Source organism: Megalops cyprinoides, chromosome 14 (assembly GCF_013368585.1).
Source record: "Megalops cyprinoides isolate fMegCyp1 chromosome 14, fMegCyp1.pri, whole genome shotgun sequence".
Classification (NCBI taxonomy): domain Eukaryota; kingdom Metazoa; phylum Chordata; class Actinopteri; order Elopiformes; family Megalopidae; genus Megalops; species Megalops cyprinoides.
Genome location: NC_050596.1, coordinates 31,424,866 through 32,001,581, shown reverse-complemented (window position 1 = coordinate 32,001,581; position 576,716 = coordinate 31,424,866). Strand labels below are relative to the sequence as shown.

Genomic DNA, 576,716 nt, shown 5'->3' with positions numbered 1-576,716 from the left:
CTCTCTATCTCTCTCTCTCTCTCTCTCCGTCTCCAGCAACAGGAGCAGGACCCTACGAATCTGTACCTGTCGAACCTGCCCCCCTCCATGGACGAGCAGGAGCTGGAGAACATGCTGAAGCCTTTTGGGCAGGTCATCTCCACCCGCATCCTGCGGGACTCCAACGGGGACAGCAGGGGGGTCGGCTTCGCCAGGTGAGCTTCCCTCACCCCGGGGGGGGGGGGGGGGGGGGGGGGTTTGTAAGACCTGTGGTACCTTTCATGGTGATGCTCAGTTTATAGTATTCTTTTACAATAATCTCATCATGGTTGCCTGTAGTTATACTATACACTAGGTCTACACTAGGTCTACACTGAAGAGTTGGACACAAGCTCCTATCCACCTGGCTGGCTTGTGAAATAACATACAACTTGCTCTCTGTTTTATAAGGTTATTGCAGAAAATGTTGAAGTTAATTTAAATGTTAGAAGTTAGTTAGCTACATTGTTTATGAGTAAACCTTTGCGTCTACATTTAGCAAGCTAACTAACTGTGACTTTTTACATCTTAGCCCTCTAATTGCATCTAATACTTGCTAGACATCATGCTAATCACAAAACATAAACAATAGTGGTAGTTTCATGGCTAGGTATGTATGATCATAAGTGATCAAACTGTTGTGCTGGAGTCACTTATCAATAAGAGCATCTACTAAATGAATGTAATGTAATGTGTTGTCGGCTACTTAGCCAAGAATAAAACACTCAATTAAATTATATACAATAACCAACATGACTTTAATGCAGGTGTCAAGGTATCTTTCCAGTATGGCACACCAGCTGTGTTTTTCTTACCGGATCGCTGTACCTGCTCATTGTCACCCCTGCTGTCTGCGTGAAACAGGCTTGCACAGTAGAGTTCTCCCAGCTCGTTAAATACCCACACATCAGCTGGGGGAACCTGGGCTCACCCCCAAAATGACAGGCATCATTTCAGCTTAACTTTGATTTTAAGCTCTGCAAATGTGCAATTAACATTCAGGGAAATGAAATTAAAACCTCAGGGCAGGGCAGTAATTGGACGGAGCGGGTAGTCATTAGAAGGGCGTGCTTTTCAGCCAAGACAAACACTGCAGTGCAGGCTGGTTCTCAAGAGGCAGGGCAGGGCGTTATTAATACTTTTTATTTTAAGTTGGACAGAACAAGGTGTTTTTTATATTATGATTTTTATATTATGATATGATGTGGGGGAGTTTGATGTTCATTTCGTATGCCTCAGTCTCGGGATGGTGTTTAACTGTAGCATGAATGCAGACCTCCTCTCGTCTGGTTTCTGTAACGGAGGCACTCAGCTGCTGAGCCTGAACGCTCGGCCTGTGATTGGCATAATGATACACCTTCTTCTATTATAAGAGCGTGTGTATTTAACCTGGAGTGCACTCCAGTGACGGACAGCAGAGACTGTAATGGGCCCTATCCCTCTATGAGCTGCAGAAAGAAAGGCTCTGCCAAGAAGCCTGCTGTCCTTGTGTTTATCTGAGACATAACACCTTCACATTACATTATTACATTATTACATTATTGTCATTTAGCAGGTGCTCTTATCCAGACCGACTCACGTACAGTGGGCTATAATTTTATAGATTTATACAGCTGGATATTTACTGAGGCAGTTGTAGGTTAAGTACCTTGCTTAAGGGTACAACAGCAGTGCGCTAGCAGGGAATCAAACCAGCAACTTTTTCGTTACAAGCCCTGCTCCTTACCACTGCTTTTATTGATGTGTGTATTCTTTCAGATTCAACATTGCTGGCCTCAGTCTTAATGCAATATTTAGATGATATACAATACATGATATGACATATCATTATGACATAATCTTCAATTAATCACTGATTAAATTAATCTCTTTTGTCTGAATCGATTGGTCAGGATGGAATCAACGGAGAAATGTGAGGCAGTGATCTCTCACTTCAATGGGAAGTACATCAAGACGCCGCCTGGAGTTCTGGGTATGAGTCTCCTTTCAAAGTCAATCGCTCTTGATTCATATGCTTTCCTCCACTCCAGGAGACGCAGATCATCATTAAACAAAGGTGGTGCTGGCCCTAATGTGCATATCAAGCTCATAGCACATCCTGTGACCCACAGTCCTGAAAGGCGAAGTGTTTTTGCTTTACGTTTGTGCCATAGCGCACGCTCGCTTGTTTCAGTGGCGCGTTTGTGCAGTTCAGGTCAGGGGTCACATCTGTAAGTGGAGCTGCTTGTCTCTTCAGGGTTAATGTAAGAGTGACGCAGTGGCTTCTGGCTGCCTGTAGGGGCAGTGTGGTGCCCATTCGATGCTCCTTAACTGGATTATTCATCTCTGCAGGCCGCTGTTCATGCTGCTTTTGCAGAGGGGAAAGATGGCAGGAAGACAGGCGCCAATATGGATTTCTCTATTATAAAAAAATGATACTTAAAGGCCTGAATTATTTAGCCAAATTGTGGTTATCTGGCTGCTCCACACTGCTGGTACAAAGTGTGGTCTAGATGTAGTCTCTGTTTCACAGAGTCTCTGTTAGCAAGGACAGTTTCTGAGGATAGTTTCACCATGTCTCTGTTCATGAGGATGGTTTCACTGGGTCTCTGTTCATGAGGATGGTTTCACTGCATCTCTGTTCATGAGGATGGTTTCACTGCGTCTCTGTTCATGAGGATGGCTTCACTGCATCTCTGTTCATGAGGATGGTTTCACTGCGTCTCTGTTCAGTCTTTTCGTGTCTCTCCTGTCCAGCTCCTACAGAACCGTTGCTGTGCAAGTTTGCTGACGGCGGGCAGAAAAAGAGGCAGAACCAGAACAAATACGTGCAGAACGGCCGGGTGTGGCCTCGGGACAGCGAGGTGAGACTCGTAAGTCCCGCCCTCTCCTTTTTGCCGGGGTTCACCATTGGCTGCGCTCCTGTCAGTATGCTGTGGACACCTGTGCCACATTTCACAAACCCGCATTGGAAACAGTGCTGATTTAGGTTACCTGGCTAAGGCCAAGGGCTAGTCCTGACCCCTGAACCCATACTAGATGTTGCGTACCGTCTCCATGCAAACAGTTTGTGATAAACATGTTCATACGCATTTCGACTGATACACGTTTGTGATGCGCACTGGCCAAAGCAAGGGCAGTTTGGTGCTGATGGGAACATGCACAGGAAGTGAGTCAGGATGTGGAAGAGCTCATGTTTCATGCATTATCTCTGCAGGCTGGGATGACTCTGACCTATGACCCAACCACAGCTGCTATGCAAAACGGGTAAGAGTCGCGGGGTGGGGAGTGGCTGCTGGCCCGATAGGGGGACAGAATTTAGCATTCCTTTCTTCTGATTTTCACCCCTGCAGTTCTGACTGTTTGCTCTGTGTTCCTTCCTCTCTCTCAGCTTCTACCCGTCTCCGTACAGCCTGGCGAACCGGATGATGGCCCAGACCTCCATGTCTCCCTACATCTCACCCATCTCCACATACCAGGTCAGCATCCCTCGGCAACCCCGGGGCCATCGCTTCACAAAAGTGATTAAATGGATGAACTGATTACTCACATGTATTTACCCACCAGTTATATATAATGAGCACAAACTGTTTTCTTCCAATTTGGAGTAGAGATATAAGGGATTCATACTGGTTCAGCGAAAAGGTCAGTGTATGTTAAGGTGACCTTCAGCATCACCTTACCTGATCCTCGCGTGACCAAAGTCGCAGGAACACCCACAACGTTCAGTCACCCGATACAGAAGGTTGTCGTACTGAGAGGCATGAAAGTGCGGAGACAGTGTTGGAGCAGCAGACACATCAGCGTGAAAGAAGAAGAAGATTCACTCTGTTCTGCTCGACATAAGGGCAGTAGCAGCAGTACAGATGCACACCAGGGAAGAGATTCTGTAGAACAGCAGCTCCTGCAACATCAGCATCTGGCGTGAGAGGTGCAGGCGTGACGCACTTGTTCTTTCAGCTTCGGTGTAAAGGACTGTACTGATGTGTCCAGCTATACTGTACCGATGTCTCCAGCTACACTGCAAAAATCTGCCCTTGCTTTTAGGTCCTGTTCCATTTCCCCTGCTGAAAGGCCGAGTTTAATAACTGCCCTGCGATAAATAGCTCATTTCAGTAGATGGATGATAATCTTACCTGAAAAATAAAGTAAAAATGAATAAAATAAGCGGCCCTTGAGTAACTTACCACAAAAAGAAAGCATTGGATGTGCAGCCAAAAGCAACATCATTAATGTGGTTTATTTGGCAGGTACATTCATAATGGATTCATTGTCAGGATATCGCATGTCTGGAAACAGGATATTGAGATAAATGAGTGAGCCAATTAAAAAAACACATTTGCTTGCGTCTATGTAAATTGCCTGAGTCATATTGTTGATATGCATATCAGATACCTCACTACAGGGCACTTCCTACACTCATACAGGATCTCGTCAGTAGTGGGCCTGACGCCAGGATGTCTGGAATTGTCCATGTTGATTTGACGCGCTGTGTGAGACAGACTGTATCATTCAAGCTCCCAGAGAATCAGGCTTTGCGTGTGAGAGCACCCACTGCACTGCAGTCTGCCCGGTAACAGACCCAGCATGTCCAGGGAGGCATAAAAGTTGGCCCCAGAAACCTAATGTTAAGTGGATGGGGGTGAATTCTGGTGAAGTAACCCCGACAGGTCTAATGTACTCCTGCACCAGGTGCCTGTGATGTATGAGCATGTATGAGTGTCCCGTGCGAGCGTGTGTAACCGTGTTTATTGTGTTTAAGCGTGTTAAACTGTGTCACTGGCATGTTCCAGGTACAGAGTCCCTCCTGGATGACCCACCAGCCCTACATCATGCAGCACCCGGTAAGAGAAGAACATTCTCTGCCCCCCCCCCCCCCCCCCCCCCCCCACTCCCTGCCTCTCTTTCTCTCCAGCTCTGATGATTTACCCCGCAGATGAGGCAGCGGCAGTTCAGGTGTTGGTTTTGGTGAGGCTCTCGGCCTCTCTTTCTCCAGCTCTGATGGTTTACCCTGCTGATGAGGCAGTTCAGGTTTTGGTTTTGGTGAGGCTCTCGGGCTCTCTCTCTCCATCTCTGATGGTTTACCCTGCTGATGAGGCAGTTCAGGTGTTGGTGTTGGTGAGGGTCTCTGCTGTAAAGGTGGAGATGAAGCTCGGTGCAGATCTCCGCTTGCCGCTGAGCGATTTGTCAGACACTGCATTCTCCCTTCCCTACAGTCTGCTCATATCTCCCTTTCGCCACAAGGGGGCACCACATGCGACGATCAGAAAATATTCCCAGCATTCATCATGTAGCATGTGGCTAACAGAATTTCCCCAGCCTCAGGATGGTACCTTAAGGATCACAGAAAATACCCCTCAGCATCGAGAGCTGTCAGTGACTGATCCTTCTGTGTTTCCCAACAGATGGGTGTGTACACAGCACGTGTCGTTCCGTAACCGCAGATGCGACATACTAACGGATGTTCCCAGATGGCATTCTGTGCTTGTTTCTGAGATTGGCAGGTGTGACGTTAATCTGAGAGGGCCAGTTTTTTACGCCCTAGGGCCCAATGGTTAGGCCCCGAGCAGGCGTGAGGACTGTCGCCTGGATCTTGCGTTCCCTCCCTGCTGAGGGTGCAGGGATTTACAGATGGCTGGGTGTAAGATTTCACAGCACAGGAAGAGGCGGTTTAATCCACGCCTGATCCTGTTATTCTAACCCAAAGCAGACCTCTCCTGGCTCGCTGTCCGTGGGTACTCACTAACGCGGGAAGCCCGTGGGGTTCCTTTGTCTGAAACAGGAAGTGTCTGTCTCAGATGACTAGAGTACCTTACGACAGAGAAATCAATCCGCCTCAGACATTCATTCTTGTCTCTTCAATAGGTTTAGTGTCTTTGCCATACAGGATGTGTAATTGGGTTTCTATTGAATAACTGAAACTCAAACATCCAAATGGCTGGTCTCTTTTTCTCCCTGGGATGTGATGTCAGTTTTTTCTGCTGGCTTCCATTTGCGCCCCAAATTATCTGATGTTTCTTTTAAGAGGAAAATAATTAGGAAACAGTGATTGTCTCTCAGTTCTCTGGACCTGTATATCCTAAAGAGAAAAGTAACACACCTGACACACCCTCTGTCTCCCTTTCTCGCTCTGTCTTCACCCCGCTTTCTGTCTCTCTCTCTCTCTCTCCCTCTCGTGCCATCACTCTGCCCCCCAGGGAGCGGTGCTGTCGCCCTCTATGGACCACACCATGTCACTGCAGCCTGCCTCCATGATGTCCCCCCTCACACAGCAGATGAGTCACCTGACTCTGGGCAGCGCTGGAACGGTGAGGCCAACGGAGAGGGGGTTGTGTGAAAATGAATTTCTTGCTAATGGGGGGGGCTGAAGTCATTTTGGGCATGGAACTCTCAGAGACAGGCTCGGCAGGTGTCTTCAGCCAGCATCTCAAATCCTACTGACAGTTCCCATTCGCTAAAAAGAAAACGTCTTTTTTTGCTGTCGATAATGGTTATGATGGGCGTAGTCTGTATATTTGCTGTGAACTACTGCATTCTCATCTTGGCTGTCTCTGCTTTGCTCGGACGAAGGAGAGGAGGAATAACCTGACTCTGTTTGTGTTGCAGTTCATGCCTGCAAACACAGCTATGCAAGGAGCCTATATTCCCCAGTACGCCCACATGCCCACAGCTGTCCCGGTGGAGGTGCGTTACGGCAGCTTCAAATGCTGGGTTACTCACTGTGTGTTTTAATGAGCTTTTTCAAGCTTTGTATGTGCAGCTGCTAGGCTTCAGACAAGACACTCAGCTCACAATGTGCTCACCAAATTGAGCTCACAGTGTGAAATTATCACAGAACGGTGTTATCCAGAGAAATAATGGTAATAGTAAAACTAAAATCTGTTTCTTTCCTTCATATATCAAACAATTTATTAATCTGATATCAAATCATTAAATTGTATAAATGAATAATGGCAGTACAAATTCGTATTGATCAAAATAAAGTGCTTGATGAAAAATAGATTTGGTTCAGCATTTGACAAAAGTGACAGTACTTTTGCCATAGCAACTGAATTCTTTGCACTGACTCCTGATTTTAACATTTGGACTTTCCTGTGGATAAGAGCATCCAGTAAAAGGATTAACTATAAATTTACAGATTATGGGTGCCTTTGACAACCCTTGCATCAACCTCATAATTTACATGGAGTCCAAAAAAATTCCAGACAAGAGATGAAAATTTGGCTGGCAGGTTTTCTATCCCAGTCTTACCAGAGCCAGTTGCCATTCTGCCTTCTTTCTCAGCTAACAGTGGCATCACATGGTGGTACTGTTGGTAAGAGGCGATTAAAATGGCTGCAAAAATGTAAGCAGTGTTCAAGAAAAACAAAGGACGGAATGAGGAAAGCGAGGAAAATGACACTGACGTGATGAGGGAAAATTGTATGTTACATTCTGTGCAGTTTTAGTCTAAATCACATGGGGATTTGATTTCACAGCATGCTCTCAGGGCCATGAAACATTTCTTCACTTTCTGATATTGCAAAAAATTGGTGTTACCATATTTTGTCTCATGTCTACCAGCTGCTGTTTATAGGAAACAGTACATTTGTGTGGAAGAGTGTGACCAAAGAGCACTAAGTCATTTTTAAATATTAGTACTGGTATCCCTTTGTTGAATGGTGTATGTCTTATATATATCTTGTACATGTATGTGAATTATATGCATGTGTCTCATAGCTCAAATAAAGATAAGAAGAATGCATTAAATCCAGGATGATATGTTCAATGTTCAATGCTTAATCATCTATGATATTCTATATCATCTGTAATCATCTATAATATTCCCTATCATCCATAATTGCCTGTAATCAATAATAAGAATGTTTTTTGTTGTTTGATTGAATCGTCAGGAAAGCAGCGGACCGCCACAGATGGACTCGTCCAGTGATCACTCTGCTTATACTTACCAACAGACCAAGTAATGACCAGGCAAGGGCCTCCTCTGCTCTCAAAGATCACTGCTTCAAAAAAAACTTCATTGATTGATTTACACGTCACGTAAAAGAAAACTGATTAGAATCTGTGTTTGCTGGTGTGCAAACAGAGACACATATGTTTTAGCATATCAAAATGCAGAAAACAAATGACATTACATCACACTGCATTACATTACATTACATGCATTTAGCAGGTGCTCTTATCCAGAGTGACTTCTTACAGAAGAGAACAGAAGTGTATCCACCCATGTTACATGAGCAACAGCGCCAGACCTGGTTAGCAGCAAGTGCAAAACGCCATTCAAGCATCACCACGAGCTTACATGTATAATCGGATAAAACTGTTACCTATGTAAGTTGCTCTGGATAATGATAATAATTTAATGTAATGTAATGTAATGTAATGCCTGGTCTCCCTGTGCCAACAGTGCAGCCGTGTGACGGCCTCGGGGGGTCCGTCTCCCAGACCTGTGCGGACGGCCCTGGTGATGGAGCTGGATGGGAACGGAAACCGTGGCGGCTTCCTGTGATGGACCTCTCTGTACAGACTCATCCTCCTTCTGCACAGGTTTCTTGTTTATAATAAATTAGACCAAAATTATTTTGGTATAAGTTCCACGAGGTGCAAATTAATTCTTTTTTTGTCAAAGGATGATGATTCTCTTTAAAAAAAAAAGAACATTTTATTTTAATACGGAATGGTTATTTTTTATCGGCGATCATCACACAGATGCAAGTGCGATGAGGATTGTGTGCCGCAACGTTTGAGGTGCATGACAATAGAAGACGTCTTTTGTTAATATTTTCTATGATTTTAATGCATTTTTAAATTTTGTTTTGTATGGAACATTTTTTTCCCTGTATGTTTTTTTTTTTTTTTAGCCAGACACCTTGAGAATGATGTGTTTGCCGTGAGAGTGTTGTCACGTCACCTGTCCCTTCTGTTAAACTGTTTGTCCTTTGGTGTAGAGATTGATCTGTGTTATTATTCAATTTGCCTTAAATGTGTTCATACGGTAGCTGTTTAGGCAACTTCTAAGACTAGATGGAGCAGGAGATGCTGAAAGCTATTGCCTTGTAAATCAGCAAAATGGGGCTTTTTAGGATATAGCTAATTAAATTGTCTAGAGTTTCAGTTTTTTAGTACCTTAGATTTTCCCCCTTCTTATCTCTGCTGAATGCTAATCAGAGTATAACTTTAGCAAAAGATGGTCTAACCTCTCTGGCTGAATGAATGTGGTAGGAAGTCTGCTGAATTATCACATTTTAACGCTTGCCTTTTTAGCAAACTAGATGCAGTAGTTTTAGCTTCAAATAAATGTATGGATGGGGGAGGGGCAGAGTAAGGCTGGGTTTGATTGGGTGTTTTTTTGTGGGAAGTGGGATGGGGGTGGGGCTCCGTCAGACATAGGATTTTTTTTTTTTACTTTTTCTGTTGACATACAAACATACAACATTGGATTCATGATTGTGCAAAAACTAGCAAACAAAGCAGCCTTCAGCTGGGGCAAAAGATGAGTGTATTCACATTTAAGAAAACTGAGAGGTGAAAAAGTAACTTTAAATGAAACTAGCTGTTTCATAGGGAAAAAAAAAACCTTGGCACTTTGAAAAAAGTTTACTTCACCAAAGACGTATGAGTTAGTGAAATTGCGGAAATTGCTTGACGTTTCTCTCTCAGCACATACACCTGATGTAATTGACTTTTTGCCAGACTAGGTCACAGTTTGGAGAATGTGCCTTTTTTATACATTTGCATTCATACACCTAGCTCCGTTCACACAGTAACAAATTATTAATGTATGGCTACAAACACGCCTGAAGGAAGATTTAGGCCCCGTCAGTGCCACGCTGACTGTTCACATCACTACAAAGAAGAAAAATGCAATAAGAAAGACAGAGGAACCAGGAAATGAAACCGTTTGATAGAATAAAATGATTTTATTTCAGTAATCAAGATTTTTTTTAATGTTGTATCGCAAATAAGGAGAATGAGAAAAGCTTTATTCTTTTTTTCTATTTTTAGTCACAGTAGATAGAAAGGCTGTAAATGAAGTTGTCTTCCAAGAGTCTGTAGATTTGTGTATTAATGAGTCTGTGTTTTTTACCTGGTCATCGGACTGACCGGATATCTACCTCAGAATTTGCATTTTCCTTTGAACGGGGCCGGGTTAGCGGGTCCTGCCCGCCCATCCAGACCAAATGCCAAGCTCAGGAGCTGGCCATGTACCATTGCTTTCAGTTTATTTTTATTTTATTCAGAAGAAAGGATTAAAAAAAATTATGACATAATATTATTATTGTTACAAACATTGTACGTTGACCGTGTCTTAGCTATGTCCAGCCATTCAGTTTCATAGTTAAAAAAAGAAATGCTGCCGTCATCACAAGAGTAGTTAATGAACTGCGAAAAATGAGAGCTTGAACCTGAATGTTGTGGCTTAGCAGGATCGGCGCCCTCTAGCCAAAGTCCAGACACCTGCGGCCGCTTCTTCCTCAGTGGGTTGACACTCTGAAGCATACAGCTATTACGACCACCCTTGAGATTTCTGCGTCTGTTTTGCCTAAAGCTGAAACATAGGACTGTTTAAAAATGAGTGAGGGCTGGGCTGCTGTTGACATTTGAAGGAAGTGCCATACTCTACCTGGGCCAAGAGCTGGTAACATACGCCATACTGAAAAAGGCTTCCTCACTTAAATCAACCGTCATTCACTAGACAGCCATTAAGTTATATATTAAAAAATAATTTATGAAGAGAGATCTTTTGTACACACTTTTAAGAAAATAAAAAGGAAAAGATTTTCGTAGAGCTATCTAAAATGATCAATAGAGTTGCTTTCTTTTGTTATTTTTTTACATGCCAGTGGTAAACCTGTTTGTCCAGTTAAAGAAACCCTTCCTCTGTATTTTTGTCTTGTGCTTGTTAAAGACAAAAAAAACTTTTCTGAACTATGAATTTTAATTTGATTGTTACTACGATTTGATTTCTGTTAATTTTCTGGAAACTTTTGAATAAAATGTTGGCTGACCTGGTCTCTGGTGCATTTTTTCTTGGGGTGGTGCAGAAGCAGAGATTGTTGTCTGCTCTCTGTTTAATAATGGTCATCTTTCACCCATTTTCCCATGGATGTCGTCCTAAAGGCCTGGCGTAAAGAGTCGATTTCACGGTGAAATCAGTGGGAATGTGGCCTCCCAGCAAAAAGACTGCAGTTTATAAAAATGTGAGTTTGTCAGTGTGTTCTTTCCTCTCTGAATGTTAGTTATCTGTGTGTTAAAGTAGTCCTCATGTTAATAAATCAGTCTGTATGTAACTGTGGCAGCCTATTTTCACAGCTACACTGTTCCAAAGCCCTGGACAGCATACATTTTACGGAGGGAGTGGGAATAAAATAATAATAAAAAAAACACAAAAGCCAAACCCTGTGGGGGAAAACAGGGAAATTATTCCCTGAGCCCAGGAAATCACGGTAGACAGACACTTCTGGAAAACAATGGGAAAAGAAACCACATATAATGGAATGGAAAAGGTGTCATACAAATAAAAAAGGGCTTGTAAATGCTGATATTCTTCAATTCATGACATCAATCCAGAGACTCTGGTGAACGAAAGACGGACAGCTGATTACGTCTCCATTATATGGGCCGCACTCGTGCAGTTTGAATGAATTGTAATTGAAGCACGGAGCCTCTCAGTGGATTCTACAGACGGAGTGAAAAGGTTGTCCTTTATGGCCCCCATCAAGTGTGATCTATTTACCTGCAGTATCTTTATTTTACCAGCAGGGACTGCTGTTCGCTGAGATACAGTGGCTGAAGAAATTTTGACTCATAGAATATTTCTTGTTTGAAAAATACATTTCTTTAAGTGCATAAAATTTCGAATCATATAGTAGGCCTAATCATAATTTGTTTTACATAAAAATGACAATTACCAACAGTTACAGGGATTTAATATGTTGATTTGATTTCAGTACCCAATCACTGGAGACGATTAAATCGTAACCCTGCTCCTAGTGTTTTTATTTCTCATAATAACCTTGGATTTTTCTTCCGATGGAACTCGCAAAGGAGGCTGCTTCAGACCGCTGCTGCGCCTGCTGGTGAGGCCTGTGTAAAGCTGATCCCGTTGATCTTTCCCACAAAGCCAAAGGCCTTAAGTAAGACAATGCCGGAGACAGCGAGGCACCGCATGCGTCTCTCCTCCCCGGCGCTCAGCTCGCCGCGGCCCGGGGGCCCAGATTACTGACGGCTGTTTCCTAAAACCGTACGAGAATTCCAGCAATTCGCACCATGCGCTGCCGCCCGTCGCGCTGTCACTAAACCTCCGCAGCCGAGAGCGCGTGTGACGTGTTTGCCCCACACCGGAAGAGCGCGAGGATATAGGGGATCGGGTGCCTGTTCTCCGTCTGTTACATGCGCCGTATGAATATGCTATTCTATTTCACCTCTCCCTGCGTAAATGAGGGACCTGAGGCAGGTGCGATTGCAGGTTATATTTGGTTGGCAGGTATGTCATCCGCAATGTGACGGGCTGGCGTGGGTGTACCACATGCCTATGCAGCAATGAGAATCATTGCTCCTTTTGGGGTTTCCTACACAAATAATCACAATGGTTCCGCTACACAGAATGATCACCGGGCATATTTTGGAAAATGTATCAGTCCAGTGAGTGTTACAGAAGCTGCACGTGACTAATTTGGTATGAAACCTGGTGGGGAGGCGCTGCAGGTGAAGCCTGCCGTGCTTCTGTGAGAAAAGAGAGGGAAAAAAAACAGGAAGAGTGTTTGGTTGGATGAATCTAACGTGGATAAATCAGTTTTCTAAGTCTGATTGACTTGACATGGTCTGAGTGGTGTATCTCTTAAATGTTTACAAGCAATATTCCTCAAACACTGGACATTAACATAAACATAATAATAATATCAATATCCAATCAGACATATTTGTTAAGGGCCAACATTGTTGCTGTTAAGGAAGTGCTGAAAAACAGAAATATATAAAAATATGTAAATAAATGAAATTCCTGAATTTATTTTTTTTTAACATGTATTTAAATATGTATTAATTATGTTGACATTTATGTATTTTCTCTTTTTTTACTTTATTTATTTATTTACTTAATCAGTGATTTAGTATTGGCAGGTTTTCCTTATAGATTTGTCCTTTTTTCATTATACAGTGAACCACAGCTAATTTCTCAGAGAACAGTAGCTGTAAATGACCTAGGGCACCCAGGAGAGTGCATTCATCACACCTTCATTTGTTAAAAAGCGAACTCAGTCTTTTCTATCAAAGTGTTGGCATCGTTGGCGAAACGCCAGCTTGGCTCCTGTGGCTTTTGTCAGGTCCGCTCGTATTAACGTGGTCTCTGACTGCGTTCGGCGGTCAGGCCGTCTCTGGCTGGCACAGGTGCAGTCACTCCCAGATTGTGTCTCTTTCACATTCCTGTCATTCCACAAGAGGGAGGGGACACGGCCCGCGTTGTCATGCCTTTCTCCCGTGGGATTGTGCGCAAACCGAGGACACAAATATCCCGATTGGGTAAGATTTATCAAGGTTTATCGACAGCCTACCAAAAAAAAAAAAAACAAAAAAAACCAAAACAAAGAAAAAGCAAAAAACAGCCACCTACACACTACCTTCTTGTCCGTGTTAGTTTCACTCTTGAAAAAAAAAAACGCCCATCATGCAACAGGCATAACTTCCATGTGAACGCTGGCATGCTGAGCCGTCAATCTAAATTTATCCTATTATCCCCTACTAATGAGGGCTGGAATTTGTATGTATCAGGCCAGCAGTTGCTACTATCAGTCACAGCCACAATAAGCCTCCCTGCTCCGGCACCGTGTGTAGGGGGAACAGAAGGTGCGTCATGTCCCATAAAGCGCGCCGCCGCTGCCGGTCTGCTGTTACTCTGCTGAGGAGCAGCCGTCAGGTTGCAGGACCGGCTCCGCATTGCACCTCTCACCCTCGGCGCGCTTCAGCATGTTAGCAGAGAGGACCTCTGTAGGTGAGTCGGCTGTCAGGAGTGCGGCTTGCTGAATCTCCGCTGATCTGAGGTCTAGTTTGGCTCTGGGGCTGACTGTGTGTGTGTGTGGGGGGCTCTTCTTGTTTCTGGGGTGGGTTAAAATGTGTGGCTCTGACGAGATTTGGCGGTTTACGCTTTCTGTGGATAATGAAGGGCACCGGCCGTTTACCCGTGGATGACGACAGTCAATGTGTGGCCACTGCGTGTGTGTGTTTGTGTGCGTGTGATCCTGACATGGCCGGGGATCGCTGTCGCAGGGGCCCATGAATCAGATACGCCGCTGTGGTTGTTTAATAATAGGATAGGTTGTCGAGTTTGCGGCGTATGTGGCGCTAACAGAGACTCTGGTCGGAGAGTGCGACAGGGGCCGCGGGTGACACAGGCGGCCTGTGGCGGTGTGTCAGGGAGTGGGGGCCGGGGGCCGGGGCCGGGGCTGGGGGCTGGGGATGGAGGCTGGGTAGGGAGGGTGTGGGGGGGAGGGGGTGAGTGGCGGCGGCGGGCCGCGCGGGGCTGGAGACGAGTCCTGGGGCAGCAGATGGGGCACCCCGGGATTCGCAGGGGTGCGGCGCCTCCTTACAGGAAGCCGTGGGGAGCAGATGAGGAAGGAGATCCCTTCTGCAGCTGTCTGAGCCCCGCCACCTGCGTCTGCCAGCCCAGCGCTCTCCAGGCCTCTTTCACACACTCCCCCTCTCTCTCTCACTCTCTCACTCTCTCTCTCGCTCTCTGAAATGTGCTCTCTTTCTCACTCTCCTTCTGCCTCTCAGCCTCTCTCTCTTTTCTCTCTGTCTCTCGTTGTCTCTCTAGTTTTCTCTTTTATCTATTTTGTCGTTCTCTTTCTGTTTTTCATTCTTTCTCTCTGTCTTTATAGCTGTTTGTTACCCCCTCACACTCTCTTTCTCTGTCCTTCTGTCTTCCACCATGTCTATGTCTCTCTAGCTCTCTCTCTCTCCTTCATTGTTTCTTTGTCTCTATCTCCCTGGCTCTCTCCCTCTCTTTCTCTCTCTCTGTTCAACTTAATTCACTCCGCTTTACTGGAATGACAAACATGTATGAACGTTGCCAAAGCGTGTGCACTACAAATAATCGGGGCGTAAAAAGTACAATAGTGCAAAAATACAATAACTCCCTATGATTTAAAGTCACAAGACATGAGCCAATACCAAGAATAGCATGCTTTGTCTCAGCGGTCATATGCCTAATACAATTCACTGTATGCGGTAATCAGTCACGGTTTTAAGCATTTAACCCTTTACTTTCAGACTTCTCTGAGACAATTCTTGGAGTCCCAGTCATCTGTGGACCAGAGGGGTTTTGAGGGAGCACATGTGCTACTGTATGATTGGGGTTAAGTTACAGTCTCATCCTCTGTCGTAACATTATACTCCTCTTAAAGCCTGAAGGCTGTTCTGTCAGACAGGGGTTTGATCTTCTCAAAGGGACAGACATTTGCCATGAGAGCATTATGGGTAACAGATAACAGAGGGAGGCAGGTTTTTCTCGTTTACCCATTTGATCAAAATGGTTCTGTTTACATGAACACATGTATCTCTACTTTCCCAGCAGAAAGTGAACACCAGTGTCTTGTTAAGTTTTGATTACATGCTCAACATGATAGGCCGTTTTTTTTTTTTTTACATTTTCCCACTTACCAATGATCTCACTGTGAATTCTAGAATCTGTAGTTTACATTACAAGCTGTTCTCTGAAAACAATCAATAGTTTACATTTATCGTTTAATGTGTCCACGTGAATCCCAATGACAAGACCTTGGAATTAATTCTAAGTCTTCTGGAAAAAGTCCAGTGTAAATGAATCCCACGGAGCTTGTGTGGCTGAATGCACTCTGTTGGTGGGCCTCAGAAAACAGATATACAGCATGCATACTGTCCCTGATTGTATTGTCTTCTCTGGACATGCCCTCTGAGGAAAAACCTACCACTTTTAGACCTATAGACCAAAAGTGCTTTCACTGTTGACTTTATTAAATGACATGTTTCCCTATGTCTTGAAGAAAGAATATAAGAAAAGAAAATAAATTATCGTAAGGCCCCACCGAGTATTGAGTATGCACACACAGAAAGCAGTGAAGGCAGTTCTATGTGGAGCTGCTGCCCATTTCTTGGACGTGTTATCAGTGAAGTATATCCCAGCTGTGATCATACTCCATGATTAGTGAAGTTACTTCCAGGGGTTTTATTTCAGCACGTGCTTATTACGGATAAATGCTGGTCCAGCTAGCCTATTGCTATATTGTTATATTGCTTATTTCTTTGTGTTAATGATTAAAAAGTGCAGGCACTCCTTGAAATATGAAGACTGTGCCCTATTGGACTGTCACATTAAACATTAACATGTTTTTCCCAGAGACAGTCTTACAGTCTGACTCGTGACCGGAATCAGAAACAGCCATGTTTTGATGCGTTAAACATGTGGGTCAAACACCTTCCTGTTCAGATTAATGTTGGAGGTAAGATCTGTGGTTGATAATATTGTCTTGGCGAGGCCTGGCAGGAGAAATTGCTTTAGGAATGACTAACAAGTTGATTGCGTGTAATTGGACGTAGTTGTAACGCATGTTGCTGCTGATGTCATTTCCTTTACTGTAGGAAGTTGGTGACCTGCTGACCTCACGTGGCAAAACGTCCAGCTGGAAAGGGGTCACGCTGTTAATGTTAATGTTAGTGTTAATCTTCCACGCTCCAAGCTTGTGTTTTACATGAGGTGTCTGATTGGTTATTATCCTGTCTGTGCAAGGGCGGTGCAAGGCAGAAGAGGGCAGAAGTTAACTGTTGCGACTGGATTCTGGATATACAAAATATGAATATGAAAAATATTAATATCCTTCCCCTCATACCTGTCTGCTGAGCACACTACTTTAATAATGTGTTGTTGTGTGCAATTAAATATGGTTTACTATGTTATGAGGAATTAGCTCCGGTGATAAGCTAGCTAGTCCCATCAGTGGCTAGCTAGTCCCCCAGTGGTGGGATTTCTACAGTCGCAGGCAGGATTGGTTTATCTATGGTTCAGTTATTTGCATAGGGATTGTCTGAAAATTGTCCTCCCGAATCTTCATTTGGAACTTCAGTCAGTAGTAGAGGATATATAAGGTTTGTCTTCTGATAGCATGATTTCAGGGGTGAGTTGCCATGAGCCACATGTTAATTTTACCTTCATGCAGATGAAAGGTTGTTTATTGTTGTGTTGGCTGCTCACAGGGCAATATATTCCAGAAACAAGAAGCTCTCACTGAAAATGCTGTCTGACTAAAGAGGTCTCTCTGTAGGGTATGAGACCGTCAGATCTTATGGGAGTCCCCACTGCCTTGCTAATGCGTGTTTTCTGATTGATACACTTTCTGAGTTGGGCAGGGGCCAGGCCACAGGGAATTTTAAAAACTTGCAAGAATCTGCTAATTCCACAGTGTGCAGTGTGCAGTGTGCAGTGATTGATGTCTGTTGGCCTTGTTTGCCACACAGCAGGAAAAAAGCAGGAAGTGATGCAATGCAGCAGCCCGAGCATCGCAGCCTCGCCGGACCGACATTAACAACCACAGTTTAAACCCCAAATGCGTCACTGGCATCGCCTGTTCACATTTAGCCCTGTGGAAGATGCCATTACGCAGAGCAAATTACAAAGGAAAGCACGTAAGCACATATAATGCATTGAGACCGCACGGACAACAGCACATGCAGAGCATGACAGATCTAATCAGACCTGTCAATACCTGCATGTCACACAGGTGTGCAGTGACCAGTGCCCTGCTACACACTGGAGCTCGGCTGCACGCTGTGTGTGTGTGAAGGTTTGTCTCACTTATTTCTTAACCAGTATGCATTGAAGAGCAGGTAAAACTGGATAGTCAGTACATTTATTTCTTTACATTCATTTCTTTACATTAACATTTTCAGACTGCTAAATCTGAAAGTTTGATCACTTTTGCACTTGTAAGTACAAAACTAACTTGTTCTTTTTTTTTTCATTTTCATGTCATGGTTTTAAAATAGTACATTGAAATATGTGTCAGTGCCAACGGTAACTCGAGCCCAAAAATATCTTGGAGGCAAAACCTCGTCACGGTGTTCCAGCACAAAAATCACCATCAACCACCTCATTGCAAGACACATGCTGTAAACCTTCCTCCTCAAAGACACAACGTCTTTGTGTACACAGACAGGCTGGGATTGTGCAGGAAGGCCTGTACCATTGTACTCAGAATAGCCTGGGGCAGGCAAAAATTTAGCCTCTCCCACTGTCTGCATAAACTCCCTCAGGTATAATTTACCCAATTTCAAATTCAGATTCAAATGGAGTTTTGCTGGCATGACAATGAACAAATTGTGTTGCCAAAGAATTTAATTAAACAGACAAGCATCAACACAAACAATAATATATGTATGTAGAGATATAGATGTAAGAGAGGTACAGTCTGAGATTGCGATTTCATAAGTTGTGGGAGACATTTGACTTGTGATTTATTTTTATATTTTGGTGAGGATAACAGTAAGGGCATCTTGTAGTTCTTTCTTTAACATCGTCTTCTCCCTTTCCTCTCTCTCTCTCTCTCTCTCTCTCTCTCTCTCTCTCTCTATCCACTTCTCTTGTCCATCTCTCTCTCTCTCTCTCTCTATCCACTTCTCTTGTCCATCTCTATCTCTCGCGTCATAAACATGACAACAGGCAATTCCCAGTGAAGTACACGGCCTCCCAGCTCTCGTGCTTTCTGCGTCTAAACTGCAGAAAGTTCAACTCCAATCACATGGGCTCTGAGGGCCTGGACCAGGCCCGCCCACCGTGTGAGCATTCTAAATTTCTCTGGCGAATCCCGGAGAACAACTGTAGCTCAGTTACACAGCGCCGTGTGGTGACAGAGGACCAAAACCCTGCTAAGATTTAATTATGTTACAACGATGCTTGAAGATGACAGACAGCTGGGATTAGGTGCCTGTGTTTATGGGTAAAGACTCATCTACTCATGCTGGGGTGCAACAGAGACAGTCTCCGCAACAAGAGCATACAGCATCTGTAAAGCACAGCATACATAATGTCCCCATGAGTCCAACATTGCTACTGTCCATCATGGAACAGTAAATTACAGTACATTATTGGCGTTTAGATGCTCTTATCCAGAGCGACTTACATAGGTTACAATGTTTACATGTCATCCATTCATACAGCTGGATATTTACTGAGGCAATTTCTGGGTTAAGTGCCTGGCCCAAGGGTACAGCAGCAGTGGCCTAGCAGGGAATCAAACCATCAACCTTTCGGTTACCAGCCCTGCTCCTTACCACTATGCTACACTATCACCCATTAATGAGCAAGATGGATGCTTTAGGATCGCTGGTGTAATTGTTTCCTGTGCCGGTCATTTTTGCATGCCAGATCATGCATTATATAGAAAGGGACTTTTAATGGAACATGTGAGCCGTTAGTGCACATGATCCTTATTCTCAGCGTGGCTCCTACATCCTCCAAACAGGAGACACAGTAATCAGACTCTTTAGTCGGGGAGATTTGTATAGAGAAAGCACAGGTAGGCTTCAGGTGAAGTGTGTGTTATTGTTCTTTCATAATGCAGGAGCCGAACACAGGCAAACAGCAGCATGTGACCCTCTGTGTTCCACGGGACTGGAATCAACATTTAGGCTTAATTACAGTGTTTGAATAATAATTAATAATTATACAACACAAAAGTTTAGGAATAATGAGATGGTATAAGGCATTATTATAAAACTGTGGGAGGCTCCTGTGAGTCTGAAAGACTCCTCTGTGGTGCTCATTAAAACGGACTAATTAGAAGCCCTGAAGTTAAGGTGTTGTATTGATACTTAAGTGGAAGATTTGGACTTCCTCAGTTATTGTGTAAATGTCCTTACTTGACTATTTCAGCTCTGCAGGAATATCTGCCAATTATTTCTTTTGTCATATTTATTTCGTAGATTCATCGAACTGGGAGCTTTCGACATAAGAATTCTATTTATTTCATATAGCCACCGACGTAATGCCCCAAGCGTGTACGAATACACGTCTAAAAGGGTGACCATATATTTCCTGTCTCTTCTTATATTCACGGGTTTTCCATTCTAAAGCCACAGTGGCCACAGCAAAACAGAGAAGACACATGAAGAACCGATACTACATTTTGGTTCTGTGTCATCGTTTTACGGAAAATTCCTGAGATATTCCGCATATTCGAAGGAATATAAAGCAACGTCCAACGTCGGCGACATAAAAAGCTACAGCTGTGTACAGCTGTAGGTGAATTACAAAGCTCCTGTTTGCTCCTGTTTTCGATAATTAGATTGCTATAATGTCACTTACCATAACCTTGAATTAATGCTTGCGACGAAGAATCATGCAGGCCGATGACAGTTATGTACCAAAAATGATTATTCTGATAATCAGGTGAGCAGAAAATAGATGATTAATAACAATTTAACCACTGGTCCACGCTCTAACGTGCGGTAATAATGAACATTATTTGATGTATTTATTTTCATTTATCAATATTTCGTTCGCTTTTGATCATTATTCCGAACCTAGTGTACTAATATTAATTTGTGCTGTTTCCTCTGGTGAAGGTAAATGCGATTTAAATGGAGGGAAGTCAAACTGGGCGAAGACCATTCGATTGCTTATAACTGGAGACACCGTGCAACTATACGCATTTTCCCAAAGTTGTCGATTGAATGAAATAAAATGAATGGAGCGACTGAAACGCATTTTCAAAAACATTTTCTGGTCAATTTCTGGTTTAGTTCTTCGCAGGTGTATGCCGCTTGAAATATATGCGGGGAAGAACGAATGCATTCAACTTACCTGTGTTTACAGCAGTGGACTTGTACCGCTGCAATCTGTGATATCAACCCAGCCACACATTCCCACACCTTTATGTTCTTACCTGTACGGAAGTGAATATAAAAGGCTGCACACGTAAGCTAACTATGTCTGAACAACAGGCAGCGTTACCTTTCTACCTTCCCTACCTCAGGTGTGACTGACTGTTTTGTTCTTTTTTTGCCGGCGATTCAAAAAACAAGGATATCACCTTTCTGATATTTTTTGGAGTAATGGGGGAAATCTAGAATATGAAATGATCTGAAACATTCTACCTTTTTAGCTGCAACAGAAGAGACCGTGACGACTAATGGGGATTGTTCTACTCAGTCTAATTCTTCTGTACAGAGTGGGCAATGTGCAAGGTAAGAACGCCATACGTTACCCTAAGTATGGATGGATGGATGATTATTTTAAAAGCAGGACTTTTCCAGGAAAGTTACGATTGTTCCAATTATTTATTGTGTTCGATCAATTCGTGGCGAATACTAGTGTTTCGGCGCAATTATGAGCGTTGGCGATTGTGGATTAGGAACTGATGACTGTCCGTCTGTTACAGTGTTTGATGCCTATTTATTCCATACACAGAGAACACTTGGCGAGGTATTTATACATTTTGTTATAGCGCATTAACCGAAACCAACAGATTCAATTCAAAAATGCCCACGTGCCCCAAACGCAACAGTTTGCCACACTAAAACGATTCGTTTGATCTGGTTTGTGAAATGCCATCATATATACCGGTAACCTGTTTGGTTTGTCTGGAAAATCACATTGAACAAACTATTCTGGTAAAAAGCCTACGACAGCGGTACGAAATAAATATTACAGGAATGAAACTAGAAATCAGTGTGCCTCAGCGACGTCATCAGATTTCTTAAATCCGTCTGTAGCGTGTGAAAACGTGGGCAATTCGTGACAATGCAAACCGCGCTGACCGCTGCTGGTCTGTGACACTCAGGTACTTGTTCCGTCGGGAGCGCGATGACCTGCGATGAGTGTCTGCGACTGGGTCCTCACTGCGGCTGGTGTACGCAGGAGGTAGGCAACACACGATGGATATATATTTTACTTTGATTGTGGCCAGTTTATGCCATTATATGTTGCTTGGTATGTTTACAAAAAGAGCGCTGGTGTCAGCTGATTTTGCAAACAGAAAGCAATGGGTTCGAGCATTATAGAGCAATTTTGTATTTTTTACATAAAATAATATGGTGTTGGGTAGTTATTAAAATTCCCAGTGCTCCCTGAAATCGCCTCAAAACGTCGTGGTTCCCGCTGCAAGCTAGTACCTATCTGTTTCTTACGATCTATTTTTCTTCTACCGTCCACCATGTAGGCTATAGCAGGCAGCAAGTTCATCATCCAGGTCGAAAATATGATATCATATTTTCGACCCAGCTCATGACCAGGATGACATCAGCTATGACTAAAGGCAATAGAATTTTCTATCACTCATCCCCTTTCCTAGCAAGAATTCTGATGTGGTTTAATTTTCCCAGAATTTCACCGACTCCTTTTCGGTGAGCGAGCGATGTGACACGCCGCTGGCCCTGGAGCTGAAAGGGTGCGCAGGGGAATTCGTGGAGTTCCCGGTCACTCAGATCCACGAGGATGACCCCACGGGAAGGACGGAGGGCGCTACCAACTACACCCAAATCACGCCGCAGAGAGTGTCACTCAAAATGCGACCAGGTGGACTTCGTTGCCCTAAACTGTCTGCATAAATAACGAGGGAGCACAAAGTGTCAATTGCATCCCAGCTTGCTAATGCAGCGTAATTTTATTCATTATCTGGAGCATCAACATTTAAAGCGTCCCAGAATTGCCCAGATTACAATACACAGATTGTTAGGCGTTTTTTTTGATGTCTATGCTGTAAGTGTCTTGTTTGTATTTAACACTGCAGTTGCACGGCATGTCAAAACATATTTCCCCGTCAATATACCAAATGATGGTACTGTGTGCCTGTCTGAGATCGGCTATTACCAAAGAATGCTTCTACAAAATAATGTGTGTGCCTTATTAGCTATACTTAAACTGTAAAAACGAACATATATAATCTGTTTTGTTTGTTTTGCCTTTTGGCAGGCAGCGAGGTCACGTTCCAAATCCAAATCCAGCAAACCAAGGACTACCCAGTGGACATTTACTACCTGATGGACCTGTCCGCCTCCATGTTCGATGACCTGGAGAACATCAAGCTCCTGGGGTCCACTCTCTCCAAGGAGATGACCAAACTGACCAGCAAAATTCGGCTGGGCTTTGGATCGTTTGTGGAGAAACCCGTGCTGCCTTTTATTAAGATCACACCTGCAGACCTGGACAACCCTTGCAGGTAGTTGACTTCGATACAGCTCCAGCCAATCAGAAATAGGCCGATGTACCATTTCCCAGAATTGTGTAATAGTATTAATAATGATAGTACTATTGAAAACAATAACAATAACTACTATCACTACTGCTGCTACTATTATTATTATTACAAATGTCATTTGCATCATAGTCAAAATTTTGTAATTTAGTGTAATCACTGTTGCTCATTCAACTTGAATGGATATATTTCTGTTCTCTTGTGCTGTAAGCCACTCTGGATAAGAGCGTCTGCGAAATTAATGTAATGTAATGCAATGCAATCGTCTGTCACTAGTCTGCAAAGTGTAGTTGTGGTAGAGGAAGAAAATGTGAGTCATATTCATAAGTCATTGTACGGAATTTAATGAGTTGTAATAATTATGAAAAAATGTAGGTGTTGCCTGAAAGAGACAGGTGTTTTTCAGTGTATTGTGTGGAGCGAGGCTGTTTCCGTGATGTGAGTGTGACTGAGGGAACCTCTCTCCTGTGCCGTCTCAGAGGCGTGGATCAGACCTGTCTGCCCACGTTCGGGTACCGGCACATGCTGCCCCTCACCAGCAGTGCGGAGAAGTTCAACGAGATCGTGGCCAAGCAGCGGGTGTCGGCCAACCTGGACCTGCTGGAGTGCGGCTTCGACGCCATCATGCAGGCTGCTGTCTGCGGGGTGGGTGTGGCCGTCCGTCCTGAAGAGGTTTCTCACCGCATGATTGGCCAGTGCAGTTTCTGCAACACTTGTACATTCTCAGAACAGGTTTAAAACACACTCCCGCCTCACTGGACATCGATGTAAATTATGTCATTTCATTTCTTGTTGGAAGCTGGTGACCTCATACCAGCCTGCCCCCCAGACCTCATGTGTCAAACCTTCTCCATGTGGAAAGGGCCATGTCGTCAATGTTTGCCCTTCCACGCTCCAAGCTTACACCTTACACGAGGTGTCTGATTGGTTATTATTCTGTCAGTCATGCTTGTAGTCGGCAAGGAAAGGCTGAAAATGGCAGAATTTAACTGCTTTGACTGGGCAGTGGCTCAGAAAAGCCATTGTATCACAAGTAAGCACTGCCCTGAGGCTGAACCATTATGACACAATAGGCCAAATCAAAACAAGCAACCATTTCCAGACGGAATAAGCATTGTAAGTTATGTATCTGTCTGCTGGTGGTTTGGCTACCATTCTGTGTCTTGTCTTGTTTGGATTAAAATGCTCCATGTCTCCCACTGTTAGGAAAAAATTGGCTGGAGGAACGACTCCATGCACCTGGTGGTGTTCGTCAGCGATGCCGACTCGCACTTCGGGATGGACAGCAAAATGGCCGGCATCGTCATCCCCAATGACGGCGAGTGTCACCTGGACAGCAACAACGAGTACTCTAAGGCCACCACCCTGGTGAGGCCGCATCGCCACTCCCATTTACTCTGAGCCTTGCCGAGCTCTCCCTGTGTTTTTACGAGCCTGACTGTGTAAATAAGTCCCTGCTCGGTGTAAACGACATGCACTTTGTGCTTAACATTGAGTAACTCCTTCAAGCTGGTGCCACATTTCTGTTTTGCCTAACTCTTTTGCCTAAGTTTTTTGATAACTTCACCGACTTTGGAGTTCACAGCATGAAAGACAAAAAGTTCAGGACTATTGTGTACTATTTAAACAAGCAATGCTTCTCTGAATGCTGGTTTTGATTTTGCTCCAGGAGTATCCAACACTTGGGCAGCTTATTGACAAGCTGGTGGAGAATAACATCCTTCTGATATTTGCAGTGACTGAAAACCAGAAAACTAACTATGAGGTGAGGAACTTTCCCAGGTTCATTCTTAATAGCAATAACTTGACCTACCGTTTCTAGTGAAATCAGGAGTGAATTGAATTTTGTATTGGGAAACCAGGCCATGCTCAAACTGCAGTGGCCTTTATTCCTCTGATGTTGTGTTCAGTGACAAGGGGACCTGCGTGAGCATAAGCCTCTTAGAGCATGCGCTGCAGCTTGTGTTTTTTAAATTTCATTGAAAATGTTGTGATAGTGATGGTGTCATGCACTGTGCTTTTTCCAGCAACTCAAAGAAAGGTTGTTGGTTAATCAGCCTTAATACTGCATGCATCCTCTCTAAGGCTAAATGACTCTCTAAGGCTAAACTGTGTGTGTGTGTGTGTGTGTGTCTGTGTGTCTGCGTATGTCTGCATCCATTTGACTGACCAAACAATGCCTACAAATATATTGCAAATACATATACTAATACAAATATATATCCATATATATCCTACAAATATATTCCATTCACTGAGAGAATGACAGGTGTCATTTCTTTTGTGGTACAGGCCTGTGGGTATAATATCTCAGCAGTGAGTCTGCCTCTCTGCCGCCTTCTCTCCCACTCTGCTTAGATACCGCATCTCTCTCTGTGTTTGTTACAGAATTATGCTAATCTCATTCCTGGCGCCACCGTTGGAGTTCTCCAGTCAGACTCAGGGAACATCCTTGAACTGATCGTGACTGCTTACAAAGTAAGAGAATACTTCTAACCTTTCACCTTTGTGTGTGTGTGCTGTGTTTGTGTTCAACTGTGTGTGTATATGTGTGTTTGTATGTGTGTATATCTGTGTGTGTGTGTGTTTGTGTGTCTGTGCGTGTTTGTATGTGTGTATATCTGTGTGTGTGTGTGTGTTTGTGAGTGAGTGTGTCTATGTGCACATTTGTATGTGTGTCTGTGCGTGTTTTTATGTGTGTGTGTCTGTCAGTGTGTGTGTGTGAGTAAGTGTGCGTGCGTGCATGTGTGTGCGTGTGCGCACGCCTGCAGCATTTCCTGTGAACGGTGGGGTCAGCAGGAACTCCGTTTGAATCCCACTCTTAGCGCCTGACCCAGTGGTGTTACGTAGCTGAATTTACAGAGAGTGAGAGCGAAAGTGGGGAGTGTGGGCCAATCAGAGTGCAGCGTGTGGGAGAGTGTGTTTATGCTGTCTGAGCCCCCTCCCCCCGCGGGTCTGACTCACAGCTCGCCTTTGGCAGGCCTGAACTCGCTCACAGGGTGATCTCCTCGCGTTATTCTCTCCCTCAGCCACGGAGCGACAGCAGGACCGCCTCAGATAAAACCCTTCCTACAGGCTTCAGGGCCCACTCAACACCCTGTCTAAATTAACTTAGCAGTTCCCACTAATATCTTCCCCTCTGCCTCTTAGTTCACCACAGGGGTATGTTTCTCACTCATATCTCTCTGAGGAGTTCACTGTGGCACGCATTTCTCACTGGTATCTCTCCCTCTCCCTCTTGAGGGGGGGGGGTCATCAAGGGCTACATTTCTCACTCGTATCTATGAATGGACAGCAGGAAGAGAATCCTCCCAGTGAGCGTCACATGGTGCAAGAACACAGGGTTTGTTTTTACCCTGAATAGCAGAAGTTTCTTGTCTTCTGTTGCGATATCTGGACGCTTAACTGCTTCCTTCGGCACACTGGCCATCCCGGCTGAGGAATGTGGAACACTCGCCCCCAGCAGGTTACAGAGATACCTGTCAGACTCCTTTTACTCATTTTGCTTTGGCCCTGGAGGACAGGAGTTTCCAGTAGCTGCCTGACTGAACTCCTCCTGTCAGGTCTGACAGTGGTGTGGATTTAATGCAAGATGGATCCCCATGTTGGAGTACAGCGGGGTGCCAGAAACAGTCAAGCTCAGACAGGCACGGTGTTTAAATTCACGCTGATTTTATCGGCCCCCGTTTTCAGGAGCTGCGGTCGGAGATTGACCTGGAGGTCCTGGGGAACACAGAGGACCTTCAGATCTCCTTCACAGCCATCTGCCACGACGGAACCCCCGTTCCTGGACAGAAACGCTGCTCCAACGTCAAAGTCGGGGACACGGTGAGTAGCCTGTCAAAGAAACGGGGACCCTCCACGAGGCTGGCCAGCTTTAGCCCATGTAGCCCAAGTAACAGCATTCTCCACTGTTTCTCAAGGACACGTTCACACCAAGTTCACTTGGGAGCCATCCACAGACTGGTGCTATTTCGAAGTTTCAAAACTATTTTTGTTTTGTTTCAGACCTGTAAGAGTAAGTCACACTTGACTTCATTTACAAACAACTTCATGTTTGATTGTAAAGCCTACTTTCAGCCACATGTTTTACACACAGCCAGAGCTGGTTGGTATTGGTTCCATATTGTGACTTTTCAGTTGTGTTTGAGCCCCTCTGTTTTGAGAACCTTGCCACTCACTGGTGGCAGAAGTTCCTTAGAGAGAGAGCGGCTTGCAGACTCTGCCCCTGTGTGCTGTTTTCACCCAGCCTGCAGTAGAGAGGGAACACAATGGAAGTGTGTTGCATCTGTTGAAGCATCTCCTTTAGCAAAAGATTAACTGGTGACATCTGGAGAACAGGAGGCTGTTGAAGCAAAGGCGAACGTCACCCTATGTGACATCACAGCCACAGTACAGTGCCCATTTTCAGCAACTCCATTCCAGCTGAACCCAAATCCATTTTTTTTTCATAGTTCACAAATTTTTTGTATAACGAAATTTCAAATGTACAAATTTCAGTTCTGGGCCCCCTGTGGGTCTTGGTTGGATTGTTTTAATTCACAGACTGGTGTAATTACATCGCTTTCTGAGATCTCACATACAGAATATATACATTTAGGTATAAATAACATAACAAATGTAGGTCCGGCATATTGCTCCAAATGGCTGATGTTGTTCCATATGGAGAGAATTACATCAAAATATTCTGAACAACAGTTCAGTACAGATTCTTTTTTTCTTGGGTACCCAAGACTTTGTTTCAGTTCTTACCTTTCTCACACTCAAGCTTAGCTTCTGTATTTCAGGCTTTTACAGGATAAAATGGGAAGTGAATTCAAGACTTTAACTGTTACTCGTTAGTAAGTGTGTGTGTGCGCGCGCGCGTGTGTGTGTGAGAGAGAGAGACAGAGAGACAGCTGTAAACAATATTTAGCTCACTCAAAAGCAGAATACCCTGTGAGATTAGAGAACTATTTATGACATTGTTATTCTACTTTTCTGTTAAAAGGGAAGTAACAGACAATACAGTAGTAACCAGACATTACACTCACCATAGAAACTATCCATATTTGGACTTCCCTTTCAGATATGAATATCTGTCTGCTGTTAAAGCAGTAAACTTGTGTTATTATTACTTTACTGTCATGTCTGTCTCTGCTGACTATCAAATAGTAATCAATACCGTCATAGATATACCTCCCACAGACATGTGCTTGTAGGTGTGCCCAATAAAGCACTCTCTTTTCCTCTCAATGAAATATGAATGACTACGATATCTAAATGCTGTTATGCGTAAACCTTTTCAGAACAGAACCAAAAATTCTTCATGACCATATCCAAGGTCTCACATATTTACTTCAGACATGAGTAATGCCTTCTAACCCTTTTCCATTCATTCTCCACAGAATACAGTCTATGAATGAATGAATGAATCAATCAATCAACCCATCAGTAATGTTTGGGTTTGTTTTGATTTTGTTTTGATTTTGTGCTGTGTACGATCAAATTGTCACAGAGCAGTCTATACTTCATTGCTTCCAAATAGAATATTTAAAAACAGAAAAAAACAATTGAGACTGAGTAGGAAAGATGACCTGACCCCTTACAAAAGGGGAAATATGTGAGGCAAGGTGTATTACGTGAGTAATACATGAGTCATTAATGTGAGTTATTGAGTGACTGCCAGTCAGCCACAGTTCATGACCTCTGACCCTGTTTTCTCATTGGCTCCCTCAGGTGTCCTTCAATGTGACAGTGGAGCTGTCAGACTGCCTATCCGAGCCGCGGCGGTTCTCCATCAAGCCTGTGGGCTTCCAGGACGCGCTGGAGGTGGAGCTGGAGTCGCTGTGCCGCTGTGGCTGCCACCAGCGGGCGGAGCCGAACAGCAGTCTGTGCGGCGGGGGACGGGGCTCGCTGGAGTGCGGGACGTGCGTGTGTGGGCCGGGGTACACGGGCCCCCGCTGCGAGTGCGCGGAGGGAAACGCCCCGCGGGGCGACTGCCGGCCCCGCCCGGGGGCGGAGTCCTGCAGCGGCCAGGGAGAGTGCTTCTGCGGCCAGTGCGTGTGCCACCCCTCCAGCTTCGGCCGCATCTACGGCGCCCACTGCGAGTGTGACGACTTCTCCTGCCTGCGCTTCCGCGGCAAGCTCTGCGGAGGTAGGCCAGCGCGGGCCCGTCGCCAGGCAACCGCCGCTGGGGATGGATGCGTCTCGTGGGGATTTCATTTGAAGGCAGTGCTGTTGACAGCACAGTGTCCTACGCTAATACAGTTTACAGGCAGACAGCTGTGTTTCCTCCCTGTTCCTCTCAGATAGTCTTTGATTTGTAATGTCAGCTCCTCCCTGCGGTGCAGATACGCTGAAAATATACACAGATTAGTCATTCAGAAGAATTATTAAAGGTCTGTAATAACTTCAAGGACTTTTTTAGTATTTTAAGTAAGAAGAGCTGAATTTCCCCTAACTATTCCATTCCTTTCCCCTGGTGTGTGTGTGTGTGCGTGAACATGTGTGTGTATGTGTGTGTGTGCACGTGTGTGTGTGTGCGTGTGTGCACATGTGCGTGTATGTGCGTGTGTGCGTGTGCATGTGTGTGTATGTGTGTGTATGTGTGTGTGTGTGTGTGCAGGTCACGGGGACTGTGACTGTGGTGAGTGTGTGTGTCACAGTGGCTGGTCGGGAGAGTACTGTAACTGCAGCAGCAGCACGGACGCGTGTGTGTCCACGGATGGTGAGCTCTGCAGCGGCCGGGGAAAGTGTGTGTGCGGCAGGTGTGTGTGCTCCATCCCCGGGGCCTCGGGAGACACCTGCGAGAAGTGTCCCACCTGCGGAGACACCTGCAGCTCCTCCAGGTAAACCTCACATGGGAACAGCTCACAAAAGGCAGGCATGTTCAGAGTGGCACATAGTGTGAGACACGGTGTGACATCGGCTCATCGTAACTGATTAAGGTCCTTAAGGTGTGTAGAATGGTGCAGGAAGATATGTGCATGCTCCATCAGTTTTTTCCTCTTGTTTGTTATCTTCAGTTCTAACAGGTTCAGACATGTTCCACAGCGAAAAAAAAACCTCCAAAGTATTTTTTCCCGTGTACTGAAGGTCCTGTCACACACAGGCCACCTGACACCCTGTACAACAATGCACATGACAAGGCTTCAGGAGTTTGGAGCGTCACCAGCTCTCCTCCTGTTACGCATGCTGTTGTTCGGAAGCATTAGATGGCTGGCCTTTTTCTGTATGAGCACAAAAGCGCGTGGGAGACGAGCTCTCACAGAGGCGATGGTCCTGTTGTGTTATCAGGGCGTGTGTTGAGTGTCATCTCCAAGCCAAGGAGGCTCCTGAGGAGTGTCAGCACAAGTGCAGCTCCCCACACACGGTGGTCAACCAAACCACAGGTCGGTCTAACCCCCGGCCGGCCTCTGCACCGTAATCACTCTGTCACATCCTCATCTAAACCTCTCTACATCCTGAAACTCTATATCCACTCTCTCTCATCTATATATCACATCAAAATTCCCACATTTCACAACCAAATCTACACATAGTGCATCTTAGAATCTTTACATTTTACATCTGAATCTTCTCATTTTGCCTCCTGATCTTTACATTTTACATCCATATCTTCACATTTCACATCACAGTCTCTACATTTTGACTTTCTACTGTGTGGTTAACTCTACAGTTCAGAGATGTAAAAATCACAATGGGATTTGTCTGTTTAGAGGGCGATTTCTGCATTTCTGCATCTGACGAGAGGGCCTCTCGGAGTAGTGAGTGAAAAGGAAAAGTGAGGTCTCCTGCTTCAGTGCGTGGGGACCAAAAGCTGGCTGGGGTTCAGGGCTCTGTGTTAGACTGTCACACGGGTCAGGGGAGCGGGTGAATGCCCCCCCACCCCCCCGACTCTCCTGATGTACCTCTTCCTGCCCGCTTGTCCCGCTAGTACACTGTCCGGATTTGTTCTCTTGACACTTGACAAAGGAGAACATATTATTTACCTTGTCCAACAGACATGCCCATTGTAGGCCTGCTGAATGCGTGGCCCCTGGACCCTTTAAATAGCTCTCATTATGAGCTCATTCACACTAATGCAAGCTGAGAGGTGTATCTGATGAGAGAGGCTGACGGAGCGTACATCTGGAGGCTGCGATCGGGAGACGTGAGTGGGGAGACAATGTCCAGCGGGGGGGGGCTCGGCCTGCCTTTGACATGGAAATCGCCTGAGCACAAAAAAAAAAAAAAGCAGAGGGAGATTTGATCTCTTTATGATCCAAAAGGGAACAAACGCCAGAGAAGGCAGGGGAAGAAAAATAATACCTGGCTTCTTATGTTGTGTCCGAACCTCCTTTTTCCAGACTATGATGAAAGCCAGTCGATCCTCTGCACGCTGAAGAGCGAGAATGAATGCATGATTTCGTTTGGTGTTGTGGTCGGGGACCAAGGAAACACTGTCTATAACCTCAAGCTATCTGGTGAGTCCAGACACGTCCTCTTTTATACTTCTCCTTTATTTGCCCTCAGCATCAGCCCGGCCCATTTAATTCAGCTGATCTAGACACGGGTTGCCCAAAAGTCATGCCCCGAGGGGATGGTGAATGATGAATAAAAAATGTGTTTTTCCTCCAGGTAAGTGATAGCTGTTAAGTTAACACAACGAGAGAGAGGGAGGCTAGTTTTTATGGACACTAGAGAAGCTGCTTTGCATTGATCTGTTTATGTAGAATTCTATCAACAAAATCCAACAGGTTAATTGGTTGTTCACGGAAATGTGGAAAGAATAATTTCTCAGTTCAAACCAATCGGCTGTGTTTGGACATCATGTTCTCACAGAACAGAAAAGTGTTACAAAGTTAATGGGTGAAAATTCAGGCATTTATTATAACATCCACTTTTGGGGCCACTCTGTACATGTTGTAATAGGTAATGTAGTCACACTGAGGGATTGCAGGGAGTGGAGTAATGAATGGGATGATTTTGGGGTATGTCCTCTTTCGGCAGACTGCCCTGAGCCTCCCAACATACCAATGATCATGCTGGGAGTGTCGCTGTCCATCCTGACCATCGGCGTCATCCTGCTGGTTATCTGGAAGATGCTGGTGTCTGTCCACGACCGCAAGGAGGTGGCCAAATTCGAGGCAGAGCGGGCTAAGGCCCGGTGGCAGACGGTAGGTCTCCGAGGGCTGGCATGACATTCCTGTTTCTGTTTAACACAGAATGCGTTTCGGAAGAAATGATTTCAACTGCTTTTTCTTTGCAGGGCACAAACCCGCTGTTCAGAAGCTCAACCTCAACGTTTCAAAATGTCACATACAAGAGTGCTGCGAAACAAAAAGTGGACATTTCAATGAACAGTTACTGAAAACACAAACTTCATTTCACCCATGAGCTTAGTAAAAACCTGGGTACACTGGTTGTGCGTGTGTGTGTGTGTGTGTGTGTGTGTGTATGTGTGTGTGTTTTTGTGAAAGTCCTCTCAAAATCAATATCGACAATACTTCACAATGGGGGAAACAGCATTGCTTTTCAGACTGACTGGACTGGCTGTGTTTCCAAGGACACTTCAGCTGAAAGCAGTTAGTCTGTATGTTTCTGACACAACATGGATTGTTGCTAGATTTTGCTGCTTGAAGGAATCAGATATTACTACTGATTATAGTGCTTAATTGAACACTGGACTACTCTTCTCTCTTCATTTTTGTATGTGTTTACATTCTGGGCTGGACAAAGGTACAGTACACTGTAGATGTTTTTTTTATATTTTTGTTCTTTTTAATGATTATTAAAATGTTTGAAATACAATTGTTTTTTATTGAGGCTGAGCCTTGAGCTGTGTTGGACTTTGAGATTTTTTACAGACAATGTTGGTAATAAAGTTAACATTTGCTGGACTGCTGCATTTGAGACAACTTATTGTGCTAATCTCTGTGTTCACTCCCCCAGTTATGCCTGTGTGTTTTAGAGAGAGAGAGAGAGAGAGAGAGAGAGAGAGAGAATGTAGATGTGTATACATCAGAGCGAGAGAAAGGAAGTGTGAAAGTTTATTTGTGTGTGAGAGAGAGAGAGAAAGTGAGAGAGCGAGAGAAAAATTTGTGGCCTCTTGTTCATAAAAAACTGAGTGAATCCAGTCAGATACTGTAGCATTGTTATCCACTCTATTAGCATTTGCAGAGACAATGCTTCCCGCATATTGTTAAGCAATTAACTTCACAACATTGTGCGGTAAATGATGGCTTATTGTATAAACATCATTCTCCACAAACTGCCTGAGGTTGTGATGACACACAGAACCAAAGTAAGCAGACTTAATCTGCCAAAATCTCAGGCATCCAAAGGAGGACTGTTCTCAAGAAGGCTTGTCTGAAGGCCAAAGTGACCAAGTGACCTCTGAACATCTTATTTATTTATGCATTTAAGAAAGCTTTTCTCCAATATCTGAGCCAAGAAATTCAAAAGGATTTCTTGGAGGGATTATCTTCATGATAAAGACAGACTGAGAAATATCTTAAACATCTGAATTGTCGTTATTTAGTAGGAGGAGGTGAGCTGCTGGGAGTTACTTGCAGGTTTGTAGTATTTTTTTTATTGCTTCACGCCAGTAAAAGCGACACCATTTCTCATATTAAATAAAATTTTGTTACACAGTAAGTGGTTGTATGTATTTCACAACAGACATATTATTAAGAGAAACGTAGAAGAGTGTGTTGGATCCGTTTCACCTACCGACCACATTTTTATGTAGGCCGATTAGAGCTTGCACTATTGCGCATAATTCCAGGCAAGGTTCAACTCCGATACGAACTACAGTAGCGCTATTACAGTGCATCACACCACCCCACTAATCACTATTAAAGCAAGCGTAACAGACTGAGGAGGCTCTATCTTTACAGCTTCAAACTACCATTCAGACTTCTTTTTGCATGGAGGCCAGTTATTCATATTGGATACAACGTATTAATTTAACAGGCCACCGAATCTGTGTTTTTTGTTTTCTTTCTTACAAACATCTGTACAACTGTGAACAAAAAAGCAGATGTTTTTTTTATGTCAACCATGATAAACTGGCAATTATGAATGAATGGACGTTGTTTGTTTTGCAGAGTGAAGTAGCTATCCCCGACTTGCTGTAATCAAATATACGCCACTGTTATTCACGCAAACGCGCCGTTTACATCAGTTATAAATGCAACTTTCGGTGAATCAACTGAGGTATCAGGGCCAGGTTTTCAACGTAGCTAATGGTGAATCCCGCCCAGTACCAGATACACGTCTGGAAGAAAAATATTCTGCCCTTCCACTGCCCCGCTGAGAGAACTGTGACGGAGCCGATCCGAAAAAAGCGGAACATTCCCGAGTAGGTCAGAAAAAAACAACTCGCAACCAGATTTTGTCTCTCGGACAGCGCTCGTCTTTACAGCGTTTTACCGGGGAAATGAAATCATATCGTTTAGTTCGGGTAAATGCTGGAGCCACGGGAGTAATGGTCTTTATCTGCATTCTGCTGTTAGCGAAATGCTGCAACAGCGAGACAGAAGAAGATGCGGTTTTGGAGAAAGCCCAACTTTCCGAACTCTACAGTAAGTTCAGTCGGCCTGCGCGGAACATGAACACTGCCTGCTGCTTTTTCAGAACAAAAATGTCCGTGTGCGCGGCTGTCCGTCCTTTCTCCTGTGAGCTAGGAAAAATTGCCCGAGTCCAAGCGTGTGCTGGTAACGTTAAATGCGTATCGTCAAATTCCACATCCGCGTTCTCTGGAGTTTTACCTTAATCCGAATGCTTCGGATGCGGGCCAGTAAGAGCGCATGTTTTTACTTGCTCGGTGGAAGTTTTCTGCTCGACACTGGCATGCGTGAACTCTGTTCTTCCCCGTAGAGTACCATAAATTCTTCAGGATGAAACGCATCAGGGCTGTGCCTTATTCATGCACGACTGCCTTTGAACTTATTTTAAGAAACACGATTTAAATCATATTTTTCGTGAATTTGGAAGCGAAGTCGCAAGACCTGTAGCTTTCTTAAGCAGCTCGGAACACTTTAGCTTCTATTACTGCAAACCCTACCCTGCCCCACAAGTATTTAAAATGAGAGGGGAAAGAAACGGCACTATCGGGTTTTGAAAATACTTTCGTGATATTCCAGAATATTTATGTAATAGAGGTTTAATGGGACTCCACTCAGGAACACCTTTAACCCATACTGCTGAAGAATGCATTTAGTCACCAACAAAGTCTTGTCTGTTTATATAATAATTTATCTGTAAAATACTTAAATGTGTAGCCTGACTAAAGTCTAGTCTGTTTATATAATAATTTATCTGTAAAATACTTAAATGTGTAGCCTGTTTATTATATTATAAGTTTACCTACAGTGGCGTCAGCTTTGGCCATCTGGACAATATGCTGTCACACACTATATATACATTACATCTATAGCTGAGGGTGCCATTTGCCTTTGGTCTGTTCACTGTTTGTGACGTTAATGTCCAGGAGGCAGTGTTTGTGGGCAGGGATTTTACGTATGGATTGTGTCCCTTCACCTGCTGCATTCTCTGGGGTGTATGCCCCCCCCCCCATGTCTTGTGCTATCTGTGTGTTTGCAGTGTCTTTTTCTGCTCCATGTCCATGTTTGCTGATTGCTCTGTGCTTGTAGCAATTGATGCACACTGTAGATCATGGGATTTTGTGCGCTGTAAAAATAAAGAGCTAAATGACCTGTGTGCATGCTGGACCAGCTGGAATCCATTCTGAATGGAGGGATGCCGCACTGGTGGAGGAGAGAGGGAAATATGTCAGCCCCAGCAAGGGGAAGAATAGGTGAAGGAAGTCCAGGCTCTGGAGATCCAAACTCTGCCTTCACTGTTGAGAGGCGGAGCAAAGAGGAAGTGGGGTTTAGCAGCCTTGAGGGTGGGCAGGGGCTCGGCAGCCCCCCTCCAGGAGCTGATACTCCGGGCCCGCCAGACAACGTCCCATGACATTGGCAGCTAACACCAGTCCTTTGGTCAAGGTCCACCAGGGTCCTAACCCTAACCCTTATCCCGGAGGCCAATGGGTGAAGCTTTAGGTGAGGAAATCAAAAGAGTGCCCATAGCTGTTCTCGGAGGAGTTTCAGGACAGGAGGAGACCTGCTGGACTGGGGTTGGAACAGCACTACTTGAGGTGAAGGAGTGTCCTTCGCTCTCTGCTAGCAGGAGTTGCCATGGTTGCAGTCTCAGACAGGCCCTGGCCTTGCCCAGCAGCAACGGTCTGTGGGGACAGATCTGCATGGATCACTGCTCTGACTTGTTTCGGTTGGCTCAGGAGTGGCCTGATTTAAATGAAGTGCACCCGTAAGCAGCTGATTCCTCTTAACTTGATTGAATCTGAAGCGATAGCTTCATGTTTGTGCGACACACATGAAATAATGTCAGTTAGCCCCCCCCCCCCCCCCTCCCCAAAAAAAAAACAGTTATTCAATGTAACCAATCTGCTTGCTGATGATGTTTGTGAAGCGCACAAAGCATTCCGTGCGATTAAGCAAAAACGAATCAGCAACTTAATGGGTGGCTGTGACTTAAACCAGCCAGCCTCTCGATCACAGGCCTGCTTCCCCCTGGCTACAGCAGCATCTCCTCCATGCTCCTGAGCCTGAAGCAGCACAGGTCCACAGCACGTGGCTCTGCTTTGGACACACGTAAGGGCCAGATGGTGGAAAATCCCCGATTTAGGCAGTGTGGAGAGGGCGAAGAAGGTGTCCAGGCCACAAGCAGAGCAGGATCCGACATGTTTTCTAGGTCGCTCATAATAAATAGCTTGTATTTTGCTGACGCAGCGAATTTGATTCAGTTCTATTGCATAATTATTGCGATGAGATCAGTTATGCTGGGGATGAACGGAAAATAAAGGGACAGGTTCTTCATGAACAAAGCAGGTTGACCTCCACCCATCAGAATTCTTTCTTCTTCTTTTGCCTTGAGGCAGCTAAAATTTCTCCTATAAAGAAAAGGAATCTCCATAAGTGTGAAATCTCCTCCCAGTTGGGGGCTTAGATATATGTGTGTGTAATCCACCTGGTCAAGTTTAGGCCGCATGGATTTCTTTCTGGGGCGAGTGCAGATTCCTGGCGAACATATTTCATGGTTCTCCAGCAGGCGGAAAAGTGCAGCAGGCTGCTTTTTTTGCCATATATCAAGTGTGTTTGCATATTTCACGCCAAAGGTTGTGGCTGGGGTGAACTGACACCCCCCCCTCAGATTCACGCTGCGGGTTTTGGCATCAAACGAACGCAGGGAGGGAGAGGGCTCCCCGGCTGTGCTGGGGTTTGTGCGGGAACTGGGTCAGGCGAGGTTAGCGGTGACACTGGAGTAACGGGAAGCCCACGTGCAGGCCGAGGCTTGCTCTCTCAGCTCATCAATCAGAGGGTAGGTATTAGCCTAGCAGAAACCATTAGTCAGCACTGAGCCTGGAACGTAATTCCTAACATTTCTGGTAAAGAGGAATGGTTGTTTATCAGCAATGCGCCATAGTCCTCTAATTTAATAGTCAAACTGTATTATTAAATATGTTCATTGAGCTGTGAATATTGAATATACACTGAATATGTTTGAGATCAACAGGTGTAAGAGGCTGCTTTCAGATTTTAAATGAGGCACAAAGGCACTCGTCTAGTCACCGCCCAAACTTAAAAGAGACAACATACAATTCAGGGTAAAGGGTGCATGTTCTGTTAAAGGTGATCTGTGCGACCGCCTCATTCTTTGTGTGATACCCAGGTCTTCAGTTACTCTGGATAGACTGCTTCCAGCGCCGGCTCACAAAGGCCTCTTGAATTCTGCAGGGCTTTTTATGCTGCGGAATATTAGGTTCCCTTCCAGTGAAGAGTGAAATGAGCGATATCTTTCTATCTGTCTTTCCTATTATCCGTCACGTCCAACAGTCTGCTGGTTCTGAATGGCCCTGCTGCTTTGATAACTGTGTCCCTGTCATCATTCGGAATAAGGAGATGAATGCCTCTGACCTTTCTCTGGAGAGCAGAGAAGGAATGGCTGCTACTGTTTCCTACCGCTGTTCGTGTTACACCCAGATATACACGGTGTGGTCTGCTGTCATTGGCTCTGAGCTTAAGTCACATTTGCAAATGTGTACGTTTATTTGCAAATGTGTACGTTTATTTGTGTGTGTGTGTGTGTGTGTGTGTGTGTGTATGTATGTGTGTGTGTGTGTGATGTTGTGCAATATTGTTGGAACCCTGATTCCTCTTCTGAAGTGATGAAACATTGTCAGTCAGTTTGTTATTGCAAAATTGACACTCATCAAAATCAAAACTATGAGGAATTTGTGTCCCGGTACTTGCATGTTGGGACAAAGATTATTTGTGTCAGGAGCTTACAAACGACTCTGTTATAAAAAGAACTCAGGTAGTTTATGTCATGTTCTTGGCGCATAGACCCAATGTTATTGTGAAATAATTATCCGAGTCACAGGGTCCACACTCTGGAAAAACAGATGGCCAAAAATATTTTGTGATTTTTCTCCTTTCTGGAAGGATGGAAAAAGAGCATATGTACATGAAATGTACAAAAACAAAAGCACAAAGGTCAGGATTTCATGATTTTATAACTGTGTCAAGAAATGATGACATGGCAATGGGGGTTTAGTGTTTGTTAAAAATTCAAATTCAGTTTAGTGACTTTCTTCATTTACCATTTTCTTAAAATTATATATAATATTCATCCAAATATTATACAATTAGGCATTAAATCATATATCATAATTAAGATGTAAAATAAAATATATATTATTTTCTTGCTCAGGTCATTTCTCCTAGTTTTTGAGATTGTGTAAAACAAGGAAATCTGATACAGAAATGTGATAAAAATGCATAAGTTAATTTCATTTTCATTCATGTTCCGTGATCCCTGAGGTATGATCTGCTTACTTTGTTGAGTATGGAGTTCAAATTACCAGGTTTACCTATAGAAAAGGAAATGTTGGTTTTATACTAGAAGAAAACATTTTACCTACTTTGCTAAAATTTCATCCAAGTCATTTCCTTGTAGCATCTGAAATATTCATCTGTAAAGAAATATGTTTTTAGCATCCCTCCAGTTGCAGTGCACAGTTCTCCAAAATCATTCCTAAAACTGAACGCAAAACTATCATGTCCATTGCCTTGCCTGTCTGGAAAAGCAGAGAATAAATTTTACTCACAGCTACCATATCATTCACCAGTGCAAAAGGTGACTTTTCTGGTGGTGAGTATATTTAAGTTGGGAAAAATGCATTTAAAAATAAGTAACAAGTATCTCTGTCAAAACATGTAATTTTGAAAATAACAAATACGTGCCCATTTTTTGAACAATATTTTAAACAGAGTGCAACTAAGCATTTGAAAATACTGGTACATACCAAATATTTTTTGATTCCACAAATTCATATTTACAAAGACAGACAGCAAAGACCAAAATGAAGTGTAATAAACTTATAACAATTGATCGCATTTAATCACGGTGCCGCTGGGCTGGACGTACAGGATAGTATGAGCTTCTAAGAAGTCGCAATTTTTGATGCTTATTCATGATGCATTTTTGTTTGTCGTTAATCATACAGTCAGCAGGAAGACTGTGTTCAAATATGTTTGGCCCTCAGTTCTGTTGCATGAAAAGTCCTGCTCCACAAAATTTAATGCAAATGCACATTTAAAGTACAGATGTTAACTTCTCAAATCACCACGTACCAGACACCTGAAACACCTAGAATAGGTTTGCATTTAAACAGTGACACACAGACGTCTAAACCTTGCTTGTGCACCAAACCCACCCCCCCACCCCCCATTTTCAGGTCGTGGTGCCTTCATCCTGGAGAGCGTTCAGATGAAGCGTTGCGTCAGCCTGGACCGGTCCAACCTGGTTCTGGAGAGCTGCGAGAGGCCGACCCGGCACATGCTGTGGAAGTGGGTCTCCCGGCACCGGCTCTTTAACCTGGGCGGGAGCCTGTGTCTGGGGCTGAACCTCAGCGACGCGCTGCAGCCGCTGGGCGCGTTCGAGTGCGACACCCCGCTGCGTACCCTCTGGTGGCGCTGCAGCGGGAACAGCCTCTTCGGCGCGTCCCAGTTCAAGATGGCCTTCACGGGCCGCCTGGTGGTGGCCAAGCGGACCACCTTCCACCAGTGGAGGAGGTACGCCACCTTCGGAGAGGGGCCCTGCTCCTACCCTTACGAAGGCAAGTTGCCGGGACTACGCCCCCTCGCTGTTGCTGCCTGCCGATCGGGCTGGGTTAGCATGAGTTAGCATTAGCATTAGCCCTCCACTGTGTTTCTGACGCCCGGGCCGCACCCCCCCCCTTTGTTGCAGAGATCCACACGCTGCTGGGGAACGCTCACGGCATGCCCTGCGCCCTGCCCTTCAAGTACAACAACAAGTGGTACTCGGAGTGCACCTCCGAAGGCCGGGAGGACCACCGCCGCTGGTGCGCCACCACCAGCCGCTACGACGAGGACGAGAAGTGGGGCTTCTGTCCCAGTCCAGGTAGACGCTCCACAGACGCGTCAGCTTGGCGCTCCGCAGACGCGTCAGCTTGGGCTGCACTTTGGGTTGGGCCTTGTAGATGGATGTGTGGGGGAGGAGAGTGGGCCATTTAACCAGGAAGAGGCTATGGAGTATAGTTCATAACCGGGAAGCAGTTATGAAGTATCGCTCATAACCTTACAGTGGTTATGAAGTATAGTTCATAACCAGCAAGAGACTATGAAGTATAGTTCATAACCAGCAAGAGGCTGTGAAGTATAGTTCATAACCAGGGAGTTACAGTTGCATAGCAGATGCCCTCCTCCAGAGAGACTTGCATACCATAGAATTTTATACAGCTGAATATTAACTGAGCCTGATTAAGTACCTGGCCCAGAGGTTCATTACTGGGGAAGCAAACCAACAACTTTTGCGTTACAGTCCTTACCATCACGTCACAGTGCTGCTGCCCAACGTTTCACACTACTGTTTTACACACATGCACATACAGGTCATGCCACAACCATTAAATGCACACAAATCTCACCATGACAACACTTACACCATTGCCTTTTTGTCCAGTTCAGGGACACCTGTCTGCTGTCGAGTCAGTGATTCTTACTTGATAGCACAGCTAGGTTAACTGCGTATTCAAGCGTGCCCGAACCAAGAGACGATCGAAGCCAAGAGCTGTTCCCTTTTCCCTCGAGTCCTTCTGTGGCGAATTTTTCAGAGTCGGGTTGCGACACGTTTTGGGACGTGAACCAGGAAACAAAGGCATGCTACCAGTTCAACCTGTACACCATCATGACCTGGAGCCAGGCGCACTCGTCCTGCCAGGCCCAGGGAGGAAACCTGCTGAGCATCACTGACCCCCTGGAACAGCGCTACATCAGAGGTACATCCCATCATGCAACTCTGCAAAAGCTAAGGGCTCACACTTGCTGATGTCATAATAACAAGTGTGTCACTTTTTCTTAGGAGGTTACCTTTTTAGAAACCTTCATTATATTATAATTAGAATAATAAATTTTATATGCGAAGCACTTTTCTCAAAACTGAAAGTGCGGTACGTAGAGAAATAAGCTGGTATACAAAGGAAAATACAGACCTTCAGCTGTTGGAACTGGCGACCTTTGGCCTGGATATGACTGTTTGTCACAGGTGCAGACTGACTGTGCTCTTGTATGTTTGTTGGTCCCCAGAGAGGCTGAACGATGTGGGGGTGATGGTTTGGATCGGCCTCAATCAGCTGGACGAGAGGGCGGGCTGGCAGTGGTCTGATGGAGCTCCCCTGGCCCTGGTCAACTTCACTGCAGGTAACTGTGTGTGTGCTTACACACACACCCTGGCCGCGCAACCTCCCCGCTGGGGCACTGCTGTTGCGCCCTTGACCCAGAATAACCCAGTAAAAGTCCATCTGTATAAACAGATAACATGTAAGAGCTATAACCTATGTAATTCTCACCGGACTAGAACAAGCCTGTTCTAGTGTTTTTATCCTTAATTTAACCAGTTCCCATACATCAGAGGAAGCAAACATGATGACATGTTTTACTGTCTGTTTACATGTTACTTCCTGAGTCTGGCACGCATCACGCTGGCTGGAAATTGCGCTGTCTAGGCAAGGCAAAATAATATGAAAATAGAACCTGCTGTAATTAGATTATTGTACAGACACAATGTTTAAATCCATTCATTAAGAGCAGAGTCATCACACCAGCTGTTCCAAGTGTAAATCGGATGACCGATTGGGTTACCATCCAGGCAGCTGGTGGTCTAAAGCAGCAAACCAGTTCAGCTGACTTTTCATCCAGCGAGTGACTGAAGTTAATGCATTAATTACTGAGACAGAACAAGGTTCCGCAACCTTGTTAACACACATGCATAACAAAATGTCATGCCAGTAAATCAGCGTGCCAGCGCCTGATGAATAAGATATATTCTCCTCCATTTACATGCAAATACTGGAATAGATATGCTGCAGTGATCTAATTCCAACAGGTGGTAGTGGCATGTTTTCTTTTTGCTTAGACGGCGTATGCCAGACTTGAGCTAACAGTACCATTGTGTTCCTGTGGTTTATGCAAACTGTTGAAATGAATCAGTCAGCTAACACACATTAAGAGAGGCTGGTTGTGTTTCCTGTTAGCGGCTTTATAGGTTTCTGGTGCTCTTAGAAGAGTGTACAGATTCCCCAGCCTTATCAGCTAGATCAGTCTTTTTACCTAAAAGATCAGTCAGTCTTGTTAGCTGTCAGCTCAGCCAGTCTGGTTACCTGTCAAGTCAGTCATTCTGGTTACCTGCCTAATTAGTCAGTCTTGTTACTTGCTGTATCAGTCTGAACCCATTCTCCGTGTGCAAACAGAAGTGGCCTGACTGAGCGCGTTGCTGTGTCTGATGTGCGCAGGTGTGTCGGCCGGGTCGGGCCGGGAGAGCAGGCGGTGTGGAGTGTATAACTCTGTCTCAGGCCACCAGTGGCAGAGTCTCTCCTGTGAGTCTGCTCTGCCCTACATCTGTAAGAAGACCCCCAACGACACCAGACGAGCGGAGCCCTTCGGTAAGACCCAGACGGCCCTTTCTGCACCCTCCTCTCTCCTCTCTCTGCCCTGAAAAGAAAAACCCTGCTGCTGCTTTCAGTCACCATGCCGTACCTCTGTTTGTTTGCGGAGGGGGTGGGGGGTTTCTTGATGGGGAAATCCTGTTTGAGCGGTGCAGTGAAGGATGCCAGAGGAAAGGTGAAGCTCAGGTTGAGGGTAAATGCCAGAGTTTGCCTGTAAGCCCTGGAGCCTGGAGGAAGGGCTCTGATGTTGTAATGTGGCGTGATCTCAGCAAGAGATCAGTCCAGAGCTGGAGGGAGGGAGGGGGAAGTGAGTCGTAAAAACTGCTCGTTTAAGTTAATCATCTGTCAGGCGCGACTGCGCTCACCTTCACCACTGAATGCCCACAGCTACAGTACGTGTCTCAGAGGGATTCTGGGAATTGAAGTTTTGGTATTGTGTATATCAAAGGCAATCTAGGCGCGTATGAATTCACAGAAATGCAGCACATAAAATGCAGTACACCTGGATCTCGGCTGGGTGTGGATGCTTTCCTAACATCACATTTAGCCAGGTAGGAGGGTAATTGTATTTTCCCTTATTACTCTCAATATCCCTCTTCATCAACACCACATTCAACAGCACTGAATAAAGAACACTCATTGTAACCCTAAAGAATGTTTTAATGAATTTATTCATGAATATACATTTTATAGTTATCATTTACTCTTGCAGTCAGAGGATAGCTCATCATGATTTTCAGTGCAGATTAGTAGGCCAGTAAAGAGCGCATTTGCTGAAACCTGTTTAGTAGGCAGGTCTTGTTCTCTGGCTGCTTCCTGGTGGATTTTGGGATGTTCTGTGATTTCTGGGAAGTTGTTTCAATGATCCCTTACTCGGAGTGACCTTTGGTCTCCCTTTTGTTTGAGGGCTTGTTTTATGATGTTTTTCAGCCACCGCACCTCCATGACTACAGATGGAAAAGGCTGTTGATGCTGGGGGCATGTTCTTTCTGATTCTGCATGTCCTTTCCATGCCCAAAATTGGGGCATAAGGTGTAACCCTGAGTGCTAATAAGTGCAGTCAAGCGTGTAGCTGGCATGTCTCTGGGATTGGAGCACATGACCACCTGATACTCTAACCACTGTTGCTCCTTGATGCCCCCCCAGAGAACTGGCAGTACTACCACACAGAGTGTGCCGCAGGCTGGACGCCACACAACCGCTTCTGTTACCGAGTCCTGCCGGAGCCCCACAGCTGGGAGGACTCCTCAGCCGTGTGTCAGTCCATGGGGGCCAACCTCACCAGCGTCTGCTCCCTCTCTGAGGTGGAGCTGCTCATCGGCCTTCTGTCCATCTGTGAGTGTCCCGCATCACAAACAGCCTGCTCAGAACCCTAACGCTAACCCTAACCCGTAACCCTAACAATAACCTGTAACCCTAACAATAACCTGTAACCCTAACAATAACCCTAATGCTATCCCTAACTCTAACTCTAACCCTAATCCCTAACAATAACCTGTAACCCTAACAATAACCCTAATGCTAACCCTAACCCTAACCCTAACCCGTAACCCTAACAATAACCTGTAACCCTAACAATAACCCTAATGCTATCCCTAACTCTAACCCTAATCCCTAACCCGTAACCCTAACAATAACCTGTAACCCTAACAATAACCCTAATGCTATCCCTAACTCTAACTCCCTAACCCCTAACCCCGAACCCTAATGTTAACCCTAACTTCAGCAGTGTCCGCTCCCTCTCTGAGATGGAGCTGCTCATCAGCCTTCCCGCCAACTGTGAGTGTCCCACATCACAAACAGCCCGCTCCGAACACTGTGGATACATCACAAGGTTCCCCAAAGCCAGGAGACCTTTTCTCCAGACAGACCATTCAGAAAACAGAGCTGAAAGGATTAGCTAAACTGACAGATACGTTGCTTGGGTTTATGAACCCTAAACCTAAAATATTTACAAATATCGGAAAGTAAATGTTTTAGAAGTACAGAAATAATGTGGGGGACACAAGGAAGTTCAAACACCATATGGATGCAAAAAAGGACTTATTGTTATTGTTTCTGTTATTGTTAGTATGTTACTACTGAGCCACACGTACAGTAAATCTCGACACGCTGTGCATGGTGGGTAAATGATGGTGTGTTGCACCGCTTCTGTGCACCGTGTTGTTCAGTCACTCTAAGTTTTGGCCCGCTGTAGTTTCAGGCGCCGGTTCTGAGGTGTGGATCGGCCTGAGCAACAGGACGTCTCCCAGCTTCGAGTGGTCGGACGGCTCCCCCGTCACCCTCACCGCCTGGCACCGGGACGAGCCCAACATCTGGCACGGCACCACACAGCTCTGCGTCAAAGCCCACGTGGATGTGCGACGCCTTACTCTTTCCCTTTAACCCCTTTTCTGTCTGAGAGCTTCCTTTTTTTCTCTAATTGCTGTTCAGAGAGGGAGGCGCAAGGACAGCCCAGGCGTCTGCTAGCTGAGTCTGTAGTGCTGGTGATGTGAGTCGTGTGATGCTGTGAGTGACGTGCAGAGTGGCGTGAGGCTGTGTGTAGTAAGTGCCCGTAATACGGTGGGTGTCTGTGTTCTAGGAAGGGAACTGGCTGTTGGCTTCCTGTGATGAAAAGCTACCGGCTGTGTGCAGGAGACCAGGCCTCCCTCCCGCACCCGGCTCTGCTGCATGGGACGAGGGCTGTCCTGAGGTGAGCTTACCCTGTAACGCAGTGGTTCGGGACCTGGGCTTGAAACCAGAAGGTCATTGGTTCAAACCCCTTTAGCATTCACCAAACCACCTAGCCTGAATAGCTTTTGTAAGTATCCTGACTGAATAGTTGGGTGGTATGTAATCTGCCTGTTTAGAGCAAATATACATTGTAAGGCAGCAGTGTAGTATGAAGGTAAGGAACTGGCCTCAGAACTGAAGGGTTGCTGTTTTGATTCCCTGCTGGGGCACTGCTGCTGTACCCTTGGGCGAGGTACTTAACCCAAATTTGACCCATCAGTACAATTGGACAACATGTAAAAATTGTAACCTATATAAGTTGCTCTGGGTAAGAGTGTTTGCTAAATGACAATGATATAATGTAATGAAAGGCTCACAAGGTGTATTAGAGTCTGTTATCTCTGCGGTGCAAAGCTGTAGAGCTCAATGTGTTGCTTAGACCAAGAAGGCCGATTGGGCTCTTCCTTTTCCCTCGGGTAAGAGCCTACGAGAGGCTGAGCCATCACACCGTCTGCCCCTCTCTGTGGCAGATCAGTGGTGTCTGAGGAGCTGAGATTGTGGTCCAGAAGCTGTGTCTTCTCTTCCTCACTGGGCCACTGCCATTTAGGCCTTGGAGTAAGGTGCTGGGTGTTCAGGCATGTAGATGGGTAAAGTGTCCAGATTAGTTATAGTAATGGAATGTGGGGTTCCTCTTTGTGATAATTGCTCACTGAATTGAAAGGCACTGCTGTCTTGCCCGTTTTGATAGCGACAAGATTTATTTCGTGCCCCGTTAGTCATGGTCTCCGAAACAACTGATTTTTGGCTGAGGTCCGCGCTGCACAGACCCAGGGCGTGCACAGAAAAAGGGCCCCTTTTTTTCTGTGAATGCTGTGAGCCAGACTGTTGGTGATCTGCACAATGCTTTGATTCAAGTGAGTGAGTGACGCACTGTCTGGCTTTCACATCATGCCAAGCTCTTATTTTGCAGAAATTCACCCTCTGACTCATGAGCCTTGTTACGCAACGCCCCGATATGGGCGGAACGCCCTTGCGGGGCCCAGCGGTAACCATGGGAACGCTTGGCGGGCGTCTGTGTACGAAGTGCGACTTGCACTAAAAAAAAAAAACAGAGGGAAACACGGAGCAAGGAATCGGAATTTCACTGCTGGAAACGAAATATCGACCAGTGAGAAGGGAAGTCAGAAAAAAGAAACAGAAAAGAAATGTTGAGAAGTTTGGTGTCAATTTTCCCTCATTTCCTGTTTCCTGCTCCCCTGCTGGTTTCCCTGGGTCAGCCATTCGCTCGCTGGGGGGTGGGGTTTGCCAGTGGGCGTGTCACAGGCGGGGGTGGGTTGATTTTCTGAGTTCAAACAGTGCTGATGTGATATCGCCCGCCGTGATGTGGATGACCGTTTGCACAATCTACATTTCTTAGACGACAAAAGCAACCCACCCTGTCTAGCAAACAGTGACTTGATAGCCGACATTCATGTGACAAAGGCCGCTGAAAAACCCCGCCCCTCTTTCAAAGGACCAGAATCTAAATTGAGGAAAGAGGAAAATAAATGTTCAAATGCCAAAAAAATGTCAGACAGTTAAAGCTTTTTCTGCTACTACACAACATATGTTTTTCACATTTTACATTTCTTTGCCTGATTTGACATTTCTCTTTCTTGTTTTGTGTCGTTGTTGATTTTTGGCAGAAATCTCCCCTCACACTCACGGTTTTAATTGACAGCATCATGAAATTCAGGCAATGTTTTTTTTTTCCATCATTACCACTTACTTACATTACTACTTACTGTATTTGTTTTACATTTGTGTGAAAGCGCAGCTCTTGGATTAGTTTGTCCAAGTGCAGATTTTAAAAGTTCACGCATTTTCCGTGGTGATGGTTAAAAAGAGCCGGTGGATTTAAATGACAAAATCAAGGCCGAGTCATTGAGAGGGCATCTGTAGAATGTTCCCTCCCCGGATCATAGCAGAGAGAGGCAGGCGTGAGCACAATCCCCCCAGCCAGACGGCTTCCAGTGGAATTAAAAAGCACTCACCCCCCCTGTCAGATCAGAGGATGCCTGGGGGATCGGGGAGGGGATGTCCGTGACAGCCGTTGGTCACCCAGCGCAGGAGCAAATGGAAGCCACTTGTGAAAACAGGGGGGTTTTGGGGTCCTGTTACAGCCCCAGATGGGCGTCCGTCCCGCTGTATTCTGTCTTCTTCACCCGCCTGCCTCACCGCGGCCGGTCACGCCTGGTTAAAAGTGCGGACCGCTGTGGTTTTGACTTGACGGCAGATTATTTTTACTGTAATAAAACGCGGTTGTGAGGGAGTCAGGCGGTAATATGAGAGTGTTAGTATCTCTGGTCGGCTTCTCCTATGCTGCCCCTCTGTTTCACAGCTTTGCTTTGCTTGGGAAGCTTTTTTTTTCTGTTGGTCTTTTACCAATTTTGGAGTCAGAACATCAGTAGATTCAGGGAAATCCCCAATTTTATCTCAAAACCTTTTTTTGTAGTAGTTTAATCATTAAGTAGTTTAATCATTTATACTGCATGCAAATGACCACATGTTAATTAAGTGACATCAGCATGCCAGCTGGTGTTACAGGGACTCAGAGACTCAATGAGAAAAATCTTTCTGTTTGTCTGTTATTTTAGGGTTGGAAGCGGAGGGGTCATTCTTGCTACATGGTCACAGGCCATTTACAAAACTATGAAGACGCGGTCAGGGGATATTACTGTAAAGCACCTCTTGTCACTGTGGAAAACAGGTAACCCAATGTGTGTGCCGTTTAATATCCTCAACTGCATCACTTTGGTGCCATAACTGTGTTTTCCTCACGTTTTTGTCTTAATTTGCTGTCAGAATATTTTGATGGGCTATAGTTGTAAATGGAAGATGTAAATTTATAGGTGTAAATTTCAGCATTTCTTATTCCTTTTCCAAAGGAATATAAGTAATGTTTCATATTTTGATAATGTTCAAACTAGTTGATTACCCATAATGGGATTGCCCGTAGCTGTAAATGTAGTTCAGTATTTCTGATTCCTGTTCCAAAAGTCTTCTTTAACCGTTGGTTTGCCAGGATAGATTGAGAGGCCCAGTAATGTTTCACATTTCGATGCCATTCAAACTGTGGGCTGTGTTTCTCTCCGTTTCAGGTTTGAACAAGCTTTCTTAAACAGCCTGATAAACTCAGTAGCCGGTAACATGAGCCAGTACTACTGGATCGCGCTGCAAGACCAGAACAGAACCGGCGAGTACAGTTGGCTGGCCCAGAACGGATCCGCCCATCCCCTCCTGTACACCAACTGGAACCGGCACCAGCCAGGTCGGCACAGGGAGGCGCCCCATGCACCCACACTTTCCCCTCCTAACTGCTGGAGTGTGCAAGCCTTACTTTTTCACAACAACGCTTTCAGGGTGCACTGATTTCTCCATTGACACTTTCATTTACTGTAGTTTTCAGTACGGCTGAATTATTGTTGACCCCTGTGGCATATTACCACCTCAGATATGGTCTGACCTTGTCTTTGTACTGTATAACCTTTATGTTGCCTAATTATGTGCACTTTGCTTTGTCAGTTGTCTGGAATTATGCTGTCCGCCAAGCGAAAATATGTAAATGTAAACTCAAACAGGTCCTGTCAGGTTCCCTTCATCTCGCATGTTGTGCATGCAAACTAATGCTGAGCTCTAACGCTCTTTGTGCTTTATAACATGACAGTAGCGCAAAAAAAAAACGTGCTGGGTCCGAACCAGAAGGTGAGGAGAAGCCACTGAGTTGGGGAAAGAGCACGTCTCCGCACATACCTGCCACGACAAACCGCAGAATCACAAAAACTCAGTCTGGCAGAAACTCTAGACAGGTCCATTTTACATAATGTCCCACAGTTGTATTCAATGCTGTTGGCATGCTGGCGAGGAAGCAGCAAGCATTGTAATATCTGCAGTAATTACTGTGGCCACATCCTGGTGGTGAGACATACTGTGTCTCCCCAGTGCTTTAACACATGTGACATGGCCACAGGAAAAATTGAAGCAAACTTGTATGTTGTTGAAACTTCTTGCTCTCAGCATTTTCAAAAATTCTAGACTGTAAGGTACTTTAATCGTTCTTTGACTAATTATATATATAACATTTGACCAAATCTCAGTCTTTAAAAAGCTGGGCTCTTCAGAGATTTAGGATAAGGCATAAATGCCACCCGATTGTGACATTGAAAGAGAGATGCTGCTGAGATGTTTTTGCTCCCTTTTTTTTCAATGAAGGAGCCACACGTGTAATGAAGGGCATCATAGGATGCTCAGATTTCCCAGCAAGCAGATACACAGTCTAACCAGTCCTGTCATACCTCACCTGGCTTCCTTACAGGAATGTTTGCCTATTTGCATGTAATAGTTACCTGAGGAGGCTGGAAACAGTCCCAGATCCTGCTTCTGGTGTGGGTGTTTCACTCAGGAATTCACAAAGATGTGATTTTATCAGCTTAATTCATCCCCGGGCAAAACGTCTTTTTCGTTACAATATCGGCTCAACTCCAGACCAAGTGAAGGTCAAATTCGGATTTGAATTAAGCATCTTGTTTTGCCAAGTGATGTCTGAATTTAAAGGGGTTTATGTCGAATGAAATATGGTGAAATAAGACTGCAGACAAACGCACATTCCGTTTTTTGGCTCCAAAGCTGATATTGTTTACCTCTTCAGGTAACAATTACATCACACAGAAAAACTCTGAAGTGTAGTGAAAGTTAAAGGTTAACAAAGCATGTTCTATTGTGATATTCAGCAAACCCGAATATTCTGTCTGCCTGAGTCTGTGTCTTCTGAGCTCAGGAACATTTTTCCAAACAATAGACTGTTCAGGGTTTGCGTGAATACGGAGACCCCCCCATTCAGCGTCTCCGTATTTCGGTGTCTCTCTACCATTTTACAGCTCAGAACTCCACAGATTGGCTGCTAAACATCGCGTTGCATTTCTGGCATTGTTCACCCATGTCTGAAGTGACAGGGAGGCTGTTCTCGGTTTTCACCGGATGCACTGTTTTTAATCTCCTCTGGTGCTTCACGGGGCCTTTCGCGTACCCCACTGAGCTGTCTGTCACTCCGGCCCTCCCCCGTGGTCTCCTCACTCACACGCAGTCGGCTCTCCCTCTCGTCTATCGGATCTCGCACCTCTCAGAGATTTTAGCGACAGAGTCCTTTTCTTCCCGACATGAACAGCTTGGCGTTCGGTGCATTGGAAAGCTGCTGACTCTGCGCTTTACCATCCAGTGATGCTCTGTGCAGAACTCATAGGCCTTAAAACCACATGGCCTTGAATTTGGCCATCTTAGCTGTCCACACCACTGGATCGTTTCTTTAAAATTGTGTCTTTGTTGTGTTAAGTTCTATACCATTGTTTGTGACAATATCTCTCTCTCTGTCTCTGTCTCTCTCTCTCTGTCTCTGTCTCTCTCTCTCTCTCTCTCTCTCTCTCTCTCTCTCTCTCTCTGTCTCTGTCTCTGTCTCTCTCTCTCTCTCTCTCTCTCTCTCTCTCTCTCTCTCTCTCTTTGTCTCGCAGTCAGTTCTGGGGGCTGTGTGGCTATGACTGGCGGCCAGGCCCTGGGCCACTGGGAAGTGAAGGACTGCAAATCCCATAAGGCCTTGTCTGTGTGCAAGCAGAGCATCGGCAGCTACCAGGAAGTCCCCGTGCCTGCCGTGCACATTGACAAGCGTGCGGCCTGCCCGCCCGGATGGGAGAGCAATGCCAGGCTGCTGCACTGTTACAAGGTCAGGGGTTACGAGGTCAGAGGTCAGATTTTCTTCAAGCTGAGTGGTGTGTCTCAGACTAGCCCGCCCTGCCTGAAGGTCATACTGAAGGTCATTTACTCAGTCGCTGGTGTGATTGGACCATAAATCAGAGAGTAAGACATGTAAGAACCCCCCTGAGGGTGACTGAATGTCTAGTTTCTTAGGTGCGAGGTCGTTGGCCAAACCAAAATAGGGTGACCAACTGAAGCAGAGGTATCTATACAGCAGCTCTGTCTGTAGGGCAGGCTGTCTGTCTGTAAGACAGCTGTCTGTCTGTGTGACAGGCTCTCTGTCACTGGGGCAGACTGTCTGTCTGTAAGGCAGCTGTCTGTCTGTGGGGCAGCGTAGTCTCCCTATGACAATCAGCTAGTGAAATGCGTGTTAAATCTCCTGCTTTAGGTGTTTCATAGTGAGAAGATCCTAATGAAACGCTCGTGGGAGGAGGCAGACTTTTTCTGCCAGGCTCTGGGGGCAAACCTGGCCAGCTTCCACCACTACGAGGAGGAGGCCTTCGTCAAAACGATTATAGCAACCATGTTTGATGGGTATGTTGGAAATGAATTGATTTTTTTAGTCCATTATATCTGTATCAATCATATTAGGGCAGGTAAACTGTTACAGGACATATTTTTGTGTTTTTATTTTAACAAACAATATAATGTCAGATTTGGGCACAATAAATGGCAAACCATGGGTGTTCAATGTTTCTGGTTATACTTTGTGAATACCTTGTTAGAAATTGCTGCATTCTTATTTTTAATTTTACTGTGTTATGGGGAAATCATAAATAACAGTCATATCTGCTCTGAGCCAGAGTGAAACTCACTGCACTGTCTGTAACTCTGCTGTTAGTGTGGTGCTGTATCTGTTGATGTGCTGCAAGTGTGCCTCTGTGCCTCTTGACTCCGCTGTGACTCTCTCTGTCTTTTACTCTGACACTATGACTCTCTGTGACTCTGTCTCTCTGTGACTCTGTGACTGCTGCGATCATGCCTGTGACTCTGACTCTGTTGTGACCATGACTCTGCATGTCTTTGATTTGGCTGTGGCTCCTTAGGCCAGAGAGCCGCTGGTTCTGGGTCGGCTTCAACAAGAGGAACCCCCAATCCGCAGGGTCCTGGGAGTGGTCTGATGGCACACCTGTAGGTACCAGAACACCTGGCATCGCTCTCAGTGATCTCTGTGCCCTCAGCTCCATTTTATTAGAATTCACTGACCCGAGCAGAGGTCCTCATAGTGTGGTGCATTTACTGTTAGCACTAAGCAGCCCTTTTCACAGTGGTTGCTGAGAAGTATCTTGCTCAACGCAGTGATTCACTAATAATGGAAACACTCCTCAGGCCTATTGTCCAGTAATCTGGCAGTTACACAGCTTGCAGCCCTCTAACGCGAGGAAACGTTAGCAGTGGCACGTAGCTCCATTGTACAAATGTCTGCTGGGTTGAAACAGTCAGGATTGAGTTAATATCCTGTTTCTTTTTGCCGTCATTCTTCAGGTCGTCTCTTCATTCATAGAGGACAAGAACAATGAGGACGATAAGCACAACTGTGCCGTGTACAGTGACTTAATCAACACACTGATTCCCCAGCCCTGTGATGCTAAGCATGAGTGGATCTGTAAGATACCTCGAGGTACTGTTCAGTAGCCTGTCTCAACAGTAGCCTGCCGCTGTTTTTGAAAACTCGCCATGACTAAGCACAGTTCCACATGAATTATACCCATCCGCAGGGCAATGTATTAGGCTTTATCTGTTTATCTGACAGCCTGTGCCAAAAGGGTGCACTAACACATTATAACCACTAGAGGTTGAGGTTGCATCAAAGGTCAGGTCAGCAGTGTTTGATTGTACTTGATTGCATGTATGTTATGTATTGTGAATATGGTGGTATCTCCTTGAGAAGCTCCTTGAGAAGCTTTTTTTGTATATTGAAATACACTTTGATCGTTTGAGTTGTGAATTCTTGGTGTGTTAATGGAACTCTCCATTTGGCAGGGGTGGAGCTGAAGAGGCCATACTGGTACACTGAGCGTAAGTGAAGCGGTCTGTCGTTCGCTGTGTCAGTTTACCAAGGAAGGGATGGTAACCCACTGGCAGGACTAGCGTGACTTCATCCATTGCAGAAACACTGACGTCATTCCTCTATTCATGAGCAGAAACACTGACGTCATTCCTCTATTCATGAGCAGAAACACTGACATCGTTTGCTGGAACTGACCAGTGAATGGAAGGGAAAGCATTTGCCCTGTCTCCACTGTTTCTCTGAATGCCTTTTGCTTCACCCATCCTGTCCTTTGATACACCTTCTCCACTGCCCTGTTTGAGGAGGTGGTGGGGTAGGAGGGGTAGGGCTGTCAAGAGCACGTTTCGGTCATTAGTCGCAGAGGGCGGACTCCCCCTGTGCTGCCCATAGACGGTGGTGTAGGAAATGTGTGTGGGGCGAAGCTCTCCTCATTCAAAGGAAAGGCTGCATTATTGTGTGATAACCATGCATTGCTGCGTGCAATAAGACTACGTTAGTGTGTGTTATACACATGCATTACTGTATGTGATAAGCATGCATTGCTGTGTGCTGTAAGTATACATTACTGCGCAATAAACACGCATAACTCTGTGTGATTCTTCTCCACACAGACGGCGAGCCCTGGGTCTTCCACAGAGGGGCCGAGTACTATTTTGACCGGCAGCCATTTCCATGGGAGACGGTGGCCTTTGCCTGTAAGATCATGGGAGGCGACCTGGTGTCCATTCACTCCCCTGTGGAGCAGAACTTCATCAGGGACCGCACACAGAGGGTCAGTGAACATGTAACAATAAGAACAATAATAATCATAATGTGAATGATATTAGAATAACCTCATATGATGGTACGGTGAAGCAGTTACGGATTTGGCCTTGTAACCAGGAGGTTGCATTTTTGAATCCCGTGCATTGTTGTGCTCTTGAGCAAGGCATTTAAGGTGAATAGTTTCAGTATTTTTTCACCTGTGCAAACAGGTAGCGTGTACATTTGTGCCTCCTGAAGTAGCCTTAGGTAAGAGAGTGTGCTGAACAACGTTACATTAAAGGAAAATGACCACTGTCTGTCTGATGATCCAGACTGACACCCCACTTGTTCATAGCTCTGTGTGTTTGAGGTAGGGTTGACAGCAGGAGTGTAAGGCAGTGCAGTTGAAATATGACTTTAGTGCTCTCGTACGGTTAGGATTAAAATGGCAGGGTGGTCTGTGGTGGCGAGTGGCACATTAAAGGAATACTCCTCTTCCTCTTCTCCCCAGGTGTCACAGGGCTCTGTGGAGTGGTGGATTGGACTGTCTCTGGATACAATCGACCAGGAGTTCAGGTGCACCTCGGTGTTCTCAACTCATACAACACCATGGGTATTCATTTGTGCAGAAATGTTTATGAATGACTTTTAATGGCTTTGACACAGTCACCCGTTATTTGCCTGGAACTGTTGCGTTCGGATACCGGTGTTCCCAGGGGGCCTGGACCTCAGCTCCCTCTGAGCTTGGAAGCTGGTGTTGCTATGTAGATGTAGGGGATTTGCAGTGGTTGTGTTGCTGTGTAAATTAACGGGGCTGAAGGAGACTTGCAGTGGTTGGGTTGTGCTGAAGGTATTGTGCTCTGCTGGGCAGATGGACAGACGAATCTCCGCTGGATTTCCAGAGGTGGGCAGGAGGGAACTCCTATCACCCCCCGGGGAAGAGCAGCGCCTGTGCCTATATGTCCTCCCTGTCAGGTGAGTCCACACACACACACACACACACACACACACACACACACTCACACACACACACACACACACACACACACACACACGTACACACTCACACACTCACGCATGTACACACACACACACACACACACACACAGACACACGCGCACACACACACGCACACACACACACACAGACACACACTCTCACACGCACACACACACTTGGTTTTCTCGTGAATGTGTGAACTGAATGCCATTGCTGACTGGGAGTATGTGTTTGCTGTTTCCGTGTGGGCGGCAGGAGAGTGGTCAGCAGGTCAGTGCAGTGATCGCCGTGGATACGTCTGCAAGCGCAAGACTGTGTCCGTCATGGAGATCCCCCGAGAGCCGCACCTGATTGGTGGATGCCCGGAGAAGTGGCTGTATTTCGGACACAAGGTGACGCTGTGCCAAAGGTTTTACTTAAATTTTACACAAAATCTCTGCATGGACTAATAAAGTTTGACATATAAATAAAATGAACTTTGACATATAAGATCTTCTACGATGGCCTGTTCTTACTACATAGCTGTACTGGAAATCCTCTTGGTGAAGCTTCGCTTTTTCGGTAGTTGAGGAGAGCGATTGTTAGAGCTGGACTCAATCTAGTTCTTTTCTGTTGTAAATAGCGCCCTCTCCAGTCATTCTGAGAATGTGCAATCTGTGTAAGTGTGGCAAACGATATCAAATGTCACAATTCTGTCACTGAAGACGTATTTGAAACCCAAATCATACACTTCACCCTAGTAAAGATAGATAAAAATAGACAGTGCTACATTTTTTATTGTCTGTATATTTTTTCATCAGCTGTATTCTGCGTGTAGTTTGTGAAACCCTTTGTTTGTATTTTCGTGGCAGTGTCTGTTGCTGCATTTGCCGAAGCACCCGAGTAACGGGAAGACCTGGAAAGATGCCCAGGCCATCTGCTCGTCCTTTCAGGGGTCACTGGTGGCCATAGAAAACGAGATTGAGCAAGGTACTGCGTGGCATTTAAGGTCCTCTCGCAATCGTCTGTCCCTACAGTCCTGCCAGACTTCAGTCCTCTCCTTCCTAGTCATCCCCTCCTGGAAGGGTTGCTCTTCCCCATCACATCCCTTATTATTTTCTATGGCCCCCAAATGAGTAAATGAGCTCCACAAAACAGTCAGCTCAGGGGAAGCGCTGTCTATTTTCCAGCACAGACTGAAAACCCACATACTCAGACCACATCTCAGCTCCACCTACACACCGTGATAAAAGATCAGGGTGATACATGACTTTAATATATACATACGTAAGGTACAGTGTCAGAGGAAAAAGGGCGGCAGTATAAACATTTTGCTGTGGTAGAAGCTCGTGGCATTACAAGCGTGGTGGCTCAAAATGGCGAGAGTAGTGTGTTTGTTCATCTCTCACTGTGGCAGTTGTTTCCTGTGAAAACTTTTAAACTGCTCTGCAGTACCACAACCGGGTGAATGACTAGTAAAATTATGAGGTACACTAAAAACAGGAACCCTGCGCTTGTTTTAAATGTTAACTGTCATAATTACAACAGCGTAACATTTAAGATTGCTTTTCACATATGCACCTGTTCAATTTCTCTGTGTTTAAGCTTACATCACAATGCTGCTGGCCGGGGGGTCAACGAGTGTCTGGATTGGTCTGCGGGATGAGGACACAATGAAATGGACCAATGGGAGACCTGTGACATACACTAACTGGTCTCCAACTGAACCCGAGAGTTCTGTTTCTGTAAGTGTACCCGTGTGGCCTCAGATTCCAGTGGGTCTGTAAGCAGGGAGCTGAACCCAAACTGCAGAGTATGACTACAAAATATATTCATATTTATACTCATTTTCAGCTCATAGTTTCATGTATACTCCTCTCACAAGCATCAAAGTTTGTGCTTTTACACCTTATGCTCCATCAGTAATAATCAGTTGAATGCTGTCATACTTATTGGGGAATTATTGGGTGATGGATGAGGATGAAAACTTTGCAGTCATGTACTGAATGTCGCTGGAGTGTGCTGCACAGGGCTGATCACTCAATCGGCACATTGTTGTAGAAATAGGAGGTAATTGGCCTAGTTTTTACATCCTTATATTAAAATTGTACAGTATTTCATGATAGTGTTACATATAGCAACTACGAGGGCCTAACTGAGAGGTAAACACCAGGGTCCAGGTTCATCTGTGTGTATTTAGAGGGTTTGTGTTTCAGCGGCTCCCTGAAGGTCTCATCGGTCGTGATAACTCTTTCACAGTGTGTAAGACAGAATAAGAGCCTCAGAGAGAGTGCGGGGGTAACAGCGTGCCTCACTGTCTTCTCTCTTGACGTCTCATCAGTAGAATCCCTCCGGCTGTGTGCCTTCAGTCCATGTTGCAGATCACTTAGCACAACGTGGAAAACGTGTCCCAGCTGTCACATCACATTACATTACATCACTGGCATTTAGCAGATGTTTTTATCCAGAGCGACTTGCATTGGTTACTGTTTTTACAGTGTTATCCACGTATACAGGATATTCACTGAGGCAATTGTGGGTGAAGTACCTTGCCCAACAGTACAGCAGCAGTGCCCCAGCGGGGAATCAAACCGATGACCTTTCGGTTACGAGTCCTGCTTCTTAACAGCTTTGCTACACTGCCGCCTACGGAAACGACAGGTCACAGTACTGAGGGTATCTCTGAAACGCCCCCCCCCCCACAGGACTACGATGCGCTGGTGGACAGGGACGACCCCCTCTGCACTCTGCTCTCCAACAATCACAACTTCCACTTCACCGGGAAGTGGTACGACGAGAGGTGTACGCAGGGAGGGTACGGGTTTGTGTGTCAGAAAGCCCAAGGTAGGACCTCGGTCAGACCGCGCCGCAGCAGCCTCTGCCTGTGATTGGTTATTGCTAAATCCATGGTCGTCTGTTCATTCTTGTTGTGTCCTCATGCAAAGCCCCGGTGTCTTTAACCTGAATCTCTTCGGTAAAATATAGATGAGTGGTCTGTAAAATGTCAGCTGTGTAAGTCACTCTTATGCTTCTGTTCAGCAAATAAAAATGAAAACCCCTTATCAACACTGTACCTTACAGTTAACATTTAACATTTACATTCCTTTTAAGATGTCTTGAAAAAATGTGCTTGAAAAATACCTGGAAAAATGCACTGGAACTGTATTTGAAAATAAGTATTTGTAATGAATCTCAAAGCTTTTAGCTGGTTGCACCAAGTAAATGGCCATTAAGGCTAGTTTGTGTTTTAACTTCAGTTACAGCCATTTTGGTGACTCATGAGAGCAGGATCAGGGGTTGATCTGACCCACTGAAATAATCACGTATCCCATGAATCTCAGCGCAGGGAGTTAAAAGCATATCCACTGCAGGCCGCAGCCCTCCGGGGACCCGGGTGCAAGTACTGCTGTGTGTTCCTGTGATTCTGTGACAATCCATTTTGTGTCCCTCACTCTAAACGATGTCTCTCTTTCTCTCTCTCTTTCTCTGACTCTCTCCCTCCCTCCCTCTCCCTCCCTCCTGTTCTCTCTCTTTCTCTCTCTCTGTCTGTCTCTCTCGGCACAGACCCATCTAAACCCCCATCCCAATCCTATTTTCACCCTCTCCCCGATACTATTGAGTACAAGAACCGCAGCTACAGGGTTGTCCGTGGCAACATGAGCTGGTACGAGGCGCTCAATAGATGCTTAGAGAATGAGACTGAGCTAGTGAGCATTACAGACCCCTTCCATCAAGCTTTCCTTACTGTCCTTGTGAATAGATTGGCATTCCCCCACTGGATTGGACTGTATAGTCAAGACGTATGTATTCCGCGTTCGTCGCCTGAGTTTTTTTTTTTTAAAAAAACCCCACACACCTCACCGTGTCTCGGTCCTAACAGCATGTGCTGGCTGTGCTTGGGCATGAACGCTCTTGTGTTTGAGTGAGCTCCGGTTTTCGTGGGTGGAGACCGGGCACAGAGGGACGCGTATGTGTGAACTGAGACACGTCGCATGGTCAGAAAGGCCTCTGCTTGTCTCTTACTCCAAGGCCTTTCCCTACCTCTCCTCTGTATCTGTCTGTCTGTGTTCTTCCTATGAGCTTTTGTATGTCATTCTTAGCCCAATGCACTTACTTTATATAATATGCTGTTATATGATATGATATGTTATAATATGATATGAGAGGTTTCCTCTGAAAATGTTTCTCAGATTTTAAATGTTAGTATTCTGATCTCCTGTTCATCAATTGGAATGGTAGCCTACCACCTGTGGTAGACATAGTCCCACAGTACATGTGTGATCTTCAGTGTAGACATGCAAAAGTGGAAGTTACACATAAAACCCACTCCACCATACTAACTCACGCCGCAGCAGGGGTATGGGAGGACTCTCCATGTAGCCTGAAATATGAGGGTTCCTGGCACTCTGTGGCAGTACAGGTTGTAACTGACTTCGTATATCAACAAAGAGAAACAAATCACACAAACAGACCTAATGGAGGACCCATCATTCTGTCTAATACAGGCTGCCTGATGTCTAACTTTTCAGATGTCCACCCCTATTTCCCATGAATCCTTGTGTTTTTTCCTCAATTTGTTCCTATACGCCACACAATCCCGGTATTTCTGATCCACACAGACATGCAGGCAGAGCTTCCTAAAATCCTGGAATGTCACCCTCAGAGTTTGGAATGAGGGGACGGGGACATCAGTTTCCCCACCTGTAGTTTTGTGACTCGCCCATTCTTTACATTGCCCCAGCATGAGGTGAACTACATTCTGCCGTTTCCCAGGCAACCTGCCTCACTGTGCTCTAATGATTGGATGTGAATTGCTCTCATGACCTTTGCCCCCTCCACTCCCCTGTGAATTCAGTGTGTGATTGGTCTGTGTGCTCCGACAGGACGGGATTAACTACCAGTGGTCGGACGGCAGCGACGCAGTTTTCACGCACTGGGACTCGGGCGAGGACGAGGACGACGACGCCCTCGGGGACTGCGTCTACATGGACCCCCGCGGGGGGTGGCGCCGGGCGGACTGCGAGACCCCCCTGCAGGGTGCCGTGTGCCACGTGCCCCCTCCGCGTGAGTCCCACGCCGCTGCGACATCGCTCCACCCCGCTCTCTCAGACCCGCTCACAGAAACCGAGTCAAGTGCTACCACCAGAGTTACCCCACGCAGCGTGGACTGCGTGACTCTCAAAAACATTTCGGGGCATTTTACACCTGGGAGAGACTCAGCTTCCTGCTTTCAGAGGCAGGATTAGTGTTTATCTTATACAGGTCAGACTAGCTGTAGCATTTAAAGACCACCAGGGAAACTGTCCTCACTCTAACACAAATGTGACACACTAAACTCTACTCCACACTGGAGGTGGACACCTCGGCTTCAGAAAGTAAAAGTCCTACCATGTACTTGTTCTAGCCATTCACTAAACAAGGTGATTTCACTAATTAGCTCTTACCTCTACCTGGCTGAAGAGTTGTGCTACTTAAATTCAGCTGATGTAGTGCATGGGTGGAGCAAATATGTGGCAGGACTTTAACTTTCTGAAGCCAGGGTGTCCACCTCTGCTCCACACCACAGCACTGGGAGTGATGTCAGTGGAAACACACAGATTCATAAGTGATGACTTGTTTTCTCCTCATGAATGCATTACTGATTGATTCTGGAGTTCTTGTGTGGAAGCCAGAATTCCATGCTGAACAGCTGTTCAAGAGAATCACTTTGCCTGTGCTTTCAGAGTTGTTTATGAGATGATGTTTTGATGTGATCATGATGTGAATGCATCAAGATAGTTTTATATGGATGCTTCAGCAGTTAACATTTTCTTATTCTTTTCAAGTTTTCTTGTTTTTTTTTTTCTGCAGAAAGCAACGTGTTTGCGTATGAGGTGGCCTGTCCGAAGACGTGGGTGAAGTTTGAGAGCCGGTGCTACACCTTCGAGCCTGTGGTGCAGAGGATGGGTTTGGAGGAGGCCAGAGAGCACTGCAGAAGCAAAGGTCTGACGGGCTCTTTAATCAGTCATTACATAATATTACATTCATGTAGCAGATGCCCTTATCCAGAGCCACTTTCAGCACCAGAGAACAGAAGTGTACCCATTCAAGGTGAATGAGCAGCAGTGTCAGACCACTGAGTGTGAGCTTAACACTATTCAAGCCCTACCACAAGGGAACTTGTACAACCTGACTAGACAGCCTAGAAACTAAGGGAAGCCAAGTACACACACTACCGTACATCACAGTCTCTAGATCACAGTCACAAATGATGGTGTCACCCTTAGCACATCTGATCCAGAAACGACTCTATAAAAGAAGGCACTCTGGCCAGTTATCTGTGCTCAAACTGTATTAGAAGAGCTCCCTCTGCTGGAGGGATTTGTATAATTTCCCAAAAGAGTGTCTCTCTGATGGGCATTTATTATTTCAGAGGAGAGAGTTTAAACATGGCGCCGGGTATGTTCTGCCCGTGACAATAGATATGACATCATCTTGCCCACCTATAACCCTAAACCCCAGTCCTAAACCCAGAGTTTTGATTCTGATCCAGGATCAGTCAGAAAGTGCCTATACTGATTTATCGGTGAATGCTGATGGACGCTCTCCCCATATGACCTTAGATTAAGTGGTTTACAATCAATAATGGATGAGATGCAGTTTATCATTAGGCTCTCTAAGTCCGGACTCCACTCCAGTGGGATCACCACACCCAGATCACATCTATAACCCCACAGTGATGTCTTATTCTGGTCTACCAGCTCTCCCATCATTTTCCATATAGCACCAAGAGTGTCATGCAGTGTTTGAACTCTTATGCTCAAAACTTCAACATGATGTACATTATGTACTTATTATCTATTAGTAAGTTGCTCTGGGTAAGCTCTCTGCTAAATGAATGTAATGTAATGTAGTACATATACATAAGCGGAGTTCAAGCTTGGCACTATTGTCTTCTGTTACTGTATGTATATGCGTAACACGCCACGGAAGTCAGTTAAAAAATGTTTGCCCCCCCCCAGCACAAATGTCAAATTCCACCTACGTACATATACTGTATTTCTCCACAACCCCACAGTGTTATATTACAAACATTAACATGGAGTTTGAAGCTTTTATATAGAGGAATAGTGAAATGGGAAAGTGTTATTGAAAAAAAAATTGCTCACTGCTAGCTAACAGGAAGAAAGGTAGAAATCACACCAGCATTACATATATTCACAAAAAATGATGTTTGTTCTCACACCTCTACTGCCACTAGGATTATTAATTAACTGAATTTAATTTATTCTTTATTTAATTATGAAGTTAATAGGCCATAGTTACAAAACATTATTTTAACACTATGTACCACATTTCAGTCCACGATGTTTGAACTTTACATTGGATTTTAAATGTCAAAAGTGAATAGCAACACAGCTTGATTTCAAGAGCTTTCTGACACCATTTAGGCTTTCACGGTCATTTGAGACAAGAAAGTAAACAAGGAGTATAGAGAGCAGAGCAAAGGGCAAGAAAGAAATGAAAATGAAACGATAGAAAGAAAAACAAAGGAAATTCAATGCTGTGTTCAAAGGAGGTTTAGAAAAGATGATTTGCTCATGATCTTACAAAATTAACAGAATATTGAGCTATTTTAATATAATGGAGTAATTTGTTCATGTAATTTCCTGATACAAAAGTACTGGGTCATCATTCAGGATGAAAACTGACTGTTAGCTTATAAGATACTGAATGGTGTTAATATGTGTTAGTGAGTAACACATGCAATTTGTGTACTATTACTGAAACAAGAGCCTGTCTCTCAGTAGCTTGTACAGATGGGTATAGGAAAAATAGCATCTGTATCTGAGATATAACACATTGTGTCTTACTATACAGTAAGGAGTCCTTGCTTTGTCTGTCTGTGTTCAGAGACTCGTATTCCTGACCGTTGTTTTCCAGTGAACTCCTCCGACCTTCTGACCATTAAGAGTGAGGAAGAGAACCACTTCATCCTGGAGGAGCTGAAGTCGTATGGATTTCCACACCAGACCATGTGGCTTGGAATTCTGTATGACACAGACAGTAAGCAGTCGACCCAGGGAGTGCACTCACATACCAGATTGATTTGCGTACCCAGCACCCTCATCCAGGGCAACCAATGTAGACTTATATATAGGTTAATAACAGAGCATATATAGAGTAATACAGTTATATATTGGGTAATATAGTGAAGAGTGATAACATTTAGTCTATTAATTATTAATTTAGTTTCCATTTAACCAGCTGGATATCTACTGAAGCAGTTCAGGTTAGGTGTCTTGCTAAAGTGTGCAACAGCAGTGCACTGTCTAGAAACATTTATAGTCAGTTCCCTGCTCACTCAACACTGCTACCCAAATACCAAAATGTAATAACGGGATTATTCATACAGTCTGTGGCTGTCTGGGTTCTGACTCGTTCCCCCTGTTTCTCGCCCCCGTAACCATGCAGATGATGCCCTGGCGTGGGTAGACGGCTCCCCCATCAGGTACTCCAACTGGCACTTCAAAGCGCCAAACCCAGAGGTGCTCACTGTCGACACGTGTGTCTCCATGAGGGTGTCCGACAGCGTCTGGCACCTGAGTCGCTGCGGAGACAAGCTGGGATTCGTTTGCAAAACGCACTCGGGTACGTTAGCAGGAGAAGCCGGTAATGGTTTAACCCTCTTAAATCAAATTGTTAGCAGCGTGATTTGGTTTGGATCGTAGTTGGAGAACTGTATGCTCCTCGCTCAGTCCTCTTCTGTTCTCATTACAGACGCAATCACTGAAGTGGAGGTGGAGCCACTAAATGGTAAGGAATTGCAGATAATCTTCATCCAGACATTGAATCTATCAAATTGATTCCAATAAAACTTCATGTCGATGACATGTAAAACACATAAGGTGAATATCTCATTCTGGATTACACATTCTATTGTTCCTGCACCCGGTCCCTCACAGTAGCAATTGCAAGGTGTTGTGGGAATCCTGTACACTTCTGTGCGCTTCACTGAGTAGGCTTCATATAGAACCAGCCTTTAGCCTGAGATGAAGTTACACTATCCAGCTTAAACTTGCCTTCTTATGTTTACGATGCTGATGATGTGGATTTCTCTTTCGGTTTCGTTTCTTGCAGATAAAACCGTGTTGTTGTTAGTCAGGCATCAGTCCACAAATCACAGTGGTCCATGTAAACCTGGAAAGCCCACAGTCAGTATCAGAGTCTGAATTACCTTTATTTTCATTAAATGCACAAGGAATTTGCCTCAGTGGAATGGTGGCAGCAGTCACAATACCACGCACAATACACAGTACTTCCCGTCACACTCATATGAGAACAAGAAATCACATATAGTGCAATGAAGAGTCAGTGCAAACAGAATCAGACAGTGCCAACCACAGTGAGACAATGGACTTTCTCTGTGTTCGGTTTTAGTAGTGTCGAGGGATGAATGATGATCTGTTTCACCCTTTTATCCTCGTGCTTTAGAAGTAGCCTGCTGTGCTTGTGTAGCTCCCTCAGCTTTCTGTTTCTTTCAGGGTTGCACCATAGCATCGTTCCGGTTGCCATCCTGGTGGCCATCTTGATTTTTGGGGTGCTGGTAGCCTCACTCTGGGTTGTGTACAAGAGGAACGCTGCACGTTTCAGAAGACTCTCGACCTTGGGAAACGCTTATTACAGACAGGCCGACTCACAGACAACAGATTCAGAAGGAAATATCCTTATCACAGACCTTGACACGAACACAGGGGAGTAGGGCTTGCTCCCGAGGGTTTGTGTCTTTAGCCGGAGAGATATCGGCTGTTTGGAACATTTGAAGGACCTTAAAACAATGTATGCTTGATTTTTTTCATGCGACTTTTACATCAGGGATTGGTGATATTTTGACAATAGGCTCGGCTGAAGGCAGATGGCTTCTGCACTATTGAAGAAGGACAAATATTCCCTCTTTTGTATGAAGCACACAAGAAAAGTGGCAAATGAGTTTTGGCCCGTGAATTTACACTGTAGCTGTCTGAGCTTGTGATATAGAAGAACTAAGGAGATCCAGTGAGAATCACGAAAGAAGTTGTTCCTCATGTCATGTGCAGGGAATTTGTGGTGAATCATGATTAAGTTATTATTTCATGCATGAAATGTAAAGAACAATGGCTGTAGAAATTAAAAAGATACATTAGGGTGAACATTTTTAATTTCAGGTATTGCTTGAATATTTGTCACAGCATAGGATCTTGTTTTGCTTGGTACATTATGAATAATAAGCCATCATGTGGTACTGTATTTTTGTACATTATTTTTCATCGTAATATACTTCCATGTATTTAAAAGGATTGTACAATATTATTTTATGTAGAAACATTGAGCGCTGTTTACAGTATTAGCAAAACACGTCGATCCCGCTTTTGTTTGTTGTAAAGAAATACATTTGAAGTTCAGAATGATTGATTATGCATTTATTGTCAGTTTCTTCATCTATTTAATATGTTAATAGCAGTGATACTTAATATTTTTTGCCTTTGACCTCTGAAATAAAGGTATATTCTTCATTTTTAAATTGTTTTATTTGTTTATTTAAAAGATTTGTGCCCTGCTCAAAGTGTATAATAGATTAAATTATTGTTGAAAGCATGCGGAGGTACCACCACACATCGAATAAGCAAAAAAGCTGAACTCCTTTCGAAACTGATAATTATCCGGTATCTGACTTGTATGGTTGCTGGTTGGTGTTTTTTTTTTTTCCTTTTGTATTTTTAAAATTATCAGCAGCTGACGGACGAAAATGTAACTCTTTTTTAGTGGACACCGCGATGGCATCTTTTAATCCTTTCACTTAATGTATCCTGTCATTCGCAGTAGCTATTTCATGACTAGCTATATCATAAATTATATGTTTTTTTAAGACAACACAAAGACTGAGACCAAGCCAAAGGGAAGATTTCTCCACATTGCTCAATATACTAATAATTAACAATTCAACTTCAATTTCTATCGCAGCAAGCATAGCAAACTACGCAGCAAGCTTGCCTGGGAGCGCCTGTCCTCGCCGCTCTCGCTACCTTGCAGTGAAGACCAGGACGAAATACAAACAGAAAGTGCAACAGATGACAGCAAGTTGAAGGGTGGAGACTTACGGAGAAATGATTGCCGTCAATTGACAGTTAGCTAGCAGGCTACCAAACAAGTTACCTCTCATCGAAAGCTAGAAAAGCTAGAAGTAGCTAAGTGCGCAGTTCCTATGAGAGACGTATGTGGTTCATCTAAACGCGCTGTTCTCTAAAAAATGGATGGGGGTACAAAAGATATAACAGAGAGATATATTTACATGTGTGCCTTCCTACTTGTCGGACTCACGGCTATTCATTCTGGAAATTGCGCACTAACTCAGAATTCCGGTAAGAAATTGTTTCCGAATTCCAGCAGTATCGTTTCGCTGTATCATTTAGTGACAGCAACTGGTCTTACATGTTTTGATCCTCTTGTTCAACTAGCTAACTTATAGGTGTAGCACCCAGCATATTAAAGTCACTTGTGACTTAGCCTGTTGGCTAATTTACCATCAAAGCAAGGGGCGTTTTCGTGAGATATGTAGCTAGCTGGCTAACGCTAGATAAATTTAACATCGTATTCAATTTCACTCGTGGTTGCAGATTGTTTATAATCAAAACCAAAATAGCCAACATGTTCCTGTAGCCATGTAGCCACCGGTAGCTTGCGAGCTAAAAGTAGCTAGAAAGTCCCTTTCAATTTCACTGTATAACATGAAGCGACAGCGAGCAATGGAATGGGCGGACGGTTCTCACTGTGATCTGAGCTGACTAGTCAGTTAACTTTGGCTCCATAGGTGTGATATAAGCTTTATGTTACATTAGGTGGAAGTAGATCTGGGTAAATGTAGTTAAACATGCAAAACGATAGTCTGTGAGCTAGCAGCACGCCTGGTTATTGTTGTGTACTTCTAGCTGTTTTAAAAAAAGATTGCGGCAAAAGCTAGCTAGTTAGCTATCCCGTAAAGATGGAAAAGCTTAATTTAGCATTTGTTTACTAACGTTTCTAACTGATGGCTGATATTATTGTATTAAATACTGGCGCTGAAAAGTGCAGGGTCATGTTTGTTTTGGTGTTTCGGGCAGGACTAGCAACATCTAAGGTCGCGCTATGTGAAGAATTTGAACACATTATTGAGATGCATATTCGTACGGCCGCGCAGTAAATGACCAGACTTCTGCCTTTTTGCTTCCTTCACCTTCTGCTTCTCAGAGCTTCTTTTGTTTTCTGCCACATTACTTGATCAAAGTTCTCGCACCCGTAATGATTGTCCTCACCATTGCTCTGTTTTGTCTCTGTAGGCAATTTAGTGACAAGACAGAGCAATGGACTATTTCCTCACATTCAGCATGTAGTGGCCTGTTGCCACTGTATAACTATATCACTGTATAACTATGTCATTTTATCAAAGTTGAAAAAGTACATTGATCTGGAAAAATAATGTGTCAGTATTTTCATTAAGATCAGAAATGGCGAGAAAGCCTCACTGTTGGCAAAATCAAAATCGTAACATTGCGTAATATTCTCTCGAAATAGATAAGTGGCAGCGTTATTTTGCAGATGTACTAGAATGTGAAAAATATACGATTTGTACTTTTGTCATTTTGTGATGGTGAAATTGTTTTTCAGGAAGCTGTAGATGCTTTTCACCTGTGTCTTGTAACTTATTTGAAGACACATCAGTCATATGTGTACAGCATGTTGCTTTATATTTAATATACAAGTATATTTTTAATATTTATGCTATGAATTCTGCTTAATTTTTCAGTTCTTCAAACCGAATTCTCAGCAAATGATGGGAAAAACTATATAGGCCTAGATGACATAGTCAGGGTGTGTTACCTTGGAGATATGTTGTTGCAGAAGCCATTATCAGCAAGTACCAATTCCCTCAAAGCCAGGATAGTGATCACTGCTCACTGGTGTCATTGTAGTGAGACTCACCCTCCACACCATGGATGGGTATTGCTGTTAGGGAAAGGCCAGCCTGCTTTGTGAGCAAGGCTAACACTGGCCATGTTTTTGTGCAGTCGAGGAGTTATTTGGCTGAAACTATCCCAAACTATCCCACTGCCCGACGTCTGACCGAGTCCGTTGTGTTTACTTTCAGGTGAGGATATCTTCACTATCCGGCATGTGAGCGTGGGCCAGTGCCTGCAGGCGGAGCCTCAGGGCGTGCGGGTGGGGGCCTGCAGGGGGGCTCCGGCGGAGCAGTGGAAGTGGGGATGGGGGAACCGCCTGTTCCACGTGGACACCGCCCGCTGCCTGGGCCTCCAGCCCAACGCGGTGACCCCCACGCTGCTCAGCTGCAACTCCAGTGGCGACATGCTTTCATGGCACTGTGAGGAGGAGGCCGTCTACATCAGGTCAGAGCTCTACCTGTCAGCGGCCAACGGGACCGTCGCCGTTCAGAAGGACAGGGCACCCGAGGGATGGACAAGGGGCAACTCCTCAGAGTGCATCTGCCATCGTCCGTACAAGGGTGAGGAAGCGCCGTGGACGCCATCGCTGTCTGAGTTCACTCCATTTGTCCTTAGATATCTTCTGAGTGCTCGGCTTTTCTGCATACACATAGTTGCTTTGTAAAGCGTTGATACTGCATTCAGAACGTTTGTGATTCGTAGTTGATTAATTCATTCCGTATGTTTTTAAAGCTGATCTGAGTTCAGCATCTCAACAGTGCAAAAAGTAGATGGCTTTAAAATGGTGTTAATGGTGGTCATTGTAATGGTTTTCAATTAAAACAGTTCAAATCACTCAGCTGTTTATTCCTGAGTACAAACAGCGCTAGTTACTTTTTGTCTTTTTATTGAATGTAGTGTGTAGTTTAACTGTGTTTGTAAGATCTAAAAAGTTTTCATTTGTTGGTGTTTAAGTACATATGCGTATGTGTTTGTTTTATGAGTATGGTATCCAGTTTTTTCATAGATTTTTCATTGCATGGTTTGTCTTGGATCATTTTTGTAATCAAGCGAGTACTTCACCATCCATTTCATGAAAGTGACTCAGCTCTACTGCACATGGGTGGATTTTTACTTTCAATTTCGTTTTCATGTATTAACAGTCTTCATTCTGTTACACTTAAAAACATTTTTAAAAACTAATCTTGATATTTTCATCAGCAGTAGTGTTTAGTCAGGTGTCAGATCCTATGAAATTATTTACTCACCTTGACCAAGTATTGACACACTTAGTGTATCAGTTGAGTTTTCTCAGTCCTCTTTCTCTATAGGTTAAACACACTACAAATGATAATATTCCATAAGACAATAATCCTGTTAGATAGACATCTAAATCTTTCTGAAATGTAAGCTTTTGGTCTCCCACTCTTTTTTAGTCTTCTGTGTGGGCTTGTGCATACTGATGTGGATGTCCTCCTTTAATTCCCTTTCAGCAATAACTAAATTTTTAAACGTGCTGAAAGAAACAGTCTGTTGTGAAGGTACTGCAGTTCTTAAGAAATTACAGAACATTTTGACCTATGACCTGAGTGTAACCTGAGGCTGGCCAGATTGCTTTGTGCAATACAGTTTACTCACCCTGTGCAACCCATGGTCCAGGTTTCATGTTCATTTAATTTGTTTATCTCAGTTTGTTTGTAACTACGAATATTATATCCCAGGCTTTCTCCCCAAACGTGAAATCTACCCGCATAGGGAGTCGATTGTTAATTGTGGAATTTCATAACCGCGAGAAACCACACCCATTTCAGATTGGAACACACATACACACACACACACATAGCTCTGTATTGCAGTGGGACAGACGTATTACAACACTTGTGTTACTTCACGTTTCAGTGTATTTTGACACCAGTGCAAGGTTTGACACAGAGAGAGCTGGTTAGGGCGCCACCCTTGCCAACGTGTCACTGTGTCTCTCTGTCTGTCTTTTTGCAGTCGTACACACCACCAAGGGGAACTCCTTCGGGGAGCCCTGTGTGTTTCCGTTCCTGTACGACGGGACCTGGTTCCACGGGTGTTTCCCCGACGAGTTAGACGAAAACTATACCCGGTGCTCGACGACGTCCGACTATGACACGGACAGGAAGTGGGGCATCTGCTTAAACTACGGCAAGTCTCGTTTAGGCCGCTGAGCGAACAGCTGAGCCAACAGCCTTTGAAGTATAGAAAAAATACACAGCAAAGGCGTTTTAATGGTCCCACACCAGCTCCTACCCAAACCTTTCACAATAAACATGAAGCAAGCATTACATTGTGGGTGTGGGGGTATTGCAGCAGTGTGCTAGGACTTCTCCTCTGTTTTCTGTTTCCCTCCATTCCCAGACTCTATGTGTGTCTACCACTGTCCTGCTATCAGTCCGGAGGAAGCTATTGAATTCACCTATATGAACGCGCAGTGCATTGTTTACCTGGCACCGTGAGCTTTCCTCTGGCAGCTCAGGTGGTGTTACCTGTCATCGTGCGTGTTACATGTTCCTGTGTGTCCATCGCCACCTCTAGCCTGTGCCTGGCTAACAGACAGCAAAGGCTGGGCGGAGCTCTGTCATCAGAAACAGACTAACAACGACAGAGTAGAAACAAGCACAGAGGAGATGGGAGGTTTGGCCGGTACAGCGGTGCCAGCACTGAGCTCCCCCAGTAGAACACAGCCCAGGCTTAATGTTGTGATGCTCTGTTCATGCACTGTCTGCTTTGTGTCCTTGTAGAAGAAGGATGTCAGCTCTTAGAACCATCGGTAGAACCAATCAGAACATTGTTACGAAGTTGTCCAAGCTAATGTTTTTTTTTTTTTTATACTGGATCTCATCTTGGCAGGCAGTAAAAAAATGCCTCAGTTATATTGTCGCTCCAGTTCTGCTTAATCTGAGGGAACATAAAAGCCAGGATTTACTGAATCATAGATTGTTGTTGTTATCATGATTATGACTTTGTGTCCTTGTAGAAATAGGTTATGAGCCCTTTGAACCCTTTGACAGAACCACTGTTCGAACTTTGCTGTTTTTTAAAGCCATGTCCCATCTTGAATAGCAGTAAAAAAAAATCTTGAAGTATATCACCTCTCCAACTGTGTTAAACGTAAGAGGACAGCAAACGTTGCACCACATGGCGCTGACTGCAGCTTTACGCTCTTGCAGAGGAAGGCTGTGGGCCCCTGTGGAGTCCAAGCGACTCGGGAAACTGCTACCAGAGCAATACAGAGGCCATGGTGTCCTGGCACGAGGCGCGGGCTTCCTGCTGGAGCCAGGGCGCAGACCTGCTCAGCGTCTCCAGCCCGGCGGAGCTGGCGCCCGTCAACGGTGAGGAAGCCGCAGCTGTTTGCTTCTCATCGCCCCGCGGCCCTGTGGCGGCGCGGGGGCAAAGGTCAGCGGAGCGTGGCACGTCTGCCTGCTACCGCACCAGAAGCGAGGCCTGCCGAAAAGCCAGAACCGCAGAGCGCGGTGCCCCTGCTCAGCGCAGGAAGCACAGTGCGTGCCAGGGGCGCGCTCTCTGCTACTGTAGGGACCTTTATGTCAGCGGTGTGTGCGGGTTGGGAGCTTCCTCTCGCAGAAGGAAGAGGTCGAGGCCTGTCGAACTGAATAAAACCGCCACTGTGACAGAGGCTAGCAGAGGACGTTATCGCAAGGACAGAAACAGGCAGTTAATTCAGCAGTGTGATTTTATTTCAGGTGTTGCATACTGTATTATTATTAGTATTAGTATAGTAGTATAGTATTTATTTGTTGTATTGTTATTATTGATATCGTTGATGTTGTTGTAGTTATTATTACTAGTATACTTAGATTGTAGCAGAATTGAAACTATGGGCTATATACCTTTCGTTCCCAACAGTCAGCTGACAGTGTAATTAGTTAGGGTGGAGGATTCCTCTCTATTTAGGGGTTTTCACACATTTACCTCCATTAACCTTTTCCCTCCTCCTTGTGCTCCCAAAGTCACAGACCACCCAAGGCTGATGTGGATCGGACTGAACCAGCTGAACATGGCTCAGGGTTGGCAGTGGTCGGATGGTTCTCCCCTCACGCTTGCCTACTGGAACAAAGGTGAAGACCTTTTCCTTAGCAGTCATTGCTGTACAGACGCCTACGTGGCGCTAACCCACTGCAAACAAAGGGTCCGTTCTGATGAGCGGGGGCGTCAGAGCCGGCACGTCCAGCCATTCTTACGCCTCCCAATAACAGGCCAGCTACCTGAATAGAAGCTTTATGAGTCCGCTGGACGCTGCCCGCGTCTGCGGAGCTGTAAAGCGTGGCAGGGTAATCGTGGGAGGGCCTGATGTGCACGGCAAGCTTTGATTGGTGGGGGTAGGAGTGCTGTGGTTGGTGGGGATGGCAGTGCTGTCCCTGCACCGAGCCATTAAGCGAGAGATCCGGCTGTCTGCTTTTCGCAGGGATGACAGAGGTGTCGGCGCTGACGGAGTCGGACTGCGCGGCGGTGACCCCAGAGGGACGCTGGGAGAAGACGGCGTGTGACAGGAAGCTGCCCTACATCTGCGAGAAGGCGGCCAGTCGGACACAGCCTGAGAGTACGTCTCTGTGCGGAGGCCTCAGTTAGTCCAGCTCTGGCACACTGGCACACTGTGGTATAGCAGTGAGGAGCAGGGCTACTAACCGAGCATCTGCTGGTTCCATTTCCCCAGTGGGAGAGTCGGCAGCTCCCGTCCTGGGAGGCGTGGATAACCTGGTCCCCCAGAACTTTGCATCATATTACTTTACCTATGCTTAACACTGTTATCCGGATCAACTTACACTGCAGTTATGGTTTGTCATTTAGCAGATGCTCTTATCCCGAGCAACTTCCAAAGTGCAAGTACAAAGTGCGTTTAACAAAGCAGGGACACAGGGAATCATACTGAAACGTGTAAGTTTCAAACACAGCGCTGAGATCATGAAAAATAAATGTACATTTGCAGCAGTACAATGGGCAGCAGTGTAGCATAGTGGTTAAGGAGCAGGACTTGTAACCGAAAGGTTGCAAGGTTTGACTCCCTGCGATGGCACTGCTATTGTACCCTTGGGCAAGGTACTTAACCCATAAATGCCTCAGTAAATATCCAGCTGTATAAATAGATAATGTTGTAAAAAACCTGTAACCAATGTTAGTCGCTCTGGATAAGAGCGTCTGCTAAATCCCAATAATGTAATGTAAAAATGTACATAATTCAACACAGGAGTGAAATGTAGTGAAATGTACACAGCTTAGAAATGGATGAGGGCATCTTCCTGGCAGACAGGTCATCGGGCGCTTTGTGAACGGCCTCTCACCCTCTCACCCCCCCCTCACAGACCCGTGGGTGCTGAAGGCCACAAAGTGTCCGGCGGGCTGGTTTGCGTGGAACGGGTTCTGCTACCAGCTGAGCAAGGAGCCCCAGAGCCAGGCGGACACCGTGTTCAGATGTGGGAAGGACAAGGCCTTGCTAGCCAGCATAGCATCCCTGGCAGAGGTGGAGGCCATCAGCACAGAATTCCACAATTCCACTGGTAGGGCCCCGCCCACTCTAACCCTAACTCCATCCACTCGCCCTCCCCCACCCCGAGCACACAGACCTGGAAGTGAAACTGGCAGCTCCAATTCGGGCGCCCGTGTACATCCCCGGCCCCCTGCGGGTGTCCACCACAAGGGACCATATTGTGCTGTTTTTGCTGTCTCAGCAACTGCCTTCACCGCTTCTCTGGAAAAACTCGCCGGGGGTTTCCGTGGAGCCGATCGCAGTCTGTGACGAGCTGCTTCGGAGCTGCACAGAGGCAAAAAGCAGAAGCTCAGTCTGAGAACATAGATGCATGATCTATTTTTACAAAAACAGTAAAAAGCTGTCGTCTCAAACAGTGAGATTTAGTCTTTTAGATTAAATGGCACATGCTGAATATTAGCAGCTGTGTTGGTTGGCTGGTTGATCTGCATCTACATGCGTGACTGAACGTCAACTTACTTACTCAAAATATGTATATGTATTTATAGTAGCTATAGTGTCACTTTAAGTGTCGTGTATTGAACTCCCAATATGATGAATGAAACAGTCATATGTGTCAAACGTTAATCTAGGTGAGAGGCAGCCAAGGTCAGTGTTTCAGGTGAAATTCTTTGGGGATGACTAGTGACAAGCAGTATCTCATGAATCACATTCACTGTTAACTTCAGGAAAATGTCTTGCTCCTCTTCTAGATATTTGTCCATGTGTAGGTCATGATACGGTTTGGTATCCGTTTATGTTCTGCACAGACACATGTTGTGTTGATGAGTCTGATAGTGGGCCTGTTAGCTGAGGCAGGTATGCTGGTGACGTCTCTGGGCGTGGCTCTTGCAGTGGGCGTCTTTGACGTCTGGATTGGCCTGATGAGTCAGAAGAGCCCGCCCCTCTTCCAGTGGATGGACAACACCTCCGTCTCTTTCACCTACTGGGCCAGGAACGAACCCACCGCCCCCAGTGAAAGCAGCTCCACCTGTGTGTCTTACTCCGGCAAGGTGTGTGTGTGTGTGTGCGTGTGTGTGTGTGTGTGTGTGTGTGTGTGTGTGTGTGTCCTCACATGCCACCATGTGATTAGCTTCTCAGGCTTCTCTTAGCTTCTCAACGTTTTTTTTTTTTTAACCTTATAATAAATACATCAGGAAAACTTTGCTATGCTAAAAAATTGTATGGCTCTCTTCCTATTTACAGATATTGTTGAATTTAATATTTTTGACATTTAATTTTGTTTTGCCAGCTTTTATTTTACATTTACATTTATTTACATTTATTTATTTAGCAGACGCTTTTATCCAAAGCGACTTACAAAAAGTGCATACAGTAGGTATGTAAGTGAGAAGCAGATGCCTTTCACTGTCGCCTGTACAGTCCGATGACTGGATAAGGGTGTGTTGTAAAGACAGATCTTCCATCCGTCTGTATGTTTCAGTTTCACCAGTGGAAAGTCACCCCGTGTGGGAATAAACTGCGGTACCTGTGTAAGAAGAGGGGCCAGGACTTGGGGACAGTGGTCCGTGCAGGCTGCCCGTCTGATGGTGTAAGCGTGGTATACGTTACTGTGAGACAGCCCAGCCTGGGTTCAGCTGCACCTCAAAATGGTCCTTTCTGTTTTTGTACACTTTCTCATGTGACGCTGAGATGACCAATAGCAGACAGGGGGAGAGGCTTAGGGGGTGCTGTGGGAGGAGAATTAGGTATTCTCCAGTGTGCACACACTTCCCACAAACGAACATGACTTTATCATTCCATGGTAGTGTTATCAATGGCCTTACATAAATGGCCATAAATGAATGGCGTTACGTTGAACGTGTGAGAATGCAAAGAGCTTCTTGATAACCGTATGGACATGCTGCTCCATGCTGAACCAGAAACACATGGCACATTCAAACCGCGTTAAAAACATGGCTAACTACTTACTATCACAGCCTCGGTTTCCTTAAACAAGCAGACATAAATACATTTCAATACACTATGACAGATTTCAGTGGTGTGCAGACACCATGACAGATTTCAGTGGTGTTCAGACACTATGACAGATTTCAGTGGTGTTCAGACACTATGACAGATTTCAGTGGTGTGCAGACACCATGACAGATTTCAGTGGTGTTCAGACACTATGACAGATTTCAGTGGTGTTCAGACACTATGACAGATTTCAGTGGTGTGCAGACACCATGACAGATTTCATTGTTCAGACTGGATTCGACACTGTAAAGTAAACTCAGGCATGAAACAGGTTGCAAGCACTGCTTAGTTACGCTGCTGTGTGGAGCCAGTTGACCTCTGACACTGCAGGGATGGGTCCGGGGTCAGGCACACTGCCAGAAACTCAAAGCACCGTTTGAAATGACCCATGATCCTTGCTGCATTGACCGTTAGTCAGTTTCACATGGAGCTGCACTTGCTCCTCAGAGTGGCTGACTTCTCTCTTCTCTCCTCTCAGGACTGGGTGAGACACGGCAACGCGTGTTACAAAGTGGACACCAAACCAGTGCTCTTCAAAGACAGGTGTGACCTCACCATAATGAACAGGTAAAGCATCGCAGACGCAGTCTCGCAGACGCAGTCTCGCAGACGCAGTCTCGCAGACGCAGTCTCGCAGCCGCAGTCTCGCAGACGCAGTCTCGCAGACGCAGTCTGTTGCGGCTGTCTCTCCCTGCACCTGTTCGCTCACTGTCGTGGTGGTTCCTCAGGTTCGAGCAGGCCTTCATCAGCAGCCTGATCAGGGAAAAGAGAGAGACCCAGTATTACTGGACCGGGCTTCAGGACATCAACAACACTGGAGAGTATCACTGGAGCACCAGAGAGATCCCAATCGACCGGGTCACTTACACCAACTGGGCCCCGAACGAGCCAGGTACTGTAGCCCATCTCAGTCAGGAATCATGGGAACTGATTCAGCTATGTGGCTCTTGACTCTGGACTCCTGACACTTGTGGGGAGCACGGTAGCCCCTTGATCAGTGTGGGCTGTGCGGGTGAAAGTTTTGTGAGAGTACAATTACGATATTAAATATTAGAATATCTCACACTCTGTACGGGAATCAAACGCTTCTTATAGACATTATTAATGTTCTTATTATTATTTTTATTCTTATTCGTATCATTGTCCTTGCTATATGTATTGTATTGCATCATGTTTTCTTAACCAGCTGCTGCTGCTGCTGCTGCTGTGGATAGTGAATCCTCTGGTGAGTGCAGGAAGGCTGACAGGGTTTTTGTGGCTGCAGGTCGGGGTGGACAGTGTGCTGTGATGTCCAGTGGAAAGCTGGGCCAGTGGGAGCTGAAGGACTGCACTCTGTTCAGAGCCGGTTCTGTCTGTAAGAAGGAGATTGGACCGCACACAGCTCCAGAACCCGAGCCGGATCTCAGTGCCCCCTGCCCCTCTGGATGGGACTCCAAACCCGACCTCCACTACTGCTACAAGGTAAAAGGAACCCGGCGCAAACGCTGACACCTGTGTGTGTGTGTGTGTGTGTGTGTGTGTGTGTCTGTCTCAGTTTCTGTGTGTGTTTGTAAATGTGTTACTTTTTGAGTTAATGTGTGCGTGTCTATATGTGGTTTTTTGTGTCTGTGTGTAGGAATGTGTGTGTGTGTGTGTGTGTGTGTGTGTGTGTGTGTGTGTGTGTAAACTTGCAGGAATGCTGTTATGAATCACATGGCAGGGCAGGAATGGTACAGGGAAATGCCTGCAATGCGTGGCTCTCTGAAACACAGTAGATCGTATCTGTGAGCTGACAGAACCTTCCACAGGTTTCTGACTCTCAGAGAAACTCCATGTGGCAACTGAATGCCCTTCACTGCTGACCTATCCACCTGTACGCTGTGAAACAGCAGGGCCCCAGAGGTGCTGCTGTAGCATGTGACCATGTATTAGAGGCATTCAGCATTTCTCAGTCGTTTGCATGTAATGAACAGCTCAAAGAAAGACCAGGAGCACCTGAGACGCTCCAGACCCAGATCCAGATCGCTTACCCCTTGAATGCTAACGTAGGGTAGCGCTCCGTGTCAGCAGCAACGCTAACGTGTTACGCTGTCATTACCGGCAGGTGTTTCACGAAGAGAGGCTGAGCCGCAAGCGCTCATGGGAAGAGGCGGAGCGCTTCTGTGAGGCTCTGGGGGCCCACCTGCCCAGCTTCACCGAACAGGACGAGTTCAGCTCCCTGCATGGAATCCTGAGGGACAAAATCAGGTCACCCCCGCCGAACACCTGAATCCCCCGCTGCCCCCCCCCGCCCCCCCCCGTACCTTACAGTGAGGGAGCCCGTACCCGAGCTCATAGAAGCACTGCCAGGGTTTTTAAAGCATGGCCGGAACACCATGATGGGTCCACTTACCGCTGCCAAGCAGGAAGTAAGGGGCTGTGTTTATTCGCTCAGAGCTGTGGTGCTTCCTTCTTGGCACCTGTAAGTGGATGTTTTTTTTAACAACCCTGAGTGCTGTTAAGGCTATATAAAGAACAGTGTGTGCTTTTTCTCTCCCAAGAACAAGGGTGGAGGTGCGGCCTGCTTGTGTTTTTGCAAACCGTAAAGGAAGATGTGCTGGGCTTGCCTGCGTGCTCTTTTTAGGCGCACCCCTAAAACAGAAACAGAAAAACATCCCTGCAGCCTTCCTCAGACTGCTGAAACCAGGCTGGCACCGCAGGTCTTCGCTGGTCCGCTGTGAACTCGTCTAACCGCTCCGTTCGCTCCGTGTGATGTACATAACGCGCCCTCTCTTTTCTCTATCCGCCTGCCGTTTTCCCTCTTCCCTCTGATCACCTTAACCCTGTTTGTTCAGATCGCTGGGAGAACGTCTGGGCTCGAGTTCTGTGTTCTCGTATGAGGAACTACACGCCTGTGCGTGTGGACACTGCTGCGCCCTTGCTCTTTTTAGCCAAGGCCAAAAGGCACGCTGGAGGCACGCATGTCTCTCTGACACACGGTGTTTCCTCAGTGGACCTGCAGGGCTGCTTACAGGTGTAGAACCCATAGAGCCCCTCCACCACCTCTACACACAGTTCTGTTCTCCCTTTTGGGGCCAAGATCTCCCAGGTTATACTGTGGCGTCGGCCCACAGGGGCAATGGGATTCTGTAATTTCACCTTCGCCCTCACGTCTCTGATAGCGGCCGTCTCGCACACTGTAGACACAGACGACACAGAAATGTCTCCTGGCGTTTTACGGCGATTTGGTTTGTTCTGTATTCCCCTAATCTACCCGGAGTCATTATGTATGAGGAAATGAGTTTGGAACAAGCCCTCACCCCTCCTCCCAGTGAGATTTCCCAGACTCCACAGTGATACACGGTCCTACACAGGAAGTGTTGTCACATCCCTGCTGCTGATCCATAAGTGAAAACTCTGTTTGGTTTCTGATGCTCTGCAGCAGTGACCGGTTCTTCTGGGTCGGGCTGAACCGCAGAAACCCGATACTTGACGGGGAAAGCCCCTGGGAGTGGAGCGATGGAAGGCCGGTGAGTAGAACAGGAAGTGATGTCACACGCACACACAGGTTACTGTGACACAGCGCTGGCTGAATTTGATCTGCAGTGTATGATGTATGACACAGTGTAGCATAGCGGGTAAGGAGAGAGGCTCATAACCGAAAGGTTGCTGGTTCGATTCCCCGTTGGGGCACTGCTATTGAATCCTTGGATAAGGTACTTAACCCACATTTGCCTCCAGCTGTAAAACATTAAGCTATGTAAGTCGGTCTAGATAAGAGCATCTGCTAAATGACAATAATGTAATGTAGTAATGTAAGAGGAATATATCTGTGACATCACAGGACAGCGAACTGAGTGTCGTATATAAACACACCCCATTAGCTTTTAGAAAGTGCATTTTATATGTTATATATACATAATTCTGTCATTCGTAAGCAGGGTTGACAGACCTCTCTCCTTGGTTGTAGGTGTCCACCTTTCTGTTGCACAACATTCATGAAGACGACGAATACAATCGCGACTGTTTGGCGCTCAAGGTAACGAAACGCCCCCCCCCCCCCTTCTCTGATGTCAGCGGCGTCTGAATCTATGCTTTCAGTGCTGAGATAATTTGACCTCAGATCAATGGACTTTAAGTGATACGGATCAGTGCTTATGCTATAGTTTCTGTATTAATAACACCGTCACTTTGCAGTTTGTGTTTAGTCTAAAAATGATAATTGGTATGCAAAATGTTTTTTTTTTTATTGTTATGCTTGTATTTCAGCTTGAACTTTAATCTTAAAGCCAGTTTACTATTATTCTAGCTGGTCTGCATATTACATTTGGTCTTGTTTTTACTGTGATGTATTTAATGTGTCATTTCATATTAGCACATATCACTGTGGATTACAGTATCTGCCAAGTAGTTACAGAAAGAAATTATTATTAGTAGCTGTAGCAGTATCAGTAGCGGTAGCAATAGCAGTATCAGTAGTGGTAGCAGTAGCAATAGTAGTAATAATAATCATTGAAGGATTGTGGCCTGAGAAATTGTTTCCCAGTGAACTGAAAGTCAGTGGAGAATACTGTGCTGTGATGTAATTGGTAAACATCAGTGCAGCTAAGCCACAAGACCCAAGACTGGATTCCATCAGCATTGGTCCTGCACTCCTACTCACCATTAAATACAAGTGTGACTTTTTCACAACCACAAGCTCTTAACACATGTAAGCGCTATCAAAATTACTGAAGGGATGTGTTTGTTTTGGTAAGAACATAACTGACAAATGCTGATCAAATCCAGGCCTCAGTCAGCCCATTGAAGCCCCCGGCTGTTTCAGCAAGATGTAATAGTCCTCATAGCATGCGTCACTCCTCAGCTTAGCTGTGTAGCTGCAAAACAGAGGTTACCGCTGTCCGGGGTACATTTGAGAAGGACTTGTGACAACAGTGTAAACAGTATGTGTAAAATTAGCTTTGCTGGAAACCACATGCTCACACTTGTGGTGCACTTCTGATAGTCAAATCCTGTGGCGAGGATACTTAATACTGACATTACCAGCATCCTGGAAGGGATGTTAGTATAAGGGTCCCGAGATTTCTTTTCTAAGAAACACTGATTTGATGAACAATGTTGTGATATAAATGCTGACCTGAAACAGACTCATCGTGGCAACTAAACTGCCCTTTTCTCTGTCAGTTTAAAGAAAACACCTTGATGTGCTGTGTTTGAATGAGTCTGATATAACCGTCAGCTGTTGGAGTGATGTCGCAGGCCGGTTTTGTGAGCGTGTTGTGGTGAGGTGTGTGGTTTGTGTGTTGTGGTGAGTGTTTTGTGAGCGTGTTATGGTGAGTGTTTTGTGAGCGTGTTATGGTGAGTGTTTTTTGAGCGCGTTGTGGTGAGTGTTGTGTGAGCGCGTTGTGGTGAGATTTGTGGTTTGTGTGTTGTGGTGAGTGTTTTGTGAGTGCGTTGTGGTGAGGTGTGTGGTTTGTGTGTCACGCCAGGTGGTGAAGTGGAGACGCTACCCCAGCCTCCTCATCTCCCTGCTCCATGGTTACACAGAACAAGCCTACCTGGCCACGCCCTTCACCTGCGACGCCCAGCTGGAGTGGGTGTGCCAGATCCCCCGAGGTAAGGAGCACTGCGGGTATCTCTCAGGGTGTATTCACCAATTCAGCTGCACGGTTTGGAGCTTGGATGGATCGAAAAGCAGAATCTGACATCTTGCCTGGCGTGCCAGCATGCCGGCTGCTTACCCCCGGCACAGAGCAGGAACAGACACCCTCTCGTGTTTAATATCACACACAGTACACACATACAGACACATAGTAGATGCAAGTCACGGGCAATAAGGGGTGCATCATCGTTTGGGGTGGCAGCGTAGCATAGCGGTAAGCTTAACCCACAGTTGCCACAGTAAATATCCAGCTGTATGAATGGGTAACAATTAAAAATTGTAACATGTAATTCACTCTGGATAAGAGCATCTGATAAATGACAATAATGTAACAATGCATATGTAACAGCATCGTTTGGCCTGAGTTTGTGAGTCTGAATGGTATCGTCCAGACATTTGATCTGATTTATTGTTTTTAAATATCCCCAGGCAGTACTCCACTGACGCCTACATGGTTTAACCCACGTAAGTCACTTCCCATAACGTTTGGCAGGTAGGACCAATGGGTATGCTAGGATTGCAGTGTGTTTTCTCTGAGGTCAGCAGCAGTGGGATATCATCTTTTTTTGACAGATGGGCACCACGAATCATCGATATTTGTGGACGGGAAGGAGTTCTGGTTCGTGAACGAAACGGCGCTCTCGCACGAGGAAGCCGAACTGTACTGCTCCAGCAACGACAGCAAGCTGGCAGAACCGCGGAGCTTCAGCACAGTCAGACAGATCCACGACAAACTGGCCCAGGTACCACACCGCAAACAATGCCACCTGTCAGAACACGAGACTGGTCACATCGTGCGTCATGCGCAGCTACATTAAGCATACCTAGGCTGCATAAGCTAGGCATACATGCTTCATTTAGCCCAGTGTCATGCTGATGTTGCATTCGTTTCCACATCACATATTACGACTTGATATGGAATGTGTCATATATGTGTCATGTGATATGTCATATACACGTACGGTGTATTATGAATGCTTAACGGAGCCATCGTGCCATGTTTATGCAGACTTTATGTGTGCTTTCTACAGTTTCACTCGATGTATAGTGTGAGTTGTAAGAATTCCAGGACCCCACATTTTTTTGAGTTCCAGTTTCAAGGACGCTTTGGATGGATTGTATGGTTCCAAAGCTCCGTAACGCGCGTTGAAATCCAATCACAGTTAAACAGATTTTTGTACCCCTGTGAAAATCTCCTTGTGTGACACAAGAGGCCAGTAACCGGTGTGCTGTGTTTCAGCTCTCGAGCGGCAGGATGAGCTGGTGGGTTAACATCGAGGACATGCGGAACCTCTACCCATGGTCGTGAGTCTGTCACCACTTCACTCCTGCAAGACACACACACAAACACACACACCGCCACACACACACACACTGAACCATCTGAAGGGCTGATAGTGGCCAGCGGTGAAACAGCCGGTCACGTTGTGCTTTTCAAGTGTTTTCAACTGTTAGATTCACCCTCACAGCTAAGGAATGTTGATTTTATCACCCAGGGTTTACGTAGCACATACTTCAGTGTCTTGGTGACGAGCTGTTTCCAAGTGTAGTGTTTACCTGGTTTGCCTTTCCGCACCTGTGACAGATCATTTGGAAGGAAAGGTACTGTTGTATGACATCAGCCAGATTATTGTGGCGGGGTGTGGGTGCACGTACTGTATGAATCTCTTTGCAGTATGAAAAGGGGGTGGAAATGGGCCTAAATCTGCGACATTTTGTGGCCTTTTTCTCCCCAACAGAATGAGAGGAATGTACTATCATTACTATCAGTCGAGGTTCCTTGACAGATGCTCTGCATTGAGTTCTACATCCATAATGCCTGGTGAGTCGGTCTCTGTGTGTTAGCTGTTCTGACTTGGCTAGCACGTGTGCACCATCTGGCTTAAAGCTTTGTGACCAATCACGAGTCAGGAGCAGCCCCCGCCCAAAGCTGACGTGTTCCACCCTCACCCCGCAGACTACCCCTACAGCTGCGGCCAGCGGCTTCCGTTCGTGTGCGAGAAAATCAACGTCACGTCTGTGGAGAAGGACCCTCGTCCACACCCCAAGGGCCTGCCATGCAAAGAGGGTGAACTGGCCTTCAAGGATAAGGTCAGCCAATCGCAAGGCTCCGCCTGCCGACCCTTGGCTGCACCACTGGGCCTCTCGCACCTTTCATAGCTTGCGCTCTGTCCGTAAGGGTAGCATCACACACACAGCGGACTTTGCTAGCGTGCGAGCCCTACACACCTCCCCATACTTCTGCCGTACCCCACACTCAGATACCCCTCACAAAACGATCCTTTCTGGTCATTTTAGTGTTTATAATTACACCTGTATTTACCTGAGGATGTAGTAACAGCTGGATTGTATCAGTGGCTACAGTAACAGTCACAGGTTTGGACACACCTGATTAGGATAATGGAAAACATGCATTCAAAGACGTGGTGGTCTGAAGACTTATGCTTTTTTTTTTTTTTTGCCCACCACCTCCCTCCCTCATTGGAGGACCTCTTTATTAAGCTCAAGAAGAAAGGCAACAGGATCAATAATATTACTGAATTACAGCAAGTAGATGAAGGTGAAGACACAAAAAAGAGAAAAAAAGGATAATAACAGAATAAAATAAAGAAAAAGAAAACAGAAAAAAAAAAATAGATACAATATTTATCAATAGTCCTTTGTCTCACCACTAGCAAGTGAATGTCCTCCACCTATCCTCCACCCAAAACCAATGGTCAGTATTCCAACCTCTTCTCTAGTTACCGCCCCCCACCCCCCCATCCCCGTTATGAAGACTTATGCTTAAATGTTTGAAATTTGTTTCGTAGACAAATATAAATAATGAAGATGAAGACTATGTATGAATTCGTTTCCAATTTTTTAAAATATTTTTTCAGCTGCTTTAAAAAATCTAAAATATAATATAGTTTTGATTTGTTTAACACTTTTTTGGTCACTGCATACTTCCATTTGTGTTATTTCATAATTTTGATGTGTTTACTATTATTCTAAAATGTGCAAAGTAGTAAAAATAAAGAATAAAAGTTGTGTCCAGACTTTTGACCGGTACTGTATGTCAGTGTGTATAGTAACAAGGGTTACAGAAAACCAGCCAGGTGTGACCTAGCAGAAGATGTGAAGAGAGGTGTGTTTACACGGAAAGCTGTGTGTTTTCGCAGTGCTACATGGTGAGGACGAGGCGGTACCTGCGCTTTGACAAAGCCAACGAACACTGCATGAAGGATGGGGGAAGTCTTCTCACCATCTCCAGCCAAATCGAGCAAGGTGAGGCTGCCGTCCCAGCGTTGCACAGATGCAGCAGGTCTTAGCTTCCTGTGTTGCTGTGTAACTGTCTTTCGTTTTTCAGAATGTCAAACCAGCCTTTCGTTGACGGTGGCAACAGGCCATTGTTTCTTGGTTTCAAGAGAAAATCTCAAGCTGCCTGCATTGCATTAATGTTAATGTGAGTGGGCCTAGGTGACCCAATCAAAAGTTGTATTCAGCCATACTTTTCAGCGATGTTTTTAATCGTTTTTTTGCCTACGCATTCTCTAAAGTGTGCTTATTGAAATGAACATCTTCATTTTTCAAAATGAATTTCTTTATCAACTCAAAGTAAGAATCTGTGTATCCCTCTGTACTTGTCTTTGCGGGCAGCTCTTCCCATCTCTTGCCCTCTGACCTGAATGTGTCACCACCTCTGCGCTGTGAGGCTCGCACGTCTCTCATTTATTCTTGGGTTACGTGTCTGTTTGCCAGATTTCATCTCCTCCCTCTCGGACCAGCCCAATAAGTCCTGGATCGGCCTGAGGTCCAGCAACCAGGAGTGGGAGTGGGTGGACGATTCACCCGTCACCTTCAGCAACTTCAACCCCCTTCTTCACGGACAGCTGCGCTTAATGCCAGTCAATGCAAGTCCTCCTCTCCTCCTCCGCGCTCCTGCTCAATGATTACTTTCATGTAAAAATCTGAAGTCTGAATCTGAATTCCTCTTTCCCGTTTGAAGATTTTGGATCCAGATCATATGGCGCTGTGTGTGTTCATGTACCACGGCCCCAACGCTGCGATGATGGGCTCCTGGGATTTCTCCAGCTGTCAGGATGAGCAGTACGTCTCAGTGTGTCAGCGTTACGCAGGTATGAGCGGTCGTCTCCTTCAAAGGGGCACGGGGCGGGTGACCACCATCCACAGATCAGCGCTGGTGGCTCGCCATCGTACCTCCAGTTTGGTTCTTCAGCGGAAGAGCTGCAGTATTGATAAAGCTAAATGATAAACCCCATTCATCAGTTATCATCATCATCATCGTCGTCATCTTCAATGGCCTGATGGTCCACTGCAGAACACAGGCATTGCCCAGCTGTTTCCCCTCTGGGCTTTTGTTTGTTACGCCTTTGGCTGTTCTTTGTATATTTCTGACATTTAACTTATTAAACACAATATCATATTATTGTATAAAATACAAATTATGTATTTATGAATTATATATGATTCACAATTAGAAATCACTATGACATGGCAGCAGTGGGGTGATGGGCCGTGGTAGTGGTCACAGCAGGGGGAGGCAGGAATATTTGCGTGTGGTCAGTGCTGCTTCGGTAACCGGATCTTGGCGCTCACACTACTGGGACTCTGTCCAGTGAAGCAAGCTTGGCCGTGTATCGGGGGCAGAGGGTAATGTGATATTGGGGGTCAGAGGTCTTGGGGAGGTCGATGGGCCGGAGACGCATTCACAGAATTATCTTCCGGTCAAACGCTGAGCCGCCAGAGCTAAAGGAGAAGACTGCAGAGCATACAGAACGATAGCGGTTAATGCTGCAGGGCATCAGGATTAATCACTATGATGAACAGAGTGTGAAAATCAGGTGAACAAGAAATGCTTCGCAAAGATGTACGAGCAGCAGGGAAGAACATATTTGTAGCCTGAGCTTTTCACGTAAAAATGGGCAAAGAGAAGGTGAAACTGAGGGAGCTGTTATGGCCAGATTGGAACGGGTACCTGCAACGACAACATGGAAGTATAGCTTGCAAAGAGGATGCAGAGTCTGTTAGAGGGAAATTAGATTGTGTCCTGGGTGGAGTATGGATATTCTGACTCTCAAAAAAATAAACTTTCCCTAAAATATGTTTCAGACAAACCAGAGGAGCCCTGGGTTCCTGAAGGTAGGTTCCAGGTGAAGGAGCACACGTACAAAATCCTACAGAAGAGCATGACATGGTTCATGGCGCGGGACGAGTGTGGGAAAGAGGACATGGACCTGGCCAGCATTTCGGACATCTACCAGCAGGTCAACCTCTCAGTGACCGCCAGCAGATTCAACGGCTCCCTGTGGATCGGCCTCTTCAGCGAAGATGTAGGAGCCTCCTCCTGCTCTCGAAACCACAAACTGCTCTGTGAAGCAGAGCCCTGAAACCCAGAGAAAGTCTCTCTTTGGACATATTGGGCTGTAACGTAAATATGCTCTCAGTATGTCCAGCTAAACACTTTCCCCTTGTGTGCGTTTCCGCTGAATTTCATGCTACAGTTAGATATAATACATGTTGTATGCTAACTGCAAAGTAAACAGCTGCTAGTATTTTCCAGAGTTATGTGATGTCAGTTTAATTAAAATTTAACAATTTAACCAGGGTCACTGGTGTGGTCCGCTCCTCCCAGCACACAGACAGAATCTCACTTATTTTTACCATCTTCCTGTAACCATAAGGTCACTTAAACTACTTCATAATAACATGTAGCTGTAAATGTACTTCAGTTGCAAACACATTTTTTTCTCTAAGGAAGCCCCTAAAATGTTTAAATATGCTCATAAACTAAATTAGTTATATACGTGCTCCACTCTGAATAGAATTGTAGCATTCTCGCATGGAGTAGGTGGAGCTCTTTGAGGAGCATTCCCAGATCATTTATCTAGAGGTCTCTGTGTAAGGAATATTAGCATCAGCCGATGCTGTGGTCCCGAGTGGCTCAGCTGGAAAGGGGTTTACTTTGAGCACAGGCTGTCTGTTACCAGGATCCGGCTTCGTTTTGCCAGAGGCGGGGTTGGGTGGGGCAGCCAGGGCTCATCTCACCGCTCTCAGGCACCCTGGGACTCCTCAGGCACCTGTGAGTTGATGATGTCACTGGAATAGCGCCTATCCTCCAGTGAGCATCCGCTCTGCTGCAGTGTGCGCAGTGTGACTTGCAGTATGAATGTGAACTCCTGGCTGCATGCCAGCGTGTCAGCGGATTGCACCTGTCGCTCCCGTGGTAATGCAGATGTCATGGTGAGGCGAGCCTCGTGTACGCAATCGGACATTCCAAAATGGCGTTCGTTAATACCCGGGACAATCATGACAAAACCGTTAGCCCACGCTGGACTGGTCTGGCCCAGGTTAGGGCCAGTGTAAATGCATGTCTCCCTTTTGCCAGGATGGAATCCACTACCGCTGGACGGACCAGACCCACACATCGTTCAGCCGCTGGTACCCCGAGCCCACCAGTGGGCGCTGTGTCTACCTGGACACCGATGGCTTCTGGAAGGCCACCGACTGTGAGGAGGAGCTGCCAGGAGCCATCTGTCACGTCCCTCGAGATGACCATGGTAGGGCGATCCTGGTGCAACACTCAGTTATTTCGTAACTGTCAGTGAGCTGATAGCTAGATAGGTGTATTCATTTTAATTCTTCATCACATTGTATTCCATGTGGCCTGGCATTAATGGGTCAGCATACAAAATTTACATAAATAACTTGCGTTGTGGAGCCAGTGTCATTTCTGCACCCTACACTGGCAGTGAGTACACCAACCCAAGCTTCCGTAACGACAAAAACTGGGCAAGAAAACCATTACAATGGTTAGACATTTCCTGTTAATGCTGATCCAGGGCTAGATTCCCCAACCACAGTTCTAAGTTTGACCATTGTGAGATGAATAGCAAAACTGGTCCTTGATCAGCACAGAGTGCAGCATGAGAAAGTGGGACATAGTGCTTTGCAGAGCTTCTCTGTGGTAGATTACCCGCTTACATTTGAGCTGTTTTTCCTCTTTCCTTCCCTTTTCAGCTGAGTTGCCCCCAGAGCATTCAAAAGTAAAATGTCCTCACAAAGCCAACGGGCCCAACTGGATTCCGTTTGGGAGTCACTGCTACACCTTCCAGCTGGCAGCATCACGGTGGGACAGTTACGCCAAGAATGTCCGAGAAACGTGCAAGAACTTAGGTGAGAACGGTGCTCCTTGCAGGTGTTCGCCTTCTTGAATGTGAGACCAAGGGCCAGGTTCAGTCGGGGATACCTGCAAAACTGTCACCTCATGCAATAAAGTACCTGGGCATATTTACTGAAATTGCACGCAGGCGCTAGCCTGTATTACATTTAAGAAAAGCAAAGGACGGCTGCTTTTTGTGGGTTAGAAGAATGTGTATTTTTTGGAGTTCCTATATGAACCACCAAAATAATGCAAGAAGAGTGTGGGAATACCGGTGTGAGAAATGTCTAATGTGATCATTCAAGGCTGGCAACAGCTTCACGAGGGGTTGTTTTAAAACCAGGGGAAAGCACACACACACAAACACACACACACACACACACATACATCACATACAGACACAATATACACACACTACCAGTCAGAAACAAGTTCAGAGAAGAGTGAGCTGTCATTTATTAGAAGATTGTCTGTTTGATTGGCCGCACTGAGGGTTTGATCCTTGTTTGATCCTTTTCTTCCACCAGACCCTGATGCTGAAATCTTAACCATCCGAAACGAGACTGAGAATGAGTTTGTGAGACAGCAGTTCCAGCATTTCAAAGATCTGGCGGATTTTGTGTGGGTCGGAGTGTTTAACGACAGCACTGGTAAGCATGCTGTGGCTTTTTCAGTTCACTTAGTAACCTGTAACCTGGTGGGTGTAGAGGCAACAGTAGATCTTTTGTGTTTGTTCTCAGATGTTCACATTTATGCTGATTTCCCTTAAGTATTCTGCAGTGGTAAAGGAGAATCTCACTAAATGCCCATGGGATGTTGTTATAGATTTGGTTTCAAGTTTATCTGGATAAACGCATCACTGATTTTTGGGTTTTTGGATTCCAGTATCTCAGTAACTTACCGTCACAGCGTGTCTTGCCTGTACATCTGGTAATACAGTATGACATTGCTGGCCTCCTGTTTTCCATCCTATCTTGGGTACTGAGAGGTGGAAATAGCGCTTCCAGTGCTTGGCAGTTTCAGCCCATGTCTTACTTTTACCAGGTTAGAAGTGCTGTTTCCACCCGTGAAGCTGAAAAAATGCACGGTTCTGTAGTATGGATGGTTTATATTATCAGATTATTCTCTCTGTGTAGCTATAGTTTGTGTCACGGTAAAAACGAGAAACGCCGTGTCAGAACCCTGACATTGATCGCTGTGTCTGTCTCTTTCGCTCCACAGATAATAAGCTGAAATGGTACGATGGCACCTACGTCCAGTACTCCAACTGGAAGGACGGAAGGCCCAACGTGACCGACTCGTTCATGGCCGGCCTCAACGCAGAAGGCCTCTGGGAGTTAGTCAAGAATCAGCGCTACTATGCGCGCTTCAGGCAGCTAACTATCGTTGCCTGCAAACTCGACTACGGTAGGTTTGGCAGCTGTGGCAGCCGTTTTATAATGTGACTGTGCAAAAATTTGTGCTCTTTAGATTCTGCTGAGAGAATTTGAGAAACCATGAACTGATTATGTGAGGGTCTACTACAGAAGGTGATGTCACCCTCTAGTGGCAGAATAATAATACAATCTGTTCCCCTAACTGAGTACCTTGGTCTTCAGCTTAGAGGGCTAATTATATCGAGGTTCTTCCTGCAGGGGGCGCTACTCCAGCACACGTTCATGGCTGTCGCCCTTGTTTGTAAACAAGAGCAACACCACGGCTGAACTGCTGTCCTCTCTCTGTTGCTCCTTTCATTTCCCCCAAAGATTCAAAAGAGGATTTCAGCAAAAACGTGCACGATTACAAGGAGTATGGCAACCTGAACTACAGCGTGATCCAGGAGAAGCTGACGTGGTACGAGGCGTTGCGGAAGTGCGGGACCAGGGGAGGGCACCTGGCCAGCGTTCACGACATGCAGCAGGATGCCCACCTGGAGCTCCTCGCCAAGACCGACGGCTTCCCGCTGTGGATCGGCCTCTCCAGTCAGGACGTAAGTGACTTGGGCTGAGACACAGCCAGGACGCGGCCACCGGCGTGCCTGGCTCTCCCGTGCTGACTTCTGTCTCCTTCTGCATAAAGGATTCTGGGAATTAGGAAGACCTAATAATGACTTTCGGTGTAGTTTGTGTGGCTCGTTGTATGAAAAGCAGCTATTTTGGCAGAGCGGGTTACTGCACCCTGTTCAGTACCTTTAGCATGGGACGGGAGGACAGCTCCACTGCCTGTCAAATCAGGCCTTTGTGCTGTGCTGGTTAAATTTGTCTCCATGCGTTCTCTTTTGGAACATAAATAAACGCATCTCCTTGCCGTGAATCTCTCTCCAAAAACGTTTTCAGGACCGGGGCTCCCCGCGCGAGTGGTCAGACGGGACGGTGTTCGACTACAAGCCGGCGGCGTACACCCACTCAGACCCCGAAGGCAACTGCATCCTCGTGAACACCAGAGGAGCCTGGGAGCGGAGGAACTGCTCGTCTGTGCAGGAGGGAGCCATCTGCTACCACAACACCACCCCCAGTACGCCCGCAGCCACGCCCGGCAGCCACGCCCGCAGCCACGCCCGGCAGCCACGCCCGTCTATACTTATGCACATGTTATTATACATGTTATTGACATTCAGCACATGCTCTTATCCAGACTGACTTACATTAGGTTACAGGTTTTTTTTTTTTTTTTTTTACACGTTATCCATTTATACAGCTGTATATTTACTGAGGCAGTTGTTACTGCCAGTCATGCAGAGAAGAGGGCAGTGCTGTGTTTAAAAATGGGCCAATTATTTAAAAACAGTGGTGATTAGGGCAGGAGTCAGAGGAGGCTGGAAAAATAAGGAAAAAGAAAAGAAAAGGAGGAAACGGAAGAAAAAATTTCTGCTTTTTTGTTTCCTTGGGCTGTATGGCACACAACCGGGCAACACGTCAACAACAGAGACTGTAACTGAAAAGTGTAAATAATGTCCTCGGTAGATAGAGGACCATGTTACAGTCACATCTTTATCTTAGTGATAGTCAGCCAGTCAGATTGTCAGCATCAGATTACAGTCAGTATTAAATTACAGCTCACAGCTCATAACGGCCGCCACAGACTCCAGAGGTATCAGCTGCTGTTGGCTGGTAGTCTGATCTGATGGAACTATATTTCTTACTTGTGTTCTGAGACCAGTCATAAAGCAGTTTATTATCAGGTGCACGCTTCTCTCACAGCTGTATAAATGTGTAAATATCCAGCCGTATAAATGTATAACATGTCAAAATTGTAACCTATGTACGTCGCCTTGGATAAGAGCGTCTGCTAAATGACAATAATGTAATGCAACAGCATACAAGCCACATGTAGCCTGTATGCCAGTGAGCTAATATTCTGATTTAACAATAATACCCCTTCACTTGGCGTTAACGTGAATGTCTTTTCCACAGGGTCAAGCCCTCAGTCCTCCCCTGCTTCCGGTAACTGCCCCCAGGGCATGGGAACCTCTAAGTGGATCCAGTACAAAGACCACTGCTACGCGTTTGACATGACCTTCTACAACTACTCAGTGTTCACCATGGAGGACGCCAAGGCCGTCTGTGGGAGGCTGGGTACGTCCGCTCTGATTACGCAGCGCACAGCCGGGTCTCAAGGTCCTGTTCACTCAGCCAGTTTAACTTTGGTTGCATTAGCGTCTCACGTTGTTCTGTGCCGGCAGACACATCGTCGCAGCTCCTGACCATAAAGGACAGGGACGAGAACAGCTTCGTCTCCAGATATGTGACGGAAGACCCCCTCATCACCAGTCGTGTCTGGCTCGGGTTGGACCTGGAAAAGAAGGGTAATGAGCTCTCCTCAGAAATTGTACCCCAAAGGACAGCTAAAGAAGCTGCAGTTACTGTCCTCATAAACTGTACTCCTCGGGACAGATAGAGACGCTACAGTCACCTCTCATACACATTTAAGGGGAGTTACGTCAAGTAGAGCTTCATTCAGACATTGGAACGTCAAACACAGAAGCAGTAGCAAGAGTATGTGAATGGGAGTCTTGGTTAGCTGATGTGCTATACACCTGAAAATGGCTAGTATTAGGGAAATGATTTCAAGTCTGCGCTTGGATCTTAGGTAAGGTGCAAACTTAAATCTGCAAAAAAATGTAGAAGCTGTATTTAGGTGATTCCACTCCATTCCATGTAAAGTGTCTGGCACAAAATTGTCAGCAGCCTGTCTGGTTTAGTTTTCTCTGAGTGTTTCTGCACCTCCAACACCTGCTGCATCCAGCCCCTCGCCAGCTCTTCATTGCTGAGAACGGGCAGATGAAGAGGTGTGCCTTCATCACCATGCGAGACACATGAGCATATCTCCTCTCCTCTCCTCTCCGTCCCTCAGGTAAGTGGGTGGACGGTTCCACCGTGGACTTCGATAACTGGGATGCAAGCTCAGTGAAGGACACGGGGCTCGGCTGCGCCGCCATGATCTCCGCAAACGGCGGCGTCTGGAGCCGGGTCAGCTGCAGTCAGAGCCGCAGCCGAATCGTCTGCAAAGCGCCCGTCCGTGAGTACGGGGGGGGGGGGGACGTTAAGGGGGAATCGGACAAGCACATGGGGGCAGAAAGTTTCAGCTCAGATTTCTGATCATTGGCTGAACGATTTTTAGCTGACAATTTAGCTCAACCTGCTTTCCTGTTTGCTGTGGGGGACAGCAGTGTGTTGTGTGAAAGCAGGCCGAGAATGAGGCTCAGTCTAAAGGTAGGGTTTCTGCTTCCCAGTTCCCATGGGAAGCTGTCCAACTGCCACCAGCGGACAAGTGACTCACTGACCCCACCCCTCTCTCTCTCTCTCTCCCTGTCTTTCTCTTCCTCCCTCCCTCTCTCTCTCTCTCCCCCTGTCTTTCTCTTCCTCCCTCTCCCTCTCTGTCTTTCTCTTCTTCCCTCTGTCTCTCTGCAGGGTCACGCGGCACATCCGTCGCCCTAGCCTTCTTTCTGATCACCGTGGTAACGCTTCTCGCCGCAGCGGCGTTTGTCATATACAAGAAAAACAGGTCACGCTTCACCTCTACAATACGGTACCAAAGAAACTTCGACGAATGCGACACCACCAGCATAATAACTGACACCGAGTGAGAGTGTCTAATACAGCTTCAGTGAAATTAATCGATTGTGTGCCTTGGCTTAATAAAGACTCATTAATTAGTACATGTGTGTCAGACACCACAGACACTCCCTAAACATGTCTCTGAATGTATTAACATTACAAACCTATGCAGAGCACACATTTATAGACCTCTATACAGTCAACCTGCAAGCCTATCCAGTGTGCACCTCTGACATCTCTGGCAAAGATAAATTATTACCAATGACCGCCCCGGAGAACGTGAAAAGATCTCCATTTTGAATGTTTTTAATTTCTCCTCTCTTAACTGTTTGTGTGTTTTGTTTTAATGAAAGGGGTGCGTGAGTGAAATTTAGCCGTAATATTGGTGGAAGGCATGCGGGTACATCCTGAGACCCCGCCCACCCACTCTTGGGTAGTGTTCTGTGTGTGAAGGCTGTCAGGGTTTCTCCGCCTCTTAGAACAAAGCACTGAGATTCATGTAAATGTTTAACATAAATGTGTGATTGTATTACTAGCCATAGCTTTCTGTTTGGAAATGTTCTAATTACAGAATGTCATTTGATTTATTTGTTATTTAATAAATTATTTGATGTAATGATGGCAGGTCACATGACTCAAACAGCATTGACACACCTGTTTAAATTTTGCTTTTGTTAACCGTAGGTCTGGGTTCAGATGTTTTTGTGAGAGACTGGATTGTTTACTTTTGAACTTTTATTATGATGACATATTTCTGTTTTAAATGAGGTGTGTTGTAAATCTACAGTATAAAAGTGTCCAAATCCCTTGAAACCAAACAGTGCTTTATCAAAAATTTCATAGATGCATTGATTGATTTTTTTTTTGGAACATTGTATGTATAGTTAGATGTTTCTTTTACACAGAAAGTATGTGTCTGAATGTGAATTTTCAGGCTGTATTTATGAAGTGAAACTTCTCATATATGCACTCAAACTACTGAATATTCTGGGCACTTTAAAGTACTTAATGTTTTCTTATAAAATGCTTTTGCCATTTTCAAGCACAAGTTTGGGCGCAGCTACAATTGAACTGCACTATAATGGCTGTTTTGCCTGTCTGTAAATATTTGAATGAGCATTTGTTTAAAAATGTAAAGCTGTGTTCAAAGGTAAATTGTTATTGAACATTCCTATTACTGTTTCAGATCACCGTGCAGAGTATCTGCGGATCTGATACCACTGATCTTTAAAAGTCTCCATGCAATATAAATGCCACCTATTTCAACTGCCTATTTCCAAAAAAAATTACAGTTGCCTTATAAGGAAAATCTGGACATCTGAGGTCTTCCAATAAAACACTTGTGTCTGACACTGTGGTGTGTGGTTTTGTGGAAGGCAGTTTATCCTGTTAATGGGTCTATGGAGCATCTTTCATCCAGGGACCTAAGAACACAGCAGCTCCTGGCATTTACTGTAAATGTGTGACTCCCGGCTGGGTAATGAGGAGACACAGCATGGGGGCCCCACACCGCAGTCAGGCAGAGTGTCCTGTGTCACATGACTGAGTCCTGTGTCACATGACTGAGAAACTAAGCGCAGCCACACTTTGGTGAAAATGTTTGGCTTAACAGCCCCATTCTGTACAAAGAGGACCAGCGTTTTTGATAAGCAGGATTAGGATCCCACCATGTCTAAAGTATAATTCAGAGCACTCCCATCCCGTAATGCCCCCCACCTCAGTCCTCAGCACTGGGGGTGGTAGTGACTTATGTTATGTGCTTGGGGAAGAGCACCCCCTACTGGCAATGGGCATTCCGGTTTTCCCTGGGTTTTCCCTGAAGTTCTCCTGTCCACACAATGATCTGGCCATTCTTACAATCTTTACATCTTACAATTCTTACATTACTGCTCCTATACATTGTGGTCGAGATTGATTACTGTAAAAGAACAAACTTATTTTGTCTTTTTTTCTTTCGTTCTTTCTTATCTGTGTTTTTTTTCTTTGGTTTATTCTTTGTACTGCACTTATGGACGTTTTCTGACCTGCTCTGTTTCAGTCAGAAATTTCACTCATCCAACTTTCAAGTGTTCCTGAGCACTTCACAGTAAAGGGGGGGGGTGAGGTGTGCCTCCCACTTGGCTGATTCACGGTTGCAGTTTTGTGCTGAAATTTTGGCCACACATCAGCTGAAGTTGAGAGGGAGGGAAATATAAGACCGGTTATTAGGGATTATTAGATGGACTGACAGACTGGAGCCTGATTGGGAATTTAGCCACCACTTACGCAAAGCTGTGAGTGCCACCAGAATCAGTAATGCCCACACCTACCCCGGATCTCAGGTTTACATCTCGCCCAGAAGACAGTGTCTCCTGCTGCACAGTGTCCCCATCCCGGCTCTGGGACATTGGTCTCCCGTTTGGTTCGAGGCGCATAGCCGAATCACACACGCACGCCTCGTATGACTGTTAGCTTTAAACCGCGGCTGCTCTCAGAGCCTGCGCTGCAGGGGCCTGCAGTAATCGGGTCGAGCTCATTCCCCCGTCAGAGTGCTCTTTATGTCACTCCCACACCAGGAGCATACAGAAAGCAATGTGGGCGAGTCCTAACTGTGGGAAAAAAGCTGTCTGAAGGCAACTTTTAATGCTACACCGATCATTTTCAGAGGCAGCCCTGACAGTTAAGCTGACAATACCAGGAATACCAAGTAAATATAAGAAAGAGCAGCCGGTATAGCCAACAGGTTGTAATATGACTCTGCCTATATGAAACGGCTGAGCTCGCAGTATGATAAACCTGTTCTTAAACACAACCACAGTTCAGGAAAGACAGTCCATCATCAAATGACTTGTATCTATATTCACAAAGAAAAGAATATTTCAATCAGGAGAATTTAAATTGGATTAGGATGATAAATGAGGTGTGGCAATTGCAAGTCTTTGTTGTCTGATTTTAAGAGGTGAATGCTTTTGAAATAAAACTTCTTAAAATTACTAGATTTGAATGTAATGTAACTGTTTCAAAGCTATTGTTTGAAATGGTAAGATGAAGCACACCCAGCAAGAATTGGGGGAGGCAGTCCTGATAGCCTTGTTGATCTCTATCTTGCATTTTCTTTGCTAGTTTGTGACCACACTTGGACATGGATGCTGCGATTCAACTTCTGTATGGGGGCCGTGTTGCCTGAGGTACTACAGATATTTGTATCAGTTTTCAGCAAAGGTTATTTAGGTGGTCTACAAGAAAAAATGTAGATGGCGGATATCCAATACAGCCGAGTTCCTAAGCAGACAGAGCTGGAAATGTTCCTTTTGACAAATGCCAAGCCTCTGCTTCATTTCTGACAAATACTGAGAAATCTTCGGATGAAGTGGAAAAACAACCGCAAAATCCAATATGCAGCAGCTGAACCATGTGACCTACTGACGTGAAATGCACTGAGCACATACTTCCTGAAGCTCCCTGTCATTCTGTAGCATTTATGGTCCTCAAACCCCAGCCAGCAGCTTTACCACCCAATGTTCTCCTGCTGGCTGATGGCTAGAAGGTAAGCCTTATTAGCAGGCTACACAGCACGATTTTTAAATTCATTGGTTACTTGCCCAAAATGGTTTCCATGCATTTCAAGAGCATTTTGTGCATTGTTGCGTCAGTTTCACACCTACATTTTTATGTGACTAGGTGTGTAGATTATTGCTGTTCAAAGTTGTTATACGGTAGTTCCTCGTGTCGTAATAATACGAAAACTGTTGCGAAAACTGTGTACCATAGCAGTTAAACCAATAACAGACATAAATGGCAGCAATGAAGACGTGATTTATACAGTCACTCATACAATTTTGCAATTAAAGATAAACTATTCATATTGCACGTTTGTCAGTGGAGAGTGCCCCAAAGCCCTCTAATGACAAGCCGTCTCAGTTTGTACGAGGAAGCCCTAGAGAAATGGAAACGATTCGGACTTCGAGCTGGTATTCTTCTCTCTCTCTCTCTCTCTCTCTCTCTCTCTCTCTCTCTCTCTCTCTCTCTCTCTCTCTCTCTCACTCACCGACAAACCCTCGCAGTGACAATATTTTACCTCTAGAGGGCAGCAACGCAGCGGCAGATAATATGAATTGCTCGTTAAAGCTTGGTCCTTTGATGTTGAGTTGAAGATTGTTTTTCCCTTATTTGGTTTTTATTAATTTTTAGTTCACGGGACGAAATGTGGGTGACATCATCTTCTTGTTCTCAAGGACAATAGCCTCTTTGTTTTATTTTGGCCACGGTTGATGGGTCAAGTCTGTGTTGTTTTCACTATGTTTAGCCCGTGACAGTACCGAATAATCCAACAGGGCAGTGATCCATGGCTCTGAACTAACCTGCAAATTTGGGCAAGGAAATTGTGTGCCAAGAGTGAAACGTGTAATGCAATATTCAGGTAAAAGTAGAGATCACTTACATAATACACGACGTGCATGGAAAAATCACTGCTTCCTCTGTGTCCTTCGTCTGAAGTGGGTCTGGAGTCTGAGCATGAGGAGTTGTGAATATCTTTTTTAAAAATGCCACGCTATCATCGCTTTACAATATACCCAACAGCTGCGACAAGAATCTGTGCTTGTTGCTCTAATGTTTGATGAAGAAAAAAGCTTATCCACTATGTAAACCCAGTTCACGGTAGAAAGGAAATTGTTGCAGGTTAGGCTCGTTAGCCTGGCTGGACACACTGTTCTTTGTAGGATAAATGTCATCAAATCATTGAGAGAAATTCAGTTTCAATCGTGTTGTTAGGCAGTTTATGTAATAGAAGCTCTTCTGTGTTTAATCGTTTATATGGACAGCAAGATGTATATAGAGAGAGATTTTAGCAGCCTATTTAGCTACACAATTGTAATTTGCAGTATTGAGTATAAGAAGTGTATCACTGTGATTTGTGCAGTATTTATGATTTGTGCAGCTTTTGATTAGACCATGAACAATAAGGAAACAAGGTCCTGTCTCAGCGTGTGACCCCAAGACTGCTTGCATCTGATTGGAGGACAACTGGAGTCCAGAGAGCTCTTCAGACTGGGGGTTGGGTGGTTTGCGGGGTCGCTTTCACTATTATGGGGCCTCGCTAGTGTTCTCTCTCAGAAACCGGTTGCAATGTTTTGTTTTGTTTTGTTTTTTCCCCAGCAAATTTGTGTTGTTTGCTTTATTGATCAGTGGAGGTTATTAAAACCACAACAGACAATGCTAATTAGGGATTCATTTCAACAGCACAGTTCAAAGGGAGAGTATATGTTTTAACATTAAAAATTCTTGATAAAAAGTGTTCTAACTAAATGCCTCCAACTTTACTCTGGCTAATTATCTTCCTATATCGTTCAGCGCTTTATCTTAAATTGTGTACATGACTAATTTAAAAAAAAAATCAGTTAAGTTGTAGCCCCATTCATTTCACACAACTACATCCAAAAGGAAGTCCTATTAAATAAGCTTCTTGTTAAATTTTAAATTTTATCTGAATTTCACCTTAATCAAACAATTATATTTCTGTATGAGGATTCTGTCTCAAATGTTACATTTATTGTTTTAATTTTGAATGTATTTACAGTTGCATGAAGACCTGTGGTGTTGTGTAATTTTGATCATTTTAATTTTATAATGAATGAATGTATTGTTTTGCACTTACCCGGCATAAATCAGGGGTCGGGGGAAGGTGAAGCAGCAGGGTATAGAGCAATATTGATGTGTTTGCCTAACAGAGCATGTGTTCAGTATTCGTAAGTGCGAAACATACTGCTAATCTGTGCCTGTCTAGTTAAATGTTTCTCTTTCAATGTATCACCACGCTTAAAAAGAAGCCGAAGGGGAATTAAAACTATTCTGTTTGAGAATTTCTTTTTTATATTTAGGATCAAAGACCTCAGGGTGACTGACAGAGAGCTGTTGCCAAAGGCCAGCCAAACACAGCTGCTGTTTGGTTTTGCCTCGCATAGGAGCAGTCATCTTTTACACGTACCAAAACTACGACACTGGTGGGTAAAATGTCTCTGATTGCATGGGTCTGTAAAGGGACTGGCAGGAAAGGAGGCACAGACTCCAGCTAACCTAATCCCTCTGATTAAATGGCAGCAGAGAAAGACAGACTGTGAGGTCAGGTGTAACAAAAACCCTGGCGAATGAGGACTGACTCCCCAGGCCTTGGCCTGCTTCCTTGATCATGTGACCCTCCAGGACTCCCACTGCATCTCTTATTGGATGCTGAAGCAGAACTTTCCAAAGTCATTGTCCTCATTTACATCCTGTTTGTTTTTGGTTTTGATACTTTGGCATGCATGTTAGTGTGTGTGTGTTTGTGTGTGTGTGTGTGTGTGTGTGTGTGTGTGTGTGTGTGGTGGAGGATGTCGTGGTTGAATAGACGGTCACAGTACACCAGAGAACATTTATATTTGCTCACCAAGAATTTATGTAGAACATGATGTGTGTTTAGTCCTGGGGAAAAAATTGTGTTATTTATATTTATATGTTATATTTATATTTATACATTGTAATTTGTAATACAAATATAAAAATAATATGGAGGAAAATGTTATATCTAACTTTTGTTTGGCTACTCTGTGTGTGTGTGTGTGTGTGTGTGTGTGTGTGTGTGTTTACACTGCATGTAAATGAATTCAGACTCCTTTCACTTAACCTGAACCGTCAACCATGAGTCTTGCAGCATGCAGGTTCACATACAGTATTCTTCATCTCTTCATAAGCTGTTGTGCACATGTGAACTCGATTAGCGGATAAATGCAAACTGGAAATAGTTTTTATTTCCTGGAGAAAAAAAAACGCAACTGTACGATGCAGAATAGGAAAGTTAGCAGCCCTCAGATAGCACTCAGAGTTTTTCAACCTCCTGTCCAGCCCTCCCCAGATGTGCAGACACCAAGGAAAACTTTCCCACAGCATTCCCAGGCCCTGAGTCTGTCTCACCCTCTCCGCTGGTGACTGGGGAGGCCTGAATATGCAACAAAGCACATTAGATAGCAACACAATAGCACCTCACTTAGAATGCACAGTCGTCCACACAAAGGACTGTGTTGCATTCCTTGAATGGAACATGTAAGATTGGAAGGCAAAGGAGGCATCAGTTCATATTTCCTGGCATGGATCATGCGGTATGAGCAATTTTTGGAAAGGAACTGTCTTTTTTTTTTCAGGTGAAATTTTCATGTTGGTCCTCGACATCTGTGTGTATCTTGTTGCTGCTTCTTTATCTCAAACTAAGCAGTAGACTGAGGCAGGACTAATGTTCAGCTCATGATAATGTTGGTGTAGTTCTTCATTCAAACTGAAGACTTTTAAAACTGGATGAAACTGGTCATGGCGACACACACAGCAGAGCCAATGGTGAGATAACAGTTGCCGGGCTGTCATGTAAAGCTTGGAGGTTCACTGTGTTCAGTCCTGAGAGCAGAACACCTGTGTGACATCTGACCTCCACGTGAAATAACCTGGAAGTAGATAAATGCAGATTACCCTCTGCGTACACACTGTGTAGGAGTACAGTGTATGTAGCTATATTGAGGCATGTTGGAAATGACATTACATATGTTTCAGATATGTAGATACATAAGGTGGATCACAGAAAGCACATTCACATATTAAGTGGGATCTGCACCTGAAAACCTTGCTCTAATGGAGCCTATTTGACTTCATCTTGGGGTCCAAACCACCTGATGCATTTTGTCCAATACATGATGCCATCTAAAAAACCCCAAGAGGCTGTGTATTCAGAAAGACTAGCTGCTGTCTTGTGAGTATCCTGTGTGAATCTGCTCAATCACATGCCCAAGGTGGTGTGTGAAGATCATTCTGGGGCAAAATGGCTGCCCTGCTGCACCCAGGTGGGGCCTACACAGGGGTGGCACCTGAGGTGAGTCATGCCCCTCACTGTAAAGGGCTTTGACATCCTTGAAAAGCAATGAAAGCCACCATGTAAATGCAATTTATTACAATTCATTCAATCACTTCAGTTTTACTTTATTGAGTTTTAAGTTCAGACTGAAGCCTTAATTTAGGGGATTTTTTTCAGATATAAGTGTTGACATGAATCCCAATGAATGGGTTTCCAAGTTTAGGAGTTTTTTTAGGAGTGGTTTAGTGATTCACAGATTTTTATGATTTTTTTCCCCACACAAACACACCATTAATGGCATAGGTTGACAGACAAGTAACAGATTAATTAGTACTAAATAAGCAAAGAAGAGACCTAAGAGGAGAATCTAAAATTATATTAGTTGTCATGGTATGAATTGTTTAAACAAAATATATAGAATAATAGTGGATTATTTCACCAGTAGAGAGGAGGAGATGCATGAGAAAAAGGATAGCGTCAGGTGTAAGGTAAGGTGTCCACAGGTTGGTCAGGATCAGGACCCCCTGTGTGTGCTTATGTGCACAAATTAATTATGTAATTAATTTCCTCCAATATATTAGTGTGCTGCAGCAATGCTTACAACATAGCCGGGGCCATGTCTTCAAGCTGTCGTTGCACTGAAGTGCTCCATCTCACCCTAAGTTTGTATCTTTTCCGGCGGTATATCAGAAAGCAGTCCATACACCTTCAGGCCCTTTTCAGGAGTAGGTGCCATTAATGTTTAGAAGGAATATCTCCACATTTTCATTTTGCTTCAATGAGTTTCCCTAAGTTCCGTGAACTGGATCCAGTGTGTGTAGGAGTCAGACAGGGTCTGCTGCTTTGCTCAAAGGGCTCTTTGCTTCAAGCAGTGTCCTGAGGAAGACTAAATTCATATCCACAGCGGTGCGCTCGATGGGCATTCTCAGAGTATGCAGACTACTGTTCCTCTTTCTTCATCTACAGGAAGCAAGGGGAATCCCCCTAACCCATCACAGGTCCCACAATTCATGAGAGAAATGTTTTACTACATATTCGGTGATGCTGTATGTCTTCCAGTAACATGCTGCCACAGTTGTACTAAAGCCACACTAAAAAAGGTCATTTCCACGTACTGACAGTGAAGGTCGGGGGGTGAAGGTGGGTCGAAAACTTGAACTTTGCAGACCAGCCAAAGTAGAAGGATATTAAAATCTGTCAAACTGGATATGTTGTCAGCTAATTAACTAGCTGCCAATTTGCTACTTACTAGTTGCCAATTTTAGCAAGTAGTTGTACTGGTTGCCAGCTTAGTGGCTTACCAGTGTGAGAGAGACTGGGTGGAAGTCATTAGTATGGTAGATAGGAGATGAGGCTGAAGAGCCAACCGTGTTTGTTAAAAGCCTACGTAAAAGCAATTACAGCTCTGCGTCCTGTTAACATTATCATAGTTACTGCCACTGTCGCTTAATGAAACGCTAAAGCTCAGCTTACAACTGATAAAGCTTACATTAATATAACTAAAATACGGTAAATGAATGTACAAAGCATAAAGCGCCGTGAAAGGCGTGCTGTGATAATTTCACATACAAAAACAACATCTATCTGCGGTTTAGTCCTGGGTATTTTTAAACGAATGTTTGTTTCAAGCGTAGGGGTCATTATCATAATTAATTGAAGCATTAACGTGGAAACAAAAGCCTTGCTTTGCGACTCTTGAAAATGACGGGACCTGTTTACATTGTAATTACGCTGTCTGGCAAAGCGCTTTATTTTTCAGACAGATCTTGGCATTCGTGCTCCATCACGCTTTTCAGCAGCTTTCTTGATTCCGGCCCGCTGTTTCATTCCAAGATGGATCGTTTCTGCAGGGCTTACATTACTGCGAGGCCGTCGCTATTATGATTATGGCCGTAATGGCCTATTTTTGATCGAATAACACCGAAGGCATTTCACACGTCTGTCGCTCCGCCGCCCGGAGGAGGGACGGCCTTTGGGGTGACCTGAAATTGCTAATTAAAACGGACAGTGTTTCGCATAAATAAGAAATGACAAGGACTGACAGCTGGCATAAAAATGTGCCAGGCCACTGCTGTTTACAAGATGTGTGAATAACAGCGGATCGCAATTTATAAAAGGCGAGCCACAACAATCATCATCGCAAGATGGTTTTTCATATAAATCTGTGTACGTGTTATTCAGTCGCCGAATGTTCATTCTTATTCAGACACTGCTATTGTAGCATACAAGCGATATGATATGCATGGTTACACAAAGACGTCGTGCACCTCAATTAAAGCAATATGACAGAAATAATAGAAATATTCTTCTTTCAGATTTCATTGCCATACTTACATAATTGTCTACAGTGTTTTTATGTGAATTATTCACATCCTAACGGTGCTTATTATGCACTGAGCATTTCAAGCATTTCATATCTAATGTAGGACATTAAATACCATATATATTAATTTGTGGGCAGTAAACCGTTTAAGGCATCAAAGGTTTAAATTATCAACGAGAGAAAGGCATTTCAAATATGCTCCGACATTGGTCTTGAAGAGAGCAGCTGTATTGCATATGTGACTTTTAACCCAGCTGTGAAGAAACACTGTAATCCAAAGCAGTATTTTCTCTCAAATCAGATGCAGGTCTGTTTAGCTTCGTTGTTTCCTAAGATATCACTCCTTTGTCCTTTAGGTGTTTTTTTTTTTCCCTTCCACCTTTTCAGATGCTGGTGTGGGTAAACAGCGCTGATGAGCGTCTCTTTCCCATGTTCTGCTGTTCTCATGTTTCCTTCTCTTTCTCTGTTCGCCAACATGCTCCAGTTAACAGGGCAAAAACAATTGCCACCGCTAATATGACTGCCCTTCCGAGGAGGTCACACTGAGCGGAGCTATTTCTGAGTGGAGCGAACTGTGTAATACAAGTCTTGTGATGCAGAGGTTCATTCATCATTTGAAATAAATGCCATTTGTCCGTATAGTTGCTGCAGGCCTTATCTATACTGCATCCCTCTGCAGATCTTTTTTATTGCCTGATGTCGTGGGGTCAGATGACACCAGTTTTTACTTCTCTCTGCTTCTGCTAAAGAGCCAGCTTATTCTGACGTGTAAAGGGGGCTGAAATGAATGCCTCTCTTCTCCCAGGCTAATTCTTGCCTTGTTTGCTATCATAGTGTGGGAAAGAAAAAAACGTAATTAAAGCACCAGGCTCACCCCGCTTCTCAAGTTCTGTCCTGTTTAGGTAGAGCTCGTCCGTCCTGTCCGCCTGTCGGGGAGGAACAGTTTTAAAGGAGAGAGCAGATTAAAGAAGGGGAGTGCTGACTTCCAGATCACGTTTTGAACTTAGATGCACATAAAGTTTTACACTTAAAACATGGCTGAAATGTTGCCTTAAAAGAAAGGGGAAAGTGCAGCTTCTTCCAAGCAGTGGAGGTTAACTGCAGAGGAAGACAGAGGAGGTAGTGTAAGTGTCAGTGGTAGAGGTGGTGTCACTCTGGAGAGTATTAGATTATGTTCATTATTAGATGAAAAACACTCTTCCTTTTTTTGGTCCTCTCATGTAGACTGGTCACATGTTTAAGGAGGAACTTGCGCAATATATAGCCAACAACTCAGTTCAGATTTTGAAATGAATGTTTAATAACTTTTGTTTTGATTCTCTCAGCAATCTTGAAAATTAAAGAAAGAGTACCCTTTTGGAATTCTGCCCCAAGTAAGTAATTATTATTATTTATCTGTTCGGCAGTTCCTCTCAGAGTGACTTACAAGGAAGATATGGAATGAGACATTAATGCATATTACAGGAGCAACAAGAACAATATACTGGTGTCTGTTTATAGCATAATTACGTGTGTTGTTAGTACTACTGTTTAATTAAATCAGTACTTAACAACACTTAATCATAAGATTTACAGTGTGGCTAGAAGTCATAGTTTTAAAACACTGCATATCATTGTTTTTACTCTTGGTGTATCTACTTTCAGATCAATGGTAATGAGTTATATTTTGAGAAATATGTTTTGTAAAAATAACAGCGCGGGCATGGCAGTGCCATAGCATTGCCCCAGTAGAGAACAGTAATGTGACGCAAAAGCTGTGAACATGAGCATTCTTTTAAGTCTCAAAATGACAAACATCCTAATTTTCATCTTTGCAGATTAAAGTTCCATTTTTAAGGAGAGCTTGTGTTGAGTAATTCCATTGGGGCATGTATCATGAGCAGTGCAATGATTTAAAAATCCTTTAATAGGCAATATGAAAGGAAATCATCTTTTTAATTTATGGCAGATGCTCAGCTTGCAGTCATTTCGGCGCATTGAGCCATTTCTTGGAGGAGACCCTCTTTTCCTTTGCTTTTTTCCCGCCAAGGTCTTGCAGGAGCCAGATGACAGCTTCTGTTGAGCTGATCTATGTAGCAGTAGATCTATATTCCACCACTGTTTTTCCCTATTAATCCCGCACTGTTTTCCTCTCTCTTCCTGCACGGAATCATGGCTCCTTTGATTTATTATATCTGAAGATGTTTGGAAAAGAGGGGATAAGGCAGTCGTAATTGTGAGCGTAGCCCTGCACCAACACTGGAATCTCCCCAATAAATTCTGCATCCTCTCATCTCTTAAAGAAAGAATTTTAATGAGAGCAGATCGTTTAAAGAGAGAGAAGTGCAGGCTGCATCAAGGTTAGTGTGCAATTTCCTCTGCAAGCAGAAATGTCTACCGCTGCTAAAAATGGACCAGACCGTTGACTGATAAGACACACTTGCCATGCAGTTAATTAAATAGATGTCTGAATTTTTTATTTCCCAAGGTAAAAGTAGTAAATTATGACTGCACTCGCTAACTAGAAAATTTGCTGACATTAAATATATAAATATCCCGCTCAATAAAGATGCATCTGAAGATGGGATCCAGGGGCGTTTGCTTTGCAGGGGAGATGGCGGCCTTTGATGATTTCATTTTCCAAAGAGCCCCACTGTTCGACAGTCGCCACGTTTCTTCCTGTACTGAATGCTCAGGGCTGCGTTTTCCCTGAAAACAATTCTCCAGCGGGAGTGTGTGTGGGTGTGTGCGTGCGTGTGTGTGTTAGCGCGTGTAAAAGCGTGTGTGTGTGAGCGTGTCACTCAGCCCGATGTCACCAGTTTGTCAGCACACCGACATTACCTTACATCTTGGTGCATCCCCCCGTCACCCTGAGCAGTGATTCTGTATTCGACCTTCACACCCTGACGTGGAACCGCACGGCAGGCAGTGTGAACTCACAACATAAGCGCCGGCAGCACCCTGAGCTAAAAGCACCCCGAGCACTTCAGCTCCGACTCTGCCCCCAGGACCCCCCCCCGGCCACCCCCCCAACCTACCTGCAGTGGGTTGCCTTGCGCTGGGGTCAAAGGTTAATTCCTTACCATCAATTCATTCCCATGGGACTTGGGTGATCTAACAGCTCCTGAGCATTCAAAATTGGAGTAATACAGTATTTGAAACAGGTAGAGACAGCCACAGGGGCCGTTCGTGTTACTGTAAACTGCACAGCCACTGCATTGTGCAGGGTGCATTGTGTGCATTGTGCACTGTATTCTATTATTGCTCCTCACTGTGTTGTGACTCACTTTACATGGGTGGCAAGATCATTTTTAATAGCGTCCACTCTGACGTCAGCATAAACATAACAGAATTTACATGTTTCTTTTTAATGCTCTGCATTGTTTCAACCCGAAAGGGGATAACCCAGGCTGATACACATGTTGTTTTCCCTGAAATGTCCTCAGCAAACAGGCTTTATATTAAGGTGTAGCAGAGCATGGATTGTTCGTGCTGCTTCTTACAAATGTGTTTATTAGTATGAACACAATGCTGTGGCCTTCTCTCTAAAGATCTGATTCTTGTGATAGAGGTGAACCCCGTTCAAGAAACAAGCGATAACAGGAACGCTATTTAAGATCCACAATTGTGTTGCCAGGCAAGTATTAGCATATAATCAATACCACACCAACAAAGGATCTCCATAGTGCAATTCCTCTGTATTTTCCTCTCATCTCAGACTTTGTAAGCAACATGCTGCTAAAAAAAAAAACCCCAAAAAAACAAAAAAACAAAACTATCCCAGGCATTTAAAAAATTCTTCTAAGGTTAAGGGCTTTAGAAAGCAAAGGCTTGGGAATCATTTCTAACCCTAACCCTAATTCCATAACTATTACCCACAAGGCTTGCATTTCCTTTCACATCTATTGAGGATTAATGTGTATAAATTATGCAGTCATTTAGTGGGCATTTCTTATTTATGAATACAAATAGCCACACTGATAGAAAAACTAATTTATGTGACTATATGTGTTACTTAACATGTACAATCTATGCCATAATAGAACTGTGTCCGTTTTTTTTTTCTAATTAGTCTACAATTGCCACTGCCACTCAAATGAAATGCATGATAGGACATGACAGTAATTTATTCACAACCTACATTATTCCAATAATAGACCCACATATGACTTGTGATTTTCACTGTTATATAAAATGCTGAAACAAACACACAGCTCACTCCGTTTTAATATGGCACAGGTTAATAACATTATATTAGCAGCCCATTGTCTATTACTGTCTTCATTGTCAGTTATTAGCAGCTTCCTTGAGGCCTTTCAGAGAGGCATAACATAAAGAATTTTCAATTCAATTATGTGCAAAAAAAAAAAAATCAAAACAAAAACAAAAAAAACCTTAGGCCACTTCTACTGTGAAAGGCACTGTTTGCAGCTCCGAGAAGAAAATTTGTGTCATTGAAATGAAATGCTTTTGTGGTGCTGGAAGGTTCTTGTTTTTAATGGAATTACAGAGTGTGGCACGCTGAGATGATTAAAATCTGTATTCCCTGAATGTGTCAGGCAAAAATCAATAACTGCGAGCACGGCCGCTCTGCATCATGGGTACTCCAGGCTCGCCGCGAACTAATAGAAAAATAATAATTAAAGCCAAATCACCACATTAATTTGTTTTCCATCCGTCTCAGGAGAGATCATCTTTACTAGTTCTTTTGGTAGCTCATTATACTTTCTAATTATACTTTCTAATCAAGACTCTTTAAAAATCCCTGTAAAGGAGACAGGCTGCGCGCCCTTCCCCCAGTGCGCTTGTATTGCCGTCATTGTACTTGCACTTATTATGTTACAAATGGCCGAGGTGAAGCTGACATTCTCGCTGCGTGCGAAAGCACTGCGAGGCAGCGATGGAGCCCCTAATGAAGGAGCCTTTGAGCGCTCTCCCCATGCGCCGTTACTAATGAAGATTCTCCGATACAAAAACGAAACCGCTGGCGCCTATCTGCCAATGGGGAGAAAAACAGGACGCAATCCGAATCTCTCTCCTGCAGCTTCTGTTTATCCAACGAAGCCTCACGCAGCTCGTCTGCAAGAGGCGCATCCCTCCTTCAGCTGACCCCGTGCTTCCTCGCGTACAGCGGCGAGCAAGGGGGAAAAAATCAATGAACCCCCAAGATAGTGAATCTGCATAAACTTTTATTTTATTACTAAATAGCTGAATAAGGCTTTTCACCTATCTTCAGTTCAAGAGTATTTTTGTTTCAAGGTTATTTTACCCAATAAAATACAGAGTAATTTTAGGCTGGGAAGGGGAACAGTATATCGCTGTTAATGCTACGGCAAAAAATAATGTCTTTAGATCTGTAGATAAAAGACGCTTCATTTTAAATAAAAGGCAGTTGTTTCTAAACATGACAGCTATATTATGAAATGATTGTTTCACCTCTAGTACATGGTTGATCATTTCCTAAACAGTAAACAATGCACAAATATAAAAGCATTGTTTTATGCCCACAGCACACTCCTTTACATTATTTTAATCTGTGCACGCTGCCCGATTGCTTCTCATTCAGTTTTGGGTCAGTTATAACTTTAACGAGCTGCAGATTTCATGTTGCTGGTAACTGCTGGGTTTATGGTGTTGTTCATTGTTAAATAATTTAATCCGTATCCCTGTTTTTTTTCCTCCGGACTGGGTCAGAAGGACTTCGCTCAACCTGTTGCCAATTGTTCACAGACAGAAAAAAGCCAGCATTAGGCACAGATGGTCCTCTGGCTAAGAGCAGAACGCTTGTGACAACATAAAGGAGAACTCCAGAGTTATTGAATTCCCTCAAACTGTACAAGTGTAATTCAACTGACAGATCAATTGGCCTCCTTTTCAAAGTGTCTTTCAGCTCATTTCTCTTCTTGTCTTTTAGTTACATAAAAGAAGGAAAATGTTTCAGCGACTCTACAAAGTCCATTTCTCCAATACTAATAAAGTCTAAAGTAATAATGCAGATTATGTAAACACCTTGTTAGATACGGACATTATCATTCAATTTGGCCACTCCAAATATCAGAACATCTTAAATCTCAGCACAGTCTGGTGAACACTGCCACAAATAATGAAAATGGAAAAATGATGTTGGAGACTATATTGTGCCAGTATCTTAATGTATGTGTGTTAATGCTTAATGTATGTGTATTTGTTCTACAAATGACATACTGAAAATGTATCCCATTTCGCTCCTTCCATACACACACACACACACATATATATATTTATATCGGAGTGAGGGCCCGTTAACTAATCCTTCCTCCCACCACCCAAATAGTAATCTGTGATTGGTGCTAATCTTACTGTTGTGATGACACCATCAAATTGACATCTGAAATCTGACATTGCACTTCACTCACATGCCAGCCATATTTTATGCATCACGGCGTGATTAACCTTTGAAGATATACCTTGCATACATGTTTTTTTTCTTTTTCTGGAAATAAAATTATTTCTATTCTATTTAATGTGGAATATAGTACTTATGTAAAAGTATACTAATATACAGATATTGAGGAAAAAATATATAAAATATACTATTATCCAGTTAATTTAATGTGTGCAATAGGCTATTCGTGATATTTAGTTTAGACATTAGAATGGTGATCCGTTATCAGTACTCAGTATTTGTTTTTTGTGTATTTTCCCGTAAATTTATAATGCATGCAGTAACTGATTTCAAAGAGATAGCGGATAGTATCTTGATATCGAAAGACGGCTCCTTAATGACGGTAGAACTATTCTTCTGCGGACACCGTGCATCCAAAACAACTGGACAAAATAAGCAACCCCAGTTCAGAACTTACTGACCGATCGCTTACTTTTCCCCGTAATATTATTTTTTATTGCCGCTGTTTATTTATTGTAAACGCAGCTGAGTTCATTGTTAGAGAGCTTGTGAGCTGACGTCAGCTGGGTTCCTCGTAGTGAAGCGGAGCTGAATAACCGCGGAGAGGAGAGTCCTCCTTCAATCTGCGGCTCCTAACTAACGCACTCACTCACGCCGAGACTCAATTACTGCCCTCTCCCCTGCGTTATTATCTCCGGCAACCGGCCTCCAACCACAGCGTCACATCTACAAGGAAAAGGAAGAGCAGATATTTAAAATAACACTTGGGACAAAACAAGTAAAAAGGGAATACGCACAAGTGTCCAAACTAAGGTAAGTTGTGATTTGTTTAAAAGCGAGTAGTTAAGGTTTGCTAGCTAGCCGACTAGCTCGCTAGCGACGTGTGGTTAAAGGATTTCAGTCATTTCAACAGAGATACAACACAAGCTAGCATGCTATATTTATTATGCTAGCCCACTCGATACCTAGCCCAAGCTAGTTTCTCATGGTCTCTTGGTGTGCAGGTTGATTAAAAAAAAGAAAGAAAAAAACTTGTCAAAAGAATGAGACGATCGTAAGCACATCGATTGCTGTACAGTTTGTGTTTTTGTGACACACCACACATTAAATGATCAACTTTAACGTTTGGATCAGGTCGGTTTTGTTGTCGCTTTTTGATCAAGCTGGTGGCCATAGCCTAAGACTTGAGCTTTGAGTGCATGCGAATCGTGTCTTTGTGCTCTCACCGTGTGCTTTCAAAAAAAAAACTGTTTCAAGTGTTAGTCGTAAACTCTAAACAGTTTCAAGAGTTCCTGCGATTCAGTTTTGCTCTTTATTTATTTAAACATAGAAATGGTTTGTTGTTAGTTAAACGAGTCTCAGGAGTCAGTGAAAGGTAGCCGGCTAGCTGGATAGCTAAGGGAACCTTGAACAGAGTAGCGAGCTAGCCAGCTACCTTATGGTCTGTCTCAGAAATGATGGCACACAAAAATCTAACAGCTCTTCATTGACAAATTCACATTTCTTAACCATAAATGATACATTTTATAGTTAAGCGTTTCTTTGGTGTTTTAGTTGTGTTTTTAAGTCGGTGTTTTTTCTTACGTTGGAGGAAATCCCCTCGCTTTAGAGAGTCCGCTGTGTGAGTTAGAGCCTGTCTTTTTCTCTTATCTTTTGTTGCTTCCTTATTAAGCGAGGCAGCTGCAGCCCGGCTGAGTTGTTGAAATTTATCCCTTTGTGTATATTACAATATCCTCCATTTTTTCTGCCCTCTAAACAACAAGCGCCTCGCCATCTTGGGCATTTGGAATGCCCTTATCTTTTTCCTACTTTTGCAAGAAACGAACCCCCATGCTTCTTGAAGACAGAAAGTTACGAAATGTTTCAGGGGGAGACGGTGACGTCATGTGAAGTTTAAGCAAAAATATATTCGTGTATGCGTATCGCATTTTTATGAATGCTGTCTTTCCAAAGTGTGAATGCATATTAAAGTTGACCATTGCAGTACGCGTCTAGCTAATTAAATTATAAGGGACATTTGTTGGGGCGATATGTGAGGAGTATTACCGTCATTGTAATTTGGGCTGGATGACAGGTGGGAGACAGAGACCCCAAGAACATGTTGCCAGCGGTTATGTTATTCAGGAAACAAGCTGTAGTATGTCACGATGGACTGGATTTATGTGTACATATACAGTAATTAGTGAATCGTTATCTTGACACATACATGAAAATATGATATTTTTGTTGAATTTTCGGCGATTAGCACCTGAAACATTCATTTATTATTGTGATATTTCACCATTTACCTCACTTTTAGGGGAGATCTTTTAATGAGCCTTTAGATATATTTGAGTGGTTAATGTACGACCTGTATGACGGGATTATTAAATTGAAAATGAAAGCACATTGAATAGAATTGGTTCTGTATCGATTAAAGTTAATGTGGGGAATGAGTATTACGTCTCGCATTCCTAATAAAAACGGTGATTTAAAACGGTTTCAGCATTAAGGCGTCTTCGGCAAGCAGTCGCATGCATTGTCAACAAGAAAGTGGGACACTTTTATTACGGAACATTATTCACATGTAAACGCATTTTATCAAGTTAATTGGAGGGGGGCGTTTCTGTTACAATCGTATATAAAGTTGCATATCAGTGTCGGTTCTGTACAGTGGGCTGTTTTAGTTTTTCCACCTGGGGGAACTGGTTTATTGTTAAAGACAGGTGAGAGACCTATTTCTCCGGTCTGCAGACGTGCAGGTGATTGCAGAGATGAAGAGATGTGCGATGTTGAGGTAGCAGATGGGGCCTGTTCAATTCCACGGACCGCATGAGCAAAACGATCGAACTCCCCGACGAGATGGGGTCGCAGTGGAACATCTTATTCTCTCCGGCTTGCATCTGGTGCCGAACCAGAAGTGGTGTGAAGCCTGACATTGAAGTCATTATTTGTCAGCACCACTTTAGGCCTGAAGTGCAGCCCACCCTTGAGTTCATTAATGCGATCGTATTTCAGAGTTGGTCATGTGTTGATCTAACCAAGGCACACAAGTTCAGGATCACGGATCTTGCTTTTTTGCAAGTACTTTGATATTGTTGCTCTCTCACCCCTTTGTGGTAGCAATATGATGGCAGACTGATGTGACAGCATACCAGCCATACCTTATCTTGGTCTTTTTAATCTGATGGTTTGGTGGTCTTTGTAGTGTGCCAGACAGCATCAGTGCCCACCCCCCACCCCCCACCTACCAAATTAATTTTGTAATTTTCTTGTCAGTATGTTTGTTTATTCCTGACAGCAAAGCAGCTTTTAAAATGCACCAGTAAAGTGTGGATTTGTTTTTCTTCTGAAGGCAAACCTCAAACGAGGAGCGGTGTCTTTGTCAGTATTTGCTGAAGCATACGAGACGTTCTACACCAAATGGGTAGTTCTCTTCTCAAAACTTTGCAAAACGTGACTTGGCTTCCAGGCATTACTGGCAGCAAAGTTTAATAAGACCAGTATTTCAAGCAGGATCAGGGCTTCAGGGTATCACTACAGCCCGAATAAGCGCAGAGGTTGAACTTTGAGGCTCTTGTAATGAAAATAGCCATGACCCGACAGAGATCTCACTGCCAGTTGGCAGCTCCTCTGAAGAGAGCCCTGTGTAGCCAGGCACCCGGACGTTTGCAGGATATTGTGTTCATTCCTCTGACAACGAACAGGCGAAAAAGCAGCAGCAGCAGCGGCATCGTTTTAGCGGAGTGCCGCTAATCGAGATGCTGATGGCCCCACCTCCCTCCTCTTTGTTAGGATATTTACTGCAAAGCTGAAATGGAAAAGGAGCAGATGTTTCGCCCAACATCCTGATGTGCGGCTTTTCTGTGGGGACTGCATTCCTCTCATCTTTCTGATACGAGGACCTGACAGCTGCTGGATCTCCCGGAGCCAGGAAGAGGCCATTACCAGTATCAGCTAAATGAAACAGCACCAGCCTCTCTCCGTTTCAGCTGCTGTTCTGTTGGTGCTTTTCTTTCTGGCTCGGTTGGAAACACAGAGAGGCCTTAGATGAGCGTGTGCTGTGTTATCTCACTTGCTTCTAAGGCCACGCATCTGTTGGGGCTTGTTTTTGATGTTGTTTTTGAAAAGGAATTGTGCAGCGCTTTCTCGACCACATCGAAACCCGGAGATGACTTCATTCCCAGCTAAGAAACCCCCTTTAAAAGCTCTTGTGTGGAGACGTTATTTTTTTCCAGTCATGAACACAGTGCTTTTTGCAGGATGTTGATTTCTTGTTTTGTACAGAAGGAGAGAAAAATGTCTTCCGCTTGACTTGAGCATTCAGGGATTAAACATAGACATGCTTAAACCCCATTTGCATGTCTACCAGTGTTGCACCAAACCGTTGCCATTGACTAAGCTGATTAAGAGAAATGAGGATTTGGAGACCTTGCGTCTAAGGATGCTGAAACCGATGAAACAAGGACAGATTTTGCACAGACGATCCCATATGTACACTAGATTGTGGTGTAATCCTTCATTTGAATTGGGGTTAAGATAGGTGTGTGTCTATGCAGTGATTTTTTTCATGTTTAAAATGAAAAGGATTTGAGGATTTTTTTTTAGCCTGTTCAGCCTTTTGCTGCACATAGACAAATTATAAAGCTACCAGCAAGTTTTTGAGTGCTTGGCTGGTTCTTCCTTTTGTTTTTAATATGTAGGCCTAAATGTTGCCTTGCTGTTCAATGTAGGCTTCAAACGGTTGAACAACAGTTTTCTCAAGAGCAAAGGATGGAAAATATCTAATTAATTCTGAAGAAGATTATTTCCATTATATAGTGGGCAGTGATAAAGAGACACAGCTTTTTAAAAAATTTGACCAAGACGAAACACTGGCATAATTTTATGTTGATGAGATTGGAGGGAAGAAGCACTGGACGGTTATACACTACTTACAGTGTTAGATCCTCACCTGCAGCTAGATGACACATATTTATTCACAACAGTTTCAATTCTTAACCAATCTTGATTAGACGGTCTCCATCCAAGGGGAGCCTCACTGTGATAACTTCTTATGTGAAGTAATTGCTTTTGGTGTTTTTCTTCCGTATTTAATTAGCAAAAATTCTAATTTTTCGACAAACACTACCACAGACTAACACATACTAACAAGTCTTTATCCAACTTGGCCCTGAGATGATTTTTTTTTTTTTTTTTTGCTCAGGAAGCTGGCGATTGTTCTAAATTAATACTATACCTTTGTTACATTTGTATATTTTAGAAGCCTGCATTCTGTGTTGTTTGAAGTTTTGACAGAGATTTTTTGTGCGTTTGAGTTATCAGATGCTTTAATAGGAGAGTAATATTTTTTGGCCTGTTGCTTGTATGATCACATTGACGGAGCTGTGTTGCAAGCTTTTGCCTTTGGAGTAAAATCTGGCAGACTGTCACAGAGCTGCAACCAGCTGATACCTACAGCTTCCACAGATGGGTCATGATGTTGGACCCCCAAAATTGCTTGGCGTCAGATATTGCACATTCATTAAAGCATATATGTGTTTTAGATGTTGGTATCCAGCTTTTATCCTATAGATGAACAATAAATAAGCATTTAAAATTTCTGTTAAATAGTAGAAATACGTATGCTCAATACTGCAGGTTACACTGGTTTGGTTCCTTACCTAGTAATAATAGAAATGGGGTAGTTGTTAGTTTCCTGATAATTTGTTGATCTGTTTAATGGCAAACATGTCAGAAACAGCTTTTCAAAGGCTTTGAATTTATTAAACCCAAAAATGGTTTGTAATTTATGAAAGTAAAACCACAGTACACATGTATTTCATTGTCACTGTCATATGGATGATCAAAATAACAAATTAATTTAATCGATCATGTTGTATCTGATGAGCCTGAATCTTCTACATATTTAAAAGTATGCACATGATAATGTTAAAAGATGTTTTGTTGTAGTTGCATGTCTGCAAATAAGGTTCCATTGTGATGATCCAGTAGCATCATGAAACTAACACTCGTCAGTCTTTTTGCCGATAGTTATCCAATTCCCTTTGATGTGTGAACGTTGTGCACATATCTGAGTGCTCCTTGCTCTAAGTGATCATAAGAAAAGCAAACTGGCGAGAATTGTCTCTGGTGGTGTTCGGTTTTCATGGTTTCAACCTTTCTCCCTGAAGCCACTGGCATGTTTGGTATTGGCAGAGCAGTGAATTTATACTTTGAGGAGTCCAGTGCAACGGGGAGCGTGATTATTGGTAATAAAATAAAAAAACCTTGCATATTTGTTATTCCGTTGGCCTCACAGTGGGATCTTTTGGCTGAGAATTTTACCCAGTTTACAGCAGTCAGGAGACATAAGTAACTGGGGTCCAGGTCAGTTTCTCAGCTCAGGGAGACCTGCAAAGACCATCAGCCGAAACGCTGTTCTGCAACTGTGGCAGAAAGAAAAAAAAAGAACTGGGCAGAAGCTCCAACAGGATTGGCTGAGGGTTTCTGAAGCACGTGGTCTTCTAGAAAGGAGCTCACTCAAATCGCGTCCTGCACATTAATTGTTTGTTTATGGCGTTGAGTGCATTTGTCCACGTGAACGTTTCCTTTGGCGGCACTTTCGCCTCGGACGAGGCGGGATAGAATCGATTTATCTCCGAAAGTAGGCTAGTTGATGATAATGAACTGTTGCGTGCAGAGTAAGTGAAAGTCCGTAATAAAGCATTGCTCATCGCGAGGCCCATCATTTGAATGGCTCCGGCAGAAACTGAGGTGAAATAAATCAGATTAATCTCAATGTGTTCAGCGTGTATCCACGTAGCTGCCAATGAATCAAGCAGTAACCAGATACCCAGCTAGAAGGTCACTGAGTTTGCCTCATATTTATTCACAGCTCGCGTCCTTGAGAATTGTCTCCGGAAAAAAACGGAACAATAAAATATTGCTACAAATCACAGGCTTGTAGGGCGAGCTATTTAACATGATCAAAAATAGCGGCCTGGCATCGGAGTGCGTGGAGTATTCAATGCTGTTATTAAAATATTGCTTCAAAAGCGTATTTAAATGCTCCCAGCCCCAGTGGCCTGATTAATACAGGTTACTCTGAACAAGTGTTTTCATTCCCTGAATATAGCCTATATAATCTTGTTACACATATAATTGTTTGTAGTTTTGATGTTGTAATTATTTTATATAGTTTATAATTACATAAATGGGGACTGTGCATTTATCAACATAACATGTTGCTGAATATAGATCGATGTCAGCAAAAGTACAGTAATTTGATGGAAACAAGGCACTTGTTTTTATCAAATTTCACAGGCTTACATCAGTCACACTCTTAGAGTCACCAAAGTTATTTAAATCAAACCTTTTTTTAATTTTTTTTTTTTTAAAGTGTCGGCCAAAGACGTGTGTTTTTGAAGAGAGTGAAATACCATGACTGTAACTCTGACACCGCCCCAGGTTCTTTGTTTACATAAAATATAAATAAACAGAGGAAGGCCAGCGTATGACATCGTTCCTCTGGGTGCCTTTTTTCAGCATGCTTTTGTCCAGAAGGCTTCTTCCTTTTTGTCATTTACAAAGAGAATTTCAGAGAGAGAAAGAACTCAAGGTTATTTTCATACAGGATGTCACGGTATTGTTTTTATCTGGGAAGGGTGAAAAGGTTTTTTTTTTTCTTTTTGAGTGGAGGATCACTTCATTTTTAAATTTGTGGAGGGCATTAATGATTCTTTTTTCGGGACTACAGCACTTGTTTGAATGAACCACCATACAGAAATCTTGAACCTGCTGCTGTTGAATAGGAGTGGAATAGTGCTTTTTTTTCCCTCCTCTGGATGAGTTTTTCGGGTCTTTTTAAGAAGCATGCGCCAGACCTCGTAGGTAATTGTGGACGCTGTTCTGATGGAAGCTGGGCAATAATTATGTTTACACCCTTTTTCTCTCTCTCTCTCTCTCTTTTTGCTGGTTTCTCCCTCCCCTTCCCTACCCTTTTTCCTCTAGCATGCACTCATTAATCAAAGACGCTGCTCTCCTGCTGTGGGCCAAGAGGTTCATCAAATTGGCAGCCGGTTCACTGTATAGAACAGAAATCCAGGGCTCTTAATGCACAGACATAAATAAATCTGAGGTCTTTGAATGCAAACCCTGGAGGTTAATACTGTATAATTCAATGTCCTCCCTTTGTTTTTTAAAGATTGATGTTTTTAAACGTGAAGAGGTTGATGCGATTCCCTTAGTGGGTCAGCATTGACACTCCCTGATTGGCTGAGCTGCCGGAGTATTAGGGTGGAGGTTTTAATAGGAGTACGCTGCGAGAGATTGGATTTTTTTTTCCTCCCTCCCTCATCCCCTGCTCGGTCTGTTTTTTCTTCCTCTTGGAAGATGATTGTCATGTTGCCTGTGTTGGAACAGGAACGCTCCAATGGCTAAGCACCCCCGCTGCGTTAATGGGGGCTGATGTTTGAAATGCCAGTAGTTTTGGCCTGTTTGTTCTGGTGGTTACCGCTATTTGCATCTTTAACCGAAACAGCGAAGGGGGCCAGCGACACAAGTAAATGACTGAGATTTTTGGAGGGGGTGTAACTTTAGGGCGTGGCATGCTTGGACGGGCTGAATATTCATGATGTGAGGGTGTGTGTGTGTGTGTGTGTGTGTGTGTGTGTGTGTGTGTTAGGGGGGGGGGGGGGGGGGGGGGCTGGAAGGACCCCGGCACTCAGTTGCCATTATAAACCATTCCGCTCACACACAGAGAGCAGGCTTCTGCATGCTCCCTCATATGTATTGATCTCCTTCCTGCATTTGAAATCTGGTCACTGCTGCCACAAAGGCTTTTCATTTTAGCTGCGCTAGCAGCCCACTGCGACCACAATTTTAAATATTTAATTTTAGCCGAACGCTGTGTGAAATGACAAGGAAGAGGGGGTGGGGGTGGGGAAAAAAAAAAGACCAGGCGAGAATTGGGTCCATTTAGGAATATGTGTGGGTCAGCAAAAGCCATAAATCTGCCTCATCACGCCTCCTTTATTTAAAGCGCTGTGTGCTGCCTGTGTGGGTCTCACAGAGGAATCCATGCAGAAGTGTGGCTCCCAGTGCCTGGGTGCTGCCGACAGCTGTCCTCTGGCATTGCTGAAACAGGCGTGGTTTGTTCTTTTGAAGAACATTTTGATGGTACTCTAAACGCAAATGTGTAGCAAACCAACAGTGAAAATGATGGATGACAAGCAGTTCACATGTTTATACTCATTTTTCTTTGGTTGCTGAATGGAAAAAAATGGGTGCAAAAAAACATCTGCATCTTCATGAGTAGGACAGAACTAACCCATTTCAACCTGGTTCTGTGAGTGAGGGGTTTCATGAGTGACGGGCTCTGTGGGTGAGGAGTTCTGCTTGAAAGGGGATTTCTTCCCCTTCAGTTCCACCTTGCTCAAACCAGAGTAAACTAACTTGAGTTTTATTGGATTATCCCACCCAGTGCTAGCTCTTTTTAGCTGTGCATTTTAAAAAGCATCCGCAGCTCTGTGGGAGTGGATTATTCAGAGTAATCCACACGACCACAGACAAACTCCGCACCATGCTGTTGGAGTTCGGTGGATTATTTTCTCCTAATGTGACCAGACGTTCCCTCATCCCAACAGGTTTTTTGTCTTTTGCTAATTAGGCCTGTAGTCTAAGTCTGCTGAGGCAAAGGGCTAGTTTCAGATTGCAGTTCAGACCTGTTTGTTAACACAAAGCCGAGAGAAACCTCTGTATGGCTAGGATGCATTTATTTTTATGAAGTCAGTATAGTGATTATTATAAAATGAAATTCCTTCTATTAACAGTTTTCTCTGCCACTTGTTTTTTTTTAATAGTATTTGAATACATTTTTGCGTAAGGTGTGGGGTTGTGCTGTTTGATGTGAGTGAGAATACTTGCGCATTAAAATGCTTGTGTTCTTTCTCATCAACACTAACCTGTAGAACTCAGGAATGTAAGAAAATAAGATTATTCATCGATATTGTCTGTTTTCCTGGGGTCAAACGTATATTTTTTGCAGTTAGTCATTATTTAGTCAGGAACAAGTGGAGTGTTGTACAGTAGTTGGGGGGCGAGGGGGCTTGATCTGAACGGGGCTTGATCTGAATTTAATCTCGGAACGCCATACTGTGGCACTCAAATATTACCCTGGATGATTTGAAATGCACATAACCAGTTGCTGCTGTGTTGAAGGGCGTTTGTGTGGGAAGGCGAATGGTTGCAGTTAAATTCTGAAGCGGCTCTTTCGGCAGACACGGTCCTTACCGCGGCCCTTTGGTGGTTTCAGCGGGGAGCTGCGCGATGCCTCAGTGCATCACAGGTCCTGGAGGAAGCAGGAAGAGGCCGGAGTGCAGATCCCTCCCCTGGCGTACCTGTTATTTACTGCTCATTACCGGGCCTGGCTTTCTCTGCAGGCAGACGCGCTTTATTGTCTTTTTCTGTGAATGATGACAACGGAAGACAGCTGCAACATGAGACGAGCAGGCCCGGGCCGCGGCTCGTAGAGCTGCCGGGAGCGGCCGCTGTCGCAGGCCTGGGGAGCGACCTTTCTCCCTGTTAGCGCTGTGTGACGTGACTCCATATAGCCTAGCAGAAAACAGTATCCTCCCTCAGCCAGCGGGCTCGCAGCGTTGTGCCGTAGGTACTGTGATCTAGTGACTGTGTGACGTGTGGTAGTGAATGTAATTGGCATCCCTTAGTTTCTAGGCTGTCTAGGTTAGCACGAGTTAACTTGTGGTTGTGATTGAATAGTATTTTGCTCGTGTTCGCTGGTCTGGGAGTGTTGATAACCTGGTCTGACACTGTTGCTCATTTAACTTGGCTGGATACACTTCTCTTTTGCTGGAAGCCGCCCTTCATAGAAGCATCTGCTAAATGAATGTAATGTAATGTAATGTACACGGCATGCACTATGTGAGGTGTAAGCGTTCTTCGCACATTGTTGAGGTTGTTATTGCCATGCGAGTAGCATGTGTGTAGACATATCCTCGCCTCCTCCAGGCTGTGGCAAATCCTCTGTGTAATCCAAATATTTAGAGCTAATTTAAGATCGCAGCAGAGGCAGCGGCGTCTTTTCGGAAACAAAACATTCCCTCCGAATGACATCCCGACACAATGGGATATAAAAAGCCCTGCGTCGGTCACCTGTCACAACATCACACGGGTGGATTCGATAAGCCGTGGTCTTCTCTGGCTTACTGATGGAGATTGGAGATTTGCGGAATGGAAGCGGAGGCTCTGAATGCTTCAAACAGGAATCAAGACCGTTTTTTCATTTCTTGGGTTCTCTCAATTTCTCTCGAAGGACAAGATATGACAAGATTAAAAATGAAAAAAGAGACATTGAGAGGGCTTTAATCCATCAGCAGCTAAGCACGTGAAAACCTACTGGGTCAGGGAAAAACCAGTTAGAAACGAACGCGATTGTCACTGTGCGAAAGCCATAATGACCGTGTTATGGGGCCAGGGAAATTCCACCTTTTAGATTTATAAAAGGCCTGAGCCGTCAGAGCCCTGTCCTCTGTGATGAGAGATTTTGATTCCCAGTGCCGAGGCTAACCCACCACTTCAGCACCATTAGGGTGGAGGCGTTTGTCTTTGTGCCGTTACAGTTCAGCTGGAGAGAAAAGGCAGAAAGGCATCCTCAGGCCCCACCTGGGTTGCATCTCGTGATTATCAGTCTTTTTTTTTCCCCCTTCTGTCTTTTTGAAATGCTGGTGCCGTGACCTGTGTTTCCATCTGATGGAAGTCTGTTGTTTTATTCAATAGATGTGCGCATCCCAGCATCCCTTTCCCGTGAACTCTGACCTCTTCCACTGTCACTCAGTGCTGTTACACTGAGATCTCTCCACAATTCAAATTTTAATCCACATACGTATTCCACAGTTCGACAGTCCTGTCAAACACAAAACTCAGGCTATTTATTTAAACTCGACGATAATGCAAATCGGGCCCATACTGTGTAAATATTTGCCGTTGTGGTTTGATGCCAACACAGAAAACACTCAGTGATAAAGCTGTTTATGCCATATTCTCCAATGATTCATTTTCGTCTCCCTCTCTCAGATGTCTTTGTCATCTGGACTTTGTTTCCGTGAGCTTCAAGCCGTAAAGAAAAACACAATGACTTGGTTTTGGCAGATTAATTTTTTCCCGGTTTCCCTAACAGACACATTGTGAAACAGTGGCTCTGCGGTATGTAAACAGAGGCTCCTGATGGATTTTATACTGAGGTAATCAGATGACAAAAGGGGGCTGCAGTCTCTGGTCACGTGACGTTCAGACGTTTACGAGTGGATTGGTGGAGGAGCCGAGGTAACAAGCTCGTTTCTCCAGTTATCGTGTGAATGATACCCTTCCTTAAGGTGAGTGAAAAGGGAGACACTCCTCAGATGCTGTGTTGGCCTGAAGCCATTTTGCAGGATGTGTGAGTGAGGCTTGAGAAAGTGAAGGTGGTGGCGGACACAGGAGTGTGGGAGATGAGGCTCCTCCTGTGATCTTTTTCACCGAAACGACAGCCAGAACATAAGCGTGAACATGAGATGGTCCATAGAGGATCCAAACATAAGCACAAGGTTTACACAAAACTATATCAGCATATGCAGCTATAACAGGCAATTCCAAATGAGCAGGGAAGGCTTGAGCTAGCCCTGAGAGAGGATCATTGGGCAGGATTTCAGACCATGCTGGCAGATTGAATTGTTTCTCACCTGAGGGTAATACAGCGCTGGTGCTGACCTGCACAGACACTATTGAGTTAAACAGCACCAGGTTTTAGGGACCATGTGAAGTAAGAGTTGCAGGTGTATTAGGGTAAGTTTCACTGAACTAGTCTGTGTCACGCTCTTCAGGTGTCAAAAGAGGTACAGCTAAGCACATCCTGTTAGCTGTTCCAGCTGTGCCTCATTTTCTCAGTATTTCCAAACCAAACAGCATACTCAAAGGCTCATACTAAACAGTCATTATTTGAATGTGTAACCTTGGGAACTCAAATTGATGAGTTAATCTCACTTTGAAACACCTGTCCCATTCTATTTCCCTTTATAATAATGAACTAACTAACTGTTGTTCTGTTGACTAACAGAACATTTTTTTCATGCATTGTTGACTAAGCTAAGAAAAGGCACAGGAGTCCTCACAGTGTGTATCAATTACTTGATAAATTGAGTTATTTGATAAGACAGTTGTTTTACTTTTAACAATTTTTTATTAAACAGCTGTCAAAATATTTGTTGTGCAGATTCCTTTTTAAATACCACATACCACATTCCCGAAAGGTACTTAAAACTTCACAAACGAAGTCATATTGCATCTTATTAAATCACACAATTCAGAGTCACATTTGTGCCGTTTGCCTTCAGCTGAAACCTCAAAGCAGATAGCGAGTGAAATGCATTGTGGGTCGTGGCCTCTGTGTCTGCTGTCAGAGCCTTGTTTGAGTGGCCTCGACCTTGGCTTTGTTGTCCTCTTCGCATGAAAGTAAATTATCTGACTATGGGGTGTAATCAGCACGGTGCAAGAAGTGTTTAGTTTGTGCTGTTCGTCCTTAAGTGATTATCATTGTCATTTTGCGGTGGTGTATGGCTGCTGTCGCTGTTGCCGTAATTATGCGTGGTAATTCGGACGCAGGTAATGTATGTATTCCTGGGCTCCTAATGATACTGCAGTTGTCGTGGTGATGCAGTAGGTTGCCGGGATGCTGGGGTTTTGAGTGATGCATCGAGGCCGTGTCATACACGCATCTGAGCACCGATGCTGGCACGGCGTTCGTTAACCTTGCATTCCCGCTGAAACAAACCCAGATGCAAACTCGTAAGGCAGGTATTAGAGACTGGCTGCCTCGCTCAAAATGATGGCAGCAGCTCTGTAAACGTAGTTGTTTCTTGTTGTAAAAATTTTTTACATTTGTGGACAAAGTGAGAGATGAGGTCTCCCAGCATCTCACTCGGGAAAGATGTGACGGGAGTCCTCATATGGTGGGAGAAGCAGGATTGTAGTGTGGTGTCTTTGCCAGTGCGGGCTGTTGTGCCGTGTACTGTCTTTTTTTTTTTTTTTTTGGACAAAAATGTGGGTCTTGAGAAAGTGAACACCTGTCTTGAGAAATATTCTGCACTTTGGAACATTTCATCGATTAAACTCTTTAGCCCTATTTAACGCCTTTAATTTCAGTTGGTCTCGTGGATTAAAGTGTGTGAAACGGATGAGTTTCTCACCTACACACAGTATAACTCGTTGGTGTGTTGTTGGTTTGGTGCCTCAAGGTTTCTCTTAAAAGATCCGTTTTCAGCCATAACCAATCACAGTACAGAGTTCTTTGTTGGCCTTGGGAAAAAAAAGCCTAGTGGCGTGCTTTGCAAAAGAGCTGTGATCGATAATCTAGCTCCTACAGAAGTGTGACAGAATAATGCAAGGGGTGTTCTCATGGGGCTGTGTGCTTCGATTGGTTTAGGGCCAGCACCAAAATCCTCTGTGATTGGCTAGGGCCTGTAGCGACCACAGAGGATTAATGCTGTTGCGCTGTTGTGTCATATAAAGGTAGAGTCATAAATGTGTTTGACTTGAATTTTTGGAAAGCATGAAAACTTGATTATGGTGAGATGCATCAACCAGACATGCATTAGATGGTGTCACCACCTCATAAAAACACAAGCTACTTTAAATTTCATTAACTCTTACTCGGTATTATGCATACATGTATTGGTTTTAAACAGTTGTTTTTCAGTCCGATTTAAACACGTTTTAGCATCATTGGATGGAAGGAGGTGGTCTTAAACACAAATGGGGGGGAGGAAAGACACTTAAAAACACAGAGGAGGCAAAAAAAAAAACAAGTTGGCCATTTTGGAATGGGAAATTTTGGCTCTTTCCCTGGACGAGAAGTGGCTCATTGCTCAAATGTCGCATTGTGAGAAGCCACTTTTTGTTCAGTTTGATCTCCCCGACAGAATTGCAGCAGCTCTCGGAATGTCATTCCCTTCTGCAATAGATTGGGTATTCCCCCTCAGGGCCAGAGCTCTTCTGTATTAGCATTTTTATTCTATTTTTATGGAGCTTTCAGGGACGAATTATGGTGAATAAATAAATCAATAAAATAAAGCAATTAAGCTGACTGTTGTCTTCTTTTTCAGTTTGCAGGGCAGTGATGTCACAGATCTGAAGACACTCTTGAACAGTAAGTGTTCGGACTTATTGGATGTGTTTTAATCACGCCCTGCTGTTCTGCGTGGTTCACTGCCGCTACTCGAACCCTTGACCATTTGAGATCATGTCTCTGTATATACAGTAGTGTTTGCTGCCTGCTTACTTCATTCTAAAACTGTCTTATGATGTCACCCTTTTCCGATTTGAATACAAAATTGAGTCTTTTAATAGAGTGGGTTTAGACTGCAAAACAAATGTTTCTTTGAATCGCAAGGCTATTAATCCGTAATATTGCAATTAGTTTTTCTCACATGAAAAGTCAGCCTCAGAGCTACTGAAGTTACTGAAATTAGTGCTTTTTTTTCTTCATTTTCAGCCCTGTGTTTCTTTTTTGAGGGGGGAATTAATTATCCTCAACCAAAACTGAGTCGGTTAGGTTATAGTTTGAGCTTTTCTCTCTGTGTGTGTTTGTTTCTTCTGAATGTAGCCGTTTTACATACCGTTGATATCAGTGTTTGCACTGGTTAGTTTGCAGTGGGTGGCTGGTCCCCTGACAGCGTCAGAGGGAAGCTGAGATCACTGGCTCCAGTCCCGACAGAGAACATGACCTAAGTTTCTGCCATTACCACACGTTGTGAGCAGTGCTTGTCTGGACAACTTGCAGTGTCTTGCAAGTATGTAAAGTACATGTTTACTGAGTGCTGCCCTCAGATAGATTCTTCAGCTCTGGCGTCATGCAAATCTTACAGCCTTGTGGATTTGGAGTTACGTCAGCAGGGAGAATGACTGGAGCACGACCGGCTTTACTGATGGCAACATGCAAAGCATAGACAGGATAACCCGCAGAGCCGCTCACAGGCACGCACAAGAGACGTGTACTTAGTGAGTTCAGTCTAGCTGCAGCGCGTTGCATGTGGTCTTAAGTTTGAGTAACTCCCTTAAGCACGTAGCCTGTGATGATTTGTTTCTTTTTAAATTTAATTTTGTTTAACGTACAAGTTCGTCAGCAATGAGGATTTACTAAAAGTGTTGTAGAAACAATAAAGTCAATGAAACAATACAAAGTTTTTGAGTGGTTTGAGTTTAAGAACATTTGCGAATGTTGTGGTTAGATTGAGTAGATGCCTCAGTGTGTTAAGCAAATTGACTAAATGTATGTCTTTCCCCTTTGTATATCATGTGTTCTCAGAAGCAGTAACAATTACTGCACACGAATGTTAGTTTGTTTCTGGCCATTGAAGGGAGGTTTAAATAATTTGCCAGTGTTAGGAAAATGCAGAAGTGTGTGGTTAGGGTGAATTTGTTACTGAATTGGTCTCCCTAGTCATAGTTCCCCTGTGACATTTCATTTATGAACACTGTGATTGGCACATTGTGTTTCAATTCCAATATTGCGCAGTTCACAGGAATTTGGGCTGGGTCTGTGGTTTGTTCTGTGAGGTTACACTTCCCTGTGCTGGCAGAGAAGGACTCACTAAGCCTAAACCACACAGAAGGGAGAGAATCACATGGAAACAGCTGGGTTAGAGAGAAAGGACACCATTGACTAGGTCTGGGTGTGAACCTGATACTATTATTATTAGTTTAAAACAACTAAAATTGCCCTTTGATGTGGGAGCACCAGTCTGTGCATGTGAAAACGTGCATATTCGCATGGCGGTGTTTGTGTCCATTCCTTCAGAGAATTTAGGTGGCATACCTGGATGACATTGAAACAGCTACACTGCAGTTACACCTTGTTGTATTGTATGACGAGTGAAAAGGGTAAAAAGAGCATCTCAAGTTCCAGGAGGGACTTGCAGAATCTTCACGTATCGAATCTGGTTACTTGTGTTTACAAAACGGTTTAAAGGAACAGAAGGGCCGTGTCGCAGTCACGTTTTGGTATCGGCACATTTGAGCTGGAATAAACGCCCCTCGCTTTTTTTCGTGGGACGTTACAAGCCATCTGTGGCTAGATAAGATGTCACCAATAGCAGGGGACGGCCTGATGTTACTGCCCGAGGGATTGTGGGAAGGTCTGGGGTTCATTAGTATTCAGCACCAAGTCCTTCAGAGGAGATCCAGCCACTTCCAGCACAAATACATACTGTGCAGTAAACCTGTTTTAAGCTGCGGAGCCTTTCAGCTGAGGAGCCAGCAGCTTTAAGGTTGTTCTTATTTTTATTCAGGTTGCGTGTCAGTGAAATACGAAAACAGCAATAGAATGGTGTCACCTGACGCTTAAAAAAAGGCATTAGAAACATTTTAGACGTTTAAGTTCTTTTTCTGTGATGCAAGGAATGAAGGATTTTAGGTATTTACATTTACATTTACATTTATTTATTTAGCAGACGCTTTTATCCAAAGCGACTTACAAAAGTGCATACAGTATTAGATATGAAAGTGGGTTTTTTATTATTGCTACCACAAAATAGTCTCAAAACCTGTGTCTTTTGAATGATTGTACGTTGCCAGATGGAGTGATACGCGTTGCTTTTAGTGCAGTGTCGTTATTAGGGCCCGTCAGTGGTTGACCCTGCCAAAGGACAGGTCATGTCGTCCTCCGGGCACCTAGGAAACATCACCACTGCAGGAATAAGAGATGAGAATCCTGGCTAATCCAGCCCCTGCCCCGGAAGGCTGGGAGGCTTGGCGGTTTGGCGGTAACCTTCAGCAGGCCTGTGAGTGTGATTATCCCGGGGGCGTGTGTGGGAGAGGCCTGGCTGGGGACAGTATCGACCGATGCTCCGCTCTGAGATCGCCTTCCTGTGAAGGACAGCAAGTGATGCTTCTACAGCATATATTTTTCCAACCTCTTTATAAAAAAAAAGCTTTACGTCCTTCTGAAGGCTGACGGTGTGGCCTTTTTGACACGGTGTGTCCCTCAATCAGCTGCTGAGTGAGTGAGGGAGTGAGGGGGTGAGGGAGTGAGGGAGTGAGGGGGTGAGGGAGTGAGGGGGTGAGGGGGTGAGTGGGTGGGTGGGTGAGTGAGTGAGTGAGTGGGTGGGTGTGTAATCGGAAGACCCTTGCGTGCGGGTGGCTGCTGTCGTCCTGCCACAGCGTTTCAGAGCTTAATGAAAATGTCATTTTTACATTACGGAATGTTTCCCATAGTCATGGCACAGCGGAGGCGTTTGCGGGACAAGCTGCAGCTTCCTGATTACTTTTGTGATGCTGCCAAATCTGCATAAATAAAAACACCGAAAGAAGAACGCTCACTTCGCATATCTACACCTGTACAATTTACCTTCTCGAAAACGCTAAGCGAGAAACTGGGAAAGCCACGTGTGCCCTGGCCAGGAGAGAGCACGTGAGAGTCACTCAGGCAGCCGAACATGTGTACGGTGAAGGAGAGGACCGCGTCAGGGCTTGCGCAGGCAAATCAGATCCATCTTTCGGAATGCAATGGTTTAATGGCAAACACCTGGGCGCAGGGAAATGCGGGGAGGAAGGGTGCATGGCGAAAGGAGGCCGGGGAGGTGTCGGAGAGCAGGGTGGCTTCGGGTGGTGTTGCGTCAGCGCCGCAGTGCTGTCTTTCCGACAGGCTGTCAGTGGCAGGACTAAGCCTGCTATCTGCTCAGAGGCAGGGGTTGCGTGCCGAGGGGGTTAACAGGGTAACTCAAGCGTATTAAAACAAAAAAAGGACTTAATGCGTTTCTCACACTACACGGAGCCAGACTGTTTCGTTTCTGACAAGTAATGGAAAACTAGAAACCCCATGCAAACCTGACACTTACTGGAAAGTCTGTTTGTGTTTGGATGGTTTCTCAAAAAAAAGGTTGCAAGATATACTTAAGTTCAAGGAAGGTGTAAATGGCTTGCATGAGCGGTGCACTTTGAGAGAAACCACTACAGCTTAAGCTTAACCTCAAAACCAGTTAGGGGCCGTTATCCTCCGTGCAGTCTCGCTCTTTGTTTTGCATTAAAAACGTTGCTGGCAATCCCCCGTTGTATGACTACACAAGTTTTTCCGTGCTCTTGTAAAAAAATCTGAGTTGCGTGTGCTTTTTAAAGAAGAGTCTGTTTCCAAGCTTCTCTGTGCTTCTGTGGCCCCATTAGCACTACAGAAATGTGTGAAAACGGCACTGCTACCCCCCGCTCTCTCTCTCTGCTCTTCCTTACAGTTTATATTAAACAAATATGATCGCACAGAGTACGACATCGCACAAAAAATGTTATGCTCTTTACAGTCCTCACCGGCCTGTCCATCCCTGCAGTGTCCAGCTCATTCTGAGCGCGCGCCTCAGGAGGGCACTTTGACTCGTGCGCTAACGCGACTTGTTGCGTGTTCGCGGGATGGAGTGGCCACAAAGGAAAACGCCGCGCCATAGATTCCACGCATCTGTGGTTTCAACCGGGCTTAACCTTGCCAAGCTTCTGCAAGATGGGTCATCCATAAGTGCCCTCAGCTGCAGAGGGAAGGGGGTCTTTCTAGAGACATCAGTCCTGGGTGCTTTAAAAGCTCTGATCTGGCTGAGTGTTGTGAGAATAAGACACCTTCTGCTCCTAACAGCTGATCTTGAATCGGAGTACAAATTTTGTACTAAGCAGTTGGGATTAGGGTTGCCAGCTTGCTCTTGTGGGCCAAGACGTTCGCACAGACTGAGTAGAAGAAGAGATGCAGTGTTTTCCAAGTGATAATCAGTACTCTAGAATAGTACCTCTCCACTGTACCACCAGCATAGTTTACACTGGTGCCTTTAGCAGGGACTAACCAGAGTAATGCCTGGATGCACTCTTGTCAGTGGAGTGAGGCTAATCACTGTTGTAATTGTATAAACATGGCACAGCTAAGCAGAAAGATGTTCACCAATCAGAGTGCAGATTGGGTGTCCCTCAAGGCCCTTTTCTTAGTCCATTCAGAAATGTGCATTGACCTTAGACACTGCAGATGGTGGTTTGTTCCTGTGCCTCAGACCCCTCTGCTGATTGTTGTATTTGTGTACTCATATTTTTGTGCGGAGGGATGGATCTGTGGATCGAGATGGCTTTTCAGAAGCAGATATGAAGGTCCAGTTTGTTCCTGGTAACTAGAACTAACCGCAGCCTTTCCCTGGCAGGGTGAAAGGTTACATGGGACCTGGTGTCAGACAGTATCGTTGGGAGTCTGGTGTCCTGGTACTCTGTGGGAAGAGAATGTGTGGTTTTTAGTGTGCAGATGGTTAGGGGGAGGAAAATTGAATTTCCTTCGGTATCATTTGGTCGTTAAGGCCAGCTGCTTGCTTCCCTTCAGCGCTGCTGGGGAGAGTTTTTGCAGAGCCGAGGGGGACCTTTCAGTTTCCAGTGCCGCTGCTTCCCGGTGACTCCGGGGCCAGCGCCAGCTGCCTCACACACCAGTGCTGTCTTTGCTGTCTTCATCAATAACGTCTTTCCCGTGCCGTGGGCTCGAAAACCGCGGTAGCTGCAGTTAAAATTTGACCTCTTAAAAATGACAGTTAACCCTCTTTCCTGCCCTGCCTCCTCAAACGCAGCTCGCAGAAGCACTGGGAGCCCGCTAACCGCAGCCTTAAAATGGTCCCTTACTGCATCAGTCCCGAGGAAGAGCGTTCTCCCTCCTTCAGGAGCGGCAGAACTCACTCAGCAGGATAAGAGGTGCGTAGGCATCCCTCGGCCCCTGCAGGGAGGATATCTGTGCCGTCAGCTTCTCCGACGCGCGTAGAGGTGACGCCAAGGTGAGCGCGGGCCTGGCGGAACGCTCGCAAATCATTGGTATTCCGACTCGGAGGCTGCGAGCGGCCCGCTGGCAGATGGAGTCTTTGTCAGGGAAGAAAAATGGCGGCGCGGGACTGCGGGGGCCGCTTCGCGCTGTCGGCCACGCTCGCGGCCGGCGGCCTTCCTCCGCTCGCGCGGGTCCCTCGTGCCTGATCAATTACCCCGCTCACGCTGTGTACGTGGAAACGCGGAGACCGATCAAAATACCTGCTTTTTTTTGTTTGTATTTTTTTGTGGGGGTGGGGGGTGTGGGGGGGTAATAAACCCTCGCACAGAGACAGCTGGGCAGGGGGCAGGAGCTGCCTTCTCTCCCTGTCTTTGGAAAAGCCTCTTTAGTGAGCATGCTCAGCGGTGTATCAGGGTATTTAAACTGGCTCAATGTAATCACGCTATAGCCACGTTTAATATTTTAATCTTGTTAATATTTATTTAATATATCTTTATTTTAATAGGAGTTGTAATTTAAGTACTTGGTAAATGGTGTTCTTGATGAAAAATAGACTCCCCAAAGTACTCAGTACTCAATTATCAATGCAATTAAATACTCAGTACTCTGATTTGAGCAGTTATTTTAGAACAAGTATTTTTTTTTTAAAGACATATTGAATAGTATTTACTTGCATTGAGCCAGGGCAACTACATGTGTTTCCACTTGTGTTACATGCCTCAACATTTAATTTACGTTAAAGGAGTCAGGTCCTTGTACGCTGTTTTTATATCGTAATAATTCATCATAAGATTTTTGTTAGTAAAATTATTGTATTTTGCCTTATTTGAATTGGCATCTGATTGTATACTTAATCAAATTGACTAATGTGCATGCTGCAGAAAATGAAGACATGTTCTTAAAACGTTTTACGCTCAGTTTGGTTTCATAATCAGATACAACGGCATTTCGCTTCCTGGAACTGAGTGGAAATACCTTGAGTGGGCAGTCAGAATCTTATGCCCCAAACACTGCAGAGGTCCTTGGATCTGGGCTGAATGCACACCAGCCATATTTCCCCTAAAGTCTAATGTTTAAAATGCACTTATCACTTACAGAGAATTGAAGCAAGTGAGTGCTTGTGGGAGACTTGCAGTAGATTAGGGCACAGGAAGTCCCATTTTATTGCATTTTATGTGCAAATGACAGCTCCAAACAGCATCTTAACAAAGATTACACTAACGTTGTTTTAAAATATATGATATATGTAGGGCATGTGATTAAAACGTGAATTTTCGTTTTGTAGTCTTTTAGAAGCGCAGTGTGTTCGGGTTGCAGTCACACTTCAGACATCACTTTTTGGCATACTTTCCCACATCCCCTGGCGCACGATGACGGAAACTCTCCTGGAATAAGACAGCAGCCGCACGTGCTCGTAATTTTCTTATGGCCATAAAATTTAAGGTAAGGAAAAAAAAAAAAAAATATCTGGAAAGGTCAGGTGGGAAAAAGCGAGTGAAAGAACAAAGGATGCAGAAGGAGAGTGACACTGAGGTCCCGGTTTAATATGTATGTGTTGCAGGTTGGCGGTTGATATCATTAGCTCATCTCATTGTTATGCAACGACTGCTCTCCTGCAGCAAAATGAATATTGTATTCACACGGCCTGTATATTCAGGGAGAACGTCTGGATTTAGATCGGCCGTGCCTTCAGAAGAAGGGCCCCCCTCCCTCCCTCCCCCCCTCCCCCCCAGTTCATCATAATTTCAGAAGAAAAACAGTCATTCATATGGGATGTAGATTAATTTTGAAAAGGAATCCTAGGTTGGCACCGCCATCTTGCTGTTCCAGAGAGATTGTGACTGTTTATTTAGACCACGCCTGTGTGTTTTTGTGTGTGTTCTGACTTTTTTTTTGAGGAGCGCTTTGCTTGTAAATTTGCTGTAATGTACGACTGTATGTGTGTTGGTGTATGTTTTGTGCATTTTTGTGTGTTTGAGTATACTGTATGGTGTGTGTGTGTTGGGTGACACAGGGTTTGTCTGGCTGTAGGAGATTATAAATGGCCTGGCATGCTGCAGTGGGTTGACACTGTTAGTCTGGTTTGAGTGGGAAAACAGGGGCAGATTAGAATAGGAGGCTGCACTGTGGCCCAGAGAGGGAAAAACAGCACATTTACTGAAGTTATTTATGGTCAGTGTAAGGTCGGAATAATGTCCGTAGCCAAAAGCATTCAGATGCCTCAATTTGGAACAGTTCTATGAGCCCCCACTCCTGGTTGCTCAGATTGGAACAATGTTTCTCTGCTGCAGACTGGGTCCTCTATTTTTCACTTTTTGGGTCTAAAATGACTCATATTGATGAGTATTAAACCGAGTGCATGAGAGGTGGAAATGTCTTCTGCCAAAAAGTAACCCATTGCAGCGGAACGCGGCTGGCTTCACAGGATGTGTTACCCCAGCCAGGGTTCCCACGAGCTGCTCAGGTGACACCAGTGAAGACACACCTGTCTCCTGCGTCGGATATTCGCTCTGCGGTGGTGCATTGTGGGACTTGTGTTGAGACAGCAGCCATTGGCTGCATGGGGGTGTGCCAGAGGATGATGGCATGTGTCACGCCTCGGAGCTCCTGTGCGAGAATGTTGCAGCGTGGCGAATGTAATGGACGACAACTGGAGGTTCCAGAAACGGGAACCTCCCCACCCCATAAAAAAAGCCATAACCCCACGGCACTTTCTGAAGGAAAATTGTTGTCATCCTTTTGCTGCGGCCCCTGATAGCGCATACAGCAGCAGCTGATCTGGGTGGATGCCCATGGGGTCACAGTGGCAGTTTGTATTAATGCAGTGTCCTTTCCCTCACCTCTGCTGTGAAATTCACGCATGCAGTCCGATTAAATGGCTCAGATATCGGTCTTCTGCTCTCCCTGTTCATTAGGGATGTTCTGGTCCTCACCCATGTGGTAATTCTTGCTTAGTTTGTACTAGAAGGAAAAGGAACGAGTCCGGAGGATTGAAGCGTTTATCGTAGGGAATAGCACACAGGTTTTCTTGCTCAGTTTTCTCAGTTACAGACAGCCTTGTGCGGCAGCGTGAGGTCAGAGAGACGGAGGCAGAGACGGATGATGGTATTGAGTGGGTGAATGTGCTCTTTGGTAAATGCCGTCTCCTGCCCTTGATGAGAAGGTGGTAATTGTAGTGCCATCTGGGCCACGGATCCCAGTTTTTATTCTCAATGACAGAGAGCCTCTCTTTACAACCACCCCCCTCATGCTTATACACACACACACAGACACGCGCGCACATACGCGCGCAGAGTACACACTCTCTCACACATGCTCTCTCTAAAACATGCACACACACACATGCACACAGATAGATAGTCATAGACCTGCGCTATTTTCAATGCTGACTGGAATGACAAAGTGATTTTGTTCCTGTTTTGAAGCTGTTGAGGCCCTTCATTCAGGTGGACAGACAAGTTTAAAATGGCTGGACTGCAGCAAAATGTTTACAGTTTTTTTTCCTCAGAGCACTTTACTTTTTTCTTTAATTCTAAGTCATGTCACTGCCGTGACCACTGAAAATTTAATGCGCCCACCTGCTGTTCAAACACACTACAGAGTTCAATGGAAAATCTTCAGGTCCATATGAAATATTTAAAGCTTGTTATAGATCTTGGAGATGTAAAAGTCATACTTGAATATAGTTGTGTGCGTGTGTGTATATGTATGCATTTGTGTGCGTGTGTGTGTGTGAATCCCCTGGCAGGTGCGATTGGAGGGAGGGGCAGCACGGTCAGTCGCAGTGGCACAGTCTCCCTCTGTCACCCGAGCGCAGACATTAGCAGACAGCAGAGTTAATTTTCCTGCGCTGCGCGAGAGGAGAGGTTATCCTGTGATACCAGCCCTTCCTCCCCCTGCTCTGCCAGGCCCTGCTGCTCCCTGCTTTCAAAGGCCGTTTGTTATGTGCTGTAACAGGAGCTGCATGGAGGCACTTTTTCCATTAGGGAGCCTCTGTGTCTGCCGCTCCACAGAAAAGGAGCGAACACGCTGTCAGTCTGCACTGTTTTCACGCAGAAAATGTGTCTGAAATTATCCCTAGGGGACATGAGGCACCTTTAAAGAAACAAATTATTGGGGCTATTGTTGTTTTTCATATTGCTTTTAGATTATTATGTCATTATTAATAATGATTATTTATTTGTTTTAGTAGTAGTAGTAACAGTAGAATATACAATAGTAGAAAATACAATAGAATATTGTATTTTACTGTTTCTTTCAAATGGTTGCTTTGCTTTCAGATCTGAGCCTTCAGATAAGGTACCTGCCTCCTGCAGAGGCAGCAGGACATGCCAGCCACCGCACGCACATGCTGACAGGAAAGAACGTCTGAGCCGTTACCCTGTGATGATTTCTGATGATTTGAAGAGATGTTTTATCTGATAGTGTTGCTGATAGAAGGGGAAGAGGAGGAAGAGGGGAGAGAGGAGTCAGAGCGAGACTTTGCAGTCTGTGAGCTCTGTGTCTGGAGCCTCGGTGCCTCACAGCCGTGATATCCTGCCGAGTGGCAGCATTCAGATTTTGCGGTGAGGCAAGGGTTAACGTGGGTGCGCGGAGCGCAAGGCGGCGCGGTGAGGCCGGCGGAGCGAAACGTCAGAGGAACTCCGAGGGTTTCTGTGGTTACAGGTGAAAGACGGCTGTGTCTCGTACCTCAGAGCAGGCGTCTGCTCCGTCTCTGGGAGGAACGCGTTTCACACGGCTTTACACGTAAAGCAAGCAAGAGGACCGTGCCGCTGAGCCAGGCGGCCATGTGCCGGCCCACCCCCCCATACACCGCCTCATTAATGTAATGGCTGGTCTCAGAGAAAGACAGGCAGTTTAACTGCCTCTGAGGCAGAAAGATGGCGCTGACGTTTATGTATTTGTTTATGCGTGTGTGTGTGTCCGGTGATGCGTGCATGTGTGTGTGTGTGTGTGTGTCCGGTGATGCATGCGTGTGTGTGTGTGTGTGTGTGTGTGTGTGTGTGTGTCTGTGTTTATGGGTGGGTGTACGTTTGTGTGTGCGTGTATGTGTAGGTGTAGGTGTGATCTCAGACCAGTCCTGAACTGTGTTCAGGTACCATGCTGAACAGTTTTAGGTACACGTTTCTGTCAAGACACTATTTGTTGTCAGAGATCTCAAATTTCAGTGGACTGTGACTGTGTTTTTAGATTTTCTCATTGAGTTTCTGTAGTTTTGAATGATTTTAATGGTTACTTTGCAAGTTAATGTTGTCCTAGACACTGCACCTTCAACGATTAATGCAGTTAGAGAATGTAGTAATGTAATACAGTAAAACTGATTTTTTTATGTGACATTAAAGTGTTTAAACATAACAGAAACATGTTTTAAAATATTTTAATGAAGCCTGTTAAAACAGGGTTTCAAATGGCAGATACACAAGTTACAGCCACCAGGTTTAATGCAGTGCTCACAAGCCTGCTTGCATAAAAATGTATAAAAAATGGACTAGTTTTCTGTATAAAAATACTTTATTAAAACATAACTGCAAGCAATGATTTAATGGAGACCAAGCACAAGCACAGGAAGTATGTATCTAAAAAAAATACATACATATGCAAAGTTTCATGACCCTGTGCAATGCACTGAATGTACTGGTGTTGACAAAATAAACTGCAGAATCCGATATGGCAGCTGAACCATGTAAACTATGCACACAGAATTTGCTGAGCAGACTGATACACTATGCCATGCGGGTGTTGGGGCTATGACCTTTGACCTTTGTCTGCAGTTTGATTGGCTCATGGCAGATGTATTATTTTACCCACAGACATTTAATGAACAAATATAACAGGGTGGCCAAACGCTGAGGAAGGCCACATTTTCACAGATATCAGTCTAGCAGTTTTTCTGAAGGTTTAAATATTGCACACAAATCAAAAAAGCAGGTGAATGTTGTGCATTTTGTTTTGTGTGGCATTCTTGTATTAGAGTGGATCTCATTTGGCAGAATGGGGTGTGGCACGAAATGTCTTTCACACTGATCGGCCCAGTGGTGAATGAGGTGTGCTGATGTTCATGTTATGCTGAAATTCTGCAGCTTGAGTGGCTTATGACACACACGCGCGCACACACACACACTACATAGGCCATACACACATACGTACACGCACACTCACTCACACACATCACACAGACATATATAAAAGACAGTTTCTTGCTGCTGAAGACAATGCAAATCCACTTCCCACCAGGCTTGCTTCATATCATCCCTGCACTGAATAAACGGATTAAGTGTCAATTTCCAGGTCCAAAATGGCAGACAAATGACATGATTAACCCTGCAAGGATAAATGGCAAAATGTGTGTCATTATGGATTAAATGTGTGCAGGGTATTTATAAATACAGTTGAATTATATTCGTGAATTTTTGAAACACTCTCAATTTTACAGCTGTTTTTTAATGGTGCAAACTACTAAAATGTTAACACTCTTCTCACTCCATTGAGATAACATGAGAAGTGTGTGCTACGTATTGTATATTTCAATCAGTGCAGTTGTGTGCAGAGAATGTAGTGATGTTATTTGACAAAATTATTTGTGTAAAAGCAATATTAATTGATATTTGTAAAACACAACACATTTGTCTTTAAAATATTTTCGGTATATTTACAGTGAGTTTTTAAAACATGTTTTTTCCACAGTACTGTAAGGCCCATTTTCAGTAGGTCGTGAGAAAGCTTCCAGCCATAGAGCTGCCACCTCTTTGTGCTAACTAGGATGGCGGAAATATTAATTTTGCAAAGAAAAGTGTTTTTCTGAAGATGGCTTCCAGGCAGACAGGAAATGGGTTATTTTCCCCCACACATTCATCATAACAGTGGCAGTTCAGTGGAGAGCTGACTGACTGGGGCCTGAAAAGACTGCAGCCGCACCGACTCCCTCTGAATGGCCCAGGTGGGCGTCTCTGACGGATTTCAGGTGTTTCTGAGCAAAAAGTGAATTGACTGTTTTTGTACCCGTATTGTAAATGTATCCTCTCAAGGGGTTTGCCCCTGCAGACCCCTCTGAATGGAATAGGGTTTTAATTAACCTTTGAGTGAAACAGCGGCTGCAGTCAGTTTGGATGGGATATCTGCTCAGGTCTGGCATTTGGGATCACAGGAGTGCCTCTCTTTGGCAGGTGCGGATTCCAGAGAGCAGGCTGATATCACTCTGCAGCCCTGCTGTCGTGTAACGCATACGTTCACATAGGTCATAGACAATGGCAGTGGCTATTTACAGAACCGCAGGGAAAGATTTTAGTTGGACGCACCGAGGGCACACTAAATAAGCAACTCCCATAAGGCACGGAGCGTCCAAAAGGAGGCTTTCTCTGGGTTTTGTTTCCATACAGTATAACATACAGTGTAGCTCTGGGTAGTGCGTTATTTAATGGCAGGCAGTGGTGCGAGAGAGCCAGGCGGGACTGGCGGCTCCCGTTTTGCAGAGTGTGGGGTTGTGGGATATCTGAGCTCCGATAATGGAAGAGGCTGTATTATCGAGTCTCTCCCTCTCTCTGCTGTGCGAGGCGTGAAAGATGTTTTCAGTCGCTCCTGTTATTTATTTATTTTTTCCTCGTGGCTGAGATCACAAAGTGCAGGGAACTGCTTGCCCGGGACATTAAATGCATTATCTGCTTGTGTAACTCCTGCCATCTCTCGCAAGAAAATAACCCAAAGTACACATGCAAGGGAGTCCTCAACCGTCTTTCACCTGGAACAGCCACAGTCATGGCTGAAGGCTTTAAAACGGAAGTGAGATTTTTCAGTCCCTCTTAAGAATGATTCCTGTTCTGTGATCTCGGTCTCAGGGAGGATAATTTGTTCTGTCACACTAAACAATAAAATGCCATCTGGTTCGCATGCTTTTTACAGTAGGTACTGCCTTGACCCTCACTGCTTGTGCGGCATCATTTGAAGAGGTGATGAGTGTTAAAAAAAAAAAAAGTTAAATCTTGATAGAGAAGCACCTGAGAATTAATCATTAATCCAAAGAAATACTGTTTTTCTAAAGGACCGTGGCCAGTAGAGCATCTCTGTGATTGAGATCAGAAACCCGTTTCTGTGGCGAGGGTTTTTTTTTTTTTTTTGCCACTGCCAAGCGCAGCTGCGAGCTGTGTGCTCGTCAGCACGCTCTCCGAGATTTCTGCTTCCTGAGGTTAGATTTGATTTACACGGAACATCTGTCTTTGGCAGGTGTGTGAAACCTTGAAGGCACGTGTCCCCTCCGTGTGATCGGGCACTGGCTGTCAGGCAGCCCTGACAGAGCCGAAATAACGCCCCTCGAGAAGCTCCATTCCAGCCAGGCCTCTGGCTGCTGCAGATCAATATTGCATTGTATGTATATATCTGTGTGTGTGTGTGTGTGTGTGTGTGTGTGTGTGTGTGTGTGTGTGTGTGTGTGTGTGAGTGTGTGTGTGTGTGTGTGTGTGTGTGTGTGTGTGTGTGTGTGTGTGTGTGTGTGTGTGTGTGTGTGTGTGTGAGTGTGTGTGAGTGTGTGTGAGTGTGTGTGTGTGTGTGTGTGTGAGTGTGAGTGTGAGTGTGAGTGTGAGTGTGAGTGTGAGTGTGAGTGTGAGTGTGAGTGTGAGTGTGAGTGTGAGTGTGAGTGTGTGTGTGTGTGTGTGTGTGTGTGTGTGTGTGTGTGTGTGTGACATAAAGGGCCAGGGCAGGTGTGTGTTTCGTATTGCTTCGCTCTTCTTGAAAAGCTGTGATGTCAGCTGTAGAGATGGCACACCAGCTTTAGCGAGTAGGAGAGATCTGCTCGGAGGCCCTGAGTGCCCCAGTTGTGTTTGAATGAGGCCAGGAGAGGAGCAGAGCGGAGCGTTTCCAGTTCCACAGCATCTCCTCATCTCTCTCCCACTCCGTAACGTGACTCCGGCTTTTCTCCCAGGTGCCAGGGAGGGGCCAACGTGCGCCTCCACCGCATGCCGTTTCATAATAAAAGCCCCAGCCAGGTAGCTGAAAGTAAGGAGTGGATTTGCTTTTGAATGTAAAGGGTTCCATTTTCAGTGTTCTGCAAAAAAACGAAGCCGGTGTAACCCTCTGAGCTGGCAAGTGGGCTGTTTACTTGTTGCCGTGTTGCGGAGGGTCACTGGCTGTTGTTCTCAGAGCTGGTTTTTGCTGAAGCGGTGATCAGGCAGGTGAACCATGACCCGAGAGCGCTCCACTGTGACTCACTCTGCACTGTCACACACCACAGTGGCTCTCGGTGGCGGTTGAGGCGTTTTGGCTCCGTTCCGAGAAAGCACAGTGGCCTGATAAAATCCCTGTACGTTCTGCATGTGCTGCAGTTTGCGTAATAAGCTGCAGCTTTAACTTCCCGTGGCTCACGTGTAGCACCATTGGCCTGTGTAATGTTGGGCGGTTTGTCTCATGGCACTGAAGTCTTGTGCCGCAAAGCTGCCCTCCGTTGGGCTTGAAAGCCTCGTGGCTGCCTGAATCCTGTAGTCTTTTTTCTCCCTTAAAAGTTGTTTACTGACAGAAAAATCTGTGTGAATGCTAAAATCCTGTGCATGGGTTTTAAACTGTCGTTTAAGTTTAGCCTCTGGTGAGCCCAGGGCAATCCCAAGAACTGGATTCTGAAGTGGCTCTCCGGCAAAGCAGAAATTAGGCCAGTTTTGTGAGGCTCGGTTGTATTCGGTGCAGCTAAATGCTAAACTGCTGCATTTTGAGACTTTTTCCTGGAAACCTCAGAAGGCCGCATTTTGCTTTAATTGAATTCTTTGAGAAAATGAAAAAAGAATGAATCTGAAAGCTTTTTTTTTTTTTTTTTACACCTGTCATGGCCCTGTGCTTTAGAGTCATCTGGAAAGGTGGCTGCTGGGATGGTTTTCTTTGAGGCTTTTTCTTCTACTGATTATGCCTAATACTACCTGCTGCTGATGATCGCTGCTATTTTTGTGTGAAATCACTTTCCTTTCAGGCTGAGGGAGGAAAATTAAAGTGGAATCTGATGTCTGGGGAGCCGGAATGTGAGGTCACTGACTCTCAGACAGGTGGTGGGAATTTTAGTCACTTGATGCATGTCTTTCTGAAGATACAGCAATTTTATACAAATTAGTAAGAGTCAGTGAAGCCAGAAACGTCTGATTAATGTCTACGGCACATTCCACTCCACTTAGCTTTCAGGGTTGAGGCAGCTCCTCCTGTTACAGAAAGCGCTAGCTGAACACGTTAGCACGTTAGCCATGTGAGCTGGTTTGTATGCAGCTGCTTTTCTTTACATCATCTTTGTAAAACCCGAGCTGCGTGTTCTTCTGGGCTTTCAAACCCATGCAGGGCAGAAGTGAAAAATTCCAGCGTAAGGATTTTTTTACGCGTCTCTGGGAGCGCACAACATCTCCAGAGTGCTGCCCCTCCTCGTTACGAATGCAAATTTCCACCATTACTGGAATCGGTTTATGCTTGCTTTGGGTTATCTGCAGAGGGCTAATCAGTCATGATTTTCCCCTCACATTTGGAAGACGGAATTGATGCAGGGACGGACCACTCTGAGAAAAACAAACAGAGTAATGTCACAGGGGTGGAGATTGCGTTCCCAGTGCACGGTGGTTTAAGCCGTTCCAGGTTTTACGGAAAGTAGGTTAATGTACCACCCACAGGCAGATTATCCTGTGCCAACCTGCTTCCAGTAAAACCAGGAACGACTCCAAAGGAAGTCAGGAATGGCTGTGCATTGTCAGTTATATTTCCGCCCCGGTGGCATTCTCTGGTCTGTTATTTCAAGAAGGAACCACCAAGGTCGGAGCAGGTTAAAATGAGCTTTGCGCCAGCGTCTTGATCTGAAAGTTATTCATTACTTCAGGAGTGATGCAAGGGAGCGTCAGACATTTCTGAGCAGGCTGAAGTACCGGGATCAGCAATGCTCTGCCAGTTTAATCATTCGTAGAATTTCCCGATTCACCGAAGGGAGAGGGTGTACTTAGGTGCCTGTTTGGAGAGTGTTTTCGATGTTACAGTTTTTTGCGAATGTAAATTAAGCAGCTTGAAGGTTGAATGAAGTGCGATTCGATTCATTGATCTAAAATGGCAAGAGGCAGATGCATCATGGTCTAAACGCAGTGTAGAATTAGCAGAGTCTTCCTGATTAGCAACACATGCTCTGTAGCTGAAATAGCTGGAAGTCTGGAAATGCGCACCTCTTTAGCGCCATGTGTCAATCATATAATGAGAGAGCCGAAGTGCAGCTACACCGCTGGCTTTCTCCGTCACTTCTTTCAGTGCGATTTATCAACAGAATGTTTTTTCGGGATACCTTTCTGAAGGGTTGATCTATGAGACAACGTGGCCGGCTCTTTCTAATTAAAAGGCAGTTTCGGAAAACTGATTACATTATGCTAATCGCGTGGGAGATAATACCTTGACGGCAACGAGCGGGAATGACGGTCAGGCCCCCATTAGGGCTTGCTAGTTTCCGCCACGCACCCCCTGCCATGTCACCCTGAATTTCTCAGGCGGGTGGGTGACACACGGTGGCATGTGACTCTCCCACCGCACGCCGTGAGCACGTCACGCCTCCATGGCGTGTCTCTGTGGACAGAAGCGTGTCTCAGGCTTGGGATGGAACAGCCCCACCTTCCTTCCGATGAGAATCAGCCCTCCAAGCATATCAGTGTGGAAAACAACGAAAGCCCAGATACACCCTGTACCAGCAGTGTCTGAGATGGGCTCCCCACAGCTGACAGTGTCTGTATTAACACACTGTGTCAGTCACAGCCCCTGTTTGCAGTGGTGTAACAGTGAAAGCTCTGTCCGTGCAGTGGTGAATCCTTGATGGCTGCATTAGTAGTGGCTGGGACTCCTCAGCCAGCCGGACTCTTCTGTTCAGCTCCGTTCATGAGCCACAGGGTCTGCCTGCAGTGGCTTTGCTTGTGATGGCTCTTTGTGAAGCGATGTGTGTGAAGCAAGATCTGCGAAATGAAACACAGATCGAGTCATTTACTGTAGAGTCAGGATTACCTCAGACTTCTGCAGCTGGGCGTGTAAAAAAACTAAAACTCATATGAAGCAGTTTCCCACGAAGATGATGCATGGGTGATTCCAGACTTGTCAAACTGGCTGTTTAAGTGTACCAGTAAATATTTCGGTTGTATGTAATATTACACTGTGGGGGGGGGCATCAAAATCATTCTAAAGCGTTAGAGTATTGCCAAATGCTGCATTGCCGTTTCTGTTGAGCTACATTCATTGAGTTGCTACATGGAACTGCTAAATTGTTTTTAGCGGAGGTCAGTCTTGTAGTGTTATTTATATATGAGAAGCAGAGTAGCTTAGTGGGCAAGTTACTTAACCCAACCCAGAATTGCCTCAGTAAATATCCAACTGTATAAATGGGTAACGCAAAAAAAATTGTAACCTATGTAAGTCGCTCTGGATAAGAGCTAAATGCCTATAATGTAATGTTATTTTCCTTTGGTTGGGTTGTGGGCTGTCACCTGAGGCCTGTGCTGCTGTATGTGGTGATGAGGTGGCTGTCTGTGTGGGGGTGGGGATGTGTTGCCTTGGGAAAGTGCCTGTCAGTGGCTGCTGTCCTAATGTGGGGAGGGGACAAAGAGGTGGAAAGGGAGTGATTGGGCAGAGTGGCAGAGGGGGCGGAGCTGTGAAGAGGGCATCATTGAGTGGGTGGGGCCGTGGAGGAGGCAGAGCAGGGAGGAAGGGGCAGAGACACAGGGAGGGTGGGGCAGTGATGCGGGCAATGGGACGCCACTCTCAGGATGATTGACAGATGCTGTTAAGCTGGTGTCCACGGCTGCCATTCTCTTAACATGGGTTCCATTCACATCGAATGCTGAGTTCATGGTTCTTATGTTTCCCCTTTGACAATACACTGCCCGTGGTGCTGTTTTCCACATTACAGTGCCTGTAACTAGAACTAATGAGGAGGCTTGGCTGCTTAAACATGCCTGAAAAGAGAAGGGTGACAGAAAGCGGTGAAAAATGGTAGGTATTTTGTGCTGACACCACTGTGGCAGCCAACTGTGATATCATATGTGGCTTGGCCATGTCCCAGAATGCACTTCTGCTTTGACAGTATCTGTAGGTAACAGTGTCCTCTCCTTTATGGGAATCGTAAGGCTCTCGCTAGTCGCAGGGCAGGAAGGGTTAACATTTAAAGGACACGAAGAAGTCCCTTAGTACTGTTATCTACACAGGAGGCCATCACAAAACCTTCCCAAAACCTCTGCCCCCGTTCTCCTTAATGCGTTCTCACAGGGAGGCCGGTTTTCGGTCCGTTTCACATAAATCAGACTCTTTCTGCAGAGCAGGAAGTGAAAGTGAGTGTAGATTTGTCTGTGCAGAGCTGGTGTCCTGAAGGAGGGGTCATGTTTGCATACAGAGGTGAGGTGAGCACTCCACCTCTGCTTTCACTTTGATGGCTGTGTTACTGCCGCTGGAGGAAGCTAAGGCTAGCCAGGAGGGCAGGGAGTGTTGGAGTTTTCTGTTAAAGTTCATCGCCATACAGTGGAATTACTCAGTTTTGGAAAGCACGTCCGTTTGGATTTTCAGACAGTTGCTTGTAAACGTAGTGCCTTGGGTTTGTTTTTCCCTCATTCTGGTCTTAAATTCCTCTGCAAACACCAGTGAGAACAAAGTGTGTGCTAATCAGTGATACAAACTCCAAATTAATTTTCAGATGGTGCTTACAAACGTGGTGTAATTAGCTTTTTTTAATCTGTTCTGTTTAATAATGTTTAGTCAGAAGGTGTTAAATGGAAACATCTCAGGAAAATGAACCGGCAGCTCTTTAAATTAAATTATAATTGGACAATTAGGCTAACTAAAGAAGACAAAAACCCTTAAAAACAAGCAAAGTCGAAAGCAAGGAGGCACCCTGGAAAGCCTAAAGGCTTAATTTAGCCATGCCAGCACACCGAGCTCCTTACACACACACACCTTCTCGGGCCTCCGCAGCACGGAGTACAGATTGCGGTGTGGAATCTCGGGACCTGTATCTGTAAGGTATACAAGCGTATAAATGTTTTACGTGATGTCTTCGTCCGAACCCTCCCACCCCGAGCTCACAGCTGCGGCCCGCGCTGCTGTTAAACTTCACTGCGGCCGCGGATTTACTGCGCTCGGAGATGGAGTGAATTAAATTAGCGGAGTGTGGCTGTGTGGGGTGTGCTCTCTCCTCCTCTGGTTTCGCCCGTCTCTCTCGTCGGGAGCCGCCCGGGCGAGCGGGCGGGTGGGGGGAGACGGATCCTCCATCGGGGCCTGTCGGGGGGTGTGTTTCGCGGCTGCATCCCGGCCCCTGCGTCCCCTCGCCTCCGTGCGCTGACGCCTGGTTTATGCAGCAGGGGGTTTTATCTCTGAGACGGATCCCTCGGTGGGAGCCGGGAGGCCGTCCGAACGCGTTTACCGCAGCCCAGACCCGCCTCCGCTTCGGCCACCTTAGCACCTGACTGCGCGGTGAAATGGGTAAAAGTCACGGTTGCCCCCCGTCCCTTTCCCAATAACAGAAATGGGGTGCCCCGCTCGTCCCGTAAGGCCGAACACGAAGGCTGCCGAGGTTTGCCTTTTATCACAGGGCCTCTCGGGATCGTACAGGTTTGACCCCCATCTCCCCTCGCAACAGCGTCCCCGTATTGCAGGTCACCGGGGTTACATTTGATTTCACAGCATGGAAGACTCCTCATGGAACACCTGTGCGGTACGATGGGCTCCTTCCTCTACAGCATACTGCCCCAGAGACTGTGACCTCCTTCCGGCAGCTGATGCAGGCCTCTGCTTGGTGCCATTTCCTTGTTAGTCGCTATTCAGTAAGGAATGGAAGTGGATTAAGAACGGAAGTGTGACACACATTATGGACCAATAATAACAATATATGTATCTCTAATAGATTTCCCATCTCTAAGATGCGTATTTTCTGCCTTCATATTTGCAGTTATGAAGAGTGGCCTTCCACGGGAACATAATAATTCAGCAGCACAGACCTCTTGATTTTGTAACGTGAACAAAAAATGATGTATTATTAAATATGAATTCTTGCCAGGAACATGCAGTGTTATGACTTCTTTTACCTGCAGGAGCTGGTGTTAAATACTGCGTGGGGAGGAAAAGGATCAGCGCTGGTCTGTTTTTTTCCCCTCCCAGCTAAATCATTCTTAATTGATGATTGCCAATGCAGGTGATTGCCTTATATTCCACCAGCAAATTAAAAGGAGGAGAAGAATCACCTGAGGGCCGGTGTGTATTATTCAGGAGTACAGAATGAGGGATAACCTTTGCACGGGCAGCTTAGGCTCATGTTTAATTTGGATCCGTCTTGCGCGAGGTGATTGCATCCTTTTTCACCATTCTTGCAGCGCCTGCTGTTCTCGCGCAGATACAGACGCCTTCCTCCACACCCCGTCTCTGAGCGAGGGATTTGTTTTTCTCTTCCACGCTACTCGTTTACCGAGTCGCCACCTCGGCTTTGATAAGACAGCCGCATCACACTCTTTGGGAAGCAGAACAAGCTGTTGGAGTTCAAAACTGTTGAGGTTTTTTTTTATCAAATACATTAGCACTTTGCAGGAGACTGCAAAAGCAATTATCATTTGTATGGTAGGGAAAAGCGTTAATTAGGTTCTGCGTGTTGGTGTCACTGGAGATACGCTACAGGTTTGATTTCCCCACATTCCTTTTAATGACATGGGCTAATGTCCATTAACGTGAGACATCAACAGGAAAGCGGCCCTTCTCACACATAAATTCATTTAAAAACATTCAAATACAGGCATGCTTATTTCCAGAATTGCCATTTCATATTCTTTGCATTTGTATATGAACAAGATGGGCCAAAAAACTGCCACATGAAAAAGGCATGCAGTCCTTTGGATGCAAATGGCCTTCACTCAAAGCCACATCAAATAAAAACTGTAAATGTATATTTAACGCTCCGTTTACCTGTCTCTACTGATCTGAGCTGAGGGATCAGATAAAACTGCGGAGTGGGAGAGTGATGTGTGCTGACAGTGTAGGGTATTTTTTTCCACAAAGACGGGAGCGTTAAGATGAGCATGCAGATGCCTGCAGAATCCCCCATTGTTCCTGAATGAAAGCAGGGACTGGTTTTCTTTGTTTTGCCTTTCACATGTGTGTCATCTGCATTATGCATATCAGCTGTGGAGAAAAGCCTTCTAGCTGAACCACAGGTGGAGCTCACCCTCTCTCTCTCTCCCCCTCTCCCTCTCTCTGTCTTTCTTTCTCCTGCTCTTTTTTCTTTAGACTGGAGGGAAAACCTCATCCCCCATACATGTGTGGGAGATGTTAATTTATACCATGTGAAAACTGATGACTCTTTTCTTACCGCACAGAGGAGAAACCCGGTCTGGTTTTCAGTGCTCAGATCCACCTGGAGGTAAACTGTCACTCTAGCTGCTGAGTGTGTGCACCAAACCGCCCTGTGTCCGAGAGGCTCCGGATGAGCAATGGTGTACGAATGCCTTTGTGTCTCACAGTCGAGAGGAAAGAGGAGAAAACAAAAACCAGATGGAACCATTAGAGAATTTCACTGCAGAAATACTTTCAGGGTTTTACATTTAAAGCAGGAAATCTGCCATGAAAAGGCTGTGCCTTTATGGAGTTAAATACCCTGCACTGAACCTGACAATTACTGTATTTCACTGTTTCCTCTTTCTGATTAAAAATAGCAGATTGCAGCATGACTTCAGCCGGTTTGATTTAAATAGTCATTTCCTAGTTGTCTTGTTGTCTGCAGCGGATAATCATCCTGATGTAGTGGAAAGGTAAAGAGCAGCTGAGTGCTTCAGAAATGCACACGTTCTGCTTTTTCCCCTGTTTAACGCACAGTAATAGCCAGAGTTTAAAAAACTAGTGTGTAATTATTTCTAACAAGCATTGGCCTACCGGTCTGGCTGCGTTCGGCTTATGGAAACTGAGTGTTAATGAGCATATGAACCACAGCCCCAAACAGGCTCTCTGGCAAAATCGAGATTTCTGAATATATCCAGTTAGGGTCAGACTTGACTTTTCTGCCACTTTAAGGAGGAGACTGAGACTGTCAGATCGTTGTGCCGTCACTGAGAGGCACACCCCCTCTATCAGACCTGAGATAAGTCTTACAAGCATACATCCACATCCACATATGTAAGGGAATGGAAGGACTCTTTACTCGTCAGGGACATTCTTCCGCTCTTCCTTGTTTTTTGATGAAAGCCAGGAATCTGATCTGTTTCGATGAGTGAACAATAGGAGGAAATGGTTATTTATGTGGCCTTACTGATATGGCAGATTTAGCCACACTATGGGAAAGTTGTGTTTTAAAGCCACACTCCTCTATATATATATATTTTTTTTTTTTCAGATGTGGTTAAATGAGGTGTGCCTGATGATGAGGTGTCTGCATTCTGGTCCAAATAGAAGATCCTGAATAGACTACAGGGCTGAATAGTTGTGTGTGCTTTCTATTCAGACTTAAAAATCCACTTGCACCTTTCCTCACGCCTCTGAAATCCACAGGGACACATGTTTTGGTGCCTCCAGTGGAAGGGTGTGCAGTGATGTTTGGGGTGGAGCCGTGGTGAAGACGGTCCATACTGTCCACAGGGATTCCTGTTCCCACAGAGTTACACTTGCATGCTGAGTGTCATCACATTAAACTCACACCCTCTTCATCAGGATCCATTCACTCCCATATTTGAAACTACCTACTAGTGCCTAACTACTAGCATCTCGTATGCCTTCTTGCAGTGTGTCCAGAATGGCATTTCAGCAAATAGGTTCCTTTCAGAGATGTATGCTCTGTGTTATACCGCAGTGACAGAGGGCCTTCCCACTTCTCCTTGTGAGTACAGGCAGTTTCTCTTCATGAAAACTGATTATTACAGCCACGATAGCCAGGATTTATCCTCATACTGAGTATGATGTGAGCCTCATCGTGGTCATTGTACAGTGATGGAAAGAAAACAGACCTTAAAGGACCGGAGGTGGTGTGGTTCTGATAGACGGGACTCTGCAGGAGCTGGAGACGGTGCAGCTCGGGAGCAGTGGTGGCTGTGGGCTGGCTGTGTTTAGCGTGGGGAGACACGCCCCTGTGTGGCACTGCTCTAATGCCGTCTGGAGGGAGTCTGCTGTCCGTCTCAACTAACACCTCACTGCCATCTGCCACCAGGACAGGGCGGCATAATTGGGTTTGTGTCAGGTTCACTGAAACGCTGGCACTGCCAGCTCAGCTGTGCTCCGTCCTGCTCAGTGGAAAACCATTTTACAAATCCGTACAGTTTCTTTCCTTACAGTTTACCTGAGGCTGCTGTAATGGAAAGTATACTTGCTGAATGTCTTTGGTTGTGTGAGTCATTGGCTTGGTGTGTGCTTGATGCGCTGTTTTTTACTGCCTCTGAGATTCATTTTCAAATTTTTTGCTGCCTTTTCCAGAAAACTTTGCATTGAATTTCAAGGAACAGTTAGATTTGTCTTAAATCTTCAGCAGGTTGCCTTGCAAATTTTTTTTTTTCCTTCATGCAGCAGCTTTATGTGCACCTTAAGCTGGTGGTTTATTTCTGTGACATGAAAACTCTTTTCCTGTAAACAAGATGTCAAACACGATGTCACTTCCTCACATTTGCCACATAAACCAGATGACATGATTTTATTGGTCTCTTGGCCTGCAGTTGAAACAAACTCTCTTAGGGGGCATTCTTTCTGCAGCGTTGTTTTGGAGCAGGGTGTACAGCTCGTTCAGAGAATCAAGACACAGACTGAAACAAACAAAGAGAAGTCAACCCCGCCGTCCTAAGGAGGTGGTCTTGACTTGTCTGACAGAAGATCACAGTACAGTTCATTGTGAAAACCTTCTGTGTGAAGATGAGAAGATCCTGGTTCTTTTCCAGCCGGGAAACGGGGCGCTCTGCGCCTGTCTCCTCACAGTTCCCTCTGCCAGGCTGCTTTGCAGAAGTCCTCGTGTGGATGTGATCCTGGCGATTTATGTTTCCGCGGGTGTTCGCTAACTCATGCTTCTTACGGCTCAGACGGCTAGCTGCAGCCACCTCAGATCACCAGGGAACAGGCCGTCGGGGTGCTGAGGGCGCATGCCGGTCTGCAGGGCTTACCAGTGTCCCATCTGCAGCGGGGGCGTCGTCGGCCGTGCTCAGCCACCACAACCGCACCTCATAACCCCGCACATGACTGCAGTTTGGCTGTGTATTTGAATGAGCTTCCTGCTGGGATTGATGTCTCCCTGCACTTCAGGCCACGCAGATACACGTGCACATTTTCAAAGCCAGATCCTGCACGGCAAGATGGTGTCTCCAGGATGGCTTGTCTGCTGTTGCACGGCGAGATGGTGTCTCCAGGATGGCTTGTCTGCTGTTGCATGGCGAGATGGTGTCTCCAGGATGGCTTGCCTGCTGTTGCACGGCGAGATGGTGTCTCCAGGATGGCTTGCCTGCTGTTGGGGCAGATTATGGGAAGCACCTCAGATACCGTACAGCTGACCTATGACAAAGACGGGCCAGTCGGCACATCGCTAGCTAACTTCAGAAATGTCTGATCTACAGCTAGGCCAGTGGCTGAGTTCGCTGAACGCATAGCTTCAGTCATAGTGGAAAAAGACTGAACCGTGGAAGGGTCGCTGTAGCACATCTCCTGTGTATTTTCATTCATGTCATCTTTTCAAGTCCCCCCTGCCTGTCACCTCCCTCACACGGGCGTAATGAAGGACTGTTTGATCACGGCGGTGAAGATAATGAGAGATGTGGAGACGTCCGGGAACAGGCCACTCCAGGCCTGTGTAGTGGGGTAGTGGACCGCTCAGGGCTCCCTGGTAGGTCAAGCTCAATATAAAGTTTTTTTTTTTTCCCTCTGCAGTTGAAAAGGAGGCCTGGAGCAGAAAGCGCAGTTTAATCATCTCTGAGGGATGGAGCACCAGGGAAGGGATGCCAGTCGTCATTTTTGGCGACACTTTAGCAGGAACTTGAAGGTGTAAGGGGTAACGCAGGTCTGCCACAGCCTTGGGTACGCGCCGGGGCCTGGCATTTCGAAGAGGCGTTGGTGGGGTGTCTAAACTCACCCCCCCCATCGACACACCAAGACTTCTGCTCTCACCAGCCATGTCGGGGCACAGCTGAAAAGGATTTTGGTGTGTTTTGTTCTGGGATCGTCCCACACTAGAAGTGTTTAGTATTTCGCTTGTGTTTTTACATCATGTTTCCCCCTCTGCAGTAAGCGGAATGGTCCTGCTATTTTTCCTCTGTAACTGCAGGCTCTGTGATGGTGCTCAGAGGGATCACTGCTATCCTCTAACTGCAGCTCCTGTCATTTTACTCAGAGGGATCACCAGCTGTGATTTGTTAAGGCACTTAGAGATGCGGTCATTGTCACCTGGCAACTGTGCAGAGACGAATATTCAGTGAGTTGTGTGTGTGTGTGTGTGTGTGTGTGTGTGTGTGTTTGTGTGTTTGTGTGTGTGTGTGTGTGTGTGGCATCACTGACATATTAGGTTTGGAGACCACAATCATATTCACATATATCACTTTCTGTATTTAAGCAGAAGCTGTTTGTTTATTCTTTTGCTTGTCTTGTTTATGCGTTTATCTTGTTTATCTTGTTTATGCGTTTTAACGCAGGAGAGGATACGGTTGCTGTTTTGAAATGGGGGGGTTGGGCCGTGGGTGGGGATTTTGGGGGGGGGTGGGGGGGGGGGGTGGGTTGGTTGGACAGAAAGGCAAGATCAGCTGAGTGCAGAAGGGAGTCAGCCCCCTCTGACTGTGAACGCGTTGTTGGGGGTGTTGGGGGGGTTGGGGGGGGGGGGGGGGTTGGGGTTCAGGGCGTTCGGTTTAACGCACGCGCTCCATTAGACGAGACGTCGTTGCTTGCAGCTGATCCGTGCCGATAGCACCTTAGCGGGATTACCGCCGTCAGTGCTGGCCATCTGTCACCCAGGCGGATAATAAGGAGTCGGGCAAGACACACGCCAACCAGCCTGTCCCGCAAAACCAAAAACAACAAAAACGCCCCTCCCTACCCCGGGGCGCAAGGACAGTGCGCGTGAAGCCTCTGCCCAGAGGCGGCAGCAGCATTTACCCACATGGTGGCAGTGGGAGGGTTGCTGAACCGTCGGGCTGTCGTGAAACAGGCTGACCGTTTGCCATTGCGTCAGATTCGCTGAAGTATCCTCACTGCCTGCTGATGCGGGTGCTTTGTGGTTGTGGTTTTATCTGTGGACGTGACATTGATTCAGAGTGAATAGTGCAGCCTATAAATCACTGCATTCTGAGGCCGTTAGCATCGGTTTCTGCTGCCGTGGAACATGCAGCCGGGTGCAGTGGCTGGGCTGTGCTCTGCTCTGCAGCAGGCGGGAGGTTAACACCTTTCAGGGGCTGTACAGCACATGCTCCACAAACCGTGCTGGTAATTAAGCTTACGTTTAAGCTCATTCTAATGCTAAATACCTTTAAATTTCTGATGGGATTGTTTTCTCACACACTGAAATGTGATATGATTACCGGGCTGTCAGTGTGTTGTGGCACAGTGAAGTAAGGGCTTGTTACCTAAAGGTTGCCAGTTCAATTCCCAGGTGGGGAACTGCTGTTGTATTCTTGGGCAAGGGCATTTATCCGAATTGCCTCAGTAAGTATACAGCTTTGGAAATGGATAACACAGAAAATGAAATCATCTGCTAAGCAAATGTAATGTACATTATTGTAGTCATCATTGTTGACATAATATTTTCAAAATGCTTTTTATTATTTTTGTTATTAGCCGTGTTAACAGTTTTCTTTCACCTCACCACTATGTGGGGGGTCCTTTGGAGAAATCACAGAAACGGGATTCCACCTCAGAGGCAGCAGAAATAAAGAAAATCATTGTCAAACCTAAACCCCAGGCAAAATGTGTGGATTTTGAGAAATGACAGGTATTTCCTTGTTCACAAAACTCCACATTTAGCATGTATTAAAGAGCACAACAAATTGAAGAAATAAGGGACTCTTTTTGGGCTGCTGGAATTATTGTTGCCATTTAAGAAATTTGTTGATGGTGTATAGATGATGTAGGTCTACTGCTAGAAGTAAAATTGAAAAGGGATCATCAGACCTCTGCAAGCTTTTCATAATCTGGAAGCTCACCGTCTTCAGAGCTTTCTTTGGAATTGCTTAATGGGTAAATAGGTATTACCTTTTGTTATTATTTCTTTGTTAATTAAATGTAGCTGTAACTACAGTATAGTAGTCTTTTTGTTTGAATTAGGAATGCATTCATTTTCTCATTTATTTCAATGCATCTGTTAGAATTCTACATTTTGGACAATCAAGAGAAATTGTAAATGGCATACAATGAACTTTGAACAAGCTCACCTCAGAAAGAGTGTTCAGCTGTTTGGCTTTCAAGCCAGAGAAGCTGAAAGTACTGTTTTGATCCCCATTCTTTTTAGTCTTCCATGCCAAAGGCAGAGGACACACCTGCCAGTGATCGTGATCTGTGTAAAAAAAAACCTGCCAGGTGTGTCACATGGTTTGGTGGTTATCTTGCTTGTGGAAAATGTATGATAATATGCTTATAGCCACTTCTCCTGTATTGTCACTCACATAAATCCTGTAGATTCATTATGTGACATCACTTTACTAAGTGTGTCAGAATTGGCTGGTGGCTGTTAAGTTGAAAGCCGTTTCTCCATATCTGTTACTCTCATCATCTGTTATCACATCATTACTTCAGATATTGCAGATAGGTTCAGAGTGGCGTCCCTTATAGGAATTAAAATATGCTGGCTCATGTGGTTTGATGGCTCGGCACAGAATGGCAGGCATACTGGGATGTACATGAAAGTTGTTTCCTTTTGACCTATAACGCCCATAACCTTCCAGAGCTGCAGGTAGATCGACAATATAGCAAGCTGTGTGCGTGTGTGTGCGTGTATGTGTCTGTGTGTGTGTGTGTGTGTGTGTGTGTGCGTGTCCGTGGGTGCGTGCGTGCGCGTATGTGTCTGTGTGTGTGTGTGTGTGTGTGTGTGTGTGTGTGTGTGTGTGTGTGTGCAGTTATGCAGTTTGTATTTGTGTGAATTATATTTAATCTTCTAGGTAAAATTTGAATAAGCCTGTGTAACACTATGTGACTAAGCATACAAACGCCCTTAAACACTCGGGCGAGACGGGGAACCAAGATTCATCTTTCATATCAGGTTAAGTCAGAGTTTCCAAAGCACTGTTAGCCTGCAGAGCGTCAGTTCAGCCCTGTTCTGTGGTTACCACCTAATGCAGACACCAGCTCAGAAAGTCCCTGCGTAAGCTCAGGTCCCGCACCACTACAATTAGATTAAAACTAAATCAACACAGTTTTTACATTAAATAGTGTAATTAGAATTCGTAACCAGAAATCTAGAAAACGGGCATAACTCGGCAGGACATAATGATTTTTCCTGTTCATTTCCTGCTCATGTGAATTATGAGTTATGAAAGTGCAGATGTTTTTTTTTTTTGCAATGGTGCAGATAGTTTGCAGTTGTCTTCCTGTTTAATAAAAAGTGACGACTAAACAAGACATTCCATCCGGCTTTCGCTTCACTCTTTCTGTGCTCAGTTTATGCTCTGAACTTCTGCCACAGCTCTCAAGTCAGCTGAAAAATGCCCCACACTGCGGCCGATGGAGCGAAGTCAGTCGGCGTTGTAGTAATTACAGTCTGAGAGCAGCACAAGATTCAGCCGCTTAACTGCGTTTTTGACAGCCACATACTTCCAGAGATGGACTGCAGCCAAAAAGATGACTCAGTCCTAGAAAAATTAGTAATGCGTGACTGGAAAGCATATTGTTGACTAATTAAATATGGTTAACATCTTTGAGACAGGTACCACTGCTAGGCTGTACCCCTTCCTCTGTGGGTAACTCATTCCCGATGCTGTTGCAGATGCGTTTGTCTGTAAAGAGGTGGAATCAGTTTTATGTGGTTTTGGAGCCAGTTTGCTGATATTCCGATGATTTGCTCCATGTTGTCTAGGTTCTGGGCGTTTGGATTAAAGAGTACCATGCATAGCAAGCACTTTGATTTTGTTGTCACTGCAGTAGAAATAATGGCTTTTTACTTTCTATGACAGCACTGTCTAATATAATACAGAAAGCAGACTACATGGGCATGTATGGTTTCAGGTGTTTAACTTGGTGTCTGATAGTTTGATGAGTTAGATCAGGTAAACTTTATTTAATTGTATCGATTGAGCATAACTTCTGTGTAATACAAGGGAAATTTGCGTCATGTTTCACATATGGGCTCATTGCACACATATGTAACTATCCAACTTAGTGACAGTATTGGCTTGGATTTGATCACATGTTTCATAAAAGACTGATCATTCTGTTCTGTTTTGTTTTATTTGTGTACCATAATGGTAATAGGTGTCATGCTTAGGTCTAACTGTTCTGTATAATGAAAGATTTAATTTATTTTTATTAATAGTAGTAATAGTAGTACTTTTTATTATTTTACTTTTCATGTAGAGCATAACTTGGTATGATGCATTACAGCCATATCAGGGACAAACGGTAACAAGAGCAACGGCGACCAGCTACACAACAAACAGAATGCCAGTGGAAAAGTACTAAAACAAAATATATAAACAGCACAAATATAATGTTATATAGTGTCATCTTAGAGCCTTCGGTCATTCTGTTTACAGGCTGTGGAAGAATGATCCATGAGGGCAACGTAACTGTTAGGTGAGAAGAATAAAAGTGCCACAGATGACTTGCGTTTTTGACCTTGCCACCGTGGGAACAGTTTACCGTGCAAACACTGCAGCAGTGACGTAGGACAGGCTCTCGCGCTGAGGCTGAAATAGCACCTGGCCGGCGATGTCCAATCAGATCCCACGGAACTGCCCCGTACCGCTCCGCAGCGAGCGGCGCATTAACATGCTGTTCTCGCTCATTTCTCTCTGACCTCCGGCAACTTTGCAAGTCAAGTGCTGAAAACTAGGCACTGTAAAAAGCTTTTAATAATAATAATATATATAATGTTACAATAATAAGAAATGTTACAAAAACAGGAAATGGAGATTTCCTGCAGACATGCACATTTCTGGATGTCACTGTAGTTTATCATATATATGTATGTAAATAAACAAATATTGTTACAATTATTTAGAAATGAGAGCAACAATAAAATAACTTGTAAAATAACAACTTGTACTAGCGATGGGAATTATTATGTCCTTGTCAGTAATGAAATAATTAAGTTCTTAGTGGGATATTTGAAGACCTAGCCAGTATATTAATTTTCTGCAGAGGTAGTTAGATTAACCATTTTGTGACTTCATAACCAGACCACTCCTTGTCACAATTAAATGTTATAAAGTCAATAATAATGTTATAATTCTTTCGGCACCCTAGTGACTTAGAGGAATGTGATTTTAATTATTGTGTGACTGTGCAGAATAAATCTGAGGCATTAAGCCGGGAGCGGATGCCGCAGTCACGGCCGCGGCTGCAGGAAGCCGCGACCTTTCGAGCGCCGCCTCCGCGCCCCCGGTGTCACCGGCGACTCGTCGCTGCTGCTCCTGACGGCCGCGGCGGCGGGTACTTGTTATTCAGCGGACGGCTTTGTTTTCTCAGATTTAATCAGCACCGCCGCCCCTGCAGCACAGCGGCGTCACACAGGAGATTCGGAAAGCGCTTGACTCGTAATGATGCAATAACAGCGGCGCTCTGTTAAATACGACCGAAAACAAAAGCCAAAGCGGGGACGAGGCCCGCGCGTTAGAGGGACGCCCCTCGGACGAGTCCTCCGGTGAGCACCGGGGAAGGCGGTCGTTTCGCGGAACGTCTTCTGCGCGCCGATGGGATGATGAGCTCTCTCTCTGCGGTCTGTTAACATTTGCGGTGACTCAGCTGACTGTTTGCGATCGGCCATTAGAAAGCCCTTGACAACATCACACTCGAGCACTGTAGGGTGTCTCCCGTGGTTTTTAAGAAAGAAAAAGGCAAAAAGGCTGTTTTAGCAGTTTTAAAGTTTGAGGAACAGAAACTCCATTTAGAAACAGTGATTTGCCTGTCAACTCCATCACTTTTGTGCTGGGCTTGTTTTAGACCATCTATAAAATGTATGTAATTTACTGCCATTCTGTCCACTCCACATCTTTCTGCTGAGGTGTATTTAAGGTGCTGCGATTAAGAGTGATTCCTTGTGAATAATAATTATAATAATAACATACAGAGGAATATTCTAGCACAGTGTGCAGGGTTTATGCCCATGTGTTTGCTACAAAGCACGCCTGTCCTCATATCTCTCACATTGTTGGACTGCACTCAGTATTTATGCCTGTTAAATCAGTACCAGTTTCGGGTTCCACTGAAGCCAGAGGTGACTGTTCTGCATGTTGCCTCCAGAAGGCGCATGTGTGGTTATGTGTTTTGAAGGGAGGGGGGAAGAGGCCATCACCCAGCCAAAACGGACCAAGGGATCACTCGGGTGTGTGCGGCCCCCTCTTAGACCCGCCCTCGCTCTCCGGCCCTCCTCTAACCGTGCTGATTGGTTCGTTTCTCACAGGTATGGAGTCCGGAGAGCAGCTGGCGTCGTCCTCCTCGTCTTCGTCGGCCTCGCCCTCCGCGCACGCGGCCTCCCGCTCCTCGGCCGTGTCTCCAGCTCCCCCCGCCGCCAAGAGCCCCCTGGTCTCCAGCCAAACCCCCCTGGGCTCCCCCCTCACCACCTGCGGTAAGGACAGACCCCTCCCCGTGTCCCCAAAACAGGTTCACGCCGCTGACAGCCTCCATCAGGGGCCAATACACACCAGCCCTCATATAAACAGTATTTTGAGATCATACAAAATGCAGTACCTTCCTCCAAGTGCATATAACATCTTTGCACATTCTGCTTTGCATTGTCCCTACACCGAGTCGCCATAGTCTGTATCTGTTTTTATTTGCTGTGATGAACTGGCAGATCCGCACCTTTTTAATCATACATGCGTCCTCCTATTTGTCCACCTGAAACATAGCTGCCCCAATGGAGGCATGTGCTCGGTATGAGCATTGCACAGCATTAACGCAAAGTAATAAACATTGTTCCATTTTTTTTCCCTGTTTTCTTGTTGCTTTGCTTGTTTATTGTAGTTTAGCTTCAAGCAGAACTTTGGCTGTAATATTCACCTTTAGCTGGGAGTCACACTTAAGTTGCACCTCTTTTTTTTGAGGCCCCTCGTGAAAGAAGAAAAAAACCCTTGGTGTTGATTATGCTGATTATGTTGTGGAGCCGGAGGGGGTGTGTCTCCCCCAGTCTCTCACTCTCTCGGCTGTCGCCTCGATGAGTTCCAGACAACGCAAAAGCCCTGTGGAGCACGCAGTCATCACAGCCAACTCAGATGCACGCTCTGCCTGCGTTTTCGGACGCTTCCGTTAGCTGCGGAGAGAGTGTGCAGCAGTTAGCACACTCTGCTTTCTCTGAGCGCTGATAGTGGTCAAAGCCACGCAGAGATGGTGTGTAACCCATCAGATTGGGCTGACCAGCAAATAAAATGCAAATTTCCAAACTGATCTGTGATTTTCCCCCCATGTTTTTATGATGTAACAAAGCAAAACAAAAATCCTGTTTTTACGCCATTATAGACAAAGACCCCGTGATGTTTTCTCATACATTCCCCAGCCACGTCCACATTGTCAGATTCCCCCCGATAAGCCATTTTGCACTTGAATGAAATACCGAAATCGGGCTTGTTACTCTGACGCCACATTGCTGTTTTGAGAATAAAGCAAACTGGGGTTGTATTATGAGATCTCCTTCCCCCCCGCGGACTGTAAAGACATTACGGCTCCTGGGCTGGCAGCGTTCCTGCCCCAGTCTTGCTGATTGAATTACACACCAGCCCGCACGCTCCCGTGTCTGCTCTGCTGTGTCTCGTTAACTCGTTAAATTACAGTCACATTCTTTCTCCCCAAGTACTTTTCCCATTACATTATGAAATATATCACCGCAATCAGCTGAAATTTAACTATCTGTCTATCGGCCCCTTGAAAACGCTAATCGGGTTAAGTTTGGGGTGTTCATGGCAGCAGGATAATGAAGGGTTTGTTTTGGGGTGGAAACTGAATAGGAGGGATGTTTTCCACATGCTTGCATCACACTTTCTGTAATTGATCATGAATACAGAGCATGTGATTCTGAAATGCACAGAAATGGAAGTATTTTCCATAATGCGTATTATCATCTGCAGTGAGGCATTTCGTAGAGTGTGAGGGTCAAAGAGGAGTCATCAAAATTGCATTGCTACAAAAAGCGGCTCAAAATAAATGGCTGATTAACAGCAAATTCATAAGTCAAAACTGACCTGTGCTTATGCAAGGAGAGACACACGTGGCGTTATTGATCAGCAAAACTCAATTAGGGCAGCAGTGATGGCTGACAGTGGCGACTCTCGTATTCTCGGGAATCGTATTTTCATGGAAATCTCTTAACACCGCCCTCAACATTGGGATACAATTTCAAAAAAATCCATAAAGAAATGTAAAAGCTCAATCCCTCTCTCAGCTCCTCTCCTGTGGATCAGGAGCGCATCAGATCTCTGAACGAGGCCTGAGGCAGAATGTTCTCAGGCTGTGATGGCGGAGGCTGTGTCCTTCAGGCACCCATGCAAAGAGCCAAATTTCGTTTTAAATCTGGAGCCAGGAGACTTATCTGGCAGAGTGCAGAGTTAAAATGTGCCCAGCGCTGGGTGCGATCGCAGGGCGGTGAACCTCCTCAGCTGTTTGTGCTAAATCTCTGCTTTTTCTCTTTGAAGATGAGCAGAGACTTACTGGTTGTTTGCCATTTTTCATAACCCCCCCCTTATATTTTGTAAACTTGGGAGCTCTTTGATCAATAGCATCGCTTGTTGCTGGTGAGAAGCGGAGCTGTGCTCTCACACGTCCATCTTGCTTTGCGATGCAAGTCAAATTCAACACTGCTTATTGCACAGACTCGTTTTGCTTCTTACTGCAGACTGAGATTATCGTAAAGCCACGCGCTCAAAGATTGTTCTGTTGTCAGTAATTAACTGATCAGACTGCTTTCATGTAGGGAAGATATGGATCAGAATCATCTTCTTTAGAATTGACAACTACAATATCAAAAAAACAAGCACAAATATGTTGCTGGCTGCCAAATGGCATTCATTAGGATGGAGAGGAGTGATCATTTCTCTGTCTGTGGGAAATTTCAGTTTTTGATCTAACTCTGATGGTGAAAGAACTAGTACCTCCAATCTGTTTGATGCTCACAGAGGTATTTAATGAATACAAAATAAACCTTTTTGAACACAGTAGTCTTTGCCTGGACAAGAGGAAGACCTTTTGTGGTCTAATTTTTAATTTTTTTTTTTTTAAAAAGTAGAGTAGAGGTGTAAGCACTGACCAAGGCTGTCCAGCATTCCTGCATGTTTTCTGACGATGGTGTACTTTTATATAGCTAACCCTGAGAAAGCTATTTTGATGGTTATTTTTCTTCTCAAACAATACTCCTCCTGCTTAGAAAATAATTTTTACCAAATTGAATGCTTTTGTCTGACCCATCTAAAAGTGTAAGACCAAATTTCCTTTTAACTGGGTATAAAGTGGTAGAAATGATCTCAGCATTTTCGTAACTCCTTCGTTATGTAATATATCTGAAGCTAGTCAAACACCTTTACGAAGTAAGATCAAGCAATAATTAAACATATGGATAAATCATTCCTTTTTAGGCAGAATTACTGTATTTAAAATGACTCCTGTCCAGCTTAAATGACCTTTTCTATTCTTTACCTTACCATTTAACCTAGGCTCTTTCACAGAGGATTCTAGGGACATATGGAATTGTGAGAAACCTCATATTTCAGTTGCTATGTTATGTAAGGCTTTTCGTGATGGAGGCCTGGCTCTGCATAATTTGGGTCTTTATTATAGGGCAGTGCAAATTAGGCACGTTTCCTGACTCCGAGTCCCTGCGGGTTCCCACTGAGTTCCCCTTCTGACACCAATCCCGCTGAGGTCATTATCGAATTATTGTTCTTTAATTAATATTCAATCTTATGTAATTTAAAACTGCACTCAGAGTAGACCTTGTGAGCTTTATAAAAAGTGTATATAAAAAGGGAACTGGAACGACACCAGATGTATAACTATTATGTCATTCTCAAACCTCTCACACGGACACAGAGAACATTTGGCCACTTTATGGAACATTTAAGCTCATGTCATGTTAGCTTCAATGGTTTGCCGGTACAAGGTTGTTCCTGGTAAAGAATATGAAGTGTACCACTATTCACTAGATCACCCTTAAGTGATTTCAGTCTGTCTGTTTTCGAGCACAGAAATATCATAGGCACACACGACCCTGTTTTTCCTCCAGACGAGTGTCACTGTTATATCCTACGGCGTCCCTGTGCCCTGGTGTTGTAAGTGTACCTCCCACTGCTGCGCCAGGCCTGTCCGCTCGGAGTAATCTCTATAATGGGAATGAGAAGGACAGAGCGCCGCGAGCAGATACATTACGATCACAGAAAGGGAGCAGCTCATTTTATAGACCAGCTGCAAGCCCACCGTATCGCCATAAATACTCTGCCACGGTTGGACAGGAGAATATGCGTGAAATGGGGATTCCCAGTGATGGCACCGGGCTTAGAGCTGAGAGCTGGGGTTCTGGTGAAAGTCACAGCACTTCATGTTTGAATGTGATTTTCAGATGTGTGCATTAAATGCTTTATTGCTGCATCACACAGACTTTACAGAACTGAGCTGAAATGAACAAGCCTGGACAGAGGAAGGTTTGTGACCTGGAGAACGGGGTTGTGTAAAACCTGTGAACTTTATTTTGTACAGTGCAGTCAGAGCACTTTCCAAAGAAAAGGGAAAAGCCATGTAGCTGAAATAAACACAAACACAGCTGAGGAAAGCAAAACGGGCTGCGAAGTCATGGGAAAATCATAATCACATGATTATAACCGAGGAGCAGAAAGCAGCCAGCACAGCGCAGGGATTTCACTTGGGATTGCAGAGAACCCATGTCCCTCATTAACCCTGCGAGTCCGCTGCACAAATGCATTTCCTGTGTCACTGTCAGGCACTTCTGAAGAACTTCTGATTTACTTACACATCCGTCGTGCATTGTGAGGTTCTCACAGTCTCATTCAGGAATATGAAATCTCTTCAGTCATCATTATTTTTTTTAATGTACTCCTATTACCTGGCACATTCATCGACTGTTTGAACAGAACACGCTTGCCTTCTTTCCTGTCTGTGCTAGAAGTTGAATTTGGACTGAATGTGTTCCTTCTCTCCTCTGGCTGTTTGAGAGGTCAGAGTTCACATATCAACATGTTCATATTAAGGTTCAGAAGTAACTTAAATGATGTTATGAATGATGAAATGATGAAAACAGTTGATGAGTAGCGTATTGATAATAGTTGTTGCAATTTACTTTTCTTAGGTAGAGCTGCCCTTGGCTATGTATGAGCTGGTCTGGCTGCTGGCTGAACCACTTGTGGGTTGTTTTCCGTCTGCTGCCACTGTGATATGTTGATAATCTGTTGCTATGACGATCATCCTGGCCAGGATGTCTCGGAAGCACAGCACAGTGATCTGTGGGGTTTGGTGAGGATCTGAGGCAGTGCAATATCAACTGTCAAGACGTCCCATGGAAATGGGGACACGAAAGGGGTTCCATCACAAAAGATTAATACTCTCAAATTTCCTGAGACTTTATGCTTTATGACAACCAGATGGGAATTAGGTTATGCGTTGTGCGTTCTCTTTTCAGCGAATCATCTTTGCTTTCAAAGAATAAGATGCTTATGGTTACCAGATACGGTGTTTCTTTCATATTCCCTCTGAAATACACAGAAAGAGCCTGGGACTTTAAAATGCCCGTGATCTCAGATTCCCAAATCTATGCTAACTTATTTGCACAGCCATGTTTAAACAGATCAAGCCGATTCCTAGGGAGCCTTTGTCCTTTATACTACTAATGTCTTTATTGATAATGCATAAAACATTCTCTTACCAAGTAGAGGTTGTAAAATCTGCAGGGAGAGGGAGTGATATTAAACTTTAACATGCACAGGGATGAATTATTTAGCTGCGGTACTTTAGCCGCCACGCCATGCATTTTCATCGGTGAGTAACCCGGGTGCTGCCGTTTGTCATTCTCTGCTGCTCAGGGCATCTGTTCCGGCAGGCCAGCGATCAGACCTTCAGCATGTCGGCCGTCTCAAGTGCCTTCCCCACCGTCAGTCACCCGGCCTTCGGCCTCTACACCACCAACGCGGGGCGCTCCGAGTTCGGGGGCCTGGGGACGCTGGGCGTCTCGGCGGCCTTGGCAGCTCACCCACAGCTGGGAGCGTTTCCAGGTAAGGGAGGCGGTGCCCAGCTGCCTAAGCCGCCGGACTACATTTCCCAAGATGCCCGAGCACCCTCTTTGAAATCACCTCATCATGTCATTCAGCATCTTTTGGTGAACAAAAATAAAGAAAGAAGATTGGGTACATTCATCAGAGAGGGCCATTTTTGAGAAATCAAAGCTGTACCATTTAGCTGTGTCTCTGTAGATGACTCCTTTTGGGACAGTTAAGGGGCAGTTAAGTTGTAATGTTAAGGGGCAGGGCTTGTAACCAAGAGGTTGTTGGTTCAATTCCATGCTAGACCACGATTGCTGAACCCTTGGTCAGGGTACTTAACCCACAGTTGCCCCAGTAAATATCCAGCTGTATAAATGGATAAAATTGTAACCTTCTGTTGCAAGTCGTTTTGGATAAGGACATCTGCTAAATGATAATAGTGTAATAGTGTAATGTAATGTTTGCATCCCAGCTCAGGTCTTAATTGCTTGGCTGGAGCAGCCGATCGGTTGGGAACTTGAAGCACGCGTTGTTCCGGGTGCCCGTCGGCCGCTGGCTGAGGGACAGCACTGTGGAAGTCCATTTCCAGGAACGAACACCCTGCTGCAGATGCATTTGAGCATGTAGCTGCTGTTTATTCTTTGACTTATTTCACACATGGGCAATTTTAAAACAACCTGCAGATCTCGTGCTCCTCCCTCACTGTGGCCGCTTAGAATTTCCCTGCAGTGAGTCGCCCGTTAACCCGGCACCCAGCAGACCCTGCTGGCATGCATCAATTTAATAGTATCGTACATCAGAATAACCAGCGGCCTTTGAGGATTGACATTTACGGTGGATGGATTCGTCAGGGTCTCGGTATAACTTTGACCCCGTGGAACACGATATTGGATGCTATCTGGCATTACTGCGTGTTTTTGAGGAGTGCCTTTTTTTGGCCGTCACGCTCAGGATTGTTTTTGTTGTTTGGTGTAAATCAGTATCTTGATCTTCGGTGAGAATGCCACTATTGTATATTCCTGAACCTCAGTAATGTATGGTAATTGAAATCAGAAAGATGCTGACTTGGAGATTTCACACAAAAATACAGCTAGATATGTTTTCTCTTGATGGCTTAATTTATGGAGGAGTTCTTGAGTATTGCTGAAACTAATATCAGTAATGGCAGTATTGTGTGTACGGTCAGATGTGAAATGCCCCCATAGCCAGTGTAAAAGATTTGTGAGAAAAGAGAGACGATGCAAACAAGAGGTGTGATGTAATCTTAAATCCATTAGATGTTGATGGATTTCAATCTAAACCAAAGTGGCATAGCAGTGGAATGCACTTGTGGTCTGTGCAGGTTTAAGTTCAAAGGAAAAAACCCGCTTTGCTCTGAAATGAAGTGAACCTGCCTGAAACAATGTGTTGAAGTGTTTTGGATGTGAGGCATAGGTAACGGGTGTGTAGGTGTAGGTGTTGGAGGTGCTCTGCATGTGTGATATGAGCTGTAGTGTTGAAGGTATTTAGTGGAGTAATGAATGGTAATGTTCAGGTCATGGGGTTTGTTTGAGTCACAGGCAGTAATATCATTGTGCGTGTTAAGCGTTGATTTCTCCAGTAAATGGCAGAATGACAGGGTGGCGTGTTTCTCTCTCCTGTAAATGGCAGAATGGTGGCGAGCTGCTGAGGCCCATGGGCGTGGTGCTGCCTCCTTCTTCCCATCTCTCCTGGGCCTCCCCCCGATGTTCGCGACCACCCTTCAGAACCACGAGTCCGACCCCTACCAGACCCGGACAACCAGCAAGAACGGGCAAGGCCCTCAGAAAGGTACGCCCCATCCGGATTCTCACCTCAGAATCTCACCCGGCTCGTTCACTGTACCCCAGAATTTCACAATTAAATCATGGAAATCCTTATAGGCAAAGGTATGATATTAAGCAAATTTAATTGGCCCTAGAGGTGATGAAAGGCAAAAATGCATTAATCTTTTTTTGGTAAGCTGGGGAGTGAAGTTTTCACATTGAATATATTAACTTGTTCATCTCCATAATTAACTTTCTTCTGTTCAGATGGCCTTAGCAGCCTCTGTTTTGAGTCGACTCGCCTCAGAGTCAGCCTTCTCTCAGGGCTTTACCGCTGCCTCAGTCAGAGCTGGGCTTTACCGCTGCCTCAGTCAGAGCTGGGCTTTACCGCTGCCTCAGTCAGAGCTGGGCTTTACCGCTGCCTCAGTCAGAGCTGGGCTTTATCGCTGCCTCAGTCAGAGCTGGGCTTTACCGCTGCCTCAGTCAGAGCTGGGCTTTATCGCTGCCTCAGTCAGAGTCCTGCTGCCTCAGTCAGAGTTGGGCTTTACCGATGCCTCAGTCAGAGCTGGGCTTTACCGATGCCTCAGTCAGAGTCCTGCTGCCTCAGTCAGAGTCGGGCTTTACCGCTGCCTCATTCAGAGCTGGGCTTTACCGCTGTCTCTCCGTGTCACCTCAGTGCTGTGCCGCACCATTCCCGCTATGTTTCCATTTAAAACACTGTTAGTTTGTGCTTTTTGAGCTCATGGATTCACAATGTTATGTTACAGTATCACCTGCTGGAGTATCATCAGTGGCATTGCTACGATATCATACCAGAACATGGTGTGCAGTAGCTGAGGTGTTGTTATTTAAGATCTGTGTTTGCTGGCCGGCGCAGGGGGGAACAGCGCGGTGAACGGAAACAGCGTCTCGGCCTCCTCTAGGGGGAGCTCTTCTAGCACCGTCTCCCCGGCGCTTGGCACCCCGGGGCAGGCGAAGGCTGCCAGCTCCAACAGCAGAGGGCGCAAGAGCAACCAGGACAACGGGAAAGCGCAAGACAAGCCGACTCAGAAAACTAAAGACAAGGTGAGAGGACGGGGTGTGGTTTTACAGCCGTTCAGATTACAGCTTGCAGGAGCAAATGCGCAGTAACAGAGTGTTTGGTGCTCTGCTGCTGGAGGGATATTGGAGATGCAGACAGTCTGACACTTGAGCAGTGTGTCTGGCTCGGGGCGTTATCGCTCCCCGATTGATTGACAGCGTTGTCGTCTGTTGCAGAAGCTCTGCAAGAAAGCAGCGGGGAGCTCCAGCAACAGCGAGAGCGAGTCCGGCTCCTCCTCGGACACTTCGAGCGACGGGGCCAGCAGCAGCGGCTCAGAAGACCTGGAGGAGGACGACGACGATGACGAGGAGGACCAGAGCAACGAGAGCGAAGACTCGGACTCAGACGGCGAGGCTCGGGGGAGCAGGAAGGAGAAGGTGAGGGGTCCCGTGTGTGTGGGCCTGTTCAGAGGACAGCGAGTCCTCGCTGACAGTGAACCACATCAGCTCAGTCATTACATCATTAATGGCTTTGTTTTCCGTTTACCGTGAAAACAGTGTCACATCTCATTTGGATGTGTTACTCAGTCATCAGTATGCGCATATGCAAAATTATACACTGTGTGTGTGCGTGTGAAGGGGCTTGTTTGCTCTCTACATTCATAAGCTTGTTGTTATTCAGAGCTGAACCCCCTTTCTCCCCCTCAAGGTGGTGACGCAGGGGGCGGGCGAGAGGAGGAAGGATTGTCCAAAATCTGCGGAGGACCAGGAGTCCAGGGAGAGGAAGAGCAGCCAGCCCCAGAGTTTCCCCACCGAGCCGCCTGTCCTGTCCCGCTGCCCATCCCAGCCCTCCCCGCAGGGCACCAAGCCCAGGGACGAGGCCACACCCCACCTCAGTGTCATCCAATCCACAGGGCTGGTGCCAGTCACCAAGCCGCCGCCCACCCAGCCAGGCGGGGAGGGCTCCCCCAAGGCCCCGCCCCCCTCGGCAAAGCCTCTCTCCCTGTGCCCCTCGCCCAATCCCCTCCCCCTCTCCCTCTCGCCCTCGCCCAAACCGCCTTCCCTCTCCCCCGTTGCCAAACCCAAATCTCTGGCCCCCTCCCCCAAACCCCTGGTGCTCTCGACCCTGCCAGACGAGCCTCTCTCACACATCAGCGATTTCAGACTGAAGCCGGTGGGTGTGGCTCTCGCCCCTTCTGTCTGTGCCCTTCTGAGAGTGTCCGAGTGGGAGGGCGTGGTTCTGTCCGTGTCTGTGAACGCACCAGTGAAAGTACACACACAGACATGAAATGAATGATCGCGCTTCAAAACACAAGACCCAGATCACACTTTTCCACAGGCCTTTGAGGAGTTAAAACGTGTGTTAAATATTTGCGTTTATTTTTGGACTATCGTTTTTCTGATGCACAGCTTTTTAAAGGTCAGTTGGCTTCTCCCTGACAGCAGATGAGATTTCTGAGCACTGAGGACAGTGTTCCGTATGTTTGTGTCTCATGCTGTCTGGCCACATACATGAGTGAAAGTGACAGCATATTTAACTGCATCAGGATTACTGCACCACGGCAGACAAGCAATTAGCTGGGCTAATGCTGTAGAGAAAATGTGCATAAAGAGGAGACAGCTCTCAGTTCTCTTTTTTGACATAAATGGAGTTATTGTTGGAAGATGCGAGTACTAGACCTTAAGTGAACGGTGGCCTGTTTATTGGTGAATGACCCGGAGCTTTGGAATAGAATTGGTTTCACGTTTAAAAGCAACAGGAACATTGTGCAATTAGGATATTTTCAGAAATGTGTTACACAAATTTGCGTACCTTTATAAATACATGCGTAGAGTATTTTCATGAATGTTTCCAGGCATACCTGCTGGGGCTAAACCAAAACAATGCTTTCAGTGGTTCCTGTGCTGTTTTTTCTGCTATGATTTTTAGGGATTACGAGGTTAGGTGCAGTAATTTAAAGAAGAATAAGTACGTCTTGCATGTAAATATTTTACATATTTGTAAATATTTTACCTTGCCAGCTACTCTCATAATGTGTTAATGCAGAATAACAGTCAGTGGTAACGGTGTGCTGATTTCTGCCCCTCTCTCGGCCTGATTCAGCCCTTCCTACCCCAGGAGAAGTTCCAGCAGGCCTTCCCTCTGCAGCTGAAGAGGCCCCAGGAATCGCCCAAAGCCCACAAGAAGGCAGCATTGTCATCGCTACCCCCTCCCAAACTGTACCCTGAGGCCCCCCACAACAACCACGTGCACCCCTTCCTCCTGGGGTACCGCCCCCCCAACGGCGTCATCCAAAGCATGGTCCAGGACGCCCCGCTGGCCCTCATCACCAAACCGCGCGGTCAGGCCAGAACCCCGGACAAGCCCCCCCTGCTGGTCCCCGGGCCCACCCCCGCCTCCTCCGCCCCGGTCAACCTGAGCACGGGGAGCCGGAGCCTCTCAGCCTCGTCTACCTCACCCACCCCGCCCCGGCGGAGCAGGATGCCCAAGGCCACGCCCCCTGGGAAAGCCACGCCCCCTGTCAAGGCCACCTCCCAGAGCCACCTGGCGCGGTCTCTGGTGGACCTGTTCCGCGGCGCCGAGTCCGACATCCCCGGCAGCAGGCACTCGGACGACTCGATCGAGGAAGAGGATGATGAGGACGAGGAAGAGGAGGACGAGGATTCTGATGACAGCCTCTCAGGTAGGCCCCCACCCCCGACCCAAATCGTGGGACCATTTGCCCTCAAGGAAAAGATTAACAAACTTACTTTGAGAGCTCTGCTGAACTGAGGCTGATCTCACTAGGCTGGGCAGCAGTGTGGTGTAGTGGGAAGGTGCAGGACTCATAATCAAAACGTTGCTGGTTTGATTCTCTGCTTGGGCAAGGTACTTAACTCAGAATTTCCTCAGTAAATACCCAGCTGTGTAAATGGGTAAAATTGTAACCTGTAGCGGATGTTGTGGGCAAGAGCATCTGATGAATGGTAATAACGTAACGTAATGTAATGGATGTAACTGAAGGGAGGATAAGAGGCAGGCAGTGTGCCGGGTTTGCTTGTGGTTTAGTGTGAAGGGCAGAGAAGGTCTTTCTGTGAACGCTGACTCTCTCCCCTCTCGCATTCTCTGTCTGCAGAGTCCGAGAGCAACTTGGAGAGCGACTCGGACATCTCCGAGGACGACGTGAAGGACGGGGACGGGACGGGGACGGACACGGACGGCGAGAGGACGCCCCCAAAGCTGACCAAATCCACCTCCCTGCTGAATACCTCCTCCGGCCTCTCGCCCAGCTGCTCCCCCCTCAACCTCATGAAGACACCGGGCCCCGCCTCCTCCGCCGCGGTGACCAGCTCGGGCTCCCTGGCCTATCACAGCGCTCCTTCCTCATCCTACGCTCTCTGCACGCCTCCAGGTAACCACGGGCAACGTGCAGCGGTCCGCTGGGGTGCTCTGACGAGTGTGGCACTTCCAGGGACGAGCGAACGCGTTTAACGTCTTTTTAAGTCTTGCTGAAAACCAGTAAGGTGCTGTTGTTACCCTGTTTGCTGCCCTGGTGAGATGACAGGCATTATTCAAATCATTGTAATGTAGGTATTGTGTGGCGCTGAGTCAGAGGCAACCCAAAGCTGTTTTCTGTAAAACGCTGCGGTTTGTTCAACATGCTTTAACCGCCTGTTGTGCGTTTCGTGTTTCTGGTTAAGCTTGTTTTCTTTTAGCATTGGTAGTTTTTCATGGAGTGACCCAAAAAGACCTCTGTCACTACCCCTTTGTTACGACAGGGATTCACAGTAAAAGGGTGTGGCTTGTACCTCTCAGACAGGGCAGAGAGACTCCTCCATCGCATGGAGGCATGACCCAGTTCAGGAAAAAAAGGAGCACAAGATGGGCATTTTACACTGAGATGTTACAGCTAGGCAAATTCAGTGTGTTTTTCTCAGAGTGTCCACCGGAGGCAGCACTGATGCACTTTAGCTGCAGGTGGGCGGTGCCTGAGGTGAGCTGGAGGCCAGTCCACAGCCGATTGGCCCAGGCTGGCAGTGTGTTTTAGCCCCAGATATGATAGTGGGTTGGCCCAGAGCCCAGGCAACTGAAACTCAAAGTAGGTGTTTTGAGACTGCCTGAAATGCAGTTGCTAGAAAGTGTTTTTTCATCCCGTGCGCACGGCTGCGTAGTGCAGTCGCATCTTTCATCGCTCATGCCAGCCAACACAAGTTGCACATCAGGTCTGCATATAAGAAGCTTCATTTGCCATGATCACCTTCTGTTGCGGTTTCTCCATAATAAGAATAATAGAAGCACAGCCATCAGGGATATCATAAGCTAGTGCGCAGCCACACAAATCTGTTGAGCGATCTTGCCAACACTATAGCACTACAAAAATTCATCGAAGATGTCACAGGGCTCAGCAGAGGTCAAGCAGTAGATAAAGCTCCACTGAATTGTATGTTATTACCTAAACTTACAAATTCAACACAACTGCCAAATGTCACTAGGGATAAATGTTCAACAGTGATGTTTGGTTCTTAATAATTGGGGGCGGTTGTTTCATGATAAGTGCTGCTCTGATATGGGGAAAAAAGTCAAAAAACAAAACTGGGATTCCAGGAGGAAAAGAAGGAAACTCCCCACCAGTGAAACAGCGGTCATGTAGTTGCAGTCCTTGTGTCAGGAGTAGTGCAGGAATTAACATATAAGACCCAGTTGGTCTGGGTGTTCTGGTTTTTTGATTCCCTCTGGAAAATGCACTATGCTATATATGCTGTGCTTTGTGACAATCTCAGTTGTAAAAATGTGCTGAAACAGATAAAAGTCGATTGACTGGTGACTGATCAGACACTACGCCCAGCAGACCTGTGCTTTAGTTCTGCAGTGTGAGATGCAGTGCTGTTTTTGGAAGGTCGTAGCACTGTGGTGTCTGACCGCCGGACCTCATGGACTCTCTCCCTCACTCCCTCTCTCCCTCCCTCTCTTTCAGGTGCCGGGAAGAGAAAGAGAGAGCTGGACGAGCGGGAGCTGAGGTTACCTCTGCAGTTTGGGTACGGTTTTTCAGAAGGCAGCATTGGGGGGGGGGGGGGGGGGGGCTGCTCCCCAGCCTTGGATGTGGGTCAGTTCCCCCCTATGGGGTGGAAGGTGGGGGGGCTCCTAGTGTGACAGTTTACTGTGGTACTAACAGCCCCCCTTTAACTCCCAGCGGGGGGCACTGAGACTTCCCTGCCTTTGTGGAAAGCTGCAAGGAAGCCGAGGCCTGGAGCAGAGCCACCGCAGCTGCAATTGGGCCGAAGCCCCGCTTTTCACTGGCAGGCTCGGGCAGGAAGTGCACGATTTCGTCCAGTCGTCTGCTCCGTTTATGGCCTGTGCCGGGCATACCGAGCGCTGGCACGCCTCCAGGGGCGGGCTGATGTCCTCGCTGGCAGGTTTCCATTCTGAGGAGTTTCATTACCGATGGGGTCGGAGGTCACACAGGTGCAGAGACAGTCCGTCTCTCAGGCCAGGCGGGATGGAGGTCATGGCTGTAAAGGGGCAGCTTATATAGAATGGCCTCTTGATCCTCTGTGTCTAGACTGTGTGGCAATAAGAACAGAGGTTAAGGTCTTTTCTGTTCTCTGTTCTTCCATTACAGAGGAAAAAGCCCTCAGTTTCGTGGCTTTTACTCCAGAAGAGTCACTCCTTCCTAGCTTTAAAAAAAAAAATATATATATATATATGGTCTTTGTTGAGTGTTGGGTTTTTATTATAAATGAGTTCAGGCTGAAGGCAAATGTGACTAAACCCTCATTTACAATGGGAGCCCCAGACACAAAGATCCAGCCACTGTACCCTGTCTGTGGGGGCACCAGTTAGGACGGAGTTGCTGGGATAAAGGCACAGGTGTTGCAATTTCGCTGTGGGAGCACAGGTAAAGGCACAGGTACTGAACTGTCTCTGTTGTAGAACAGGTAAGGTGGTGATGTATCGTGTGACATTTCCCCCCTGTCCCCCAGGTGGCAGAGAGAGACACGCATCAGGAACCTCGGGGGGCGGCTGCAGGGCAACGTGGCGTACTACGCCCCCTCTGGGAAGAAGCTGCGCCAGTACCCGGACGTAGTGAAGGTACACGCCCACCTGCGGAGTCTCACCTGAGCGGCCCAGAGTCCTGTGTGCTTGAGGAATCGCAGAACACACGCTGCTAGAAAATACCTTTGATTAACCTTTCCCCCTCCCTGCTTTTCCCTGCTAAATCCTTTACCTGCCATGTTAGGCAAACTGATCCTAGTTGTAAGATTCGAGCTTCAGTGTGCCCTGCTCAGAGTTTGTGGTGCTGTGGTAGTCCTCCCCTCCGAATTCTCCAGCTGACGCTTACTGGTTGATTTTGGTGTGCCGCTTTGAGTGTGCCCCCTGCCTGAACACTGGATATCCTGTCTCACCAAAGCCATTATTTTTTCTTCTATAGTATCTGTCCAGAAATGGAATAAGTGACCTCACGCGCGATAATTTTAGCTTCAGTGCAAAAATAAGGGTTGGTGACTTCTATGAAGCCAGAGATGGACCGCAGGTGACTTGTTTTTCTATCTTGGTTTTTCCTCAGAGTCAGAAAAGAACTGCAGGGCCCAGCCTTACCGAGAACTCCCACTCAGTCCATAATAAGCCATGATAGCTGCCAGCCTAGCCATGACAGCATAGCACAAAGAGGCAGAGAAGAGCATTAATCAGATCACATTGCTTTCACAGGAAGTCATGCTCATTTTTCAGTAGACAGCTGGGGTAAATGAACTGGAGTTAAGTGGTACAGAAGTGTAAGAACTGAAGGCAGAATGTTGCTTCTGGGAGGTAGAGGGCAGCTCGGTCTGGCTCAGTACAGCGCCCCATTTAAAGAAACCATGTATTTGTGCAACTTTGGTATTTCCCCTTGTCTGTAGTTTCATGTGCAAAGTGCAGGATGAACGATCGCAGTTTTTAATCCTGATTTTTATCACATCTGATGGTTTCCCACTGTCAGGCAGAGAGGAGGCACGGGGCTGTCGGTGTGGGGGCACTCCTGACGGGGGTGTGCTCTTGTTCTTGCTCCCGCAGGGTGTGCAGTGGAGTCTGTTGCGGGAGGAGGAGGTCATACCTCGTCTCCTGGCGATGGAGGTGCGGCGGGGGCGTCCCCCGAACTCGGAGCGGCAGCAGTCGGGCGACGACTCCTCCCCCCGCGGCCGCCGCAGGAAGGGCCGGCCCCCCAACGTGGGGGAGGGTGAGCTCCCCAGCACCGCCAGTGCCAAGCTCCTCCGCAAACTGGAAGCCCAAGGTGAAGAGCGCTGCCCTGGTGGTCACGCCTACCCTGCACTGTTCAGAGCGGGGACAGGCATCTTCAACCCCTGAGCGCTCACAGGGCCTGTTGTTATGCCTGAGCTCTAAACTGTTGAGGGTGTTACCTAAACAGGGTTGGCTTGTCTGAATTTACAGGTCTAAATCTGAACGGCAGCTCCGAAACTAGCAGGGTTCTTGTCCTCGGGGCCTGGCATGGCTCCCCCCTGCTGCAGACATCTCCGCAGACTGTCAGCCTGGTAGCTAACGATCGTCTCCCGCTCTCATTGCAGAAATAGCCCGGCAGGCGGCTGAGATTAAGCTGATGCGGAAGCTGGAGCGTCAGGCCCTGGCGCGAGCCGCCAAAGAGGCGAGGAAGCAGCAAGGTACGCAGCAGCGGACTTCCTGTAACGCTGTAAACAAGCCACCACCGCCTACTCCTCCTCCTCCTCTGCCTCTCAGGCCAGTCAGCACAGATGAAACCGCAGACCTGAGCTTTTACTCTTCACTCTCTCTCTCTTTCTCTCTCTCTCTCTCTCTCTCTCAGCCATCATGGCCGCTGAGGAGAAGAGGAAGCAGAAGGAACAGATCAAGATTCTGAAACAGCAGGTACGCTGCCTCTTACCTCCTCGTGCTTTATGCAGCTTTGCTTCTTTCGCAGAACGCGAGCTGCCTGCACCAGCTAGTTTTTCATCTCAGGCTTCATGTGCAGCTTCAAGCAAACAAGTGACGTTCAGGGTCTCCCCTTACAAAGGGAGATCTGAAGAGCAGCTCAGGTCTCTTGAAGGCTCTTAGAAGGAAGTTTGTTCTTTCAAACTGAAAACTGAAGGCTTACCTATGTTGCATTATTGCTCTGCCAGCATATTATAATGCAGCTAACCATTTAATGAAGCAGTTCTAATTCAGTATCAGTATTCTAAAGGGGTATGAAAGAGGTGCCTCATCCAAGATTCAAACTTGCAAGCTTTGGGGTACAGGTTGAGCACCCTAATGGCTATGCCACACTCCCCTCCACAGTTGTTTTATGTTGTGTTTACAAATCCCCTAAACCCCCCCCCCCCCCCCCATGTCCACTCCCCAAATGTGCCCTACAGCGTGCTACTTGCTAGTTCATATGTCATTTTTCTGGTTCATTGCCATCTCCCTTGTTTATATATTGTTTTAATAGGAGAAGATCAAGCGCATTCAGCAAATCCGAATGGAGAAGGAGCTCAGAGCCCAGCAGATTCTGGAGGTACATCTGAATATAGGTTTAACACGGCAGAACTGCTCTGAGCAGCTAAAATATATGCGCTTGCCACAGGCCTGGAGGGTTTGAAATCTAAGGGTCGTTCCTGGATGATGTCATTGGGTTTCTGAGTCTTTCTTGCACATAATTTTACAGAGGACTAACGCTAAATTGGTTTTAGCAGACTGCCATGAAATATTAAGTCCATCTTCACCTCCTCAGACCATGGTTAAATTGTTCATAAAGGATTTTTATGTTCAATTGAAACAGTTTAGCATAAGTAGCTGGAAAAAAGGCTGTTTTCCATACACACACAATTACAGAAGCTCCAAAGTGTTTTAGCTGGCCTAAATCAAATTTGAGTTGACACGCATGGGAAGCTGTCCCTAACAGGATTTCTCACAGCTTGTAATTACATATTTAAATTTGATATAATTTATGCTTTCTCATTTTTTTCTACTGTGCGACTCGCTGGTTGGGGAGTTTCTGTTGTTTTTTTTTCCAGTTGAAGTGGAAGAATATGGTTGAAAATCACAAGTTCTTTGCCTAATAGACCATTATTATAACAGTCAGCAAAGATTATCTTAGCGATCATGATTCTCATGATTATTTCATACCGTAAATGGTTGAATGGTTGATTTCAGTATGTATTAAAAGAATAGTGAAGGCAGTGATATTTTGAATGGAATTAATTGTTTAAACCACTGTACCACAATTGCACACATTAACTGAGTCTTGATTGTGGCTTGTTTTTACTTTGAAAGGGAAATCTAAGAAAATTTCACAAAATTGTTCCAGATTGTTATTCATCTCTGCAATGGGAAAGCTGGTGTTGTGAAAGCTACAAAAACTGAAGAAAACTGGAGAAGTTTTTCACAAACAAACCACAAAAATGAGCACAGAAGCAATTTTACAGTGTCTCATTTCTGTTAACACTACAAGGTTTATTTCTTTATGCTTATTTTGTTGCTGTGTTGTAACTGCTTGCACCTGTGTAATATAGGACATCTTTCGGAATTAATAATAGGCTTCAGAGAGACTGTAATATCTGCTCATTTTGAGGTCAGTTAGCACAAGAGAAGACAATATTGTGAAGTAGAAGGCCCTCAACCACTGTAAATTCCTAGCTCCTAACAGATCCCCCTGCATTTGATTGGCTACCCAAGGCTACCCTCTAACATTCCCTGCTGATGCTACCGATCCAGTTGGCCCTGTAAAGAGAGAGAGGAGTTCTTGGTGGCATTTAATAAACCGGAGAAGGCTTAGCTAAATAAAAGAGCACTCTCTTGCTAGACACTGAAACTGACTATTTCGCAGCGTCTTATTATCGTAAAGGTCCATGCACTTACCACATTAAGCCATTTTAAATTACAGCAGCCAGAATTAGCTGGATAGCCAAGTTTTTTGTTAAAACTAATGGTGATGTGAACTCTGTGGCTAGAAACATGCAACAAGTGACCGCATGTCATTCATATTCTTCAATTAGAACTAGTCAGCTGGGCAGACCCACTGAACCCTTAAGTAGTTAGAGCCTACTGTGTCACACATGCTCTTCATTTTTGCACCCTGTGTGATACGTAAGTTTTCATTACTTACATAAAATGAAAGTACGTCTAGTATAAATATTGGTTCATGACAGTGTTTTATGACATCTGGTAGTCCACTTAAATGTCAGGTATTTGACCTCAAGTGGTTCTGTTACCTGAACTCCACACCTGTCTTGACACACAGGCCAAGAGGAAGAAGAAGGAAGAAGCCGCAAATGCCAAAATTTTAGAAGCTGAGAAACGGATAAAGGTCAGTCCGCATGGTCCGGGACTTGTGAGGAAGTGATTTAATATGAACATGAACTGTCAAAATCGCACAGTTACATATCCACTCTCCTCTTCTGGTTCACTGTAATTAATGCAAAGTATTGGACAGTGTATTAAAAGGGATTTTCTATAGCAAAATATCCCAGGGAAAGTTAACAAAACCCAGGTAAATTGCTTTGCCTTTACAAACATTTGGAATAAATTACTTCTGTAAGGGCTCTCAACTCATTTGGCTAAACTGTCCAACAAAACCCCCTGATTTTTTTTGTTTTAAATACTGACTTCCCAGAAAATGTTTTTTCAAGCTCCAATGAGATACCTCTTTCAAATGATTAAATTTAAGGCAACATGCTGACAACCTGTGAGTATTTTACAGGACATTGTCCCGGTATTTAAGTAAATATGCAAACACACGTTCATCACTGATATAGGGAGGACAGCGCCTCAAATCTGCGCAGCCTCTCTGGGTGCGCACCCGCTGATTCAATTATCCTGTTATGAAATCGGCACAGAAAGCTCGCTTGGTGGTGGTGTTAGCTCGGCCGTGGTGTTAGCCGCTTGTAGCAGTGAGAACGCAGGTGTGAGGTCTAACCTGTCTCTCTCTGTCTGAAGGAGAAGGAGATGCGCAGACAGCAGGCTGTCATTCTGAAGCACCAGGTAGGTGTCAATCACTGCAGACTCTCGTTAATGAAACTGGTTTCTTCTTCAGTTTAAGTCTTGTGGAAATATGGGGGTGGGCTCTTTGTGAAGACTTACCGGTTTATTAATATGCTCTTTTCTCTGTTGTTAATTTCCATACTTTTGGTATTGGGGTTATCTTTGGGTGGGCGGGTGCTCTGATGAACTTGGTTTTTTATGACTCTGTGATTTCTGTTTCATAATACTTTGCCAACTCTTTCTGCCAGGAGTTGGAGAGGCATAGACTAGATATGGTATGGGTATGTTTATTTTTGTACATCTAACACCGCATCGTGAATTGGTTGTGATCTGGTCGTCATACCAATGCATACAGTGTAGCCCTGGCTGTTCTCACTCTACATCCTTCTGCATGGCTTTACGGCAAAGTGCATTGCATTCATCCGCTGCGTGTGCTCCTTGGAGACAAAGGACTCGCCCCCGAGCGGTCAAACCGCGTTCATCTCCCTCAGATTCGCTCAAAGGTCGCAATGCATACCCGTGGCGTGAGTGGACACCTGACATGAAAACCATCCATCACATGTTTTGTTTTGTTGACGTTGTTTTTGAATTAATTGTAAGTGCTTGAACTGGAGCCCAGGTGAAATGTCAGTATCTGTCCAATGAGCTGCACCTCCTCCGTCCAATCAGACCTCTGGCTGCCACCCTCAGCCAGTCGGTTGCCCTCCTCCTCCCCTGCCGAGCCAATCACACGATCAGGACCACGTTCGCTCACCCATCAGCCATTTCGTTCGATGTGTTGTGTGTCGTATTTGAGTTCCTCCCCGCTGCACCTATGCCATACCCACCAGTGAAACCATGTCGGGCCAAAAACAGGCAATGCCAGCATTGCCAGAAACCCATGCCATACTGGATCTAGCAGCACCATGGAAGAAATTATAGTTTCACTGCCCACAGGGCAACAGACAGCTAGGTTTTCAGGTCTTGTAAGAACCAGCTTTGAATTGGTAAAAAGTCGATGTTTGAAGCATTTGAAATACTACTGTATTTGCTGAAAAGGGCATTGGAAATGAATGTTATTCACTTCTCCATGTTTTCCATTGCCTTCGCAAACAACCAAACTAGCCGTAGCAACCTGTAGCGTCACCAATAGCCCGGTTTTCAGTGCCCCGTGTTACCTTTAGTGGCAGGTACAGAGCGATCGCCCTGGACTAGCCCAGCCAGCTTTTTGCTTTTTACCTGGCAGCTTATGGAGAAGCAGCAGAGCTGAGCGCAGCTCTGGGCCTATGCTTCTCTCTCTCCAGCCTGTCCTCACCTCTGTTGCTTTCCTGTTTCGCTTTTCGGTTGTCATTTTTATTGCCTCCTACACCTTAACCCCCCAAAAAAACATACATGAACCCGGCCATTTAGTGACGTAAGATGTCTTGTTTGTTTGTTTTTTTGTTTTTTTTTTTTGCGCCTTATCTTGCTGCTAAATGTGCTTCTGTTGAGCTGCCACGTTTAATGTTGACGTTGAGCGCTTTCTCCCGGCCGGCGTGGCCTCTGACCGCTCCGATTCTGTCCTGCTAGGAGCGGGAGAGGCGCAGGCAGCACATGATGCTGATGAAGGCGATGGAGGCGAGGAAGAAGGCCGAGGTGGGTGATTCATGGACCGGCCTGTTTCTCCTTGAAACCGTCACGGGCCTCTGGTTCCCAGCTTCCCTCTCTCTCTCTTTTTGTATTCCAAAATAAATGGACTGTGAATAAAACCGTGGCTGAGCCCCCCCCCAGCAATTTTTCTTTGAAAGCTGCATGTTTTCTAAGCAGGCTGCGGTGCTTCTCCTGACTCGTAATGGCGTAGTCCTTAACGTGATTGTGTCCGCCGCCGCGGCGATGGCGGCGGCGCTGACGAGCCTATGATCTCGCCCCCCCCAGGAGAGAGAGCGGTTGAAGCAGGAGAAGAGGGACGAGAAGCGGCTGAACAAGGAGAGGAAGCTGGAGCTGAAAAGGCTGGAGGTGGAGATCGCCAGGGAGATGAAGAAGCCGAACGAAGACATGTGCTTGGCCGACCACAAGGTGATCACACCCGTAATCAAGTGACAAATAAACGCCCAAGCAAATTACATTATTTCCTCTCCTAACCCCTTATCCAGAGACACTTCTGTAGTTCACACATCATCCGTTTATACAGCCAGATGCTTACTCAGGCAGTTCAGAGTGCCTAGGCTCTGGGTATGACATCAGAGTTGAACCGGCTGTGCCACACTGCTGCCCAGTATTGTGAAGGTGCTTCTTGGAAGTGTAGTGTGTCACTGTTCACAGTTTAGCACAGGAGACTAGAGCAGTCGGACTTAACTTAAGGCCTTAGAAGAAGTGGGCCGTTCAGGGAACTGGCTCCAAGAAATTACCTACTGCCTCACCTGTGTGCAAGTGTTGAGCAGTAAGTGTTGAGTGGATGGCTGGTGTAATTCACTGCAGTGATGTCACAGCAGACATGACCTCATGGCAAGGTGACATTTGAGGACTCCGTCTTCAATATTCCAGCTCCCCTTTCGATGCCTGGGTTCATAGGCGGTATGTTAGAGTGTGTGTTGCAGTGACAGGCGTGAAGAGAAATCTGGCACTCAACATTGAACCCCGCATTTAATCTGAATGCTGCCATCTAGTGGCTGTCAGTAGCAGCGCATGATGAGAGGCGATTTCTGAAACCCATATCCTCAGCGTTTCCAGAAGACGGAGCTTTGAGCTTATGGATTTCAAAGCACTTCACGAGGAGGATATGAATATCCTGTCTTTCAATTCAGTTTCTCACAGCGGGTGACCACATGGCTCTTACCGTCAGTGCTGTAGCGGAACAGCTAGAGCCAAGTGCTAATAGAATCGAAAGAGGTGGAGTAATCCTCACTTCTTTCCAAACAAATCCTCTTTAAACTACAATACATGAACCAGCAGAACCAACATATATGTATTTGTGTGTATGTGCTATGATTTCATAGTGACGTCAGTAAATATTCACCAGTGTAAAATTGACAAGGTAAAATTTGTCAGCGATATACCTGTACATCTCTATAATTGTGTACTCTGAGCAAATACAATGTGATATATATGTAGAGCAGGGCAGTGTCAGGAAAAGGGCTCGTAACCAAAAGGTTGCTGTTCGATTCCTCGCTGGGGCACTGCTGCTGTGCTCTTGGACCAGGTACTTACCCCAGAATTGTCTCCAGCCAGATAAATGGATGAAATGGTAACCTGTGTAAGTTGCTCTGGGTAAGAGCGTCTGGTAAATGACAACAATGTAATGATGTAATGTAGTGCCAGTGTTTCACCGAAGCTGTCCCTCCTCCGCCAGCCTCTGCCGGAGCTGTCCCGGGTGACGGGGCTGGTGCTGCCGGACGGCAGCTTCTCGGACTGTCTGATGGTGATGCAGTTCCTGCGAAGCTTCGGGAAGGTGCTGGGCTTCGACGTGAGCGTGGACGTGCCCAGCCTGGGCGTGCTGCAGGAGGGCCTGCTCAACGTGGGAGAGAGCATGGGCGAGGTGCAGGACCTGCTGGTGCGCATGCTGTCCGCGGTGGTGTGCGACCCGGGGCTGCCGCCCGTACACAGGGTGAGATGCCCCGGCACGACGCACGGACATACGCGCACGCACACACACACACGCACTCACCCCTACACACACAAACACATGCATATGCACACATACACAAGTGCATATACACAAGGGCATACATGAACACATACACATATATACACAAACACATACACACATAAGCACACACACAAACTGACATACATACATAAACAGACCCACCAAGATGGGAATTTTGGCTAACAAACCTGTGAGACTCACTATGGACTTCTAACAATTTGATATTATAATTCTGAGGTAAAGATGGGGAAAGAAGTGGGAATCAGTTAAATGTCAGTCTTCATCTTAAACATTTTGATAATGTGTGTTCAGATTTGTACAGCCCACAGGAGTGGGGTAAACCCCGTTCCCCTCTCTTCTCCAGACAAAGACAGCGCTGGGCGACCACCTGACCAACGTGGGCATAAACCGGGACAACGTGTCGGAGATCCTGCAGATCTACATGGAGGCGCACTGCGGGGGCACGGAGCTGGCCGAGCTGACGGAGAGCCTGAAGACCAAGGCCTTCCAGGCCCACACGCCTGGCCAGAAGGCCTCCATCCTGGCCTTCCTGGTCAACGAGCTGGCCTGCAGCAAGAGCGTGGTCAGGTAATGCCCCACTCCGCTCCCTCACCTCTGCCTGCAGTGATCCCTCCGTGCCACAGGGGGAGCTGCCGCACTCCAGTGACCTCAGTGATCCTCTGTTGTGTCAAGATGTGCCATTCTTTTGTCCAAGATGTTCTTGAGTGTAAACATTTCATTGCTCTTGTGTCTTTTTTACTGACTTGCATTTTTTACTGCCTTTCACACACGCAGTAAAACATTTGCACAAAGTTAGCAAGATGTTTTCTTTACACCTGCACATTTCCTGTCTGAATGCGCTTAACACACAGGACTGCTGTTTTTGTAACAGAATGTTGGTGCGCTTTGTGCTAAACAAGGTTTGTTGACATGTGAACAAAATCTGAAAGAGGCAGCAATTTCAGCCTCATATACATGTCACAATGTGCTGTGGTAGCAAATGTGTAGGAGGCAGCAAAAAATGACACAAGAACACACCTCCTTACCTCCACAACTTAAATAGCACCTGGAACTCCTTAGCCAAACCAGGAAGGAACACCAAGTGTGAGGTCCTTTATATTTATTGGCAGTTTATAGCTATAGTGACGGTAATCATTAGGTCATTAACCATGGGGGAAAAAGGTCTGTACTCATACATACAAACCACCTGCATGCTGTTTTAAGGTCTGAATTCATGTTAACACCTGCACACTGTGTTAAGGTCTTATTTATTTGTGACAAACAGCCTGTGTCATTGTCCTGTAGGGGGTTGTGGCTTTAGGCAAAAGAGGAGAAAGGATGGGGCTCTCTGTCCTGTGTGAAGCCAGAGAGCTCTTGCTGTTGAATGGCCTTTATACATCAGTAGTGAACTGCTTGTTTCGAGAGGATACTCATATATGTGGGCTAGCATGAGTGGTACCAGGATTTCAGTGTCAGACAGACATTGAGAAATGGACACATGGATCAGGTCTCTGACAATGTGAAAAACCCTTTAAGATACCTGCAAACACTGGTAAAGTCCTGACGTCTTTGACACACAATTTTATGGTGCTTCTAATCAACTGCTCTTCAGCCAGAGAGCTTGTTAAAATGGAAGCTTTCAGAAGCGTTTCCTCTTATTAAACAGTAGTGTTTTCTGTCTCCTAATGACACCAGCTTTCAAAAGCAAGTGTTTATCCAAATGGATAGCTCAAACAGAACCCTCTCATTCGCTGGCTGGCTCAGTAAGCGTGTTTGGAGATATCGAGCAGTGCTTTTAAAGCTTGAGCACCTGTTAGCTTCCCAGCTCGTGTGCCCACTCCTGGTGAGAACGTCCTCTCCACTGAAAACAGGTGACTCTCCATCATCTCTGATGCCTGTGCTGTACAGATACAGCCTCGGTTTTATCAGCAGTATCCCTGATCAGACCTACCGACGTGTTAAATATTCATCCTGAAATAAACCCCGATGAAATGGCTTGGAATGATCCGCCTCTGGTTTATTCATAGGGGTTTACATTTTTAATACCACTCACACAGGTACTCGGATCAGAAGAAAACGTTACACCACAGAAAGAACGTCTTCATCTGCAGATCAAAGTTTTTCGCAAAAAAGCATATGACAATATGCCGTGAGTGTCTTTCCTGAATCTTTTTTTTCTTTTTTGCAGTGAGATTGACAAAAACATTGATCACATGACCAATTTGAGGCGGGACAAGTGGACGATTGAAGGCAAGCTGCGCAAGTGAGTGGCATCAGTACTCATACTTACTCATGCTCTGGAATGATCATGGCCCCTGTTTCAAAAGCTCACTAAGGAAGAAGCTCACACCTTTTCATATACACCTGGACCTGTTCTCTGAAATACTCCAAAACCATAGTGTAGCATACTGTATACACAGTTTGAACTCAGTATCTGTTTTGGGTTTACTGTAAAGTAAGCACTCGAAAAATAAATCCATAAAGTGTCCTGTTGAAAGGAGCTACAGAGAATGAAGCTTCAGTGCGCCCTGTTAAACACTGGACCCTCCCACCCTCCCCCTCTCCCCCTCCCACCCTCCCTCTCCAGGCTGAGGAGCGTTCACGCCAAGAGGACGGGCAAGAGGGACACAGGCGTGGCGGGCGAGGAGACACAGGCGCTGGGCACGCCCGCTTCCGGGCGTAAACGCAAGAGGAAAGGAGGGGACAGCGACGAGGATGAGGACGAGGACAGTGACGAGCAGGGTGATGAAGACGAGGATGAGGAGGAAGAGGCAGTGAAACGGGGGAAGAAGGGAGACGCGTGCGAGGATGAGGTCAGTCTGAACGGTCACACCCCTATTACTATTAAAAATCATCTTAGAATATTAATACCATATTACATTTCACTGTCCTCCACCTGTCTGCCAAAGTCACAGGCTCATCTTCCTATTATTATTCATTCTACAATTAATATTATCATATTAATATTATATTGTATTTCAGATCTGTCCTCCACCTTTCTGTCAAAGTCACTAGTTCACCGTGCTCTTGCCAGTATTATTAATATTGTAAAGAATTCTATTTAAACACTGTCCTGCACCTTTCTGCTGAAGTAACAAATTTACCTTTCTCTTATGTTACACTTATATTAGAGCGGTAGCTTTGTAGGCATTCTCACTTTCTGTCTGTTTTAAATTTTATTGGTAACTGGGCTTATCTTGCAGGATGAGGGAGACCAGGCGGCCAGTGTGGAGGAGCTGGAGAAGCAGATAGAGAAGATGACCAAGGTAAACACAGAGCATCGTTACGGGGACTCCTCGCTGGGGAGCTGTGGGGAGGTGAGGAGGAGGCCAGAGTGGCTGACGCTGCTGTGTCTCCTCTCCAGCAACAGAGCCAGATCCGCCGCAAGCTGTTCGAGGCGTCCCACTCTCTGCGCTCCATGCCGTTTGGCCAGGACCGCTACAAGCGCCGCTTCTGGGTGCTGCCGCAGTGCGGGGGCGTGTTCGTGGAGGGGATGGAGAACGCCGAAGGTGAGACCCGAAGCTCGGCCCGCGTGCCGCTCTCAGCTCTGCGCGGGTCCCTGCTGTGTGTGCCTGATCTGTGACGGTGTCCCTCTTCCCACCGCAGGTCCGGAGGAGGCGGAGAAAGAGAGGGAGAGAGGGAGGAGCGCGGAGGCGGTGCAGGTAAAGGAGGAGGTCCCCGAGGAGAATATGGATATCAGCCTGGACGTGAGCGTCGAGGGCGAGGCGGGGGCTCCCGACGAGGCCAAAGAGAAGGACCCCCCGAATCTGTTCCTGCAGAAGCCAGGATCTTTCTCCAAGCTCAGCCAGCTGCTGGAGGTGGCCAAAATGTCCCCCGAGCAGGACGGGCAGCCTCAGAAGCAGAATGGTGGATCGGCCGCGGCATCGCCCCCGGCGACGTCCCCCGCCCCCCACGGCGACTCCCAGACTCCGTTACCCAGCAGCCCCCAGCCCGCCCCCACACAGCCGGGTGTTGGTGCCACGCCCGACCCCGCCGCCCCCCTCCCCGGCCTCCCGCCGCTGTTCCCCGGAGACCAGCTCCTCCGGGTGCTGACGGAGAAGAGTGGCCACTGGTTCAGCCTCCTGCCTCGCTCCCCCTGTGATGACTCCTCCCTCACCTCCGCCCCCACCCCTCCGGCCGCCTCCCCAAACCCTGCCTCCGCCAGGCCCAAATCCCCCTCCTCATCCCCCACCCACCTGGCCACCTCTGCCTCGTCCAGCCCCCACAATGCCATGGGGCTCAATAACTTTGCATTATCAGCTCTCCAGGTAGGCACCCCCTCCCTCTATGTCCTTTATCATTTAGGTATTTACTTTGATGGGTTTTACCTCCTTGAAAACTGCTTCTGTCATCAGAAATCTGATAACTTTTGAAGTGCATGGAATTCATAAACTAGATCCTTAATGAAGTAAGAGTTGTTTGTTATACTGTGCTAGTCTATTACTAGTTCTTGAAGCCTTGATGAACTCCCACACTCACCACCTCACCATTTGCTCACAAACATGCACCCCCTGTAGGTAAAGCCTGGTGTACACTTAATGGGTTTACCCTTCTGTGCCCCCTACAGTTAAAGCCTGGTATGAACTTAATGGGTCTGCCGTTCTGCGGTTGGCCCAGCGGTTTGATGAATCCAAACCTGCCCTTCTCCGGTGGCTCTCTGACCCCTGTGCTGGGTTTGGGGTATCCCTCAGTGGAGGGTAATGGCAACCCTTTCCTGGCTCCGAGCATCTCCACCAGCAAGAGCGAGTCCCCCGTGCCCCCCAGCGAGAAGCCCCCGTCTGCCGCCTCCCCTGCCGTGGAGGTGCCCAAACCCCAGGACTACCCCTCCCCCCAGCCCATCCCGGAAGGTGAGTGCGCGATGGCGATTTGCTCACAACATCACTGGAGAGGGAGAGCGGGAATTTTTCTGTAAAAACCAAACAGTATGTGTGCTGCTGCAGTCCTTTTGTGGATAATGAGCAACTTAGACTGCGTCTGCGGGTGTGTCCTGCTCACTGCTGGCCCCTGCGTTTGGGAGCTCTGCCGCTCACTGCCGGCCCCTGTGTTTGGGAGCTCTGCCGCTCACTGCCGGCCCCTGCGTTTGGGAGCTCTGCCGCTCACTGCCGGCCCCTGCGTTTGGGAGCTCTGCCGCTCACTGCCGGCCCCTGCGTTTGGGAGCTCTGCCGCTCACTGCCGGCCCCTGCGTTTGGGAGCTCTGCCGCTCACTGCCGGCCCCTGCGTTTGGGAGCTCTGCCGCTCACTGCCGGCCCCTGCGTTTGGGAGCTCTGTCGCTCACTGCCGGCCCCTGCGTTTGGGAGCTCTGCCGCTCACTGCCGGCCCCTGCGTTTGGGAGCTCTGCCGCTCACTGCTGGCGCCTGCGTTTGGGAGCTCTGCCGCTCACTGCCGGCCCCTGCGTTTGGGAGCTCTGCCGCTCACTGCTGGCACCTGCGTTTGGGAGCTCTGCTGATTGTGCTGATCGTTGCAGAGATGCTGGTGGGCTGGTGGAAGGTGGCGGACGTGGAGGAGCTGAGGTCGCTGGTGAAAGCTCTGCACTGCAGGGGGGTCAGGGAGAAGGTCCTGCAGAAACAGATCCAGAAATACATGGAGTACATTGTCCAGGCCTGCGCCAAGAACAGAGACGGTAGGTCCACTTCATATGCCCATCTGCCCAGCTCCTAAGCACACTACTGTTACACACTGATCTGCTATACACAGTAACCAACTGAGCTGTTGCACACGGTAACCAACTGATCTGTTACACATGGTAACTGGCTGATCTGTTACACAGTAACCAGCTGATCTGCTATGCACAGTAACCAACTGAGCTGTTACACATGGTAACCAACTGATCTGTTACACATGGTAACTGGCTGATCTGTTACACAGTAACCAGCTGATCTGCTATGCACAGTAACTAACTGATCTGTTACACACGGTTCAGAATATGCTGTCTGGAGAAATGAACTCCTGTACTTCAACACACCACTGTGCATGAGCAGAGCCAGGGAGAACAAATTTTATGTCACTGGGTGTTAATGGCGCCCCAGCAGCCAGTGGTGAGGTTCCCAAAGCGTTGCGGGGAGGTTTGATTGAGTGATGTGGTGTGACAGTGCTGATTAGTCATACCCCTGTTGAGTGCAGTTAAACCCTCCGACAGTCTGAACAGATTAACATGGATCTGCGTGATTAACATCACCACTCAATCTCCTGCTCCGTCGTGAGGGAGACGCACGCTGCTGTTGTTTCCTTTGAGATGTAGCCGTTTAGTTGCGTTGTTAAAAGCCGTGTGGTGAAGGTCCTGCTGATGCTCTGATGCTGACATACGTTTGAGGAATAGCGAGCTGCGCATTAGAGCACGGTGTGAAGTCTAAGCCCGCTGCAGCGCCCCCTGTTGGAGATACTGATTGTTGAGTCACCTTCCCATGTTCCCCCTCAGCGTCGGCCATCGATGTGACAGACATGGAGGAGAACCAGGTGACGGCAGAGACCGTGGAGAGCTGGTGTGTGGAGGAGCAGGCCATGGAGATGGACATCGCTGTGCTGCAGCAGGTGGAGGAGCTGGAGAGGAAGGTGACCTCCGCCAGCCTGCAGGTCAAGGTGAGGCATCATTGGAAGAGCTGGAACAGTGGAGACTGTGTACAACATTACAATGCATCATTGATTCACCTAGCAGCTGGTTTAGCTTACAAGTCATCCTTTACTGAAACAAGGCTGACGTATGCTGCTCAAAGCTTCCCCAAAAGCAGTGCCCCACCTGGGAACTGAACTGGCAACCTTTACAAGACCTACCCCTTACTGCTGTTCCACACACAGAAAGCTGAGGAGGACCTGAGATGCCAGCAGGGCTTTTATTTTACCCACAATTCCCTCTGCAGGGGTGGATCTATCCGGAGCCTCAGTCAGAGAGGGAGGACCTGGTGTACCACGAGCACAAGCCGGTGACTAAGCAGGGCGTGGCCGGGGAGAGAGACGCCGGCCCCGAGCGGGAGGGGGCGGAGTCTGGCGGCGTGGCACGGCGCGTCAACAACCCGCTAGATATAGCAGTAACCAGGCTGGCTGATCTGGAGAGGAACATCGAGCGAAGGTATCTGAAGACGCCCTTAGGTACCACCATTCAGATCAAACTGGATAATGTGGGCACAGTCACTGTGCCTGCGCCTGCACCATCCAATAGTGAGGAGGGGGATGGGTAGGTCATCCACATTCATTCCAAACCTCTTTCTGCTTCTCTGCTGACTACAGCCCTCTTTCACTGTCTTGCCTGTCCCCCCCCCCCCCCCCCCCCCCCCCTGCCCCCCCACCTCCTCCCTTCCCTGCCCCGCCCACCTTGTCGGACTCCTTTTCATTCGGAGTGGTCTCGTTGCGTTCGTCCGCGGTGCCACGTGGTGTCCTTTCTTTGGTCGTTTTCGGGGTCTCCTGCATGGTGCACTGGTTGCGCTGGTCTCCGTGGTGTTTGTGAGCTCCTCTCCGCCCGCCACCCCCCCCTCACCCCCTGCCCCCCCCCCCCCCACGTGCCCCTGAATGTGCGAGGCATGCGGCCGCTTCCTGGGGCAGCTGCTTTCACGCGCTGGTCTTGCACCCCTGTGGCTTGTCTGTGCCTTGCTGGTGCTGGGAATGGTTGTGAATTCTGTGGTGTGGTGTGATGTGACTGGCGGGGGAGAGCTCTGACCCCTGCGTGCCCCTGTCTCTCTGCCCCCCCCCACAGGGGCGAGGAGGAGGCTGCCCCGGGGATGAAGGTGTGGCGTAAGGCCCTGAGTGAGGTGCGCAGCTCCGCCCAGCTGGCCCTCTGTCTCCAGCAGCTGCAGAAGTCCATCGCCTGGGAGAGGTCCATCATGAAAGTGGTGAGTGCGTCCCGGCCCCCCTTCAGAATCCCACCCAACACCCCCCCAACCCCCCCCCCCCCCCCCCCCGAGACTCACGGCTGTGCCGGGAACTCTCCTCTGCCTTTCAGTACTGCCAGATCTGCCGGAAGGGCGACAACGAGGAGCTGCTGTTGCTGTGCGACGGGTGTGACAAAGGATGCCACACCTACTGCCACAAACCCAGGATCAGCAGCATACCGGAGGGAGACTGGTTCTGCCCCGCCTGCATATCCAAGGTACCTGCGGCCTTCGGGCACTGCGCACCTGACGACCATTCAAAGTGCAACACAAACTCGTATCGACATCAAACCCTGGTCAAATATGTATTTGAGGTATTGAAAATGCATTCAGATGCTTTATATATTTGTGGACTAACAATAAACAATAACAGCTTCAACATTCATGTTTATGGAAACTACTTCACACATTTTTAATTAGATAAGAATTGCCAGGGTAATAAGAGAGTGTTTGAAAGAAATAAACAGCACTGTCTGAGAGTGAACAGAAAATGCAGTTAGCACTTTGTGAAACCTAAATATGAAAAGTTTTTAAATATATACTGTATAGTTTAATACAATGCAGCTCTGGCCACGCAGAGCTCTGACCTCTGCTCTGATGTTCCTTGTTGGTGATCACGTGAGGCCCGTGTTCAACATGGCTGTTTTGTTTCCGTGACGTTCAGGCAAGCGGTCAATCCCCGAAGAATAAGAAGCAGCCGAACAAAACAGGAGCAGGAGGCACAGGAGGAGGCGCAGCGGGAGGTGCGGGAGGAGCGGCGGGAGGAGCGGCGGGAGGAAAGAAAAGCAGCGATGCGAAACGGAGCAAGAAGCCGCCCGCGGTCGGGGAGGTCTCCGAGGACGACTCCGCGAGCGCGAGCGGCACGCCGAAAAAGGGGGCGAAGGAGGCCAAAAAGAAGAAGGGGGAGGAGTCACCATCTGTGAACCCTCCCAGGCAGGAGAGCCCCGCCGGCGGCAAGACCACACCCCGAGACAACAGCAGGGACCTGGCGCTGTGCAGGTACAGAGCAGGACTGTCACACCTGGAGATCTGCACCACGATTAGTGCTTAGGAAATGTTTGTGTGGCCTTGTTTTGGCTTGTTATGACCAGTTGCTTGTCTGTAGGACCTCCCATATCCTGACTTAGTGTTTAGCTGGATGAATGAAGTCTTTGAAAAACCTTATTGCTGGCCACTGGCTTGGTTTGTGCTTTATACTTTACTTTCACACAAATGTTTTCTCAGGTAGCTTTTCTACTTTTGGTCAGAAATGTAAAAATATGTCACATTAACATGGAACGAACAGAGATATACTGTATATTTAATGACAATGTACAGTTTACCTCTAACTGGAAAAAATAATGCTCTTTTAAACAACATGGAGCTCCATTCAGAGATATACTGTATGTTTAATGACAATGTACAGTTTACCTCCAACTGGAAAAAATAATGCTCTTTTAAACAGCGTGGAGCTCCATTCAGAGATATACTGTATATTTAATGACAATGTACAGTTTACCTCTAACTGGAAAAAATAATGCTCTTTTAAACAGCATGGAGCTCCATTCAGAGATATACTGTATGTTTAATGACAACGTATACAGTATTTCTGTAAGTGGAGACTGTTCTGTCCCTGGCTCCTTGCAGCAGTATGGTGAAGAGTGTACTGTAGCTGTTTGTAACCCGTGTGCGGTCATTTCCCTGTACCCCACAGCACACTCCTCTCTGAGCTGGAGGGTCATCAGGACGCCTGGCCCTTCCTCACCCCCGTCAACCCAAAATCTGTCCCCGGCTACAAGAAAGTCATCAAGAAGCCCATGGACTTCTCCACCATCCGCGAAAAACTTTGTTGCAATCAGTGCGTATGATCGTGTATTGGGTGTCTGCGTCTGCCTCTGACATTTTTGTAACACATTAAAAGTCATAATGAAGGACTAAGTCTGCCACTTAAACTAATTAAACAAATTACTACAGCTAAACAAGGATGTGTTTCGCAGACGTCTTTGTCACAGTGGCAGTGGCTGTCACAGAGGTTTCATGACATCCTTTCTTTTCCCTTCCAGCTACCAGAACCTGGAGACGTTCATCATCGATGTCAACTTAGTCTTTGATAACTGCGAGAAATTTAACGAGGACAATTCCGACATTGGGCGGGCGGGCCACAACATGAGGAAGTTTTTCGAGAAAAGGTGGACTGACCTCCTGAAGACGAGCTAAGCCTGCCTGCGTGTCACCCGTGCTGCCCGGGACCAGCCGTCTGCATTTCACTGAGAACAGAGCACTTGAGGAAAGCATTGTACTCCAAATTTCCAAGGCATGAGGTTCAAATCCCTCCCCAGGAACCAAGGCTACTAAAAAAAAAAACAGTTACTTAAACTGACGTACAAAGCCAATCTGGCTTGAACAGGGAAACAAATACACCCAAAGAATTTCAGACAAGGGTGACTTAGTGCAATACATTTTCTGATAAGAAATCGCACTGAATTTACAACCATTGGAGCTGTTATCGGGAAAGAACACTTTCCATCAGCTACCTGTAAATATATAAATATATTTTCTTTTTCTTTTTTTTACCTTACCATTAATATTATAGTGAATGTATTTAATTTGAATTATTTATGAGTAAAAAGGTCCAGTCTTCATTTTCTATGAAAAGGAAGAAACAGCAAAAACTGCTTTAAAATTTAAATGAATGTTTGTTTTTTTTTTCTTGTATTTTTTTCCAAGTATACAAAGCCAAGAAAAAATGAATTGTTTACACGGTTCCATGTATACGGAGCAAACTGTAATACTGTAAAGCTGCATTTTATGTATAAAATTACACGTTCTTGCATCACTTAGTTGCAAAAGACAGTGAGACAACAGTGACACATATGTATATACTGTCCATGAATGTTAATATTAATGTGTTGTTTTGAATATGTATGATGTGTACATATTGTTTCAGACACCAGATATTGTTTATGCCTTAGAGCGACTGTAGAATTTTATTTTAGTCTTAAAGTGATGATGGACATGTTGCTTGTACAGTACATATCCTCTGCAAACACTGTGGTCTTTTTAATCTTGGTAGTGCCTACCTTTACAGCAGGGTGTAGGGGATACTTGGTTTTGTTTCTTGTCTGTTTTTTTCTATTTTTTTATATATAATTTTAACCCTCCCAGGCCTCAGATCCTGACATAATCATTTTTATCCACATGAACTAGATTGCGACACACAGTATTTTTCACAAAAGCATTTTCCTCCCTCTGCCTTGTCCCAGCCCCCCCAGGACAGAGGGGCATCGTAGCCGTTGTGTTTGAATCTTCCTGTGTGTCGTGGCCTACTGGAGGCAGCTAGAACAAATTTCATTTTTTTTGTACCTGAGTGAGAGTACTTGAAGTTATTTTATTTAAAGATATTGTGGAAAAAGGTAGCATTCTTTTTGTAGGAGCATTATTTTTCACTAGTGTGTGCGGCACGGATCTAATAAAAAGATGTTTTTCAACCCAGGATCGAAGTGTATTTCTTTCCAGCCTGGACCATGTGATGAGCTTCCCGGTTAAAACTATGACTTGCTTACCCAACGCCGCTTGTATGCATGTAACTATGAAAGCTATCTGAGGAAGGCGAAGTGCTGGTCAGCAGACGGAACTTGCAGAAGTTGGACATGCCTTCTGCAGGTGCATGTTTGGAAGCTACAAAGACGTGTGACATGTTATGGCGGTGTGCACAGCCAAAATCTGGACTGGCAAATGGGGTTAGCCCAGGTGGTGTAGGCTGTATGAGTTAGCAGCCATTTTAAATTATCCGTCAGTCAACTAAATGTCAGCTCCTCATTAACAGTCTGCTTCACTGCCTTGAAAATTGTTATGCAGAATCAATATACCATGGTCTAATTACAAGTTTATGCACTATTTTAAGAAATATCCCAGTGAGCAAATAAAACTGCAGCTTTTGTGACTGCAAATATTGAGTATTAAGATGAAAGATATATACCTTAGGTAATAAAAATATTCAGTAAATATGAACTCACTGCTGCAAGCCTGTGTTCCCTCCAGACCACTACACTCTGCTACCAACCGCATCTGGTGGATCCAGAACTTTCTCTGCCATCGCCCCCTGATGGTGGAATGAACTTCCACACTTCATCCATTCTGCCAAGTCCCTCTCTGTCTTCAACTGAAGACACAGCTCTTCCACTCTCACCTGAAACACTACCACCTAAAGGAATTTCTCATGACTCAAAACCGTTTCCTACTAAACTATAAAATAATCTAATGGTTTAACACACTCGTTATTGCTGCCAGCTAGCTTGTACCTTGTCTGGCCAACCACTGAAACCTAGTCATGCAGGGCTTCTAACATTGTTGACTCCTTATGGTTTTTTGTGTGCATTGTACTCTACTTCACATGTAAGTTGCTCTGGATAAAAGCATCTGCCAAATGAACAAATGTAAATGTCAATATGAAGACAGATGTAATCAATAGAGGTAGTCCAATGGCATGAATGAGACAGCAGCCATCTTGTATTTAGATGGGGCCTAAATGGTTATAAATGTGGAGGATTGCACACTGACTCCAGCAAAACTCTTGTGAAGTAGACCGGCACGGAAGTGTTCCTTATCAAATTGAGGTAAAGGAGTCCCATGGTAAGTCTAGTACATATATGTCTGGGATCATTTTGTTCAAACTTCTCTAAATGTTCCTCTTCAGACTATTACCTCAGGGGCCCATTAGGTCTGGCATCTTGTAGGAGAGAACCCCAGCCTATTTATTTATTTATTATAATTATTATACAGATGACCATTGTTTTGAAGTCTATGTGGAGAATTAAATGAAAATTAGTTCTGTAGGAAATATTGTTGAGTAAATATAATGGAGTGGCGAAAGCACACGTTATTACGAGTATCTGAAAAGAACAGAAGCAGTAGTTTATTTTTCTCATTTACAGGATAGCAATAACTGCATCGTAGCCTGTGTATGACCCCATATACTATAAGGCCTCGTAAATGAAAAATAATTCCGAGCGTAAGTGTAATATTATATTAAGGTCTGTAATCTTGAATTTCATCATAATTATGAGAAAACAGTTAATTATGATCATATAGTCCAGTTAATATTTTCCGGACGTTTGCGCACAACGCAATACTTTTGTCACTAAACCAATAGACATGGGTGGTTTTTAAACGTATTTTTTCCACTTAGCGTAATGTGCTTGTAACGCGCTTTCTCAACACCCGCCTCTCCGGGGATCACATGACCGCCCCGCATACGCAACGTGCAGCGGAACCAGGAAGCGCACGCAATAATGTAGCTGGCGAACTGTTTGCTCGTGAATTATACTTTTATCATGTATTATCGTTGAGTACATTGTCCTGTAACTAGGTGAGTATGCGAGTCGTCTAATTGTTTTTTTTTCCTTTGCTACATATTAACTATTTTGCCGTCGTTTATCTTACGAATCCCAGCTTGCGTTAGCTCGCTTCAGTCAGCTGTGTAAAGCAAGGAAGTAGTAGTTACTGATTAATTGTAAAGAAAACGGGTATTTCGCTTTTCCCTGTTGCTTTAAATAGCTGTCGCTAGACAGCTCACTGATTGATGGTTTACCACTGTTAACAAGCTATGAGAATAAAGCATGTTTATGTTTCATTATCAAATGCGCCATCTTGAGTAAAACGTGTTTTTGTTTACATTTTTTTGCAGGGTTGAACCAGCACACGCTGCCATAATGGTGTCTCTCATTTGCACGCTCAGAGACCACAGAGATGACATAAACTGTTGCGCCTTCTCCGCCAGCCTGCTGGCGACGTGCTCCTCCGATAAGACCATCCGCGTCTATTTCACCCGGGACTTCTCGGAGGCGGCCTTCTCCCCGCTGACCGGGCACGGCTATGGCGTGCACTGCTGCTGCTTCAGTCCGTGCGGCCAGTACTTGGCCTCCTGCTCGACAGACGCCACCACGGTCGTGTGGAGCATGGACACCGGCGAGATCGTGACGGTGTTCGAGCATCCCGGGCGAAGCCCCGTCCGGGTCTGCGTTTTCTCGCCCAGCGCGTCCTTGGTCTCTGGCGCGTCTGATGGGACGCTCGCCCTCTGGGATTTCCACTCAAAAACACTGCGCAGGTAAATCCAGTTACTTAGTGACAACGTAAACAAAACTATTATGTAATGCAACTATATTAGTGACCGCTTTCCGCTACACCAGGAAGGCAACTTTAAAATATTTATGAAACACTATATATCACCCCGCTGCAAATAAGGTACTGCTTTTCAGGTTCAGTTGCGATTTTAAAAGGCTATCCACAATCAGTTACGCATTGATTCAGGTGCACAGCAATACAATGCACGACTTTATAGTCAGCGTAATCACAGACTGTATTGTGATAAACCGACATCCAGTCCGACAACATATTTGAGTCACTGTCATAGCAAGCATAAATTATGGGTATACAAGCTTCTCAAACACAATCAAACTGTAAGAATAACAACTGGTCATTATTTCTGCGTATTTATTTGTCCATTTAAATGTGGCCATAAACAAACGCTCCCCAGGACCGGTGCAGCGAATGAGGCCTCTGTGGTCGCCTGCTCCTTCACTCCTTGCGGTCAGATGTTTGCGACGGGATCGACGTACGGCGATATCCGAATCTGGGATGTGGCGATGAATCCGCTCCACGCCATGAAGAACGCCCATGACCTCGGCGTGACCTGCTGCCACTTCGACTCCAAGAGCCAGAGCGGTAAGAGAAATGAACCTCATTGCTTTCACCGCCCCTCTCCGTTTTCCTAACCTGTAATTGGTCTCTGCTAGTCATGTGATATTAGTTCAATTTCGGTGCTTCTTCAGTGTCAAGACGATGTCCGTCTTAAGTAGGTTGCAGAGTTTATCGTGTTTTATACAGATTCACATAGCAAAATGCACTCCTGTTGTCGGCTTGCATTCGGTTCCATTTTCTTGCAGATGATTCTAGGTTTGTAAACCCGAACAACAGATTAATAAACAGATGAGCATGTGTGACTTCCATTTAGTGATGTCCGTGGATAGGTTTGCCAAGCTGAGACACCACCCATACCCTGCCTTGGTGTTAAGCCTGTCTTATTCTGGCTCTTCCCATTGCGCCCCTCACCATTTGGAAGTTATCAGCTTATCAGCCCATGCAAACACAGGCAGTGACTGACTCAACTGCAGGTAGGAATCAGGTTGTACAGGCAGGGCTCCTGCACCCTGCAAACCTCAAACAAACGTCACAATGTTGGTCTTTCTGCCCTTTATGTAAGGTTGCATTGCAGTGGAGTATAATAGCTAAATTCCCCTTCTCCCATGTTTCATGCTCCTGCTCCACAATCACATTCCACCTCAGGAGCCATTCCATGCTGCTGAGATCATAATGGATGCAAGATTATGACGTGTCATTGCGTACATATGCAAAGTGCTCAATATCTCCAGCTTCAGTGGCAATGTGAGGGATGGCGTTTGTTTTCCCAAAGGACCACAAAGGGACACAGTGCAATTCCCAGGCTTGTGGGCTAGTTTGTAAGTGTCTCTTTAATTGGATCGTTGGATGTGCCTGGTCCCTACGCAGTATCTGAAAGTATCATCGGACACGTTGTAATGAAAGTGCGTGTATACAGAGCGCTCTCTAAATGCCAAGAGGCCATGTCGGAAAATCCTCTCACAGAAGAATTGATTTACATAATATGTATATATATTTACAGTGCTCTCTGCTTAGAGACAAAACTTAAAATAATTCATATACTAACAGTGTCTGAAATCCCTTCTGGTTTAGGCTCACTCACAACATTTAATGTGGTACTTACTAGGGTGCACTGGTGTACAATTGCTGAAATTCTAACCAAATTCTGAGGAAAATCAGTTGAGTTTAGTTAAGTGCCTGCATGCCAGATGACCTCGCAAAAATAAAAAATACATCCTCCCCTTCACGTGGAACTCCACTTTTAAGAATTAACCTTTCACAAACATCAGATACTCCAAATCCAACTCCAACTGCACTGTACTTAGCATGAGTTCAGCTACTCCCACTCTGGCTCTGCTGCTGTTAAACACACCAGACTGGCTGGAGGGTGGATTTTTTTTAAACCAGTCTTTTCTGTTAAAGACTCTGATGTTGGTTTTGTTTCATTGTCCTGCAGGCCTGATTATACCTGGCAGGAGACCATTTTTGGAGAGGGCATGTTTGTATGACACCCCTGGCAGAGATACCGTTTTTTTGGACAACAGCTGTTTCATTTCATTTCACTCATGATTTGGGCTTTCAGTTTGGTTTGTTATTCTGACCTTAACTGTAGGAATGTCCAGACGTTGCATTTTGCATGTGGCGTTGCTGGTGTGAATAGGACTGGTTTGCTTTAATGTGGAACACACTGTCAGAGTAGTCGGTAAGAGTGCTTGAGGGGAGAGATGTGATGCCCATGAATTTCAGGTGTCTTTACTTTGTGAGAAACATTTTAGCATTTAGCTGAGTGTAGAAACCTTGCAAGTTTTTCTCTCTGTCACACCATGCATCTGAAGCCCTGAGTGCAGGTACCACCATGCCAGAAAGCATGTTTTGCTTCATATCATCACCATATATTTGGATGTCTAGGGCCATTAGTCTCAAAAAGCTGATAATATTTCCTGCACTTTGCCTGCCATAGGGAATAACTCTCTTTCTCTCTCTCCCTCCCTCTCCCTCTCTCTCTCTCTCTCCCTCTCCCTCTCCCTCTCTCTCTCTCTCTCTCTCTCTCTCTCTCTCCCTCTCTCTCCCTCTCTCTCTCTCTCTCTCTCTCTCTCCCTCTCCCTCTCCCTCTCTCTCTCCCTCTCTCTCTCCCTCTCTCTCCCTCTCCCTCCCTCTCTCTCTCTCCCCCTCTCTCCCTCTCCCTCTCCCTCTCCCTCTCTCTCTCTCCCTCCCTCTCTCTCTCTCCCTCTCTCCCTCTCTCTCAGGTGGACTCGTATCGCAGTTTCGGTTGGCCTCCTGTGGGCAGGACAGCCAGGTGAAGATATGGATCGTCTCTTGGCATGCTGCAGCAGGTATCCGCCCCTTCGTTCTCCTCGACTTGGGGTCCGAAATACAGAAAGGAAATTGTTGCATCGGCACAGGACAAAAGGGCAGGGAAAAAACACACTCATCAATAATATATGATTCATAAACTATATCAGCTCTAACATGAATTGCCTGGAGAATGCTCTGAGCTGCTTCCAGATACCTCCACATAACCCTCTTGTCTGGTGTCGGGAATAAATAAATAGATAAACAAGTTCTTGTGGCAAAATGAAGTTCCTGAAAACAATGGCCTTTTACATTTCGTAGATTATTTGTGAGGGTTTATGCTGTATTCACATCTGTACAAGGCTTTCACCGGCATAAAATACAGCTGTTATTAGACAGAGCCTTGTAAACCGGGTGATACCCAGAGGTGAAGCCTGACTCTGAATAAGCAGAGACAGTTACAGCTGAACACCTCAGGCAGGCTCACACTCGGATATAGCTGTCACTGAGAAGGCAGAGCATCGAATGGGGTGTTGTTTTAGCCCCTGGGGTGTGTGCCTAAAAAAGGACCTGTGGCTAACGGGGTTGTGGCCCTTGCACAGGACACGCAGTGTCTGTCCCGCCTCCGTTGCTGTGGAGACGAGTGTGCCGTTGGCCTGGGACTGTACTCCACGTCACATCCCCACAGGATTAATGTGCTTCTTTTTGTTTCAGCGCCTCCTGCTGGAGAAAGCGGCGCTCTGAGCGCGCTGAATGAAAGGGCACACGCTCTCCCCTCGCGCTGCCTGTGCGCTAACACTCATGTTCCGTCTGTTTCCCCTGAATGAATTTCATTTTTTGGCTGTCTGCCCGTTTCTCTCCTGTCTGCTCGCATGCTTTTTTGGAACACGTGTCTGGTATTCTTAGGTGGTTCAGTTTTTATAAATTCATTCCTATTGAGGATCATCCCTAAAAAATTAAAATTTCTTCCAGATGGACATGCTAAGAATCTGGATGTTTTTGTTCCGCGTTAGCAGTTCGGATATTCCTGGCTTGTAGAACAGCTTTTCATTCGTGACAGTGCTGAATATTACAGGCCTCCAGGGAACACATTATTATTGTTCATGTGTTCATTAAATGGTGTCAGGACTAGCCTTAACTTGGAGACTGTATAATTAGTCTTTCAGTTTGTCAGGAGACTGGAAAATGGGGAGAAAACTTGCGGAAAAGAAAAATTATACATAAAAATAAACATTAAATAACATTAAAAGGAAATCTCCTGAAGAAAAGCAGCCAGGCAAACTGGCAAAAGGTCCATGTTATATATAGATATATTAGATATATATATCTAAGATAAAGCTTAAAAACATGGCAACTAAAATCAAGTGAGAGCGGGCCTGTCTTTTTTTGCTTTGGGATTTACCTTGAACACAAGTGCTCTAAAACCTAAAATAATTATAACTGTCGGTTGAGTAGTTTTTGACTTAGTTTGTTCTTTCGATGGAAACCTTTGCACTTTTGGGCCTTTCCATAGAATAGCCTACCTTATAAAATGCTTTAAAAATATTTTGTAGTTCTGTAGTATGAAAACACTTTCAGTTGCAAAGTTTCTCCTGAAGCTTTACCACTCTAGTTCTGAATTGTTGTTGATTGGTCCGTAGGTGTTAAGATGCAGCTGCTGCACACTCTGATTGGCCAGTCTGCCCCTGTGCTCTCCTGTGCATGGTCCACTGATGGACAGATGCTGGTCTCAGGGTAAGGTGCTGAACTGTATGGTCATTTGGAACATGTTTTGAAGTGTATGTGAAGGCTGCCTGGCAGTACTAAAAACAAGGTAGAGGTAGAATGAATATCTGTCTGTCAGATGGATAAAATGTTTTTAATGCCAGGTTTATGGTAAGCTGAGTAAAATTTTTGACATTATTCAAATCTTACTCAGAAATGTTTCAATATCCACAGTTATCCGGTTAACAAGAATTCTCCATTAAGCATCAGGTTGTACTGTTTCTTGCATAAAGTGTAACCAGGAACAATATCCGTGTGCTCTTTCACTCTAAGCATAAAGCCTCATCTCCCTGCCATGTTAGTATTTCATTTGACCACTAGGGGGACCTATTATTCTTTTCTTTTCTATGGCTAATTTAAACATGTGCACATAACCCATCTGCTGATAGTTATAATATTTGATTTGTATCAGTGTTAACCCCAGTCGCCTGTGTTTATTCCTTAAAAAATGGCACTTTTTACATTTTAAATGGTGTAGTCTCATGGTATAATGTATGATATGCAGTAAATTGTAGATGTGTATTTTAATTGATAACTGAATTGATTAATTGACACTGTATTGCATAAGTTATGTAGTTCTATGTGTGAAGTGATTATCTTTTTTTGTGTAAATGTTGTTTAATTGTCTCTTTTCTCACGACAGCTCTGTGGATAAAACTGTCACAGTGTATGATGCTGTAAGTAACATAATTTATGTGACACTGGATAACATTCTGATACATGTACAGTGTACAGTAGAAATTTGAACCGATCACAGACATGCCTAAATCAGAAGGACTCTCCCTCCTTGCTTTGCAGCATCAGGGAGTCCTGCTGTATACTTTGAAGCAGCATGACAGGTAAGATGCCACGCTGTCATTGCGCAGCTGCGTCCGGGTGACTCAAAGCACCGGGTGTGATACAGCTGCCTCTGTTGTTCTCTCTCCCCCAGATACGTGACGGCCTGCGCCTTCTCGCCCACCTCCAGCCTGATCGCCACGGGGTCCATGGACAAGACCGTCAACGTCTGGCGGGTGGAGGATGGCAGCAGCGGGCACGGTGCGTCAGGCTGCAACCACGGCGACCGTTGCGACCATGGTGGCCATGGCGACTGTCCGTCACTCAAAGCTCCGGTCTGCTTTAAAAGCACATGCACTCATCTGACAGACCCTCACATTCTGAGCTGCTCTTCCAGATCAGATGCCTCAAAGTGCACTCAAGAAACCGGCGTGTACAACAGCACACACACACACACAACATTCCAGACCACGTCTGAAGAAAGCTGTCAAAGCATTACGGAATGGTAGCCAGCGCCACGCTATTCCGTAGTTTGTAGGAAAAAGTTCTGCAGTGATGTTAATAACATAACTACTGCAATTATGTAAATCAGTGCTGAAATAGCAGTACAGCGTACTACAAAAGGTGAGACTTGTAAGTGCTACAGTAATTAGTTAAGGGAGCCAAGACACAGTTTGAATATGTATTATGCCTGATTCGGCATTGACTGCCGCCATATGAGTGCATGTGGACAGAAGCTGTTGGAGGAGCCACTTTCGTTCCTCTGATTTTCTTAGTGAAGGAGAAAAGTCCCAAAGTCAGGAGCTCAGACTGATGCAAGTGTGCTGCACAGAACTGCTGCAGTTTATTACATAGGTAGACAGTGCAGAATGGCACTCTCAGGTTCATGCAGAGGGCGTTTGTGTGTGCGCACTGCCGGACACCGGGCACAGACAGATGGCACGGGGGCGAGAGGTGATGGAGGGGAAGCACCGGGGGAAGGAGCTGAAATAGAAACACTATAAATACTGGAGAACACACACACACACACACACACACACCACAATACACACGCAGCCCTAAGGCCCCACACACACACACACACACACCACAACACACACACACACACACACACACACACACACACACACACACACACCACAATACACACGCAGCCCTAAGGCCCCACACACACACACACACCACAACACACCACAATACACACGCAGCCCTAAGGCCCCACACACACACCATAATACACACGCCGGCCGGAGCCCCTGACACTTCCAGAGGTTTTTCTCTCGGAAGCCTGCGTCTCAACGCGGCAAATACGTGCTGTGTCTCTCAGCTGTGTAAACACAGCCCTCTGAGAACGCACTGCGTTGGTGAACACGCTCTGTTTGTTTGGGAGCTAATTGCTCTAAATGCCAGCATTGTCCTGCCCACGTCTTGTGTTACGAGATGAAATATGTTTGTTTTGCTGCTGTGTTTTTTTTTTTCTATCAACTGTAACCATTGTTTTTTTTCCGTTTGCAGAGGGTGAAGGGAAATCCTTGCCTGGTGAGTCTGTTTTCCTCATGGCGGGGGGGGGGCGGAGGGGCGGGACGGAGAGAGATATGTTTTTTTTTTTTTTTTTTTTTTTTTTTTACCAAAAAGATCTAAATCCAACCACAATCAAAGGGGATTTGTGGGAAATATCATGCAATATATTGGATATGGTGAGTGACATAATATCACGGTCACTGTTTTCCATATAGCCGCTCACCTCTCTGAGGAAATCCACATTCATCACAGAGAACATCAAGCTGATTTTCACATTATCCTTACTGTGAACAGACAGATGAAACCATGCCCCGTGCTGCTGCTCCCTGTAGCAGAAATAATCATTCCTGTTCGTGCACAGACTCAGTGGCTGCTGACCAAACCACACCCACAGACTCGCACTGATGTGCGTGTTCAGGGTGTTTCAGGTGTTTAGTCTGTCGTTTCTGGTGCGGTTAGCAATGTGGGGCATAATTAGCTTTGAGGAGTTAATTACTCTGAACAGAGAGGCTAGATAACACAGCAGTAGAAGAGGAGCCAGGTTCGCTCAGTTATGTGATGGGGATCTGTGAGGATATTCACACCTGCTTGTTCTGATTTGAATAAAAGCGCTGTCTTTTTGTAGTTGTAGAAAGTTGCATACATGCAGTTAGCGATTAGCATGAGACTTTATAGATTTAATGCAAATGCCAGCACCTCTTTATTTAAGTGCAAACAGTATTAGTTTCCATATAGATTTTGTGACATTGGAAAAATATACAGCATTTATATAATATATACATGCATACAAATATATGTACATATTTACGTACATACAGAAATATTTGAAGGACTGAAGGATTTCTGAAAAACTCTAGATAAGGTTTTTCTTCACTATCCTATACATATTCAGTATTCTGCTTTTCTTCTGTGTTTTTTTTCCAGTAGAAGCCAGTGATGTCACAGGTGAAGGTAAGGGGAGAATGTTAAAGCCGCTGCATTGTGCTAGTGCTGCTCTTCTTTTAAAAATCTATGTTCTGCTAGAGCACCAGGCTCATCATCTTTTAATTTAACAGTGGTATTGATGGTGAAGCAATCAGTGATGTGGTGGGGTGGGGTGGGTTGAGTTGCTGTGTTTTGTGCTCTTATGTAACTGTGGTGATTTTTATTTAATAAAAGTAATTGATCTGAGAAATGTAATGAAAGCAGCAGTGATGGTCTCCAATGTGGGGTATGAGGATGAATAGGCGTGTGCATGCTGTGTGCTCCAGCGGGTAACCGCTCACAGATGCAGAATCTGACAGATCTGGGAGGAGAACACTTGCCCTCCAAACTCTCCCTCCCAGGGTCCCGGGGGCCTTTTACATAACCTTGCCGGAAGTCGGCCTCGCTGCTGTGGGTGTTATTCACTGCTATCAAATTCGGGAAGCAGGAGGGTCCCAGCGTTCGGGCATTCTGTAGCTAAGCTGGCAGGTCATTTTGCCATTACATTGCTGCCAATCAGAAGTCAGTAGAAAATCACCTTTGCATTGGAGTGTTTCTAAAGGGGGGGAATGAAGTATGTGGTCAGACTGACAAAGCAGAGGTCAGGAGTGTCAGTCTGGAGCAAGAGAGAAAGGAGCTCAGAGAACAGAACAAAACACAGCCCAATGAGAAACGTTGCCGCTAATACCCGTCTCTCGCTAGCGCTAATGAGGAGTGCCTCTACTGGAATGGCTGAGCCACCTAATGATGGGAAATGTGTAGGACTGAGGCTCCGTGGAGCTTCATTAGCAAACCCCTCACAACACATGAGCACCGAGCGTACTGAGCGTGCTTCCCAGCTCATGGGAACACAGCAGCGGCACAATGTCATCAGGAGGACGTTTGTGAGGGGGAGAGAGCGCAAAGGCCGTGGCTGATAAATATTTACTGAAGACGCAGATGCTGTTAAAGCATTGTGGGTAACCTGACAAGGCACAGTGACGTTAGCAGTGTAGCATTAGCGGCTTGCGCTGTGGTAGATTGTGTCTTGTTTTTCCAAAAAAAAAAAAAGCTGTAATTTATTGGCACCGGGGGGGAGTGTTTGTGTGTGGATTGTGGCAGGAGGAAGCGCTTTCTGGGAATCAGATAAGACATGGGGCTGATGGGAGGCCACTTCCTGTTTGCCTGCTCTCCAGGGAGGAAGCTGCCGGGCCACTCGAGGCTGCTGGTGTGCGATTGGTCGGAGGAGGACGTCTCAGCTTGGCTGTGTGCCGAGGGTCTGGACGCGCTGGTCGAGCCCTTCAAGGCCAACAACATCGACGGAGGAGAGCTCATCACCCTCACCAAGGAGACCCTCGCCGTGGAGATGAAGATAGGTGAGCAGGGGTGACGTTGGAGTACCTCTCACACGCCTTGGTGCAGTGGGGCTCCTATTGGCAGGAGTCTGTAATCCTGGGTCTTACCAAGGAGGCCGTGTCTTAATGGGAGCCAGTGGGTTTTTCCATGTAGTTATGTCTGTTTCAGTTGGCTGAAAAACACCCTTAAAATTCATGGATGTGCTCTGTTTCTTAATCTGTGTCTGTGTGCTGATATTGTGTGAGGAGGACGTCACTGTGGTCTCATACAAATGCATTTTCCTGAATGCAATATTCATACGATTCAGAAAGGGTCAGCAGTGTGGTGCCGTGGTGAGGAGCAGCGCTTGTAACCGCGGGTTTACTGCTTCGAGTCTCTGCTGGGGCACTGCTGGTGTACCCGTAGGCAAGGAACTTAACCTGCATTTGCATCAGTAAAGGTCCAGCTGTATAAAAAGTTAAAATTGTAACCCAAGTCACTCTGTGTAAGAATGCCTGCTAAATGACAATAATGTAATGTAATTTCTGATTGTGCTGAATTCAGCACCTAGACCAGGTGTGTTGCAGGTGCCATGTCATTTTTTAGTAAGTAGGCCGAGTGTTCAACTGAAGCATCAGTGAGAAGTTTGAGGGCAAAGACTCCCTATCTGTATTCTTTCCAGAATCTTTTCTTGCTTGTGAATTTGTGTGTTGCAAAGGGCACACAATTCCATTAACTCTCCATAATATGAGCGTAAAACCAGCTTTACTGTATATAAGTACACAGTATTAGCTATAGTACTGTAGGACCACAAAATAGTGTTGGATTTGTCTGACTTGTAATCTGCACCCATTATAACACAATCTGCTTTGAAACGAATAGCATTTATTTAAAAAAATTGTCCTATGAATTTCTTTTGGCCAGTGAAAATTGCCCGGTAATATAATTATCAAAGGACTATGAATACTCTCAGATATCAGAGAATATGTAATCTGTCTGAAAGTGGGATTTAGGATTTGGATTTATCATGGTCTAATCTTTAATTTGATGCTACATGCTTTTAACTTCAAGTTTTTTTCTTCATTCCTACTGGATTTTTTCCATGTAGTAATTTTTGGTTTCAGTTGGCTGATTCCCCTGGAAAAAAAAAACCCTTAGAATTCATAAATTCATTCTGTTCCTTAATCACTGCATCTGTGTTCTGACTGTCTCCATATTGTGTGTTGAAGACGTCACTGTGGTCTCATACAAATGCATTTTCCTGAATGCAATATTCATACAGTTTAGAATGGAAAAAGAACAGCTGTTCACATGTACCAATTACCGCAATCCGATTGAGGCTTATTACAGCTTTTTTCAGTCGCACTAAAGCACACAGCAGCCAGCGAATGTGCCGACCCCCCTTTGCTATGGGTGAACTGCACCACAGTGCATTTTAAGGATCAACAATCAGTCTGAAAGTCTCTAAAGACCCCAAGCCTTTCTCTTCAATGCTAGCCAGTTTCCCTCTTTCTGTAATCAACAGCTCCACAATGGAGCAGATGGACGGAGCAGTCAGTCCACATAGAGAGGTTGAGTGGATGTAGGTGAGAAACCTGTTGTTAACTACTGTTAATTATATTTTTACTTTACCCCCCTCCCTGCTGAAGGGATTCGTTTAGAATGCATCTCAGTCTGTCGTTGGTGCTTTTGTCCTTTTATCCTCATAATAAATGCCTAAGGTGTCAGTAAATGCAAGAGCGAGAATGAGCTCATTGGGCAGCCAATTTTGAGCCACTTTGAGGAGAGCGCACAGCATCCATACTTACTGCCCTAATGCAATTGAGGCAGAATAGTTGCCAAGTTATTTCGTCAAGGCTTGTTGCTATGTTATTTTGCCTGGCAGTCATGCATAGAATTTTCGTGGATGCATTGCTAAAATAGGTAAGCTTCCTGGGGTACAGAGAGCAGAATCTTTAATGTCCCTGTTGATAAAGACTGCACCTCAACCCGTTACGCAGGCAAACACTTTTTGTTTCTTTAAATTGGCGCTTGCGGCTGACATAAACAGGCAGCTGGAGGCAGCCTCTGTTCCAGATAAGCTCATAAAGGTGAATTTTTGTTCAGAAGAGCAGGAGAGAGGGTGTATAAACCTACGGCGGTGAACTTCAGAGGTTGTGGTGACTATTGTTTTGGTGCAGGAGCAGAAGCACAGAAAGTGCTCTTTTTGTGGTGAGGCTGTTAGCCAGCACTTGTGGGGCCACAGCGAACTCGGCTGTTTTGATGTCACTATTTCTTTTTGCTGGTTGGTGGTAGACAGCGTTTGTTGAGGCCTGCAATAACCTTAGTGTCATTTTGTATGACGCTGTTCAGTTTGTTATGAGCTTTCTAAGCTGCATTTTAGAGTCAATCTTTGCTATGGTTTATTAATAAAAATCAAACTAAATTGAACATACCAGAGGTGTGGCTTTGGTGGCTTTGGTGGCTGTGGAGCCCAGGAGACAGCTGGCTTGCTAGGGTTTACCAAGAGTTGGGTGAATCAACTTAACTATCCTAGCTGGGAGGGAGTGTTGGGGGGGCTCATGCCAATTTTGGGTTTGTTTGTTAGGATGGGCTAGCCATTCCCTTTACAGCCATTTTTCATTATTTGTTCTCATTATTATCATTGTTACTCATTATTTGTGCCAGGGGTAGGTAGTCATAGCTATGCATATTCTTATGGCGTAACGTGATTGAGAATAAGTAGTTGTCATGTGAATGCACTGCCACACTTCTTTCCTTTTGCTATTGTGAGTTTTGCTTACACTGATATATTAATCACAATCAATCACAATTTTGATTTGCTAAACACATTAATTCAATTTAAACCTGTTTTTCTGATGCATGTATATAGCCTCCAGCTCTGGCTAATAGGTTTCCATTGTGAAATTCCTTTGATAGGGATTTATGGAATGCTCATTTGAATGGTTTGACAGCCATATTGCATGTTTCAAATGAAGGCAAAGCCATTTATTCTTTCTTGTGAAAACACAAGCCCTTGCACTCAATATTGTGTGTGACAAATATTCATTAATATAATGAAAAAGCTATTTCTCATGATCTGTTATTCGCATAACAATTGTATCTGTCACCATGGGTTCATGTTATGACCTTCCGACATCAGTTAAAATATGCTGGTAAAATATACACCCTGTTGCTCTTCAGGCACTATAAATCGTGGTGTCTCCACAGCCCAGGTGAGCAGTGTGTCGAGGCGGTGTTTTGATAAGCAGAGGCCTGAAGGACATTCTTGCTGATGGGAGCGTTTGGAAATTGCAGTGACTGATTCATGTTTTTTTTGGGGTTTTTTTTTTATGGAAAGATGGTGTTTGTGTGGCTCCGCTCATTATCGCCGGTGTCCTGTGCCTCAGACTGGAACACAGAGGCTAACTCCTCTGTCTAACGCCTAACGTCGGCTAGAATGCAATCTTTTCGCTCAACATGGAGCACAGCCGGACTTATTTTGTCTTTTTTTGGTACCTGCAGAGCTTGGCCTGCAGCGTGCTGTTTCAGAATGCAGGAGGTGGGCGGTGGTTGTGGTCATAACTCCAGCCTGTGGGAAGAAATGACATCTCTGTTTGAAAGCCTGGACTCTGCTTGGACTGAGAATGACACCCCCCCCCCCCCACGCAGCGGGAGACACTCAAATCCCACATGCCCAACCCTGGGCTAACCACTTATCGATTGGCTCGGAAGAAAATGGGTCATTCTGTGTCCACAACCTTTGGAAAGAGTATGGGTGTCATTCCAAAAATATTGCCACGGAATTCATTGCATTCGTAGCATTGACCCTATTGATTACTATTACTAATCTATTCCCACAATAGTGCTACATTACAGCTATGACACTAATGATTCAGTATCTATACAGTTACTTGCCTAACCTTATTGAATGCACTTTTTGTAGGTTGCTCTAGATAAGAGCATCCGCCAAATTGGTAACTGTGAATGAGAATTTAGAGTAAATGAATGTAGGTTATGGATGGTAAGCCTGTAGTGATGTAGCGGGGTTATAAATGGCCTTCCCTCACATACACATGAATAATGGATATCTCCCCACCTCTGCCAAGCTCAGATCGTGTTTGTTGGTTTGTTGTGCAGACAGATGAAGGGGCTTCGCTGATTTTATTTCCTGTTTCTCACACCTGTGGGAAGCGCATGTTTTGTGAAACAGTAGAGAGGACTGGGCGGTGGCAGCGTTTGCAGATGCTGTCTGAATGTGAAGAGCTGAAGTCGGGTTTTTATGAAGACTGGGCTTCTGATAGGCTGCGGTGTTACCACCACACACAAACACACACACACACTCACACACAAACACACTTCTACAGACACATGTGCCTGCATATACACATACATGCACACCCACACGCAAGCATGCACACTGTCTCTCTCTCACACACACACACACACACCTACACATGCACGTATTCTTACATTCTGTCTCTCAAACACACACACACATACACACTCTCCTGCCCATCTGTCTCTTCGGTAGACTGAACAATACATCAAAAGCAGTTTGGCTTTGTTGGATTGCAGTGTGTTTTGTGAAGTGTCAGGTCATGAATACAGAACCGCCGATTCCATTTCCATGTTTAATGTAAAGGCTGTTTGTCCTTCCGTGAGGTTTTGCTGTTGTGTCTCAAAGCCTGTTAACCCTAATGCGTTTGATCTCCTGGGCCTTTGAAGTCTGACAGAGGGGTACACTGTAAATCTGGAGGTGCGTTGTCCCCCTCCTCTCCGCTGCAGTCTGCATTATCTCCGTAATCAGTGTTGATTATTTAATAATCATTATTCATTTCTCTTTCTTTTTGATTCAGAATCGGTTGGCCTTCGCAATAAGGTAATGCGTAAGATCGAGGAGTTGAAGACATCGCTGGTTTGCTCAGGCATCCCGGATGAGTTCTTGTGCCCCATTACCAGGGAGGTGATGAAAGACCCTGTCATAGCCGCTGGTAGGTCAATCCTCACGCTCAAACCCCCCGTTTTTCCTCCCGGGCAGCTGATATCTTCTTTGGTGCATTTAAGGATGCTTAAAGATGCTTAAAGATGCATAAATTCACAGCTTAACAGCCTCACAAATAAGAGATGGCCATTCATACAGCACTCATGTCTGCTTTATCAGAAACGTGTATTTATGTGCATTTGAAAGTCCATACTCATCATTTCTCCCTCAAGTGTCTGCCTGAAATTCCCTCAGCACCTTTTCAGTATTGTATATATTAAAATATATGAATTCCCTGTATTCCCTTGGTGATATGAAGTCATCAGCCCGTGGCTGCAGGCTGAGCGTATCGGGGGACTGCAGGCCCAGAGGATCGTCAGGCTTCACTGCCCCTGTGAGAGTGCAGAGGGAGCCCCAGTGAAGCGAGCTTAATGTGAAATTTTAGCTTCCAAATCCAGGTTGGAAAGGAAGGGGAAAAACAAGTAAAGAAACCCAATAATGAAATGCCGATTTGCACCCTTCCCCTGACAGACGGCTACTCCTACGAGAGAGAGGCGATCGAAAGCTGGATCAACAGCAAGAATCGCTCCAGCCCCATGACCAACCTGCCTTTACAGACCACCGCGCTCACGCCCAACCGGACACTGAAGATGGCCATCGGTCGCTGGAGGAGCAGTCAGTGAGGAGCAGGGTCTTCTGCCTGCCATATCTCTCTGAATCTTTTTACATTTCAGAATCAAATAACTGTCTTCTTACATGTAGGCTGCTGAGATTTCAGATTTCAGGTCTCATGTCATTTTCAATTCATTACATTACGATTCATACAGTTTTTTGACATCATAGCCTTTCACGGATAATGCTTTTTTTTTGTAAAGCATTTTTTCATGAATGAAGTTTTTATTTCTTCATAGAATACAAATACAGCTTTATTAAAGTCAAATAGTAATCACAAATATCTTTACTTAAATGTGCATGTGTATTTTTGAGTAGTAAAATATTAAGATGAAAATGTATAGCATTAGATAAAACTCTGTGAATGGAACTTTGTCTTAACCCTGTGCGCTGACAGGGAGAGTATCCAGTCTGTAAGCAATAGTTGTGAGCTGTAAATCTGCAGAAATCTGTTAAAAAAAAACCCACAGGGCACGTCACGGTAACAGTGAAAGAGGACTGTATTCCAGGACAGTGGGATGCCAGTGATGAAGATGGCAGCTTGATCCTGCTGAATGGCCAGTGTTCCCTGCAGGAAAAGCAAGGAACTCAGGTACACCTTAACAAAACAAACACTTAAAAGTACTTCAAAAATGGTGCAAGGGCACTGTTTTTATTGCAGTTTACTCAAAAGCACTTCTCTTAAAATGTATTTAGATAAACTGAAATCTCTTTTAAGTCGCTGTGTTTGGCTTGTAAGAAGTTGACATCGTGTTGGCATGAACAGGCCATTCAGCCCCTACTGGCTCCTCATTCTGCCATGTAAAAAAGCTCTGTAAAGTCATGTAAAAGAAACAGCAACATAATTATAATAATGAAATTAAAAAAGGGATCTGACAGCCAAAAAAAACGAAATAAAGATGGTGATGCATCTAACTAACTTCCAAATATTTTTCTTTTCTATCAGCAAATGTAACCATTTCACCCTTCATCGAGGTAATTTATATATTGTACTGTATACAAGAAAAAGCAGGGTTCCCACAACAATCCCTGGATTCCAGTTCCTGAAATACTCTCTTTGTACGCTAAGCTGAAGCCAGTTTTGAGGCTCCCTGGAGAAAGTTGCAGGTCCTAGAGTCTCAGATTCTAGTTTCACAAGTTTTTCATTTTGGAATTCATTAAACAGTTTTATTAAAAAAAAATACATATGCATATGGAAAATGCATATGGAAAGGCCAAATGTTGTAAAAATGTTTTGTAACTTACCCAAAATCCAGATTATTTCTTAACCATGACCTTCACCATTGGAATCAGTGTTGCGTTTACCATCCTGAATAATATCTTCTATGATGGATTCCAGATACTTCAGTCCTCATCGGTTCCCAAGACCTGCGGTGCCACAGCATTCACCAGTATCCCACACAAGGACATTTAAAAGACAGGACTGGTATTACCAACGGACTTTAATGGCAGTAATGCAATATTACAGTATGTGATAACGAGAAACACAGTTCACGATACTGCAAACATGTCAACAATTTCAAATAACATATATTAAAATATAGCTGACAGCCCAACCCCACCAAATCCTTTTTATAGATTTTATTATAAACAGCAACTGTAGCATGCACTTAAAGCAAAATTAGCTTGATAAAGCTTATTGGAATTTGAAAATGTCTCTTCAGCTGTGCAAAAATAACTATATAAAATATTGCTTTTACAATTGACCAAGCCATAGGAGCTGTAAATAAATTAACCTAGACAGCAACACACTGATACATAGATTTAAACACAGGGCGATTTATACAATGTACAAACATACAGGAAAATTATGTTTTAGTGTTTAAAAAAAAAAAAGTTCAGACACACACCTGAAAGTCAATTACGACGACATATACCTTCACTTAAAAGAAGGAATTATATTTACATACAAAGTAAGGACTTGTTTATCCTTTGCAAAATTTAGGAATGCCCTTCTCCAAATTTTCATCCATCTGCTACCAAATCTTTCATTTTGGCAAGCCCATCAGCACCATTGATTTTTACCAACACAGAGCTCAGACACCTTTATTCTATCCTAGTTAAATAATAATAGAACTGTGTGATAAAACGTTTTTGTATAAGCACCTGAAAGGTCTATATTAACTGTTAAAGTGCTGCCGTTCTGGCTGTGTGTGTATGGCGTTTGAGTGGTCTCAGTGCAGTGTCCAGCTTGGCCGGGCAGCGGTAAGCGTGCTGTCCTGTCACAGAAGCATTATGGCTGTTAACGTGGTAGAAAGAGCAAATGTGTGCTAACTCAGTGCTGCCTGAGGCCCATATTCACACATTACAAATCAATCTTTTTTTTAATTTTTTAAAAGCTTACAGACTGAAACGTTGAGATGGGCGCGATTTCCTTCTATAAATTGTCTTTTTTGCCGTCAGTGTTCAGTCCAGTGGAGAACAGGGGGGAGTCACACGTTGGACTCCACGAAAGATCGCTTTGGTTTGATGGAGGCCATGTGGATGGGGGGGTTGTCCCGCCCCAGGCCTGGCGGCTTGGCTCTGCCGTCGGGGAAGGAGCGCAGTACCGCCACGGCCGGCTTGGACTCCTTGTAGCAGGTGGCGGCCTGGCAGAAGGCTGCCGCGAATTCCCGCGAGTGCGTGCCATTGTGCAGGCTCCCAACCACGCCCAGGGGAGGAGCTTTGATCGGCTCGCGGTAGAGGCCCCCGGCATTGGAGTAAGGCAGCTCGCCGAAGCCCCCCAGTGCCTCGGGGGCGTGACTCAGCCAGCCGCGCCCAGCCGGCGGGGGGGCCTGGTGGCACTGGAGCTGCTGCTGCTGCTGCTGCTGGAAGCGAGCCGTTTTATCCGTCACCCCCATGAAGGGGCGGGGCTTGTGCTCGCCGGCCCCGCCCTTAGGCTTGTCGGGGGCACTCTTGGTGCGCACGTCAGGGCCCTGCAGCTTGCCACTGTCCGAGAGGCTGCTGGTGGAGCCCAGGCTGCTGGTGGAGCTGGACACCTTCATGCTGCCGTGGGACCCCGCGGTGGACACCGACTCCTGCCTCGCCTCCTGGGCCGTCCCCAGGGGCGCCGGGGCGCCCCCTACCAGCACGTCCAGGGAGGACACGGAGAGGGCGGAGAGTCGGGTGCCGGAGGGCGGGGGTTCAGGGTCACAGTGCTGGGAGGGGGCAGGCGGGTGCTCCCCCAGCCGGCCTCCGCAGTCCCCCGCGCCTGCCAGCAGGGGGACGACGTGGATGCCGGGGCCCAGCCTCAGACCTGTGGGGACGTGCTGGCCGGGCGGGGGGCTGGAGGGAGCGCAGTGGGGCGGGGGTTTACCCACGGGCTGGGCTCCGCACTGCGGCGCACTCACATGCTGGCTGGTTCTGACGATCTGGGCCTGCTTGCTGGGCTGTAGTACCAGGCCCGGCTGTGCTGGTGGCTCCCGGAGGTAGCTGTGGGGTGTCCTGCTGGGAGGGGAGCCGGGCCGGGGGTTCTGCTGAGGGGGGGCAGTCGCCTCCGGCAGCGGCTGGGTCAGGGAGTAGCTGCTGTGGGTCCAGAGCTCGGGCGTCTCGGGGTGCACAGCGGGCTCTTCCTCTGTGGTGTTTGGCTCGTCCGCCTCCAGCTCGGCGGGAACCTCGGCCTTCTCCTCGGGGTCCGAGTCGCGGGCGGGCACCGTGGGGTGTGCTGCCCCCTGCTGTTTCGGCTGGGGGCGCTGCACCTGCTTGACCTCCTCCTCCACCCTCGCCAGCAGCCGGCGGATCTCACGGTTATTCGGGCATAGCCTGGCCGCCTCGAGCAGGTCGGACAGCGCCGCTGAGAACTGCCTGTGGGGTGGGGGGGGGAGAAGGAAAAGGGGTGACAGGGTGAGAGAGGGAGAGGGAGGGGGAAGGGGAGAGAAAGAGAAAGAGAGAAAAGGGAGAGAGGAAAAGAATGGGAGAACAGGAAGTGGAGAGAGAGGAAGAAAAAGGGAGGTAGGGAGGCAGGTGGGGAAGGGAGTGAGGGAGAGGTCAGGAAAGGGGGGGGGGGGGGAAGAGGGAAAGAGAAGGAAAGACATGGACAGAAAGGGCACAGAAAGTCAGCCTCACGAATCCACCAGAACCACAACAGCATAATGTACCCTCACAGAGACCGCCTGAGTGGTGCTCTCAGAGCAGGAGGTAACCAGAGTGACCCAGTGTGGCTGAACAGCGAGCAACAGGGCTCCAAACCCAGATGCCTGGGGCTGATGTACCCCTGGGGAACGTGCTCCACCTCAGTAAATATCCAGCTGTACAAATGGATTAACGTGTAAAATGTAAGCTGTGGCAGTCGCTGCAGATAAGAGCGGTGTAATGACAGGGGCTTTTACCTGCTGCTCCGCTTGGCCCTGGCCCGGGCGTAGTACGCCTCGTACGATTTGGGCTTCAGCTCAAGAGCCTTTGTAGCGAACTCCTCGGCCATGCCAAAGTCCTGCAGGGAGGAAGAGATCAGGGTAATCAGCTGCAGCCATGCTGGGAACGCCTGCCGCACCGCGATCCCGTTACAGAGCGGTTCACCGCGGTAATGACTGCCTGTGGAAGGCTGCCCAGGCTGTGCTGGAGATGTTTTTCATTAATAACTTCAGTTTGTAACCCTGCAGGAGTTTTAATTTACTGCATGTTTTGTCAATCAAACACCTGGAATAAGAGCCGGCTCTTTGGCGCCAAACCATGTCCCTGGCTCTCCTGGGGTCTGCTTCCCCAACATGGCAACCGTACCCCTGTGCCCCCTACCCCTGTACCCCTGTACCCCCTACCCCCGTACCCCAGCTGGACTTCAGCGCATGTCCCATTCTGCATGCATGTCCTGTGATGGCGGAATGAATTCTCAATAAGCGTCTGCATATCTGCCATTGCGCGGACTGTTCAGTAAAGCGAGCCCCACTGCGTCTGTCCTGGAGGAGATGATTGCAGTAATAAGGGAGGTATAGGGAGACTCGATGAATCCCAAACTACCTTACAGCGTAACAAAGAGGCGAGACCACTCTACCTTAAATCTGTCTTCCCCTCCAGTGATACCTGCTGCTGTTTGCCACTCTGCGCAGGAGTGGGTCAAACATTACAGTACAAAGCCCATTATTAATTTGATTTTTTTTTTTTTATCATAATATAAATATATAGTTGCCTTGCTCCTAGTTACCGGCCCTGAACTCCACCTGGGATTACATGCTGTTTGTTTGTGGTTCTCTGGCCCCACCTCATGGCTGGTTTTTTTTTTTTTATTTTAGATTGAGGTGGTGCGAGAGAACACCACATGAGTGGAGAACTGGACTCACACCCAGAGTGTTGCAGGTTCAGTTCAGGCTGTTGTAAAACCTCGGGCACAGCACTTCATCTGAGCTGCTTCAGTAGGCATATAATGTATACATGGCAAAATGAAAGCCATGCTAGTGACCGTGATTGAGGATGTCCTTTAAAAAAGCAGTAAGGAAGTAGTGACTCCACACCAGTGTAAAGGACGAGGTCAGGAGGGGACGCTCACGTTGGTTTTTCGGCGGCAGCGGGACAGGTTGAGGTACAGCGAAACCCTCAGCTCCCTGAAGGCCTTCAGGTCGTCACCAAAGCCGTCCCTGGGGAACTTCCTGAGAGCGTACTGGTACCTCTGCGCTGCCTCCTTCATCTTACCCTTCTGATAAAGAGAGGGTGGAGAGAAAGCAGGAAGGAGGCAGGGAGAGAGAGAGGGGGATGTAAAGAGAAAGAGAGAGGGAGGTAAGGAGGGAGAGAGGAAAGAAAGATGGAAGGAGGGAGGGAGAGAGAGAGGGAGGGAAAGAGAGAGAGGGAGGTAAGGAGGGAGAGAGGAGAGAAAGATAGAAGAGAAAGGGAGAGGGAAGGAGACAATGAGATAAACGAGGGAGAGAAAAAGATCGGAGGAGAGAGAGAGAGAGAGAGAGAGAGAGCGTTATCATCCACTCCCTCGTAGTTCCAGCAGGGCTACATGGTGCGCTTCCCCATCAATCACACGCTCGCTCTGCCTCTGAACTCAATCTGCTAAATGTCAGGGATCAACTCCAGCACCAGCACAGCTCTGATCTGCATCTGACTGAAACGGGTAAAAATGACAGACAAATCCACATCTCCTCATTTTCATAACCAACCTGCTTCCCCTTCGGCACCGTCACCTACGAGCTACTAAGAGGAAGAAAAACATTTCTGGATCAAAAGACTCCAATCAATTGTACAACCTCCCCCATCATAGAAGAAAACTGTATGGTAAACCAGTTTAAACAGGAAAACACAAACACCTACAGAAAAGCTTTCCTCCAAACACAGGCTGTTTTACACCCAAAGCTGTTTTAAACTGAACAATCAAACATGTCGTACTATTCTGAGAGTGAGGGCCATTGTAAGGCTATATGTATATTTAGTGACTGTAGCTCTTCAGAGCCTCTAACAGTAACTCAGAAGCAGACTGCTCACTGCAGCTGGCCTGACTCCGCGGGAAATGTTTCTGCATGTGTGTACAGACCGCATCGACGGGAGGCACACCACCTTGGTGCGGATTACCAGGGATTTCTGTCAGTTTATTATTAAAGGCACACAGCAGAACTGTGGAGGCACTCTGAACCGAACCACTGCTGCCAGGGAGAGCACCCGAGGTACTGCTGTATTCTATTCTCAGTGCAGCTGTCCTCTGATCTGTGTGTTCATTTGCCTGTCTGTTCACTGCTGATCATTCATCTTTTGCTGTGGCCTGGGTCATTTAATAAACAGTAAGGAATCCCTGTAATGTCCCTCCTGACTGTATGGATGGTACTTCCTTCGGCAGCAGCTCAGCAGCCAGCATTTCCTGACAATTTTGATTATTAGCAGAAACATGCTGACAATGGAAGCTGACTGTGAAATGCACACAGCTAGCAACAGAGATATGACACGTGTTTGTATCGAAACACTCTCGGCTCCCTCACCTTGTAGAGCAGGTTGCCTTCCTCCATCAGCTTCTGAAGGAGGATGATGAGGATGTCGGGTTTGGAGGTGGCCATCGCCCAGGCGGCATTTCCTGTGTGGGGGGTTGGGGATGGGGAGGGGGGGGGGGGGGACAGGAGACGGAGTCACGCTGGAGCCACACCCACATCCTCCGGTTGTACTGACCATGGAATCGGTGCGGAGTAAAGTTACCTAAAGATTGTACCTGATCGATCGTAAGGAGATGTTCTGTAGCCTTAAGTAGGAGTTATTGAAGGCAGTTAAGAGAAAGAAAAGGGTGAGTTATTACAGGCGGAGAGGAAACCAGAAAAGGACACAGTTTATGTACAGTACACACACACACACACACACACACACACACACGAGCACATACATGTAATACTGCACTTTCTGCATGTGGTCATGTTAAGTTTAGTATCTGTATCTGTCTTCAGCAGCAATGCGCTTTGGTAGAAATGATCAGATTTTCAGTCTTCATTGTGGAAAAAAAAAATCACTACACCCCATTTATTCAGTGAATGTCTTTTTGTGGTTGGAAAAAGTCACATGACTATGAGGGAAAGGGCTCCATAAACAAATAAAGTAGCTGGTAAGAAAAAATAAAGGTGGTCTTCTGATAATGGAGGGGCCTTGAAAAGGGCATCTTCTCATTGGCTCGGCATCACGAGGCCGGAGCCTGGATCATAAGCACAGATGTCACATGGTCCACATCTCTCATTCAGCACCGACCTCGCGTGGAGGTACTGGAGCCACAACTTGAATGCGTACTGATTGCTCTGAATAACCACTCCACACCACAGTCTTAGCAAGGGAAAATTGCCACTCACGTATAATAAACCCCTACAAAAGAACTGTTTTGCCCGTTCCATTGTGTGTTTATAAGGGCGACCTCGGGCTGGAGGGCAGCGGATACTTCAGCCTCTGAAATGATGAACACTTGAAGAGATGGGAGGGGTGGTTTAAAATCGCTCCTATTCAGGGGGAGTCCATGTGATCAGATGGAACTGAAGACACCAGAACCTTCTCAGCCAGGGGACCCCAGAGTGAACCCCGATTCACTCCTCCTGTTAGCCAGTTGGTGTAACCATGGAAACCGAGGGCTCGGCTCTCACCCAGCTTGGCCCCCTTCTTCAGTAGGGTCACCACCACCGACGTGTTCCGACAGCCGATGGCCCGGTCCAGAGGCTTCATGCCGCTGTAGTCCGCGTGCTCGATCACTGCGCCTCTCTCCACCAGATAGTGTACCTGCCGAGCAGAGCCCCCCCCCCCCACTCTGTTACAGCCCACACTCGGCCACAGCCCGCTGGCCAAACTCAGAGCTGCAAGGCATCTAAACCACCACACTCAAAGAGCTGCTCAAGGAAGAAGGTGCCAGTATGTGCTGATCTAGGACCAGATTCCATTACCATAATTCTAACCATTACAAACAAGATGCCAAACTGGTCCTGGACCAGCACTGCCTGCCTGAAGCAGAAGAGTCATTGGCATGAAGAATTCTGTCCTGGTGCTGTATGAATTATCCTGCATTACATTTTACACTGCATTTGTTCAGTAGATGCTGTTATCAAGAGCACTGAGTACAGTTCACAGTTTTTACTTGTTAATCCGTTAATACAGCTGGATGTTTACTCAGTTAAGGTTAAGTACCACCTGGGAATCGAACCTGAAGCCTTTGAAGTACAAGCCCTGCTCCTTAAACCCTGTACTACACTGCTGCAGAGAGCTATGGAGTATGGGATACCTAATTCTCATTCTGGAAAAGATCATCCTGTTTTCGTCTGCCCTGCCATGTCATAAATTGCATATAATTCAGCCTTGGGACATCACTAACTTGTGACAGGAGGACCTCTCTGAACCACGGTCCAATCTCAAAGATTAAATTCCATAATCTTCTGCCCTTCCCCGCCTCTGCTCAGATGTCTGCTTGACTGACACGATCAATAACCAATCAGATGCCAGGTTGAGAAACATAAGCAGAAATGGCACCGGTGAGACCGTTTCTGTATGGAGGTGTGTCGACATGTCAGAGGAGCAGGAAAGACACCACACTGTGGGTTTTCCATGACATCATCACTCACTATCTCAGAGTCGCCGTAGAAGGCCGCCAGGTCCAGTGGAGTCCGCCCGTTCTTGTCGGTGTGATCTATGACGGCCCCCTTTTCCACCAAAAACTGCACCACGCTCCTGTGTCCTTTCAGACAGGCCCAGCTCAAGGGCGTCAGCCCCTCCTTATCCATGGCGGTTAAAGACGCACCTGAGGAACACACAGAGGTCACAAACCACGGCCTGTCCATCTGCGGGAGGGGGAGGGAAGGGCACAGCACAGCTCAGCTAGCTTTCACTCGGGAGGGCATCTCAAACAACACCTGCAACTGGGTGTTTGTAACCCCACCCATTTTCGCTTTCTGCGAGGAGAGGGTTGGGGGTTCGTCAGGGGGGAGTGAAAACGGCTCCCTGTCTGCTGGGTGTGGCCTGATGGGTCGCGGGACGCGTCGCCACTCACCGTGTGACAGCAGGGATTCGACGGTACCCTGGTGGCCCTCGCAGGCGGCCATCATCAGAGGGGTGCGGCCCTGCTTGTCACTCATGTTGGGGTCGGCGCCCTGCTGAAGCACCAGGTCAGCAACCTGAGACAGAGAGAGAGCGAGAAAGAGGGAGGGAGAGAGGGACAGAGGGATAGAAAGGGAAAGAGAGGGAGAGAGAATGAGATGGGAGGGGTGAGCCGTCATTCATGCATTTAGGGCACCTAATTTCTTCATGGTGAGCACACGGAATAAGATGGAAAGTAACAGTAGAATGGGTTACCTGTTATTGAGTAAATAAAGGAAAAGTCTTCTAACACACCTATGTTTTGTGGACTAGCTGTGTTACCTGTATTAACTGCACCCCTCACCTAGCTCCTTCCACTTTTCTCCCTATACTCTCGCAGTCTGTCTCATATACTCCTCCCAGGGAGGTAGCCCTAGCTCTTCTAAGTGCCCTATAACCCCTGCAGGTTTATCCCCCAACCCCTCAATGTTTGCCCGAGCTCCTCCCAATTTCCCACGTGTCAGCGGTGTCTCACCTGCCCCTGGCCCTGCCTCACAGCACAGAAGAGTGGGGACAGGCCTCTGCGGTTGGGCTGCTGCACCACAGCTCCCTGCTCCAGCAGGAACCTGCACACCTCCAGCCTCCCCCGGCCGGCAGCTGCAGTCAGAGCTGCGGAGAGGAGCAGACACCTTCAGAGAGGACCAGAGACCTGAGACCAGACACCTTCAGAGAGGACCAGAGATCTTCAGAGAGGACCAGAGACCTTCAGAGAGGACCAGACACCTTCAGAGAGGACCAGAGACCTTCAGAGAAGATCAGTGACATTCAAAGAAGACCAGTGACCTTCAGAGAGGATCAGAGACCTTCAGAGAGGATCAGAGACCTTCAGAGAGGACCAGAGACCAGAGATGTTCAGAGAGGACCAGAGAGCTTTACCGCTCAATCTTCCATATAACCTCCTAAACCAAAACACTTACTTACCATAGCCAACACTGTCACGGTGTAGCTCATATGGTTTTGGGGGTGTGGGTGCGTGGGGGTTTAAGGAACTTTTCTCAAAGTCACTGATATTTTTTTTATAAACTCTTCAAAAATTATTTGTGGGCAACACATGCAAGGAACCATAGAGGATACATCCACTGTTGCCCCTACAATCTGTTGTCAGGAGGTATAGATGTTATGAATACAAAGATCAACCGGGTAGAAACACAGATTTCCTTGCACTTAGCTCAGTTTTGAGATGATTCTGAAAAGCACTCACTTAATCACACTTGTAAGACTACATGTATGTAAAAGAAAGACTGCTTCAGCAGTCTTTCTTGAAGTAAAAGCATACAGGTTTGCCTTGATGAGCAGAAATGTTCTCCTTTGTATATATATTAATGTGGACTATTACAGACATTTAATGCAACCACATACTGACAGCTAACACAGGAGAGGCATGGGTAATCATACCTAAGGTAATCATGCATTAGGTGATCCTTTGTGTCTCCTACAACAGATTTATATATATAGGAGGCAGAGGGCAGTTAAGACTGTAAGTGTCTGGGTTCGAAATGAAATTGCTGCTAGCTAGCGGCTACTGGATTACCCATGTTATTTCAATAAGATCAATCTGAGTACTATTTGTTACACAGCCTGCATGTTGATTTAACCTTTTTGGATTGCCTTACTTGTGTGTTTTAGAGATAATCCGGGTTACTTCCTCTTCCCTATTTATTCATGCGATGGTCTGATAAACCGTACACAGCCTGTGTGAGCCGCAAGCAGTGTTTTATGAATTATTTTCTCTTTTGTTGTTTGAATGAACCTTGTACATTTTTTCTAAATGCTGTAGTTTGTCCTTGGAGAAACCCCATTATTTATTGTACCTGGGTTATCTTGCACCGCGTTGATAAACAGGAAGTCTTGCAAGCCTATAGGCTATAAAAGAGAGCTGTTCTCAAGGATTATATGCTGTTTTTTTTATTCAAGCACCTTTCTTTCTTTGCTTCTGAGAAGAGGTAACCCGACCCCCGCATATGTAGTGTCTTTGACTTTGTTCTTTACAGTTGCGGCATTTTTGGAAAGAGAGTCATCTCGTACCCCGATACAGTTTTTGGGACATGACTCAGTGTGCTCTGATGACTCTGTGCGCTGGAGCATGAAGATGGATCCTGTCATTTGTCTTTCATTTGAACACTTCATCCCGGGTCTATAAAACCAGCTGGCTCCCTCTGCGAGACTCCAATCTCTCTTCCTTTTTATCCTCCCCCTCTCTTTTCTCTTCAGCTGCAAACAGTTTTATGTCTGATGGCAGTGATAGTTCTGACTCTCCTTGTTTTCTTGTGTATGCTTGGATCAGAATATGCCTCGCAACACAGTGAGGTGCATTACAAACACAACAAGTGATTACAGCTGTAGTTTCCAATAAGGCAAAATAGTACATTTATATCTGAGACAAAAAATAGATAGCAGATACTAGCGCCCTACTGACACATTCAGACGCGAAGGAGGTGAAATTCCAAGAGGGGTCCGTTTCTGAATGAATGGGTTCACGTGCATTCCATCGGCTGCTACAGCACAGCATTTCAGAGCAGACAATGCACAGAGACAGATGCATGTAAGCAAAAATAAGCATGCAGATCTGGAGCGATTAAATACATGTGGAACTGTGGGTAATTAAAGCAGACTGGCAGTTGTGAAACTGAACATGATTCATATATTGCAAAAAATAAAAACCATGGTACACAGACCTGTGAACAGCAAGGGGCTACAGCAAGCCTAAAGAATATATGTTAGTACCTACATGTAAACTAGCCAGTGAACTGCAGAATATGTATGGAAGAAATAAACATGTTTTCACTAACATCTAGTGACCCATCACAAACCTTTACATGATGCACCAGTGGGCTGGATCCATTGTTTGGGAACCAGGACCTACGTTATCGTAAATGTTGAAGAACCCCAGTGAGATCACTCTCTCATATCTGCCTGGGGCTCTGAGAGGTATTTCACAAAGGCTTAGAAACCTCCATCTCACCCCGCTCTCTCTCTGCCTCTCTAATGGCCCACATGGGCGGGCTGACGTCCTCTCCGTGTGCTTCACCTGCACGTGATGAGCTCTAATCCTCCATTACCGGCCACCCCCGGGCTCCCAGTGCAACGCCGCCGTCCTTGAGCCGAGACGGCTCGCTTGCTCACCGCATGACGAACGCAATCCCCGCATGCAGAAAGGAGCCCCGTACGTCGCCTGCACCGCCAGCATGCTGCTGTGGTGATTCAGCACGAACGCGCAAGGCTTCCTCTATTCCACTGAGGACTATATAATTTGCTGTATTAGATCAAGTTTGAATCTTCAGCAATTTGCTCAGTGGTGAGTATATGTAGTGTGGAGTAACACAATGTCGCTAAAGTATCATAGTGTGTATCAAATCAGTGTGCTGAAAAGCCTTTGCAGTGCATAAGCCGAGCTTAATGCAGAGGTCATTTCATGAACTTTCCATCTTTTGTGGCTTTTGCCAACATTAACCTTGAGCGTAAAAGTAGTTTTTGTTAATGGATTTTATATGCCCCCCAGACAGTCATCTCTGGGTGCTTCACGTTAAAAGATGTGGCTCTTCCATTGTGAATGCTATAAGCATTCTGATTTGCTTGCTGGCTGCAAACATTCTAGAAGGGGAGTGGTCCCCAACAGAACAGGAACGCAGACAGCAATGGAACCTCCAGTCACCAACCGGAACCTTCTTTACGGTATGTATGGAGGAAGGAAGTCTTGCAGCAGCCGAATAACACAGGATAGAATATCTGTGACTCCACGCTGCTGCCTACATTTTGAGAAACGTAAACACGCTCCCCCCCCATCAATGATTGATGCTACAGGACTGCACACAATGACCACACTATCAATAATGTGGCAGAATGAAGTGCTTAGACCACTAAAACACTACATATATTAAACAGCGCATACAAATGGAAAATTTATCATGTGAAAGGATTCGTGGTGTTATTACAATAGACAAATGCAATCTAAAGCTGCCTGCTGGGCTGCTGTATATTTTATGAAACGATCATCTCATACTGTTTTTATTAGGCATTTCGTATAAAATCTCAGAGCCACCCCGCTGACTTGCAACAATATTTATATTGTTCTCGATATGTGTTCTTACATCTGGGAATGAATGTAATTCAGAACCTGTCATTTTTCAAGCACAGGCTAATCATGAGGACGCTTCCTGTCCGGCAGCTTGTGATGTCACACCTCTGCTGTGTGTATTCGCAGGGATATTGCGACACAAACAGAGCTGGTCTCTCATATAACTGCCCTACACTGTGACGGTCAGACAAACGTACGTAATTTCATCTCGGGACAAAATTAATATGATGGTGACGATGGCGGCTTGAAATTGGGGTTTCTGTCGCCGCTCGAACGCGGACAGGACCAGGCCATTTGCATGAGGCAGCCACTCCCCTCACGAGCACACCTCCAAACCCTGCTTCTGAGACGAGCTGTCAGAGGGAGGGGCCGGCTACAGGCAGTGATGGATAACAGTTTGCAGGGAAACTATGTCACTGTCAGATATCGCTGCTTGGGTCGCTGTGAGTTTCCTACCGACTTCTCCACACAGGGCTCTGTAACAGCAAATTATTAAGACAGTGCCCAGCTCCCTGTCACAGCGAGGGTTACAATAATGGCTATGCTATTGACGTTCCTATTCAAGAAAGCGCTGGCTTCCATCAGTCCTGAAGCTGACCTCATATAATTAACTTTATTGATGAAACCTGTATTATTCCGCCATCTACAGTATGTATTACCTCCAACCCTGAAGCCAGCCCTGTTCCTATTACAGAGTGATGATCTCCACTGACCTCCTCCTCACAGCCCAATCACACTCAGTCGGAGGCAAATTAAATACAGGCATTAGATTTATGCCTCTTTCACATCCGTCCTTGGAGAAGTGGGAAATTAATGTGTTTGCTGAAACTCAACTTTTCATTTTCTTTCCAAGCGCAAGACTGACCGGAGCGAAATATGTTTTGCTTCTATCACCGAAGGGGAAACGGTTTTATCTTCGCTTGTGTTGGCGACAGACACGATGAATCAGATGTCAGTATGCCCTGATTAGGGGAGCCATGACATCGTGGGGGATCTGCCCCTGTTTCAGGTCACTGATATGTCATCAAAGTCCACAGGGTCACCTGCTATTACATTAGCGCAAGCTGAGGGTGACATGAAAATAAGGCGGCAACTTAAAATCCACAGCGCAAACAGCTTATATGCAAATACTGTCTTGTGTTTGAACAAATTTACATCAAAGAGCATTATGATTCCCAGTGATGAGCTCTTTTGCAGGACTATGAACTGTGTCTAGAGTTTATTCAGATTTGAGTGTGAAAAGGCCAGCTGTGAATAAAACAACATATAAAAACTAAATTAGACAGATAATCAAACTTACAATAACGTAGTCAAGGCCCACTTGTCCACTTCTCATTATCTCACCATCGGTGAAGAGGAAACCTGTGGCTAGTCTTACGGGACAATCTGAAAGCTATGGACATTTCATTTGTACAACTCAGGTCACAGTGAATGGAGTCACTACAAACTTTAACGGGTCAAAAGGGAAAACAGGTCTGCCCTTTTTACCTAAAACAGCCAATCAAATGCACTGTATGACTAACAGGAGATCCAAGGCCTGAGGCTGGAACAGGGTCTGGGTTTGTGCCACAGCGCTGGCCGATGTGCTGCAAACACAAAAATCAAGGAGCAAAAGGACAAAAAACTAACAATTTATTTAAAAACTGCTGGTCCTGTCCATGACTTCAGAATCCCACTTACCACTTTCTTTCCACATCAGCGTCCCTCCTCCACCCCATCTCCCCCTCTCTTTTCCCTGGTTATGATGTTCACACTGGGGATCAGCAACCTCGGCCCACACCCAGGTGTGATCCCTTCATTGGGCTCCAAGCCAAATAAAGTACCGCTGCAACCACATCAAATGCAACCTTCATGATTTGACTGCATGGAGATTCATATCTAACTGAAATTCAATTGTCCTGTTTTGAATGGAAGTGATGGAATTCAGATCTGTTATTTGCAGAGACGGTAATAAAAGTTAATGCACAGCGTATCCCCAAACATACACAGACATTTAACACAGTTAACACCACCAGCGTGTTACTTAAATATTAAATAATTTAGCAGTTTTGGGAGTTGGTGAAGGTTCTCCCTCATAGTCCAAATAAACAACCACCTCTCTAACCTCCAGATGAACTTTGCTGTTCTGTTGCACCGTAGGCAAAACTAATTACGACTGCTGCAATAAATCTATTGAGAAAGAGAGAAAAAAAAAAGGTTCTGCCTGTGATGTTTAATTTACCTACTTACCTGTCTCTTTGAATGATAAAGCAGCACTCAATTACTAATTAGCACATCTATGGGGAGGAGGAGATGACTGAGCAGGGGTTCTGAGCAGGTGAGATAAGCAGTTCTGAAAATTGTTTTCACTCACAGCTGTACTAGCTGAATGTTCTTTTGAAGTCCGGGAGAATTCTCCAATGTAACTCTACTGAAGAAAACAACCTAGCCTTGGTTAGCCAACACTAGGCAGGTCATCGCTTTTAAAAAAAACCATCCTCCGCAAACCTGAAGTGGCAAATTTAATACCATGTAATGTTTTTGTGCGAAACAAACATTCCATTACATCGTGATATGAGTGTCTTTTCAAAGTTCACATCTCTACCAGCCACAAAGATTCTCCTACTGGATAAAAAGAGTCTTTTTCCTGCCTTTTCTACTGCTGTATTCTGCATTGTAAGACAACTGGCCCTTCTCAATCATGAAATTTCAGATGATGATCACTGGAGTCAAAAGCAGGAAAAAACAACCAGCGCTAGATAAAAGGGCTCACTGCCTCAACTGTGACATTTACATAACTAAAAGACAGCAAAGAACCCGATAGAATCCCAGTAACCTACAGCTCTGATTCTGAGGGCTCTCAATGCAAAGTGGGGAAAAGAATTTAGAAATGGGAAGGTCTATCCATATTTAGTGGCATAAGCCTGCAGGGAACGGTGAAACCCTCAGTGACACAGACAGACTGGAAAGCGGTCCCTGCAAAGACCGCCAGTGTTCACAGAAATGCAAGTCATGTTCAGGTTCTGGGTTTACGGTCTTAACTCAGATGCAGGAAGACACCCACTGTCTCTACTAATGCTGTGAACAAAAGTCACCAACACCAAGTCCCTGACAGAATCCTCTGTGGAAATAAAAGAGAAAACCCTCCAGGATTCTGTGATGAAAACGCGTCTTTAGGGGAGGTATAAATGTTTTTAGAAGTTCAAGATCTTTTGGTCCCCGAGACACCCCCGAAGCACTTTCAACAGATTTCCCAGGAAAAATATTCCTGTCAGCGTCAGTTAGCCTGACAAAAGACAACCTTTTCTCCTAAAGGGCGGACCCAGGTCTCAAAGCCATTTGTTACTGGGGTGTCAACCAGGCAATGTCACAGTGGAACAGACCTCCTGCTCTGGCCCACACATCCACAGCTGCTATGACATTACGGGGTCAGCAAATCTATCAAAAGTGAACAAAACACTACAACGTGGGGCTTTATAATCGTATGTCTGTAACGTGGGATTATTTCTGTTAATGCCTAATGCAATGAGTAGTGAAAACTTGACAAAACAATCTTGTATAGTAGTACATGTAACACTTTTAGATTACATGTGTTAAAAAAGAATACGAATGAATTCTTAGACATGTAATTCTTACATGTCTGAAGCGTCAGTGGTATACCGAGTAAACTCTGGAAAGGAAATTTACACATCACACGAGCAGAGTATCAGTCATTCTGGGAGAGCGCTGTTTTCTGCTCTCTGATAATGGTGTATCAGTGGGAGTGGTGGCATGTGTTTCCATCTCTGTTTATCTCCACAGTCCAGATTTGCACCGTAGGAGGCGAGGACAAAAAACAAGACGGACATTCATTTCAAACCGTCATGCTGAACTTTTCCATATTCAAACGCAAACGCCCGTCAGGAGCGTTTCACAAATTTCTGCCTGTGACATGCTCTTTGTTTTATGGGGAATGTAATATTCACTGAGTTTACCTCACAGCCCTGGTGACTGATGTAAATATATGTGTGTATAATTAATGATCAGTCTTCTCAGCAGGAGGCAAACACATTAGAAAGCTCCTTTGTTCGTAACACTGCTTGTTGTTCAGACCCACTTCAGAGTCAATCTGCTGCTTTGCTTCAATCACCAACAACCAGTACCACCCTCCTAATGTCATGTCCCCTGCTCCGCCTACTTCAGAGAAGGATCCAGAACACCCCCCCCCAGTGAGACTGCCGTTCACTCCCCCCTCAATGGAACACACTTTCACCAGTCAAACCTGGCCTCCCACACCTAGACTGGACAGCTCGGAGCTCTTACAGTGCTTTATGATCCAGAGGAGCTTTCACACTTGCGAATGGACACCGGTCTGACCCACCCTGAGGCTGTTCACAGTCCCACAGGGCAAAGAAGAAGCAGGGTCTTAAACCACATGGAACTGGTCTCGTGCCAAACATCATGAAACCTGATTTGTGCAGGAACGCACACTCAACTCTCTCATCACCGGATCCTCTATCTCAGCTGGCGTCCACCATCTGAAACCCCTATTCACATGGGGACTGGCTGTCCTGCCCCCAGGCTATTTACCAACTCTTTACTCACCTGGCGGAGGGAAAGTTTCCTGACATTTCCCTCCTCTGATTACCTGCCATTTTACCTGCTGTTCCCAGCACATCATAGTTTAGCAATTTGTAAGGATTCCCTGGCTGCATCTCTTTTAGAACTGTTTACTGGGAAAACAGCTCCAAAATGTACAGACGGAAACGAGAAACTCCATTTGTCAAAAGTAACATGACAAATTTCAAAAGTATGCTTTCATTAACATTTCAAATGGATTACCTTTTATTATTGGCTAAACCATACATACTGCACTTTTAGCAGGTGCATTGGGTGATTTGTGTCTATCAATGTCTACTTGCCTGAATGAAATTAATTTGTCACTCTAAATATGTAAGGTTGTAAATACTCCGCCACAAGATCAAAGCCACATAAAGCACCTCCATCCCTTCACTGAAGGAACTCCCATACGAGGTTTAGGTAAATACGGAGTGGACATCAGGAACACTAGTTCCATCTGAATACGGTAACAGAAACTAGTTACTATAGTAACTGGCAGACTCTGAGCGAACATCAGACTTCTTTCTATTCCCAGCAAGAAAGTAGTTAATATTCCTTTCAGATCTCTACCAAACACAAAGCACTTCCGGATCTCCGCCACAGAGTTGATGCTCGAGGGTTTTGATGTCTGTAATAAAACAAGACAAATAGCAGAGATGTGTCTTAATGGGCGCTCTGTTTAACTGACAGTACCCAGCCAGGGCTGAAGGGTTACAGAGTGGGAACTCTAGGGGAGGTCCATCTCGGGCTGATGGGACTCCAAGATGAAAGCCAAAATGAGGCAGGTGAGGACCCACTTCCAGCAGAGGGGAAATGAGAAGATGTCCAAGAAATTCCAGAAAAAACCCCAGCAAAGGGGCAGGAGGCTGGACAACTCCAATCACAGACAGAAAGGAGCTCTGTTCAGCACAGAGACCAACAAGCTGATAATGTCTGATTTAGCCAGTGGGAAACAGCAGACGTACAGACAGGACACAATCACAGACAGAAGAGAAAAAGGTGAAGAGCGAAGAACCCTACCTGTCTCTCCCCACAGAGTGTCGTGGCCGTTAATTTGCACCGTGATGTCGTTATTCAGTGCCAGCAAGCTTTTCACAACCTGCAAAACCAGAGAGGTTTGTTACCAAACCTTAACAGCTGCACAGTTCCTATAGGAGCTGGGGCCATGGGATTGGCAGAGTCGATCGATACACCCGTGTTCCTCCAACACATGATGAATGAATCACTCTCAGGACTGAGGTGCTGATGTCTGAGCTGTGCACACAATCTACACAGACCTCCTCAGAACGCTGCCTGGCCAGTCCAAATAAATGTCTCGGGTTTCACCTTTCACACCTTTTCTTGTTCCCTGTCCTCATGTGCCATAGGTCGATAATGCACAGCCAGATCACATCCATTACTTTGAGCTTCAGAGCAGACTGCTGGAAACCCTGGAGGTCTTAATGAGCCAGCAAGGGCACTCATGGCTACAAACCCATCAGTACACTGTGTGGGAGTTAAGTGTGATGATTATCTATGCTGGAGTTCTCTGGACTTCTTTGGAGTCCTTCTGAAAGAAACTGCCTGGCTATCTTCCTGGCTCTTTGTGGAGCAGATCAGCTTTCTAACATAGTGAAAGCGCTGGGGAGAATGATATGGTGATGTAGTGCAGACTGCCAGCGTGAGATCTGTGATCTGTAGGGAAAGCACAGACAGCTACTCTGCTGCTGTGCTTTCCCTTACTTCCTTATCTAGGAGGTTCTGTCTGCCGTGCTATGCTTGCTATGGATGTTCTGTGTTAAATGTGTGTGTGTGTATGTGTGAGAACGTGTGTGTGTGTGTGTGTGTGTGTGTGTGTGTGTGAGAACGTGTGTGTGTGTGTGTGTGTGTGTGTGTGTGTGTGTGTGTGTGTATGTGTGAGAACGTGTGTGTGTGTGTGTGTGTGTGTGTGTTTGTGAGAGAACGTGTGTGTGTGTGTGTGTGTATGTGTGAGAACGTGTGTGTGTGTGTGTGTGTTTGTGAGAACGTGTGTGTGTGTGTGTGTGTGTGTTTGTGTGAGAATATGAGTGTGTGTGTGTTTGTGTGAGAACGTGTGTGTGTGTTTGTGTGAGAACATGTGTGTGTGTTTGTGTGAGAACATGTGTGTGTGTGTGTGTGAGAACGTGTGTGTGTGTGTGTGTGAGAACGTGTGTGTGTGTGTGTGTGTGTGTTTGTGTGAGAACGTGTGTGTGTGTGTGTTTGTGTGAGAACGTGTGTGTGTGTGTACCTGCATGTGCCCCATGCTGGCAGCAGCGATCAGGCCCTGCTGAAGGGCCCTGTCCTTCAGGCTTCGGTCCTGCTGCTGGCTCTCAGACGTCCACTCCGTCTCCAGCAGGAAGTGGACGATGTCAGGGTGTCCCCTGAGAGCCGCGTGGACCAGGGCGCACTGACCGCTCTTATCCACATGGGCAACCTGCAGGGGTGAAACTAATTCAATCTACAGCCCTTCAACAGCACACAACCCTCCATTAACCCGCGGGGTTAAAAGCTATCTAATCTATCATACCTCACCATTCTACAGATCTCCACCAGCCTGCAGGGTTAAAAGTCATTTAATCTACAGCACTGCAGAATCTTATAACCCTCTGCTGACCTGTGAGGTTAAAACACATCGAACATACAGCACTTCACCTGAGCACAGACCCTCAGCCTCTCCTGGACACACATTCTGATTGCTCCTTCAGTATTATGTAAGTATTCTAGTTTCAAAAATGCCTTTTTATTATTCTGCACCTAGTGCTGTTGATCCTGTTGCTTCTGTTTTCCCGTTGCATTGTTTTAATAGATTGTACCATGTTATCCTTGTAACCTGTTCTGGAGTAGAATATCTGTCAAATAAACAATCTAATACTACCACTACTACTACTACTAATAATAATAATAATGAGCGGACGCTCGAGCTGACCTTGGCGCCCCTCTTGCAGAGCAGGCTGACCAGGCCGAGGTGCCCGGCAGCGGAGGCGTGGCACAGCGCAGTCATGCCCTGCTCGGACACGCCCTCCAGCGCCGCGCCAAACTCCAGCAGCAGGCTGGCCATCTCCTGGTGGCCCAGGTGGCACTGCACACACAGCACCGGCGCGTTATTCAGCACCTCCGTGCGGTAGTTCACGTTGGCCCCGCCCAGCATCAGGAGCCGGCTCACCTGGAGACGCGTGCCGCATGACATCATCATTACACTGAATAACAACGTTATTACATCACATCGTCATTACATTACATCACAATACCATTACATTACATCATAACATCATTATATTACATCACATCATTACATTACACTAAAAAACCATTACATTACATAACAATACCATTTTATTGCATCATAACATCATTACATCACACTACATCAGGACAGTCTTACACAACCTTATTGCATTACCGCTAATCTAAAAGGGACCTCTGATTACCAGTAAATGCACATTTCTGGTTAACATGGCAACAGAGAGGATTAATGGGTCAACAGTGTAACCTGCAGAAAACCTCCAGGTATTTTCAATGACACTTTCATCAGGAACAGACCAGTGAAGGACTCTAAAAATAAGCGATTCCTGGAATTGTTTATCGTCCTCCTGCTTAAACAAACACTGAAAGCGCATCACAGGAAGCGTCCAGCCCTCTCCGCAGGAGTAACGGTTCAAAGCATGTGAACACTGACATTCACCGTGCCGCTCACGCACCTACCACATCAGACAGATTTGCATATTTCCATGACATTTCCATACATGCGGCATCAAAGAAAAGCCTGAAAGACTTTTATCTTTTTTTCTGTTATTGGTAATTGCATGAACGCAACCACAAATGCATCCTAATAAGGCACCTTGAGGACGGAGAAAGAGTGTTTTGGTTCAATCTGTAGCTGTAGGAGAGCAAGGCTAATAGTGGAAGCAGAGAGACCTGAAAGTGTTGAAGTACAACCTTGGTACAGTGCTACAGGCCAAATGACAGCCGTAGATGGGCTAAACAGCCTGTTCTCCTCGTTACACTCTTCCATGGCCTGAAGACTCTCCGCCTTTGAGTAAAGCCATGAGGTGAAGGTGCTCCAGGCCAGCGGCTCTGAACGGAGGGACTCGGGGCGCTCACCTTGACGTTGGGGGTGTAGAGGTTCCTCAGGGAGGCCAAGGCAGCCGACAGCCCGTCAGCGCTCCAGCTAATCCACAGGGCCTGCAGCACGCTGGAGGACATGCCCGTCTTCTTACTCTGACCCTGGAGAGAGAGGGTAACCCTGCGATTCAAACCGCACCCCAGCCGAGTACCCCTCCACCACCCCCAGCAGGATCCCTGACTTTCACTCAGCCAGCCTCTCTCTGTCGGGCTGATTTACACTGCTGCCTTTCCCTTTATTTCCCACATGTTTTATGCATCTTGCATAATGCATCCTGAATGACTGAAAGCCAGTTGTTTTTAAGCCTTCAAGCTCCAGTAGCTGTGCGTACAATTGATTTTGTTGCCCTAGATACGAGACCGTCCACCAAATGCAATTTTCTTCATATAATAACATAGTCAATAACTTCACTTAGCCTTGAACCATTCATATCATTCATCTCAATAACAATAATGTAATATAATCTCATATTTAGCACAATCTTCATGCACGGACAGTATATGTGTGCAACCTGCAGGTCATAGCTCCATGTTTCTGCTGGCGTACGGCCACACTCAGTCTGGTCACCAAGCAGCACACCACAGCTTTGCCAGAGCTCAAGCGGAACATTTATTGCTCATACGAATTGCCTCTATATGTGCCTGACATGCTCTGTGTCCCCTATGTCAAAGGCTTAAAATGGCGGCCAAACCTGCCTGTCATACATGCAGAACTTCTCCCAGCATCCCCTCACTACTCTAACACCAGGAACACACGAGGGACTGCTTCCAGGTACATTTGCATTTGCATTTGCATGTATTCATTTGGCAGACGGTTAACGTTAGGTGACAGTACATGCTCGGTGTCTTTTTATTAACTGTCAATTAACTGGCCACACATACAGCAACACAGCCGCTGCTGAACAGTTTTTTCCTAGCTTTTGTGAGCATTCGCTCTGTCAGCTTCAGCTAGTATTCGCCTCATTTCTCAAACACTGTCTCCAGGTGTCCTCTCGAACACGGCTCAGAGCCAACAGCAGCTCGGTTCGAAAGCATTTTGATCACCTGGCATCTCTGATGCTTCTCTAACGAGGCAGAGCACCGCGCTGGAGGGAGCTCGGCAGCAAGGCCCCAGCGAACCAGGCCCTGACACTACCTTAAAGATGTGTGCTTTGAGGATGTGGTGGCCCAGCTCCATGGTCTGCTGCCGGTTCAGCTTCCCCTCCTGCCGGGACAGCATGAAGGCCATGAGGGCGTGGCCACTCCTGGGGGCAAAGAGACAAAAAATATTGAATTACATTTTTAAAAAGTTCACAAATTTACAGTAATTTCCATTTCATTACAAACAATGAAAAATCCTGCCAGGTGAAGCACCAACAGCCCCAATAGCAGCATAATACATTCCTGCCTGCCTTAGCCTCAGGGACAGTGAGCAACCACCAATTACACAGAGTGTAGCTGTTAATAAAATTACATAATAAGGGAACTATTTCATCATTATATATGTTCATTGGTTTACATTTATAATCAATATTTATTTGATGTTTTTTCATGTATTATATATAATTACAAAACGTACTTCATGCAAAAAAGTGATCAGAAGAAACCAGGCAAGTAAACCCATTAAAGCATCAGGCAGGTTATCATATTTGAACATAGGGTTTAGGAAGAGGCTGAGAGTCCCTGAGAAAATAAAGTGTTTCACTGGACATACACAAATAAGATCAATAAAGGCCATTTATGTTTTTCTTATGTCCAAAAATCACTTTCTCTGGAGTTCACTTTGATATTATTAACTTTTAACAGAAGACCTATATTCATTTCAAGCTTCAGACACACAGGTTAATGAGATGTTAAATACTGATATGGTCTGTGTGAGAAGCACTAGATGTGTTCTAATAAGTTAAGGCATATCAATACACATGCGAAACCTCTTCAGATGTTTCTTCTCATCTACAGTGAGAGGAGGCATATTCACGATCAGGTCAAAGGCTTTTCCTGTTTTGAATTTTCTGTGTCTTGGCATAAATGTCTTTTTCTCACTCAGCCACCACACCACACTACTCCTGGAAGAAGTCCTTGCTGCCCTTCAAATCTTACTCATCCATTCATTAAAACACAACCACATCCTCGCTTCACTATGAGCTCTCCTGGCTACTCTGGGGCAGTCACCCTCTGTCTGATGGGACAGTCGTGAACGCTACCTAAACTGCCCCCCCCCCCCAGTGCAGAGGGGGGGTAGGGTGAGTGCAGAATTTCACCTCGTCGGTGAGGCTTTTTCTCCCGTTGATTACGGGAGAGGTTCATTAAAAGGCCACGCATGGCTGCCGTCTGCTTTGATCCCCATGAAAGCACCACTATTAAAATAGCGTGTTTGTGCTTTCGCTTTTAAATAGACAATTACAAGGTGCCGTGAGGAGAGGTTTTTTCCTTCGTATCACCGTTTGCGTTTCTCTGCTGCTAATGAGGGCGTTTGCTGGGTCAGGAGCCGCATGCTGAAGCCGGGACAGCTGCTTCACGAGAGGCCATGGAGCATGGAGGCATTTAGATGCGAAAGTCTCGGTTTGTCATTTCCTCTCTGTAAAGGCCAGAGACATCAGACACGGCCGGGGCATTCGTTCTAATAAGAGCACATGCAGTCGGAGAGTAATGAGCTCACTTGAAGAGCACAGAGTCTCAGCCAGGCTCTTACGCCAAACCTCCCTGTGCTCCGCGGGTCGCAGGCGACCCCAGAGAAGGCCACGATCTCTACCGCGGCTTCCCTGCCAAATCTGAGCTCAAGTAGAACGCACAACAGATTACTTGTTAATATTGCAGAGGGCCTGCATGCATATTTAATGCAACAATTCTCCTTACTCTTTATAAGACATCAAACAAATTTGCTGTTAGCATCCACTTAATCTCAAGCACCAATCCTAAAGACCAGTTTATCTCTCCTTTTTCATTTTAAGGTCGTTAAAAACTATTAATGTTAGCGATCTTAAAACTTGTTTATACACTATTCTATTAATGAAGCTTATGGTGGGGATATTACATGATACAGTCAGTTAGCGGACACGTTTATCCGGAATGACTTACATAGGTTGCAATTTTTACATGTTATCCATTTATACAGCTGATTATTTACTGAGGCAATTCTGGGCCCAAGGGTACCCAATTGCCCAAGGGTACAACAGCAGTGCCCCAGTGGGAAATCAAACTGGCAACCTTTCGGTTATGAGCCCTGCTCCTTACCACTTATGCTACACACATTTTCTCGTCTATCCAAACTCCTAATTACTGGAAGCGCTGCTTAGCCCAGTCTGACACCATGCTGAACCATTTAGCCTTTTTATTCCTCATTATGTTCTGGGACAATGCAGGTGAGTACCGGGGCGTCACGAGCGAACCCCGTCTGCTGCGGACAGCTAACGCGGGGAAACGTTCCGCAACAGAGCCCCCCGACAGCCTGTTTACGGCGTGAGCTCGGCCACAGAGCGCAACAGCTACTTTCAGCCTATTTAAATATTCTCTCTACTGCGGCTTCATTAGCGGCTCCGGCACACAGCGGAGATGACTGCAGAAACACAGATCACCGCTCGGCTCGTTTCTCCGCGTTGTTTATGGAAACGAACCCCCGTAAGTCAACAGCCAGCCCTCAGAGGAGCTGTGGAAATCAATCTCACCGCACAGCCGGCCCCCGTTTCCCGGGCAGCGGGCTTATCCATCCAGGGATGAACTGACAGGTATCGGACGGTGGGGGACAACGCTGACAATCTCCCCGTCCCCGCTAAACAAACCACCCCCACCCGCCTGTCCCGACAACAACAGAATTCCTCACGAGTGCCGAATGAAACAACATGTCTCGTCAGATGCAGTTTTAGAAATATCGTTAAAAAGTCATCTGTCTTGTGGAAACTGACGTCCTCTTCTTTGTACCATCCAGAAGCAGTGTAGGACACTAACAGGCGTTTGCAAAAGAGTACATCATCCTTATTCCATAATTACAGCAAAGTAAACATGACTTATTTGAGTGATGGTGTTTTAAATGACATAATGGGCTGAGATTATGTTGCTGTCGCTACACTAATGGCATTTTTTTTGACAAACTTCACATATAAGGCATTTCCTGCAGTTTACAGACAGCAGAGTTCTATCTTTCCTTGGCGTATGTCCAATTTCAAATGAGGCTCCAGTCATTAGTTAATTCTATCTGTCAACTCCACAAAATCCAGCCAATACTCATCCTTTTTCTCTTTAATTTTGCGGCAGAGGGTTGATTTGCTGTCTACTCTCCTAGGAGCTGTGCTGTGAAGTGTGGCACAGTGGTACAAATGTGGGGCAGGAGTGTGGTGTATTGGTAAAGAGCAGCAGTGTGTTGCAGTGGTAAGGAGCAGCAGTGTGGTGTAGCAGGAAGGAGCACCAGCGTGGTGTAGTGGTAAGGAGCAGGGCAGCAGTGTGGTGTAGTGGTAAGGAGCAGGGCAGCAGTGTGGTGTAGTGGTAAGGAGCAGGGCAGCAGTGTGGTGTAGCGGTAAGGAGCAGAAGTGTGGTGTAGCAGTAAGGACCAGGGCAGCAGTGTGGTGTAGCGGTAAGGAGCAGCAGTGTGGTGTAGTGGTAAGGAGCAGGGCAGCAGAGTGGTGTAGCGGTAAGGAGCAGCAGTGTGGTGTAGCGGTAAGGAGCAGCAGTGTGGTGTAGCGGTAAGGAGCAGCAGTGTGGTGTAGTGGTAAGGACCAGGGCAGCAGTGTGGTGTAGCGGTAAGGAGCAGCAGTGTGGTGTAGTGGTAAGGAGCAGGGCAGCAGAGTGGTGTAGCGGTAAGGAGCAGCAGTGTGGTGTAGCGGTAAGGAGCAGCAGTGTGGTGTAGTGGTAAGGAGCAGCAGTGTGGTGTACTGGTAAAGAGCAGGACTTATAACCTAAAGACAGCCAGCTAGATTTCCAAGTGGGCCACTGCTGTTATACCCTTTTGCAGGGTACTTAACCCGAAACGCCTCAGTAAATACTCAGCTGTATAAATGGATATTGTGTAAAAAAATGTAAGTCGTTCTGGATAAGAGCGTCTGCTAAGTAAATGCAATGAGCCAAGCCCTGGTCCGTGGAGATTAAGACAGGAAATCAATAGCAAATGTTCCAGCTGCACACACTGCTGCTATTCCACCCAGACCTGAATATAAACAGCCATTGGTTCACTTATCTCACATCAGAATCGGTCAGGGTGAGCACCAGCGCAGGTTTAAAATCCCTCCCAAGCATCTCTCACCCAAGAAGAGATTGGATCAATGCTTTTCTTCACCTCCATTCATTCTATCAATTTAGATGGAATCAAGCCAGTGCGCTGCACACTCCCACTCAGAGCCTGGTCCAGCTCCAATATTTCCAATAAGAAACACGCTCAGTCAGAAACTACTGCCACCAGCTTGAAGGCTTGGTGAGGCCAGGTGAATGTTGAGATGGGCCAGGTGAGTGTTTAGTTGGGCCAGGTGAGTGTTTAGTTGGGTGTGCCCACCCTTGACCCCGTAGAGCTGAGCCTGTGGGTCGTCCCTGCCCCTGCCTGCGGGTGCGCTCACCTGGGGTCACAGAGGAAGTCGGCGCTTTCCCCATCGCCCCTCCACACCAGCCACTCCCGAAAAGAGGGGTGGCAGAACATGCGGGTGCCGTCCCGCCGCGGGACGAGCAGGCCGGAGAGGGCGTCCAGACGCTGCCGGAAGTCGTCCCAGGCCAAGTCGCCGTGGGCGCGGGCGGCGTTGACAGCGCGGAACAGCTGTTCCTCCGTCAGCGGGTGCAGGGACGCCAGCGCTACGTTGAGTACGGGCAGCGCCCGCTCGAACGCGGCGCGGGTGAGGAACCGCAGGTTGCAGTGCAGCAGGTAAAGCTCCGCCAGCGACACTGGCACCACCTTGAAGCCGCCACTCTTCACCACCAGGTGGCCCCCTTCGAACAGGTCCAGCGTCAGCTTCAGGTAGAGGAAGGACCCGCAGCTGAGCGAGACCAGGTGGCTGCCTGCCCTGGAGAGGGCCGCCGGGTCCGTCCTGCCGTTGAGCGAGATGTTTCCGGCGATCTCCTCGCTGCGGTCCACGCGGTGCCGTACATACGCCTCCAGGTCATCGCTGATCGCCTCGTTACCCTGCACGTCATCCAGGGAGATCTTGGAGAAGGGAAGCACGCTGGTGATCTCCTGTGAGAGGAAAACAGTTTTTGAAGTTAAAGAGGATTTATGTCTCACAGAGCTTTAGACAGATAAATCACATGAACAGAGAACTTTTTACTTGGCTGTACTGAAGTTGCTCACTACCGATATGCCTGCTGGACTAACACCTGTGCACTCAAACAAGACTTTGTAGTTGAAACAGATACGCAGTTTCCCATTGCAAATATCTGTGCCAGGTGGCAGGGAGCTCTCCGCTCCTGGACCATGCCATGTTTTTTTATATTTATTATTACATGTTAATTGAATTACTACATAGAATTTCATGCTTAAATTGTACTTGTTTTGGATTCGTAAGCGTAATGCGTAAGTATTTATTACCGGTACAGAGCAGTATTTGCGGATGTCCCTGTTCTTTGGGATCCCCCATGGATGGTGAAGGTTTGTTGTGCGATTTCATGAAAAAACGGAAAGAGAAAGAAGCCCCTACACTCCACAGAAGCTGTTTTCATAAAACCGTTTTTCTTTTACATCGCCCCGGCACACATAAATAAATAAAGGGATCATAACAAAGCATGCCTGTCTTTATGAATTCTGCATTATTTCTCCTCAATCCGCCATCGCTCCAAGGTCGCTGATCGTAGGGCTGCATTTGGCATTGACCTGTGAGGCATCGGGTTGCTGCAGATGGAAACTCACAGCCGCGTTTGCAAACGGAACACGGACCTGCGACCGAGAGACTGAGCAGAACCACATCTGCCGGGACACCTCTGCGCGCGCACACACACATGCACGCGCACGCGCACGCGCACGCGCACACGCACACACACACACACGCAAACGCACACACACACACGCAAACGCACACACACGAGATGCTCTCTACAAAGGGCTCAGTCCACAATCTCAAGCCCGAGGAGGGGGTCCCGAAAATCAATGCGGTCTAATCCTGCGATCTCCACCACGCCGCAGCAGACACGGGAGTATTGCAGGTGGGCGATAACACCTCCATCTAATCATGCCAGCTGAAGGCAGAGTGAGGAAAACACTGAGATACAGCAGCCAATCAAGGCGCCTCCAGCGGTCTCAGGGGTATGCCGCCAATAACGGAGGCAACTCCGGAATCGAAACATGATCTCGGAATCGAACTCATTTTGGCGCTCCTCCCCTGCACCCTCATTTGGATCACGGAATTAAGAAAGAAGCGCTGGCTTCCTCTTCCCTCCAGCTGCCCGCTTTTACCCGGCTTCATTAAGGGCGAATACACTCGGCCTGAGTGAACAGTCGGCTTCTTCCTACCCATCAATCTGTTGTGCTTTTCTGACAGAAATTTTGCCAGTACAGCACAGGATCCATAATTCAGCACCCCACCCCCCTCCCCTGTGGTAATGAGACATCCCAGCGGCACTCCCAGATTTACACCAATTTGCAGGCTCGCGCTCCGACCCCCTGCTGAGTTCAGTTGTAACGGTGCTAATTGAGAAAAAACAGCTAACAGACAGGCCGTAACCCTGCCGACAAACAGAGCGTAGAACGCACAAATCTACCAAAGCAAAACTGCTAGAAATCCACGCACCACTATCACTTCCTCTCTTTGTCTGAGACAAACACATTCCATATCAAAAACTAAACTAAATAAAGAATAAACGTCCTTCCCTTGAGTCAATTTTCCTTCAGCCAATTCGCAGCATGTCAAGCTTCTCTCCGCATCGCTGTTCTGCATGAGAGGGGCAGGAGCAATGCTGATAAGTTAAAAAAAAAAAGAAGGGCCGGCAACTCCGGTTCCGTTTGGTTAAATGTGCGTGGAGGCTCAATGCTCATTTCCCTGTAAATCTGCACAAAAGACACAGCTGAGCGGACGAACAATAAAGAGCTGTTCTCTCCTCTGCACTCCTCCCTGTGCCGTTCCTCCTTTGCATGATAATCGCTGCCCATAAGCAAAGCACCAGCTTTTTCTATCTGTCATCTGGCAGACTATCCGAACTTCCTGAAGTCCTGCGACCACAGCCAGACACTGGAATCTGCACCCTCCGTATCTGTGACATAAACAGCAACACACACACTGCACAAAACCATATCTCAGCTATGGCTCCGTCTGTATCATACTCCATCAATCTGCTTCTGCAAATTTCACTACTGTTCACTACTTCTGCTGATCCTGTCTGCTTCCTCACTGCTGTTCAGTCTGCTGTTCCTCACTGCTGTTCCTGTCTGCTGTTCAGTCTGCTGTTCAGTCTGCTGTTCAGTCTGCTTCCTGTCTGCTGTTCCTCACTGCTGTTCAGTCTGCTGTTCAGTCTGCTTCCTGTCTGCTGTTCCTCACTGCTGTTCAGTCTGCTGTTCAGTCTGCTTCCTGTCTGGTGTTCCAGTCTGCTTCTTTAGACGCTCCTGTTCCTGCCTGCTTCTTTAGACGCCGCTGTTTGTGTATGCACCCTCGCCGCTGTTGCTGTCCCTGTTGTCCTTATACCCTCTCTGGCAGTACTTTACAGAAATGACACTGTCTGGAGAACACTGTATAACCAAGAGGAGTGATTTATCAACAGCTTTTGCTACTCCATTTGGCAAAAATTGGGACCGCTGCTGTCACTGTGTGATTAAACACTGAAAACCACTCACTCCACTGCAGACGGGTTATCAAACACTATTATCTTCAGCCGTGGAAAAAAATCCCCTGCCTTCTCCACATAATTCTTACGAGTCTGTATCGCCTAAAGTTACAGTTTGTCAGCTTCAACAAAAATTTCAACAAAACTTTGCTTACGTGTTACTTAACTTGCGTGTTTATCTCTAAAAAACTGTACTTCCTGCTCTTACAACTTGTGTTACAGCTTTACTTGACCAGTTTTTGCAGAAGGCCATGCAGATATCTCCTACAGCGCTTTAATTATGGATACTCCATCTATTTGCACTTGCTCAGCCAACAGTTCCATGTTTTGCCACTTAGCATTGGCTTATTACAGAGAAAAAAACCTGCCTTATTTTCAGGCCTGTATGATACTTATGACACATACATATTTTGATTATGGATACCCTATCCACCTGCATTTATTTGGTCAAAGGGTCTTCCTTTCAGCTACTTTGGGAAGAACTCACCTTATAATGAAGCCAGTCAGTTGCTTACTTCAGAGTGCTGACAATGAATACAGTTTAAAACACGTCAAATACGAATGTGCATGCATGCACCGGCTGTGCACTGAGAAGCCGTCTCACCAGAAGAGTCACGCGAACAGTGACAATCAGCTTCAGCCAGTCGGGAAACTTGGAGACGATTTTGGCGAGGAAGGAGGCGATGGTGTCGCCGTAGTCCGGCTTGTGGAACTCGGCCTCGTTCAGCCCGTCGACCAGCACGATGTGGTCCTCTTGCAGAATCTTCCCCTCTGGGCGTTCCCCCGAAAACAGAGGAGGATTCTCTCATTAGTGAAATAAACGGCCTGGAGTATCCTCTTTCACTACTATAGGTCACAGCTTCTCTCCACTGCCATAACCAAGGAAGTATAACTATGAAAAAGAAGTATCTCACTACCCTGCAGTATCTCACACTGCAATAACATAAATTAAACAGTAGGGGCAACTGGGATTCCTCCCTACACAGCTGGTGTTACACAGCAGAGAAATGTGCAAAGTTAAAATGAAAATTTTATGATGAAAATCTTTAGAAATCTGAACTATGTTCCACCCTAGGAGCATGAGACCAAACACACATTTAAGAAGTGGCGAGCTACAAATACAGCAAGAGATGGAGAAGTGCACTTTGAGTTTTATTTTCGCTGGGCCTTAACTAGGAGCTTGCCTGGTCCATAACACAGCCCCCGCTCCATGCTTTTAATCTTCCCTGAGCAGAGCACTGATTCCTCAGACAGAGGAGGGAAAAACAGGTTTTGTGGGTCTTGGTGGCCCTTTATTTTTATAAAACAGAGGGGGAGAGGCACTTGAAGCAGCCCTGTCATGTTCCCCTCCAGCAGGCCTGTCTCGAGCCTTGTGGGTCTTTGAGAGCGACAGGAACACCGATGGTCATTGTCTTCCATTTCCAGCATAAGATCAAAGGGGCCGAGTACCTGCAGCTATTGTTCAGGCTCCAGCAATAACATGAGGTATTGATTAAATGTGTATCACTCCAAAATTCAGGGCTGCACGAAAGGTGAAACACCCTTGAAATAGTCTGCCCGTGTCTATAAAGCATTCATGATGCTCTCAGAGCTAACCACTCTTTGAAAAAAACAGCCTTTCCCCTCGGCAAGAAAATAACCACTCGAAGACCGACTCTAATCAATAGTCTTTGCACAATGATACACCAAGATAATCCAATTAGTAATTAGTAAATTTCCAGCCAGCACCCACCCCAGTTTACATGTATTTTATAATTCTTTTGTGTCACAAAATAGCCCTTATTGTTACCTGAGCTTGCTGATTGACAGCTATGCTAACAACATATGATAACAGCCTGCTCTACTACCTTGGTTCTCCTCCACAAAAGAACATATTTTTTCCAGCAATAATGTAAACACAGACAAGCTGAAATACATCTTTCAATAAAGCGGAGATGTAATTAGAGCTTCTCCTGAGCTTGCTAATTAGACATAACAACTGAATTTAATATGAACATTAACTTAATGGTTCATTTTGCAGCCTTACACCGTACAAAGATCAGAAGGTTTGTAAAAAGCTTGGGTGCGTTTTCATTGGAGGATTCTATCAGGGGCAGGTGGAAATGGAAATGAGACCTGAACGGGGATTGGTGCTGTTTCGGGTGTGTCCCTTACCCTTGCGGAGGTTGACCAGGGGCTCAAGGACTCCCCTCTGGAAGGCGGCGGCGGGGTCCTGGACGCAGGAGCGCAGACTGAGCATGCTCTGTAGGTGCGGCTCCTTCAGCAGCAGCTCCCTGTAGGCGATGAGCTGGCGCGATCTGCACAGCAGGGCGGCGACACTGTGCACAAACTCCGGCACCAGGCAGGTGTAGGTGTTGTCTGCTTGGCAGTAGTGGTACGCCACCACCTGGCGGAGAGAGGAGAAACAGAGGCATTCAACTCGTCTGTAATTCACGGGCACAAAGGCGCACAGCCTTCTGGGATATGAGACTGAAGCAATCACACCGCAAAAACAAACTGTTCAAAAAAATACATGGATCCAGGACTAGTACTGAAGCCATTATCAGTGCCAGAAAAAGGACAAAGAGCTGGAACTATTCAGGACCATAGGGAATATGCCTCAATATTTCTCTGATACTGGTTAGCAGTCAAAAATCTGCCAACCAGTACAACAGAAATGATGGTAACTGACTCACAATTAATATGACATCTTTGGAACTGATCTCATTAATTGGATCTGAACACGCTCTGAACACATTCAGCAATTCTGCCTGAACCGATTACCTGAGCAAACAGCAAAGCATCACACCTCCGCTGCTCCTCAGGGCCTGATCTGCCAGCGTTTGAACACCCAGGTGCCCCCTGGCCTTGCCTCTCCGTTCAAAGGTATCACACTAAGGTTCGAAATGACAATTCCAGGATATATTTAGGACCTCCACCTCTGTAAGACCAGTGACCTTCACTGCCGTAACCAAGCACGTGTTTCTGTTGCCAGGGACACAGGACTGATCCGGTAAAGCTTACGGCCTTCTACCGCAGACCAAAAAGACACCCTTTCGCTCCCCTCCCTGAATTTAGCAGCATTTAACTTTGGCCTTTTTAAAAAGCACTTACAGGGTCGTTATTACCATGATTCATACATTGAAACTATCTGCTGTGCAGGTCTCGGTAATTGTGCCAGTTGCACGTCTGTATTTTTAGACGCGGACCTGACGTACAGACATGACGTACTGCCTGTGCTGTTGTTCACGAGCCCTTATTAAACGGGCCTTAGCTTTGCGAGCGGCTGTAGATAAGATAAAAGCGTCTTCCACATGAATAAAGGCTAAATGGCTAAATCACCGCTATGTCTAATTCAGTGCACCTTGCACTGAGTCCGTTTGTCCACAGCAGGCTGTCTCTCAGACAACTGGGATTGTTACCGGGCAGAAGAAGACTAATGAATGTTATACAAATCGCCCCGTGTGTTCTCTCCCAGAGCTCCGACACTTCCCTCATCCTGGGTGTGTCTGTGTTCCTCCTGCTCCTGCCATGTAACTGCAATCACACAGGCCTGGAAACTGCGTCATCACTGCGCATTTCCCTTGCTGTCATAAGTGGTTTTTTTTTGTTGTTCTTGGGTCGCAAAAATTGATTTATGCTCCTGTACGTTTCAGGAATGTTTGCGGGAGTCACATTTCTGGGTCCCAGGCAGAGTACTCAGAGAGGGGGGGGGTCTGTGCAGTCTGACGATCTCTGTCCTAATTCTGCTAAAACCTGGTGGACCTGACACACTTACAGAGGATTGGGGGGGGGGGGGGGGGGGTTGGTGAGTGTGAGGGGGGGGACAGGTGACCGCAGAACCTCATCCCTGCCGGTAGAAACCGCCCCGTAACGGCATCAAAGACACATCAGGGATCCTCGTGTTCCAGCACACCACCTGCGCAACGGCCGACGTTTATTGACAGGAGAAAAAAAAAAAGCAAAAAAACGAATGCACTCGTGGACTTGTTCCAAGACATGACCTTTGAATACATCATCACATGAGGATGACACCTGAAAAGGCTTCTATTTGAAGAAAAAGAAATATGACCCAATTGAAAAGATAAATAAAAGTAAAACCTTCACAAATAGGTTAATGTTTGCAGCTCGGGCAGAGTTTGACAGAACCCATACAGTAAGCATACTATTGAGCCCATTTCCAGAGGGATTACCATACTTTCCCTTGTGTATGGTTGCGGTTAAATGTAAAGGCTTGTTTTACACCTACAGGTAGGCATTCTGGTCCAGAAGAGAATTCATATTACATGCTAGATCAGTGTCGATCTGTGGCCTATCACTCTCCCACTTCCATGTTTCACAAGGTAACGGGCAGCCCGAAGCCCACCACAGGTGCACACACATACACAGTACACAGATAAACAGAATTGCTGTGGGACCAGATCAACAAATATCTGTTCAACAGTTCGGCCTAAGGCGAGAGAGAGAGGGCTGCAGCTGGGCTGGCGTGATACGGCGCAAACCGATAATGCTTAAACGCGGGCTGCTGTCCGAGGGTCAGCGAGGGTTTTAATGATGCACCCTGGGATTCGGCCCGTGCTGAGAGGCACAGATGTCCCCGGGTTGGTCTGGGGGCATTCGGATCAGAGCGAGCATTGCGTTAATTAAGACCCATTTTGCGCTATCCTTAGCAGCCCCTCTGTAGGTGTAGAGAATTGCCTGGGAGCTTTAGCTGAAGAGGAAGCTGCTTTTTTTTTTGCGCTGGTATGGATGTCTGCTGACTGACAGTTGAGTTGTGTGCAGATCCCAGCCGGACTGCGAGAGTTAACCTGGAAAGATCAGAAACCTCAGTCTCAGCATCTCTTGTCTTCCAGCTCACTGAATTCAGCTGGCCTTTGCTATAAGAGCGAATGAAAACCAAAAAGAAAAAAAAAAACAGCACTCAATCTTGGTGCTTGCGAACTCGCCTGAAACGGGTTTTGCCATTTTTCCAGTGTCTCGTCTATCCAGCGCTGGCTGTCCCTGCCTGTTGAATAATGGATTTTCTGTTTATCAGACTCGGGGTGCCGAGATTAGGGGGCTCTTTTCAGCAGCAGCAGGCGAGAGCCTTGTTATTGGGACACAGCGGAGAGCAGTTTAATGGATGATTGTGGAGAAGGAGGCTTGCGGTTAAACGCAGCTCTGATCTGCTTCGGCGGAGGCGTGATTAGCACAGCGTACGTTTATTCCTCACCCTAAAGCGGAATGACACCTGCCTCTCCCTCTCTTCAGGACATCTTCCAGCGTTCGGCATCAGCCACACACAGCAGGAGAGCACTGCAATCCTCTTCCATTCACTTCTCATTTTCAGTTTCCTTTAACCAACTGATCTGGAGTCAGGCAACCAATAATAATATCAGTTTTCCTTTGGGGACGGTAATGCTGAAGTCCTCAGTATGTCAGGACACGTGGGATCACTTTGTCTTTGACACACAGATACGTGACACAGCATTTTTTAAAGCAAATTTTGCCTAAAGTGAGGAAAGAAAAGGGGTGAGTCAGCTATTTGGTGGCGAGGAACAACGTGGGAAAAGGAACGAACTGCACATGTGCTACACAACCCTAGTCAACTATTGTTGAAATACAACTATTCACATTGAAAATACTAAAAACACTGTAATATTGTAATTGCGATAACAAACACTTACTGTGTTCAGATATCCATTTAGATATCCTTTTTAGACAAACCCTATAGTAAATAATCCTAAGTAAATAACAGAATTTTGGTTTTTTGTTACCGATACATGTAAGGCGTTAGTCATGAAGCAATATAACATAAGTAAATAGACCATTTGCTGTTGAGTGCCGACACTCAGTTCTCAACTACAGGTTGCCGGCATCTCCAGCATTACTCTTGGTGGTACACAGCCTGGCAATTTGGACCATATCCTCTGCGGGGAGCCTTTTTGACCACTCCGCTAAACCCGTCCCCTTGGCAACAGCGAGACGAGTCCCGGGGGTAGATTTGCCTTATTTTCGTCCTACTGCTTTCACTGAGGAACGGAGGCAATCAAGACACATCTCGCTCCCGAGGTGCTGCTTCCTGCCTTTCCCCTGCCTTTGTGCTGGAGCGGCAAAGCTGGAAAACAGGCAGAGAGCTCTCTCTTTCAGAGCCGGTGGCTTAACGCTCTGACTTCGCATTCGCACGACAAAAGTAAACCTTTTCCGCCGGAATCGACGGGAGATAGGGGCCGCGGTGAAAAGCCTCTAGAGATTCGAGCGAAATGAACCCCGTGATGCGACAAACACGTTAGCGTCACACGCGCCTGCTTTCCATTGTGGAGGCAGAGAAACGCTTTAATCCCTGAGCCCATTTTCAGGAGGGAGGGACACCCACAGGCGGGAAGCACTCAGGCAGGTGCTGCAGTTCACTTTCTCAACTCCCTTTTAAACAGAAATGATTTGATTCGCCTCGCAGGATCAAAAAGGAATGACACGCGCATATCCATTCATCCCTAAAAGAAAGACGAGGGAGAGAGAACGAGCTAAAATAGCTCCTGCAATGCTGTACCAAGCAGAGGGCCAAGAAGGTGCTTCCTCAGCATTTAATTAAAAGAAGCAAACTGCTTCCTCCAGGGACCCAGGAATCCATTACGGCTCTTAGAAGAGCTGTGGGTCACTATCTCCCTCATTCACCTCATACCTTTCAGCCCACCGAAAAACATTTCTAAAATATCTTTCTTTCGCAGAGCCTTTAAAACAAGCCAGTCATTGTTAAGCCCTCTGGCACAGGACAGGTGAACATACGCCAATCAAAGCCGAATCAATACAAGTAAAAGCATTTTTCAACAGAAGCCATTACGAAGGAGTAAAGGTGTTTTGGATAATTCATTTAGTACTTTCCCCAATCCTTTAGAATTCAGGCGGAGAGTTCAGAAACAGGATTTACAAAAGTAATGGGCTCCAGGACAATATTAAAATACAGTTAATCAATAATGGATTATTAAATATTCATCCCTGCAGCCATACCAGCCTGCATCACTCTCCTGCCAATGGCAGCAGCGAGGTGGGGCTGGCCTGAGCTAATACTGTGAGAGACCAGCTGCGGCAACCACAGTGATGCTGGTTACTAGTTGCTAGTTGCTGCTGCAGTGATGGTGGTGGGCCAAGAGGGGGCAGTCTTACAATTAGACCATACAAACAGACCAGTGCGGTGATGGGGACACTGTGCTGGAGGAGATGCTGTCTTGTGTATGAGGACTCAAACTGGGGTTCTGACTCCCTATGGCCGTTTGAGATCCCATGGTACTTGGCGCAGTAGCAGAGCATCCTCATTGGCCAAAGCCACAGTGTGGGCATCTAATGACCCCCCCCCCAGAGTAACTGGTTTAATTCCATTCGTTCCCCCATACCCCTTTGGCATCACGTTACCGTGGTGGGAAAGCACAGGCAACAGTGCGCACAAGGGGATTCCACATCGAGGGGCGGGGCCTCACCTTGGCGGCCAATCGTTTAACCGCCTCCTCCCTACGCCTCTGGACCTCGGGCGTCCCGGGACAGCTGCCGTTCTGCAGGGTGTCGGCGGCAGCGCTCTGGGACGGGGCGGGCTCGGGGGCCTGGCTCAGGGGCGGGTCCGTGTTCACGACGCCACCTGCAGGGAGAGATGGGTAATATCAGGGCGCCTCAGGGTGAAACACAGAGCATCATGGCCGCCACTACGTTCTTCTCAAAAGTGCAGATAAACCACTGCCCTCATACTGACAGTGCCCTCACACTGAAACATCAACAGTTTTCTGAGAGGATGGAAAGTGGAATGTAGAGTAACCAAAGCTGACTCCACTGCTTGTTAAATTCCACATTTTCTGCGGCTGGCACAGAGAGTGTGCTTTCAGCCAGTGTACAGCGGTGCAGTCACCCACCTCAACGCATGCAATGCCTTGGTGTTGCATTTAAGATATGACATTTGAAAGGAACTGTCACCATCAGCACTAAACTCCCTGTGAAACTCTGCATTCTCAAAGCCTCCGATCCTGAAGCTCCGGCTGCCAGAGAGCTTCCTGTTCACACCTGCACACCACCCTTCCTCATAATTACAACACCGATTATTATTACAATGACAAGCTTACAGTCGGAGCAGTTTAACAGGAAGATGGCTAAGCACGAATACTCAGCACCATGTGTTTTCTGGCGTGATGCCGGTTTATACTGCACTTACGGTAGTACTTATGTTCTCTGTCAGGATCTTTCTATGCTAAGAAATAAGGAAAGGTTCTTCTTATCATTTTAAGCACAATGTATGTGCCTGTTCCATGATCCCCTGTGTGCTTATCTTGCCCCCGTTTTCAGCCCCGATGCTTTATCACTGATACGTTCCTGGCTGCTCTGTAGTTCTGCCTTTATGTCGTACTTCGGCCATTTTGCTTGCAGCTAGTGTGATATGCACGGTGCGTCCTGCCCTCTGTCCTGCCCTGACCGCTTTGTGAGTCACCGTGGATGAGGGAGCTCACAGAATGAATAAAAAACAGTAACAGCAATAAAAAATAAGTAATGTACTAATCCTTTCGACCTCTCTAATCCCCTACAGAGTCCATGGGAATGATGGGATTGCCCCTCACTTTTTGGGGATGCGCCAGGGCTGTTCGAGGCGATCTGCCGCATCCTGCAGCCGTGGCAACTAAGTGCCACCAGCCGGGAGACGATGGCCGTCTTTCCGGAGCCCACGTCGCCCACGACGACCACGCCGCGGCTCCCGGAGGACTCAGCCCCGCCCAGGGCGTCCTCAGCTGCCTGGAAGAGCCAGTCGCGGCCCACGAACACGGAGTCTGTGGTGATGCTGGGCACCTCGAACAGCAGCGGTTTGAGCATGATGGCCGCCGGCTTGTAGGGCGTGAACCAGCCTGAGGGAAGGAAGAGCGAAAGTGACAGCTTCAACAACACTCCAAGTGCTGTTTGCAGACAGACAGACAGTCAGGCAGACAGACAGTCTGAAACATAGATAGACAGATGAACAGACAAGCAGTCCAACAGACAGACAGACGGACAGACAGACAGATAGACAGTCCAAAAGACACGCAGACAGACATCTCCACTGGGATGGTTACGTAGCCTCCACTCCTCTTGGCTCTTAGCTTAATTTCAGGCAGTCATTTCGTCTTTCTGAAGTAAAAATACCTCCACACATCTTGCGCATTCCGGTTATAGGGCTTTGTGACTCTCAGATTAATATGGGAGTAGAAATATTTCATGAATAACTCATGACTGTTAATCAGAACATGGAATCACTCTCTACATCCCTTTGCTGCGAGTACTGACTGCAAGCCTAGCAATGAACAATGAACCTTTTCGGCAAACCTTTCCTCAAGGTCGCTGAGGGTCAAAATACTTTGTGTTACAGGTGCAAAGTCCATAGTAACATAGCATGAACCCTGGTTTACTTGTAACTATGTAGAGTCATTAATATACTTTTTATATAACTTATATAAGAGAGGTCCATCTGCTGTCCCAGACCCCTGCACTGGTCAGGGAACCAAAGAGTCCCCCCACCAGGGGGTAACACCACCCCTCCACTGCGCCTCCCAGGTAACCCTTCCCTTTTCCTTTTTCCTGCCCAGGGTACAAGGCCGTGTGTCAGCGTGGGTTTCTCCCGCTCTGGTTTTAAGCTTTAGGGGAGTAAGAGTGGGACACTCCCTGGCCTCGGGGTGCTGGGTTAGGGTTAGGGTCAGGGTCAGGGTGTGGGGTTAGGGTTAGGGTTAGGGTTAGGGTCAGGGTGTGGGGTTAGGGTTAGGGTCAGGGTCAGGGTGTGGGGTTAGGGTTAGGGACAGGGGGTGGGGTTAGGGTTATGGTGCTGGGTTAGGGATAGGGTTAGGGTTATAAGTAAGAGTGGGAAATTCCCTGGCCTTGGGGTTAGGGTTAGGGTTGGGGTAAGGAGCAAGAGTGGGACACCCCCCTGGCCTCGGGGTTAGGGTTAGGGTTGGGGTAAGGAGTAAGAGTGGGACACCCCCCTGGCTCGAGGTGTGGGGTTGGGTTAGGGTGTGGGTGTGGGGTTGGGGGGTGAGGGGGGGCGTGGGTGTGACTCTACCTCTGGACTCCCGTGGTGTCCGGCCTCCCGTGTCACGCCCAGGCAGTCGACAGGAAGTCCTCTGGGGGCTGCTGCGCTGCTCATCGAGGAAGCGGAGATCTTCCAGCCTGGAGGAGCTCGTCGCTGCGGGGGGGGAGAGAGAAAGAGAGAGAGAGAGAGGGAGAAAGAGAGAGAGAGATAGAGGGAGAAAGAGAGAGAGAGATAGAGGGAGGGGAGAGACAGAGGGACAGAGAGAGGGGGAGAGTGAGGAGAGCAGAGAGAGGGAAAGAGAAGGAGAAAGGTTGGGGGGAGAAAGCTATATGTTTACTCAACCAATAAAGCAATTTATCCATGCATAATTTAACATTCTAAACAAAGAAGTCTCCTCCTTCCTTTTCTGCTGTAGGTGTGATACTGCGCAGGAATATTTCTGATAACAACCATCCCATCAATCATCTGAGAGTCTCTGCACCCAAACTCAATCTCTCATATAAACACTGCTTTCTAAACCCAAAACAATATGTCCAACTCAAGCATCTGGTTCATCTGCCAATTTACGTGAGTGCTCAATGGGCTATGGGCACACAGACTACAATAGAACAGTCTGCTTTTTGTCCTGCTAGACTTACAAAAACCTTTTTCCTACATTTACAACTTCACGGTCTAAATAAAAGACTCAAAATGTGAACAATTTCAGGGTCTACTGACACCTCCCTTCTTCAATTCTGTGCCACTTTGGACTGTAAACAGAAAGATAAGAAGGTAATATTTCTGTTGTGGTGACAGAGAACATTCTGCACCCTCCTAAATAAACATAACCAGGCAAAATGAAAGGGGGGAGGGGTGCGAAAGAGAGGAGGGAGAGCGTGAGAGGACAGGGTACAATTTGACATCTCTGTCACAGTGATTTGGTTTCAAGGAAAGGACAGGATTGGACACAGCCATTAACAGGTCTCCACAGGTGTTGCAGGCAGGTGAAGTACAATACTCTCCCACTCAGCAGGCTGGCAGAGGAGAGGAACACTCCCCTCTATTAGAGACTCTAATCAGCCACCAAAGATCACACACTCTGACAGAGACGGACACACCGGAGCCCCTCCCCCAGCCGGCCTATCAGCGCCCCGCCCACATTCACACACCACAGCATGTTTGAGTCCAGAGACAAGACTCACAACCAGAGACGGAGGGAGAAGAAGAGAATTGTAAGTTCTGATGCTTGGCAAATGCTTTGGCAGTAAGTGTTCTGTCACGTTTGACACTGAACTTGAGAGAGAGGGAGGGAGGGAGATGGTAAAGGGAAGCGTTAGGCAGATGGAAACAGGGACGACAAATGAGCACAGACAAACAGCACCGTTACACAGCAGCAGAGAGCAAACTGTCAGACACACCAACGCAGAGCTCAGACGGGACCCCACACGGTGACAGGAATCATTAAGAGATCTGGAAAAGGTAAATCTGGCAGAGCTTTATGGAGCAAATCTGCAGGGCTTCACTGGCCTCTGCACAAGGACCCAAAATCTCTGCTGTTCCTCAAAGCGATAAAATCTCCACTGAGACCCAGCCTTTCTGAGCAGTGAATAAAAACCCTACTCTACACACGGACAGGGGAAAACTCACTCAATCCTATTCATTTAGTAAAACAAACCGGCAAGGAAGGAGACAGGAGATAAAACAACTGTGTTTGTAGATGCACGCAGTTCAGCTCTTTCTGAGTCATCAGAACAAACACTATTCTTCCCACAGGGGCACATGGGTGAAATCTGGCCCGGAAAGAGACACTGGGACAGACTGCGGTCATAGCCACGGGTCCCCAGTTTGTCTCTTGTGATTGGACACCTTTAATCTACCCCCGCCCTCTCAGTGCACCCCTGACACAGAAGCAGGGGTCTCTCTCCTCGATCCATGTCCCTGAGGGAGAAGAGTGAGACAGGAGCTACTTACAGTCAGCAGGAGAGGACAAGAGACGGGCGGGGAGATGGGCATTAAAAAGCACTCTTCGTTACAGCGACCGGCGGGCCAGACGGCACTCTGCAAACCCCCTGAGAATTCCCCTCTGAGAGACGGTCGCAGCACCCAAACAAATCTTCCACGCCGGCGCTTCGATCCATGGCCTGGCGCTGACGTCCGGCTGGTAATTGGACCTGGCAGCTGCCGGCCAGGGATGCCTCAGCATCCACCTCGGCTGCGTTTGACGAATTAATCGCCGAGGACAGCTTTCTGTTTCTCCCCACAGAGAAGAGAGAAAGAGCAGGAGCAGGAGAGAGGGAGAGGCTCCTCAGATTTTGGGGGAGTCAGGTAGAGGAGAGGGGAGGAAGAAAAGCCAGGATGCAGTGAAAGCTCCTTCGGTGTGGCTGATTACAGTTTGCTCTGGCCAGGCAGAGGAGAATTAATCAATGGCTCTCCCAGCACCGTCACACACACCCCCTTCCAAAAAGAGAGAGAGACAGAGAGGGAGAGGGATGGAGGTAAAGAGAGAGAAAGAGAGGGAGGGATTGAGAAAGAGAGAGAAAGAGGAAGAGAGAGGGAGGAAGCGAGAAGGAGGGAGGGGGTGAGAGAAAGAAGGTGGAAGAAAGAGGGAGGGAGCAAGAGAGAGAAGGAGGAAATGAGGAGGAGGGAGGGAGAGAGAGAGAGGAAGACAGGGAGGGAGGGAACATGAGAGAGAGAAAAGGAGGAAGCAAGAGGCAGGGAGGGGTGAGAGAAAAAAGGAGGGAGGGAGGGAGAGAGATAGAGAGAGACGAGAGAGTGAAAGAGAGAGAGAGACGAAGTAGTCATGAAGCACAAGAGAGAGGGGAGAGAGAGAAGAGAGAGAGAAAGAGACAGAGGGAGAGGGAGAGATGAAGCACTGTGCAGAGAGATAGGGAGGGAGGGAGAGGTAGGAATTGAAAGTCAACGCAGCGATCCTGTTGCTACACATGAGCCGAGCCCCATGCTGACATCACCGGGCTGCTCAGAGATTGCTCTCTCGCTCTCCCTCTCTCTCTCTCTCTCACGCGGTGAGCTCAAACCGCCAAACCGCCAGGAGTGCCGTTATAATCTGAACCTTTAGCTTCAGATCACACCGCATTACCGGCCTCCTGCTAGGCGGCGGGGGCTGGAGACGGGCCTGCGTTCTGCGCTGAGAGTTGTGTTAATACAGCACTGCAGTGTCACATCCAGAGACACAGAGAGAGATTAAGCACACGCTCACTTCAGCTCGTGAACGGAGCACAACATTTATCCGCACACGAAAGGACGACATTCTTTACTGAGAGGGTGCGATGGTGGGGGTGAGGAGTGGGGCGAAGACTTTTCTGCTTTGCAACCATCTTTCTTTGACACCACTTTCATTTTAAGTTTCACATTTTCTGAGCCAGAGTTCAGTAACAAGTAAAGTAAACAAGTGAAATTGAACTGAAGCAACTTAAATATAAATTTGGCACGTCACCAATACACACAGTAATCTGCAATTCTCCTATCGTTCATCACCGGGAGCGCAATCTGCCTGCTTATTTCAGGAGACAAAAGGCACAGAGTACTGCCGAGGCCAGCTGATGTTCTGATGGATCGTGAAGTTTGCTGCTTCCCGCCAAATCAGACATCACTCAGAGTTTAATTTCAAGAGGTGATTAACTCTGCTGCCAGAAGGCAATACCACAGATGTGCACGCACACACGCACACACACACAGACACACACAGACACACACACACACACGCACATGCACGCACACGCGCACACGCACGCACGCACACACACAGACACACACACACACACACACACACACACACACACACGCGCACACACACACACACGCGCGCACACACGCACACACACACAAAGATGTGCACACAAAGAAAGTGCGCACTACTACAAGCACAGTTGCAGATTGACTGTTATGACGTGATAGAAAGTTCCTTCCTGCCATTGCAGCTTTTATTAACAGCGTGGGTAAATGGAAGGTTTACTGCAGATTACCATCACATCTGCGCAGCAGACACTGTGAAAGGCTGGCACAGTGCAGGGCGGCTTTAACATGCAGGCAGTCTAACTGCGCAAACAGCTCTGGGACACTGTTGCAGCTGCGTCTGCCCACACATTCAGCCTTCACTACTACCTGTCCTGACACAGAAGCTAGCTGCACGTCAGCCATATTACATTATTGCCATTTAGCAGATGCTCTTATTCAGAGAGACTTACACAGGTCACAATTTTCACGTTATCCATTTATACAGCTGAATATTTACTGAGGCAACTGTGGGTTAAGTACCTTGCCCAAGGGTAGAGCAGCAGCGCCCCAACAGGGAATTAAACGTTTCGGCTGCTTCTTACCACTCCAATGCTGCATTTACTGCCACCTGCATATAATAATAACAACAACAACTATAATAATAGGCAGATGTATATAACACCTCTCAAGTATCTCCAAGTGTTTTAAAGTGAGGGGGGTGACTCACCTCAGTGTGAATACATATTGGGTGTTAATGACAAAGCACAGAGCGAACAGGTCATGCCGTTCACAGATGATCCCTTTTATTCCAGGGGGACATTTGTTCTCATATTTAAGCGCTCTTCCACTCAAAATGAAACAACTGCACCCAAACATTACAAATTTTTGGACGTTTGCTAGCTTTGCATGGCTTTGCTACCCGTTACTCCAATCGCTGTGATCAGAACTGCAATTCCTAGCAAGATTTATTGTATCAAGCTCTTCCTTTCAAGCTCCAGATTTGTTTTTAATAATTAATTACTGGAAACCAGTTCCATCCAGGAGTCATACCAACCAGGGGCCACTGTCCGTGCGGAGGCATACAAATGAAGTTTTAGCTGATTAATTGCACGTGTGTGTAAGATGACTGCGCCTTCACTGCAATAGTCAAAAAATGCCACCTGGTGCTTTAAAAGCGTCAGCAGGGGTCAGTTGATTGCTATTGTATAGTGTTATTTATTAATGTACACCTTTCACAGCTTTTAATCCTGCCATATATCAGTACTCAGTTCAGCTGAATACCAGTACTCAACGATGCTCAATGGAGGATTCGACCCCACGTCCACCTGGTCTCGAGTTTGTACTCATTTGTGCCTTTGTGCTCCACCGGCACATACATTCAATTCCAATCAACCTGAACGAAACAGAGTCCAGCTAAAACGTATCCATCCCGTCAACCCAAAATAAAACCCTTGTGATGAATTCCCTGTTCTGGTAATGCTTTCCTCTGTTGTGCTGGGGCAGAGGCGGACACATTACGCCGCCGTCACAGTTTCCTCCTCTGATCTTACTCTTACACTGTCCATGCTATGCTACCAGCTCCTCCATTTAAAAAGGAAAAGGTCTGTCTTTACAAACGACGGCGGCATCTGGACTTACTTGACTCATTCTGACGGTAAAATCGGCTTCAGCTGGAAAGGTGACGCCAACAACAGAAAACCAGGGATGAGGCTGTCAGTTTGACAATCTCTGACGTGACGTGTAGGTAGAACCACACGTTCTGGACAACCTTCAGACGGAATCTAAAGGGCAGCGAGAATGTTTCCCCGAAAAACATAAACCCCAACGACAGCGTTTGGCTGAACGCGCCAAGCATCTATCAAAAGCCCTGGCAAGGGCCAACCAAACATTCACACTCAGTAAGGTCAAGTGTTGTCGTTTTTCCAAGTATAACCCCCCGGTGATGTGTTCATGCTGTGACGCTGTTGGATATTAGCTTTGTGCTCGGTGAGGGAAAGCATTTTGGTCAGTATTCCATTACACTGAGGAGGTCTTGAGTCTCATTCTCCATGCTGCAGAGACTTTGCATGAATAAAGCCAAGAGCTTTTGTGAAATAATAGCATCTGTGTGGCCTCCATCACATTCTGCAGCCTTAATAGTGCAAACTTAAAATGACAGCAATAACACTGTTCACGAGATTAAAAACCAACAGCCAGGAAAAAGAGTACATAAAACAGTAAGCAAGGCACAGCTTGCTGAGAGATAATGACATGGCTGAAACAACAATGGGCATTTTACAGATTTAACAGGGACTTACAGGAGCACTTCTGTCAGTGTTTTATCCTCTTGTGAACACTAACCACTGCGTCTCCACACTGGTCTTTTTCAACCATGGACCTGAAGCTCTCCTTTTGTGTGTGTGTGTGTGTGTGTGTGTGTGTGTGTGTGACAAAGAGAGAGAGAGAGCACATGTAGGAGTTTGTCAGTGTGTACATATGTCTGTGTGTTTGCATATCTGTGGACATGGATTTGTGTGGGTCTGTGTGTGTGTGTGTGTACATTTTGACGTGCCGGTTTGCAAGCGTGTATACCTGTGTGTGCATGCTGATACAGGCCTATCTTTCTTTATAAAATAATTATTGATTTTACAAGCAGAGCATTTCACTGGGTTTAATTAATAGGCTTTTTCATTCTTCTTGCTTTGGCAGGAGGTATAATTATGTTGACACAGTCACACAGATTCTGCGGGGCCCTGTGCGGATTGTTCGCAGGCCGTCCGTGGCGGCTCAGTTACGCTGCGTTTGTACGAGCCGCAGTACAGATGACGCTTCAGAGTGAAGTGGACACGCGTTTCACATTCTTGCCAAGCTGTGAAAAATGAGCCAATGCTGGAGAGAGAGTGAGGCTCAACCAACCAGAGATGACACACCTGCGTCCTGAAGGTCAAGCAAGGTCAGAGCCAAGAAACTCCAGACGGTATCACCTTCAGTCAGATACTTTACTCCTGAATTTCCCCAAGGGGATGAATAAAGTATCTATCTATGTATCTGTCTATCTTTGATTTGGGTCTTGGTAAGAGTTTAATCTTGGTAAGGTCTCACATTGTTTCCAGAAAAGCTGCAATTTCTAGTTATTTATTTATTGGCTTTTCTGGAAGCCTTTTAAAATTAAGAAGCTTCTTCAAGGAAATAGCCATAGTGTCCTATCAGGGAATCAAACCTGCAACCCTTGGGTCACAAACCTAGATGATTATCCATGCCAATGCACTGGCACCAATTAATGTTAGTGCTGAAAGCAGCACTGGGTGTCTTCAGGAAGTGTTAGAGATTCTCTCCAGGACCACTGCAGCTCAGCCCTGCAGTAGAGATACTGGGTCATGCGCATAAACCCCATGAGAAGTATCCTGATAAGATACTTTCTTAATGTCTCATGTGAAAGACTCAAGCTGCATGTTGAAAACAGCTGTCTGCTAACCGTAACTGTGAACAAAAGGTTCTCAGGAATATAATCCGAAAAAAAAAGACCCGCCATGTTAGAAAATAAAGGCCCGTGATGAGGTGTGCAACCCTGGGCTGCTTCACAGAGCGGATCCGGCTTCGTCCCGAGTTGTCTTTGTTTGCCCTTGCCATCCCGGCTCCGCGGGCATCGCAGCTGACCATAAAATTAGAGGTGTGAACATCTCAGGTCCCTGCGGGCGATGCTGCATGCTAATGACATCATCACAGCTGTTTGCCGGGCGAAAGACCCCACCGCCGCGGCGCAGCTAGCTTTACAAGGCCACTAAAGCAAGCTACACTGCACATTATGCTAATATCTCCGGTCCTCACATGATCCTGTACCCACTCTCAGGTCTGCAGGGAAAAACCGGAAATCAAGAGAGGGATCTGAGCTGTTCGGCAATTCCCAATCACAGCTTTCCCATGCATAAGAACTAGGTTAGACATTAGCATTATGGATTTTTAGAGTTACAGCAGTATTAGCATTACTACTATTAGCGTTACATATTAGTATTAGCTTTCAGTAGAACAATAATTTTAGTAGTGAGTGCAGAGTGATACACTGCATATAAATGTCCATAGCAGCACAGACGCACAGATGTGTTCTGTGCTGTCAGTGAGACCCCATTAGAAAAGCTCATTTAATTGGATGAGACATCATTGTTCTCTTTCTACTGCAGTATTTGATAAGCACACAATCGCAATTTAAAATTTCTGTTGGTTTTCCTTTCGTTGCAGGGTTCAACTGCTCTGACAAAGCCGAATAAACAGTGACAGAGTCAGTCAGGCACCCTGCAGAAACAGAGTGTCATTTTACCATGATAATCAGAACTCTTTCAGAAGCTGTTCGTGTTCCCTCTATTGCAAAACAGCTGCGAGACAACAGCTTCATCCACGGTGACAATTCCAACATACTCGCAAGCTGCACTCTCTATCTCTCCCACACTCTCCAGGCAAAACTGTACAGACACTGTCTCCCTTTACAAACCGCACACATTAAAAGTGAACTGCCGCTCCCAGCTAAAACAATATGTTCAAGTGTTTTATTCATTTAAGCTGTCTGTAGAGTCTACGAATGCGCCCCTGAAAAATGAAATGAGAGATTGCCTGACTGGCTTCTTGGATGTCCCAAAGACAGCTCTGCCCCTCTGGGTCCAGAGGAACGCAGAACTGATTGCCCTAACACCATCTGGCGAAAAATTCTCATCACCAGAAATCACTGAATATACTTTATAAGGGGAGACAATGACTTGCCACAGCTGTGCCACTGATGGACACTGCACTGCACACTGCAGTTGTGTCACAACGTTTTAAACTTCATGTAACTATCCATGTGAGTTCATCTTCCCTTTTCCGTTTTAAGCCATCCCCCTTTTTGGAATCGCCATTTGTAAGCATTAAACTTGCCTCATGCACCTCAACAACCTCCACACTCACAAGGTACCAAAGCACGATGAACACAATCCCTGAATACTCTTTCCATAAATGACCGTTTTTACACTACAAGTCCCAGAGTTCACCACAGTAGAGTAAACTGCTGATAGGCACATCTCTCACTGATGTCATCTGAGAAGCTCTTAGGCAACAGACGAGTTGCTGCACGGCTAGAGAGCTGTGCAAAGAGACTGTGGCCGATGTAATCCACCCCAGAAAAGCAGCCAATCATGTTCTGCTGGTGTGGACTCCCAGCCACTGCCAGCTAATGACCCAGTCCAGCCTCGAACAGGAAGTTGAAGCATCACAAACCTAAAATCACAACATGGACTCTTCACACATGGACCAGATAATCAGGTTTGAGCACTCTAAATTAAAAATAACGTCTTTTGCATTGCTGAAGCTACAGCACGTGTTTTGATTTTCTGACTTACAATGAACATTCTTGAAAAAGTGACATCTAAAACTGAACATTTATAGGATTGCACAGGTACCAGAACCTCCCATTACTGACCAGGAGGACAGAGGGAATGGAGGAGCTGAATATCCCTTCATACGAAAACATGTGATTCAAATGCCACAAACAGGAAGTCAAAGCACAACAGACAGGAAATCATAGCAGGAGAAACAGGAAGTTTTAGCCTGTCAGTCACACCTACCTGCAACGGAGTTGGGGCGTGGCATCATGAGGCCTGAGGGGTTCTGTGTGGGGACGGGAACGGGCCCGCCAGCGGGGGGCGCTGCTGCTCCTGGTGCCGAGTCTATCCTGGGTGGCGTCTCGACTGGCCCCGCGGGGTCCTCCTCGGCCACCGGCGAGCAAGTGTCCGCCCGCGCGCTGCGCCCCAAGCCATGGCGCCTGCTGTCAATCAAGCTGCCATCTTTACCCCACTCCAGGCTGGAGCCGCTGCGGTCGTCATTCTCTGATGAGCTGGTGATCGTCGCTGTGGGGTGTGGACAGGGAGGGGTCAGGGGTCATCATCACTGACAGGACGAAGCTGGTGATCTGGGACAGCCCTGTAAACCTGCCTAAATCATTACCGCGTTTCCACATCACCTTTGGCCTCTTCGATCAGACAGCCAGCTGAGGAGAAAGCGTTCGGTGCTTATAGATGAAGTTGCTCATGTCTGTGTTCAATGATAAAGCTCTGACTGGTAGTGGAGGAAAAATGGGTTCAACAACTTATCAAATTTAATTTCTATCCAGAGCTCTCCTTTAAGCAAAATTTCATAACAGTTCCATGTGCTGCATAATCCCTAATGTAGAAGAGAAACTGATGCAAAAAATTTTTTATACCAGAGGAACACACAGGACTAATCTAATAAACCCATGAAAATAAAGCAACTGCCCTGTCTGTTTTGATAAACGACACATTCACACCAACACACAGTAAAATGCATCTCTATCAAAGCCAGAGTACTTTTCTGATATACACAGACAGGATATGTGATTTTAAAAAGCTTACCCGCTTCCTGGCTCGGCCAGGTGTACTTCCTTGTTTGGAACAGGGAGAAGCTGAAGGGTGTAGCCTCCAGCCTTAAATGGCTGATTTAATCCCCCTTGAAACTCCGGATCCTTCCAATGCAACAGCTGTGGGCCTTTACCCATCAAAGCACAGACTACCCAGAATGCCACTCAGGTATACTTTTAAAGCACACAGATTAAGACGTCTTTGAAGTGCATGATTTGTTATCTTCTTCACCCCTCCCTTGACCTTGGCCACTTCAAAGGGGCGACAACGTGAATCACCACTCGAATCGCAGCTCACGAACAGAACATCGCTTCTCCCTGCCTTTAAATAACCCTGAAATCAGAGCAGCGTTCACCGGGGGAAATGTTTGCGGTCCTTTTTTTTTCTCCTACCGCGCGTCCTTCGCTTGAAAACAGAACGTTCTCAGGGTTTGTCTCAGGGATGCTATCTTAGATATTGACTCACCTGGAAAAGTAGGTCCTCTCTCGCCACCCCACCCCCATCTCTCTCCCTCTCTGTCCCTCTCCCTCCCTCTCCCAACTGTGAGCAGAGTACTACTCAGAAATAACCCACTGTTTTACTGGTGCAAATACTACAATATCACAGCTGCCTGTATTATTTAGCAGCTATAATACTGTCATTTAACGCTGCACTGTATAAATTTTATGTGCTATGAAATGCTGCACTGGGGACTGTGGATTTTAATTATGTCAACAGCGGAAGGTTCTGAATGCTACAGAGCAAAGTGATGTGGCAGCTCTGCCTTTTGGTCTCATTTCAGCTTCTAATACCCTCTCCCTGCGTAATTTGCATGAGGTTGCAGTAAGGCACCCAGTCGGCACTAATTTTATACACTGAAGCGAGAGAGATCACAGTCAGACAGCTATTCTCTCATTTCCCTCCCTCTAGTGTATTTACCTGGGACACAATAATCAGGAATAAAAAATCCTGATGTCCTACTTTTGATATCTCACAAGGAAATAAATAGAAGAATGCGATGTCCTAGTTTTGTCAAAAATGAATTGGAACCCTGAGAAAATTAAAAGAACTAAACAGACAGAGTCTTGGGCAAACAAGGCCGCAACTACTTTTTCAAAGGCCCCTTTTAGAATGTAACAGTTCTAACCACATAATACGAAGTTAAAATATCTTTAATGATTTTTTTTTTCCCCTCAGCCGGCGGAACTTTTCTTGGCACAGAACGCAGAGGAATTAGCCCAGTGTTGGCTCATCCCTCTGTCAGCGTCTGTAAACCCGTAAATCTCCTAATGCTTTGCTAAAGCAGTAGCCATGGAGCTACAACAGCAGCATACACACACACACACCGCTACTGGACCCTGACAAACATCACACACTGCCAGCTACGGACAGCAGGGCTACATACCAGCTGGCAGAGGCAGGAAAACAAACGTGGACTTTCAGATGGACAGTCTCCTCATTAGTGTTCAGCAGAAAGGCAATACGCAGGCAAGGAGGCTAACACAGATGAAGAAACATATTCCTATACTGAGGACCATGCAAACAGGGACTAGCACGGAAAGACTAGAGAGTGAAGGGTGGGATATTGGATGAATTCATAAAAAGGTGATTAGCAGTCCCTGGAGGTTTTGAGAACAGGGTGAATGATGGGAAATCGGATCACTAATAAACTGGCTGGTTAAATGGCTGGTACTTGTGGCTCAGACGTCAGGACGGGGCAATCAAAGCGTAGAGAATGGTAAATACTAGAATTAATGACAGTAAGGGGAATGGAAGATAATGTAGATAATGACACTACAGAGATCTGCAGGTACTGGGGGTAATGCCAGTATGGGTAATGGCAGGTATTGGAGGTAATAACAGTACGGTGGCTGGGTGATTCTGTAGATATCAATAGGGTGGATGGTGATAAGGAATGAAAGGTGGATGGCAATGGTGAATGGTAATGGAGAATGGCAGATACTGGTGATAATGACAGTATGGTGAATGACTGATTCTGGAGATAGTAAGAAGACAGTTCATGGTGACAATGAACAGAAAAGGGATGGTGACAATAGATGGAAGATGAATGGTAACCATGAACAGAGGATGGATGGGGATAGTGTAGGGAAATTAAATGGTGGTAAAGGGTGAACTGAAGGTGCATGGTGGAGATGAATGGAAGGTGTATGAGGCTACTGCACAGGTGATCCTGGGGACAGGTGATCCTGGGGACAGGTGGTCCTGGGGACAGGTGGTCCTGGGGACAGCTTGCAGTACTCACCGATGATGCCGCTGTCTTTGCTCTCGAGCGTGGAGCTGAGACTGGTGACGGTGGCACAGGGGCTGGATCGGAGGGGAGGGGGCCGGCCCCCGCAGCTGTTGAGGGTGGAGCTAGGGCTGTCTGTGCTGGGGGAGGCGGTGCTACTGGTCAGAGTGGAGCAGGGGCTGATTCCCTGATTGGCTGCTACACACTGGAGGAGAAGGCAGAGGAACGCCTTAGCCACAAGGCTGGCATGTGCACCCGTTACAGCAAATATGTGTCCCGAGGAGTCTTCTCTCTAACTGCTGTGAATTAAAACTCGTAGAGATCCTTTGAGAGGTAAGCCTTAGCTTAGCCCTCTGCTTCTGTGAAGGGCAAAATGTATTCTTTTTGGTGAAAGTTTGTTTAAAGAACTGAGAAAAATGAGGATAATCTAAGACATTCTGATTAAATATTCTCTTCAGTTTTAAAAGAGAACATCTTTGATTCAATCAAAGAGAGTACCTAACAAGCTCTGTACAGTTGGGAAACTAGATTTTGAGCCAAATCACCCAAAACACTATGTACTGAACAATGAATTTGCATTTTCCAGGAATTTTTTATCACAACAAAATGAACCAGTCCTGCTGTAAGACTGCACTAAGTAACCAAAACAGTGGTTTGGAAAAAGCAGATTCATTTCAAAGAATCAACATCACTTAACCGGGCTTCAGCTAAACAAAGAAAACCGAACACATACTTTCATTTAAACTGATGACTACACTGAAATGTTCAAAGCAACTGTACGAGGTGAACTGCTGGCCTCTAATCCTGACCCATTCTGCAGTCTTTCCCACTGCAGTCTAAATGAGAAACAAGTGCTAAAGTGCCGGAAGCTGGTTTCACAGTATCTCCTACCTCATCTCGCTGTGCCACACTCTGTTCTGTCATACAGTGAATGCTTACATTTGCCAGGATTGTACACTTATTTCTGACCTTGTGATACTCCCTTAACACTGAGTTGAGAAGAATAATGGATTCTGGTTGAGTTTATTCACTAAATAACTAACTTGATAGGTGCTTGGCTGCTGGAAGTTAGTTCCCCTTGTATAAGCCTGACTGAAGGTCTACAGAAGTCTTCTGTGCTGCCACCTCTGCTGTTCCCCTTCCAGCTGACATAATTACCACATTCGGCAATGCAGATATACAGACTTATTCTTCGGTCTGGCAATGGTTGGGGAGTGGTCAGCAATTCTACTAGACTCCCCCTCCACTGAGAGTTCCACAACCTGCCAAATGTCTGCCAGCAAAGAATTCACAGCTTCTTATCTCTTTGTCCTTCAACACCTGTCTCTATGAAACCGTCCTGCACGACTCACCTGCCCACAGACAGAGCACTGCCCCGGTACAGGTGAGGTATGCAGGAATAGGACCAGGTGCACATTACAGCATGGTTTAGCAGGCCCGCTTACATGGCTTATGCAGTATTAGACACAGTATGTGCTCATACGATTTGCAAAGCAGGTGAAGAAACTGCTCCCGTCTTCAGATGGGGAAAAGGCTAAATTTCAGCGGTGGTTCAGACTCTGCTACAGTCACAAATCTGTCACTGCTGCTGGAAGTAGCTGCCATTTCCGTTTCACTCACTGCCTGTAGCTCCATACTGCGCTGTGCAGGAGGTTAATCAGCATGCACATTACAATACCTCGCGCTAAACACGAGACAGACGATTTGCAGAGACCCTTTATAGCAACAGTAAATAGGAGAAAGAAACAGCTACCCGGTGATCGAAGTGAAGAGAGCTGTGGGGACGCGACTGAAGCTGCATCTTTAGCCTGGTGTGAAAAGCGGTCTATAGATAGCAGACGCTGATTGGCAGATACCCATTACCTCCAGCTCATAAGACGTTTCTACATTATTGTCATTTTTAAGAATCTGTCATAAAAACAACATTTCCAGCAACAATTCTAGGACTGTATTTTAGTTTCTTTTTTCCGGTAAAACTCGGATAATGAATATAGTTCATAAAGCATAAACCTCTTAAGAGCTATTTTAGTTCAAAGGTTCATGCCAGAATGTAGCCTACCGAAACATAACATCTGTGCCACGAAATTTAGAGTCCTGTTCTATTCGGCAAACCTAAAAAACAGACCTAAACAAATTGCGAAGCGGTTTGACATGACTGTGCGCATCTGGAGCAAAGCCGACATCCTAACATAACGCACTGAATCGGCGCAACACCAGCTGTCAAGCAACTGAGACAATCAAATAGAACATACAGCGGGAAAGCACTGCGCCAGTTTGACCCCCAAAATAACTGTCTGTCATAACTAATACCTATCCTTCTGTGTGAAATCTCACTAAACACTTTGCAACAAACAAACAAAAAGTTACCCTTCTTTACAGGAATTACTAGCAGCCCGGTTGGGATGAAGTTTTAATCCGTTTCCCAAGGAAAAAAAAGATGATGAAAAAAGAACAAGCAAAAGCCAAAAGCATCCTCTCTTCTCACTCACGCTCCTTCCTCCCTATCTCTCCCTCTCTCTCTCGCTCAGAGCTGGAGCAGCTGCGGGTGCAAAGCGAAATACCTTCTTTTCGTTCCTGTCTTCCATAGGCACGCGCGCCGATCCCGGGATCCCTTCGCCCAGTAAGAATCCCAGCCTAGTCATTAGCTCCTGAGTCGCGGGGGAGGGGCTTGGCTCGCTCTCCGCTTGCAGCTCTGCAAGAGAAACCACTCGCGTTAAATTCCCAGGCCGGCCGGTGCCGTCCTTCCCCGCTCTTCAGATGCGGCGGATCTGCGCAGATAGCCTGCGCGGAGCTGCGCGGCTCCGGCCAGCCTCATCGGGGATGCGGAGCCCGCTTCGTCCCTCGAAAGGCGACCGTGTGCTCCGCGCTTGTTTACAGCTGACAGTCAGACGGGCACAGAATTCAAATGAGGCCAGATTCGGGTTCCCGCTGTCCTCGATGCGCCCCTCGCCTCCCTAAACCAGTTGTGCCGGCCAGATTGCACAAGCAGGACCATATGGTACATCGATACATCAGTGAGCAACGCTCAGGGGTTCAGCCTGTTAACTTTATTCCTCAATACAGAACACCTGCAGAACAAATCTCAAAATTTAGACCTGTTCCTTCCTACGTAATGTAACATGAGGTAGTGTTTTGTCTGTTTTTTTCTACTGCTACCCTTGTAAGGGTACCCTTGTACATAAATGAATACAAATAACTACGGAATTTAAATGCAGCCAAGACAAAAACAGTATTCCTACCATTTGTACTTAAACTTTCCAAAGCTTTCTGAGTACGCACCTAACCTGAAACAGACAACAGCATACTGTATGTAGACAGTAACAGCATGTAGGCTGCATGTAGTGTGGAGGTGATGCGACTGAACGTCTGAGCTCTCTCCTGCGGCAGAGTCAGGAAAGGTAATACTGTACAGTGAGGTATTATAGCCCGAGCATGCTATCAGCACCTCTCTCTCCGCTGCGGTTATTAATAACGCATACAGTCGATCTGATTACACCAAGTCACATATTGCAGTGCCAGTCTGAAACGAAATCAAATCAAAACCATGGCCTCGCGGTGCTTTTTGCCAACGCTGCTCGAGTTCATGCAAGGACCAGTAGCTGTTCTTATGACGTCTGTGAAGCCTACCGGTAAACACAGATTTGATTAAGTGTGTTGTGGAGACTTGTGACCTCAGATTTGAACGTTTTTCTTGGTTTGACCTTTTTTTCCGGCGCAACGTCCTTTACAGCGTGGTGTTTGCTTGTGTTTCTAGTACCGGGTACTTGCAGTGGACGAGCTTAGACAACGCGCTGCTCTCAGAGGCGACAATAACACGTCAAAACTGGACAGGTGCCAACGCAACAGAACGTCCTTGTTCTCAGAGGAAACCGCTGCCCTAAACAGTTGAGGTGAGGATGTAGAGCGAGTCAGGGAGGGGGGAATTAGGCTACTGAGCGTCTCTTCATTCACTTCCTTTTAGAACTGAACAAGTTTGCTCTTGGTGCTCGTCTACATTATTTCCCCCTCAAAACCAGTGAAAATTCAATCCAATTTCCCTGCCTGCGTGTTGCGCAGTCCTCCCCGCTCCGAACGCGTTGCCCACTTTGAATAATAAACCTCCAGGAGCTCCAGCTCCCTTACTGAATACTGGGTATGTTGCTCGCCAGGCGGAGAAGCTGAAATTCTCCACTTGTGATTACGCATAGTGGCTTATAATCAAAAAACATACAGCCTTGGAGAGCCAGCTGGATTTCAGATCCATCTGTTAAGGTTGCGGTCAAACCAGCGAGCTGGTAACAGGTGCTCACTCACTGCAACAGCTTACATTAAGAATTCAGAAGAACGATAAACAAGGCATATATTTGGGATGTGGTTCTTGTAAACAACGACGGGCTTTTAAATGCACCTTTTTAATTTGTTTTCTAAAGAGTAATTCTGTAACCTTGTGTGTGTGTTACTACCATAACTGCCGGGAATATTTCTTTTGTTTTCAGATTCTCATTTATACCGAAGTAGCAAATCTGAGGTGAATTAAAATGCACTTCAAAAATTAACTGGTCCGATTCAGGCGAAGTGAGCGTGCTGGTTGGCATAAATTAATTAGAGAAAGTGCGCCTGAGTTTATTTTTAGAATTGCTGCATAGTTGAAAGATATAATTACATGAAATCTCCTGGAACTGGTTTAAATATGGATATAAACACTGACTGTGCAATAGACAACTAAAAGTACTGAAAATCTCCACTTCATCCGAGGGCTGTGAAATGCCGAAATGCCTGAAATTCAGGCACATCAAGCGGAGCATCTTTCCACCGCCCATTGTTACGTTTATCTTAATGGAAACACAAAGCCCATCTGCGTCATATCGGAGAAATGTCTCCCTGGGCTACCGCCTCTGGACATTTTTCTTTTCCGTCAGGAAAATGTATTTTTTTTTATTAAGCCCTGAGTATTTCTTATACGGAGTGAATAATTGGACTGAGAATGTTGTGGGAATTAATTAAGTCCCGTGAGAGAGGGAGAGAGAGCCAGAGAGAATGACTTCCCGGCAGTGGATGCGGATGCGGTCCCCCTGCTAACCCCGGTAATCAGGACAGATGAAGGCTTTCGGTGAGCGGGACCCATCTATCTGGAAGGCTTTTTTACTGCTGAGGCCTGACGGCTCGCTCCCTCGGCAGCTCCTGCTAAATGCTGAAACCCCCACTGCTCCTCGCTACTCATAGATCTGGTCATCTGCGGCAGCGGGAAAAGGGCCGAAGAAGCACAACAGTGGATGCGTAATAGGAATTACACACTATATCGTCATTAGTCCCTAGAGAAGTGTTCCTGATTAAGTAATTGGAATGAGCGGCCAAAATGGGCCTCGGCTGCATTAAACAGATGTTTAATGTGGTAAAAGGTCAATGCAGAATGTTGGCTTTCTATGACAGAAGGAGACTCGGACTTCTCACGCCTTTGTTTCGGGACACGCCAAGGTGTCCTCATCCTTCCAATGATATTCCCGGCTCAAGTTCCAACGTGCTCATTCAAATGACCAACTGAGCTGCGTCACCAATCTTAATCTTTCGCCGACTTCCATATGACCTTGACGCTGATCTGCATCTCCTCGCTAATGTGTGCCGTCGGTGTTAATGGCATCCAATTAGCGGGCGATACAACACACCGAGCGCGATGCAGCCGGCGCTTTAAAGCATTTACCCCCTGACATCGACGGGGACGGCAGCTCATTCCGCATCTATTAGAGGCGGTATTAATGCAGCGCGCTTTGAATAGACCTCTGGGACATGCAATGCATCCACACATCTCATTAAGAGGGTCGTTACCTGCAAGCAGTAGGGTTTACTTAATGAAATGGTACCGCTTCCAGAAATGTATTGCCTTTTTCATTTAATAAAAAAACATAGTAAGACTCCGCTACTGTGTTAGCAATGTGCTAAATCTCACATCATGCATTAAATATGTAAAGCACTAACAGGTGTAAATGAATCAGGTATGGTGCCTCTTTAGCCTGTTTAACGAAATGGATTCGCTGATAAGGGTACAAAAATCATAAAACAAGTGCCATAAAGCAATGCCTTAGACAGCAGAAGAGTATTTAAAATGAAACTCAGCGTTTGTATTTGCTTGTGTTTCTAAACATTTCGTCTTCTTATTGCAATCTGTGTTTCGTGAAAGAGAGTAAACGATGCGTGGTATTCGGCGCACATTCTAGTTTGATTTACAACAGTGGAGGAAAAGTCAGCATGCACCACGGTTTTAAATTCTACCTGCTATGGAACAGTGACTCCTTTAATTCCTATTTACCCTGCTCCCCAAAATAAATGAGAGAACTGAGAGCAATGTATTCGGAGGAATAATCTGAACCCCTGGCCAATTCTGGGGGTCACCGTCTCCTCTTTTCAGAGGGTGTATAAATTATTGGGCCAGGGGGTGTAAGAAGCCGCAAGCTCATTTCCAGTCACCTCCAGAACTGTGTTAATTAAGCGACTATTAAATCAAAGCCCTATTGTGACATCACCCATTCTCTTTCCTTTTATGGGGGCTAAGAAAGAAGGATCTCCAGGTCTTTAGTCATCTCTGTGGGCCCGTATTTAGTTAACTTGCCAGCTATGCCACAGTATTCACCACCTAGCAGTTAGGTGAACTGGCTCAGTCAATATGTATCACAAATCATCAACAGTTTAAATTTCTCTCTTCTGCCAAGAAACAAGAATGGAATCGGTTGTGTGAACTATTCCTTGAGGAACTCATTACAAATCTAAAAAGGGTATACAGGAAGAGAAAATAATATTTAATATTACACAAAATATTTAATATTTTATTCTGCTGTCCTTGCACACATTTCAGCACTGTGAAACGAAGGAAATAATTAGATTTTTCAAGATAAAAACCTCAGAACCGATTTTTTTCCATTAACCTTGCTTTGCTGGAGGATAAGAAAAAAATGCTTAGACTATTTCTCTGCTTCCCTCTGGAACTTTACATTTCTGATCAAAACCCACAGTCCCTATCTGATACAAGCTTTTGAAGTGTGTAACTTTCTTCTCAAATCTCAAGCCATTCTGCCCATAATCTTTGTTTGGATGTTTTTTTTTTCTTTGGTCTTTGTCCAGAGATAACACTGTCTGGCACCGGACACTAACAGGACAGTTGTTGATATCCTTCAGGAACATTCCAGAACAGAATGTTTGGAAAAAGGGGCACGACATCTTAACTTCCACCTTAAAGGTTTAACAGAAGTGCAAAATCTGCATCTTGTTAATAAATTTAGGGTCCCAAAATGATAATTACAGGAGGAAAGAGTAAGAGTCAACAGAGTGGCAAATTGGATGACGGGCTTCAGGCTGAAGTGACAGTGGTAACAGCATCAACGGCTCATTTTCTGATTGCAGAATCCAATTTTCTCTCCCAATTTAAATCCTTATTGTGTCTGAACGGGAAACAGAGCTGTGCTAATGGGCCCTGGTGGAATCTATTTGGGTGGAAAAACATCTGTGATTACAGCCACTCTGAGGTTTCGCGTGGAGCGGGGTGAGGTGGCGTATCGGCTGAGCAGAGGTCGTTGTGGGAAGCGTAACCCTAAAAACGATTTCCTTTCACCCCTGACCACTGACCTGTGAAAGGCACAGACTGTTTCGCATGCAGTAAAAGGCCCCTACGGAAGGCACCAGTGACTCCGATTGAGCCTTTGCACACAGGTAATGAAATACTGTAATTACCAATGAGGCTGGGGTGAAAAACTCTTGCGAAATTCAAACCCATTACCAGGAACAATTATGATTTTAAACTGCAGTAATACACGGTTCGAGTGCTTTTAGTAAAAAGTAATGTTGTAGGGTGAGTAATTTTGAAGTCTCTGATGAGGCAGGGAGGACTGATCTGGAGTCAGTTCTGGAACATTCTGCTCCAAATCATGCACAATATGGACCAGCCAGGCCTCTGTAGCTCCTCTGTATGCACTGAAGCAACAAACTGAGGAAGGCCTCACCAAGGTGAGGAGGGGGGGTGTCTGTTATTTGAACAAATAATGTCTGAAAAAGAGGGCCAAAAGCATAGTCACTACAGCACAGATAACTCTCATCTGCACGCCACAGCCTGGGATACTGAGTCATTGTTCAGACTGTGACAAAGTCAACACATTCATCATTATACTGCTAGTTGAAACTTTCACTTCATGATGCATTACAAACTCAATTAATTAAGGAGCAACAACAAAATTAAATTGTGACACATTTTGTAGTTACTGACAAGCTTTGACTTTGCTTAAGTTACCTCCAACAACATACTCTGTTATGGTAACAAGTTAAATCTGAAGGTGACTCCCCCCATACTGCAATCATGTGGGCAATAACTAATTAAATTAAATTGATTAAAAAGGAGCAACTACCATTTTTCGAAATGACTAATGCTTCTTTGCTGCATTTTCTGTTTTATTCATTTTTGTCCATTCGCCATTTTGAAACCACTTTCCCCAGCACTATAACAAAGAAACAGCTGCCTCTTTTCACTGTGGTCGAGCTCCCAGACATTGCAAAGCTCACTCCTGCATCCTTATTCCTTGCATTACGAGTGAGGTGGTTACGCACCCAGACACAGAGAGAGAGACCGCATAACGCAGAGCGACTTCCATTGTTTCCTGTGGGTCATTGCTCAGCGGTAATCAATATGCACACTGCCTGCACCCTTACTTTATCACTTAAAACAAATGAACAGCAATCCCTGTGTAATTCTCGCTGCCGTAGTTGCCATGCAATACATTACGAGCTGCAGAAGAGAGTGAGAAATGAGAAATCGCTGAATCGTTTTTTTTTTTTTTTTCCTCTGAATGCAATTTCCCAATGGATTCATTCTGCTCATTTTAATCAAGCGTCCTGTCAACAGCGAGGGCTCCTCGCAGCAGCAGCTCTGAAGAGCAGACACAGACGCAGAGCTAACAGGGGGCTCAGCTTCACCCATGTCCTGGGGTGCCCCCCTCCGATGCACAACAAAGGAGCTAACGTCTCTCATCAAAGCAGCTGCACAGCAAGTGATCTCTGCCTTTAAAAGCACTGAACACTGCTGAACGCCGCCTGTCCTAGATGCACCAGTACACTCGACAGAAACCGGTCCATCCTGCAGGAGCCCAAAGGTCCATCTACACTATCAAAGGAGCAGAAATAAGGTAACGATGAGATGGAAAAACAGCTAAATACTGACTAAAACCTGTCTGATCAAACAAATTCCACTGCTTCAGACAGATGGAAATGGTCATTTTGTCAAAATACTGTTTGGCAATTCAGTCAAATTGTAAAACCAGCAGACAGAGGAAATTAAGCATGTTTTTCTTACACGTTTTCAAGGAACAAGACCGAGTGTAATGATTTCTAAACACACCTAATAATAACAGGATTACACTGCCTAAAGTAAGAGGCTTGGGTGACGTTAGCGCCCACAGAACAAGAATGAGGTAAGAAAGCACAAGACTTTGAACTTGACCTCAAGTTTTTTTTAAATAAATACAAAACACATTCTGTCAGGGCCAGTTCTCCTGTTATGGAGAATGTGGTAAAATGAGGTGAGTTAGACAGGCGATGCAGTCTCACCACAGGACTGTAACAGACTGAGAAGAAAAATGTCCAGACCAGCTGAACGGTGCCTTCCAGCACAACATAATTCAATCACAAGCATTTTTCCAAGCAAGCAATCCCCCAGACATATTACACATAGCAGGAAGACACCATGCTAGATGGTTGTGGCAAATGTGATGTAAATTTGTGCAGCAGTTTATGTGAAGATCGTTTCTTAAGGTTATTTCACGGCACCAAATGTGTTACAAAAATAACACATCTTCTATGAGCTTACTGCAGACATGTTTTTATATGTACTGCACTGAAATCTTTCCCACTGGGGTATCTTCATATTAAATTTGGCCCAATGGTGAATGAGAAAGGCAGCATCATTTACTGAAGAAGACAGTGGTGGTACACATTGCCTTCCCTCCTCAGGGAACCGGGGTGGGGGTGTTCTTAGGTACCCTATGATTCCAGCAGTGCCTACTTTATCCGTAGTATCGCAATGTGTTACGGATACTGTGATCTACTGACTGGGATGCATGGTAGTGTTTGTACTTGGCTTCTCTCAGTTTCCAAGCTGTCTAGTCAAGTTAGCACAAGTTCGCTGTTGCTCATTCAACTTGAGCGGATACACTTCTGTTCTATTGTGCTGGAAGTCCCTCTGGATAGGAGTGTCTGCTAAATGAATGAAATGTAATGGAGCAGCGCCTATTCTCCAATTAGCGCCCACTCCGCTGTGGTGCACTGTGCGGTTTGCAATGTGAAAAATATCTGCTGTCTGCATGCGAGTATCGTGAGATTGCATTCATCTCATCTCAATGCTCCTACATGAGTGCAGAGATCATCACAGTGACACGAGTCTGGTACAACTGGCAATTCCAAAAGAGAGTTGAGGGGGAAAAAGCATATTACACTAGAAAAAAAGCAAAAACACCATGTGCCTTCTGTGCTTGGACCATTAATGAGACAATGGAGATCAACACTATGAGCAGAACAGCCACAGGAACTGTGTTGGTGCTTATTGTACTTTTCAAACAACAATTGTTATGAAAACACGTCTTCTACTTCCTCATGATTTAAGCGCAATCTCAGCAGGGAGCCTGGTGCGATTGTCCGAATGAGAACTGACCCCTGGAAACCCCCTAGCAAAGCACTCAAACAGCAAGTTTCTAAACAAGAGCCCTGGGCCCTGGAGCAGGTCTGGGAAAACCCAGGCCCGAAACGGGGCCCGCGCCGGTCACGTCCGCTGCACACCAGATGCTTTGTGTACGTTTCTGCTGTTGGCATGCTTATCATTCGAGGAGGAAAAGGAGCTTCCTCTCCTTTCAGCAATTACAATGAGACGTGTTGCGCTAGCCTCAAGAAACCGGGGAAAAAACAGTTGGAAGTACTTTGCTTTTCAAATAATGGAAGTAGGAAGAAAAACAAACAAAAAAAAACAGCATCATTATCCTCTGCCGTGATGGTTTTAAGAGCTGCTGAAACGCTGGCCTGTGCAGTAAACCAACGGGGAGATTGCGGGGGGGGGGGGCTCTTTGAACAATCCGCCTGGACTGAACTGACTGAGTACTTTCCTTGTGAAAGCGATACTGTGAGGCTTAATTAGCGTCTGGGATTACACAACCAAACAGAGCTCCGTCAATGCCGGCCTGATCAATGCGCCAAACTCTTCTTCTCTTCAAAACTCTTCCACTGACACTCTGAGCTGTGGGGGTACGCAGTCGCTGACAGCAACGCGCAGCCGCATTCCAGAAGGCCTTTCAGTGTTCCGCCACTGTAGAGCAGCTCACTTCCGCAGTCACGGCCTTCCGATTGGACGGAGCACGTGAGCTCCAACATGGTGATGGTGTGACTGACAGCTCCCTACCACTTGCGTGTATCAGCCCAGACCACAAGGTCCAAGACCCCTGCCTCCATCCCTTTTGAGTAAAACATGCACTCCCCAGAGATCAACCAATTCTCACTCGCTTCAGACTCGCCTCAAAACCCATTACTTTGAGTTCAACAGGAGAGGGAACTGATTTTACATTAATTACAATAATTACAGCAGTATGACTGAAATTGCACATACCCCCATAGGTATGGTCTGGGTACTGCATATACCATTATATAACATGTCCTTTTCCCAAAAAATGCCCCATGAGGTTACCCTGAATCCTACACACAACTACTCACTGCGAAGGCTGGCCGGCTGCAGAAGGCCTCACACTATTATAAGGTTAATCCAGTCTGTTTTTGAAACAGTGCTGCCCTTGTATTCTAAATAGTAACAGTGGAAGCAGGTTCCAGTAAGGTTCCTTCCTGTAAATGTCACAGATACGTGCCGCCAGCACTGATGGTCAGATACTTATAAAGGACACAAATATTTGTGTTTTACGGAACACTGATGTTTTGGTTCATTAATGGTAGGTTCATATGCACAGGTTATTTGTATTTTATGGATCATTAATGGTTTATCTATAAATGGTAAGCACATATGCACAGAATTATTTTTATTCTAAGAAATGTTGGTATTTCTTCCTCAAAGTTAATATTACTGCAAATTACCATACTTGCATCTGAAGACATTTTTTTTTTCTTTTCTGCTTCAGCGAGAGTAAACATTGGTACTGGAAATCCACCCAAATGTAAAATCACTCTGCGTCTCATACACCAGAGCACCTTACAGAACAGCAAATATAGCGATTTCTCATGTGAATTTTCATTACATTTCTGTACGGCATTTCATTACACGGGGAATCTTCACTGAGAGAGATGTTGCTGGGACCAGAGGGAAGCGCCCTGCTGACTGCAGATTCTCAACTGCCAAGGCCAAAGGTAAATGTGCTGCTTAAGGCTGCCGCTGATTCCTCCACCCCTAAGTTTGCGCCTCCTAATTCATTGAGAACACAACCGGTGGAGTTCTCCCTCCGACCCGTTAGGGTCTGGTTTGGGGTGCTAAGTGGAGAGACTATGAGGAATCGCACACAAATATTCACACGAGAAACTGGGCTTCCTTTAATCTAAACTGGTTAAATGTGATATCGTAGAAAGGATTAAAATATTGGCGGTACAGTTACTATGAAATTAGAATTGCTGTTTTGGTTGTTACACTCTAGTTGTTCTGGCCCTCAAAATTGGCCTGAAAGGTAATGTCTGTGAAAGAGAAAAAGCGTCATTAGAAACTGCCGCCATTAATAGCTCTGTGAGAAGTCCAGACAGAACTCACTGCATAATGGAAGGCGCTTGCAACCTTCTGCAGTTGGTGAGCACTGTCATCTCCACCATCCACTGGACTGAGAATAAGGCCATTAGAGTCAGGCAGGTGTTAGGAAGCTGCTGCAGATAAAGCTTTGAATGCAAGGTGAGGCGCAGCCGTTTTTTCCCTTGAGTGATGGGTACTTAACCTGAATGACTTCAGTAAATACCCATCTGTACTAATGGGCCGCATGTAAAATGCAATGAATGAGGACACCTGACAAGCACCTAAGTAATTGGAATGAGTAATGGCAAAACGGAACGTGTCATACACTGATATGAGCTCGTAATACATAAAAATATCTATCGCTGTGGTTATGTTTCTTAAAACAGTACGTAACTGTAAGCCTCAGGGAAAGGAACAATGGTGTTGCCGAGGAAGCAGCCAATCAAAAACCTCACGCATTTGTAAGGCTGACGTAAGGCTTTTCCCAGTTTGTCCTATGCTCCATGTTTGGCTCATTCCTCCGGGGCTCTACCCGCCCCGCTGTCTAATCCCTGTTCTGATGGCTCATTCTGCCTGAGGTGACGCTGGGCAGCAGGAAGCGAGACCCTGCTGGATGGAGGAGATGCAGTAACCTACAGAGACCGCACTCTGCTGCATCTTTCAAATCAGCACTGACGCCGCGGTGGGAGGACACTCCCGCATCCTCATCGAAGAGAAAATCAGCTCATCAGTTTTTTATATAAACATTTGCAGGTGTAGTCTGTTCTCTGCTACCTCACCGGTTAATATTTTTATATTGTGGTGGGTGGGGGGTGTTGACATGGTCACACAGATCCTCCTGTTGAAAATCTCCCAGCATTCCCTCCCATGTCAGAGAACGTTCCGTAGTGACACCGGCCATGTTACATATTTCTTTAATTTGACCCCTCCCACCCCAGATCACATGATCAGATTTGACCTTTCAGTCCAAGCTTCTTACTGAGTTTCAAGTGCAGGAATACAGACATACTCCATGCCTAATGTTAACCTCCTATCCCTCAAATCAGCTTTCAGTCACTTCAAATCCGTACTTACTCATTCTATTAATGATTATGTATAGCAATGACGCGGCAGTTGAAAGGCTCTGCATGAACGCATCTAAGTTTCAGTGTTCTTGCAGCTGAGTACAGGTTTGTCGTTGCGTGCCGGTTTCTCTGTCCGCTGCACCTGTGTCAGTCTTGCTTTTCCCGCGGAGGGAGAATAGTGCATTGAGAGGGAGCCATTAATGGGACTGCTTCCTCTCTGCAGAGAGAGCAGGGGCGTTCAGCTGCCCCCTCTGCGACGCCTGTTCCACATTCTCACGCAACACCTGGCACTGTCCAGCACGTTATCCGAGCTTTGAAAGGCGAGGGGCCGCACATTACCATGGCGATGGCTGCTAGACGGCAGGTGCGTCCCCGTAGCGGTGAAATTCCTCAGCGAGGATTCTTCTCTCCGAGGTGAACGTGCTGAATTTCGGCCTGAGAAACGTGGGAGGGAACAGCCTCCCTGGTCCCTTTGCGTACAGAGAGTTCAGCGTTCTTGGGAACCTGGGGATTTTATGGTCTGCCACTGCTGCCTTTCCTACACGGCTCCTCACATTCCTACTATAGCAGCGATGGGAACAGCACTCCCAATGCACGGCCGTTTGACTCATTTCAGGACTTGCTAGAAGTAGCTTACTGGGCTAGTTACAGGCTATGGGCTGATAAATGTATCATCTCATTCAATGAAATATTTTCATATATTGCCCGCAGCTGCTCTAACCTGTGGTCAGTTAACACAGTGCCCCAGAGATCCTCCCAGTGCTGATGTCAGAGAGGCTAGCTCCCTCATCCTGCTGGGAAATGGGCATGACCCAGAGGGCTGAGAGTTTCCACGACAGGGAGGCCAGTGCAAACTTAACGGTGGGATATTTTTAGCACTGCTTTAAGATTCAGTGTCAGGAAAAACTTCCCTTCATATGAGCTCCCCCATCATAATTTACCTTGTGTTCTACATCACGATTGGTTGTTTATCCTAGGAAATATTTTATGTTTAGCCTGCGATGTAAATGCATTTAAAAACTCTAAACACATACACCAAGGTCAGCAAAAAAAACTGACTCATACAAATCAACTTGAAGCAGTAGCAGATTTCAAATTGGAAATACACTCTCCTATGTACTCTGAGCGTACTTTGAATGAATAAATGTAAATGCAATATAAATGTTCTCACAGTAACATACTGTCCTCTCTTCTCTGAGAACACTTCCCCGAAGTGACACGGTCTCCTCCGCGCTCTGAGCGCACATCCCCACAGCAAGACGCTCGCCTATTCTCACCATTCTGGGAGGATGCTGTGCTGTTAGTCACCCGCCTCAGCACGGAGGCGACACTGTCCTCAGGAACACAAGGGCTCTCCACGTACTTCGGCTTCCTGATGGGTCCTGCAGGGAGAGGGGGGGGGTGGGAGAGAGGGGGGGGGGGATTCTTGCTGGATGAAGTTTTTCCAGATGGGATTTGAGGTGTGGAATTGAATCTCCATGGCGACCGGCCTTGCTGAGCTCAGAGATGGCCACAGGCGGCCGTGCCAATAGCCGTCCCCTCCAACAGCTCCTCTTACGGCCTGCAGACTGCAGTCAGATTGGCCACAGAGCGGGCTTGCTCAGGGAATGCCACTTCCAGCAGGAGGCCACTGCATTAGCCTCTCAGTGACCGGGTTAGGAGAGGATGCAGCGCAGCGTTCACAGGACAGCCGGTTGGACCACACCTGTCCTGGTGCAGCCGGTCTCGTCTAACCCTCTCTACTCTGAGACTCTGAGAATATGTTCCCTGGGCTCTGGGCTCTGTTGAGCTCTGATATCTCTGCTCTGCTCAGAACACCACAGTAATAACTGCTGTTCACCTTCACCGCCTGTGAGAGGGTATCCAGTCTGTCTGCTCTCTGGCTTTCCTGAGTGAAAACTTCGCTCCCTTTGCAACCCTGTATACTGTGCATGAGCACCATGCAGCCACCTCCCTCCCTCTGACCACACCACTAAACCCCTGGGGCTGGGACAGAGAACTGGGCCTGGCCGCCAGACATGCAAAATCAATTAAAAAAAAAAAGATTACTGATTCCATCCAGGAGATTCTCAGAGTCGCTTCTCATTTTCATACAGAGGAGAAGTGACTCTACGTCAGAATCAAATTTGACTTCTACAGAGTCAGTTATAAGGATATAATGCTGTCCCTGTGACGACATGCAACCAAACCCTGTCTTTCAAATCTTCATTCCTGCATCCTAAACACTGCCTTTTTTTCCCCCTTTCGAACTTGAATCGGCATTGTGCAAAACAAATTGTTTCACAATTTTTGTAATATTCCATCCTTATTGGCACTGGAAGACCATCCCCCTTCTCTGAAAGACCATCATAACATTCATGCACAGCTCCCATTCACACAGACTGTCTGTACTCCACATGAAAATACACTGAAATGAGGCAACTCTTGCAAATTTGAGTCCATTCAATAATTCAGCTTTAAGCCTGACGAGACACTGTGCTTTTAACTATTGCACAGCCTGCTTGCATGTTTTCACTATTTGTGGATAGTTCCCTGAACACCCTGAAAAAGCCAAGTTGTAGAAGTCGCTTTTTAGACTTTAGGCAGATTTAAATAAAACCTTTTAATTCTAATCACACGCGAAAGACTGCTTTGGACTATGTATATATACAAGAATCCAGAGGTAAAATTATTTTATAACTTCTTTGTCTTCCCTAAAAATGATTTTTTTTGGATCGATCTAAGACGCCATGTGAGAAAATGGATTCCCTCTGGTACATGGTGCAAGCGCATGCCTATCCTTGCCATGACAAAAACCGTTGCAAAAGATGCACTCTCTCCCTGTTTCCACACCCGTGATCACAACCCATAATGGACCTGACGAGGTTATTCCAGCCCTCAGGTTAATCCACATTAACTCACTGAGCTCAAAGCAACAGCTTGATTTCTGCTGCCATCTATAGGTCGCTTGCTGGAAATGCAAGCCCCAGACCTCACATTGAGCCACAGTGCTCTGCAGTAGCGTCTGTGCTCCTCAAGCCTCCAAAACCTTGCAGAAATGTGCCTTTGTGCTTTATTTAAAATGGATGTATGACACACACGCTATCATCAAAATGCATAAAAATATTCATGTTATGCTGGAGAGCCGGAGACAGAACCAGGACATCTCTTGACCAAACAGCACATACCCGCAGTAGCTGGGTTTGTACAGTAAGTATGCTCGCGGTCAGACGGGATGAGTAATGTGAATCTGTTTTTAGCACATAACCTGCCCTCGTAGCAGGCCTATGTGGGTCACATCCCGATCAAACCCGACCTGCTCACACAAACCACAGAAACAACCTCATAAAGCCAGGTCTGTTCATCCTGCATGCATTTCTGAAGAGGTAAACATCCTGTGCTGTATGAGCGCATTCATCTCTGAGTGTGGGGGCCGGTCTTCGGGTCAGGCTGAACCGTTTAGCGAAGACTCACATGGAGCCAATTAAAGGCTGACTGCAGGGCAGCTATGAGTCAGACAGGATGGTTGGCACACAGGTTTACCTCACCAAGACACAGTCTGGTACACATACTCTACTCAATGCTGAAGACTCCATTACATTACATTACTGTCATTTAGCACATGCTCTTATCCAGGGTAAGCTACACAGGCTACAGTTTTACATGTTATCCATTTATACAGCTGGATATTTACTGTGGCAAAATGATTTTTTGGGATCCATCTAGGACAAGCTATAGGACAAGATATAGCTGGATATTTACTAAGGCAATTCTGGGTTAGGTACTTTGGCCAAAGGTACAGCAGCAGTGCCCCAGTGGGGATTAAAACGAGCAACCTTTCGGTTACAAGCCCTGCTCCTTACCACTACACCATACGGGTGTCCAGATTATGTGGTTAATCAGTGATGCCATTAATCTCTTAAACGCTTCATGCTTTAATGATATTTTAAAAGGACACAAAATGCATATGTTCTTTCCACTGCAGGTTTCAAAAAATGAAAATCTAAATGAATATTATGAGTAACTCAGCAGTGGCCCATATCGGGTCAAAGACACAAAATGGCCAGGAGGGGGCGCTGAACCGTGGCGTGGTGCAAGTGGGCGGGGACCTTAGGTGTGAAGTACACTCCTGAAGGATGAGACTTCTCTCCTGTCACACTGCGTACTGTCTGCTGTCTCCATGGATCTGTATGTCCCACTGCTGATGAAGCATCACAAAGACAAGGTATTTCGAATTATCTTTTGAGTATTGAACTCAGGTTCCATAATTATTGACTTTTAAAATGGATTAAATGTCAGTAACGCATTTCTAGCATTTACTTATATCCCTGAAATGCAGTTCAAACTTACTTTTTCCAAAGCAAACAGAAGCAAAAAAGGATGAGAGGTTAAAGGGAAAGAATTTTTAGAATTAGCTTACACAGTGCTATAAAAAGATGAATCTTACAGTTTTTTTTTCATATGGTATTTCTTTCTTGGTGACCCTACTACTACTAGCTTCTGTGACTGAGGTGTCAATCATCTCATGTGAAATGATGCCAAATATCTGCCTCTTCACTTTCGATGTCGTTTCTCGGTTGCCATCATCTGAGATCACACAGCAGGTTTTAACAGATGTAGCTTACACCGCATATGGCAAAGCCATAATTATGCAGTTTCACATGTAAACTGTCCAGTCATGTGGGTCTTCCCCTCATTTTTAATCTTAGCATGTCTGAAGTTTTCACTCTTATTCATGAATGGCTGCGTACAGTGTGAGGCCCATTAAAGCATACATTCTGGGCTCAGGATGTTCAGACTGGGAAAAGAATGGCTTAACAGGCACGATGAAGCTGGGGGAACCCCAGGCTTTGAGCATTTTAAAGGGTACGCAACAGAGGAGAGCTCCACGTGCAGGTACAACGCCCTCCCTCCACTGTGTCTCTGAGTGGGGATATCCAATGCACCCCTATCAAAGACAGCCATGCACCTCAGCCAATACCTCTCTGACCACACCCCAAATCCTCCGCACCCCTCTGAGGCAAACCACACACACTGCATGAAGCAGCCGCAACGAACTCGAACGCACTCAAGCACTCTGGACCGAACCCTTGGAGGAGAACAAATGAGTGAAATCCCACACGGTGTTCGGCCAAGAGAAACCGCTACAGCAACGTGTGTGGACATGTAACATTCACACAGGCTTCGTCTGTAACAGGAGATATAGATGGATAAAGGCAATGTAGGCAATGATGCCTTCAGTGATATATTCATACACTTTTTATCCCTTCAAATATGCTTATTTTATATGCATTTTGATGTGCACAGGTTTAGCTATATTTATGTGTTTCTTCACATTGAAAAAGCACCTTGTGTGGGTGTCCATGCTTGGCCCCGGCGCTGTAGGGCACTCATAGGCGTCAGCCACCATCGACCCAAAAGGCTGCATCCACTATAACATATTCCTATCCTTTTAATCTCTTAACATATCATTTTAAGAGATGAAAAACATATGCGTATTTATGCACTTTGATATATAAATGTAATTTATACATTGATGTGTTTCTCCACGTTGGAAAAACGGGCTGTGTGGGGGTTGATGCTTGGCCTCAATGCAGCGGTGCATCAGTCACCATCAACCTAAAAGGCTGAATCCTCTATAATGGAGGCAGGAGTCATTTAGCAAAAATTGCACACCTCATTACGTTACGTTATTGTCGTTTAGCGGACGCTCTTATCCAGAGCGACCTACACGGGTTACATACGTGCCTCTCGGATGCGATTTAAAAGAGCTTACAGGGGACTGGAAAACAGGCTGGGCCCATCTGAGAGAAATCTTAAGCAAGCTAAACAGGAGCTCGTCTGACAGGAAAACTGCATGCGTGGCCTTCTGTCAAGCAGACTGGATCCCTCCAGACATGAGCATCCAGCAATGAGCAAACATGTGCTACCAACCAGTGTCTTCCCATCAGACCTTGCTGCAGTGCCGGAGTGAGGCTCACTGGTCCTCTATGCGACAGAGCCTCACATGCTCACAGCACTGAGCCCTCAGCTGCACCTGCAACGGGTGAATGGTCCAACGGGCTCTGTAATGATGACACACAAGCTTCGTGAATGACAGGCAGCTTACCATTGGCTTGTTCTTTGTGAACTCCCTCTTTAAGTCAGCTTTGCCCATTCAACCATTATCATATGAGTGACACATTTATTCAGCCAAAACCAGATACTGGGCAAGTTCAACCACACTGGAACAGAGCAGGCCTCCAGATCTGGCTAGGCAGCGACTCCCTTTTTTTCTAAGGAACATTTTTTTTGTTGACATCCAGCTCCAGGGGCAATCCAGTACCCACAGACCCTAATGAATTCTCTGGGGTGGATTGCAGTTAAAGCAACAATAGTAAAACCCCTGTCAACAGAAATGAAGGTAAAACAACAGGCCTAATATCACTCATTGCTGTGGAAATACCACTAGGCGTACCATCTTTCAATGGTCAAGCTACAAGGCATCGTGCAATTATTTTCATAGTAACTGCATTACCTATTTAACTTAATACAAAGATTAGGGTTATGTCAGCCCAGAAGCTGAGTTTGTGTATTGTGGGTGCGAGTATGAATATTGCCCAGGTTATTTCTGAACATCAGAAGAACAGACATGACTTGAGGACCAATGTGAGCAGATGTCTGCAGTCATTAGAACCTGCATTTAAGCTGTGCCAAGTCACAGTTATTAAATGAGAACTGCACTGACGCAATCACGTCTTCACCGAAGTAACCGGGGTACAAAGGCTTTCAGGAATTTGATACCATTTCTGAATGAGTTTTAATGCTTGTGTTTTCAAAGCGGTTGAAACTGTGAACTCGAACTCTGTGGGGGGGGGGGGGGGGGTGTCGACCTGGCAGGCACCATACCCACACAGTTCAATAGGTGATAAACGTGGCCACCGTTCAAAAACACCAAAAAAGATCAAAGGCTTTTGCAGCGCCGCCACAGAGGGACTCGGCTCCTTTGTACTCCGCCCTCCGAACGCTACGAACCCCTCATGGTGGGAGAGAGGAGGAGTATGGAAATACCCCTCTTTCCATCTCTGGGACAGAATTTCATCATTCTGACAGAGGCTGGCGACCAAAAGCTCAGCTAATTACACAGAACATCAAAACACCGCAGAGCGCAGAGCATCAAATTAATACGGGATAAAACAATGCAGCGAAAACTATACCGACAGGGTATGGTACCTCGTAAGGTTTGCATCATACAGTAAGGGAATGCAGTTATTACATGGTGAGCTAAGATGGGTACAGGTACTCTAGTCATTGGACTCCAGGATCCTAAGATAGGACTGGATAGGCAAATATGGTATATAGGGGTTGTAGAGTCGTTGTGACAAGTGTGAAAAAGACAGTTTAGGCATGGTAGGGGTTGACAACAGTAGCCAGACAGACAGATAGCAGCAAATACATGGTTATGTTATAAACTTTTTTAAAAGCACATAGGGAGCCACACAAGTTCAAACAGCGACAGAGACCAAGCAATTGCTAAAAGCAAATCCCTTTACTCAGTATTTGCATCAAGTTGGCTTTCCTTTAGATTACATTAACATTATTGTCATTTAGTGGATGCTCTTATTCAGAGAGACTGGCATATGTTACAGTTTTTTAACAAACTATCCATTTATACAGCTGGATATTTACCTTAGGATAGGTACCTTGCCCAAGGGTCCAGCAGCAGTGCCCCAGTGGGGAATCAAACTAGCAAGCTTTCAGTTCTGAGCACTGCTCCCTACCACTATGCTGCTGTTCATTTTATTTTGTATTGGGATTTCTATTTTGACTGCACGCGTTCACGTTCTTCAAAGTTTCCTCTGCCTCCAGAGGAGCGGCAGACAAGTGCAGGGTCTGCTGAGGGGACCCGGCGGCGTGACAGGGAGCCGACTCGTGCCGTCTCTGTGCCGGCGAGGGGGGGGGGGGGGGTGCTTTGAAGTGACACAGGCGTCTCAGACGCGACGATTTAGCAGACAAACCAGACAGTCAAAAAGGATCAAAACACAAGGGGAAAAAAAGAAAGAGCAAGAGAAAGGACAGCGTTAATATCTGTGATGTATAATTCAAGGAACTTTAGACGGGTCTGTCTGCGGAGCCAAGGGAAGGGGATTTGGAGGGAAGACAAAGAACCCTTTAGCAGTGACATCTTAGCAGGGAATAAAGAAATAAGATTAATATTGGGGAAACGTTAAGCAGACGTTTAGGAGGATGTAAGCCAGCCTTTTCTGAAAGGATTTATGCTATTTGCTGTCACCAGTGGGCTGAAAAAGGGGAGTACTGTACATGGGTTTAGATATTTAAAATCTCATCCTTTTTCGTAGGTCCTTTATTTTATTTTATTTTTACGCCATAAAAATAAGAATAGCACTTTTTACACGTGCAAGGAAAACCGTACACATGTATTCACCACGGACATATTATAGCTTCTCAAACACGCAATAATGCTCTGCTAACATAGTGTATATTAGCATATTCTGTATATGACTGTACTCTCTGTATGTTTGCAGCAAAGCTTTTCAACCAGGTCTGGGCTCCATCAGACAGCAATGATGATTTTATATGACTGTACTTTTGCTTAGCAGATGCAGCATTAAGTTTCATAACAATTTTGTATGCTATTGATTTATACTACTGGATACATACTCAGGTAATTAAGGGTCACTTAAAACCCTAGGGTACAACAACAGGGCCCCATCCAGGACTCAAAGCTTCGGTTACAAGCCCTGCTCTTTGCCGCTGTGCCACACTATTTTAATTAAAATAGAACAGGTAGATGGAGGAGTTGTGGGTTTGCTATAGTGCAGTATATCTTCTAGTACATTTGATAATCAAATCATATCAGTAAAATGGATGTTATGGGGACCACACAGGGTGTCTGAATCAGGTAAAGATACGCCATATCTATAATCATGCTGTAGTGGATATTGAGGGGACTTTGTTGAGATTAATTTAATCTTTGCATTGCCAATTCTGCCAATATTTCATCCAACTACCCACAATCCTCCCACCTACTGGACTGGCCAGACCGGCAGTGAATCCTGCTGTTCTCATCAAAAGAAGCTCTGTTGTGTCCAGATATACTTCACCACTGACAGCTCACAGGTCCAGTTCCATGGATGTGGCCTTTTTTGAAAGTATAAACTGTTTTTTTTTTTTTTTTTTTACTGCATTTCAACAACACCCTCCCAGAGAATACAAAGGAATATATTTAAAAACAAACACAGACTTTCATGCAGACAATGAAAAATGCCACCTGTTCTGAATCGTTCTTTGTAATTCTGAGAAAGACGCTGTCAAAAACGCCACAGTGAAAAATTAGAGAGAAGAGATTTTGGACAAGCATCTGTGCCTCTCTTTTATGGACTCCATTTTTCAACCTAACAACACACAGCAAATGGAACTGCTGGAAACTTTCTTGTTAAACGCCAAAACAATAATATTGTGAAAAAAAAAAACAAAACTCTCCAGTGCTGTAATCCCTATCGTCAGGGCCCCCAGAGAAAGGAAGCAGCTGAGATTTATATCGGAGTTCCAGCTGACGGCTGCTGTATCCTTCACTCAGGCTGATAAAGAGACGCACAGTGCGGACAGCACTGTTCCATCACTCCTGACCCTCTCTCTAACCCCTGAGAGGCCTCCTCCTTGCAAAGACACACAGAGAAGGCCTGAGATTACAACCATTCGGAAGTGATGTATTACAGGTTTCACTCCTCTCCACCCCCTGACATATTCTCACTTTGCCAGCCTCCAGATTCTGGTCCTGAAGGACACTTAACAGGGAAACAGAGTTTCAGCAGAACTTGTTTCAGAATCTAGGACTGAGGCAGGCAAACGTGGTCTTGGAGGCCTGGATTGGTTTGTAGTTTTTGTGCTGTCTAATCTCTCAGTCATAAAATTGAAGCAATTAATTCTGCATTTCAATCAATAATCACTCATGACTGAACTGCAGTTCCTGACATTTAGGCATTTAGAAGCGAATGTGTGGGGTTGTAACATCAAACAACAGTCCTCTTACTAAGACGGTTTTTGCCATACTTTTTTACCCCAAACCTGTGGGATACATATGAGGGCATTAGGCTTAGAACTGAACAGCACATGGAAACGGAGTCTTCATCAAGGTTCACTGGTACAGTATCCAAACCTAGCCTGCCTCTGCGCCATATTTTCAGTTTAAATTCCACAGCATGAACTGGTAGAGTGGTTGGGGGCGAGGGGGGGAGTACTTGTCCTGACCTTTTTGTGGGGGGCAGGTGGAGATCTCAAAGATGGTTTGCATGAAATGTGTTGACTGTGTAGGAGTAGTAAACCAATGGCGATGCAGGAGGAAGAAACTGGTGACCTACAGGGCACAGGTGCACAACTGGTACGCAATGTCAGCAAAACAGGAGCAATGACACCCCACACCCAGGAGAGGGTGCTGTGGAGTCGACCAGCGTCCTACACCATTTGCCAACGTCTCCATCAAACGTTTGCAGAACAGAAAACCCAACAGGGCAGGCAGTGGAATGATGGCTTTCCTCCTTTTCAGGGCATCCCTCTAGTGGAACGACGCCATCCCGGAGTAGTGCGTTACATCTGTGTTTTTAAAGGCGCAATACACACCTCCTCAGTGCCTACTTACAGAGTAGGGACACCTTTGGACAGCCCACAGTGCATTAATCCTAGGACTCCTCAAAGAGTCCATTAGGACAGATTGGCATTTTCAGATCATTCAGGACAGGCATATCTAGCCGCACAGTCCTGATGGGTGCTTCTACAGAGTATAACCAGGGGGACTGATTTTTTTTTCTTTTTTTATCAGTTCACAGTAGCTTCCTTTCATTTTCTGAACAGCAGATGATGCAGACACATGAAATTAGCACTCACCCTAAGATATGCACTTACAGTGTGGGGAAGCCTTTGTAAAGGACGAAATCTTTCCTTAGTGTCTTTAATTCACCATTCTTGAATTTTAAACACGTCCCTGTGAGGGAGCCTGTCCATTTCCCCCTCTCCTCCCCGATGCCCCTCCCTCCCTCCGCGGTCTCTGAGGAGAACCCGCCTCCTTCCTCTCACCTGGGCTCGTCTCTCCTGCAGGTGCCCTGCCTGCCTCGGACTGACTCAGCCAGCAGGCTTTCATCTCTCTGATGGTCTCAGCAACAGCGACAGCGACAGCGGAATTGTTTCCAGCATGAGGTTTGGTAGCGGTGCTTTTCGGCAGCGGGGTGAGAGTGAACGTGTTCGGGCTTGTTCATAAAGTCTTCTGCCCCAGCCACTGCTGTGCTATGTGGGAACTTTTTCTCACGTCTGTTTGATTTCCCACTGATAAACAAGCTCGGGTTTCACTCCGCACGTCATGTGACAGCACACATCGCTCTAATCCTGGGTAATGACAAACATCTTCAAAAATCCGAAAATCAAAAACACCCGACATTCTCCCTCTGACTTCACACACAGGAAAATTAGTCTTTCCAACGATAATTTTTAGCAAATGTAGCACTAACATAAATTTAAAAGCGCAATGTCATTACAAAAGCTAAGATATGAAAAAAAAGCCCTTGAAAACAACCTGACTTTTTACAGTAAGAACTGTTCAAGCATTTTCATTTGGTAAAATTGTCTGACGATCTTATTTAGACTGTAATCCTTGAAGTCCTTAGCCTCAACATAGTATTGTTGGACTAGGTGGATTTCGAATAGTACATATTATTTCTAAATTACTTCTAATACATTTACTGTATGTCTGACAATGAATGGATATGAGGCCTGATGTATTCATAAAACTCCAGCGTGTTCATTCTTATCTATAATTGAAATGTGTGTACATACAGGATAACAGATGCCTCTGTATTGGTACAGAGATGTGAATGGCTTTTCAAACGCACAGCTGATACATGGGGCTGAAGTATGTTTTACAATAGGCCTTTAATGGTTTCATTACTCATGGTGAAAACCTATGAAAACAGAAACTCAGGTTAAAACATGTCCAGACACAACGGTCTTTTAGAAGATCACATGGCTCTTGTCAGACACGTTCTCCACAGATGGGGTTAAAAAAGCAAATAAAAAAAATCTTTTGCGCCAGACACCATTTCTTCCTATTCATATTAACCCTCTTTAACACTGAGCCAATAGGCTGCGCTTCAAAAATGTCTCTTACTAGTTTGGTAAGAGGATGCTGCATCTTCAGAAGCCAATATAAACCCAATTTTTCTCCGAGATGTTCCTCAGAGACAGGTATACAGTACCCACAACGGAATGGGATCCATTAAGAATCCTCTCTGCCATCTGATGAGCCCCTGACTCACATCCAGTCCATCTGAAGAGCCCCTGACTCACATCCAGTCCCAGTACGTTATTAGCAACAACACACACCAGGGGAGACACCAGCACAGCACAGCGCCACGCACAAACCGAATCTGCTCTCCAGAGGCCTATGAGTCTGTCACAGTGTGATGCAGGCAGAGACACTGAGAGATGGAAAATGATAAACAACAGCAAATCCTACCAGACAAAGGACCAACAGACCTCCTGCGCTACAATACATCTCAGCCTGGTACAGCCTGAGGGACAGTGAGCCATCACCCCACGCTGACTAATAGAGGCACGTATTTTATTCCAAATTTTTATGGAACTGATGATTATGAACTATGTAATTTTACAAGTGCACTGTTTAACCCAGGAACAGTATATGTTCGATGGTTTAAATGCATTAGTTTTTCCCGTTGCGTGTACTAAATTGTGGCAGAATTTTCTGAATGAGCAGAACTGAACAGAATTGAATGGAACTGGATGTAAACGGACTGCATACCTGGGGACCTTCGGGCGGAGTGGGAGGGTGTCAGGTAGGGCTGGCGGGGCAGCAGGGGCGAGCCGGGCAGGGACATGGACACGCCCTTGGCCAGGCTCAGACGAAGCATGTCCACAGGGGCGTACTGGGCGGAGCCGCCCAGCTCCTGGCAGTGGCCGCCTGCCGCAGACGGGCACCGTCGCTGGACGCTGTGGGCGTGAGGTTCACCAGCTGCAGAGGAAGAAAGAAGGGTTTAACTCCTCGCCCCTCCCGATTTTAACCACAGTGATGCACCCGGTCAGCACCATTCATGATAATACAATGACGCTTATCTATCTACTATATTCTGCTGCAGATCAGATTATGCCTGATGTGTCTGCATCCTGAATTTCGAATCAAGTCTGAAAGCATTCAGACAGTGAGTTAGGGGTCCTGCCAGATGGATATTTACTAATGCCACAAAGCACAGGGAGACCTGCTTCAGACACAAGACCCACGGTGAGTAAGACAGATATTCAGACGCATCCAGGACACAAAGAATAACGGAGTCCTAAAATCAGCCATTAAGGCTGCTCACAGGGGGGATGATGGCAGGTCCTGTAAAATGCACTTTAGGATTTTTGTGCTGCCAAAGCCAAAAAAGCTTTTGAAAAAGGAAGCTAAATCAAATAAGCGCAATCCACAATTACTGTTATAGTACATTATTTTTACGACTGCAGCCCAAGCACTGCACAAAGCATGTCTTCCAAAGTGAACCAAAAAATTGACAGACAGCACCAACTGGGACAGAAATGGAAAACTATCCCCGAATTCCAGAAAAGGCAGCAGAGAGAGAATCTTGGAAAACAGCAGCACAGGTAACAAAGAGTATAAGAAATGAATGAAGGTTTATCTGTCCACATATCCATCAGCTCACTACATAAACCCAGGCAGTGTTTTGTGGCTGGAGGGACGGCTGTGAGTAGGATGTGGAAGGCTACTGATAAAGAAGGATAAAGCAGCTTGCTGGATGCATGTCTCCCTTAAGTGTCCATGGAGAAAGACACATATCTAAAGATCATATCGATCTTCTTTCAAAACTGATACTGAAGGGCCCTTAATGGAAACGTGGCCATCAAACTGATGAAAAGACCTCAGGCTATTCCTCCAGACATCACCACAAATACACACCGAACCGTCCTTTCGTCACAGTGCTGCTCTTTTTCACATAATAATCACACACACACACACACACACACACACACACACACACACACAACGCACGTCTTTGCTCAGTAGAAAATTGTTAAAAAAAAAAACAAACAATTAATATGATGAAGGAATTAAAGGTGGCTGAGACACCATCTACCCAGCTCTGTTGTGTAATTTCATACAGAAAATAATGAAAATAATAGCACTGGGTACTATAAGAGCACTCGAGGTTGAACGGTCAGGATCAGGCTGCTCAGCCCCACTCAGTGAGTCATTAAGCCCACGCGCTTAAGTGCGTTAACTGTGTCAAGCCTGATCTTCAACACTCTTAGAGTCTTAGAGCTCCTATTATGAATACCAGTAAGCTATTTCATGAATGAATAACATTGGTGGAAAAGGGGGTCCCCAGCATCAGTGAAAATTATGTGTTGTTCAAGCCTCTGTGGTAAAACAAACAGAAAGCCCTGCGGAGAAAGTGTCATTCTACTTAAGTTGCACTACAGCCTCCAGAAATAAGCATGCCGAGTGTCAGTTAACAGCAGCTTTGGCTAAGTGGGAGGGCCGTGTCATCTCTGACAGCCAGGATTTATGGAAATGCTCTCAGGCATCTAATGACTCCCTGTTTTTGGTGGGAGGGAAAAAGGTTGCAATTCAAGGTCAAACAGCATATCATAGCACTCGGCTTGGTGGTCTCCACCTCGGGATCATGTCAAGTTTTCAATGATGAAAGCTTAAATGGGTCTTTGTAAACACGTGCGTATGCTCACCTGAATAAAGGAAAACACCTTATAGTAGCAGTACACCTGAATGATAAACATTACAGAATGTAAACACCTTTATTCACACATTATCTCTCCTAGAAAAATGTTATTTTCCAGCTAAGAAGAACAAACTTGGTGTTTAAGCTCAGAATAACACTTTAAAGAATCATTTGAGGTTTAGCCTATTTCCCTCGCCCCTTTTCACAGCCCGTTTTGGAGTGAGGCCAAGCAGGTGTTCTGGACAGGTATGAAGGTCCAGGGGTGTGAAGCATGGGAAAGGTCACCTTGGGTCACTCCAAGTTCTTAAATCGAGCACTGAATTCACAGCCAGCCTTTTTCATAGATGGTAAACGTGTTGTTTGATTTTTGAAACATTGGTAGTAAATATAGTCGCACTCTCTGCACTGTGGTATCAATTGTTATTTACTTGTGTTTTTGTTATGAAATCATTTTCAGCACTGAAAGCCACAGTCCTCAGACTGTGGGTCCATCCCCGGCCTACAAAAAAAAAGGGGGGCGGGGGGGCAACGGGACCTTTCCACTGCTTACAGGCCAGTTTACATCAAACTCCTGAGCAAAGGAGTCCCCATGGTCTGCCAGCTCGCAGAGATACGTTCGGATTTTATTTTTTCGGATAGTTTACATCAACCTGCACAATCTTGATGGCTCCTCCCACAGCAGCTGCAGGAAAAGAACACAGCGAGAACCACAGGCATAACAGGACTGGCATTTTCAACCGGCAGTTCTTCCCGTCAGACAAACACAGGCAGGATTACTGCCGATTCCTTCTTCAGTCTCTGTCGCAGTTCTGTCCGGATAAACTCTTTTGTGCTGTATTATGAATGTGAGACACAGGGATTTCAACCAGTTCTACCACCTCTTCTTTCTAATCACATGTCTGAATGCTGGCAGTTTTTAAAAGACGCAAAGCTGAGTGAAAGTGGGGAAGTGGAGAAGCGCACAGCCCTGCAGTGCTACTGTGCATGCTGCTTCTGCTCCGTTTCTCTCTCTGCTCCCAGTGCCTGTACCCCCCAACCTCCCAACCCCCCCCCCCCCCCCCCCCCCCCCCCCCCCCCCCCACCCCAACTGCAAATTTACCTGACACAGACACGACATGAGTCATGATTGGCTTGACATAAACTGGGCATGACACACACACCCTCACACCTCCGACCTGAGAACCTCTCTAGCCAGATCATCTATTTATCACACCTGTCGTGGTCACAGAAACAGACTGGTATTTGTTAAAACAAGGCAGAGGGTTTTTAATGCATTTACATTTCCTTACATAAGCAGTTTTTACATATTTTATTACTGAGGATGATATCTGTAATGAAAGACAAACTCCCCAAAAATGTCATCTATCTCTGTATAATGCCGAGCTTCGAAGCCATAAGCTTACAGCAGACAGACCGAGGGGGGAAAAAAGGTCCCGGCAAATATATTCCAAGTGCTTTCAGCTGATAACCACACACAAGCCACCATCGCAGTTCAGGTCCCAGATGAATAATCCTCACCCTCATGCGGGCGTGATAAAGGTTTGTTTCTTGTACACATTTTAAGCTTGCGTTTCCATTCCACAAACTGCACGCATCAATGCACTCCGACAAAAGTGTTTGCGTTTTACATTTCAAATGCTGCCTGTTGCAGTAAACGTTATGTTTAAACAATAAAATGAAAACTCCCTATAGGCTATGTCATGAAGTGAACATAATGTAGTATGTTTACTAAGAAAAAATATAAATTTATATTTATATACACACACATATACATATAAATAAAACACATATACATGTTTAATATATGTATATATGTGTGTCTGTGTATGCATATGTATCAGTTGTAGTAATGAGATTCATTACTTTGGTTTTATAGTCACATAAAAAGCTATCTGATCAATGAGCTCTTCATTGCATTAATTAAAACTGTTCATTAAAAGCTGACGACTGACAACACAGTGCAGTGATTTTTCTGTTACTTTCGTTAGCGAGCCACCACATTAAAAAGAGAGAACCTGCTCTGGCAAAAGACTGTGGAAGCGATTAGCCCATCAGACATGGAAATCACACTTTCCTACAGAAAAAGATCCCTAAAGCTCTGGCTGTGATTGGTCTGCTTGTCTTTTTTCATCCCAGCAAAAACCGCCTGTCAGTCTGAGTGGACTGGCGATCAGTGGATTGTTGATCAGTTTGGAGCCGCAATGCAAACTGAAAAAGAATTTCAGAGTTCAGGACGTCAAGAAAAAGCAGTGATTCAGAACTCCTCTTAAGACTTAATTTGATTTCAGGCCCACTGCTCTCTGGCATAGCGTTGGGAAATTAGTTTGGTTCCACGTTGGTCAAATGCCATTCCTTCATTGCCCTCCACATGTGATGTGGTTTCAGCCCTGAAGCTCCTGACACACAAACAGGCAATTTGTGGAGCATGCCTCCCAAAGTAAAGCTCCCCTACAACGATTCATATGCTATGATCATCCACTCCAGAATCACTGAAAGGTTTAGTGAAGGAAAGAAGAAATTGCCAATTGACCTTGCAGGCCTGGCAGAAATCAAACCAAGCTGGGTAACTGCTCGGAGAAGGGAAAAAGCTGAAGAGACACATCCTGGGTGGTGCAGAAGACCCCGGAAAATGAAATAATGCAGCCAGATAAACACTCTCTTTGCAGCGTAATGTACACTCTACACGCAGTGTAATTTATGCAAGTACAGGTTTGTTAAAGCCCTCTAGCATTTTGAAAAAATGTGTTTTTGAAAAACCATTAGACTGAAATATCATCTATAATCTCAATCGTACTCAACCTGTCTCTTCCAGACACCACCCTTATCCTCAAAAACAGGCCTTCCTCCAGTCAGGGTGCGGCAGACGCGGTTCGCCTCCAGCTCTCCTTGCGCTCATGACTGATATTCTGCATGCCATCGTACACACTGACTCTGAAGCAAACACCAAAGGCACCGTGAGCTGCATTAACGCTCATCTGATTTCATTAGCAGTGTGTTAGACCTTAGCGTCACCACATGGCTTTTTGGGTCAGAGCCGGTCTGTTGATTATCTGTGGCGCCAGCGTTAGGAGCTACGTTATTACCAGTGCGTGTTTCAGTCCAAACAGCATTGGCTGCGCTGCTATGCACCGATGCTCAGTAGCACGGTCAGCAATACACAACTGGGATGGCAGTGAGCTCAGGCTACTTGGAAGAATAATAAAAAGGTTTTTTTTTTTTTTTTTTTGTTTTTTGTTTTTCATTCAGTGGTAGAAACAATGCCAAGCTCTGCTGAGCAGCTCCTTTAACAGACTAAAGCCAGGAAAGCCTGGCTTGCTGGAGCTCCCCTCTGAGAGTTCAGATGCTTTCCTTTGTATTTTGAGAAAGTCAAAGACAGAATGATTTGAGTGAACTCTAGTGAAAGCACGATATGCATCTCATACCTTACTAAGCTGAAGATAAAGATTCTACCAGCATGGTCTTTACGAACATTGTTCATTCTGTAAGAGCTGTAAAATTCTACCACTGATTCCTTTTTTAAATCGCACACACTGTTTAAAATTCTCCAAACATAAACAGCATACCTGTGTGTGCGGAGGAGGATGCGTTTTATCAGTGTGTGATGAGGGGGTGGAAAAAAAAAAAAAAAAAAAAGTTCAGGGGTCAAGCGGTTCAACCACAGAGATGGAACAGCCTGCTGGCCGACCCGGCGAGCTATTTGCTGCAACCAGGCAACCATGCAGTAGCTGGCGACAGCTGTTATCCGTTCAGGGTGACCTAGCAGAGACCAGGCTATACAACCTTCCTGTAAAGCTTTTTAGTGGAGAAACAAGTGTGTTAAAACAGAGTGGGCAACACAAATGCATAACAAAACACTCTTAAGAGCAGAGGGCACAATTTTCTAAAAATATGACACGGCACAATCTGCTCGAAATATGACAAAATATGAGTCAGCATTAGGCTTTTAAAACATTACCGAATTATGTATATACTTTTCTATATTACATAGCATATTCTACTGTTAGATGAGGTTCAGAGAGACAGAGGGACTGAGTGTTTGTAGTGGGATTCGGAAATTTCAAAGCCTGCACTTCAACAATAACAATAACCCTATTCTTGGTCATGTCTTTAAATTCCCAGAGCAACACAGTAGCACGTACAAATGGCGTTCATTAAAACCATTCAGAGCTCTCATCTGCAAAAAAGGTTCTTAAAAAAAAAAACAAGGGAAGGGTCCATTAAGCCTCGCTGCATGCTAAAGCGTTTCAGCCGACACTGGCATTTTGGGCTGACGGTTTTCAAAACAAGAGGCACCACATGAAAGAGGACCCTAAAAGCCAGGCTGGACAGCTTCACGCAGCTTTACACTGCACACACGTCATCTGTCCCGTGTAGTAAGAGAGAGAGAGAGAGAGAGAGAAACACACCAGTGTAAACTCACCGCGGTTATTTCGGTTATTTCCTTCAAGGCCTGCAATTTCGGCCCCTGATGTGGCCGGGGAAATCAGCCCTTTCTAAATATATCCCACCACACCGAAGAGGACATAAAAAATAATAACTGTCTTGCTCATGTACTTTTTCCACCTTCAAACAGCTGATCCCAAGGCCACAGAGGACATACCCTCCCTTAATAAAGCAAGGAAACACTTGAAATCACTGATTAGACGGACAAACTCTTAAGATGGTGGATGAAGAAGGGGGAAGTAAATGATCTTTCGCTTTCCACGGATAAATCAAAATACAGACAAAAAGCTGGGTTTTCTGCAGGAGTTTGGATTTTGTTTTTTCTTTCAACCTTGGTGTGCCTTTGTTTTCACCTGCTGCAGAGGGAACTCACTGCTCTTACAGGCCTTACAAGACACCTATTACACTGTAATAACCAGGTACTACAGGTCACTGTGCTCTGTAAAAATGCATCAGGTGAATGGTGGAAGATCACACTATATCTGCAGAGTTTGCCTGTTTCTCCAGTAGCATAAAAAGCACTTATTAGCATTTATTTTGAATATCATCAGTTATTAGTGTGGCGTAGTGGTAAGGACCAGGGCCTGTAACCAAAGGGTTGCTGGTTCAATTCCCTGCTAGGGCATTGCTGTTGTACCCTTGGATACTTCATCCAGAATTGCATCAGTAAATCCAGCTGTATAAATGGATACCATGCAAAATTTTTAACCTGTGTCCCGCTAGATAAGAGTATCTGCTAAATGACAATAATGTAATGTAATTAAGGGCTGACTGTAACACAGCTAGATCACTGAGAATAGGGGCAGGTTCACACTGCATAACACCGCATTGCTCAGGTCAGATCCCAAACAAAATGCCTTTGTGTTTTCTTTTGTGTCCTGAACCTCTTCTCTCTCGGCATGCTGTGTTAACATTTTCATATAACATATGCTCTGCAGTACATACGCAGTAGTAACTGAAATATTGCACCCTTAAATTTTACAGTATAAGGTGGACACCATGCTGTATGTACTGCAGATATGGAGCACATTTAGAACATATTCAATTTTAACCTGCAGCCTAACCAAAAAAAAACCTAACCAAAATCCATTTGTAGTTCACTCCATTTGTACTTCACTCATAGTTCACTTCCTGTTGATCCTGTTGATCCTGAGGACCAAACAGCGCTCAGCTACATAATACTACATAAAAGCTCACACCTGAATCACACCTGAAAAAAGATCCTACCCGAAGCCAGGTGAATTGAGTTCACTTAAGGGGCACACATCCTTGGTAATAAATTCTGCTGCCTGAACATCGGCCAGTAAAGCCCTTATTTTTGGCCACGAGGAGCAATGGGCTGCACTCCAACACCTCTGTCCAGCCCTAAACGTTGCCATGCTGTAAGCGGAGATGGTTCTGAATTGGGTCTCTGCTGCTGCCTTTGCATCATACAGTCATATTGCGTGTCATGGAGGCTCTCTGGATGCTTCATGCCGTGCACAAAATGAAAAACAATCTTTTCTCAGCATGTGACTGTAAACTAGATGTACACATTCTTACAATTTACAGAGTTTCAATGAATGCTCTTACTTATTATCAATATATAGTATTAGTAGTAAAAACCCATAATTGTATAACCAATAATTATTATGAACGTGCAATAATTATTGTAACTTATATGAACTGTAGAATGACTGTCAGGACCCAGTGGAACGGACATGAAGCAACAGGCATTCTCGCAGTGAGAAATGGTGTTGCTGGACTGAGCTCCAATGACGCTTCGCTCTATAGTTTCTGAGACCTCATTTCTCAGGAAGCACAGAGGAAGAACTTCGCTGCTACTCGAGGGACAGGCTTCCACTCTCCTCTTCACCTCGCTTCTGTCAGCAGGCTGTTGCCGTGGCAACAGTCACAACAAAAGATTTACCCAAGCGATCCCTGGGTGGCTAATCCCCAAATCAAACACACCTATTTCAACAAGGACACGTAATAATCACCAACGGCCATTACAAAAAAAAAAAAAAAAGCAAACAGCAGAGCTATGAGATGAAAAGGCTCACTGCAAAAATGGGAACCCTGCAAAAAGACCAGCTTGCAATCATTCTGAAGGACTTCCACTCCCTTTCTGAGCCAGGAAGAGCCACAGACATCTCACAGACATCTCCACTGTACAGCGGCTCTTCCAAGAAAGAAAAGATGTGATTAAAAATGAAAATGACCTTTGTGTTGATCTCAATAGGCTCACTGCTGCAATTTCAATTTTTTTCTTCAACATCATTTAAAAAAGAAGTTTCTGAAAAAAATTGAGATTGGCCTGAGATCCTCTTTAGGATTTGAAAGTACATTTGTGTTTGAGTACTTATGTCTGCCATACTTCAGAAATGCCAAAGAGCGCATCCACAGAAGGACTCATTAAGCAAAACAACTTTGGTTTAACCTCGTTAATTTAGAGCTCCAGACTGTTTCCCACAATGAGTCACACATAAATCAGGTCGATCGGTTACACAAGAGAGACCTCGGTTACGACATGTCACAGGCAGGTCCCCCACAGCTGCTGATGTGAACAAACTTTACAGGCTGGTTAATACAGAGCTACACTGCAGGCAAGCTCAGCAATCATTTGCAGGAAGGGCTTGGATGCTCGGGAGCAGTCTGCACGCTGGAATGCCCCCCCCCCCCCCCCCCCCCCCCCCCCCCCCCCCCCCACCCCGGCGGCGCTGGGAGAGAGGGTGCAGGAACCATGACATTCCTCTTTCCTCGTTATAGATGCTCAATTTAAGCTGCTGTGGGAAAAAATATCTGGGTCAGACGCATCCACCATGGTGATGTCACTCTGAGCCAATCACATTTGTCAGGCAGCACATGAAAACTACTACACCTGATGTTGTTCCAGGAGTGAGTGAGTGAACAAGAGAGAGAGAGAGAGACAGAATACTGTAATTCTCTACTGTAATAATGCAATATTGTATTGTTTATGACGTTTAATTAATTCACAGTAATATTCACTAATTTAATACTTTAAATAATACTTAATACTAATACCTTAATACTTAAAGTATTACGTATTGCAAATTACATAATAATATTGATTATTATGTTGCAGTGTTGTGTTTCAAGATATAATTTGTTAACTTCTTGCGCCGTGTTTTCATTGGTTGCTATTTATGCTTTGGCAACAAGTATTTTGTATGTCATGTCAATAAAGCACTTGTATTTAAGTAAATGGAGGGGGAGAGTGCAGAGACATCTCCTGTCTGTGGAGATACCAGTATTAATCCAATCCTGAAGCACAGGTCAGCTGTAATCGGCATGCTATCATCATAAGTAATAGGGACAGACATATGACTTAGTGCCAACAACACTGAAAATCTATCCAGGAGATATGAAAGGAAGCATTTCACAAGATGCACAGGAACACAAACACCTCCAACGCTTTCGTGCGGAACAGCCATCAGGGCAGCGCTTACCAAGTGCATTAAACTTAGTTAACCATCCATCTGACTGACACAACAACTGGTAAGAAACAGGGCTTGTAACCGAAAGGTTGCGAGTGTAATTCCCTGCAGGGGAAATGCTGTTGTACCCTTGGGCAAGATACGTAACCCGCAATTGCCTCAGTTAATATCCAGCTGTATAAATGAATAAAAATTATAAGTTGCTCGGGGTAAGAGTGTCTGCTAAATGAAAATAATGCGATATAATAGGTGACTCTTCAAGTTGATGTTTTGGTGAAGAGGGTATCCACATGGATACATGTCTCCATATGAAAATCACTCACAGTTTACCAGATTCACAGGTAAAAGTCCTGTCAGAGGAGTGACTCATATTTATCTAGCCCACTGCTGTGGTTGTTATGTTTAACTGCTTGTGGTGCAGAGACCTGGGCCAGTAGTGCAAATGGCCATTCAAACCTCCAGAAACAAAGGAGGTGTGTTTGTCAGGGGGCGCTGGCCCAAAAAGGCAGCGTTCGCCCTTCAGGAGCAGTACTATCTCTGGGTCTACAGGGAAAGGGGGTACATGACTGCAGCGCCCCCACCAGGCTGAAAGGGTGGCAGCTGCCTTATATTCACACTTCTATCCAAGGCTATTGCCCACCTTCGCTGTTGCATGAGCGCACATGAAAACTCACTCAATAGTTCGAACAATGAAGAATTGTGTTCAGCCAGCCAGACAGGGTGATGTTGCTATTATTAGCTTTGCGGTAGGACATCCCAGCCATACTGTGGCTTTAACGTTTCAGCAGTTTGGGGCAGTTTGGCTCCGTACTCCATTCATCAAGATCTTTGCCTCTTCCAAAACCCCTACTCACCACACTGGTGTGAGAAGTGGGATGTGCCAATGTCAGTCAGGAACACAGGGAAGCACTCAACAAGAGGGAAGTGTGCCAATTACACCTCTCAAGGCAAGGAGAAGGCGCCAACAGGAGTTTGTAGCTGGACATTCCAGCCACACTACGAGGCTAGACTTTTTACTGACGTGAGAACGTCACTATGTCAATGTCACAGAGCTATGCAGAGGAAGATCAGGGTTTGGTTCCCACCTTACACAGTTAAGCTATTTGCCTCAACCCACCCGCCACTACGACAGCATATGTGTAACTGGAGCTTAACATCAACTGTATGCTCACTAGAATGACTACAGGGTTTGAAAACATCAAGTCGCTGCCCATTAAAAACTACTTGATAAAGGCTTCATAGGTCCACTCTGCCATGTTTCACTCATCCGAGCACCATTCCAGCAGCATGTTATCCTTTATCCAAGTCACTCTGTCCACATAAATCATGCTTACTCAAGAGGAATTAAGCTTTCACAGAGCCAAGGACAACTGTGGTGAAAATTTACAATGTACATAAAAACAGCGGTTCGGTGTTAACATAGAATTTATTGTGTCAGCTTAGCATTTATTTCATATCAGTTTGTTTGGATATGCCAATCAATTAACAAATAAGCTTGACCTGTCTTCTTTGGCCATGGTGAAAACTACTGAGCATATTTATTTAAGCTCCAACTTGTATAACCAAGAGAGCACTTCAGTTTAGCTTAGAATACTTTTCCCTTTAGTCTCTTCCTGTGGTCTTGAAACACTCACTAAATAAATAATGGATGTATTTAATTTGTATTAAAACACTAGTCTTGACCACAATGTAAAAGAGGCAGATGTAAATAGAGGATTGAAAAACTGGAATGTTGTGCTTTAAACCATATTCATTTACTAAATAAAAGATCCAAGGAAGAGCGCAGAGCAAATGGCTAAAAGCTATATGTGGACTTAATCGAAAGCTCCATCAGAGTTATCAGAGACATCTGTGAGCTGCTGCTTTCTTTAGCCGACAGGTTACCACGACAACCAAAATCTGCCACTGAAACAATGCCACATTCCCGACTGATAAAAACGGGCCGGGGGAGAGACTACATCACCACTGTCACAACAAAACCAGCGGGAGGCTGGCGGCCCCTGGAGCGTACTGGGGTTCATTATGACATCACACCATACCTCTGGCCGTTCCGGCCTAATTCTCAGGGGTTTGCTTTCTCAAAGACACCAACGCTTCCGAGGTCACAGCCAGTGGCGCGAAAACGTGGAGAACGGAACTAGAGGCTGTTTCGCCATCAGGCCCTCCGGCGGTCCACAGGCCAACGGAGGGAAAAGGAACACCGCTGAAGAGCGCGTTCGGCAGCCACCGAGGAGGAAGCAGGGTTCAGTGTATGACCAAGCGCCAAACACCTCCCTTCCTGACCTGAAAAAGGGGGCGACCGAGGTGTTAAAGGGAGACCTGGAGCTGAGCAAACAGAACGGCTGAGCCTGGGCTTACAGTCTTCCCTGCCCGAGGACATGTCAGTGACATCATACTGTAAGGCTGATGTTACACAAAGCAATTTGCAAGCAACTATGGCTGACGTTACATGAAGCAACTTGCACGCAACTTTTATTGAGTGCGGAGAGTAACACCCCCCTGCACCGTAACTTGGCTGCACGAACTTTACAGCCATCCAGCTTCATGGAACTGACCTCATGCTATGATGCGAAAGTTAAACCTGCACACCGTTATTACCTCGAACTAAAATATCCCCTCAAAAGATGTAAACTTAAGACAGAGAAGTGCATCATGTCACTCCAAACAGGTGTGCTGAGAAAGATCTGTGTGGGCGGAACGTCAGTGTGTCTTACAGGAAAAAATCCCCCACCTATGTTGCCGAGGCAGCAAACCGCACTTCATAACACAGCCCAGTGGCTGTCGGGTAAAAACCTTACTACACCCTCACCCTGCTGAAGCTGGAGGGACCTGGAACCCCTCTACCCCCGGCATTTAAGGCATGTGCAAATGAAAATGTCACAATTCACAACTTCTTAAGGAAGTTTAGAGACACACCTGCTTCAGCTAGGCCACCTCTCGCCAACTTTGAGCTCAATATGAGGAAGTGAGGGCATGGACTGTTCCCGGTGCAGGCTCAGGTGTACTGTAGGCTCAGGTGTACTCCAGGGTATCGCAAATGCAAATACAAATGGGAAAAAGACAGCAATGTTCAGGTGCAGCTGAATTACGGATAAGGCAAAAACTCGATAACACACGCAGGTAAACTATAGGGGCCCCTCTGGAAATCCTTTTTACCAGACCCCTACACCACAGGAGGAGAAAGCAGAGACTAGAAATCCCAATGCCTGGTGTCAGATTCTTCAGGGAAACAAATCAGCCTAGGAAATGCCATCGACGCTGACCTGCTAAGCTGAGGTGACAGTTTAACAGAGAAAGGGGGGAGATATCGCTGAAGACGGAGAGAAACCCCAAAAAAACAGGCCATCTGCAGGATTATCCTTCCCCACATGTTCCGCACTTCACCAAAGGTTGTGTCTGAGCAGAGAACTGTGCCAGTCAAACAGTACAGCCCAGCGTGTGTCAGGAGACTCCCAACTCCCATAATCCCTTAAGAAACAGCTTGAGGGAAAAAAAATCACTGATACGATCTTCATGATAATAATACCCACAATAATGGCATTACTAAACCAAAATGCCAAACAGTTGGAGACTTAAAGACATCCTGTCGATATTTTCCATAGATTTTCTAATCACTGTAAACCAAACAGCTATATATGCATTTACACTTTAAGCCACAAAATGATTTTCAAAAAAATACTAAAGATACTCTAAGCAGTTTTGCCCAACATTAGTGAGTATATTACAGCACTTTGTCATGCATAAAACCAGTAAGTAATTTATGCATTTATTCTAAGTATATGCAACACCTATCTACATTATACCTGCATTTGGATACAGAAAAAATCCTAAAATGAAGCCTTTCAAACCAATCCCCTGCAGACAATAATAGCAAAACGGATTAAGATAATATGAAGTTTGGTGGGTAGTAATACCGTCCATTTTAATAACAGCAGCATGGAATTCAAACCTCCCCTTTCATTCTGTAATGACATTTTTAACCCCCGTCGCTTCTTGTGCTACGATCACGGGGTTCGTGGTCAGAAACTGTGAGCATCTATGAAAACGAACGAACCCCCCCAAAACCCATTTCCTCTGCAGCCTGGCTATCCGCCAGCAAATCAGCTCATCTGTCTGCGAGTATGAATGGGTTCCACAGAGCTGGCCTGTAACCACTATCCCCAGTTGAAACAACATGTATTAATACCCTCCATCACAAAAAAAACAAAAAAACAAAAACACCTGCCCCCCCCACAGTCAAGAGCCACGAGTCCATTTTTTCCCCCTGTTTCTTAAACCTCTTTAAAGAAATTCAATCGTTCATATCAGCCTGGTTCTGGTTTAAAGAGCACACCCCCCCCCACCCCCCTGCCAGCGCTCGACGCTTTGAAGGAAAGGGCGCTGGCCGCGTGCTCTGTCTGTGGCTCACTGCTCGTCTGGATTTAATGAGATCACAGAAACTTCAGTGAAGCGCATTCCAATTACCCCGCGGTTTGATGTGGGGGGGGGGGGGGGGGGGGGGGGGGGCGGCTATCGGCCCAGTTTTAGTAGTCCGTGCAATTTAAAAAATCAGTGGGGAGACGCCATCGTCCTTCTAGGCCGACGTGGTTTCCGAAGCCAAATTCGCGGTAATTACCGTCTACACTGGCTCAGAGAGGCCACGGCACAAAATATCAAATGTAAAGAGCATATGAATGCAACCGCACCATTAATGAGTCAAAAAAAGGCCAACCCAATAATTACAACATTTGCAAAGCATCCCACATCTCACATAAACTAAAAGTTCACTGCCTGTTCTCATTTCATTGGGTACATAACATGCTAATCATAAACCATTTAAGCATGTTTTACGGTTATTTGGAGTTGTGGAGATCAGGGATGCTAATCTTCCTATATGAACCATGAATTACAGTAAAAAGTCTAATCCCTTGTACTGAGAGAGGCCTGGGTGTCCCTGAGGCATCAATGAGCCTAATTACTCTATATGATAGAAAATGCACAATGAATAATTGTGCATTGTGCAACCAAACGTGGTTAGTTGCTCTTGCTAATTGTTTATTTAAAAAAAAAACCACCATGGGTAAATGGCTGATGATTTCTCTGTGGTATATTCTAAATGTGCCGCACCTTTGTTCAGGGGCTCACTCCAAATGTCTTATCCTAATTCTGCATGACTGAAAACAGCCTCTGCTGTTCATTTCAGTATTGAAAAACCAGCAAAAAGTTCAACTAAAAAGGCACATTACCAATCGTTGTTTAAGTGGTTACAGTCCTGATTATTGCAATGTCTTGAAAAATAATCAAATATGGTATTATATATATATATATATATATATATATATATATATATATATATATATATATATATATATATATATATATATATATACACACACACACACATACACACACCACCGAGCTTGAATTAGTTTTAATTTTCAGCTGTCAGTCAAATGACTTCATTTGCAATAACTCCCTTAATATTCAACGGGTTAATGAATTCACGAAGGGTTGCACTTCTATCTGCCACAACTATGTTCTGGCTGAGTCAGATTTTCATTTGAACAATTTCAACATTTCGATGCACATTTCTATTTTAAATGGTGGAAAAAGAACTACAAATCCCATGACGGAGTCCCACCAGGAGTCTGGGGGAAAGTTCAGTACATTGGAGAATGAGGCCTGCCAGTCAGCTGGGAACAGGCTGATGGTGTGGACTCTTCTTTCCTGGCACTGAAGCCAAGGTAAATGACAAGAACAGACCTTTTAGCCCAATTAGGCTTGCTGCTTTGTCTATAGTCTCTGGGGGCATCTATCACTGTGTCAATCCTGGTCAATCTTGAAAACCCCAAGGATCTTTGCTTCCTGTCCTGGCAAACCTTCCCAGACAACAGCTTTCTGTGTGGGGAAAAAAAAAACCTTCCAGTGTCAGTGTGAAATTCACCTTTAACTAATTTCTCACCTGCAGTTTGGCTGATAGAACTCAAATTGCAATTCCTTATGCAGTCCAGTAGAACTCAAATCGCAATAGCTTCTGCAGTCCACTTCATTTAACTTTTAAAAGTACACAGACTTCGAAGAAATCCCTATCCAAATTTCCTTTTTGAGACACCCCCGACCGTGCAAGGTGCTGCACGACCACTCCAGCTAACAGCCACCTTCTATAGACAACAGCGTTGTCTCAAAGGCACGTACTGAGAACATGCTCAGCAGCTACAGCATAATTCAGAAGCCTGGTAGGAAGATAACTCCCTACAGCAGCAGGGACACAAGAGACAGCGTGGTTCAGTCCGAATTCTGTGAGAGTCCATTTTAAATTAGCCTTTCACCATTGTTCTCATCAGGCAGTGTGTTCCTCTGTAGAGGTGTATGCAACTCTCTACTGTAGCTATACTCGCTGTTCACTACGACTACAAGCTGTCAGTAAATGATCCCCAGCCAGGAAGAAACTTCACATTTTTAATGTCAATCCCAGTCAATCCTATCCCCCGAGCACCTTGTGGTTAAAACCACAAATCTATCAACGTCAGCTATGCCCAGAAGAAACCGGACCTTTATGAAAGGGTTTCGGATCAAAGCAAAGAGACCACCGCAGACCAGGGCCCCGCTTCCAGAACCTGTACCCATAAAACAAAAACAAAAACACGTATCTGCTTTCAAAAGGACTGAAAGGGCCTACTCCAGACACGGGGCTCGGTGGAGCAGCAGGGAGAGAGAGAGAGGGGGAAGTGGAAACGAAAGGGCTAAATTAGTTGCTAACTGCGTTCCAGGGTGCTGGCAGTCTGCAGAGCCCAGAGTCAGGCTAACGTCTGCGGAGGCTGGGAAGGGGGGGACCGGGCACCCCCCATTTCTCTCCAGATCCCTCCAAAAGCCATGGCGGTACGAGGAACACATGCGGAGCCCTGGTGTAATTACAGGACGATCTGGGCTTCTCCTCCGGTCAATTTCCCTCCCACGCCGACATGCCAATCGCTGCACCCGTCACGGGTCTGAGCTCACTGTCCTGTAATTTATTGGGGGGGGGGGGGGGGGGGGGGGAGAAATTATGCCTTCTTCACTGTCCAGCCCGTAATCAGTGCCCGTGAGGATGAAAATTCAACAGACACGCTCTGTTAGCGGGTGATGCCTCCACAGCAGGGCGATCAATGTTAACAACCGACTAAAAATTAGTTTTAAAAGTCTGAGGTGAAGCAGAGCGGCCTCTCTCAGGAAGCAGTCTGTTACCTATTAATCCGTTTTCCTCTCTCAGTTCTTCCTTCATGGTTCCTGCGGTTCCAGTTGCGCTGATTGTGCTCTCTTGTTTGAAATCTTGATTGTTCATTTCTTCTCCTCCATTTTAATTACAGCTTTCTGCCTCATGAGGCTTGTGTTACTACAAGGGCATTGAGAGGCAATCTGAGCTGTTCCATAGCTGATGATGAACCTTCAGTAACACTTGCCTCTGTCATATTTCGGGACCATAATGAAATCTTTAACACCAAACAGATGGCGCACTGAATATTTCATAACTAATATTCCTAGATGCACAGTGCATTATTAACTCGGCAGCATACAGGGTTTGATTTACACGGAGATAATTAGTAGGACTTCCATGTTACTAACCTACTTTGCCCCCCACTGAGACAGCTCTGGTGCTACAAAATAAGCAGAGCTCTTCAGGGTTAACGCCAGAGAAATTAACCACAAACTGACTTCAGAATAGTTTAATTTGTCAGCCTTATCATTGGGACACCATGACTCTGAGCAGCATAAAAGCACATTTACCCATCAATTTGAGTACTCTGTAAGAACAATTGTTTGTTTGGAAACAAGCCTTCTATTAATGAGGCTAATTGGACCTGGTTGTCAATCTAGGGTGTTGACTGCTTTTATTAACTATAACTGAAGCAATTTAAAATCTCTACTCAATGTCATTCTGTCATGTGATGTTCACAATGTGATAGTGTGCTTTGGTCTCATTACCACGGTAACAGCACACAAAGGAAGGAGGGCCTTCTGAATGGGGGGTGGGAGTGGCATAATGCGTGACAGACAGGCCCAACATCCAGTCATTCGACTCACAACAGCACCAGCTTCACCTGTCTTGGGTGTTTCACCTTACCGACGTGAAACTGGAGAATCACTCATACCGGTTCGGTGCCTCTCTCCAGCTCTGCTGAAAACCAGTTTGTCCTCTACACTAACCTAGGGAATCCTATGGAGAAAAAACCCTTTGGGAAAAAAAATGTTATTTGTTCCACTGCAATATTGAAGCTGAGACTGGACAATATTGAAGCCTGTCTGGAAAGGCGATTTCAGAGGCTGGAGCAAAATTCCTCAGTGTCCAGCCGAGAGTGGCACTGAGGGGAGTGTGTAACGCAGCCAGTGTCTGGGCAAGTCAGCCAGCCTACTGATTAACAGAGCTGTGACAGTTAACACAGGCAAGTCCCAGCCTGACCGCCAATAAAACGGAGGCAACGCCATCCGCAAACGCCTCTGCACAAAGCCGGCACAAGTAACACACAGCTGTTAATCCGAGCGCGCATCTGCGACCGCACATTTCAGGGGCGGTAAAAATAGACCAGGACAGGCCCAGCACGGAAAGCCTGGAATGAGCTTCGGGAACACACACACACAAACACCTTGCGTACAAGCGTGTTCTGGTTGATCGAAACGTTTCAGAGGATGGGTGACCGTAGAGGACCTCTATTATATGGGACGCGGGGCCCTAAGATGAAACTGCATTCACCTGTAGGACCAGCGCTGTTCCCCAGGTGCGCTCTGTCTCAACCCTATTCCGTGCCCACCAGAGCAGGACGTCTTTTGATTAGACAGATTCCACTTGAAAATAAAGCCACCTGTGCACCTGTGTGGAGAAGCAGTCCCGGGTGTACCTGCATGTCCCACTACATCTGCATGCCTTTGTCACGCTCAGAGGTGAGCTGAACTGCATTGCTGCACCCGTCAGCACTGACCCTCACCACTACCCCCCCAACCCGCCCCCCACCGCCCCCAACTCGCCACCTCCCACCTCCCAGTACCACTGGTGAAAGGGTTAGGGTGAGGCAGGGACTGGAGGATGATGGGAAGGGTGTCTCTCAGAGGTGGTCTCCCAAGTATTTCAGTAATAGTGCACCCATAAATCTAACCTAAATTTTAGTGTTGGGTTAGGGAGGGTCAAGGTCTGCTCTGGGTCAAGTAATACATTTTCAGCTGAGCTACAACATAATTTTACTCCACGTGACCATGCATTTTTGTGCACTTCCTCGTAATTCACTGACAACGTTTCCTTTACAACAAGAGAAACTCAGTAGATGATTGCTTCCAACCCCTTGCAATACCCCAGATATCTGCCTTAATTCCAGCACGCATTGGGTAACTACACACTTCAGCTGGCTGAAAGGATTATCCAGGTTATTAATACACAAAAGGAAAGCAATATGTTTCCTCAGTATCTTGAAAAAAGATCTGTGCATTTCAATTAACAATAAAGTGCTGACTTATTATTTTATCAATAGCATTACATTATATTTGTTTAGGAGACACTTATCTAGTGAGACTGAAATAAATTACAGCGTGGTTTAAGTATATTGCCCAAGGGTACAGCACAAGCCCTGCTCCATACAAGTACACAGTACTGCTTTTTTGCTTTGCTTTGGAAGGGTAAATGTTTCATTTACAGATTAGAGATGTGTGAGATATAACTCTTTCATTTGTTTGGTGAGTAAGTGGGCAGCTCCCTTGGTAGTGAAGAACAGTAACCACACTTTACCACTAGAGGGCAAAAAGCCAGCAACATAAATGTGAAAAGCACCTGCTGATTTCTCGTTGATCATCAGTCCAGAGAATCGCATGAATCATTAACAAATATGATATTTTACCAAGATGAATTTCTTCTCTGTGGGTCTGTCTATAACATAGCCTGTATATGGAAATCATGTTAAAGACACTTTTAGTATTACAGCATTCTGATATTAACGAAGTGTTCTCACAGTTTGAAGTCACGGCACTCACCTGTCTCCTTCTTAACCCCCCTCCCTCCATCTCTGCTCTTCTTCAGGACTGCCTTGAACATGGTGCGAACCCTGGACTCCACTATCTCCCCCTGTGACAAAAAAAAATCACAATTTTTTACTTACTTTTTCCTCTTTATACAACCCTATTTGGAATTGATAATCTCATCATGGCAGCCTTGTGTATGACAAAGTCATGCAGCAGCGCTAAGGCAAAATGAAAGCGATTCTCAGATACACCTGCATGGAGGCCACAGGCTGTTTTTCACACTACAAGTCCCATAGTGCACTGCAGTGAAGTGGGTGCCAGTTGACGGACAGACGCTCCTCCTCTGACATAATCAGGGCAACTTGTGGCTGTCTACGAGCGGTAAGCACCCTGAGCTGTTTGCTCTGCCAGTACAGGCACCTTGTCACTGTCAGCACATGGCATGGCCAGCAAATCACAATTTTTTCTCTTTAGCAGGATTGTTGTTTAAGTTGTGGCCTAGCCACATGGTCTATACCCACTTTTAACATCACTGTAAGATTTTCCCCCTCCCTCCTCCCCCTTTCCCCCCTTTGTCCTGTATGTGGCGTGACGGGGCGGTGCACACCCAATGTCCCTTGCTCTTCTTGCATGAGAGAATGATCTGTAGGACTCTCTAAATTCCACACCCAGCTGATGCTACAGCATTTGGCTGAACCCAGGCCTTATATTAATAATGCTGTTGGCCTGGATATTGAACGTTATTTTTCCTAAATTTTCACCATCTGCATGTCAGAGGTGTCGAGTCCATGTGGTAATCACCATAAAAAAAGATCTGTTAAAAAAGTAAATGCAGACCTGCAGTCTGTACTGGAAGGCAGAGGTCTGTGCATTGACTCCATGTTGTTCCCTGATGGTAACACATAAAGGTTTCTCCAGATTGTCTTGAGGTTTCAGTACAAGAAGCTCCTATTTAAAGCACACATAGCTTTCTCTGAAAAAGTCATCTGTCGTTTACCTTAAGTTTATAATTTAACTTTTACGTTATAATCTAACCTGAAATGAAGATTCTTCTTTTTTTATTGAAGAGGTCGACAACTTTTTGAAAGTGAACCCCAGGGAAAGTGTTTAGGTCCAGTAGATGTTAAGTACTATCCAGAGAGTGGCCCCTTACCAGGGCGATCAGTCAATGCCTGGTTTGTCTGTGTAGGAACTTCACCTGGCTATTAATTTCTTACACAGCCTCCCTTCGTACCTATGCCCATGAAAACTGCTGAGTGATGGAAAAACACAGGTTGCCAGGACACCAAAAAAAACAGACAACAGTTGCCAGGGCAGCACAGCTTGACTTGCCTTTGGCTACTGTGTCCAACAGTAGTCACCCAGGCCACAGAAAGACCACAGCATGAGTACCCTTCTGAGGAACTGGGTCAGTACTGACGGTCACCTATTCTGCTGACAAAACACTTTTGTCCCAATTACAGCTGGATTTGTGCTGGATCAAACCAAGGCAGTGCAGTAATAGCAACTGAAACCCAGGATCCCATGGCCCTGCATTAATAAATAAGTAAATAAATCAATAAATAAATAAATAAACGTGAGGTATGTAAGCAGGCTCTGGATAAGAATTCAATGTAAGTGTAAACAGCAGTACTACTGAACGACATGAAAAGCCACTTATTTTTCAGTTATAAGTGTGAGGATCTGTGAGACTTATTGATTTCACGCCACAGCGCACTGAGATGTGATGGCACACAGAGGGCCTGTTCTGAGGCTTCATTAAGATCTGAATGACATGAACATAGTACTCTGAAAAAGTGCTGGGAGGGAGAGGTGCTGGACACGAGACAGCCCGGCCAACTGAGCCCCCCACTGGGTTCCCGGTGTCCTGGGTCTTCATTTACATTACATTACATTACTGGCATGTAGGGGATGCTCTTTATGTGTCATTCATATCTACCTCTGGATATTTACTGAGGCTATTCTGAGTTAAGTACCTCGCCCAAGGGTACAGCAGCACGTCTCCAGAGGGGAATCAAACCTGCAACCTTTTGGTTACAAGCCCTGCTCCTTGCCACACTGCTGCCCTTTTAATTTTTTTCCTAAAACAACCACACGTGTGGTGGAAGATATGGCACTACTGTATAAAGGCACAAGCTGTGCAGCTCTGGAGAAAGGTCTGAGTTCACAACAAGTTTTTTTTTCCACCATTCATTTTGGAAGGGGTACATTCTTGCTGGAGACTACCACTCCATGCCGGTGTAGAAGGTCTGCAAGGCCCTCGATATGGATCAGAAACAGGGTCAAAGGGCAGGAGGACTTGGTGCACTGTGGTGCATTCTGCGATAAGGGCCGTTCCACAGCGGAACGCTGGGGAATATGTAGGTCTCCACGGTTACAACAATCAGCCCTTTGAGGACCCATTAAATCCTGACTGCCTCGCAGAAGTGCCTGCTGTACTCAGAGCTAATAGGACAGTATTCACCCAGATCGCTGTTTGGACACGGCTCTTTAAAAACCCTCACTGTCAGGCGACATTATGGGATGTTAAACTGTGTTGAGGAGGGCATTTCATGCTGGGGATGAATCGCCACTTCAAAGCATGAGGGTCGCCCTGATTCTCACCAACAGACCCACCAGCCTTCGCATGGCATTTATGCAGAAAGCATGACATTTCAATGCTACTGTTGAACTATCACAAAATAACTACAAGTGAATCATAGCCAGAATAGTGCCGAGCAAGCTATGCAAGTTGTTCTGAATGAGGATGCCTGCAAACCAGATAAATTATAAATATAGTTACAGCTTTCTTGGATTTGGGGCCATCTGGCCAAGCTCTTACAGAACAGCTAAAGGCCATAGGCCTAGATCTGCCCTCAGGACAAACCCGTATCAAGCATTCATCTTCCATCCACATCAATAATCAAGGACAGCAGGACCAAGGCAGGAAGAGACTGTACAGCATTTCCGTGTTAGTGTGTGAAAATAAGCAAACGTTTGCTTTTCCCACCATATGAAGCCTTTTCCTAATGTGCAGCAGAAGCACATTGTTCTGCTCACATGGTATTATTGCTGCCCCAAACGCTCTTTATGTAAACACTAGTCCGCCGTTCGAAAATGATTTCAGAAACAAAGGAGGGAAATAGCGACTCGTCCAGCAGGACTGCCACTTGTCCTAAAAATAGGAGCGTTTGAGCGCCTCACCAGCGCTGCCGATCTGTCCATCAGCGGACACACACACCGCCGCATGAGAGCGTAAGCTGGAGGCGAGATGAGAGATGAGCGAAATGAGCTCACATCCACACTGAGTGAGGGATAGAGGGAAATGAGGGAGGAAGTGAAGCAGAGAAGGATGGCGAGAGATAGAGGAAGACAGTGGAACGTTACAGACAGCTCCGCGCTGAATTTCACCCTGTCCCTGTGGACAATTTTCAACCTGAGCCATTACAATTCCCATTGTAAAAAAAGGAAGAGGAGGTGATTTTAAATGGCAGCAAACAGAAAGCTGATTAATGTCTCATTTGCGTGTTTCTTATGAATGGGCCCGAGCCTCTCTGCTCGAGGTCCGCAGTCTCCAGAGTAACATGACTTCACCCCTCTCCTTAGCTTCCCTTTCCTCACCCGTTTCCACAGGAAACGATCCCACCAGCTCTGCAGCCATTTCAGGTGCTTCCAGCTTCTATTGATAGCATCCGCTGACATCACGCTAATCCCCTGGCATTTAGGCCCAGCCTGTTTTATGCATTCACTACTCCACAGACAGCTACACGCTCACGAAGACAGCAAGACAATGACTGCAAATGTGTCTGTTTACATGAAAAGAAAAATCAGAAAATGTATTTAATAACAATAACAATAATAATAATAATAATAAACATAACATTTGACTGACCAAACACTGCTGAAGAGTAGTCCTGAAGAATATTTTCCCATGAAGCTACTGTAGCTCACAAGCGGCCACTGTTCTGCTTTGCTAGGTAGCTACTGTAGGTAACTAGATAACTAATGCTGTTGTTTAAAATAGTATTATGTAGCATCAGCATGCTTATATAAACCTAATTAGCAATTTGGCTATCAATAGATTGCTAGCTAGGTAACTTCTGTGGCATGAGGGAAAAATCTTGTACTTTCTCTAAGCTAGTAAGCTTACTAGGCTGCTATGATTTCAATGAATTGTGCAGGCTCTGGTCTCTGCCTATTTACTGGTTGTACATGTTATGTTATGAATTTCAGCTCTGTAACTTTCATCTTGGATTTGAACCTCAAGCTTTCTAGTTACAAAGCAGTAGACCACAGTGCTACCCATCAGACCACTACAGTGGGATCTAAAATGAACAGTATTACGTAAAACGAGGGCAACTGAGGATGCCCTAACCAAACATACAGCCTTTTTTCGAGTGCAGTTGTTAAATGAATCAAAAATGCCATAGATCTGCTGCACTGTAATGATATATGACTATATTCTGCCGTGTGGGTACAGTGCCAGTCAGCACCACTGTGGGAGAACTGAGGCTGGCCTGGCAAATCAGAGCATCTCAAAATGGAGGCCTGAAGTTGGCCAGCCCTGAAGACTGCTCTCCCTCCATGAACAATATACTGTACAGAGGCTGACTGCATTTAAGAGGAAAAAACAGGGATGCACTCCCAACACCTATAAAAACTGATGATTCCCTGACTAAGCACTTAAGTCTTGCTCCTCTGTACTTGACTCTGGTATAAGGGTTTTATAAGGCTGATTTACACATCAGTAATTTTTGTAGCATTTTATCTTGTCTATGTTGACAAGATGACTGGATGTGGTTGGACATTTTCTGTATAAAAAGTAATTCATATGACATTATAATATGATCTTACTGACCGTGATTGAATAAAAAACTGCTTAAGCCTTGTGTAAATATAAGCCAAACCAACAAATGCCCCTGTATTCACTGTGTAAATAAGGCCGAGTTTATCACGTTGCACTGACATCTCGCACTCTTGGCAGGACTTTCACCCTCGTGCTGTGAAACTGTACAGGGTACAGTCCTGCTGTCAGCTGCTCCAGCCCCTGACTTGCACAAAGGAGTAGGGGAGAAAATAATGGACTGCAATTATACTGTATTTACACAGCATCTTTCTTGGATCTCAAAGCTCTAACAGAGAGCAGCATGATTCACCTCAACCCTCAACCAATGTGCACTCGCCTTGGTGATGCAGGCCAGTCAGGGGGTGATGAGACAGCGATACTGGGAATATGGTGAGGACACCTAGGTACCCCCATCTCTTTGCAACAGCTGAAATTGGATCATTAAAGACCACATTATGAGGAAATCAATATAATGTCTCATCTGAAAGAAGGAGTCTCCTATAGTACAGTGTCCCCATCACAGCACTGCGCTGGTGTTTTCCTGCATGACCCAGAGGGAGGATAGCCTTCATGCTGGCTCACCACTTCCATCCGTTCAAGAGAATGCTACAGGGCTGTATGACTAAAGACTACTGATAAGGTGAGACTGATGCTATATGACTACACATACAAGTAGCAGGTCTCCACATACATACCTAAGCAGGCCTGTTTTACACACGTTTATGGCATCCTGCTGGTCGTTTAATCCGGGCTGAAACAGCCCTTGCAATGGTTGAGCATCACAAATGCATGACCTCATCAATAAGATAAGTAACCATATTAATAAAATGAGTGATAGGTTTATCAAATAACAGAAAATTTAATTGTCTTCCCTGGGATTTTAAGTGATTATAAAGTTTGTTGGTTTTCTCTGGGATTTGCAGAAAACGGAAGCATTCCATCTGAGGTTCACTCTCCGCAACGTCTGGGGGTCCAGACAGCTTTGCCACATGCTTCAATCTGTCATGTGTGACACTGACACCCGGGTCCTCGCTCAGATTCACAAAGCCCTGGAGGTGAGGCGCTTAGCGTGACTTCAGAGGCTTGCTTGGAGGCCATCCATCAATACAGCCCATCACCGTCAGAGAGCGTGCCATCAATCTCCGGGCCACAGGATGACATGAGGAAAGAGTCAGGAACCCAGAACATAAATTTCAATGAATTGCAGCTACTCTGATCCACGGGGGCTGAGGCGGACCCTGCAGAGAGCATCGACCAGCATCCTCTGCTTCCCCATCTCGCATTCCTGTCACTGTGTCACCGCGTCCCTCCTCTTCAGCCATTTAATCTTCTGCTCCTCCAGCACTAACTTCTCTGGCCTTGACTGGCTCTCTCCGGTCTGACAGTCACCAAACCAGGTTAAAGGTCGTTTGGGTTCCAGAGACTGATGATGGTGCTGACTGTTCTGCTCTGAGACCAAACAGGCTCTGCTTTTTAGCTTATTTTTAAAGATAGGCCTATCTTACATAAATAAAAAAACACAGCATCTCCTGACTTTCTTAGTGGATAGTATTTCCTCTACAAAATACGCAGAAATTGGGTATATAGAACTTACACAGGCGATTAAAGACACAAAACAGAGACTGAAAATTAAAAAAAACAACAACAGGGTGAATGAAAACTTTTTCTGAGCCACAACAAGGCAACAAAAGCTGAAACATCACACAGAAAAAGCAGAAGAGAAAAGTCCGGTCTCCAGGCCTGCTCCACTCACAGTGAACTCACTGCGTTCACACTGACCTTCACAATCCTGACTGACCCAAAACACATCTCTACATTTCAAGATACGGTCGACACCGTTTCACGAAAACGTCTAAACTGACTAGCTTGCAGGTTTTCTGAGGCAAACGGCTAGCGAGTGAGCCAATGAGGAGATGCAGGTGTCCTCTCCGCCTGTCGCACGCGCCACATGTGAGGCAGACCAGTTAGAAACGCTAATGGCATGCGTTTAAAATGCCTTTGTGGGTCATTATATGTATGGCCTCTAGCATAACGAAAGAGTGTTTTCCACACATCTGTGCACTACAATAAGCATGCCAAATATCAGCAAAATGGTGATGGGTGGTGTATGTGTGGAAGTGAAACAGGAAGACAGAAAAGGACGACAGGATGAACAGGATCAACATGACAGGCTTTTCTGGCCTTGTGATATTTAAGCCTAATAATATTTAGACCTTGAGCCGAGTGCAGCCGTAGGGAGAACAGTGCTCATTTCCATCCAGGCGTCACGGTCGGCCTGCAGGTTTACCCAGCTCCAGCCCAGGCCCCTGAGCTCAGGGGAGGCTGTTTACCCACCACCAGGTAATGGAATTAGTCTCATTCGTAACGTTCTGGCCGAGCACAACGCCAACAGGAGTGGCTTCCAGAGAGAGAGGACCTGTCCCTGGTGATATATCCATCCGAGAGGCCCCTCTGAGGAGGGGAGGAGAGCTTTAAACAGACCCTGGCTCAGAGGGGAAAATACGAGGCCACATGCAAGCAATTACCCCATCCCACGCATTCATCACCACTGCAATGGCACAGCCCGGGTAAGACATAGCCCGTCACAGAGACCAGCCATCACTCACCAAGATTCAGAGTACCAGTAGCGTGCCTTCCCATTAATCTGATATCTGAATATCCACTGGCCCCCGGGAATGAATATTCAGACGATCAATCCCTCTCTCCCCCCTCAGCCACTGTGTGGAACTTTATTATTCTCTGTAAATGACTACACATTCCAAAGAGATTTGCACTCACTCACGCTATCAGGCAGCAAAAAAAAAATGAACATCAAGTAACCGTGTATTATTTAATGTGGTGTTCTTACATCTTCATGAATACTGATGAGACAGAATGAAAGTCGATCTTGCCTCTTTATTAATTTAATAAGTAAACATTTAAGTCCTGACCCAATCAATTAGTGATCTAACGGTTGTATATTTGAATAATCTCTCTCATAACTTCTGTGTACCTCAACAAGCACAAGAGAGGGAGAGCCTTGCACGCAGCTTTTAACTCTCCCTTTACGCAGAACACAAATGAACCGGTTTAGCACCTATCACTGTCTTGTAACTAAAGCATTGGATGCTGACAGCTGTATATGAAGGCTCTTAGTACACAAAGAGCTGAGGTGTGGCCTCCCGATATTCTCTGTGGGCATTTGGCCAGGCAGAGCCCACTCCTGCCAGATACCACAGGCAGCTCTGTGACATAGTGGCAGGCCGTTAGGCTATTAACCGAAGATTTCCAGTTCGGTTCCTAGGTGGGGTGCTGTTGCTGTACCCTGAAGCAAGGTACTTAACTGAAATTTCCTCAGTAAACATCCAGCAGTCTGAATGGGTATAATGTAAAAATTGTTAGCCATGTAAGTCACTAAGCAAAGGTAATGTAACAAAAGACCCTCGATGTTGACAGCTGGATGTCAGGGTTGTAACAGAACACAAAAACCTGAGGTGGGCCGGTCTGTTTTCTCATAGAATACTGCTGGTATGTTTTGTGTCAACATTTGCCCAGGCAAAGCACACTGCTACATACCCCTGCAGCTGGCAACACACAGGTAGTGATGTCACATGTGCAAGAGCCAATGAGAGGAGAGCAACGGCAGGGAGAGAGCCGCTATCCATCATGCTGTAATTCCCTCCAGATTCAGGAAGAAAAATAGTGACAGAAATCAATCTTCTACGATAAAACCACAAAGAAATGTAATTAACTTCATTTAATTTCTTGCATTGCTAGAGGCTGTATCCCCTTGCCATCAAATTAGTCACAGATCAGCAGACATTCCTGTTTTCCTTTGAGCAGACCACAAAATGACAGGATTAAAGCACAGTAAACCACCTTAACCATGTGTGTTGGTGCTTTGTAGAGTGCTGTAATGCATTTTACAGTAATTTAGAGCAGTAATCAGGCTAAGGCCTGTGAAAACCTCATGAGGTCCAGACATCCTGAGTGTTGGGTAAGAAAACAGGTTGGTCTCTACAGATCCCCACCAGAATCAGATCTGAGAGAGTTCATTAAATCATCACAGGGCCCTTTAAAGGAATAAAGTCATTGCAAAAAACAAGTTTCAAGAAAAAAAAACAACCATAAACAGATAAATCACCAGTGACAAGCTGAGCTAGAAAATCTCTTCACTACTTTGTCTCCTGGGGTAAGTGAGTGGTGAGCGTTATCTCACAAATACTTCCCGAAGATATGTCCTCCCCTTGTACCGTTTGAGGATTTATTTTAAGGCGCTATCTGTTCGGAACACGCAGACCCCCTGAAAGGGGCCTCTCTGTGTCACTACAGCCCACCAAAGGCCCACGGAGGCTGCCAAGACCTGGCAGACCAGCAGAGAATTTAGGAACGAGCACTCAAAATTTAGGATCATTCTGAAGAGCAGGGGGGAGTGAACACCCTTCATAGCTAGCACTGAAGGTAAAGTGCACACACAAACACTTTGCAGACTGACCACCTACAGAAAAAACATTACATTAAACGGCAAAAGTGCACTAACATCTGAGAACACTGTTAAATACTGTACACCTCCGTCAATCTGCCCTATTCGAGTCAAGGTCAAAGGGAGTCCTTGTGCAGCGCTCATGTATGCTGCAGCCAATTACCAGCAAGACAAATTAAAGGCAAAGGCAGTTGCTTATTCTGTTTCTGTTATCACAAGCAGAACCGTGGGTCATCTGAGCGGCTACTGCGAGTGAATTTATCTACACATACCTTGTCAAACTTTTTAATACAGCTACATGTTGATATTAAGTGCCAGATTCCCATCAGTAGTCTGCTGTACCCGATAAGAGGCCTGTATACTAACCGAGGATGAAAATAATAGTTAGAGACATTAAGAACCTCTGTATACAACAGTTTTGCCATACATTTGGTTATGTAATTTTGGCTATTCCAACAAACTTCAATATAAATGAATACTTTGCTTTACACTTAACTTTATTAAACAGTACAGATCAACAGAAGGAGCTGTATAGGGAGAATCTACTGCAACAATCACATGTGGATGCGTGGGTAATAGGCACCATTTTGAAAAGGTCAAGTGAGAAGCCAAACAGAGGAGAAGTGGATTTATTTTTGCGTATGTTTCTGGTTCATATCATTCGGGCGCACTGCTGTGTGTGTGTGGCTTCACTTTGTGCACTGTGAAGATGCCGTACAAATGGAGGACAAACCCTTCTCCCTTTATCCAGCGGGAGACACTTCTTCACCACCAAATGCTTCCACTATCTCTGTCCTACATCCTTACACTCAACTCAACTTACACTTTTGTCTTAACAACAGCACAAATTTCCACGAAACACTTTACCTCTTCACTGCTTTCAAGATAATGACATCGTTTTAAAATGTTATCTTTTAATCATTCTTTAGGTTGTGGTTTCATCATGGAGGACTGGTGACAAGGTAACTGCATTCATTGTGTTGACTTCAGCTACTAGACCAGTCCAGTAAAATGCACTAAACTTAGAGAAGTTCACTACAACCACCCAACAATCCAAGCACAATCACTTAGGGAGCCTGAGTACTGAATCTGGAAACAGGAAGTGAGCCAGCAGGTAGGAGACAATGGGTTCTAGTATGTGTCTCCTTCTCACATCAGTAAAGAAGCTGTTTGGGCCATTCACACTGACACGAGGGTCAGAAACAACAATGAAGATTCCTTTTACATAACCATACTAACAGCACAACTCTCGCATGGCTCATTAGAAATTCCAACTCCAAGTCCCATTCAACGGGGCCAACTCTGTGTGTGTGTGTGTGTGTGTGTGTGTGTGTGTGTCTGCACCCATGTGCATGTGTGCTGGGGGTGGGGTCCATTTGAAATGTTGGGAACGGGTTGATACTATTTTCCCAACCCTAAAAAACTTCAATTTAGCAACAGTTGTCAAACTGTGCTGAAGTGTTATGACTCCAAAATGCCTGAGGTATTTTTTCCTGTTAATGTCAAATGATCTTGGTTGGTTTGTTCTAAATGTTTAAAACTTCACAGATAGAACATAAAAAAGGAAGACAGAATCGTTAGTGTAGCAGAAATGCTAACAGCTTGCTGTGGGCTTAAACAAAAGAGCCAACCGACTAAAGAAGCCCTAAAGATACCCTAAAAAGCACAACACATCAGACTTCTTATGGTTTAAAATGTATTTTCTTGTACATTTTAAAACAGCCACTCACATTAATTTTTACTCAACAAAATACATGTATCTTAACTGCAACTGTCATTGATCCATAGTTACACAATTTTCAATGTCACACCAACCAGATCACCATCTTCATTAAATTATCTTTAATTTTCTGGCCCGGTAGTGGGCACATTGACCCCGAAAGTAGGAAATATCAGGTGTGAATGATATTGTAAGTACAATTTTGAAACTTTGCTGACATCTAGAATGACATTCACTCCAAAGGAACACAACCATGGGCAAAACTCTGATCATATTGTCACATATAAATTTAGCATTAAAAACACTGATCAGACCAAACAAAGGACTTTGTGGTGTCCCTAAGTTCAGGCTATTGAAACAGGTCAAAACAATGGCAGGAAGTCATGTTCAGGGACTGAAAAATCTGCACTGATGTGATGGACAGGAAATTAACATGGTGAAATAGAAAAATAACACGCAAAGCTTGGGCATCTATTGTCTGGCCTTATCACTTATTGTCTAGTCTGGTCACTTCTGAGTTCTGCATTTAGGCCTATAAATATCTGTGCAAACACTTCTGGATACAGACCAAAAGGTAAGTAACTATGTTGGTAGGAGCCCCAGGAAAGAGGTATCAACACAGCTATGGTGAACATACCTGCCACCCTACTAAACACAGGTGTTCATCAGAAGAATTAGCAGGATACTCGACCTATATAACCGTATTGCAACACCTTCTGAAACTACAGTACCCACCTCTGGTTGGCCAACTACTTTGCAGTGGATGCCTGAGCCAATAAGAGGGGAATATAGGAAAATAAAAATCAACGAGTCCTATTCATCCAGCGTCATCTACTTATGAGTGGAACCTACAGTATATTGAAACGGCCATGATCTGTGGTCGGTATCCATACTCCCAGTCAACAGTAACAAACCCAGGATTTAACAGAAACTTAAGCACTCCAATCTGTTTTGTTTTTTGTCTGTTTAGCGCTAATACCATCGCATCAGGATATGTTTGGCAAACAACTGCATGTTTTTCTAACATAACCTTGTGTTGAACAAGCTGAACAAGTCAGGCCTGAAAAATCAGGCAAACAAGGTTACAACTCAGCGCAGCATACACACGCGCCTCCAGTTCTTAAAATTACGAGTCTGATTTTCATCAGTATTCTTCACAACATTACACTACACCAATACGCGATGCAAACGCACCCTTCGCTGACAAATGTCGCTAAATCAGCCTTACTGACAGATTCCCCATAGCCCGCAGCCCCGCACCGCACAGTGATGCGCCTGCCATCGGCTGAAAAGCGGACGCACCACCTGAAACTCCTGAGTGGAGCGCGCAGGCACAGCCACAGAAAAGCCGAGACTAAACTGGCTACAGCTAGCTACAGTGCACGATTAAACAGCTCGAAATTCACTAAAGTTTCACACTATTTGACTGCTTTACCATATTTGCCAGTCACTTTGGCTGGTAGTTTTAGTTTTTCAACACACCTCAAAAAAAACACACGAAAGAGCTGGCATAAACTTTAGCGACTGCGTGCAAACATCACGGAGGCTCACTAGGTAACGTTACTGGTGTACTTGGGAACTTTGCAGCCGCAAAAATGAATCTTTTTCAATATGTTTTCCTCCAAAATCTACGCAGAGTTGGCCAGCAAGCAATGCATTCTCAATGGTTTGCTCTAATATTTTCAAGTCTATTGCTGGTTATGTTCCTTCCAAACGCATCACTTGGCTGTCTAATCGCAAGTTCGCAGGCTATCTAGCTAGCTGGGTACTTCTCAGTCCATACTCAAATTATCTGCAGCAGGAAAACTGCACAAATGCTGTACCTCTGACTGAAGTCTCCACCGTCAGGAGTTGATCCCCTTTAAGTTTAGAGCAGAAAGTTACCTGTCTTAAGTCACGAATCGCTCCGCGGAAAACTTTTTCTTCAGCCTATCTCCACATGTACCCAGACAGATCCGAGAACGCTGTGCACCGCCCTCACAAGATGAACACCATGAGGTTGCGCATCAGAGTATCCAAGCAATGACACAGCTAGCTCACAGACATGGTAGACCACACTTGCATGCATGTGGTATGAACGGGTTAAACCTCGATAACGCGTAAAACTGAGGCCATACACATCACTTACACACAAACCTACAGCACGTAAATATTACGACCTACATCGTCATCAGTTTAAAACCATCACTTAAGTATTGAAATAAAACGCATGCTTTTTTTTAAACAAATGGACTGCGTCCATTTTTGTCACACCGGATAATTTTGTAAGACCTCTCAACGCTTAAGACAGTGTAGAAGAGCAATTCCCCCATAGGGCTATGTGTGAAACGAATGAAGAAGTTTCTGATACGGCTTTTAAAACTTTTTCTGAAAATAATGTACCAGTCATTTCTCATTTTCTCTTTTTTTTTTTTTTTTTTTTTGCTTATCAGGTCATTCATAACGTCAAATAATATTTGGACTGATGAATTTAGTATAATTTCTGCGTGCTCGTTTTATGATGACAGGCTTTTTAATGATCTGTTATTAATGAAATGTAACAACTCGGTGAAATTTCTTTTGGAATTAATAACACTTAATAAATCACCGGCGCTTTTATTTCAGCCTCCAGACTAGACTCCAAAATCAAGGCATCTTCAGTTTAATATCGACACGGCCTGACCGGCAACTCTTAGCGGATAATTGACTGCAGGTCAATGCACATCCACGCACTTCCCCTGTTTCTACAGTGACACCCTGAGGTAAACAAGTCCTGTAGGCCAGGGGTGTCCAAACCTCTCCTGGAGGGCCACTTGTCCTGCATGTTTTAGATCTCTCCCAGCTCCAACACAGCTGATTCAAATGATCAACATTGCGTTATATGTATGGCAACTGCAAGAAATGAAACAAAGTTGGAGGGAGTGAATAAAGCGGAGGATTTCCATGTTAGTATTTTAATGTTCTGTAGGGTGTAAGTTGAGGCAAAACTTGACCAACGTGGCATGGTAAAAACTGGAAAATAAGTGCTCATCAGTGTACTGGTACTGGTTGTATTAAATTGTAATTGGGAGCTAATCGGTTAGAAAAATCACCTAAAAGGAAATGTCCTTACCTCTCCTGATTTGACAGGCAATAAGAACAGATGTAGACGCTGTTCAGTAGATGGATAGATAGATTGTTGCTGTTCATACAGAGGGCGGAATTAACCAAAGTGACAAGCCTTGCAAGTCAGCTAATCTCCATATTTTTCAGACTGATGTCTGATATGTGACTCCATTTGTGCTGTCACTGAAATGATTAACATTGATGTTGGTGTCCAATAGCAAATGCCTTTCCCAAGTCTCTCACAGTCCATCATTTCTAAAACAAAGTGGGCCAAGTTCAGTCAATGCATATTTGCAAAAAACAGGCCTGCCATTCAAAGTCATATCTTGAACAAAAAATGTTTTCAGTTTTCAAGTATACAAGTTACTCACAGCTACAAATCATTTTCTCCTCAACTGATGCATTTGCAAACATGTCTCCTCCGCTCCAAATATTGCTATCTTTCATAAGAGACCATCTTACATTTGCCCAAATTATCTCATCTGAACAGTAAAGAAGTGTTATTCCAGATGAATACTATCTACTCTTTCACTTATTCTTCAGAATGTCTTAGATCTGTGCTTTGTCTTTTTAGCAGTATTGCACAGTGTCCTTTCAGGACCACAGTATCACATCACATCTGAAAGCTGGTGTCTCCTGCAGCACATTAAACCCATCGCTGCACTGGGTTATTGGCGCTAGCCTCCCAAACCCCTCTCCCAGCAGCACCCTGCTTTTCTCAGCAGGTTTCCCATCCGAGAGCTACCCAGGCCCAGCCCCTAGCTCTCCGGCCACAGCTGAGTCAGCCCGCACAAGCAGATGGCTATGTAAACACAGCATTAGGTTCTGTTATACTGTTCAAAGACCTGAGGCTTTGTTTTAATCCCGCTAATGCAGCGTGTGAGCCCTGAACATCAGAGGAGTGTGTGCACGCATTGCTTATGTCTGCGTGGAGTCCCCCATATCCTCATTATTCACTCGCATCCAAATAGCCCAAATGCTGTCAGATGATCAGGCCCCAGGAAGCGCTCTGGGGAGGACCGAGTCCAGCTTTTCAGCCCCTTTTGTTCTGTTTTCCTTCTGCTCGGATAAGTCACTGCTGAGCTGAACCTGTTGAGGAAGAGTCTTAACCTGAATGGCTTTGGTGCATATCCAGCTGTATATAATATAATAATGTGTAAAATTACAGAAAAGGAACCAAGAAGCTAAATCAGCTATGCAGATAAAGTCAAGGGATCAGACCAGACAAACAAAAAGTGTCCAAAACTATGGTAACAGAAAAGAAATCACCCGACAGATCTTGTGATGAGCTTTTTTTTTTTTTTTTTTTTTAAATTTCCAGTTGTATATAAGACTTTGAATGCTGTGCCACCATGTGCTCTGACTTTGGGCTGTGGCGTAAGCCAGTCAGTTCCAGTAAGCTTAAACAGATCTCAAATTCTGAACATTCTCCTTCAGTGCACTAGCTGCCAAATGATTTACAGATGGTAACTGCATTATAGTCAGAGATTGTTCATCTCAGGAAAGTCTATGCATTATGTCTTCCCTTCTGGCGTGGCTGAAGAGATCCAGTTGCCGCTTAGGTTACTGACCTTAGAAACTCCCTGTAATGGAAATTTCAGCTCAGCAATGCAGGTGCCAGAACTTGTAATGTAAAGAATAAAACCGTGATCAGGGTTGTATACATTATCTCTGGTATGGTTATGGCTGGCAATGGGTAATGAGAGTGAGAAATATTAAAATGTAATTTACTTATTGCAACCACTTATCATAGGGTCAAGAGGGAATTTAAGAGAATTTAGGTTAGTTGGATACAGAGCCATATGGAGTCTGGTAATAGGTATAGAGGTATAGAGGACAGGTAAGAGCTTTTTGGGGTCTATCTGGAAGTTATTTACATTCTACCTACATCTCACATTCACTGTCTAAATAATTTTGATCACAGAATTAATGTGAAACCCACAGAATAAACTCACTCATATCTGGGCGACCTGGAAACATCTTCAGGGGCAATATTCACACACTGCTGATAATTTTACAGTGCTAACTATATGCTCCTGAATGGAGGAAAACCTATGTGAACTACCTGTTGATTTATTTATGATATGATGTAAGATTTTTTGTTTCTTTCTTTTTAGGGTGAACCCATGAAGCAATGAATGAAAGGAGTTCATTTTTTCATTCAAATTTTCATTTCATTCAAAGTCAAAAATCATTTCAGCAACAGGCTGTGTATTCAGATTGTCAGAGTGAACATGAATGGATATTTACTAAGAAAATAAAATGTGTCTGACTGGATTAAATGTTTTGTAATTTGAGAAAATATCTTGAGATCAAAGGTTCACTTTGAACAGAAGCAATATAGGAATATAGCTCCATCTTGTGGCTAAAATATGCATAGACTCAGAGTTACTTAAAACCTGCAGATGTTTGGGTACCATTTAATATGGGGGTTTCTCAGTCTTAGTTCTGGGCCCCCCTGCCTGCACCAACCAATCTCCTAATCAGTTAAGATAAATGAACACATGTCTCTGTACATTTGCCTTGATTTGAAATTGTTTGAAACAGAATACTGGTTTAGTTCAGTAATGTTTGCTTGGTTTCTGAACTTTGTGTTTTCCACAGGCAGGCCTTCAGTATCAGTATCCAAGTGCCCATGCCTCCTACCTGGAGGACTGCCATGTTGTTCAACTTCCATCAATCAATCAATCAATAAAACAAATTCCCTTCTCTAAGGACCAGTGTATTGTATCGTTGTCAGAGAACTGACTTACCCTGTTATCTCACTGTTAATGGCTTTTCACACAAGAGATCAATAAACTGCTCATTGCACCCGGGAAACTGCAAATTTTGCTGGAAACAATGCCAGAATACCAAGGGGGAGGATCCTTGCAGTAAATACTTAACTTGAATTGCCTCAGTAGACATTAAGCTGTATGTATAATATGTAAAAAAAAAAAAAAAGCTACTGCACATAAGTTGCCCTGATTAAGGGTACATTCTAAGAAAATAATAATAATAATAATGACAATAAATTATATCAAATGACTATAATTATATACCCATTACATTTGCAATACACAACAAAGGTAGGATAAAAATATAAATGCTTGGTATGGCACTACAGAGTAAATTGATTATTTTTGATTCTGAAGTACGTCATGCAGGACACATTTTTATGGGTTAACAAACTTCTGTCTTTGAAGAGCAGACCCTCTAACCATAAAAATGAAGAATGCAAAGACTGTATATGATAACTCTAATCCCACGGGAGAGACTGCTGCTCTAGCCGTAAGACATTTATGATACCAATTATGATACCAAAAGAATGTAAAAAAAATGACACATATGTCAGCTATGTGTTATCACATTCATCTGCAGGCAGCAGAACTACTGACCTTTTCAAGTGTTCCTGTCAAGAATATTCTGAGAGAATGCCTTCAGGTAAGACTGAGGACTGATCTGGATAAAGTGTTTATACCTCTCAAAGGCAAAAAAACACCAGAATATATCAGTTCACCAATTCTTATAAATAGACTGTGCTAAGATTCATTAACAGAATTTCCCTGAATTACTGACCTGCAAATAATTGTATTAGAAATGGTAAAAATTCTAGAACTTAACAATTTAGAATGCTATTTGTTTCTATAAGAATGGCTCACTTTGCCTGTGTTGTCTTGTATATTTTATTTTCAACTATGGGACTATATTCTGGAAGTGCTGAATTGTCTTGCCAAATGTTGAACCCACACCTTCACCTCAGTCGCCCCCCAGTGGTGGAATGAGATGCCTACGCCAATCAGAAAAGGAAGACCACTCGCCCGGCTGCTAAATCCACCTGATAAGACTACATCTTGGTTCCAAGAACATGCTTAGCTTCAGGCACCACAGCACCCTACACCCTGAGTGAAGCCTAATGCATAACTTTACAGTAGGTCATGGAAAGACAGTATGAGTATATTCATGTGAAGAAGGTTTATATTGCTCTTATATTTTGTTGTTAGTTGCTTTATCTATGGTTTCTTGAATACTAGGCTTGTCTCATTGCAACAGTCTCTGCAATCACACGAGCACTGAAGTGATATAAATACACACCCACCCAGCCAAAGACTTTCACACATTGCCCTACAGTGGACTGGGCACTCATTGGAAGATGGGCACTAATCTACTGACTTCATCAGAGAAACTCACAGGCGACTGAATGGTAAAATGAGGGGATCTTTGCTGATGTATTCCCTGGTAGAACAAAGCCAATTTATTCCAGCACTGTGGGACCCCAGTCATCATTGGAGGAGACCTGACTGAAGAGACATTTTTGGAGACAATGTACAACATTTACAGTCACTTAGGCTGTGTGAGGTTCTCTGGCGGGACTATTTGACAAGAGATAAAAGTACAGTGGGATAGCATTTGTACATCGGTGCATGATACTGGTTAAATACTACTGACTTATGAGGACAACTCGCTCTGCTGGAACAATATGAAAATGTATCCTGAAAGGAAAACTGACTGAAATGGGAAGAAGCTGAGGCAGAAGAGCACAACCAGGGATGAGACAGGACATCTGATACTGGGCAATGTGGAGACTGTTGGTTGCCAAAGCAACTCTCAGGCAGGGTTGTGGGACCAGGGGTGAACCCCCTCAAACGCCCACATTTCAGGGGCTCTGAAGCCTCTAAACTAGCCTTCCACATGGCTGACATGCTAGCATTATCTCCTGTAGCTAACTCCATCTTAAGTCTCCTCAGTGGAGTTTTTTTTATTGAATTTTCTGCCAATATTCTGTAACTTAGAACCTCACTTGTTTGATTTTTCAGCAAAACAGAACGTCCTTGAAGAACAGTAACAAAACATACATCTTAAGCTGCATTGAAATGAAACAAACAAAAATGAATAAAAATAGACCGCATATCTGAAATTAATTGATGAAAGAAATAAAGGAATAGACTTGCTTGTAAGTGTAGAGCACTTCTGTGACTACTGTAAGATCAAGATCAAGCGACTGCCAGAAATGGGATTTTGTTTGACAGACAGATGGATAACTACACGAAAATGAGCCCGAGAACATATTGGAAATATAATTTAAATGTATAAATAGAAGGGCTAAAAGTTTCCAGGTTGATCACCACAGCCTGGGCTCGATCTGGGCTCATTTCAATGGCGTAAGTAACATTTATCCAAATTAAATTAAAGCCAAACAAAAATATAAATATAAATCAAACATAATGCGCAAAATTTGAATATGTACAGTTAAAAAATATATATTCTCCATTCTCGATATGTAATTTTTGTGTTTGGGTAGATCTGAATAAAAAGGTCAACTCATAGTTAGAGACAGGCAGTATGCAGAGAGGATGAGGTGATAGAGGAGGAGTTTAATAGTTATTCACAGACCAAATGTTCACATTTATTTCTGTTGATGTGCATAGAAAATGGCAGTGAACCATCCCATGAGTGGAGCTGGATAGAAAATCCAAAAATAAAGATATCTCTGCAATGTCACAAAAACGTCTGCAATTACACCATTCCTTTAAAAAACAAAAGGGTCATTTTATTACTTTTGGATGCTTGTGTAATGATGCCAAGTTTGTTTCTTTTTTATATTTATTTCTCATCGTTATTTCTATATACATTTATATATCTATATAGTTTTAACATGGCACGAGTCTTCACCAGCGCTGATGAATGTAGACCAGGTGGTATTTTCTCTGTATTTACAATAAAATGAAGGAAATATACAAGACTCCATGTCATACACAATAATAAGTACAGCCATAAAACGAGAAAGGAATATGGTTTGGCTCCTTTGTACAAACATCATTAGAATCTTTTCACAGACACAAACTCTTCAGTTTTGGCCAACATACTTATTCTCCCTGGTGATTCTCTAGCGCAATCCATTTCTCACAGTACTCACACCATCATCATGTTACTATGGCTACGGCCTCAAAAGAAACCCCTCCCATCTACATGGAGCGAGTGGACGCTCATACCACCACCTAGCACCCCCCCCCCCCCTCCAAAATGGCCGCTCTCGTAAACAAAACAAACTATCAAAACCTTGCGTTCCTCCATCCCCTTCTTTGGCTCCCGTTCCCGCCTCTCTGACCCACATTCCGGTTCACTCGTAAACACACGCACAAACGGAAAAGTTCACAGAGGAGTCTGCGGTTTTTCTCATTTGGGCCGAGCAGCCCTACACCCAGGAGTCAGGCGAGCCGGGGTACTGCTCGGCGCGGTAGGAAGGCCGCCGCGTGGTGGAGTAGAAGTCCACGTAGTTGGTGTTGGATTTGAGTCCGTGCGCCGGAGAGCTGTACTCCGCCGTCGGGGAGAAGTGGACGGCATCCTGGTAGTATGTGTCATCGTAGCCGTGCGGAGACTGCAGGTACATTCTGTAGGTGTCGTAGTTCCTTCTGCCCGTCTCATCTGTGTAGTACAGCTGCTGGTGTCAGAGGAAACAAACCAACGGTCAGATTACTGCACGCGTGAGACCACAATCACCTCCCAACTACACTATGCGAGACTACCACAAATTTAAATAGCACGTAGAGGAACAAGTATGCATTTTTTTTTTCTGTAATTATTTAATCGGAGCAGGTGAAAATAAATGGCTGACATCTCAAAATGCATTTACTGTTGTCATGCTTTTAGAACCACTCAGTTATATTCACAGCATGTGTTAATTCCACCTGTAAACAGTCCTAACCTTTTGCATTTCGTAAAAGCATGGTAATTATGGTCTGTAATTATACGATAATTCTATGATAAGGTGCACCTTACCTGACCTCTCCTGGAGTCCTCTCTCGATGGAGAAGAATAGGACCCAATGAAAAAGGGGGATGGCTTCCCAGACCCTGAAAATACAAACAAACGTGCTTTATTACAAATCTATATTTATAATTAAACTCTCCCTGTTTACCAAACTACCCTAAGTCCTTAAACTACCCCAGATCGTCTGCCGTTTCCCAAACTGAGGCAGTCGTGTTGCCAGGGAAGCTCAGAATAGCTCCCAGAAGGAGCTTGGAACAACTCTTGTTATGGCAGATTTCATTAGATATTTTAATCACTGTTTTGTTTTTACTTTTTTAAAATAAAATGTTACCATCCCAAGTTTTAGAGTGGTTCTCACTCCCATGGGTAAATCTACAGTTTATTGCTGAGAACAACTAGCATCATGAAATAATTTTCCAGCAATCATCCTGTAATTTGGCTTCCAGCTGTTCACCGCATTGATATTAATCAGGTACTTTTCATTTCAGAGGAATGTGTGGTGGGAGGGGACAGAGAGAACAGAACAAAGGTAGCTCTGGACTGAAAAACACCCCCCCCCCCCCCCTCCTGTACTCAAATGCCCTTTCTCATCATAAGTTAGTGACCTTCAAAAGAAACAAAGTCAAAAACGGCAACAAACGCAGACTCGAGTCAAAGAGCACCATTGTTTGGAATGCCTGTGAGGAACAGCAGTTTGATTTCCACGGCAGGGCAAACCCGAAAAAAAAACAAAAAAACAAAAACCTAGATAACCCCTGGTGCCAGACACATTCTCACTGCTGTGTCTTTGTCAGTGGCTGGTGCAGTTTCTGCTGTGCTTCATTCTCTGGCCTCTCAGTGCCAGAGCAAAGGGGCCACACCTAGCTGCAGCACATCCCTAAATCAGCTACTTTACATTACATTATATTACTGGCGTTTAGCAGACGCTCTTATCCAGAGCAACATACATCAATTACAAGTTTTTACAACATTATCCGTTTATACAGCTGGATATTTACTGAGGCAACTGTGGGTTACGTACCTTGCCCCTGGGGTACACAGCAGCAGTGCCCCTGTGGGAAATCGAACCAGCAACCTTTTGGTTACGAGTCCTGCTCCTATGCTACACTACAAACCCATACTCTATCATCTAACAGAACCTATCTTGGGGCTGGCCTTTAATAATATGGGGGAGAACTTCCAAAAAACTCAAAAACCTGCATAAAACAACAAAGCAATTTGAGTGCTGTTCTGAACTCCAGAAATGGAAACAGCCCTCCCACACATAGCAGCTTCAGCCTTTCCAGGTTTTACCAGAAGGAGCTTGGTGTACTTGATGGAATGGACCCACAAGTAGCTTCCACTCAGCATGCTATTGTTCTCTTGTGATGAAGTTGCTCTGGAGAAGAGCGTCTGCTAAATGCATGTAATGTAATGCTAACCTGCTTTCAGTAAAACCTGGAATGGCCCCAGCTGATATGCACTGGGAGTGCTAATTCCACCCCTGCGCTCAATGGACCGTCTAATGAAAATAATAAAGAGTACAGGCGAGGGAGACCAATAAAGCGTAAGAATACAGGGAACCCCACCTGTGAAGAGAAATGAGGACCAATACAGAATCATCTGAAATTTATCTTCATGACTTGTCTTCTAAAATGTCCAAACTGTCTTCTCAAAACTGGCTGAAGTATCATGCTTTTAAGGGGTGGATTCTTTAGTAGGGTGTAAGAGAGATCAGTGGGGTATGGGACTTTTTAAGATGGCTGGAGAGACATCAGGCTTACCCGTGTATTGACTTTTATGTACATTGTTGTCTCCTTGGTAGTTATAAAATTGCATAGATGACTGTGTTCTTTGATAATCCGAATGCTGCTCCTTTATGCCCAACATGGCAGGGGAAGATGTAGCACTACCAGCTGCACAACAATCAGAGAACATATATGAGGTTTTATTTTGCGTCTGTGTGAACAAAAGAAGCCATTGAAGTTGACCAAATGTAATTTGGGGAATAAACAGCCACTACACATGAGCCTACATAAAACTCTGAAATCTATTTACTTATTAGAGCTAGTACTTCACTAAAGAGCATGATCACATTTCTCACAGCTTTTAAAATAGACTTTGACTACATTTCCCAGGTGCCTTTGCAAGGCCCAAACTCACCTGACTGGATGACAGGTGACATCTGCAAAGTGCTGGTGGGCAGGGTAGGCTGGGACTTGTATCTGTCCCGCTCCAGTGTGGAAACAGGCGTGATGAAGTGGTTCTGGTTCCACCCATCCTGGGAAACAGGAAGAGGAAGAGCCAGCCGTTACAACACACACTGAGAGAGACAGAAAGACAGGTCAGCCCCAGGTGCCAGCACCTGTAACCGTCTCACCTTTTTATAGATGGCACGCAGGTCTCTGTACTGCCAGAGCGTGTTCAGCACCTGTGCAGCTGCTTTAACCACCTTCATCGAGTACCTGCAATACGGCAGAGGACATTTCACTAAACAAATAATGTAAATGATATGCATGTAGGAATCAATAGCAAAATCACGCATGACTGCCTGACTACAGAGAGGATTGAACAATGAAATCATCAATCAATGAAACACAGCATCTATTATTTGTTGTGAAGAGCAAATATAATCTCTGAGTCTGGGTGAATATGTGCCACAGAAAGCTCTTGTGAGGGGTCAGGTGTCTGCCCAATTGGAGCGAAATACAGTCCGTCCTTTGACCAATCAAATTAAACCAAGTTCGACTTTTTATGCATTCCTTCACAGAACTGAGAATGCAGAAGCTGAAATTAACAGGAAAAATATATATACTGTAAGAACTGAAAGTGAGAATCTGTGACTTGTTAAGGATGAAGACCCTTTAGAAGACCGTTGAAAACAGGAAGTTAGGACTCATATGATTGGTTGTGTCTGGGGGTGCACTCCACCTCTCTCCCCGCCCCTTGGTGATGTTGACCAGCTTCTCGATGCCGCCCGTGTCGGCCAGCGCCTTGGCGTTCTCCATGTTCTTGCTGGTGACCTCGTGCAGTGTGCAGCAGATGGCCGCCACCGTCTCGTCCGACAGCAGGGTGGTGTTGCCCCCGGGCAGCCGGTTCACCAGGTCCCGCATGGCGTACTTTCCTGAGAGCACAGCAGGGGAGGGATTCAGCCACACTGTTTCATCCACTACTCACTACCTAGACACTACCCGCTAAGCAATGCTGGAGCAGCAGTGTAGCATTTCATTACATTACATTATACTGCATTATTGTCATTTATTGTCATTTAGCAGACACTCTTACCCAGAGCGACTTACATAGATTACAGTTTTTACATGTTGCTCATTTATACAGCTGGATATTCACTGAGGCAATTCTCTTCATATAAAAATGAATGAAATATTAGTTTGTGCCCCTCCTCTGTTGAAAACGAATGAGCTCTGTGTGTGACCTCTTTGCTCCATCTCTGTCACCTTTGGTGTGATCCAAGGGTCTGCAAGCAGAAACAAAACAATCTCATCCCGGACGAGCTCCCCTCACCTATGAGCTCCTTGTTCCTGACATCCAGGGCCATGTTCCTCAGCGCTGTGGCAACCGAGCAGACCACACGGTCGTTGTCCATCCGGAGCAGCTCGACCAGAATGGGGAGACCCTTCTCCTTACGCACCGCAGCACGGATATAAGCTGCAAACTGGGGGAGGGGGAGAGAGGAGGCTTCATTTCATCTGTTAACCCAGAGACTGTAAAGGTAGGGGATTCTCTCTGTATAGATAGTGACTGAAGTGAGACCACAGAGAAATAAACCAATCTTTGAATGACACTGAAAACTACAGGAAAACTACTACATGAAAGGATACAAGAAACATATCAGAGGTCTTCTGCTCTTATTGTTTCGGCCTGAACCAAACAGGGATCATTTGTGGTGTAAAAGCAGGAGTTCACAAGAACAACTGAAAGCATCCACTTCAAATCGGGAAAACTAAATTGTACGTTACCGTTTGCACTATGAAGCTTGGTGCTATAAACTTCCATTTCAAATCAAGACTAAATTATACGTTACAAGTCGCAGAATGAAATTTGGCTCATCTTGGGGCTGCTCCTACGCCGTCTACCAGCAGACGGAACATTCTGTTTACAAAACGACTATGAAAGGAAACTGCAGAGCATGTGCAACTGGCAGATCTGCTTAAACCAGCCTCTTTAAAACACTGCCAACAGAAACCCTGGAACTCAGCAGTCAAGTCTGTTATTGGCCTGGGCTGACAGAGCACTCCCTGCAGAGAGGAGCAAACTGTACCCTCCAGTTTCCTGCAGAGAGGGGCTAACTGTACCTTCCAGTTTCCTGCAGAGAGGTTCTGCAGAGAGGGGCTAACTGTACCTTCCAGGTTCCTGCAGAGAGGGGCTAACTGTGCCTTCCAGTTTCCCGCAGAGAGGTTCTGCAGAGAGGGGCTAACTGTACCTTCCAGCTGCCTGCAGAGAGGGGCTAACTGTACCTTCCAGTTTCCTGCAGAGAGGTTCTGCAGAGAGGGGCTAACTGTACCTTCCAGTTTCCTGCAGAGAGGGGCTAACTGTACCTTCCAGTTTCCTGCAGAGAGGGGCTAACTGTACCTTCCAGTTTCCTGCAGAGAGGGGCTAACTGTACCTTCCAGTTTCCTGTAGAGAGGTTCTACAGAGATGGGCTAACTGTACCTTCCAGCTGCCTGCAGAGAGGGGCTAACTGTACCTTCCAGTTTCCTGCAGAGAGGGGCTAACTGTACCTTCCAGTTTCCTGCAGAGAGGGGCTAACGGTACCTTCCAGTTTCCTGCAGAGAGGGGCTAACTGTACCTTCCAGTTTCCTGTAGAGAGGTTCTACAGAGATGGGCTAACTGTACCTTCCAGCTGCCTGCAGAGAGGGGCTAACTGTACCTTCCAGTTTCCTGCAGAGAGGGGCTAACTGTACCTTCCAGTTTCCTGCAGAGAGGGGCTAACGGTACCTTCCAGTTTCCTGCAGAGAGGTTCTGCAGAGAGGGGCTAACTGTACCTTCCAGTTTCCTGCAGAGAGGTTCTGCAGAGAGGGGCTAACTGTACCTTCCAGTTTCCTGCAGAGAGGTTCTGCAGGGAGCCTGCAGATCCCTCCAGGGTGGCCGGGTTCGAGCTCTCCGCCAGCAGCGTCAGGTAGGGCTTCACCACCGATGGGTGCCACAGCATCTCTGCCCCCTTCGGGTTTTTGGAGAACCCCGGAATGGGCCCTACACCGTCCCACTGCGAACACACGCACACAGGTTTACAGGGACAGAAACAGGCCGTGCATCTGCTGAAGTCTGCTGAAGTCTGCCCCCCTCCTTGGACTTGTAACCACAAGGCTGCAGGTTGGAGTTCCAGGATGATGGGGTAGGAGTCCTGTAAGCCAGTGTTTCTCAATCCTACTCCTGGAGGCCCACTGTCCTGCATATCTTCTATCTATCCCTGCTGCGTGATTAAATCAGGTGTGCTCAGCTAATCAAAAGTGCCACTGATGAGTTCAGTCAGGTAGGTAGAGCAAGGATAGATAGAAGAAATGCAGGACAGTGGGCCTCCAGGAGTAGGATAGAGAAACACTGCTGTAAGATACTTAAGCTGTATTGCTTCAGTCAGTACCCAGCTGTAGAGATGAATATATAAAAATGTGAGCATTTAAAATCCACCTGGACTAAAGCTTCTGCTTAACTGGTCAGTTATGGAGATGATGATAGTTATAAGTATTTTGAACCTTCCTAGCCCAGTTTGTTCCTGGTGGCAGCGGGGCTCACCTGCTCCTCCTGCGAGGTCTTCTTCTTCTTCTTCTTCCTCTTGCCCCAGCAGCTGGAGTCGGCCTCCTTGCTGGGCGACTCGCTGCCCAGCAGGTGGTCCAGGTCTTGGGTGCCCAGCAGGCGGGACTGGGGCATCTCCAGCTCCAGGCGGTATGACAGGTTTCTCAGGGTGCAGATGCAGTTCTCCACAATCTGAGGGGACCACAGGGGCTTTATCAGTGAGATCCGCCTTGCAGGCACAGGCACGGACCTCCGTAACCCAACAGCAGTCTTTATCAGCAGACTAATAAGCAGGCACTGGGGCTTCCCATTACAATGCAGCCCGCACTGACTGGGCAAAGGATTCATACTGTGACAACTAGATGGAGATTGTCACTGTAAATTTGTGCTTTGGAGGGAAGGTCAGAAATTCAACAGACGACTGCGATTATGTAGGGTCTGGTTTCTCTCCTCACTTGTGCACTCAGGATAGATTTACATGAGGAAAGCGAGTAATACACAGAGCATACGGCATGCTGAAGTAATCTTACAAGTGATTTCCCACAGAGCAGCTGCAAGCCAGAGAGCCAATGAGACGGCTGCTGTTGATAGTCTTAGCGCCTCTGGCACCTGGTATGGCTTGCAGGTGGTTCACAAAACAGACACAGAATATTACACTGCAAAAAAAACAAATCTCACCAAGCATATTTGTCTCTTTTCAAGTCAAAATATCTCTTTACACTTAATATAAGACACAGTCACCAAACAAGCAAAATTTCCTTGAGCTACAAGGACTTGTTTTTAGACGGTGCATCTTGGATATCTGTGTATTTCCACTAGTTCCATTGGCAGATTTTTTCACTTATTACTAGCAAAAAACACCTTGTATTAATTATTTTATTTCTTATTTTTGAAGGGCTATTTTTTGCAGTGTCGAAATGCCTCTGGTACCTAGTATGGCTTGCAGGTGGTTCACAAAACAGACACAGAATTTTGGAAATGTCATCGTTTCAAAAGGTTTAAACATTCTAAGCTAGCCCTAAAGGCATGAGACCTGCCGCTGTACTGTGTTAAAGGGACAGGTGTTTGTGAAGAGGGCACAGCTATGCTGTGGTAAAGGGACAGGTGTTTGTGAAGAGGACACTGCTATGCTGTGGTAAAGGGACAGGTGTTTGTGAAGAGGGCACAGCTATGCTGTGGTAAAGGGACAGGTGTTTGTGAAGAGGGCACAGCTATGCTGTGGTAAAGGGACAGGTGTTTGTGAAGAGCGCACAGCCATGCTGTGGTAAAGGGACAGGTGTTTGTCGTGCTGTGGTGCAGGGACAGGTGTTCACGAGGAGCGCACACCTTGCTGTCGAAGTCGGAGGTGTTGACGCAGGCCTTGATGACGTAGAGCAGAGAGTCCACCAGCCCCTCACAGCAACGCATCTGCTTCCTGGCCTCCTCTCCCGCCGAGCTCAGGTTCCTGCACAAAGAACAGATAAACCCGTATTTACACCTTTATACACCTTTATACTCCCACAGTCACTGGGCTGCACCCCACACAGATACACCTGCACTTACACACTTATACATCCACACTCACAGTTCAAGTCCAAACAAATGCAACGGTTTTAAACATCTACACATCCACACACATTTCGGGCCCCTGTGTCCAACAGCAGAAGTTTAATATGTGGGGAAAAGAAACACATCCCAGGGTGCCTTTATAGATTACATCTTCGTACTGTGAAAATAAAGACGCTGATTGAAACAAAGGGTGCTTGAGTAAGGCAGCAATGTGAAGGAAAGCCACAAAAAATAATCTAAAGAATACGCTATAAAGCAAACTGGGCCTACTTCTCTAGGCTTCAAGACTCTCTGATATGAACTAAGCAAAAAATGATTTAAGAAGCCTTTATTGACTTGCTACATGTGGTGAGAAGGTTAAAAGAGAGACACAAATGTCAGTGCCTTTTGGCAGTCTAAGCTTTCATCACACTAACACTTCAAACACACACAAGCACACCAAGATCAAGTTCCTATGTCTAAGACAAGCATACAGGTATGCACTGTTACAAACAACCTGCCAGACAGATACACAAGAAAAGCCACCCAGGCACACCCACAAATGCACACACACACACACGCACACAGACACTTGCTCACATGCACACACACACACACGCACACAGACACTTGCTCACACGCACACACACACACACACACACACACACACACACACACACTTGCTCACATGCACACTCGCACACACTCACTTGTATAGACGCACACGCTCACTTGTACAGACGCATGCTCTCTCGCGCGCACACACACCCTCACACACAGGTTCAATCTCACACACACACACACACACACACACACACACACTGTAGCAAAGGGCGAGAGCAGTCACCCCACCCGGCCTTGAACCGGGTCTATGGGGTACCAAACATGCGACTTTGACCGCGACGCCAAAGAGCCAGGCTCGTTGGTATGGCAGTCAGAGCACATACTCAACCGTAGTGACAGCACTCTGTCTCACACACACACACACACACACACCCCCACACACACACACCCCCACACACACACACACACACACACACACACACACACACACACACACCCCCACACACACACACACACACACACACACACACACACCCCCACACACACACACACACACACACCCCCCTCACACACAGGTTCAATCACACACATACACACTCACACACACACGCAATTACACGGCTGGTGGTGTGTATAAACGCCTCTGTCTGTGCGCCCCTGCAGTTCAGCCCCTCCCAGGGGACTCGGTCCCGTTTTTGGCTTCCCGCTGTGGCCTTATCAATAAGGGATGAGAGCGCAGCAGGACCGAGCACGGCCTTAATGAGACCTACAGCTGGGGGGGGGGCAGGAGTAGCTGCACACACTGGGCACAAATCACTGCATAAAACACAAATATATCCCACAACCATCACGGCAACACACTGGGCACAAATCACTGCATAAAACACAAATATATCCCACAACCATCACGGCAACACACTAAGGAGAGGAGAAAGGGAATCCGCTACCCAGCACTCTGCTGTGGTAACAGCCCACTCATCCCCGTATATTTATACAGCAAGTGTGCCATAGTGATAAGGAACAGAGCTTTTAATCAAAAGGTTGCTGGTTCAGTTCCACACTGGGGATCTGCTGTTCTACCATTGGTCAATTTATTCATTTACTGAACCCAGTAATTATCCAGAAGTATAAACGAATAAAATAAATGGATAAAATTGCTCTCTCTGGACAAGAGCGTCTGCTAAATGATGTAATGTAATGTATTATGAAATGTGAATGTGAGAAGAGGCAGAGATATATTGAGCGCAGTTCATCAGAGTTCGCCAGCTCTTTCTGCATTAGACTCAGAGTCCGGCCAGTGAGGACCAAGATACGCTTTCTGGCGTTATCACTGCATGCTACAGGCAGCGGCTACAGCAGCCCTGACAAAGGCAGCCAGAGCCTCACCTGACCCTCTGTCCCAGATCGATACCAGGAGCTCTCCCCTTGACAAAGACACATGAGAGCAGGTTTAGACTGGGGCCGCTTGGTCCTGGAAGGCCACAGCGTCTGCAGCCTCTTCACTCCAGCAAAAACAACCACTTATCTTCTCCATTGAATCAATTTAGCTCCCCTCTCCGGTTCTGCGGAGGGTTGGAGGTTTTGAAATTCCTGGAGCACCTGCAGAATGTGCTGAACTGCCCTGGAGAATAAGGTAAACCGCTGCCCGAGTCAATAAGGCAAGACAATCCGCGAAGGGCCGTGAGAGAGGCACTTGGGAGAAAGAACACTTCACCTTTAATATAAAGCTGACGCACAGCTAAGAGCAGAGATATCAGGCCGCACTGCACCTCACCGTGCTGTTAGGGTGACTGAACTCCAGTTCCAGGAACGCACTGTGAAAGCAGGGTCCACGGGTACACTGGGCCTGAACGACATCCAGGACTCTAAACACCGTTTAACTGGCACAGACTCTGGAGGACCTCAGAGACGTGTGATATTTTCATCCAGCTCTTCAGTGACCCACCTTAGCGATGTGTGTGTGTGTGTGTGTGTGTGTGTGTGTGTGTGTGTGTGTGTGTGTGTGTGTATTGGGGTTTAGCCGAAGGAATTTCACTCACTACTCAAGTGCCGCTCACCCCAGAGCATCTGCAGCGTGGACCCTGTGTCAAACCCGCGTGTGATTCTGTAAACAGCAGAGCGTGGTCCAGCGCTGTGAGTCTGTCCTCCACAGCGTGTGAGGAACGACGCCATCCTAAGGTGTTTTTTTCTTTCCTTCTCCCGCTAATGGATACACGCGCCCTGCTCCTTAACACCGCGCCACACTGCTGCCTGACTGCTACAAGTGATGCTTATTACACCCTGAAGAAGAACACAGGGGGGTCAGGGGGTAAAACGGTACTTTCTATTTTAGGGCGACCCATTAATGACACGTTAAGGCTGCGCTGGTTAGGCGGGAGTGAGCGCGGCTCAGGGAAACACACACAGAGCACACTCTCCAGATGGCTGTGAGCCGCCGGCTGGGCCTGTTCATGTCATTCTGCTTCCTGCTGCTCTCCAGCTACGCAGTCTACCCAATACGTCCGCTATTAAATGATATAATTGGTCCAGCAGTTGTGTGTTGGTTTCCACCCCATCTGTAGGTCCTTTCTCGCCTCTTTGTGACCCCATTTTCCTTTTTTAAGATAGATTTTATACCTCATATAAATCACTCACATTCCTCTATCAAGAAAACACAGGGCTTTATTGCTTTAATTTTATTTTGAATTGGCCAGGAAAACCAATCTTGATCCTACCCAGTACTCATGTGTCTGCAATGCCTCTGTACGGCCACAAGGTGGCGGCGCTGCTGAGCGCATGTCTGAGCCAGGCCGGTGCGGTACCTCAGGCAGCCGCTGGTGTTGCGCAGCACGAGCGAGGAGTGGAACTTGAGCTTGTGCTCGTCGTCGAAGGAGGAGCTGCTCCAGCCGGAGTGCGGGATGATCACAGTGTTGGTCAGAGTGCTTAAGGCGTCCCGGATGATCGTCATCTTCACCGCGTCGTAGGAGGACAGGTTCCACAGCACCCCTGAGGAGACAGAGGGATGGGCGGGGGGAGGAGGAGGGGCACGTCAGAGACAGGCACAGAAACCCTGTCTGCATCGCGCTGGCAGGACAGCCTGGGTTTGCCCTGTGGCGCTTTCTGTCATACCCAGCCCAGAGCCCAGAGAGGAGCAAGAGTACAATAATCTATCATCATCTACCGGAGTCTATCAGAATAACCTCTCTCCTCAATAACAGGAAGGAGTCGTATCTCTCTTTCAAACGCTAACATATGGAATGTTCTCAAAAGTAACAAAAAATAAAAAAAACAATAGTTATATATACACCGGACTAAATTACGCAAATCAAAACTAGTCATTTTAATCTGTCGTTTATCTTAACTGACATGGTATTACTAATGACACAGAGTAAAGTATGTGTTTTTTAGCACAACATCTGCTCCAGATCACGCAGTTTGCAGCACTTGTGTTACAGTGATCTGAGGGGCAGCTGCACCCTGATCGCTGACAGGGTGTGATGCGATGCCGCGGTGACGTGATGCCGACTGTGGGCGTGGCCGACTCAGGGATGTAAAGACTTGTGAGTGAAAGGATAGAGCAGTACAGACGCCAGGGGATGTGTGGAGTGTCTAATCCCACTGATTACCGCCACTGCTGCCATCTCTAACTCAAATCGCAACTGGTTATGCCTGACCACCATCCACACCACGGCCTACGCATGCGATCAGGGAGGGGAAAACTTCCATTTCCATTTATTCCACTGCTGGACACTCAGAGCCCAGAGCAACCAATAAAGCGAACGTACAAACATGCATGTAATGTTATGTGAATAACAGCATGCGTAGAAAGCGCAAAACCACTTCTGGAAATGTCAGCCTGTCACACAATGCTGTAACAACCAGTGCCATACTACAAAGAGAGAGAGCTACAACAATCAAACAATTAAACCAGAGTCAAAGCGCAAAAATGCACTACAGTAACATGCTAGCTCTGTTCATGCACATTTGAAGCTGTGTCATTACATTTTGTTTGATATATATGTCCTTATATTTGCTTTGCCTCTCGGGCAGGCCGTAATGGACAATGAGAACTGATTCTTAATGAACACGCTTGGTTAAGTAAAGCTTAAACAAAAATAAATGGATAAGCAAACTCAAATGAAATGAAATAAAAGAATAATGGAATTAAATAAGATAAACTGGTTTGAGTTATAAACCTCAGACAATTCAATACACCATGTATCAGTGCTCCTGCCCTCAGTGCTGAGCGGAGACTGGAGCTGCATGGATCTGATAATTAAATGTTGATGGGCAATTTCCTGACATTAGTAGATTTCAGGTGATAAAAGGTGTAATCAATGCAGAGAACAGGCTCCAAATGCAGTAAAGCCCGAGCCTGCTGGAGCCAAACGCGCCGAGAGCCAAAAGCGCTGAAAGCCGAACGCTCCGAGAGCCAGACGCAGGGAGAGGCCGAACGCTCCGAGAGCCAGACGCAGGGAGAGGCCGACCGCTCGGCCAGGCCAGCGGCTGCACGCAGCAGGTGGGCTGACGTGAGCGCCAGGCCTGCAGCCCCTCCACAGCCTCCCACAGATCTGCATTCCAGCACAGTGTGATCACCGCTGCAGATTCACACACACACATACAGACAGGCCGGCTGGAACTCACTCCTGTAATCAAACATCTTTCCCTGGGATTCCCTCTGATGGCAGACATTACTGATGCAGTGGTGTTTACACACACACACACACACACACACACACACTACACACACACACACAAATGTGTACACCCACACGCATGCGCACACACACATGCAGGCAGCTCTACAGACTCACTGCCACATTCATAGGCCTGACAAGTAACAGGTGATTTGATTTGAGTTCCCGCACTTCATAACTTTGGGTCTTTGGTATTTGTTAATAAATTCTGTTTTTGGACTTACACGCGATCATGTGTGTTTTACACTATTGACAGCACTGAGCCTGTGTCACTAACACCACGTGTCACCTTGGACAGAGAAATAAACACAGTCACACTTCACATTAAGTGACCATAACAACGGTGCATTTTTTCCTGCAGCTATATCATAACTGCTGTGTACATACTCACTGTACTGTGGACATACTCACTGCCATTCTTACACAAGTGTAATTACACGAGGCACAGACAGGATTAACAGCTGTAAGTACCGTGTAACTACACACATGTGCACAGCGATGCAGTGTAATTCAGCAGGCATTAGGGCCGTTCTGTATGCTGCGGGGGCCGGAATGATCCCGTTGCCTAAGCAGCGCTGATCCACCACGCCGCCCTCTCGTCTCGCCTTCTTTTCATTAAACGCTGCGTGAGCCGTTGGTTTAGGCTTCCCCTCACGCCGCGGGCCAGTAATGAGCCCTGTGCTTCATCCCTGTGCTTCACCCACAGATGTAATTACAAGGCCTTCTTAGCAGGGACTGCCATCCGGGCGGACACGCCGCGTCCAATCCGACGGTCAGATGTGACGGTGGGCGTAAGCTACACTCAGGGCGCGCTTGACCTTCTGTAAACAAGGCCAGGTTACACAAACAAAGGCCCACTCCAATGGCAGAGACTTACTGTGGGTAGGCAGGAACCCACTACCACACGGTTATATCAGAGCAGGTAAAGTGCCACACACACACACACACACACACACACACACACACACACACACACACACACACACACACACACACACACACACACACAGAGAGAGAGAGAGAGAGAGAGAGAGAGAGAGAGAGAGAGAGAGAGAGAGAGAGAGAGAGAGAGACAGACAGACAGACAGAGCATGCAAGTATTGGATAAGCAGAGAAAGAGAGTGAATCAGAGATAGTGGTGGAGAGACAGAAAGACAGCCAGTGGGAGGGAGAGGGAGAAAGATGCAGTAAGACAGTGGGAGAGAGAGACAGTGGGAGAGAGAGGGAGAAAGACAGGGAGACAGTAGGAGAGACAAAGATAGTGGAAGAGAAAGAGAAAAACAATGCGGGGTCGGGGGGGGGGGGGGGGGGGGGGGGGCAATAAGAGAGAGAGGGAGAGAGGGGTGGAATTCTCATGGATACCGAGGCACTGATCCAGCTTAAGGACTCCACTGTGCACATAATGAAATCCTCCCAGGCCTACTTATTCACTTACTGTATTCTCTGTAGTAATGGGGCATTCCAGCCAGACTGCCCATTACAGAGCTTCACTATGCTGCCGGCCTGGAATAAATTGGCTCTGGTTAGGAGGATGTTCCAGCACTGTTAGACAGTGGCCTGTGTGTGTGGGCTGGGGGGTCTACAGCATGCAAAGCAAAGGAGGCAGGTTTACTAGCGCTATGAAGCTGAACTGTACCAATAATCTGATAATACGGAGAAAGAGCAGGCAAGGGAGAGGCAGGGAGTCAGTCGCATGAACATGCCGGTCTGGCCAGCCCACAGACACCTTTCCCAACGCGAATGTGCGTCTCTTCTCTTTACCCTGAAGCGACGCCTGATTCAAGTGCGCTGATAGCTGACAGCATCACTCCAGCATGGCTTGAGAGTTGGAAAGGACTGCCTCTATTTGACTTGCAAAACGGTCCCTTGAAACTAATTTCAATTCTGGCATGAAACTGCCGTTTCCCTAATGGAGAAATGTGCTGCTTCCCCACCTAAGATAGTAATGTATTCAGTGCAAATGCCAGCAATCCTGAGTGAGAATGACCACTGAATGTGTAAGTTTGAATGCGGACTGACTCATATCAGTGGTAAACATCTCCAGTTGTGTGCTGGTAAAGTGCTTTAGGGACACAGTGGCTTGGTGTGTCTGAACTTGGCTTGGATCCAGAAGTCTGCAGGCCCTAAACCCAGGAGTGACACAGGTGTTGTAGTCAAATCACTTTCCCTAAATTTTTTCAGCTGTATAACTGGATATGTAAAATTTAATTTAATGTGCGAAACCCTGGATCTACCATGTCATTTCTCTCACCCTCTGAAACCAGTTTGGACCTGACCCTACTGCGGAGACACCGGAGTGCCACACCCCACGGTGTGATGTCAGAGCAGTGTCATGGTAACGGTGCAATGTTCCAAAAGATGCAGTTGGCTCCATGGCAACCTCTTGCCCTGTTTACAACTGTGGGGAGAAGAGTACTTCCTGCACCCCACACCTCTTTAATGCCTCAACTCTGTCCAGTTCATCCAAGGACGCTCCGCTCTCTCCCACCGCAGTCTCTGCCCTGAGAGGGGCTCCACACCTTCCGCACTGTGAGCCAAGTACCCGTGAGCACGACACAGGCATAACTGAGTATCATTAGCATGTGGCTCCTATACTGGCAGCTGGAACAGGCTGTCTCTTGTGGCCTGATCCTGAGCTCCAGAAAGGCGTGATGGGAGTTGTGTCCCCAGCAGAGGAGTACCACAGATTTCCTTCATATGGACCAGATGGTCACCGCTGTAATTTCCATGCTGCCAGCGCTGTTGTAGAAGCTACAAGTGTTCTGATTTGTTGGCACGTTACAAACACTTTTTGGGGGGGGGGGCATTATCTGAAAACACAACATCTATGTCAGCACAGGCTCTCAGACAGTGCCAGAATCTGATTTCACTAACCGGAAGCTCCCAGACACAGGACGGAAGGGACGCACGAGCTGTCTGTTTGTATAAGAATGTCTGTGGTAGTGCTTTCTTTGCTACTCGTATCAAGATTTTATTTATTTTCTCATCGCACAGCAGCACAGCAAGACTTTAGCGTGATGTAGTAGTTAAGGAGCAGGACTCCTAAACCAAAGCTTGCTGGTTTGATTCCCAAGCGGTTCTCTGCTGTTATAAGGTCATCAATCCAAACTGCCTCAGTAAATATCCAGCCTTATGAATAGATAATAGCTACAAAACTGCAAGTTATCCAAGTCGCTCTGGATAAGAATATCTGCTAAGCAAATATAATATAGCACACTGGACACTACTAAGACTGCCAGGTGGGAACTTAATCAGACATCCATGCTGTTCCTAATCACAAGGTAACAAATGTGCTGACCCTACACTCTCATTGGCTGGGAATAGAAGATTCCTCTCCAAGGACTACAGAGGCTCAGTGACATACCAAACCCTGTCCCCCTTTCAGGACAGACTGTTCTGATACCTCAGGAAACTAGAGAGGAAGTGTATCCAATAATTAAATTCCAAAATGACTTTCAGCAAACACACACAAGGTTCCAAGGCTTCCTACTGGAGCGTCACCTGACCATAAATGGATTAAAGAAACTTAAAACGAGTTCCAGAATTTCTGTGCAACTCCTGTCTCTTCTGATCACTGTCACGGCTCCAGGATTTTGAGAGGCGTCACTGAAAACAGTTTGTCAGGATCGCTCATGTGATCGATCAACCAGAGACGGCGTTCTGCTAATAACCTTCTCTAATTGTCCATTACACTCCGTCCTCAACAGCCAATTACCTCAGCGGGACATCTGAATGCAAATAAACCAGGTTTGTAAGTGGTCACGTCAAAGCAATTTACTGAGGAGCTGAGTGGGGAGGGGAGAGTCTATGCGGTAACCATCCATCCCAGTACACCTCTAAAAGACTGATTTGAGTGAACCTCCACACTGCCTACATAATGCTGCTTGTCTGCTTCATTAAGTACCAGCACCTCCTACTATAGAGCTGTTATAATTAACCACATACACACACAAGCACATCATGGTGACCTGTCAGGTGCCTGCTGGTTCCCAATTCATCAGTGTCATCAGTGAGAGATACACCGATTCTCCAATCAGCACTGGTTCTGCCTCACTGCACTATGGGAATTGTAGTACGTAGAGAACCTTCTGGCTGTGGGTGAGTGTACAGGAGGACTACACATGCTTCACTTCAGTGGCCCATGTGAAGGAGAGGGACGTGTGCAGTGAGGCTAGAACAAAGCTCAATTAAGCAATTCCAAAGTCAGGGTAAAAACGAGGGAGAAAGTTCAAAAAGCACTCACAGGGTGAGGTAAAGGTCCTTCCCTTAGACAACTTTGATCATTTATTTACGTGTGGATGCCCTTATCCAGCGAAACTTATCCGGCTCAAATTTTAATGGTCTATTTCCAGAGCTGGATGCCTGCTCAAACAATTAAGGTTGAGAACCGTGCTCACAGCCCTTTGAACGAGATCACAGTCGAAAAGAGCCATCATCATTTCCTCTTTCATAGTACATTCCTATGTGTAATTGGCCACATGCCTGGGGTCTGTTCTACACGGTCTCTCTGTTTATGTCACTGGGCTGAGGGCACTGTCATACCGCCAGCTGAGCCACTCTGAAAGTGAGCCATAGATGTGCACCAAACTTCTGTATCAACTGCCAAAGATCCACACTCATTAATGAATCATGTGTCTTTCCTTTTCTGAGCCTCAAAAACTCAAGATTGTAGTGCTGGACTCTAAAAAAATGTCACATCCCCCATATCCAAATTACAATGCTCCCAGAGACACGCAACCAGAACATGTTTGCTGAAACAGCACTTGGGATCTGAACTTATCAGAGTGTACATGTTAGCTGTGGGAGATCCCCTGGAGATCTGGAATCAATCACAATCAGTGACACCTGCAGAATGCATGGCCACACCACAAGGCATGGCAGCTTGGGCTAAAGCCGAGGAGGGAGAGTGCCTGGCCAGGACTGTCCAGCGAATTAAGCATCCGTCCTTTTAACTGCACTTGGAACGCTTTTCCAACCCTGATCCTGCCTTCCTAAGAGCCAGGAGGGTGTTGAACTCACACACCCAAGAAAAGTCACGAATGGGTGAAGGTGTTATGCTTCACAGCGGCAGGGTATTTCAATTTTAAAAGCGAATGCCGTCCAGATGACAGCCCTGACAGCTCTGCTGTTTGAGACCAACTCCAACCTCCACTCAGCAGGAGGGGCTGCAGAAGGCAGTCAGGATCATAGCCTCATCGTCCAATGGCTGCGCTGCGTTCAGCCGTGAACCGGCTCGGCTTCCATTTGCTTCGGCTCGTTATTGGTGCGACTGTTTTTCCCACAACAAACATACGAGCGCGGGAAAGCTCTGCTGGGTGTGATTAAACTGCTCTGAATAATAGATGAGTCACATAATCGGGCGCTCTGTGTGTCAGAATGTCACCTCTGTGGCTGAGCCAGATGGGCAGCACCAGTATGGGAGGCCCGGCCGCGACTCTCGCCGTGGTCAGAGCGGGACACGGGGACAGAGCGCGAATCGGGGGGGGGTGCGGGGTAACGAAACCTGGCTGGCATCTCTATGGCAACCCAGCAAACACAGCATCTCTAGACCGAAATAATTGGTCTGTGACCTCTACGCAGCTAGAAATAACACTAGGGAGCCATAGAGTGGAGCACAGTTGGAAATGACAGTTAGTGGAGTGCTCTTAGAACACCTCAAAAGCACACGAGTCAAATAAGAGTCACTGCGGTGGGAATCAGTCTCGTTTCACTAAACAACAATGACACAAGTGTGAGGGTGACGCTGAGAGGAGCAGGAGTTATTTGCAGAGCATCCACTGCAATGTTATTATGGCACTCTGCTCAGCTTCTCTCCCTCTTTTTTGGCTCTGGTAAATGCAGCTTTTCCTTGGCCCATGGCTTTGCTAGCAGCTGAGCACAGGTCTTGTGATGTAGTATATGTGGGTGGGAATAATTATAACGATAATAACAAACTTCATTTATATAGCACCTTTCATACATTAACACGCAAGCTCAAAGTGCTATAGAAATAAGCATTTAAAATACAAATAAAATGCAATAACATTTATTTAATGTAAAAATAAGTAGAACTGAATAAAATAAAAAGTAAAAGAATAAATAAAGGAGCAGCCCTGCGGCGGGCGGTCGGGCGGAAGCGCGCTCGTACCCGTGACCAGCTCCCTGACTTCGGCGTCCACAGTCTTCCTCAGCAGCCGCAGCAGGGCGGGGACTCCGCCCGCGTTCCTCACGGCCACCTTGTTGTCGTCCGTGGCCTTCCCGTACACCAGGTTCCTCAGCGCTCCACAGGCGTTCCTCTGCACCTCCAGGGCCTTGTGGTCCAGAAGGTCCACCAGGTGCTTGATCCCTCCGAGGCGACACACCTGGAAACGCGTCGACGGAGGGGAGAAAGAGTGTTCATTTCCTACAATGTACCAGAGGTTAAAGCCTGGGAGGGCTTAAACAGTGTTACGCTCACACTCACTGGTCTGGGAGTGTTGTGAGCCTGGTCTGACACCGTTGCTCGTTTAAATTGAATGGACACACTTCTGTTCTCTTGTGCTGGAAGTCGCTCTGGATAAGAGCATCTGCTAATCGCATGTAATGTAATGTAATGTAGTGTGATATAATGTCAAAGAAGGTTAGGAATAGGTTTTTCACTGCAAACATTTCATTAACCTCCTCAGAATACGATCATGCACTGTTGCACAAACAGTATATCTGCAACAGTATTTTCTGCCAATGACTAATATGACTAACAACTAACAATGACTGATAGACCCCCCTGGCAGAAACAGCTGTTCAGACAAAAAGCTGTGCTTCCAATGTGAGCTCTCATTCATGCTGATTATTAAACAGTATAATAATACTGATCATGTGATTCAGAGTGACTAACACATCGAGGCTGGTGAGTGCATAAAATAAGGCCATATGAACATCAGAACATTCAGAAAATGTCGGGGACATTTTAACCAGTGTGAATGCATCACACAGTTCTATAGTAGCCAGTGGCACACTCAAAAAAACAGGTGCTACAACAATCACAACAATGTACAGTGTCAAAGTGTCAACACATAAATCAGGACTATACTCCTGAGGTGCCCTATAGGAAAGCATTTAAAATGTGCAACATACATTTTGATTTATATTTATACTGTAGTTTTACGAGAGTGTGTGGCATCATTTAAACTTCTGCCCCTAGTAAAGAGAGGCAGAACACCCAACACCGCTGTAGCCAGGCAATTTTTCTCAAGACAAATGCAAACATCCTAAAAGATAATAAGGAAAAGGGTTTAGTGGTCCCAGCAGAGTACAACCCTGGGTTACACAACATGGGACTTAATAACCAATTTTAAAAAATCAATCCCACAGTTCCTGAGTGTCAGTTGTGTTCTTCTTGCCCAGAGTCAGTGACAGGACCCGCTGGGACTGTGGAAATGCCGGAGTGGTAATTCACTCTGACGAACTGAAAATCTGTCAGGTTTCCACAAGTGTGATTCATGTAGTACAAAACTAAGTGGTACATTGTTGAGGACTTTCACATCTGAATGTCATTCATCTAGAATGATATCAGGTGAACAGCACTTTAAAAGCTCTGACATTCGACATGCAAAGTCTCAAAAGCCCTTAGAAAAAGAAGGCTGGTGAAATGTCCATGTCAACACTTATTGAACTACTCAAATGAAAAAAATCCTTTTGAAATCTCAGTCATGGCTCAGGGACTCATAAGCATTTGACACAATCAAGACTTGCTGAATTGAACTGAGAAAGCAAGGCCATTTTCTGACAAACATACCCTGTACACAGCCTATCCACCACTAATCCTCACACAACACTTTCTGAATCACTGGGACACAGGTCAGGACCTGCTCCTCTCATAACACTCTCAATGAGGCATGAATGAGAGAGTGTGTGTGTGTGTGTGTGTGTGTGTGTGTGAGAGAGAGGGAAGAGGCTCTCAGCAGTGTGTGTGTGTGAGAGAGTGTGTGTGTTTGTGTGTGTGTGTGTGTGAGAGAGAGAGATAGAGAGAGAGAGAGAGGAGAGGCTCTCAGCAGTGTGTGTGTGTGTGTGTGTGTGTGTGTGTATGTGTGTGTGTGTGTGTGTGCGCACGCTCGTGTTTGAGGGGAGCCTCTCAGCAGAGTGTGTGTGTGGGGGTGTGTGTGTGAGTTTGAGCGCTCCAGAGCTCCCGCTGACACTTGGAGAAAAGAACAGCGCTGACATTTTTCCGGGAGATTGCTCCACCAGCAGCATCTGTGCCCAGCCGAGACAAAATATCCGAATCAGAGTGTGAATCAAACCAAATGGAGTGGAGAGAGCTGGGAGCGTGCCCGCTGAGAGGGGGCCCTTTCGAACCGACGGAGGGGGAGGGAGAGAGGGAGAGGAGAGAGACGCAGAGGGAGAGACAGACGGAGGGAGAGAGGGAGTGAGGGAGAGGGAGAGGAGAGCGAGGGAGAGAAGCAGAGAAGGAGAGAGGGACAGAGGGAGAGAGAGAGGGAGAGAGGGAGAGAGAGAGAGAGAGAGAGAGAGAGAGAGAGAGAGGGGGGGGGGGGGGGGGGGGGCGCTGGCACACTGGGTGAGCGCTGGCACACTGGGTGAGCTGGTACCTCGGCTTTGACTCGGTTATCTCCGAAGCACAGGTGCTGCAGGTAGGCGGCAGCGTTGGCCTGCACGGACGGGAACTGGTGCTGCAGCATGTGGATGACCTCCGGCAGCTCCGGGTCCCGCCAGGCGAACTCCCTGCAATGCAAACACAGACAGCAGCATGAAGCCACGCCGCAGGAACTGCGTCCTACATAAACACCCACCGGGGGCTGGGGGCCAGGGGCACCTTTCAATAAGATGCCAACATTTATTAAAAAATATCTAACCAATTTCAGAACTATTGTTTTTTAACCCCCCACCCCATACAGGAATTTCAGTTCTAAGACTTATATTGAGGTGTTCAGGAAATTCCCTTTGAACAATTCAGTGAGATGAAAAGATGGCATCAAGAGGATGGATTAAATTAAAATTCCTCTCTGCCCCCCCTCACACAAAAAAACAAAATGGCAAACCAAAGGCGGGTGGTTTGATTTCCAGGTGGGGCACTGCTGTTATACCTTTTAGCAAGGTACCGACTTATCCCAAAGTGCTTTGGTAAATTTCAAACTGTAAAAATGGATGATAAATAAAAAGTATATTATATATTTTATAACCATATAACTGTATATTGCTCTGGAAAATAGCATCTCAACAATGGAATTTGATGTAGTACAGGATCAAAAATATATGAAGAATGTATGTGTGACTGTCCAGTGAGGGCTAGCCACCTGTGGCAGCTGTAAAATCTTGTACCACTTAATCCCATTACCATACTTTCCAATATCACTTATCAAGCCAAAAGAGAAAGTGTGAGGGGGGAAATTTCAATAGCACTTAATTTTGTGCAGAACTGCTCCCATTTAGTGTGTAATGAAATGTGAAGGCCATTGAAATAGGAAACTTTATAAACATTTCTTTCACTGCAGACAAACCTTAACTAAAAGAGAAATATTAAGTGAGAAGAAATGAGCAGAGAGGAATTGCTCCTCGTCTATCATTCACTTAGACCAAAGCAGAGAGAATTATTCTTAATAAATGAGTGGCTGGAGGTGTCCACTGTCATGAGGGTTGGGCAGGTGGGTCACTTAAGGAGCCATGTACATTGATATGAGGTGACATTTGTCCTGTCTAATGTGGCTTAACAGTAGAACATTTGGAATTTAAGCACAGCACTGAAGAATTTAAGGATTTCCTGTGGTCAGACAGCAGTGCTGGTTAGGCAATACAACAATCTACAATCCAAAGCATCGGAAAGCGATACCAGAGCAGCCAGTTCCAATTTTCGTTCGGTGACATGCTGTGCTTCAGCGAGTGTGCACACTGATGCATCCCCGTGTCATTAGAGCTTATCGGGCGCTCACACAACATTGATTAATGATTGGCTGAAGTGCAACTTTAAAGTTTAGCTACCGACAAACATCACCTAATGTGATCAGACAGGAGGGTCTCTAATATAACTTATTAGAATGAAACAGACTCCCCCACTGATATCAAATATAGATATGACTATCTACACCTTTAAAGTCTGAGATATTGTTAACTTCTTATTTATTCAGCGTTTTTACATCAATATTGGTACTGTATCCAAGTATATCCGGCTGCAATATGGGGTGACACTCCACAAATATAGGATAGGTTGTATTTTAAAACAGATTTTTCAGCCATTATGTTACATCCCTGTCTAAACCTCAACATGTCTTTCCCCACTTGTGATATGGTGTAAGGCTATGAAAATCCAAACAAGGAATCAGCCTAAGCTCGTACAACTTCAACACCACTGGGCTGCAAAGCAGCGGCTGTAGATATCGCAATGTTTGCATCGCTGTTGCTGAACTTGCTAGCAGCAGTAGGTGAAGCAGCACACAAATTCAGTCACATTTGGTTTTGATCCAAATCTACCCAAAGCCCTTCAAGTCTGTGCCAATAAACAGGAGTCCCGTTTCACAGTTCCTGAGGTACCAACACAGCCTGCACAGGGTATGTATTGGATGTCTCCCCCCTCTCCTCCTCACAGCTGAGATTCCCGCTAGAGAGAAATGAGACACTGCATTCAGCGTCCCAAACCACTTCAACCCTCAGATACCCACAGCTGCCGGGACAGTCATTCCTAATAACATACGGTCATGGAGCACTGCAGTTCTGAGGGAGATTTACTGTGGGGTTGAAAAGGCACAGTTTCAGATTATGGATAGAAACAACAACATGAACCAGACTGAAGACATTCCGAAGCAAAGGGACGGAGCCATATTTACTTTATTTGTTTAACCTTTGTTTCAGCAGGAAGGTCAACTGAGAACTCATTTCTCAATTGAACAGATGACCTGGGGAATTAAAGTGGTTAAGGAACACAAGGGATGGGCAGCCAAGCAAACGCAGGGAACCGGTGGCCAAAACTAGACAGCCAGTTCTGGAATTAGACCATAAAACAGGGTTTAGCACACCCACACCTTTTAGAACTGCCATGGGATCTTCAATGATCGATCAGGGCCTTGTTTTAATGTCTCCAGCAATGGAAGGCACCTGCTTCAGAACACTGGCCCCTCCACTGCACTGGGGTATTGGGTTTAGTTAGTCTGCTGGGAGGGGTGCTCCCTACTGGCCTACTAACAACAGTTACAGCAGCAACCTCTTCCTTAGACTTACTAACCAAGCCTAACCCCACTTAGTTACAGTTGTTTGGCAGAAGACGTGTACAGGGTGGTACAGCTGCTAGAGAGGGAAGAATTAACTATTCCCATAGATGGACTGTAGGGAATTCATGTCAGTCAGTGGCGATGGCACTGGACTTGTGCCCAGGGAATTGTAGGATTGAATAGCAGAGTACAAACTGAAGACCCAGCAATACACAGAGAGGAATGCTGTTTTACTGCTATTTCATCTCAAAGGAAAGCAGCGTTAGTCTCCTTGGATAGTGACAGTAAACATTGGGATCTACCTGGGATCCTTCTGAATGCTGTCTATGGAGGGTGAGCGGGTGGCCCCGTCGTCCATGGCGACGGCCTGCCGGGCGTAGTTGGACCCCGAGGACTCGAACTGGGCGGAGTGGTAGGGCTCTGTGTACGTGGTGTTCAGGGCGTAGTTGTCTCTTTGGTATGTCAGCGTGCCGCGCTGAGTGGAAGTCCTCTGCAAAGTCCCCATGCCTGAATAAAACAGAAAACACTGTTAAATCATCCACACAGAGACTCGGCTGCCACCTCCTCCTCAGCACATTCACGCTGCATCCACCTTTTTCGTTCAGACTGCAAAGGTAAGCAGTGGGTTTGACTCTCCTGAAAACTGCCACACAACACCAGCTTCTTACTGAACCGGCACAACAGTTCTTGGAAACCAGAATCTGGAAGCCATTAACTGTGTGGCTAAAACAAAACTCCCATGATTCCAGGGTAAATGAGCCGCATTCTTCCTGGAAGCGTTTTCCCTCTGGTTTTGCGAGGAAGGGCTTTGGAAGCCGAGTGCTCCTGGTTTCCCTGGTGGAGGGTTAAACCCCTGAGATTGATCTGAGATTGAGACCCAAACAGGAGAGACTGAGACCAGCACATGTGAAAAATTCTCCCTTCAGACCCGATGTAGGTGGATTCCTGCACCCACAGCCCTCACACAGCCCACAACCTCACTATGGAGTAGCAGCAGGAAGAACAAATACACCTCCATAAATGACATTATTAACTCCAACTCCTAGAACTCCCTGGCTGTATTATCATCCCTGAGACCCAGTTTCTGGCAGGCTGTGTCTACGTCATAGGCCCTGGCTGCTTGACACGTGTGATGACTCCTGTTGGCCACCTCAGTGGCTTCACTGTCCCGAGTACAGAGATTGTGTACATGATGCACTCATGTGGTAGAAACCAACCATCGAGTTGATGCCTAAATCCAAAAATAATTTTTCCACATGGAGAGACTCAACGCCTGCCAATTAAAAGCCTTGCACAGGATGCCAGAAAAACTCAACAGAGCAATTTATAGTCTGATTTATGCACCAACAAAGACATTTAAATCATAAAATGCTCTACTGGATTTTTAGTTTATAAAATATAATATAAGGTCTTGATGAAATGTAACAGAAAGGCTGCTTTGGCTGTTTGAGAAGTTTTGGATATCAGAACATTAATCAGGCTGCTCTTTTCAAAGATGAATCTGCGTGATATTATATAAAACACTGCAAATTAAATTTGACACAACATCTCAATACAGGATGGTAATTAAATTTAATTTCCTTTTACAGATAAAAAAAAAAAAGTTAAAAATTGCCGCTTCCTAAAAACGAACATCCGCTGTCCTGTTCTCTCCCTGTCAGCTGGGCTGTCGAAAGCTCGTCTGTGGGCGGCTGCACCGAGCTCTCTAATCGCAGTGTTAAAAAATGTCAAAAATAATACCTGCTGATGCACAAGCTGGGCCACATGAATATGCATGATGTTTGGCTGGCGTATGGACAAGGCCAATTCCACATATTGCATTTAACTTTGTAGCTGTAGTACAGATACTGTGGCGTTCCCCCTTTGCAATCACACAGCCTTTACCTCATATGCCTCCTCTCTCTGTGAACCTCAAGGGCAACAAGCAGGGAAATTCAGCACCAAATACAGAGACAGGTGGATGGCTTAATCCATATGTGCATATCACTTTTTTTTACCTTGCCTACCATCCATTACAAAATATTACAATATTTTTTTCCTTACTTAAAAGCAGACAGGCAATTTTGTAGCATTAACTAATATTACTCACCAGCATTCTGCATTTTACATATAGAAGCATGTCTCAATGCTTTACTTTTCTATCTCCTCAACTCCAAACCCTTGCAACGTAACAGATGTAAATACCACTGACTACCGATCTCATTACTGTTACCTTTCATGTCTTGCCGTTTATGTTAGCTTCCTCATAATGACAGTCAGAAAGCCTTTTGATCATACAGCCACATGTATTTTTGAGATAAGATCACCATTAATACATCCTGATGATGGTACGGAGGTTTCACCTTACATTTCAATATATAATCATTTCTTCTTTCAATCAGTTTTTACATAATGATCAGTGAAAAGGGAAGTCCAATTATCAGTGGAAAACATGTATATTTGAAGGTTGAACATGTGTTCAACCTGTATAATTTGGTAGAAGAGGAATGGGCATTTCTAAAGATCAGAAAGTGGTCTGTTAGGCCAGGATTGAGGAGGAAGAAGGCTGCATTTCAACAAGAAAACCAGAAAGGTGACCTTGAATTGCAGACCCCAAACATCAGCAATGCACTGAAAACCTATCCAGGATTTACAACATCGTAAACCTGTGAATGATCATGCTAGTCAAAAATCTGGATTTGATTGTTTTCCGTGACGTCTTTCCTTGGCCCCCTGAGAGCTTCTTCCCCCCAAGGATTATAATTCCCTGTCTCTCTAAAGGGGCATGCAGGTGACCAGAAACAAAACATGTAAGAAAAAACATTGTTTGGGGGGAAAAGAGCTACTAAAATGTAATTTCACAGCATAACAGAGTGCTGGGGGAAAAAATTGAATATTTCTGATGAAGGCGGTTTTTGTAAGGACCCCAAACAGCCCCCTTCTCCTCTCAGTACAGCAGTGAATGAACACATTATGAGCGCTTATCTGAGAGGCCTGTTCTGGGCATCAATACAATTTATTTCTGAAGTTATCGGACCGGGAGGATCTCAGGTCTGCGGTATAATGTGGTGGAGGAGGTGGCTCGGAGTGGCGGGCCAGGGGGAGGGGGGGTGTGGTCAGAATTTTAAAGTCCACAGGTTCCCCAGGCTGCCTTATCTCACCCTTCTCCTCCTCCTCCTCCTTGTTTTTACTTGCATGAGTCCTATCACAGCGCTGCCCTCTGGTGTCTCCTACCTCCTGCTGACCCTGTAGTCTAGACATATTGTCTACTGTTCGTCTGCTCTCTCTATAAAATGAAAACTACGATTCATTAAGAGGTGATTTTTTCCCCCCAGTTTCAGCTTGTATTGAAATTATATTATGTCTCATATTGATTTTGTCATTTCCAGTGTACATGTGATATCCGTAACTCCCAAACCAATCCCGTACTCCTTTTTACACCTCGCAATCTGATTCCTGTTGCTGACCCACTGAGTCATTCAAAAAGAGGCCATGGAGTGTCTGCCTGCAACCCCTCTTCAAACCGTATGTTCCCTCAAAATCGCTGCGCACTGCCTCTACAGGGCAACTGACTGTCCCAACCCGACGGGGTCACTCTTCTACGGTCCCTGTCTGTACTGGTCCCTCAGTGGTGGAATGAACTCCCCACAGAGGTTAGGACAGAGGAATCACTGGCCATCTTCTGGCGCAGACTGAAGACCCACCTCTTCACACTGCATCGGAGTTCCACTTCAATCCCTGCTCCCTAACACCTGCTACCTCTAGTATTTTATTTTATGTATAGTATTGTGATGCGTTTTGATCCTGTGTTCTGAGGACTGTTGTATCGTAGTATACTTGACTTCTGTCAGGTTGCACAAGTTAACTTGTGGTAGGGCTTGAATAGTGTTACGCTCACAGTCACTGATCTTTGAGTGTTGTTAGCCTGGTCTGACACTGTTGCTCGTTTAAATTGAATGGATACACTTGTGTTCTATTGTGCTGGAAGTCGCTCTGGATAAGAGCGTCTGCTGAATGCATGTAATGTAATGTAATGTAACGTAACTTGACTGGCGGCTGGCACAGCGGAGCGAGGCGGGGCGGGTGGAGCGCGTGGGGCGAGGCGGGGCGGGGCACGCACCTGAGGCAGCCCTGTAGGTGGAGCTCTGGGTGCCGTGGTTGAGGTCCATGGCCCGGTGGTTGGGGCTCTGGTACAGAGAGCCCTGGAAGGTCCTGTCCTTGTACAGGTGGTGGTCGGGGGACACGGTCAGCCTCAGGTCCTGTCCCAGCTGGCTGTGCTGGCTGGCGAAAGAGCTGCGCATACCTGCGGGCCGAGAGCCAGCCCCAGAGTGAGACTCCGCCCAGCCTCCCGCTGAGCCAATCCTAATCCCCGCTTCAGCCCAGCGGACTGACAGGTCTAAAAATCACCCATCACACCCACACACAGCCAAATGAGATATGTAAGGGGGGAAAAAACCCTCAAAGCCTTGGAAAAAACACTTTATCCTCATATTTTGTTTGACACATACGCTGCTAAAAACTTCACTCACATTCATTTAAGGCTCATTTCCAATTATGCTTAATGCTGTTGTAGGCTGTAGGATGTCAGCTTGCCTAACGATCTGCTCATCATCTGTTAAACACACACACACTTCCAATCCTCTCTCTCACCTTCCAAGCTTACAGGGAAATGACATTAACCTGAGGGGAGAAGCAAACTCAGAGTCTATCTCAAGAGCTGCTATCACACCTGAACCGAGGGGGGGGGGGCTTGCAGGTGCTTGTCACAGAGTGTCATGCAGGCTTTGTGTTGTAAGAAGGAATAAACTGTCTGGAAACAGCGAATGCCAGCGAATGCTAGTGCGTGAGTGTGCGTTTAGAACAGGAGCCATTTCCCATGCTCCACCTCCCCCACATAAAACAAAACTAAAATAATCCAAAATCCATAACCCAAATTAAGGGCACATTTTAGGAATGAACTGGCCATTAGGATGCCTCGTTTCGTGACCCCTGCCAGCTGCAGCAGGCTGTACCGCCGGGCTGCGTTCCAGATGCTCGGCGAGGCATCGGCCCCTGCGCACCGAACACTCCGCTCCTCCTGCTCCTCCTGCTCAGGTATAAATCACACCTGAAACCACATCTGGAGCGAGAGAAGTTTAACAGCAGCTCCACAGCCCTCCACCTCAGTCGCGTTCTGACAAGGCTTCCCAGCACACACCGCTTTGCTAGCTGGCACAGTACTACAGTGTTAGGTGCGTGAAAGTTCGTACCTGTCAGTGCTGAAATCCCCGCGAAAAGACAAACAGGGTGGGAGACTTATGCTAAATGGCTACAGTGAAATTTCAGATGCTGTTGAAATTGTGCCTGCACCAGAAGGAGAAATCAGTGTGGCAGAGGCACAGGCAGACTAAATATTTAAACTTTTCTGTATCTTATTTCATATTATTTTTATCAACAGTTCAATCGTTTTCTTCATTTTTCTCCAGTCTGATGGAGCATAGCACTATCCTTTCCTGGCATCCATTTATTCTGACTACATTTACCATTACTGACGTTAATGGAACACGTTTCAGCTATGACCAGATTATCCACAATGACTGGATGTGAGACACCTATTGTTGTCATGGTAATGATGGGTGACACAGACTTTGAAAGACAGAAAACTATAATGGAACTAATTTGAAAAGGAAATTACTTACAGGCATGCATCAAGCCATAGATTCCAAGATGTCAAGGAAAGGAAGAGATGTCAAGAAAAGTGCTTTATGCCTCTATGATCAAACCACGCAATTTAAGTCAATTTGCATATCATATGAAAAGTATCATAATTAGTGGGACATTTGCATATTCTCTTCTAATCTACATATTTGTTGAAAAATATAAAATTTCTATATCCACTGACAGCATGGAATTTAACTGGCTCACTTACAGTCACAGTGTCTGTATCGGTATAAACTCTGTTTATGCGCATAAGCAGACCAGTAAACTATGTGGATAGACACTTCCGATTGAGTCCAGGCTGGAAGCGATAAGATGCGCATTCATTTTAACTCCGCCAGCGCGGTAAGTCATTGCCGTCAGCAGTCAGCGACTGCAGCAGCCTGCAAAAGCTAATCCAGGCTCCCCTCACCTCGCAGGGTCTCCAAACCGATGGGCTATTTTCACCCTGATAAAAATGACAAATGACACTCTATTACAGCGAATGGCGTTTGTCACACGCGGTCCCTCGCTGTTGCCATGCAATCGCTCCCTGCTATGTGACTGGCTGGCTCTGTGCCATTTCTGTCCGATTTCCATGCAGATTTAGACCCTCGGCAAGCCTCTTCCTCAGCCCAGCCTGACCCATCTTCCTCTCTGACCCTTCTGACCCTTCTGACCCTGAGTCACAGCTGTGCCTGGACCTCACCTGTGAGCGAGCTTCCTCCTTCCTGTTGATGTAGGTGCAGGGAAAGACGAATGAGGAGTGCCTCATTAGTGAGATAAAAAATGAATTAATTAAAAACCTGGCATGAACTGGCTTTTTCAAGGAAGTAGCCTATTGCCTCTTCAGAAAAACCAGCCCAAACTGCTACTTTTTAATAAAAAATCTGCGGCTGAGCTGAGGTGAAATGAAGATGACCTCTGGGGAGCGTTTGCGTTCTCATCTGCAGAGGAACGATCCTGCGGGCATTCTTATCGTCATGGAGACGGCTAGAGGAGCGTTTACACTCCAACATCCTACAGTCAATTAACCCCAGTCCAGCTACTATCAGTGTGCTTCAGCTGAAGCTAATTTAGTCAGCACGTGATAACATTTTTAAAACATTTATGCAACGAATTAACACCAAAATATTGTGGGTGGAAGTGTGTACCTGAATAACCCTGTATGTCTACACAGTCTTACAGTAGCCGCAATACACAAATTAAAGAATCCTGTTCACAGCCATAGGATACACTCACACAATGACCAGTTCAGCTAATATTACTCCATTATGTAGTACTGCAGTTCATTACACTGCATTATGTTTGTGTATGCGTACCTTTATATGCTATGGTGATTCAGTGCAGCACCATAACCTATATTGTACATATTAAAATATTTCAAAAACAGTCTGATAATGTAGCAAGCCATGCTGGGTGACACATAAATGTTTCTTATTTGTGCATCTTCATTGTGTGAATCATTATGTTAAAGTGCTAATAAATGATACTGAAATTGTGATTATAACTGAAATTGTTGATTTCAATCATTTAAAAACAATAATTCCAAAGTGCCCATTTGCAGTTACAAAAAACGCAATAAGACGCTGACAATACGGCACATATCAGCATCTCTCTGTGAGGAGACACCGTCCACTCAACAGCCGAATGTCTCTACAGCACACAGCCTGCAATTATCTGCCTGGGCTAATGAGGGCATGTGTTACCGTTTGAACAACTAATGAGGGGAAAAAAAACAACTTTTAGATCTGGACAGAGAGTATTTTTCCATTACAGAAAAATGTACCACACTATATCAGTAAATAAGACTGATTAAGCTTAAGGTTCCAGGTCACGCAAGTGTGCACGGCGCTTCAGAATGAGAAACGGGATTCTTCACAGCGGCACCAGAGACTGAAACAGATTGCGGATGACATCATCCTCACACCAGGGGAATTCTGGGAACAGGCCTTTCATTTTTTCCCCCCAAACTGAATGCATTTAATGCAAGGAAATGAGCCAAAGTGACGACAGCAAGGAGCAGAGAGACCCTCCATGGAGACCCTCTGTAGCTTAACTACAAGGTGAATAAAGGTCACCTCTAAAGGTCAGCAGCCTGATCGTGTGGCTGCTGTAAAGCCCCTCCTGGCCCCACAGACATGCAGGTAATCCTCCATGGCTGCCGGGCCACACACTGCACTGGGCTGACGCGCACAAGCAACACTGAGACGGAGAAGAGACCACAAGCACACACACAGAAAGGTCACACATGCTCTGCAAAGGGACAGACGTACCCCCAGTCTCTCTCTCTCTCTCTCTCTCACACACACACACACACACACACACACACACACACACACACACATACACACACACACACACACACACACACACACACGCTCCGCAAAGGGACAGGCGTACCTGCAGTCTCTCTCTCTCACACAAACACACACACACACACACACACACACACACACACACACACGCATGCACATGCGCAAACGAACACACACAAGCATCAGGGCACACAAACACTTTTCAGCTGAAATAAACGAGGGGTGTCACCTTGTATGTCATCAGCCAGAGCATCTGAAGTTTTCCATTGGCAGCGAGAAAGGAAATAAGAAAGACTTTATGAGCAAAGACGCAATCAGAGGAGAGCACTTACTGTGACATCACAGGAATCTTATTTTATTGGCTGTTGAAATTCACATTACAGAAGAGCCTATCGTCCCCTCATGTGCCTTGAAAGGAAATGATAACCAGCAGTCGGCTCTGTGCTGCTGAAACAGAGACGCTTTATAAAGCAGAGTCTTTGCAAACTGAGGAAACTAATTAATAATAATCCAAATAAGTCGGACAGCAGTTCAAAACACTCCATTAAGGTAACACAGACTGGATTTTATGTTCCATTTGAAATGAAGTTCTCTGTCTGCGGAATTATTATTTTCAATTTGAGAATTTCTCTCGTCTGGCTGCAGCGGTGTTTTTCATATTTCATTGTGCCAGACACTTCAAAGCAGACAGTGATTAGCTCTTTGGCTCTCAGAACAGGAATACACGGACACAGGCTCCCCCGTAACTCCTGCTGTCGAGATAAACTGCTGCTACACAATGGCAGCAAATATCGTTTCCCTCATCCTGCAACAGTATATACGTGTGTTGTTGCTGGCCACAGCAGAAAAACCTCACCGCTCTCTGCTGTTAATAAATCCCCTTCCTCTTCTTGCTAAAACTGCACAAAGGAAAGCACAGTTGCTCGGGACAGATCTCTGCTCCTGCACATTATGGGGCAGCTGTACCCTGTGTCTCTTAATTGGCTCGCATGACAAAACCTGTCCGCTGTAATAACGAATTACAGCGAATGTCTCGCTTTCATTCACACTGTTTATCTCAGGACCCTGTGTCTTCATCTAACCAGGAAGAAACACCAGCATGGACAGAGCGAAGGCAACACCAGAAATCTGCACTTGAGGATGTGGAAATTTCACATTTGAGACGCTGTTGAACAAAGCAAAGGAAATATCATTTCCCCCTGCCCCTCTATAAAAACAGATTTTGTGCATTAGAGAGCACTGAACTGTCGATCTGAGTGGCGGAGACATCACTACATTCCTAAACTTGACAAGTAAAGGGAATTTCTTTAGCATTTCAGAAACAGAAAGCAGAGAGGAACTCTACCAGTATGTTAAATCTCCATCACAACACACGGCTGACAACAGTTTCCTTCTCCCCAAAGAAAAGGCTACCCATTTTGTCATTTGCTTGTCTGTTATGTTGACTAAATTATCTCCAGTGCATGCAGACTGTAAACTGTGTCTTACCACATCTACAGCAGTCAGTAATTTATTTCCTCTCAGCGGGTTCGCCAGCCGATCCTATCCGGCTCTGCACTCACCATTGATATTCCCGTCAGCTTTTACAGTCCCTGCCCTTTGACCTGGAAGAGCCAGCCACCGCCCTGTCTGTGCATGCATTCCCTAAGACCCCAAACTTCTTTTATTTATGAAACCCGGATGACTTTATTCCCCTTTGGCCCTGCTAACCTCAGAATAAACAGAATTCTTACTCATTTGGGCTGCACACCCAACAGCGGAACAGTCTGGAAATAACAGACACACGCATAAAATGTCAAACCCCAAGCGTTCCTCCTTCAAACAGAGCTCTCCCTCAAAGAGGTCTGAGGCTTATTAGATCACTGCATTATGCTGGCCCTGACCTACGCCCCAGAGACTCGGGTTTTTTTTTTTTTGCATCAAGGCCACATCAGACTCCACTTCCTTCCAGTGGAGAAGATTAAACAGCAGGCCTAAATAAAGCATCTCCTCCCTTATGGCACTTTGGAGCAGGGTGATACGGGAGAATGTCACCTCGGCTGACCCAAGCGCATCCGATAGCCTGTCCCCTGCGACATCCTCCCCCCAACGCGCTCTTGCTGTGTCACCTTGCACTAGAGAAGATGTGGTGCCGTGTGTAGCTGGCTGCAAGGACCTGCAGTGTGGTACAGAGCTAAAGAGCAGGGCTTGCAGTGTGGTACAGTGCTAAGATTGTTGGCTGTCGGATAAGGCAAAAAGGTACCCAACTATATTCCACTACGTTACATTACTGTCATTTAGAAGGCACTGTTACCCAGAGCACCATATAGGTTACACTTTTATCCATTTATACAGCTGGATATTAACTGAGGAAATTGTGGGTTAAGTACAATGCCCGAGGAGTGCACAAGTACAGTGCCCGACTGGGGAATTGGACCTGCAACCTTATGAGGGCAAGAGAGGGTGGACGCTGACGGGGGGGGTGTCACTGACCTGTGAGGCTGTCGGGGCGGGGCGGGACCATCCTCTCGTACAGCTCGTAGGCCTGCTGGCTGTAGGCGTCGGCGTCATGGCGGAGTGACCGGGGGAGGGTGGAGCCATAGCTCTGGGGCACCGCCGTCATGCCAGCGCGGGCGGGGGAGGAGGGGGGCGGGGCCTGCTGCGGGGGCGGGGAGGCCGTGCGCCCGGCCCCGCCCAGCGGCTGGTACAGCGAGGCGGTTCGGGAGCTGAGGGAGCCCATGCGGCGGAGCGTGGCGGGAGAGCCGGTCTTCGGGGCGGAGTAGGGCGAGCCGGGCCGCTGGGAAGAGGGCAGGGTGGTGGCAGAGAAGACGCTGGACAGCGGTTTGGGCTCGGTGACGATGGGTGAGCCGTACGCGCTGCCCAGCGAGGTGCGCAGGGACCCGCGGGAGGGTGACACGCTGCTGCTGTAGCCGGGAGACTGCGTGCGGGACGGCACCGAGCTCACCCTCCGCATCGCCCGGCCTGACCCCGTCCCGCCGCCCACCTGGGTCTGAGGGGGGTAGGGGGAGAGGGGCGGTCCTGTCACTCAGCGTGCAACCCATTCACATGCACTTGAACATAGCCACTACAGTGTACATATCACTACATCACGACTAGAGCCAGTTAGCAGGGTGTGTCCAGCATTTCCTGGGGTTCATTTTAAAATAATTCTTGACTTCATCTAGTGATATCACTAACTCCAGTGAGGAGTGACTGTGGAATAAGCTGCCGGTGTTTGTCAGTGAGCAGCCTCCTCGGTACCCTGTCTCTGTACCTGGCCTGGGATCTGTCCCTCGGCTCTGGAGTTCCTGACGAGCGAGGCATTGCCGCTCACCCCAGGGTAGGAGTGCTGCAGCCTCAGCTCCGCCTTCACCAGGCTCTGACTGCCATGGTAACTGCCCGCATCCTGGTACCCGCTGTCCGAAAAAGAGTTCATCTGGGTGGAGCTGCGCGAGTTTCCAGTTGACCCTACGAGAGGAGAGGAGAGGGGGGTAGGGTCATGCATCTGGAACAGCTCAACCACCGGTTCTGACGGTCTAATAATGCAATCTCAGCTCAGCTCCCTGGGCCTGGTACATGTCACTGATCTAGAGTCATTCTTTGGATAAGAAGTCAAACCAATTACTCTAGACCTAAATAAACTGTTAGGTCAAATGCCCTTATAAACCATTAAAAATACACTTTATATTACATTAGCTTATACTGCATAAGGCATACATTTGATGTACTTCAGACTACTGACATAAGGACAAGCCGATTTGGGCTGCAGGCCTGTACTCATCATTAATCTTTTTCTTAATTATATACTAATTTATGCCCAGGGCAGCAGTGTGATGCAGTGATACGGAGCACAGCTTGCAACCCTACGATTGCTGGTTCACTTCCTCTTACAGTCACTGCTGTTGCCGTAAGCAGGGCACTTATAACCCCAGAGGATTCAGCACATATCTGGGAGTGCATGGGTGATATGCAGGCTATGCACAGTAAGTGGCTCTGGATAAGGCAAATAATGTAAAGTAACATAACGTCCAATAAAAACCCGGTCTGAAGAGCAAAAAGGCCTTCCCCTGAGTGTACTGACAGGAGGAGTTAGCGGGTTAGCGGATCCTCACTTTCATGGGGCGAGGCCTGCTCTGAGGCGAACAACGTCCCGTGCTCCGGCTCGTTTCTGAGGCGGTACGTCGGAGACTGACAGCTGTCCGTCACTCGGGATTTGGCCTCGCTTGTGGAGGAGGCATCTAAAACAGACGAGACACAGGAAGAGGATGAGCAGCAGACACTGGAAGGGAAAGGGTGTCAGGAGCGTGCTGGTGCCGGAAGGCCGGGGCGTTCAGACGGACTGCCGGGCTCTGAAGTCTCGCTTCAGTAAGAGCAAAGAGAAAGTAATTCCTTTCACATTCGCATAGAAATCACATTCATCCAGTTCAATTTGACAGCATTCAGAGCCGTCCGAAAAACCTGAGCGCTGGAGCTTCGCCTCGAGTGGTTTCACACCGAGAGCAGAGAGGCCGTGCAATCCAGCGGGAGGAACTGTCACTGTAATAACGCGTCTCTCGGATTCAGCGCAGGATATTAATTGTTGCTCTTCAGTCCAATTTGCCGAGAGGTTTTTTTATACGCAGCGAAGCATCGTTTTCCCATGAGTCTCTCTGATAGTTCGCATGCGTTATGATTGAGTCTGATCTAAAGCGGTAGCGTCACAGGCTGGTCCCGGTGGGCCTCCTGCGTGGGGGGGAGGTTGATGAATTTCGCGGAGGAAGTGTCCCGCCTCTCTGCCAGGGCCGTTTGGACGGACCCGCTGACAGTGAGGCCGAGCGCGTTTGACAGGCCGCCGGATCGGGTTCCCTCCTGGAATGCTCCCAGCCGCGCGGCTCGCTGCCAAGGGGCTGCCTCCAGCATTACGGATCCGCGGGGACTGAGGCGCATCGATACGCTCAGTGACAGGCGGGAGGAACTGGCACCGCTCACTGCAGGTTCTGCATTAGGCTCATCTCCCAGCGACAACCCCTGCACCTACACAGGGGCATATGACCGAGCGAATACGAATCTCCCAACACGCGTACAGGTCAATGCGACCGTTTTTCACACTACAAATCCCACAATGCACCAGGAAGCAGACGCCATCCAGGGGATAGGCACACCTCCCTAATGTCATCTGAGCAAATGAGAAGCGCCTGTATGAGTCATGGGGTGCTGAGAGAGGTAGAACGAGGGGACCCTGGCCGAGTGTATCCCCAGCAGAACCAAGCCAATTCATTCCGCCCCTGCAGGGGTTCCTGGCAAAACACTCATTTTTTTAAAAAAAGGCTGCTTTCTCCATTTATTTAATGCCCCTAAAGGTTATGAAGAAGGAGAACCTATTCTGTGCAAATTTGCCGCAGTAGTTACAGTGAAATGATGACACTGCCACCAGAAAGGTGACAGCACAGAGGATTTAGTAACCCCATATGCTAAATAATAATGTGAAGCTTCCCCTTTCTGAAGCCGGAGGACTTTCGCACTCCCCATTCATGTAGCAAATTAAATCCCACAGACAGGAACTCAGTGAATGGGACCAAATATATTGTTACTGCCCCTGAACTGAACCAAGTTCGCTAAAGATTTACATTAGATTCAGCATGAATGCCTTCATTTCTCATCTCCGATACATCTTTTCTCTCAGAGTGATGTCAGCCGTTTAAATTGTGATGTCGTCATCTTATCTGAGGTTGGGAACACTGCCAGTGTCTTCCTAAAAACGCAGGCAGGAGATGGGTACCGGGGTGGACGGCAGACGGTTTGTCTCATTCTACAAAACACAGCTGCCCGTTTGATTCAGCCCCACAGTCCCCACCCACTCCATGTTTCAAAGCTCGTCTGAAGGTCCTCGCAGACAAACACGCACAGATTCTTTCTGCGTTTAACATCTGGCAGGGGACTGCAGCGTTCGAAAATACGATTTAAACAGCGGATGCCGTGCGGCGACGAGCACAAAACGGCATCTGCTGAACTGTCTGATGAGTGATCTAAGATGTAGGTATTCTCTCTCATCCGAGTAGCATCTTGTCACCAAAATATTCCAGCATTACATGATCAGGCTTGGTCAATGTGCAAGGTAACTTGCGCTGCCATGTCAGATGAGGTCAAACGTCCTGGCCTTGGTCATCAGATTCATCATCCTGACACCAGGAAATACAGAGTTCTGGGACAATTACTGTTTATTGGGGGTGGATGTGTGGTGTGTGGTGGCTTTACACAGAAGAGGCAGTGGCTTTGTTTAATTCTGTCTGAGGGCCACACACCTGTCACTCCGGATTCTGCACTGCAGATTGCATTAATTATTTCAAATGAGACTTCATCACTGCACCGTCGCTGAGGGGCCTTCTTCAGACGATCTCCATAAATCTGATTATCCTAATGATGCCAAAACAGGCCCTGCCACAGCATTCTCCATGCAAATACCGAAGTGAGAGTAATCTTCGTGGCTAATGCCATCCGAGATTCAATTTAATTCCTTTTCAAAATTCAATATAACACGAGCAAGTCGAACTGTGCTATTGTAAGTGAACTGAAAGTAGCTTGGCTGTTAAAAATGCAGTTCCTAGTACAAAAAATAGTTAACGATGGAATAATTGATTGGGTAATTGTTTTATATAAAGAAGTTATTCAGCTCAACTTGCCATTAAGAGAAAAGTGTGCAATGAATAATCCTCCATTTTTGAGTTATGTTTATTCATTCACCCAAGCAGCTGCACAATAAATAAACAGTGCAGCATTGTATGGTTTATTTCCAGCTGTATTGGTTTATTAAAAGAAATCGTTTCCATTTCTACAGGTTTTTTTTGTTAAATTTGTTTTAATTCCTTTAAATGAGCAGCGTTTATTTTCCTTTCTTTTTATATTTTTGACTCTGAAAATGGTTTCCAGGTAACAGCTTCAGAGTGGACGTCATGCATAATCATAGGGAAGCAAACAAACTCCCTGAGGTTCCTCAGAGGTTCTGTGAAAAGCAGCAGGCAAAACAGAGTCAGTGAGAGTCCTCCAGGACCCAGCCAGCTACGGACGAAAGGAGCAGACCGACACCTCTGAAGAAACAGCAGTGAGAGGTAGCGAAGGAGCCAGCAAATAAAAATAAAACAATCCTCTCCTCTCTTAACAAGAGAGGCTAAGAAAGGTTGTAAGATTATGTCAGGCTAGGTCACGCTATGTCATGCTATTGATTTTATTTAGTCCATTTAAATTGCAGCCATTGTGTCCCATTTTTTGCACAAGTGTGCCTTTTATTCATCTTTCATATATCTGTATTTTTTTGAATTCATGTCTCCTGTTTGGGCTCTGGGTGGAGAGTGTGTGCCGTATAAACACCGTGTGCAGTTCGTCTTCCTGTTGCTGGTTGCTTTTGGGCAGCATGCGGGCTTTAAAGGAAGTGAAGCTTGTAAAACGGCTTCTGTTCACAGCAGGAAAGATGGTTCTCAGAGCGCTCCAGGTAACAGTAAGTTTATTGGAACCCTGTGTGAGGAGAACAGCAACCCCACACAGCACTAGACCAGGCACTACTGTAGATTTGTACTGTAGATTTTACGATGTTTGAGTCACCAGAGCCCCTGCATTAGCGGACCTTCAGTAATTTCTGGGAAAGTGCAAAGTTCACTTCTGTAAAGAGACAGAAAGAGTATCTCTCAGTGACATGCTGCTTGGATGGATTGCTTTGTGTCTGGAGTACAGCACTAGAATGGGACCATGGAGGAAAACACAGCAAGTGATAAAAGATAGGTTTTTGGTGGAACCGCCTTTTAAACTTGGACAACAAGCCATTCCACCCTATCTTGGCATGTTGTTATGGCTTTATATAATAATAATATAATTCACTTGTGTTTGCAGTATAAAGACCTGTCCAAGGGCTGTCATCTGCCGCAGTAAAATGTGCTGTTGCTTTAGCCCTTGGGAATACTATGTTAGAGAAGCAGATCAGTTTATACTGTGACAAGTGAGTAAAATAAATCACCCAAAAAAACAAAAAATAAAAGCTCAAATCTTCATTTAGAGCACTGACTCTTCCAGAACCCCCCCCCCCCCCCTCTCCTCACACACACACACACACACACACACACACACACTGTGGAAGAAAAGCTGCCTACCCAGACCAGTTCAACAAATCCATAATGCAAATTCAAGCTCAGAGTCATTTAAAGTTGTTTTCCCAGGGCAGGTTCTCAGACACCCAATGTTCACTGGGACAGTCAGGTTCTCACAAGTCGCTCTCAAAACAGGAACCCTAACAACCCTCTGCGCTGTTCCCAGTGATAAAAGCTCTGGGAAGACAGCTTCAGACGCCTTTCCAACACGGCGATCAAATTCCAGTCTACTGCCTTCTGCTCACTGTGAGAAATTCCATTGCTTAAACACACTGGTTAGATGCTAGACGCGATCCATTCACATGCCCATGAGATATGAGATGCAATTCGCGTGTTCATCTACAGTCCAGAGCATGCAAATAAGAGTGCACAGAATCGCACGCTCACTGAAGGCAAATAACTTGTTTTCTATCAAAAAATAGCGCCGACAACCTAAAAACAGAGCAATAGCAGCAGACTGATCCTTTGTGCACACACTTTTTCAAACACGGGACCCAGCAGCGAGGTTGCGTTAAAACCCCGTGCAGTCAGAGCTGCATGTCACAGACTGTGACCTAGCTGAACAGGGTACGATTACAAAATTTCTTTCAGACTCCTTTGTGAATCATTCAGTAGTAGAAAAATACACAGTATATTAGCACAGAATATTGCAATCACCCACTTTTCTCCTAGCTGTAACCGTAACGCATTGGTAAGTGGAGCTGATGGAGTCTAATGAGTCTTCAATGGACTCAGTGAAGGATCTCAAAGGTATCTCTTCTGCTGTGATGAGCGTGGACTGCAGGAGTTCCTGCATGATGGCTGTGTGCTGTATCACACCTGTCTCTGGGAGAGGGCTGGAGTTTGAACGCCCCTGTTTTGCCCAGATTCTGCCTAAGTCCCGGCATCTGCGTTTTTAACACAAAACAGAGGTGCACTGATGGAATGGAATCAATCACAATCAGCAGTAAATCACAGTGAGATACAGCAAGTCAAAGCATCCTCTCTTCCTTTCCAGCCCTGACATTTTCTGCTCGCATATATAAACGGGTTAAACTTTATTTCAAGTGTTCAAGTGTTTTAATGACTCCAAATGTGATCCCACAGAAATGTATTTTGGAGATGTCTGAGATTAATTCTGTTTCTCGAAGTTGCAAAGTTAATTTGAATTAGGGAAAGTTAGAGAATACAGACATTGAGTGAATTAAATGTAATGAATGGTATCAAATTCATAATTATGTGGTCAAAGTTTCCTTCAGTCCCAGCAACCCAAGACAAATCAATAACAGTCCCTCTTTATTTATTGCTGATGTGATATTTATTCATAATAAAACCACTTATTAGTGCCTGGAAATTCTCTCTGATCACTGAAATAAGCCGAAATGGAGGCAGGTGAAGTCGGTTCCTGATCAAAGCTTGTCAAGGTCAAGGAGTAACCTGATCTGCATTTAGGAAAATAATGAGACTGCTGAAGATTTAAGCTCCATGCCGCAAGTGGAGGAAAACTTTGCATATTTTAATGGAGTTTCAAAAATGTCGGACATGCTCACATAGCCTTATGGCGCAGTTAAAACTCTGAGAAGAAATATTTACATGAACTTTATTTTACATTTATTTAGGCTACTTTTGAAAAAGGAAAAATGAGAAAAAGGAAAAAGTTACTCCCTGCAATGTTTCTACCATGATTCAAATATTTGAGCATTCCTCAGACCACATTTAAAATTATATTAATCCAAGTTCTCACCAACCTTTCCTGATCAAGTCTGAAGTGCAGGTATAGCATTAAAGCAAACTGCATGAGAGTGTGTTTAGTTCTGTGTGGCTGCAGCTCTCAGGCTGACAGCTATTCATCTGAGAGCTCAGTGTAAATACGGCACTGTGTACACTGAGAAAAAAGCAAAGAGAGACAAAATCCAACAACAAAAAAAACAAATTTACAACTCCATGGCAACCATTCAAAACTTAATTTCACGTTTAGTCTGTCATTTGATATGGATGCATGATATACACCCACATCCGAAAAACAGACAAACTGACAAAATCATAAACACGACACTGATGCTTGTTTTGAGGATATATTTGGTTACATAAATCAATTCTCATCACTGCCATGCATGGAATTATTTCATGAATTGCCAAAAATCCCAAAAATCATGGACAGTACATAAAATTCCACTGACAAATCTCTCTCCCACACAGGAAATGTGAAGACAATAGAGGTTATTGCCATCTCATAGCCAGCAGTGGCCCCTAAGATATCACACAGACCAGCAGCCACGTTGGATCTAAACATTGATAATTTTGCAATGAAAAATATCCCCAGCATGAAACAGGTCAAGGTCAAGAAGCCACACAGATAGTCTGCCATACAGGATTTCTTAAGCCATCCTGTCACAAAGCAACGGATAGGACCTGCCTTATGTGCCCATAAAAACTTGAAAATCACATTCACTGCATAGGAAAAACATAACTGCTCCCGCCCTGCTCTTTTGCAAACCTACTTTGTACATGTATTTTGTACATTTACATATAATTGCAATTTATGGCACTTCATGTGTGAAAAAGAACATTTAGCTCTATAATTGACCACTCAGCAGTACACACACTGTAGGCACCTAATTCACCTGTAATTGCCCTCAGAGGCCAGCAGCCACACTATTTGGCCCCCGTTAAATGCAAGTATATCAAGTTAGTTTATTGTTATTGTTATTATTACCGCAATCCTTATTACAACCACAGAGTGGTTCTACCTTAATGTTTTGATTATCATTTTCCTTATTATCGTTATTGGCAATGAGAATGTATTCCTCCAGGATCTAAAAGCGTCCCGTTCCCGCCCCACCCAGCATGGCACACTGCAGGGGTCTGTCACAAGAAGGCACAGTACCTGCACATCTCCAGGTGTAGGACTTCTCAGACGAGCTGTGGACACAGGAGAAGAGAGTGTTAGCAGGATTACGCAGGCGTGTCAGAGTAACACACACTGGATTTAGCCTGTATGCAGCACGCAACTGACACATTTCTCTGGTCATTCAGTGACAGACCTCACCGCAATCAGAACATGCCAGACACACAGTGCTCTGAGATTTTCACGATTGTGTGGGTTCTGACAGGTCATGAAATCAATCGCAGAATAAATATAAATGAACTGTGTACTACAGATGGTTTTATATACGCTCTCTGTGTGTAAATTTTGAAAAATGGCATCAGTTTTGTAATGTGCAACAAATGAATATAGTAATCAACATACATGCAGTAAGTAAAATAATTGATACAGTCAGTTGAAGATCTGCAACATACTGTCAGTGTGATAGTTGACATAAACATGCTGAAAGGTTTTTAACTTTCAAACGGCGTAGTCCGGATATCAACAAACACACTGCTAATGTTTGCTGGTTTCAAGTCTGGGGACAAAAACAAAAATGAGTTTTTCTGCCTTCTCAGGGCGTACTCCTTCTCTCTGTGTGACTTTGGTCCTCGAGAAATGGATTTTGAGAACAATCGGAAAGGTCAAGCAAACCAATTCATCCTGTGGTTGTTCCGAGTGTGGCCAGAGCAAATATAAGAGGTATCGATTCTCTGCAGATGTGCCAATCTGCCACCACAGAGGCCTGAAATACATTTTAAAAAGTGTGCTAAGAGAAAGGGCATTCATCTCACAGGCCCAGAGGCCCCGGTATTACAGTATTACAGCGGAGAGGGTTTTCAAAGCCCATTGTAGCTCATCTGATGAACGCTCGGCATTCTGGGAACCACAGAGCCAAAGTACGGACAGTGGATGGCGAGAGTGGCGGTCTCTGCTCGGTGAGTGTGAAGGGGCGGGACAGGACTGGGCGAGTGGCTTGTGAAGAAAAAAGCGGGCGAGTCCGAGTGTGGGCCGCCAGTCAGGGTGGGGTGGGGTGGGGGGGCCTCTGTGACAGCCCAACCCCATCTCACTTCCCCTCAGAGAAGGGAACAAGTTAACGTCTCTACTTCAATTTACAGAATGGAATCATTTCTTGAAACTCAACCTTGGATCTATCATTGAAACTGCCTTTTGAGGAATCCCATGATTCTTTTTGCACCATTACTCTAAACTAGTGTGTGAACATTTCTGTGCACATTTTCAGGACAAGGACACTTTCAACACAGACATATCAGTTAACAAATAAAAGAAGTTTCTCGTACAAATGACTCATAGTAAAGCACATTAAAAACACATATTCTGTTCATTTTATCAATTTGAATTGAGAAATTACATTTGATGTTCCTATAATATCTATTGAAAATTATACCTTACCTACCAATATGGCCCAGTTATACTTGTTTAACAGGAAATTAATAATTGCATTATTACATGGATTGCATCACATGGTTGCATTACATGGATTCATCTTTAGAAAAATGTTTTACATACTTTTTCACCATACAGCAGTAAACTGTTTATTATTAAAAAAACTGCTGTTCTTGTCTGATTTCATTATGGCAAATAAGAACTGTTCTATTTAGGAATGAATTGTTTGGTCTCCACTGAGACTATTTACAGTGGGTAAAGCTGCCAGAATATAGTGCAAGTCCCCATTCTGGAGGGGTAAACTGGAGAGGCTGTCCCACTATTCAGGACCATTTTGTATTCTCATACAAGTGGAAAAAACCTCATTTAGTTCAACAGGGAATTAGAAGAGTAATTCAACATAGCTGTTAGTTCTGTAATGTTTTCCTTGCACCACAACAACAAATGTGCAAAAATACTCCTCTGGTGCACTGGATATTTATGGGAGGTTTGTGCAGAGAGAATAACCCAATTCCTCATGCCACAAAAAAAAAAAAAAAGAGCGGAAACAGGCCTCTTTCCCAGGAGGCTGCTCTGGCCACGAGGCGTATCATATCCCACAGTGAGCCAGCAAATGCCGGGCCTGGGGTGGGCCAAAGGGAGAGGGTAATCACGGCCACATAAGGGAGCAGCTAAATCATGGCTAAAGCAAACACAATATAACAGGCAATAACAGTCCATTCAATAAACTACAAGTAGTGCAATTATAATATTGCAACTGTTAAATTGTAACAGTATCAGGTATTACTCATCGTGTCAAATGTAGCTGTAGGCTTACTGGCTACATTTATCATAATGACACCTGACTGCACCCGTAAAAAAAAAAACAACTCCAAAGAGTTATCACCATTCATAACACGGCCGTAAATGCCTCCGCTTTTAAGTTCAGATTTCCCAGCATGCAATGACACTGTCACTGGGGGGGGGGGGGGGGGGGGGGGGGCTGGTACATCAGTTGGCTCTAGTGCAGCACACACACAGCCTTTACCCTGTGAGAAAGAGCCAAATTTCTGACACCTCGGTGATACATCGGAGGGTGAGAGGCTGGCAGCTGAAAGCCAAAGGGGAGAGTGCTGCATGCCACTGAAATGAGTGTAGCAGCACTCAGAGGATATTACGGCACAAGTTCAGACAGAGGCTAAACTTCCATCAGAGTCACAACAAAGGCCTTCACGTCCCAGCCTGCAGCGTGTTTACCTGGTACCACACCTGCACCGTGCTCGGCTGGGATGACTTGCGTGCAAGAGTCATTCACTGAGAAAGCAGCGCTCCTTCCTGTAAGCAGATAACACTTCACTGAGACTTGTCTGTTTTACGGTTCACTCCATCTTTCCCATCCTGTTCCAGAAACCCTGCATATCTGATCAGGGGGGCGGGGCCTGGGAATGGGCCGGCCCGTGGATAGCGTGATTGAGCGGATCTGCCATTTAAGGCAGTACATTACATAGTTTGCATGCCATTGACAATGTCTGTGGTTACTGCTTTACTTGGACTTTTGGCAGAAATGTCAACAGACCGAAAACGTTGAGGTTGAGGGGCCATCTGGCTGCCAAAGCAGACAGTTAAATACAATTCCAGTCACTTTATTGGCTGGAGGTCCCTGTAAATACAGACTCCCTTTGGCATTTTTTTCCCCTACAACCATATATAAAAGGGCACTTTTGCGCTTCCTGAATCGATCATAGATGATCTGCTAACCCTGCCCCACAGTACATAAGATTGGCAGAGGGAGAGAGGGTAAAACATGTAATCACTGAGGCTAAAGAGAGGTTGAGCTGAGCGTGTAAATTAAGGTAATTTGGTGAAAAACAGAAGTTTGAATTCAGAACAACACAAGCCACAGAAGCACAGGGAGTGTGAACAAGCCTCCATTTGTAACCTGTCTGCTGATGTGATTTTAAAATACTTTGAAGGACATCTACAATACTTATATAAGGACCTTTAAAACACTCAGGACCTATTGATGATGTATAATATTAAGTATCTAAGTATCTGAAAGGCTTATATTATTCAGTATAATACAGAAAATATAAACATAATATATTAAGTACATTATGTTATTAAGTTATATTATATTAAGTACCTTTCCAGAATTTTCTCAACAGGATGTTGAGTTTGTCCCATGTAAAACCAATGAAAACAGACAACTAAAGACTATAATTGTACTCAAACGTAAGAGAACTGAAAGGCACACCTACTTTCAGGAAAATACCAGTCAGCATCTTGGAGACACCTACACACCTCCCACTGGGTTGCCAGTGGAGTAGAAGGTCAGAACGCAGGAGGCATTTGTGTGCTTTCATCTTTTGAAGTGATTAAGAAAACTTCAAAGAAGGTTATGTTACAGTTGCACTGTTACAGTACTTAAAAACAATGCCAACAGACCCGGGAATTTCAGATCTCGTTAAGAGCAAAACAGAATGTTAAATTGTTGACTATGGTCATTACCATCACCCTCTTTAGCTCACAGAGAGGGGTGATTAACTCAAGTAAATTAGGCTAATTGATGGGATAAAAACACATGTGCTCGGCTTCTTTACATTAGCGGTTCAATGACCGCACATGGTGGCTAAATGGTGGTAAAAAAGACAGAAACTCACAGGATTTACGGCTCGGCAGAATGGACTTCCTTGAGCATTCTCTTTTAATTACTCTCATCTCATTGGCATTACGATTACTGCCCTCTAATGCTGTGAGCTCATTTAACATCCCCACTACTGGAGAGGATCAGCTGAGACAGAGCAACGGCAGGAGTTCTGCAGTGTCCAGCTGAAATCACAGTTGCTAGGCCGGTATCTATATTTGGTTTGGAGACTGAACAGCTATATGCAAATCCTGTGCTGGAGGCGGGGTTTTGATTAACTGATACTTGATGTCTGTTGCTTATGCTTGGGCAGGGGAGAAAAAGCCATCTGTCACTTTCTGGATAGACAGGAACATGCTTTGCAGGATGACCAGTCTAACGGAGGTTCCTGTTATATTCTCACTCGTTACACTGCATCATTACATAGCCACACTCCTGTCGACAATGGCCTGTTTTGGGTTTTCCTTTCACCTCTCTGGCTTTGTAAACCATCTGTCCCTTGCATTTCGGCCAATTCCAGCCTAGTGGAAGCCATGGTGTTTTAACCACCACTGACAGCAACTGGACATAAGCTTTGCTGTGCTTCAGTCATGCATGTGTCGTCCACGCAATGAAACATCTACAAATGGCTAAATGTTAGTTTGCTTTTCTCCGGCTCAACAGGATTGTATCACCTGTTAACCTCTCCAGCTTTCGTGAAAACAGGCATGTGGAAAATTATATCATGCTTCAAACAAAAAAGTGGCATCAGAGCCATGTGGGATCAGAGCCAGTCAGAATCCTCTGTATTTCCCCCAGCGGCATGGTGGCAATAGTGATATTAAAAAGCAGGAGCACAGCCCAAACCAGGAAGCAGCCCCAGCAAATGGAACAGAATTGTGTCTGATATGAATTATAGGAGCTCCGGGTTGATGGATTTGTCTGAGAGGGAAGCCAGAGAAGCTTGAAGAGTGATGCTTCCACTGCAGTCTGAGGAAAGGAGTCTGAAAATAACTCGGCCCCCGACTACGCCTGCTCCATCTCATCTCCCACCATTCTCTCTGACACAGCACAGCATCAGGCAGCGGTGTGGCGTAGCGGCCAGGAGCAGGGCTCAAATCCAACACGCTAACCCTAAGGCTGCTGGTTCAATTCCCAGTGGGGCACCGCTGGTGCACCCTTAAGCAAGGAACTTAACCCAAATTTCCTCAGTAAATATCCTGCTCTATAAATGGATAACTCTAAGCTATGTAAACTGCTCTGCATAAGAGTGTCTGCTAAGCAAAAAAAGGTAAGTAAATGATCGCCCTTTGCTCTTCATTCAGCATGAGGTAAAAGATTGCTCTGTGGTTAAAAATCATTCTTTTAAACAAATCTGTATATTCAATTGGCACATCTGTTTCTCAGCGGAGACCGTGGAACCTCTGCTAAAGTCTCATATCATCACACCTGCCTAAGCAGGCACTGAGTCTGTGAACACTCCTGCTGTACATAACAATTAGCTACAGCTTGCCACTTAAATCTATTGCATTACCGTTAAGCCATCTACTGCCTGCAACCCCATTAAAGACTGCTGTGCTGCCACTCAGGATAAATGCTTCTGCTAAACAGCAGCCCAGGAACATGGCTGAGCTGTGGTTGGTGCAGGGTAGTATTGAACACAGGTCTGCGGTTGGTGCATGCTGGTAATGACCGCAGATCTGCGGTTGGTGCATGCTGGTAATGACCGCAGATCTGCGGTTGGTGCATGCTGGTAATGACCGTAGAGCTGTGGTTGGTGCATGTTGGTAATGACCGCAGATCTGTGGTTGGTTATAGTCGCACTGTTGCAGAGTTAGAGGAGAGCTCTTTACCTGCCACTGGCTGTGCCAGGGGACTCCGCCCCCAGCCTGCATCGCTCTAGCTGATTGGCCACAATCTGCCGCTCCACCTCCAGCTCTCTGGTCAGCCTCTCAAACTGAAGCTCCTGCAGGGAGGGGGAAGAGACAGACAGGTCAGCAAACAGCTCTGTGGGAGTGGGGAGTCTGGCAGTGCTGGGAAAAAGGGGGTACTGTGCAGTCCCCGGGACATCAATGAAATGGAACACAAAGTCTTTACAACAGTATATTTACAACAGCATATCCCATATCACTGTGAACACTGTGGGTCATATAAATATGTGCGCGCACACACACATATACACACACACACACACACACACATACACACACACACATATACACACACACACACACACATATACACACACACACACATGCACGCACAGATAGCTGAGGAACACACAGCACATACATGTTATGTCCTAGTACCATCACTGCAGCGGCGTGACGGTGGTTACACATCATTACACAGTAGTTTACACCCTCAGCCCCTCATCTCTAATCACAGGGGTCTGAGTAACTTTGGGTAGCTCCGCTCTCGCTCACCCAGCGCCCCTCCCCTCCGTCCTCCCTGAGACACCAGGCACCTCTCTCAAAACTCCTGATGCAGTGTCACCTCAGACAGCCCCCTCTCACACCTCCTCACTACTCATCCCAACCTCTCGCCGCGAGGTGAGAAATTCTCTCACAGCTGCCGGGTGTGGAACAGTGCCCCCCCCCCCCCCCCCTCCCTGATTCACCGGGGCAGTCATGCGGTGCCAGGCGCACGGAGCCCCCGGCACGGTCTGACACCAAACTCCTTCACCGGGCCTCCATCCCCGAGAGGCACGTCTGCTGCTTCCTCAGAAAGTCCCATCATCCTCGGCTGCCGTCCCTGACCTTCTGAAGGAGAGGGAGCCCAGATCGGAGCGGCCGCACAGAAAAAAAAAAAAAACAAAAAACCCAAAACAATCTTTTTCAGGGCTAGAGCAGAAATGCCACAGGTGAATCGTTTAGTACCCCCCTTCATGTGGCAGCCTGTGGCTCCTGCATTTTGATCCTGTGGCTTACATCCTGCCAGAAAAAGCCACATCTCCCCCTCAGCCGCTCGCCCATGCAAAATCGAATCAGACTGAATCAAATCCAGTCTCTGCGCTGTCAAATTACTTTTCTGTCCGGGATTGAAAATGTGCATTTTATTCCGTTTCACATATTCAACAATTTAAAAAAAAAGGATTTATTCACAGAATGTGGGTTCAAAGTGGAAAAAAAAGCATAGAACACATTCATTCCATAAAAATTTAACAGCAGAAGCGACATGTTTTTCTTTTTTTCAGTAAACAAACTTGATTTTGCTGTGGAGCTTCCAATTTCCTTCAGTGCAATGATTTCACTGAACCTTAAAGGCTTAAGAGAACATCACATTTTCAGCATTGTACAGCACAATGTACATTTCCAGGGCCGTGAGCTTAAACTGCACATCCATCAGAAAAGCCCCTCCATGCAGGGAGTGAACCAACAGCCGACTGGCCGGCTTAAGCCACGCCAGATTCTCCGCTCTCAGACAGCACCGCAGCTAAAGAAAAACCCAGAACAACAGATTCTGCTGCACAGCAGGCTGCAAAACGCAGTTAAAATGGAACTCTTCAGAAACAATTTGCTAAAGGCCGGATTGGCCTCCTGAATGTTTGAAGCCTAGTGCTGTTTTGTACTTCATGCTACCAGACAAAACTGAATATGAACTTTCACTTTCAGTCCTTGTCAGCTATTAATCATCTGTTCATATTTTTTCCCCCACACTATGTTACATTCAGTATTGAATAAGAAAACCATTATTATTTTAACAGACATTAGAATATACTGAGCCACGGTATTAAATTTTGACAAGGTAGTAAAAAAAGATTCCCCACCATGATGAAGCGCTCGGGAAAACGGGATGACATAACGCAGCGTTCAGTGACAATGACAGCAAAAAGAGGGAACAAACGGCCTTTTGAGACGCTCTCCGCGAAACGGCGGCGCTACGGCAATCTGATGGCAGCGTCACAGGGAAACTAGGCCAGCAGGATCAACAGCTAACGCCGTGCTCCAGGAGTTCAGAAGGAAAATGTGCGAGGGCAATCATAATTACGCTGGCACACAGGCCCAGCGCACTCGATAACGGCCAGGGGAATCAAACAAACACAATTTCACATCCAGTAAGCAGGATTGTGGAACCGCGCGGCTTAACTTGCCCTTGAAATAAATATAGATCCAGGGGGATGTGGCCCCCCGGGATTTAACTCTCAGAAGAGATAAGCACTGTGTGAGGCAGAGCTACAAACGACCTCCAGTGCCTTCACTCTCATTGGACACAGCTAAAGCGGCTTCTTATGCATATGGATAAGTGCGTGACAACATTCAGATAACATTAAATTAATAACTGATGTCTTTATGAGGACGCAAAATATGAGAGAATCCAAATTTCTTTCCCCAAATTTTTGACAGGGCTTGATAATACAGAGATATTCTGTTTGCCTGTCTCTTTTAAATGCCTTTGAAAACCCATCCAGCTGTGTCATTGTTGAAAAAAATCTAAACTCATTAAATCCTTTACAGACAGTGTGGGAGAATTTTTAGAGACCTCATCCAAAGTCGTGAGATTCTTCTCTGAAGTGCCAATAACTGCAGTGACTTGTTTAAAAGGACCATGCTGGTGTAAGGCGAACAGACCAAAAAATGTATCCATAAATATATCCTTTCTGGGAACACTGACCTGTCCATAGATCTGTCCAATCACACCCAATCTGTTCAATCCTGCAACCACGACTTTGGCATTCAAACGAGAGAACTCAAACCATTGGATTAAAAAAATAGCAGTACGAACTGAATGTGCAGGGAAACGCACAGGCCAGAACACTTCACGGTCAACGCTGGGAGTCAGCACAGCCATCTTCCCAGAGCAAAGCAGCAAATGAAGGTCTCCCAGACATACAGAACGCTCGCCATCCAACAAGATACACTGTGGCATCTGCTGTTGCCATGAGGAACAAAAGGCCATCTGGATCCTCTCAACGTCTGGACCGACTCCAGTGTGAACAGCCAGTCCTCCCTTCGCAGGTGGAGACTCCGTTACAACCCTCGCCCTGATCAACAGGTCAGATGGATATTTCCCCGTCTGATGCCAGAAATCTCTCCCATCTGTTTGTCTTAGTATCCACTAATGCAGCAGATGGGACCAGCTATGATCACATTTTCTCACCGTCAGCCTTTTCATGACTTTATACGAAACTGTCAACGGAAATTAATTTTCTTGCGCGCTCCTTTTCCTGCCCTTTCCCGCACGGCGGTGGCGGATCTGATAATTAGATTTGCGGACCACATTATATTAGAAGATAAAAAAGCATAACGTGTTGGCTACATGTTGCATTTTCAAATGATACTTTTCTGCAGGCATGTTCTTTACTCACTGCACTGCAGTGAACACCTGTCTGCTCAGGAGCGAGGGGGACACTGTTAGCGGTTAGCGGTTAGCCAGAAATGCTTTCGTTCTGCATCCGCTCTTTTCCCTGCAACGTTGACCTTTTTTACTCAGATTTGGAACTTATTGGTCATATTGTGAAGAGCCATAAAATACTTTCTGCTGCTCCAGTTTAAGCTTAAGGCTGTTATGGCTGCCAAACACATTTCCACAAGTCAATATCAGCTTGGCGCCTGGCTCTGTCATTTCATGTTTAACACATTCATTGGCTGTGGCCTGTACCTGTACACAGTCTTGTCTCTCCAACAGGAAAATATTGCTGCAAAATACATATATACATATATATATATATATACATACATACAAATATATTTTTGTGCACATGTACACAATGTTTATTGAACAGACTAAAATTTGTGAGATTTACATATATAAATGATCTACATTTTGTCATTCACATGATTTTTCATGAAGTCACATCAATCCATTTCTACAGCAGTCATGTCTTCACTGTTAATTTCGTGCACTTATCAGGTGTGGGTATTGGTTGGCATCCTTTAGCCTCAAATTTCACATGCTTCCTGGTCATAGCATGTAGATGTGTGTAAAAAAAACTATTTCAGCCAAACGTCCAAGGCCGCTTACACCTCAGAATAAGTGCATCTCACTGGTCGTTGGCTCTAGGTCCTCGGCCAAAGCCAGCATGGTAAATACTACTATTGCCTCCACTAATCTAGTTGTTTCAGAACAAGATTTGTGCATAAATTTTCATCAGCATTCACTCATTCAGCTAATTTGCTGCATTTCTCGCACACTGTCCCCAGATGTACTCTTAATCATAGCCACCAGCCTTTTGGCCTGAAAGCTTTCTAGCTGCCTGCAATCTCCAACATTGCATATATTTACAGCTAATTTGGAGGAATTCAATGCATATGTCAAGTGTGGACCGGAGAGCATTTATTAAGCCTAATGACCCATCTCATCAGGGAAATTACAGCAGTAATTACCATCAAATCAGGCAATATTTTCCCAACGAAACAGGTACTTCAATCCTTCCACGGTATCCCAGAATGCCCTGGTGGAGGAAAGACAGGAGCAAATGCAGTGAAAGTACCGCAGTGTGAGGTCAGGTCATTATTTGGGGATCACGGTGTGCGTTCTCTGAGGTGTACCCAAAATCCCTGACCCCTGAAACAGCCAACAAACAAAGCCCTCAACCCAGTCTGGGGATGGACAGAAACACACAGACGACAGACTGCACACTCTTCCCTTTATCCACTTGATCTTCAATCCTCCAGCTGCATTCCCCAGCTCAGAGGCCTGCCCTACATCTGCAGGCAGATGCAGCCAGAGCCCCGCCCCTCACCCAATCAGCAAGAGCAAACCTGCCCCGCCCACTCACATACCCAGCCACTCAGAGGCCGGGCCTGAGCCACCACTCTGCTGACTGACAGCTGCCATGGGCAAACACGGACTGAGGCAGCTGGGGGGGAATGAAAGTAACGAGATTAAATTTGCCAAGCTGTTCCCGGCGCAGGGTTGTGTCAAAACGATCACATCACGGGGAAGCGAGCTTAATTCCACTGACATAAGCATCACTTTACAATTGGCTTTGCGGTTAAGATTAAATCATTTCAGAAACTAGCTGATAGACCGACTGCTTGCTGAATATTCAGGCCAGCTGTAGGATGCATCCGGCACAGAGGCTGCAGTTTTAAAGACTGGTGCATGTTCAGTTGGCCCCCTCTAAACAGCAGTGCTAACACATTAATCACGATTCACGACACTCATTGTACAGTTATAAATATCCCACGCATCGTATGTAAATACAGCATCATCAGGGGACATGGAGAGTCACACTCCTGCCCCAGATTCACACAGCTGGCTCCTCTGCGTTACACACCCTCATCAGGCCGAGAGAGGAGGGAGGACCGCGATTAGCATCCGAGCCGAGGAGCTCTCGGTCGCTAACGAGCCTCGGGTTTCTCCTTCCGTAGTCACAGCCTCCGGCAGAAACACTCAGCACTGGACTGGAGGAAAAGTCAGGGTGCAGGATCCGCTGCCATGCCTGAATGCTCTCTCTCATGACGCGTCGTTTCAGAGTGTGAGGTTTCAGCGAGATCCTCTCCCTCTGACATGCCCCCCCCCCCCCTTTCTACGTTCAGAGAGGTTAGTGGCTGTAATGCTCTGATGAACTGCTGTCCAGCCCTGGCACAGCTCCACAGGAACGCCGCCCTCCTGCGCCCGGGTATCTCAATGGCTCTGAGGAGATCTGAGTGATCAAGCATGAAGACAGCAACTGCTCCCTGCAAACGGCAGCGTTCTGCGTTCATCAGTGTGACGGGGGAAAGCACACGATCTGTCAAACGCTCAGATTTTCACCGAGCAGGGGACTTTTCAACAGCTGCCTCTGGAGCAGATCAGTGTAAAATTAAAGGCAAATTTGCCGTGTATTGCAACACCTTATACACTACACATCCCATTAGTTAACCATCAATAAAAACTTTATTAAAGCGTTACTGAGACTTTTCACAGCGCCTGTCATAAAGCAAGCATCACTCATGTAAAAAAAATTAACTGTACATGAAAGCATTAATGTGCATTTGATGACTATTAACAACTCACTTTTAAGGGGTGAGTAATGTCTACTGTAAGAAAACCAAATCGAATAGGTAACTAAAATGAACAACAGCAACTGCAATACCTGAAATAGTACCCTTCACACTGGACTAGATTTCCACAGAGTATCCCAATGTCCGTAATTTTTTTTTAACCTATATGGCCATTTCTTTGTTTAAAGGACATGTTTAAAACAATGCAGTCATTACATTCTTCGTTTCAGTAGCAAGTTAATTAAGCCCAATTGTTTTCTGTCTGGCAGCTAAAACACATAAATACATTTAATCTTAAGCATGTTGCATTGTTCTTTTGAAGACAGTGGTTTTCAATTCTGTTTAATCTATTGACATTCTGTTTAACAGCTGGGGTTTCAGTTTTTTTATTTTCACTTTTTATAGTGGTTTTCCAAATTTCCTTCTGCTAAACAAATGGTTTGCAGTGAATTGTCAAAAACCTTCAAAAACCAAACAAAAACACCAGCGGTTTTTCCATGATGCCCTGAGAAACATTGAGTAAAATCACCAGGGAAAAAACAGAAAAATTTCTCCACCGCTTTAATGGAAAGGAACTTTTCGGGACATCCCCATGCCTGAGGAAGAGACATTCCGTGTGAGGAAGGAGGAATGAGATTTTTGCTCTAACTGAATGAAACCAGGTATGCCTTGTATATCTTGACACTGAGTTCTGTGGCCCTGAGGTTAGAACCTGCCTGAGTCATCTCAAAGTGCCAGGTGCTGAGTGCGGAAGAGCTCCTTACACATGCAAGTCAAATCCATGACCGCAAAGCAGGGGAAGAGGACTGACCAATGAGAAGGTGGGATATGAGCAGCAAATAGCCTTCTTATCATATCTCACAAAGCCATCGCCATTTGAGACACCCCCCCCCCCCTCCCCCCCAACAAAAAAAAAAAAAAAATCCCCTCCCCTCTCTCCCTCAATACAAACATCTGTCCTGGCTCCAAAATTAATTAACATTTGAAATTTCACATATGATATTTTTAACAGTCGGCCAGTGTTACACGGTTGTAGCCTGCACCTGATGAGAGATCTGTGCCGTGGACACCTGAATGCCGTGGATATGCAAATATCAAGAGACCATCCTCATATCATATGGCACAATTTCATTAAAACGGCGAGGAACATTTTAATATGAGCAGGCAGAAGGCTTGTTCTTAAAGCCGAGTGAGAACTCAAAGGGAACGTGTTTGTTTATGAGGATCTGTTGGTAATGAGGCTTGACATGAAAGCTGCGTTCTCACTCTCTCTGCCTGCAGAACACCCATATTCCAATTATGCAGAAATAAATTAGCAATATGCTTAAAACTGGTGAGTAGAGGGGGCTTGACAGTCTCAGAATCTGCACCTCTGAGGGTCCGAGGCATTCTTCCTGAAGATGGCCGTGTGAGACGGTGCAGCCACGCCCAGCACTGCTGGAGGGAGTCATGTGACGCCATGTGAGTGCGATTAGAGGGGAAAACAGCGGGCGGCCATGTTTGAAAAAGACTTGGGTACTGGGAAGCACGCAATATTCCAACATTTTTCATCAGCAGCCAAACTCACTGTGGCTGCGAACAATTTTCACTGCTCCCAGTTTTAACACGAACACGGCAACAGAGAATCATGAATTGTGCTGTTTGAACAGTGAGATGCTGGAATGCTTTGGAAACTTTCAAACACTGTACAGTTTCTCACGGGGGCCACACAGAATTACAACTGAAATACATCATTCCACCCATCTGTGAGAAAAACAGAACCCAGTTAAAATATTTATGCTTCATGCACCCAATCAAATAAATGATCAATTATTGAACCTACTGCCTGACTGTGCACACTTGGTATGTCCAACTTAACACTTTCCTTGGGGGTGATTTTCAAAAATCAACATATTTACTGGACTTTTTTCCAGAAAGCTTACAATTTATTTCAAATTCAAATTAGATCCTCAGTATCACAGATCACTGAACTTGGCCTACACATATTTACGCTTGGTTTATAAGTGGCTGGTGATGATTGGGTTAAAGCGCTGGCACTCCTCGGCTGATAGCGTCCTGTCACGGAGTTGCACGGTGATGTGGAAGCGCTTAGTTATTCTGGTGCGCACTGCAGTGTCAACAGAGCACTGCCTTTCCAAGCCTGTCTGTTTATGATCCTGCATCCTGGCGCAATGCATGCTGGGTATATCAATGACGTGTCCGCCTGGGAACAGGAGCGGTTCTGTGGGCGCAGAGACCGGGCCAAATCTGAACCAAATTAAAGGAGGACGGACCGGTTCCCCACAATTTACCCTGCACTCCAGGGCCTCTCCACGGAAGCAGATCTGTGTGTAAGCTGTGCTCCGAAGTTAGAGGTTCAATGAGAGGAGGGGAAAAAAGCATTACATTTTTGGTGAAGTGCTTCACTCCAAAACTTTTTGCAAGCTCACATGAGGGTGGCAGTAGCTAAGAATAAAACTTGCTTTCGAGAACAAAGCTTGAAATAAAAATTCTACAACGTTGGTGTCTTAAAAAAGGTGACTAAACGACGCCTTCTGTATGATTTTGGGAAATCTTACATACGAGTTGGAGCAGCAGTATAGCATAGTGGTATGAAGCAGGGCTTGTAACCGAAATGTTGCTGGTTCGATTCCCCATAAATATCCAGCTGTACAGATGTATAAAACTGTAACCTTATCCAAGTCACTCTGGATGAGAGCATCTGCTAAATGACAATAATGTAATCTTCTCTGTGTTTGCCTTTCTGTATTCTACACAGTGTCTGGGCCTCCAGTGAGTGCCTGGTGACACCTCTCCATCTCTCCCCTGCCGCAGCAGAAGCACAGAGAAGCAGCCATATCATATCCCATTTAACAGCCGGCTAACTGGCTAAACTGCCCGGCAGGATTGGAACAGCACTGACCCCAGTAGAAACCTCTTCACTCCAAGGGGAGACAGGCTCAGCTCCAGGTACGACAGCCAGCTGAATGCAGTTATCACTGTCTATCACTGGCGGCTCTGACACGTACTAATAGACTCAAACCAGGATGGAGCATATCCATGCATAGAGGAAATACAGTGAAAATGTATTTACAAACCAGGGGTATTTAAAACCAATTAAACATAGCATACAATGCCATGTGATGCTAATGTCAGGACCTGCATTCAAACATTCAGTGGTAGAAACATTTCAAAAAACACTCCAATTCCAGACTCTCAGGGGTCACATTGATTTCCCTGCATCAAGAACATCTTCAACATCCCTGGCTATGGGCAGTAATCCGATTGCTTTGATCCTGCTTTTGTGGCTTATTTTCCTATAGTGCGAACATGCTATAAGAAATCTTAATGCAAATCAACAGACAAGGGGCTGTTATTCTTATGTCAGAGAAAGTACACTACAGATAAACAAGCAGCTCCCTTCTCCATAAGCCTGCCTCTCCGGGCCCCAGTGGACCATCTTCAGAGGCAGTAAAAGCTTCCCCATCGCTTAATCCCACGCGTCTAAAATCAAAGAGACAGTCAACCACACAGCAAATGTATTTTCAAGTCGTTCCTTACCTCAGAATTTCGTGGGGACCCGGACGAAGTGAGCCAGCCTGTCTGGAGGGCAGAGAGCTCTCCCCTTCATTTTTACTCACTTTGACATCCGAACTTGCCACACTGCCCCTCTCCAGCAAATCACCAGCGAAACGGGCACTTGATTTCAGACTCCCCGCTCGTCAGTATTTTTACGACCTCAATATGAGCCGTCACCGAAATGCGCAGACCACATTACTGTCTTTATGTTTCCACAGACAGGCTATTCGGTTTATTTCCATCCAAAAAAGCGGACTGCAGTCCCCTCAGGTTCGCCCCTCTCTGCCTACAGTTCCCAGCATGCAAAGCAAGTCTGGTTCCCAGTATGCACTGGGGGGTGTCTGTATTCCTTCTCTCCGTTCACACCTGAGATGATCAAACAAGGCTGTGGTTTCCCAGAGTGTCAGCTTCAGTGGTCTCCTTTTGAAAGGTAACTCTTCCTCACTGCTGTGGAAGATGGAAGATAATGTGAACTGCTTTTTCCACTGCCGTTCCTCAAAGAGGCAGTGATTGAGCAGAATTAAAATCCAGATGCACAGATCTGAAAGGGACTCTTCTGATGAGCAGAGAGAAGAGGAACAGAGCTGCCTGCTTCTCTGAGACAGAATCAAATCTGGTGCTCAGGAAGTGCAGCCGCGAACAAACATCAATTTGTGGCGTGTGTGTGCGTGTGCGGGAGGGAGGAGGGTGTCTGCAGAAACGGGAACGCCCGCTCTGCGAGTGAGGGGATCGAGCGGAGCACTCGCAGGACGGCACCGAGGGGCCCCTCCAGGGAGAGGATCGGCTCGCTGGACCGTGAGAGCTTCAACGCCCACATCGACCGCGGCACGCCGGGGATGTATGTTACTGCAGCTGAGCTCAAATGCAGAAGGCAAGCTAGAACGGCCAGGGCAGGGGGACAGATGCAGTGAGGGACCTCTCTGTTTAAACTCTGACTCACACAATTCTCACTTTACTTCACTGTCACTGTGTGGTGGGAGGAAAACTAATCAGCTCAGACAGCCAAGTAAGGGCTGTGCAATAATCACAGTCGGCTCAATTTCCAAATCTGTACTTATCCTACTCATCCCTGTGTATACGATATCTACATGGATATAATCATGTTCCCTGCCATCACCATCTCTGGAAGTGAAAAATGCAACACTGATGAGCCCCCCCCCCCATCTACCATGTCTTAATCACGTAGCCAACAAGCATTGTGGTCATGCTCAACTAACTAGCTGATCACTCATTAGCAGGTCTGTATAACAGGAAATCATGTTGTCTGCTACAGACAGCAAATGTCGCTGATTGGCTGAATGGAAGTGAAGTCATAAAGCCTCTCGAGATATCTATGTTTTGTTGACATTTGCAGGGTGTGTTGCTTCTGTATGCGCTGTCTTTAATAATGCTAGAGTGTGGATCGATCCTTCTTCTGACAGGTTCTCCGAAAGGGCACGGAATACAGTCCCTGATGTTGTTGTATTCATTTGTGCCGGACTGTGAGAGAGGTGTGTTGGGAGACGTAGTTCATCTACACCGTCATGGAGTCATTTGTGGAACCACAAAGAAGAATGTGGATTTCTAATAAATGTGGGAAGCAACACAGACGTTTATAAAACTGTGGTCGCATCACACATATGCATTCCAGGGCACTCTTCCTATGCAAACAAACCATTTTCATTTGTGTGGGAGAGGACTATTCTTTAGTTTGTCTATATTTATGGAAGCACAGAAGATTGCTGGTGTTGCTGCCAAGTAAAAAACGTGGAGCATATGCGGATTTCTTATAAATGTGGGAAGCAACACTTACATGCATGAAACTGTGGATGCATCACACCTCTGCATTGCAGAGCACTTCTCCTTACCAAAAACAGGGGGCGCTGTGCTCCCTGGCAGTTCGCTTTATCACAATTCATCCTGTGTATGGAACGGCCAAAAAGAGACTATGATTTTAACCTGCTGAGCAGGAACCGTGACAAAGTCATATGTGACAGAAGATGCTAAGGGTGGTTCTACCTGACAATACAAACACAGGAATCAACCATTTATACCAACCGTTTATGAACCAGCCTTTAAAGGGCGAACTACTTTCTGTGTACCTGGACCAACCAGACACATTCCTTGGGGTTTATTTTCCCGGAAAACCTCAAACTCATTTCAGCCACTAATCGGACATCTGTGTCAAATTACAATTGTGTGGTAAATTTAAGATGATTTTTTTGCAGTTATTCATGATCTGAAGCGTTATTTGCACAGTTATTGAAAGCAGGGTGCATGATGGGAGAGATCTGCAGCAGCGACAGGGCAGACATACGAGTCTGCAGCCACAGACAGGTAAGACGGACAGCGGCCGTTTCCAGCACCGTTAGCATTCAGAGCAGGGGCTGCATCTGCATGGATCATTAAAATGCCATTAAAGAGTCTGTCGTGGCTGCGCACTGATGTGACAGGAGCTGCCTGGTACTCTGTCTGAGAGAGAGAGAGAGAGAAAATCCAGCTCTCTCTCACACACACACACACACACACACACACACACACACACCCGAGGATGCCTCTAATCTCACAGTATCTCATCAATGGCCGTTTTATCAGAGAGGAAGAAAACGTCTACTGTGCGTGAGAGGAATAGTCAGCTTCTCAAAAAACAAACAAACGACAAAAAAAAACCAACACAGCGTGCACCAGGCAAGCACTTTTTTCATTATGCAATAATGTACAATACCACCAATCTTCCACCACAATGCCACGGAGCCCAACCCACAAAGCACTGCTGTTGTACGATCGCTGTTAATGGATGCTTTTGGGTATAATCAGAGAAGTGCAAACAAAGCCTTTTCCTCCACGGACTCAAATGCACTGTTAGCAAACAGTGTCTGGGTACAGTGCTGCTGTTTGCTGATCTTCCATTTCTGGCATGCAACTGTGTGTGTGAATGCTCCCCTGTCACATGACTGACACCTTTTACGGGTGCAAAAAGAATACAAATACTAATCAGTCCAATCAGATGCAGAGCTATGGCAGATAAGCTGCTTCCCGCATGTGTGGGAGGGAAAAGGTTTGCATATGCCGGTCTGGGAGAGTGGAGATCAGAGTTCATATCGATTTTTTTTTTTTTTTTTTTTACTGTACAGTTTAATAGCATCAGCACCTCTGCAATGCCTTTTAAAACGTGTTCTGGAAATTCTGCACCACAGACTACAAGTTATCAGACATCCCAATTTAATTACGCCCATCTAATTAAAGAAACTCGCAAGAGATTGGCTCACAGTTAATCCAAATCTGATTGTCCGTAAGAGCATGAGTTACACCAACATGTGGAGAAAGGCATTAAAATTCATGCACAAACTTCAAGGGGAAAAGGGGCCAAACTCCAGAAGCATAAAGGTTAGCAGATGAAATATTTCTAGGGCTGAATGAAGCCAGCAGAAGAACCTTCAAAGCTCTCACTCTGAAACCCTGCAGAAAGCACCAGAGCAATTCAACAAACAATGCAACTCATTCATAAGGCGCCAGACTCACAATTACTCATAAGGATCAATACACATGCTGGTAATGGTGTCTGGAGCCTCGATCTCCGACGACCCCCATCAATAAAATTTAGAGAGGCTTTGGGTGCGGGCCCCGGTGAGTTACCTGTGAGCGCGTGGTTCAGCAGCGGGGAGCGCGAGGGTCAGAGCTCTGTGGAGAGAGGGACAAACGAGCACATCCACCACTGCCAGAGCTGACGGCCGGCCCGCTGCGTCCCTACAGCCCCTGTCTCCGGCCGTCCCCGTGCGGCATGCCGCTGCCTCTCCCCGCGGGTAACGCTCCAAACACAGCGGTGACCGCAGAAACCGCGCCGTCCTCGGACCGGGTTTAAACCGACGCCTTCACACTCCGAGCGCAGCGCCGCACTCTCCCCCTCTCTCCCCCCCCACCCGGCGTCACGGCGCGAGCAGATTATCTCCCCCTCTCTCCTTCTGCCGAGCGCCGGCTGCTCTGGCTCCGCCCCCTCGGCTCCCGCCTGGTAATTGCTTTGAGCCAGGCTTTCGATTTTTTTTATTACTATACCCGCAGACTGGAATGCTTATGCCTGGAGTTTTTCCCTCCCCATTTTTATCGCGGGGAGGGAAACGGGAGATAAGGCGTCGGGAGGAAAGGACGCAGAAATCGGTGTGCTGCTGTAATTAGCGGTCGAACGGTCACTCCGGCGTTGCAAGTCAAGGCCCCGTGTTAAAATAAGAGTTGGCTCCCGCGGGCAGCCACTCCAGAGAGACTCGGGCCAGATCAGCTGAGGATGAAAAGGTCCCCATGAGCCACAGGCAAAACACACACACACACACACGCGCGCGCGCGCACACACGCGCACACGCACGCGCACACACTCGCACACACTCGCACACACTCGCACACACTCGCACACACTCGCACACTGCAGACGCATTCTTTGGATGTAATGGAGTCAAACAAAGCGAACGGGGCAAATTCCACTGCGTTGTTTTTTTTGGGAACAGCATTAACTGAGGAAGTCATGTGGCGCCTCACCTTGCAGCGGTGTTTAACAGCCCCTGGCGGCCCAGTGCCAGGCCGGGCACCGAGATACAGGCTCATCCGTCAGCAACCCTCTCCCCACACCTCGCTTTCCCGTTACGTCCAAACTTAAGTCCCATCTGACCGCAACTGACTCCCAACCGCCAGCAAAACTCTCATATGCCCTCACCCGAGACCCCCGCGTGACAACCACCCTTTCGATTCAGATGAAGAACTCAGAGATCACGCCAGAGATCCTGCCAGACCCCCATCTGAGCCCCCCCCAGAACTCCCCGCCTCGTGCTCCGCCACAATCAGATTCGATCACAGACATCCCGTTCCACTGGCTAATCGCTGTGACTGGGTGCTGCGGGTGAGATGGGGGGGGGGGGGGGGGCAGGTCGAGAGGTTACGATTAAAGGCCTCCAACTGCAGGTCTTACAGTTACACATTCAAAGTACATTTCTGAGACGTCAAGCTTATAAGTTTTTAAATGCCAAACCACATCGCTGTTTAAAGATTACTTCAATGTCAATTTTAAGGTGCTTCAAAAAGTCATTTCAGGCACTCGCTCTGCTATATAGTCAAAGATTCACCCCACATTATCGGTTCATCTTTGATAAAAATGAGAGGCAGGACTGTAATTCTAAGCTGTGCTGCTGGACTTGGCAGCATATGGGGCCTTAATGCTGGGTACTAATGTCCAGGTAGAAGGGCTACTTTTAGAAACTCAGTTCCTGTATTCCCCTTTGTAGAAAACAGATACTTAAATAAATGCCCTTCAGTGATTTCTACAGAGATCTCACCAATATCAAGCATGCATGCTTATGATATCCACGCAGGCTTAGCTTTTGACAGTTAAAAGGGGAGTGAAGAGATTCCACAGACAGGGACGTCGGCCTTGTCACGCATCCGCGGTTCGCTTGCAGATAGCGGTCAGGGAGTCGCTGTGTGCACACAGCCTCCTCCTGTCAACCCACAGGCATCGCAGGGGAATTTCTGTGCCTGCTTCACAACACCGCTCCAGTCTGTGCGGCCGTCAGTGGAGAAGCTCATCTGGAGATGCGGCCGTCAGTGGAGAAGCTCATTTCACAGCCTTGAAACTTTACAGTGTTCTGTGCTGAGGAAGGAGATGAACCAGGCCAGGTTTTTATTCCTACCATCCTCCAAAGGAAGAGTGTGTGTGTGTGTGTGTGTGTGTGTGTGTGTGTGTGTGTGTGTGTGTGTGTGAGAGAGAGTGTGTGTGTGTGTGTGTTGGGAGGGTTGACTTATTTAACTTGTTCTCTGCTCTACTCATTAAGGGATCCAGCAGGAAGCTTTTACACCAGCACCTCACACGTCCTCCAGACCAAAGTTCACCTGCAACAGCTGATGTATGATAGCTGCGACTGTTGGGTCGCGTTTCTACGCCAGATTGCTCAGATGTTGCGGTGGGTCTGTGAGGTTGCTGAGTGGATTCCCTCTCACTGTACAAACCCCCAAGCAACAAGGCAGAATTTGCACCAGTCTGGGCCATTACACAGAAATTAAGCCCTGTGGCCATGGCAGCATTGGTGTAAAGACCCCACTGACGGATTATAATGGAATAGGATTGCGTGCATTTCATAAAACCTGTGAAAATCGCCCGTTGTGTAAAGCATGTTATTGTTTCTTCTGAGAGGACAGTAAAACAGGATTTCCCCGCTTCTTCCTCTCCTGGGGGTATGCCCATCAAACAAATCATAACATTTCCTTTTCTTCTGGACTCGGCTGCCTCCGTTCTGACATCCTGACCCAGTTGCTTCTCTGCATGCGGGAATGCCTCGGTCTGGCCACGCCCCTCACTCCTGGCCTGTTTTTCTATTGTCTTCATGCAGACAGTGCAGTGCCTCACCCTGATGAGTCTCCGTGCCCAGCACTCACGGGAGGAAGCAACGATTCTGCCTCAATAAGGTTTGCATATATGTGCATTAATAGTCACGTTTAAGATGCAGCTCTACATTACTACAGTGAGCTAAGCCTCTGTTGGAGGATGGGCGTCGCTTTACCGATGCCCTACGAGCAAACTGCAGCTACCTGACGAATCACAGGGTGCCTGGGAGTGGTGAGACGAGCAGCCCCTGCTGACATACCCACGCCTATCCCCAGCTTCTTCACACCCTGCAGCTCAGCGTTAGCTGATTAAATGGTGTGAGAGCCACACACACACACACACACACACACACACACACACACACACACACACACACACACACAATCAGAAAAGAGACTGGCAGCAGAGCTTCCTCTTCATACTTCATACCAACACACAGGTGTACGACACACGGTCTTCCCAAGTTACAAAACATTAAATTTTTTTATTTGTTTTGCGGGCCCCTTTACCCAGATTAATGAACATAGCCTGAATTGCCTCAGTGAATATCCAGCCGTATGAGCCAAGTCATTTTCAATGGTAAAACTTCCTGTAACCTTAGAAGACCTCCTGCTTACCACTGCTGGACAAACAGAATTACGGCTGTCATTTTCATGCCCACTTCCAATATTTCATAATACAATATTTCATTGGATGGGCAAGCTTATACCAAAAATGCTAAAGAAATGTCCAAGTCATACTGTCGTGTGGAAATGTTACATTGATGATTGTTTTGTTATCTGGAGAGGTCTGATCGTCGAGTTTGGCTAGACCTTTGATCAAATGTAGTCATCAAGTTACTTCAGAGAGAGCTGATTTTTAGATGCCTTGATTTTCATCAGAGATGGACATATTGTTTATGCTTTTTCCATAAAGATGCCAGAAGTTTTCCACGCTGACAGCTTTCATTCTGTGCCTTTAAAGTGTGGTTTGCCCTGCAGTCAGTTTTTGTGGTTACGTTAGAGAGACGTTGTGTGGTCATAGAGAATATTTAATTAATTTCCTAATTTTATGTGCTTATTATAATTTATTAGAGGTCTAACGAAAAACATTCAACCAACACTATTCATTGTTTCTGCTCCCAAAGGATAGTTACTTTGAATTCCTTATTTGCCTCTGTCATCCTTTCATATCCATAATATATTTTGTTGATGATCTGATTAAGGACCATTAAGGACAACTGACAGGCTTTGTGATGTATATTTTCTCACTGGTATGTAATCCTCCATTGGTAGATTTGGTCCTTATGTGCACCGCCTTTGTGACTGTGTTATTGAACATTTTGGAATGGTCATATGTTAATATTAGACCATTAACATGCTGTAATACTATTAGGAGCGGAATCTATAAATATTGTTGCTTTTACTTTTATTTGGACTGTGTGCCTACTCGTCCTCAGTTCTGTTACTTTGGGCACTCCGGCTTGCAGTTACAAAAGAGTCCATAGAGGGGAAGTATGTAACATTGTGTGAGTTATCAATCTATATTGCTTATACTTTGACTTATAAATGACTTTAATTTGACTTTACAATACATATCTTTACAAATTACTTCACCTGTGTTTTTATCCCTTAATAACAGCCATAGTGTGTCACTCAGAAAAATGGTACTGACAAGAGCTTCTCGCTGAAATTTCTGCCACTCACACTTCTTCACTTGTGTGATTTTTGCACTTTAGCGTAAGTCGATGAGATAGTGAATATTCTGATAGACCGTGGAGTGTTTCTGTTGTCGCCTTGTGAGCATTGTTTTTTTTTACTCCCGATTTGGCCAGACGCGCCAGTAGGAATTTCATCTGTTCTTTGCAAACACTTTCTCTTCAGGTTTTAATATTTAATATTCCTGTATCAAAACCACAAAGGATAACCTTGCTAATGTGCTGCTAAAAGCCTTCCAAGTACACAGAGCTTTATTGCTGCTGTATTCAGAGAAAATGACTTTGGCTGGCTCTACTCCATTCTACATTTTTTATTCCTCCAGTTTCATTACACTTGAGATCAAATTGATAAAAAAAGTCTTAAAATATCTACAAAATGCCATCTTCAGCACAATAAAATTTTAACAGGTTAATAAATGCTAGAGCAGCATGGGACTGTGTGAAAGCTCATTTCAGACTGTCTTAGGCTATGTAAAAAGAGCCAAATTCACATGAAAAAGAGACAAAAAGAAATGTTGTAGGCAATAAGATTAAATGGGTCTTGTCATTGGCCATTACATTACATTCACATCGCATTTAGCCTCTTAGCGGATGCCATAGTGACTTAAAAAGGCAGAGACATAAAATGCATATATACATAACAAGCCTGCATGAACAAAAGCACAAACAGAAAAATCACAGACCGCATCTGGACACGTGTCAGTCCGCAAGTAAGACATAAACGCACGCAATCTGAAAAACGCGAGGATCAAAGCCGCTGACGGTACAGGGGGTGACTCCAGCAGGGCAGTGCAGACCCCCGACGTTGGCGTTTCAGCGAAGAGATCGGGACTCCGGGCGAGTGGAGATTGCCATAAAAGAGAGAGGGAAAGCTCCCGGTTTCGGACGCCCGCAGAGTCGCGGGACACAGAGCCAGGGATGAATCACGCAAATATCTGGCCATGCCGTCCTCACCCGCAGCAGAGCAGAAATCTGATATTTACTCACCCCTCCAGGGCTGACGGGGACTCTTTAAACCGCAGGCCTGCATGTTTACACCAGTGCGAATCCCTCCAAAGTTTGCCTCTCTACAATCACAGGAAAGTCTCCCAAAAAAAAAAAAAAAAAAAAAAAAAACCCACAAAAACTCCTCCCCTAGCAACGGCAGTGACCTCCATGCGGCAGTCGGCTTCCTGCGGTCCTTTCCAGCTCCCAGTCGTGATTTGAACGCAGACCAGGATTAACTCACACACCCCGGAATCCCAGACAAGAATTCCCTCCGAGCTGTTTCTGCTCGGGGGGGGCGGACGGGATCGACAGGTGCTCTCTGATGGGGAGCTCCTTCCCCCTCGACTGGTGTAAACACCGGGGGGGTTGGAGGGCTGCCACACGGAAAGCAGGATGTGGGGGGGGGAGAAGCCGACCAATCAGGATGGCCGGTCTCTCTGTATGAACCAGATAGGTCTCAACAGGACACGGGATTAGTCACCATTTCCCACTACAACTTGTTTTTGTTTTTTTAAAGAGACAATGCCTCAGCGACCGAGGCTATGTGAGGGCTGTCAGGCCTGTTTTCTGACAGAAAAAGAGCAACTGTTCCTGTGTAATTGAAGCCTGAAAAAAATCTTCTCTGCATTTTTGGTTAGGAGGAAAATTAGAGAAGAACACACCGAATAAACGGGCCTGCAAGGTTAGTTTATAAATGATTAACGGATCCAAACTAAAGCCTTTCCCTTAGAGAACTGAAGAAAAACTGTTGGACTGGACATCTAAGACTAAAAAACCTTGCTGTGGAGGGTAGGAGACAGCAGGTGAGGGTGAGTGTTGGAGATGGCCTGTGATCATTACACTGATACATACAGAACAGTTTCAGTGAAGGTATATGACCGTTATGCTGAGGATATGCAAGACCTGGTTTCAGTGAAGGTATAGGAGCATTACGCTGAGAACAGGTGTGAATAGGTGGGTTCAGTGGTGGTATATGAACCCTGTGCTGAGAACAGGTGTGAACGGGCCCGTTCAGTGATGGTATATGAGCGTTACGGGGACAGCAGGCCAGGCGTACCTGCTCTCTGACGGAGGCCAGGATGTTGGTGGCACTGCTGTCAGGCTCCGCGCTGCGGCCTGGAGCTCCATCCTGGACACCCTGCAGCAGCCCCTCCTCCATCAGTGGGGTCTGCTCCGGAGCTGGCATCCCTCCTGCGGGAACAGCACGGCCTGTTCAGTAACGCCTCTCTCTCTCACTCTCTCACTCACACACTCACTCACACACTCACACACTCACACACTCACACACTCACACACTCACACACTCACACACTCACACACTCACTCACACACTCACTCACACACTCACTCACACACTCACTCACACACTCACACACTCACACACTCACACACTCACACACTCACACACACACACACTCACACACACACACACACACACGGAGTCAGTGAAACCGAAAGCCATTTTCCTATGGCCTGAAGGCTTTGGGGAGACAGCACAGGGTTCATCCGTGGGCAGACCCCAGCATGCACACACACGTTCCTGCATGACGTCAGCCCAAACTGCTGATGATTTTCACCTGTCAGAAGGTTCCCGGCGCTCTCCTCCCAGTGCGGAGATGAGCTAAGCTCTCTACCCATAATTCCCAGCTCTGGCCATCTGTACACCGCCTCGTACGGCTGCCTCCCCACAACTCTCAGTGGCCTTACGCTGATTAAATTCACCGAGCAGTACGAGAGAGCACAAAGTACATCTTTTATGTATTAATTGCTCAGTTCACTGTGTAACTCCAATTTTCCATCATGAAGCCATCCTTTCATACGTTAAAAATTCACTACCACCCAAAAACATTCACCTTGCGACTGCTGGAGCAGTTTTTTGTAGAATATGGGACAATAGGGCTGTGTATTATTAATGTGACAGTACAATGCTCTTTGTGTTGAGCCTGCATTTGCCCAAGCAGGTGGCAGGGTGAAAAAAGGCATTTTAGTGCAGCTCAGCCCCTGTTCGTTCCCTAGGATACTAAACACTACACACTCATGCAGAGGTGCAACCTGGTGTATTCTGGGCCGTTATCACTTCAGAGGCTGGACGTTTCAGGGTCACAGAAAGCTACAACAGACAAAGAAGAAAGTTCACTCTGCTTCACTCTGCTTCCCAGACTCGCGCTAGCTCTGCTATGCTGTGTGCACCACACAGATGATTTGGTATTCTGTAATGATGCCAGGAAAAAAAAAAAACATAAATTAAACTGGAGAAAAGACTAATTTTCACACTTAATTGCCATCCCATACATATTTGTGTGGAATTATGATCCGTTTGAGGATTAAGCAATATTAGGAGCCTCAAATAAAGAGAATGGTGCCGTTGCGTGTATCTGCGTATATTCCCCTCAGAGGGAACCGGCGAGGAGGTCTGATTTCCCATATCAAAGGGACGTCATATTAGGAGCCCATCTGCAGGACTGGAAGCTGACAGGAGTCACAGATCAGGAGACACGGGACTTAAAAACATTAACATGTCTACCATACGGCCTCCGAGGCCAATGACCCAGCCAGCCGCCAATCCCGATATCAAAGGGATGTCACGTCACTGTCTGAACCTGTGTGCGAACTCTGCAGATCACACGAGTGACAGATGATGAGAAATGGCCGTTAGCAGATTAGCAACACCAAAGACAGCTGCAATTCATGTACTAATGGGCTGTCACACAGTTAGCCTACAGGCTAAATAGGAGGGGTGGTCCGAGTCCACATTTTTTAGATTTTGACCACATGGCAAATTCAGCAGTTAAAATGTGTCCAAATGCCTGAACAACAAACAAACTGTCTACATTTCAGATGTGTCTAATGCTGCCTGCTTGAAGTGGCCTGTGGTCTTCCTGGAAATGCTGTGATTCGATCAGTCAGGCTGACTTGGTGAATCTGTCTTTGCATGAAGAGCTAGAGCCAGACACCAGAGTAACATCAGACAATCCGAGAATTCATCGTTACGTCATTAAGAAAAAGTCCGAACTGGTATTCAGCCTGGACTCACACGTTCTGTCAAAAAAAGATGATGTTTCTAGCATCCCCAAAAGCTTCTGAGCCCATGTGCACATGAAACTCAAGAATCAGTTAAAACGACAAAGCTATGAAACCGTGTTTCAGCCAACGTGAATTTCAGTTTCTATGGCCACCACTTGTGAATCTGTGTGTCAGTTTCAGTGGAATGCCCCTTTAAGAACACCTCCTGTGTGCCTGTATGGAAAGACAACAAATGGCAGCAAAGAGGAAACTGAAGATGAGCGTTAACTTACTCATAACGTGATCTACCCTGCTGAAAAAAAAACACTTAAAGTCTAGTGTTATTAACAAAACATGAATAGACCAGTCGATTCCCAGAACAATTTCTGTAAGCCTAGAAGTCACGCCACGCTTGCCCGACAAGCCCCGAGCGATGCACACTTTTGGTTCCTATTGTCAAGACTACAGTCAAGAGGATCATGTAGAGCCTGCAGGTCATTCGGTTTGGACGCCACTGTGAAAGCGAGAGCAAACAAGCCTCTTACTTCAGTGTCACGCACAGAACAGGCATTGTGCTCCATTGTTTGCGGGCCTGTCCTGGATGCTGAATGGATGTGTTGTGTTACTGAAGATCCATCTTACTGCTGTCATCGCGCAAAAACAGCACTGCATAAAACGTGAATAATGGCTGTGCATCGCGGACCTCTGGTCCCTGCGGCCTGTGGCCGCGGACCTTTTCAGAGGCAGGGCAGTAAATTATTCCCATGCGTTTCTCTGCACTTACAGTAGTTTCTCTTACGACCCCCACGCATCTCTCTCTCCATTTACAGTAATTTCTCTTTCAAATTCAAAGCGTGACATGGCCCGCCCTCCTCGTGAAACTGTTTCACGCTTCAAACCCGTTTCCTCTGCCCGTCCTGTCCCGTTTCCCAGATCTCCCGCCCGAACACGGCTCTCGCACGGATGAAGCTGCTCACATCATACCTTACTCCAGCTGCAGAGCCGCCTATCCAAGATTCCCTGTGTACTGTTCCATCGGCTCGGAGCTCTCGTCTGCTCGGCAAGGCAGACTGCGGAGGAGGTGCTGCGAGACCTGCTCAGATAACCGTCAGTAGCGCAGCCAACCTGGCTGGTTCTTCAAGATTAGGTTTTTTTTTTTTCTCTTTCCTCCTCCTCCTCTCGCTCTTCCTTGAGTGTCAAAACAAACAAGCCAAATTAACTGGCTCGATTTCAAAAGGGCCGTGCATCACGAGCTGAAGATCCGGGAGATTGTGGGTCCGGATTTTCAGACTGGTAAGTGGCATAGAGAACCGGTAAGTATATATGATTAAAACATGTCGCCCTGAAATAAGCAAGGTTTAAAGCAGTAATCAGTCTGTGACGTAATGCTTGAGGTGAATCCCACCGCTTACGAACAGGTCTGTAAACTCAAAGGCAAAGATCCTATGCCTCCCTCACCTCCTATTATGAGTACATTTATTTCCTGTGACTAAGCTCCCAACAGCAGCGTGCCAGTCTTAAGACAGACACTGGGGATCCCAGGAAGAGTTCAAAGTTTTTGTGGATTACCACAGCTGGGGACGAAAACAAACAAAGCCTCCTCGTTCAGAGGCGGTGTTTTCAGGACACACAGGCCTATCTCCTGCCTCCAGGCTGTACACACCCGAGAGAAGGACAGAGTGCCGCCCTGCGAGACCACCTGCACACTGCACTTATGACACCACAACCCCACCTGACCCACGGACCGACTGGCTGACCGTTTTCTGACCTCTCTCTTCTCCCACCTGAAGCCAAACCGAGGGGGATGGGGGGTGGGGGTGACTCGTCTCAGATACAGGTGATGTATAACACCCACCTGGGTGATGCACGGCAGCCTATTAGACAATGTAATCAGTCCTTCCACAACTGACTCCCTTGCCTGAGGGACATACAAAAAATGTAAAGTTGAGGGAAGACAGATATTCACTCTTTTTGTGTAATTTGTAATCAAACCGAGCAGGAGACATTGGTCATTAGACTGACTGCAGTCTCTCCCGCTAACCATCAAAAGGACAGAGAGTGTCGCTTTCACAGAGGACAGCAGAACAAAGATGATACTGAAAGGTTGACTGACACTTCAATTAACCAGGCTAGCTTTATCAAAGAAAACAGAGGGGAAAAAAAACAGATAATTATGCATTAGCCTGAATTTTCAAGGAGGAAAATTTTGGAGGAACAGCAGCTCAGTTACCATTGGTTCAGTCTTCAGGCTCAGTGTAAGTCAAAAACAAACATAACAAAACAGCACTGGGGTGACTAGCGTAGCATGCACCATAGCTGGGAATCCCTCTGAGTAAACTATTTAAGCAGGAGCAAAGTGCTGTTTCATTCACGCACAACATGTAATTTCAGTGACCCATGACCTCAGGATGTTGTGTCTTCAATAAAGGTAAAGTTTTAAATTCATTACTCAAAGTCAAGCGGAGAATGTTTCGCAGTTAGACGTCTCACCAGCTGTAAGTAGTAGCTGTACACTTAAGCCGGCCCTAACCTGCTCTTCCCTAGGTTGTCCCTCAGACAACCTGAGGACAAGCTCGAAGACACAAAAAGGACAGAGTCAGCTCACACCTGACCCATTGGGAGCCTCGACCAATAACGACGACATGGGGTCTGAAGGAATGTTCCGGAAGAGGCCAGCCAGGCCTCTGTGACAGCACACAAACTGGCAAACAACGCTATACCTCCTCTTTCAGAGAGCACACGGACACTGATAAATGAGGATATTCCAGCCCCTCTGAGCCTTTCCGGGCTTGGCTAAGCATGGCCGATAACATATTTCAGAGCAAGTGCTAAATATGAAAATTAATACAGAGCAGCGTACGCGGATTCCACATCATGGCTGATCCAGCAGAGATGAAAGGAGCCCTGTTAGATGTACTGAATGAAAGGAGTGAATTTCTTAGCTGGAGACGGCTTAAGATACAGTACCTTCCAGCGTGCTGGCTGCGGATAATATTCCACAAACACAAGAACATCCTCACGACAGCGACCCACGGCGAAAACTAACTACTTGCCAGAAGCAGTTTCAATGTGTATGAAACACAGACCCTGCTGAGCCACACGCATAGCCTAAAGAACACAACCACCACACTGCAACTGCCTTGAGTTTTTTTTTTTGTTCTGAAAGAGTCTCTTGAAAGCTTCTAAAATACCACAGCCAGGATCTCTACACATGCTCTTCAGCTGCCTTTCACCAGGGGGCTGGGGGGCTGGGGGTAAACTGAGGTTATCGTTTGTCTCTGTAAAAAAAAAAAAAAAAAAAAAAAAAAAAAAAAGGTGCTGTCATTCTTAGTCAAATACAAAAGGCTATTATTAGACCCACAAATGTTTGCCTTTCTCCCAGGCCTGACAGCTGAGAATGTTTTACACTACGTCTGACGGACCCCGAGGAATGCTTCCCAGCAAGCTCTGGGGCTCGTCCGAGAAGACTTCGGCTCAAACGTGAATTATCGTCATGAATTCGCCCGGTGGGAGCTCTCTCGAAACCCTCGGCATCCTCTCAGTGTGAGCGCAAGCCTAGCGTGACGGCACACCTTTGAACTCAACGATCCCTCGGCTTTGAGCGGCTCAATAAAAGAGTGTGTTAAACACGCGGGGGAGGGGTCCCTCCCGTCAGCGTTCTCCCTCCCCGCTCACTCGGAATTAGATAAATGAGGGATTTAACATTCAGTCTCAACACCGGCACCTTGAACCGTGCTGCACAAACAGCCATTTATCTACACCTCTCGCCTATGGCAAGCCGCTGTGCACACTGGGAGGATGTGCAGTGATGCATGATGGGTAGTTCCATGCCATACCCCCTGCATGCCTTTCTCCCACTGTTACACAGCTCCTCCCCTCCCATGCTCAGAGTTCTGCTCACCGCTGAACCCCCTACGCTCCCGGCTCAGCTCAGCCCTAAGTCACACCAGCCGGGAGCAGTTTAGGATTTAATGGTAGAGAGGGATGGTAAACGCACTAGCAGGGTGTTGAGCCAGAGAGATCAACACAGCATGATCATTCCAAACAGATCCCAGAGCGGTTCTGTGAGGAAATTAAACCCAGGGAAGGTGCATGGTTGGCCATACCAAGTGTTTACTTGCCATTCGGACAACTAAGCATTATCCCCAGGGGTTCCCTGCAGACATTTTTTGACCTCTTCCAGAAGCCTAAAACAAAGCTCCAATTACACACACATTTTAAATGATAACGTTACTAATACTCTTTATCCCGAAGCACTGCCCGTGACGTCCTTTAAACATTATGAGGGCAGCGACATACAGATATTGTAACGCAGGTATTCCCTTGGTCAGGCTGTCGCTGTCTCGCTTGCAGAGGGACGTCCCTCCGTTTAAAGAGAGCTGGCCCGGCTGTCCTCCTCTCGTTCCTCTTGTGTTCCATCTTCCTGCACCACAGCGCCAGGGATGGCTTGATTCAACGCTGTCACCTGCGTTTGTACTGTCACCACCGACACAAGCTGTGGCACAGAAAACTGCAGGCTCTGTGAGGGATGGTGTGTGTGGCCCACAGAGGAGGGGAAAAGGAGAGCAGAGCAGTCTCCGAGATGTCCTTCACGCAGAGATGGAGCATGATTAGCTGCTTCAAATGATTTTTAAGATCTGCAGATAAATCGCAAGCAACAGACAGACGACACCAATACCAAAGGAAGCATTCCACTCCCTCAGGAGATGGAAGATTAATGATGTAGCTCTCCTCTGCAAGCGTGCGTGTGAGAGAACACACACAAACACACACACACACACACACACACACACACACACAGGGACGCATGCACGCACACACACACGCACTCACACACAGGCACACACTCATATTCACTCACACCCACAAACACACTCAGTGGGTTTGACCACACACATTTTTAGAAATTTTTAGAAATTCTACTGCAGAAACAGGGAAGCATTCACTTGTTTTTGTGGAAGAGAGGAAAACAAATTTGGTTAAATCGCTCTTCCAGCCTGGTCGGCTGTAGGTTTATGGCGCAGCCATTAATTTCTCTCATTCAGCAGGGAGTCAGTACTGCAGCTAAGCCAAAATTTCAATGCTTATACTGTAAATGAGAGGCAAGTAATTAAGAAATGAAGACACTGCTTTTGCCACTTTCTCTGCAATTTTATCACATTTGCTTAGCAGAAACTTATCCAGAGTAACTCACACAGCTTAAGTTTTTTAACATGCTATCCACTCATACAGCTGGATAGTTACTGGGTCAAATATACATAAATTATATACAAAGGCTATTGGGGTTGAGTGATTTGCCCAAATGTACCACTTCAGTGGCTGAAATGGGAACTGAACCAGCAACCTATTTGTTACAAGCTCTGATTCACACCACTACACCACACTGCGCCAAATATGTACTGGCATGTTGAACCTCACTACACGCAAGCATTTCAAATGGGCCTATAACGCATACAGCGTTCCGAGCGCCATTGAACAGCCATTAGGGGTTATCACTGAGAGCGGCATAATCTCAGCCAATTTCAGACCGATTATACCTCAAGATGAACTGCCCCCTCTCCAATGATCAATCACGCTGGTAAGAATAGCATTAGCTTAAGCTAAACAGATGGCTCATTTATCAGGAGCGCATCTCTGAAAGTTCATTACAGGCGATTTGGGGATAAAGGCGGCGACAGCGGCGGCGAATTAAGCCGAAGCCCTTCCTCCCGCACGTTATTCACGCCTCTCGGTGCGTGAGGCGTGCGAGGGAAGCCGCGCGGTTTGGCACGTCTCGCTCACCGTCGGCCTACTTTCGGGTTCGATGCAGGGGTAAGGCTCGATAACTCTTCCGCCCGAACTCCCCTCTGTTCCGCCCAATGAACCAGCTGCCTCCCCGAACGCCACGGGAAAAAAATAAGAAAAATGGAGGGGAGCAATTCTGGCAGAGTCATTACTGCACGCCGCCTTGCCGGGACCTGAGGGCCTGTTAGGAGATTCGGGAGGCTGCCTGCCGCGTCTCTTTCGCTCAGAGTCACTGCTACCGCTGCGGTTTTGTGGGGAGGAGAAACAAGAAACAGGTAGAGGAGTCTCTCCTCTCACAAATATATACATCACCGACAGCTCTGTTACAGTGAAATTTAAAAACATGGCAACCAAAGAGGAAATCCCACAGCTCCTCCTGTCACGATGAAAGCGATGCAGCGGACTTTAATGGCGGCGTGAGACAGCCACATGTCCCACATAGCATCACGGTTGCTATGTCAACAGTTCTGATGCAGGCCAATCAGGGCGCAGGTACTGAGCAAACTACCTGCGCACAGTCATATCGCTCTCGCAGAAGAGAGCCAAGATATGAGCGCGCGCAAAATAAACACGCTGTAGTCCACAGAGAACACCCGCAATTCAGCTGCTACTCTATCAATAATGTCCTGCACACAAAGTGACAGGCTCGTGTGAACGGTTAAATCCAAGAGTCTGTTCTGCAAAGAGCTTGTGGTTCATATGAGTCTGTTCTGCAAAAAGCAAGCAGCTCGTTACTTCAGAACAGCAGGAGACAGCGAGCCTTCCTATAACAACAGCAAACTGAAACAAACACATGCCTCAGGACACAGAAAGAGAGAACAATGTTTCCCATGAATGTCTGCTGACTCCCTCTGAAATAAGAGACTGAGAGACAGTCTGGGCATGTGTTAATTCCAAAACCAAGTTATTTAAAAACACAAAATGGAGCCTTGACCTTTTTGACTCGGCGGACGCCATGTCTGGCCTTTCTGACTATAAATAACTCAAAAAGAGCTCTGGCAATCAACCAGGGCCCCAGATGAAAGCACGATACCCTGACGATTGGCCTGATAGCAGCGAACAGTAAATAAAGCAGGAGGCCGAGGAAGCCCTTCTGGAAGTGAACACTAATTGGTGCATAAACACAGGACACAGAGATGTCTGGTTATATCCGAGACAAAGGATTTTTTTGGAAGATATCCCTGCAGGATGAAGACAGAATAATAAAGCACATTGCTGGATATTCCCATTCCAGGTAAAGTTGTTGCCTTAAATCCAATGGCGTGGTTGTTGGAAGCCGAACTACACTGTGGGGAGTTTCCTGGAAGCAGTGGGAGACGGGCTTGCTCTCGGTAAATCACCGGTGTCACAGGAGTGTACAGGAGGCGGCAGCTTCTCGCTACAGGGGCAGAAATGTTAAGTGCCTGCTGGGGACTTCACTCCCAACCTGCGTAAAGTCTCCTGCGGTGTGATCAATGACAATCTCATTCTAAAAAGACACTCAGGGTAGATCACTCCATGCATGTACATTGTTAGAAAGCACTACTGTACATAGTACAGAAGTGCCTCATTGGGGGGGGGGGGGGGGGGGGGGGACATACAATGCTAATGCCATTGCATGCCTGCCAGCAAAAACAGGTTGGAGGACAGATTTCTGGGGTTTCCTCGGTAATGCTACTTCCCCGCAAAACACACAGGAGAGACAGGGAGATGGTCAGGGCACATGTGACCTGCAATGCAACATGGGAAAAGCACCACTGCTCAACGGAAGAGGAAGATCCCAAACTGATCTCCTTATCTGGAGCGTTTGCACACTGTGATAGAGGGCCTTCACCGGTCCCCAGAAACTGAACACTCACTGTTAATTATCAGTTTGCGTTATTGGTTAAAAAAAAAAGAAAAAAAGAAAAAGTTCAGTGTTCAAGGGCACTCTGTCTTAAATCCAATTTACCAGTTCCCCAACAGCAGATCACATTTCATCAGTTGCACCCAGAGTTAATTGAATTGTCTGTTTGTATTTGTGATTGCGTCAACCAGCCATTGGTTAATGGGCCAGATCTGCCTAATCAGAGGCATTTTAAACACAGGTGTGTAGCTGCTGCTAGAAACATGCTTTGTGAGCAGTTGGCAGCTGTGATGTTGGTGTTCAAGGCTGGGCTTCTTTTTTTGAGTATTTAGAATAAATTATTTGGTTCTTTTTTGCAAGTTTGTTCCTTCTATTCATTTTTTTCCCCCCAAGAAGCATCTGCCAGCTTCTCCACACACATTTTAACTTTAACTGCACATCATGACTGGCCTCCAAAAAAAAGATACAGTACATAAGTCTGATGGTCGGGTGCGAAAAAATCTCTACTTATTTATGTCTGCAGGGCTGGTAGGCAAATGGGAATTTCACCAAAACAAAAACAAAATGGAAAGTGCGCCAGTGACTCACTCACACAGTCACTCTCTCTCTCTCTCTCTCACACACACACACACACACACACACACACACAGTAACACACTCTCACACTGAGCCTCCGCTATAGCCAGCTGTCACTCGTGTCCACAGGTGGTGGCACCACTGATCAAGGCGTCTTCTGAGGTTTTCTTCACTCCTCCTCAGGACTGCTAGCTCCTCCATGTCGGGCTGTATCAGCTGTTCAGTCACATGCTTTCCCCTTCTTCACCTGTGAGGCCAGGTGCGTCCATATGCCTGCACGCAAGCTCCACATAAGAGACAGCAGCACCTCCCTACATGTAAAGCTTTTTGTATTTCTGATGACAGTCATAAACTTTGACCTTCAACCCCTCCTCATCCCCTTTCCTTTCACTTGATAGTGCTCAAGCAAAGCCGCAAGAGGCTATGGCCCGGGTTTGATCCAAGCCGTGTCATCAGCTGATGAGGACTGGGAGCCCACAGCAGAAGAACTTCATTCTGCCAGGGAATAGGGGAGAGTATTTCAGCAGGGGTTGCTCGTCTCACCACTCTCAGGCACACTGCTGGTGGAATAGCACCTGTCCTCCAGTAGGTGCTTTCTCCACTATAGAGTGCTGTGTGACTACCAATGTGAAAAACCACTGGTGGCTATGTGGGAGTGTATTAGAAGGCTGTATTTAACTCATCACAGTGCTCCAAGTGCAGAGGTTGTTGTAGACTAGGCTTGTCTCACTACAACTGACAACTGACAGGGTTGCATAAAGCTGGAAAAGAAAACATCACCCAGCCAACGGAAGTGCAGTCAAACAAGACACCTCTCAAATACACACCAGACTTTTTCTTTTTAATAAAGTGAGTAAAAAAAACTGAAAGTGTATTTGAGGGGCATGTAATTCAGACAGCTGATATCCTAAAAGGATTCAGTGGGTACAGTGTGTCTTGTTCCTCAAAACTAAACCGAAAGAGAATGAAAATGTTTGCCTTATACCGAGCTCTGTGGCCAACATAGTACTATGGGAAGTGGCACCGGCTATACTATTTTAACAGTTTCCATAAAGGAAATGAATAATAATAATAACAATAATAATAATAATAATAATAATCATAAACACTTGAATTCCAGACTCATCTCATTCATGCTGTTTTCACCAAACAGCAGAACAGTAATACAATTAGTCATGTCTTGTTCGAAAACAGTGCTCTGTACTTGCAAATGGATACCATGCTCTTTCCTGTGTGTATGTCATGACTGGTAAAAGGTAGCTTCCCTATAAACGTATCAAACACAGCAACAGTAACCATGAGGATGAATTTCTGGATGAATTATGTACTGGTTTAAAAAAATATATAAAATCAAAGATGAGACAAAAATTAATAAGATTATTCAGAAAAGTAATGGACTACTTTGTGATTGCTGTCCAGCAAAATCGTATGGGACAGGACTCTAGTGGTGCACTTCACAGACGTGACTGGAGTTCCTCTTTCTCACTGCCAGGAGCGGATTTGGACAGCGCAGAATCAGCACAAAGGCCTACCCTGCACCCTCACCGACTCTCTGCTCCATCTTTTTGTTTAATGAAGGAAAAAAGCATGAGCTTCACTGAAAAATGTGGTCAAGAATCCATTGCTACACATCTCCCTCTCCCTGACAATCACACTGTTGCTGTCACCTGTCTTTTAAAACTATTCTTGAGCTCACAAACGCATACAATAACTCCTGTGAGTGCTTGTCAAATTTGTCAAAATGTTCAGTTTTTTGTATGCCAGGATGGTTCGTGCCTTATTGTATAGAAGCAGAATTTATTTACATTTCATCAGTGTGCCAATTTATGAAGGGCTCAGTCAGTCAAATTCTGCTGAAATTTTAAGAAATGTCAATATTTTAATACACAAGTAAATTGCTTCAATATTTCCGGACAGTGGACTGTGCATACTAAAAGACTACAGGCAGATCTGAAGAAAACACACTTGTTGGAAGCTGGTTTGAATTAAGCGTCCATTCATCCCTCATGCTTTGGGGAAGGGAAATGTCGCACGTTAATGTCAGAGCGTGACATTCATTTGGAAGGAGATGGAGATTTCTTGGAACGGCAGTTCCTTGCTTTTCAATACACCCATGAAAGCTTAACAAAGTGCATATTAAAATGAAGATTTTTCAGTGAAGGTACCCTTTAAATACTGCAGAGTTTTACAGAGAATGAGCAGGAGGTCAGTGAGAAAGGCATTAGGCTTTTACAAATTACAAAGAGATTTTAAAGCAATATGCATTTCACATTTTCTCATGAAACTAACACTCATTAAAATCACATAAGCCAAGTGCTAGCTTGTGTGTATCTACTACACAACGTTGTAGATTATGCTTACACAGCAAGCATGTCCTCCCAATACGCATGTCATTTTAACCTGGTGTGTCCATGCTCTGCCATCTTAAATGCAGGATGTGGGTCCTTTTGCCACAAGAGAATCTCAGACCTTTTCCCTGGCCAGGATTCAGCTTTTCTGGCCCGCTCCCTTATGTGACAAACCATCCCAAACACTTTTCTTACATTTCCACCAGCCATCTTTTGGCCTTCACTTTTCAGCTGTGAAAATCATTTATGGGACCATAACTACAATCCCCCAACATCAAACAATCCACCACTACCATGTCTGTCTCCTTCAGTCAGAATCAAAGATGCCGCCTTGGTTCTGCTGTAGAAAACGAGCACCAGGCCCTTCCACTCTCCCACCAGAAGTCAGTGACTTCAGAGGAAATTCAAAAGACACTCAGAGGAAATACGATCCCATTTGGCACAATCAAAGCGAGGTAATGGACTTCAACACGAGGGAACGCGACGAGAGCACAGGGCTCTGTACCCCACAAAAGACGATGTTTGATTGTTTGATACACCAACGGCTCCCTTTGTAGCCAAACACATAAATGAACATAGTGTACACAGTGTCGCCACAAGTGTCTCACAGTCACAATCATAACAACGCTAGCAGGCCGCAGGGAAGTGTGTGCCTGAGGATGAAGTCTGCTGAACTCAGCGGCGGACATCACTGGCTCGGCTGCTGCTTCGGAAACAATGTGCTGCATGCAAAGAAACAGCTTCATGTAAAACAAATAAAATGAAGTAGCACAAAAAATGTGCAGATATGCAACTGAATGAATATTTGCCTCAGGCAGTATGTCCTATTCACTTACTAATATCACATAAATATCCACATTAATTAGTTGTTTATGGAATTGCCGTTTTAATATACATAGGAATCACTTGTATTGCACCATTTCTTTGCTTTTATTTCTTGACACATGGTTGTTTTGTGTCATGGACAAACCGCTCTTTGCAGATAAACATTTAGCATCATGACAGGACAGTATATTTGGATTTCCCCCCCCCCCCCCCGCTTTGTGATGACGTCTTGAACGCGCCTCCCAATCTGAGGTTTCACTTTCCTCTTCAACCAGAATCACTGCTCTGGAATCAGTTCCAGTGCATCAAACATCGAAAGCACGGCAGTGTCAGAAATTCATTTCAAATCCCTCCCACACAAATCAGAAGACCCAACCCTTCATTCTTCCTTTGAAGAACACCCTGTCACATCCGATCTGTGAAACCCATGCCTTACAGGGCTACTGGAGCAAAGACGGTTGTCATGGCTAACCTTAACCGCAAGCTAAAAAGCCTGGGCATTACATCAATATGTAACAACATGTAACGGGGCGGTATGCACAACGCCTACGCACAGCAGGGTACAATGTAAGCAGAACTCAGTTCACCATGAATTCCAATTCCAATTTGCCCTTATAAATCTCATATGGAGTCCAGAGCCTTTGAACCCTTGCACAATGCACAGCCGCGAACAGCACATGATGAGAGGATGAGCTAAATTATCCAGCTTACTGCTTCCATTATGAAAAAAAAAAAAAAAAAATCACTCCAATCTGTTCAGTAACAATGTGTGCGTGATCTCATCACAGAAGATGTAAGAAGAGCATCTGTCAAACACCTTGAAAAGATTATAATGTAGAAAACACCATAAAAATTAAAGTGAGAGATAAAAGATGATCACTGATTTATTTTCTATAATACATAGTTTTCTAATATATAGAGAAATTAGAAAGAAAGAGAGAAATGAGGGGAGAGACAGAGAGAGATGTTGTTCTGTATAGCCTGGATATATCTTGGTTGCAAGCATACTGCAGCAGAAACGTCGGCCTAGAGCTCAACATTAATCCTAAAAACATACATACTGGCTTCTATTCCACTTGCCCTCTTAAATTTTGAATTTAAAATCAAACAGAACACACAGCTGAAATGGCCTGTCAAACACCTACATGACAGCATGTATTAAATGCTTATTTTAACTTACTTTATACTTCTGTAGTCAGTGAGCGTTCGAAACCCCAAGCTTAAACGGAATCGATAATCAGAGTTAATGGAAGGTGCTCATATTGTTGTAAAGGCAAAGAGCACAAAGAGCACTTAGGCTTAAGAGAAACCTAAACTCACCCCTGAGATCCAGCCACAACCTGAGGGGCTTCTGCTTTGTGCTGATAGGAGCTACACAATGTCATTAATTAAATTATAAGTCTCTTCCGAGAGGTTAAATAAAATTCCTGGTAACAATCTTACGTAAAGACAAACAAGCACAGAGGTGGAATGTATAAGTTTATCAAAGTCATCGAGGGGAGGTTTTGGGTGTTAGAAATGCAATGCTCCTGAAATGTCAGCGCTGTCGTGTTCATTGTGATTGTGTTTTTGATGGTACATCCAGGGAGGAGATTCAAACATGTCCTTCCTTGGACACATTAACACAAATCCAGGGGCTTTTCACTACTCTGTTCTCAGTGAAGGGGCTAGACACAGACAACACTCCTCAGGTGAACTTAAAACCAAAGTTTCTTTGGTACAAAGACTAATGTAAAGGGAACACTGGACAAGCCTCTGAAACACTGTCAATAATTCAAAGTGCAATATTTTAAGATAAATTTCCACTTGCATACGTAAGCTTTTTGGAAAAACACAGGGTTTAATTGGACACATCAAGGGCAAACCCAGCCAAAAAAATGGACCCTAGCCACATTAGCGGATTTAAATATACACTGCCCGGCCAAAAAAAAGGTTGCACACGCTAATATTTTGTTGCACTGCCTTTTTTTTTTTTATTTGCCTTTAGCTTTGATTATGGCATGCATTTGCTTGGCATTGTTTCGACAACCTTATGCAGCGTCACAACATTTCCAGAGTTGCAATAATTTCATGTGTGAAAATTATTCCTCATGCTCCCTGAACCACTTTCACAATTTGAGCCCGATGAATCTTTGTATTGTCGTCCTGGGATACGCCCGTGCCATCAGGGAAGAAAAAAAATCCAATGATGGGATAACCTGGTCAGTACATTCAGGGAAAACCTGGTCATTCAGTACATTCAGGTACTCAGCTGACTTCATTTTATTGCCACATAACGTTGCTGAGCCTAGACCTGATGATCTGGTGTTGCTTCAGTTGATTTGCTTATTTAAATGCAAACAGTGACTTTTGGCCAGGCAGTGTATTTGGTATGTATAACTGAAACTTTTCCTGCATTATGATTTCACACACAACCCCGGTGCCACTGAAAGAGATAAGAATGAGACAGGGAAATTCCCGCAAACGATAGAAACACTTAAGATACGTCAGAATAGAAACCACTTTATGTAAACAGAGCAACTTACATCATTTCATTAATACTCCCCATTTCACTTTCAGTTTTTGTGGACAAACTGTTCCTTTGAATCAACAGTTCAGACCATGGAGTGCAATGCTGGGCACATTTACACCCAGCTGGAGGAGTGACTGTACAATGCGGTCAGAATAAAGAGAAATAAAGAGTCCAACTCAGCGCTTCTCCAGACAGCAGCAAACACACTACTTTTCATCGACAAAAAGCCTCAATTTTTAAACTCGCTGGTTGTAAAGGACACCAACAGAACGAGAAAAAAAAAAAACTGTACAGAGGAGAAACACCCAGGCCTGGTTTCACTTTTCGTTGATGCGTTTTGGCCCAGAAGATAAAAGTGGGGCGTTGCGCTCCCGGGTTTCTGTTTCACAGGCTTATACCTGTAGAAATCCCTGCCATCATCCTTCACAGCTTACAGCACCGGAGAGGTGCATTTCTACTGCTTACAGAGGACATACGAGGCCACCGAGCCAGGTGGCTTATTACCTTATGCTGAAACTGACACACAAGCAGAAAACATTCCACACTGCTGGAGAAAGGACTGCTTCTGATATAGCCTTCATAAATTCACAACGGAGGTACACGTTTGTTAACAAAGAGCGCACAAAACAAATTAAACATATCCAATGCTCCGTTTTCACCGAATACGTTTGTGACCTTAACGTAACAATGGTCATATAATGCACACAAAGAAGAGAGAAACAGCAGCCAAGAAGTTTACTTCGGGGCAAACACTGTGGGGCTGGGAGGAAACGGACTAAACATTAGTTTCACAACACCAGAGAGTTGAGCAATACCAACATCTTAACCCCAATGGAGAAAAACATCACTTCAAAGCATTTTCAAAGTATTTAAAAAAAACAAAACAAAATAAAGGACAGTGGTTAAAAACTATGACACATCTGAAGTAGACTGATGCCACAAGGCATTATACAGGAGGCCCAGGTACATGACAAGAGAAATGGTGTGTCAGTATGTCACACTGAGCATCATTTGCTGATAACACTGACTGTAGAACTCCTGTTACCCACACCCCCCGAGACCTCTCTCTTGTTCAGCTTCCTGTGACCAGACAACATCTGCCCAGGAAATGAGTGACACAAACCAAATCCCTGTAAAGTATTCCAGAGCCCTAAATATTTACCCAATTATAACTATGCACTCTAAAATAACTACACATTGTTTGCAGTCAAACCAGAAAGCGTTTTGTTGTTGACAAAGTTATACCCGTCAAACTCCTGTTCATTCCAAAGCAAACAAGCTTGAGAAAATGACAGAAAGAAGGGAGAGGGAGGGAGAGACAGGGAGAATGGAGAGAGGGAGAATGGAGAGAGGGGGGGGGGGGAGAGAGAGAGAGAGAGAGAGAGAGAGAGAGAGAGAGAGAGAGAGAGAGAGCGCACACTTCAGCCTCTAGGAGCTTCCCACCTATTGGCACTGAAACAGAGATGACAGCAGTAGTGTAATTTCATAAATAATGGGAACTTGGCTGGGCTGAAAATGATTATCCACTTATCTTGTTATGGCATTCAAATGATTTCCCTTGATCAGTTGCATGTTAACTGGCAAGCAATCAAAACAGCAACCATTTATCTGTCTGTCAAGTCTATTGCAGAAAATTTAAAAAATTGATAATGAGAGAAAGCCATTCAGCACATCTATGCTCATCACTTTTCCTATAGCCTAGAGTGTAACTAGTACTGTGTCAAGCCTCGGCTTGAACAAGATAAGGGTCTCTGCTTCAACTACAAAAATTTTTCCATGCATTAATAACTATGTGTGGAAAAATACTTCCTAGAGTCAATGTTAAATCTACCTTTAATTTCCAGAGTAGGTGGAGGGAAATGGCTGCATTCTAATGTAATGTTTTTGAGGAAGAATCCGTGGGAGCTGTTCATTAAAGTGATGTTCTCCGTCAGGCAGAGCCTATCATTCCGAGCTGATACCAAGGTTCTGTCTGACTTTGGAGGGGAAGAGTGTAGAACCACACAGAATCATTAAGAGGTGCTGGGCAGGTTACGATGTGGCTGGTAGAGTAAATCCATCTGTCTTAGAGAGACTGAGTTTAAGATGATCTTTTCACATCCAGTTATGGCTCCATTCTAGACATAAAGTGACATACTGAACGCTAATGAATCTGAGGGGAAAGAGGGAAAGAGTTCACAGCCATCAGCATAACAGTGGCAATAACAGTCATGGGCAGAAAAACAACACCAGGTGATTTAGTGTAAATGGAGAAATGTAGAGGTCCGAGCACTAAGCCCTGGGGAACGCTTTATGAAAGAGTGAAGACATTTCCTCTCCTAGGAACTTGGTTTAAGCAAAAAAAAAAAAAAAAAACAGTGCCAGAGTTACAAAACAAAACATCGGAGCAGAACCAGATTTTCCCATCGTTGGTGAGAAGTGTAGTGTAATGGTATATAAGGCTAAATGCTGCATAGACGTCTGAAGGACCATGACACATACGTGTGTCAACTCTCCACTTTGCTCTCATGTGAGCTCAAATTACAGAAGTAATTTAATATGTTTTATCTTCAAGGTTCACTGAATATCATGTAAAGCAGTGTGCCTCAACTTAAGGACCATCTAATTATCTAATCCAGTAAAGGCACGGGAGGGGGTAGATTAAATGCCCCAGAGTGAAACGCATGCATGCGATATCACATGTGAATAATGAATATGAAGTGTGAATATTAAAATCTAACAGGGAAAATTCCCCTTGCAAACTATTCAACTGATGTCACATCCTCTTAAATGTAACCTGACACCCAACTGTAAGATTGGAACAAAAAAAAAAAAAAACCCACTGCAGCAAGTGACAGTGGGACTGGCTCCTGTGCTGAAACTGAATTGTGAAAAACACTGTTTGTCTTCCACACTAAACAATGCCTTCATCTCAGTGGTGAAACAACTAAAAATCACATGCTCACAGAAGAACAGTGCATTAATTGATAGCATCCAGAATCAACAGAAATGAGTGGAAGTGAGGCCGATACAATGCCTTTTGAGAGATACAATTCATTTGGTGCAGGGATTTTTAAATGAAGGAGCTGTTGTTGAGCCAGAGACTGGCTTTCCATTTGCATTTCAGAGCATCTCTGTCGCTTGTAGTGCCACTAACACGTTCCCAGCGTCTCTGAAATGGCAGACTGCTCACGGGAGGGGCTTGCCTCTAGGAATTTCTCTGCGCTCCCCCTCAGCAGGGACACCTCATGAGAAATGAACCATTTCTCTGATTTAGGTGAATTCCTGTAACAAATGTCAGCTGTTAGGGGGCAGCCTGGCCCTGGCTAATGTGCCGCACGAGGTACACTCTCCACAGGCCTTTGGAGGTTACCCTCCACAGAGGGGGGAGAGAGAGAGGGGAGAGAGAGAGAGGGGGGGGAGGGAGAAAGAGGGAGAGGAAGAGAGGCAGAGGTAGAGACAGGCTTGGCGCCCGGAGAAAATACAGAGGGCTACACTTGCAATCCACAGGGGGGCACAAAACATCACATCATAAAACATAATAAATACTATGTTGACATTGAGATATAAGGAGACAACTGGGGGTGCATTGAGGTCCATCTGGGGGGTGCAATGCACCCCTAAGCACCCCCATAGTGCAGGCCCTGGGAAGAGAGGAAGGGGAAGAAAAAGAGAAGGAGAGAGATACAGAAGGTACGTAAACAGAGAGAAATGAGGAAGAGAGCAAGAGGGAGAGAGAGAGACAGAGAGAGCTTGGCAGAAAGGGAGGAAGAGAGACAAAGATTGATAGACAGAAAGACAATGAGAGATTGAGGAATGGAAAGAGATGAGACAGACAGAGAGAGAAACAGAAGGAGGGAGGTCAAAAGATCGAACCTGACACCGTTTGCTTCCAGCACAACCGAGATGTGAACAGCCAGGTGCGAACTCTGGAGCTACAGCAGACTGGAGAGTAATCACAGAGCAAGCGCGGGAAGGACATCACACACATGGACTGGTGACACTAAAGGGTTAACAGGCAAGGTAGCACCACCTGAAGGTACCTGAGATGGGTATGAGTTTGGCACCTACCCCTCCCTGGAAACCTCTAGACTGAAAGACAAGAATTTAGCAGCCACATTCTCTCTGCAGTAAACGCCTGCTAGAAGAAGCAGCCAAAAATGGATTTTACGGGGGGGGGGGTGGGGGGTGGGCAGGCGTGTAAAACCTGTATCAAGACCACCTGGACTTGAATTTGACTCAGGAAAGAGGGGCTAACTAGGGTAACCTCATAACAACACACTGACAGCCAGGCACATCAGATTGCTTCCCAGATCACCTCCCTCCCTCCACCCCCACCAAGACAGAGGTGGGCACACCCTCTGCCATCAATTTAGAGGGACGTTTAATGTTGGTATTGGCACCACAAGATCATACACACAACAGAACTGAGGTTCAGACGGAGCAAAGCAAGGATCATTCAGTTTAATTCCCAGGACCTAGAAATACAGGAAATGACCAGAAGGGGGCATTTTGAAATAACCATCCAATTTCTGGAAAAGCTCTGCATGCTACAGCCCAGGACACAGCACAGGACGCTGCCTGCAACCTCAGAGAGAAAAGGATACACGCTGTACCTTTCCGCTTGTTCTTGCTGTAAGAGACGTCTTTAAAGCGGAACATGGAACTCGATGCAAAAAGTTCAACGGAAGATTGCAGACACACGGAACAATTCTAATGCAAATGAGTTTTCTGGGAAATTGATCTTCAAAAGCACAACCACTGCCTTCCTTCACAAAAGACGTAGTGTTCTGTTCTCTAACCAATTGAAAGAGCCGTTACTCAATCATCGACAAACAAAAAGATGACACACAAAACTGTGAAATCTGAAAAAATAATAAAGGGAATTGTGAACTGAACCAAGGAATTTTTGTATAGACCCACTCACTAATGATTAAGCTTTGTCCTGAAGTATACTGTGACCATCTCTGATGCACAATGCTTTTTATTCTAACTGTTCTTCATAAATAGGGTTTGATTGAGCTGTTGACTGAATACTGATCTAGGTCTGACATCACCTTACAGTTACCTGCTGGAAGAGGAGACTGCGTTGTGCTGGCAGAAAGTTACAATTAAAGTAAACCCTAGCTATGTTGCAATATGTCTACCATGAATTTTCACAAAGACATTCCCAGTGAAAATGATTTTTACCTGTGAGATAGCATGAACATTTAAATGCCTGGAACGCTTATTAGCCAATCAGCAAGGAGGACTGATAATATCCACCCTATAGCATGAGTTTTACGTAAGCCTCTTGCCACTCCCTTCAGCTCCTCTTGCGGCCTGAAGTGAGGGGTCCGGTGAGCTGAGGAGATGCATGGCTGGCCCTGATGCAGCTGGCTCTGAATCAGAGAACGCCCACAGCCTCCAAGCTCCATAAATCATAAGGTGTTCCAGGCACGCAGCAAAACGCATTACTTTCCAAAAGGAGCATCCCGGGTCAGAGTCTTTGTAAAGGAAATGAGCTCTGTCTGATAACTGGTTGGTTATGACACAGATTGGTTGAAGCCACTGACACCATGACAGCACACCGCTGCAGAATTTCAGAGGACTCCTACTGGAATTCCACCTCGTCCAGCACACGTGATGGCGTCATATTTGGAGTTGACCATTTTCAAGCACAATGTTAATTACAATTACCTCACTGAGCTAAGAGAGAGAGAAGTGGTTACCTTACACGGCATTTAATCATGGCAGAGCTAGAGTGCATAGAAGAAAATTGAGCACCACTGTTAGATGTTATATTTCTCATTTTGTTGGATGGGATGTCCTTCAGTAGACTGATAACACCGCAGCCCTCAAATAAGACTGCCGCAGTGATGAAAACATTTTTCAGCCTTAACGGTGAAATACTGATCATGTTACCAAACCGTAAATAAGAGATCAACTCTACACAAACTACTTTGCAGCGTGACTCACAATACCCTAAAGTACTACAGAAACTGCTATAAAATAGTAACGACAGCGTGATTTTCGCAGCCTGTGTCATGCAATGGAGCACGGGTTGAAACCCTTCAGCTCTCAAGCACAACACAAGCTGAAATCCAAACAGACTGTGGAAACCGCAGCACACCAACAAACAAGTCATTCACATGTCAATCAAATCACTGCAGCCTACAACACACACAGTGTCCCAGCATTAGCCCGTACAGGAACTTATTAAGAGAGCCAAGAGGCTAAGTTGCTTTTCCACTTAGAGTGCAATTATTTGATTTGAGAGAAAAAAAAATCATGATCTGAGTAGTAAAGCCATCAGAAAAAAAATGTAAAATATTTTAAACATTTTAAGGAAAAATGATAATTTTGCCTTATTTGTAACTGAATGTAGATTCTGTAGTCTAGTTCTCTAACATGTACTACTAATGCTAAAGCACAAAAACTAAGCATCTCGTTTTTAGTCAAAACTGCTGCTCTAACGATTCCTCCTATGTATATGTATAGTATTTGGGTAACGTTCAAAGGCTCACCAGCCTGTTACAGATATTGACTTGAAAGTCAAGTCTACTGCAGTACAAAGTCACCAAGAGAAATTGATCAGCTTTTTCCACCATGGAGCAATATACGCATGACGAACCGAACAGACAGTTGAAACAAATCTTACGATTGGAGGCTAATTGTTTGTTGCTGTTCTTTCAATTAAACATATTTAAATTATGCTTGCCATCTGCAGACGTGAGCACTGAATTAATTAACGCCACAAAGGCTCAATGTGAGGAAGGCTGTGGGTTTTTTTTTTTTTTTTTTTTTAAACAGTCCCATATTTTATGCATCAATAAAACACCTTCAATTTACTCACAGATTGTGACTTCTCCATTTCAGCAGCCCTCCTCACTGTTGAGTGCAAAGACACTTTCATCTAGTGTCAGAACCATCAAGCCTCTTACAGGTAACACAAACAGAGAGCGAGAGAGAGAGAGCGGCACCGTGGAAACGCCGGCACGCCGACATAGGCAGGCAAAACCCTGCTCTCTCTCAGGCGAAAAACAGACACGAAATGCCATAAAATACTGCATGTTTGGTATTTTTCAAAACAGACTTAAAAACACATCTTTTGAATAAACGTACCCACATAATTCAAACAAGAACACGGACGTGAAAGTTAAGAGAATTCGTGCCGGAATAGTAATTCCTGTGATTTTTCCCCCAGTCTTGTGCAAAGACTCCGCTCCATCACTGCAAGATATCAACCTAATTGAGCGTGTTTGCAGTCCAAATACAAAAGTTTAAATCGTAGTAAAAGTTCATTTTCACTGCAACGATATGGGGAAATATAGCATAGGTGTGCAAACGTGTGTGCGCTCCGCTGCCGCGATGAAGGCGATGCGCACAGGGCGAGAGTACGCGTGTACCCCCGCCCCTGCTCGGCACAGCATTCCTGAAATTCCTGCACACAGCACACCTGCCTGTTCATTCACTACGGTTACACCGCACGGCTCTCCGAGAGCGTCGGTGCTACTGTGGGCTATCACGCAAAAAATGCCACGGCAGTTACAAAGTAGCATCACGAAATACCCCAGTGTACATTCAGCACAGTGAAAGTTGCGGTCAAAAAACACGAAAGCCCGTACACTGTCAAACGCCACAAGACGCGTCGGTGGAGGTCTCCGCTGAGAGACAGAAGCCAACAAGATAGGTTAATTCTGCTTGACGAATAACATGAAAACGGGACTCTGGCTGTAATGCAACCCATCATTTCTAAAAAAACGTGCACAACAGGCGACACAAACCGAGACTGTACCGTACTAAAATAATTCCTCTGGGCACCAGACCGTGTATGAGGCGCGGGTCTGCTCAGGCGGACCTGGATGCCGGGGCACGGTACATGCACAAATTAGAGGTTTTAAAAATCAAACGAGCCCTTACCGCGAGGAGGATTATTATCGTATTCTGTGAGCTTCGGCGAAGAACCCCATCGGAACATGCAGCTTCATGAAAATGCGAGCGGAACTGACGATGCGCATCTAACCCTACACATTCGTCAAGTTAACTCGTCACCATGTTTGGGAGCGAGACCCCCTCTCTCCTCTCTGCCTCCAGCCAGGAGGAATACGAGCATGCATGACGTCACCCCGCTGTGGTACTGCAGCTTTATCCTCCATTGGGCACAGGCCTGAAATGTGGGGATTTCATTGGAGAGATTTATCGTCGTGCTGACCAATGAGAGAGGAAATCTGTGTTACCTTGGTTACAACTTTTGTCAACCAACTATTGAACGAAGAGGGAAACTAGCTGCTGGTGTACGGTAATCAAGTTGCTGTCATTAGACACTTGTTGTTTAAAACAATTGCAGTTACATTTCATATTTTATATACGTATCTCTAAGCGTGTTTGTAATCCACAAACCTTACGATCTAAAGGATTGGGTAGCCTTTAAAATACTGTATGTATTGCTAACATGTCTATATGGATCCTCAATTGCTCAATACTAGCATGAGGGTCTTTAGATAAGAAATAATCGCCATAAATATGCACATACGATGGCTAACTGCAATGCTAATATTAATGACCAATCATCTAGTTGGATGGCTGATGCACGAGAGTACAGATTTGTACCACAGTCCCAGTGCACCGCTCGATGCATTCCTGGCATCAGTATTTTTTTATTGTACAAGTTTTGTGCAGAATATCAATTTCCTGATCACATTCAAGCGGTTGCCATTGTTAGCAAAACATTGCTTCTAACTAATACATATGGCCGACATGAATGGTTACTAAACTTTGTTCGCGCTTAATAAGGGTGTTGCTCAGTGGTGATCGCGTGAAATGCTGGCACAAGAATGGATCAGGCAGCTGATGTAGATCTACATTTTGTGAAATGCACATGTGTGATTAATACAAAGGGAACCTTTATATGTGAAATTAAAAGAATAGGTTTATATGCTAGTCCATGAATTCATGGATAAATTAATAGATAGAAATGTTAAGGTGAAGTCACTGTATATTCAGAGTTTAAACGTTGATAAGTGTGACAGATGAGATCATGTATCTATGTATAATGTAAACACAACCCCCTCTGTCTGACAGCTGATGGAACTGAGGGATCTTATCTGCGGGAGGGATCAGAATGAATGGCACGTGCCTCCATTCTCTCTCCACGCGCGCAAGCTTAAATTATTATCATCGGGCTGCACATTCCACGCGCTGGCATATCTTAACTCGCGCGTCTGAATGGGGTTATTAATTCAGCACAATGCAGAGAAATCTCGGGACGCGGCCATTCAACGGGAGCAGGCAACTGCAGACACTACGCAAAGCAATAATCACATGCAAAGGAAATTAATCAGGGCGCTGTTGCCTGCTGCTCCGGTGCGCGTGAGATTGATTGATGCATAAAGGGACTGTCGGGATTGGCTGACAAATGAAACTTCTTTCTATTCATTGTTTCAGATCAAATCATATCTGCATCTGCGCTAATGAGAATGACGAGCTACCTCCTCCCTCTGAATAGCACACATCAAGGGGAGATTTGTGTCATGTCATAGTGTGTGATTATTACTGCAGGAAAGATATTATTTGTTTACAGAATGTCATAATTTACAGAGAGTACATTAGGGAGATGATCCCCAACGATCGGTTGTGAACCTGAGGCGTATCTCGATGCTAGGCTTGTGACTGATGCCATTTTATATGTGGACATGTTGACCTTAAAGCTTAAATGTCCTGTTTGTGTGAAATTATAATACAATAGAGGGTTACAATTACAGCTGAAAATAAATGCCTCAATAAATGAGTAATTATAATCTAAATATGAGAGCAAATAAATACATTTAAAAATAGCATTAAATAAATCAATCGATGAACAATGCTGAAAAAAATAAATGTATGATTTTCAATATATATATATATATATATATATATATATATATATATATATAAAATGAATGAATATGCTGATTAATGAATGAATAGAAAATAAAATTTATTTATTGATGACTTATATCTATTGCTTGATTTGTTTGATTTATTTTTTTCCTTCAAACAGCTTATATTAAATCATCAATATTTATTGTTCTGCTGGTGTGTAAGGGATGAGTGGGAGGGACCTCAGAATGTTCATCACCAGCCACAGAGCAGAAGATATCGGTAAGTCACGATCTGAAGATGGCATGCGATAAACTCATGAGTCCTGCCGTCTCACAGTGTTCACACCGCACACAACTCGGTTTGTTCCGACAGAGAATTCCCAGAACACTGTAATGTCTGCAGCAGGCTCGGTGCCAGGAGAAAATACAGAGGGGTGCACTTGCATTCCATGGGGGGGGGGTGGGGTGCACAAAAAGTCATAAATACTATGTGGACATTGGGATATAAGAGACAACTGGGGGTGCAGGGCACACTTAAGCACCCCCAGAGCTCCAGGCCTGGCACTCCAGGAGTGACATACATAGGTTGTAATTTTCACAGGCTGAAGTGCTGTGCCCACAGCTAGAGCAGCACCCCACCAAGGAATCGAACTGGCAACCGTTCGGTTACAAGCCCTGCTCCTTACCACTACGCTACACTGTCGTCCATAACCCATTTCATCACCCATAGGGACCTCTGATAGTCCCAGTAGTCCTAAGCTTAGTTTGTTCAGTGCAGTGGCAATACATCGTTCTGCCCCAACTGATTTGGCTTTTGCTGTCATTGGTGTGAGAACCCCTCGAGACTGAATGTCTGAATGCCGGTATGCCATTAACAACACCTTTACCTCCTTTTCCCTGCATTTTTCCCACTTTGCCGTTCTCCTGTCTGTGTTTGCGTTTTTTTTTTGGTGCAGAAAAGCTGACCCTGCGTATCAAAGGTGGCCTGGAAAGCAGCAAGTACAGACCGGTTCACTACACGCAGCTGCAGTCTCTGCTCGACGCCCAAAGGCTCGCTTCTGCACACACCGAGCAAAAGGTAGCCGCTCACTCTTCGGGGCAGCACTCTGCACGTTTCCCTTTTAAAAGCAACTAATCTATCCTTCAGACACAGGCCTGACAATATCTCCTGCTTCTAACGTGCAATAAATGGTTTAACAGAGTGTGTGAAATTCCTATGCTGTGATCAGCAGTGGAAGGAGCTGGGCCAGGCCTGCAAAGGCAGCGCCACGGCAACCCTCTGCATCCTTTCAACATTCCGTGATGTTTCTCAGTGATGGAATGAGCTTCTCTGTTTGGAGATTCACAGATACTGGAGGATTGTGGGCTTGTCTTCTACAATCTTCCCCAGCTGAGGTTTACCGCTGACATTGTCAGTGTGATGGGAAAGCAATCAGAGAGCTGAGCAGGGTGACTGACAGCTAGATATCCCTATAGATGCTTACAGTCTAGTATATGGCTAAAGAACGCTGTATGCTGTGTATTTTTATGCTGAGGAAATGACAGGATTTATTTAGAATTCTGTTGGGTGACTGGAGAAGATGGGTACCTTCACAGTCCTGGGTTTACAGCCTCCAGTGCCCGGTTTCATTGGTGCAAAAGAGAAAAAAAGTCTTGCCAACAGGAAAAGCAATCTTAACTTGAATTCACTCTTACTGTTGGTGTGACCGGATTTATTAGGTCTATCAGGTCGTTATGGTGATTTATGCTGTTGCTGAGTCCTGCCGCAGAATGTGGTCCTCTGGTTTTCACCCTCGTTCAGGTTTTTACCAGAATGAGATAGGAACAAAAGGGTAGACTCCTAAAATAAAGAGGGGTTGATGGGATAGGAAAAAGAAGCCTGATGTGGAGATATTAAGATTAAGGCAGAGGAAAATCATCCAGGAGGAGATGATTGAAAGACTGACTGAGATCAGAGAGGAGACCTGATAATCAGGAAAGAAAGGAACTGCAATGTCTCACCTGCATAGTAAGTCATATGAGAAACTGCTTAGCACAGTGCACCCAGAGTGGGTATGAAACATCTGCATAAGAAAGTGGTATGTGGTATGAAAGAGTATGTTTTCAAGAGGGAATAATAAAAGGACAGAATATGTGGTTCCCAAGAGGCTCAGACATTAAAGGCACTTGTTCTTAGTGTGCACTTAGCCCAGTGACTGTGGTTGGAAACCAACCATGTCATCTGAGAATAATGACTGATAGCCCATGTCAGTGGATCAAAGTAGTTCTTCTGGGCATGGGGTGGGTAGGCTGGCCAGACTGCGTTTATCTCACTGCTGGAATTCCTTGCCACTTACTTGGTGCATACACCTGTCCTCTATTTGGTGTCTCTCTCTCTCCTGGTGCACTGTCGGACTTTTAGTGTGGAAGGTAATCACGGCAGTTTGCGGGATTGCACACACCTCGCCCTGCGCTCCTGATCAGCTGCAGTGGTTTTTACAGCTCACCACGGTAGCAATTTGGAGAAAAACTTCCCCAACTCCAGGAAAATGTGATCAAGAGACGCACCTGGAAGAGAGCCAAACAGACACCAAACAGAAAACAGAAGCAATCAGAGGCTCATAAACGAGTACATCCCTCAGTACACTCCGTAAATCCAGACAGTGTTATTTGGCTGCAGTAATGGCCATTGGTTTGATATAGGAGACTACACTGGGGGTTTCCCATCCAGGAGTGATGGGATATTTAGGTGTTTTCCTATCCGCTGATGGCTTCTTACCCCGTGATGCAGATAACATAACATACGCTAAGCATCACATCATGCTTACATGGTTATTTCTGGAAGCTCAAGCTAACAGAAGTTATTAAAAACCCAACAAATAAACAGGAAAGGGCAAGTTATGAAACAGTGATGAGGCAGAGAATCAGAATCACTGTTACATCCAAGATGTGCCCCAATTGATTCTCATTCATGAACCAAAAAGGTAAAATGTAAAAATATGAATTATGCACTATATTCTGTTTTCCAAGCAGTATTTGACAGATGAAATTCTAAATGAAAATGAACACGTAGTTTTCCATATATGGTATCCTGGTGTGATGAGAGACTCTCAAATCTATTTGATGGACTTGTCTGTTTTTGCAGTGAAATCTGACATGGGAGTTAGCAAAAGCCTATATTCAGAACATGAATAATGGATGAACATGCAATTAACCATTTACACATGGAAGTGGTCTTTCCAAAGACACAAGGGAAAGAGAATCTCAGTGAAAACTGCAGCAGATTCCATGTTATTCACTGAGACTCTTCAAATTTTATAAAAGAGGATAAATGAGGCAAAATAAAGGAATATACTGTGTGTGAATATTCATGGGCCTACAGCAGGATCAGCCGTGAGGCCGTTTGAAGTCCTGGGTCTCTCACGTTCTGTATCCCCCTCGCTTTGAGAAGTTAACCCTTGGAGGCGTAGGAGATTACGCTCCTACACCTGCAGTACCCTAATTAGGTCATGGGGCCAGCAGCGTTTCAGAGCCATGTTACCTCTGCCTGTGGCTCGGTCAGGTGTAGCGCTCTGCACGGACCGGGTACGACAGGCTGCGTTTGCCGCCCGCCACCCGGGGAGACGCAGGCTTTCTCTGTGGGTCCTATCCAGTGGTGATAAAGACGCATTGCTGGGTGGCGTCGCGGGGATTGATCAAATCAGCTGCTGAATTAGAGAGCCCAGGTGTCTTGGGGCTTGTGCGGGAAGCACACTGAAACGCTCCGGTGGCTCCCCTGTCCTGTACTGTGTGACAAGCGGTAAAATCAAACACCGGCGTAGGAGAATTCATTACCGTTTGGCCGTGTCGGTCCCGCCCGCTGCTCCGTGATGCTTTTTTTAAAGAACGCCGTAACGCAGCTGTGCTGACTCAGGCTAACAGACTGCTCTTGCAAGTAATAGGCTTCCAGAAGTTGTAGATTTGTTTCCTTTGAAAGAATGTCCTGTACCAACATAAAATATAAGGCATTTATTATTGTCAGAGCAGTCTTATTGGTGTGGTATTATTAGTTTTGAATAAATTTTATTTGTTGGTCTAGAATTCAGTGGACCCTTAACTTTACTATGTATTACATACACATAGTTATACACAGTGTATTTTATGTCATGTCAGTGGGTTTTTGTGTCAGTATTGTGTTAACAGAGGTATGCATGCACTGACAGTAAGATCCACCTTCTCTAATCTGGTATGAGCCTGACTGCACTGTTGTCAGGTTGACATGAGAATGCCATAGTTCTGCATGTGCCTTTGTGTAACTCACAGAGGTCTGTAGTAGCCTGAGGATGCTAAATCACATAGCTGTGGATGTGAAGGTGTGTGTACACCTGGGTGAGCACTAGATTACTTATGTGGCCAGCAGTGTGGCAGAGCGGGGCAGGACCTGAAGGGGGCGCTGATGAGCTGGTAGGCTGAGTGTCAGGTTTGAAAAATGGGTTTGACAGTGCTGTCAGCATACCATATCTCCCTGCAGACTTCACCTGCCAGTGGAAGAAGATAAGTCTAAGGCTGGGCTTAGTTACTACTCGGATGCTAGACCACCCAGGAAAACCTGCTCTCAGTTGGCGGGCCAGTCGGGGGCCTTGTTTGCTCTGAACCAAGAAAAAAGCAATGCTCCAGCGTAGTGATGAGGACACTGTGCTGTAGGTGAATGAGATGTTAAACTATGGTCCTGACTCACTAAGGTTATTACCTGTGCCACAGACCTGTGTAGGTGTGGAGAACAGCACTGGGCTTCAATGAAGGAGGTTTTGAAATGAAATCTGCAGTGCATGTGTGCGTGAATAAAAAGGTGTTGAAAGAAGTTAGCTTCTTGTTTTAATGCAATGGTATTTTACTCTCAGCTGTTCAGCAATGCATGCATATCTGCTTACATTTATACAGACTCTGGGACCCTCAAAGCAAATGTCACAGTAAGATTAAAGTGTTTACACAGGTTTGGCAGAATTAGATTTGATGCTTCACCTGAAACCCCATGTGAGAAATGCACTGCATTTGTTCTTCAACAGATCATCAACAAAAATTGAAAGACACAGAATAATCGTGCTGATCTTCAAATGTAATTTATTTTGAAAATGTGCATCACGGCCTATACAGAGCCGCTGTTCAGTACAGCCGCCCTCAGTGGTACTCCTTCAGGTTTGTGAGGCTGGCTTGTAGTGGTGAAATAAAGGACCACTCTATAACACAATGCAGGGAACATGCAGATCTTGAGGCTGTAGATGTCTAATCAGAGTGACATTGCCTGTTTAAAAAACTGTTATTTTGGAATGTTTGAATCTTAAACTCGGTCATTGTGTACCACGTACGTTCAGAGAGGTTAGTCTTTCTGTGGGTCAGACAGTCAGGTTTATTCAGAAAGGTACAGGGCACGTATCAACTGGAATGACTTGAAGCTCGGTTCCCTTAATAAAGATATTACCACAGACATTTGGGTAATTAATGATGGTCTGATTAGAGATGCAGGAATTTCAAATTATTGTCTGCTCAAATACTGTAATGCAAAATTAATGATGGGTTTGCTGTAGTCTTCTTTGCCTCAAGTGAACATAGTTAATTACATTAATGCGAAAAAATGATCATTGATAAAAAAATCTAACATATATAATTCATTTTATTAACATTTGCCATTAAGGATCATTTGGTACAAGGTTAACTTTTCTTTGCTATTGTCAGTTTCATTGTTATCAAATGTGATCTGGATGTGTGATATCCTAAAGCATAACCTATATGCTGAAAAATTTTGCTGTCAAATTTATGGAGTTCGTTGCTTTAAAAAAGAAAACACAGTTTCACAATAGCCTTTTACCTCGTAGTGAAATCATAGATTGGCATGGATCAATGTTTTTCACTGTTGGGTCACTGATTGCAGGCCATAGTTCAGGTTATTAATTGACTCAGGTTAATTAATTGCTTAATTGGAGTCTTTAATTGGTTAGCGCTACCTGTGTTCCAGATTCAGAGGGTGCTGCATGTGGCTCAGAGGACCAGAGAGAGCACCCTGCTAAGGCTGCACAGGCAAGCATGGAGCCAGGAGCACAGCAGATTAATCAAGGCTGGGTAAGGCCTCACATGAAAGCTTTAACACAAGCAGCTTCACACAACAGCTTTCACACAAGCAGCTTCACACAACAGCTTTAACACAAGCAGCTTCACACAACAGCGTTAACACAAGCAACTTCACACAACAGCGTTAACACAAGCAGCTTCGCACCACAGCTTTAACACAAGCAGCTTCACACAACAGCGTTAACACAAGCAGCTTCACACAACAGCTTTAACACAAGCAGCTTCACACAACAGCTTTAACACAAGCAGCTTCACACAACAGCGTTAACACAAGCAGCTTCACACAACAGCTTTAACACAAGCAGCTTCACACAACAGCTTTAACACAAGCAGCTTCACACAACAGCTTTCACACAAGCAGCTTCACACAACAGCTTTAACACAAGCAGCTTCACACAACAGCTTTAACACAAGCAGCTTCACGCAGCAGGTCAAACTGTTATAAACATCACACAAAAGCTTATTTAGTTATAAACAGCTTCACTCAAAAGCATATAGTTATGAACATCCTCACATGCCACCTTGAGCCATCTCTAAGCCACCAATTAATTTAATTGGACCAAGGGGCTGGTATGAGAAGATACAAGTTGTTTACTGTAACAAAAACAAACTAAACAGCTGCATTTTAATTTCAATTATGAATTAGAGAAATTGTTAAGAGACAGTCCCTCTCTTATTATCCATGAATTAATGCCCCAGTTTCCAAAACCTTTTTGAAAGATATTAAAATTCTTCAATCGGTGGAACAAAGCTACACAGTTTTGAGTTTAGTACAGAGCTACAGCTCAGAGTCTGGGGTACAGAGAATAAACACTGACGTACTTACAATAGCCTCCATTTCTGGGTTAAAATTCATTAAATCTCATTCAATTGGAATTTGCCTCGTGAAATGAAATTAAGATTAATAAGATAACTATAACATTGAAAAAAAACATTTTAAACAGAATCCAATATTACAATATGTACATTTTTGTCTGTCTCGCAGTCAGGGTATAGAGTAATGGATGGAGAAATCACATGCCAATAACAGCACTGCAGGCAAGCCCAGGGATCCAGTGGCGTCTTAGGTAATAAGTATATGGTTTCATTTGCAGATGGAGCGTGAATAAAACTGTCAGCTAGGCAGTCCTCTGCTCGCCTTTCGCCCCGTAGAGGCAGAGCCGTGCAGATGGTGATATTGCTGCTTTGGTGCGATGCTGCCTCTGTCCCGCAGACTCGTCAGAGCGGCCCGCTGCTGTCCTGCACGGTGCCTGTGTCGCTGCGTGTGAGAAGGGCAGGACTAGCTCCAGGGCCGCGTCCTTGTTCTCTGGGTAACAAACATACCTGAGAGCACCAAGGTTAATGGCCTACACAAGCGTGAGGTCCGGTAATGGATGTCTCTGAAGGCAGGTCCGGGCAGAAAGGAGAAGGGAAAGCCAAGGGAATAACAAGCCTTCCACAGTCATGGGTTTATTCTGTTTGGACATGGGCAGATGAAACCAGCACACCAGGGACCCTTCCACAGTCCTGGGTTTATTCTGTTTGGACATGGGCAGATAAAACCAGCACACCAGGGACTGGGATACGCGCCACACTGCGGGAGCAGGTGTGCGTTTCTTTGCTTCATATCTTGCTTTTGTTTGCTTTACGTCTCTTTTGTTGGTCTACAGGGAGAAGGTGGAAGCAGAGCTTCAGAGCTTTCTCAGCCAGAATGCAGTGGGCCTTGACTTCACCTCTCAGATGCAGGAATACGGTATACCTCTCTATCCCTAGAGTCTTGTATGTATTTGTACACTTCTGCCCAGCAGGCAGATTCCTATTATATGAAAGGGTCCATTTGGAATATGGGCATCCTATTTGGTTTGACCTACTGTGTCATAAATTGTTCATGGTACATACAGTCAAGAGAAAAGACGCAGACCAAGCCCTTTTCTGTCTTTCCCCACCTTCCCCTGGAAGTGCGTTTGATTGACCGGATGAATAACCAATCAGACACATTGTACATGAGCAGGGAGTGTTGTAGGCCAAATGTTTTCTGCACAACCCTTTCCAGACAGAGGTGTCTTGATGCGTGCCCTCAGCTGGGAATGCCTGTTTGGACTGCCACAGTGATGTGTCTCTGCACAGAGCTGTCCCTGGAGAAGGAGAGGGAGAGATTCCGAGTTGCCACGGTTACACCCATCTGGCATCTGAGGGAGGACCTGCAGTGCAGACTGTGTGAAATAGCCTTCCAACAGCGCCCCCCTCCCTCCCGACCTCCTGACTGGGACCGGGTACTGCAGGAGGTAAGAGTGTACCTTGCAATGATCTGACCCGGCTCGGTGTTCAGGCCAGGACAGGCACAGGGTATAGCTAGAGGCTCAACATTGCCTTCAAACTCAGAGATGGCACCAAGGTGTGACTTTTACCTTTGAATGATCCATGCACATTAAACACAACTGGAGTGAAAGCTGATTGCAGCTGACACGTCCTCCTCACATGACACATGTCACAGTGTAGAGTGCATAGCCTCTGTGAGGCCTGCCCAGCATCCAGAAGGCTGATCATATCTGTAGTTTAATTCTTCAGTCTATGTATAATGCAACCCAGTATGACGCACCACAGGCTCTTGACAGTGGAAAGAAATCAAATGGAACAGCTGTAATGTGGTTACAACTGAATTATGAACCACATTTTACATCAAAGCCAATTGCACCGCTTCCTCTTTTGAGGCGAACTGCAGTTGTGGTTCAGGTATGCAGCATTCAAAGGCAAGAGCCCAAATGAGTTTCCCCAAATGAAGCTGATGCGCATATGTGAGCACAACTTTAGAGAACCCCAGAGCAAGAGGCATTTAGCGAACCAAACACCAGGGGTTTTGAATTATTCATTTTATTCTTTAATATTCACAGAGATCTGGATTTTGTGACCACAGGTACTTTGTCTTTAATGGCATATGAGACTCCATGGGCCAATCCCTGGTCTTTCAGAGCTCTGTCCCTGTGTCGTTGAACTTGTTGAAAGAGTACTGGTGAATACCCAATGCGCGATAAGACCACTGTTTGATTAGTATTCGAATCACCGTGGAGACGCAGCGAACAGCCAATAACTTCAAACTCAATAATTCATTCACTAAAGAATGAGTGTCTGGGTAATTGACCTTTTCTGCCGTCCATGCTCAAGCCTGCTTATGAATATTCCAGCAGAACAGCCAGTAATGAAGGCTGTACGTGGGGGCTGGACCTTCTCAGACGGCACAGGAAGGAGCACAGATTAATGTCTTCTGGTGAAACTTTAAAACAATGTAAAGCCGCTTTTTTTTCATAAGTTTTCATAAGGCAAATGACAAATGACAGTGTGGCGCATGATCCGTTGTGACACTTGAATATTGTTCTTACTTCTGGGTAAATGTGAGACCACGATGACAGTTTGTCTTTTTTAATGTCCTGCATCAGGAACATAAATTCATTTAATATCATATTCCTCTGACTTATTCTGTCTGGGATCTCAGGAAATAGAACCTGAATTAATGTCTCCTACATTGCTTACGTATGCAGTGTCAACACTGACCAAAGTAACCAGCATATTACATTTCTATGGTACAGGGCAGTTTAGTTTAATTTACGTACTTGTGCCATTGTCATCTACGCAGTAATTTACCCCAAACTGCAATGCACAAATAGCCTAGTACTGTAAGAGTAATCATTCCCCTTCCCGTGAATGAACCACTAATACAGTTATGTTATTGTAAATGTCAATGAGCTGTTATTTGTTTATGAGTGCATTTTTGAGGGGTCATCATGGAGTAGCCATGGCACCATTTGTTAAAATGTCATTAGGTTTCATTTAAGTGGTGCACTTTAACAAAGTCGCTGTTCATTGGCTGGTGCTCTTTTCTCAGCTTCTGAGCGCTTTTTGCTCAGGATGGAGGGAATGGTGAGAAAAAGTGAAGGTGGGAGAAATATCCATGTGAAGGGGGTGTGTTGAGAGATGGACAGAAATGAGAGAGTCTAGCAGCAGCAGCTTGTCTCTCTCCCCCCTACCCTTTAGTTCTTAGTGCCTCAGCATTGTCTCTGCCTCACGCTTATGCGCTAATTACGCCCGTGGCTCTGAGGCTGAGACCTATGGCGTGATATTGGAGGGCTCCTTATTTGGGCCTCAGTGCGGTCTACCCAGCATGCTCTTTGTTCTTACCTTTAATATTTACCGCTACATGACATTTTCTGATAAATTCAACCATAGCCAAACTCAGAATGTAAATATTCAAAAAGTAACAATATGACAGCAACAGCCTGACACAATGTCATATTCAGTCGGTATGATTTTAACAAAATAAGGGGCTGATGAAGAGGGTATAGGAGTACAGACTCCAAGGGGAGGGGCCTCACCTTTGCATCGGCAGAGTTGTTGACCTAAAACTGATTTGGAAATCATACATGGAAATAAAAATAAGGAGGAGATGGGGTGGAAAAGAAGGAAGTAGTGAAGGGGTTTTTTTTATAAAAATGAGATTGGTTTACTGATTGTGTGGGGATTGTCTGAAAATTGTCCTCCCAAAACTTCATTTGGAACTTCAATATGTACCAAAAGAGTAACATTTAACAGTAAAAGCCTGTCATAACATTTTTCAAGTAATGTGTTAATCCAAGTGAAAGAGAAAAAACATTGCAGTTAGACTGAATAGAGGGTTTAATTGTGTAATGACTCACTGGTTCAGAGAAGAAGGCTCACATCAACAATTCAAGACAATGCCTTGTGCATTTACGTGTTACGAGGGGTTATTTGGAGACGGAAATTCCATGTGGAATGGAGGTATTTCATTCTGCTGTGAATTGCTGTGAAATCACGTGGCTCTGTAATTGCCCAATTCAACTGCTCCATGTCGCATGAAAAATTAAAAAGAGCTTTCCTATAAAAACCTACTAAAGAGCTGAGAGATTATGCTCAGCTTAGTCATCTTGGTAATGGCTATTACATTTTCAGTTGAAAAACTCTGATTTCTTTTGTTCTAACAGCAACAGCACATGCACATGTGTGTGCTTCTGTGCACTTTGTGTGTGCGTGTGTGTGCACGCGCGTGCATGCATGTACGTGTGTGTGTGTGTGTGTGTGTGCATGTGTGTGTGTGTGTGTGTACAGTACAAGGACATTAAAGATGCATGCATTATTTGCATATGAACATAAAAAATCTACAAAATCCCTGGGCCTGCCTACTATAAACATAACACACCACAGCTGCACCGTTAGCGCCGGCAGCATTTGGAATGAATGGAACCTGTCAGTGACGATATCCTTCAACGTAAATTCAAGATGCACAAACGATATTCAGTATTCATCTACGCCGCGGTTCGCCCACCCTTTCAGATAAGGCGGCTTGTGTGTGCTTTGCTTTCACATAAGATATTTTGTTCCCTTTTTAAGGTGCTGCTCTCCCCTGCCTGCAGGGATGGTGTATGAAATACAAGAGGAAGATTATTTGAGTTATGCACGAGTTACTGGGGTAAAATGAGAGATGCTGTTATTGCTTCAGGTTCTCTTTTATGTCTAGTGACAAAATAATTGCCACTGAGAAAAATCAATTGCATATCCATCTTGCTCACAAACAGCTATTTCTCCCGCTCTGAATGGCATGACAACACATTCATATGAAGGGAGAAGGATGGGAGTGTCAGCATAGACTGTGCAAATAATATGTGTTAGATGCTGTGAGAACTTTGTGAGGTTTGCAGTTGGGGTACCACCAAATCACTTTGTGTGGTCAAGTCAGTGTACCAATTACCATGAGGCACACTGCCAACCATTGTAAATATGTGATGTATGCAGAAATTTAGCATTTGAGAAATATGATTGAAACACAGATACAGTGCCATTATTTAGTGATGCGTAAAGGGACAACAGGAGGTTTTCTGACACTCTGACATTTACTGAACACCAAAAACACAGGCAAACATCCACAATCCTGATGGATGCATCCTTATAGAGCTACTAAAGGAAATGTAACTCTTAGCTGAGAGTGGCCTAAGCCACTGGGAACTGACAAGCAGCTGATTATCTGAAACGCATAAGTTAGCGACTGACCCATTATTGATTGTAGATTTTAAACATAACTGCTCATTTGAAATGACAACATGCAAGCTTAACAAAGAAATCTATAATCATGTTGTTGTCATTGCAGTGATCGCAGAAAATATAGCATTTTGTTAGCACTGAGATTTTTTTTGCATCTGCAGTGATGCTGTACCTTAGGCTACCCAGCAGACAGATACATTGTTGTAGGACACTTACTATGTGACCCATGACTTCAGTGTGGCAAGCTAAGTGTGCCATGTTTTCGGTAAAGCTGGAGAATTGCTTGTAATTTGAACCATATATTATTCATTTGACAGAGATTAATGGCTTTGGTAGCTGGATACCACTGAGTTTTATATGTGTGTGTGTGTGTGTGTGTGTGTGTGTACATATTGTGACTGAGTCTTTGTAGAGTCCCTCATGGCACGCACACATGCACACACCCACACACACACACATACACATACACATACACATACACACGCACACACACACACACACACACACTCTCCCTCTCTCTCAGCTAGTCATGTTCTGCATGGGGGGTTCTGAGCTTACTGTGATCAATCTGCCATCTCCACCTCCTTGTGAAGCTCTATGAAAAAGGAGTTTTTTTTCCCATTGTTCATGTTTGGTTTTTATTTTCTCTTTTTTCCTCAATATTTTTCTCCCTCGCATAACTCACAGTGGCAGTGTGCGGTTCCAGCCAAAGCTGGTCAGCATGGCTGGCACACCGTGTAGATGCATGCAAATTAATTTTCTGTGCTGCTGGCCTTTGGCCAAAAAACTTGTGAATTGAAATTGAAAACTTGATTTTTGGAAATCGCCACCCATGCATTTAAGCATTTTGTATGCACCTTGGATGCTTATAATATCCATACGCCTTCCAGGCCAGATAAAACAGGCACTCCGTTTTTGCTGTTTAGTGTACCTTACATTAAATGCTTGGTTTTATGGAGGGGACTGATGGATGTTCAAGCCTTTCTTTGTTTCTCCCTTTCTTAATGTGGTCTATTCCACCAGTTTCTCACTCAGGGGAATAGCTTGTGGCTGTTTTTAATCTCGCACTTGCATGAGCTTCAGCTCGTGCAGAGGTGTTTATAGTATAACCTGCATATGCTGTGTGAGTAAAACTGTGACCGTAAAGGACACTGGCTGGAACACACACCTCGGGTCACATATACATAATCCTTATTAGAGTGTTTGGGGTAAATGCTATCTGTCCTGATCTGACATTTATTGAACCTTCAGATTTTACAGGTAGGTTCATAATGTCACTCTCCTTTGACAGGTTAAATAAAGCATTCCAGGTCACATGAGATGGCAGACATATTGTGTACGGGATTGAAATAATGGGATCTTGTGCGTTTTTTGAAAGCTTATAATGCTTTATGTCAGGAGCTCTAGTTTTTTGTTATTATGCACTTTGAACATTCCTACTGTACATTCAGGTGAGCTCAGTGAAGGACCAGCAGGAAGCAGTTCAACAGACCCTACAATCAGAACGTCAGTCAGTGGAACAGGAGATCAATGCAATGGGACTGGAGGTAGGAGGATTGGTGGGATTGTTTAAAATTGTTTCTAGTTGAGGTTTGATGATGCAATGATCAATCAGTCTAAAATGTGCCTATTCCTTTATCTCTGTAGGAGTGTCTCTCTTCAGCGCAAGGGATTGTGGGAGACTTGGGGCAGGTTCCAGAAGAGGTCTTGAGAGCAGAGTGCCCCTATCCTGATCTGAAGGCCTCTCTGCTCCATGACTTCAACACACTCAGTGTGAAATATGGCTCCCGACTGCAGAGCATTAGAGACCGTCTGCAGGATGTAGGCAGGTAAGAGCTTTTATTTCACACTGTTGGAAATACTGTAGGATTCTGATCTTAACCAAAAAGCCATTTTTCTCACTGTGGGCAGAAGTGTTTAGTGGTTAGTTGACAGATCTTGAGACCTGAGACTGGAGCAAGAAGTCATAAATCTCAACGTATCACTGAGGGAACAGCACATTATCAAAAACACTCTACACACTGCAGCAAAAAATATAAAGCTCTTTTCACTCTACCACAAAAATCTAAAGCCCTACTCACACTGCAGAAAAAACCTAAAGCTCTGCTCCGGCTGCCACAAAAACCTAAAGCTCTGCTCCGGCTGCCACAAAAACCTAAAGCTCTGCTCAGGCTGCCACAAAAATCTAAAGTTCTGCAGCAAAAGCATCCTTTCTGCCAGCTTTGCCCCACTGCAAGAGCTGCTGTCGCACCAGTATGAAAGGGATCCACCCACAGCCTTGCCAGTATGTAACCGGCTTTCAGGAGCCACCTGTTATACTGTCTCTGAGGGTCCTGCCGTATTGCCTACTCCAACTTTGTTATTATTTCACTTTTCTTTACTCTTCAAAATGTCTCGAAGGACCAACATGGGCGCAGTTCGACGTGTCGATGCATGCCTTTGTCTCAAGATGTCCAATTTTTCCCCCTCTTACACTGGGCTACAAAAATGAAGAAAGCCAAACCATGCTATTATTCTAATAATGAGTCTAGGCAGATGTAAGTTTGCATTGCTTCCACACAGACGCTGAAATAAATGCACAAACATGTGGTTAAGCTCCTGTTTTATATTATACATCTAACCTGACCCCTGCAGAACACTTTTAAGTTTGACCCAGTGATGTTTTTTTTTGTACTGGACTGTGAAGAATAGAGCAGGAGAGCTCCTTAACCTTCCACAGTGTCCATGCTGCTCTCCCCCTGCAGCCTCAGAGAGGATTCAGGATTAGTAGCTTCCATTTGCCCTGGTACTGGAAAGGCCTCCGCACACAAAACCCAATGCCCCCTAACAAGCGAGGTCTACTGAATATTGAGGCATAATCACTATTCTGTTACAGTACAAGACATACTTGCCTGTTTTCTCCCAGAAATATCCTGTTTTAAAGAGTATTATGTTTTTTTCTGTAAAATTGTTATTTAAATTTCCCAACTGCCAGCTAGTTTGCATTAGCACATTTCCATGACAAAAGCATGACTGCATTTTCACAGGGAATTACCCACAGGAATGCACCCCACTCACGGAACATCCTAAACCTTATCTTTCTTTCACCTGGCAAAACTGCTAGTCATTTTCCCTCTCTCTTTCTCCCTTTAAAAGTGAAATTCACTAACCTAAATTCGAAAGTGTGTGCTTCGGCATAAGAACTTATGTTATGTTTTCAATGGTTCTTATTTCAACCCCATTTTTTTCATGGATCACCAGTTTGGCACAGAATACCCATGAGGACACACTGGCAAAATTCACCCTTGGATAATGCTATCTGCGGAGCTAAGAAAACATTGCAAATGTCACACTCTGAAATGGCGAAAACAAATAACCGCTGCTTCGGACTCCTTATCAGTTTCAGAGCCAATTAAAAGAGGCCCGGTTTAATGAAGCCGGGCGCAGTCCCCTGCCGAATGACGATGGAGTCAGGAAAACAGAGAGTCAGCACAAACCCCCGGATCAATCCCGCAGTGATTTCTCTCCCCAGTGGATTTAATGGGACACTTCAGCAGCAGACAGAAGCTGCTTGTATTTATGCACCGTAATGGAGATTCACTTCGATAATCCCTTCAGTTAGATGCTTAACAGAAGAGGGCAACAGCTCCAAATGTAAGATCTCAGATCGAGATATTACTCTTTACCTCCGGCGAACACAGCGCTGGGAAGAAGATGAGAATAACCGCTGTTGTGAGCAATTGCTGTGCAGTCTGTGGTTTTCTTTTGCCATTGAAATTTCTGATACAAAAACACTGTGTGTATATGAATATGATCGCCATTTTCCTTTGTGAATCCGCCGTTTCAGATGCTGTGGTTGGCCTGAAGAGGATCACATGGTGTTTCAGATGACTGTGAGCCAGTACCCAGGTGACCTGAATAACCATCGAGCCCTCTACATGGACATGTTGCAGGGACTTCTCCCTCACAGGACGAACCAGGAGCTGGTTAGTGATCCCCTCCTGGTCCATGTCTCTGTTCTGTCCCTGGTTAGTGTCTCTGCATTGTGCTTGGTCAGCTCTCACTCTCATATGGGTCAGTATCTCTCTTCTTTGATTAGTTAGTGCCTCTGCTCTATCAATGTTTGTCCTGTCCCTGACCTTTCAGTGTTAAATGCTCTTCTTGTTCAGGCTCTAGTCTCTTATTGGTCTCTGTGTCTGATCTCTCTTCTTGGTCAGTGGCTCTGCTCTCTCATTGGTCAGTATCTCTCACTGGTCAGTGTCCCTGCTGTCTCATAGTGGTCAGTGTCTCTCTCCACTCAGTGTCAGTTCTCTCATTGCCCTGTCTCCACTCTCTCTCTCTCTCTGTGGTGAGAATCCAGTGTTGTAGCTTCAGTGGAGCTTCAGAGCACTGAATGATGTGCTCGACAGGCCAAGAGATGTGCACTGTCACCCTCCGTGGACACAGATGCTCCCCCCTTCTCTATTTTTCTCTCTCTCTCTCTGTCTCAGAGCTGCCTCCTCCTACCTACCCCCACCCTACCCCCCCTCCCACGTATCCATGACAACCGCCGGAGTACAACTCACCCTCTCCAAGTCCAGTATTGCTGTCATTTCCACCTGGGTGCTGCACTTGATGGAACGCTCAGCCCTCGGTGTTCCAAAAACCTCCCCCCCCCACCCCCACCCCCCATTTCCACTGATTCTGTTTCAGTGTCCTTTCCTTTTCTATTTCCAGCAAAATGGCCATTACTAGAAATGAAGCCTGTGCTTCTCTAAGTACTGAGAAATGGCTATATTTCTATATTTCTGACTGCTCATCAATCTGTTTAATATGTGTTGCAGATGGGGACCACCAAGAGCCAAGGTCATCTCAGGATGTCCTCTGAAATGATGATGTACATAGTTTACATTATAGTTATTGTTTTAGATTAATATGCTTAGAACTTGAAACCACTTTTGAATCTTCTGGGAAAAGTCAGTTGAAAATGACCCTCGGGGAAAGTGTTTTGTTGGCCATGCCAAACATGCCAACTCAATGGCCCTTATAAAACGTATTAATCGATGCTTGGTGTTTTACAACTGTCTTAATTTCTCATAAAATCAGCTACTTACCTTTTCAGTAATAAAATCACAACGGGAGTCACTGTACTCTCTGCACTATGCGTGTGTGCAGCAATCACGTTACTGTCGCAATATTCATCACATTGTTCGAAAATGGACTGAAACACCATTGATCAGTAACTCCAGGTATAGATGGACTGGCTATACAGAGGTAAATAAACAGCGCTTGAACCATACTCAGTCATGTGACAGCAATATGAAGAACCTCATGAGCATAATGTACGGTGATCTCTGCATATTCCACCAGCTTCGTTAGAAGCCAGATGGATAGCGTCTGTTTTTGCTGCAATGCAGATGCATTGCAAGCAAATCCATCTTGTACACGTCTACTATGTGCGATATAATCTCCATGCACACATAACGCCATATGTGTGCGCTGTAAAACCCAACAGTGGTTATGCAAGCGGTCTGTTGGTAGGCCTGTGTAGGTGCCAGAATATCAACATCACCCAGTGCCCGGGTTAGCCATGCAGACTGGCTGTTCTCTTGCTGAAAATCGGACAGGTTCTGTTACGTAACCGAAAGAGGAAGCTTTTGTTATTACACTCTGCATAATGAGTTTATGAAATGGCTGTGAAATTTCATCTGCTTTTAATCACCCTTAAAGGGAAAGTAGAACCGTTCTGTGCTATTTTCTATTAGCTGCAGCTCAAGATGAAGAAATTGTTCCACAAAAAGCACCAGACACATCTTTTAATTATTTTTCTAAGACAGAAGAGAAACTAGAAGTGCATGGTGGCTAAGTTTATCACAAATGCTCATTTGAGAGCCCTTAGACCATGTCATTAAATGTTCTTTAATCACCCTAGCCACAAATTTGCCATGTCCTTAACTTTAAGTAACACATTTAAACTGCTTTGCCTTTTTTCCGGTCTTTCAGGACATATTTTCATTTATCTTTGCAGCCACTGAAACCAATTATTTAGAAAGCATAGAGAATATTGCAGACAGACTTAATAATGCTTTGGGCTGTAGTGATGGTATGCACTTAACCAGAGTATGCACATTACAGGAATATATAATGTCAATGGGAAAAAGATGGGAACAGCTGTGTACCATAAAATAAAGAGTATGCAATTATCTATACCATGATGCTCATAGTGACTTTTAATCATTATACCTTCAGTTCTGTTCTGGGATCAGCCTTATGAACCACAGGCAGAGCTTCCACTGTAGCTCGTAACATGGTTTTCAATTAAAACAATAATGGAAACACTTTGTTTCAGAGACACAATGTGCTGTTGACACACAATGACCATGTAGTTGTTATCATGCAGGATTTGTAGTTTGCCTCTTAGTGGGGGGATGAACACTGCCCCCTGGTGGACATATTTGTGGTGTCCGTTCCTATAGGCACATGTCTGTGTCCAGTAGTTAACCGGGATGTGTAATCTGATGTTTCAGTGGGATCTGTCACGCAACTAGTTCTTGGTTAACTCATGTATGGTAAATTATTCCACACTTTACACACCCATCATGCTTACACGTGCACAAACACATAGACACACACACACACACACACACACACACACACACACACACACACACAGATATATGCACCAACACATTCACAAACACACACACACTAACTCATACATACACACACACTTGCACACACACACACACACACACACACTTCTGCACAAGCATGCAGAAGATGATGATGGATCTCTTTCAGCTTTTTGAAGTTGTGCATCAGCGCGCTGACTGGCCCCGTCAGCCCCCGACAGCCCCCGACACGTGTGTTACATCGACCGCACTGTCAGCTTCTCTCAATTTCAATAAGCGCAGTGAGCCGTGTAACGCCTGCGCACCGTCAGTTAGACGCCGTGAGTCCGCGGGCTTATAGGAATCCTCTCCGTTCCGCCGAAGCGTTCACGTGTGGCTGCCGCTGAGCAATCGATGGCAGAGTGACGAATAGCAGCTGGGTTACGCTGCTCACGGGCCGTACGGCAGGAAGTGCCGGAAACTCTCTCAGGACGCCGGCCCACCTGTGTAGCGCTGCTGACTCATTATGAAACATGTGGGTTACCGGCTCACTGTGAGGAGCGTTGACGTGGGTTGAGTGGTCTCAACTAGAACACGTGGATGGTTTACCAGTATTGATTGAACCGTAGTCTGGTCTGGAGAATATGGATGTTTACTAGTATGGTTTGAACCACACTGTTTGGAATGCATGGTAAACTCAGATTGTCTGAGTGTGTTAACGCTCCGGTTTGGTTTGTGCGGAGGGGCTAATAGTCTGGTGTGAGGGACGTACCAGTGGTGTGCCAGCGGTCCGGTATGAGCTGAGAGGATGTGTTCTGGACATGTTCTGTTGCAGAAGGAGCACGAGCGGGCATGGGACTGGCACCGCTTCACTCTGGCCCAGCAGCAGGCAGTGATCCAGAGCTGGCGCCGAGACCGGGCCAGTCTGCTGGCGAAGGTTCTGTCGGTTCTGCAGGAGGCCCGGGCAGCCCACCAGGAGGAGCTGATGGCACGGAGCGAGAGGAGGCACCAGCAGGAGATCTCCGCCCAGCTGAAAGAGAAGGTACAGTGCCCTGTTACGGCTCGCTGCTGAGGGACACGCTTAAAACACCTCCACAGGGGCATTCTGGGAAAATAAAACCAAGGGAAAGTGCTTGGTTGGCTCAGTCATTTAATGATAGTAGGCGGCAGTGTGGTATAGTGCTAAGGGACAGGGCTTGTAACTGAAAAGTTGAAGATTAGATTCCCTGCTGGGGCACTGCTGCTGTACCTTTGGGCAAGATACCTAACCCAGAATTGCCTCAGTAAAATATCCGGCTGTATAAATGGGTAACATGTAAAATTTGTAATATAAGTAAGTCGCTCTGAATAAAAGCATCTGCTAAATGACAATAATGTAATGGGTACCCTAAAATCATAATTATTGTAAGTTGCTGTGGGTAAGAGTGTCTGCTAAATGATTGTAATGTAATGATAATGACACTAATGAAAATAACAGGTTTCCTCATGTCTTTAGTGTTTGTTAGCCAAGGTAGTCTGTTAAAAAATGATAGGGTACCTTGCACCTACATTTCGTAGGTCCCTAGCTAGAAGTTGCTAGCAATTTTGAGGGCACCAATCACCACAAGGAGTTCTCTGCCACATCATTAGACTTACAGATGTTGCTACTTTGATTGTGTAAATTTCTTATAAGTCTGTGCAGTACATGTAATTTCCATGGCTTGAGCTCCAACAGATTAGATTTTACTGTCAGTTGAGCATCCCAGAGACTTCTGATGCTCACCTGTAGTGGAAGCATCAGGGCTGTGCTCCATTATGTCATCAAGGTGAATGGTCATCCCAGGGATACCAGCAAGAACAGATGCCCTGATTTTCTTTGGGAGCAGCTGGGTGCTGCTTTGAGCCTGAAGGGCATTCGCAAATGCACCAGAATGCCTGACAAAGTCTGTGTGGTTGCTGTCTGACAGAAGGGGTACCTGCAGGTAACCTTGACGGAAGTCTAGCTTTGTCAAGAGCATAGACCTTCAGAAGTGAAGAGTTGTAGAAGCAGAGTTATCTGTGAATAATGGAGGCCTTATGCTCAGCCCAAAGATTCAGGGCGATCTGCAGACCATCCAAGCTGAATTCTGATCTCTTACCCTCTAAGGCTTATTTTGGACCTTGTAAAATATCAATAGATGCACTTCTGTTATTTATATTCTAAAGATATCATTCATGTCATTAGATGGATTTGATAATCCCTCTGAAATACCTGTTTTACCTTGTTAAACATTGAAAATATGCAAGGTGCAGTTTTTAAGCGTTTTATGACATAATATGAGTATAATTTTAAACTCCCACAAATGGCATTTTACAGGCCATTTAGTTTTTTTGGATTTACCCTTCTTTCCCTAGGTGTCACCTGGTGCCATCATCTGCAATTATGACTCCTGCTGTGAGACAGAGCTCTTGTGGCTCCGATTGATTTTGCAGAGCCACACATTAACTCAATGAACTGGAGTGTCTGAGATGATCATTAATAAAGGTGTTATGATATCCATTACATAAAAGCACATCAGGTTTTGGAGGGAGATCACCTTTATCCGCTGAAGGTGGGCTTAACTTTGTGAAGATTGCTTTTGGCTGTGAGGCTTTATTCGCAGAAATTTCCAACCAAAGTAATGAGAGCCCTCCTTGTTTATTGCTAACAATGCATATACTGTTAATGTTTGCCAAAGGCTCAGTTGCTAATGAAAAATCCTGCCGAGAACAAACTCGAAACCACCACCGTGATCTAAAAACAACTGCAGACATCATGTAGCCTAATAAGCAATACAACACCTGTCACTGTGTTAACAAGAACAGCAGCAAAGACCAGGACAGAAAAGCTGAAATTAGCATTGTACTCAAATTACAAACCGGCTCTTTAACTCCAGCTATACAGCCCACACATCCATTGTACAGGACATCATCCTATTTACCCATGCAACTCCCAACTGTTACTACAGAGAATCCCATACAATATCAGGAATAAAGCTTCTGCCATGAAAGCAACGTCACTGTCAGTTTTACAGCTACAGACAGAGCACTCACTGTGTGAGAGACCTTCTGCTACCACAGGGCTGTGCGTACGGGCGTCACGTATAATCATTCATCGACTCAGTAGTGTATCATGAAGTAGAGGTTATTACTATTAAATAAGTCCATTATGGACCCTCGATGAGCAGAGTAATAGCGGAGAGTGGAACAACAGCAGACATCGGAACACCTCGCTGGAGCAGTGGCTTCTGGGAAGTGAAAGTAGCTGATAGGAAGAGGCAGCTGCTGCTTCGTCTCCCTGGCACTGCCAGATGCACATTTCAGGCCTGCTGTCATTTTTTTTTTTTTTCAAAACGCCGCACGTTATAAACGGGAAGCGCTCTGCATATCCCGGGAAAACAGACGCGCCGTGACGAATGGTGACAGTCCGGTACCAACAAATGGCTCATTTGTCTTCTTCTTCACAAGGATGCCTTTTGGCCCGGCGTTTCATAAATAAGCTGGAAACAGACTCACTCAAACACTGCGTTATGATAATGTTTTCACTAACTATGGGAGAGAACGTACTTGGACCAACAGTGTGAGCCCTTTGGTCCCAGGGAGTTGCTTTTCTTTACAGTCTTTCTAGAGTTCACTCTTAGATACTGCATCAAACAGCATTTTCCTAGCAGTGGAGGACATGGACACTCACACATACACATACAGATTTACACACACAAATGCAGAGAGATGGTTGTGTTGATCATTCCGCTCATAGTTCCTCAGTTTCTCTTCACTAGCCGCGGAGAGGAGCTATCTTATCTGGGCCAGGGTGGAGCTTGATGGATAGCGCAATTATGTGAGCTGGTTATAGCAGGCTTTCAAGAAACGGCTCTCTCTTCAGCTGTGATTCTTCACCTTAGTTATGTAACTCACAGTGGAAAGACTGTCAATTTGAGAAATAGCAGAGATGAAATAGGTATTGATCAAAACATACTTTTTTTCTATCGGTGTTGACTGTCTTGCTTTAACTTTTTGCATGAGAATAAATATGTGAGTGTGTTGTTATTTTTACCATTTAAGAAGAGTTCATTGCTGAATGTTTTTGGATGTTTAATTCCTCCTGCTCTTTCACACATACATATTTCTGAAGGACATGCACTGTCTCTTCCCCATTGAATGTTTACATTAATGAATAATGGATTTTCCTTTTGACAGTGGAAATTCTGAATGGGGCCAATCCCAGAGCTGTCCACAGCTAATCCCAGAGCTGTCCACTTCTGTTCCATACCAATACCTTGTAGACACAATGATATATACTCTCCTTTTTTGCGTAAAAAAAATGTATTTAGCAGTAGTGGCAATGTAGGGTAGGGGTTAGGGAAGTCGTGTTACAGTCTGAATATTGTAAGACTGAATGCCATATAGAACACTTGAAATCTTGAGTAAGACACTATCTTCTTTAAAATGTCCAGGTCTATGAATAGATAGCATGCAAAATAAAGCATTTAAGTCACCCTGAATGATGATAAAATTAATGCTACTACTACTACTACTAGTACTACTAGTACTACTACTAATAATAATAATCCAAACTGAATAAGATACTGTGGTGCATTTTTATAGCTGGAGGCTGCTTATTTTCCCTGTATAAATGAACAGATTGGCAGCTTGGCCCATCTGACACTCTAATAAGAAACATCATTCTGGCCCCGTGGATTTTTTCATGGATCACAGACTACTGTCAACACTCTTAATTGGTCTCATTGTCATGTGATTACTTAGGTCATTTGTTTTCCATGTATCTCAGTACATCTCACGTACTAACAAGCTAATTCAGATGCTGAGAATTAAGATGTATTACAGTGTCCTTCATTTATGAGAATTATTATCTGAACACTGTTTAAATATTCTGCATATAACAATCCTGCAATCCTCCACTCATAAGAACCATTTCAGGCTCGCTCACGTGTAATACAATTCTCAATCAAGTGCAACGGCACAGAATAAGCAAAAAAGCAGTTTAGAATTTCGGGGTTCTGAATCTCATATCTCCTAAATTAGCATATGAAATCACAGAGTGTAAAATATTTTGAGGAAAAAAAGAGTCAAACTTCAGAGAAAAATCAAATAAGAAACAAAGCAAATGGATAGATGTGAGTCTTATAAGAAGAATGCACTTGGTGCACTGTGTCTAAGAAAGACTGTTTCCTCTAGCCTACACACAGCTCAGGGGTCACTCTCCTCCAATGTCATGGTAATTACAGTTGCAATTAAAATGTGTGTGAGGCCAGCATTTCACAGTCCAGCGCTGCTAACCTTAACAGAGCACATTCTGTAACGCGTCTGTAAAACCTGTTGCAATTTCCAGTGGCACCTCATTAACTGAGAGAAAAGTAATCTCACGACTAACTTTCTGTGAAATAACAAGATGCTTCCCCTTGCCAGAAAGGCAGGGAAAACGTCTCATACCAGTGGCTTCAGCCGGTAATTTTAATGAGTTTATGTAAAAGCAGAATGTGGGCTGTAGGGCAGGTGAAGATGAATTCCTCAGGTGGATTTCTGTCATTAAAACTGTTTCAAAACTAGTCTTTTCTAGATAACAGGTTTGGACAGCTTAGGAACATTTGAGTTGTAGAAAGCAAACTAAATATTATACTGAGTCTGTGTTCATGACCAGATACGTCTTCTTGTAGATATAGGGGCTCGTTCTGTCTGTTTCCTTTGGATCTTTCTGTTGACTTTTTGGTCACACTTTCTGTTCTCTCCAGTCTGTTCCACTACAGGCCTCCATTTCCAGACATTTGTTTCATATTTTTTTCCTGAGACATTACTTTGTATTAGAATATTTGCTAGGCAAATGTAATATAATGTTCAGTTCAATTGGCAGAGCAGAGAGAGCTTTAAAATGTTAGAGTGTCCATTCAAATGTGATTTCCCTGTGACTGGGAAGAGGTGTCTGCCCTGTTATACTCTCCCTGTCTTTGTTGAGCCAAAGCTAATTTGTCTTTGGCTACCTGTGGAGCCAAAGACAAATTTCCACATTTGTGGACAATAAAGTCATATTATTGTGTTACTGGAATTCTGAATCTCATTCCAATGCTCTGTTAGTGCTATATTTGTCTTTTGTATATCTTCTTCTCTTTCAGTGTTATTTTCCATTATCAAAGCATCTCAAGTACAATGCCTGTGAAGTACTACATAAATTAAGTTTATTAGTATTAGTATTAGTATTAATATTGGTGTTAGTATTAGTTTTAATATTAGTCAGTGTCAGTTCATTAGTGTTAGTTTTAATATTTAGTGTTAGTGTGTTAAAATGCGGATGGGTGACCGCCTGACGGGCAGCAGCTGGTGGTGACGCCCCCCCTCTCTGCCCCCCCTCTCTGCCCTCAGCTGCAGCAGTGGCATGCCCAGCAGGAGAAGGTGGCCAGGTTGGAGGAAGCCATGGCAACCAGGAGACGGGAGGAAGAGGAGGAGAGGCTGAGGAGGAAGCAGGAGAGGGACGAGGCCCAGAGGACACTGCAGAAAGAGAGAGTAATTTCCCCTCAGCTCTGTCACAGCACCCTGTCGACACAGATGTAGAGTCACCAGATCAGGCACAATATTCTGTCAGACTGGCATTTAACATTGTGTCCAATATGGTGTGGATGCATACACGAGTCGCACCAAATAGCAGCAAACATTTCATGTTTACCCTTTCCTGATGCCACTTAAATGCCAGAAAATTGGTGGTTAGGTAGTCCCCCTTTCACAATGCACCAAGCAAAGCCACCTCATACCCTGCCACACGGTGAAACCCCTGATGGACACCCTGTTAGAACTCTGTGAACATTGAATACGAGTGTGGCAGTTAGATGGGTAAAAGGCAGTTTATGGTGTGGTGTGAATGAGGTTATAGAGAAGGAGATGCTGTGGGCACTGTGGTTAAATCAAAACAGCATCTGTCACAGATATAGAATATCATCACATATGAATAATATGGCCACCGCAGTGTATTATATTCCATCTCTGCTGAAAAGTAAATTCGCGATCTAGTGATTGTAAACCTATGGTTAACACCATCGATCAAGTCTGTGGGGGTGGTGCCAGCCAAAGTCCAGTCCATTTTTATTTCTCATGTTTCAAAACATTTTGTGACTTTGTAGAGTCTTCCTGCAATTAAAAGCTATTCCCATTCCTGTCTCTGAAAATGATTTATAGAGCAGACATCAGTGAAATGCAAAATTATTAGTAACAAAAAAGAACTGAAGTATCGTATGACCCTGTGGGCATGATGGCTGAGACCATAATCAGGTGTAAAGAGAGGAATATAGCAGCTCAAAAATGTGTATAAGGAGAGGAGAGATACACTCATGCGTTTCTGGATTAATTAACTTGATTAATGGTTAATTTCGCTGGGTAAAGAGGGAGGGGGTGTTAATGCCTTGCCCCTCCCGTGTTTGTATTGAATGCGGTGATTTTGGACCCCCCTGCCCCTCGCGGTGTCCTCACAGATGGCGCAGGACAGGTTTGCTTTCCGGGGCTCTTTAATTAAGTTCCTCCTGGGGGCTGCGGCGGGCAGCTTTGGAAAAGGCAGGTGAGAGCAGATTAATGGCGGTGTTTGGGCTGAAATGGATTATATATAATAATAATCATGTTGACAGTGAAACATGATCTCATTTCCAAGCAGATCCATTTTCCCCGCTCCATCTGATCCGCCGCTGTCACAATCAATAGGACGGCGTTGCGCTAAAGTTGAGCCCGGTTCTGTCTCACACCAAGCGCCGCACTGAACACTTTTTATACTAATGCAATAAAGATGTGTCTGCTTGCCTTGCTATTAACACGCAGCGCTCAGCGTCTGATGTATCACTTACATTCAACAAATACCAGTGGGATTAATTGATGATTTAATTGGTTAAATGCTACCCACTCGCCACCCTGGAGATATGTGATGTCATTTCCATATTGAGCTACAGTTCTTAGCGTGCAAATACCTCTCTCAGAATCACATAAGTCCCGCTAGCAAGCAGCTCATCGAAGGCAGATTGCTTGTTTTGTTGAACAATAGAAATGCACCCCCCCCCCATAAAACAGAGGAATCACAGCAAAATCATACTTTTCAGAATTGTAACAGCAGTGGGTGAGTTTTGGGGAATTGAATGTAGAGAGGAAAGCAGACTCCTCACTGCTCCAGGGTGTATTTGCAAAGCCACCTCTCCAGGAAAGGGCCATCAGTCAAGCGCTTCCGATGTGCTTGGGAATCGCGCACGTCCCAGCGCCTGCAATCAGGGTGCAGGCAGATGCACATTTTAATACTGAGACCCCATGGGAAAGGCCTGTAATCCGCTGCACCCCGCAGTGCCTTATGCGGTGACACGTCTTCTTACAGGTGAAGCAGTTCCACTCGGAGAAACGGAGGAAGAGGGAGGAGCTGGAGAGGAGGGATCAGCAGCGAATGGAAGAACTGGGGACACTCATGGCTGAGCAAGCAAGACGAGAGAAAGAGAGGTGAGTCTACGCTTCTGAGAAGCGGTTAGTCTCATAGCCTTACGCCCCTGCAAGAACAACCTACAACCTGTGGCTTATGTACGTTTCTCTAGTGGTGCACGTCAAACTGCCTATTCCCGGGCTGGGTGGGGAAAGGGTGTGAGATGTTGAAACTGAATCGGAAGGCTGGCTGAAACGACAGACAGGAGCCCAGTCACCTGCAGTGATGGAAAACGAGCTGGCACTCAGTGGAAGCAGATATGTTTGGGTTTTTCTGATTCACATATCAAAGCACACCACATTTCACGTTAAAAACCAGAGGGGACTGGGGACGATAAGACTTCAGTTCTGAGTGAATGCACCCAGACACAGAACGCACGCACTGAGTTCCTGAAATAGGTAAAGCCACCCCCTGCATCAGCAGCACAGTGTCACTGTGCGGAGGGGTAGGTTTGTCTGGACTGTGGGTGGAGATTTGGAAAGGACAGCCTGATCTGTTCTCCCCCCACCATCTCCACAGGGTGCAATTTCGGGAGATGCTCCTACAGCAGCACAGGGAGGAGAGGGAGGCACGAGCGCTCCTCAGACTGAAGGAGGAGAAGGAGAGGGTGGGTCGGCTGGAGGCTCTCAGGAACCAGGTACTGCATTTCAACAGTGCTAATCCCCCAGAGGACAGAGACAAGTCACTCTGACTGAACAGATCAGGTCTACCACTGTAATCTTCATTTCAACCTTCAATAATGTCCGCGATAGAAATTGTTGTTGTAGTCATAGTAACAGTTGTAATAATAGTAATTGCAGTAATAGTCTCTGACATTGTTAACTTCATCATTATGCTGTAGATCATCAGCATCACAATCAGATTCTTCTAAAGCTGTCTACTTGCACAGAGAATTTGTAGTGTTACTGCCACCTGGTGGTGGAGAATAGGCATGCCACTGTGTGGCTGGCCCTTCAAGTCTCACGGCTGACACGGTCTTTCTCACCTCTCTCAGGTGGCAGTGGAAGCAGAGGCAGACCCAGGGAGGATGATGGGAGAGACGAAGGCCTGGAGGAGCCGACAGCAGACTGGAGAAGAGTTCGTTCTTCAAAAGCCTCTGCACCATCTCTACACATTCACAGACAGACAGGTGAGACAGATTCCACAGTCAGACTGTTTGGTGACGTTCCTCTATTGCTTGTGCAGCAGCCTAGATTGGAATATAATCAATCGGTTCACTTTCTGCTTATTTTGTTGTAAATAGGTCAAGGTAAGTTATTAGTTATCTCAATCTCCAGGAGACTATGGTAAAAATGTAACTACATTTGTTTAGGGTGTAACCTTCCTAACTCACCAGGGGACTTTTTCACTGGGATTAAAAAAAAAAAAATCTTTTTTCAAGCATTTTTCAATGTTTATTTTCAAACACGTGCTTCTCCCTTTGCGGCAAAATGAACCAAATAATCTCTTGATTTAGGTCAGTCATTAACTTTATCGCATAGGAGTCCATCTGAGAAGTGCTGAATTGCTGTTAAGTCTGTGTTTCACACAATATAGCTGCTGCTGCATCAGGTCCCCGGGCTGCAGCCAGAGGAGCTGATTGCATTTACATCATCAGCACACTTTGCATGCATGCGTGTGTATGTGTGTGTGTGTGTGTGTGTGTGTGTGTGTGTGTGTGTGTGTGGTGGCGGGGGGGGGGGGGGGTCCTAAATGTTTTCTTTTTAGTTTAATTAAAAGAATCAAATGCTCTTGGATATATTTTGCTAAAGGTTGGGACTACTACCTGCCTAACTCACCTGTAATGATAACAGAATTTTTTCAGCAGAAAGACAATGTATATTAGTTACAGCATTTTCTGGTTGGCATATCTTGTTAGTTACTGAATCAGAAGGATTGGAGGGACTTGTGCCACATTAAGGATGGACAGCTAGGATGGACTGCTATTCTCAGCACATTAGCAATATTGTTGCTGTCAAGTTCAGTTAAGGTTTCCCTAAAAATGATGGCACTTCCATCTTTATTTTGGTTCCGATAACCACTAATCTAATCTTGTCTAGCACTTGTCTAGCACTGTGTTGCAAAACTAAAAGGAAAACAGGATGGTGATGAACAGAATAGAGGGGGAATGACACAGCTGGTTTATCTAATAGAAGGACTGACTCTCTATAAACATGATGCTTTGTGATTTACGGCAAGTTTCAGCTTGGTGTCCCTGACTAGTTTTTTCTGGTTGGTCTTTTATGTTTCTCAACTAAAATGCACATTTCCTCTGCTCTCAGATTGTCAGTCTACTGACCTGTTAAATCTTAAACCGCAATGTCTACTGATATAAAGCGCAACGAAGACTCATTTACTCGTCTGTTGTCCAGATCGTGTCGGATCCGAGAGTCCGGATCGAGCAGGCTCTCCGGGAAGCGGGTCTCCATGACACACTGTACGCACAGGCGGTTCTGTCCGGCGTCCGTCCCCCGAGACAGCCCAGGCGTGACACAGAGTCCACCGTCTTCAAGTCTTAACAGGGACAAGAGCACCCTTCTGACTGCTCCTGTTACCTGCATCTTTGCTTATGCGCCTATGTACCTTTGCTTTGAGTCAGTCTTCATTAGAGCATCTGCCAAATGAATAATGTACATTTGAATGTCAGTAAAGCAAAAAACAAACACATCATGACTTTTAATATCAGTGTTACAAATCTAGTTATGAAAACCTTCTGAATTGTTGCAATTTATTACATTTCTAAATAAAGGAAGTCAGGTTTTTTTCCTATATTTACTTTTATTTTCATTTTAAAAAAGATTAGCACTGTGGAGGTAGTTGTTTAAATGTAAAAAGGCAGAAAACCTTGCTGTTGACATTTGGAGACATTACTTTGCTACAAAATGAAAGTGTATTTTCAGAGAACAAAATCTAACATGCAATAGCAGAGTTTTGCCCAGGTCTGTGTATTCAGGTTAAAGGCTTTTTCTGGTCCAGCTGGTCTAGCTGTACATTTTATTAAAGTGATAATCCCAGCTACCCACCACACCAGTAAAACACACACTCCTTTCTCTAGAGCTCTATCTCTTGCTTGTACAAGTGAGAAGAGAATGGAGGAAAATGAATGGGAAATAAGTCCTCAAAGTCATAACAGAAATATCCCATAAAAAACAAATCCAGGAAAAGAAGGAAATTAAAATTAATACAACACCACCCATCCCTCAATGAAAGATAAGTCTCAATACAAATAAGAGTCCAGGAATATACCCCAGCGTGACACAATTTATATAATCACAGTAAATCAATAAATCAGACATAAGACAGAAACAAATGCTTGATCTCAGCATGTATTGCACATCTTTTCTCAGCGTGGGTAAGCCTTTAGGGCCTAGTAATCCTTCACGCTTATGCAGTAAATGTAAGTTTGGTTTTTTTCATCAATGGGAAAAAGTAAAGTGTAATTCACCATGTATAACCTTACATAATAAAATTAAATATTAATATTAAATAATATCAATATTAAATAATAATATATAGGTCTTAGAGCTACAGGATGATTGCCAACTGTCTATACCACTACACAAGCAAGAGTGTTAATGCCCCGCTCTGAGGCTACCCATGGCACCAGCAGAGTCCCTGCAGGTCTGAAGTTCTGTCATCTTTTATCAGACTTCTCACATCCTCTGGCTTATAAGAGATTTATTCAAGACTTCAAATATAGTTATTATTGCTCCATTTCAAAATTCCACTGTGGCAGTTTCCAGCCTTGACACATTTAGGAGCAATCCTCTTCAGAAGAGACTCAGAGGACCACAAAGGGCATAATACACACTTCTCGAAGGATTTTGTCATAACATGTTTTTTTTTTTTTTAATCTGACTGCGATGTTGTAAAAACCCTGTGAAAATCTTACCAATGCAATTCATAAAGAAAGAAAATCTAACCAGTTTACTTTTACATAATCTCATATATATTCCATAAACAATAATTATGTGGTTCACACAGTCAGTCATTGAGAAACTGCTAAAATTGACCCACATGTGTTTACACAGATGTTAAATGTGCATCTCAAATCCAGGTGGGAGTTCCTAAACCACACAGAGACGAGTGGCATCATTATCATGAGAAAGACAAAGCAGTTATCACTCTGCCACTGCTGTGGAGAGGGGAACCCACATTACATTTCTGTAGCAGGTGCTGTCATCCAGTGCAACATAAACCATTTCTACATGTTATCCATGTACTAAGGTAAGTCAAACTAAGTATCTTGCCCAAGAGTACAACAGCAGTGGCCTACCCACGAGCATCATGCAATATTATTTTTATGATTGTGTGGGCCTTCATTCCCAGAGTTGTGAAACCAATCTGAACGTAGAGTCATTCAACAAAGGAAGATCTTCTCTGAGGTATTATTTTGGTTATATCAAGAAATATGTTCATGATGAATACCCCTTTAACCACAGTAAATGAAAAAAAATGCTTGATTTTGTTTTATCTTCACCATGGCATTAAGTAAAATAGGTATTGTGTTTTAATACAAAAAATTTAGTGTAGCAATTTTTTTGTTCCACTGAATCTGTGTACTGTTCTCCACAGCATATGTCCTTGAGGTCATAAAATCAGTATTCTCTTTTGCCATGCTGTGTAGCTTAGACCTTCCTTAGATTAAGTTACTGAAAGATCAATCACAGACCACAGGCTTATTGTAGCTCAGAACCTTTGCCCTGTGTTTAGAACATTTGTGGAGAGCAATGTAGAGTCTGGACTGTCCGTCTTGCATTGTGATGGACTCCTGCCACTATGTCAGCTTTTACAAGCTCACAGTATAAAGTCATGCTTCTGCTCATCCTGCACTAGGCTTTCTGCAGTGGGAGGTGGTGATCATTCGGACTCAGCCAGTACATTGGGTGAGTCAGCTGTAACCCAGCCCTCAGGTGGGTGGCATTCACTTGGCAGCATGGACACCAGTTTTTCCAGTTTGACCTCATTACGATGTATAAACTGGACATCAGTGCCATCGTTTGAGATGTGAAAAAATGCACGTGACATAAATACCTTCTGCTTTAGGTTATGCAGAATTTAACACCCAATTTAGCACTCTGACACAGGGTCCTGTTCAACAGTTGCCACTATAAATGCACAGGTTGTATTTTCACAAAAGCATCAACATAAAACACACCAATCAAACTTTATGTATGAGCTGTCATCGTCTCACTTCCAATTCATCCATTACACCGTGGTCTCTTCTAGATTTGACAGTTCTGTTAATATGTTGAACACCAGAGGCACCAAATTTATGACTGTTTCTGAAAAATATTCAGCACTTTACAATCATCATTTAATATGCATATCGCTTTGGTACCGGAGAGTAACAAAACTGAAATTGCAAACTAGAAAAAGCACTTGTGGTGCATCAAGCATATGCCAGAGTAAATTGCCCAAGGCTGATTCATATATTGGGTGTGCACAAACACCTTCTCCAATTTTTTTTTCTTTGATAAAACACACTCAAGATTCAGGACACTCAGGATTGTCTGACTGGAGACGTCATAATTCATCAGAAAAAATTAAACACAAAGAGAAACCACAACGATCACATGCACATGCAAGTTTATTGTTTGAGATATTTCAATCAACAACAAATGTAAACTTCACTGGAGGTTCAAACCAAGGAAGACCATACAGAATGCAGTGCCATGTATATTTTTTTCCTAAGAACGCTTTTTACAAAAAGCGTCCCCAGTCAATAAATTTTTATACCAAACAATATCAAAATGACGAGGGAACAAGTCATTAACAGTCACACTAATGGAATGGAACTAAAATGGACAATCAGACAAACGTTGTTCCTGAAATATCACAAAACACTAAATTCACCATCATGCACCAATAGGCTGTACAGCTCTGCAGACTGAGTGTGGAACTGGCTTCAGGTTGAAAAAAGCGTGAGTTGTTTTGCATCTCATTTCAGCTCTATTTTAAACAGTCAGGCCTTGTGTTCTTTCGCAGTGCATGAAGGGAAACCTCCCGGGCGCCAGCAGGCGGCTTCATCAGGTTTGATCTCATTTTAACATCCCACAGCTAAACGCAGGAGGTGCAACTTTGCTTTCCAAGATTCGGTGCACAAGCAACAGGTTGAGAACAAGCCCTTGTGTTGTTCATTTAAGCCAGTTTTGGTGGAAAAAAAAAATGTTATTATGTGGTGTGGTGACTCATACATGACAGCCAGGCTATGTCTAAAAATACATCTGAGAATATTCATACAAATACAAAAGCACTCATGAGTGTCCGTACTTGACGATGAGAATATGTAAAAAATATACATCAAACACTAATAAAACGCAGCAAATTTACATAAATAACTGAGTGAACGCGAATGTAAAAACCCTCGGAGGGACTCCGGGTGGAGGAGGAATGAATACACTGCCGCGGGAGAGCAAGCGCGTGGCGAGGGGCAGCTCAGCCTGCCGTCCTCTCTACTCCAGCTCATCTTCAGGACAGATGGAGCTCGCCGGCTCAGACGTTACACCTGTAGCGCGCACACACACACACACACACACACACACACACACACACACACACACACACACACACGGACACACACGCGCACACACACGCACGCACGCGCACGCACACACACACACGGACACACACGCGCGCGCACACACACACACACACGGACACACACACACACACACACACACGGACACACACGCGCACGCACACACACACGCACGCACGCGCACGCACGCAGACACACGGACACACGGACACACACACAAAATCAATGAATTTTTAGTCCGCCCATATACAGCAATAGACAATAACACCAGGCCCAGATCTGACTGAAAGCATCATGTCTCACTGAAAGGATGGGAAAAGGACTTCATGGCAAAAGTTACACAACAGAGGCTTTCCATCTGACTGCATAATCAAACACGTAAGACTGTGCAAATTCCACATAACATAATCTGCCCAGTGTGTGGAGATCCCTGGGCGGTGTCACATGGCATCATCTTACTTGATTCGTCATCATCGGGAGACTTCTTTTCGTCCTCTGCATAGCCAAAGCTCAGCAACTTCGACATGCTGACAGGGGCTGGCTTCTTCTCATAGGACCTGCGATGACAAGCGAAGCAACAATGATACTAATGCCATCTGTTGCTGACTCACTGTCAGTAAACATCAAACCATGTCAGGAAAATTATTTACTCCTGTATGAAAACCAAATCAGAAAGTACCAACAGAAATACTGCACATTAACCAAGATGGATGGTAACATCTATACTTTACACTGAAAGTTTTATCCCTGCATTTTAAACCTTAATTTCCATTGAAGGAGCTCTTCAGTTAAAGAAACTGGTCTTCCGTACGTAAACCAAGGCAGCCTTCAGAGTGTGTAGCCTCCCTAGTGATTAAAAACTTTCTGTAACAACTTTGAGAAATCCAAGACAAGGAGAGCCACACCCGCTAGTCCCAAGCAAGACATCCAGTCCTCAGGCTTAAGAGATTATACCCATAACTGATAAATGCCATCTGGCTATAATTAACTTTTTGCCATCAGGGTTTAATTTGGACTAAATAGAAAACTCTGCAACAACAACAAAAATGACAAAAAACAAGTCATTCTCTTGTTGAGAGATGGTGGGTAAAAAGCACACAGCTGTGTATTTAATCAGCTAGAATCCTCCAGAGGGACTCTGCCATCAAACCCCGGCACTGCACACAGAGCAGGCACAGTGACACTCATGAGGGCAAAACCACTGAGAGACCAGAAACACTGAAAAAGCAGGACTGCATTACAGGACAACAAAGGATTACAGAGCAAACAGCATACAGAGCAAATAAACACAGAGTCTAACTGTGATACTGTGGAGCAAGGCATTTTTCATCGTAGAGTCAATATTTGGTTTCAAAAGGATTTTGATGTCTTTGGGGATATACATTTGAAGTCCTGTTGTTACATTTGTGGTCCAAATTAAACATTCTTTGCTTAAGATCTACCCAAGAGCAAATCTGGGAAAGGAAACGTAAAAAAAATAAAAGCACATTTAATTCTAGTTTCTTCACAAGGGAAAGATATGAGCCAAAGCCAGATAGTTACAGCACTGAGCTGACTGTGAGGTTTCTCTCATTGCAGACCTTGATCACTCTCGTCCATTGTATACAAGACTCAATTCAATAAAATGAAATCAATGTTAAATATGTTCATAATTCCAACAGCAGGGTAGTGGTTCAAATCTTTTATCTTCAGCAGGACAGCAATTGTTGGTCATAGCATTTAAGCAAGCAGTGAAATGGGTGAGAAAAGAAAGCATGCTTATAAGAGACAGAAGACCCCCTCCCCTGCCGCTGTCTGAGTAATGAGCTCTTCAAAGAGCTCCCTGTGATGAAGCTGGCCAATGCTTCTCACAAACACAGAAGGAGCAAAATTTACAAAAAGAAAAAAAAATCATCTCCTTGAATAAATACTAAACAAAAAACCAGCAAGGGCACAGAGTCACAGCAAACCACATAATCAAAACGTGGCTCTGCTCTGCAGCCACACAGCTGTATTTAAGGCCTGCTGACTGCACAGGTGGGGCTTTTTAATAGCCGTGATCCAGGAAACAATTACAACATTACAATGGCAATTACGACAATTAACCGGATTGAAATGAATTAGATTGAGGTAGATCAGCAATTGGTTTGGCAATTGACTTAAATTTGATTAAGAAAAAGAGGTCCCTCCCTTAAACTTTTAACAGTTATAGCAATTATCATACATTACCACTGAACAATTAGCTATCAGTTTTTTAGAGAGGCCAGATGAGGGCTCTCCTTCCCGGTCCCTGGCCTCAGGAGCGCTCTCTCTCTGATGATATTATCACAGATGAAATTTAAGTAAAGATGTCTGTGCTGGTTGTATGACAGACCGAGAGGAAAGGGAGCACAGTGACATCTCAGCACTGCAGCTTCCGCCAGATTTGCAGTGGCCACGTTACGGACGACTGCTTCTTAAACTTGGTGAACACACCTAATGCTTGTGCAAAGTTACCACGTCCTGCTGGACAGACCTATGCAATAACAGGGTTGTAGTAGACATTAACAATCATACAGAGAGGATACTGACTATAGTTATATTGTAGTTTTTAGTTTCTGAGGCAGCTGGGGAAACATGAATGCGTCTTCCTAAAACCCCTTGAAAAAAGCTGTCACCTGTGTTCAAACTTGGTTTACTAAATGCCGCAACTGTAACTTACTCGCAAATTCCATCTACTTTGCATCCTGACTGAAAACATATGCCTGAAGGCTGGCCTAACTGTGAGACACGCATCCATTTGAATACACATATCTTCAGTCAACACCAGGACAATGAATACTGATTAATGGCTGCCCACACCGCCAGCGTCCTGAGACAGGATACTTATGTGACCTGCATTCAGAACAAAGATGGCGAGGGGGAGCACTTGCAATGATCCACACAACAAACTTTCAGCCAAAACTTCTTCCGTAAGTTGATAAAACATGATTGATGAGAACACATTCAGCTTGCACAACAAATGCATGACCAGGGCAAAAATATGCTAAACAGTACACCATTAACACATTAAGACTGCCATCTAGTGGTGAAAACTACAAAGGCATGTGGCATGCAGCACTCACGTTCTCTTGTACTTGCTTGCCTCCTGATTTCCTGAGGACAAAGACATCTTCTGCATTTGGTTGGCCACATGGTTGGCTTTTGTCTTCTGCAATTAAAAAAATCTCCAATAAGCAACGAAGTGTAACTTTTCACAGCTCTACAAGCCAGAGAGGTGTAAATGAATAGCACACTAGACAAGATAACCAAAATGTGTGGTATCCCCTTGCTGGATTAAATTTCCATATCTTAATTAATTTGAAATCATAAAGTAACAGTCTTCACGGTATTTCCAGCATCTGATAATCATTCCATATACAATACCAGATATTAACTGCAAACTAAGCAAAAAATATATAACTATTCATATTTGACTTGTCGTATTTGTCATATATACTTGTCGTATTTAGGTAATTAATCTAATAATGGTCAGTCTGCATTCAAACAATTTTGTGAGACATTTAAAAGCATGGGTAAATATAATTTAAGAAATAAATTGTCAGACCGGTAAAGTCATTATTTAACCCCTGAAGTACAGTGATGTATTAGTCCTTAAACCTAAACTCATTTTCATTTATCATAATCACATGGATTCATGACTGTCTCCCTCTAACCTTCAATCTCAGGATTTCTCCCCAAGAGCATACAAATTAACTCAAATCTCTTCTGCTATAAAAAAAAAACTCTACAAGCTCAGTTGGTTTGTTTTGTCACTGCACCTGGCAAAGTTGTGCTTTGAACATTTCCAAATTGTGACAAAAGTGTCGCAGGCATGAATTATATGGCATGAAGAACAACGCGGAGATGAAACAGCACTAAACATTCAGTGAAATATGGCCAGATTAAATTAAAAAGAACCTTCAAACCCCGCCAAAAAATGTCCAAATTGCAAACGGAGACAAAAAGAAAATGCTTGGTTAAATCAAAAATCAAGGCAGGGTATAATTTCCAAAAAATATATGAAAAGAAAAAGGAAAAAGATGGAGGAATCTCTGAACTGACCAAAGACTACGAAATAATGATTACAAAAATGGAAATAAGACATCTCCACCCCAAAAGGTGGATACAATCCATGAGATTATGGAGGACACCCATGCGGGAAAAAATGTAAAAAACAAAATAACCATGGTGAAATGAGAAACGGTGTAAGGGGTGCACCGATGGTCTTGGTTTTCCATTCACCTTCTCTTTACCAGAAGTTAAGCTATCAGCTTCCCGCTCCCAAGTAGACTTATTATCACTCCCGAAAGGAGCGTTTGGCCACACTGCGGACCCCTTAGACGGGCTTTCCTGTTCTTCAGAAGTCATGTTATCAGGGGTTGTTCTTTTAGTAGGGCTGAAAGCAGAAAACCATAGTAATTTTCCCTACACCGCATTGCCTTCATAGTGCTTCCCTCTTACAACACCAGCTCTGAAATACAGCACAGTGCTTGAAACAGGCTACGTGAAACCTGTAATTGCAGCATTGAAGTGCACACCCTCACAATGAACCCTTTCAGGGTTCCTATTCAGCATTAGCCCTTAATAGAGCTTAAAGCTCTGTCTGAATATTGGAAAAGAGCTGTTAATTAGTGTGCTCCCTGGCCCTGGAGTTAAAATCACAATGCAATGCAACTGCATTACATAGATTCTTTTTAAAAAAGTAAAAATATTATGTTTCTGATGACTGCAGATGTTTTTCCATGGCCATAAGCAATCAATAAAAAGCACATCAGACCCAATTAAGTCTACAATCCCTGGGTTGTAAACTGATGTCTTTTTGTCCTGAAAGCTGCATTTAATTATTGCTGCTATGGCACGGCTAGTCCCTCTAGAACAGGACACAAACATGCATTTTACATTTGTCTTTTTAAAGGTGAGCACTGAAATAAACATGTAACACTGAACACAGCACTTTTGAGAACGTGTGCCTCCTAGATATCGTAATACATTATGAAAAACACCATTATTCTTTACTTCTGGCTGTCATAATTTTATCAAAAGGCAGGCAAAACAAGATCACAATTAACAGACATTAATACTGGGACACAAAACCCTTGAAACTGGAAATATTTGGAATGTGTGAAATAAATGCTGAAAATCAAGTCTCTGTTGAATTTCAAAGACCTAATGCCAATGTTCAGATTGTTTGGAAGAACGTAACAGCTAAAATATTATAATGCTTAAATAAGCGTTATCTATAACTCATGCAAATACCACCTCACACAATTTCCACGCTGAAACCACAGGACACATAGAAGAAACCTGAAGCACAACAGAGCAGACAAACGACATTATCTCTAGGACAGGTCAGGTGTGGGACATGCACACCCTCTCAGATGCTGCTTTTAAGGTATGTTCTTACCACTTTTCCTGGGATTCGGTGAGAGAGAACCAGTCGGGTGGCTTATATTGTGCATTGGGTTTGGTTTCTACATTGGTCTCTTCATGCCACAATAAACCTACGGTAAAATCACACACAGACGCGTAAATTACACAAATGATACTCCATTCAATCTAGCGTTCCCAATCCTTTTGTCCGCACAGTTCTCATTTTGCAGACTACAGCAAGCACTAAAGACAGGGGTCTCACTCCACATCAGGTGTATGTGACTGAAAGCCCCTCCCTCGCAAGGTTTGCTTGGAAAAAAAGACCCCCCTAATAAAATGAACAAAGGATCTACATATCCATCTTACAGCATACGATCTGTCATACATCTTCCGATTTGCAAAACATGTTATCGTTCCCACCTCTGCCAAATCAACCGAAATGCATTTCCTTAGAAAGCCACCGCGGAAGCTGCAGCCTACCTTTCTGCCCCCCTTGCTTGGCGAGTTTGACATAGTCGGAGTCGGTCTCGAAGATGCCGACGCGCCGGCCGCGGGTCCTCTCCAGCGGCGCGGCGTCGGCGCTGTTCGACAGGCCGGGGATCTGCGAGGTCGGGCCCTCTCTGTTCACGTTGGTCGTGTTATTAGTTATCGAGCCTGGGGATAAAGAGGATACACGCTATCCTCAGCCATAGCTCAGGACGGACATCACGGTCCACCGATTCGCCATCGGCTGTCAAAGGCCTTTCATTATTCCAGCTAGCTGGCTAACCATCGGCTAGTTTCGTTAGCTAGCTGGCTAGGTGACGTTTATCTGTAAATTTAGTGGTCAATCTTAGTTTGCTATATAGTCAAATTACTAGATGCAGGTTCGAGTTAACCTTAATTCTAGTTAACTGGCAACATCTGTAACGCCGGTTAGCGAGCTCCTATCATCCCCCCCCCCCATCATTACGGAAGGTGAAATGCCGCTGGCCGGATACTTTTGATATAACACCTCATTAGCTAATATTAGTCATCATAGACACCACCTAATCAGCTAAACAGATAAAAAGAATCCTCCGTTAAAACATGCACATCACTTACCAGGTTTTCGTCGTCGATGATCTGCTTCGGTACTCATGTCTGTTTAACGTTATTTAATTCGCTTCACAGCTATTCAATACGTCCTGCAATGAAAATAGTGTTACAACGGAGATAAAGTATGTGACAGCTACGTTTTCCCATGTTAGTTAACGTTATAACTCATAACAGAAAATGTACAACAACGAAATAGAGATATCTAGCTAATGTTAGCACATTAACTATCAAAAATCAAAGGTCGCTGGCTAACTGAGTAGCCAACTAGCAATAGCTTGCGAGGTCGCTGTTGGCTAATAATAGCTCCCTAACAAAGCGATGCTGAAGGCCGCCGGTATTACTATTAGCCACCAAGCCAGCTAACTACCATTTCGTCTATTACGTTACATTTACTAAATCGTTTGCTACAGTGATCTTCAAATTAAGTTTTAAAATTTTCTGTAAAGAACAGTCAGTTTTTGAAAATATTTTCAAGCTGCCCAGCCTGCTAGCTACCTTTCGACGTTCAGTGTCTCAATACGGCGAGTGTTTCCGGGAGCGCGCGGGACAGCAGGTTCGTAGCCATGGAGACGAGATCGGAACCGCGGGAAGCCCACCCTCGCGACAGCCGGATCAGCGAGGCAGACAAAGTACGCGGGGCATCTATTGTGCTCCCGTTTGGATAACTTTAGCATTAAAAATAACTGTATAATGTGGATTTCAGTGGACTGCCGTGATTTCAGAGACAAAAACAGTTGTTATTAACAAGGCAAATACGTTTCCATTATTCAGCACTTTCCAACGTGTACACTGTGTACCGTGAGTGCGTCTCTTTTTTTTTACCCTGGAAATAGCGCAACACTTATTTAAAGTAGTCTTAAAGAAGATGGTAGGGTATTAGATGCATTTTGTTCTTGAAAGAACTGTAACTGTGATGGAGCAGGTGAATTCCCTGTCTGTATCTGAGGTGTTTCTCTCTGTGATCTAATGATCTGTGAAAGGAATCTGAAATCTGCTGCCATCTTGTGCTTATCAGAGACACGGGTTAGTTTCTGTATTATGTATTTGAGGATCAGGTGAGTTTGCACAGGTTGTGTGTTCCGCTGGTTCCCAGTATTGGGAGGTGACTGATCACAATGACACCTGGGCTCAAAATTACAATGATCACAGTCACACACCACCAAACCAAGTTTATTTGACTATTCACTGGACACAACAGTCTACTGTGGAGACTAATACAGCAATTGCTAATAAAGCAATGCTAGGAGTTTGACATGGTGATAAGGGTCAGATCTTGTTCAGTTCCCAGGTGGAGCACTGCTGTTTTACCTTGGCTAAGAAGCGTAGCCCAGTGGTGGAACGAACTCCCTGTCCCGCTACGGACAGCTCCTTCACCCCATTCCTTCAGAAGGGGCCTGAAGACGCACCTCTTCAGACTCTACCTGGACTGACCCAGCACAAAATTGCTGCTAAATAAATGTAAATGTAAATGTAGCCTTAAGTAAAATATCCCACTGTATAAATGGACAACATGGAAAAATGTATGTTATATGTAAGTTGTTCTGAATAAGAGCATCTGCAAATCAAATGTAATCTAACATGAAACAGACAGACATCACAGAAAGATGTACATACGCTTGAAGGATTTCACATTATGTGTGTAAGCATTACTGAGATTAGCTTGGCACATACTGATACGACATTGATCATACAAAACAGACTTCTAAAGGGAGAGCAAAAAAAGTACATTTTGCATATTTTTTCAACATCTAGAATCTGCACACCTAGACAAGCTCAGTCAAACTGTATCCATTAAGAGCTCCTTAAGAGATGTTGCTCTGTAGTAAATGCAGACATCATGTACCTTTGCTGTGTTGCATAATACATAATACTGCTTATACTGTGTGCAACTACCAGACCTGTTAACTTGACAATAAGTGTACATTTAGTTTTATCATAACATTTTTGTGAACAATAATGAGAAAAATACTTGACTATCCTATTTTATTGTGGACTTTATTACCTTTGTTTTTTTTTTGCTATACCAGTGAAAAATTTCAGCAAAATGAATAGTAGACACATGAAAACTATGAAAACTCAATTATATATTTTAAAAACAGACATATATGTAACCTTTAAATTAATCAAACTGAACCTATGCTCCACAATTAATCACAAAACATTTTCCTAGATTCAAACAGTAAAAAAGTCCACTCTATTATTTTGTTAAAAAAAAAGACACCCTGCGCAATACATTTAATTGATATCATACAAAATATCCACTATCTGTCTACATTTCTGTCCATATTCTGTCAGAGCTTCAGAAATCATTGCCTGGAAGCACTTGGTATTTGACCTTTGAATGCTTGGCCTTCCAGACCATCACTCCACACACCATGGCTATGGCTGCCAGCAGAGCTCCAACACAGACAACAAGGTTCATGTTCAAGTTCATGCTGGTACCTGGAAGAGAGGTAAAGATAAGTACAGATGTTCAGGTAGGAAACAGAACCACACTTGTGGTGAGCTCATCTATCTTGGGATGCATGGTGTGATTCACAGCTTGGGGACATGTGTGTGCCAATGAGGTGCTATGAAGTAGTAATTTCATCAAAACAGGCTTGTTTGGACTAGACTGAGCCCAGCCTCACCTGCGCCTTCACATCGAAAGTTGAAAAAAATGCCGTTATTAAACCTACAAGTGTGCTGATTTGCTGGCCCAAAAGAAACATTCTTGGAGGGATGTAGTCTAAATCAGGACATCCACAGTCAGAACAGTAATGCGGAAAGATCTGGAACCTCCTGTTAACAAAAGGAACCTTCTAGGTGTTAGATGGAGGGAACACAAGAGTTGAATATTTGGCCTTAATAGAATGCCTGCAGTTCACATTTCAACTGACCTGTGTGCACCTGAGTGCAGACACATGCAGCTGTTTAGCCATTTTGTCGTTAACTTTGATTCAGTGTGGAAAAAAACAGATGGAAGTGTTTCTTTTGTACTGTCAAGTGTAACTGACTAATGTAATATCTAATAATATATATCTTCCAGTCTACAGTCAGTTATATTTTGCATTTTGCTCCCTTTTTCATTCAACTAGCAGTCACTATTTATATATGTAGGCTTGTCACCACTGCAGTGACAACCACTCAGCTCACAGACGTGTGGGGTGAGGTGCATGCGGTTAGGCTCCAGGTGGTTGTAGGTTTTGAACCCAGGCCATAGCGCTCAGTCTGGTCTTGGAACAAGTTCTTTTGCTTTTTAAGCCAATTGGGAGCCCTGAGGACTGCACTGGTGAGCAAGTATTCACATCTGATGAGTTGGCACCCAATTCTGTTGAGTTACCGTCAATGGCTGAGCTTCTTGTGAGTCGCAAAGGCCCCCGGGAAATGTAGTGTCTGGAGGTCTGGACACCTGCTGATCTTCTGTGATGGTGGTGCCCTGCAGAGGCATTGGTGCACCCCTGAGAACACCTTGTGGAGACACCTCCAGCCTGGCACAGGATCACTGAGCAGCTGATGAACACCTACAGCCAAAGAGAGTGGGTTAACACAGATTCCAATGACAGAACTAAATAATACCAACTTGAGAAAAGAAAAAGAGAAAAGACGTTTATTAAATAAGATTGTGCAGTATAAGATACATATGTGTAAGCAAGCTCTTTTTACCATTACACTTATAATAAAACTTTTATTTCATGAATAAATATTTTCATATAAAGACAAAATCTTTGAAAGAAATCAGACTTTTTAAAGGAGATTTCATTGACTTTGCTGTCTTTTTGGGTTCCTCTTGAGTAGTTTAGTGTTGTCTATATAACCTCGAAGTCCTCACTAACACTAATAAATGTTTCTTTGTATATATATCTGCTGTCCACTATTTTGATAGCATTTATGCACCATTTTCCTCAATACCCATTTCCTTGCTAAGAGAAGCAAAAGCCATACAGGGGAAAAAATAAGTGGTCTTTCATTATGATTTCATTTACGATCATAAATCTTGCAATGGGAAATACAATATTATCTTGTAAAAATCAGTTGTGTGGTCTAGAAGAACAAATAACCAAGAAAGACATCACAAAAAGCATGAGAATGTTACCTCTTGATGCATTCCAATGAAAGCAAAAGCTTCCATTCCAAATCTGTATTCAGAACTGTTGCCTGGATACACCTGCACCGTGTCATCAACAACACACCTGGGAAGATCAAATTACCCAATGTTACGGCGAATCCTGAAAGTGCTGTTTATCCATTTTAGTTGATACAGCAATCGCCCTAAATCCATAGTGTCATGTACCCATTTTCAATGATTCTGTAGAATACGTGGTAGCTGGGGTCATCGATGGGGGTTGCTCTGCAGGACTCTACAAACATCAGAGTGTTGGGAAGAGAGGAGGACGATATAATTTCCATGTAGATCATCTCCTTCAGAGCCACTTCCACTGGGTAAGTGCTGGGGTCCACCATTCTGTTGAAGAGGTTGCTGTGGAAGAACTCAAACTGGTAGGTGAACTTGCCGAAGCCTCTCTCGGTGAACACGTAGGGAATCCTATGCGCTCTGAATTCCAAAGAAACTGTGCCCTTTTTGGGGTACACACACGAGAACCCAATCTCCACCCCATGTTCCCTGGTTATGACCTGGTTGGGTTTGTCGAATGTTGTAATCTCGTTTTTGAAAATGAGGTGGTCCTCGTCCTCCTACAACAATTCGAAAATAGTTTTTAGAATACATACAGTTATTACATTATATGTATTTAGAAGACACTATCCAATTCAAGTTATGAATATTTTGGTACCAGACGATCTCAGCTTCTTGCATACATTTATAAAACAAAAAGAAGGAGGTTACCTCTAGCTCTGTCCCACAGGAGTTGAGGGACATGGTGGCGACCACATGAGTGCTGTTGGAGATCAGAGTGCAGGCTGGGTCATTTAGACGCAGGTGGTCTTCGTAAAGTCCAATGACAGATTTTCTCACTTCAACAGTCATTGTGGACTCTGTACAAACCACATTAGTGTCACCTCTACCTGTAAAGTCAGAAGTAAGTAACATCATCATCAATCAATCAAGCAATCATCATCATCACGCAATAAGAACAATAATTATTATGATAATAACAATAATCTCTTCTAGAAATGGTTGTTTCGTAAACTCCTTGAATGCCTTCTGTTTGTGCTGTCCCCTGAAGTAAATCCAGGAAATAGGCTACACTTACCCCTAAGCTACACAGCCAACACATCTGTATTGCAGATTATTTGCTACAGAAAGGAACACTGAAACAATGATGACGTACAACATATGATTAGGAAAATTAATAATTTTTTTTTACCCGGTATGTGTCCAACCATCACAATGACACATCTCATCTCTGAGTGATACACATCAGACCTGCAAAGATGAAAACTGGTATCAATGCATTATGATAAAAATGACTTTACATTAGTAAGCAAACTTAAGTCCTTAAGAGATCTCCTGCAAACTGCTGTTCAGCACAATTCATAGATTCAAAGTACAAATACAGCAAACTGAAAGCATAAATTCCATAAACACTTTCAAAAAATAGGTCTGCCATTTAAATGATTGACATCAACATTAAACCAAATTACAACAATAAAATTTGGTGCACACCTTACTAATTATTCAATATTGTAAAAAGTCAATAACTAATGTTCCCAAAATACTTTCAAGTAACTCGGCCCTGAACATTTTCATACCGTTAGAAGAGAAAGCAGTCTTGTGAGCAATTATTTAACTTACACACATATAAATTGCATAAACATAACCAATCATAATCTCATAAATAATGTTAAATAATGTTCTGAGTAATTTCAAACTTACCCTGACTGGCTGACTGCAATAAAACAAATGGGAAGGTGATCATGAAGGTCATTTTGTACTGGAGTCCAACTGATTGTCAATTCTGCAAATCTCCCAACTAGGGTTATTGTCTTAGTCACGTTCAGAGGCCCACTGATGATGAATTCACTGAGCCTTTGACAAGAAAAATGGTTATTACTGGGTCCAAACACAGTAAATGATGTTAGGCTATGGATATCAAAAACCTAATCGGTCACAAAAGTACTTAACCATCAAATGATGTTATGTCTATAAAAACAAAAATATTTCAGTGTAAGCATTTGAAATCTTCGATACTGATGTAGAAAATGATATTTATGACATCAGATGCTCTTAAATGTACCAATACAGCGCAAGGCTAAACAGATTAATCAGGGGAAATTATGCTTTTCTGTATTCACTGTTTCTGGACAATGTTGTAGCAACAAAAGCAAAATGTCCACATGACATTCTGGCATCATAATTGTGTTAGCTGGTGAGTTCCACTGGGTTAATATGCAAAATATGCACAAGCTAAGGAGTGATCAGATGGCAGACCAGAAGGAGACTTATGTGTGGTCTGTGGGCCGGTGGTTTTTTTGTTTTTTTGTAGGAATGAGTGAGATAACAGTTTGGGGACTTCAAGAGCTACAAGTTATCAACTCCTGAATGGGTTATTCATCCAACATCTTACTTACACCAAAGAATAACAACTTATGTGTACCAGTGGTTATCAGACTGGTTGTTAGAGATACATTAGTTGAAGTACTGGTGACTAAATGGCTTTCATTTCACAGTTAAACACAAACACATCTATAAAAGGGAGATAACCCAGTGTCTACACTTCTAAAAATTCTGTACTGAAGCCTACTGCGCACTATTAATTGAATGTGAGCCTCTGATTAACTGAAACAGATGCAAGCTTGTTGGATTGTCCTGGGATCTGATCCTTGGTTGTTATTTGACACAACAAGTGTTTGTTCGAATGGGAATCCAGTCCTGCTTGAAACTGATTATAACATCCATCATAAGTCATAGGTTCTCTTAAAACGGAAGGAATTTCTTTTATGCTGTAGCCAGTTGTGGCTGCCTTACTGTGAGTTAGTAGCTTCTGCTTTGACTCTGATTTCTAGGTTCTGGTCCACTGAGGCATTAAGGAAGTCTCCGTTGTGCGGAGTTGGGTGCAGAAATCTGGGTAGGTATAAGCCTTCGGTGCAGGAAGGGACTTGTCCATCAACTGAAGTCCATTGAAAGAAAATTAGTCAGTTGAGATGACTATTGTATTATACATTTTTATACAGAACATTAAATACATATAATGCAACAAAATTGTAAAAAATAATTGAAAATTAGTTTTAATAGCTGAATTTCAGTTTAGTTTCAGTTTTATACATAACGTTTACAACTATCTAAAGTGCACAGAATTAAAATGAGTCCCTTTTAGGACCATTTCGCATTAACACTTTTAAATTCAGCAATACTTGTGAAATGAAAACATACAAGGACAGAAACTGACCTTGGAGAGCAAACTGCAAAGGAAGCCTGCTCATTGGTGCAACAGGAGGAAAAGCTGTCACAGGGGTCATTTGCTGTGACAACCAATAAGAGGTTGTGGTAGGTGTGGATGGTGTTGTGCTTGAGTCTGACAGTGGTGACCTCAAAGACATGGTGCCATCAGAATACTGGAGCCAGATAGGCTGTGTGGGGAAATCCTCCAGAACAAGCTCAAACACGTGAGCCCCCAAACTTGAAAAGGAATATGATAAGGTGCAGGTCTCCTACAGAGAAAAGAGGGTAAAGAGCTTCTTTACACATCTCTGTTACAGAATACAGAATACGTACACAATGCAATATGTGTACAAAACAGTCAATAAGTAATACATTAGCTGAAGATTACTTCGTCGTCGTACATTCAAAGGGTGTGAAGTTGTGCACGTATAATCTACCATTCACTATGCATTCCTCCACAGAGATGTTTGGATCACATTACGGAAAGACCTGTTGTGCTGATGGTATTAATCTGATCAATAATAATCTGGAGTTCAACTTGTACAGGCTTCCATCTTAACAGACAACAGTACAATGTAGCATGCAGGATGTTCCAAGATGCACTCACTGATAGGGTCTGACGACATCAAATTGAAATGCAAGATGAAGAAAAAAAAAAAAACATAGAATGGCTCACAGTAGTGTGCACTAGGCATGCTAGCTGTCAAACAGGAGCAAAATAGAACATGCCTACAGCTGAAATCGGAGTCTAGGAGCATGCCAGAGGATAAACAGGAGCAGCAGGACTTTCTGCATATCTTGGCTTGTAATAAAATTCTTTTGTCTGGTGAAGAGGATCAAAGTTTCAAATGATGCTACAATGGAAGGGTGCTGTCCTGCTTCAACAAGACCCAAGATAAATGCAGCTGCACGTTGAGAGTGGTCCATGACTAACACAGAGTATCTGTAATGAACTCTTTATCATTTAGAAATATTTTTACGGGAGTTATGTGGGCATGGGATGCCTACACTTCCACCGATTTCTGCTTAAAGCATAAAAACCTGTAAACGCAGGCACTTGGTAAATTCACAGTGTTTAAAATCTCACACAATTTCATCATGTGTTTAAGTGTCTTTTGTCTTCTTACTTGATCCAGGTGGAAATTTTGGTGCTGATAACAGTCACCACACTCAACGTCCCTGATCTGTCCATATCTACATCTGACACGGTCTCCATCTGGGTCATGGCCCATAATGCTTATCCTTCTGGGACAGTTCTGGGGAATGCTAACAATAAAAACAAAGTCAATCCAAAAAAATCAATAACATCAATTCTGATACATATTTTTTAGACATTTGTTTCATGTGTATGTCTGCAGTCTATCCAAATCAAATTTGCAATATGATTATGGAGCTGGTAATAAACCACAGGGAACATGGTTATTCTGACATGCATCAACTGCACAGACACACATATACTTACAAATTAGCAACACTAAAATACCCATTTGTAATAATAATATCAGTATACAAAATGTTATAATATATAACAAAAATAAAAACATACAGGTGCATGTGTATCTGTTGAGGATATGTAAACATCTGATTTTTTTTATTAGAAGTGCTTCAGATATATTGCACATATAGGGTGAGACTGTATATAAAACATGACATTACCGGATGGAGGGTATAATGGTGGTCAGTGGGGATCTGTTTGGGGCATTTGTGTCAGATCTAATTCCAAGATCCACGTATGTCAAAAGGTTCCATCCTCCACCACCCCGTATGTTGAAAACCCATCCAGAGCTGGCAGCGCTGCAATGGTGACAAAAACAGACAACACTGAAAGCACCTTGCGGAGAAGCTGGCCGACACTTCTCGCACAAGTGAGCAAAAAAAGAACAAAGGTTAAAAGAAGCAAGAATTTATTTTAAAATTCACACAGACAAAGAAACCAGCCACCACAAACCAACAGCAGGAACAAAATGAGAGGGGAAGGCTCCCCTTCACACACATACCCAGTCCCATGAAATATCTAGGTCTAAATTCTCAATCTAATTGAGGTACCTACCGCAGTTGAAAAGGTTTGTCACTCAGAATGCGTCTGGTCATGATTCCCTCTGCCTGACACCAGCTGCCTCCAGCAGAGTTGTAGTAGGTCTCTATTGGGGCCATTATAAATCGCGTGACGTTCCCGCAGTTGCCAGTGTAACAACTCCAGGGGTTCGTTTGTGCACACCCAACACTTAATGCATGTTTGAAGCGAAAGTCCACCTGCAATTTGTGTGTATACATATATATATATATATATATATATATATATATATATATATATATATATATATATATATACATATATAAAACATCTGAACTAAATTTCTTAAACATTTCATTCTATTAAATGAACTTTAATTCCACTTAATTAAATACAAACATTTAATACATAAATACATACATTAAATAACTTTAACCTCAGAACACAACACCGTATCAAGAAAACAACGGATAACCAACTGTAAAGCACATCAATCCAGCTGAGAAGCCAATAGCATCTCGGTTCCACATTTTACCAGGGACTACAGCTACTAGAGGATAATGCATGAGTGTAAAGACATGTACGCTAATCCTCACCACGAAGGGTCCGTGTGGGGTCCATCCTTTTGGGGTGAAGGTCATGGTGCCTCCATAGAAGTAGGAAGCAGATGCTGTGAAAGCCCAGGTCAGAAGCAGCAGTAGCGTGAGCTGCAACATGGTGCCCGAGTTTCACAGCTTGCGGGTGGCATGGATGCACATTTGATACCCTTCCTACACAAAGAATACGGGCCTCTGCGGTTCCAAACGCACACCCACTGGAATGAGGAAGCTGGCGGCACAGACGGCAGAAAGAGGTTTAACACGTTCAACAGTTTTATTACAAAAGGCACCGGGGACACTGCCGCACAAATCAAATTAAGCTTGGAAGTGAGTGGAGTGCTTATACGTGCACTATCAAGTGTCAGCCATTTACACTCTCCTTACAGGTGTAGTTGACTCTCTCTACTAACGCACTCTCTTTTTGCAAACAGAGAGATCTTTTTTTCTTTGTCAGTTCTGATCTTCATGCAGTAGCCTTACTTTGAGTGCACTCTCATGCATGCAAATGCTTTGTCGGTCATTAAATTGTCAATCACTCAAATTTCTCTCACTCACACTTCAGACGTATGATTAAAAACAAAAGCATCGCAAATATTTCATCTTCTCCACTGTCAACAGGAAAAAGGTGCTCATGCTTAAAAGTAAAAACTTAAAAGATGCCAACATAAAAAATTCTATATTAATTAAATATAAACACAAGGTGCAAATGTTTCGGCTGACAGACCCATCTTTAACGCCTCAGTTCTCTTTGCCACTGTGGGTGCATTAGTGTGCATTAGCTGGGTATATCCTTTGATTGTTAATTAGCTGTAACCTCCAAAGAGATGTGTCAAATCCAGACACAAAACTTTGAGAAATATAATAATGTACATGCCATCAAATTCATCCAGCCACACATACATTCATTATTATTATGATTGATTGCTTAGCAGTCCTTTATCCAGGGCCAGCTATATAGGAAGCATGTTATGCATAATGCTATAGCAATTCAGAACCAGCGCTGTGCAAAGACACAGGCATGCCCCCCAGGGATGAGAACCAGAGAACTTCTGGATATATTTTCAGTCCCCAAACCAGCAGAGCACAGTGCTACTCACTCTACATCTCAACATCCACAAGTCATTTTCCTTTAAAATAAATCCTATAGCCTTAGCTAAATATTTAATCAAACATGCCAATGCATTTGGAATCTGGCGAGTGAAATTGCTATTTACTGTATGAACTTGCTTGCAAAGTTAAATACAAAATATACTGTGAAAGACTTAATGGCCTGCGAAGGACTTAATCCTACAAAAGATACCAAGTAATTGTAGCGGTAAATTCTAAAGAGGCGAAGCTCAAGGGTTTTTAATCAGAAAAATGACCATGTCCACATGACCGAGTGTTGACAGTCAATCTGACAGAACCTGTTCCGATAACACTGATCGCTGGGACAAAAGAGGTCTGACGTTTCGAGACTGATCCTAATTCCCAACAAAGAACTATTATAGTCATAAATGCCTTGCAAACACCGTGTTCGTTGAAAGGTGCGCTCTTTCTTCTGGTTCCACTTGAAATGCTCACTATGACTGACCTCTACAGGAAAATGAAATACTGCATGAGCACTGTGGCATGCGACCTTCTTGATCTTTACTTTCATGTTGCTGGGAAGGGGCTGGCAACTTGCGGTTCCGGAGCAGCATGCAGCTCTTTCCCCGACCCCTTGCAGCTCTGAAGCCATCAATAAAAACGAGCAATTAGTAGTCTTACAAAATTGATAATTATTAGATTTTTTTGGCACTTACCTCACATCCAAACAACGACATTAGTCAAACAATAATAACAGAATATAAAATTTACCGAATTCTATTATGCCAGTGATATTTTCGCGCGCCATCCGATCCACCCCTCAGGTCCGAGTGGGTCTGTTGCAGACATTGGGGCGTTAGCTGCTGTCAATCAGGGGCGTCGACTAGGATTTTAACACACTCAGGGGCAAAGATATATGCTTCATGATTTTGATAGTAATCAGAAACATAAACAACGCAGTGTCGGATAGCTAGTAGCAGTAGGCTATTGAACATATGCGCCGCCATTGTCATGTTCGATGTAACTATTCAGCGCAATTGTAACCACCACAACATGTGTGATAGCCTACTTCTAGGCCTATTTTGAATTCGTCGGTCAATATACTAAATACATACGTTGCCAATGGTTTAAAACGCCATAAACCACTCAACAATTGAAAACGACAAGAGATTCTAATGCGAAAAACAGAAGAGTTGACAAATAGCCTATAGGCCTACGTTTACCTATAGTGAGGTAGGAGTGAAAATGGATCTTTCGGAAGTCGTATCAGCAATCACCAGTTAAGGTGATATTCTTGGATTGTATTTTGTGAAGACCAAGAAGATGAATTTTCAGGGTTCCAACAGATTCCTAAACTAACCAAAATACCAGCGCTCTCCTCAATCCCTGACTGCCCTGTATCCTGGCTGTCTCCCTGGTCTCTATTGCTGCTCTTGAGCACCTGTGCCCCTAAACCCCGTTAAGAAGTTCCGTATATCCATCTACGGAAGAACAGAATTTTGACTCAACTTACTGTTAAGCGGGTCACCGACAGGGAAACGTGGTAGCAAGACAACACACAGTAGCCTAGCGAACGTTAGCTTCAGTTGGTTAGCAAACCTGCCTACAATCAGGAGTTGGAATTTAACTCTTTTTTGACCACAAATCGCAGAATTAGAGGATGAAATAAAATAGCTCGCATAAGCAACTTTTTGTACAAATAAGTAGCAAGTGGGGAGGCTTTGTTTGTTTCTCGCCGCATACAGTTACAGGCTATGTAGCCTACCGATTGTAGCAACTGAAACCTAAACTAGTTACATGGACTGTACTGTCTTCATATGTATGTAATGGTGTTCGCGTTGCTAATGAACTATTCTTTCTGAACATTGCTTTTTGCATCACCTGTCTTTAGTGAAAAGTTCCAAACAATTGTGTCGGCTCTGCCGTGGTGCACTGTGGGACTTGTAGTGTAGCCTATGAAATAACGTTGGCCGCAGACAGTGGTGCGTTTGAGGATTGCAAGCTCTCGACGGTTTTGTTTCTTTTGATTTCCCGCGTTGTGTTGTTTGCGTTGATTTAGTGTATTTTGTCATTAAAAAAAGCTATCTGACACTTACATTTGCGCTAATGTGCTACAAAGCGGTTGTGGAGGATTGACACCAACTGTTTAAGCAATTTAAAATTCTTCAGCGTTTTGGGGGAAATGTCCAAATGTGTATCGTATAATGTTTAATCCCCTTTTATGAACGCTGGAACGCACAGGACAGCATGAATAAACGGTTAGAGCCGCTCCGTACATCATAACGCTACTTATTTTTATTCAGGCTTCTTGCGCCTTAACTGTTCGTCATTACATTTTGGTTAGCGCATTATTAAGCCAGTTTGCCTGCCATGGGAATTAAAATAGTTTATCTGAGAATGGCCTCCCCAGGTGGCTGTTAGGGGAATAGATGCAGAGGAAATGATGTGGTAATGAAGTACGGGGGGAGGCTTCGCCGCAGCTGGGCCGTTTCCTTCACCAAAGACTCGCTGTAGCCGCTGCACTTTCTTTTGGCTCCGATCAGAGGGACACTTTTCCCGGTTGCTCTAACACCGATGACCACACTGAACTGGATTTGCTGACTTAGTCTGGATCGTGACCCGTCCCTGGAAGTTTGGAAACTTTATGGATGAACTCAAAGACGAGCAATGTCGACAATAACTGGAAGTTTGCCTTTGATCAGGTCGAACAAAAACTGTCTCCCGGCTCCAGACCGATGGCTACCTAGAAAGCCTGTGTTGGATCGTAGCTAGCTGGCTAGCGTTGCGCGTTTGACCTTCGTTTTCTATGTACTTCCTGAGCCGATTTACTCTGCACATACGGTAAGTTAAACTGTAAACTCATTTGCATGTTCTAACTTCATGTAACTGGCATATACCTATGAAGCTATCGTTATGTTGTTTAGCAGGCTAATTAGACAGGTAGGCTACCTTAAATTCCTTAGATATATGGCCACTACCCAACTTGGCTAGTTTAGCTAGACAGCTAGCTAAGTTAGCCAGGTAATATGTATAGCTAAAATATTCAGGCATGTCAAATTGAGTTGTTCTCACGGTGTCAGGGGAGAATGATATAGTCTATAGCCAGCTAAGTATGGAAAGATAGCTTGTTAGCTAATTCTATTGCTAGCTATGTCTCCAGCCGAGCTGAGTGTGGCGATATTTAAACCGTAAGAAACCAAATTCGTTGTAAATATTCAAGCTTTTCTTTTCCGACTCACGAAACGCGACAAAAGATTAGCTAGACTAGCTAGCCGGCTAGTACGTGGTTAAGCCAAACCAAAGCAAAGGTAGTTCGCCAGCTTTCTAGGACGCAAGATTGTATTCTCGGCATCCGACAGTTTTATACAAATAAGAAAAATGTCATCGTTTTTAAAAATTATATAAACCAGTAGTTTAATAAACGTCAGTTTTATAGCATTTGATTTCAGTGTTTGTGGCTATTGTCTGTGGTCCCCTTATGCAGCTTGCTGGCTGACTTGCTAGGCGCCCCTCGCTGTGAGAATGCCACGCATCTTAAAATGTATCTGTTGGGTTCTTGGCTTTAAACATCACAGGAGCCGACATATTAAACATTATCAGACCGAATAAAACCCGTTTATGGAAACATCTACGGAAGAAATAAAACTCCAGTTCCAGGTGGCGTTATTTGTTGTTAAAATTGTCCGCATTTCTGGGGAGGTGAGTAACAGAGAAGTACGACGATAGCATGATAGTTCTGGGATCCCTGCATGGTTTAGCGTGAGTTTGTGATTTCCGTGGGCTCTGCGTGCGTTGGTTTTAATAATAATAGAAGTATCATCAAGAGCAATGGCCCTGAATAGGAAAACCTATGATAGTCGTGTTGTGTCAAATAGATAATAGCACGGTCATTGGCAGATCTGCTGCATTTTTTCCGGCTGAGTTCTATATTAATCTACACATTTCATGTATGGGTGTGCGCAACAGCCCTCAAAAGCCACTAACAACACCAGTCCCACTCCGTGTGTTGGAACGCTATATAATGAGCGTGTAAATCAATACCTTTTCAGAGTGCTTTATGTATGAATAATAACAATGATCTGCTCAGTCGGCACTATACTAGAAAAAGGTTTAGTACAGTGCATCAGTTCTACCACCGTTCTTCCAATCTGTACTGCATCATCCATACAGTATTTGTATGACACAGTTTCTTAAAATATGTAGTGGTTTCATGAATTTCTAAAATAGAACATTATTCCTCAAGAAGTGAAAATGGCAAAATCTATCATAGCTCCTGTGTTGTGTTATGGCGCTGATTAAAAAAAAAAAAAGTCTGGTGTGCTATGATCTGGTGAAGCTCCACTGTTTACAGAGTGTGAATCCCATCTGGACTACTGGGTTTTTCTCTGCAAGTAAGAAAGTTTACCAGAATGACTTCAATAAAAGTTACGGGTGATGAGAAATGGAAATGTAAGATGGGTCTGCTTTAACTAGACGAGAGTGTCCACGGGCAGAATCGTGGGCCTGTAGTTGACCATCTGAGCAGTGTTTCGGTGGGAGACCTGATGTCTGACCTCTTGATAAGGTCACGCTGCTAGTTGAGGTCATTGACTTGTGTCCTGAAGTGTCCTGATAACAAATACGGGGATGTCTGTCGTCAGTCAGGGGGATTGAGTCATCAGTCAGATTACACTGTTTATTTACTTAGCTCGTGTGTAGTCTGATTTGGATATGTTTTACAGGCTGTGATGATCAGTTTTCGTATTGTTTGAACAAGGACAAACACACTATTAGAGATACTCCATCCTGAATGACCCTGAGAGTCTCATCTGGTTTTAAATTTAAGTTCTCAGAGCAGTTACCACCACTTTGTCAGAGATACCACCTAAAAACTGAATTTCTTCCTTAGCCCGGTGGACCCTAGCGGACAAAATGTCCACATGTTGTAGGTTAATATCCAAATAAGACCGTATACACATATTTGAGTGCCTTGTTGTAAGCATTGGTATGATGAACGTTGACCAGAGAAACCAAAACAGAATAAGTGGAAAAACAGCTCAATACCAGTGTTTTATTGGATGAACAATTGTGGGGGTGTAATTGCATAGCATCATACCTGCAAATGAAGACCATAATGGCAGACTTTATTTTGAGCCTCACCCTTGAGTTTGGATGGCATCTCTCTCCAGAAGGAGGCAGTCCGTTAACAACCAAACCAAACTAAACCAGAGTCCAAAAAGTGGTGGTGGATTCCAGTTTCAGCTTCACAGCCAAATGTGACACCGGTCAGGGTAAGCATTCAGCGTCCATGAGGCTTATCTGTTGTCCTTTCTGTGGATGGCTAGGAAACTCCCCACAGGCTCTTCCCTCCCATGAGGTAGTTTTTCCTCTCCCTTTCCCTTTCTCTCTCTCTCTCTCTCCCTCTCCCTCTCCCTTTCTCTCTCTCTCTCTCTCTCTCTCTCTCTCTCTCCCTCTCTCTCTCTCTCTCTCTCACTCTCTCACACACACACTCACTCATTCTCTCTCCCACTTTCTCTCAAAGTTAGGTTCTTCTTAAGGTATTATTCATTCACCCTGTTGAATTTATTAATCTTCTTCAAAGTTTCCAAGCTTCGAACCTTTATTATTATCTGTCAGACTGGTTTGTGCAGAATGCAATGGATACTCCAAAACACGCATTTTGTCTGCTTTTAATAATTTTTTGATGGATACTTTGGAGCATTTCCATTGGCGGAATGGAAGCCTGTTGTTTTTTAACCAAAGCTGGCAGTGTTAGAAATTTGGAACCAGGTTTTTAGCCAAACCTACCGGTACATATTTGAATTGGTATTTCCCTTGAAGGCTTTAGACGATTTAGACAAAACTAACCACAAAATCAAAGCACATTTTTCCTACATGCTTCACAGAGGGGATGACGTGAAACTCAAATTGAGAGAAATCGTTTTGGTGTCAAACATCCTGCTGCTGATTATGCCCAGAAAGCTCAAACTTTGCTTCACGTGACCACAAAGCATTGTCCCAGGTGTCATTAAGGTCAGGTTCACATACATGCCTTAACTGGCTTTGTTTAGCAGAGGGTTTTCATTGGCCTCTCATCTTCGAACCCTGGTGTATGTGCTCAATAGCCCCTGTTTGCTTTGGGGGGGGGCAGTTTGCTTTGGTGCAGGAGGTGCTTTGCAGTTCTGTCACAGCTGTGCTAACCTCCCTGCTTGTTTGCATAGAGGGTTCAGCTCCCAGGCTCTCGAGATAAATCAGACGGGAACGGTCAGCCTTTTCCTCCAGCTCTCCCTCAGCTTCCTCTTTTCCTGCTGGATATCGGGCGGGCTTCGCAGGGGTTTGTCCACAATGCTGTGACATAAATGACGTGAAAAGCCAGTTTGTCACAGACACGCCGTAATTGACTTGGGGGTCAGTAGCGTCCTCTACAGACAAGCTGTTGGAAGGTAAAAATCACACTCAGGCTCTGCCTCTGAGTGGAGGGAAACCCTGTGTATGGGAACTAACTCTAACTCTTACCCTAACTCTAACCCTAACTCTAACCCTAACTCTAACCCTAACCCTAACCCTAACCCTAACCCTAACCCTAACCCTAACCCTAACTCTAACCCTAACTCTAACTCTAACCCTAACCCTAACCCTAACCCTAACCCTAACCCTAACTCTAACTCTACCCCTAACTCTAACTCTAACCCTAACCCTAACCCTAACCCTGTGTATGAGATCCTATACTGGGCCGTTTCGCTGTCCGTATGATAACCACCTCGGCTATATGCGTTCTCTTCCCTTCCACAACTTGTGACAGTACGCTAGTGGAGCTCTTTGTTTCCCTCACTCAGGATGAGTGAGGCTTGGAGCGAGTTGCACCTCTGCCGTTTGTTTATAGTCCACCCTGTCCCTGTCCAAGCACTGTGTGTTGACATGTCATGCGTGAGTAGGTACGCTACGCGCTATTGGTTTAATTTCCTGCGCATCACCGCACAGATCTGCGCATTCCCTCACATCTTCCCTACACTCCTTATCTCTCCTCATTATGTTTTTCAGCGGACTTGACTCTTTAACTGAACACGCACTGATGTTAGCATTTTTGTTATGCTTGGTTTATTTTAATGAAACTCTGCTGTTCTGTTAGAATAGCGGCTCAGTGGAAGTCGGTGCCTTCAAAATCCAGAATTGACTCCAGAACTGTTACCAGTTAATATAATTACCAGCAGTCATCAGTTCAGTGGGCTTTTTCTCTGTATCTGAACAGCTTTTCCATTGTGTTTGCAAGTGTATCCATTCTTAATTTGCTTTTTATTGTTTTCAACCAATTGAACATTAACATTGCTTAAGATTCCCACCTCAAGCTCAAAAAATGGTGCAAGGCCAATGGGCTGTTCCAACGGTCATCTACAGTAACATGCCAAGTGCTTCTGGGGTCCAGACAGTGTTAAGTGTGTGCCTTGCTATTAGCAACCATGCAGCTGTTTACACCGTTTACAATTCAGACCGCTAATTATTAATAGTAGCTGGTAGAGCTGAGTCTCCATTTCCATCTCAGTATTTCCAGTGCTGTCTGAGGGACACCTGGTCCCCCTCGGCTGCAGCCTGTTCTGGCTTGCAGCTGCTCCCTCGCTGCCCTGGAAGAGCACAGAGTGTATAATTTGTCCAGCGAGGCTAGTGCGGTTTGTGAAGCCGACAGAGGAGGGAGGGAGGGGGCGGGGGGGGGGGGGGGGGGTTGCAGGGGGGGCTCCTCCGACAGCCGGCTTCTCGGCACACGGTAATTTGGCTGTCAGAAACAGCTGGCAGCATGGGCTGGAACGGTGTGAGTGCGGAGGCAGAGGGAAGCGGCGGCTCGCAGGACCCCGCGGGGGGGGATCGGGTTACAGCCGCCGTCGCCGTTAGTGACAGGCTGGGCCGCGCACGCAGACGGAGGGCTTCAAGTCGGGGCAGGAGTCTGGGGCTCGGCCGGGTAGGTGTCTCGCTGCAAACCGGGAAGGGAGGGAGGGGTGTGTGTGTGTGCGTGCGTGCGTGTGTGTGTGTGTGTGTGGCCATGCGAGTGCCTCAGGATTCGCCAGAGGACTCCCGAGATGGAGCAGCAGCCTCTTTAAGAACGCATCGGTTGAATGCGCATGTATGCGGCAACATGCGGGCTGGGAGTAAGTTGTGCTTTTAGTTCCTCTCTGGGTTTTTTTTGTGTTTGGGGGTTCTGGCTTTCTGCAGGCTGCAGGTGGGCCGGGGGGGGCGGTAGTGTGGGTCGTGCGGTCCTGCTTCTCTCTGTTGTTCTGCATTTTTGTGAGGGGGAGGTCCTCTGTCAGGCTGGTATTTTTAGCCTGAAACCGTGAGCGTTTGATAACCAGAAGCCCAGCCGCAGTGCAAACGCATCTTGATTCTTGTGTCTGATGGGCACTTGCAGCTTGGCTGGGATGCGACATACAGTGTGTGCTCCTGTGCCTTTTTTACGCTCCTTTGGTGTTTGTGTGTTTATTGCCATTATGCTCTGTGCAGATGCTGGGAAAGGCAGATTTAACAGACCCTGGAGTCGACTGTTTTAAGCATACAGAGGTCTGCAGTATTCCTGGCTACTCTCTCTCTCCCGCATTACTCAAGATATTGCTACGGAGACAGCCTGCAATACACATTTTATGAGGTCTGCTCTCACCGCGTCAGGAATAGCTGATATCTCCGCTTATTTTCTGTCCCTGCTTTCTGTTCGTTCTTTGCTTTTTGATTTTATTTAAGATGTACTTCCTGCCATACGGAGCAGACAGCAGCGGAGTGTTGAGGACACTGTCACGACTCGTGACTGCTGACTTTAGCTGACCGTAGAGTTTGCGTTTCTTACAACTTATTTGCGGTGAAGTTTTTTTTTTTTTTTTGTTTTTTTTTTATTGACTGGTGCATTCAAAACTGACTCTGTGCATTACGATGAAGAATTCACATTTATACATTCTCTATTTACATTCTCTTCTGTTTATATCGTGTTGTGTAAGAATGTGGTGGAACTCCAGGGAGAGAAAGAAACTTACTTTAAGCAGCCTTCTTCTTTGAATGAGTTGGAGTATTGGTATGTATTTACTTATGCCTCCTACGCACTGAACCGTTTCCGCATTAATATTTCTAGATCAGGTTCCAGTCCTGCTGAGCACATTCCCACAAGAGTAGTGTCATGACATTATGACACAAACTAATTACTGCAAACTAATTACTTTAATTACTGCAAGTGATCCTGATCTTTCAGTGCCCGTGGTCGCAGGTCGTCATAAACCGTGAAAACCACCAGGATCTACATTTGCACCATTGTGGCTGGAGTTTGGATGGGATTTCTTCAAGTTGGGTTCTTCTCTTGTGAGAAAATGAGACGTTTTTCGTCTGATATTTTGTTAGTGTTTATTTCTGTGGACATTCTGGAGCCAAAGCTCTGTGTGTGTTTATGCGCAGGGTTTTCAGATATCCACTTTCGCCTGTCTTATGCTCAATTCTGGCAGCTTGGATGGAAAAACAAAAAAGCCATCTGCGATTGGGACGTACTAGAAAATGCAGATTCGTGCAGACTATAATTTATCATTATGGAGCAGACGGTGCCGTGCTGCGTGCTGTCCGGTACATACAGGCCCCCCAAGCCCGGCTCCTAAACCCTGTGACCCCCCCGTTTCTGGCGTTTCTGCTCACTCTGTGTTTGGGAGAGATGCTGGGCTAAATATGGACTGCCAGCACTGTAGTTACTGTACTGAAATAAGATGCTCCAATGTCTCGAAGGATAAACTGTACGACTTTTTAAAGAATCAACGAGGAAACTGGGGGAGACACAAATTGGAACGACTTTGCAACTATGTTTAAAAAAAAAAAAAAAAAAAAAAAAAGAAAAAAACAGAAACCAGCAAAGATGCATGGTTATGTTAAACAACATGTATCAGGGTAACACTTGTTGTAGTCTTAGTATAAGGTTTTGTTCCGATTGTGAATGCTTATTTAGATTAAATACATTTTTGCTGTTTTTGTGGCACTACATACTTGTTTTTGTTGAGGGATCCAAAGATATGCCGAGCAAATTTAATTATTAATCTTATTCAAATTTGTTTGAAGAGTCAAGAAAGGATACAAAGCACTTAATAATTTGGGTTGTTTTGAAATTCTGATTTACCATCTGACAAAAATAGTGACATGAAATTCTTAACCACAGAGGCCACCATGGAGCGTGGGAAGTAGTGGACTGTGTCTTTTTGGGACCACAGGTGGCATGCTAACCGAGCGGACTTTCCCTCTTTGACACAGAGTCTTAAGTGCTTAGCTTATTACAGTTGGCCCAATACCTAGGGTGTATCGGATGTCAAGATTCTCTGTGTTCAGATTTAGGAAAAATTTAATTTGGAGGAATTTTTTTTTTTTTTTTTTTTTTTTAAAGATAGGATGGAAGGATGGAATTAACATGACCATGGTTATGTACATCATGACCCCCAACTTCAGTGGCAAAATATGCAGTTGCAGTGTTTTAATTATGTTTTCATAGCATAAAATATTAGATATTGTTTACATGTACACCTGCTGTTGAAAAGATATGGTTTGTGTGTGAGATGAATTGTCCCCTGCCCCATCATGCACTTTCTAAAGAGACCCCCCTCAGGTAGATTGCAGACAAGGTTACTTATCCAAGAACTGTAACTGCAGTTTTGTATTAACCATGCTCGCTAGGCTAGTTAGCATTGGCTTTACAGCATAACATAATAATGAGGTAATGCGAACAAGAGTCATAAAAATAATGTAATAAAAAGACCAATTATGCCATAAAACTTTAAATAAGCCCCATGTTGTACTACAGGCAATAAAGCATGAATGAAAAGTCTTTCTAAGTTCCAGCAAAATTTTTAAGTAGAGTGGGAATTCAGCTCTCGGCTTGAATGCAGATTCTGGCATTGGTATTCAGAGCTCAGAGGCATTTCTGCAAAGCCTGGTATAGTACTACAGAGGGTGTGAAGTTTGTGAGACAAAGTATAAGCATGAACTCTGTGTCATGAGCCACATTCATTTTTATTCATATTATGTATATGCTTGCTTTTCACTCTAGTTCCCATTTCAGGTACATGCTCATTCTTTGAAATACATGATTTCAAAACTGATAGATATGTGAGAGAGCACTTTACATTTTTTTGGTAGCTTTAGATTCATGAAGAACCTGGTGGACAGGCTGTGTACAGACTGCATGTGTTCTAGAATGTAAGTTGCATGTTCTGCTTTCTGCATTTGTATCATAGATGCTGTATTCTCACATTTGTAAGGTTTTAGTTTGCTGAGTATAACCAGATTTAGAATGCGTTAGAATAGTACCAGCAAACTGATGCCGACATGTAAGACATCTTGGTGACGTAGTTACGCATTCTTGAGTCGTTAAGGCCAGGATGTCTGGAGGTTAAACAGGGGCTGTCTTCCGTCTTTAGGACAGCAGGTTTTAGCCCTGCCACCTGGACAGCTCTCCTCGTCCAGTGCTGAGTGAAAGGCGTAATAAATCTTGCTGAACCTTAGCGCTCGCGCGTGTGAGGAATCGTCCAGATCAGCGGCGGGCCCGCCTCCCGCTCGGAGGCCATCTGCGTGTCCCTGGCGTCACACCCAGCAAGGCAGACGCAGTCGCAGCCACAGACGCGGGCGCGGGGTGAGGTGTGGGTCGGGGTGCTGGCGCGGGTCCGAGGCGGGCCGCCCAGCTCCGCCCCCTCCCTCCCCGCGGGTTGCCTAGCGCCTGAGCTCAGCGGGTCTGCCAGCGTGGGGAGAGATGACACCTGGCATCTCCGAGCGCCGCGGCGCCGTGACTCAGCAGGCCCTGCAGGGCGCTGGAGCTGGCGGGGGGGCGGGGGGGTCCCGCTCTCTGCTCTCCGCTCCCCCCCCTCAGACACACCTGCACCGGCGTTACACCATCCACACCAAATGGGCTCTGGCCGATCCGCTCTACATGGGCTGAAGAGGCCTCACTCTGTCACCAGCAAACAGTAATACCAGCATCTTCAGAATGAGAACCCCCCCCCCCCCAAATGGCACACACACACATACATACACATACCCACACACTCACGCACACACAAACATACCCACACACACGTTTTTATCCAGATATCCAGCAAAAATAATGGGCTGCTACCACCTTTGGCTTGGAAGCCAACAAACAAAATACCACAGAATGGACTTCACTTCCTTTGGCTTGAAAGGGAAAAGAAGGCTGTGGTTGACAGTGTGTATGGTAGAGCAAGATGCAGATTTTTGGTGTAGTCTAATGCTGTTGCTAGGGAGCCGTTCCCCAGTAATACTGTATTACTAGTGGCTCTGCTGGACTTGAAAAAATGGGAAATATGTATATATTCCACCTTTAGTAATAAGAGAAATTGCATAGTTCAGTCTAGGCGATATGACCCCTCATGAGTGAAGTGGGGTGAAGGTTACCCTCATTGTGTTGTTATGGAATGACTGCACTCCGACAGTAGAAACAAGTGGCATTTTACAGTTTGGCCAGCTTTGGACTGCTGCTGATTTCTCCCTCAGTGCGCCTCACCCCACTTTCACCTCTGCCAAACTGGAGTATTTCCCAGAATCCTCTGCGTGTCTGCTTCGGAGGGCGATATGCATTTGATCCCTCCTCTTCTGCGCGACTCGGTCCTGCTCTAACCGTAAAGACACAACACCAGATCCAGGCCCAGCCGTCAGAGCGAAAAGGGTGAGCAGCGAGCGTTGGCTGACCTCTCTGAGGGGGCGGGTCTCTGGCAGGCCGTCAGCGCTCCGAGCACAAACTGCGCATCACTGCCAGAGAATCCAGTCTGTGGGAACAGAGGAAGGCGTGCAGGACGCCAGAACCTCGACGGGCCGCTAACGTGTTCTGCAGATGCGCATATTTGCCGTCCTCAGCTCTTGCTGAGACGTGCACTCAGATGTGAGATGTGAGGTTGCTAAAACCATCTCCGAATGTGGACCCGGCATTGCATCAGGCTGGCTACCACTTGCAAGTGACGCGTGATGAGAGCAGTTGTTTTTTTTGTGGTCATTAAAAATACATCAGGAAATGTCAGCAGTTCTCTTTTGTCTGTTTTGTGTATTTTCCTTGCAGGATTTTTCCTATATAAACATATACATACACACACACACACACACACACACACACACACACACACATATATATGACATACACATATATGATATAAAATTCAAATGGGATCACAGATATGGTGAAGCAGACAGACAGTAAACGAGTGGATATGTTAATGGATTTTCTGTCATGGAAAGTAAACATTGCTCAAGTAGAAGTTGATGTATTACTGTGAAGCTTTAGATAATGTGGAGATGTAGCCAAGATTAAGGCTGTAATTGATTGTAACATGTCTGAAGTGTATATAATATTTCATAAATGGATGTCTGTAGTTATGGACGTTGCTGTACTGCTCTCTTGATTTAATTAGCTAAACAGATTAGATTCTGTTTTCTTCCTTGTTTGTTTTGTGAGTTTCTCAGATCCAAGGCTCAGTACAAAGTACCAGCATTTCATTTGCCTTTCTCCGGTTCTCCACCTGACTCAGAGGTCCACTCTAGTGTGTGATACCAGTGGACCGCAGCCAAAGGAGCTAGCTAGCTGGCTGTCATTTTGGGACAGTTGCAACAGTCTCACTTAAATGGGCTTTTTGTTGAACAAATAAGGATTACGTTCTGCATGACTCAAACATGAGTTTTTCGCAATATCTTTGTGTGAAAAGAGTCCTTTTTCAGCCTGCCTGCTTGAGTGGTTACAGTGAACTTAATTGACATTGTATATCACATGGGGAAAGCATGCGAGACCATGTCGTGATTCTCTAAGGAGTAGCTGTGCTTAGTAGGGAATGCTTTGATGAGTGTCAAGTGATTTAATTATGTAACACAATGCTAGTATAATTAGCTAATAATAGTTACCTACAGTTAGCATTGATTATAAGTATGTATTTAATTAGCTACCTATTTAATTAGATACATAAAACTCATGTACTTGTCATGCATAATTGTGTAGCCTATGAGTCAGCTATAACAATAACGATGACACCTAGGTTTTCCAATTTTAATATTTTTAACAAGCGCTGACTGCTTTCCCTAAAGGGCAGGTATCTGTAGTACATTCGGTGCTGCTGGATGCAGGGAATCGTGTTAAATTCACCTTTTTAGCAGGGGGATCTTCTCTCAGAGCGGTAAAAGCAAGCAGCTTCAGCGAGTCTCTGGGAGAAAAAGTTCTAAACCACAGCAAAGGGATCGCAGAAGGGCAGCCACAAATTTTGCTGCACAGATTGTCTGATGTAGAGGGCATCTGGATAATCCCATTCTTTGAAATTACGAATATTACCCAATCCACATACCCGCTATAAAGAGCAGTGGAGGTGTGCTGAATTTTTGCCGTGTTGAGACCCCCCACCCCCACTGATAGATTAAAAATGCCTTTCACGAAACACTCCCCCAAGTACTTTTTATGCATAAAAACTTTTAGATTTTGGTTAAAGAAAAAACTTCATTAACACTTTACACCTTAAAATAGGCTATATTAGCTGATTCATTACACAGGGACCTCTGACTGGTGTTGTTCTCCAGCCACTAATTATCTTCCTGAGATTCTGTACCAGGAGGTCCACCGCTGTCCAGTTGAAACAGGGAGGCTTTGAAAGCCTCCTGAAGCTTGGATACAAAGAACCTCCTTTCAGTTTGATGTTTTTAAAAATCTGTACCTACAGTGCAGAGGTGAGGTAGCAGAGATAGAGCACCGCGTGGGGGACGAGCCTGCGCCGTTAGCCGCCTCCGAATGCAGGCCTCTGAGCGTGCAGCACCTGCGCCCGTTCCGCCATGCCTCCGTCCTCCTCCTCCTCCTCTTCCTCGCGCGTCTGATGCCTGGCTCCCCTCGCCGCCGAGCAGGCTTCTCCTCTCACGCGCTCCTCAGCCCGTTCCGCAACGCCAGGCCGCTCCTCTCACGCGCTCCGCAGCCCGTTCCGCAACGCCAGGCCGCTCCTCTCACGCGCTCCGCAGCCCGTTCCGCAACGCCAGGCTTCTCCTCTCACGCGCTCCTCACGCGCTCCGCAGCCCGTTCCGCAACGCCAGGTCGCTCCTCTCACGCGCTCCTCAGCCCGTTCCGCAACGCCAGGCCGCTCCTCTCACGCGCTCCGCAGCCCGTTCCGCAACGCCAGGCTTCTCCTCACGCGCTCCTCAGCCCGTTCCGCAACGCCAGGCCGCTCCTCTCACGCGCTCCACAGCCCGTTCCGCAACGCCAGGCCGCTCCTCTCACGCGCTCCACAGCCCGTTCCGCAACGCCAGGCCGCTCCTCTCACGCGCTCCACAGCCCGTTCCGCAACGGCAGGCTTCTCCTCTCACGCGCTCCTCAGCCCGTTCCGCAACGCCAGGCCGCTCCTCTCACGCGCTCCTCAGCCCGTTCCGTAACGCCAGGCCGCTCCTCTCACGCACTCCTCACGCGCTCCACAGCCCGTTCCGCAACGCCAGGCCGCTCCTCTCACACGCTCCACAGCCCGTTCTGCAACGCCAGGCTTCTCCTCACCCGCTCCACAGCCCGTTCCGCAACGCCAGGCCGCTCCTCTCACGCGCTCCACAGCCCGTTCCGCAACGGCAGGCTTCTCCTCTCACGCGCTCCTCAGCCCGTTCCGCAACGCCAGGCCGCTCCTCTCACGCGCTCCTCAGCCCGTTCCGCAACGCCAGGCTTCTCCTCTCACGCGCTCCTCACGCGCTCCGCAGCCCGTTCCGCAACGCCAGGCCGCTCCTCTCACGCGCTCCTCAGCCCGTTCCGTAACGCCAGGCCGCTCCTCTCACGCACTCCTCACGCGCTCCACAGCCCGTTCCGTAACGCCAGGCCGCTCCTCTCACGCGCTCCGCAGCCCGTTCCGCAACGCCAGGCTTCTCCTCACCCGCTCCACAGCCCGTTCTGCAACGCCAGGCTTCTCCTCTCACGCGCTCCACAGCCCGTTCCGCAACGCCAGGCCGCTCCTCTCACGCGCTCCACAGCCCGTTCCGCAACGCCAGGCCGCTCCTCTCACGCTCTCCACAGCCCGTTCCGCAACGCCAGGCTTCTCCTCACGCGCTCCTCAGCCCGTTCCGCAACGCCAGGTCGCTCCTCTCACGCGCTCCTCAGCCCGTTCCGTAACGCCAGGCTTCTCCTCTCACGCGCTCCACAGCCCGTTCCGCAACGCCAGGTCGCTCCTCTCACGCGCTCCACAGCCCGTTCCGCAACGCCAGGTCGCTCCTCTCACGCGCTCCACAGCCCGTTCCGCAACGCCAGGTCGCTCCTCTCACGCTCTCCACAGCCCGTTCTGCAACGCCAGGCTTCTCCTCTCACGCGCTCCTCAGCCCGTTCCGTAACGCCAGGCTCCCCGCGGCCCGCCGCTCAGCTCCGCGTTGCCACGACAACGAGAAGGCACGACACCCACTTTATCTCACAGTTCTCTGCTCAGTGACTCTGTACTTTTCTGACTGTAAAATTCGCATTCGCTGATCCTTCACCCCGTCAGCCCTTCTCTCCGTTGCGTTCATTACCGTGGGGGTATCGGCGTCGGCTGTACAGGTGAATAGGTGAAGATCTCAGCTGATTGTGACAGAGCCAGAATAATGTGTGTGTTTTTCTTTTCTGATAAGTGCTTTACAAATACATTATTCGTCTGTTTTGTGAGTCTGTATTTGAAGTGGTGGATTGTATGGTAAAAAAAACAGCTATGAATGCTTTGATTGATCAGAGTTCTGATCCCCGGACAGAGGCAGTGTCTAAAGCATTAGATAATGACATTGAGTTGAAATGATAAGGTCTTCTTGTGCTCAGTAAATGTCTCCCTATGTGACTGTGCCTGATGAACAGGATTTAATTATGACCCCCGTGTTGTTCCTGTCCTCCAGGTCTGCCATGTTAGCTGGCATCATGATCCTCCTGGTCTTAATGATGCTGGTTCTGCCCTCTTCCAGCCTGGAAGGTAAGCTTTATTTGCACAACCTCCTCTCTGAAGACCGCAGTATGTTTTTGATTGCACAACCTGTGGGGCTCCATGCCGAATATGAGAGAAATTCGCATATAGCAGGAGCAGTGAATGGACTTCTGTCAGCTTTAGTGGGAGTAGGTTTTGCTGCCATCTGCATGCTAACCACACGCTAGGGCAATCTCTCTGGAGCTGCAGACTACTGCAGGGATTGGCGGAAAGTCTCTCCTGATGGAGAGTCTCCTGTTCTGGCCTGGAACAGTTCTTTAGCATATTTGCTTTAGCAATAAGCATTCCTGCTAACGCCATGCTGTTTGGTCATTCCTAATGCCTTTCATGTACCTCTGATCCCTCCTGAGTGGTGCTTCAGACAAGTAGACTTTTCTCTCCATTATGATGAGGATTTTATTCTGCACTTGGTTTTGTGCCTTTGAAGCCCTCTGAAAGGGGATGAATTTAGATCTGTCCGGCACCTTAAGCTGCTGCTGTATCGGCAGACTGCCCTACCATTTCAACCCCATAAGTAGCACTGTCCTCTCCGTCTGCTTATGTAATATAATAAGGGGCTCAAAAGAACGTCTTTGGATTAAGGAAAAAAAGTGTTTATAGAGGTTATAGGATGAATTTGTGTATTACTCATATGATGGGGTTGTAGAGTTGCTGGATTTGATACTGATATGCAGTAGCTTATTTTGATGAGCTGCCTTTCAGTAATGGTGATGAAAGCATAATCATACCTATGTTTGTTATTTTTTATTTGTAGTGTTATAATGCATCAGCATCAGCTGATCTTGTCATCTGCTGACAGTGGCACAGGGGTCAGAGAGAGAGAGGGAAATGTTGCTCTCACATTATCGAAAGATGAGCATCGATGGCTTCATTTGGCTGATGCTTCGCACATTTTTTACCGGTTCATCTCTCTGCACATCGAAAAGCACCTTGGCGGCTTCCGTTAAAACCCAGGGAAAATGTTTGGCTTGATGTAACAAATTGTGAGTCGTCATCATCGTAGGAGTTATTAAACGTGTCCAACTAAGCACCTGCAAACATATAGACATGTATGTATAAGGCTGGATGCATTAAAATGCAGATACCGTCGTTTAGGGATGCATGAAAGCACTGTAAAATAGAAGAGTTTCAGCCTCACCATGTCTGTGTCGTGGGCAGGTGTCTGAGCTGGGTTTACTGGTATGACCACTATGGCCACAGAGTGACCACTTCATCAGAAACTCATTCCTATACTAAGCTGGCAATGCGTTTTTGACTTCCTGGGTATTTAAAAAGGCAGGTTTAAGTCATAGCCACTCCCTGCAGTGGAAAAAGTATGGCAGTGATTAACAACCCCAACAAAACTTGTATTTTGTTTTGTTTTTACAGTTTACTTGCATTGGTCTTAACAAGATAGGATTGATTCAGTCAGCCTGACTACATCACCTGTCCTGTGGCAAATGACAGGTATAAGCCATTTTGAAATTCGACCAATAAGAATGTGTGTATCCCCTGTGTGTCCCGCCCAGATGAGGAGGTAACGCCTGTCTCTCCGGATCATGAGTGCGCCTGTGAGGGCCGGTTGTGCACAGACGGGGATCGCTGTGTGGGCCAGCAGTGCTTTTCCTCGTTAACGGTCAGCGACGGGGCTCGGGTGTACCAGAAGGGCTGCTTCCAGGAGCGGGACAGCGTGACCTGCCACGCCCCGCCCTCGCCTGGCCAGCTGCTGGAGTGCTGTCGGGGACGCCTGTGCAATCTCAACGTCACGCTGGAGTTTCCCGCCCAGGGTGAGGCAGCCTTCAGGGCAGCTCGTAGGAGCAGGGATTCAGTGTTTTATCACATGCTGAATGTTGAAAGTACAAAATTAATGCTACAGATGTTCCCTTTCATTTTATCTTGGATTGCTGCACTGATTACCAAGTGAGGGTTGGTGTGGTCAAAAACCCCACCACAAGAGGGCAGTGAAGATCTTCCATTTGTACAGTGACGAGTTGTTGGGAATGTGTTGTTCATAAAATGCTGTTCATGGCCTCTAGCATTTTGTGAACTGTTTGTTTTCATAGTCCTAAAAATGGATTTATCATGCATGCATTGTTTCTCCTTAAATTTGGCATTTGTTGGAAGTTATTCTGTCAAGTTGTTTCAAAAATTCAGATTTAATTTTGACAGGGAAATGTGAACTGCACAATATTGGTTTAGCCTGTGTTTTCTGGCATAATGTAATTGGCTGTGCGTGGTTGTAACATGACGTGGCTGTGTCATGCTGGTGCTGGAACATGGAGCAGAGCATTTAAAAAGCATGATTTCAGATGTCATTCATTGAGTTTGGGGAGCAGCAGAGTGAAAAGGTGATTGAACACAGGGAATTTCCCTGCATTGCTAGCAGGATTGATTTTGTTGTCTGTTTTCCTCACTCGTCCAAGTATGACGTGTAGCTTTGAGATTCGTCCCACAAGATCCTCAGGTTGGTGGTTCTGTCTCGTGTTTCTGGCGCAGATGAGGAGGTGAAGCCCGTGTCCTCCGATCACGAGTGCGTGTGCGAGGGCCGCTCGTGCGTGAGCGGGGACCGCTGTTTCGGCCAGCAGTGCTTCTCCTCGCTGACGCTCAGCGACGGGGTGCGGGTGTACCAGAAGGGCTGCTTCAAGGTGTACGAGCAGAGCAGGATGACCTGCCGTACCCCGCCCTCACCTGACCAGATCGTGGAGTGCTGCCAGGGCCACCTGTGCAACCTCAACGTCACCGTGGAGCTACCTGTTCAAGGTAAGACAGGGTGCAGCTACCTGTTCAAGGTAAGACAGGGTGCAGCTACCTGTTCAAGGTAAGACAGGGTGCAGCTACCTGTTCAAGGTAAGACAGGGTGCAGCTACCTGTTCAAGGTAAGACAGGGCGCACCTCCTCTCATGTGCTTGGAACAGGAGTCATAGCCTGTGGAAATTCTTAAAGCAGAGTGTTTTATGTTCAGTAGTCAATAACATTAAAAAATGCGCCTCAATAGGATGCTCGCGTACAGATCCATCCACCATGCGTGTCTGCACGGCTCAGGGTGGTCAGAGTCCTGACTGGGACCTTAACTGCCATTTAAACTGAAACCTGATTCCTTTTAGCATCTGCTGTTTCAAGGAAATGGAGAATGTTTGATGCTTTTCATTTTCTGTTTGAATTGCTTACAACATTTGATTGATGTTTTCCATTTGTCGTGAAATTTAATTAAAAAAACGAAAGTTTTTTGTTTGAAACAGTGCTGGTCATTGCTGCGCTGTCTTTTGCTATGGACGCATATTTAATGCAGGTGTAAAACTGGGCCATTGTTGGAAAGTCAAAGGTTTGTAGCCGTACCATTTTCCTCAAGTTACGGTACGGTTTAAAGTAAGAGTGTTTGCCTGTGAGAGAGGGACATCTGCCCATCTCTGTGTGTCACTCTTTTACCACCCTCTTTCCCTGGCAGGGCGGTCTGCAGGCGGCGGTCTGAGTTACAGCGTGACTACCCTTGCCATCGTCATCGTCGCCCCCGTCATTGTCCTCATCTTCCTGTCCGGAATCGCCGCCCTGGCGTTCCGCCGGATCCACCAGAACCGGATGGAGAGGCTCACCGCTCGGGACGCCGAGTACGGCACCATCGACGGCCTGATCGCCTCCAACGTCGGAGACAGCACGCTGGCGGTGAGTCACAGCTCAGTATACCCACACAGCTGCAGCGAGTCTCAGCTCTGCGGTGAGTCACAGCTCAGTATACCCACACACTGCTGATCAGGCCGTATACTTACACAGCTGCAGCGAGTCTCAGCTCTGATCAGGCAGTATGGCAGTATATACCCACACAACTGCAGCGAGTCTCAGCTCTGATCAGGCCGTATGGCAGTATATACCCACACAACTGCAGCGAGTCTCAGCTCTGATCAGGCCGTATGGCAGTATATACCCACACAACTGCAGCGAGTCTCAGCTCTGATCAGGCAGTATGGCAGTATATACTCACACAGCTGCAGTGAGTCTCAGCTCTGATCAGGCAGTATGGCAGTATATACTCACACAGCTGCAGTGAGTCTCAGCTCTGATCAGGCAGTATGGCAGTATATACTCACACAGCTGCAGTGAGTCTCAGCTCTGATCAGGCTGTATACTCACACAACTGCAGCGAGTCTCAGCTCTGATCAGGCCGTATACCCAAACAACTGCAGCGAGTCTCAGCTCTGATCAGGCAGTATGGCAGTATATACTCACACAGCTGCAGTGAGTCTCAGCTCTGATCAGGCAGTATGGCAGTATATACCCACACAACTGCAGCGAGTCTCAGCTCTGATCAGGCCGTATGGCAGTATATACCCACACAACTGCAGCGAGTCTCAGCTCTGCGGTGAGTCACAGCTCAGTATACCCACACACTGCTGATCAGGCCGTATACCCACACAACTGCAGCGAGTCTCAGCTCTGATCAGGCCGTATATTCACACAGCTGCAGTGAGTCTCAGCTCTGATCAGGCCGTATACCCACACAACTGCAGCGAGTCTCAGCTCTGATCAGGCCGTATACCCACACAACTGCAGCGAGTCTCAGCTCTGATCAGGCCGTATATTCACACAGCTGCAGTGAGTCTCAGCTCTGATCAGGCAGTATGGCAGTATATACTCACACAGCTGCAGTGAGTCTCAGCTCTGATCAGGCTGTATACTCACACAGCTGCAGTGAGTCTCAGCTCTGATCAGGCAGTATGGCAGTATATACTCACACAGCTGCAGTGAGTCTCAGCTCTGATCAGGCTGTATACTCACACAGCTGCAGTGAGTCTCAGCTCTGATCAGGCAGCACGGCTGTACTGCAGTGTGGAGCTGGGAGAAGCACACTGCTGTGATTCAGGCTGTATTCCCCTTGACAGAATGCTTCCCCTAACCACGGGTAGCTGAGTCAGTAAAGTCATCTGGCCGGGCCCTGCTGACCAGACATGGCTAGTTTAATTCCGAGATGTGTCCTCAGCTGACTGGGATTCCACAGTGGCAGGACACAGTTGGCTTCTTCCTGCCAGGACACATTACTTCGGTTAGCAGATGCTCTTATAAAGAGGCTGGGTGGGTGGGCCTGTGCTGGCCAGAGTTTTTTGGCTTTCTGCTGTATCAGCACCTCCTAGCAGCTGGTCAGCCAGCTAATCAGTGAAATATTTACCCACAGCAACTTGCAAGGCTTACAGTTTCCATGTATTACCCATTCATACAGCTGGATGTGGCCTACCTGGGAGCTGAGCAGGTGCCCTTTGGGCTATGAGCACCACTCCTTATCACTGCTGCCTTGCAGTGTTAGAGATGGAGGGGTGTGTCCGGCTTCAGCAGTTCCCATGGAGATGCACCCAGCTGGGCATGGTCACTTGCTGAGTCACTATGGAAAAAAAAAAATGTTAGCAATGTGAAATGATTGCATCTGTTATACAGTGTTTGTTTAGGTATCCTTACCCCTCTATGGGTGCTCTGTGCTGTATTTCAGTGAGAAAGGAAGGCACTGTGAGAACATTCAGTTTGAGGTTGAGAGACCTGCGTGTCTTGAAGTCACATGATCCCAGTGAAACTGCTCCTTTCATCTCTGAGACTCTCTGCTGGCCCCTGAAAGACTGCCGCCAAGCCTAAAAGCATTCTTTGTTTGTTGTGATCCTTTTGATAAACTTTATTCAGTTTGCGCACTGCGAACCTCCGAGTAAATCTTATTTCAGCTCAGACTAACTGAGGGCTGTTTACAGTACAGCTCGCCTGTTATTCCGTGTAGGAGCTGCAGGGCGTGTTTCGCTGAGATTGCTGATGTTGGAGCCGTTTCAGGCTATTTTCAGAGCGTGTTGAGGCGCTTGGCAGACGGACCCCACACAGGCCACCGCCGCTGAACGCTCGCATGCATCTGATTTGAAGAAGCTGGCGGTGCCCTGCGAAGAGTTATTAGGAAGAGCCATTAAAAGGGAGAGCCAGTAAAAGTATGTTTCAGTTAAAGGATGCAGTCCCCCCCCTCCCCCCCAGTCCCATGCTGGCCCTGTGCGATGCTACAGCTTCATTCTGCTGTCTGGAATATGACCTGATTTCAGTTACCCACCCGGGCTCTGTCATTATCCCAAACCCAGGAATGTTCCCATTAGCCTTTGTGGCTTTCTTGGAATCTGCTCTTGATTCTGCTCCTGTCTAGGTGGCATTTGTAAGACCAGCTTGTTTTTATTCTGTGAGGACCCTCTTTTTTTTTTTTTTTTTTTTTGGCCAAGTTGAACGTTTTCTCATTTCTCAGGTTGCTCAACTGCGCCCTCTTGCGGGAGTAGTGGCACATTGCAGGACCTCTGCCAGGTCTGACTCTCAGTTGAGGAGACGAAAATAAGACGGCTGCGAGCTGGGCCTATTTCGAGTGTGTGATGGGGGTTAGATCGGATCTCTCGCACGCCCATTCATCACCGGATGCCTGGTAGGATATGGTGATGAAGCGTCTTTTATTTCCCCTGTTTCGCAGGAGTGGGCAGCTGCAGTGCCCAGTCATCGTAATCAAGGGTCAGACAGACCAAAATAGGACCCCTGCAGGAATGTGGGCACAAGCTACACAGGGCGATCGGTCCTGTCCGGTCCCCGCATGTAGTGGACATCCGCTGTGTAGCCAGAAAGGTGGCACACCCTGTAATTTTGCAGGAGGCAGTGGGCACATCTCCTCCTGGATAACATTACAGTACATTTGCTCCAAGGGTGTACTTGTCCAGTTTATACAGCTGGATATTTTCTGAGGCAGTTAAGTACCTTGCCTAAGGGTACAACAGCAGTGGCCTCCTGTGGAATCAAACTGGCAACCTTTGTGTTATGAGCACTGCTGCTTAATCACTCTGCCACACTGCTGGCTAATGTCCCCAGCCCACACCACCCTCTCTGTCACTTCCTCTTTCTGCTTTATAAAGTGTGAGTCAGCAGGCTGGCTACAGTCAGAGGCAGACCTGGAGGGCCTGAGTGTGGAATGACAGGGTGCCTTCAGACCTTCAGAAAGGTTCCTTTAGAGAGGCTTGTACCACATAACCTCAGTCAGTCCAATATGTAAGAACTGGAGGTCATTGGGTTCACTGACCATTATAATGTGTGAAGGATTCTTGGTCTTTTCAAAGGCAGATGGATGGTCCAGGTTTAGAAAGGGGATGATTCACCTCCTTGGTAAATTGCCTTCCTGATTCATGACCTTTGTAACATGGAGCAGAGCAAATCCAAGCGCAAAGATGACTCGGGACACAAAAGGCTTGGTTCAAGGAAAATGATATTCCCTTTACTGAAGCCTCAAGAGAAAGCAAACCAGGCTTCGTACAAGAGTTCACACACAACAAGCATGGCAAATCAAGGCTGAGCAAATACATGGACAAAGGGCAGGGCTTAAATAACAGAAAACACAGGTGAAACCAATAACTAACTAACACAGATAGAAGACATTAACTTAATGAACACAGGAAGTTATGAGGCCATCCTGGGAAGCAGCAGCCGTATCTCTGACAACCTCACTGCTGCTCTTGTGCATCCCTCCTTGCCGATTGGTTGATTCACTGCTGTTGTTGCGCATCTCTCCACGCTGATTGGTGGGTTCACTGCTGTTCTTGCACATCTCTCCACGCTGATTGGTGGGTTCACTGATGCTCTTGCACATCTCTCCACACTGATTGGTGGATTCACTGCTGTTCCTGTCCTCTCCCGCAGGATTTGCTGGATCACTCGTGCACTTCAGGAAGCGGCTCTGGGCTCCCGTTTCTAGTGCAGAGGACTGTCGCCCGGCAGATCACGCTCAACGAGTGTGTGGGTCAGTAACCAATCAGATCCTGACCTCCCTGAGGGGAACAGCGCATTTCACCACACCTGCCTCCCGGCCCTGTGCTCCCCCCCCAATCCAAAATATCCTCACTCTGCCCGAGTGCACAGAGGGCTGGGTGTGCAGAGCAACGTGGCGCAGATGGCATTTGCCCCGTTTGCCTGGATCCATTCTCCTCAGGGTGAAATATCCACTGAACTGTGTTAATGTGAGCCAGAGCTAACCTAATGAAATACTAATCCTTTTTCCATCATTTGAAAGTAGTCAGGGTTCTTTTGGTTGTATTGTACCTGGGTTTCATTTTCTCAGCAAACAAGCCCAGCTTGTGTCATTAGCTTGTGTTGGTCCAGTCCTCTGGTTTTAGGTGATGTGAAAGTAGTGATTATGACAGCCCATTGCTCTCCATTTCCCCTGGGACAGGAAAGGGACGCTATGGAGAGGTGTGGAGGGGACAGTGGCAGGGGGAGAATGTGGCCGTGAAGATCTTCTCCTCCCGAGACGAGAAATCCTGGTTCCGGGAGACAGAAATCTACAACACTGTGCTGCTCAGGCACGAAAACATACTGGGTACGTCCAGGAGAGAGGGGGGTCCTGTGTGTGTACCTTTAGAGACAGTGATGATCAGCACAAGCAGGTGCCATTCAACATATGTCACAAAGTTCAAACATTCATTTCTTTAATGTTCAGGGAAATCTGTGTGACCTGTGCAGGTAACCTCATCAGGAAAATGTCGTAGTTGAGAATGCTGTTTGTCTTCCCCTTGCCTCACAGTGAACTGCCAGGTCCAGTTTTGTGTAAAGCAGGGGGTTCAAGTCCTTTAAGAAAACCTTGGATTAAAGCTTTGAGTTGAAGTGACTAAGCTGAAAGGGAAACCGGAGAGTGATCCAGCGCTCCTACGTGACCTGGGTCGCCCCCACACGGATCTCCAGCACACTCTGTTTTTCAAATGCCATGTGGCTCCTGTTCAGCCGTAATGTGCTCAGTGCTGGGCATGTTAGTGAGTGGGATGCCGAGGATCCCTCTGTCAGAGTTTCTGAAATATCTTTTTCGATTGGTAAAAATTTCTTAAATATCGCTTTTTTTGCAGGCTTTGATTTCAGTTACACATCTTGGCTAACACAGAAGAGACTCTTTTAAGGGAGGGTTTTTTTAAAGTTGTTTTTCTTTTTTTTTTTTTTATAAGGATGTATGTAGCATATAAGCACATATGTACAAGGCCCTTTTCACCATTCTCCTCCTGCATATCCCCATACTGCCTTGACACATACCTAGTATTCTTTACCGTACATAATAAAATATGTGTGTGTGACCTTGTTTGCTCTGAGATTGCGAATGGTGCTGAGTTGGTTGCTGCCGTGATATTCGGGGAGGAGATTCGGGCTAGGAGGCACAGATGGCCCTGCTTCCAGGGCCAAGTGTGGGTGGATCAGGCAGCAGATCGGTGTTTTTCGCATTTTCTTAGGTGCAGAAATGTTTCCAGGCGTGATTAATACAGAGCCAGCCCCCATATCTGGATCTGAAGTAAAATATTGTGAGAAAACTAGCTGATTAATTCATGCATCAATCACTGGAAGGAAATGGTAAACACAGAAGACAGTGTAGCTTTGGAAGTGATTTAGCATCAGAATTTAAGCCTCACTACAAAAAAAGTGTCACAAATGAGACCATGTCCTCAGATTGGATCCTCAGTATGGATTCCACTGCATGTACATCACTTCTGATTTTTCTCCCTTTATATTTTATATATATATATATATATATATATATATATATATATATATATATATATATATATATATATATATATATAATGTATGTATATATATGTGTGTGTGTATATATCTAACTTCTGGAGTGGGCAGTTGTAGGCACAGTAACCCCTGTACTGGTGCAGGAGCTCTGAAGCATGAGTGCGCTCCTCTGACACATTCGCATAGAGCGGCTATTCCTAACACTACCAATGCCACAATGCACTGGAGCGCACACACTGAACTGGATAGGTACATGGGCAATAACGTGTGGCAGGCTGCATGAAACACCAGGGGGCGCTGCCGTAGCCACACCACGCTCCTGCTGCTGCGGGCTCGTGGTGTTTGACTGATGACACTACTGGGCTCGAACCTGGGTCGCGGCACTCCACCTGTGCTCTAAACAAGCACACTTTTGGGCTGTTTTTGAGAATGACTGATACTGTGTCTGAAGTGAAGCCATGTAGTGCTGCAGTTTGTTTGAAAGCACACTCATGTAGGTGCTGCAGTGTGTGTTTGAAAGCACACTCATGTAGGTGCTGCAGTGTGTGTTTGAAAGCACACTCATGTAGGTGCTGCAGTGTGTGTTTGAAAGCACACTCATGTAGGTGCAGTGTGTGTTTGAAAGCACACTCATGTAGTGCTGCAGTGTGTGTTTGAAAGCACACTCATGTAGGTGCTGCAGTGTGTGTTTGAAAGCACACTCATGTAGGTGCTGCAGTGTGTGTTTGAAAGCACACTCATGTAGGTGCTGCAGTGTGGGTTTGAAAGCACACTCATGTAGGTGCAGTGTGTGTTTGAAAGCACACTCATGTAGTGCTGCAGTGTGTGTTTGAAAGCACACTCATGTAGGTGCTGCAGTGTGTGTTTGAAAGCACACTCATGTAGGTGCTGCAGTGTGTGTTTGAAAGCACACTCATGTAGTGCTGCAGTGTGTGTTTGAAAGCACACTCATGTAGTGCTGCAGTGTGTGTTTGAAAGCACACTCATGTAGGTGCAGTGTGTGTTTGAAAGCACACTCATGTAGGTGCTGCAGTGTGTGTTTGAAAGCACACTCATGTAGGTGCAGTACAGTACTGTGGTACTCTCACTAGAATTCCCCATCCTGTCCTGCTGTGTCAACTGTTGTGAGGTCAGACACAGTACTGTAATCTAGGAAGACAGTGATCCCATTTATGGAGGGAGAGATTTCCAGGGAGGTCTAAGGCGCGCTGTTGTAGCTGTCCACAAGGAACTGTCCACAACGGCGTGGAGCCGGCTTACCTTTAAACAGGTGCTCTGTGTGAACCGGCAGAGATGCAAACTGTACTGATGCTGAGAGAGAATGTGTATGTCTCTGGCTGTGCTCTCCTTCTCCCTGCTTTATGTAGTCAGTGAGATTTCAGATCAGAAACCATCCGTACACTTTTCTCTGTGTCTCTGTGTGTATGTGTGTGTGTTTAGAAAGTTGCTCCACATGTTACACAGAGCTGTAGGTTTTTGTTCACTGCTTTATGCTGTTTTTATAGTTCTGCTCACCAAGGCTTCTATGGCACAAACATCCTTGAAATAAGCAAAGGTGAAACAACTTTCAAAAACCTTCCTCTCTGTGCTAAGATGAGTAACTGAAATCAAATCCTGTACATAAGTGTTATTGACTGTAACAAACGTTTAGCACTCATAAAAGATATTTTAGGCCTTTGAGAGGACACTCTGCATCCCACTCAATAACCTGCCCTGTGCCAAGTCTGTTATATCTGAACAGAAGCCACACACCTTTTGAAAAACAGGGCCACATTTTCTGTTTATACTCATGTTGACCTAACCTCATTGCACACTGTAATCTGTGTCTGATTGTAACATTAACTCTGTTCAATGACGGGCCCTTCCGTCCTGTCGGCTGTTTATACACGTGTTGACTTAGCCTTATTACGTGCTTTAAGCAGGGGCAGCAGTGTGGAGTAATTGAAGGGAGTGAGGTTACTAACCAAAAGGTTGCAGGTTTGTTTCCCTGCTGGGGCACTGCTGTTGTACCCTCGGGCAAGGTACTTAACCCAGAATTGCCTCAGTAAATATCCAACTGTATAAACGGATAAGAGCATCTGCTATATGCACATAGCTTAATGTGGCATGATAATGTAATAGTTAAACCTGCAAGCTGTTGTGGGTGAGTTTATTATCGGAGCATCTGACCGCGAGCGTGCTGGCTGCCCGCAGGCTTCATCGCGTCGGACATGACCTCCCGGAACTCCAGCACGCAGCTCTGGCTGATCACGCACTTCCACGAGATGGGCTCCCTGTACGACTACCTGCAGCAGAGCACGCTGGAGGCCGCCGGGTGCCTGCGCATGGCGCTGTCCATCGCCAGCGGCCTGGCCCACCTGCACGTGGAGATCTTCGGCACGCAGGGCAAGCCCGCCATCGCCCACCGCGACCTCAAGAGCAAGAACATCCTGGTCAACAGGAACGGCCAGTGCTGCATCGCCGACCTGGGTGAGCGCCGGCCTTCCTGGAGCAGGGCCCACGGCACACACCTCACTGCATTGATCCCGCGTGGGCCATTGCTCTTGTAGCCTTTGGCAATGGACCTTATTCCAAACTGCCTCAGTAAAATATCCAGCTGCTTCAATGCATAGCATGTAAAAAGTTGTGCATGTCTCTGTGCAACTCACCTAAAGAGACTGAAAAAAGGGGGGAAAATTCCCCCTTTTTGTGCATATGTGATGTGCCCATTTTAATTCGGTCACATCGAGCGCATACAACACCACAGTGGGCTTGACAGGATATATTAGCTTGTATCAGCCAGCATCAGAGAGCATTTGCCATTTGTTAAAGGTTATGCATGGGGAGCAAAACAAAGCCAACCTCATTAGAATGCTGGATGGCCTTGCTTATGGAGAGCGTATCCGTCCATATTTGTACAAAATGTACCATCGCTCAGGAGTGGTCATGGTCAAGTGGTCCTAAGTGACATTCAGAGGTGGAGAGAGAAGCACTCGAGAAGCAGCGGCCTGCTGATGGAAGAGTTCCAGCCCGTGTCCCCTTTTTCAGAAGGCCTGTAAATTTATCTAAAGAGGGGAGTGTTGGCGAGGTCTGTCCTTTTAGTGTTGCCCAACACGCTCCGATCGAGTGCTTGAGCTACCTTTAATGAGCTTCACACAGGAAATGAGATGACCCCCTGCTGCTCCAGAGTGTGCTGAATTCTGTCCGTCTCCTGTCTGCCGTGTTTGAGTGCACACGCGTTTCATTCCTGGAAGCGCTTCCAGCGTGCGTGTGAAGTCCTGTTTTTATGCTCGTGGCCTATTTCCGAGGGGGAAAACTAGAACCACATGGCGTGTGTTGTTTTATGTTTCGGTTTAAAAACATGCTCCCCTGTAATGTTGTTTGCATCCAGAAGAGGCCAGTGTGCATGCCTGTTCATCTTGAGAGCATGCAGAAATGAAAGGCAGCATGACTTGATGGGTCATAGTTTATTTTTACTTATTTCGCTGCATTTTACATGTCAGGGTTTGGAGCAGCCTTTGTGAATATTTCTCAGAATTTCTTTACCGCACTCACATCAGTTAAAAAACAGGAACTGCTTGAGACTGCAGCTTTTACAGAGCTTGAAGTACCTAAAAGCATCGAGCAGTACAACTTCATTGACAACATGAGATGCCTTTGCAAGCTAGAGACTCAGGCATAAAATGATATCCGACAGGTGCTTCGCAAGGTTGTGTTTTAGGGAGCCTCATTTTTATTTTTAATATTTGACCAAAATGTGACTCATGTACCTTCAAAATCCCCCCACGCCTCAAGGATTCACATGCTTATCGTCTAATTTCCCATGATGCGCCAAGGTATTCCTGTTTGATTACACTGAACCTGTTTGGGTAGCCTAACCGCTATGTATACACATAGTATTTAAAATTGCATGGCTTGCTTGTTACTTGTGTAATTAACTTGTATAACAACCACAGTGTCTACACAAAGGAGTTAGTATGTAGGTAGACAGCACTGTGAAGGCCTAGTGTAAATGCACATGTAACGAGGTCACCCACTAAACTCCTTCTCCTGTCTCAGGGCTGGCTGTGATGCATTTTCAAGACACTAATGAGCTGGACGTGGGCAGCAACCCGAAGGTGGGCACCAAGCGCTACATGGCCCCGGAGGTGCTGGACGACACCATCCAGACGGACTGCTTCGAGTCCTACAAGCGGGTGGACATCTGGGCCTTCGGGCTGGTCCTGTGGGAGATCGCCAGGAGGACAGTGAGCAACGGTCAGTGCTGGTTTTGTGCTTCCTTGACTTTCTTGCTTGCTGTAGATTTGTTTTGGTACTTTCACCAACGTCACTGAGGAAGTGGTTGGAATGATATCCAGGATGCATTACAGCGATCCAGGCAGGAGCTGAGATGCCTGAAAAGGACTGGCTGAGTGAGAGAGTGAGAGAGAGACTGAGCGAGTGACTGAGAGACTGCATGTGACGCTGTGTGTGTGAATGTTACTGTTTGTGTGTCACCGTGTGTGTGTGTGTGTGAGAGTGGGTGAGAGACCAGGCACATTATTGTATTGATGAATTTTCTTCTTGCTTACAGAGGTCTTGGCAGTTTCTTGTCACTTCTGCATCTGATCTGATATACTGCAACGCTGAGCTGTAAGAATGTCTGCCCAAGACTGATAAGTGAAGACAGGGGCTAATTATATCACCCACATGAAAAACGATACAGTGGCTAATCACTGACCCCGAGTCACCGACAGGTCCACTCTGGCACGGCAGGCTTTATATCTCAGACTTTAGCCAACAGTTTTGTTAGTGTGTTGAGTTCTTTTCTACCTAATGTGTGGGAAGATGACAGATTGTGCCACATTGAAGTGATTCCTTTCTGAGGACAGCTCCAGCTTATACACTGTATATGATATACGGCCGCTCTAAAGAGGCTACCGTGTCTTATCTGAAATGGACACTGATTTTTTCCACCAACAGTAAAATGGCTATTAATAGTGGGCACCGGGCAGACTTCCACAGCTTGTGGTGTACTGTAGGGTAACGCAGGACACTCCCATCTGAACTCTGAGATGGTTCTCCTCTCAGTCATCATTGCGACGTGCTTCAGTTAAACGTGCCTTTTAATTAGGCCTTCTTTTCACCCTTGCTTATCATGTCTGTCACTGTGTAAAAGTAAGCGCCCATACCGATAGATAACCATACCATATTAATTGCAGATGAACTGCTTGTGTTCAGCAAAATGCCCAGCTTAGACAGTAGATGAGAAGTTTTGTGCCTGAAAGTTCGTCTTTGTTCTGCAGGGATTGTGGAAGACTACAAGCCTCCCTTCCACGACGTGGTGCCTAACGACCCCAGCTTCGAGGACATGAGGAAGGTGGTGTGCACAGACCAGCAGAGGCCCAACATCCCCAACAGATGGTTCTCAGACCCCGTGAGTACAGCAGCCCCTCTCCGAATATTAAGCCTCTGTCCTCCATTATGGGCACCGAGTCAAAGCAAATGTTAGCTGTTCGCCCAAAACATTTGTTTCACAATGAATGAGTGTAAGATTGGTTTTCTGTTTGTGTTTTTGTGTTGGTCAGCACTGAAATGAATGAAAAATGTTGGGTAACAGTGAAAATGGTTTCCTTTGAGTCATCACACAGAGTTTTGGACAGGACATCTTGTGGTTATATTAAATCTTAGACCTTATCCATTATACAGAGTAATTACATATTTGTATGGCAGTTGGAGCCCAACCAAAAATCAATGTTGTGATGGTGGCATCAGTCTGTGATATGGTGGAGGCCATGATGGGAAATCAAGCATTTTAATGAGGGGAGGTCTGTAGTGTGTTTGGTGCTGGTTGATATGAAAGGGGATTAAGGTTGGACAGAACAGAAAGAATGGACATCAGTGGTTTATTTACCTTATGGTTATCATTTAACATATGTTGAATTGGAGCTTGAAACTAATTTGTAATGTTTTGGAAAAAAGGCATTATATATTTTAAAATGAACCCCTTGGACAGCATTTGGTTAGCTGTACTGAGGCTGAGGTTAAAAGCCTTTGATCTATGAACACTTCATAGTCCTAAGGCTTTCACGTATTAACATGGAACCACCCTTTCTGCATTTTTTGTTTCTGTTGGCGCCGTTATAGGTGTTGCACATAAACAGGTTTTCTTGTGTCACAAACTGTTTATTTTTTCCTCTCTTTCTCGTCTCAGACTCTGACATCCATTGCCAAACTCATGAAGGAGTGCTGGTACCAGAATCCATCTGCCAGACTAACAGCACTGCGCATCAAAAAGACTCTGACAAAAATCGACAACTCGCTGGACAAAATTAAAGCGGACTGCTGATTCTCCTCCAGAAGGGAAACTTAAAGGCCTTTAAGGTGTCCACCAGGGTGTTGCCTGGCAATCAGAGAAGGGACTGGTCAGGCACTGTGCCCTTATAGTGGCACACAGTATTTATTTTAAACAGCTGATGGGAAACATTTTGGCATCCAAAGATGGCTTAGTGGGCATTTAAAATTGTCAATAGCCAAACCTTAGGTAATTAACCCTCTGAATTCATAGGAATCTAACTAATAGTCCTGCTATTAGTCAACAGAAAATATTCACCAGGGCTTTGGAAGAATGGAGGATATTGCTGAAGAGGTACTGTTCTCTTTGACTCCTCATTGGTAGGAGAAATTTCTGAAAATATATTTCGTTTAGCAATATTGTCTGTGCTTTTATTATTTTCTCTTTTATTGCACTAGCAATCTTTGCATTCCTTACTTGCACGGATGCATTCTGAAAAGTAAAACAATTTGCCAAAAACAGTATATTTTGTATCACACATGAGCACAGTTTGTCATCATTGTTATGCAGTATCGAAAAAAGGAGTATTTTGCTATTTAGCAGCATCTCTTGCACTGGTGTTAACAGCTCTCACAGCCCTGAACTCTCTGTAAGAGAGTGTTTTTGCTATTTGTCATTAAGTCTGTCATCTGTTTAACATGGCGGTAAGTTGTAAACTGTGCTGCAGCTAACGGTACTCTTTTGCTGTCCTTCTCAAGATGTCTTATGTATCCTGTTGCAGAAAGCTAATATATCACCCTTCACTCTTGCATTACCCATCAGTTTTATTATTCTAACTGCTGCGTAAGCTATGTTAAGTACAAATGCTAACGAGTAAATAAACATTTACTAGAAAGCACAAAATTCAATCATTTTTACAGGAGTGAGTTTTTCCTGTAAAGGTATATTGTCTTCTCACTAAAATATGTGTATTGTAAAGTCAAAGTTTTTTTTTGATTTAATCAGCATTTTATATAAAGTAGTGGTTTCTATTGATTAAATGGAAAAATGCAGCGTTATAACTACTGGCTGTTTATTATTTGTCCCATCTGTGAAACAGGGCTGAATGACCTTTTAAAAGTGGAGATCGTGAACCTCTGCTACAGGAGATCAGCTTATGATCTGAACACAATTAAACCTTAGCGTAGGGGGTGTTTCAGTGTACTGGAAAACATATACCTACAGTATGTTTAAAAAACATAAGGGAATATCTTTTGTTTGTGGCCTATGAAACATTTTTACATTTTTTATGTGGAAAATGTTCACTAATAGCTGTGGCAAAAAAGTGGTAAAGCTAATTAATTCATTAATGAATTTTGTATGTATTCTTGTGAATAAATGCTGTCCAGTGAATTATTATTATTATTCTTATGTAGCTGGTGCTGTTATTATAGGTGACATGAATGATACCATTACGGATTCACTCACAAAGAGCATGTCATGTTAAAAATACAAATACTATGAAAAGAACTGAAAACAGAGTAAGATTAAAAACAAATCCACTGAAAGTTATTTCAAAGGGGAAAATATGCTATTAGAAAAATAAATGTTCAATATATAACGCATGAATGAATGAGTGGAAAATGAAGGAGCAGATGGATTACCGAGGCAGGGCTTGAGATGGTACGCCTTCAGGAGGTACTGAAAGGTAATCTGACACCGCAGCCCCTACGCTGACAGGTATATTCATTCCACCAATGGAGGAGAAGCCCAAGAGAGGAGGAAAACCTATGAGTGAGTAACCGCAAGAGATGGAGGAATGACTCTGTCTGCTTAGTCTGGGATGAATCGGCCCATACTTTGCTGAACTACAAACTGAAACTACTGTTTGTAACACATAAAGCATTGATTGAAAGTTGGGGTCACATTGGCCTCAATTTGAGCTGTGTAGTGCTGGGGTCCGTGCCATTGCAAGTCAGTCAATTCAGGGAATGAACTCAAATTCAGTTAATAAATTGAAACTTGCCCATTATTTTCCATTAAGGTTTTCAATGGAATTGACCCTGACTTTGGAGTAATGGAAGGGCTGTGTAATCATTTTGAACTGAATACATTATACAAAGCCAGCTGTATGTTTACCCCCATATTACCCCCATGTTCGCAGACTTAAGGTGAATCCCAGGGCCAATCCAGCCTGTCACATTGGCAGGTGAGCCACTATCTGTGCATATCATATGAAGGTAAAATCTAGGCACGTTGGAGTTCGAAGACAGTGTTAAAATGTAACTTCAAATTATGTATGTGTATCCTTAAATACTTTGTACGTCGGCAAATAGTTTCTAGAGTCAAAAATGACTAATATTAAAATGCCTGTGCTGTGGTTAGTGACACTGTGTGGAAAACACTTTGGATGACTTTCCTCCATTCATACACAGGCCATTTCCACCTGGTGCTGTTGTGATTCACACTGTCAGTGACCTGCTGCACTTAATCTGAAGCACCATGAATTCCTTATAGACGGAGATGCAACAGAATCTGTGTTTTGCAATGGATTTAAGCCTTGGTCCCTCTTGACTGTAAACGAGATTATCATTCATGTCATGACAGTTTTGTTTTTTTCTGAAGAAATTGGCTGTTGAACAGTATCCAGTAAGGATGCCATCATACTCTATGAAATTTAGTAACTTTTCAGAAGTTGAAAGTTAATTGGTACTCTTTCAGATGAAATGCCACTTCTTGCGTCATGACATTCTCATTTTAGTACCACTAATCTGGCAGGTACCCTTACCTTGGGTAATTTGCAGTTTACAAATTAACATTTTACTGAAGCTACACTTCAGTGCTCATTTATGCCTTTTCTCTTACAGTTCTTGTCCTGGATTCAGCTGCAGTTGATCCACCTCGTGTTTTTCACTCGCCTGTTGGTGAAAGGGTTTTCTGAAGTTGCAGTAAAGGTTAAGAAGGACCACCCCCTCACTGCAGACAGGTTGCACAAGGCATAATGAACACAGTAGCAATGCAGGCCAGTGTCCCTGCAGGATTTCCACATACTGATCTGCCCTGAGGCCATTTGTGTGTGGCTGCATGTAGCTGTGCATAATAATTCATCATGTGACAACTGACACAGGTGACAAGTGGTACGCTGAGCTATAATAGGACAAAGAGTTTAAACCTCCTTTGTGTACTCATTTTCATATAAATACCTCTTTGCTTAACTTTAAGTCCCCCCCCCCCCCAATGCAGCCTCATCTCCAAACATCCTACTGACGTGCTAACAATCTTTCTACCTTTAAATATAGGTAGTCCACTATAGTAGCCCACTTCTCATTATATAATTAAATTATTTTTGCTCAGCCATTTTCCGCTGAGGTGATGAGGACAAAGGATATGCATATCAAGCCAGTATTATTATTTTTTATTTTTCTGTTTTGAAGTTTCTATAATGATACAGGGCGTCATACATATAGGTCAAAGGTGGGACACTTACTTCTTTGAAGGTGAGGAGGACAGACAGGTCTGGGAGATGGTGATTGAGTGGAAAAAGATACGGCCTTTGGCAGTGAAGCAGCAGGAACTGGACTGGCTTTCAGGCACTTCTGAAATACCACCTGCCTACTGGCACCAGGTGATCTGACAGTCCAGTTGGCCATCCTCGACCGTCTCAAACTCACACCCCTGAGTTCCAGAGAGAGCCAACTCGTGGGACTAGAATATTTGCTGTCTATGAGATGATGGCCATTCTGGAGAGCTGAGTGCAATGAAAGGTACCGCCACCACACTGGCACACTTTCACTCTCAGGTGATGGATGGCTCCTCCCTGTTTCTACCACATGACCCCAATACCTCTTTGTCCACATCCATTGTCACTTTCACTACAATATTTCTAACTTGTCTTCCACTTTCTCCATGTAATGGCTTGTCTGCACCTGTGCATAATTGAGACGTGCTTAAACATGGTCTCACTCAAAAGGTCATTTCCACCTACAGCCTGGTTCTTGCTGAGGTGTGTTTGAAAAGGAGTCACCCAAGGTACAAATGGCTGTGCAGTGCTGGATGCTGCCATGATAAGGTTACACATTTGGGAGAAGTAGATGTGTTTACAGAACCGATGAAAGAGTAAGCAGCCTTGCACAATGAAAAATAAATCTTAGGATAAGAACTCATAAACTCCTTCAGAACCTCTCAGGGAGCCTAGCTTTCAGATGAAACTTGTCCAGCAGGTTGACAACATCACTGTGAGAAAAAGAGAATGAAAATGGGAAAACCAAAGGAAGATTACCATTTTTTAACCAACCAAACAATGAATCCCTCCCCATTGACCCAACCTGTTTGTCAGAAACGCTGCTACATCCACTCTCATGGCTGTATTAAAATCCACCCTTGACTCAAATTAGCTAGTAATATGTACAGTATATAGTAATATGCACGCATTCCTTTGCGCATACGCGGACTCACTACACCTCATAAATAAGTGAATAAATAAATAACTTTAAATAAAATAGAAACGACCCTCTTCCTCAGTAGCCTATAGGCTCTGCATCGAGGGAGCGTGAGCGCGTTAATCTCCCCGAGCGTCACTCAATCCGCGGCAGCGGCGTGGCTTCTTTAATGCGTCTCCTCTCCTTTGGCAGTGAAACACAGCGGAGCAATGCGAAGTCTGCCTGTCGGGTTAGCCTCCAACGAAAAGCGGGGCCAAATTAATTTGACTGGAAAGATCGTTTAGCGCAGTCTGCCTGAACCAAGTGGATGAGTCTCCGGCCATGACTTGTCCCAGGTGTCCTACCGTTGGGACGGCGTTGATATTTCTGTCGGTCGTACACGTAAGCGCAGGTATCTGTCCACTTTTTTCTGTATAGGTTCTGCGTTGTTATGTGTGCAGTTTTTCAAAAAAATTTGGAGAGTATCGTAAATGTGTTTGAACTTTACATTATTTTTCAAATGTTGAAGGGCAATATTGCACCAGAGGCTTCTCGTCATGTTTAGATGTTTTAGCAGCATGCTTCGGTGGCCAGCGTCAATCTTCTTAATCCGTCTTGGATACTCAAACACTTAAGACAACTTCATTCATTCGGGTATTTGTACCGTAGAGTATCTGTTCTTCAGGAACCCTCCACTGCAAACTCAACACCACACATAATTTATTTGTTATTAGACGTCAGGAACCGAGGAGTAATGTTTTGAACAGACAGCAACAGTTGCATGGTATACTGCAGGCTACTAGTTATGTCCACAGAATTGTAAATTACCAGTAATAGCCTCATTCATGCGGTCTTGGTTCATATACCTATATGAACGCTATAACGTACATCGTGGTTTATTTAAATACAGGTTGATTCAGATTCACGGCTAGATAACTGCTTGTCAGCTGCTGAATAGCTTCATGTTTGTGACTGTTTTTGAAATACCATTTCAGATCTCTTTAAGACACACATGTTTCTTTAACAAGTGATTATATAGTTATTGCATACGTTTACACATTTGAATAAAATCATACATTATTAAATATTAAGATGTAATTTGAGTTGTATTCCCGTGCTTTAACCATTTTCTTACATTTTACAGTTGGATATTTTGTTAATCACACAGGATTATGATATTTTGGTTGAATATGTTAAAAATATTATCAGATGTGTAAAACACATACACATATTTAGATATTACACATATCAATATTTGTTGTAAGCATACAACTCATACTCCCTCCACACATAAAAATGTGGATTATCTTTTTTGTTGTTTATAATTTAGTTTATATTCTGTTTTTAGGCATGAATACAGTACTTATGTCTGTGATACTAGTATCTTATTAGATATTGAGACAATGTTTGAAGAATGTGGCAAAAAAAAATTACCTCAGTTAGTTCTGCTAAAATTATGTGAGAATCCTGTGTAGAAAATGCCAATGTAGACAAAAAAGCAGGAGTGGCTACACTCCTTTATGTTGGGTGCTGCCAGGTACCAAAAGATGTCACAAGCTGCTTACACACGTGTGCAGGCCATGCCTCATGAATGTGCTAGACATGGGGTGAAAGTGAAGGTATTTGTCATCCATAATGGGCGTGGCATATGACCTAGATTGACAGATACTTTGTCACCCACCAGTGGAGACTCCGAGCATCAAATCTGTCAAAACTGAGCCTGAACAGTCAGTGTGATTCAGAATCTGCAAGCATCTTATTTTGTGCCCACAGTGGGTGTGGCTTGGAATGGCCAAACCAAGCAGTTTGCCCTGATTGGCCTTTTCCATCCCTTTACGGTCCATGCAGAATATATGTGCCAAATGTGAAATCAATGAGTGAACAATGTGAAAAGTCACTGGAATGTGTGAAAAATGCATTTGGCAGCCATGTTAATCACGGCCATGGACCTATCAGTATTTTATGCGTATCTGCATACTGTGACCGATAAATGCATGGCAGAAAAACAGGGACCTCTTTGGCCCTCACGCCCAAACGTATGCACGGTATGCTAAGAAGGACTTTGCATAGTGAGGCAAACGATGTATGTGTTTCAGCCAGTATTCATACCTGCAGCCTTTCAGAGTTATGCAAGTGACTCTTTTGGAGAGATGTCCTTCATGCTAATCAGCATACGTTCACACACAAATTGCTTTGAAAGCCTCAATTATGTGGTTGCCTCAGTGACTGGCTATTTAACCTAAAGCTCAAATTGAAAAAAAAGTGAAATCTGTTTGTCATGAGATATTTAGAGAAGATAAAACTATATACACAATATGCTATATGCACTATAGTTATGGCAGTATTTTAATGTGTGCAGCTAAGCGTAATGCCTGTAGCAATGTAGCAGTCTCAGGTTTAGTGCAGTGTTCCATGTTATATTATGTTTTTCAGGTTTCTGAGAGGTTTTAAAGGTTCTGAGAGCTTTTCGAGGCACCTCTCTATGTAAACCATTGTAAGAAATGGCCTTGACCTATACCTTGCCCTTGAATACATCTTTAGTTTGTTGAGTTTCAGTCATAGGTTTTCCAGTTGTGCTGGATTGCATTCCGATCAACCATGTGGGAACTGCGGTCTTGGAAAAGGCCAGCATCAGAGTGATTGTTGTTCATCAGCTTTGAAGCGAATTGAACAGAGGTGCTAGATGGCTGTTCCTTATGAATGCTCAACATTTTCCCAAGGGTTCACCTGGAGGGTTGATTGAAATGTGTTCCTGTGAAAGGCCCAGTTTGGCACCTGTAGTATTCTTGTAGGAGTGGGATTACTTGGACTGACACCTGAAGACACTTGGCTTGGGATGGTATGGTCTGCACTAGCACTGTGCTGGAGAACAAGCTCTTGTCTCTTCTACTCTCTGAGCTAAGAGATACCAGATCTGCCACACTCTATTACATTGTTTATTATCATTACTGTATGGAGAGCCGGACCAGATAAGAAGATTGTGGGCTTGAATGTTTTTACACCATGGAGAGACAGAGAGATAATGGAGTTATATCCCCACTGCTGCTCCTAGGTCCCACGGCTCATTAGTCTTCTCCAAATATAGATCTGGAACCCGAAGGGGCCACATAGTTTGGTGAGCAGCAGTGCGGTGGTCACGTGTTGTTTTTAACAGACTTGACAATACTGACAAGGGGTTGCGACACCTTTCTGTGGAGAACGCTTTCTGAGTCAGGTCCTGTTGGATGGACCCATTTGTTATTGTGTTGGAAAGGACCAGGGGCCGGTTGCTGGAGAGTGGATGTTATCCTTTTCCACAGATCCGCAGCTCTCATTCCTTAACATCTGACACATTAGTGGGTGTGACTCTAACACAGTAGAGGATTTGGGCTGGGCAGGAATTCGGACAGGAGATGGACCCGCCCCGTCTCCTATCCAAATGGTCCAAAGTTGCACCTCTCACATTGAATGCAAAACATTGAGGAGGGGTCAGGAGACTGGGATTGCAACCATAACGTTGACAGTTTGACTCCTAAATGAAGCACCACAGTTTTTTCATAAGACATTTAGGTTGTTTAGTTGTTCCAGGTGTGTAAATCGCTGAATTTGAGACATCCCAGATAAGTTTTTATGTTGTGTAAAAGTATAATAATTGTGATAAGGCTTTTTTCATATAAACGAATTTACTGCTCATTAAAACTGAGCGACTTCAATATAACTAGGCTACTAACACTACCTGTGACATTAAGCACTGGCACTTTGGGGTGATACAACAGCCATCGTACATTTCGCTCATCAAAATCAATATCATTCCCCCTTAAAAATGTTAACTGTGTTAAAGTAGGTGTAGAGTATCGATCACGCAAGGTTTTACAACTGAAGGGAAATTGGTCATTTGAAACATTTTCTAAGGACACATTTGAGATCTAATTGAGATCTGAATTTTGGTATTCAGTTCAGCAAATCAGTGCAGAAGGTTACAGCCTGCATCTTCACAAATATCTCAGAGCGTTAAAAAAGACGGTGATTTCGGGAGCTGTCCTCCTCTCCTCTGCTCCTGCCCCCTTCAGTTTCATCACCGAATGTTAACGTCTGCACTTCCCCTTAAACACAGGGTTGACCGAGCTGAGCAACACCTTCTTGCCATTTGCTGAGGAGGCTTAGCCCACCAGCGAGGAAGGGAGCTGCTTTATAACCTGAGCAGGACAGGAGCACCTGGAGAAATGTCAGAGGAATTTCGTTAACTGGGCGTTAAGATAAGCCACTTCGTGCCACTTTCCTCTGGAATTCTGAGCCGAGGCATGGCGTTATGTAACAGAAACGTGTTCCGGAGACCTCCCACTCCCTCAGCCTTTATGTTTTCAGCCTTTTGAACACGTCGTGTCGGAGTGAGGCGCTGAAGGCAGGATGACCCTGAAGGCCTGCCTGACTGAGATGCATCCAGCGATGGCTTTCACTCCATCGGCTTTGAACGTGTTACATGGAGAGTGGAACAGAGAGGACTGTGACCTCGTTTTTTGGCTGGACTGGGCTCTTCTTTTTCCAAAAAAAAAAAGAAATAAAATAACAGCGCTACTTTGTCTTTGATGTCCCCCCCCCCCCACGTTCTCAGGCCTGAAGTGCGTGTGCCAGCTGTGTGCCAACCACACATGCGAGACGGGGCCGGACGGGGCCTGCTGGAACTCCGTCATGCTGATCGACGGGAAAGAGGAGGCGGTCAAGTCCTGCCTGTCGCCCTCCGAGATGAGGGGCCAGGTCTTCTGCTACGGCTCCCGGAATGTATCCAAGAGGAGCTGCTGCTTCACCGACTTCTGCAACAACGAGACGCTGCACCTGCACACAGGTAGAGTGGGTGGTCGGGCGGGGGGTGGGGGGTCACCGGGGCCGTAGTGGGGTGTACCCTCCCTGCTCTCCATGCTCAGCAGGCCTCTGATCTGATCCCCCTATCCTGTGACATAATAACGTCAGCTGGGGTTATCCCCCTGGGGGGGGTCAGCGATCTGCCCATCGGGTTTATAAATACCCCCGCCTGCTGTAGGCTGGGACTGAAAATCCGTTGATGGATCCGCCTGGCGGAGGGCAGGGCTTAGAGACAGAGTGCTAATGCGGCCGTGAATCTGCCTGGCCTCATGCATCTCTGCACCACAATAAGGCCATGCGGTCACAATAAGGACAGCAGGAGAAAAGGCCAAGCATGGGACAGTGAGAACTCACAAGCATTCAGTTCCCCTTTAGAATGTTTAACTGAGCTGAACATAATAGTTTTGCGTCCGTCTCTGCTGTAAGGACAGCGATACTTGATTCAGAAATGAGTGATGTCAGACTACTTGGGTTACACAACAGATGTATAAAACTGTTAAAGCGGCACAGAGCCATATGGCAAAGGCCATTCAGAGAAGGATGACTAACGACTGAAAATCTCCCTTCAATGGTTGAAACATATAGGTTTGTTCCCCTGCAGAAAATACAGCCTTTTTAGTGCCATAATAATCACCATAAAACTTTGTTTTACTCACTAATATCAATGTTTGATGCTTTTAAAAAACGTGAGGTATGAGCTACCTCAGTACAGATATTACAGAGTAACTGTGCCATTCCTCAATATGCTAGTGAATAGCCCTGTTTACTCAGGTTGTTTTTTATAGTTTATTCATGGCATTGTGGTTCATTGGAAAGAAACGTTAGATCTTTCATGGCTCAAGACAAAAGTTACTGCGTTGCCTATAGTACGTATTGTACCGACATGCAAATATGGGTCGTGCGTTTGTGTCAGTTTTCACGTTTTTCACATTTTGGTCTGGTACTGTAGAACCAGGGTAGAAGGGTAGCCCGTTATTCCTGCAGCACACACAGTGACATCCGGGCACAAACAGACCAGACAAAAACCGATGCAGTGTTATGTTCAGTGAGGAGGCCTGCTATTCTGCAAGAGTGAAAAGACCTGACCTGGTTAGCAGACCGGTCATTTTGTCCTACGCAGGTGGACTCGAGGCCACGCGGAGGCATGGATGGATGGACCTCTCAGTCACTGTTAATCCACGGCTCCTCGACAGTGTAATGCTATCAATGCAGTCAATGTTCCAGCTACATTTACCGCACCTTAGTTCTCACAAACAAATGCCCCCCGCATTTGATGGACCAGCCACCCTGTGCAGGCCAGTGTGGGGTATTCACCTGCACATGCTCGGCTGTGTGCAGCACCTCACGGTGACTGGAGTATGATTTCCCAGGGAAAAGCAAAGGATCTTTCGATATCGATGCCACAGCAGGTGCAAGCACTGCTAGCATTAAGCAGTAAATTGGAGGACCCACAGATAATGGGCTTGTACTTGGAAAGAAATGGAATTCCTCAGAGTTTAAAGTGAGGTACAAATGCACGCACGCATCGAACATACATATGAATAGGACAATGTTACAGCTGAATGTGTTCCTAAAGCAAAATAACAGCATGAGGCTGTAAAGTTCACAGCTGTGAGGATGAGGTTGCAAATGAGAAAACACCAGCTTGTTTTCAAAATGTGTTCTGCACATGAATAATCTCTCTAAGCAGCAATCAAAGCTCTGCTTTCAGCTGCCTGGTCATATCATCCATGACCATCCAGGAACCGCCTGCAAACGCGAGTGCGATGGATCACTTAGCTGTAAGTTCTGAGGCTGGCTGTTGTGAAAGTCCAGCCAGTGAGGGTTTGTCGTCTGCCTCACGCGGGTCTTTAAGGACGTTCCCGTGGTTACTGCATTGATTGCATGCATTGTGCCAGAAACAATCAGCAATTCCAGAATGCCTCCACAGGGAACACAGCACCACAGAGCTGCAGGAGGGGCAAATCACCGAGGTCTTTATCAGTGTCACGGAACTGACAGCTCGATGGCTTAGAACAGGGGTGTCCAAACCTCTCCTGGAGGGCCACTTTTCCTGCATGTTTTAGATCTCTCCCTGCTCCAACACAGCTGATTCAAATGATCAATTCGTAGCGAACTCCTGAAGCTACTGAATAACAAACTGATCATTTGAATCAGTTGTGTTGGAGCAGGGAGAGATCTAAAACATGCAGGACAAGTGGCCCTCCAGGAGAGGTTTGGACACCCCTGGCTTAGAATGTCATAGCAGATTCTGAATATCTCTGCTGGTGTGTAAGTTTTAAAGCATATCAGAGACTGCAATACCAGTCCCACTAGCAAGGGGTACAGAGACGGGGAGAATTACTTATTTTCCTCACTTAAAGTTGCACTACATTTCCATTTTTGTTTAACTTCATTTAAGCTAGCTAAATGTGAGTGGTAGATATTTTAATCTCTTTCAAATATCTTGAATCTCTTTCAAGTTGATAGCGTTCCGTGGTTCATGGTTTCATTCACATTGCTACTGCACGTAATTCCGAATGGATCTATGCTGTGCGCAGTCGCTCAATATCAGCAATTCAATATCTCTTAATTAATAAGACCAGAGAAGCTAATGTGCCACTTTAGTGACAAAAGAAATAAAAGACTCATTTGTGTCCATGGGGCCTGTCACATTCAGCAGAAATTGTGTTATGCGTTGACTTACTCACTGTTTTGAGGACAGGTCCGTTTTGATCTGCTTTGGAGCCCTGTGTGACGAATGCCACATTATGTAGTAGGTGTTCCAGAAGTCTCCGTCAACGTTGGGCTGTGAAACATGCGAGGGTGTGGTACCCTTGGGAACTGTAGGCTGGGTCACCATGCCCTCCTACAGCAAGGTGACCTTCTGACGTTGTGCGGTGGGAGGTGATAAAACAGTTTCTGTTCACATCCCTGGCTTTGTGATCTCTGTTAGCCATCAGAAAACACTGTCAGGAGTTTACAAGCAGCCAGGATCTTCTTGCTGCAAGTGACTTGTCTTGGAGGACAAGTGTTTTTTCAGACACGTCATGTGGCATCAAGAACAGTGACAGCAAGGAAATGTAGTACAATATGAAAAAAGTTGTTACCTGACTCATCTATATATATGACACTGGCCCTATGATTGTAGATTTTCAGCATGATATATCATTTGCAATAACTCATAAATTATTTCAAATTATAATTGAAGCAAACACTAATGATGTTGATGTGCTGTCTTCCGATTATGGCTAACGCTGAAGCCATAGCATGGAGTATCCATAGGTCTTCATACAAGAATTTCAGCTCCTCCGCTAAGGACATGTTGTCCGTAAACACTCAGGCAGGTTTGAGTCACAATGTATCATATAAGCGTAGAAGCATATCCAGGATGGATGTATTTGGTCCGAACCTTTTGGAAATGTACATGTGACTAATTGCAGAGTTCCAATTAAAATCTTCAAAATGCAGAATAAACACACTCCACCTAACATGACCTCAGTCATATTTAATTCAGCATGAACTGAACCCAAACACACTAATATAACCAGCTCATTTGAATCCTTAAAAAGACATTAAACAACATCACTCCCCGGGGCTTTTCAGAGAGCCCCTTGAAATTCAGAAGCTCAAAATTTCGTCATTGTGTGGTCCTCCATCCTCTCTCAAATCGACCCAAATGAGCGTTTGTGGAAGTGCACTGGGGGTACACTGTTGTTGAAAACTCAGCATCTGCTTACAGAGATGTCCTTTAGCATGTTCAGTGTCTTTGTGCTAAAAGCAGGATAGCACTTTATCAAAAAAAAAAGCTTTTGGTAAAAGCTTTTTATTCTGTTTGAAAACACTGAAACAAATAATTCACTGCCACTTATTAAAAATAGCTTCTCTAATATTCAGTCAACAGGTAGAGGAAGTTATGCATTAAAACACTATATAAGAGATCCAAATGATTTAGTTTACATAAACATGTTTTTATGCACAGATTCATAATTTAGCATTAATATGAAGTTAGATTACATTAGTAACATTAGTATTTACCACTAGAGTTCTTAGTGCGCCTGTCTAAGTTTATCTGTTTACTACATACTTAATATTAGTAACCTATAATGGTTCATTATTCTTTATAGTCAACCATTAGTTAAATTCATAGTTAACTATTGATCTTATAGTACATTTAAAACAATGACTAAAAGCAGATATTATGACCATAGAGACAAGGGACTTCTGTTCTGGTATCCCTGAAACTGCCCTGTTAAGGGATCTGCTCTTTCTCCTACTGGAACCAGGGCTTGAATCTGCTTTTTTAGGTGAAAGATCAGAAATTTGTTTCTCAACACTTGTTGTTGATGCTGTTGTTTTTATGTCTGACAACACACCTCTGACATTTCACACACTGGAACTGCAAGGCTCTGGCGCGGAACAGTGGCAATTTTAATCTGTGAAACAGAAGTGCAAATAAGGAGAGTGTGTTGGTGTGCAGTATCAAAAATGCATTACCCTACCATTTCAGTGTAAGGTGCAATATAAACTCAACCAGTCACTCAATAAATCAATCAGTTTTTATTTGCTATGGCACACTTCACAAACGCGTTTTGTAGCAGAGCTCTTTGCAGATACAAGATCAGCATTCAAACCCAGTGATGTGGCAAAGACATGGAACTCCTTCTATCTGCAGCAAAACAAATAGACTGAGGTAGGAAGACCAGGACTTGAAGCATTTATGTACACGCAAGTGAGCGTGCAGACAATACTGCCCTCTGACATTTAAATCAGTAGGTGGATATTGTTCTCCAGGTACTTACTAAATCAAGGATGCCAGTGGAAATGTCAGAGCACATCGTATTGCTTCCTAAGCTTTATTGCTAGGTAAGTGTGTGGGAGCACTTTTTATTTGTCTTTCTTTTTGACAGTGTGTTTTGAAAGTGTTTCATCTGAACATACAGTATAACACAAATATTAAATATGTGGTACCTGCATTACCATATTGATAGGGCACCTTGTGTCCTTCTGTTTGTGGGAAAAAAAAAAACCCTGGTAATGTCTTTGGCTGAACACACCAAGCATTTCTGTGTATCCTCAAAGACCCGTTGACTTGGTGTGTGCTTAGTACGTCCAACTAGACACGTTAAATTCAGGTTACATCATTTTTGTTTGGAGAGATGATAAACCTGTCTCATCTCTGCACTCTGAAAAGAGACAAGTGCAAGCCTCCAATGCACCTGATATTTTTCACACAGTGAAAGTGACACAGTGCGCTACGGTGGAGGTCATTGGAGGAAAGCTAGAGCACCTTGCTGACTGAGCCACTCTGGATCCTGATTACCTTTGGAACCCGTAACCTGTCTGCTAAACACGAACCCACTAAACCCTCCGATGGATTATTTTTCTCCAAAGGAAAAAGATATATCTACCGAAAAACAATAAGGATTGCCTTAGTTATGGTTAAAATGAGGATTCAGGTAGGTCTTAGCTACGCTTACATTTGCATGTTGAGTACTTCCTCAGAATTTTAGAAATGTGAGGGATAAATTCAGTGAATAGGAGATAAACTCTGGCATCAATTTCTTGTAAAGCTGATTATCCTTGTATCTTCAGAAGCGTTTATGTGGCTGTGCTGTGTATTTGAAGGCAGTGGTTGTGTTTCAAAAGTCAGACCAGTTTCACAACACCCCCTTGGGCTCAGCATGTCTCTCTGTCCCAACTGGCAGCCTCACCGGTGGAGTGTGCAGTTCATCTGATCTGTCCTTCATTCTTGTTCTCTAAACCCTTACTTTGTACCGTGTTGCTCTGAGGATCTGAGTCGGCTTTGAGCTACACTTGCCAAGAAATTCTACATTTGCATAGGTGTGTTCTCAGTATTTACTACCTAGATTTAAAGAGTTTAACCTTTTAACTTTTAACAAAGCAAGCCCTGTTTTCTGCTTACCCTCTTACATTAATAAGTATCACAGAAAGTATACTGGCTCATTTAAAAAATCTGACTGCTAATTTATGTAGAACTACAAAGCATTGCAGGTAGCACCTAATTTATATATAATAAGCTAGTATTCTATATATGCCTTTCTGAGCTCTGGTCTGAATGTTGCTGGGGCATTTTAGCAGTTCGTTATGTGATAAAGCTGCATGTTTTAGGCCTTGTGTTCTCTCTTTGTGTGAAGTCATCACACCACTGAACCACAGAAGAAATGTGATTGTTGACAAATAGAAAGAAAATAATGGCGTAATGTTCTTTTTGCCCGATTTTTGGATGACTTCAATATTAGTCGTTATTGATTTAAATGCGTTTGGTGTAAAGATTGGCCACTAGAGGGCGAAGAGATCATAGTAAATATACACGTAGTGACAGGGATGAAAGAACAATTTTGGTGCATTTTTATTCATCAAAGAGCTAAATTCATATTGATTGCTGTGTTAGGCAGATGCCATTTCGGAACGCATTATGAAATGAAGGGAGGTTAAATACCGAAGCTTAATACGTTGCGTGACCTTCACTGGCTGCAGGCAGTGCTCTGCACCTGTTGTGGCATCGACTTCACGAGAGTGTTTAGTTCTCGCTGGGAAATCATATTCCACCCAGCAAGGCCTGCCGCGTGCAGCTCAGCTAGCATACAAGGTCAGGGGTACACAGGTTACGCCTCGTCGCTGACCAAAACCTGTCAGCTGTTTTCATTCAGCTGGTCTCTGTGGGGATCTCTCCCTACCCATCCCTCCATCCATCCCCCCATCTATCCCTGCACGTGTTGTATTGCCCGATGTAGCCAGAGGTCTCTCAACCTCGCCAGGGTTTTATGTTTTTTTTTTTTTAATTCCCTCTGGAAAATGCACTATGTACAGCACTTTGTGACAAGTAGTGTGGCATAGTGGTAAGGAGCAGCGCTCGTAACGGAAAGGTTACTAGTTCGATAACCCCAAAGGGTCACTGCTGTTGTACCCTCGGGCAAGGTATTTAACCCAGAGTTGCCTCAGTAAATATCCAACTGGATAAATGGGTAAAATGTCATATGTACTATAGGTAAGTCACTGGATAAGAACATAAGCTAAATGCCAATAATGTAATGTAACATGTGACAGATGGATGGATTGATTGATTGATTGAATTGGCATATGCATATCAGGCTCTAACAGCTGCATCCTGGAGCCTCCTCCTTGCTTTACAGAAGCTGATTTCGCCACAGCAACATGCAGATATCCCTACGACACTTAGGGATTCAGGATCCTGGACGTACCTCAGTTAGATACACCCATCTTGCACTGGGGTAGTGACACATGACTGCCCTGGGCATTTGGAGCCATTCTGAATGTATCAGAACTGTAGATGAAATTTTGCTGAGAGGGGCATGACTAAGTGGCTGGTGACCCCGGACACTAAGGACCCCACCCCCAGCATCCCAATGGTCTCTCCACCCTCAGGGCAGTGCTGGTGTTAGTGCCATAATTAGTGTGTGTTTTACTTGGCTTTTCACACCCCCAGGCGCAGGTGCAGAGAAGCTTGAGGATTGTGGCCGTGTTTGCATGTCTACAGACTGTTTCACCACACACCATAGGTGTTGCAAATATGGACATGTCTTTGACATGCTCTACAAGTAGGATTAGGTGATCATTACAGAATGCAGTGGATTAAATGTTTTAAATGATCATTTGTGAACACAGGGGAGCTGAGTTCCACCCTGTTTCTGTAGCTTACCTCCCCATGAGTAAATTACATTTTAGTGTTGCAGTGTTATGGATTCTGTGATCTACTGACTGTTGTGTGTAACATTGTGTGTACATGGCTTTCCTTAGTTTTTAGGCTGTCTGGTCAGGTTAACACAAGTTAACTTGTGTTAGTGCTTGAATGGTGTTGTGCTCACAATCGCTGGTTTTGGAGTGCTGTTAGCCTGGTCCGAACCTGTTGCTCACTCAAGTTCAATGGATACACTTCTGTTCTGTTGTGCTGTGAAGTCATTCTGGAAAAGAGCATCTGCTAAGTGGATGTAATGTAATGCAATGTAATGCAGTGTAATGCAATGTAATGTGATGTAATGCGATATAATGGTTCTCCACTGTTTGCACGGGCAGAGAGGCCAGCGAGGAGTCCGGGCTGGGGCTGGCTGGAGCTGGTGGCGGTGACCCTGGTGCCAACCTCCCTGGTGTGCGTGGGTGTCCTGCTGTGGGTGTACACACAGCATGGGCAGCACTGTGTCTACCGAAAGGCCCTGGCGAACACCACCGAGGACCCCCTGGACAACCAGAGCCTCATGTCCCCCGACAAGAGTCTCAAGGACCTGATCTTTGACATGAGCACCTCGGGGTCTGGATCTGGTATGGGCCTCTTGTAGCTGCTGCTAATGCACTCTCTGGCTTTTAATTGGCTGCAATGCGTGGATGTGGCTATTGGCTGAACACGAGGCGAGATCAATGCTGAGAGGCATGATTAAGGGTATTGGAGGGTTCACCTTGATGTCCTGCAGCAGGAAAATTGTGATGGAGAAGCAGAAGAAGCTGCCCAAACAGGGGATGCTTTTTATAGCTGCAAAGAATTTGGAGGATGGCAAGCAGACCACAGGAAAGAGTAAAGTCTGTCTGGCCCCAAAAAGACAGTTATTATGGCAGTTATTATAGAGCTGGTACATTTTACCTGTACTGAAAATAATTTTGTTTCTGTGGGACATGGTGTAATAGTCTGGCAGCCTGGTTTGTTTAGATAAGGTCTTTTTAAAGTCTGATCCAAGCTCTCTGAAAATATCTCTACTCATTCAGACAGGACAGTGGTAAAAACAGAAGTGCTTTCAACCAAATGTTGTGTTCCTTCTGCTTTCAGGAGAATTACTCACATGAAGTAAGATAGTAATTAAGCAAGGCCTGCTTTGATGTATTTCATTGTGGAAATGGATTTATTGGTTTTGAACTCCCACATTTCAGTACCTGTCTTCTTAGAAATGGGGATTGGCAATGTACTGTAAGAAAGAGTGAGGCATGGTTCCAGTGTTGATGGAAAGTTGGATAAAGTTGTATTGGTGACCAAACAGAAAAAGTAAGGTGGTGAACAGCAAAGCATCACATTGGACAGTCTCTTTGGGGTCCTGTAGTAACTAAACATTGACTGGATCACAGCATGTACTCTTTATCTTTGTCCTCAGAGAGGGGAAACTATTTACACCTTAGTGTCTGAACATAGCTAGCTAACCGACATGGAATTTTGTCCATTTATATTTTAGGCTTCTCTCTCAACACTGCATTAATATCTCAGCGACATCCATGGCTCAGGTTGCACCTCCCCAGTATGGTCTGGTGCCTTCTCAGGGAGACATACTCTACCCTTTGAATACCTCTATAGATTCATATTTACTGATATGTCTAATAAATAGACTGCGGTCAGTATGAATCCCTGAATCTGGGCCCGGTTTCTGCCGCAGGTCTTCCGCTGCTCGTCCAGAGGACCATCGCCAGGACCATCGTGCTGCAGGAGATCATCGGGAAGGGCCGCTTCGGGGAGGTGTGGAGGGGGAGGTGGAGGGGTGAGGACGTGGCGGTGAAGATATTCTCCTCGCGGGACGAACGGTCCTGGTTCCGGGAGGCGGAGATCTACCAGACCATCATGCTCAGGCACGAGAACATCTTGGGCTTCATCGCCGCCGACAACAAAGGTACCAAAAACACGTACCTCTTCTTACACCCAGTCATTGTCCTCAGGAGAGAGTCAGCGATCACTTGGCCAAGATTTGTAGGGTCAGACTGTGAAGAAGAAGCCTTCACCCATCCCCAAAATGACTGCAGTGTTTGTTAAGGTGGTATTGTTCATGTTTTCTTATTGATTAAAGTTTGAATGTTAAGGATCTTTTGTTATTTCAATGCACTGCCTTTGCAATAGACAGATCATACAATCAGCTCCATTCCAAATAGATTAATTGTTTAATTGTTAATAGTAATTTTCATTATGTATAATTTATTTGTAGACAACCAGCCGGTTAATGAGTCACACCTGCCAAATTAAAGGCATATTAATTACAGGTGTGTGGCTGGAGAGCAAGATTCCCACTGTGGCAAGTTGTGGCTGTTCAGCAGTAAAGTGCTTTATCTGAGCCCTCACTCTTAACAAGCAACAGACTGCTTCCCTGTCCTTTGCAGACAACGGGTCGTGGACCCAGCTGTGGCTGGTGTCGGAGTACCACGAGCACGGGTCCATGTTCGACTACCTGAACAGGTACACGGTGTCGGTGGACGGGATGGTTGTCCTGGCCGTCTCGGTGGCCAGTGGGCTGGCTCATCTGCACATGGAGATCATCGGCACTCAGGGTGAGGCACCAGGCCATCAGCTACGACCCACCTGCCAATCAGAGTCCACAGACCTATAGCAAATTATGGGCTGCCATCTTGTTAGTCCTATGCTTGTTTTTCTACATACAATCTTAAAGTGATTCCTAACGGCGCCAGGTCCTTGATTAGTGGGCAGGCCTAGTGTTGATTGAGCTCCAGTCTGAGATGGTGGATTTATAGTGCATACAGTACAGTTCCGATGATGATTTGTTTTTGTTTTTTTTTTTTCTGTGAATCAGCTGTGTCAGAGCTGAGGTTTCATATGGAGGGAGCAGCTTTGTCAGCTGGTATAATTCACATGGGAGATGTTGTACTGTTGTGAATGGAGACAAGAGTTAAGGATGAAATGGAGGAGTGGAAATGTAACTTGGCCTTCACTTCACTTCAACTGAAGTGCTACTATTAAGAACCGTTTGAGTATGAGAGGGGTGTGTCTAGAGCTGTTCTCAGGGGAGCAAACTGTTTACTCTGTTCCAGGAAAATCTCAGTTTCCATGATTAACACAAAAAGTTCAATGACAAAATAGCAATTTGCTCATAATGAGCTGGCGAGGACAATGCCCCATTCACAGGGAGATGGTTCATTCACAGAAAAAAAACATATGCCAACTCTTGCAGCAGGCCTTACTACACAACCACATGAAATTGTTTATTATCATTATGATTAGTATGACTTTTAGATTTGAAATATCAGATAGCAGATATCACAGGGATCACTTATAGACTGCTTTATATCAACAGTGAAGCCATAACAGTGAGAGTGAATCATGGTCATAAAAACTAATTCTATTCTCATTCATGTTTAATGTGGGCAGTGATGCTAGACAAGTAAAGCGTATCACAAATCTATTCTGTGAAAAAAGAGAGATGGATTATTTCCTGTTTGGCAGGAAAGCCAGCCATTGCTCACAGAGATTTAAAGTCCAAGAACATTCTGGTGAAGAGGAACGGCTCGGCCGTCATCGCCGACCTGGGCCTGGCTGTGAAACACGACTCCCTCACCAACACCATCGACATACCAGCCAATCACAGAGTGGGAACCAAGAGGTGATGGCACAGCTCCGCCCCTGCTAAGGCAGCCAGAGACACTGAGCAGGCCTGGATGCCTCGTTTTTTAAATGCTTTTACCACTTTATGCAGCCCTGTTTGGAATTCTAATTGTATATGAGGTTCTCTCAATGTGACAGTCACTGCACTCCTGCTCTATACACTCCTGGGCACTATAGCTGATACAACTAATACACCTGCAGCTGATACACCTGTAGCTCATACACCTGCAGCTGATACACCTGCACCTGATACACCTGTAGCTCATACACCTGCAGCTGATACACCTGCACCTGATACACCTGTAGCTGATACCTCTGTAGCTCATACACCTGCTGATACACCTGCTGAAACATCACCAGCTGTTCCGGCTCAGCCTGCAGTCAAAGTAAACTCCTTGCTGACTGAGTCACCTGGTACCCTCTGCCTGCCATTTCATATTGATGTTCGTGCTTGTGTTTCATTGTTATCCTTGACCTTTCCAAATTCATCAAACCAGCCATATGTCAGAGAAATCATCTTCCAGAATCTGACCCTGACTGGGCAGGCCACAGGGGATAAAGACCCCTGAGCCAAGCACACCCTGCTTAAAGGCAATCTTGTCTTTTCTCTGATAAATCTTACACTTGCCATTGTCTGATTGGAGCTTGAACCTTTATCAACAAATGTCAAATCATTATTTGAAAATTGATGAGTTTTTAGTTGAACATAGAGAACCAAGAAAGACTAAATCAAATGGCCCTTGCAAGGGGGATTTACACATTTAACTCCAGTGCTCAGATGTGGAAGTACCTGCATGTATTTCTTCCACCCATTTACAAAGCCATCTGATTTCATTAATTAGTTCCCCCTCTGGCTGAAGAGCTGTTAGGAAATACTGAAGTACTGGGAGTACTCCTACTTTCTACACCTGGACTCTTCTACCTTTGTTCTAGTTTGTCCTTGCAAGCACTTCTTCAGGGTTTAACTCAGGGTTTATCGTAGAATCATTGTGGTACTCAGACTACCCTTCGCTCCCTTCTCACAGATAAACTGGAAGTGGTTAACCCCGCATTTCTTGAGCTGGACTGTTTACAGTTACTGTGCTACGTGATTCAGAGCACCTACTCATAGGCTGCCAAAAAAGTATAATTGCATTACTATTAAAACCAGATAGTTACTTCCGGAATGGTCTTGCTTACCTTATATGTGTTTAGGACGTCACATCCTTATGTTAGTGATTATTTAATGCTGTCTGCCTCACCAAACGGACACGTTAAGTGAGAACTAATGTGTTCACTGACTGCAGGTACATGGCCCCAGAAATCCTGGACGACACGATCAACACAGGCAACTTTGAGTCGTTCAAACGGGCTGATATCTACTCCCTGGGCTTGGTGTTCTGGGAAGTAGCGAGGAGATGCACTGTGAGCGGTATGAATGTACACAATGTTCCCACATCGATTCAAATCAAATTAATAACAATAATAACTCAAGGCTGATTAAAAATAAAAAATAAAATTGTTTTGTATTGATTCTTCCACCATAACAGCTGGCTTTCACTTCACCCAACTTGACCCTTTGACTCTTTCCAACAGACTTTCGGTACAATACTATCCCAGCACAAGTACCTCGTCACATCAGTGGAGTTGAACTAGCTCAATAAGCTGTTAGGAGGGAAGAAATCAATTATACTGTTGAACAGAATGAATTCAACATAGTTTGCTGAGGTATTGGTTATCATTATGATATGATATGATGTTTTCTACTGTCAGAAATGTGAATAGAACCACATTAGCATACTGTACTGTATATTAATGGATTGTACAGTACTGGATTTGGTGTCCATGGGAGTTAACTGACTTATATTATTAAATATTACTCTCTATGGAGCAGTAGATTTGATTTCTAAAAAAACCTCTTGCTTGCAAAGGTGATGAAGGCAGGTGTGTGTTTGTCCATACAGGAATCTGTGAAGATTATCAGTTGCCTTACTATGACGTGGTGCCTTCGGATCCGTCCGTGGAAGACATGAGAAAGGTCGTCTGTGACCAGAAACTGAGACCCAACATTCCCAACCAGTGGCAAAGCTGTGAGGTGCGGAGGGGTGGGGTGGGGCGGGGCTGAGTTCACACTCATGGGCCAATCAGCTTCTGTTTAGACCTGTAATTGGCCACATGAAAATACACTGTGCTTTATAAATGATGTGAGGTAGGCAAAGGCCAGCAGGCAGCTAAAGGCAGAAATGGCAGCTAAATACTGTAGTATATAAAGGTAAAGCAAATCACCCTGATTGAGAATGGATTTTTACATTTTTCAATGTAAAATTATCGTATACTTCCACTGAGTTACTATGAGTAAACTAGTGTTAGATGGACCATGTGACCTGCTCGTTCTCGCTGTGTTTCTCTGGGTCCGGCAGGCACTGAGAGTGATGGGAAAAATCATGCGCGAGTGTTGGTACACCAACGCCGCCGCCCGACTCACCGCGTTGCGGATTAAGAAAACGGTCTCGCAGTCGTTTGCCAAGGACGTCAAAGAGTAGCTGGCTCCTCAGCTGAAATGAATGTAGGTGACTTGGCTCCGGCCTCAACAGGACCTCTACTGTGAATCTAAGCAGCCATGTACCAAACACTTATCAGCCCGAGTGTCCTGTCCGCCAGGCCAAAGCACTGAGGTGACAGGCACAGGATTTGGCATAAAGACTCATATATGCTTTCGGGTGCCACGTCACCATAACGGACTCGCAGTGTACAGAATGAGACCTGTGAATGGTGGACAATTAATGTGTATAGATGCCATGCTACCTCAACCACATTGAAGTGCCCACAGCTTGACGTTGTACAGCGAAACTGCTTTTTGCTATACATGTGACGCTAAGAAACGTGTATTGATTGTAACTGTTAAAGCTACCAAATGACATGTCCACCTCTGATTGTTACTGTCATCGCAGTAGGGCAATATGCTTTCTCACTGTGAATGGATGAGAGGCTTGATTGTTTTATCATCCATATGTGAATCCGCATGTCCCTTTTGTGATACCTACCCTGGAGTGTGGTTTTGTAGATTCCTTTTCATCACATGTACCTGAAGGACCAACTTTCCTCTTGACCTGTTCCTGAAAACCCAGCTGTCTCATGTGTTCCTGTTGCAGAGATATATTTTATATATAAAAACCCAGTTTTCAGACCTTGTAATTCTCTATGGGCGTAATTCAACAGCAGCTTGACCCTGAGCCTTTCCTTGCTGATCTGATTTTGTGTTCATTGTCAGTGCTTCAGACAGGAGTGCCAAATGTGGTTTTATTATCTCACGCACAACCCTGAAGCTTTTGTGTTCCCTAATAGAAAACTCAGCATGTACTTACACAGAAACCAGGTTCTAGATGAGGAGGGTTAAGATAGTCTGGAACACAAGGTCTTGCTACCCAAATGTTTTTGAAAATTGTTTGTATTGTTTTTGTATGCCCATTGTATGTATTGTTAGCGTTAATGAAAATCATGAGACATATCTCCCTAAACCAAGCCTTTAATTATTGTACTGATCGAATCTCTCTCTCACACACACACACACACACACACACACACACACTGTACTTTGAGGATTGATATTGGACTGCTCTGTGTTACACTATACTTCAGATATAAGCTATACAGTTGTGTTTACAGTTATGTTTATTGGAAACTATGAAGTTGCGCTCGTATTAGTGAATAATAGATTATCCCTTTGTTTCCTTTAGGCCAAAGAGCATATTACTGCTTATCATTTCAAGAGTACTTTCACAGAATTTCGTTTGATCATCAAGACCAGTCAGAATGAGTTCATGTCAAATTACATTGACAATATGGTAAACACTCAGTCAGAGAACACCTCAGCCTGCCAACTGAAGTGTGATCAGTTTTTTACATCTATTTTTACTATTCAAAGTGCCATTTTTCATGTACATCTCAAAGGAAGTAAGTTTTGGGGTAAATCAACCCAAGCTAAAGTAATTAATCAAGCACATGGCAATTTAGCAGCTCTTAAAAGGATGAATGCAAATTGGTACACACTACCCAACAATGTATGTCTGTATCTGCTTAAACTCTGGCACAGTGTCATGATATTCAGACTTTTAATTCATTGCCTCCACAGTCAAGGAGATGTAAGCTAACTCTGGCTCCTGAGTACCGTGTTTCAGTAATACTGAGAGATTGCCATGACCCCACTGTGTCTCTAGTCTTGAGTACACAAAAGTCACAGTCATTCCGGTCCCGGTATAAACACAGATGCGGTACACTGCTGGAGCCTGTTCATTGGTCAGTGTTTAATTTTGTCATCAGCTGAGGTCTTGCATCAATACAGCGGATGCTGTTGCTGGTTTCTGTAGAATCGCTGCGATGTAGATCTTCACAATGGTCTGTGTTGACAGTGTAGGAGTTAACTGTCATTGAGCTGATGGGCTAACCTGAAGTGAACTGCCCCCGTGGGTGGTGAAGCAAGGAAATGCACTTCAAACCAGTAAGTCTGCATCAAGGGCACAAAAGATAAGAACTCAGTGAGGAAAAAAAAAAAACGTGATAATTTTTCTTCCCCCTGCTTCATCAGTATTCAAAAAATAAACAGACATAAGATGTTTTTTTTCTGACTGAAACAACTTTTCCTCTAGTTTGATAAATTCTACTGTCTGTGGACATTACATTCATAAAGGAGCTGTACTAACAGGGCCATTAAGTACCTAGTACATTTCATTACAAAGTCAATTCTGTCCAAATTCCTTGCCTTAATATCAAAAACATGATAATTTTCCAGTGTGTGCATTTGCCAGCTGCTGTTGTACTGTAATAAGCCTGTATGCATGTTTGAAATTCATACAAATCAATCTCTCCATGTTGTACTGTATTGATTTTACTGTATGTGAATGTGCAGGGAGTGTTATACTTGATACTCCATTGTCTTAATATTATACGTTATGCTGTGCCATTGTGTTGTGATATATTATGCTGTATGATGCATCAGCAGCAAGGATTGCAGTAGATATACTCTGCAATCTCTCAAAGGTGTGTGTATGTTTTGCATAAGCTTAGTTGTTTAGCCCACAGCACTGTTTTGCCTGAAAGACATGTAACCTGTGGCTCCTTTTTTACTTTCTTTTTGTGTGTTATGTAAAGAAAATGATTATTTGTGTTATTTGGTGCCCTGCGGTTCATCAAGGCTGTGAGCTCTGAACTGAAACAAGGGTAGGTGAAAAGTGATCCTCAGTCTTGTCAGATATGACTGATCAACCAAAGAGAAGGGCTACAGCCCCGGTTCCCTCTCGCAAGGATCTGTAGAATTTTTGTTTAGTTTTGTTCCTGGGTTTGAATGGCTATTCGTTCCAATGACAAAATAAACACTGCACGGTTTTGGCATTATGGTAATCTGTGAATATTGTGGGCACTCTCTTATTTTCATCACCCTCTTTGCTTTTAGGCCGAATAAACAGGGCATGCAGCTTGTTCACAGGGGAGGAGGAGTGTGCTATGTGGATATAAGAACATTATGACTGAGGGAAAGTGCTGAAATAAGGGAGCCCTAATTCTAAACCACTCATCCTGCAGATTAGTGCTGTCTTTTAGGTCTTTGTGTCATTTATATACTGAACCAGTCAACTCACTATTGCCTTGAATGAACAAATATTCACCAATTTTATTAATATATTATTATATTAACTGCAATATGCAATTCCCTTAGCACCAAAAAGTTAACGTTTTAGCTGAGTGGCCAATCCGAAATTGCATTCTCTGTTTAAAAGTCATTTCCCACGTCAGTTGCTGTGACACGTGTGAATAATTGACCATGCATCTGTACCCTACAAAATGACAAATATGTATTGCAGCAGTGCAGTTTTCCCATAACTGTATGCTTGCCTGACAGCTAAAGTCAACCTGTCAGTTATACAGAGAATGTACTCTGGTTAACTCGGCTAAGACTACAGGGATGACTCAGCCACTTAGACGACTGCCTTGCTTTATGATCGGACTCAGCACCGAGTGATAGCTATAACGGTGGAAAAACTGTGACTAGACGGTTGCTTGTGGTTTGGCTAGGGATTTCTCTGAATGCAAGAGTGATTCCTTTCACAGCGAGAGAATGCCAGAAAAATGCTACGAGGGCAGAAAAAAATTGCTTTCAAACCGATTTTAAATAGTGCACCCAAAACCTGCAATTTACAGAGAGAGAATAATGGTAATTTGATCTCCATCCCTCTGTTCAGGGTGACTACTGATCCTGTCTTGATTTCACAAACTGAACAGAGGAGGATGCAATGATAATCGCTGTGGGTCTATTTCCATTTGCTGTGTCGATTCAGCTACAGATATGAAATTAGGTTTCACAAGAACATATTATGATAAGAACAGGCCATTCAGTCCAACTAAGCTCACCATTACAATTAAAGAGTATCCAAAACTGCACCAAGTCTGGACTTGAACACAGCAAGGGTCTCTGCCTCAACTACATGACCTGGCAACCTATTCCATGTATCAATAACTCTTTGTGTAAAATAATACTTCCTTATATCAGTGTGGAACTTACTCTTAACTAGTTTCCATTTATGTCCCCTTGCTCTACAGACTGAACTCACCCTAAAAAATGTATTGTAGTTAACCTTATTGAGTCCTTTTATAAATTCAAAAACCTCTATTAAATCACCCTTAAGTCTTCTCTCATTAAGTCTAAATAGGTTAAGTAACTTGAGTCTTTCCTCGTAGCTTTTATATTTCATGCCAGGAACCAACTTAGTTGCCCTTCTCTGAACTTTTTCAAGAACCTCAATATCTTTCTTATAGTGCGGTGCCCAGAACTACACACAGTATTCCAAGTGAGGTCTGATTAAAGCATTGTATAATTTCAATATAACCTCCTTAGATTTATAATCAATACTTCCCATTATAATGTTGGCCTTTTTTACTGCTACAGTACACTGCCTAGATCCTGTTAAGCTTGGGTCAACTATTACTCCCAAGTCTTTCTCAAATTGAGCACATTCTAGTCCCCCCCCCCCCCCCCCCCCCATGAAGTCTAAGGTTCTTATTTCCCACATGCAAGACTTTACATTTAGCATCTGCCAGGTATCTGCCCACTTTTGGATGCTGTTTAGGTCTTCCTGTATTATCTTAGTTGATTCTATACTGTTATAACCTCTGCATCAAGATCATTCATGTATATAAGGAATAGCAAAGGCCCCAACACCGATCCCTGCGGGACTCCACTTCGTACAGGACCCTGCTCTGATACAATTCCTCCCACAGTTAGTCTGCTTTCTACTAGACAACCAACTTCGAACCCATTCAGTGATAACTCCTGTAATTCCTGCAGATTTCATTTTCAGTATGAGCCTCTAATGCGGGACTTTGTCAAATGCCTTTTGAAAGTCCAAATAGACAATATCATAAGCTTGGTTTGAATCTAAACACTCTGTAGCTTCCTCAAAAAAGTCCAGGAGGTTTGTTAAGCATGACCTGTTACAGTAATTAACAGGTGTCCTGATACGCTTGTAATAAAATAAAATAGGATCCTCCAGGGTAATGCATTATTTAGATGTACAATACCCTCTTAAATAAGGATACAAGTTTAAACAAGAGTGGCACAGCATCCAGCAGAGCCTGAATCAATGCTGTTTTTCAGTTGTGACATGTGCCCATCACCCTCATAGTGCCATTCCATTGTTAATTAATTAATTTTTGGTCGTGATGAATATTCATCAGGCTGTGTTTTTCAAAACAAAATGAATGAAACCCACCCCCACGAGGGAATTTATTCAGTGGTTGGTACAGAAGTCACACACAAACCATGTGAACCACATCAATGACAAGAAAATTTAAATACAGGACATTTGGGGCAGTTAATATCTGTCATACAGTGGCTCAAGGATCAGTGTCACCAAATTCCATAGCTATAGGGTTCGTATGCATGTGCTAAACTGTAGTGTTTTCCATTCTGTAACCCTGCAGAGGTCATTGAGAATTCATGGCGTTGGAATGAAGCTAAGCCTCTCCCCAGAGACACCAGTGCCTGCTGTGTATTGCAAAATGGCAAATCTGGACCCTGCTACATATAGGATGAAGCATGGCTATAAAATTAATACATTTCAAATCCTCAGACCGCTGTGTTGATGCTTAGAACATGCAGAATAGTATCAGATAACCATTTCCCTCCCATACAAAAAATTACACTCGTCTTGTTTTCATATAGTCAGACCGCATTGCTGCCCAGAGGGTAGCAGATTGAATCAGACAGTTTAATAGGATGTCTTGTTATGAGTAATCTTTCTGTCCTTCCTTCACATCTTTTTCATTGTCATTTAACTGGAGTCAGAGAAGTTATAAACGATATCATAACCAAAGTCTCAGGCCTTTTACCGATGTTAATTAATAGCTATGATCCCTTTAGGATGTCTATGATAATTTGTCATGGAGAGGCCAAAAATCACTCGTAGTCATCGACAACACCCACCAAGACAGGTGTATCCATTTAAAGAGTTCCACTGGGGAAAAGTGGAAGCACTTGATATAAGTGAAGTCCACATCTTTTGGTAACATTAACCTTAATGCACATTTAGGACAGTTATTTCACATTTTTGCAAACTGACAACTGACTAAAATGTTGAGGTCTGGCTTTTTATAAAGGTGACAAAACTCCTGTTTTTATCATATCTGTCTCCATTAGGTAAGTTGAACAAAAGTGTAGTTAGACTTTTTTTTTTTGGTTGCGTAATTGAAAAAAAGTCTTCAAGGACCTGAGGTGCTACTTCTTTTTTAACTTCCCTTTTTTTCCAATAACTTCATGCATTTAAACTCCATATTCTACAGCCTTGAAGACAGGCAAGTAACAGACAGCATTCACTAAATGTCTAAGGTGTTTTGTGGTTGCTGGATGCTGAGATGTGGTTACTGTATTATGCGCGGTTTGTGAGTTAAAACGTAAAAAACCATCATCTTTGCCCTTGATATGTCTCATTTGCTTGGAAGGCTGTGACAATCCTGCATCAACAAAGTTGAGTGTTCAAGTGTGGGCTGTGTAAGAGAAGGTACTGCAGATGGAGTATTTTAGTATTGCTGTGGCAAGAAGGGCAGTATGGTGCTGGTGCCCAGGCATGACTAGTGTTTGGAAAGGTGCGGAGGAGGTTAGCTGGGCAGAGAGGAGTTTCTGTACGGGACGCAGCTTGGTAGCACTCTTTTTGACTTACAGAGATGGCCTACCCTGGCTCTGCAGGTCACGCAATACGCAAGGGAAATGATGGACATTCTTAAAAGGGAATTCCACACAAGCTGAGCACGAGGGCCCAGGTTTGACCCTGGCCGTGTCATCGGCAGACGATGACCGGGAGGTCACAGCGGTGGAACAAATAGGCTTCATTCCACTGGGGAGAGAGGTGGGTAGGTTTGACTGTCTCTTCTCACACCAGCGGCCCTCATTGGTCAACGAGGTACTCAAAGCCTGTCTGTATAAAGCTGCGCATAAAGTATCTGCCTGGGCTTGGGGACTGTGGTGTGTAAAGAAGCAATGCATGTCATCTCATTTTTCAGAGGAGAGCATGTGCCTTCATGCTCCTGGATTGTTAGTGGAGGGTTGTAGCGATAAGCAGTATCTCTCTGATGACAAAAAGCGGGGGGAAAGCTCTAGGCAATCCCAGTTTAAAAAGGAAAAAAAGGAATTCCACCTTAAAGAACAACATTAGAAACTGTTGGGTCGTACTATGAGAACAGCCTGTTTGTTTTGTGCAATGTGACAGATACAACACTTTGGTCCAAACACATGATTTCTGCTGCCAATATTACTTGTCGACACTCTCCTCCTGCCTCATTCCTGTCAGAGATTGATTCAGTAATATTCCAACAGGGTCTAATTGCTCCACGACCTACATATTTTGTAGCACAAAACAATAAATGTAAATGTAAATGTAGCACAAACATTCTGAATAAGAACAGATATATTTTGTCCTTGACACTATTATAGATATATTTCAGCAACCTGTTGAAGTGAACATTTAATTAATGAATTAATTTGCTCAAGGCCTGCTAGGAACCGTCCTCCTGTACGTTCAAAGCAAGCACAGTAACAGAGCTTCATAAGAATGGAGAATGTGCTAGGGCTTGTATTTATCTTACCATTTTTCATACTTTTTCATGAAAGTATTTTTTCGTTGAGTAATTTTAATATATTTGTATTGTTGGAAGAGAGAGACCTTAAATTTGCTTGTAATTTAGAATTTATGACGGTACTCTTATGCACCTTCAAGGTGTGTCAGACAGAATTCATATATATCTGGAGGGGACTCCTATTTATTAAATGAATCATCACTGATTTAATCCTGACAACCTTCTGCAGACAGTTGACTGTTCTTGACTGTGGTTTAAGTGTCATTTTAACTAGCTAATTTTGGTTCCATCTACCCAGAGACACGTGTTTTTTTAAGGCTTTCAGGCCCTGAGCTAAAGATGACTTCTGCTATCCAAAGGCATTCTTTTCTGTCTGCCAAACCAGAGCGCTAGTTTCTGTCTGCCGTTTATGTTCCTTTTTTAAAAAAAAAAAATGACAGAGGAAACAGGTGCTGGTAGTTGGTCTTGCCACAAAAGTTCGTTCTTAAAATGTTTCTGCTTTGTGGCAGACTGTAAAACCAAAGCCAAAGAGTGCAAAAGTCTCAAAAAGTTTCAATGAAGAAAAAAACTGAGAAACATAAGCAAATGGCAGCCGTTGTAGAATACAATGAAATGTTCGCACAAAAAAAAAAAAAAAAATTAAGGTTGAAAGAAAGAAGAAAAAAAACGAATGGAAAGAAAGTGAACGTCTGAGATCTGAGATCTGCAGATAGAGGCTGCTAGTGATCACGTGGTGCTGATTTCCGCTTTGACACATTCAGTTTCTCAGCCTCAGGTCGGGGCTGGACCTCACAAGTCACACAAACCCTCCTATCTGTGATGCTGTGAGGACAACAGACCGCCGCCGCTGCTGCTGCTGCTTCTGTACCGGCTATGAATTTCAGAGGGATTCTGAGGCAAAACAGCCACGACAGCTGTCTGCGGGAGGGCTCCCTGCGATGGAAGGGCAGTCCCTGGCAGAGACGCTCTCTCAACAGTGAGAACAGCAAACACCTGAAGAATGTCGTGGACACGGTCGGGACTCTGCCCAGAGGACGCAAGCAGGTGAATGAGCGACTCTGTGCCCTCTCTGGCCATGACACCAAAATCACTATTAAAATTGAAACCCTTAATGGCTGTTTTTTTTTTATCATCTACCTTATTCTGTGAGGTATGCAGTTGCAGCCCGCACTCTCATTATCACACTCTGATGGCACCACGCAGAGCACAGGATGTCTGGGGTTTTGTGGTTATGTCAAGTTTGAGTATGAAGAAAATTGCATCATAAAACAAGCATCTAACGTTTTAGGGGGATTTCTGTTTCCTTTAATCTTTATGACTCCATATTCGATAATTCTAAATAAGGAGGTGGGTAATTGCATAGGGTATTTGCCCAAATACTCACATTGCAGGTGCTTATCAGTTGCCTGTCTGCAGAGCAATATATGTAACGTATTGCATATAGCTGGATATTAACTGAGGCAGCTCAGGTGAAGTACCATGCCCAAGGGTACAACAGCACTGACCCACCAGGGATTTTATACAGGAATCTTGGCACCATTCCTTAGCACTATACTGCCGTGTTGATCATTGGCAATACTGATGAAATTCTCTGGCCCCCTTCCAGGCCGCCTACTCTCGATCAAACTCCCTGGTGGATTACGCTGATCCTCAGAGGTAAGAAAAAATGCTTATTTCATTTCTTATTCCATTTAAGGACAGGCTCAACCTCACTGCAGTTTGTGCCAACTTCGAGTTTGCCGTTTTTTAAGCACAACTTATGTTGAATTGTAAAGTATATTACATATGAAAAGTGCGGAGATGATTTTAATAGTGGCAGAGGGTCACTGTTAATTGAGATTAAAGGTCATTAATTCGTACTGGAATTACAAACCTAACAGACGCATGGCATTTTTTTTTTCCCGTACATCACCCAGGACAGTGATTATGCTGGAAAAGCAGGACAATGAAGCATTCGGATTTGAAGTTCAGGTGAGAATTTCTGCTGCATCACGGCATTATGTAATTGTTAGGCTAGAGCCCAACCCTCCATACCTGGAACTGCACCCAGGGAAAGTTGTTTTCATGCACATTATAGCGAAAGGTTGAGGTTAAAAGAAATCCCACCGAGCCCAGCAATGCAGTGGATGTGACTATTCAGACCTGTATTCTCTCTCCACAGACTTATGGTCTTCAGAGGAAAAACAGCGGCATGGTTGAGATGTGCACCTTTGTGTATAAGGTCCAGGAGAACAGTCCTGCAGAGACTGCCGGCCTAACGCCCGGTGAGCATCGTTTCCACATCGCTAAGGCCGTGGCCACAGATATTGTGTATTATGAATAGATATTCATCTCCTGCGTTCCATCTATCCACCGTGTAGGAGTTTCCTGTTGGTAACAGGAGTTTATAGTGCTCTCTGTGCTGCTATGCGAGGTACGGATGGCTAAATGGTTCTGTTACAGACCACGCCCCTTGAATAACTATATATTTACATTTTACATTTATTTATTTAGCAGACGCTTTTATCCAAAGCGACGTGCAAAAGTGCATACAGTAAGTATAGCGACAGTACAGGGACAGGATGTGTACAGCTCCACAATGAGACAGTTCTCAGCTGAGAGCAAGGTCTGTTTGAGGACACAGTACTATCAGATTTGTACAACTACTATACTATGGAGCTGCCAAATTAGAACAGTCACACCTTCAATAATGACAGAGACAGATCTTACAATGTAATGGCTGACTCTAGTTTATGTACCACACAGACTATCATTGCCCCTCGCTTTCTAATTTCCGCTTGAGTTCTTGAGCTCAGTTTCCAGACATGATGTAATTTTGGCTCTTCCTTTCACACAGCCCTCTCACTGTCAGCTTCTGTCCCGCTTTGTTGGCGTTTCCAGGTGACATCATCGTCACGGTCAACGGCGTCAGCATGGAGGGCTGCAGCCATCAGCACATCGTGGACCAGATTCAAAACTCCGCCAACTTTTTAACGTAAGTCTGTCGGGTGGCTTCCGCCGCAACCGCAGGGATCAGCTGAAAAATCAGTCCAGAGTGCCAGCCAGCAGTAACTGTCAGTGCGTTACAAATGTGAGTGTGTTACAAATGTGAGTGCGTTACAAATGTGAGTGTGTTACAAATGTGAGTGCAGTCGGAACCAGTAGCAGTCCCTGTGACAAAGCGGGAAACGAAGGCCTGCCCTTTATTTGATAGCTGCCCTTCTATTTTTGATTGCTTCGCACTATTAGCAAGCATGCTTATTTACATAAAGATCACCCATTAGCAACTGAATCTTTTCCTCTTGGGTGGACCTAATATGGTAACTCTGCATTTGTACACATAAGTGCTTGCACACACACACACACACACACACACACACACACATAATGACTGCTTTTTTCTAAAAAACTTGACCCCACACTCTTTGTCATAATTAAATTGATTTAATTTACAGTAATGCTTACACATCAGCAACTGTTAGGAAAGTAGGAGTCAGCTGCAGAGTGGTACTTAATATTGACATACATATTGATCATGAAAACAAGGTCAGGGCCATCATCAGTTTAAAGGTCAGTTCCTTGTCTGAAGCTCACTGACTGCTGTCGGGGAGCCAGGATGTACTGGGTCTTGGTGGAGAATTGATTTATTGTTGACATATACCCATAGTATACGTGCTGGCTGTCTGATTGCATTTCAACAGTGAAAGCAAAAATATCTGGTTCTGGAATTGGTGGATACCCGTAACCACAGACACATCACTTGCCATAGTGTGAAACCACCTCAAATAAATAATACAACTGAGCTCTGTGTTTGGTTGATGTCCCTCACCATAAACATACTATAGATCATAGAGTGAAACTAACCTTCATCAACATTCAGTAATACAAACTGCAATAGCTGTATGTGGTGGAACCACAGACATAGCATTAAGCTTTAGGTAGGACATAGTAATCATCTTTACAATACCATTTAACCATGTTCCTTGTGAGACCCTGGTACCTTAGGGGGTCCCTGAAATGTGTCCAGGGGTAGTTTGGGTAAATTCTGTGAGGGTGGATTTATGTCAGCCCTTTGTTCATGCATTGTTCTCTTAGTTCCATGAGATAAAAATAGATTGTCAGGAGGACATGGGCGTATCGTAGCATTTATTCATCACTTATAGTTGCCACACATTCTGTCCCCAAACCTCAAACACTCCTGTCAGAGTGTTATCTGTGCTGGTTTTGTAATGCTACACCTTTATGGGTACAAACGGCACTGGTGTAGTGCTAAAGAAGTTAGGCAGCCAATGCTTTAAGGTTTTACTGGTTCTGACTGGCACCTCGCAGTGTGGATATGACTCCTGACCCTCTCACCTTCCGGCTCTTCCCTCCAGAATGGAGACGATGAGTGGAAACTTGCTGAAGAGGATTGAGCTGGAGAGGAAGCTACAAATGCTGAAGGTGTGTCTCTCTGATTACCTTTCTTTACATCACCTTACTCCTACTTAGCAGATGCTCTCATCCAGAGCAACTCAAATGCATTATGATTTTTACACATTATCTACTTAAACAGCAGGATATTTATTTAATCTGGGTTTAGCACCTTGGCCTTAATAGAAGGCACAATAGCAGTGGCCCACCTGGAAATAACCTTTACCTTTAGGTTATGAGCCCTGCTCCTTAGTTACACTTCTGTCTAGTCCACAGGGCATCACCTGTTCAGAGATGTTGTGCTGTCCTGTGCTTGTATTCAGAATAAGACAAAGTTCCTGCTTTGCTGTGGACTATAGGATGGATACTGTTCAGAAGATCCTTTTTAAAATGACACAACACACCACCAGTGGTGCAGTTTAGGGAGTGGTATCTTTCTGACCACTGGGAGGCAGTGTGGTGCAGTGGTTATGGAACTGGGATAACTGCCAGAGTTGCTAGGTTCAAAATCTTAAGTGGAGAGCTGATATATTTATATATCAGTTATTTAGGTATTTATATATTATAAATATCCAGCTGCATAGACAGATAGGTATGAAGTACTGAAGTACATGGATATGTGTGCTAAGCAAGCATATAATAGAAATATATACTGGTACATGTTGTATACAGTTACATAAAATGAGCCCATTTGTAACAAGTGAGCAATATATACCTAAGTAACTGATCTCACCTGACCTGTTATATTTGAGACTAGATGAACAAAACACTGAACATGCAGATTGGAGATGTAACATCAGCAGAAAGTCTGCACAAAGTGATTTAGCTGAACTATCTGTAGCTACTCAAAAGAGCCAGAGTTCACACGCCAGGCATATATCACCTCAGCGATTTCAATATTTGTGTGAGAATTTCTCAGAAGCGGAGTCATGTCAGCGGATGAGAACAGAGCTGGCCACACACAAAAGGACTGAGCTTAACCAAGCGTGACATTTCCCCCACAGGAAAGCCAACAAGAAAAATGGGCGGAGCTACGGGCAATAACCTTACAGGAACAACGCCTTGTCCGGGGTGAGGGCAGCTTTGCTGGTTTTTTATAAAACCACAGTACATCCTTTCTCACTATCAGCAGAATAAAGTGTGTGTGTGAGCATAGACACGCAAAACCAAGTCAGGGCGACTCCATACTGCAGTGCCAAGTGACACCAGTGTAACATACAATAAGGCCTGATTCCACTTAAGTGTTTTTGGGGGACCGATTATAACCCCTCTCCTCCTGTGTCTCCAGACAAGCTGAATGACAGCCCGCCCCTCCCCTGCCCGGACTCCCCCATGTCCCTGGCCTCCCCAGTGGGGTGGGGCAGCCAGCGTTTCAGCAGCGACAGCAGCTGCAGAAGCATCCTGACAGAGGACAGTGAAGACAGCTCCCCCCTGCCCTGCGTCTTTGAGGACTGGAACCCCTTCAGTCCGGTCGCCCCCGGCGACGAGCGCTTCTTCCCTGGGGACCTTGCCCTGGGCGCCTCCTGGCCCTCTCTCGCCCACGCCCACAGTGTCAATCTGTCAGACAGCCGGGGCTCACTCTCGCCCTCCTGGGATGCCCGGGGCACCTCCTCACCTCGCAGGGCCCTGCCCCAGAAAGCCAGGCGGGGCAGCGTCAGGAGAAAGTTCATGAAATTCATTCCGGGACTCAACCGATCTGTGGAGGAGGATGAGGACGACCACTGACCTGTGGCCCAAAAGCGCCCCCTGCTGGTTCAGCAAGCGGAGTTTTTACTCAGTGCTGGAGCCGCATCATGTGAGCATTACCCGCACAAGAAGACATAGGACAAAACCATCCACACACACCCAACACAATCACTGGCCCCGTAACAATGATCACTGGGTAAAAACATGGAGGGACACAAACTTTGGTCACATTTTGCGCCTTATTTTCATTTCGGCTGAGTGACATTCACTGCTGGCAAACATTAACTGCCAGTGTCATGACTGGATAGACAGTGAAACCTGTATTATAAGAGTGATATCCTATAAGCATTACGGTCCTAATTTATTGATTAGTGTGAAAGTGAAATAGATTTTCATAGTATTATTAATAGAAGGCTTTGAGTATGTCCTCGGGGAATACAACAAATTCCATTTGTATTGTCTCATTGTGTTGGCTTTCCTGGACTTTTAGATTTTGAAGATCGGCTCTTTGCAAAGATAACAGACATAGCTGCTGGCCTTGTATTGACAGGGAGGCTAAATGGTGGCATTCTAAACAGGAATCATTCAGGAGACGCATGACATTTTTATGAAAGCAAAAGCTACATTTCTTTCTCTTGAATGTAAAATAAGCAACCTATTAATACTGCAAAGTTGAAAGGAAAAACAATGGAGATGACTCCAAAACCCAAAGAGACTCAAGCTGAAGCCATGAAATGTATTATATTTTATTTGTCTTTTACATGTTTTGCAGTTTGTTTTTAAAATACAGTTTAGTATGACAGTTGTGGATTGTCTTGCTAGTGCATTTCTGGCATGGGATATTGCATATAGTGACACACTGACAATGCTGTACTGTCAGGAATGTGAGGGTAATTACCCAAAAAAAGAAGAAAAAAGAAGCAAAACTGCAGCAGTGACTAATAAGCCTGAACTGTCACGTTATATGAATTTTAAACCACAAGCCTTGTGAACTGTTCATAACAGGATGTGGGCGGTAAAAGGTACATGCTTCTTGACTATTTTTTCCATTAACTGGTTTCTGGTCCTCTGCAACTTTGATAACGTGTGTGCACTGTGTTATGTATGGCTGTAGAACTCATCAATGGAATTGTGCAATACTGTTTCAGAAGTCTGAGGGGTTGGTGGCAATTGGAAATCCTGGAATCCTGTTGGAAAGAAAAAGGGTATATTTGGCCATTGGAACATGGCCAGACTTGTTTATTCACTGCCTTGAGGATAGAGATTGATCTATGGCAAAACAAACTGGGGCACAGCAGTGCATAGTTTCTGTGTAGCTGTTGAAGGCCTTAAATACTCTTGGGGCAGTAGGAAAAGTTTCCCTGGCCGTCAGATTCCTCAGAATTCTGCATTGCCATTCACTAAGGGAATTTGCACATTGTGAAACAGGAATCGAAAAAATGAATGCATTCAAATCCAATATACTGATCTTTTCTGGGACAATAAATACCAAACTCAATTACAACAAACACAGGTTGTGTATATAGGTTCACTATTTTGTAATGATACATAAAATCATGTAATAATGGAATCTTACAGTTTCCAGTGTCTTTGTCTTATTATGTTTCTGTGTCTAATGTGTCTGCTATCCACTTACACAGCTGGCTGTCTACTGAGGCTGTTCAGTTTGCAGGCCTTGGCTATAGACACACAGCAGAGCCCTACCTGGTCTCCTCTCAAGTCCAGAGCTGTAACCCTTATGTTATAAGCTGGTAATACTGCACGCATTTTTTTTAAGTGACTCCACATTGAGTTTCGCTTGGCATCAAAGCGCTTTCGTCCAACTTTCTTTGTGTATCAGAGCCAAGCATGTTGAGTTTGCTGAGTTTCCTAAGGACGGTGACATCACTTTAGGGACAGTCATGAGAGGAGCTTAGTTTTTTCCAATGGCAAGGGACCTTTTATAGTTTGCATAGAGAGTTGTTTGTTTCTCTTGTTGGATGTGGTGCAGTGTACTGTGGTGTTTATCCTTTCTTGGCCCACACTGGGAACATTTTGCAGATGGGCTTTTCCAGATTGATCCTAATTAGTTAATGTTGGTTTAGCAAATGTCCAGGACATGCAATAAAATCCTGCCTGTCCATTTGCAGAGCCTGCCCGGCATGTGACATCATGCTCTAATGACCAGCAGTAATGGACTGTCTATCTGGCAAAAAACACAGAATTCACAGTTTACACAAAGCAGTCAAACACAGAAAACATAAGCTCCGCTTTTTAAAAAAATGAATTGGAAAAAGTAACTGGAAAGTGTACAATGTGACACCTGCCTTCATTTACCCTCCCACACCACATAAAAGCACAACCCAAATACCATGTGTTCACATTGCAAATGACCTCATTATATGCATGGTGCATATTTTAGATAGGCACCAAGGTGCCCATAGATGCAAAGACTTCAGTTTTCACTTTGATCATGTAAATCATATCTATGTCCTAGAAGCCAGTATTTGCTCATTTTGCAGCTAGAGTGAATTTTCTTGGTTTTTGTCATCGATACCTCTTCTCTCTTTGAAAACCTCTACACACAATACTACTTTCAAAACTTTTAAACCTCTTTTATGTCTGCCTAGAGTATGCACTGTGTCCTCTTTTTCACATAAACTAATCAAGGGCTGCCATTCAACTATATTTTCTGATGAATAGTTTAGTATCTATTCATCATCAGTAGATCAATGTGTTTGCTCTCACTGACATATCTAGAGGATTATGGACAATCCCCAAGAGAGAAGTAAACCCACAGAATGTTTGCAGCTATGTCAAGAACTCTGAACCTTTGGAACTTTCAAATGATGAATTACTATAATTTACAACATCGGTATAAACAATGACACAACATTAAAATATTGATACAGATATCTGAATAAAATATTCAGAAAATATAAAAAAGGAAAGACATGAAACGTTAAGTTAAGGTAAAAACTACAGGCGGTGATTTATGCTTTCCTGTAGCATCCTTCAATGGATTTTTTTTTTTTTTTTTTGCAGATTTTGCTTTTTTGTGCATAAAACAGCACTCCTTGCAATAACAGGATATTTGTAGGATGTGAGTAGGCTGGAGGCGTAGAAAGCTTTGGCATGCTCTGCTCATTTCTTTTGCCATTACTGTTAAAGGCAAAAAGGTAGGCAAGAACATCAGCCAGCATCAGAGAAGGAACAGGAGGAAATTAATGTCCAAATTTAAGTCAGGCGTATCTAGGGACATAAACATGTGTCCAGACTGTTGTGCTTACGCTAAGCGAATCAAATTCAACAAATCAAACGTAATTGTAAATGTATTTTGTAGTGTTAACAGTGGAACAGTGGTAGTGCCAATATTATAACTGATTTTACATATTATACAAAGTACACAAAAAATCCCAATATTACAGCAAAAACAGATGCCAAGGCTTGGGAATTCTTGTGCATCAGTGAACATAATTTGGCCATGTTAGGTGAAGATCATATCTGATAGTAGTAGCAATCATTAAGCAATGTATTAGCATAAATACAACAACTGAATTCTATATATTACAGTATACATTTGTATTACTTGACAGACTGCAAAATTTTAATTCCTTATGTCAAAATCTTAACTCCTTATAAAGTCATTAGGAATTTGGCACAATATCTGCAATGGATTTCAATCTAATTTCAGTCTAGGCATTCTGTTTATGCTGATTTGCACAATCAAAAATGAGCAAACTTGCTGGAGAATTTTAATCTAGACCCAAAATGTCTCAGGGTAAAAGTGGTCACTCAAGAAGGATTAAGGAATTAGCACAAACTCCACTATTGTTGCGGCTAGAGGACAAAAGGCTATTTATTGCCCTAACACAATGGCTCAGTTCTTCAGTAACCCAAAGTGTTTAAAGCATTACATCGCACACCAGCACAAAGAGCTGCCAGCCTCCTACTGCTCGTTTATCAAAACGCAAGACGGTCCCTTCCCTCATTATCTGACGGGATAATTGTGACCAATTACATGGTTTTGATTGGGCAGCTGGAATGGATAGGAGTTTTGGCAGGCTAGCCACACTTTGACTCGTTCTCTCAACCAGGATTTGAAGCTAACGGGGTGGAAAACGGTGGGGTTGAGCAGAGGCGCATTAAAAGGCACAGGTTCCTGAGGAGCATAAAAAAGTTGCAGGTTTTTGAGGCGCGTAACAAGACGCGGGTTTCTGCATGTAGACAGGAGGAAGGGACACAACAGCAAGGCAAGGCACAGGCAAGCGTGTTTCACTGGCCGAAGATCTCTGCTTGAGTACCACAGGAATGACTGAGGGGCCTGATGGATCCTCAGTGGATCTAGGAGGGGACACCATGGCATCCGAAATGGTGCAGATTGCTGGTGAAATTGGAGGGGTTCAGCTCCAGGATGATACAGTGGGATGCAGAGATGCAGTTTCTGGTGTTGCTCCTTTGGAAGAGAATGACAGTGGGTTCTTTTGCCACAGGGGCGACGTGCCGTTGGATGGTGGCGTGACTGCGGAGGGCAGTGGTGCGCCTGACCCTGTTTTGGGCCCTGGCATGGCCTCAGAGGAACAGCACTCTAATGATGCGAGTCCTGCCAGGGCTTCCAGTGACCCCAGCTCCCCGGGGCTGGAGACTTTCCCTGCCAGCAATGATGGAGGGCACACTATTGTCACTGCGGAAACCGACCGGAGGGAGGCCGTGCCATCCGGGAACGGCAGCGTGCCCCTTAATTTGGTGCCCTCAATTTCTCAGACTGAGACCCTGGCTGATGAATCTGAGCTGACGGTGTACGCCCGAGATCCCAGCGAATACTCAGCCCAGACTAGCACTCCGACCCGGAGCTCAGCAGAGCCCCAGACACCCACAGAGCTGGAGGTCCACACAGACCAAGGTAAGGAACGCTTTTCGCTGCCTCTTGGTGAATCACTTGCAGCTTGTGCTGGCTGACAGCTCCTGTGTGTCTGAGAGAGACAACAAGCTGTTTTCTATCACAATAAGATGATTCAACAGGATTTGCACGACAGGTTCTCTTTCAAAAAACTCACACATCCTCTGTGGTGGGTGCAAACTTACAAAACAGATATGAATTTTAGGAGGATCTGGACATTCAACATTTCTGGTTGCACCTCAACATAGAAATCCATTTGGTCATATAGAATCATACTAGAGTTTGCAGCCTGTCCATCTTAGTAAATCATGCACTTACTATCCTATTTTACAATACTACAGACATATTCCACGTTCAGAAATGTACAAAGGCTTGATTCTACCAGCCTACAGTACATTGTGTAATGATTGGCATAGTTGGTATAAAATAATTGGCAGGAAGACAACTGGTACAGAAGGATTTATCACCAAAATCTTGTTCAAGGTCTAACTGACATCTCTTTGAATCAGATTTCAGTAAAACAGCATATTTCTTCATATATTTGTAGTACCTTACTATGTTCAACCACATTTATGCTGAATGGGAGAAAAGATGAAGTCTGTTAGCAATTTGTTTGGGAATCAAGCCTAGTAATTCATTGAATCAAATTAAAATTCCTCTAAGTTGTTCCCTTGCCCACTCCACTGACCATGACTGTCTAATTCAGACTGCAGCTATTAAGTGCCCTCTTCCAGTATGACACCATGACAGAAGCAAACAATTATAAATGATGTTATTTGTGAATTGATTTTTAGTTGTTCCCTGGAGATGGTTGTGTATGAAAGTTATGCTGTTTTCAAAATGCCAGCACTCAAGATGTTGCATCCTGTATATGACAAAATATATAAATTAGCTCTCAGTACCTGTGATGATGATGAATGTAATGGTGACTTATAGGTGGCTAGTCATGAGAAATGGGAGCTGTTTGCTACAGCAAGCTAATGCTGCCATCCTGTGCAACCCTGCCCACTTCTTCCTCAGCAACGGGGGGAGAGGAAGTGACATCAATGGAGCCGTCTGAACAGGAAGTAACACCTCTGGCCACAGCAGCACCTCAAAAGGAGGAAGGGAAGGTGAATAGGGGGGAAGACAACCCAGGGGAGGGGCCCGTAGAGGGAATCCAGAGTGTGAACCAGGACGAGCCTGACGAAGAGGAGGATGAGGAAGACCAGGAAGGCTTTCAGGAAGTGAGCCCCCGGTGCAGCTCCCAGTCCTCTGTAGAGACACCCCCTAGTGGCAGCCAGAAGAAGTCTGCCAATGGCGACAGCTGCACTAAATACAACACCGTCTCCTACCGCAAGATCCGTAAAGGAAACACCAAGCAAAGGATCGACGAGTTTGAGTCCATGATGAACTCATAAAGCCCAGTCACATGATTGGTCACAGGCGGCAAGGAGAGAAGGAAGTGCTTTACTTCCAACCATCACTCAGAATGACAACATTTGAGTGCAGAAACTGGACTAGACTCAAACTTGTTGCTTAAGTTGATTTTTAACTACTTACAAATTCTGCTTTAAGTTGGAACGTATATTGTTTGCTTGCATTTAGAACAAACTTGACACTCCTATTTTGGGACTAAATGGGACTAACTTCTGTTTTTGGGACTAAATACCACTTTTTAGAGTCAAAATTTAACAATATCCTGCCTTGGAGAAATAAACAAAAGGAGTAGAAAGGAAAATAAACTAATCTTAGCAACAGTTTAGTTTCCATATAGAAAAATGCAATGTTCATACCATAACCTATATATTAGCTTATATAAACTATGATCACAATTTATCCTGTTTTGTTAGCCATAAAAGATGATCTACAGTGATGGTGGCAGGTTTGTTTTTGATAGAACGGTTCATGTGATAGGGCTGGTGAGAGCTGAAATAATTGTGGAGTATGTGATTTAGCCTCTAACAGATCTAATATTTGGTTGAAGTTTGATTATGTAGTTACTGTGTGTGATTAAAAGGATTAATTTACTACACGATTATCAAACTAAGAGGCTTAGAGGCCTGTAATCTTACTAGCATACATTATGACAAAGGTGACCTTTGGTATTGGTGACCACGATAACCAGCTGAGCTCTTGTAGGCCATACATTGGACATGTACTTCACTGTGAGTCTTTACCATGACAATTACAAATGTTACTATAATTGCATGTTACAATTACCATGGACTTTTGTATCAGTCAAAAATGAATGTAAATAATACATTTTCTCTCCATAATGTCAGCTTGCCTGTAAGTTGTGTTCAATGGGGAATTTTTCCACCAATGTGAAGGTGTGAAAGAAAAGAGGTTTGGACAGAGAGGACATCTTTTATGCTTGCAGAGAGGCTAATTATCAGGCAAAGTATATCATTTACCCATCACACAAAAAATCAAGTGTGAAGAAACACGAGAGTGGATGTCTGGAGGAGATAGCTCTATGCTTCTGAATATATGTGCGCATTCATTTTGCTCTTGTGACCAACTGTGTGCATTATAGACAAACTCAGTTTTAAGAGAAATAAAGCCCTCTCAACAATGTATTTTCACTTGTTTATTGTTTTTTTTTGGCTGGGGGGGGTGGTTAACAATAACTAACCACCTTGACAATTTATTAAATCATTGTAATAAGATGCCTTACTACAGAAAAATTGTATTGCTTAAATATTTACATACCTTTCTGCATATTTACTGCAGTAATTTAGGATAAATATTCTGCTTAAGGGTATTGTCGCAGTGTTCCTATCGATAGCGACACCTTTGACTTCGAGGTTACAAACTATTATGGGACACTGGTTCACAATATCTGCCACACCCAAATTTGTAAATAATCAAATTTAATGTAATGCTCATCTGAATTATAATGATATAATGCTCTTAACAAAGGCTTCAAATACTTTAAAATTACATTAGAGAGTTTACAGATTGTGTGGAATTATGCTGATACAATATCGATCAAAAGAGCTGCATGAAACACAAAATGAATTACATATGACTATTTGATAACACAGGTGTATAACTAGCACACACCCTTTTTTAGACCACATATAAATAGTCTGAAGAAAACTGGGAAGCAGGAAGTGGGTCATTAGTGAGGATTTTAATATCGACACAGTCTATGTGTACAGCAGTCCTGCCATTAACTTTTAACTTTTGCCATTTTATTGGAGGGCTTGCCATCCCGACTCGCCTGAGACTGCAAAGGTCTAGTAAGATTACAAGGAATAATAAGCTTAATCAGGTATAATCAGGTATGAGGCAGCCCATTCAGTTTGTCATTAGCAAGGCGGGTCATTTTGAAGTTTGCTAGTATTTAGTAAGGAGTCAGGAAAAGAAAGGTTACTGCAGGGCAGGGTAGGTAATAAAACGTTATATTGTTTTGTTTGTTTTGAGACTTCCCATCTCTCACCATGCTAGAAACCTATTACATCGGTCCAGATAGATGAGTGAATTTCTCCTGCTCTGAACCCTAAAATGGAGTGTTTGTTTGAAAAAAGGGATGCATTAACATCACTCGAGGGACCATAGGGGCCTCTGGTATTCTTGAGGATAAACGCTCAGGGTGATGGTGTTTTGGGTCAATGACACACTACTTCAGAATTTTCCTCATGCTCTTCCTCAGTTCAGCTTTACTCTCACTCTCCCTACATTTCATACATCCTTCTATGACTTTCTCTAGGCTCTGAACACAGAGATGCATGAGGTCTCAAGTTGTTGCACCTTAACATAAGCACTCCAGTCTGAAACTCTCCTCTCTAGTAATAGTGCTTAGTTAAATGGAACCAGCATCTTTCTCAAAATCTGCAAGACGCTGATCTCAAAGTTGATTGAAAATTGTCTGGCCAACAAAACAATTCGGAACATTTACGATTTTACAGCAGTTACGGCCATTATCATCCCCACCATGCATGCAAGCACAACATTTCTTGACATCCCTGTTCGGTTATGAAACCTCTGCAGCAGCTTCATCATCCTGAGGTCAGATAAGCAAATCATGCTATTACTCATCAAGAACAGTCTTAGAATCTGCATGTGCGATTAAGGTCAACCAGTGAAATCTGGATGAAAAGATACCTTTCTGCTCTAACATCATGTTTAGCAGTGCACTTTGATTAGCTATGGTGTAAAGGAGTACTTGGGAGTAGGAACAGTGCAACCAGAATACTACAATGCAGGTCCCCATTTGGGTCACAACTTCTCTAATGGTTGGTGTACAAAAACTCTAGAGTATATGCCATCTGTGTTGGTTTGCAAAGGCCACAGGCAGGAGGTGGGTGGCACCCCCATGAAACTCCGTTTGCTTTTACTTTTCTTGAAAGCTCGAGAATGTACAGTATATCACACCTATTTTCTCAGGGCCCTTCTGAGACAAAGCAAGACCTTCTTAGCTTTACTTATGGGCTGCTAGCAACATCACTGACAAATACAGTTATACGCTTTGACATCTGTGTCGCCGTATTTACAATGTGGGCTAGATTCCCTTGGGTACATAATTAATATCATGGAGCTTGCATATAAGCTGGCTGGTGGCCGACCTTGGACCAGGGAGCACGGCTATCTGGCTGGGCTGGGCTGTGTCGAAGGGGAGAACGCCTAACTTCCCATCGAATCTAAGCTTTTTGTTCAATGTCCAAAACTTAAACTCCGATGAGTTTTTTTTTTCCTTACCATAAAAGACGCCTATAAAAATTGAGTCTACGAGCAGCGGTGACGATACGATCATTATGTTGTTGTAAAGCAAGAAAAAAGGCGATCCTGGGTAACACCATATTGAAAAAGAGGCCAGTACGCTCTGAAGTAGATTCCCAACAAGCTGTTGCTGCAGTGAAGTCTAACTTTGTCCCTTAATACCAACGATTTTAAGTAACTAGCTAGCTTCATCACTAAAATCGGGCTTAAATGTTTAACGGATAGGCAGCTAACTGAGCTAAAACAGACATTTGTTAAGTTTATGCTGTGTTTGACGGTGGCCGTAACCCAGCCAATGTAGCGAAAGACATCTACATTTGCTCATGGTAAGTTAAACACTGTTTTAAACGATACTTTACTTGTCTTTGTCTTCAACGATGTATAACAAGTTGGCAGTGTTAGTAAGCAGCTGCAGTTTACGTCCAGTAGGCAGGTAACTAACTTAGCTAATGACTTGCTGTATTGATTCCACGGTTTAACGTTACCCTTGTTATAATACGCAAACGTTAACTTTCCTATAATGTCCTAATGATAACTGTAACTGCTGTGAACTTTATCAGATGTAGCTTGGTAGCTAGCATAACAGTCATCTCAACCCTCGTCCTATCTGCGCCCATTTCTTTTGATAAGTTCAAGTCGTAGCCCGCCAATGCCGCCGTAGCAAACTGCAGACCATTGGCGATATCATATTAAACGAAGCACTCTGTTTTCACTCAGAGCTAGTTAATACCATATCAAGTCCACATTGCGCGGGTTATGATATCTTATCGAGTTAATGACAGTAGGCTAATTAAGGGTTTAGCGATGAGTTCTTTATCGGTTATTGCACGCTTTGTTTCAAATTCGATTAGTTCACCCCGGCTACACCTATCGCGGCAGAGCAAATTAGACTGGTAGACGGGTGCCTATGAAATTTAACCACCACTGAGAGAAACATGCGAAGCACACATGTTTAATGAAAAAGGGAAAGTTTGGCTCCCTAATGTCTCAGTCAGTAAAGGTGTATGTTCCGAGCGCAGGCCGAGCCGTATGACCCAAACCCAGGTTTGAGTCTAAACTCTGCGATTCAGCAATGACTGGAAGTCTGTAGCAGCAGAACAGAACAGCCTTTGCTTTGATGGGATGGGGTAGGTAGGTGAAAGTGTGGCAGTGTTGCTGTGAAATGCCCCTTCAGCTTTCGGTTACTAAGCCTTAAGTTCATGCCCGATGCAATAAGCATGCCTCAGCCCAAGTCCTCCTGATCACGTATTTTACTTGGACAAGAAGATATTACGAACCTTTCCGGTTCATTTTGACATTTATTTTTATTTTTTTTTGCAACGCAGTGAAATAAGCGCAGCCGTTGAAAGCGGTTGCATTGCCATACCGCTGCAACTGGAGATCAAGATCAAATGTGAATGCATGCCAGCAAATCAGCACGGATGCTTTCCATTCTGATTCACATCGAAAGCAACAAATTGATTTGAAATTGTTTTAGTTAACGGACGCGTCAATAAAATATCAAAATTGAAGATTTTTTTCTTTACGGTTAATGTTGCCTCGTCAGATTTCCCCCGGGGATAATAGGCCACATTTCCGATGTATGCCAACGCGAGTCCGCAGCCTGCATAGCCTACTATGCAGAAGCAATAGTAGCGCAAAGCTTGTTTTGCTGCTCGCTTTTTCGGGGCTGTTGCCGGATTTATTCACAGAGAATGTGAAAACTTTTTCCATTCCTGTTTCCACAACACTACACGTGATCTTATGCACCCTTTAGTTGATATGTGAAATATTATTTAGGTCATTTATGGGTTAACCCGTTAGGAGTGAAAGACGGGCGACTACATCCAGGGATGCTGCACGCACTTTTTCTGAAGTGCAAAAACGTTTTCCATATATTTCACAACACAGAGCTGTTAAACCGATTATCGTCATATGAGGAAGTTATTTTAGTGTGTCACCGACCATGTCAGAGACGTTATCACTCCTGTAAGAATAACGTCTCCACTTACCGCTTTAATAAAAAATTACATCTAGGATGTCACGGATATGGTGATAAGAGATACCTCAAACCATAGCTCCTTATTCCATTCCCATGCCTGCTTGCAGTTGCACACAACGGCCTACAACAGCTGTCAATTTGTTGATTTTGAGTATTTAAAGCAATAGTCTAAATGGAAGTGTATGCCTTAAGACAGTTCGTGAGAACTCCTAACACCTGCCGAGGTAGGACCGCTATTAAGCCTAAAGAACCTTCAAAATAGCTTTTGTATCTTATTGCTTAGGAGTAAGAGCACGACCAAACTGACGTCACTCTCAGAATTTGTAGCTAGTTACTACCAATTTCTGTGTGGTTTTTGGAGAGAAGGGGAAGAATACAGGTGTGTCTTAAGATTAGGTTGACTGTACCTAGATTTGTTTTATTCCAAGAAAGACTTTCTGACAGCTAATTTTAGTGTAAGCTTTACCGTACCGTATGTGTTCAAAATGGTTTGGTATAGATGTGGAAATAATGTTAATGTCTGTTAGATTTCAATCACAATTAGGATATAATGATATATATTTATCTATCTTTAAAGAATTGTTTAATGTCATCATTGTATCCTTAAAGGCTGTCATTTGTTAAAGAATATTATTCATTAAGTGTGGAAAGTATAGAGAAGAATGCATCTAACAGTTCATTTGTGACAAATGGCTCAATGATTTCACACATGTGAGATGACCCTGTAAATGTTAATTTTTATTCAGAGCAAGAGACTGCTTTGATCTGGGCATACAGAAAGTAAACGTTGTCATAATGTTTTAGCATGTCAGAACTGAGGTACATTTTGATTTACCTTTGCCAACGATGCCCTCTACTGTTCAATCACTGCTAGCAACACAAAGAATAAAATCTTCAGTCTGTGTTCTTGTGCAATGGTAGTGCAAATGAAAGGCTTGTTCTGGATGAAAGCAAACGTTAAATATTGCTTTTGATCCGTGACCCTCGTGTAAAACCTAATTGTGCCTTCTTTTTATTAATCAATTTTATCTGCCATCTGTCAACTGTATTAGCAATGCATATAAATTAATTGTATCACACCCTGTCCCTTCAGTAATATGTTTGTCATTCTTATTCCTTTGGTACTAGTCAACATTTGAAATAATTTACTTTAATTCAAAGCAGAATTTGACATTATTGGATGATTGTTCAGGAATAAAGAAATTAAAAGTTCAAATAAAAGAAAAAACAAACATCACAGTCAACATCCTCTTTCACAGTACTCACAACATACTGAATATAATAAATGCATTGTAGATCCTTAACAAATATGTTGCACTGTAAGACATATCTGCAGTATACATATATATGTATATAGAAAGACTGTAGGCATGCTGATCACAGAAATTTCTAGAATTACTATACAATGCTCTAAATTTGGCACATGCACTTGGCATACCTTTGGTATATTTTATGAATGCCACTCACAGCAAAAAGTACTTATATCCTACATTTTGGCAAAGGCACTTTGACTCTCAATGCTTACTGAATTTTGGATAAGCAAAAAGCAACCAGGAGTGTGAATGTAAGTGATCTATGGAAAAAGCCTGAGTTTCCCATGTTAGGAGTCCTCTTGCAACTGTAACCCTTTTTATAAATATGAGAAAAAAACAGATTACATGACTTATTAACTAGAAGAGAGTCTGATACTTTGATCCACTTTAAAGCAAAAAGATCTATGGAAAAGTTATTGTGACTTTGCCACAATACCCTGTGTTACAGCAGAGAAAGGAAATCTGAGCTTGCCCATTCTCCACTGATTGCAGGTTGCGGATTTGGACGTAGGTCAGGATGACTGTGGAGTGCCATTCTGAGGTATTAGCAGCAGAGACAGCTTTAACATGTCTATAACCACAGCTCAAATGTAAGTGTTGCTGATATGTGGTGTAGTGTATCATACATTTCAATCCAAAGTGCATAATACAGTCGAATGCTACCCAAAGTAGCAGACAGGTACTTTTTAGAATAAACAGCCCTTTGAGCTTATAACAGCTCTTCAATATTCAAAATAAAAGTATGTCCTAGAAAGTAAAGCTATAGATGTCTGGGAAAAAATGTTAAGAAATAACAGACAACCTCCCCCAAACACACGCACAAAAAAAATTACACCATCACCATGCATATTCACAATGATACCAGCATTAATCTAACCCATTTCCAAATGAAGGGTTGGGAAGAGTGGAGAACGAAGTTCACAAGTCTCATGTGAAGCAAGTCTCTTGTCTCTGTGCTCCTTGTTACGGTGTGTAGTAGTTTGTGAAGTGCCACTTCTGAAACTGGCTGGCTGGGTCACACTCATTCAGATGCAGGCCCTTACCATAGGGGTCAGCTGCCAGGCACTTGCGTTGTGCCAAGTGCTCAGCAATGAAATGCTCCACCTGTTGGTTGGGAGGAGAATAGCAGAAGGAGGTTAGACCACCTTCAATACACCTCCTCTTACCATCCCCAAGTACACACATACACAGTGTTTAGCTTTTCTTTTAAAGGATGGAAGCTGGTTAAATATTCTGCAGACCTTTAAAGGACATCCAGGAAAATTAATATCAATTAATCTCACTATTATTATTTTACATTCATGTATGGAGGAGCTTTATATTGTAAGGTGTGACTCCATTTTAGCAAATGAAACCCTGGACTTTTGAAATTTTGAATGTATTGTAACTGCAGACTCTTCACTTTACTCATTTGGAGTAAAATGAAATCATCTTGCAGTGAGATTTTGTTTTCCCCATCTAATGTGTTTACTACGCATCATAATTAGCTTACCTGCTTATGTATCACAATCACCACACTTGTATTGCTACGGGACTGTTAGTAAGTGCCTTTCCAGGGGAGTGTAGAATATTACTTTATTTTTATTCTGCGTATCAGTCACAAAAACTACAGCAGCTTTGAACAGCAGTATATTAGTCGCTACTATAACAAAACGCAACAATATTTGACAAGACTACAGAGAAGTCGCCCAAATGCAGAACGATGGGGACTGAATGGTGGAACAGCCCAGGATCATTGTAACCAAGGTGGACATCACTTCCCAGTAAGTCTGAATGGCACCGCATTGCAGTATGGTTTGTAATAATGGTCAGGGGTGTGGTCAGCAAACATTACAGCACAGATACATCTGACTCACCAGAGAGGAGCTGAGGATGAGAGACTTGTGGAGCCAGCGGAGGCGGGGACTGGCATTGTCACATGGCTGGATGGCCACGCCCTCCCTGGGGCCCTGTATGCCGATGCAGGAGCCACGCTGCTGGAGATTCCTCATCCAGGTGTGGTTGAAGTGCTGACTCTGAGGGGATGAGAAGGGGACACTTAGCCTGGTGTTCCTAAAGGAGCCATCGGGTGGCTCTTTGAAGGAAAAGCCCAGTTCATGCGTTTGGACGGACACACCAAATCTATGAGGGCCACTCACTTGGCGTGCGCTTGGTATGTCCAACGAAACACTTTCCCTGGGGTTCCTATTCAAAATACTTTTTCCTCAAAACAAGGTTTCATTTCAAGCTCAACATAATTAAGATGCAGCATGTTGATTAATAAGCAATAAACATGTAGCACAAAACACATGTGCAGTAGCTGCCCAAGCTGGCCTTTAACCAACACATTCTGTAGCAGGATAAGCTGGCAGTATAGTGTTTATGAGTACATGCACATGAAACCAAGAGAGGGCTCATTACACATTACAGTCTGGTAGTAATGTACATGCACATTTTAAATCAAGCAAAGAAGTTCCAAAGATTTGGAAATTATTTATAATGAGCTTGTTAATAACATACAATTTATGGCACAGAGGACAGACTTCAGAAGTAATACGACATCTAAATCATTGTAAAAATTGCTTTGAATGAAAATACATGAAATGAATGTTCAAAGCAAAGGCTCAAACTGGTTCTCAGTGAGCCATGTGTTTTTTTTGCTGTAGGTTTACCTGTTTGTTGAGATCACAGACATCAAAAGAGATGACACCTTTCTCCAGAGTGAGGCATTTTCTTGTTCCGAGGTTGAATATCTGGAAAACAGGAGGGGATTTCGCTTCAGAACTCTACTTGACACTGCCAATGGCAACATTTCACTAGAAAACACCAGCTTTGGCATTATGCTGGCTTCTGATGTAAGGAGTCCCGTTTAATGAAACAAAGCTGTTAGTAAATCCAAGAGAACTGACACAGGCGATGAACTATAATCCCTCTTTGTTCAGCTCTTAGAGAGCACAATTAGACCCTGTGTTCAACACAGCCTGTTACCTTCCAGCAAAAACAACAAGAACAACACCATTGCAATTCAGGGGAAAGAAAAGATCGAGACTTTTTAAAGGGAAACTGCACCAAAATGCCACAAAAATGAATTGATGATTGATTCATATTGATCCAATTGATCCAGTCATCTGTCTAGAATCGAAACTGGCTTTTCATGACCAAAAAGCATCCTGTGCCACTTGAAGACAAAGTCTGTTTGGCCTGTTCTTTAAATGACCTGAATGGTTTTAATGAGCCCACTTGTAGCCAATCCAGTTTATATGGAGGTCAGTCAATCCACACAATCTCTAAGCAAGATTTGTGTCAAATACACTTCATTATGTTTTCCCTTTAAAAGAAGTAAGAATATTTGCAAAGAAACCCAAGCCGTATTTACAGAAACAAGACACTGGCATTATTATTTTTAATAATAAGCTTTATAATAATTTTAGCTTTATAAAAACAACAGATGAAGTCTCTTGCTGCTCTTACCAGTCCCTCAGCCCTGACGAGCGGGGCGTTCATGTCGGGGTACACGTTCTCCAGGTACCACCTGAAGCTCTTGCACTGGAGCTTCTCGCGGAGCCAGATCTGCTCGGTCAGGTTGCCGATGTCGACGGCGCCCTTGTCCAGCAGGTGGTGGTAGCCGTGGCCATAGAACAGGTCCTTGTACTCGTCCAGCCAGACCTCGGCCACGCGGGCCAGGTTGCGCTCCACCGTGCGCTGGCGGTCCTTGGGGAACTTGTAGGGGTTCTCGCTGCGGAAGATGTGGCCCACCCTGGAGCAGGGGATGATCTCGATCTCCCCGCCACACATCCAGATCTGCCGGAGGAACAGGGGTTAGCCTGGGGTCTCATGGAGCAGAAATCAACTAATCAGCTCTTTAGGTGAGACAAATAGATGGATGCAAAGAAGTATGGATGAATTAAGGATGGACAGACAGATAAATGGATATAAGGATGGATAGGTAGACATAGGGACAGACGGGCAGACAGATGGATGTATGGATGGACATGATAGAGAGACAGATAGATGGAGGCAGACAGATGGATGGCTGGATGATAGCCAAACAGAGACAGACAGGCAGATGGATGGATATATAGACACAGATAGACAGACAGACACATCTTTGGATAGATGGGTATGTGAAGGTTACCTTAAAGGAGATTTCCATGTTTTCCCCACCCCAGACCTCAAGCCCAGGGTCATAGGTCCCCAGTTCATAGAAGTACTTCCTGTCTATGGAGAAGAGGCCTCCAGCCATGACAGGACACCTGAGGAACAGGCACAGACACAAGGAGTTCAGAGGCACGAGTCAGCATGTGCGCGACTGCTGCAGACGGTGACATCACCGCCTGGGGCAACCCGCGAGATCACGGTTAGTTTCCTTAGCTGATGGCCTTGGTCTTTATCACGGTGCACTAATTGTACTGTTTGCTGTGCAGACAGAGAGGACTGCTGTTTCAAATCCACAGCAGACCTACTCCACCTGTCTGACACACAGACAGTGTGGGTCATGTGCACTGGTGCCTCGATGGAACTGCCTTAAGCAGATTCCTTTGTTTTTATGCGAATTGTTTTTTAAAGGCCATTCAATGCATGCAGCTTACACATTATGTACACATCGTCTGATGTGATGACTGCTGGCTTCTAGAGTATGAGGATGTCTGCCTTTTACAAATACATATGCCCTTCTATTGTATATTTTATATGGTCTTATCAGCTGGCCTGAAGCTAATGGTATTCATAACAGTGCATGAGCATATGAGCATTTCTTCCCTAAACAGTGCCATGTTTTTTTAAATCATGATATTCATGCAGTTACAGTCAGGAAGAAACAGCACTACACTTGTGCCAAACACCGTGGCTCTTTCAGTACACATATCAGGGCCAAAATGTTTGTGGGGCACAGAACCTTTCCCCACCACCTCTTTTTTTTTATTGCTTTTTTTATGCATAAACATTCAATCAAATTTGTGCATTTGCACGGTTGGCGAGAGGCCGCAGATAACCGCCACCACTCCAGACCTGGACATGTGCTCTCCTGCTTGGTGCATTATCATTTGCTCCTGTATAATTACAGCCGCATACATATGAATGAGAAGGTTGCACTAAGCCCCACCTGATTGGGTCAGAATCCTTCATTTTATCCCTTTTGATGACTTCCTCAGATAGAGTGCTCCATCCAAAAACCAGGGGCCATTTGAATATGCCTCGTTGGAAGTTGTCAACTAACACGTAACTGGAAAAAAAGAGACAGAAAACCACAATACAAGTTAATATTTCCCTCCTAACTCCTATAAGATTAAGACAGAATAGATTTAGGATTAAACTGCTGTAAACTTATATAGTATTCTAAGTAACTTATAAGTTATTCTGTTATAAGTATTTTTCTGACTGACTTTTCTAAGCCTGTCTTTTACTTTCACTGCCTTCATCCTAGACCTGTATTCATACCTAGACCCATCTGCTAATCATGAATTACAACTGAAAAAAAAAACTGATTAAAAAAACACAAAAAATAGCAAACATTTACAAGTACATCTTAAGGGTAGCAGTATGTGACCAACCAATTTCCACATTAAATTACATGATAGAAAAATTTTTAGCATATGACAAGTAGTTCCACGTTCTGAAGTGTTGAATGTCTGACTCAAAACACAGGAAAACCGGGACATGTTATTTGATGCAAGAAGACGATGTCATTCCCTGTCATTATTGAATCAGTGACATCATCAGCATCGTACACAGCAATTACCTCATGTCTTTGTCGCTGATGACTTCAATAACGGGACACGCCACTTTCCTCCTGTCCATGTAAACTCTCTCCAGCAGTGGCTCCAGCCAGCCCACATTGCACTCGATGTGCGAGTCAAGGAAGGTCAAAACTTCACCTGGAACAACAACAAACACGTTTACACCTTGTTTCCGTTAGCATGCATCCAGGTGTGCTTACACGTGGCCGCTGACAGCGAGGCATCGCTCAGGTGTGCTTGAAAATGGGTCACTCCAGGTACTGCCAGCTAACTGGTGATGGATACAGCCAGGGAGTGCTTACACTGCACTTTGCAGTAGGTGTGGCACCAGTGAACATGCAAGTCCTGCTCTCCTGCAAATAACACTAATGCCTTAAGTAAACACTGAAAGGATGAAGTGATACGACAACATCATTCCTTATGTTAGAAAGGGAGGCAGAAACTTTTCATTTGTTTTAATCACACTGGGGATTTTCCTGCACTTTTGAGATCACTAACTACCTGGTAATGAAAATGGGGAAACAGGCAACCTAGACTATTGACATTCTCGCACTACAAACCAAACGATGCAGGATAATATTACAATCTGCCGAGACGGATGGCTTTTCCACCTTCCTAGCTGCCTTTAAAGTGACCAGCCACTACTTTTTAGTTGCACTGGTTGCTACTTGTAAATCACTGTGAGAGAGGTGGGGTGCTAAAGGAGAAGACGTCAACTGCCCTTCCATAGGGGCCATCGACCTATAGGTGTCCAATGGAAAGACTGGCATTTGCTTAACACAGGCTCTTATCCAGAGTCACCTGCCTGCTTACAACGAGTACATTATCCATTTATACAGCTGGATATTTTCTAAAGCTATTTGTGCCCAGTGTTACAACAGCAGGAGGGCCCCACCTATGTACCCTACAGCAGTGAACCGCATAGGTGAATAAAAGTGCACATTAGACGATATGCAAAGAAGCTGCACAGGGCACCAAAGAGCAAGAGAAGCAAGTCCATTTACACAGTGTGATCGTATAATGTTTATTTCACATGAGTGAATGAATTCAACAAACTGCTTTTACTTCTCATGGGTTACAGCTGAAACTGGAACAGGTAGAGTATGAACACCTACATGTCATTTTGAAAGAATTCTAAGTTTTTCAGCCAAACAGACTAGGACTTTATGACCAACCCATGTTACAAGAGGGGGTTGTTTTGTGATCATGGGTTACAAACATGGGTCATTTTTTTTCCAACTCAAGGAAAGAGGAAATGAACTGAGGTCAAAGCAACCAGACGTTACCGGTAGCAACTGCCGCTCCTGCCAGTCTGGCTCGAATTAGGCCTTGCCTCTCCTTCAGCCGGACGATCCGGACTTTGGGAAACTGGGACATGTACACATCCAGATTGTCCTTGAGGTATTCTAAGGACAAATGGAGGAGAGGGAAAGAGACAGTTAGCATACACTTAAAAGTAATAAAAGCCTCATCTTACAGTCATGCGTCGCTTAAGGTCCATGCAACGTTCTGTGAAATAGGATGTTATGTGATCTGGACGTTGTGCAAACGCCATACTATATACAGTATACGGTATACTATGTACTGTACCATTATACGCCTGGCAGCGCAATCGCTTTATTTCCATGAAACATGAGATACACGTGTTGCGTGCGGGAAGCGTTGCCTTCACTACTTCCGGTTACATCCGCTACGTCCTGTTCTGCGATAGGGTTTTTTAAACTTTATTATAACCTTATGGGACTAGGGACGTATATGCGAACGGACGCTGTCCGAATGGAGCGCACGACTGCATATTAAGCTGCCCTAATACCTGTGGATTCACATTGTACCTACAGTATATCAGTATTGCTGAGTATAAACACACTGTTGTTGTTACACAAAACAGTTGCAGTTGCTATGTAGCTCTGTTCATGTGCACAGTAGTTGTATCTGTTACCTGTGCCCAGATTGTTCTTGTGGTAGTCTAAGGATGAAGGGATTTTTTAAGGAATGGGACAATTAGCCTACACTTATAGAGTCCCAGATTATGTGCTGTATTTTACACAGAGATTCCCCCAGTCATACCTTTGGTGCTGAAGTCGTCCACCAGGATAATTTCTTTGAGAAGGTGTGGTGGAGACCGGTTGAGAACGCTGTGGACGGACCTCAGCAGTGTGGACCACACCTCGTCCACGAAGCAGAAGATCACAGAGGTGGTGGGCAGGTCGTCATGCACCAGGTTTTCCGAACACCTGAAATTGATCGTAATGAAGGGAGGAGGTCACGGAATGCAGCCCGTTAAGCAGTGTGTGGTGCTCACGTGTACCCTCCTCCCCGAGGTTTCGGACTCACGCCTGCGGCCTGGTGTCTGGGATGGCCCGGTCCAGCGGAATCTGCTCGCTCAGGTAGACGTTGAAGTGGCCCTCGTTCCAGCGGCTCCTCATCTCTCCCTCTTTGTCCCGTGGCACGACGGCAGCCAGCCCAAACTGCCCCACCGCCGCGGGGTCCCTCGGCTTCTGGGTCACATCCAGCAGCATCACCTTGTGCACGCCCGGTTTCCGTGTCACTGTGTCGTTCGGTTTGTTCACCACATGCTGCGGGACCACGGGTTTTTCCATCGCATGCGCTTGGTGCTTCACACCGTTAGGGTCACTCTGGTTCGTTGCAGTTTTTTGCTTGCCTTCTACTATCACATTGCTTTCCAAGTTATTTTTCTTGGGCTTCACAGTGTGCACAGCTTCTGCTTTCTCTTTGGAAGGCGCGTGTTGTTTTTCAGGTTGTACATTATTAGCAACTTTGTTCTGAGTCTTGTACGCCTTCTTCACGACACTTTCATTGGCCTTTTGAACTGAATGCTCAAGCTTTATCTTTGGTTCCTGTGTTAAGTGCCGTTTTTCTTCCACTCCGCTAGGTGGCGCTTTGGTCAAATTAGGTAGTTCCACTGGCACTTTCCTGGGTGCGTTTTCTGATGCATTTTTTCTTGCCTCAGAAACTGGCACGGTTGCCTCTGCTTGCTTTACGCGCTGATCTATATTGTCGTTCTTTTTTCTGACAGTGACTTTAGCTGCCACTTTTCTGGGTGCTGTAGTGCTTGTGCTTGCCTGAGGCTTCGCTGCTTCACTCTTACCAATTTCTCTCTCAAAATACTTTGCGAGCGCTTTACTTCCATCCCATAACCTCAACTGTCCGGTTTCTTTAGACTGTATGTGTTCATTAAATTTAATGTCCTTTACAGCGGGGTTCACTCTTGTTCGCTTTCTGATGACATCGTCATTCCCCGTATCACCTTCGTCTGAAATTTTTACCTCAGTTTCCAGATCCAGATCAACTTTCTGAACTTGTTTGAAACCTCCTCTGTTTGCTACATTTGTTCGTTTAGTGGCCTGCTGTTTGACTGCCTCTCTTTGCTTAACAATAACCTCTTTCAAGAGCTGGGTGTTTACATCATTAATTGAAATTCGCAGCGCTGCCATATCAAAGAGCAGCCAAATGACAGACGCGATGAACACGAAAGCGAGCACCCTCCCGCTGCCTCGGAAATATTTTCTAATCCTCATCGTTTGCGTATCGTTGCGTTGTCCTTTCTACAATGAATATTTGGAGTTATGATCAGCGAATGCATGAGCGGAACGTGCCGTGCAGTAACAGTAGCCTCACTTTAACTTCTGTGCAGTAGATATGCCTGCGTGGCATTCCACACGAGGCAGCTGGTTTTGGCAAACTTATCATAAATCTTAGTCAGAAGCCGTGGATGTACGTTTCAAAGTGAAATTTACGCAAAATATGCAAATGAAAAAGTGCCAATTCCACTTTCATTCAAGTTGCAACACTTTCCCAATTCAGTGTTTACCTCTGGTGTAATCCCACGCTGTTCAACCCCCGAACGACTGACTCCAAATTGCATGATCTGGCCACACACTTAGCTCGCAAAGTCCATTTGCTCCGCAGCGCTAGTCCCGGACGGCATGCTGCTGTCACCGTGTCTCCCCGGATTCGGGGCGAAAAGGCTACATTTCCTGATGAGTGAGTTTTCACTGAGTATTGCCCGTACCTGTGCACATACCCAGCGTTCACTTCCCGACGGAGGCTGTCCCTGAAGGCTTTCGTTTGTTCATGGGCATCAGTTCTGAGCAAACGCTGCGCAGATCCACCGAGTCTCGTATCATATGGAGTTGAACTACACACGAATGATCACGCCAACGCATCCACGTCACGCAGTGATTAGGGGATCTGCGCAACTCTGATACCCGAGGAGAAAAACATATCGACTGTGAAAGCGAACTTTTTTAAGTTACACGTAGACTATATGAATGGGTGCTGTGATGGTAAGCAGGGGGTTTGTTTAGGTAGTCAGTGCTGTACAGATTTACTGGTCACTGGAAACCTTCTCTGTGTCGACGTAGGCTACGGTGTATTTTGGGGTCAGACGACCATCCATACGTTGTGAAGATACATTTAAACACGTTCATCTCTGTAACTTTAATTTAAAAACAGACGAACGAAAAAACTAAGTCTCTCTTTTAACACAGACACACATAAAAGGTGGTGTTGATACTATTTGGCTATATTTAGCTTATGAGTCACGACTGCTGTTTGTAAAATAATCACTAATTTCTCTGCAGGGATTCAACCCTGAACTCACAACCTCAAATCTTAACTGAGAACATACCTATACTTTCTCATTTTTCACTTTTTTTATGTGTTATTTTAGGGGACCTGTGTATGATTTGTTTGCCTGGCTGACTGTAGACTGTAAATTAAATCTGGATCGACTTGTGTGACCAGATTTTAGTGAGTTTGCACAGGGCCTATGTTTTTTTTCTCCTATTTTTTTTCATCTCTCTAAGGGGGGATTTTTGCTTATTGACGATTTGTAAAATCAGGCTGTATTTATGGAAAATAATATGTACCAACTCTGATATGTTCATTTACTGCTTCAAAACAAAACAAATGTCTCACTCTTTCTGCACAGCGCACATCCAATTTGCCATTAACAACCTGCTGAAATTTATGTGGGCTTCTTATTGCATAGTTACACAGTTAAATAGTAAAAAATAAATCATTGTGATGGAAGTCACTCTGGATAAGAGTATCTGCTAAATGCATGCAATGTAATGTAATGGGCTCCAAAGTGGCTGAGTCTGCAAGGCACTCTCATCAAATTGTCACAGTAAAGGGAGGCCAGCTGAAGCTAGAGGCCCCTTTAAAGAGCTCATTACTTCACTCATTACTACAGACAAGGGTCTTCTGTCCCTTACAAATGTGATTCCTTTTTTTTTTTTTACTTTTTAACTGTGTAACTACACAATAAGAAGCCTAAATTTGGTAATTATGTGAACTCATATGTGTGCAGTGTAACTTCATATCCTTATTTTTAAAAATGTAGAACGAGACTCCCACATTATCACTTTGTGTCTTGCTTAAGAACATGGGAAGTTTTGACTGTACTGGATCTTTGATATTATGTGTGGTATTCTAATGCGCTGTAATCTCTCTACATACCAGGTACATACTGACCCAAAGTGTTTTTATTATCCACGGCAGAGATGCCAGCAAGTCTGATTGAAATAATAACAATAAAGGAATGAAACAAAATGTTCAGGGATTCTCAAGATCATCAGGGTCCAAACAGGATAAAACCCACGTGAGCAAATGAGGCTATCGCAGACAAGAACGTCACAAGCTGAAGGGAGATACAACGCAAAAGGTCTTCAGTAAATTTCAAAAACCTTCGGATGAAACATGAAATCAAGGTCCTGACTCTCTGTGGTCATTATAGATCCCATGGCACTTCTCACAAAGATCAGGGGGTTCCCTGGTGCCCTCGCTAAATTGCATTCAGGCTCTTTCAGTCTGGCCATTCAATAATCTAATATACACTATATGGACAAACGTATTCGGATGCCTGACCATTACATTACCTGACCATACTTTAATATGGAGTTGGTCCCCCTTTTGCAGCTATAACAGCTTCCACTCTTCTTGGAAGGCTTTCTACATGATTTTGGAGTGTTTCTGTGGGAATTTGTGCCCATTCATTCTGTAGAGCATTTATGAGGTCAGGCACTGATGTTGGACGAGAAGGCCTGGCTCGCAATCTCCGTTCCAGTTCATCCCAAAGGTGCTCGATGGGGTTGAGGTCAGGGCTCTGTGTGGGCCAGTCAGGTTCTTCCACACCGAACTCATCAAACCATGTCTTTATAGTCCTTACTTTGTGCACTGGGGCACAGTCAGCCTTCCCCAAACTGTTGCCACAAAGTTGGAAGCATAGCATTGTCCAAAATGTCTTGGTATGCTGAAGCATTAAGATTGCCCTTCACTGGAGATAAGGGGCCTAGCCCAAACCCTGAAAAACAGGTGTGGCCAAATACTTTTGTCCATACAGTGTACCTGCCAAAATAACTCCCTCCCTCTCTGCCTCAGGTGATGTGTGGTGAAAGTTCTGGTGCAAAATGGCTGCCGTGCATCGCTCAGGTGGGTGCTCCACATTAGTGGTAGTTGAGGTGAGTCCCCTCCTTCACTGTAAAGCACTTTGAGAACCTTGGCAGGCTAAAAGGAGCTACATAAATGTAATCCCTTATTAGCATTATTATTTATTATGTAATCCATTATAAATCAGAGCCAAGACATGAAATACGAATGAAGACATTGAATATAAATGACACATCCTAGTTATAACCTCTTTGAGATTGCACAAACAGCCCCATGGATTAACATTTACAAAATACTTAGTTTGTCAGTGGTCAGCTAGATGTTTACCATGAGTAATCAATCACTTGCTACAGTTTTATTTATATTGAGTGTCTCATGTTACTATTAGCAAAGCAATGCTCAAAAAGGCAGCATGAAGAAAAATGCAACGATATTAGTGGCAAAAAGAACAATTTGAATTTCACATCTTGCATTCTGTTTTGTTACCTGAAATTAAAGTTCAAAAACCTTAAATTCAAGTCATTTTAAATTAAATGTTTTATTTCAAATTTAGAATTGAAATACAGGCTCAAAAGACTCAGTGTTCAAATCACTGTCTAATTGGAGTTGAATTTACATTCCAATTTGACTTCAAAGCACATGTCCGTCCGGATGTCTCCTTCCAGGAAATGCCACTGAACAGAGAACAAACTCCAACCAATCACCAAGCAGAAAGGGAGTGATAAGTTGTATGATTTGGCAGGCTTACAGCTTACACAAATTTGGGTACAGTCACAACTTCAACAACAGAAGTGGGAATTCACAGTCTAACAAGTGCATAACACAACAGCAGATCAGTTGTACTGTCATGTTACGAAAAATAATTAAGAGCTAATTTTCTATCTAATGGTGTCAAAACAATCGGTCTACAATAACAAACCTGAACACTAATTTGGCCAATCTGAAATACTGTAAACCAGCCTAACCACAGAGCTGTCTGAGCTCATGCAGGGAGATGCTGCAATCATCACCTCAAGGCTCCAGCTATCTAAGCACTGTAAAAATTCACATTAATGCAGTGTTAACCTATGGGTATCACCTGAGAACTTTGGCTCAGGGGTAAGACTTTGAACTCTGTACTTGTGGTTGCTATCTGCTAGAAGGTGAACATTTCCTAACTTTCACTCTGGTCTTTGCTTGTGCATGGCCACCTGACTTGCTGTCTAAGAGATAGGACAACCACATTTAAGTGAATGAAAAAAAATGTTGCTTACTAGTTGGGTGTCTTTGCTAAAATAATATTTGACAAACCCTATTATGTGATGTAAGGGGTAAAGTAAATTGCGCCCACAAAGAACATATACTGAAAAATGCAGGCAATTTAAAAATATTTAACAACAGTCATCTCAGATGTTGAATACTGATGTTTTACATGTAATAGTGACTGTCGTATTCTTTCTGTAAGGAATGTCATATCCCTGAATAGCCTAGGTGACCGTAAGAGTCACATTCATCTTTCTGGAGGACATCTTGAGGTATGAAACACAAGGAAAAACCATTAATGTCAAATTTCAGAAAATAAAAACAAGGTAGAAATAATGAAACTTCATGTGAGTCGTTGAACATTACAAGGGAACCTGGACCCATTTACAGTAACCTCCAAGTAAGGGAATAACCCCCCAGAGACCGTGATGTAATGAGCTTGTAGATTCAGAGGTGTGTCAGACAGGTTTAACAGCTCCCATATGCACCGTATGCACATATCCTTAAAAGGCCTATGCAGACCTCTAATATTGCGCTACATTATTTGTTTGCTTAGCCAATACGTCTGCTCAGAGCAACTTCATAGCACCTGTTTATACAGCTGGGTATTTACTGAAGAATTGCAGGTTGCTCAAGGGTGCAAAAGCGATAGCCCTCCTGGGAGTAAAACCAAGAACCCGTGCCTTGGGAGCCCTGCATTTCTCACTGAACCCGACCCAGAGGCTAGGCTGACTTTCCTCACTGAGGTTCCTTGCAGTTGGCATCTTGCATTCCCCTCTGAGAGCAGTTAATTGGTGCCACATGGTTTAAAAAATAACACAGCTTGGGTAGTTGGGAGCAAACAGGAAGAATATCCATTCTGTTAACGTGACAGCAGCATGTGACAGGTTCCCACACATAAACATACAGTAGGCCACCCACGCTGCTGGCCAATTCCATGGCCCTCACCGTGACGGAAGTGTCCCGCGAACGCTCATCCTTCTTCATCTGGCGCCTCCTGCACACCATGGTTCCAAATGCACATATCGTAGGGCTGCAATAGCCTGGGGGAAGACCTATAGTGCTGTGGGTTCACTGAATCTGGAGGGCTTATCCCTAAGGTTTGCACAGCCAAAACAACATTTTCAGAGCTGCATCCCCTACAGGCAAAAGGGTTCTGCTGAACCTTGAGAGAGGTCACTTACTTTGTGTTTGGCTTGACTGAAGGTGAGTTAAGGGCCTTCTGTTTTTGATTTTGTTGTTTTACCTCATTTTATGAGTCATTTTATGAGTAAAATGGATCTCAGTGTGGTTATGTGGTCAAGGTCAAAGAAGGATTTTTTTGAAGAACAACTAGCACTAAAAAATTGCGACCTAAAACCTGAATGTATTTTTTTTCCAACAATTTATAGCGTAAAGCTCCAACACAGTAACCACAAGAACAAACAACAGCGACAACAACAGCGACAACAAAAGTAGTTAACAGCACCATAGCACAACAGGGTCACCTATATGAAAAAAAAACACATGCGATTTCATGTTAGAAAAATATTGGTTTAAGCTCTCTGGTAGAGAATAAGCAAACGCACAAAAGAAAATGTAATTCTCTGTGGCTGCTGCCTTCCCCGCCCACAGCTGCAGTGTGGAGGGTGTGGCCCTGTTCATTCTTGCTGTGGCCCACTCTAAGCTGACCAGTATTTCACAGGCGATGATCTAATATATTTTCTAACACAACGTATGTAGTAATCCAGACCTATAGAATGGCCTTTTTAGTGGCTACACGCCTGCTGTGAAGCCAGCTAAGACCAATTTTTGCTGAGTCAGTCTGAAACTGAAAAAGGAGTCTTTTTTAGCAGGTGTGAACAGGTTTTAGGGTTAAAATAAGTACCTGTAAATTTAGCACATATGGACCCAGAAGACGGTAATGACAGAGCACAGCCCACCACACGCGCATAGCAGCATGTGTGGCGGGCTTTTACTGGGGCTTGTAATGAACTTTACTTTGAATTGCTCAAATGGGCACACTGTGCTTTTTCAATAGGCTTAGAGAATTAGGTTTAGACAATAAGCTGATGGGAAAAAAATTTTACAGGTTGAGTTGAACTTCATCTATTCTGGACATCCATTCTGGGCAAAACCCCGTTAATTCAAGCACCCTCTCCTATACTGTCATAATAACAACAACAACAACAATAAGAATAATAAAAGGACGTCAGTGCTGAGTAGCGCTGCGGTATTCAGTATGTCACTGACTGTTACAGTGCCGTGTGACTGACACAGGTTCAGATGTGGTCCGGCCTTTTCTGTATGGTCTGCTCCTCACTTGACCTTATTACATGCACTTTTGTACCTTGAGATAAAAGTAAATGTAACGTACATGGAATGTGGTGTAGTGTAAAGGAGCTCTCACAGCTGGATGTTATACCCACTATAGTATGGTGCAAGGTAACATTGTTTGTATGGATGGCTGTTAGGCCCAAAGCAGACACCCATTTAGGGTCAAATTGCTCTTACAGGTCATTATCCATTGTCTTTATGTGCATCCTAGTACTACAAGGGCATGTTTGTCGGGATAGTTGATTGTAACAGTGCGTCCATACTAATTTACTGTTGCATGCTTATATCACTTATCGCTGTTTTTCAGACTGATGCTGATGTACTGTCACGGTGTGTTCTGTGCCCTTGTTCTCATCGTCTTCTCCCTCTGACGTGCATTTTAAGGCACCTCGCCATGATGGCCTTGAAAGTCCCTCTGGATAAGTACGACTGCCAAACTAATAAAAGGTAAGTTTTATTATTATATTAAGTTTGAAAGTTTGAGATTCAGTCAGTCATAGTGCTGCACCACCTAGTGGCCGCCTTTGGTGCTGATCTCCACTGACTGTCCGCCTCAGCCAGTTAGAATGTTTGCTGAATAATTACCCTCAGGAAAACCCCGCAGCTCAGCACCAAAGCCTGTTTTTTTTAGCTATACGTATTGGCCAACAGCCAATTTCCCTTTACATTCTATATGCAGAGATTGTGTAGCTCATATTGTTTTATCCATAGCATATTTTAGCTGTGAGGGGGAATTGCATCACCTGCAGTATAATATTTTATAACTCATACATAATTCTCATCTATAAATAAGACGCCATTCAGGTCATAGATACTATAGATAGATACTGGCTGATACTGCCTGTAGTACTGGCATTGGCACATGTTAAACATTGTGTGCAAAAAAAAAAAAAAATGTTCCAAGAACATGCTAATCAGGCTTTGGGATTAAAACTCTGAAAGTTGTTCTATTTCATTTGCACAGAGGTCATGTTTTGCTAATATGTCTCTTGGTGAAACAGTCAGCCAGCCAAAAAAACTGTGGTCAAGTTTTACCCTGTGACATTTTCAGCTCCACATTATGCACAATGTGTGAATTAAATTAATTAGAGAATTCTTTTAAAAAATAAAAATGTGCCTTGTGGAAGTGGGTGTAATACGTAGTTATGTGAAGTCATTTTCTTTCATTGTTAAAGCTCATCTGTTTCATAACATTTCCTACGGCGATCTTTGCACTGTGCTAAATATGATGTATGCAACTTGTTAGCAGGTTTAATTAATTATCATTAAAATGATTTTAAAGGTCTACAATGTACAGCTTGTGTTTGGACAGATGGTACCCATCAGGGAGGCATTTGCACGATTAATTAAGGCATCAATTACCATCCTTATAGCTGTTTGTGACTCTGACTTGTTGGTTGTTGTATTAGACAGGCATAATATGCATGCCCACCTAGTGTCTGATCATGTAAAATTATAATATAATGTAATATAATCAGAGAAATGCATTTGATGCAGCTCATATATAGTAATGGTTGAATTTTACCTCCTCACAACACCAAAGACTAATTTAATAACTTGGGAAATTTAAAGCCACATTGTAAAAGAGAAATAAAATCAACAACTCTGAGTCCTGATGGCGACAACCCTGTTAATTAGTGTGTTCACATTTCATTAGTGCAAATACAAGAAAAATGCAGGGAACATCCATATACATTTTGCCTCTGGATCTCACAGCAAGATTATGAATTGATTGGCTGAACTATGTTCATTTGGCAATACACAAACACACACACTCACACCTCTTTTTCCTGGAGGTACACAGTCCTAATTTGTGTCCTTGAAAGTTAAAGATAAGCCTTTTTTTAACAAAGCAGATCATCAGCAAAACAATAAAGCCACACTGGAGATGGAACAATGGATAGTTTCAAGAAAACATATCAACGTAAAATTATGCAAAATTATTTTAGACAGCGTATCCAGTGAAATATAGTACAATTAAAGTCTATTTGTTTCTGATATGTCAGAGTGGTTGTATCAGAGGCTATTGGCCCCTGGTGTTAATAGACTGGAGAGCTGTGTGTAGAAGACAGCTACATGGTATGCTCAATTTGCATACTTTCTGAAGCCACAAGATGGAGCTTTTGTTCTTTCAGCTGCTGTAGGCAATTTCTACAGAAATGTGAGCTTGATCTAAATGTTAAAACTCAGCGTACGATAGTCATTGATACAGATATATGAGAAATATCTTTTAGTATTTTAGTCTACTTTGCAGCTATTCATGTAATCTGTGGATCAATAAATTAAGCAGTCAGTGAACTAAATGTTGGGGATGTTTAGCATATGCCCTTAATTATGTTGAAAAGCTGTACAGTGTATAGGAACTCAATTGCTGTGGACTCTGAAATTTTAAGAGGTGGAATTAATTAAGCAATTGACCTTGTAACTACTCTTAATTTTATCATTGTGATTCTGTAACACAATGTTGGTAGGTTTTTTGCAGTGACACGGTATTTTGGGGAATGACTGATTTGCTCATTGGGCACACAAGGTTTCACAGAAATGGTAGCATTCTTATTTTGTTGTAGGAGACCCAGGAAAAGCAAGTTATTCCTTTTCCTGTCTTTGCACCTCTCATATACCAGCATCAATTCTGTCTGCAGTTTAAGGCAGCTGCTTTTATTTCATATGTCATATAAATCAGTGTTCTTCTGGAAGAATGCAACAATTGTATGAATTTACCAAACTGGAGGATTTTCGGTGTGAACTCAGCGCTCAGCTGTGCAGTTGCTGTAGTGGTTTGTGTGAATAAAACCTCTAACGACATTCCTGCCCAAGCAGAGAAACACCTCAAAAAGCGTGCAAAACCCGGGTGCAGCACAGAGCACCATTTCCCTGCTGACGAGGATTTCCGCTCTGCAGGGGGACGGTAAATAAGCCAATAAGTGAATTAGAGAAGCGTAAGACGTAAATGTCATATTGCCCCATTTACACGCGCTCGCTCTGGACCTGTTATCCCTCGTGGGAATGCACAGTTTTCTTCTGCTATCTGTAACTTTTAAAGGCAAAAACGAATTCTTTATGAAAGACCGGCATGTGGTAATTTATGATTTTACTTTGTGTGTATTACAGATTCAAGCTTGAAATGAGGTGTTCCCAGGAAAAGTGTTTATTTGGACAAACCAAGCACTGACCAATTAATTGACCTCACAAGACTGGTATATAAATGGTATGTTGAATCAAACACTTTCCCTAGGTTGTAAATTTTTTTATTGTAGTGTAGCTATTGGTTGTTGCTGCATAATGTACATTCCAAAATTGATTGCTATGGGACGATCCTGCTTGGGGCGCTGTATGTATTTTTGGGTGAGGTGTTCTCTGACCCAAATAGCCCCAGTGGAAACGCAGCTACAACAGCTGGTTCCAGGCTGCAGGACAAAAGGGTAAAGCCTGAGGTTGTCCTGGATAAAATGTTCTGTGTAAGAGCTTTATTGGATCACAGTATGTACCTGTTCCTCTCCCAGGGCCTGCAAATCTCAATGTAGATAGGAAACTCTAACAGACAGAATGCTGTGAGTCCATACGTCAAGGGGCTCACATACCTGGGGACCTGGGGGTTTGGGGGTTGGAGGGTTAGGGTGGCTGGAGCCACTGCATTACGACATGGATTCTTCCTTCTTGAGCTTTCTGTCCCGCGTGGCTTTAGAGAAGAGCTCCACATGTCTGTCCGGCTTCAGCAGGGCAAGGGCATCGGTGGCCTCCGCCCTGGAGGCAGGACCAGTGCCAGTGGGAGAAATTCTGATTCCCTGAAACAGCAAGGGTTGTGGCTGAGTGACTTTTCATGGGGTTACAGGAACCCTTATTGTTTGCCAGAGGATGCAGGGATTAAGATGAGCGTGGAAGTCTTTCATGGAAGTCTTAAGTTCCTCTAAAATTACCCATTTGATATGGAAATACAAACTGTAATTTACTCTGGGTA

General features: G+C 45.0%; 16 protein-coding genes across 36 annotated transcripts in view; 11 read left to right on the top strand and 5 right to left on the bottom strand.

The window, feature by feature from the left end:
• LOC118789312 (RNA-binding motif, single-stranded-interacting protein 1-like) overlaps positions 1-10,835 on the top strand; it is a 36,600-nt gene extending 25,765 nt beyond the window's left edge. Inside the window, exons 5-14 of one of the 2 annotated variants that reach the window (XM_036545670.1) lie at positions 37-194; positions 1,911-1,990; positions 2,755-2,861; positions 3,215-3,264; positions 3,389-3,476; positions 4,791-4,841; positions 6,195-6,305; positions 6,604-6,681; positions 7,890-7,968; positions 8,405-10,835. In XM_036545670.1, the coding sequence (XP_036401563.1) occupies positions 37-194; positions 1,911-1,990; positions 2,755-2,861; positions 3,215-3,264; positions 3,389-3,476; positions 4,791-4,841; positions 6,195-6,305; positions 6,604-6,681; positions 7,890-7,961 (795 nt within the window). In that variant the 3' untranslated portion in view covers positions 7,962-7,968; positions 8,405-10,835. Of the gene's footprint in view, positions 1-36; positions 195-1,910; positions 1,991-2,754; positions 2,871-3,214; positions 3,265-3,388; positions 3,477-4,790; positions 4,842-6,194; positions 6,306-6,603; positions 6,682-7,889; positions 7,969-8,404 lie in introns of both variants that reach the window. The other variant, XM_036545669.1, reaches the window with a different exon arrangement.
• Positions 10,836-13,911: 3,076 nt separating this feature from the next.
• Positions 13,912-33,045, top strand: itgb6 (integrin, beta 6). 2 transcript variants are annotated; one of them, XM_036545666.1, is made up of 16 exons: positions 13,912-13,987; positions 21,129-21,210; positions 21,807-21,886; positions 22,348-22,540; positions 22,937-23,183; positions 23,699-23,864; positions 24,426-24,587; positions 24,889-24,984; positions 25,608-25,697; positions 26,913-27,047; positions 28,938-29,355; positions 29,827-30,049; positions 30,498-30,592; positions 31,550-31,666; positions 32,193-32,359; positions 32,452-33,045. In XM_036545666.1, the coding sequence occupies exons 2-16, from the start codon at positions 21,156-21,158 to the stop codon at positions 32,551-32,553; spliced, it is 2,346 nt and encodes a 781-aa protein (XP_036401559.1). In that variant the 5' UTR covers positions 13,912-13,987; positions 21,129-21,155; the 3' UTR covers positions 32,554-33,045. The 2 variants fall into 2 exon arrangements, with proteins under 2 accessions (XP_036401559.1, XP_036401560.1); XM_036545667.1 differs by lacking the exon at positions 13,912-13,987 and adding an exon at positions 20,829-20,999.
• A 1,579-nt stretch (positions 33,046-34,624) lies between these two features.
• pla2r1 (phospholipase A2 receptor 1) lies at positions 34,625-65,588 on the top strand. Its single transcript, XM_036545678.1, has 30 exons — positions 34,625-34,768; positions 40,006-40,386; positions 40,518-40,691; positions 41,404-41,568; positions 41,876-41,989; positions 43,081-43,230; positions 44,380-44,568; positions 45,431-45,591; positions 45,815-45,925; positions 48,582-48,694; positions 49,086-49,255; positions 51,489-51,697; positions 52,118-52,263; positions 52,776-52,860; positions 53,215-53,350; positions 53,713-53,748; positions 54,352-54,512; positions 54,996-55,060; positions 55,356-55,459; positions 55,739-55,875; positions 56,335-56,452; positions 57,068-57,207; positions 58,168-58,306; positions 59,027-59,262; positions 60,346-60,526; positions 61,313-61,444; positions 63,386-63,508; positions 63,917-64,093; positions 64,223-64,258; positions 64,987-65,588. Exons 1-30 carry the CDS (start codon positions 34,672-34,674, stop codon positions 65,202-65,204), a joined length of 4,404 nt encoding a protein of 1,467 aa, XP_036401571.1. The 5' UTR covers positions 34,625-34,671; the 3' UTR covers positions 65,205-65,588.
• Positions 65,589-66,569: 981 nt separating this feature from the next.
• ly75 (lymphocyte antigen 75) lies at positions 66,570-94,560 on the top strand. The gene is made up of 35 exons (XM_036545665.1): positions 66,570-66,840; positions 68,604-68,975; positions 70,393-70,566; positions 71,592-71,753; positions 72,390-72,497; positions 72,845-72,979; positions 73,740-73,934; positions 74,759-74,916; positions 75,348-75,455; positions 76,362-76,450; positions 76,612-76,775; positions 77,148-77,344; positions 77,967-78,109; positions 79,284-79,371; positions 79,812-79,880; positions 81,331-81,457; positions 81,933-81,968; positions 82,077-82,246; positions 82,744-82,808; positions 83,243-83,325; positions 83,461-83,594; positions 84,665-84,770; positions 85,245-85,396; positions 85,492-85,621; positions 86,616-86,836; positions 87,892-88,063; positions 88,524-88,679; positions 89,193-89,315; positions 89,887-90,072; positions 90,411-90,634; positions 90,981-91,158; positions 92,058-92,219; positions 92,327-92,449; positions 92,998-93,162; positions 93,555-94,560. The coding sequence occupies exons 1-35, from the start codon at positions 66,729-66,731 to the stop codon at positions 93,728-93,730; spliced, it is 5,163 nt and encodes a 1,720-aa protein (XP_036401558.1). The 5' UTR covers positions 66,570-66,728; the 3' UTR covers positions 93,731-94,560.
• A 16,282-nt stretch (positions 94,561-110,842) lies between these two features.
• On the top strand, positions 110,843-190,972 carry LOC118789307 (bromodomain adjacent to zinc finger domain protein 2B-like). Of its 12 annotated transcripts, none has more exons than XM_036545654.1 (38): positions 110,843-111,053; positions 125,354-125,397; positions 157,505-157,669; positions 163,119-163,307; positions 164,946-165,104; positions 165,957-166,144; positions 166,340-166,537; positions 166,809-167,273; positions 168,204-168,783; positions 169,216-169,491; positions 171,055-171,115; positions 172,061-172,169; positions 172,510-172,611; positions 173,130-173,346; positions 173,639-173,731; positions 173,893-173,954; positions 174,514-174,579; positions 176,305-176,370; positions 177,000-177,044; positions 177,293-177,325; positions 178,593-178,658; positions 178,938-179,078; positions 180,352-180,606; positions 181,013-181,236; positions 182,837-182,911; positions 183,236-183,461; positions 183,852-183,914; positions 184,013-184,157; positions 184,255-184,916; positions 185,216-185,495; positions 186,113-186,268; positions 187,064-187,224; positions 187,503-187,816; positions 188,333-188,468; positions 188,579-188,725; positions 189,172-189,506; positions 190,201-190,344; positions 190,550-190,972. In XM_036545654.1, exons 3-38 carry the CDS (start codon positions 157,507-157,509, stop codon positions 190,701-190,703), a joined length of 6,756 nt encoding a protein of 2,251 aa, XP_036401547.1. In that variant the 5' UTR covers positions 110,843-111,053; positions 125,354-125,397; positions 157,505-157,506; the 3' UTR covers positions 190,704-190,972. The 12 variants fall into 12 exon arrangements, with proteins under 12 accessions (XP_036401547.1, XP_036401557.1, XP_036401548.1 ...); XM_036545664.1 differs by having other exon boundaries at positions 166,337-166,537; positions 177,293-177,319; positions 187,503-187,711; XM_036545655.1 differs by having other exon boundaries at positions 166,337-166,537; positions 177,293-177,319.
• Positions 190,973-193,741: 2,769 nt separating this feature from the next.
• wdsub1 (WD repeat, sterile alpha motif and U-box domain containing 1) lies at positions 193,742-209,603 on the top strand. Of its 2 annotated transcripts, none has more exons than XM_036545389.1 (13): positions 193,742-193,854; positions 194,173-194,592; positions 195,022-195,209; positions 197,411-197,497; positions 199,097-199,190; positions 199,864-199,897; positions 200,019-200,059; positions 200,152-200,258; positions 201,513-201,536; positions 202,446-202,469; positions 203,657-203,836; positions 208,634-208,768; positions 209,290-209,603. In XM_036545389.1, the coding sequence occupies exons 2-13, from the start codon at positions 194,198-194,200 to the stop codon at positions 209,439-209,441; spliced, it is 1,461 nt and encodes a 486-aa protein (XP_036401282.1). In that variant the 5' UTR covers positions 193,742-193,854; positions 194,173-194,197; the 3' UTR covers positions 209,442-209,603. The 2 variants fall into 2 exon arrangements, with proteins under 2 accessions (XP_036401282.1, XP_036401281.1); XM_036545388.1 differs by having other exon boundaries at positions 202,443-202,469.
• Positions 209,604-210,438: 835 nt separating this feature from the next.
• LOC118788731 (protein TANC1-like) lies at positions 210,439-322,008 on the bottom strand. The gene is made up of 27 exons (XM_036544765.1): positions 321,925-322,008; positions 309,046-309,136; positions 289,264-289,473; positions 277,754-277,858; positions 265,259-265,389; positions 262,713-262,902; positions 259,661-259,942; positions 250,407-250,529; positions 248,944-249,225; positions 247,825-247,979; positions 242,546-242,777; positions 240,996-241,162; positions 237,211-237,818; positions 232,827-232,935; positions 231,671-231,793; positions 230,496-230,732; positions 229,818-230,003; positions 228,593-228,671; positions 219,395-219,528; positions 218,834-218,957; positions 218,409-218,584; positions 217,443-217,575; positions 216,536-216,565; positions 216,312-216,403; positions 214,889-215,035; positions 213,738-213,838; positions 210,439-213,213 (listed from the first exon to the last, which is right to left on the bottom strand). Exons 2-27 carry the CDS (start codon positions 309,104-309,106, stop codon positions 211,863-211,865), a joined length of 5,568 nt encoding a protein of 1,855 aa, XP_036400658.1. The 5' UTR covers positions 309,107-309,136; positions 321,925-322,008; the 3' UTR covers positions 210,439-211,862.
• Positions 322,009-328,467: 6,459 nt separating this feature from the next.
• On the bottom strand, positions 328,468-421,894 carry pkp4 (plakophilin 4). 5 transcript variants are annotated; one of them, XM_036544947.1, is made up of 23 exons: positions 421,732-421,894; positions 398,035-398,168; positions 378,316-378,428; positions 372,475-372,509; positions 365,607-365,732; positions 364,769-364,962; positions 363,988-364,504; positions 361,745-361,768; positions 357,642-357,824; positions 353,845-354,049; positions 350,933-351,065; positions 348,499-348,712; positions 340,497-340,680; positions 336,931-337,048; positions 335,605-335,796; positions 334,904-335,077; positions 333,376-333,526; positions 332,785-332,977; positions 332,234-332,318; positions 332,017-332,134; positions 331,638-331,769; positions 329,884-329,957; positions 328,468-329,545 (listed from the first exon to the last, which is right to left on the bottom strand). In XM_036544947.1, the coding sequence occupies exons 1-23, from the start codon at positions 421,787-421,789 to the stop codon at positions 329,300-329,302; spliced, it is 3,603 nt and encodes a 1,200-aa protein (XP_036400840.1). In that variant the 5' UTR covers positions 421,790-421,894; the 3' UTR covers positions 328,468-329,299. The 5 variants fall into 5 exon arrangements, with proteins under 5 accessions (XP_036400840.1, XP_036400841.1, XP_036400844.1 ...); XM_036544948.1 differs by having other exon boundaries at positions 328,468-329,542; XM_036544951.1 differs by lacking the exon at positions 421,732-421,894 and adding an exon at positions 400,965-401,042.
• Positions 421,895-423,896: 2,002 nt separating this feature from the next.
• Positions 423,897-453,298, top strand: LOC118788753 (coiled-coil domain-containing protein 148-like). Its single transcript, XM_036544787.1, has 14 exons — positions 423,897-423,951; positions 424,628-424,749; positions 429,643-429,746; positions 431,405-431,487; positions 431,862-432,019; positions 437,234-437,329; positions 437,430-437,611; positions 439,609-439,747; positions 443,187-443,393; positions 448,724-448,864; positions 450,702-450,820; positions 451,320-451,437; positions 451,795-451,929; positions 453,152-453,298. Exons 1-14 carry the CDS (start codon positions 423,897-423,899, stop codon positions 453,296-453,298), a joined length of 1,806 nt encoding a protein of 601 aa, XP_036400680.1.
• Positions 453,299-456,427: 3,129 nt separating this feature from the next.
• Positions 456,428-464,331, bottom strand: c14h7orf57 (chromosome 14 C7orf57 homolog). Its single transcript, XM_036545471.1, has 8 exons — positions 464,263-464,331; positions 463,774-463,856; positions 463,171-463,344; positions 462,725-462,821; positions 461,563-461,716; positions 460,404-460,489; positions 457,780-457,877; positions 456,428-457,287 (listed from the first exon to the last, which is right to left on the bottom strand). Exons 2-8 carry the CDS (start codon positions 463,808-463,810, stop codon positions 457,235-457,237), a joined length of 699 nt encoding a protein of 232 aa, XP_036401364.1. The 5' UTR covers positions 463,811-463,856; positions 464,263-464,331; the 3' UTR covers positions 456,428-457,234.
• A 1,735-nt stretch (positions 464,332-466,066) lies between these two features.
• Positions 466,067-469,634, bottom strand: LOC118788752 (CUB and zona pellucida-like domain-containing protein 1). Its single transcript, XM_036544785.1, has 6 exons — positions 469,583-469,634; positions 468,593-468,771; positions 468,041-468,441; positions 467,843-467,939; positions 467,090-467,270; positions 466,067-466,209 (listed from the first exon to the last, which is right to left on the bottom strand). Exons 1-6 carry the CDS (start codon positions 469,632-469,634, stop codon positions 466,067-466,069), a joined length of 1,053 nt encoding a protein of 350 aa, XP_036400678.1.
• A 7,633-nt stretch (positions 469,635-477,267) lies between these two features.
• Positions 477,268-508,319, top strand: LOC118788860 (activin receptor type-1-like). Of its 3 annotated transcripts, none has more exons than XM_036545017.1 (11): positions 477,268-477,610; positions 491,603-491,676; positions 493,197-493,454; positions 494,164-494,427; positions 495,113-495,327; positions 499,345-499,444; positions 499,874-500,020; positions 503,398-503,673; positions 505,243-505,440; positions 506,469-506,599; positions 507,377-508,319. In XM_036545017.1, exons 1-11 carry the CDS (start codon positions 477,576-477,578, stop codon positions 507,509-507,511), a joined length of 1,833 nt encoding a protein of 610 aa, XP_036400910.1. In that variant the 5' UTR covers positions 477,268-477,575; the 3' UTR covers positions 507,512-508,319. The 3 variants fall into 3 exon arrangements, with proteins under 3 accessions (XP_036400910.1, XP_036400912.1, XP_036400911.1); XM_036545019.1 differs by lacking the exon at positions 477,268-477,610 and adding an exon at positions 478,288-478,468; XM_036545018.1 differs by lacking the exon at positions 477,268-477,610 and adding an exon at positions 482,818-482,886.
• Positions 508,320-511,193: 2,874 nt separating this feature from the next.
• Positions 511,194-530,538, top strand: LOC118788751 (activin receptor type-1C-like). Its single transcript, XM_036544784.1, has 10 exons — positions 511,194-511,200; positions 512,165-512,266; positions 516,446-516,685; positions 524,731-524,973; positions 526,068-526,298; positions 526,780-526,947; positions 527,858-528,014; positions 529,303-529,427; positions 529,960-530,090; positions 530,416-530,538. The coding sequence occupies exons 1-10, from the start codon at positions 511,194-511,196 to the stop codon at positions 530,536-530,538; spliced, it is 1,527 nt and encodes a 508-aa protein (XP_036400677.1).
• Positions 530,539-538,987: 8,449 nt separating this feature from the next.
• Positions 538,988-544,544, top strand: LOC118789559 (cytohesin-interacting protein-like). The gene is made up of 8 exons (XM_036546033.1): positions 538,988-539,158; positions 539,721-539,770; positions 540,031-540,085; positions 540,276-540,378; positions 540,995-541,088; positions 542,470-542,536; positions 543,511-543,577; positions 543,795-544,544. The coding sequence occupies exons 1-8, from the start codon at positions 538,988-538,990 to the stop codon at positions 544,229-544,231; spliced, it is 1,044 nt and encodes a 347-aa protein (XP_036401926.1). The 3' UTR covers positions 544,232-544,544.
• A 3,577-nt stretch (positions 544,545-548,121) lies between these two features.
• Positions 548,122-550,563, top strand: LOC118789563 (ermin-like). Its single transcript, XM_036546043.1, has 2 exons — positions 548,122-549,074; positions 550,092-550,563. Exons 1-2 carry the CDS (start codon positions 548,483-548,485, stop codon positions 550,469-550,471), a joined length of 972 nt encoding a protein of 323 aa, XP_036401936.1. The 5' UTR covers positions 548,122-548,482; the 3' UTR covers positions 550,472-550,563.
• A 6,573-nt stretch (positions 550,564-557,136) lies between these two features.
• Positions 557,137-566,801, bottom strand: LOC118789052 (polypeptide N-acetylgalactosaminyltransferase 5). Its single transcript, XM_036545347.1, has 10 exons — positions 565,121-566,801; positions 564,854-565,020; positions 564,073-564,192; positions 562,789-562,924; positions 562,153-562,272; positions 561,187-561,304; positions 560,523-560,852; positions 559,724-559,804; positions 558,929-559,087; positions 557,137-558,176 (listed from the first exon to the last, which is right to left on the bottom strand). Exons 1-10 carry the CDS (start codon positions 566,323-566,325, stop codon positions 558,036-558,038), a joined length of 2,577 nt encoding a protein of 858 aa, XP_036401240.1. The 5' UTR covers positions 566,326-566,801; the 3' UTR covers positions 557,137-558,035.
• Positions 566,802-576,716: the final 9,915 nt, after the last annotated feature.

Excerpts from the sequence above, each read along its gene's own strand:
- itgb6 (XM_036545666.1), top strand. The coding sequence starts at position 21,156 with ATGGGGATTGTTCTACTCAGTCTAATTCTTCTGTACAGAGTGGGCAAT. Across the intron at positions 27,048-28,937 it reads ACGTCAAAGTCGGGGACACG|GTGTCCTTCAATGTGACAGT; the intron begins GTGAGTAGCCTG and ends TGGCTCCCTCAG. Across the intron at positions 30,050-30,497 it reads GACACCTGCAGCTCCTCCAG|GGCGTGTGTTGAGTGTCATC; the intron begins GTAAACCTCACA and ends TTGTGTTATCAG.
- pla2r1 (XM_036545678.1), top strand. The coding sequence starts at position 34,672 with ATGGTCTTTATCTGCATTCTGCTGTTAGCGAAATGCTGCAACAGCGAG. Across the intron at positions 56,453-57,067 it reads AGAAAACGAGATTGAGCAAG|CTTACATCACAATGCTGCTG; the intron begins GTACTGCGTGGC and ends TCTGTGTTTAAG. Across the intron at positions 60,527-61,312 it reads GTGCCACGTGCCCCCTCCGC|AAAGCAACGTGTTTGCGTAT; the intron begins GTGAGTCCCACG and ends TTTTTTCTGCAG.
- ly75 (XM_036545665.1), top strand. The coding sequence starts at position 66,729 with ATGGATGGGGGTACAAAAGATATAACAGAGAGATATATTTACATGTGT. Across the intron at positions 72,980-73,739 it reads CAGTCGGACACAGCCTGAGA|ACCCGTGGGTGCTGAAGGCC; the intron begins GTACGTCTCTGT and ends CCCCCCTCACAG. Across the intron at positions 89,316-89,886 it reads AGTGTTTAACGACAGCACTG|ATAATAAGCTGAAATGGTAC; the intron begins GTAAGCATGCTG and ends TTCGCTCCACAG.
- LOC118789307 (XM_036545652.1), top strand. The coding sequence starts at position 157,507 with ATGGAGTCCGGAGAGCAGCTGGCGTCGTCCTCCTCGTCTTCGTCGGCC. Across the intron at positions 173,955-174,513 it reads TCAAGATTCTGAAACAGCAG|GAGAAGATCAAGCGCATTCA; the intron begins GTACGCTGCCTC and ends TTGTTTTAATAG. Across the intron at positions 186,269-187,063 it reads CTGCGCCAAGAACAGAGACG|CGTCGGCCATCGATGTGACA; the intron begins GTAGGTCCACTT and ends GTTCCCCCTCAG.
- wdsub1 (XM_036545388.1), top strand. The coding sequence starts at position 194,198 with ATGGTGTCTCTCATTTGCACGCTCAGAGACCACAGAGATGACATAAAC. Across the intron at positions 197,498-199,096 it reads CTCTTGGCATGCTGCAGCAG|GTGTTAAGATGCAGCTGCTG; the intron begins GTATCCGCCCCT and ends ATTGGTCCGTAG. Across the intron at positions 200,060-200,151 it reads ACTTTGAAGCAGCATGACAG|ATACGTGACGGCCTGCGCCT; the intron begins GTAAGATGCCAC and ends TCTCTCCCCCAG.
- LOC118788731 (XM_036544765.1), bottom strand. The coding sequence starts at position 309,106 with ATGTTCAAGGCAGTCCTGAAGAAGAGCAGAGATGGAGGGAGGGGGGTT. Across the intron at positions 242,778-247,824 it reads TTAAACGATTGGCCGCCAAG|GTGGTGGCGTACCACTACTG; the intron begins GTGAGGCCCCGC and ends TCTCTCCGCCAG. Across the intron at positions 219,529-228,592 it reads CACTCTGTGGGGAGAGACAG|CTCTGACTGCAGCTGCCGGC; the intron begins GTAGGGTTCTTC and ends TCCTCTCCGCAG.
- pkp4 (XM_036544947.1), bottom strand. The coding sequence starts at position 421,789 with ATGTTCCGATGGGGTTCTTCGCCGAAGCTCACAGAATACGATAATAAT. Across the intron at positions 348,713-350,932 it reads ATAACCGAGTCAAAGCCGAG|GTGTGTCGCCTCGGAGGGAT; the intron begins GTACCAGCTCAC and ends ACGCGTTTCCAG. Across the intron at positions 329,958-331,637 it reads ACATAAAAGTCAATACACGG|GGTCTGGGAAGCCATCCCCC; the intron begins GTAAGCCTGATG and ends TTGTATTTTCAG.
- LOC118788753 (XM_036544787.1), top strand. The coding sequence starts at position 423,897 with ATGAGTGGGAGGGACCTCAGAATGTTCATCACCAGCCACAGAGCAGAA. Across the intron at positions 432,020-437,233 it reads GGGACCGGGTACTGCAGGAG|GTGAGCTCAGTGAAGGACCA; the intron begins GTAAGAGTGTAC and ends CTGTACATTCAG. Across the intron at positions 451,930-453,151 it reads ACACATTCACAGACAGACAG|ATCGTGTCGGATCCGAGAGT; the intron begins GTGAGACAGATT and ends TCTGTTGTCCAG.
- c14h7orf57 (XM_036545471.1), bottom strand. The coding sequence starts at position 463,810 with ATGAGTACCGAAGCAGATCATCGACGACGAAAACCTG. Across the intron at positions 462,822-463,170 it reads CAAGCAAGGGGGGCAGAAAG|GTTTATTGTGGCATGAAGAG; the intron begins GTAGGCTGCAGC and ends ATTTTACCGTAG. Across the intron at positions 460,490-461,562 it reads TAACTTCTGGTAAAGAGAAG|AAGACAAAAGCCAACCATGT; the intron begins GTGAATGGAAAA and ends TTTTAATTGCAG.
- LOC118788752 (XM_036544785.1), bottom strand. The coding sequence starts at position 469,634 with ATGACCTTCATGATCACCTTCCCATTTGTTTTATTGCAGTCAGCCAGT. Across the intron at positions 468,772-469,582 it reads ATTGCAGTCAGCCAGTCAGG|GTAGAGGTGACACTAATGTG; the intron begins GTAAGTTTGAAA and ends CTGACTTTACAG. Across the intron at positions 468,442-468,592 it reads CCTGTGGGACAGAGCTAGAG|GAGGACGAGGACCACCTCAT; the intron begins GTAACCTCCTTC and ends GAATTGTTGTAG.
- LOC118788860 (XM_036545017.1), top strand. The coding sequence starts at position 477,576 with ATGTACTTCCTGAGCCGATTTACTCTGCACATACG. Across the intron at positions 477,611-491,602 it reads CGATTTACTCTGCACATACG|GTCTGCCATGTTAGCTGGCA; the intron begins GTAAGTTAAACT and ends CCTGTCCTCCAG. Across the intron at positions 503,674-505,242 it reads GTGCTGCATCGCCGACCTGG|GGCTGGCTGTGATGCATTTT; the intron begins GTGAGCGCCGGC and ends CTCCTGTCTCAG.
- LOC118788751 (XM_036544784.1), top strand. Across the intron at positions 526,299-526,779 it reads CATCGCCGCCGACAACAAAG|ACAACGGGTCGTGGACCCAG; the intron begins GTACCAAAAACA and ends TGTCCTTTGCAG. Across the intron at positions 529,428-529,959 it reads GAGGAGATGCACTGTGAGCG|GAATCTGTGAAGATTATCAG; the intron begins GTATGAATGTAC and ends TTGTCCATACAG.
- LOC118789559 (XM_036546033.1), top strand. The coding sequence starts at position 538,988 with ATGAATTTCAGAGGGATTCTGAGGCAAAACAGCCACGACAGCTGTCTG. Across the intron at positions 541,089-542,469 it reads AACTCCGCCAACTTTTTAAC|AATGGAGACGATGAGTGGAA; the intron begins GTAAGTCTGTCG and ends TCTTCCCTCCAG. Across the intron at positions 543,578-543,794 it reads GGAACAACGCCTTGTCCGGG|ACAAGCTGAATGACAGCCCG; the intron begins GTGAGGGCAGCT and ends CTGTGTCTCCAG.
- LOC118789563 (XM_036546043.1), top strand. The coding sequence starts at position 548,483 with ATGACTGAGGGGCCTGATGGATCCTCAGTGGATCTAGGAGGGGACACC. Across the intron at positions 549,075-550,091 it reads GGAGGTCCACACAGACCAAG|CAACGGGGGGAGAGGAAGTG; the intron begins GTAAGGAACGCT and ends CTTCTTCCTCAG.
- LOC118789052 (XM_036545347.1), bottom strand. The coding sequence starts at position 566,325 with ATGAGGATTAGAAAATATTTCCGAGGCAGCGGGAGGGTGCTCGCTTTC. Across the intron at positions 561,305-562,152 it reads AAGGATTCTGACCCAATCAG|GTGTCCTGTCATGGCTGGAG; the intron begins GTGGGGCTTAGT and ends CCTGTTCCTCAG. Across the intron at positions 559,805-560,522 it reads TCGTCAGGGCTGAGGGACTG|ATATTCAACCTCGGAACAAG; the intron begins GTAAGAGCAGCA and ends CCTGTTTTCCAG.